This window comes from Homo sapiens, chromosome 2 (assembly GCF_000001405.40).
Source record: "Homo sapiens chromosome 2, GRCh38.p14 Primary Assembly".
Classification (NCBI taxonomy): Eukaryota; Metazoa; Chordata; class Mammalia; order Primates; family Hominidae; genus Homo; species Homo sapiens.
Window position 1 is genome coordinate 232,687,020 of NC_000002.12, and position 559,731 is coordinate 233,246,750.

At 45.9% G+C, this 559,731-nt stretch overlaps 6 protein-coding genes, 1 long non-coding RNA gene and 3 pseudogenes across 33 annotated transcripts, besides 45 other annotated features; 7 read left to right on the plus strand and 3 right to left on the minus strand.

The window, feature by feature from the left end:
* Positions 10,119-10,815: an enhancer, noted in NCBI's record as "H3K27ac hESC enhancer chr2:233561848-233562544 (GRCh37/hg19 assembly coordinates)". NCBI's record gives its function as "activates a minimal SCP1, AML or CMV promoter by ChIP-STARR-seq in naive and primed H9 embryonic stem cells {active_cell/tissue: H9 hESC(naive and primed)}" and the evidence as "EXISTENCE:reporter gene assay evidence [ECO:0000049][PMID:30033119]".
* Positions 10,165-10,254: a silencer, noted in NCBI's record as "silent region_12462". NCBI's record gives its function as "represses an Ori minimal core promoter by ATAC-STARR-seq in GM12878 lymphoblastoid cells {active_cell/tissue: GM12878}" and the evidence as "EXISTENCE:reporter gene assay evidence [ECO:0000049][PMID:35858748]".
* Positions 10,285-10,614: a silencer, noted in NCBI's record as "silent region_12463". NCBI's record gives its function as "represses an Ori minimal core promoter by ATAC-STARR-seq in GM12878 lymphoblastoid cells {active_cell/tissue: GM12878}" and the evidence as "EXISTENCE:reporter gene assay evidence [ECO:0000049][PMID:35858748]".
* Positions 10,312-173,586, plus strand: GIGYF2 (GRB10 interacting GYF protein 2). Of its 8 annotated transcripts, none has more exons than NM_015575.4 (31): positions 10,312-10,373; positions 13,566-13,635; positions 16,405-16,470; positions 47,398-47,467; positions 48,136-48,219; positions 60,596-60,725; positions 61,968-62,063; positions 69,204-69,315; positions 73,461-73,572; positions 74,377-74,417; positions 100,131-100,310; positions 103,679-103,896; positions 103,989-104,151; positions 104,239-104,427; positions 107,729-107,925; positions 109,043-109,202; positions 119,472-119,638; positions 122,701-122,792; positions 124,225-124,332; positions 125,372-125,472; positions 128,618-128,718; positions 129,852-130,013; positions 132,808-132,966; positions 145,838-146,074; positions 152,830-152,952; positions 157,027-157,236; positions 157,350-157,555; positions 158,713-158,867; positions 160,329-160,552; positions 163,243-163,390; positions 169,774-173,558. In NM_015575.4, exons 5-31 carry the CDS (start codon positions 48,179-48,181, stop codon positions 169,839-169,841), a joined length of 3,900 nt encoding a protein of 1,299 aa, NP_056390.2. In that variant the 5' UTR covers positions 10,312-10,373; positions 13,566-13,635; positions 16,405-16,470; positions 47,398-47,467; positions 48,136-48,178; the 3' UTR covers positions 169,842-173,558. The 8 variants fall into 8 exon arrangements, 4 of the variants coding, with proteins under 4 accessions (NP_056390.2, NP_001096617.1, NP_001096616.1 ...); NM_001103147.2 differs by lacking the exon at positions 47,398-47,467 and adding an exon at positions 89,393-89,458 and having other exon boundaries at positions 104,242-104,427; NM_001103146.3 differs by lacking the exons at positions 13,566-13,635; positions 47,398-47,467 and having other exon boundaries at positions 169,774-173,586.
* Positions 10,816-11,510: an enhancer, noted in NCBI's record as "H3K27ac hESC enhancer chr2:233562545-233563239 (GRCh37/hg19 assembly coordinates)". NCBI's record gives its function as "activates a minimal SCP1, AML or CMV promoter by ChIP-STARR-seq in naive and primed H9 embryonic stem cells {active_cell/tissue: H9 hESC(naive and primed)}" and the evidence as "EXISTENCE:reporter gene assay evidence [ECO:0000049][PMID:30033119]".
* EEF1B2P7 (eukaryotic translation elongation factor 1 beta 2 pseudogene 7) lies at positions 42,459-43,257 on the minus strand (annotated as a pseudogene).
* KCNJ13 (potassium inwardly rectifying channel subfamily J member 13) lies at positions 78,783-89,546 on the minus strand. 4 transcript variants are annotated; one of them, NM_001172417.1, is made up of 3 exons: positions 89,426-89,546; positions 83,884-84,126; positions 78,783-81,794 (listed from the first exon to the last, which is right to left on the minus strand). In NM_001172417.1, the coding sequence occupies exons 2-3, from the start codon at positions 84,101-84,103 to the stop codon at positions 81,172-81,174; spliced, it is 843 nt and encodes a 280-aa protein (NP_001165888.1). In that variant the 5' UTR covers positions 84,104-84,126; positions 89,426-89,546; the 3' UTR covers positions 78,783-81,171. The 4 variants fall into 4 exon arrangements, with proteins under 4 accessions (NP_001165888.1, NP_001165887.1, NP_002233.2 ...); NM_001172416.1 differs by having other exon boundaries at positions 84,120-84,359; NM_002242.4 differs by having other exon boundaries at positions 83,884-84,359.
* Positions 93,000-93,294: a silencer, noted in NCBI's record as "tiled region #7298; HepG2 Repressive non-DNase unmatched - State 15:Elon". NCBI's record gives its function as "represses a minimal TATA promoter and a strong SV40 promoter by Sharpr-MPRA in HepG2 cells {active_cell/tissue: HepG2}" and the evidence as "EXISTENCE:reporter gene assay evidence [ECO:0000049][PMID:27701403]".
* RNU6-107P (RNA, U6 small nuclear 107, pseudogene) lies at positions 95,646-95,747 on the plus strand (annotated as a pseudogene).
* Positions 179,432-191,681, plus strand: SNORC (secondary ossification center associated regulator of chondrocyte maturation). 9 transcript variants are annotated; one of them, NM_001394207.1, is made up of 5 exons: positions 179,432-179,692; positions 182,028-182,082; positions 183,266-183,395; positions 188,921-189,103; positions 189,228-191,681. In NM_001394207.1, exons 3-5 carry the CDS (start codon positions 183,323-183,325, stop codon positions 189,335-189,337), a joined length of 366 nt encoding a protein of 121 aa, NP_001381136.1. In that variant the 5' UTR covers positions 179,432-179,692; positions 182,028-182,082; positions 183,266-183,322; the 3' UTR covers positions 189,338-191,681. The 9 variants fall into 9 exon arrangements, 7 of the variants coding, with proteins under 7 accessions (NP_001381136.1, XP_016859572.1, NP_001333051.1 ...); XM_017004083.3 differs by lacking the exon at positions 179,432-179,692 and having other exon boundaries at positions 181,995-182,082; positions 183,234-183,395; NM_001346122.2 differs by lacking the exon at positions 179,432-179,692 and having other exon boundaries at positions 181,995-182,082.
* Positions 185,175-185,940: an enhancer, noted in NCBI's record as "H3K4me1 hESC enhancer chr2:233736904-233737669 (GRCh37/hg19 assembly coordinates)". NCBI's record gives its function as "activates a minimal SCP1, AML or CMV promoter by ChIP-STARR-seq in naive H9 embryonic stem cells {active_cell/tissue: H9 hESC(naive)}" and the evidence as "EXISTENCE:reporter gene assay evidence [ECO:0000049][PMID:30033119]".
* Positions 189,470-189,539: a silencer, noted in NCBI's record as "silent region_12464". NCBI's record gives its function as "represses an Ori minimal core promoter by ATAC-STARR-seq in GM12878 lymphoblastoid cells {active_cell/tissue: GM12878}" and the evidence as "EXISTENCE:reporter gene assay evidence [ECO:0000049][PMID:35858748]".
* NGEF (neuronal guanine nucleotide exchange factor) lies at positions 191,682-326,237 on the minus strand. 6 transcript variants are annotated; one of them, NM_019850.3, is made up of 15 exons: positions 326,049-326,237; positions 287,604-287,945; positions 283,195-283,309; positions 240,025-240,167; positions 233,265-233,566; positions 207,737-207,897; positions 205,879-206,031; positions 204,339-204,468; positions 201,014-201,088; positions 198,261-198,350; positions 196,962-197,125; positions 196,292-196,447; positions 195,167-195,246; positions 194,127-194,231; positions 191,682-192,660 (listed from the first exon to the last, which is right to left on the minus strand). In NM_019850.3, exons 2-15 carry the CDS (start codon positions 287,869-287,871, stop codon positions 192,470-192,472), a joined length of 2,133 nt encoding a protein of 710 aa, NP_062824.2. In that variant the 5' UTR covers positions 287,872-287,945; positions 326,049-326,237; the 3' UTR covers positions 191,682-192,469. The 6 variants fall into 6 exon arrangements, with proteins under 6 accessions (NP_062824.2, XP_011509225.1, XP_047299836.1 ...); XM_011510923.4 differs by having other exon boundaries at positions 325,780-326,237; XM_047443880.1 differs by lacking the exons at positions 283,195-283,309; positions 287,604-287,945; positions 326,049-326,237 and adding an exon at positions 247,660-247,735.
* Positions 204,255-204,864: an enhancer, noted in NCBI's record as "H3K4me1 hESC enhancer chr2:233755984-233756593 (GRCh37/hg19 assembly coordinates)". NCBI's record gives its function as "activates a minimal SCP1, AML or CMV promoter by ChIP-STARR-seq in naive H9 embryonic stem cells {active_cell/tissue: H9 hESC(naive)}" and the evidence as "EXISTENCE:reporter gene assay evidence [ECO:0000049][PMID:30033119]".
* Positions 204,865-205,473: an enhancer, noted in NCBI's record as "H3K4me1 hESC enhancer chr2:233756594-233757202 (GRCh37/hg19 assembly coordinates)". NCBI's record gives its function as "activates a minimal SCP1, AML or CMV promoter by ChIP-STARR-seq in naive H9 embryonic stem cells {active_cell/tissue: H9 hESC(naive)}" and the evidence as "EXISTENCE:reporter gene assay evidence [ECO:0000049][PMID:30033119]".
* Positions 213,390-214,015: an enhancer, noted in NCBI's record as "NANOG-H3K27ac-H3K4me1 hESC enhancer chr2:233765119-233765744 (GRCh37/hg19 assembly coordinates)". NCBI's record gives its function as "activates a minimal SCP1, AML or CMV promoter by ChIP-STARR-seq in primed H9 embryonic stem cells {active_cell/tissue: H9 hESC(primed)}" and the evidence as "EXISTENCE:reporter gene assay evidence [ECO:0000049][PMID:30033119]".
* Positions 214,016-214,639: an enhancer, noted in NCBI's record as "NANOG-H3K27ac-H3K4me1 hESC enhancer chr2:233765745-233766368 (GRCh37/hg19 assembly coordinates)". NCBI's record gives its function as "activates a minimal SCP1, AML or CMV promoter by ChIP-STARR-seq in primed H9 embryonic stem cells {active_cell/tissue: H9 hESC(primed)}" and the evidence as "EXISTENCE:reporter gene assay evidence [ECO:0000049][PMID:30033119]".
* Positions 214,016-215,720: a biological region, named in NCBI's record as "MED14-independent group 3 enhancer GRCh37_chr2:233766250-233767449".
* Positions 214,521-215,720: an enhancer, noted in NCBI's record as "MED14-independent group 3 enhancer chr2:233766250-233767449 (GRCh37/hg19 assembly coordinates)". NCBI's record gives its function as "activates an origin of replication core promoter dependent on BRD2, BRD4, P300/CBP and CDK7 cofactors, and independent of MED14, by STARR-seq in HCT116 cells {active_cell/tissue: HCT116}" and the evidence as "EXISTENCE:reporter gene assay evidence [ECO:0000049][PMID:35650434]".
* Positions 217,683-218,328: an enhancer, noted in NCBI's record as "H3K27ac hESC enhancer chr2:233769412-233770057 (GRCh37/hg19 assembly coordinates)". NCBI's record gives its function as "activates a minimal SCP1, AML or CMV promoter by ChIP-STARR-seq in naive H9 embryonic stem cells {active_cell/tissue: H9 hESC(naive)}" and the evidence as "EXISTENCE:reporter gene assay evidence [ECO:0000049][PMID:30033119]".
* Positions 218,329-218,973: an enhancer, noted in NCBI's record as "H3K27ac-H3K4me1 hESC enhancer chr2:233770058-233770702 (GRCh37/hg19 assembly coordinates)". NCBI's record gives its function as "activates a minimal SCP1, AML or CMV promoter by ChIP-STARR-seq in naive H9 embryonic stem cells {active_cell/tissue: H9 hESC(naive)}" and the evidence as "EXISTENCE:reporter gene assay evidence [ECO:0000049][PMID:30033119]".
* Positions 271,134-271,223: an enhancer, noted in NCBI's record as "active region_17326". NCBI's record gives its function as "activates an Ori minimal core promoter by ATAC-STARR-seq in GM12878 lymphoblastoid cells {active_cell/tissue: GM12878}" and the evidence as "EXISTENCE:reporter gene assay evidence [ECO:0000049][PMID:35858748]".
* Positions 272,263-272,312: an enhancer, noted in NCBI's record as "active region_17327". NCBI's record gives its function as "activates an Ori minimal core promoter by ATAC-STARR-seq in GM12878 lymphoblastoid cells {active_cell/tissue: GM12878}" and the evidence as "EXISTENCE:reporter gene assay evidence [ECO:0000049][PMID:35858748]".
* Positions 325,595-328,866, plus strand: LOC101928881 (uncharacterized). Its single transcript, NR_136325.1, has 3 exons — positions 325,595-325,950; positions 326,121-326,228; positions 328,688-328,866. It is a non-coding gene; the product is annotated as an uncharacterized LOC101928881 (long non-coding RNA).
* Positions 328,867-345,652: 16,786 nt separating this feature from the next.
* Positions 345,653-348,038, plus strand: NEU2 (neuraminidase 2). Its single transcript, NM_005383.2, has 2 exons — positions 345,653-345,853; positions 347,097-348,038. Exons 1-2 carry the CDS (start codon positions 345,653-345,655, stop codon positions 348,036-348,038), a joined length of 1,143 nt encoding a protein of 380 aa, NP_005374.2.
* Positions 367,029-367,188: a silencer, noted in NCBI's record as "silent region_12465". NCBI's record gives its function as "represses an Ori minimal core promoter by ATAC-STARR-seq in GM12878 lymphoblastoid cells {active_cell/tissue: GM12878}" and the evidence as "EXISTENCE:reporter gene assay evidence [ECO:0000049][PMID:35858748]".
* Positions 372,998-373,277: an enhancer, noted in NCBI's record as "active region_17328". NCBI's record gives its function as "activates an Ori minimal core promoter by ATAC-STARR-seq in GM12878 lymphoblastoid cells {active_cell/tissue: GM12878}" and the evidence as "EXISTENCE:reporter gene assay evidence [ECO:0000049][PMID:35858748]".
* INPP5D (inositol polyphosphate-5-phosphatase D) lies at positions 373,323-520,884 on the plus strand. Of its 4 annotated transcripts, none has more exons than NM_001017915.3 (27): positions 373,323-373,593; positions 392,316-392,379; positions 435,088-435,238; positions 438,726-438,900; positions 443,489-443,629; positions 452,823-452,910; positions 459,143-459,223; positions 459,348-459,419; positions 460,452-460,575; positions 471,294-471,400; positions 474,705-474,807; positions 476,688-476,884; positions 477,288-477,405; positions 482,286-482,382; positions 483,007-483,145; positions 483,477-483,585; positions 484,045-484,133; positions 490,246-490,327; positions 495,391-495,480; positions 497,389-497,502; positions 498,824-498,906; positions 502,831-502,918; positions 506,793-506,942; positions 508,380-508,476; positions 511,076-511,357; positions 517,107-517,698; positions 519,687-520,884. In NM_001017915.3, exons 1-27 carry the CDS (start codon positions 373,460-373,462, stop codon positions 519,687-519,689), a joined length of 3,570 nt encoding a protein of 1,189 aa, NP_001017915.1. In that variant the 5' UTR covers positions 373,323-373,459; the 3' UTR covers positions 519,690-520,884. The 4 variants fall into 4 exon arrangements, with proteins under 4 accessions (NP_001017915.1, NP_005532.2, XP_047300175.1 ...); NM_005541.5 differs by having other exon boundaries at positions 438,729-438,900; XM_047444219.1 differs by lacking the exon at positions 517,107-517,698.
* Positions 373,478-373,557: a silencer, noted in NCBI's record as "silent region_12466". NCBI's record gives its function as "represses an Ori minimal core promoter by ATAC-STARR-seq in GM12878 lymphoblastoid cells {active_cell/tissue: GM12878}" and the evidence as "EXISTENCE:reporter gene assay evidence [ECO:0000049][PMID:35858748]".
* Positions 373,878-373,967: an enhancer, noted in NCBI's record as "active region_17329". NCBI's record gives its function as "activates an Ori minimal core promoter by ATAC-STARR-seq in GM12878 lymphoblastoid cells {active_cell/tissue: GM12878}" and the evidence as "EXISTENCE:reporter gene assay evidence [ECO:0000049][PMID:35858748]".
* Positions 375,054-375,647: an enhancer, noted in NCBI's record as "H3K27ac-H3K4me1 hESC enhancer chr2:233926783-233927376 (GRCh37/hg19 assembly coordinates)". NCBI's record gives its function as "activates a minimal SCP1, AML or CMV promoter by ChIP-STARR-seq in naive H9 embryonic stem cells {active_cell/tissue: H9 hESC(naive)}" and the evidence as "EXISTENCE:reporter gene assay evidence [ECO:0000049][PMID:30033119]".
* Positions 375,628-375,677: a silencer, noted in NCBI's record as "silent region_12467". NCBI's record gives its function as "represses an Ori minimal core promoter by ATAC-STARR-seq in GM12878 lymphoblastoid cells {active_cell/tissue: GM12878}" and the evidence as "EXISTENCE:reporter gene assay evidence [ECO:0000049][PMID:35858748]".
* Positions 375,628-376,241: a biological region, named in NCBI's record as "H3K27ac-H3K4me1 hESC enhancer GRCh37_chr2:233927377-233927970".
* Positions 375,648-376,241: an enhancer, noted in NCBI's record as "H3K27ac-H3K4me1 hESC enhancer chr2:233927377-233927970 (GRCh37/hg19 assembly coordinates)". NCBI's record gives its function as "activates a minimal SCP1, AML or CMV promoter by ChIP-STARR-seq in naive H9 embryonic stem cells {active_cell/tissue: H9 hESC(naive)}" and the evidence as "EXISTENCE:reporter gene assay evidence [ECO:0000049][PMID:30033119]".
* Positions 376,254-376,363: an enhancer, noted in NCBI's record as "active region_17330". NCBI's record gives its function as "activates an Ori minimal core promoter by ATAC-STARR-seq in GM12878 lymphoblastoid cells {active_cell/tissue: GM12878}" and the evidence as "EXISTENCE:reporter gene assay evidence [ECO:0000049][PMID:35858748]".
* Positions 382,113-382,182: a silencer, noted in NCBI's record as "silent region_12468". NCBI's record gives its function as "represses an Ori minimal core promoter by ATAC-STARR-seq in GM12878 lymphoblastoid cells {active_cell/tissue: GM12878}" and the evidence as "EXISTENCE:reporter gene assay evidence [ECO:0000049][PMID:35858748]".
* Positions 386,266-386,971: an enhancer, noted in NCBI's record as "H3K4me1 hESC enhancer chr2:233937995-233938700 (GRCh37/hg19 assembly coordinates)". NCBI's record gives its function as "activates a minimal SCP1, AML or CMV promoter by ChIP-STARR-seq in naive H9 embryonic stem cells {active_cell/tissue: H9 hESC(naive)}" and the evidence as "EXISTENCE:reporter gene assay evidence [ECO:0000049][PMID:30033119]".
* Positions 394,685-394,774: an enhancer, noted in NCBI's record as "active region_17331". NCBI's record gives its function as "activates an Ori minimal core promoter by ATAC-STARR-seq in GM12878 lymphoblastoid cells {active_cell/tissue: GM12878}" and the evidence as "EXISTENCE:reporter gene assay evidence [ECO:0000049][PMID:35858748]".
* Positions 395,285-395,434: an enhancer, noted in NCBI's record as "active region_17332". NCBI's record gives its function as "activates an Ori minimal core promoter by ATAC-STARR-seq in GM12878 lymphoblastoid cells {active_cell/tissue: GM12878}" and the evidence as "EXISTENCE:reporter gene assay evidence [ECO:0000049][PMID:35858748]".
* Positions 397,520-397,814: a silencer, noted in NCBI's record as "tiled region #10619; K562 Repressive non-DNase unmatched - State 23:Low". NCBI's record gives its function as "represses a minimal TATA promoter and a strong SV40 promoter by Sharpr-MPRA in K562 cells {active_cell/tissue: K562}" and the evidence as "EXISTENCE:reporter gene assay evidence [ECO:0000049][PMID:27701403]".
* Positions 397,805-397,854: an enhancer, noted in NCBI's record as "active region_17333". NCBI's record gives its function as "activates an Ori minimal core promoter by ATAC-STARR-seq in GM12878 lymphoblastoid cells {active_cell/tissue: GM12878}" and the evidence as "EXISTENCE:reporter gene assay evidence [ECO:0000049][PMID:35858748]".
* Positions 401,772-402,271: an enhancer, noted in NCBI's record as "H3K4me1 hESC enhancer chr2:233953501-233954000 (GRCh37/hg19 assembly coordinates)". NCBI's record gives its function as "activates a minimal SCP1, AML or CMV promoter by ChIP-STARR-seq in primed H9 embryonic stem cells {active_cell/tissue: H9 hESC(primed)}" and the evidence as "EXISTENCE:reporter gene assay evidence [ECO:0000049][PMID:30033119]".
* Positions 420,392-420,893: an enhancer, noted in NCBI's record as "H3K4me1 hESC enhancer chr2:233972121-233972622 (GRCh37/hg19 assembly coordinates)". NCBI's record gives its function as "activates a minimal SCP1, AML or CMV promoter by ChIP-STARR-seq in naive H9 embryonic stem cells {active_cell/tissue: H9 hESC(naive)}" and the evidence as "EXISTENCE:reporter gene assay evidence [ECO:0000049][PMID:30033119]".
* Positions 420,894-421,393: an enhancer, noted in NCBI's record as "H3K4me1 hESC enhancer chr2:233972623-233973122 (GRCh37/hg19 assembly coordinates)". NCBI's record gives its function as "activates a minimal SCP1, AML or CMV promoter by ChIP-STARR-seq in naive H9 embryonic stem cells {active_cell/tissue: H9 hESC(naive)}" and the evidence as "EXISTENCE:reporter gene assay evidence [ECO:0000049][PMID:30033119]".
* Positions 422,009-422,248: an enhancer, noted in NCBI's record as "active region_17334". NCBI's record gives its function as "activates an Ori minimal core promoter by ATAC-STARR-seq in GM12878 lymphoblastoid cells {active_cell/tissue: GM12878}" and the evidence as "EXISTENCE:reporter gene assay evidence [ECO:0000049][PMID:35858748]".
* Positions 430,538-431,131: an enhancer, noted in NCBI's record as "H3K4me1 hESC enhancer chr2:233982267-233982860 (GRCh37/hg19 assembly coordinates)". NCBI's record gives its function as "activates a minimal SCP1, AML or CMV promoter by ChIP-STARR-seq in naive H9 embryonic stem cells {active_cell/tissue: H9 hESC(naive)}" and the evidence as "EXISTENCE:reporter gene assay evidence [ECO:0000049][PMID:30033119]".
* Positions 435,522-436,022: an enhancer, noted in NCBI's record as "H3K27ac hESC enhancer chr2:233987251-233987751 (GRCh37/hg19 assembly coordinates)". NCBI's record gives its function as "activates a minimal SCP1, AML or CMV promoter by ChIP-STARR-seq in primed H9 embryonic stem cells {active_cell/tissue: H9 hESC(primed)}" and the evidence as "EXISTENCE:reporter gene assay evidence [ECO:0000049][PMID:30033119]".
* Positions 437,159-437,706: an enhancer, noted in NCBI's record as "H3K4me1 hESC enhancer chr2:233988888-233989435 (GRCh37/hg19 assembly coordinates)". NCBI's record gives its function as "activates a minimal SCP1, AML or CMV promoter by ChIP-STARR-seq in naive H9 embryonic stem cells {active_cell/tissue: H9 hESC(naive)}" and the evidence as "EXISTENCE:reporter gene assay evidence [ECO:0000049][PMID:30033119]".
* Positions 437,707-438,253: an enhancer, noted in NCBI's record as "H3K27ac-H3K4me1 hESC enhancer chr2:233989436-233989982 (GRCh37/hg19 assembly coordinates)". NCBI's record gives its function as "activates a minimal SCP1, AML or CMV promoter by ChIP-STARR-seq in naive H9 embryonic stem cells {active_cell/tissue: H9 hESC(naive)}" and the evidence as "EXISTENCE:reporter gene assay evidence [ECO:0000049][PMID:30033119]".
* Positions 441,948-442,447: an enhancer, noted in NCBI's record as "H3K4me1 hESC enhancer chr2:233993677-233994176 (GRCh37/hg19 assembly coordinates)". NCBI's record gives its function as "activates a minimal SCP1, AML or CMV promoter by ChIP-STARR-seq in naive H9 embryonic stem cells {active_cell/tissue: H9 hESC(naive)}" and the evidence as "EXISTENCE:reporter gene assay evidence [ECO:0000049][PMID:30033119]".
* Positions 476,640-477,253: an enhancer, noted in NCBI's record as "H3K4me1 hESC enhancer chr2:234072305-234072918 (GRCh37/hg19 assembly coordinates)". NCBI's record gives its function as "activates a minimal SCP1, AML or CMV promoter by ChIP-STARR-seq in primed H9 embryonic stem cells {active_cell/tissue: H9 hESC(primed)}" and the evidence as "EXISTENCE:reporter gene assay evidence [ECO:0000049][PMID:30033119]".
* Positions 518,180-518,460, plus strand: RN7SL32P (RNA, 7SL, cytoplasmic 32, pseudogene; annotated as a pseudogene).
* Positions 529,712-530,271: an enhancer, noted in NCBI's record as "NANOG hESC enhancer chr2:234125377-234125936 (GRCh37/hg19 assembly coordinates)". NCBI's record gives its function as "activates a minimal SCP1, AML or CMV promoter by ChIP-STARR-seq in naive H9 embryonic stem cells {active_cell/tissue: H9 hESC(naive)}" and the evidence as "EXISTENCE:reporter gene assay evidence [ECO:0000049][PMID:30033119]".
* Positions 536,279-536,430: a silencer, noted in NCBI's record as "fragment chr2:234131944-234132095 (GRCh37/hg19 assembly coordinates)". NCBI's record gives its function as "represses an EF-1alpha promoter that drives an FKBP-Casp9 reporter gene in an ReSE screen in HepG2 liver carcinoma cells {active_cell/tissue: HepG2}" and the evidence as "EXISTENCE:reporter gene assay evidence [ECO:0000049][PMID:32094911]".
* Positions 555,776-555,970: a silencer, noted in NCBI's record as "fragment chr2:234151441-234151635 (GRCh37/hg19 assembly coordinates)". NCBI's record gives its function as "represses an EF-1alpha promoter that drives an FKBP-Casp9 reporter gene in an ReSE screen in K562 erythroleukemia cells {active_cell/tissue: K562}" and the evidence as "EXISTENCE:reporter gene assay evidence [ECO:0000049][PMID:32094911]".

A 559,731-nucleotide genomic window follows, 5' to 3' on the forward strand; every position in this document is an offset into this window, starting at 1 on the left:
GCCTGAGGGGCCAGCTCTGAAAGTGGAGACTGGCTGGGTGTGATGGCTCACCCCTGTAATCCCAGCACTTTGGGGGACCGAGGCGGGTGGATCACCTGAGGTCGGGAGTTCGAGACCAGCCTGACCAACATGGAGAAACCTCGTCTCTACTAAAAATACAAAATTAGCTGGACATGGTGGTGCATGCCTGTAATCCCAGCTATTTGGGAGGCTGAGGCAGGAGAATTGCTTGAAACCGGGAGGTGGAGATTGCAGTGAGCCGAGATTGTGCCACTTGCACTCCAGCTTGGGCAATAAGAGCGAAATTCCACCTCAAAAAAAAAAAAAAAAAAAAAAAGAAAAGAAAAGAAAAGAAAAGAAAAGACAGGAAAGTGGAGACAGCAGAGCTTGTGAGAATATCTTTCTCACTGGAAGAGAGAGAGGTCACTCCCCAGGGCCCTCCTTTGACTGAGCAATAGGAAAAACAACACACCAATTAGTCTTGCCTAGGCCCTGGAGGCTGTGTGATCTAACGAAATTTGGACTCGAACACTAGGCAAGTAACTGAACCTCACTGAGCCTCCATTTTCTCACCTGTAAAATGGGCATGATGGTGACCTACCTGGCAGATTCCACGCCTGCCATATATTTAGTGCTCAGGACACACGGGTTCCTCTCTCTCCCCTCCCTCCCTCCACTACTGTAACTCTGTCTCCTCCTGCGCCCTGAGTCTCTACAGTTAGGTCCAAGAGTCTCAGGCCAGGGTAGCCCAGAAGTGCTCAGTCCTGGCTGCTGTCTTGGCCACAAGTGCAGATGCCCACGGACCCATGTTCTCTGTTATTTTGAGACCCCTTTTCTGACCAGCCCAGGGGAATTTCTGCCCATCTGCTGGCTCACTTGCATGCTCCTGGCGGCTGCCAGTTACTGAATGTGGTCTGACAGCTGTGGTTTTGTCGCTGCTCAGATTTCTCCTTGCTGACTCTGCCTGTCCACGAGGCCAGATGCTGGCACATCACTGCCCACTTGGACTGACAGTACTATACAAGAATGATGCCTTCTGGGTCCTGTAATCCCAACACTTTGGGAGGCCAAGGCAGGAGGACTGCTTGAGCCCACGACTTCAAGACCAGCCTGGCCAACACGGCAAAGCCTCATTTCTACAAACAAATACAAAAAAATTTAGTCAGGCATGGTGATGGGCACCTGTAGTCCCAGCTACAAGGAAGGCCGAGGCAGGAGGGTTACTTGAGCCTGGGAAGTCAAGACTGCAGTGAGCTGAGATCACACCACCGCACTCCAGCCTGGGCGACAAAGCAAAATTCTACAACTTAGCGAGGCATTAAGGATGAGACCTCAGCAGGGGTCAATTTTTTGTTTTCCTCCACTCCTTCCCAAAACCAGTGGCTTTTGGCATTCTGCCATGGGGTGTTGAGCATGTATATTGCTGTTGCCATCTTGTTATTAGTAGTATTTTTTCTTTTTCTTTTCTTTTTTTTTTTTTTTTTTTGAGACAGGGTGTTGCTCTGTCGCCCAGGTTGGAGTGCAGTGGCACAATCTCAGCTCACTGCAACCTTCGTCTCCCAGGCTCAAGCGATTCTCATGCTTCAGCCTCCTGAATAGCTGGAATTACAGGCACATGCCACCATGTCCAGCTACTTTTTGTATTTTTGGTAGAAGTGGGGTTTTATCATGTTGGCCAGCCTGGTCTCGAACTCCTGAGCTCAAGCTATCTGCCCACCTTGGCCTCCCAAAGTGCTGGGATTACAGGTGTGAGCCACTGCACCTGGCCTCTATTTTTCTTTATAGAGGTAATCAAGTTAAAGCTGTTGCCTTGTTGGTTTTTTACTTATTTTTATTTTTGTAGAGACAGAATCTTGCTCTGTCACTCAGGCTGGAGTACAGTGACGTGATTATAACTCACTGCAGCCTCAAATTCCTGGACTCAAGCGATCCTCCCACTTCAGCCTCCCGACTAGCTGGAACTATAGGCACAGGCCACCATGCTTGGCTAGCTGTTGCCTTTTTGAAGGGCAATTTGGTAGACTGTTAAAATTAAAAATTGTATTTGTATTAGTTATTTATGTTTATGTTAACAAATCACACCAGGACTTAGTGGCTTAAAACGATGATTAATATTTATTATCTCACACAGTTTGGGGCCAGGAATTTAGAAGCAAATTGGCTGGGTAGTTGGTTTGGGCTCAGGGTCTCTCATGAGGCTGCAGTCAAAATGTCAGCTGGGGCTACAGTCATCTGAAGGCTTGACTGAGCCTGGGAGACCTGCTTCCAACATGACTTACTCCTGTGATTGATGCTGGCTATTGGCAGGAGGCCTCAGTTGCCTGCCGTGTGAACCTCTCCATGAGGCTGCTTGAGTGTCCTCACAACATGGCAGCTGGCTTCCCCCAGAGCAAGTGATACGAGAGAGTAAAGGGCAAGCCTTTTAAGACCTAGCTTCCTGAATCACACTCTGCTATCTACTAGTCACATAGGTCAGCCCTATTGGCAAAAGTCATTAGGAGCCATCTTGGATGCTGGCTACTTTGGAATCAGAGTTCTTAATTGCAAGTAATAGAATCTAAGCCAGACTGATTTAAGCAGAAAAGGAATTGATTGAAAAGACATGGAGGAGTCCCCAGAAGCACCAGCAGGGCTGGGGGGTGCAGGCTAAGGAAGCAGGCAGGAGGCCAGGAGGCTGGGACAGCAGCCAAAAGCACACCATGGGAACCAGCTGCTGTCCTGGCTGACAAGCATGCCGTGGTGTCCTGCTTCTTCAGGTCATTTACTCCATATCAGAGTCTGAGGCTGAGCCTAGTCACATGCCCACTTGTCAGGGGTGGGACAGGGGAGTATCTGGGCTTTTTGTGTTCTGTAAGGGGAGGCAAGCTCTGCCAGCCACCAAGATTCTCATTTTCTACAAACATGGGAAAGAATTTCAGTATTTCAACTGAAAGTAATTCACTATTTCAGTTCAGCAGAACTGTCATAAAGAATGGCAGGTGTCCACTGCGGAGATACTCATGAGCTTTGGCCCAGAAATTTATCCTATAAGTAAGAAAAAAAATGAACAAGGATGCATTTAAGGGAATAGTCATTACAGTGTTGTTTGTAATAGCAAAAATACTGGAAACAATCAGCATATCCATCAGCAGGGGATCGGTTCAGTATATTAGGTACATCCACGTAAGCGTGCACTGCTAGGCAGCCACTAAAAAAACATGGATGCCACCAAGACATCTTGTTTCTTGGAAACAGGCCAGGAGCAGAACAGCACACATAGTAATGCTCAGGTGTTTTGTTTTGTTTTGTTTTTTAGTTGGGAGGAATAAAGCCATGTGTATTTGTCCGTTCTCACATTGCTATAAAGAACTACCTGAGGTTGGGTAAGTTATAAACAAAAGAGGTTTAATTGGCTCATGGTTCCACAGGCTATATAGGAATTATGGCTGGGGCAGGCCTCAGGAAACTTACAATCATGGAAGAAGGTGAAGGGGACGCCAGCACAAAGCAGGAAGTGCTACAGACTTTCAAACAACCAGGTCTCCTGAGGACTCTATCATGAGAATAGCAAGGTGGAAGTCCGTCTCCATGATTCAATCACCTCCCACCAGGCCCCTCCTCCAATATTAGGAACTACAATTCAACATAAGATTTGGGTGGGGACACAGAGCCAAACCATATCACTATGTCTCTACCCAAGTAGACTGTAAGCTTTATGAGGTGGGTGATCAGGTGGATTTGGGGGCAACCATTGAATCTCCAACACTTAGTGGTACTGAGAATGAAGGAAAATGCCATACTTGTTTTTTTGATTGTTTGTTTGTTTTTGAGACAGAGTTTTGCTCTTGTTGCCCAGGCTGGAGTGCAGTGGCATGATCTTGGCTCACCACAACCCCCGCCTCCTGGGTTCAAGCGATTATCCTGCCTCAGCCTCCCGAGTAGCTGGGATTACAGGCATGCACCACCATGCCCAGCTAGGTATTTTTTTTGTTGTATTTTTAGTAGAGACAGAGTTTCTCCATGTTGGTCAGGCTGGTCTTGAACTCCCAACCTCAGGTGATCCACCCGCCTCAGCAGGCATGAGCCACTGCGCAGAGCCCTTTTTTTTTTTTTTTCACTCTGTTGCCCTGGCTGGAGTGCAGTGGCACGATCTCGGCTTACCGCAACCTCTGCCTCCCAGGTTCAAGTGATTCTCCTGCCTCAGCCTCCCGAATAGCTGGGATTACAGGTGCCTGCCACCACGCTCAACTAATTTTTGTGATTTTAGTAGAGACGGGGTTTCATCATATTGGTCAGGCTGGTCTCGAACTCCTGACCTCAGGTGAGCCACCCGCCTTGGCCTCCCAAAGTGCTGGGATTAAAAGTGTGAGCCACCGCGCCTGGCTGGAAAATGCCGTACTTGTTAATGCATGCAACATTTTTGGGGAGACCACACAAGAAATTGATGGAAGGAGAACCTGAGGGTGCTAGATAGGTCTTGCGGCAGGGAGGATTTAAATTTTTTCCTTTATACGTTTTTGAACTCTAAAAACTATAAAACCATAAACATGTATTGCTTCAGTACTACAATGACTACTACTACCACCACCACCACCACCACCACAATTGTTAATAACTATTAATAAAAAAGAGAGGGGGCTGGGTGTGGTGGCTCACGCCTGTAACCCCAGCACTTTGGGAGGCCAAGGTGGGTGAATCACCTGAGGTCAAGAGTTTGAGACCAGCCTGGCCAACATGGTGAAACCCTGTCTCTACTAAAAATACAAAAATTATCCAGGCATGGTGGCACACGCCTGTAATCCCAGCTACTAGGGAAGCTGAGGCAGGAGAATTGCTTGAACCCTGGAGGTGGAGGTTGCAGTGAGCCAAGATCATGCCACTGCACTCCAGCCTGGGCAACAGAGTGAGACTCCATCTCAAAAATAAATAAATAAATAAATAATAAATTAAAAAGAGAGGGGAATGTCTGGCCACAAAGAAAACAAGAAGAGCAGTTGAACATTCATGTGGGAACCCTCTGGGACAGCAGAACTATGAAACCCTAAAGATGGAAAATACTCAGATAAAAATTAATAACATTTTGGGATGCATCATGGGACATCAGGTGAAATGATACATTTATTGTATTCCAAGGTTTTTTAAAAAAATGATTTAATGTCTCATACATTCAGAAGTTGGAAATGAGAAAAGAATTAAAAATATGCAATTACTTTTATAATAAAAACGTTTTTCAAACATAGAAAATGGATTTCTTTTCATAGTTATTGTCTGCATAGCCTTTCTTGTTTGTTCAGTTCTCTGGTACAATTATCTTTTTTTTTTTTTCCACCCAGGCTGGAGTACAGTGGCATAATCATAGCTCACGACATCATCAAACTCCTGGACTCAAAAGATCCTTCCACCTCAGACTCCCAAGTAGCTGAAACTACAGGTGTGTTCCACCACACCCGGCTAATTTAAAAACATTCTCTTTATTTATTTAGAGACAGTCTTGCTCTGTTGCCCAGGCTGGAGTGCAGTGGCACGATCTCGGCTCACTGCAACCTTCGCCTCCCACGTTCAAGCGATTCTTACGCCTCAGCCCCCAAGTAGCTGGGATTACAGGCTCGCACCACCACGCCTGGCTAATTTTTGTATTTTTAGGAGAGACGGGGTTTCCCCATGTTGGCCAGGCTGGTCTCAAACTCCTGGCCTCACTAAGTGCTGGGATTACAGGCGTAAGCCACTGTGCCTGGCCTAAAAACATTTTTTTTTTTTAGAGATGAGGTCTTACTATGTTGCCCACACTGGTCGGGAACTCCTGGCCTCAAGCAATCCTCCTGCCTCAGCCTCTCAAGTAGCTGGCATTAGAGGTGCGAGCCATCTGCACCAAGCATGGGGAACACAGTTCAATCCATAACAATGATGTTCCAGCTACTGTTGCTATTAACAAATTACCCCAAAACATAGTGGCTTAAAACACCCATTTTATGATGCTGATGGATTTGGTGGATCAGGAATTCAGAGAAGGCACAGTAAGGATGCTTGTCCCTGCTTCATGATGTCTTAGGCTTTGATGTCTGAGGGTGACTAGACAGCTCAGGGCTGGGATCACCTGGTGAGATTTTTCACTCAGACGTCTGGTTGTTGATGCTGTCAGCTGGGACCTCAGTTGGGGTTAGTGATGGGACAACAATGTGGGCCTCTCCATGTGGTTTACGCTTCAGGCAGCTTCAGGGACTGCCAAACTGTTTTTGCTTCAAACAAGACTGTTTCAGGAAGCAAGGTGAAAGGCATATCACCTCATGATCTAGCACTGAAGTCATGTCATTTTACTTCTACCACTTTCTATTGGTGATAGGGTCCAAGGGACTGGGAATTAGACTCTACCTCTAGAAAGGATAGTGAAGGTGCTAGAAAAGTAAGTCAAATGGAAGATATTGTTGCAGCCATCTTTAGAAAAATACAATCTGTCACAGGTGATGACCCCTGGCAATTTTTTTTTTGAGACAGGATCTTGCTGTGCTGCCCAGGGTGGAGTGCAGTGGTGTGATCCCAGCTCACTGCAGCCCTGACCTCCCAGGCTCAAGCAATCCTCCCGCCTCAGCCTCCCAACGTGCTGGGATTACAGGTGTGAGCCACCTCGCCTAGCTATGTGCTCATAACAAATTAAACTTGTTTTGGATTAAACTCCTTACCCTCCTCCCATCCTCAAATGATCTATTATTCTCAACTTCTGTTTCTATCAGTGGTGTACTACGGCTAAAACTTTATTATCCCTGACAAAAGCATGCATCAGTCTACGTTGTAATTTAATACCACTATTTAGTGAAACACTGGAAAGACAGAGTTACTAAAAGGAGAAAAGGAAAGCACCCTTCCTGAAGAGTAGATAATCAAGAATCGATTGGGTTTTATTGGTGTTTGTTGAGCATTTACTGTGTGTCAGGGCAATACCAGCTGCAGAGGTTGCTGGATGGAATAATGCAGCACTCACAATGGTTAAAAGCTGGGATTTTCTCCAGCTTTTTTTTTTTTTTTTTTTTTTGAGACAGGGTCTCACTCTATCACCCAGGCTGGAGTGCAGTGGCACACAATCTCAGTTCACTGTAACCTCTGCTTCCCAGGCTCGAGTGATCCTCCCACCTCAGCCTCCCAAGTAGCTGGAACTACAGTTCTACATTATCATGCTCAGCTACTTTTTTTTGTATTTTTAGTAGAGATGGGGTTTCACCATGTTGGCCAGGCTGGTCTTGAACTCCTGAACTCAGGTGATCTGACTGCCTCAGCCTCCCAAAGTGCTGGTATTACAGGCGTGAGCCATCGTGCCTGGCCACTTGTATATATTTGTCTCAAGTTGCAGAACTGTGCACTAAAAGTGCTAAATTTTATTGTGTGCAAATTATATCTTAATTTAAAAAATATATGTATAGGCAATGTACAGGTGGCATGGCATCAGAGAGGTGGCATGACAAGTTGGTTAGGGACATGGGTTCTACAATTTGCCAGCCTGGGCTTGGAAATCCTGGTTGAGATTTGGATATGGTAAGCACTTCTCTCAGAAGCCTGGTTGGATTGCTCCATAGCGCTCTTACTAGGATCACATGAGACAGTGCAAGGAAAGTTTTTAATGGGGTGGTCAGTACATAACAAGTATTAGTATTACTTTTTTCCTTAAAAATAACAGCTCAAGGGGTAAATTCTTTGGTCTAATGGAGGCACAGAGGCAGTAACACATGGACTGGCAGGAGTTGCAGGTTGGGGAGAAGTGGGTAAGTGTTGGGAACGGCATTGCAGCAGGATGGAACAGCATGTGCAAAGGCTAAAACATAATGTCATGTTTACGAATCTTTTAACATGGGCCTATCTGGAGCACTTAGTTCAGGGGGAAGATCAAGGAGAAGAGAACAACATGGATGATGGGTAGAGTTCTTTTTGATTGTTTGTTTTAGATACAGGGTCTTGCTCTTTTGCCCAGGCTGGAGTGCAGTGGCATGATCATAGCTCATTGTAGCTTTGTATTCCTGGGCTGGTGATCCTCAGCCTCCCAAGTAGCTAGGACTGCAGGTGCACGCCACCACGCCTGGCTAATTATTATGTATTTATTTTTTTTTAGAAATGGGATCTCTCTATGTTTTCCCAAGCTATGGGGGTAGAATTCTGCAGAATGGGACTGTGAAGGGCTCCTTTGAGTTTCTGTATTTCTAACAAGTCTCCACGTGATGTTGATGCTACTGTACCACTTTGAGCGGTAAGGGTATAAAAGTCAAGGGAAGAAAGTGTTTCAGAAGGCCGGGAGCGGTGGCTCATGTCTGTAATCCCAGCACTTTGGGAGGCCGAGGTGGGCGGATCACCTGAGGTCGGGAGTTCAAGACCAGCCTGATCAATATGGAGAAACCCCGTCTCTACTAAAAATACAAAATTAGCCGGGCGTGGTGGCATATGCCTGTAATCTCAGTTACTTGGGAGGGTGAGGCAGGAGAATCGCTTGAACCTGGGAGGCGGAGGTTGCGGTGAGCGGAGATCACGCCATTGCACTCCAGCCTGGGCAACAAGAGCGAAACTGTCTCAAAAATAAATAAATAAATAAATAAAGTGTTTCAGAAAGTAGGAAGAGGCCAATCATATTGAAGACAGGGAAACACGAAGTCAAGATGAGGACTGAAAGACTCCAGTTATCAACCTGTAGGATGGGGTGTTCTTAGGGCAAGCAATAGGCAGATAGGAAAGGACAGAAGCCACATCGGTGTGGTTGATGATTGCATGCCAGGTGTGGAAATGGAGAAAGTGCATATAAACAATTCTTTGGTGCAGCTTGGCTTTGAAAGGGAACAGGGTCGCAGGAGGGAGAATTGGTGTTTTTGATTGTTTGTTTGTTTATTTGTTTTTTTCGAGACGGATTTTCACTCTTGTTGCCCAGGCTGGCGTGCAGTGGCGCGATCTTGGCTCACCGCAATCTCAGCATCCCGGGTTCAAGCGATTCTCCTGCCTCAGCTACCCAAGTAGCTGGGATTACAGGCATGCGCCACCACGCTCGGCTAATTTTGTATTTTTAGTAGAGACGGGGTTTCTCCATGTTGGTCAGGCTGGTCTCAAACTCCCAACCTCAGGTGATCCGCCGCCTCGGCCTCCCAAAGTGCTGGGATTACAGGCGTGAGCCACTGCCCGGCCGAGAATTGGAGGTTTTTGTTTTTGTTTTAGACGGAGTCTTGCTCTGTCGCCAGGCTGGAGTGCAGTGGCGCGATATCGGCTCACTGCAACGTCTGCCTCCCCAGTTCAAGCGATTCTCCTGCCTCAGCCTCCCGACTAGCTGCGACTGCAGGTGCGTGCCACCACGCCCGGCTACATTTTTTTTTGTATTTTTAGTAGAGACGGGATTTCACCGTGTTAGCCAGGATGGTCTGGTCTCGATCTCCTGACCTCGTGATCCGCCCACCTCCGCCTCCCAAAGTGCTGAGATTACAGGTGTGAGCCACTGCGCCCGGCATGAGAATTGGAGTTTTTAACATTCCATTTTAAGATGGGAGACACAAGTAATCTTTAAAGCTGACAGGAAGGATCCTGTAGGAAGGAAGAAGTTGGAGACACAGGCAAGAATGGGATGCCTAAGGATAGAGTTGCTAGATTTAGCAAACACAGGACGCCCAATTAAATTTGAATTTCAGAAAAACAACGAACAATTTTTCAGTGTGTGCCCCAAATATTGCTGGGTGTCTTGTATTTTATCTGTCAATTCCAAAATAGTTCATCTCTAGGTAAAAGGGTTATAGCCCCAGATGTCCTAGGAAGGAATCAGAGCTCTCAAGTCCTTTCCAGCTGTCCCAGTACAACACTCTGAAATGAATTCCCAGTTCTACCAGAACTGTTAACAAGTAGAGAAACTGCTTTGAATTTCAGCTTTTGCGGCTTTCCCATTCGCTCTAGGATGGCAACTGCGAAGAAAAATGCCGGACTAAAAGCTGTGGAAAAGTTCTAATTTGGAAAACCAGCCCGCAAGTGATGCAGAGGCTTTTGAACTGCAAAAGAGCTCTGGGCGTACAGGACAGTGAGTCACACGGTGCCTGGTCCGGGCCCAACCCTGGACACCAACACCACTCAACTCAAGGGCAGGTACCCGGCTGCTGCCAAGGGGTCAGCGGGAGCCTGCGCACTGCCACGGCCCCGCCCTCTTCCAACCTTTCATCCGGGTCTCGGGCAGGGGCGTGTCTGGGCAGAGGGGCGGGTGGTGGCGGAAAGGAAGGATGTCGTGGGAGACTGGAGAGTGGGGAGGGAAGCGGGAAGGGGCGGGGGCGGAGCAGGGGGCGTGGCGGAGCGGGAGCGCGGTCACGTGACGTGCGTGGCGACGTGTCGGCCATCTTGTGTTGTTGAGGCTGAGGACTGACTGGGGTTCTGAGACTCCCTGTCCCGGACCGCAGGTAACCAGCCGTTCCGTGTCGCTCCCCTGCCCGGCTCTGCTCCGCGCCCCGGCCCCGCCGCCGCGTCCCGGGCCGCCTGTGTCTCCGGTCCGCGTTCGCGCCCCTGCTCCTCCTGCCCGAGCTGGCCCGGCCGCATGGACACCCACAGGCCGCTCCGGCCGGCTTGGGCCGTCAGGCGACGGGACAGGTCAGGTGCAGGGCCGGAGGGAGCCTCCTCCTGGGCGAGGGGCGCTGAGGGCCCTGGCGCGTCACGGCCGCGAGGAGCCGAGAAGCCCCTAGGCCAGGGCCTCTTGGCATTGCGAGGGGAGCCGAACAAGGCAGGAGGGTTGTGGGGTGGGCAGTGTCAGGCCGGCTTGCTCGGAGCTGGAGGGCTCGCCTTCCTCTGCTTGCTTCTCCGCGCCAGACACCCGCCCAGTCTCGGGGTGGCCCGGTAACAGCTGCTGCGGCCAGACAGCTGCTCCTGCCGGCTCTCCTGTCCACACCTGGTCCCTGGGAGGTGCGCTCCTGCCTTCCCCACAGAGCATCTGGACGGAGGAGACTCCTTCCGTGGCGAGAGTACTGGGTCTGGACCAGGCCTGAGGCGAGGTGCAGCCACCATGATCGGAACCTTGGGACCGAGGCTGGGAAACTAGAGCCCATGGCAGCCTTGGGGACCCAAATGTTCACATCAGGTTGAAATGGGCATTATCCTTAAGTGTCAGTTTCCAAAAGCACTCTGAATACTTGTTTTGCGACTGAAACATAAATCAAGCGAACAGGGAATGGGGGCATGAAAGAAGCGGAGCGTATGACCGTGTTTGGGAAGCAATAACGTTGTTTTGCAGTTAATTATTTAGTACTGTGTTTTTTATTTTGTTGTTTTCGTTTTCCTGCAAGTCAAAGCACTTAAACACACGTAGTCTCTCTGTAAGAAAGGTAAGTATTCCAGTTTAACTTGCAAGAAATTGAGTATGGGGCTAGAAGCTGTGAACAGCTTCCTTTCTAGAGCTACATACATTGAATTAAGGCAGTTTTGATTCCCAATGTTGTGCCTGGGGAAGGTATTCTTTCTTTATATAGTATGTCCTTTTTAGAATCAAATGACTTCCTAGATTAGAAAAAAAAATTCTGTCATTCTTTCTGTACATTAATTTTGCTCCTTCTAATATTTGTAGCTTTGGCCTTATTTTGTCCATTTTGCCTAGAACACAAATACTTTCTCTTATTCATTGATGGTTTTACGTGTTTTACTAGTTGGTGTAGCAGTTTCTGATGTGCTCAAACTGGAATATGTACTTGGCTTTTACATCAGATGTTGACAACAGAAGAGGACACTAGAAAAGTATTTAAAAGTGGCACGTAACTGGAAAAATGTCACATGATGTTTCTTTCGAAATTTAACATCAAGGAATACACTGGTGATGGTAGTGCTTCACCAGAAAGGAGAGGGCTTCATGACTTTTTGGTACCTGACAGCATTTGAGACTCTTGAGGTTTGGGAGGGAGAAGGAACCATGTGCTTCCATTCATTTGTTTATTCATTCATACATTCATTTATTTGACAGATACCCTGTTGAGCACTTACTACACTGTTAAGTACTGGGAGCAAAACAGACCAAACAATTCCTGTCTGTATGGAATTCATTTCTAGACAGATAAATAGGTAAAATACTTGATGTAGTGGTAAGCGATGTGAAAGAAAAAAATGAGTCAGGGAGATAGAATAATAGGGGTTTGGGGAGGGGTTAATTTTAAGTGCCCTGAGAAGGCCTCATGGAGAAGCTAACACTGGAGGAAAAACCCAACAGAGGTGAAGGTGCTGTTTCTTTAGCTATACTGGGGTAAAAGTGCTCTAGGCTAGGGAGCAGCAAGAGCAAAGACCCGGAGACAAAAGCTTAGGAGCGATTCAGGAGTAGACTGGGAAAAGCATGGAGGCTAGCCTAGGCTGAGAGGCTAGGGTGAGTGGGAGACTGGTGGGAGATGTGTGTACTTACTGTTTGGTACTAAGATGAGATGGATTATTTGCTATCCTGAATTCTTTTTTCTTATCTCTTGTGATTCTTGGAAAGGGAAATCAGATTCTGGAAATTTGGGCCAGCAGCCAGCCTCCCCAACCCCCTTAACTCCCATCCCCATCCGCTAATTTGGAAAAATTTAGGATGCTCAGTATTTCAGGAAATTATAATGAATTATCTTTCTCAAAAGTAAACGTTTTAAAATGAGATTGATGATAAACTGCTTGAAAGTACTTTTCAAAAGCAATTGCTTTACAAGAAGGAGGCTCTTTGGAGATTTCAGGATATTTGAAAATGTAGGGAAATTAGAAATTTTCCTTTCACATTTAGACACATGATTAAGGAACATACCAGGAAGAAAGGTGGAAACAATGTATTAACTCAAATTATCCTTAATCTGGTTAGTAAAGAATTTTTCTTAATACTGTGCTGTCCAGCCCGGAGACTCTTCCTCTAATTCATGTGTATATCCTTCACATTTTACACGTGTAGAACTTTTTGTGCTGAGTTTTTTATTCCTCCACTTTTACCTTTCAGACTAGTTGTCTAGTCTGATACTTAATAGACATATTTTTTTGCAAAAAACATTTTCTGATTTCCTTCCAGTTTATCTCCATATTCTTTTTACTGAGCTTTCATAAATGTCCTCTTTCATTTTAGTTCAGCTGAGGAATTTTAATATTTTGGTTTTGAAATGCTTTTGCTGGTGAGATGCATATGTGAAAAACACTTTGGAGTAGGTTTGCCTCAAAATCATGAGAAGATGGAAATTACAAGGTCAGTGTGTGAATGCAACTCCTTGGCTAAAAGGGAGGCATAGTGATGGTAGTGATGAGGTAGTGTTTTAACTAATTGCCTTTCTTCCTCTTGTTTTTCTATTGTGTTTTTGAAATGACATTTCCAAATTATGTCTTTGATGTCATATCAGCTCATTTGTTTTCATGACTCTGCATTTTAATACTCCATATTGTCTCTTCTCTTTTTGTTGACCTTCACATTGGAAGATGACACTGTTGATAGTGATTGCTATCTGGGAGAACCTTTTTGGGTAAAAAGATTACTACTGTCGCTTTTATGATTGCCCTTCTGTAGGATCTTTGACTTGTGCCATTTTCAAATTTTGACTTTGTTTGCAGTTCTCCATTAGCTCCTGCTGATTAAATTTCCCATACTTTCTGTTTTATTCTATTTCTTATAGATTATAGTGGGACCAGTCTCATTAGGTTGAATCTACAGCCTATGTTGGTGTTAACCCAGGTCTCTTAGAGGCAAGTTAAATGTCCATTTTCCTTCAGTTTAAATTACCATGGCATATTGTTTGGTCATTGTTGTAACAGTCTGAACTCAAGCTTTTTTTCACTGCTTGATTCCCACTAGGGTTTTGTGGTGATAAAGTCCTATGGTTTTTGCATGGGAGAGTATTTAAGAATAAAAGGAAAAATATATAAAATGAAAAAGAAATAGAAGTTTAAAATAAGATAAAAAAGTCCTAGAGTTTCCATTCATTTTTAATACTTTGAAAAATTACATCTCTTTAAAACTAGAGATTTTTATTTCATGTATAAACTTGCTTATAGTTAGCATTGCAGTGTTTCTTGACCAAATATTGTTTTTACATTTTATTCATGCTCTCAGATGAATGAGAAATATACTAAATTAATTATGTAGGAATGTAAAGTGATACCTTTATTGAATTGCCTATAGTTTTGTGTGAGGTTGAAAGCAGAAAGAGGTTTGAAAAACAAAGAATGTTCTCTTAATTGACCAAACTTCATTTTATAAAGGTATTTCAAAGTATTACATACTTCCCTACTTTAAGTAAATAAGGAACACAATTTTATATTTTCTTGTTAACTATGGGGTTTCATTAAGCTTAATTATTATTATTATTTGAGATGGAATCTCACTGTGTTGCTCAGGCTACAGTGCAGCGGCCTGATCTTGGCTCACTACAGCCTGTGATAGAGCAAGACCCTGTCTCCTGGGGGTTTGGGGTTGCAGTGAGCCGTGATTGCACCGCTGCGCTCCAGCCTAGGTGATAGAGCAAGACTTTCTCCAAAAAAGACAGGGTCTTGCTCTGTCACCTAGGCTGGAGGGCAGCGGTGCAATCACCACTGACTGTAACCTCAATCTCCCAGGCTCAAGCCATCCTCCCACCTCAGCCTCCTAAGTAACTGGGATTATAGGTCCATGCCACCACATCTGGCCAATATTTTTTGTAGAGATGGGGTCTCACTATGTTGCCTAGGCTGGTCTTAAACCTCTGGTCTCAAGTGATACTCCCGCTTCAGCTTCCCAAAGTGTTGAGATTATAGGCATGAGCCACTGTGCCCCACCAAGAATGCAATTTGAGAAAGTCACATCCACTTCTGATTTAATTTTGCAAAAAAAGTAGCCATGTTATAATGTCCAAAGGTCATCCAACTTTACCCACTGAACTGTGTAATTTTTTAAGGGCAGGAGGAAAGGGAAGAAGAAATGGATAATAAACTCTTCTTTGGCTGGGTGCAGTAGTTTACACCTATAATCCCGGCACTTTGGGAGGCTGAGGTAGGAGGATCACTTGAGCCATGAGACCAGCCGGGGCAACAGAGAGAGACCCCCATCTCTAAAAAAGATTTTTAAAAAATTAGCTGAGTATGGTGGTGCACGCCTGTAGTCACAGCTACTCAGGAGGCTGAGCCCAGGAGGTCAAGGCTACAGTGAGCTCTGATTGTACCACTACACTCCAGCTGAGGGAACAAAGCAAGATCCCATTTTGAAAATAACTGGCCGGGTGCAGTGGCTCATGCCTGTAATCCCAGCACTCTGGGAGGCTGAGGTGGGTGGATCACTTGAAGTCAGGAATTTGAGACCAGCCTGGCCAACATGGCAAAACCCTGTGTCTACTAAAAATACAAAAATTAGCTGGGCATGGTGGTGCACACTTGTAATCCTAGCTTCTCGGGAGGCTGAGGCAGGAGACTTGCTTGAACCTGGGAGGCGGAGGTTGCCTTGAGCCCAGATCGTGCCACTGCACTCCAGCCTGGGCAACAGAACGAGACTCTGTCTCCAAAAAAAGAAAAAAAACTCTATCTGTCTCTATCTAGTTGCTTTCCTGTAGTTAATGAAATTGTCAACTTTAATTGTTAATTATTGTTCTTTGACTTGTTAGTAGCAGTAAAGCATCATTTGATTTTAGCCAAGAAACTATTTGAAGATACTATACTTCAATTCACTCTTGTCACTTGGAATATCACCAACTTATGGATTTTTAAGATATTGCCCCAACAGAGCATTAAAGGCAGGTTGTGATTTTGCACACTTGGAGCTTTGCTCCCTGGACATTTTGGCAATGATCATATTTCTGAGGGCTCAGTGATTATTTGCATAGGATGCATATTGCTGTGATGCGGCTTTTGTTTTTCTGTTAGATATATATTTTTTGAGATAAGGTCTCACTCTGTCACCCAGGCTGGAGTGCAGTGGTACAGTTGCAGCTCACTGCAGCTTTGACCTCCCTGGGCTCAGGTGATCCTCCTACCTCAGCTTCCCGAGTAGCTGGGACTACAGGCATGTGCCACCATGCCTGGCTAATTTTTGTAGAGGTGGGGTTTTGCCATGTTGCCCAGGCTGGTCTTGAATTCGTGGGCTCAATCGATCACCTTCCTTGGCCTTCCAAAGTGTTAGGATTACAGGCATGACCCACTGTGCCTGGCAGTAGGTTTTAAAAGTTAATACCAAGTCCCTATAATGGGGTTTTGAATGAAAACCCCAAATAATGACTTCCCTGAAACCCCATGGTGGTCTTCATTTGACAGCTTCATAAGAATCACTTAGGACTTTTGTTAAAAAATATAGTTTTCAGTCCCACTGTAGAACTACTGAGACTTTCTAGATGTTAGGGAACCTAGTTTATAAATACACCAGGTGATCTACTCTTTTAACCAGGTTTGGAAGCCATTTTCTGCAAAGTATATTTATGATGAAAGATTGTACTTTTAAAGTTTCCTAAGAGGTTGCTGGGTGATTTATATTAATATTTTTATTATTTACAGCGTTAAAAGGATCTGAACAAAGTCTGCTCAAATCTCCTGCTGTGAACCAGCAGAATTTTTGAACAGGTAAGTGTGGAAGGGAAGCACAAAGCCTGAGGGCTTTTGCAAATAGGTAATTTCTGCTTTTAGGTTTTAGTTATTTTTGCCCTATTATTTCTCCTGAGGTTTTGGGTAGTGAGAAGAAACTTCTTCCCTGGTGCCTGTCAGATCCTTTATGAACAGTAAGAGTAACATACCCTTTCTGCATTGACCCTGGTGTGAATTTGTGTCTTAAACTGTCATAATAATTTTTTGTTGGCAAGAAACAAGGAGGAATGCTTTGGAGGCAGGAGTACTGTAAAGAACCAAAGAGCAGTTGACTTCATGAGGGACATGAACCAGAAACTGGGAAGCTTTCAGGAGCCATAGTACTTGTAGATAGCACTTTTTTACCAGCTGGCCAGTGTCCTCTCTTGTCTCTTTTTGTCCTGCTTTAATTGTATTTGTGCAGTCTGGCCTTTTCTGCTTTAACAAACACAAACTCATGGTAGCAAATGGCCACTTAATTCTTGGAGCCACATATGAACTTAGGCTCTAGTGCCAGTAGCCAATTGATGCTAGCACAGTGTTCACATTTCATATTCTTGGGAGGGGGAAATTTGGCTGGTTGAACTTGGTTCGGTTCTTTGTCATTGATCACATTAGTTATGGACATAGGGTTGGAGTCTAGAAGTGCAAGCACAGTTAGCTGAAAGGTCCCACTCCTAATGGTGGGGGCAGGTCTCAGAGAAGGTAGAATGGTGACTATTCTAGGTGGACTCCCAGAGAAGCTTCTGGACATTTTTCCTTTTCTAGCATTCTAGGAAAATGTCCTGTGTATAGCTCTGCAGTTTCGATTTATCTGTTCTAAAGAGTTAACGTACATGCCTATCTATCTTTTGGTGAACGAGGCCAGTAGGTCTCACCAAGCATTCTTGTTGAAATTTATTAGTGCTGTTTTTTGTTTGTTTGTTTGTTTTTTAGACAGAGTCTTGCTCTGTCGCCTGGGCTGGAGTGCAGTGGCATGATGTCAGCTCACTGCAGCTTCTGTCTCCCAGGTTCAAGTGATTCTTGTGCCTCAGCCTCCTGAGTAGCTGAGATTACAGGTATTCGCCACCACACCCAGCTAATTTTTAGTAGAAATGGGGTTTTGCCGTGTTGGCCAGGCTGGTGTTGAACTTCTGGGCCCAAGTGATCCACCTGCCTTTGCCTCCCAAAGTGCTGGGATTACAGGTGTGAGCCACCACATATGGACTTCTTAGTGCAGTTTTTAAACGAAAATTCTTGGTTTTGGAGGTTCAGAGGAGTGGCTGGGTAAAGGTTTAGCAAGCAGACATAAGCAAAGGAGAAGTTTCATGTGGAAAATTTCATTGGTTATTTCCATTGATTGTTTTTTATAAATTTTAACTTCTGGATTTTTTTTTTTTTTTTTTTTTGAGACAGAGTCTCGCTCTTTCGCCCAGGCTGGAGTGCAGTGGCGCGATCTCTGCTCACTGCAAGCTCCGCCTCCCGGGTTCACGCAATTCTCCTGCCTCAGCCTCCCAAGTAGCTGGGATTACAGGTGCCCGCCACCACGCCCGGCCAATTTTTTGTATTTTCAGTAGAGACGGGGTTTCACCGTGTTAGCCAGGATGGTCTCGATCTCCTGACCTCGTGATCCGCCTGCCTCGGCCTCCCAAAGTGCTGGGATTACAGGCGTGAGCCACCGCGCCCGGCCAACTTCTGGATATTTTTTATAGTATTAAGCTACACTTGAGTATTAGGAAGCCATATAGAATTCGCAGGGTCCAACTTCATAGACTCTATTCACATTATTAGAGTAGTAGTGGGGACCGTTACTTTTGGGAAAGGATCAGTGAGACAGTATAAACTTTTGAAATAATACATTTTTGTATTCCAGAATTATTAGATAATACTAAAGCAAACTTTTTTAATGGAACATTTTGAAGTCCTGTGTATTTATTTTTATTTTTTTATTTTTGTTGAGACAGAGTTGCACTCTTGCTGCCGAGGCTGGAGCACAATGGCGTGATCTCGGCTCACCACATCCTCTGCCTCCTGGGCTCAAGCAGTTCTGCCTCAGCCTCCCGAGTAGCTGGGATTACAGGCATGCGCCACCACACCCCGCTAATTTTGTATTTGTAGTAGAGACAGGGTTTCTCCATGTTGGTCAGGCAGGTCTCAAATTCCCGACCTCAGGTTATCCGCCCGCCTTGGCCTCCCAAAGTACTGGGATTACAGGCGTGAGCCACCGTGTGTGGCCTTTATTTTTATTTTTTGAGATGGAGTTTCACTCTTGTTGCCCAGGCTGGAGTGCAATGGCACGATCTTGGCTCACTGCAACCTCCGTTTCCTGGGTTCAAGCGATTCTCCTGCCTCAGACTCCCGAGTAGCTGGGATTGCAGGTGTGTGCTACCACACCCGGCTAATTTTTTGTATTTTTAGTAGAGACAGGGTTTCACCATGTTGGCCAGGCTGGTCTGGAACTCCCGACCTCAGGTGATCCACTTACCTCGGCTTCCCAAAGTGCTGGGATTACAGGCATGTGCCACCACACCCAGCCCGTTTATTATTGTTTGTAGCTCATATATACTTGGTGACATCTAATTGCTTAACTAATATTTCATTACTTACATTTTGCTATATTAGTATGTCTAGATTTTTGATGCAAAGGCTAGGAATTAATAAAAGTGATTTATTAATGAGTGATATGTCTAATGACAGCCCACAGATGTGACTTATGTTACTTTTTTTCAGCCAGGGTTGTTTTTAGCAGATTGTAGCTGAATTCATTTTTAAGGTAGAAGAGTTCTTTCTCATATTGTACATTTTCTTAAATCTGGGTGTTGACATAAGACATATGCAGAGCTTTGTGAGGTTTAAAAGGATTTCTGCATAATTTGTGTAAAATTGTCATGGGCTGAGCACAGCGTGGCTTACATCCGTAATCCCAGCATGTTGGGAGGTTGAGGCTGGAGGATCACTTGAGCCCAGGAGTTCAAAACTAGTCTGGGAAACAGGGAGATCATGTCTCTATGAAAATAAAAAAGTTTGGCTGGGGCGTGGTGGCTCACGCCTGTAATCCCATCCATTTGGGAGGCTGAGGCAGGCGGATCACTTGAAGTCAGGAGTTTGAGACCAGCCTGACCAACACGGCGAAACCCTGTCTCTACTAAAAATACAAAAATTAGCCGGGTGTGGTGGCACGTGCCTGTAGTCTCAGCTACTTGGGAGGCTGAGACAGAACATAATCTCTTGAACATGAGAGGTGGAGGCTGCAGTGAGCCGAGATTGAGCCACTGCACTCCAGCCTGAGTGACAGAGCAAGACTCTGTCTCAAAAAATAAATAAATAAATAAAAATAAATAATTAGCTCGGTGTGGTAATGCATGCCTTGGTCCCAGTTACTTGGGAGGCTCCCTTAGGCCTGGGAGTTTGAGGCTGTACTGAGCCGTGATTGCACCACTGCATCCCTACCTGGGTAACAGAGCAAGACCTTGTCTCAAAAAAAAAAAAAAAAAAAAATTTTTTTTTTCACAGGATCTAGGGAATCCCTCTGTGGAAAAAATGGCTTATGGTAAAATTCTCAAATGATGTGGCAATGTTGATGGCATTGTAATTTTTCCTAAAATATTTTGGTTTTGCTAATTTTATTCTTTTCACTAAAAGGAGGAAGAAAGGAGAAGGAGAAATGTTTATATTGTTCAGAAACAGTAGGAAGAATGATAGTAAAAGCAATACGTTTTCTTCCTGTAGTGATATTGTGGCTAGTATCTTCTTCGGGAACAAAGCGCCTTTTATTCAAATTCTCCTGGGCCAGGAGGAAGTCTTGGGAGCTCTGGTCTCTTCAGTATTGGTCCTTTGGTTATACAGACTGACAAGGAATTGGCAGAAGTTTGTGAGGTTTAAAATTCCTCCTGTACAACAAGAATTTGGTTGTACAGACTGACAAGGAATTGTCTTGGTACTTTCTACTTGATAAATCATGGCTTAGGTCTTAAAGAGTAGCCATATCCACGGGCTCTCATGATCAGTTTCTTGGGAACTGATGTGTGGTGCTGCTCAAACCATGACCAGATGTCTTCAGTGTAACTGGATTAGCAGCCGTCCTGCAAGATCAGTGAATCAGAGAGCCTTACTTTAGATCTGGAATCTGACCCTCTTCTTAGCTTTTTGTATTACTTCTACCATTGGGATTTTTTTTTTTTTTTTTTGAGACAGAGTTTCGCTCTTTCATCCAGGCTGGAGTGAAGTGGTGCCATCTTGGCTCACTGCAACCTCCACCCCCTGGGTTCAAGCGATTTTCCTGCCTCAGCCTCCCTAGTAGCTGGGATTACAGGTGCGTGCCACCATGCCCGGCTAATTTTTGTATTTTTAGTAGAGACTGGGTTTCACCATGTTGGCCAGGCTGGTCCCGAACTCTTGACCTCAGGTGATCCACCTGTCTTGGCCTCCCAAAGTGCTAGGATTATAGGTGTGAGCCACCATTCCCAGCCTTTTTGCATTTCTTTTTTTTAATTAAAAAAAATATTTTTTTTGAGACAAGGTCTTGCTCTGTCCCTCAGGCTGCAGTGCAGTGGTGTAGTCACAGCTCACTGCAGCCTCGACCTTCTCAGGCTCAGGTGATCCTCCCACCTCAGCCTCCTGAGTATAGGAGTACAGGCATACACCATTGCACATGGCTAATTTTTCTATTTTTGTAGAGACTGGTTTTTGCCATGTTGCCCAGGCTGGTCTTGAACTCCTGGACTCAAGCTATCCTCCCGCCTTGGTCTCCCAAAGTGCTAGGATTACAGGCGTGAGCCTCCATGTCCAGTATTTGCACCTTTATTAATGAAGTTTCCCATAATGTATTATAAGAACATACACTCTTCCTTAATTGAGGGCAGACTATGTTGTTTAATTGTGTGGTGCAACGGGTTGGGAGTTTGGGGACAGTGAACAGAATGGGAGATTGAGAAAGGGAAAGAAAAGTGACAATGTACAAAATGAATTCCTCTGAAAATTGCAAGGAACTGGAAAAAAAAAGCAATATTGAGTACCATATCAATATGTAGTGAAAAGCTTGAGGGCTTTTGAACAGAGAGATGTGGGTTTGATCTTTTGTCACTTGGCCAGGTGCAGTGGCTAACGTCTGTAATTCCAGCACTTGAAAGGCTGAGGCAGGTGAATTGCTTGAGTCCAGGAGTTGGAGACCAGCCTGGGCAACATGGCAAAACCTCATTTCTTTAAAAAAAAAAAAAAAAAAAAAGTAGCTGGGCATGGTGGCATGGGCCTGTAGTCCTAACTACAGCCTCACTGCAGCCTCTGCCTCCCAGGCTCAAGTGATCCTCCCATTGCACTCCAGCCTGGGTGACAGAATGAGACTCTGTCTCAAAAAAAAAAAATTTTTTTTTCTGGCCAGGTGTGGTGGCTCACACCTGTAATCCCAGCACTTTGGGAAGCCGAGGTGGGTGGATCACCTGAGGTCAAGAGTCAGGACCAGCCTGGGCAACATGGAGAATCTCCATCTCTACCAAAAATACCAAAATTAGCCGGATGTTGGTGGTGGGCACCTGTAATCCCAGCTACGCGGGAGGCTGTGGCATCAGAATCTCTTGAACCTGGGAGGTGGAGGTTGCAGTGAGCTGAGGTTGCACCACTGCACTCCAGTCTGGGTGACAGAGTGAGACTCCATTCCAAAAAAAGAAAAAAAAGTTACTTGTTACATGTAACTTTAGACAGGTTAGCCTTTTGGAGCCTAACTATCCTTATCTGTAAAGTATGTCCTGTGGTTATTGTATCCATGAAAAATCTAAATATAATACCTGGCATGCATTAAGTAGGCTCTCAGTGAATGGTGGCTTTTATGATTGCTATTACTATGTAAGTAGGTAAATTTTGATTGCAAAATTTCATCTTTTAAATTGGGTTTTCTTTTTAGATACAGGGTCTTGCTCTGTCATGCAGGCAGCTTGCTGCAGCCTAGAACTCCTGAGCTAAAGTGATTCTCGGGCTTCAGCCTCCTAAGTAACTGGGGCTATACGCGCGGCCCATCACACCAAGCCAATTTTTATTGCATTTTACTTTTTAAAATTTTTTCATAGAGGCCGGGCGCGGTGGCTCTTGCCTGTAATCCCCACACTTTAGGAGGCTGAGGCAGGTGGATCACGAGGTCAAGAGTTCAAGACCAGCCTGGCCAACATGGTGAAACCCCGTCTCTACTAAAAATATAAAAATTAGCCGGGTGTGGTGGTGCGGGCCTATAATCCCAGCTACTTGGGAGGCTGAGGCAGGAGAATCCCTTGAACCCGGGAGGCAGAGGTTTCAGTGAGCCGAGATTGCACCACTGCACTCCAGCCTGGGCAACAGAGCAAGACTCTGTCTTGGAGGAAAAAAAATTGTAGAGGTGAAGCCTTAAGCCTGGTCTTGAACTCCTGGGCTCAAGTGATCCTCCCGCCTTGGCTTCTCAAAGTGCTGGGATTAGAGATCTGAGCCACTGTGCCTGGGCTCCAGCTGATTTTTACAAAGTTATATATTTATTTATTTATTTATTTGAGATGGAGTCTTGCTTTGTCGCCCAGGCTGGAGTGCAGTGGCGTGATCTCAGCTCCATGCAAGCTCTGCCTCCCGGGTTCATGCCATTCTTCTGCCTCAGCCTCCAGAGTAGCTGGGACTACAGGCACCCGCCACCATGCCCAGCTAATTTTTTGTATTTTTAGTAGAGATGGGGTTTTACCATGTTAGCCAGGATGGTCTCGATCTCCTGACCTTGTGATCCGTCTGTCTCGGCCTCCCAAAGTGCTGGGATTACAGGTGTGAGCCACCGCGCCTGGCCTAAAAAGTTATTTTAAGAGGGGATCTCGCTATGTTACCTAGGCTGGTTTAGAACTCCTAGCCTCAAGCAATCCTCCCACCTTGGCCTCCCAAAATGCTTGAGATTACAGGTATCAGCTACCATACCAGCCATCTTTGTGCGTTTTGAATAGACATGTCAGTGAGTTCTGTCTGTGGGTCTTTTGTCTTTAAAAAAATTTAAACCCAGCAAATGTTTAATGATTGCCTTGTGCCAGGTGCTGGACTAGCCCTGGTGGTTGAGCAAAACACATATTGTTCTGTCTTCATAGGCTTTACAGCCCAGTGAGAGAGGCAGTCAAACAATCATTTAAGTAAAATCCAAAATGTGAAAAGTCTTTCTGTCCTTGGAAAACGTACAGTTTGAAAACACTAGATACTTTTTGAATAAGTGTCACATTTTGGATCTTGGTGTTCTTTTTTTTTTTTTTTTTTTTCTGGAGATGGAATTTCGCTCTTGTTTCCCTGGCTGGAGTGCAGTGGTGCGATTCTCGGCTCACTGCAACCTCCGTCTCCTGGGTTCAAGCGATTCTCCTGCCTCAGCCTCCCAGGTAGGTGGGATTACAGGCACCCATTACCATGTCCGGCTAACTTTTTGTATTTTTAGTAGAGACAGGGTTTCACTGTGTTGGCCAGGCTGGTCTCGAACTCCTGACCTCAGGTGATCCACCCACCTCAGCCTCCCAAAGTGTTGGGATTACAGGTGTGAACCACTGCGCCTGGCCAGATCTTGGTGTTCTTATTGTCAGTGATATTGTATGCCCTTTGATATGCTCTCTAGGGTATGTATGTATGTTTTAAGTTTATTTATGTGTTTTTTATTTGTTAATTTTTTTTTTTTTTAAAGACAGTGTCTTGGTCAGTCACCCAGACTCAAGTGTGGTGGTGTAGTCTTGGCTCCCTGAAACCTCTGCCTATCCTCCCACCTGTACCTCCTGAGTAGCTGGGACTCCAGGCGTGCCACCATGCCTGGCTAATCTTTTTTTTTTTTTTTTGTATTTTTTTATAGAGATAGGGTTTCACCATGTTGCCCAGGCTTTGTCATTTTTTCTTCTTTCTCTGAGGTAGATGTTAATCAACTTTTTGATCTTAGGATCTCTTTACCCTCTTAAAAGTTATTGAGGGCCCCAAAGAGCTTTTGGTTTTTTAGTTGTATCTATCATATCAAGAAATCTAAAAGGTATTAGTTTATTTAAAAATAACAAACTCATTACATGCTAACATAAATATATTTTTAATATGACATACCTATTTTCTAAAACATTTCTAAAAATTTGTTGATAAAATTGGCATTGTTTTACCTTTTTACAGATTTCTTTTATGTCTTGCTTTATAGAAGGCAACTGGGTTATATTTGCTTCTGCATTCAGTCTGTTGCTATTTATTACTTTGGTTGAAGTATATGAAGGAAAATTATCCTCACAATGATGTATATATATATATATATATATAGTTGTAATAGAATTTCAATAGCTTTTACAGATAATTGCAGATATTCTTTGATATTACACTAAAATTCAACCAGCAGTGTTTTTTTTCTTTTTTTGTATTTTTAATTTTTATCGCTTTACTTTAACACTGCATCACCAGGTAGTTTTTTTTTTTAAAGGTTAGTTGCAATATGAAATCCGAGTTATATCAATAGTTTGTCTTCTGTAAATATAAAATCCATTTGTCTATCTTCGATGTTGAATGGATATCTTACATTATACAGTATCAAAAAATCACTTTCATTGAAATCAGCACTTATCAGAAAAGCCTTTAAATATTGGAAAACTTTCTAACTCATGGTGACGAATAGAAACTTTCCAAAATTCCAATTTTTGCTTGAAAGGTCAAATTTTATAATTGGCAACAGGTACTCTGAATTGTTTTTGTTGAAGTCTCATTCATTTTGAAAAAAAAAGTCTGCTACATATCCTAGTCTGGACACCCATATTGTGTGCAGCTATTCTTTCAAGTCAAAATTATGTTCCGTGAAAAAAAGCAGCTAGTTGAGCTTGTAACCCAAAACAATTGCATTAAGTATCCTTCTACATGACTTTGTATGCAGTAGAAATGCATATTTCCCATTTCATCATGTAGAATATTAAAAAGATGTATTCCTAGGGATCAAGATTAATACAATTAATAGTTTTTATTCCCTCGTCATGGGCATTCGTAATAAAAGTGGCTTTTCCCCCCTCTCTCTTATGAGTACATGCCACATGGCAGTGAAGAATATAGTGACTGCTGGTACAGTTTGTTGCAATTAACTTCAGTCATGCTATAGTGCCAGCAGTTTTCCCCATCACTGCACAGTCTGTGCAAGTGTCAACACATTGAAAAATGCAAATAATATTTTGGTTTTTGCAATAGAAGATTCTCAAACTAGCAAATGAGATCACAATAGTATTTTATAATAGTATTATTAAAAAAACACATCATGGATGCCCTGAAAGAGTTTGGAGGTCCATAGATTGTACTTTGTAAACTGCTGCTTTGAGGAGTGGAACACGTTTCAATGTTACATTTATGTATGTTACATTGATTTTTTAAAAAACGATTTAAAAACATAAGTGTTTGAAATTGGAATAAACATATCACTGAAGGTTTTTAGATATTACTGAGTTTTTAGTGCTAAGTAGATAAGAGTTTGTTTATAAGTTAGGATGAGTTATAATTTTCTGCTATGAAGAAAATGTTCTATGAACCTCCACCATCCAGTACTATAACTACTAGCCAGTTGTGTCTGTTGAGCGCTTGAGATGCTACTAGCTGGTGTGACTGAGGAACTGCATTTTTAAAAAGTGTAGAAAAAACTTCTTTTTTTTTTTTTGAAGTGGAGTCTTGTTCTGTTTCACAGGCTGGAGTGCAGTGGCATGATCTCTGCTCACTGTAACCACCGCCTCTTGGGTTCAAGCTATTCTCCAGCCTCAGCCTCCCGAATAGCTGGGATTACAAGCACCCGCCATCATGTGCAACTGATTTTTTGTATTTTTTGGCAGAGACAGGGTTTCACCATGTTGGCCAAGCTGGTCTTGAACTCCTGACCTCAAGTGATCGGCTGACTTTGGCCTCCCAAAGTGCTGGGATTACAGGCATGAGCCACTGGGCCCAGCCTTAACTTCTAAATTTTAACTTTTTTTCTTTAATAATAGGCTTTAGTTTTTACAACAATTGTAGATTTACAGAAAATTGAGAAGATAGTGCGGAATTCCAGTTATTAACATCTTACATTACTATGGTACATTGTTATAATTAATAAACCAATGTTGATACATTGTCATTAATTAAAGTCCCTCATTTATTTACATTTCCTTAATTGTACCTAGTGTCTTTTTCTGTTTCAGAATTCCATCCAGGATACCATGTTATACCTAGTCATGCATCCTTAGGCTTCTTTAGCTATGACAGTTTCTCTTGTCTTTCCTTGTTTTTGATGACCTTGACAAGTTTGAGGAGTACTAGTTATTTTGTAGAATGACTCTCTTTTAGAATTTGATGTTTTTCATGATTAGACTGGGGTTATGGATTTTTAGAGGAAGATGACAAAGTGTCATTTTCATCATATTAAGAGTATATATGTCAGCATGATTTATCATCCTTGATGTTGACCTTCATACTTTGCTAGGTTTGTCCACTGTGAAGTTAGTTATTCCCCCTGGTGCCCTTGAGGAACTGATTTTTTTTTTTTCTCTTTTTTTTTTTTTGAGACGGAGTCTCGCTCTGTCACCCAGGCTGGAGTGTAGTGGTGCGATCTCGGCTCACTGCAAGCTACGCTTCCCGGGTTCATGCCATTCTCCTGCCTCAGCCTCCAGAGTAGCTGGGACTACAGGCACCCACCACCATGCATGGCTAATTTTTTTGTATTTTTTAGTAGAGACAGGGTTTCACCATGTTAGCCAGGATGGTTTCGATCTCCTGACCTCGTGATCCGCCCGTCTCGGCCTCCCAAAGTGCTGGGATTACAGGCGTGAGCCACCATGCCGGACCGAGGAACTGATTTTAAAATTTTGGTTAATCTTAATTTAACTTTACATAGCCACATGTATGTGGCTAATGGGTGCTGTGTCAACAGTACATTTGTAGATAATGTTCTTCAGTTTTAAGTTTTAGCTAAAACTTTAACATCTGTTTTAATACCTTTAAAGAAGGTAATTTAACATAAAAAATATTAAAGCTTAGTCTTGGAATACATTGCTTTTTTGGGGGGTGCAGTCTATTTACTTTTAGTAAGTTTAGTCTTTTTAAAAAAGAACTTTTCTGAGGTAAAATTTACATACAATAAAATACCTTTATTTTAAGTATACTCATTAAGTGTACATTTTGATGAGTTTTCAGAAATGCACACACTGATGTAACTGTTACTGTAATCAAGATATGTAACATTTTCATTATCCCCAGAAGTTTCCCCCAGCTGTTTTGTAGTCATTTTTCCTCCTCCACCACTGTTCTGTTTTCTGTGACTTATTGATTAATATTTGCGTCTTCTAGAAATTCATGTAAATGGAAATCATATTTAGGTCTGGCATCTTTTTTTTTTTCCTATTTTAATACTTTTATGTTCAGGGGTACATGTGCAGATTTGTTACATAGGTAAATGTGTGTCATGGGGGTTTGTGGTATAGATTAGTACCCATTAGTTATTTTTCCCGATCCTCTCCCTTCTCCCACTCTCCACCCTCCACCCTCTGAGAGGCCTCAGTGTGTGTGGTTTCCCTGTGTGTCCATGTGTTCTTATTATTTAGCTGCCACTTTTAAGTGAGAACATGCGGTATTTGGTTTTCTGTTCCTGCATTGGTTTGCTAAGGATAATGGTCTTCAGTTCCATCCATGTTCCTGCAAAGGACATGATCTTTTTCTTTTTTATGGCTGCAGGGTCTGGTATCTTTTGCTTAACATAATTATCTGTGATTCATCCGTATTGCTGCATGCAAATAGTTTGTTTTTTAATGCCAAGAATTTTCCAAGGTATGACTTTACAGTATTTGTTCATAACATTATTTATGAACATTTGGATTGTCCTCAGTTTTGGGCTATTAGACGTAAAGCTGACCTTAATTTCATGGCATAGGTAATGATTCAGAATTGTATTGGGTTGCAGTGTTTATCACAATACTGTAAATTAGAAATTTAAATTCCTGTTAGGAAGGAGAAAAGCCAGCAGTAATTGTAATTACAGATAAGCAGTATCTGTAATTTTTTTGAAGACATGCCATAGAAAGAATAATTCACATAGAAATAATGTTTTGCAAGGTTTCATGTATAGTGTACGGGCCAGGTAGATGTAGACAATTCCTTGGACTTTTGTTGGCTTTCTGGGAAAAAAAAAAAAAAGTTCTTTGTTAATTCCTTAGGTAAAATGTTTAGTAATAAAGTGAATATTGAAGCCTAAGTTTGCTTCATGAAGTTTTGTCATCAGTAAATGTGTTAACAGATCATATTTTAAAAGTTACTCAAAAATGTTGGTGTATTTATTAGTGAAGAGATTTAGTATTGCCAGATGAGGTGGATGCCGAAGGAAAAGGTGTTTTCTGTTATAATAGATGGGAGAAGAATTTCCTTTTTTTTTTTTTTTAACCTTAAAATTCGTCTTAAACCAAGTTAAAGTTGAAATGAGTGATAACTTTTATGACATTTATGTTGGGACTGTAAAAGTATTTCAACAGGCCAGGCCTATGCTTTTTGTGATAATTAAAATACATTTTGTTATAAAGTAATTAAAGAATATTGCAAGTTATGAGAGTAGAGGACAAATCATTAATTTCACCTCACTAATATTCCTTTGTCTTGTGTTCTTTTTGCCTTTTTTTGGACATATGTATAACTATACTGTGTGCAGATGTTACTATAGCTGTCTTTTGTTGAGTGAATGTGCCACTTTTACAAGATTGCTTCCAGTCTTTTACTATTATAAGTAATGTGGGTCCCCCTCATGTTTGGACTTTTCCTTTTCATCTTACTTAGCTGTTTTCTGACATTTGAAAAAAAGCATTTGAAGATCTACATTCTTTTAGCCTAGTAAATGAGTCTTGCTTCATTTGAATGTAGGCCTCTTTATGGTCTTAGGAGCTGACAGATTTGAAGATTATTTTATCAAGATAATGGTGTTATTTGTTTTTTTTTTTTTTTTTTTTTTGAGACAGAGTCTCACTCTGTCACTCTGGCTGGAGTGTAGTGGCACGATCTCGGCTCACTGCAACTTCCACCTCCCGCGTTCAAGCAATCCTCATGCCTCAGTCATCCCTACTAGCTGGGATTGCAGGCATGTGCCACCACACCTGGCTAATTTCTTTTTGCATTTTTAGTAGTAATGGGGTTTCACCATGTTGGCTCAGCTGGTCTTGAACTCCTGGCCTCATGTGATCTGCCGCCTTGGCCTCCCAAAGTGCTGGGATTACAGGCATGAGCCACTGCGCCTGGCCAGTGTTTTTTTTGTTTTGTTTTGTTTTTTCTTTTCTAATCGCAAAAATTTAAGCAGGGAATGAATTTAATATGTTATCGGAAGACATTCATTTAAAATAGTTTAAATAGCTTTGTTTCATGCTCACTGAAGTTTTTTTTTTGATACAGGGTCTCACTTTGTAGCCCAGGCTGGAGTGCAGTGTCATGATCACAGCTCACTGCTGCCTCAACCTCCTGGGCTCAGGTGATCCTCCAACTTCAGCCTCCCCAGTAGCTGGGACCACAGGCTAGCACCACCACACCTAGCTAATTTTTGTTGTTTTTTTTTTTTTGTAGTGATGGGGTTTTGCCATGTTGCCCAGGCTGGTCTCAAACTCCTGGGCTCAAGCAATCCAGCTGCCTCGGCTTCCCAAAGTCCTGGGATTACAGGCGTGAGCCACCATACTTGGCCTTGAAGTATTTGTAATTGCTAAAGCATTTATGATTTATTTAACACAACTGGAGCTGGGCATAGTAGCTCATACCTGTAATCCCAGTGCTTTGGGAGGCTGAGGCAAGAGGATCATTTGAACCCAGGAGTTTGAGGTTACAGTGGGCTATGGGCACAGCCCTGCACTCTAGCCTGGGCAACAGTGTTGAGACACTGTCTCTAAGAAACAATAATAATAATTGATAGGTAAAATATGGTAAATACATGCACAAATGTGAAGTTTATAGTTCAATACATTTTTACATGTACATATACATGTATATGTACTTTTGTAGTCACCACTTAGATCATGATAGTGAACTTTTCCAGCACTCCAATTCCCTCTCCTTCCTGTTTAGTAGTCTCCTCTTCCCATGATGAGTACTTTCCTGACATCTATCACCATTTATTATCTATTTGTCTTAGTCTGTTTGTGTTGCTATAAAGGAATACCTGAGACTGGGTGATTTATAAAGAAAAGAGGTTTATTTGGCTCATGGTTCTGTAGGCGGTACAAGAAACATCTGCTTCTGGTGAGGGCTTCAGGCTGCTTACACTCATAGTGGAAAGCAAAGGGGAGCCAGTGTGTGTAGATCTCATGGTGAGGGGAGCAAGAGAGAGAGAGAGGAGGGAGGTGTCAGGCTGTTTTTAACAACTAGCTCTCTTGGGAACAAATCAAGTAAGGACTCACTCATTACTGTGAGAGTGGCACCAAGGCATTCATGAGGGATCTGCCCATAATCCAGACACCTCCCATTAGACCTCACCTCCAGCATCTGTGATCAGATTTCAACATGAGATTTGCAGGGGTCATATACCCAAACCATAGTACTCTTCTTGAACATCACATAAAAGGAATCATACAGTATATATTTTTTTCTAGCCAGCTTGTTTTTCTAAACATGATATCTGGGTGATTTCGCAGTATCATTGTGAATATCAGTAATTTTTTTTGTTGTTGTTGTTTGTTTTTTGAGACGAATTCTCACTCTGTTGCCAAGCTGCAGTGCAGTGGCAAGATCTTGGCTCACTGCAGCCTCACTGCAACCTCCACCTCCCAGGTTCAAGCTGTTCTCCTGTCTCAGCCTCCCAAGTAGCTAGGATTACAGGCGCCCACCACCATGCCCAGCTAATTTTTGTAATTTAAGTAGAGACAGGGTTTCACCGTTGTTGGTCAGGCTGGTCTCGAACTCCTGACCTCACGCGATCCACTCACCTTAGCCTCCCACAGTGCTGGGATTATAGGCATGAGCCACCGCACCTGACTAGTTCCTTTTTTTAAACTGCTGAGTAATATTTCATTATATGAGTATACTGCAGATTGGTTTGCCTGTTGATGTACATTTACATTGATGGACATAATACCCAAATGTCAGTTTTTGACAATTATAAATAAAGCTACTATGAATCTCTTGTCTTTTGGTAGAAATATAACTTCAGTTTCCTTGGATGTATGTGTAGCAGTTTGTTATGGGATCACAGGGTAGGCATACAGTTTAGATTTAATGGATATTGCCAATTCTTTTTGAAGTAGTTGAACTAATTTGCACTAATAAAGTTATTAATCTTGTGTTATCTTAATCCAGATCTGGCTAAACTAAAAATTGCTGGCTGCTGTGGTGGGGACAGAACTACTGATTCGTTTAGTATATGTGGAGAGTGCTAGAGGAGTTGGTCTTTTTTCTGCTTTTGGAAAAACGTAGGTAGGCAGTGGGAATGGGGGCAGATTCAGGTTCCTTGGTATTCATTCTGTGTTAGTTTTGTGGCAGACTATACATAGTACTGGCTGGACTCCATCCCAAATTTTGCCATATTTTTTCTGGGTAAGTTTTGCATAGCTAGGAAATAGAGATTTGTAGTAGCACTTTTTTTTTTTTTTGAGACGGAGTCTCGCTTTGTTGCCCAGGCTGGAGCACAGTGGCGTGATCTCGGCTCACTGCAAACTCTGCCTTCGAGCAATTCTTCTGCCTCAGCCTCCCGAGTAGATGGGATTACAGGTGAGAGCCACCGTGCCGGCCACATAATTTTTATAACAAAGATCCAGGGGGTTTTCAAAGATGTGTATGTTTTGAGTTCTTAGTGGAATAGTGGTGGTAGCTAATCTGTCTTCAAGACTTCTGGAAAGCAGTATTCGGGAACACTGTCAAAGTTAAGTATCAGACACTGTGCTGGAATCTGACTCAGCACCTACTTTGGCTTCTCCTTGCTGATTTTACCCACATGGGACTTACTACGTAGATTTGTCACCTTTTTTTTGAAAGTGATTTCCTGAGCTCAGAAGTTGCTTGGTTCCTCTAGGCTGTTCCAGGCTGTAAGAAAATGGTAGGCTAAGAGGGAGAGGTCAGAGTCTGTCTTTTCTTTATTGTAAACTCAACAATAAGAAGGACCTAGGTTGATTTCTTTTCTTTCTTCTCCTGTGAAAATGTACTCAGAGGCCCACAAAGTGATAGATGAGGTCCCAAAGAGGAGATGAATAGTTAAAATAAAGAGGAAGTCATGGAAATTATAGAAAAATATAGGGAGAAAAAGAAAAATAATTATACTAATAATCAGATAAAATAACTTACAGTGAGGTCTAAATTTAGCTCAGTTATTTAGAAGTTGACAAAAAGTCTAGCTTATATAATATTCACTGTCAAGTACAAGGATACAATTTATTGAAGAAGACAGCTTATTGGTATTATTGCATAAGGAATATATTACTTGAAGTCACTTATGTGTAATTTTGAGTAATGGACAAAGTCTGAAAAAGCAGTTATGTAGAAATATTCTCTCAGCTGTTTTTTTTTTGTTATAGATTAAGTTCTAGGGTACATGTGCACAACGTGCAGTTTTGTTACATAGTTGTACATGTGCACAACCTGCAGTTTTGTTACATAGTTGTACATGTGCCATGTTGGTTTTCTGCACCCATTAACTTGTCATTTACATTAGGTATTTCTCCTAATGCTATCCCTCCCCAAGTCCCCCATCCTATGACAGGCCCCAGTGTGTGATGTTCCCCACCCTGTGTCCAAGTGTTCTCATTGTTCAATTCCCACCTGTAAGTGAGAATGTGTGGTGTTTGGTTTTCTGTCCTTGTGATAGTTTGCTCAGAATGGTGGTTTCCAGCTTCATCTGTATCCCTGCAAAGGACATGAACTCATCCTTTTTTATGGCTGCATAGTATTCCATGGTGTATATATGCCACATTTTCTTAATCCAGTCTATGATGGACATTTGAGTTGGTTTCAAGTCTTTGCTATTGTGAATAGTGCTACAATAAACATATGTGTGCATGTGTCTTTATAGTAGCATGATTTATAATCCTTTGGGTATATACCCAGTAATGGGATCGCTGGGTCAAATAGTATTTCTAGTTCTAGATCCTTGAGGAACTGCCACACTGTCTTCCACAATGGTTAAACTAGTTTACACTCCTACCAACAGTGTAATATATATATATATATATATTTTTGTTTGTTTGTTTGTTTGTTTGTTTGAGACGGAGGCTCACTCTGTTGTCCAGGCTGGAGTGCAATGGCGTGATCTCAGCTTACTGCAACCTCTGCCTCTCAGGTTCAAGCAGTTCTCCTGCCTCAGCCTCCTGAATAGCTGGGATTACAGGCATGAACCACCATGCCTAGCTAATTTTTGTATTTTTAGTAGAGACGGGGTTTTGCCATGTTGGCCAGGCTGGTTTCGAACTCCTGGCCTCAATCGATCTGCCCACCTCAGCCTCCCAAAGTGCTGGGATTACAGGCATGAGCCACCGTGCCCTGCCTCTCTCAGCTGTTTTTAAGTCAAGTCTTTAAAATATGTGATAGACCTACTTGTTTGAAGTCCTTATCCCTAGAGTTGGAATAGCCAAAGAGAGAAAAGGCCAGAGGAGGGAGGGAAGAACCCGATCATCTTCTCTGTCAGAGTTGCTTTCAGCATGAGAAAGATATGCTAATAGGGTGGTCTCAGAACTAACAATATTTTGCCCACATTCCTTCAGAGGCACTGTCTTTTTCTGACTCCTTCCTCAAAGGTTTGAGTGCCCCTGTCTTTCAGAGATGTGAGGACAAGTTCTCTCAGAATTCCTGAGACCTGCCAATTCCACTATGCCATGCATTCCTGTCATCTGTCATTGTCCAGAATGAAAGTCCATCTGATCTTCATACCACTCAGAGTTTCTTCTTCCCTTGACCAAATCTCTTGTTTAATTCCTAAGGCTTTCCTCTTGAATTCTCTGAAATGTTATTTTTGTGTTAAACCTCTCCCTCGTGTTCATAAGATGTTTTTTGGCTTTCTTGTGGTAACTTAAGCCCATCTGCCCTGGTAATCTTACCTTTCCTTTAGCCCTCTGAGGTTAGCAGTAGGTTTTCTTGCACTATGGTATGTCAGGATGCAGAATCAGGGTCTTCATCCTTCTCCATTCACAGGCTCATTCTATTCCTTTATTAGGGTGGCCCTTCTGCCTAGCTTGCTGTTGTTCCTTTATGCAGTTCCTTAATATCCTTTCACACATTTTCTAGTTTAGGTGATAGATCATACACGGTCAGGTTAGCCATTTTTTCTCTATCTTTGTGCAAAACTCTCTTTCCTCTGAAGTTCATGCTGTTTGACAATGCATCTCTCTTCCCTTCCTTATTATCAGAAAAGGACCCTGTGGTCTTACCCTTTGATTCATTGTTTTTTCTATTTTTGTCTCTGCCATTATCCTGAGGTTACTTTAGAGTCTATGTAGCTGATCCATCTGGTCCTCCCATGTTCCTGGTTTCTTGTCTTTTACTTTCATCTCTAGTTCTACTAGTGCTTTCATTTTTATTTCTACTATACTTGCTTTTTGGCATTACCAACATCTTAAATTTGTCAACTCTCTTCTGTTTTTACACCCTTCCCCATAGTGTCTAAATCACACTTCTGCCAGCACCCTCTACTTTGCCTTCTTATTCTTCCCTTTACCGTGCTGACAAAACCCTAACCCTGGTTTCCTGTGGGCTCTCTGCCCCATACTCAGGCTGCTAAGTTGGAGAAAGAAGCCCACAACCACCTTGCAGATTAGCTTCCCTCTTGTATTAGCCCATTTTCATATTGCTGTAATGAACTGCCTGAGACTGGGTAATTTATGAAAGAAAGAGGTTTAATTGACTCACAGGTTTTCATGGCTGGGGAGGCCGCAGGAAAGTTACAGTCATGGCAGAAGGAGAAGGGGAAGCAAGGCACCTTCTACACAAGGCAGCAGGAGAGAGAAGTGCCAACCGAAGCGGGAAGAGCCCCTTATAAAACCATCAGATCTGATGAGAACAGCATGGGGGAAACCGCCCCCATGATTCAGTTACCTCCCCCTGGTCTCTCCCTTGACACGTGGGGTTTACAGGGATTACAATTCAAGATGAGATTTGAGTGGGGACACAAACCCTAACCATATCACTTCTCTATCTTTATTGGTCTTTAGAGATACTGTAGCTAAGTGCAACAAGGTGTCCTGAATTGGAGACTGGCACAGAACAAGGATGTTGTTGGAAAAACTGATGAAATCTGAATAAACTCTGAAGTATAGGTAATAGTGATGTATCAATGTTGGTTTCTTAGTTTTGACAAAGTATTGTGTAATGTAAGTTGTTAACATTAGGGGAAACTGACGGTACTTTCTGTATTATCTTTGTAGCTTTTTAAACTATAATTTCTCAAGTTTATTTAAAAAAAACAAACAAACTCTAGCATAGAACACAGCAGCTATCAATTTCTTTAGTTTCCTCAAACCCTACCTTATCATCTTCTCTGTCATTTGCCTACTTTTCTGAGAAGATTGAAGCCATCAGTTTGATGAATTCCCCTCAGTTTCCTTTATTTTTGTTTTTTTGTTGGTTTGTTTATTTTAAAATTATTTTTTATGTAAGTTTTGTAGAGACAGGATCTTGCTGTGTTTCCCAGCCTGGTCTCAAACTCCTGGGCTCAAGCAATCTGCCTACCTCAGCGTCAGTGCTGGGATTCCTGGCATGGACATTAGCTTGGCCTCAGTTTCCTTTTAAATTCCCCTACCCCCTTCAATAAAACTCTACATAACCTTGGAAGCATTCTAAGTCATTTGGATCTACTTTCCTCTGGTTACAAGTAGATAGGAGCAGTTTTTGTTTCTGTTTGTTCTGTGAAACCCTAATACTTCCTGCCTTCTCAGAGATTTCATTTACATAATATTTTTATTGAATTATTAAAATTCACCTTTTGACTCTGCTAGTAACTTTCCATTGGGAATATATCTAAAATAAAAAAATGGAAATTTTCTTTCCATTCTTTCTCTTCTCTCTTCCACAGCTAAGATTCTTTTCTTTTCTTTTTTTTTTTTTTTTGAGACAGAGTCTCGCTCTGTCACCCAGGCTGGAGTGCAGTGGCACGATCTCAGCTCACTGCAACCCCGCCCCCTGGGTTCAAGCGATTCTTCTGCCTCAGCCTCCCGAGTAGCTGGGAGTACAGGTGCACGCCACCATGCCCAGCTAATTTTTGTGTTTTTAGTAGAGACGGGGGTTTCAACATATTGGCCAGGCTGGTCTTGAACGCCTGACCTCGTGATCCACCTGCTTTGGCCTCCAAAGTGCTGGGATTACAGGTGTGAGCCACTGTGCCCGGCCTTTTTTTTTTTTTTTTTTTTTTGAGATGGAGTTTCGCTCTTGTTGCCCAGGCTGGAGTGCAGTAGCACGATCTCGGCTCACCGCAACCTCCGCCTCCCGGGTTCAAGTGATTCTCCTGCCTCAGCCTCCTGAGTAGCTGGAGGCTTTTGCAGGCTTTTGCCACCACGCCTGGCTAATTTTTTGTATTTTCAGTAGAGACGGGGTTTCTCCATGTTAGGCTGGTCTCGAATTCCCGACCTCAGGTGATACGCCTGCCTCGGCCTCCGAAAGTGCTGGGATTACGGGTATGAGCCACTGCGCCCAGCCTTCCACAGCTAAGATTCTTATTTTTGAGATGGAGTCTTGCTCTGTCACCCAGGCTGGAGTGCAGTGGTGTGATCTCAGCTCACAGCAACCTCTGCCTTCCGGGTTCAAGTGATTCTCCTGCCTCAGCCTTCTGAGTAGCTGAGATTAACAGGCGCCCGCTGCCACACCTGGCTATTTTTTTTTTTTTTTTTTTTTTGTATTTTTAGTAGAGACGGGGTTTCACCATGTTGGCCAGGCTGGTCTTGAACACCTGACCTCAAGTGATCCACCCATCTTGGCCTCCTAACGTGCTGGGATTGCAGGTGTGAGCAACTGTGCTGGCCTCACATGTAAGATTCCTGAAAGAGTTGACTGCATTTGTGGTCTTCCCTTCTCACCTCCCAGTCATGCCTCACTCCATTGAAATCTGGCTTTGTCCCCACGGCACTCCTAACTGCATTCTTCAGATCATCAATAAGTTAGTTTTCGAAGCCAATGAAGAATTTTCAGTCTTTCTCTTTTTTGGCTTAAATATCTGAAACATTTTTTTTTTCCTTTTAGAGACTGTCTCGCTCTGTCACCCAGGCTAGAGTGCAGTGGTGCTATCGTAACTCACTGGAGCCCTGATCTAGGCTCAAACCATCCTCCCACCTCAGCCTCCCAAGTAGCTGGGACTAAGGCAAGTACCACCATACCTGGCTAATTAAAATTTTATTTTTTTGTAGAGATGAGCTCTCACTATGTTGCGTAGGCTGATCTCAAACTTCTGACCTCGAGTAATCCTCCTGCCTCAGTCTCCTAAAGCTTTGGGATTACAGGCGTGAGCCACGGCACCTGGCCTAATATTTGAAACTTTCAAATACTTCCCTTAAAAAAAATGTACCACTACCATCTTTGTTGTATGCACAAATTAGAAACTTAATAGGAAAAGAGAATTATCCATAATCCTACCACTTAGAAGTATTAACATTTTGGGGCATATCTATATATATCCAGTGTATTTTAAAATATTTTAAATATAATCATATTCTCTGTATTCTGTAACTTGTCTTGAACACTTAATATGTTGTTGGTAACCTTTCATGTCGGTGAAGTTTAGTTACTCATCATCTTACTCTTCCCTACTAGATTGAATTCATTCTCCTCCAGGTAACTATCCTCAGTCATCTTTCTAAAGTACAAATTTTGTCCTGGAAACTTTCCTGCCCAAGTCTTTTCATAACCTTTCATTTCCCTTGGAATATGAAATGCAAAGACTTTTGTGATGTAGCCACTGCTTTACCAATCTTCACATTAGTTTTTTAGCCTGTTGAACAAATTGATTATCTTCCAAAAGATCCTAGGTCTTTCTTCTTTACCCTTTCCTGCACCTCCCCCTGTCCCCCTTTATCCTTAAAGACTGCCTCATTCTTAGTATATGGTTTTTGGAGTCCTTATAATACAGGTTTGACCTTGTGTGAGCTGCTTAACTTTTCTCTGTGCCTCATTTCCTCATCTACAAAATTGGGCCAAAGAATCTATGTCAAATTAAGCGAATACATATGAAGCACTTTGAACTCTTAGTAAGCACATAGTTAGCTCTCAATAAATGCTAGCAAATATTATAATTCAACAGATCTTCAGTGTTATGCTTCTCATTTTAGGATAATCTTCCCAGTATTCCCAGAGCTTACTTCGCATAGTTCATTGTAGTCCTTATCACATGGTACTCATTGTTTTTTTATTAGACTGGCGCCTTGAGGGCAGGAGTTATCGTATTCCTTGTTCATAATGCATCCAAGTAATCTGGTTAGGGGTTACCAGATAATATTAGCAGTATCCATTAGATTGTTATGTTGGATCAAAGAAAATATTTCATGGGATTTTGTTTAGAAAATCTACCCTTATTTATATATTTCTGTATATGAAGTGTGTTATTCTGTAGAAGAGGTTGGGGCTACTTGTAAAAGTTTGGAGACCGGGAGAGCTCAGGACATGGATCCTTTGGCCAGCCCTTCAGGTGGCCAGTAGTAGTAATGGCTTTTTAACTTTTTGCAGTTTGGAGTTTAAAAGGTAAGCAAGATGAGGCTGGGCGCCGTGGCCCACACCTGTAATCCACCTGTAATCCACCACTTTGGGAAGCCAAGGCGGGTGGATCACTTGAGGTCAGGAGTTTGGGACTGGCCTGGCCAATATGCAAAACCCTGCCTCTACTAAAAATACAAAAATTATCTGGGTGTGGTGTTCGGCGCCTGTAATCCCAGCTACTGGGGAGACTGAGGCAGAAGACTCGCTTGAACCTGGGAGGCGGAGGTTGCAGTGAGCCGCTGTCGCACCACTGCACTCCAGCCCCAGTGACAGAGCAAGGCTCTGTCTCAAAAAAAAAAAAAAAAAAAATCATATGGGAGCACACCCTTCTCCCCACCGCCAAATACCCTTTGTTAAAAATTTTAAAAAGAGCAAAGTAAATAAGCCACAGTGGTGCATGCCTATAGTTTCAGCCACTGGGGAGGCTGAGGTGGGAGGATTGCTTGAGCTGAGGAGTTCAAGTCCAGCCTGGGTAACAGTGAGACCCTGTCTCAAAAATATAAAAGTTAAAAAATAAATAAATAAGAGAGTTTTTTGTTTTTTTAGTTTTTAAATAGGTCCTATAGCTTTTGAGGATTTGAGATTTCTACTAGGTTAAAATTTATTTTAAAATATACGTGACAAGATTTCGAAAGTACAAAAAGATAACTCAGTGGAAGATAGATCTTGCCCGCTCCATACCTCTAGTTCTTCTTTCTAGAGGACTATCACTTAGGTGAACTTCAATTTTCTATAAAGAAATCATTATGCACTAAGCAACTGTGATTTTACAAGTCTGTCTAGTAGAGATAAAAGCATAAATATATGAATAAAAGGTTGTTTATTGCAGCATTGTTCATAAAGGCAAAAAAGTAAAGGTCATCCATTTCTGTGGAATGTTACACAGCTTGCTTTTTTTTTGGGGGCGCAGAGTCTTGCTCTGTTGCCCAGGCTGGAGTGCAGTGGCACGATGTCAGCTCACTGTAGCCTCTGCCTCCAGGGATCAAATGATTCTCATGCCTCAGCTTCCTGAGTAACTGGGATTATAGGCGTGCACCACCACACCCAGCTAATTTTTTGTATTTTTAGTAGAGACAGGGTTTCACTATATTGGCCAGGCTGGTCTTGAACTCCTGGCCTCAACTTGATTCACCTTCCTTGGCCTCCCAAAGTTCTGGGATTACAACATGAGCCACTGTGCCCGGCCCATCATACAGCTTTTAAAAACTGCAACTTAACTCTATATCTGTTTATTAGAAGTTTGTCCATGCAAATATATTGAGAGAATTGCCTGTCTCAGAATAAGGTATAGTGTATGATTCTTGCTTTATAATAGCAAATAGCTAATCCCCTTTCCCCACCACATATATGTGAACATGTTTGTCTGAATGTGAAGTATGGAGGGATACACACTAGGCTGTTAACATGTTTACCTCAGGAAATGGGAATAGCGGGGAGGCAAGAGTAATTATGAACTTGGAGGTTAATATGGGTCTATTTTAGTTACAGAGAATGTGGTGAGAATAGTACCTCAGGGGGAGAAAACTAGAGTCAGTGAATTTGAGTTTAGTGAAGGGTTTGGGCTAGAGATCTCTACCTCTGTGGTCTTTCTCTTTCTTCCTGTATCAGCCTGTACAGTGATTGCTGAGGCTTTGTTCCTGTTCTTTCTTGAGATTTCTGCTTTGGGGTAGCCTTATTCAATTTTTGATTGTAACTCTGTGGATTCACTTCCGTTAAATCTGTCTTTCTATTCTGACTACTCTTCAACTCTAGGTCTTTTGGATACTTCCTCAGTCAAGCACCTTGCACTTACTTTGTTCAAAACCATCCTCGTTATCTGTCTCCCCAAATTCGTTTTTCTGTTTTCTGCTTCCTTTTAAGCTTTATAATACACATTTGAAAAATACCCGCAACATTGAGTCCTATAGATTCCATTCCATTTCTGTATCCTGTGTTTTAGATTTTCCCTTCCAGAGGGAGCAGTGCTTTTACTACTTTGGGAACTATTTTATGGAGTAGGTGTTTGAATAGATCCTTGGTTTTGTATGAGCCATTCTAAGGGAGGGAGGTCAGGCTTCTGGGGGAAGGGTATGTCATAGCACAACTAAAGAGGAAGGAAAATGCAGTGGACGGTAGAAAGTTCTCATTTGGCTTTGAGTTGGGAGGTGAAACAATAGGAGATTGAGTTGGGGAGGGAGGCATGGGTTGTCAGATTGACGATACATAGTAGGTTCGATTGGACTTTTTTAGAGGAGTGTAGGCCATGATCAGAAAGGTGCCTTAGGAAAATTGATCTTGAGGCCCAGTCAGGGAAGCAAATAAGAACTTTTGTTAGAATAATCCAGACATGCATTAATAGAGTTTGGACTATAATGAAAGAGGAATCTTGAAGAAGTAGGCTAAATTTGAGACAAAATGAATGGATATAAGGGATGGAGTAGAGAGAGTTTCAGATGATCTAGGCTTTTGAGACTGGCTGACCAGTAAACTGAAAACAGTAGTGCCTTGATGATATGATCAGTCAGTGATCCCATGCCACATTGGTCATGGGAGAAAAAAATCAAATTTGTAATTAATTGCAGGGGTGGGATCATCTCTCCCAGCTAGTGGCCGGTTACAAATTTGTGGGCAGATGTTTTAATTGCTGTTGTTAAAATGACACCCCTACTCTCTGCATGCCCTCTTTGCCATTCCGTAATTTAGAGGGAAATAAAGATGGGCAAAGAAATACCAGGATAGTGCTGGTAATGGAGGAAAAGGGAGGTCATAGTTTCAACAAAAAACAGTCTACAGAGGCAGGATAGCATGATGGAGCAGAGTGTCCAGAGTCTGGTTCAAATCCTGAATTGCTTTATAAACTCAGAGACCTTTCCTTTTCCTTTTCCTTTTCCTTTTCTCTTTCCTTTTCCCTTTCCCTTCTCTTTTTCTTTTCATTTTCCTTACTGGGTCTGGCTCTGTTGCCCAGGCTGGAGGGCAGTGGTGTGAACAAGGCTCACTGCAGTCTCGACCTCCTGGGCTCAAGCAGTCCTCCCACCTCAGCCTCCCAAGTAGCTTGGACTGCAGGAGCATACCACCACGCGTGACTAACTTTTGTATTTTGTGTAGAGATGAGGTTTTTGTCATGTTGTCCAGACTGTTCTTGAACTTCTGAGCTCAAGTGATCTGCATGCCTCAGCTTCCCAAAGTGCTGAGATTACAGGTGTGAGGCACTGCATCCGGCCTCCAGAGCTGTTTTCTAAAGGTTACAAGTCTTCTAGGCGTTTGAGCTGAAAACATTTGGATAGCTGGGGTTTAAATGTTGCCCTAAGCTGCTTTGAATCATAAAGAAGAATGAGCAGAACACTGTTCTGAGTAATGCAGGTCTCTTTATTTGATAATTAAATAACTTGGTTTATTATTTTTAGGTTTTTTTTTTTAATTAACCTCTCAAGCTTTTATTTAAATGCCATGACCCAGGATGGATTTTAGATTTTGTTGAAAGCAGCCACATCCATGGACTGCACATAGTCTTCAAAAGCAGTGATCTGCTTCTCCAGCTTATCTGTTCCAACTTTATCATCTTCAACTTCACAACGTATTTGAAGTTTCTTAATTCTGTATCCCACTTGAACTAGTTTAGATGAGCCCCAGACTAAGCCATCTGCTTGAATGCCTCTGATGCACTCCTCTAATTTTGCCATATCTGTCTTATCATCCCAAGGTTTCACATCTATAAGATGGAAGACTTGGCAACGAGTGCAGGTTTTTTGGCTTTCTTCGATTCATATTGTGGAAGGTGTTCTTCCCTTAGCCTCTTCGTTTCTTCACTTTTCTCCTCCCATCAGCTCCAAAGAGATCAATGTCATCATCATCTTTACTATCTTTAGCTCCTCTTCCTATAGTGTCTTCCATATCCACAGGACCATACTTGACCAAAGCCTTCTTCACTCCTGGAAGGCTGGCCTTTTCTTTTTCGTAAGACTTGATGTGATTATACCAACGAAGGGCATAACACAAGTCAGCAGGCGGTGGGCCAGATGCTGCTTCAAATACTGCCACATCTGCTTGTGATGGCACATACCCCTCGATGTAGCTCTTGTCCGCCAGGTAATTGTTGAGCACCTGGAGGCCGGCAGGGCTTTTCAGGTCTCTGAAATCCATGGCATCAGCTGTACCTGAGAGCTGAGGAGCAGCAGAAAGAGCTCAAGTTGTGGGCACCCTGTGCTGAAAGAGGAAAAAAATATTCTTAGGTTTTTAAGAGTTCTTCAGAAATCTTTACTTTAGGGGCCGGGTGCAGTGGCTCACGCCTGTAGTCCCAGCACTTTGGGAGGCCGAGGCAGGTGGATCATTTAAGGTTGGGAGTTCGAGACCAGCCTGGCCAACATGGTGAAACCCCGTCTCTACTGAAAATACAACAATTAGCTGGGTGTGGTGGTGCATGCATGTAATCCCAGCCACTCAGGAGGCTGAGGCAGGACAATCACTTGAACCTGGGAGACGAAGGTTGCAGTGAGCCAAGATCATGCCACTGCACTCCAGCCTGGGCAGTAGAGCGAGACTCAGTCTTAAAAAAAAAAAAGGCCGGGCGCGGTGGCTCACGCCTGTAATCCCAGCACTTTGGGAGGCCGAGGCGGGCGGATCACGAGGTCAGGAGATCGAGACCATCCCGGCTAAAATGGTGAAACCCCGTCTCTACTAAAAATACAAAAAATTAGCCGGGCGTAGTGGCGGGCGCCTGTAGTCCCAGCTACTTGGGAGGCTGAGGCAGGAGAATGGCGTGAACCCGGGAGGCGGAGCTTGCAGTGAGCCGAGATCCCGCCACTGCACTCCAGCCTGGGCGACAGAGCGAGACTCCGTCTCAAAAAAAAAAAAAAAAAAAAAAAAAGAAATCTTTACATTAGGAAATAATTTTCTTACAGAAACCATGTTGTAAATGGTAGTTGGGTTCCCAGCTCAAGACATTAAAAAATCTTCTGAGCTCTTAATGGTTGTACATTGTAGTAGTTTTGTAGTACTCAAAGATTTATAGGTGCAATGATAAAGTGGACCCAAACAGAATTTCCTTGCTTGTTGTTGTTCCTTAGATGCTGCTTGAATCTGGGGCTTCGTTTATATTTCAAGACTGCTGCCTGTAGGAGCTCCATCTGTATCATTTGTGTTAATAGTGACCCTGGAGTTTTGTACTTCCAGAACCTATGTGAGCATATGTGATGGCCTTGTAGTAAGTTAAAGGGGAAAAAATTAAATCACTAACAATGAATTTAGTATTTTCACAAATAGCAAATACTTTGAATTTTAGTTGAGATTTACCTGCTTTATAAATTCAGTCTGATTTAAATCCTGACTTGCTTTATAAATGCAGAGCCATTATTCAATGCTCTAAAATCCTCTACGGGTTTGAGTTTAAAACATTTGGCTAGATGGGGCTTAAAATGGTGGTAAAACCGCTCCTTCAGGATGTTTAGTATTAAAGAAAAACCTTACAATTGATGTGGTCTCTACAGCTCTAGTTGATGTAGTCTCTTCATCTCTGTTTGTCATCCAAGTAGGTCCACATACTTTTAGAAAACACACTGAATTGATTTATGTTACAAAAAGTCATAAGACTGTTGTGTAAGCAGTGATGCCTGTTTTAGTTTAACAGTGGGCACCTTTCCTGGGGTCTGATCATTGCTACCTTGACAAGTCATTCATTTGGAATGTACCATAATTTTAATTGAATCTAACATGTGTCAACTATAAGATTAATCATTTTGTGCATTACTGAGAAAGAAAGGAATACTGCCAAGAAGGCTCCGGCACATCTGGCACAGGCTTTTCTTGTTAGAATTATTTTATATTTTTTAAAAAAGCTCTGTTAAACTTATTTAGCAAATAAGAATGGATTTTTATTAAACAGTGTATCCTTCTATTGCATGTATGAAAATGAAAATAGAAGTAAAATAAATTTGTTAAGATAGTCGTAAGATTTCTGGGTATTTAGAGTCTGACTTTTCTAAATCACTTTTCAACTTGGCATCATAGAAGTCTCCTGCTTTCTTCCTCCCTCTCCCCACCAGTCATGCAAAGTATTGGTGATGCAGTAGTTAAGGGAATTCTCTATTACTCTGTCATCAATTTAAAATTTAGTCGTTTGATGCTTGTGAAGATTTTAAGAGCAATATAAGCTATTTAATTTTTAATCCCTTTTAGTACTTCAGGGCTGCTGCATGTGGTCATATGGGTTGTGCAGTGTCATCAGTATCGGTAGCAAACCATAACAGACTCCATTGGCTTGTGTGTTTTTCCCCCCTTTCTTTCTGAGGTCCTGTAAATCACTTGGAATCATTCTTTGAATGATGAATAGTTACTTCACTAATACTCCATGGCTGTATTTGCTTCTTTTCTGTTATACAATAAATTTAGTTTTGATACAGAATCATATTATTTTGAAGACATTTAAAACAGCGGTTTAAAAAATTGGCCCTTGTTCAGACAGCTGTAACACAACTCGCACCCAGCCAGTAGCAGTTGTAACTTGGCATCAGTTTTAAGATGCATTCTAATTTCAGAGAAATTAAAATGTTAAAAATAGTGTTTTCTTTTTTATTTTAATTTTTTTAATTTTTTTTTTTTTTAATTGAGACAAGGTCTTGCTCTGTTGCCCAGGCTGGAGTGCAGTGGTGCAATCACGACTCATTGTAGTCTCAAGCTCCACAGCATAAGTGATCCTCCCACCTCAGCTGGGACTACAGGCTCGCACCATCATGCCCAGCTAATTTTTATATATTTTTGTGGAGACAGGGTTTTGCCATGTTGCCCAGGCTGGTCTTGAACTTCCGGGCTCAAGCGATCCACCCACCTTGGCCTCCCAAAGTGCTGGGATTACAGGTATGAGCCACCATGCTCGGCAGTTATGTTTTCTTTGAATCACTAGTTGTTTTAAGAGATGAGGAGGGGCGGGGCGCAGTGGCTCACGCCTGTAATCCCAGCACTTTGGGAGACCTAGGCAGGCTGATCACGAGGTCAGGAGATCAAGACCATCCTGGCTAACATGGTGAAACCTTGTCTCTACTAAAAATACAAAAATATTAGCCGGGTGTGGTGGCACGTGCCTGTAGTCCCAGCTACTCGGGAGGCTGAGGCAGGAGAATGGTGTGAACCCGGGAGGCGGAGCTTACAGTGAGCCGTGATCGCGCCACTGTACTCCAGCCTGGGCGACAGAGCGAGACTCTTGTCTCAAAAAAAAAAAAAAAAAAAGTGATGAGGAGGGGACTAAGTTTACCTCAGTTTTAGTCTGGTTTGCACCTTTTGTGTGGTGGGGGAGCAGGGAGTCAGGGTCAAGTAAGAACAGGATAATCTCCCTTGGAGTCTGCTTGGTTGACACAGGGCTGGAAGTACCTTTCAGAAGGAAGGCAGATAAATGAATAGCTGATTATGAAGGTTAACACACTTTTACTTTGCTGTTTCTAAGCTTTAGACATATTTGTAGTTTATTATTTTTTAGATCATTTAAACAGAGGCAACAGGGTGATAAAGGGAGAGAATCCTTAACTTGGTCCCCAGTGCCGTGTGTGATGTATCTTAGAGATATTTTACAGTATACAGTTGTCCCTCAGTATCCATGGGGATTCATTCTAGGATGTCCTTCAGATGTTAAAATCCTTGGATGCTCAAGTCCCTAATGTAAAATGGCATAGTGTTTGCGTATAACCTATGTACATACTTCTATATACTTTAACACCTCTAGATTACTTATAATGCTTAATACAACATAAATGCTGTGTAAATAGTTGTTCTGCTGTATTGTTTAGGGAACAATGACAAGGAAAAGAAGTGTCTATACATGTTGGTACAGACGCAATTAAAAAATTTTTTTCCATCCGAGGTTGGTTGAATCCATGAACCAGAACCCATGGATATGGAGGGCCAGTTATATTTACAATTTTTATAGTATTTTCCATTTTTTTAAGCTCTCATATCTTAAGATTACTTTTGAAATGTCACTTGTGAAATTCATTAGTTTATTATTTTAACTTGACAATCTGAAGCAACTTTTAAAAAATTTATATTTTATTTATTTATTTTAAAACTTTTTTTTTTTTTTTTTTTTTAAAGAGATGGAGTCTCACTATGTTGCCCAATCCAGTCTTGAACTCCTGGGCCCAAGCCGTCTGCCTGGCTTGGCCTCCCAAATTATAAATTTATTTTTATTTGTTTATTTTGTAGAGACAGGGTCTCACTCCATCGTCTAGGCTGGAGTGCAGTGGCAGGACCACAACTCACTGCAGCCCCAAACTCCTGGGCTCAAGTGATCCCTCCACCTCACCCTCCCAGGCAGCTAAGACTACAGGCATGTACCACCATGCCCAGTTGATCTTTAACATTTCTTTTTTTTAGAGACCACGTCTCCACCTCCTGGGCTCCAACGATTCTCCCATCTTGGCCTCCCAAAGCGCTGGATTTACAGGTATGAGCCACCTTGCCTGGTGGTTCCTGGCCTGATCCAAGATAATTTTTAAAAGAAGCAGTAGGCTCGAGAGGCTGAGACAGGAAGATCACTTGAGGTCAGGCCAAGAGTTCGAGACCAGCTTGAGCAACATAGTGATACACACTGTCTGTTAAAAAAAAATCACTAGGGTGTAAAGTGCTAATAAGCAGAAGGTGAGGAGAGTTGTGGCAGAAGCTATGTGATAGGTAAGGAGGGTCCTTATTTTAATAATCTTTGATGTACCTCATGGTGATAGGGGAGTCATTACTAGGAAGTAATATGAACTAAAATGTAAATCTATTACCTTTCATTCACTCCCCATTGTTCCAGGGATAAAGGGAGAAAATCCTTAACTTAGTCTCCAATGCCCTGTGTGGTCTGTTCCTACCTCTCTCACTAGCTTCATCTTAAACTGTGCCTCCTTACCCCAGATTAACATAGAAAGGTGGGGAGTCAGAATATAAGGGTTGATTTATTCATTTCACTTTGCCTGCTATATTATTGTTTTAAGTAGGAATTTCAAAATCTCATTTTTGTGACTCTAGTTGAGAGGAGCATAAATAAAACACTCTCTAACTGTACTTTCTGGCCTGGAATTCCACATTTAATCTCAACTAATAGTATGGAGATATTTTTCTCGTTAACAGGTTTCTTCACATATAAAAATCTATTGTAAAAATACGGAAAAGAATGGCAGCGGAAACGCAGACACTGAACTTTGGGCCTGAATGGTGAGTTTTCAAAATCTCATCTTCTTTGATATTGGATGACTAATACAGTAGTAAAGTATTTGACAGGTGCTAGGTGGTTTATAAATGTGCATGTTTTTGAAACTTTTGCTTTATGTGCCTCGCTGAAAACAATGTGTTAGTTCAGGAATAAATTATATTTGGTAAATGAGTGTATTCTATACTTAATTAAAATTTTTTTTCTTTGTCTGGTTATATATGTAATGATGGCGGGAGTCCCACCCGCCCTAGAAAATTATTTTCTTTTTATTTGAGTCGTTGTCTAGGTGCACATACAATTTTATGTAAGTATAATTATAACATTTTTATGTCTGTATGTTTTCTGCTACATTGTTTTATCATTGCTGTTCATAGATTGATTTGAGAAATAGTTTTCATTGAAGTATTATTTGAAAGATGGGCTAGGCAGGTAGTTCAGTATTATACTGGCTGTTAACAGTAGCCTATCTAGGATTCAGTTAGCATTGGACATAATAACGATTAATTGACCTTTGAGTCTCTTACAGATGTGTTTGGACCCCGAATATGGAATTCTCATGGAATTTTGAGATCCATCACATTGTAGTGTGGCTTCCCCCCCTCCCCTCCTTCCTTTTTCCCCAAAGTTGGTGATTGAAGATCCTCTCTTCAGTGGCATCAATAATAATAATTACTTTTTCTATTCAAACCTCGGGCAACCCCTTTGGTAATATCAGAAGTAGTATCTAAAATAGATAAATTGGATTTGTGTCTTAAACTCTTGGTTGTTCAGGTGGGAGTGGTTCAATAAATGATGCAGACTTCCTGTAGTAACTCTATTTGAGGAGTCTTATTAACTTATCCTATTAGAAATATTTCTTTTTATTAATATATGTAATCTCGAAGTTTTCTTAACCTTTATAGCCAGCATTTGGAGACTGAGGAGAAATCACTATTTGAAGTTCTAAGAACCGATGGAACTCCTGTATTTTGAGAGTTTATTTAGAACATGTTAACCTAAGTAATGCTGTACTTGTTTTAGTTATTCCTTTATATTTTTAAAATGATTTTCTTAGTATCAAATTAATATGTTTCTAAAAAAATTAGAAATAACTAGTAAGCCAGAAATAATTTCAACATCCATGGTACACACTGTAAATACCTTGGTGTATCTTTCCAGGTGGTTTTATGTATGCTTATTTGTGTATATATACACTTATTTTTTACAAAAATGGGATCATACTGTACCTTCAGTTTTGTAGCCTGCTTAAAGAAATAACCAAATCAGAAACATCTTTTTTTAATCAATAAATATTTTCTGTTGTATTAAATGGTTGCATTGTATGGATGTACCATCATTTATTCAACTAGTCTTCTAGATGTGACATATAGAAGCTGTTCTTGATTTTTCATTATAAAAATATTTTTAATGAACATTCTTATAGTTACATCTTTATTTCTACCTTAATTCCTTTTATCAGGTGGATTTAAATTCATATAAGTTACTTTCTTAGCCATTTTTTGTGCAACTCATCCGCCTTTATCTAGAATTTGTAACTGCTTCTCTTTTATATTTACATACCCTCATGTCTGTTTCTTTATAAAAACATGGTTTAAATTGTCAGCTAATTTAAGGAAGTTGTTTTTTTCAGCATCCTGCTGTTTATAGGTAACAGAAAGGGAACACCAGGAATTTAGACACAACAACAGAGAAAAGAAAAACTGATGATATTTTAGAATCAATACACATTTAGCTTGATGCCTAATATTATGGGTTGGCAAACTATGGCCTGTGGGACTGTAAAGTTTTTGTAAGTAAAGTTTCATTGAAAGACAGAGACGTCCATTTGCTTCCATATTTTCTGACTGCTTTCATGCTACAGTGGCAGGGTTGACAGGCCATTTGGTTCACAGAGCCTAAACATTAATTCTCTGGCCCTTTGGAGAGACAGTTTGCTGGCCCCTGCCCTACACCATGAGTTCTCAAGGTCATCTCAGTGTAGTATTGAGCATCTTTCAATAGTATCTTACACATCCTCCTTTTTATTGATACTCTGAAGTTTTGTTTGATGGTATTTCACTTGATTGGCTCAGTGTTTTGTATAAAATTTGAATTGAGGTAGCCTTAAACAGAGGGCAATCACCATTTCCATCCTTAAACAGTAGCCTCACCTAATTGTACATCTGTACAATTGCAGACATTAGAGCTTAGGAGCATTCCCTTAGTCATCTGAAATGCTGATGCACTGAGGAATGCAGGTGTAAGTAGGCATAGTGCCCTATTTGTATCATCTGTCAAAATTCCTTCTGGCAAAGGGAGTATATGAGGCCCTTAAGTAACCCAAGTAATCCTGAGCTGGAAAGTTGCAGTAGGAGTAGAGAGTACTACCTAATTTTTCTTCACGTATGACGTTCTTTGTGAAACTTGAGGTAAAGAGCTGTGCCCAGGGTACTTGAGAATCAGGATTTAGATTGTTAACATCGAACCAGTGTGCAATTAACTCTAAATGAGACAGAAGCACTAAGTGATACGGTGTTTATTAAGGTCATCATTTTTGTGAATAATGTAAAACATGTTCAATAAGGGATACTTAAAAATGAAGCAATTTATTTGTATCTGGGGACAATTGTGAAGATGGGAGAAAATTGAAAATTTTGGTAGGAACAGACCATGAGTGGCTGTAAGCTTTAACTTTTTTTTTTTTTTTTTTTTTTTGAGATGGAGTCAGCCTCGCTCTGTCGCCCAGGCTGGAGTGCAGTGGCATGATCTCAGCTCACTGCAACCTCTGCCTCCAGGGTTCAAGTGATTCTTCTCCCTCAACCTCCTGAGTAGCTGAGATTACAGGCACCCACCACCACGCCCAGCTGATTTTTATAATTTTAGTAGAGACGGGGTTTCACCATGTTGGCCAGGCTGGTCTCGAACTCCTGACCTCAGGTGATCCGTCTACCTTGTCCTCCCAAAGTGCTGGGAGTGCAAGCATGAGCCACTGCGCCCGGCCAAGGCTTGAACTTTTTAAGGTCTGTGGAATCATTAGGTCTTAGATTATTTTTCTACTTAGAATAAAAAAGTATATTGCATTATCATCAGAGCAGTTTAAAAGGGTATGATACATTCAATGCCAAGTATATCCTGTCTACATATAAAGCAATAGTGTCTTTCTTTAAGCCTTTCCTCAAATGCTGCCACCTTAGACCTTTCCTGACAATCTATATAACCCTCCACCCTTTACTCCCTATCTCTCTTCCTTGCTTAATTTTTCTTCATGTTGTGTATCAAAATGTAACATGACAAATATTTTACATATTTATTTTATTGTCTATATCCTGTCTTTCAACCCCCACTAGACTGTGAGCTCCATTGAGGGCAGGTACTTTGATATAGATTTTTGTACAGTTTGTTTACTGCTGTATCTCCAGTGCCTGGCACATAGGTACTGAATAAATATTTATTAAATGGATGAATGAATTGTTGGAAAGTAAAGTTGTTTTTAATGTTTTGCTATTGTAAATGATATGTATATATACCCTTGAACAATTTTGTTTTTATCACTGATCATTTTATTTGGATTAATTTCTTGGAAGTGGAATTATTAAATCAAAAGTTTTATTTTTAAGGCTTTGGATGATATATGGACAGTTTGACCACTAGAAGGATTTTATGAATTGAATTGTCATCTCCTGTGTGTTTGCTCTTGACAAAACACTAAGCACCGTCTTGATAATTTTTTTGGTGCTAAACTCCTTAGATTTAGGTCTTTTAGAGTTTTTTTGTTGTTAGTTTCATTAACAAAATAAACACACTTATTCTAGAAAATCTGGAGGAAACAGTACAAGAGGAAAAAGAAAAGGGTTAGGTATGGGCTGGGCGTGGTGGCTCATGCCTGTAATCCCAGCACTTTGGGAGGCCGAGGTGGGCAGATCACCTGAGGTCAGGAGTTTGAGACCAGCCTGGCCAACATGATGAAACCCCACCTCTACTAAAAATACAAAGTTAGCCGGGCGTGGTGGATTGTGCCTGTAATTCTAGCTACTCAAGAGGCTGAGACAGGAGAATCGTTTGAACCCAGGAGGCGGAAGTTGCAGTGAGCCGAAATTGTGCCATTGCGCTCCAGTCTGGACAACAAGCCTGGGCAACAAAAGCAAACCCCCCCCCCCCCGCAAAAAAAAAGAAAAGGGTTAGGCATGGTGGCTGGCCCCAGGCTCCCAGCACTTTGGGAGGCAGAGGCATGAGGATCACTTGAGCCCAGAAGTTCGAAACAAGCCTCGGCAACACAGTGAGATCCTCTTCTCTACAAAAAAAATTAAAAAAAAATTAGCTGGGCGTGGTGGTGCATATGTTTGGTGTCAGCTACTTGGAAGGCTGAAGTGAGAGGATCACTTGAGCCTGGGAGGTCAAGGCTGCCATGACTGCGCTGCTGCACTCCAGCCTGGGTGATAGAGCAAGACCCTGTCTCCCAAAAAGGAAAAGAAAACAAAAAGACCACCAAAGGGGAAAGATCTAAGTTACCCTAATCCTACCACCCAAAGTAGCTTTGCTAACGTTTTGGTTTCTATCGTATATGCAAATGTATCTTCAAGATATTTAAAAAACAAATATTTAGGCCGGGCGCGGTGGCACATGCCTGTAATCCCAGCACTTTGGGAGGCCGAGGCGGGTGGATCACTTGAGGTCAAGAGTTTGAGACCAGTCTGGCCAACATGGTGAAACCCCATCTCTGCTAAAAAAAAAAAAAAAAAAAAAATTACAAAAATTAGCTGGGCATGGTGGTGTGTGCCTGTAATCTTGGCTACTGGGGAGGCTGAGGCAGGAGAATTACTTGAACACGGGAGGTGGAGGTTGCAGTGAGCTGAGATCATGTCACTGCACTCCATCCTGAGTGACAAAGTGCTACTCTGTTTCAAGCAAACGAACGAATATTTGGTGATTTAAAACACTTTTGAGGATCAAAAATCTATTCAGTCGAGTGTGGTGGCATGCACCTGTAGTCCCAGCTACTGAGAGTCTGAGGCTGGAGGATTGCTCGGGCCTAGGCATTTGAGACCAACCTGGGACAACATAGTGAGAACCCGTCTTTAGAAACAAAAAACAAAAAGAAGACTACCCAGATAAGTCTAGATAAGGACTTTATTATAGGGAGAATAATTATAGACATTACCTGGCTTTCTGGGAAGGAGCCAAGAAAGCTCCTTTGGGAGTTTCCTCTGTCTCATCTCCTTGGTCTTAAGGAAGTTTTCCCAGGTCTTTCCTTGCAAAGAAGAGGGAAGTACTTGTTTTCTTCCCCAAAGTATTTTATTTATACATTTGTTAAAATAGTTATGGCCTTGTGGTGTATCTGTATATATATTTGCGCCTTGCCCAAGAAGAGCTAATTCCATTAAGAAATGCACTGTATTTCTCTCTTTTGGTAAGCCCATTGTTGAGCTTAGTGTACTGGACATTGGCATTAATATTTAGTTAACTAATTTAGTTAATAAATGAATGTTGAATGAAGCCATTAGGGTCTTATGGGAGACGGGTAAGAGAATGCAAACCTGAGATTGATAGCTTCCTATCGATAATTATGGGATTATGTGAAAAAGGAGAGAAGTTCTGGAGGATGAGATGTGTTAATATTTCCAGTTTTCAGAAAGGGTAAAATATTTCTATGTAAACTGAAGGAGTAGTAAATTAGATGTTTTTGAGGGGTGTATTTTGGAAGCAAATATTTGTTCAGAAAACATTTTATCAAATGCTTGCTGTGTTTTATGTCTTGGGTTAGGTGCTAAGGCAATAAGGATAAAAATACATGGTACCTACTCTTTAATGGGGAAGCTGACACTAAATAATTTCACTTTGTCATAATGCTGTAAAGGAATTATAATGCAAGCACGGGATATTCAGCTGCCTATCTGATTTTTCCACTTAGATGTCTTATAAGCATCTCATACTCTATACTTTTCCAAAACTGATCTCGTTAGTTTTGCCTTTATATTTATTTCATCTTAATAGTATATGTGCCTGTTTGCTCAAGCTAGCAGTCTCAGAGTTATCTTTGATAATTCCTTTTACTTCTCTGTTCCTATATCGGGTCTGTCACAACATGTCAATTTTATCTCTACAGTATCTCTGGAATCTGTTCATTTCTCTGAATCTCTATTGCTATCACCTTAGTGAAAGTTGCCACCATTTCTAACATAAATTTTTGCACCAGTGGCCTACTGATGTTTCCTGGCTTCCTTTTTTTTTTTTCTTTTTTTTTGTTTGAAATGGAATCTCACTCTGTCACCCAAGCTGCGGTGCAGTGGTGTGATCTCGGCTCACTGCAACTTCTGCTTCCTGAGTTCAAGCGATTCTCCTGCTTCAGGCTCCCAAGTAGCTGGGACTATAGGCATGCATCACCACGCCTGACTAATACTTGTATTTTTTAGTAGAGATGGAGCTTTACCATATTGGCCAGGCTGGTCTTGAATTCCTGACCTCAAGTGATCTGCCCTCCTTGGCCTCCTACAGTGTTGGGATTACAGATGTGAGCCACTGTGCCTGGCCCCTGGCTTCCATTTTTGTCTTCTATTTGTTTTCCTCACAGCAGGCAGAGTAATCTTAAAATGTAAATTAGATCAAGACTTCTCTAAAATCCTTCAATATCTCTATGTCCACTTATATGACTTTATTATATTCTTCTACTAGCCTCTTAGTTTCATGAAGGCTGGACAGGAACTTGTGTTTAGCAAGGCCTTGAGGATCTCAAATTCTCTTTTTCCCTCCCTTCCTCCGACTCTCTTTCCAGCTCTCCTTATTCTTCCTTTCTCCTTCCCACTTAACATCTCCTTCCTAGCACCTCTCTCTACCCTGTTGGTGAAAAAGATTAGGAAGAATATTCCTGATAGCAGAAAGGACGTGTGTGAACATAAGGCAAGGAACTGATTTAAGAGAGGAACTTCATGATGCATAATGTTTACCTTTATTATGTGAAGTGTGGGAGATAAGAGCTTGGAGGCAGCCCTTCTGTTAACAAGGCTTGGGTTTTATTGGTCATTGTGTGCCAGTGAAAAAAGAATTGGGGCTGGGCGCAGTGGCTCACCCCTATAATCCCAACACTTTGGGAGACTGAGGCGGGTGGATCACCTGAGGTCAGGAGTTCAAGACCAGCCTGACAAATATGGGGAAACCCCATCTCTACTAAAAATACAAAAATTAGCCAGGTGTGGTGGCGTGTGCCTGTAATCCCAACTACGCAGGAGGCTGAGGCAGGAGAACTGCTTAAACCTGGGAGGTGGAGGTTGCAGTGAGCTGAGCTGAGCTGAGATAGTGCCACTGCACTCCAGCCTGGGTAACAGAGTGAGCCTCTGTCTCAAAAATAAATAAATAAATAAATAGTTCTTAGTAACGTAGGAGATTAAGACTAGTAAAATCGTTCAGGATGCATTTGCAGCAGTCCAGGTGGGAAATAAAAGTGTGAATAAAAATTAGGTTAGTTGGATCAGGGGAAGACTTGAGAGACTGAGGATTTAAAACTAATAGGACATGGTAATTGGGTATGAGAGATGGTAGAAGGTGAGGAGTAAAGTATGAATCCCAGATTTTTAATCCAGTGGCTGATTAGATTGGGATGTCCTTAACTATGTTTGAGAATATGGGCAGTGAATGGGTTGGATGAATAAGTTGATGAGTAGGGTTAGGGTTTTGGGCATATTGAACCTGATGGGCTTTACATGGTTGTGTATGAAAGCCTGACTATAGGAGAGGTCACAGCTGGACTTGAGAATCACAAGCTTACATAGAAGTGCCTTTTGACTCCCACACCTTCACACATTGTTTATTGACTATCCAAATTGCTTTCATAAGCTGAAGTTTGGATTTTGGACAACACTTACCAAGCGAAGATTTTGGGAGTATCATGGGGCTTTGGGGGGCCTGCTGCTGCCACTTATTTACTACCCATGGTAGAATTGGCAGTGTTGAGGTTATTGATGAACAGTGCAGGAGCTAGTGGAGTGGCAGGAGAAACCAGGCACACTGCGTTTTGAAGTGACTGAGAAGCGAGGAAGTAGAGATGTTTCTAGATGAAGAGGAAAGATGAACAGTGCATAGCTAGAAGGGAAATGGCTGTATCAAAAGTTTTAAACAAATGAGGAGATATGTTTAGAGACAGACGAAAGCACATAGGGATTAAATTTCTAGAAGAGAGGGTTGTATGGAGGAGATAAAGATCATATGTGGATTTTTTTAACTTTTAGGTTCGGGGGTACATGTGAAGGTTATGTAGGTAAACTTGTGTCAATGGGGGTTTGTTGTACAGATTATTTCATCACCCAAGTGTTACACCGAGTACCCAGTGGTTTTTCGTGCTCCTCTCCCTCCTCCTGCCTTCCACCCCCAAGTAGACCCCAGTGTCTATCATTCCCTTCTTTGTGTTCATGAGTTCTCAGGTGGATTTTTAGTGAAGAATATTACCCAAATATGTTTTAGCTTTTCTAAGTATCTGCAGGTGAAGAGGGACTTGGAATTGAATTTGTCGATTATTGAATCATAGTACAGCCATTATCCTAACTCAGGCAACTGTCTTTTAGTTTGAGTTACTGCCAGTTTGCCTCAGTTTCTTTTCATAGCACCTGAAGGAAATCTCTGATTGTGTTATTGTGTTATTTTTGTATTTTTTATTTTTTGGAGACAGAGTCTCACTCTCAGCCAAGGTGGAATGCAGTGTTGCGATCATGGCTCACTGCAGCCTCTACCTCCTGAGGCTCAAGCGATCTTCCCACCTCAGCCTTCCAAATAGCTGGGACTACAGGCGTGCACCACCATGCTCTGCTAATTTTTTTTATTTTTGGAGAGACAGGATCTCACTGTGTTGCCTGGACTGGTCTCAAACTCCTGGTCTCAAGTGATCCACCTGCCTCAACCTCCCAAAGTGCTGGGATTACAAGCATGGGCTACTGCACCTGGCCTGTGTTACTCTTAATAAATCTGGTGACTATAAGAAATGTTTAGTCTTGGGCATTGGAAAACCATTGGTGATCCATTGGAAGGGACAGGGTGGTGAATACATTTGAAATCTTATTGTGAGCAGCAATTGAAGAAATTAGGAATGTTAGGCCATGAGAAGGAGTCTTTGGGGAGACATGGTGATTATTTGCCAATACCAGAATGATTTTCATTTGAAAGAGTGCTTAGATGTGTACTCCAGTGGTAGAAACTGTTGGGAAACATGTTGGTTTGGTGTTAAGGAAGATATTTTAAAACAAGTTCTAATAAAATATATGTATATTTTAAACTGGCTATTTTAAATAGGATTTTGAGACCTAATTGTTGGAAAGATTGTGTTTTTTTTTCTTTCTTTCTTTCTTTCTTTTTTTTTTTGAGACAGGGTCTTGCTTTGTCACCTAGGCTGGAGTGCAGTGGCTGTTCACTGCAGCCTTGACCTCCCAGGCTCGAGCAGTCCTCCCACCTCAGCCTCCTGAGTAGCTGGGACCAGAGGCATGAGCCACCATACCTGGCTAATTTTTGTATTTTTTGTCAAGATGGGGTTTCATCGTGTTGCCCAGGCTGGTCTTGAACTCTTGTACTGAAGTGATCCACACTCCTTAGCTTCCCAAGTGTTGGGATTACAAGTGTGAGCTAACCTGCAACCGGTCAATTGTGGTCTTTTTAGTAATAAAAACCTAGGTTTGAATCTTTGTTCTGCTGCCCGTGACTGTGGACAAGTTGTTTAACCCTTCAGCTTTATTTTTATCTGTTATGTTTGGGTTGTTGTGAAGGTTAAATTAGATTAAATGAGCTAGTTCACGTGTGAAATTTTCAGCTTCAGTGTTCAGTGGATATTAATTCCACTTCTTCAGTAAAGAGCCCAACTTTACAGGAATCTAATAAAAAGCAGTTTCTTGGAAGGTACTGGGGTAGTTCCTTTCTTCTTGGAAGGAGTGATTGGACCATTCCTTTGTGGGTATGTTGTTTGCTTACCTGGTTGTTTAACTTGTTTTATGGGGGTTGAACTAAATGACCTCCAAGCCCAAGAATATTTGCAAAGGAAACAGAGTAGCAGTGAGCAGTCCCAGAACCCAGGTTGTGGTATTTCTATAAATGAAAGTGAATCCAGGGCTCCCTGGAAATGATTGATTTCAGGTCTGAGGCAAGAAAAATACAAGATGAACCTGGAACATTCTGACATACCAGATAGAAAAGAAGCTGTTGAAGACTGCTAGGGTCATGTCAAAAGGACCCAGGAGCCAACCTGAAGAGTCTCCCACTCTTCAAAGATGAGACAGTTTGAACACTGTTAATAATTGCTGTGAATTGAAATATATTAATAAAATAATGTGTTACTGTTGGACACTGTTGGAAGGTGCAAGTGAACCTAGTCGTTATTTTGAAAACAAATAAGAATTAAGGCTTTTTCCCTCCTTTCTTGTATTAAGCAGTATTATTTGGTAACTATACCAGGTAGTATAAGAGGAAAATTTATCTTTGCAGAAGTATTCCAGCTAATACATAAGGGAGGAATGAAAGAATATAATCACTTACAACCTTAGTGAACTTAGGGAACCAAGCATTGATCATAAATTACTGCAAGTATCACAAACACGTCATCACAATGTGTGCCTCTTGATGGAATAACATACCACTACATACGAAGTATTGCCAAAAAAGAACCCAAATTGATGAAAATCTCAAAATCTCTATACTCAGTCACCAGTTTACATGAAATGCAAAAGACAGAAAAATGTTTAATTATATCATGGATAAAATCAGCAAAACCCAGACTTTAAAAAAATGTTTTGGGTCAGGCATGGTGGCTCATGCCTGTAATCTCAGCACTTCGAGAGGCCAAGGTGGGAGGATTGCTTGAGGCCCAGAGTTTGAGACTAGGTTGGGCAATATAGTGAGACCCTGTCTCTACAGAAAATACAAAAATTACACGGGAGTTTGTCATCTGCTTTTTGGTGCATTTATGAAAATACAAAAAATTTTCCACAATAAGTAAAAAAAAAAAATCCCACCCCAACAGTCTCACTTTACTAATGCATATTTTTTCTTTAAATATTACTTTATTCTTGTAAACACATTTTACTGTTTACTATGCATACGCTATTTTTAATAATGTGCACATATTTACTGTGTTTTACTTGGCCTTCATATTAATATTTAATGTGTCATAATTTAGTAGATTATTCCCTTCTTTTTTGCTTTGTGAATAAAGCTTAGCAGTTTTGGGCACATATTTCAATGCTTCTATTGAATTTTTCCTTAGTCTAAACTAGAATTAAAGTAGCTTGGTCCCTTTCATGCTTGATATCAGCTACTCCTGATGTTAGTTTTTCCACTTGCTGTCTGACACAGTGCTACAGTAGAATCTTACTCGCCATTTTTTGCTGAAGTTTTCTTCCCTTTTTCCCCATAAAAATATATTATTTTAAAATTAAACAAAATAGTCCCTTTTCCCCAAGTTCTGTTCTTTAGAGGCAACTTTTCTTATCAGTTTGGAGTATATTTTTTATTTGTCTTCTTAGCAGTACATGTAGTTTTCAATTTCTCTTTGTACTTTACTGCATTTTCAGATTCTCTACACTGACCATTAATTGCTTTTATTAAAAACGTTGTGAAATATTTCAGGCATATAAAAATATAAATTGTGATAAACACCCATGTATTCATTGGCAAGCTACAAAAATAAAACATTGTAGGTACAATTAAAGCTGCCTTTATAATCTTAATCTTTTGCAGATATAACCTTATTCTAAATGTTGTATTTGTCAATTTCATGTTTGTTTCTATGCTTTTGCTGCAGTTTGTATGTCTTGAAACAGTATAAACCTAGCTGCAGGTTTATGCATTTTATATAAAAATTATCATTACTATAGGCTGTGTTTTGATTTTTCTTTTGTATAGCATACTTTATTAAATATTTTAGCTATTACCAAATTGCCAAATAGATAATTAAATAATTAGCTATTATCAAATCATTCTTTGAAGTGATTATTTCAGTTTATAATACCACAAACACTACTTGAAAGTTTCCATTGTTTTACATCCTTACCAACACCTGGTATTATCAGACTTATTAAGTTTTATGAATCTAGTGAGTGTAAGGTAGTATCTCACTTTTGTTTTAATCATATGCGCCTTTTAAAATTTGGAAAAATGTGTCCCTTTTTCATTCTCTAAGCTTCTGGGGGACATAGCCGTGATGCCTTTTAAGTTAAGGAATTGCCACATGGTTGTCTAGTTATCTCTCAATAAACTGCCCTTTTAGCGTGCCATGACAAAAGATTGTATTAAAGCTAAAGTCTGATACTTTGAGATAGTAGGATTTCTTTTTGCTCTTCTAAAGAACTAAAATGAATTTTTTTTGACAGTGTATAGTATAAAAAGTCTGTAGCACCAGAATGTTTGACATATTCTCTGTCTTTTCTATTCTAGGCTCCGAGCTCTGTCCAGTGGTGGGAGTATTACATCCCCTCCTCTTTCTCCAGCATTGCCGAAGTATAAATTAGCAGATTATCGTTACGGCAGAGAAGAAATGTTAGCACTTTTCCTTAAAGACAACAAGGTAAGAAAGTAGGAAAAGAGTTCAAAATTGTGAATGAGACTTTGGGATATATACCATGATGTACTGATACATGAAAACTGATTTATTTTACTAATGTATTGACCCATGCCTTTCCACCTTAACTGTTTCCCTGCTTTGAAGCCTGCAATAGTTAACAGAGGATCTTCTAAGTGTTATCACACACTATATTTTAGGCAGCTTCATGGAAACAGGAGAGTAGTCAGCACTTACTGCCTTCTCTAGCTAACTTCCTCTTAACCCCCCTTTCATGTCTATTTGTATCCTAGTTCAGTGGCTAAGAAATGAAGAATTTTTCCTTTCTCTTTATTGTACCTCTTATCCTACTTGCCACTTAAAAATAAAGAGCCAACAGGAGGAGCACCTTCGGCTATATAAAATTTTCAGTGGAGACAAAACCTTAAAATGTAACACTACATTTGTGTCACTTAGATCAAAACTGAAACAGTGTAAAATATACTTTTGTTATGACTTTTATCTTACTCACTGACTAGTAAGAAATAATATTTTGTATTTTTTCCCAATATACTTTTTTTTTGAGACAGAGTCTGGCTCAGTCACCCAGGCTGGAGTGCAGTGGCGTGATCTCATCTCACTGCAACCTCTGCAACCCAGGTTCAGGTGATTCTTGTGCCTCAGCCTCCTGAGTAGCTGGGATTATAGATATGCGTTCCCACGCTTGGCTAATTTTTTTGTATTTTTGGTAGAGATGGGATTTCACCATGTTGGCCAGGCTGGTCTCCAACTTCTGCCCTCAAGTGATCTGCCTGCCTTGGCCTCCAAAAGTGCTGGGATTACAGGCGTGAGCCACAATGCCCCACCTCCAGTATACTTTGTTTTTCAGTGATCGAGAATTTCAGATTTTAATGATGGTTGCTAAGGACACATACAGTTGCTTATAAAACTCTCCTTATCATCTTCTGCTTTGCATTTAATGTAGAGACTTTTATTCCTCTACTTTGTGCTCTGGTATAGCAGAGTTAGTGCTAAATCCAAAAGTGGCAATCACTTGAGAAGCTGGGGAGTATTGACTGGGGTTTTTAATATTGACTCTCTCAAAATGTATAAGGACTATAGAAGTCAATTATGGCTGAATAAGCATTAATCTGTATTTATAATAATCAACAATAAATAGAAGAGTATTCTTTCTTGGATTTATCTTCTTGTATTTCTTCTTATTGCAGAAATAGCATTAATCTCATAATCATGTGTTTGGTCCTACAGATACCTTCAGACCTTCTGGATAAAGAATTTCTGCCTATCCTCCAGGAGGAACCCCTTCCACCATTGGCTCTGGTACCCTTTACAGAAGAAGAACAGGTTTGTGATTAGCTCTGAGCCCCAGCAAACTCTTATTCTTTTCCTGCTAAGGCATGAAAATAGGAAGTTACTATTTATGCTCTAAGGATTATCCTGCATCCTCATAGGTCTGCTTTCTTCTATTTCTTGGTATGTTGATGCTTATTAGTTGACTAGATTTTGCTGTAGTATCTGTAGCTTTTGAGTATTATTTGGAAACGTTTGTAGATCCTTAAGGACATTGGGAACCATCCTTTAAAACTTACTCAAGTAGAGAGGAAGAGTGATTCTTGGGGAGGGGAGAAAATCATCTTTGCAAATAAACAGATTTTCAGAAGTAATTGCCAACCTGAATTCTTACCGGTGCATTTTACCACTAAGGGAAAAATGTAGATCTTCAGTTCAAAATGCATTCAAAACTCTTCTGTCACCAATGTGTGTGTGTGTGTGTCTGTGTGTGTGTGAGAGAGAGAGTGATGTGAGAAAGTAAAACTTGTGGGCTGGAAAGTAGCGAATTTAGTGTTGTTCCTGTTTATAGTGTATTTTGTTCTGTGCAAAGAAAATAAAAGAGTTTCTGATTTCAAGGAACTTATGATAACTGTAGAAAAATGGAAAAATAAGCCTTGTTGGAAAGCTTGAATGTTACTTTATGGGCATCCATACGGGAAGAAGAGAATCCAGGGAGCCAAAAATACATCTTTTTGACTCTTAAGGAAAAGGTAAAGCAAGAAGTAATAAAAATCTTTTCAAATACTCTATGAAATATTAAAATCCTGGGCATTGGAAAGAGAATTTTTCAAGAGGGTTTTAAACTATGAAATTTTGAACGACAAAAATGTTGGGGCCAGACGCATGACTCACACCTGTAATCCCAGCGCTTTGGGAGGCCGAGGTGGGCGGATCACCTGAGGTCAGGAGTTCGAGACTAGCCTGGCCAACATGGTGAAACCCTATCTCTACTAAAAATAAAAAAATTAGCCGAGCATGGTGACACACGGTTGTAATCCCAGCTACTTGGGAGGCTGAGGCAGGAGAATCGCTTGAACTCGGGAGACAGAGATTGCAGTGAGCTGAGATTGCATCACTGCACTCCAGCCTGGGCAAAGAGTGAGACTCCATTAAAAAAAAAAAAGAAACAAAATGTTGGCATATGTCCTTTACTTGAATACCTTCTGTACACTTGGTACAAAAATGCAGAAGTGTGATACACAGAGGAAAATGCACCTTGGACATGGCTGTAGCCAAAGGTCTTCCTGGCAGAGGGGTAAAAACTGAGCCCTAGGAATTAGGGTAAAAAAGAATCCTGCAATTCAACTAATATTTTAATCCTTTCCATGCCAGCTGCTCCCTTTCCCAGAGGCCGCAAGTGTTAGCAATTTCTTATGTATTTTTCCAAGTAAATATGGAAATATATTTTCCGCCTTTTAATACAAGTGATACGGTTCTGTACTTCCAACATCAAGTATTTTTATTGAAAGACTTCCCTGAAGATTTGGAAAAATTTTTTCCCATCGTTTTTGTTTGCATTTCTTTGCCTGTAGCAGTAAACAGTTGTTTTTCAGATGTTTATTCATCATTTATATTTCTGTTAATTTTTTTCTTGCCTTTGCCAATTTTTCTTTTGGGATATTCATCTTTTCCTTGTTGATTTATGCTATTTATATGAGCTCTGTGTGTGTGTGTGTGTGTGTGTGTGTGTATGTTTGTGTGTGTGTGTATTTTTTGTTTACTTATTTAGATTTTCTATTTTGAGCTAGGTTCTCACTCTGTCATCCAGGCTGGAGTATAGTGAGGGTCTCACTCTGTCACCCAGGCTGTAGTACAGCGGCATGATCATAGCTCACTACAACCTTGAACTTCTGGGCTCAAGGGATTCTCCTGTCTCAGCCTCCTGCATAGCTGGGAGTACAGGTGCATGCCACTGCATTTGGCTAGTTTCGTTTTTTGTAGAGACAGGATCTCGCTCTGTTATCTAGGCTGGTGTTGAACTCCTGGCCTCAAGCGATTCTCCTACCTCAGCCTCTCAAAGTGCTGGGCTTACAGGCATGATCCACCATGCCTGGTCTGGCTCCTCATATTTTAAAGTCATTGACCATAGCTGTGCCCAGTAAGTTTTCTAAATGTTAAAATTGCATTTATGATTTTATTTATTTCTTTTTCTTTGTCTCTTTGAGACTGAGTCTTGCTCAGTCACTCAGGCTGTAGTGCAGTGTCACAGTCTCGGCTCACTGCAACATCTGCCTCCTGGGTTCAAGGGATTCTTGTGTTTCAGCCTCCTGAGTAGCTGGGATTACAGGCGTATACCAACACGCCTGGCTAATTTTTGTATTTTTAGTAGAGACAGGGTTTCACCATGTTGGTCAGGCTGGTCTCAAACTTCCTGAGCTCAAGTGAATCCTCCTGCCTTGGCCTCCCGAAGTTCTGGGATTACAGGCGTGAACCACCATGCCTGGCCACATTATGATTTTAAATAAAAAGGCTAATTTTATGAGCTTCATATACCAGTTTTATTCTTTTGTGATTATTCTTTTAATTTTTAGCTATTTATATATTATTTTTAAAAATTCCTTTTTATGTTTCTTTAAATGATTTCCTAGATTTCTTAGAGACTAAATATATCAGAAGAGGGAAGAGGACATGCTACTAGTTACCAAAATGTGGTAGACTTTTATTCAACAGAATGAATAATTGAATTACCCAGAAACATCTTGTAACATTTTAAAGAAATTAGTGTGTAGTAAGTACACAAATCGTTTGGAAAATCAAACATTATTTTGCAAATGTTGCTTGGGATCTGTTGGTTAACTGCAGTTAACCAGTAATAGTTGGTTAACAATTTAGAGAAGAGTAAAATTAGGTATGCACTACACCTATACACCAAAATTAGTTCTAGAACAACTAAAGGAATATGTTTAATTTTGTTCTTATGATAGAAATATTTATCTTAAGGTCTGTATTCTGTGATCACAGCGTCTTGATGCAAGGATTGGGAGGTTTTCACTGTGGCCACAGAAGATCATCAGATCCGTTTTGAAGGCATTTAAAATGCACCATTTGGGATTTCCTGATGCATATTTGGTAGCCTTTATCATTTACCAAATATGTTGGAATAGGACAGTGCTTAAAGCTGGCAAAAAATTCATAAAAAATTTGATGTTTGTCCTTTGAATGATCAGGTACCCCTTCAGAGATTAGTATTGACTAGATCTTCCTAGACTAGAGTTTTGTATACCTTTTCTTTTGGTACTTCTAGGGAGGTAAATACTTTAATAACTTAAAGCAGGCTTCTTGCTGCATGTCTTGTTTGCTGAAGTTACCTGAAATACGTATTTTTAAAGTATACTGACATACTCATTCTCCTTCTCCCTCCATGTATCTGTGTATCAAATATAGTGAGAAAAAAATGCATTACACCTGCAATTTAGGTAGCTGTTACAAGACTGGTGTATTTTATTTATTTGACATCAAAGAAGTTACTTTATTCATTCTTTTTTTTTGAGACAGAGTCTCACTCTTTTGCCCAGGCTGGAGTGCAGTGGCGCGATCTCGGCTCACTGCAAGCTCTGCTTCTCGGGTTCACGCCATTCTCCTGCCTCAGCCTCCCGAGTAGCTGGGACTATAGGTGCCCACCACTGCACCCGGCTAATTTTTTGTATTTTTAGTAGAGACGGGGTTTCACCGTGTTAGCCAGGATGGTCTCGATCTCCTGACCTCGTGATCTGCCTGCCTCGGCCTCCCAAAGTGCTGGGATTACAGGCATGAGCCACCGCGCCTGGCCTATTTATTCATTCTTGATAATACTTGTATATATACCTAACAAAATTCAAAAAGCACATAATGAAAAGCAAGTCTGTGACTCACCCAAACTCTGCCACTTATTACTCTTCCTCAGAAATAACCACTATTTCCATTTTTTTTGTATTCACTTCAGGGGTGCTTATGGTGTCTACAACTATCTGTATATTCCCTTAAACACTATTTCACACACACACACATAAATGGTAGCATGCTGTGCACACAGTTCTACACTTGACAGTATTTATTTATTTATTTATTTATTTATTTATTTATTTATTTATTGAGACAGAATCTCACTCTGTTGCCCAGGCTAGAGTGCAGTGGTGTGATCTTGGCTCACTGCAACCTCCGCTTCTCGGGTTCAAGTAATTCTTCTGCCTCAGCCTCCTGAGTAGCTGGGATTATAGACGCCCGCCACCACGCCTGGCTAATTTTTGTATTTTTAGTAGAGATGGGGTTTCACCATGTTGGCCAGGATGGTCTCCAACTCCTGACCTCAAGTGATCCGCCTGCCTTGGCCTCCCAAAGTGATGGGATTACAGGCATCTGCCACCATCCTTGGCCATTTTTTGTAATTTTAGTGGAGATGGTGTTTTGCCGTGTTGGCCAGGCTAGTCTCGAACTCCTGGCCTCAAGTGATCTGCCTGCCTTGACCTCCCAAAGTGCTGGGATTACTGGTGTGAGCCACCGTGCCTGGCACTTTACAGTTTTAACCTAAGCATCTAAGAGATAATGGCATACTAGCTTTTAGTATGTATTAGACACTGTTCTAAGCACTTAACATTTAATGTGTTGCGTGCTTGCAGTCACCCGTGAGGTAGATAAAAATATCCCTGTCTACATTATATAGATGAGGAAAATGAGGCTCAGAGAAGTTGAGTATAGAGGCCAGAATTCAGTCCCAGGGAGTTTGGCCTCTCCGTGTTCCTAATTACAAGTATGCTCCATGTCTCTATATATTAGGTTGACCATAGGACATTGCAGTTTTTGTTATCACATGATTCTGCCTAAGAAATAGATTTGTGGCCCGGCACAGTGGCTCACACCTGTAATCCCAGCACTTTGGGAGGCCGAGGCGGGCAGATCACAAAGTCAGGAGATTGAGACCATCCTGGCCAACACTGTGAAACCCCATTTCTACTAAAAATAGAAAAAATTAGCCAGGCATGGTGGCATGCGCCTGTAGTCCCAGCTACTCAGGAGGCTGAGCCAGGAGAATCGCTTGAACCTGGAAGGCGGAGGTTGCAGTGAGCTGAGATCGTGCCACTGCACTCCAGCCTGGATGACAGAGCAAGACCCCGTCTCAAAAAAAAGAAAAAAAAAAAAGAAATAGAGTTGTTTCATTTTTTTTTTAATCAGCAGTACAGAATTTTACATGTAGAGGACCATGATTTTTAAATTAGGATTGGCTAATACATAGATGGCTTCCATATTTTTGCTTTTATGAGCAGTACTGCAGTTAATGATCTTTCTGTTTATGTTAATTTTTTACATGGGTAAGAAGTAGAATTGTTGTGTCAAAGGGGATGGGCATTTAAATAATTTTTAGAAATTGCCTTCTATAGAGATTATACTAGTTTATACTTTCATCAGCAATGTATGAGAGTTTGTGAAAATATATGAGTGTGTCCCCACACATACAAATGGGTGCATTTGAGTTTTATATATGTGATAGTTTGGTTGACAGGTGTTCAACTGCATGGGATCCTAGCATAATAATGCAGTTAGCTCTGACCACAATTATTTCAATATTAGAATATATTAATCTGTATTTTGGGACCTCATACTGTTGTTTAATTATAGTAATACCCAGAGACATTATTTAGTACCCCACTGCTTACTCTGTGCTAAAAGGTAAGTTAATATATATGTTTCAATCAGTTTTCTTTTTTATTAAGTACATTTTATTATAGTTTGAAATAGAAATATAATTTTTGAGTTTGGTGTCTTTTATTTTTAGTTGTCAAATATATCTTAAGTCTTTAGTTTTGATGTTACTTGATTATATGATTATATACCTATAAAGTAAAAAAAAAAAAATCTTATTTACACTGATAAAGTTCCTAAAACTTATCAAACAAATTGTTGTGAATAAAATTCTGAAAAAACTAGCTAGGAGAAAATGACCTATTTATTACAACACATTTAATAATGAAAGTAGAAGTTTTTTAACGATTAGATGTTGACTTCTTCAAAAGAAGGTGGTATAGACATCATATTTCAGTGGATTTTGAATCAAAATAGAAAGTTAGTGGAAACCAGTTTGGACTAAAATATTAGTTGAATTGCAGGATTCTTTTTTACCTTACTTCTTTCTTTCTGTTTTTTTGAGACGGAGTCTTGCTCTGTCGCCCAGGCTAGAGTGCAGTGGCATGATCTCGGCTCACTGCAGCCTCTGCCTCCTGGGCTCAAGCAATTCGCCTGCCTCAGCCTCCCAAGTAGCTGGGATTACAGGTGCCTGCCACCGCGCCCGGCTAATTTTTGTATTTTCAGTAGAGACAGGGTTTCACCATCTTGGCCAGGCTAGTCTCGAACTCCTGACCTCATGTCCACCTGCCTCGGCCTCCCAAAGTGCTGGGATTACAGGCATGAACCACCACGCCTGGCCTTTTACCTTGACTCTTAAGCCTAAGGTTTTCTCTCTGCCAGGAGAACCCTTGGCTACAGACATACCAAAGGTGCACTCCACTATCTCTTTTTACTTGACCCTGTTCCAGATTGGCTGTGGTGCAAATGCAGGTTAATAACTGAGTGATTGGGTTTTACTTTAACTTATTAAGTATTCCCTTCGTCTTCCCATTAATGTGTTATTTAGATGGTTGCTCTTGTTTAGATCCTTGGCCCTTTCCCATTCACTTATGATTCCTGTCATTCTGTTGAATACTACTTGGAGTTGCTAATTCACATTGATGTGCAGAATGTCCTACTCTCGCATCAGACCTTTTGGTAACTCCCTTTCATTTCCACTTTTCACCAGTTAAAGGCTTACAGGACCCTTTCAAACCAGATCTCTTTTGTAAAATTTTCTGTATTTATTCTGTTATGTATTTTCCCTATCTACTTGTGTATATATAGAGTGTTTAGTTTGTTTGCTTATTTCCTCACCAAACCTAGCATAGTGTAAGACATTGGTTGTCAATTTTGTTGATCTGAAATGTTAATTTGCAATTATCAGGTAAAATCAAGTTTTGGATCATTTCGTATGTTGTGCAGTTATGGTTTTCCATTGCTAGTAGTAATTAGATGCCTTTTTATAGATGCAGTAGGAATGTGGGGAGAAGCAACATGTAGTTTTATCTGTTTCATCCATTTTTTTCTTTCTTTTTTTCCTTTTTCTCTTTTTTTTTTTTTTTTTTTTGGCAGAGAAACTTTTCCATGTCTGTAAATAGTGCTGCTGTCCTGCGATTGACAGGACGAGGAGGAGGAGGAACAGTGGTGGGGGCTCCTAGAGGTCGAAGTTCTTCAAGAGGGCGAGGTGAGCTTTCATATGAAAAAAGTAATAATGGAGGAGGAGGAGGAGGATAGAGAACTTACTTTTAAAATATTTTAATGCCTGATTTAATAAAAACTGTTCTTTGACATTAACTGCATACTAAATGTCCTGAATATTTATATTCAGAACCATTTTTTAGAGGTATCTCCTCTATAATCCCTGATTTGGAGCAGAAGAGTATAATTCTAGCTGTACAGATTTGAACATGAGGGAGTCTAGACAGTCCCAATTCACTCCAACAGATCCATGTTCCTCATCCCTGGAGAGCCTTACACTCTGGGAGCCAACGACTCCTGAAGTGTCTTAACTATGGAAGCAGCACTGAAGTACCTGCAGTCCTCTGTGACAGTTTCTGTGTGAGGGGCGTGTGCCAAGAGCTTCTCCAGCCAGAGAGGGGCTTTAACAAAAACTGCCTCATCAGGACTAGGACATTTAGGGGTAGAAAAAAAGATAATTCTGCCACATTCATTTATTTAACCTATAGTTTTACATATTTTTGTCTTGGAAAAATAGTTCTTATTTTGATATTACTTGTTTCTTTGATATCTGCCCCCTATTTTGGGTTTGCTGATTTTCTCCTATATGACGACATTCTTAAATATTTGTAATATGAATATTTGCTTAATCATGTAGCTCTTACGTTGACTAAATCATAACAGTGGTCTAAATACACCTTGTGATTTTCTGTAAGAGATGCTTTAGAAATGGAAGAATTGGATGTCTGCAATGAGTGAGACCATTGTCTCTGCATATTGTACCACCAAGATTGGCATGATCATGAGTATAGAGTATTTAAATTCTTTATAAATAGAGTAATTTATCTACAGTCTCTCTAGAAAATGCATTCAATTGTGCATTCCTGGGAAGAGATTTCTTTTAGTAGTCCACTCAGAATGTGGGAATCCAGGTGTGAAGTGTCTGATTAAAAGTCTCCACTTGTTTTGCTAGGTACTATTACATAGTTGTGTTTTTCCCTCTGGCTTTATTTGTCCATCTTTAGAGAATATTTTTTTTTTTAACCTGAGGAGATGTTAGACTAATCTGTAAAACTTAAAGGAAATACCTGTGCAACAAAATTTTGGGTGGTGGGATCTAGGCATGTGTGTGCTTCAAAAGCTCCACAGGCAGTTCAGATTCATACACCGAGTTAGGTTCCATTGGTCCAGAATTTGAGATCCATGCATCTTGGTGGCATGGTGGTGGTTTCGAGTTGGGACTGACCACTTATGGCTCTGGCCTGCTGCTTGGGCATTTCCTGTGTTTTTCTGCTGTGGGTTGGTAGCAAGGAGAGGTTGTACTTGGGCAGCTTTGCCTCCAGTGCTTTTCAGGGCAAGCCAGGGAGAGATCTTCTTGGTGAAGAAGTGTGAATAACACCGACTTTTGTGTGCTGCAAATACCAACCAATCTCTGAACAGCACCCCCCGCCCCCCGCCATTACTTAATCTAGAAACAAGTGAATGATTGAATTTCTCCTTGCTTTTTGGTTTATGATTGAATTTCTCCTTGCTTTTTGGTTTCTTTGAAATGAAGGGTTATCACATATGATAGAAAGCTTACATTCAGAATTTAATCAGGCTATGTAAAAAAGATAGATGTGACATATGTAAGAAGTCATGACTTTATTTACATATTAATGTTGAAGAATGGCACGAAACTAGTCAAGTGACTGAACTGACTTGGTGTGAAAAGTACTTTTAACATTATCTCAACCACCCGTGATTCTTCTTAATGATCTCAGTAGCTCATTTTCTGAAAGAAGGTTGTAATTATAATCTGTGGTTTTGTGTTTTCCACTCATTACTTAATTTTAACTTGCTGGTTAAATAATGATTATTGTGGCTTTTCTTTGTATAGGCAGAGCTAACACTAGATGATTATCTTGGCTGTTTGCAACTTTAGGAAACTTTGATGTGGAAATTGACTGATTTCCAGGCTGCTAAATATCATGTACTAGTAAAATTTAAATAAACTAAATAGGTGGTAAGAACAACATGAAACTGTCATTTTATTTGGTTAGGTTGTTTAAAAATAAAGCAGATTGACAGAGCTCTCAACTATTGTCTTCATCATTATTAAAAGGAAGTATGTTTTAATTCCCAAAAAGAATAGGGTGAATTCTTAGTAGAACAGTTCTTTAATTGAGCCTTACGATAGGTTCATCATGTTATATTTACTTCCTTATTCATGTATGGGAACCACTTTATAGAAGATTAAAATTTTTCCAAGTTGGAAAGCTTTAGAACCTGATCGTTGTAGTATGTCCCACCCTAAAGTTTTAGTATCATTAGCAGGACCGGTGTCAGTGCTAGTTATAACTGAGAAAATATTTTATATGTGTTTTGCTTGTCTTTCTGGTAAGCTGGAGGCTATTTTTTATATTTATATGTTTCTGGAATAAAACATTTTCTTCAAGGTGATACAAGTGTAAGGGCCTTCCTGAGCAAATGGCTTTCTCTAAAAGATGAGGAGACTTTTGCCCCCATCCTAAAATCTTCCTTGTAGAGGACATGCGTTATATGACAATTTATATTACATTATTTTAGGATCTTAAATACAGTGTATACATTTCCTGAAGGGGAGAAGTACTTAAACTGTGAGTTGACTTTAAGTGAAGTTGACACAAGTGGAAGGGTAACTTTATTATAGTTCCACCGTGCTTCTCACTTCCGTTTGACAAATGAAGAAGTGGATACTTGCACTCGTCAAGAGGGTATCCATTGTTTCTAAGATTACCCACAAAATAATTTGGTGCATTATTTTGATACTTCATAATATAGTCATATAAAAGTACAAGTGTATTCTGAGTTAATTCTTGATAAATTACAAACAAGAAATAGAAATACTGCATGGATATTTGAAGTAATTAGCTCAATTATATTTAGCTTTGGGATGCATTCATCAAGATCCATCATTTTTCTTTGGGTCATTGTGCACTGTGAGAAAAATTGAGCTAGGGACGATGGCTAAGATTTCACCTAGTTACAAATACATCCTTGGACCCCCACCCCTCCTCCCCTCCTCTCATTTTCTCACCTGTGTATTGAATACAAATGTTTGTTGGGAAAACTGTACATAAAGTATGAAGCTAAAAGTGCATACGGTCTTCTGCCTCCAGACCTAACAATTGGATATATAGCCTTCTTGACCCTAACGGTGCAGCTATATCATTTATATAAATGGAATAATTTTTATATGCATCATTCTTCAGTATGTTCTTGTTATTGAACAGAATAATGTCCGTGCTTAATCTGCTGTGGCATCATAGTGTTCTACTGTATTTTATCAGAATTTATGTAGCTAATCCTTTATTGATTAGATTTCTAGTTTTTTTTTTTAATTACAGTGAACATCTTCATATATATTTGCATTTTTGTACAACTATTTCTATTAGGATAAATCCTAAGTAGAATTGTTGAATCAAATGTCAATAGATCTAACCAAATTGCCTTCAGTAAAGGCCAGTTTATGCTTGAACCACCAGAGAGAGCCTCTCAATCCCTATGCCCAGACACTCTACCAGCTTTGTTGGTTCAAGTTTAGTCCTGATACATTTCTTTTTAACTTCAAGATTTGGGTGTAGAGTAAACTGTACCTTTGGTTACTCTGTAATATACCCTGTATGGCATTCATGAGGTTTGATGGTTTTAGAATTGATGCTATTAAGTTATCCTTTCTCTGGGATTAGATAAATTATTTTAACTTTTATGCTTGACTTTTTAACTTTAGCCCCTGTCTTCTTAAACTCTCTAAACCAAGATTTCTTCCATTTTTATGAAAATAAAACAATAAAATATTTAATCTACGGTAGTGTTTTATTGAACTTCTTAGAATTTCACTATTCAACTGTTCGTTAAAGAACTTAAAGTTGATACTTTCTTGTTCAGGACTGGGTCTATTGCATTATATTATGTTAGTTTTTTTAACTTGTTTCTTTCAGCCTCTTGTGGTCCAGCTACTTCAATGCCATTGTTGGTCTCATAAGTCAAGATCATCAGGCCTCGTTCAGTATTTAAATGTAGATGTCCTGCCTTGTATAGAGATAGAACTTTAGATATTAATTTATGGTGGTGAATGTGTGCCACATGTTGACATCTGACTATCATTTTTTTCTGTTTTCTTATTTTCAGGCAGAGGCAGAGGTGAATGTGGTTTCTACCAAAGAAGTTTTGATGAAGTAGAGGGTGTTTTTGGTCGAGGAGGTGGCAGAGAAATGCATAGATCGCAGAGCTGGGAGGAAAGGTAACTGGATCCACATATTGGCATAAAAATTTCTTGGCATATAAAACTTATATTTTTTGCTTTCTGCGGGGAGAAATGTTTTTGTACAGTTAAAGGGTTTCATTTTAAAAAATGCTCTTAAGTATTGAACATCAAGTTGTACATTAGAAATTTTTAAATGATTCTTATTTAAAGGAAGACGGATTCTAGATAGATAGGTTAATATATGAGTGCCAGCATAGTTAATTTGATTTGGTATTTGATAGCAAATACCAAATTGTCATGTTATTGTTTGTTGGTATTAGTAAAAGTATCTTCTCTCTATATTGTTTGTGGCTTTATATGAAGTCTGTCAAGATGAGTGGGGGCAATTGCACAAAGATATCTGTACAAGAATGTTCACTATGATGATATTTATAATACAAAATAATTTGAAATAAGCCAAACAGATTGATGTTGGCCTTATATAATTGTATATCCACAAAGTAGGATATTAATATGAGCATTAGAGGTGTTTTTGAAAATATTTAATGATGTGGGAAAACACATTCTAAGAGCAGTATATAAAACTGTATACTATGTATCTAATTTAAAAAATAATATTTTGGGTCAATAGAAACAGCTTTTGGTAGGTGAGGGGATGGATATTTTTCTTTTTATCTTTGTGCTTTTCTATATTTTCGAAATATTAGGCAATAACTATGTATTTATTTGTTTTGTAATTTGAAGAAGAAATGCTTTTAGAAAAATGGGAAAGTGAGTGTCACAGATAGGAAATCTATATCACTGTGAGACTTTGTTTGAAACTTATTTTTTCTTTTCCAGGGGTGACAGACGTTTTGAAAAACCAGGACGAAAAGATGTAGGTAAGGTTCTTACCTACACACATAAGGATAAATTTATTAAAAATTGACTCAGTTACCTGCACCTCTCCAGTAGATGGGGCTGCAGCATTTCCTGCATTTAAACTTCCACGGTTATTTGAAGTCTCTACTGCATGAAACCAGAGATGATGAATACAGCCATTAGGATTTACTTGACTTGGTCTGTGTGTTCTCTGCAAGGCATATATTCTTTATTAAGGCCAATTTGTGAACTGAAGACTCAAGTTAGGAACCAATCTACTAACTCTTTTTCTAGTGTAGATAGCATCTCACAGATGAGAAGAAATAGGGCAAATGCTAAAATCTTTGCTTTTGTATCAGAGAACAAAGGCCAAAACTATGAATGTTCTTAATTTACTAATTTATTCATTTGGCCTTTTTGCTGTATAGTCCTTTTTTTTTTTTCTTGTTTTGTGATGAGAACAAAAAAAAAAATAACTCAGATAAATTGCAGTTAAGGTAGCCACTGAAGAGGAACATAATAAAGGAACAGGATTCCATTGTTTATGATGAATTAATCATAATTTGTATTTAAATTTGTATTTAAATACATAATTTATATTTAAAGAATTTATACTGTTAAGATGAGCTTCCTAGCTGATTAAAGGTACTACCTTACAAACTACCAGTAGGTATTAACATCTGAGGAGAAAATAATGCCAATTCATGGTACCATGAATTGGTACTATGAAAATTATTACAAGTTCCAAGTCCTACAAGTGCTAAAAAAGTTCTCCAGAGCATGATTATAACTGATAGTGTTAATCATGTCTTTTTTTTTTTGTTTTTTTTTTTGTTTTTTTTTGAGACAGAGTCTCAGAGGCTGGAGACTCTGTCACCCAGGCTGGAGTGCAATGGTGTGGTCTCGGCTCACTGCAACCTATGCCTCCCGGGTTCAAGTGAATCTCCTGCCTCAGTCTCCCGAGTAGTTGGGACTACAGGTGCGTGCCACCACACCTGGCTAATTTTTGTATTTTTAGTTGAGATGGGGTTTCACTATGTTGGCCAGGCTGATCTTGAACTCCTGACCTCGTGATCCACCCGCCTCAGCCTCCCAAAATGCTGGAATTACAGGCATGAGCCACTGTACCGGGCAGTGGTAAATATTTCTTATAAACAAATGTTAAATATGTAAATACCATTCACAGACTGACTTGCAGATTGTTTTAAAAACTAAGTAATTTTAACAGTCAGCTTTGTATCACTGTTTCTGTTAAAAACTTAAAGATATCAATAATTAAAATTTCTCATTTATGAATGTGGCATTGGGAATACGTAGTTATATTTATATTAATGAAAACCGTTAAGGCCAGGTGTGGTAGCTCATGCCTATAATCCCAGTGCTTTGGGAGGCCAAGGCAGGACAGCCTGGGAGACATGGTGAAACCATGTCTCTACAAAAAAGTACAAAAATTAGACCTGCATGATGGTATGTGCCTGTAGTCCCAGCTACTTGGGAGGCCATCATGTGATGGGAGGATAGCTTGAGCCCAAGAAGTCGAGGCTGCAGTGAGCCGTGATCACACCATTGCACTCTCTAGCCCAGGTGACAGAGTGAGACCCTGTCAAAAAAAAAATTAAAGGTGTGTAGCATGAGGAAATTGGGAACAGACTAGGTAGATAGTTTATTGTTAGCTTTAGCCATATTGTAGACTGTTGGATTAACATAATCATGGGGGGCTTGTCAAGACCTCTGCTCCCATCCTTGTCTGATTCAGTACTTTTGCCATGAATATGTAGAGGGGATGAACAGTAGTTTAAAGAGTACAGGATTTGCAATCAGAAGATCATGGTTATTCTAAGCTCTCAGATCTCATTAGTCTCATAATAAAATGAGTGATAATGCCTTACAGAATTTTTAGGATTATAGTAGTTCTCCCCCTTTATTTGTGGGAGATACATTTCAAGACCCCCAGTGGATGCCTGAAACCACAGATAGTACTGAATCCCATAAATACTGTGTTTTTCTATACATATATATCTATGATAAAGTTTAATTTATAAATTAGGCACAGTAAGATATTAACAGTAATAACTAATAATAAAATAGAACAATTATAACAATATACTGTAATAAAAATTATGTGAGGCTGGGCACAGTGGCTCGCACCTGTAATCCTAGAACTTTGGGAGGCTGAGGTTGGCAGATCACGTGAGGTCAGGAGTTGGAGACCAGCTTGGCCAACATGGTGAAACCCTGACTCTACTAAAAATACAAAAAAAAATTAGCCAGGCGTGGTGGGTGAGCACCTGTACTTCCAGCTACTGAGGGAGACTGAGGCAGGGGAATCGCTTGAACCCGGGAGGTGGAGGCTGCAGTGCGCTGAGATTGTGCCACTGCACTCCAGCCTGGCTGGCAGAGCAAGACTCTGTCTGCAAAAAAAAAAAAAAAGTTATGTGAATGTGGTCTCTGTCTCTTTCTCAAAGTACTGTAATATTTTTTGATCATGATTGACCATAGTTAAACTGTAAAGCAAAACTGTGGATAAGGCGGGATTACTGTAAATAAGAGCATATGAACTCATTTATTCATTCAACAAATATTAAATTCTCACTTATGTGCTAGGTGCAAAATATTTCTTTAGAGGATATTGTTGGTATGCTGATCAGATTTTCAAATCATTCAATATTGTGAGGGATATCTATGGAGTGGAACAGTTAGGACATGGGATCAGAATCAAGGTGAATCGAGACCAAATCTAATCAAATGGGGCATTTTAACAGCAGAAATGAAAAGTCTTACATAAGGAAATTACAGAATTTAAGGAGTGGCTGCATGTAAAAGCAGCCTTCTGTGGAAAGGATACAACCCTCTCAGTGACTCTGGGCTTCATGTTCATCAGCGGTGTGCTGATGTCCTCTCAGCCATGGGCAGTATTTACTAAAGTGTCCTCAGTGAGTCAGGTGATAGGCCCATTGTCTTTTATGTTGTCACAGGCAAGCCTAAGCATTGTGTTCACTTCTGGGACCACCCCTTGAAAGGGTCCACACATTTGAGTAGGAGGGCTGGGGCATTTGAAGCCTTGCGATGGGAACTGTGTGAAGGAAATGGAGCTGTTTAGATAGGAGACAAGATTGTGGACAGGGCAGAGTGGGGAGGAGGGCTTATAGGGTCACTCTCTATCAATACCTGCCTACTAATCATGATCATGTGAGGTGAGGACTTAGACTTGATCTGTATGTTTCTAAAGGGCAGAAAAGGGCTAACTGTTGGAAGGTTCAAGGGGGCAGGTATTGGACACAATCTTAAAAGATCTAATTATTAGAATTGTCTGAAAATGGCTTGGGTTGCCTTGGGAAAGTAGTGAGTTGATAGAACAATAGCCTGGTTTTAACTGTTCACACATATTCACACTTTGGTGGTTTGGAATAGTCAAGTTTAGTCGTTGTTATTTGTGGTTTTCATATTTTAACTATATTAATCCAATGAGGGTAATTTTCTTAGCCACCCTCTATTAAAGGTAAAGGTTCTTTTATTTACATCCCATTGGTATATCTTTGAAAAGGCAGGTTCCATAAAACTAAACTAACATGAAGTATCTCAGAATATTAAGGATACTAACTTCTAGTTAGTATCTACTATTATATAACTGCTAGTATACTAAAATATCATGGTAATTTCCACATACATACATATTCTAATATGTCATAGTCACTTTGATTGAATGCTTTTTGAAAAGATGCTCACTTCAGGTTAACTGCTAAAGATTCTGAGCTTTTACTTTTTGGAAGTAATCCACTTTTGTTGACGATAATGTAGGTCTTTAAAAAACATTGTTCATAATTATATCTTACACTCTCCAAGAGTAGCAATACTAAACTAGTTTGTTCAGGCACACTGATACATTGATCAGTATGAGGTCAATATGAGTATATTGTGAGATATCCTACGACATCACATTAAGACAGTTCAAGTACTGAAGATTCCAGGATGATCTATTCTTTTTAAAATTAGGAATGATGCTTACCATGTATTTGCTTCTCATGAAAAGAGAAATGGGTAGAATTACAGACATCTTTAGATGTAAGATGTCTTGTAAGATGTAAGAAGCTTGCATAACCCCTGTGAACAACCATAGGAGAATGTGAAGGTGGAAAAATGTCTTTGATACTAGAATTAGAATTCCTACTCAGTAGGAATTGATTGTGCACAGGGGGAGATCAGTTCTGGTGCCCATCTTATGGTATGATTCTGTAAGGGTGAAATGAAAGGATTATTAAAAAATAATCCATATGATACCGGTTCACTCAGCCCAGTGCAATACAAATTAGTGTATTTTGGTATGAAGTACTTGTTAATAGACATAGCAATTTTTGGTTATAGACTCTTCTGGTACTTGGTAGTATGGGCTTGTACATATGTAAAACTAGGCCCCTGAGATTTTTAGGTAACGACATGCCTCCAGTTTGTTGAAACTGTCATGCTATCTTTATCAGTTTCCAAAGGAACGTTTAAAGTTAGTTCCGAAGTAGTCTTCCTGATCATGTGTGCAAGACTTCATGACCAAGCTCCCAGATGATCCAGGTTAGTGAGCTGCACATCCAGAAAGGCAGAGCAGCCATTCCTCCCTCCCAGTAATTTCCGCCCTTTTTCCATTGTTACTTCCTTTTCCTCAGAGGATAATGGTCTTTCTATAGAAAACCTAATCCTTAACCTAGAAACTGTGATTTGAAATAAGTGAAAGAAACAATGAACAGTCCTCCCAGAAACTTTCTATCTCCTGCAAAAAAGTTTTGGATCACGTTTCTTATAGATTTATAAAGTGTTTATTAAATAACAGTAGTTTACCAATAGTTTTTTTTGGCATGTGTAGGGGAAGTCATATTTAGTTTTCAAATGCCAAATTTATTATAAACAGTAAGTATAATATGAAACTCATCTGACTTAAATGGAACCTTAGATCTCAGGTTTTACTCATTCACTTATGTCACCTTGGGCAGCTTCACTTAACAAGCGAGAGGGTGAACTGTGTAAGTGATGTAGTGCCTTTAGGAAAAAACATACCATGTAAGTCTTCAATACTACTTTATTTTCAAAGGTTAGGTGAATCTTGTTAATTTATTATAGAAATAAGAATTCTTGCTGTCTTTATGTGTTACAATAGTCTTGGGTTGGGAAAATCTGTTGGTCTGATTTCTACTTAAGAATGAATGTCTAAGATTTTCAAACAGCAAAAGTTCACAATAATTAAGTTTCTGTGTTCTTGATATTCTTCTGCTATTATCAGTCTTAGACCACTCCAGAGTTCTTCTTTATTTTCTTTTCCTTTTGGTCAAATAGTAGAAAAATGTGACTTGCTGCTGAGCCCTGCTCTTCACACCTGCTTGCCTTTACTCAGCTAGTATTTATTTCAAGAGATGATTCCTGCCTAGGTCATCACCAGTGGGGAAGGTTAATCTTTCATTTTTCCCACAGAAACCTGAATAAGGGAAATTTCAGAAAAGAACAGCCACAAATCTGTTTGAAACCTGATAGGGTGACTTTTTTGGTTTTTGTTTTGTTTTAAGGACAGTTTCTCTTTTTTTTATTGAAATGAAAATCATGCAAATGATCATCTTAAACTGGACATAAGGGAAAGGGCTCATTTTAGCATAGATAAAATAAAAAACAGAGGAAACATAATTTTTATAGACTATTAGATTTAGAAAGAAATAATAGAGTTCATCTAGTCCAACCTCCTACTGGTGAATAAACACTGATTTTGTGTTTATAGAAAAAACTATTTGAAGTTGGAAACAGGAATTTGAGTTTGAAAATGCTTTGTTGCCTAATTATCTTTTGCTTTATCTACTGTAGATTTTTTTCCCTACTCACTCAAGTTATATCTAAGTAAAGCTTTATATCTATAAAGACTTAAATATATTTTTGTATTTATGAATTAGAGCCATCATGATGTTTTATATGATCAAATGAATCATACATAGGAGGGGAATGTTTTTACTTAGGTTGCTAGAAGTCATTTAGATGAATCACCGTTTGATTATTATGGAGGACAGTTTTAAAATAAAATTTTGCGTCTCCTTGCAATGCAAAATACCACCCCACAGGTTCCATTTGGGCTGGAGCTTATCTGATCACCTTCTGCCACAAATAAGTGAACATATATGTATGTGTTCGGGTGTCATGTTCAAATGCTTTTAGGTTTATGTATAAATCTGTACTTTGTTGTTTTTCTCGTTAATTTTTGTTCTTAGTTGTTAAAAATTAAGGAGGTAATACTTACTCAAGTTTCATAGTATAAAGAACCAAATGAATGATCTTTGTTGTCTTGAAAAAAATCCCAGCTCTTAAAGGATATTCACTAAGTATAGTGAAGTCGTCATTCCACCCAGGGAGCTAGGTTTGAAACTAAACTGTTGCTTCAATTTGCAGATGAAAATGAGAGATTAATGGTTGATTTTCTTAGAGTTCAGTTGTGTTAAACTTCACTGTCCATTTTGCCTTCATTACTAGTATCATACCACATTCTTATAAATTCACCAGCAACATTTCTGTATAAGTGTCTGTCAAGTTGAGTTACATTGATTTCAGCAGGTAACAAACTTTGTAATGTAGAGTGTTATGTTTCCAGAATGTGTATTGTTAGCTCAGCCATTCTTATGTAGGCATAGGCATGATTACCGTGATGTAGAGAGCTATAATTAGCATTGAAAAAAGAAAACATGAGATACAGTAAAGAAAAAGTAGCTGCATAACTGGCTGGGTGTATTTAATACATTAAAAAATGGATAAGTCTTATTCTGTCAGTCCTGTTTCAGAGATCTGAAAATTGTCAATGCTTTGTCCATTGATGTGGATATCCAGGTCAGTCCTGTTTGGGCTTTTAGAAACCAGAGGAGTTGGAAATTCAGGGACAGTCTTGTCAAAATTCTCCATCTTGATTTGATATTCACCTTTGGAACCTCGGGTCAACAGAGATGCAAAACAGTGATGTAACATGATTTCAGACGGTAGGTAGGATGTCCTCCTTTGGCATATTTCTCCAGTGCCCTCCTGCATTGCTGAAAGGAATACAACTAATTCAAAGTGAGAAGGATTTTCATGCTGGAGCAGAGTAGCCAGAGGACTTGATGGTGTAATGGAGTGATAGTACGTTAGTGGAAAGATGAAGAATGGACATTCGTCAGAACTGATGCCATCAAGGTGGAAATCCACACTGGTCTGGTAGAGTTTGCCATTTTCTCTTTCCTGATAGAGTACAGCTGAGACCCGGACACTGGTTAGAGGGCTAGGTCGGGTGTTGGCCACTTGGAAGATAAGATTAGGTTTGCCATCCATGTGAGCTACTACTGCTGTGTCAGTAAAGCGAATTGAAAAAGCTCGATTTTTTGGCCGGGCAATCTTCGCCACAAAAGCACCTAAATAAGAAATTATTGATTTTTTTTTAGAATGAAGACTTTAAATATCAATACTTTTTCTGAATGACAAGTGTATATCAAATATTTACACATTTCTTGGTGCCATGCCTTTCAGTGAGTCAGGAATTGAACTCATTGTTAATTTGGTCAGTCTTATTTGCCTGAAGCATTTTTCAAAGTACATTTCTGTTTAAAAACCATGATTTCAGAATAGATAAGCAAAATGATTTTGTTACAGAGAAATGTAAAACTTCATCCTCTAGTTTCTTACAAAGTCAAAGAATTGGTCATTTCCTATATTCCTGCCTGTGCTTAAAAAAAAGTAATAGAAAATAAATGCAACTTGGCTACAGCCAGATTACGTTGAAGTAGAGACTAGGTTCAGAGTAGAATGATTTGGGATGGGGAGGGGACCAATAGAATGAGTGATATTTTGGCCAGGCATGGTGTCTCACGCCTGTAATCCCGGCACTTTGGGAGCCCGAGGCGGGCGGGTCATTTGAGGTCAGGAGTTTGAGACCAGCCTGGCCAACATCATGAAACCCCGTCTCTACTAAAAATACAAAAATTAGCTGGGTCTGGTGGCACATGCCTGTAATCCCAGCTACTCAGGAGGCTGAGGCAGGAGATTGCAGTGAGCCAAGTTTGTAGCACTGCACTCCAGCCTGGGCAACAGAGGAAGACTCCATCTCAAAAAAAAAAAAAAAAAAAAAAGTGATATTTTGAAGAATTTTTAAACTTTGAAACGTATTTTTAAACTTTGAAACTCAGAAACCTTTTGTGGGGCAGGGGAGGACTGACTATCAGGTAATTTCAGTGCACCTTTCAGGTCTATCTTCCTTGTGCCCTAAGCTATATATAAGAGTTTCTTAATCAGTTTTGTGCCACAGATTTTGTTGGCGGGCTGTTGGTAAGGTCTAAGAAGTAAGTACTTACCAGAATTATGTTTTAAGTGCTTAAAAGTAAAATATAAAAGAAACCAAATTATTGAAATTCAGTTGAACATTTAAGAAATGTTATTATAGTACTATATGTGCCTTACTGATACATTAAATAACAGTCTAGTGGTGGTTTTAGTACTGTGATTTTCAAGTATTCTGGTTTGATATGACAAAATATTTATGATTTCTGTTTGAATCAAAGCTACTAATACTGCTGGTGGTATTGTTTTTTGTTGCCTGTAGGAGATGCCAAATTTCAATTAGTGGTTAGTGCCAAGAGATACAAGTTTTTCCCATATAAGTTTATAGACCCCCTTAATTGTATGCAAAGGACTGACCCAGTATAGGAACTCTTGTTGTAGAAGTTTGTGATTTGCAGGTTATAGAGCTGGTTGGTAGCACACTGGGATTTCATTCCAGATCATTCTTCATACGGCCCAATGCTTACCTTCTCAGATTATTATTGAATAGTATATTAAAGCCAAGTTTTCTTTTGAAATTATGTATGTCACATAAAAAGGGCACTAGTCCTCCTTTAAAGGAAAGAGTTTTCTGTGTTCATGAGCAAAATTTCATAATCTTTGTGGACATATTTCCAGTGCATTTTGCTAAGAATGTGTATACATAACTTGTTCTCTAACATATAATGCTGACTGTGGTGTTCTGGGCTCACTGGCATAAAGTAAATGTTGAAAAGATGAACTCATAGGAGGGAATTCTAGCTCAGTGAAGAAAAAAAACCAAATTCTTTTGTTAGGTAAAATGACTGTCAAAATAGGTATTGAATGTATTTATTTATGTATTTGACAAAATGATTAGCTTCAGTGAAAACCTCCTTTTAAACCTTTTGTTAATTTTTTTTTTTTGATATGGGATATTTCTGCAATTTAGTATCATACTGATCTCTTTTTTCTTAAGTAGTTACAGTAAGTAAAATTTTGGCATTGAGACAGGTTCCTTATGCATTTCTCCTATTTTTTTTGGCTCTAAACTGTTTCTTTTCTATCTTAGACATTACCTGCTATCAATATAGATAAATTATTCTGTAACAGCATTACTTATAACTGACTATACCCTTTCCAAACACCTGTAGTTTTGTTTTGTTTTGTTTTTGTTTTTGTTTTTTTTAAGAACAAAGACAAAATTACCTGTGATAAAAGCCTCTAGCATGAGGCCTAGGAGCATTTGTATGGCAAGTAAGGCGATTGCACTTGGACAGTCACCACTGGGGAACATGGTACCATAACCAATTGTGAGTTGTGTCTCCAGGGAGAAGGAGAATGCAGCTGTGAAACTGGTGATATACTTGACACAGATAGTGTGGTTTTCAGGTGGGGCATCATGATCTAGTTCCAGATCACCATTCATCTCAGCCAGAACATACCAGAGCACTGCAAAGACAAGCCAGTGGACAACAAAAGAAGCAGAAAAGACCAACATCATCCAACGCCAGCGCATGTCCATTAGGATTCCCCAAGCATCTCGAAGATATGCAAGACCTCTTTGAGCGCCATCCATTTGAAGTGTGCTGTGGCCATCCTTGGTGACCATCCTCCGGTATCTTTGACTTAGGAGAGGAGCAATAACTTTGCAATTACTGCTGTCCATCTCAGGCTGTATTTCTCTAAAATCAAGAGTAAATTAGTAAGCTCTTAACTGTTTTATAGTTAATGTTTGTGAATTTGGAGAGCTCATGGACTTTCTGCTTTCTTGGGAATGCTTCTCTAACCACAACTTTGCCAACTCTCTCGCTTTTCTCTTCACGTTAGATGGCATTTACTAAGTCATTCATTTGGGAGCTAATTGTGTGTTACCTTAAAATATCTCTTCTATTGTTTCTTTGAATGACAGTTAAAACATTGTTTAACACTTAAACATTTTCTAAGTATATTTTAGAATTCCTGTAGGTAGAGATTATATACCCCTGTGTCTTCCTTGCACAAGTCCGGGTGTCAAGCATTTATTGATTTGACCAAATATTGTGTATAAAGACTAGCATTTCATAGTTAATTTATAATTATGCATTATTCATAATTAAAAGGGGTATGTTTAAATATGTAAGTGTTCTTCTGTGTAAATAATTAGAAGTCATTTGGAAGCTTATTATTAAACTGTCTGCAAATCCTTTGAAGCCAGATTTAGTATAGGACAAGGCTTACATTTGTGGTAAGCTTTTAGAGGTTTGTAGTTCTAATGTATGCTTTATAATTAGCCTATTCAGAGTTTGATTTATTGATTTGTATTTTTAGAGACAGGGTCTTGCTCTGTCTCCTAGGCTGGAGTGCAGTGGCACAATCATAGCTCACTGCAACCTCAGCAAATTTTTAGAATTTTAATTTTTGTTGGTACTGGGCTCAATATATTGCCTAGGCTGGTCTCAGACTCCTGTTCTCAAGCCATCTTCCCACTTCAGCCTTCCAAAGCGCTGGGATTACAGGGGTGAGCCACCATACCTGGTCTTATTTAGAGTTTTATGATTAGGCTTTATTTGTTTTTGTCACTTTGCAACCATGTTCGTGGATTCTTTCTGTCCTGGATGATGGATTGCTATCTCTTTGCATATTCTAGGCTCTGATTAGATTGGGGGGTAGAAAGAGAATTGTTTCTTGGCAAAATAAGAAATTCCAGGAAGACATTTCTGGATAGCATTAGCTTTAAAAGTAAGTAAACTAGAAGAAAAAGGTTGAATAGTTCAATGAACTAAAATAATCATTAAGGGGTTAAATAAGAATTTTAAAAAGATAACATTAGTATAATTAGTTTTCTGCTGCAAACAGTTTTCATCAGTGGTTATCCTTTTCTCAAGGTGGTGAGTAGAAATCTAATGTGTGCCTTCCTTGTAATCATCCTTGCGTATGACAAAGGTGTCTTAAGACTTTAGTGTAGCAGTTACTAGGAACAGAACAGGAAATGCAGCTTTGCTTCCCTTGAGTGAGCCTCTCTTGTTTGCTACAATTCAGGACTATGAGTTTATATTTGACTGTCCTCTTTGCTTCTTCCTTTAGAGGTAGATACCCTTGAGAGTGCTGCATACCCACTTCCTGCCTTTTAATGGGGCTTGAGAAGGGCACTACAGACTTGTGGAGCTAGGTTGTTGCTTGGGTTTCCTAGTTCCTATATCTCGGGACTTTGAGGCTTTGGAGACTGCCTTTCTGTGTTGTTGGAATTGGATATTGGCCACCTGGGTATATACAACTTTCTTTTGCTCTGAGGTAACTTAACATTTATTGGTGATTAGAGACTTTTTTTTGTATTTTCTTCAGATTTGAGCTAATGGAACACTGGGATGATTGTTCAGTTTATTTAGGTTAGATGGCGATTTCAGTTTCATATGATATAGACTTTAAAAAATCTTAGTGCATTATTTTAATGTTTTATAACTTATTACCCTAACAAGTTGTCATAATCATTTAGTGTATTCTTTTTTCTTGGCATAGCTACTTAATGACCCTTATTTTGTTAGATTATTTTTAAATGTTTTAGGAGACCTGATCTCTACGCTTTGGAAACAACAAAATCTTCATAGGCACTGTGATAACTGCTTTCATACTGTATTATCTCTTAATTCTTCAGTATCTCAACAAGATAGCCATTGTTCCCATTTTCAGATGAAGTCACTGGTGCTCAGACAGATAAAAGAAATTTACACAAGGCAAATAGGAGCTTTGGATTATTTGGATGGTTATTCAAGTCTAGCTAACTTCAAAGCCAGTTAATTTTTTTTTTTAATACAGGAAGCGTTTGGTGAAATAACAGTCTTTCCAAAAATGATTGATATTGCATTCTCAAGAAGGTCTTTGATAGCCAAATTTCTAGCACCTTTAGTAGATGCCTTTCTTGCCCCTGAAACTGTCTCAAGTATCTGTATTAAACCATTGTTAACTTTGTTCATGATTCTTTAGATAGTAATGATTAATAATATTAGCTAATATATATATTGTTTAGCATGTGCCAGGAATCATACCAAATACTTCATATGTACAAACTGATGTGAAGCCAGTGGCACAGAGTAAGCTCTCAGTAAAGTATTAGTTGCTTTATTGTTATTAAAAACGTGTCTGGCTCCCAGCACTTCGGGAGGCCGAGACAGGAGGATTGCTTGAGTCCAGGAGTTAGAGACCAGCCTAGGCAACGTAGTGAGACTTTGTCTCTATTTAAAAAAAAAAAAAAAAAAAAAAAGGTGTCTTAAGTTTCACAGTAATAAGTATCACTATTAGTCCCATTTTACAGATAACGAAAGTGAGGAACCAGGCATGGTGACTCATGCCTGTAACACTAGCACTTTGGGACGTTGAGTCGGGAGGATTGCTTGAGGTCGGGAATTCAAGACCGATCTGGCCAACATAGCGAGACCCTGTCTCTAAAAGAAAAAAAAAAAAGAAAGAAAATGAGGTATAATGAGGTAGTAAGTGGTGGATATGAATATTATACATTCTGAGTCCAGAGTTAGTGCCATATTGCCTCCAAAACAGATGTTTGACCCTGCTTAGCCTTTGTGAATAATACAGTTTCATTTGATTAGTTTTGTTCAAGAGCCGCTCCAGAGTGTTTGTTCTTCAGTAATGTTTATTGGGTTCAGACCTATTATTTGTAGGTTAGAAACAGATATTCAGTTAGGAAAGACTTCTTTCAAGACTTGAAGATTATCACAGTCTGAATTATTAGATAGTCCAGTTGTGTTTTGCACATCAGTAAAATTAAAGCAATGTAGAGAGGAGAGTTATGACATAACATTGCCAAGTTTCTGTTTTGCCAGATGAGAAGACAATTTTACAAGTATAATACTGTCATTATAAATAAAATTATGATGACATAATAAAAGATTTTGACACATGGAAGAAGGATATAACAATGAAAGGATAGTTGGTTGCCTTCAAAATGGTGGGTGAACAACTTTGTCATTCTCCACTGTTGTTGCTTCCTGCCTATGTGAAAATGCCCCTCATGCTCCTGGACACTAGTGCTTGTTCCACATTTGGAGCCACTGTCCTACTGAATGCTGCTAAGTGCTTAGTGTTTCACAAAAGCTTGAGAAAGAAAAAACTCCATGATTCTTTTGTATTTTCAACCTATTTTATGAAAGTTCTAAAATTCCTTACTTAGAGCCTTTCTGTATAGACTGTAGCTAACAAAATTCATCATTCTCATTTGGGCTTTTTCAGGACTGTTGTTACTTCTTACCTACAACTTTTGTAGCACTCTTACTCTAGGCTCTTTACAATTGTATTTTTTTTCTCTTGCAACTAAATACATGGAAAAACCTGTGAACAGGGAAGTCAAAAGGCTGATAATCGGAACAGTTAAGCAGCATTTTTTTTTTTTTAACCTAAGACTGCTGGATTTGGTTTGGATTGTGTTGGCAAGTGGAGTAATATAGAGAAGGAAGATTGATTTCTGATTCCCACTTAACCAATTACCCTGAATAACTATTCTGTGGACTCTTATAGTCAGTGTGGTTTAGTGTAGAGAACGCAGGATAAGGGGATATGGCCTTCAGGCTCTAGCACTGTTGGTTACATAGCTGTGTCATTTTGGGCAAACCACTCAATCCCATTGGCCTGGCATCCTTAGATTAAAACAAAGAAAGTGAAAAAAGAGGGAATTATGATAATAAGATTTCTTAAAGCTCTACAGACTTATGTAAACAAACATATTTCCACTTCCTACAAAGGATACAAGTTTCCTATATGATTTCTTTTATTTCTGTATAGTTTGATGTCTGCTCGTATGGTTTAAAAAATTATACTATTGTTACCTGATATTTAAGTCTCATCAGCTGATCCCAATAGAAAGTGAGGTGGAAGGTTGGGAAGGTTTGCTTCTATTGCTGTGTGTGGGCTGTAAAATATTTGCCCATTTATAAATTATTTGGAGGAAAAATAGTACCTATTAAAAAATGATAGGCAGCTTCACTGATCATCAGAATTCATTCTACTCATTGGGTTGTAGCACTTAAAAGTATGTATTTTCTGTTGCCATGATAAAAAATAGTATAGTTCATACTGAGGAGTTAAGATAAAGGCTATAACTAACAAACATTAAATGAAGATGGCATTACTATGTATTTGTTCATGTCTGGTGTAAATACTTTAAGACTATATTGAAAGTCTTATAATGATTTCTCCTGCCCTCCACAATTAGGGCAAACACTATTGAGTTCTAACCCTGTTATATAAGCTCAGAGATTCTATTTTAATTTCTCAGTTGCAGAAGTATCTATTAATTTCCGCAATAATTCCATGCTTAAAAATTTACGATTAGGATACTCATCACTTTCTTCTTAGATTACAGAAGTAAAAACAAAGTGGCTTATTCTTTTGGCATTTGTTTTTTTATGCTCATTTTGGGTTTTTGAAATTCCTTCCAAAAGAAAAAGACTTTTTTTTTCCTCAAGCCACTGAATTTTTTTTCCTAAGGCCTTTATCCTCTACTGATATATTGTAATAGAAAATTAGTATACATTTAATAAAACAGTTAAGAAAATTTCCAGTAATACATTCAATATGGCTGTTATTGCATTTTTAAGATTTAAGGGAAAAGAATATAGAAACCTTACTATCCTACACTATAGATAATGTCTTTGTTTTAAAAATCTGTTGGAAGTAATCTAGCTCTGTTGCTATTTGCCAGTCAGTTTCTTTCCCTGTTTCCCATAAGGAAAGAAGAATGGATATTATTGCATGTACTCACCAGTTCTTTTGCTGGGTCAGCCTTTATGCCAAGGTAGGTCTTAAGGAAATTTACAGAGTCTGCCTTTTTGATCAGATAATTTTAATCTACAAGTCTAGTTTGTAGGTTCTCTTCTTGGACTGGTTTTACAGCTTACATTCCTCTGTTTATAATGTTGTGGGGGCTGGTTTCAGCTGAGGTTGATGTGATTGGTCACTTAGCCTGCAGGGGGGCCAATTAGCTCTGATCATGTGGAAAAGAATGCTGGTTTGTTAGGAGGTCTTTCTTTACCCAACACAAACCTTAACAACTCTGGAGAAAGCCTCCAGAACTGACTTGGAGAAGGGGTGCATTTTTTCCCTCTAATCAGGACCGGTCTTTAGTAAGTTTGCATAATCTTACTTAAGAGTTTTTTTGAAAGTTCAAAGGGATAAAATTCCCTGCAAGATTTTTCAGCCGTCTTTCCTTATATAGCATGTTGAAGTGTGAGATATTTCCTTTACTAATCTTTTTTTTTTTCCACCATGTCTTTGGGGAAGATTTATTTGGATAAGGACTTATAGGCATAAATTAATGCATTGATTTTCTTAGTTTTCTTCTCATGTCTCATCAGAATGGCTACCATTAGTTCCAGAACTAGTAATATAGATAATTACGTGAAATCTTTTATTTTTTTGGTTAGGAAACAAACTTTTTTTTTTTAAAGGCTGTATACAAAGACCTTGAATAGGAATAAAATTAATTGTTCTGTACCTGATACTTTAAAAAATGCACACCTGTGGGAAAGAACCGAAGAATTTTCTTAAGGCTTATTTTAATGATGTTTAGAAGATGTTTTCCTGATCAGTGTGATGAAGTATAGTGTTAATAAAACATAGTGTACAGTGTACAGAAAATGTAACACAACATTGAAATAGTGTTTAGCTGGAAAATGTGATCCAGCTTGTTGGAACCCTGAAACGTGCTGTGGTATGGCTTTGTGCAGTGCCTTAGTGAACAGTACTTTTCTCCTCCTCCGTTAGCTGCTGATTTTAAAACTTTGACCAAATGTCACATGTAAGAGGATCTGAGAAACAAAGACTGTGATTGTTCAAAGTAAAATCTTGGAAGGCCTGCTGGGAAAATTATTAATGTAGACCAATATAATGCTACTTAGAAAGTGAAATCCGCCTTTGTAGAATCCTCTCCGTCCCCCCCCCGCCCCACAATTTAAAAAATATATTAATTCCTTCTTTGTTTTATTAGTACCAAATACTTCAACACAAGTTCAGACACAGCATTAGAAACACTGACCTTCAGAACTAGGGAAGGTAAAGTATAAAGAAGGATTTGTGGTGTGATGCTCATTCCCTGCATGTACTGGTAGGAATTATAATGTGTATCAATTCCCAGCTAACAAATTGCAGAAAAACAGAACAACACAACAACAAAATACTAGAACAAGTATAGTATAATACTGCTTCTAGAAAGCAGAAGCACTTGAGTGTATCTGTCATGTGTTTTGAATATACATTGTATATTTTTTATTTTCATTTTTTTTAGACATAGAGTCTTGCTGTGTCACCCAGGCTGGAGTGCAGTGGTGTGATCACAGCTCACTGCAGCCTCGACCTCCCAGGCTCAAGTGATCCTCCCACCTCATCCCCCACCCCCTGCAGTAATGCCACCACATCTGGCTAATTTTTTATTTTTTGTAGAGGCAGGGTCTTGCTGTGTTGTCTAGGCTGGTCTTGAACTCCTGGGCTCAAGCTGTCCTCTCAATTCAGCCTCCCAAATTCCTGGGATTACAGGCATGAGCCACTTCACCTGGCCTGAGAATACATATTATAGTAGGCAAGACAGTTAAGGATTTTATTAAACTTAAAAGTCTTTTTCCATAGTATACTTGGTTTCAATATATTGAGACAAAAATGATTTGGCAAAATGATCTTCAATTAAGAAAGAAATGTCTTAAGTGAAGCTAATTTCTGGATCTCTACAATTTGAAAGTCTTGCTATGGTCTATAAACAGTGATTCCTACTGCTGTGAATATTGTAGACCAGCTCTGAAGTGCCCACTTAGGAGCATAGCTCTCCCATTACAATAGCCTGAGCATTTAAAGTCATTTCTGGTTGAAGTTACCAGGTTAGCTGGTGTAGGGGAGAGAGAAGACCTTCTCTCTTCCTTTTGAAGGTTTGATAATTGAGTCTATAATATAAAGCAACAGTAGGTAGACTTAACAGAAGAAAAACAGTTTACATCCTTATGCACAAGAGTCCCACAAAACATGAGACTTGAGGAAGGACCAGATGATTGAAGTTCTTATAGCATTGGAATAGGGATGTGGAGGTCCTGGGGGAAGGTATTGACAAGCTGTGGGAAAATGAGGGGAGGAAATGTATGATGAACAAAAGTTGTCTAGTTATTGAGATAAAGTCTTTCAGGTATTGAAAATTAACTTGAGGAAGAACGCTACTAGACCTTTTAATCTCTTATGTGATAAGGTTAATCTTCCCTGATTGATGAAATTCTAGGGAGGGGACAAAGGAATTTTTTGAGATAAGGGGGCATCAGAGAAGGCCCCTCCCTGTGCTTGCTGTTCCCTAAGTTCTCTCAGTTTGCAGTAATGAGCATACCAAAGCAGTATATTTTGGGGTGGTGTTTCCTGGGGCTCCTTCACTGAGATGACACGGATATTGGCACAGATGATATGCCACCTTCACCCAGAAACTCATGGTCCTTCCCATCTAGACAATTTGTTATTTCTGTTGTAGCTGTTTCACAGTAAGGTAATTGGAGATGGCTCTAAAACATTTCTTCGGTGAATGAACATAAATGGTAAATACCTGTTCATAGATTGATGGATTGTGTCTCCAAAATTATAATGATTAAATTAAACAAGGTACCAAGACCTGGTTAATTATCCTGTATTAAATCTAGTCCTCTGTCCCTAAAGGCATTTGATTTTCTTTCTGACTGAAATAATTCACTATATATCTATAAATGTATCACATTTTTCTTGAGAACAGTAAAATCTTCAGTTGGAGTGCGATTTCTGGCCTATGTAAGTAGGTAATCTCACAGCTTTAAAACGTTAGCTCTGGTCTCCATGTTCTTGCTTACATAGTGTACTTGGCTTTCTTTTGAAGATGCCTAGTCTCTTTCCATTTCCACATGTCCAAGCCAACTACGAATTGCCTTCCCACAGATTTCAGGCAGCCTCTGGGTATGTACCAGCAGACAGCTGAGCATGAGGGCTGTAGGGTTGTGGTACATATTCAGATGGCCTGAGGACCTTTTTCAGAGATTCTGATACACTGCAGTTTCTCCAGTCTCTGCTGTTTTTTCAGGACTCTTGTTAACCAGCTGAGCAGGTTATTTATTCCTCAGGGAGAAAGTCGTAACTCTCTGGGTACAGAAGTTAAACTGCTCTGTCCTAGCCACCCTGAGTTTTGTTTATAAGTAATTGTAGGGGAGAGGGGTGGTAAATATCAACACTTGAGTGGGATGCCCTTTCACCATTTTCTTTGGTGTTAGATTTTTTTTTGGTGTTGATCAGATAATATATATCTGAACAGAGTAATACAAAGTCACTCCTTAAAAAATTTGCACATAAACAAGCTTCAAAGTCTGTCCCATAATTCCACTTTTGCTTGTGGAGCTTGTGGAGATTGGGCACTTGTAAGCTCCAAGTCTCACAGCTGTAGATTTTGTTGGCTGAGTGCCTCTTTGCTCCATCTGAAGTTTTCCATAAACACTATTTTTGGCCGTGGGTCAAACATGCACACAGGTGCCCTTTTACTGCTCTTTCTCCTTAGGAAGTCCACTCAGTTAGACCAGGCAAAAACTAACACTGCATTTTAATTTAATTTAATTTTTAGATGAATCCTATTTGGACTTAATAAACTAAGATTGAAACAACCAAGTATTTATTGCCACTGGGGAAATTGTATATGTAGTACGTATGTATTTTAGCACCTTTACATAATTTGCTTTTAACGTAAGGACATAAAATATATCGTTTTCCTCATAGTCATGTTTGCTATATTGAATGGAAAAAAATACATTTAAAATTTGTGTTTCTTTGCCTTTTGAGGGTCACAGACACCTTTAAAATTCTGACGAAAGCTGTAGACCCTTTTCCCTGAAAGAAGAAGAAAGCATGCCAGCACAAAGTGCATGTCCAGTGCAAGGATTCACAGCCCTGAGCTCATTCATTGACTGTAGATTAAGAATATTTGGTTCAGGCATGAGTTTGTAAATAATTCAATAAGGTTTACTTTAAAATCATCTTGTTTGTAAATCTGTTAAGATTTTAAAAGTAAGTCAACTGAAATACAGTATTTGGTTAGTCAACTTTGTCATGGTGCTGACGTTACAGAAGGAGGAAGCCTTTGATTTTGAATGCTGAGAAGGGCCATGTAACTGTCTCTCACTCATTTTAGTCTCCGTTGCTATGAATTGTTGGAATTTTTAGACGTGAAGGGAACTTAGATGTCATCTTCTAAACTGCCCATGAATGACTTTAATATTTATTATTTATTTATGTTTATTTTATTATTATTATTTTTGGAGACGGAGTCTTGCTGTGTTGCCCAGGCTGGAGTGCAGTGGCACAATCTCGGCTCACTGCAACCTCCACCTCCCGGGTTCAAGTGATTCTCCTGCCTCAGCCTCCTGAGTAGCTGGGACTACAGGCGCACACTACCAGGCCAGGCTAATTTTTAGTACTTTTAGTAGAAACGGGGTTTTGTCATGTTGGCCAGGCTGGTCTCGAACTCCTGACCTCAGGTGATCTGCCCGCCTCGGCCTCTGAAAGTGCTGGGATTATAGGCATGAGCCAACATGCCTGACCTGTTATTTATTTTAAATTATATCAGGAATACACACACACACACACACACACACACACACACACAACTTATAAAGATAATGGTCTCCTTGGCACTCCCACCCACCCACCCATCCAAATTTACACAAGTAAATCTGTAATCAATTTGGTTAGAAGGGATTTATTTTAATATTTTTGGGGATTGCTTAGATGCAGTATAATTTTTAGTTATATTAGTAGTAATTGGAAATGTGTATTTTTGTGACTGAAGTCACCTTCTAAATAATTTCTAGAATAAAATTTTTATATTGAAGAAGTTGGTCTTAACCATTTTTTTTTCAGGAGCATGCATTTTGAAATCATTCTGTGGGAAGATGAAAACAAATTTAGTTCTATGTCTCCCCTTTTTAGAGATGTTGACACTTTCCTTAAATGTACCATGCATGATTTGTCTACCACCCTTTTAGCTTGTTATACTTAAATCCCAGATCTCTGTCTTCCCATTTCAGTTTCTCTAGAATTTCTGGCTGCTTCCAATGGGTCAAATTTATGAGTGAACCATTAAGAATCACTTAGTGTAGAAATAAACCATGGGTTAGGAGTTTGAACACTGCCTAGGTTCTGTTTCTGATTTGATTATGACTCAGCTGTGTGGCCTTGGGAAACCACCTTACTGGTATCCCTATCCTTGCAGAAGCAAGAGAGTTAATGATGGTTGACTTAATCTCTTGTGGTTATTATGAAGATCAGATAAGATACATTAACACATTTTGCCAACTGAATAAGGTTATTTATTTACATGTGTGTCCATGGACCTGGGGATCAGGTGCTATGTCTCAGCCTTATCTTTGTTTTTAATCCTGTGTCTCTAATTGTGTTTGTCAGTAAAGGAGTGAGTCATTTAATGGTTGCTAGATGTTTGAGTAAAACAAACAAGCAAACAAATGGTAAATTAGTACTATTTCTTTTTAAAAAATTTTTTTTTACATTTTAAAAATTATAGATAAATACAGAGATGAGGTCTCACCATGTTGCCCAGTCTGGTTTCAAACTCCTAAACTCAAGTGATCCTCTCTCCTCAGCCTCCCAAAGTGCTAGGATTACAGGCGTGAGCCACCATGCCTGGCCAGTAGTACTATTTCTTTGGGAAAATATTTAGTAGTAGTCAACAAAGTTGAGCATACTGTGACCTGGCAGTTTTGATGCTAAGTATATACCCAACAGAAATGCAAACATATACTTACCAAAACTCATGTCCAAGAATATTCGTAGAAGCACAATTCTTATGATAGCAAAAAGGTAGAAAACAACCTAAATGTTTCTAAGCAGTAGCATAAGAGTAATACCGTGTGGTTTGTTTATACAGTGAGATCCTGTACAGCCATGTAAAAGACCAAAATATTCCCTGTAACAATGAGAATGAATCTCCTGTGCTTGCTTCGGCAGCACATACACTAAAATTGGAACGATACAGAGATTAGCATGGCCCCTGTGCAAGGAGAATGAATCTTCGTAATGTTCAGCAAAAGAAGCCAGATATAAATGAATATTCCATTTTATAAAAAAGTTTAAAAGCAGGCAAAGCTAATATTTGGGGCTAGAAATTAGGATAGTGTTTATCTTGGGAAGGGCTGATTGGGAGGACGCATGAAGATTTTTGAGGCTCCTTAAAATCTTTTTTTAAAAATCTAGGTGGTAGTTAAATTATATGTATTTGCTTTATGAAAACTGTCAGTTGTACATTTGTGATTAGTGTACTTTTAAAAAATGTTTTCTTAAAGAGGTGGGGAGATGAGTGAAGTCCATTTTAAAAGTTCTTGAGGTCTTTTCACCCTTATGAAAATGAGCACGGCCTCTGGAGGCAGAACTTATATGGCTTGATGAAAAATGTGGCTGTACTAACAAAAGAGAGACAAATTTAAAACAACCTTGTGATTCTCAAACTGTTGGAAAACCTGTAGCTCATAAAGTTTGAATGACCAATTCTGCATGCTTTGTTCCAAAAAGGATTTGAGGCAGAAAATTTGAAGATAAAGAGGAAAGCAACACCAAAGAAAGAATGATGAGATTTGGAGTCATTAGACCTGGTTTCAGATTCTGGTTCCAATTATTTTTTGTTTTGTTTATTATTTTTCTTATTTTGTTTATTTATTTTTTAATTATTTTGTTTTTTATTTTTTTTGGCTCCAGTTCTTATCTACACACCTTGACTAGTGAAGACCCAGTTCCTCATTTGTGAAAGAGGGGGTTGGAGGTGTTGTGGAGAATGAAGTAGCCTGAATTTACAAGAATACTAGTTCCAAACCATTCTACATGAATATTGGTTCAAGCCATTTTGAACAATACTTGTTCAGAAATTTCTATAAAGGAGCTTAAATTTTGTTACTAAGTGATTATTTACACAAAATAATTTCTTTTTTTTTGTTTGTTTACTAAGTCAGATCTAGGTGTTTTTTTGTTTGTTTGTTTGAGATGGAGTTTAGCTCTTGTTGTCCAGGCTGGAGTGCAATGGTGCGATCTTGGCTCACCGCAACCTCTGCCACCCGCTTCAAGTGATTCTCCTGCCTCAGCCTCCCGAGTAGCTGGGATTGCAGGCATGCGCCACCATGCCCAGCTAATTTTTTTTGTATTTTAGTAGAGACGGGGTTTCTCCATGTTGGTTAGGCTGGTCTCGAACTTCTGACCTCAGGTGATCCGCCCGCCTCGGCCTCCCAAAGTGCAGGGATTACAGGCGTGAGCCACCACGCCCAGCCTCAGATCTAGTTTTTTACTTGTAGTATCAATAAAATTTACTTACGTACCAGTAACAATTACATACAAGGATCAAAAATTTAGCTCCCTGAAATTCAGCATCCCTGAAATTAAATGGATAGGATTTTCTCATAACATGATCACATTTTTAAAAAGCCTGTTTAGGGCAACAGTTGGAAATAAGTGATGAAGAAACTGAATAAATTATACAGAAGTGCCCTTCTACATAATTTACTAAGAGGTCAAGGCAGAAGGATCACTTGAGGCCAGAAGTTCAAGACCAACCTAAACAACATAGCAAGACCCCCATCTCTGCAAAAATTAAATAAAATGAAATTTTAAATTTAGCTGAGTGTGGTGGCATGTGCCTGAGGTTCTAGCTACTTACACGAAATAATTTCTTTTTTTTTTTTTTTTTTTTTGAGACGGAGTCTTGCTCTGTCACCCAGGCTGGAGAGCAGTGGCGTGATCTGGGCTCACTGCAAGCTCCACCTCCCAGGTTCATGCCATTCTCCTGCCTCAGCCTCCTGAGTAGCTTGGGACTACAGGCGCCCGCCACCGCGCCCGGCTAATTTTTTCTATTTTTAGTAGAGATGGGGTTTCATCGTGTTAGCTTGATCTGACCTCGTGATCTGCCCGCCTTAGCCTCCCAAAGTGCTGGGATTACAGGTGTGAGCCACCGCGCCTGGCCACAAAATAATTTATAAAAGCTGCAATATGGTTTTTGATATATCAGATATTACATAATAACTACAATAGATTTAGATTATGACTTCTCTGGTAAACCAAGTGATATAGTTTGGATGTTTGTCCCCTCCAGATCACATGTTGAAATGTGATCGCCAGTGTTGGAGGTGGGGCCTGGTGGGAGGTGTTTGGGTCATGAGGGTGGATCCCTCATCCCCTCCCCACTGTAATGAGTTCAAGAGTCTGGGATCTCTGTCATCTTTCTTGCTCCCTCTCTCACCATGTGACATACTTGCTCTCACTTCACCTTCCACAATGAGTAACAGCTTCCTGAGGTCTCACTGGAAGCCAGACAGATGCTGGTGCCATGCTTGTATAGTCTGCAGAACCACGAGCCAAATAAACAACTTCTTCTTCTTTTTTTTTTTTTAATAAATTACCCAGCCTCAGGTATTCCTTTATAGCCATGCAAAATGGACTAATAAACCAAGGAAAGCCAGAATATAGTTCTGACATTCCAGACACGTCCTGCAGGTAAGAGCAAGGTCATAGATAATAAAACCCTTGCTTGGTGGTTCAAAACAGCAAACATTTATTATCTCAGTTTCTGTGGGTTGGGAATCTAGAAGCAGCTTAGCCTAGCTGGGTGGTTCTGGCCCAGGGTTCTTGTAAGGCTGCACTCAAGGTGTCAGCCCATGCTGCAGTCTCTCAAAGCTCAACTGGGGTTTGATCCACTTCCAGACTCACTCATGTTTCTGGTGGTAAGTCTCAGTTCTTTGCCATGCAAGCTTCTCCACGAGGTCTGTGTCACTACATGGCAACTAGTGTCCTTCAGAGAAAGTGTCCAAGATGGAAACTACAGTCTTCTTTAATATTTTAAGTGGCATCTCATCACTTCAGCTGCATTCTGTTAGTCCAGCTTATAATTGGGGGTAGAGGATTCCACAGAGATCAGCAGTCAGGGATTGTTGGTGAGCTCTTAGAGGCTGTCCACCACAATAAGAAAGCAGCAGATCATGTCTTCCATTCTCCCAAGATATTTTATCTTTCAGTAGAATGATACCTAGTAGCAGACTAACAACCATATGGACAAGCAGGATGCTGAATCTCAATATATGTAAGATGGAATATAACAGAATGACCAGAAATTAGAATTTCATTTTCATATGCTGTTGTTCAATTATTTTTTCACTTTTAGTATGGATTAATTAAAAGGATTGAGTTTGTCATTATGAGAACTTGAACTTTTATTGTTATAAACTGAGGACATCAATGTATGTTATTCTGGATTTTCAACTATTTTGATGTGAGATTTTATAAATGTTATGAGTTATATATGTTAGCACATGTGGAATGGTGACTGAAGAATTTGTTTGCACAATTTAGAATGATCTTGTCCTTTTAAAATACCAGTTTAGTTTACTTGGTATACCAGGCTCTCTTTTGACATTAATGTAACTTTTGAGACATTAGGTTAGACATAGCTTAGCTTTAAATTCTGTCCAAAAGCAATTTATGGTATGCCTGTATTGTATTAGGTGCTAGAGTAAATGAGGTTATACTACTTTTCAATTTTTTTTTTTGAGACGGAGTCTTGCTCTGTCACCCAGGCTGGAGTACAGTGTCGCGATCTCTGCTTACCGCGACCTCCGCCTCCTGGGTTCAAGCCATTCTCCTGCCTCAGCCTCCTGAGTAGCTGGGATTACAGGCACTTGTCACCACACCCAGCTAATTTTTGTATTTTGAGTAGACATGAGGTTTCACCACATTGGCCAGGCTGGTCTCCCAACTCCTGACCTCGTGATCCACCTGTCTCGGCCTCCCAAAGTGCTGGGATTATAGGCGTGAGCCACCACGCGGCCTGCTTTTCAGTTTATAATCTGTTTTGGAATGAAAGACGGCCTGAAATGTACAGATATCATGTTTAGGCAGAATCACCAGTAGGTGTTGGTTATATAAAGTATGTTGTATGATGAAAAATATCTTATAACTTTAAAAAGTATGTGCTAGTAAGGAAGGATTGGCAAGATACACTGTTAGTGAAAACAGCAAACAAAACAACATTTATAACATCCTGAGGGTGGCGTTTGTGTGTGTGGATGAGGGAGCTATGTATACATGTGTAAGTGTACCCATGGACAGTGTTTGGAAAGACTTTATAAGAAACTTGGTGATGGTTCCTTCTGGGGAGTACGACTCTGAGGGTCTTGTGTAGGAAGATGGACTTTTCATTGTACGCTTTTTCAAAAAAAATTTTACATAATATTTTTGTTTAAAAAAATTGCCCAGTCTCTGAACATGGCTTTAAGAAATGTGTCTAATAATATATACATATACCCACTGTTATTTTAGTGATTTTTTTCTGAATATTGAAATGGACCCATTTGCAGGAAAGCTTGATTTGAGCTGTGAAGTTTGTTTTCAAAGCCTATACTGGCAGAGGCTCATGTTTACTTACCATATTATTTTCTTTATAGGGAGACCAAATTTTGAGGAAGGTGGACCAACATCAGTAGGGAGAAAGCATGAATTTATACGCTCAGAAAGTGAAAATTGGCGCATCTTTAGAGAGGAACAAAATGGAGAAGATGAAGATGGAGGTTGGCGACTAGCTGGATCAAGGAGGGATGGAGAGAGGTGGCGACCTCACAGTCCTGGTAAGAATTCTGTTGAGTAAAGGCACACAGGGACTGAAATAAGGGAAAGTTTGATGGAAATAGGGATTAAATGAAAAAGATAAACTGGCTTAAAAAATGTGGGGGTGGATTCATATTATTTATGCTGTCACAGTTTTATTACTAGAAAAAATTGCAACATAAAAATTTCCTACATCTATTCAGTTGATTGAAATCACTTTTCTATTTTTCTGGGGCAAATAGTGTAGTTTAATGGGAAGCACCTGCGCTCAACTGCAGAAATGAGGGTTTCATTCAGTTTTGTCTACCTCTAAATCTCTGAATCTTTTTTAGCATTCTTTAAGATTTATAAATGTGTAAAAATTACACACTTGAAATATGTGCTTCCCTCCCCAACAATGAGTGTTTTTCCTAACAAGAAAGGGTTTATTCTTTCATTTTTTCCCTTTTGAAAATGTGATTTAACCTTATTTGAAGAATAAGCTTTAAACCTAGGTCAGAAACATAATCACAAGTTCATTCTTATGTCCTTCTAACTTTAGAAGAAGGAGAGACAATAGTAGTGATTAGTGGCTTTTAAAGTTCTTCTGTTTGTCTCTTAAAAATGCTCAAACTGTTCTTCTTGGACATTAGATATGCTAGTAATTGAAGACACTAGTGCTTTGTGTTAAAGTTCATCCTGTACCACAGTGCTGATTCCATGCCTCATGATAATCAGATGCAACTGTAGTTCCAATTGTGGGGTCATGCAAAACTGAAGCACACAGAGTATATGTGGAATGCCCTATGAATTTCATGTGTATGACAGTATTTTATCAACCATGTGCCAGAGGGGCTTACCTTTAATACAGGAAATTATGATAAGTAAACTGTTTTCACTTTTAAAAATCAAGTTATTAGCAAAACCACTAGCTTAGATCTGGGTAGACATTATAACAGGCATTCAGAGTATTTTAAGGAAGTGGTAGGTAGATAGAAACATACTGAAGTTAATGTTTGGGTAGAGTTAGGATGGTTTTATACCAACTCTTCATGGCTGCCTCTTGGGTGGGTTTTCTGTCATTAGTGGGCATTGTTTACATCACAAGGTCTAGACAATTTTCATTAGTCTGTGACCTGGGCCAGATGTTATAGTTCTCTAAAAGGCATCACTGCATTTTATGCTGAGCTTGTCCGTAGGCAGAGGGTTTGTAGACTATGTTCCCAACAAGCATTCAGTGAAGAATGGATAGGATCTGGGCTGAGAGAGAAAAGAAATTCCAGCTGGTCAAAAACAAACAAGGTGAATGTTTTGGAAGATGAACTGTGTTTTTTGAGCCCAAATGTCTGATGTTGATTCTATTAAAGGGAGTTTAACAAAGTACCTCCCACCCAACAACTTAGAATTTGGTTATATATTATCTTCTTCTCATCTTTTCTGAATCTTTCTTTCCCCCTAATATTTGACTTTCATATCATTTTTGTCATCAACTTGTGTATCTTCCAGAACTTTTAATCCATATACATATATATTTTTTCAGTCACACCTGTGGCTGAAATCCATATATTTTTAAAAGACAGTTTGGGGGATATAAAGATCCCCCAAATATAAAGTTTGGGTCTGAAAAAACAGTGTAAATGCATTTTAAAAAAGAATACGATTCACTTTTTAAACCCAGTATATTCAAAGTATAGCCTGATTATAGCAGTTTTCATATGTTAACTCTTAACGTTTGTTAGTTTATGGTTAATCTTTTATTAAGATTTGAGTAAAACTTTAAATTATTTTAACTGATTTTATGAAAATAGTATCCAACTTTAGTTTAGATGTAGGGTCTGTAAATCAGCAGTCAGCCTTAATAAGTACCTTGCATGTCTTACTTGCTATGTTTAGTTTCGTGAGTAAAATTTTATGAACTACTGATAAGATAACATTATGGGATATAAAATAGGGCTTCCGGCTGGATGTGCGTGGGGGTGGGAACATTAAGGACAGGGAGGCATCCAGTCTGGGAGCTGAACCTAGGAAAGTCAGTAAGAGGAGAAACATGAGCCAGGTACCTAGAAGGATAGATTCCTGTCATGATGTACATTTAGACTGTTAGAAATGAAAGCAGTACAGAGGGCTCTGGAATTCATTTGATCATGAAGACTCTTTTCACATAATGGCTCTAGGTTTCCACGTAAGCAGTCTGAGTATAAAATTCCTTAGTTCTCATAGGAAGTAGTAAATAGTGTTTTGTTGTTTTTATATGAAGGGATGGGAGTGTGGGACTAAGATTTCTTTTTTGTGAGTGGCTTATCAGATGCTACCTGTATTTGGCATTTTAACGTTTTGCCCTTTGTTTTCCAATTTGATTTTTAGATTGCTGGTTTTTGCAAAGTTTGTCTCAATAGTGAGAACATTTAACTCTGGCCACATTTCTTTTTCTTATCCCCCACAGAGAAAGCAGTCAAGGATGGAAAATTCTAATAGGTTAAAGCCTGCTTTTCTTTTTAAGACTCTTTTAGACTCAGGTCTGTCAGATTTTAGCAAGAGTTTCCCTTTCTTTTTTTTAGAAAAATATCTTAAGTAGGATCTCTTATTATTAGGCAATCTTTTCTTCTGTTGGGAAATGTAGATTTGGGAATGTCCGTAGGGGTATTATATGGATAGGGAGAATTAAGAGATGAGAAAGAAGGGAGAGGAGTAAGTATGTTATTGTGGAACAAGCAGCAGAGGGTGCAGAATTGGATTTTAGTTCTACTTTGCCATGTGCGAGTTACTTCTGCTGGCAAAGTTTTAGTTTCTTCTTAAACTATAAAATTAGGATAGTGAACTTCATAAAATCTCTGTGACAACTTTCAGCACTGTAATTTTGTGAATTTTTGGGGGAGGATCAGAATTACAAGTGGGAACCTGGCATTAATAAATAGTCATGATGAGTTTGATATAAGTCAACACAGGGAGCTGATTTTATCCACAAACAATGATATTTTCATGGGAAGAAAGAAAATGCTTTAAGATTGGGCAAAAGGAAGGTGTAAACTTCAGTATGGAAGGATGTCTAGTGCATTAAGTCTGGATGAGGAGTTGGCGGCTAATCAGTATTTTAATCAAGTACCTAGGACTTACTGAAAGTGCGTACTTGGAATACAGTGTCCTTTAAATGTACTGCATTTTAGATTTATCTTTTAAAGCTTTAGAGTATGTTGCCTGGCTCAGTACTTAAGTACTGTTGTCATCTCGTAATGGTACATATACTCTGAACTCTGAACTTCATTTAGTTGCCTAATGTTCTCTTTACTAGGTCAGTCCATTTGAGTTTGCGGTCACTTGTAGTTTTCTCCTTTATTTTCTATTCCTGATTTTCTTATTCAAATACTGTCATAAAACTTTTCTAAGGTTTGTGTCCTCCTTCTCATCTCAGATGGCCCTCGTTCTGCAGGCTGGCGGGAACACATGGAACGACGTCGGAGGTTTGAGTTTGATTTTCGAGATAGAGATGATGAACGGGGTTACCGAAGGGTTCGCTCTGGCAGTGGGAGCATAGATGATGACAGGGATAGCTTGCCCGAATGGTGCTTAGAGGATGCTGAAGAAGAAATGGGTACATTTGACTCATCTGGAGCATTCCTTTCTCTAAAAGTAAGAAACGTGTTTTAAATGTCATGACCAGCATTAACCTTATACCAAAGCCAAATCTGCTGTTGATCTTTGGTTTTATTCTCTTTCTACAGAAAGTACAGAAAGAGCCTATTCCAGAAGAGCAGGAGATGGACTTCCGGCCTGTGGACGAAGGGGAGGAGTGCTCTGACTCTGAGGGTAGCCATAATGAAGAGGCCAAAGAACCCGATAAGACAAATAAGAAAGAAGGAGAGAAAACAGATAGAGTAGGAGTTGGTAAGGCCTCTTCTTGCCCTTTGCCTTTTTTTTCCTCCATCAAACCAAAACTTTCGTAAGTTCAACTAAGATTACTTCGTGTTCCAGAAGCTAGTGAGGAAACTCCCCAGACCTCATCATCATCTGCTAGACCAGGTACTCCTTCAGACCATCAGTCTCAGGAAGCATCACAGTTTGAGAGGAAAGATGAACCAAAAACTGAGCAAACGGAAAAAGCTGAAGAGGAGACTCGGATGGAAAATAGTCTACCAGCCAAAGTGCCCAGCAGAGGGGATGGTATGTATTTGTGGGAATAGACAAGCTAAAATAGGATTCTGCTGAGGCCAGTGATCACTGATAAGTTAGGCTTCTGCTTATGCCTCCTAGAACTGCTTTTAGTGGGTGAATTATCGGAATAGATTATTTTACCAGTAAACCCAGTCAAACAGTGCTTCTCACGTATGTGTCCATCTCAGAATTACCAAAACAGAGTTCGAATCTGCAAGGGTGGAGCTCTGGAATCTCATGTCCTAAGGTGTTATGACATAGCCACCCTGTCATTACTGGTGAACTGGGTGTCATAGCCTTTGCATTAGTTTGATTCCCGTATTAGACAGTTACCTTCCTTTCATGTGTTGACTAATTATGTGCCCAGCTTAAATTACCAGATGACACACCAAAATGCCATTTTTCTAAAAGAGGACAAGTAGAGAACATATGTGAATCTGTGGCAGAATAAGCTTAAAACATATCTCTTTCAGTTGTTAGTGTATTGGTTTAAGTTGCTCATACACTTTATTAGGCAATATTAATGCTCATTTCCATGTTTCTTCTTGTACGTATTTAAAAATGTCATTGTAATGCCTGACGTTGAAGGGTTACTTGATTCATTTACCATAAAAATTGATACCCTTTAACATGGCATATGAGACACTGCACAATCTGGCATCTGCTTCCCTTTGTGCAGTTTCATTGCCAGCCTCTTTACTTCCCTCACGTTCTACTTACCAGCCTCAAAGCCTTTTAGGTCCTGAACTGTCTCCTGTTTTCTAGGATTCGTACCTTAGCACATCCTTTTCTCTGTTCTTGAAACTCTCTTCCACCCAAAGCCCCCAAACTAGGGTAGGTGTCTTCTTCGTTTCTTAAACAACCAGGCTTATTTCTAACATAGCATTATAATATCATAAAGATGTTTATTACCTTGTTTTCCCAGTAGACTAATATTTTGAGAGCTCAAACCCAGGAATTTTTCAATTTTTTAAATGTCTAGAACAAAGCTGATTATTTTTTTAAAGAGATGGGATTAACTGGGTGTGATGGCACGTGCTTGTAATCCCAGCTACTCGGGAAGCTGAAATGGGGGAGATCACTTGAGCCCAGGAGTTTGAGAACAGTGTGGACAACATAGCAATAGCAAGACCCCTGTCTCTAAAAACAAAACAACAACAAAAATGAGACAGGGCCTCACTATGTTGTTCAGGCTGGATCCGAACTCCTGGGCTCAAGTGATCCTCCTGCCCTTAGCTTCCTGGTTAGCTCAGCAAGTATTTGAATCTGTGCTCTACATAGCAGGCACTGTGAGACTGATATATCTTTGAGGCAGTTTGATTTGTAGTAGGATATGCCCCAGAACTACTTGTGGTACATTCTTTTGAATGTACGTGCTTGAAGCCTTATTCAGGAAATTCTTGGATCAAGTCTAGATATATATATTCTGAGAAGGCTTCATAGATGTACATTAAAGGTCGAAACTCCAGATTTATAGTGTGTAGAGGAGATAAAGTGTGCATATATCACTATTCTAGGGCAAAAAGTAAGATAAGGGTTCACTGTTGGCAGACTCTTGGGATGCTTCAGGAAGTAGGTGGTCTCTGAACACATCTTGGAATAATAAGTAGAATTTGGAGGTAAGTGTAGATAGATGAATTGGGAGAAGGCATTCCAGTACTAGGGAGCAGTGAAAGCTAAAGTGAAGAAGTGGGACTGATCCAGGCTTGGGCAGGAAATCAGCTCTTGTTTTTATTTGATGAAATATGAAGTGTGAAAAGGAGGATATTGGGAAACGTAGTTAGAACATGGATTTGACAGCAGGGTATAGACTATCTTGTGATGACAGTTTGGCTTCACTGTGACCGCTTAGACTCCTGAGCAGTCACTATGGGGTAGATAGTACACCTGTAAAGGGAAGTTGTGGCAGGTGAGATTTTAAAGTAGAAACTGTCAGGACTCAGTCATTGACTGGATATCAGGGTAAAGAAGAGGGAAGAGCCAAAGAGGATTATAAGAGGATTATGGTGCCATTCACACGAAAAGAAGAGGGAAGAGCCAAAGAGCCTGAGAGGATTATGGTGCCATTCACCATAGAGGAGCACACTGGGGAGAGGAGAGAGAAATTCAGTTTTGAACACTGGTTCTGAGGTGTTGACGAGAAGAAGTTAAGTGGAGATGGCGAGAGAGCAGTTGTGAATGAGGGACTGTAGCTAGATGGGAGTAGTTTAGGGTTAGAGAGAGAATGAAAATTGAAAAGATTGCATATACTTAGTAGGGGTAAGAAGAAAAGAACTTTGAGTAATTCCCATTTTTAAAGGGTAGAAGAAGAGGAACCAGAGAAAAATCCTCAGAGGTAAAAGTAGAGACAGGAGAGTAGAGTGCAGGGAAACTAAGGAATGGGGATGTTTTAGCTTAGAATTGAGTTGATAATGTCAGATGCTACTAAGAGATTGGATGAGGAAGACTAGGAAAAGTCATTGTATTTGGCAACTTTGTGTCACTGCTTATCTTTGAGAGAGGAGCTTTACTGGAAAGGTGAGAGTAGAAGTCCCCTTATAGCAGGTGTGAGTAAAGTGGAGACAGCATGTATAGACTATCCTTTTAAAAAGTATGGCAAAGAATGAGTCAGTGAGAGGAGCAGGAATTTGGAGAAGCTATCTGTAATTGAACAAACAAGATTTCAAAGGGGAAACTGCGATTATACCTAATTACTTCCATCCCCCTTTTCCTTCTTAAGAACCTGCACACTGAGAGGTTAGAAATAGGAACAAAGACAGAACCTCTTTTATAATTTGTATTCCTATTGAGAAGAACATCCTGCACTGTACAGGTAGACTCCAAGTGCTTCTAATTATCCTACAACATGTAATATATTGAATTATATTAATCATGACTTGAAACAGGTACTTACTGAGCATAATCATTGATATTTTCAGTAAAGGTTTTGATGAGAGATGACATATCTTTCAGAAGATTTAGGGTGCATTGTTAACTTTTACAATTGGAGACATGTTATGAAGAAAGGATTAGACTGATTGTTTCTAAGAGGTCAACCTGTAACTGGGTAGATGCTCTGGTGACACAGGTAAGCCCTGGAGAAGCACCTTTTAGATACCTTTTAACTCTTACCTTTTGTCATTCTGTGTAGGTAATTTTGTCACTCTAGGAAGGAATATTACGTTTCTCCATAGAAGTAGCTTCACTGTTCATGACAGGGCTCACGTTTTCTGTTTGGCCCATTTAGCAGGCTGTGCGACTTGATAATGTAGTTAGCCTTCACAGAAGTCTCTGTATTTCAAAGGATTTTCATCTGATTTTTTCCCCCTAGAAATGGTTGCTGATGTCCAGCAGCCCCTGTCGCAGATTCCTTCAGATACAGCCTCTCCTCTTCTCATACTTCCACCTCCTGTTCCCAATCCTAGTCCTACTCTCCGGCCAGTTGAAACACCAGTTGTAGGTGCTCCTGGTATGGGCAGTGTTTCCACAGAACCTGATGATGAAGAAGGTCTCAAACATTTGGAGCAGGTAAAAATCCTGTTAATTCTTTTTGTCTCCTCTTAAACTGCCGTAAGAATTAGCAGGCATTGCATGAATATTCAAACATAAAACTTTTGTCACTAGATTTTAAGTACTGGAAAAACTGGATATTTAGTGTTTATTTGTACAAGTCATTGTCTTTCAAATCATTTCATGCTTATAAGTTTCTGCTATGTAGTAGTCATTATGTCAGGTTATTTTTTGCTCTTAGGTTGCCCTTAGCTATTTACTTTTCTTTTTTCTTTTTGGACATTAATGGAATGCCAAAAATGGTGAATACAAGCAGCTGTGGATGGTCACTGTATCTTTTGTATTTTTTGCTTCAAGTATAACAGGGAAAATAGTTAAACTTTCAGAGCATTAACATCTTATTCATGTCTCTAAATTTCCCCAAGATTGTGTGTACCATTGTTATATGTAAAGTAAGTGATAGCTTGCTTTTCTACGAAAGAATTTCTCTTCCCTTTGGGGTGGGATGGTTAGTGGCAGGAAATGCTGAAGAAAGGAAAAAGCGAGATAGTGTCTTAGTAAAACTTGTAAAACGTTTCATTTATAATTGTATTAATTGAGCCTTTTGTTCTATTAACATTCTTTTTACAGGTTTAGTTTATACCATTTAGAGTTGACCAACAGCTTATTAGTTTAAAAAGTACTCTTAGCCAGGCAAGGAGGTGCATGTCCTGTAGTCCTAGCTGCTTGGGGAGGCTGAGGTAGGAGGATCGCTTGAACCCAGGAGTTCAAGAACAGTCTGGATAACGTGATGAGATCTCATCTCTATTAAAAACAAACAAAGTACTCTTACTAGTGTTGATTTGAACCCTGGGCTTTGATCCAGAGCAGTGTTTGTTTTAATCTTAGTTGATTTGATTAGTAATTTTCAGACCTTGAACAAGACTTGGCATCTCTGAGCTTTAGCATCCCCCTCTGTAAAATGGGGATAGTACCTGTTTCATGGCATTGTTGGGAGAAGTTACCTGCTATGTTCTTTGCATAGTGACTTTCATAGATCAAGTAGTCCAAAAAAAAGGGGCAGGCACTGTTATTATGTGTACAAGTACTAATTTAGGATCATTTGTTTCCTTGATTTTTGTTTTTCTGTTACTAGCAAGCTGAGAAAATGGTGGCTTATCTCCAAGACAGTGCACTAGATGATGAAAGATTGGCATCAAAACTGCAAGAGCACAGAGCTAAAGGAGTGTCGATTCCATTGATGCATGAAGCAATGCAGAAGTGGTATTACAAAGATCCTCAGGGAGAAATTCAAGGCAAGTTGTTCCTTTTTCCTTTAAATACTGAAGTGTGTGCCATTACCTCCAGAATCTCTAAGAAGGGATTTGTTTAATTTAAATTATAGTAGAAAAAGAAGTCAACAAGCACACACGCGCGCACACACGCAGACTAGAAGTGTTTCTGATTTCAGATGTTTTTAGATTTCTTCCCAATTTTGGAATAATTGCATTGTACATACCAGTTGAGCATCCCTAATCTGAAAATCCAAATTCCATAATGCTCTATTGAATGTTTCCTTTGTGTGATGCTCAAAAAGTTTCAGATTTTAGAGCATTTTGGATTTCAGATTTTTGTATTAGAGATAGTCAACCTATGTAAAAATAATTCGAATACAGCCTGGCGTGGCTCACGCCTGTAATCCCAGCACTTTGGGAAGCCGAGGTGGGCGAATCACCTGAGGTCAGGAGTTCAAGACCAGCCTGGCCAACATAGTGAAACTCCATCTCTACTAAAAATACAAAATTAGCTCTGGACATGGTGGCAGGTGCCTGTAATCCCAGCTACTCGGGAGGGTGAGGCAGGAGAATCACTTGAACCCAGGAGGCAGAGGCTGCAGTGACCCAAGATCATGCCACTGCACTGCAGCCTGGGTGACAGAGTGAGATTCTGTCTAAAAAAAAAATTGAATACAAGGCAGAAATGTGATGACAAATATGACAGGGATAATATTTAAGCAAATGTTTAAGACTTTTTAAAACTTAAGCAAAACGTTTAAGACGCTCAGCTCTGGCATCTCAGTTGGTTAAGTAGGCAGGTAGCCTACTCACCTCTGTGTTTCCGTTTCCCTGACTCTGAAAAGGTGATGGCAGCAGTAGTGTTGGAGGACCTTGACTGTTTTTTTTTTTCAAGTGGAGTTGATAAAAATGGTAGAGAACTACTAAAAATGTCAGATAAAATATAGTACTGTATTACAAATGAATCCCTTAGAAGATTTGTGTGGTGTGTAAGTTCGATTAGAATGGGCACAGAATGCTATCTATAAAGGATATTTGTTGATTCTTCATTTCTGCTTTTGAAATCTATCCTGTTACCCTGAAATTGGTTGGTCACTTCATATTAGTGTAATTTTAGTGATAGCATTTTACTGTGTGCCCACCCTGTGAGCTCTCTCCAATGAATTAACTCCCCTTGCACTCTCAATCCCCTTACCCTGCCTATTCTCCTTCACAGCATTTATTACTACCTGGCATTTTACATGTTTGTTCATTGTTTACACTCTGGTAAGATACACGAGAGCAGGGCTTGTGTGTGTGTGTGTGTGTGTGTGTGTGTGTGTGTGTTTTAACCAAATTTATTTTGGGATAATCATAGCTATATATGTAATTATAAGGAATAATACAGAGAGATTCCATATACCCTTTATACAGCTTCCCCTGGTGGTAACCTCTTGCAGAACTATAGTACAGTAACACAAGTGGGACATTGACATTTGTATGGTCAAGATTCAGAACATGGCTGATTGTGGTGGCTCATGCCTGTAATCCCAGCATTTGGAAGGCCAGGGTGGGTAGACCACTTGAGGCCAGGAGTTCAAGACCAGACTGGCCAACATGGTGAAACCCCATCTCTACTAAAAATACGAAAATTAGCTGGATGTGGTGGCATGTGCCTGTAGTCCCAGCTACTTAGGTGGCTGAGGCATGAGAATCACTTGAACCCAGGAGGCGGAGGTTGCTGTGAGCCGAGATTGTGCCACTGTACTTTAATCTGTGTGACAGAGTGAGACTGTGCCTCCAAAAAAAAAAAAAAAAAAAAAAAAAAGATTCAGAACATTTCCATCTCCACAGAGATTCTTCAGGTTGCTCTTTTATAGCCACCTGAGCTTCCCTTCTACCCCAACTCCTTTGTTAACCTCTAGCAATGACTAATCTGTTCTCCAGCTCTGCATTTTGTCATTGCAAGAATGGAATGGAATCACACTTTTGGAGATTGGTTCTATTCACTCAGCATAATTCTCTGGAGATTAATCCAGGTTGTTGCATATATCAGTAGCTTGTGTCTTTTTATTCCTGAGTAGTATTGTGTGATATGAATGTTATCAAAGTTTGTTTAACCATTCACCCATTGAAGGACATCTGGGTTGTTAAAGTTTTGGGGCTATAATGAATAAAGCTGCTATAAACATTTATGGACATGTTTTTGAGGGAACATAAGTGTTCATTCCTCTGGGCTAAATGCCCAGGAGTGCATTTGCTGAGTTGTATGGTAGTTCTATGCTTAGTTTTAAAAGAAACTGCCAAACTGTTTCCCAGAGTGGCTATACCATTTCATATGCCCACCAGCAATGTATGAGCAATCCAGTTTCTCCACATCCTTATCAGCATTTGATGTTTTTGCTATTTTTCTGTTTTAACCATTCTGAGAGGTGTGTAGTGATACCTCACTGGGGTTTTAAATTTACATTACATTTCCCTAATGGCTAATGATGTTGAACATCTTTGCATGTTCTTACTGGCCATCTATTTGTCCTCTTCATTCAAGTTTTTCTTCATGTTTCATGTCTTTTTTGTTCATGTCCTAATTGGATTGTTTGCTTATTTTACGTTTTTTTTTTAATTCATTTTAAATATTGTTAAAATACACTTAAAATTTACCATCTTAGCCATTTTTAAATATATGGTTCAGTGGTATTAAATACTTTTTCATCTTCCCAAATTGGAACTGTATACATTAAACAATAGTTCCTCATTTCCTCCAGTCCCTGGCAATTACCATTGCCAGGGACTGGAGGAAATCTGTTTCTATGAATTTTCTATCTGTTTCTATGAATTTTACTATTCCGAGCACCTCATGTAAGTGGAATCGTGCAGTATTTGTCTTTTGACTGGCTTATTTCACTTAGCATAATGTCCTCAAGGTTTGTTCATGTTGTAGCATGTGTCAAAATTTCCTTCCTTTTTAAGACTGAATAATATTCCCCTGTAGGTGTATAACACATTTTGCTTATCCATTTCATCTATTGATGGACACTTGGATTGTTTTCATGTTATAGTTATTGTGAATAATGTTGCTATGGGCCAGGTGTGGTGGTTCACGCCTGTAATTCTGACCCTTTGGGAGGCTGAGGTGGGAGGATTGCTTGAGCCCAGGAGTTTGAGACCAGCGTGGGAAACATGGAGAGACCTTGTCTCTATAAAAAAAAAAATAAAAAATTAGCTGGGTGTGGGATGGTGTGTGCCTGTAGTCCCAACTACTCAGGAGACTGAGGCAGGAGGATCACTTGAGCCCAGGAGTTGGAAGCTGCAGTGAGCTATGATAGCACCACTGCACTCCAGCCTGGGTGACACAGCAAGACCCTGTCTTTAAAATAATAATAATAATAATAATAATAATAATAATACTGCTTTGAACATGAAGGTACAACTATCTCTTTGAGACCCTGTTTTCAATCCTTTTGGGTATATACCAAGAAGCAGAATTGCTTGATCATGTGGTATTATATTTTTAATTTTTTGAGGAACTACCATACTATTTTCCACAGTGACTATACCATTTTACATTCTCAAAAACAGTCCACAAGGGTTTTAATTTCACCAAATTCTCTCCAACACTTTTTTAATAGTAGCCATCCTAATGGGTGTGAGGTGGTATTTCATTGCAGTTTTCATTTGCATTTCCCTAATCATAAGGAATGTTAAGCATCTTTTCATGTGCTTATTAGCCATTTGTATACCTTCTTTGGTGAAATGTCTATTCAAGTCCTTTGCCTTTTTTTTTTTAATTGGGTTGTTAATTTTTTTGTTGCTGAGTTTTAGTTCTCTATATATTCTGGATGCTAATCCCTTATAAGATATATGATTTGTAAATATTTTCTCCCATTCTTTGGGTTGCCTTTTTACTCTGCTGATAATGTCTTGTCATGCACTTTTTTTTTTTTAATTTTCAAGAAGTCCAATTTGTCTATTTTTGCTTTGTTGCCTATGCCTTTGGTGTCATATCCTAGAAATCATTATTGTATCCAATGTTATATAAAGCATTTGCCCTGTGTTTTCTTCTGAGAGTTTTACAGATTTAGGTCATGCACTTAGATCTTTGATCCATTTTGAGTTTTTGAGTATGGTGTTAGGCAAGAATCCAATTTCATTCTTTTGCATGTGGATATCCAATTTTCCAAATACCGTTTGTTAAAATGACTGTCCTTTTTCCATCGAATAGTCTTGGCATCCTTTTCAAAATATTTGACCATGTACTCTGGTTCATTTTGGGGCCCTCTGTTCTATTTTATTGTTCTATATGTCTGTCTTTATATTGGCATTACACTGTTTTGATTACTCTATCTTTGCAATAAATTTTGAAATCAGGAAATGTGAGTCCTCCAGCTTTGTTTTTCTTTTCTTTTTTTCTTTTTTTTTTTTTAAGACCGGGTCTTGCTCTGTTGCCCAGGCTGGAGTGCAGTGGTATGATAATGGCTCACTGTAGCCTCAAACTCCTGGGCTCCAGTGATCCCACCCTAGCCTCCTTAGAACAAGCACACACCACCATACTCAGCTAATTATTTTTCTTTTTTAGAGATGAGGTTTCAGCTGACACACGCTGGCTCATGCCTGTAATCCTGTTTCCTTGGGAGGCTGAGACCAGAGGACTGCTTGAGTCCAGGAGTTTGAGATCAGCCTGGGCAACATAGTGAGACCCTGTCTCTCGCTTTTTTTGAGACAGAGCCTTGCTCTGTCACGCAGTCTGCAGTGCAGTGGGGCAATCTTGGCTCACTGCAACCTCTGCCTTCTGGGTTCAAGCAATTCTCTTGCCTCAGCCACCCAAGTAGGTGGGATTACAGGCATGAGCCATTGCGCCGAGCCAAGAGATCCCACCCCATCTTTAAAAAGAAAAAAAAGAGACAAATTCTTGCTATGTTGACCAGGCTGGTTTTGAACTCCTGGCCGTAAGTGGTACTCCCTGTCTTTCCTCTGCCACCTTGGCCTCCCAAAGAGGGATTATAGGTGTGAGCCACTGCACCTGGCCAAAAAATTTTATTAATTACATTTTTAAATAGTCATATAAGGGGCTGGGCGTGGTGGCTCATGCCTGTAATCTCAGCACTTTGGGAGTCTGAGGCGGGAGGATCACTTGAGTCCAAGAGTTCGAGACCAGCCTGGGCAACACAGTGAGACCCTGTCTCTACAAATAATAAAAAAGCCAGGCATGGTGGTATGCACCTGTAGTCCCAGCTACTTGGGAGGCTGAGGCAGGAGAATTGCTAGAGCCCAGGAAGTTGAGGCTGCATTGAGCACAGCACTTGGCTTGAGTAACAGAGACCCTGTCTTAACAAACAAAAAAAAGACATATACATTATATATTTGTTGTATACGACATGATGTTTTTAAATACGCATACATATTATGGATGGCTAAGTCAGGTTAATTAACAAGCATACTAATCATTTTATAGTGAGAACACTTAAAAATCTACTTGGCAGTGTTTTTTAAGAGTACAATACATTGTTAACTATAGTCATTGTTGCATGATAGATCTCTTGCTATTTTTCAAGAAAGAAACATTGTTTTGGCCATTTGCTGTCTTTTGAGACTTCGTATGTATTTTAGGATGGGATTTTTCTGTTTCTGCAGCAAGCTTCATTGGGATTTTAATAGGGATTATCTTTAATCTGTAGGTTGCTTTCGGTAGTACTGACATTGTAACAATGTTAAATCTTCCAGTCCATGAACATGGATGTGTTTCCATTTATTTAGGTCTTTAATTTCTTTTAGCAGTGTTTTGTAGTTTTCTTTGTACAAGATTTTTACATCCTTGGTTAATCCCGAAGTATGTATTCTTTTTGATGTTATTGTAAGGGGAATTTTTTTCTAATTTTCTTTTCAGATTGTTCATTGTTGGTGTATAGAAATGCAACTGATTTTTCAGCGTTGACTTTGTGTCCTGCCACTTTGCTGAATTTATTTTTTACTTCTAACCTGTTTTTAGAAAAAAAGAATCTAGAATTTTCTGCATAAAAGATTATATCATCTGTGAACAGACTTCTTCCTAATTTGGATGCTTTTTTTTTTTCTTGCCCAGTTGTTCTGACTAGAACCTTTAGTACTATCTTGAATAGGGAAGTGGTGAAAGTGGGCGTCCTTCGCTATCTCCTAATGTTAGAGGAAAAGCTTTCAGTTTTTCACTATTGAATATGATGTCCACTGTGGGATTTTTATATATGACTTTTATTATATTTAGTTAGATCTCTCTATTCTTAGTTTCTTGACCCTTATGAAAGGGTGATACTACTTCTGTGTCAATTAAGATGACCATGTGGTTTTTTTCCCCCCTTATTAATATGGTATATTACATTGATCAATTTTCATATATTGATGCCTTGAACCATCCTTGCATTCTAGGAATAAATAAATCCCACTTGGATTATGGTGTATAATCTTTTTAATATATTGCTGAATTTGCTTTGCTAGTATTTTGTTAAGAATTTTTGCATCAGTGTTCATAAAGGATATTGGTCTATATTTTTCTTTAGAGCCTTTGTCTGACTTTGATACCAGGGTAATTTTGGCTTCATAGAATTAGTTAGGAAGTGTAGGTAATCTTGCTTCCTTTTCAGTTTTTGGAAAAAGTTTGAGAAGGATTATGATTAGTTTTTCCTTAAATGTTTGGTGCGTTTTTCACCAGAGAAGCCATCAGGGCAGGGCTTTCCTTTGTCCAGAGATTTTTTTTTTTTTTTTTTAAAGACAGAGTCTAGCTCTGTCGGCCAGGCTGGAGTGCAGTGGCACAGTCTCAGCCCACTGCAACCGCTGTCTCCCGAGCTCAAGCAGTTCTCCTGCCTCAGCCTCCTGAGTAGCTGAGATTACAGGCGTGTGCCACCATGCCCGGCTCATTTTAGTAGAGATGGGGTTTCACCATGTTGGCCAGGCTGGTCTCGAACTCCTGACCTCAGATAATCTGCCTGCCTTGGCCTCCCAAACTGCTGGGATTACTGGCGTGAGCCACTGTGCCCGGCCTGTTCAGAGATTTTTGATTACTGATTCTAGATACTAGTCCTTTGATGGATATGTGGTTTGTACATATTTTTTGTCAGTCTTTATCTTTTCATTTCATTCTCTTAATAGAGTCTTTCACAGAGCAAAAAGGTGTAAATTTTGATTAATCCAATAGATAAATGTTTTTCTTTTATAGGTTGTTCTTTTTTGTATTAAGTTTAACAAGAACACTTTGCCTAGCTTTAGATGCCAATGGTTTTTTTTGTGTGTGTGTGGAAAAATTTTATAGTTTTTATAATTTACATTTAAGTTCATGGTCCATTTTAAATTAATTTTCATATAAGCTAGTTGTTTTTTGTTGTTGTTTTCTCAATGAGTGTCCGTTTGCTTCGGGACCAAGAATGTCTTTTCTCTCTTAAATTGTTTTCTTTCACCTTTGTCAAAATTTAGTTAAGCATATTTGTGTGGGTCTATTTCTTTGTGGGTCTGTTTCTATTTCTGCTTCTTTTTTTTTTTTTTTTTTTTTTTTGAGACGGAGTCTCGCTCTGTCGCCCAGGCCGGACTGCGGACTGCAGTGGCGCAATCTCGGCTCACTGCAAGCTCCGCTTCCCGGGTTCACGCCATTCTCCTGCCTCAGCCTCCCGAGTAGCTGGGACTACAGGCGCCCGCCACCGCGCCCGGCTAATTTTTTGTATTTTTAGTAGAGACGGGGTTTCACCTTGTTAGCCAGGATGGTCTCGATCTCCTGACCTCATGATCCACCCGCCTCCGCCTCCCAAAGTGCTGGGATTACAGGCCTATTTCTGCTTCTTAATTTTGTCCCATAGATCACTGTCTCTTCCTTCACCAGTACTGTACAATCTTGATTACTGTAGCTGTATAATAAGTCTTGAAATTGGGTAGACTGATTCTTCCCAGTTTAATCTTCTTTTAAAAAAATTTTTTTTTAGCTTTGTATTTCCTTCGCCTTTCCATAAAAATTTTTAGGATAATTTTGTCCGTATTTACTAAAAATCTTGCTGAGATTCTGATAGGAATTATGTTAAACCTCTCTATCAGTTTGAGAAGACTTGATGTCTTTACCATGTTAGTCTTTTAGTTCATGAACTTGGTATGTCTATCTGTGTTGTTAGATCTTTGATTTCTTTCATCAGTGTTGCGTAGTTTTCAGCATGCATTCTGTACATGTAGATTTACATCTGAGCATCTCAGTTTTTTTTTTTTTTTTTCAGTGATAGTAAATGAGCTCATTTATTAGCTCAAGGAGTTCTTTTTGTTTTCTGTTTTTTTGGGTAGTTTCCTTGAGATTTTACATAGACAGTCATATTTATCCTTTTTTTGAGATGGAGTCTCACTCTGTCACCCAGGCTGGAGTGCAGTGGCGCGATCTCGGCTCCCTGCAACCTCTGCTTCCCAGGTCCAAGCGATTCTCCTGCCTCAGCCTCCCAAGTAGCTGGGACTACAGGCATGCGCCACCATGCCCAGCTAATTTTTGCATTTTTTAGTAGAGACAAGGTTTCACCATGTTGGCCAGGCTGGTCTCGAACTCCTGACCTCAGGTGATCTACCCACCTTGGCCTCCTAAAATGCTGGAATTAGAGGCGTGAACTGCTGTGCTCAGCCTGTATTTTTATTTTCATTCCGTTGTGTGTATTTTAATTTCCCTTGAGACTCCCTCTTTTACCCATGGATTATTTTGAAGTATATTTTTGGGTTTCTAAGTATTTGGAAGATTTCTGTTATTTTTCTTTTATTGATTTCTAGCTTGATTCTTGGTGGTCAAAGAAACATACTATATGTGATTTTTTTTTATTTCCATAGGTTTTTGGGGAACAGGTGATATTTGGTTATATGAGTAAGTTATTTAGTGGTGATCTGTGAGATTTTGGTACACCCATCACTCGAGCAGTATACACTGAATATGATTTTAATTTTTAAAAATCTTTTTATGTTTGTTTTATTGCCCCAAATGTGGTCTGTTATTGCTGTATGTTCTGTGGGTAGTTGAAAAGAATATGTATTTTTCTATATTTGGAATGTTCTGTAAAGTCACTTCACTTCTGTTGGTTGATGGTTTTGTTGAATTCTGTAATCTTGCAGATTTTCTGCTAGTTGGTCTATCACGTGGTGGTTACGTCTTCAATTTGTGGATTTGTCTGTTTCTTTTTTTCAGTTCTGTCAGATCCTGTTTTGTATATTTTGGAGCTTTGTTGTTTGGTGCATACATATTACAATTCCTGCATCTTCTATGTGTATTGACCCTTCTTTATTACATCTGTCTGTCTCTGATAATTTTCTTTGCTCTGAAGTCAACTTTATCAAACATGAATATAACTTACTTTAAGTTAATATTTGCATGATATATCTTTTTCTCTCCTCAGTCTGCCTACTTTGTTATATTTTGTGTGACTTTCTTGTAGATAGCATACTATTAGGTCATGTGTTCTGGTTGCTGGCTTCTTCATCTCCAAATCTGTGATATATGCGATAAAAAGAAAAAACAGGGAATTCACGATCATGTCATCACTGAGACCCCTAGTTAGCCTGCCTTTTTCTCTCCACCTTTCAGTGTTATTTGTTTTATATATTAATACAATGTCCAGGGTTTCCAGTTGTGCTTAGAGGAGGAATAGGGAAAAGTACATCTACTTCATTTTCTGAAGTGGAAGTTCCAGGGCTTTGCTTTATTTATTGCCATATCCCTACTGTCTATGTCATATATCATCAATGTTCAGTAAATATTTGTTGAATGAATTAATGGTTTTTAATCAGAGTGAATTTGTATGTTATTTATGTATATAAAATACTTGATTATTTCATATTATAAAACATTTAGAGAATACTCGTTTTTTCCCCACTACCAAGATCAGAGAGCGAATTATAATTTGTCTTAATTATTGTTTACATTTTGCCCCACTTTCGCTAATCTATGGCAGAAAATGAAAATTGGAGAACGTTTTCAGCCCTGCATGTTTATATTCTTTACGCCTAAATGATACAAAGTCTAGTAAATAGTTAACTCTTCAATTGTATCATACTTTACTGACACATGAATTGTTGTAGAGATTGAGATAGAGACAGTTATGCTCCTTATAATTGAAGTGCTGCTGATAATTTGGGATGTATAAACACAGACTTTATTTAAAAATTATTTTAGTAGTTAGAAATCTGTTAGCTACCTTTAGAGGTGAATTAAATTAGATAGTATAAAACATTTTGACAGATGCCACCTCGATGAGAATCAGATGCAGGAAATATTTTTTTTCTCTTTGAGTCTGAAAGGTTTCTTATTGTCTTTCTGTTTAATTGGTGCTGTTATAGGTCCCTTCAATAATCAGGAGATGGCAGAATGGTTTCAGGCGGGCTATTTTACTATGTCTTTATTGGTGAAGAGAGCGTGTGATGAAAGCTTCCAACCTCTTGGCGATATCATGAAAATGTGGGGAAGGGTTCCCTTTTCTCCAGGTCCAGCTCCCCCTCCTCATATGGTAAGTACCTTTCACCTCACCTGGAATACATATTAGTCACGGAAACACTTGATTCTCTTTGAAAACACAACCCAAATATATCATCTAATGAAGGAATTGTAGTTCTTTGAAATTAATGGAAATGGTAAGGGAAAGTCTGAATGGAAGACTGAATACTTAGCTATAATGATCTTTTCAAAACTCGAATAACCTGTGCCCATCCTCTTCACACCCCAGCTCCTCCCCAACAGGGAAACGGAATCCTTCAGTAGCATTCCAGCAGATGTAGAATGAAGACCAACATCTTATCCTGGCCTACCTACGAGGTCCTGCAATGCCTGGCACCTTACCTTTCTAAGCTCATTTCAGAGCTTTTACCTTTATCTGCTAGGCTTCAACACAGTTGACCTCTTTGACTTTCTTTGCTTCCTCTAGTTAGAATAAACATTCCCCTCTCTTCCACTTCATTTGCCTCTTGCCTTCTCATTCATAAAGTTTCTAAATTTGAGGTTTGCCTTAAAATAAATGTTACCAGTGCTTCACAATATTTTTAGGGCTTAAAAAAATTAGTTACTGGTATTTTAATTAAAAAATGGAACCATGGCCGGGCACATTGGCTCACTTCTGTAATCCTGGTGTGGGAGGGATTTGGGAGGCCAGAGTTAGAGGATTGCTTGAGCCCAGGAGTTTAAAATCACCCTGGACAACGAAGTGAGACCTGTCTCTACAAATAGTAATGAAATAATAATGATAAAAAACTAGCCGGGTATGGTGGCAATCAGTGGCAGAGATGGGATGATCACTTGAGCCTAGGAAGTTGAGGCTGCAGTGAGCTGTGATTGCACCGCTGCACTGCAGCTTGGGCAACAGAGTGAGACCCTGTCTCAAAAAAAAATAATAAAAGGAACCGTAATGCTAGTAGTGATCTTTCTAGGGCTCTGACACTGGGGTACTGTTGGCAGGGAAACCCTTCTTCCTCTTGGGCTGCTCTTGGACCCTCTCAGTAGTGTTCCTTTTGGAGGTCTTTCACCTGTACCTCATTTTTTCTTCTCCAGGTTGGACTGTCTGGTGACGGGCTGTAGTTAAAAGTTACCATAAACCTTTTTTTTTCTTTTTAAAGAGATGGAGTCTCGCCATGTTGCCCAGGTCAGTCTCAAACTCCTGGGCTCAGGTGGTCCTCCCACCTTGGCCTTTCAAAGTGCTGGATTTTAGGCATGAGCCACTGCACCCAGCCAATAAACCTTTAGTGTGGACACTGCATTTCTACAGTAAAGTCACCATTGACTTATTCATCAATTGTATATTGAGGGCCTGTGCCAGGCCTCGTAGTAGGTTCTTAGGAGATGAAGATGAGCAAGACCTAGCCTCTGTAGTCAAGGGAGTGTGTAGGTGAGGAAAGTGGCTTTTTTTCCATTTTGTTTCTTTTAAATGTTGATCTTAACCCAGTATTTGATTTCACAATCCACTAATGTGTTGAGACCTATAGTTTGTGGAGAGCAGTGGTCTAGAATGGAAGATTCCTAGGTGAGAGGAATTATTTCTCACACCATCCTAGTTGTTTTAAGTCACAAGAAAAATTATACTGTGTATTGCAGCATGTAAATTTAACTTATATATCAAGTTTAAGCCTTATTTCCCTTCTCTGAAATTAAGATGAGTTTTGATCTTACACATCTCAGAAGCTAAAAGCTCATCTCTTGGATCTTGGCATACTTGGAGTAGTCCACTTCCCAGTTTCCGGTTAGAGGAGCTGAGCCTCAGTCATACCTGCATAGGAGGGAAACTGTGCAAAGCCCTGCTTCCTGTCTGTCATTGTCTTTGACCTGAATATTGTTGATAAGAAGAGAGCCCCACTTCATGATGAATGTATACCTTGAAACTTAGTTTTTCATGTAGACATTTTAGATGAACCTAAGGTAGTAGCTATCCTCCAGTATCGAAAAGCAAGAAAAACGTCTCTGAATTTCAGGTAATCCCTACCCTAAGAAATTGTGTATCAAGTATCTTATTTCAAACTATAATCAATATATAATAAAGATATAAACTCATGATTTACCTATTTAGTCTGTCATACTTACACTTTTACTTCTGTTATCTTATACTTCATGTTTCTTTCTCCTAATTTTAACTTTTTATAATTTAAATTCCAGTCATATTATTTCACATATAAGCTAAAAAATTGGTTTTATTTTACTACAACTTATTTTTTCTAATTCATGATGTATTAATAGCAACAGAAACAGTTTATTTTGGGGGAGAGAGTTATAGTTATCAAAGTTTATATACATACATATACATATATACATACATATATATATATTTTTTTGAGACGGAGTCTTGCTCTGTCACCCAGGCTGGAGTGCAGTGGCGCAGTCTAGGCTCACTGCAACCTCTGCCTCCCAGGTTCAAGTGATTCTCCTGTCTCAGCCTCCTGAATAGGTGGATCTACAGGCATGTGCCACCACACCCAGCTGATTTTTGTATTTTTAGTGGAGACGGGGTTTCATCATGTTGGCCAGGCTGATCTCAATCCCCTGACCTCATGATCCGCCTGCCTTGGACTCCCAAAGTGCTGGGATTACAGGTGTGAGCCACCACGCCCGGCCTCTTTTTATATTCTTAACATCTTTAAGATACATACTGGCTCCCTGCATTCCTTATATACCATTATAAAATTCTGTAACATTTCCTTTGACCTTTAGATACTTTTACATTTTTCTGTGTTATATCCAGTTTCTCTAATTTCTACATTATCTAATTATACAGTCTTTCAGTTACAGTAATAACTCTGAAGTACAGTTGAACATTCAGCTTTAAGGGCAGGAATGGAGAATGGCAGCTGAAATAAGGACCCTTTCTCACCTTAGGGAATCTTTTGTAATATTGACACCACTGTTTCCACTAGATGGTGTTGTTTAGTTTTTAAAGATGTCTGAGTTTTTATTCAAGTGTTTGGGTAAAAGGGTAGAGCTGGGAGGTAAAGGTCTTAGATTCATTTTGATTTCAGATACCTGTACTAAGTGGCTTTTAGGTTCTTTGCAGTTTATTTAATGGTATTTATTTCCTCACCACTTCATTCCTAGGGAGAGCTGGACCAGGAACGACTGACCAGGCAGCAAGAACTCACAGCCTTATACCAGATGCAGCACCTGCAGTACCAGCAGTTTTTAATACAGTAAGAAGAGTAATGCAGTAGGATGTACTGCAGCATGAAAAAGGACTTTAAATAGAATCTGCTCTCAAGTCTCACCTTTTACAGTAGAGAGGACTAACGGCTTATATGGCACTTCAGTCACCCAGCTAGTGGCGTCTTGCCACCATACCTTCTAATTTTAGTGTTGTCATTTATTTATTTATTTATTTATTTTTGAGACAGAGCCTCACTCTGTCATCCAGGCTGGAGTGCAGTGGCATGATCTCGGCTCACTGCAACCTCTGCCTTCCTGGTTCCATTGATTCTCGTGCTTCAGCCTCCTGAGTAGCTGGGACTACAGGCGTGTGCCACCACGCCCAGCCTATTTTTGTATTTTTAGTAGAGATGGGGTTTTACTGTGTTGGCGAGGCTGGCCTCGAACTCCCAGCCTCAAGTGATCTGCCTGCCTCGCCTCCCAAAGTGCTGGGATTACAGGCATGAACCACCACTCCTGGCTTATCTTACTTTTAAATACCAGAAGTTTAGAAGATGACACATAACTTTAATTTTGTAAGCTCTTTAGTTTCTAAGTGCCTCCTGAGTGGCTCAGCTTTGAATGCCACAGAGGAAAAAAAATATATATGTATATAAGCGAGAGGGTGGGAAAGAAGTTAAAGTTAATTATTTTAGGAGTGGTGTGGAATGATGGCAAAGTCAGTCAGGTTTTGTTATGTCCTTTTTGTAGAAGAAATAAGATTTGCTGTTCTTGTGGTGCAGAGGTTGGCAAAGTCTGACCTTTGGGCTAAATCTGGCCTGCTCTCTATTTTTATATTTATAAGCAAAGTGTTACTGAAACAGACACACCTGTTGGTTTGTAGGATGTATATTGCTGCTTTTGCCTTATGATGGCAGAATTGAGTAGTTGCAACAGAGAGTATATGAGCTGCATAGATGAAACTATTTACTCTCTGGCCCATTACAAAAGTTTAACCCTGATCTAGTGAAGAAAAATTACCTAAATTTTTCCAAGTTGAAGACGATCAATGTATGAATTTTTATAGAAGTGTTACATTTTTTACAAAGGGTACGTCATATGGTTAAAGCTACTAATTTGAATCTGTTTCATTTTTCATTTGATTTCTGATAAAAGGTTATCTTTGGAGTTTACCAATTTTTGACATTCGTGATTTTAAAAATATTTTCTCTGAATAGACCACTTTGCACTGAATTGTGAATTTTTTTGCTATCCTCTTTCACTCGGAAACACGCCATCTATGAGTTCAGTTCTTTCTAGAATGAAGCATAGAATTTTCTATGTGTCTATTATCATAATGAAGAATTATAAAATATATTTGATAGCTATTTCTAATAATGTCTCCTGGGGGGCTTTGAATTGAACTTTGTCTTTCAGCATCTCAGCCATGTGAACTAAGTGTGGATTGACAGGTTATACTTTTTTTTTTACTTTTTGAAGACAACAATATGCACAGGTTTTGGCCCAACAGCAGAAAGCAGCACTGTCTTCCCAGCAGCAGCAGCAGTTGGCACTTCTTCTTCAACAGTTTCAGACCTTGAAGATGAGGTTGGTGGTCATTCCATTATGTGTCATATGGGGTGCATGTGTTGTGAAAGAAAGAGAAGAAAGGAGAAATTCTGGTATAGTGTGTGATTTCTGGCACTGGAACACTCCCAACACATACCTGCATGTTGTATGTAAAAAAGTATATTTTAAAAAAATATTTCAGGTGGAGATAAGCGTTTATTTGGTCTTTTACTCATAGATATAAATTTTGATTAATCAAAAGACCAAAGAATAATGGGAACTCTTGAGAAACAGTGTCATCTTGTGGAACCTGCGACAGAAAAACTGTAGCCTAGGATTTTAATTTCACTTTTACTCATAGTATCTCAAAGTATTAGCCACACCACAAAAGGTTGTAATTTTCTAGAACTCAGAAGCCATTAAGGTAGGTCTAAGGAAAAGGAAATTATGCTAGAAGTCTAGAAGAAATTTCTGCTGTTTCAGATTATCGTTCAGAGTAATATTTCTCCTGAACAAGTATCAGTCACTGCTCTTAAAAATCTTATTGTCTCATTAAGCCAAAACTGTTTATATTTCTTTTGAGCCTTAACCCATCCCATGAGGTAGGCAGTTTAGGTGGTAGGAGCTCCATTTTATGGATGGGCAAACTGGGACTCTGAGAGGCTGTAGGACTTGATTAATGTAACACACAGGAAACTCAGAACTAAAATGCAGACCTTTTTTCATTATAATATGCTGTCTCTGTGACTTCTATTGAGATGATCTGGGTTTTTTAAGATACGGATATACAGTATCTTTAAGATATACATATCTTTTAAGATATAGATATACAGTGGGTATATCCATCATTTAGAAGTCAATATGTATTACCATAGAGGATTCCAGAAGTGTGATCATTGTGCCCTTCTCTTTGTTCCACCCCAAACTGCTTTGGTAGTGTTAAGTTTTAGTAAAAGAGTGAAGGCGTTTTCTAGCCAAATAACCTGGAGAACCTGCTAATCTAGAAATTCCTCTTCATCTTTTTTTTTTTTTCCTGCAAATGACAAGAACAAGTTAATTTTTTATTTCCCTTTTGCAGAATATCTGATCAGAACATCATTCCCTCAGTAACTAGGTCTGTGTCCGTGCCAGATACTGGCTCTATCTGGGAGCTTCAGCCAACAGCTTCACAGCCTACAGGTAAAAACTTAGATTAACCTTTAGTACCACTCTGAGGATTCAGAGTCTAATAATAATTTTACAATTCAGTTCTTAAAAAATATATTAGGTTTCTGAATCCATTTTGTATTTGATATTAACAAAAGGTCCATTTTTTACTAGATCCAAGCAATATTGAAGGTGTTACTGAAAATATACTTTTAAGGATTTGTTTGAATTTATTTAGTGGATTTTTTTTTGAGTCAGCATCTCTTTTATGTTGTTCTGATCAGTGTGGAAAAATCATTTAAATTATTTTCGATCTCTTTAGCCAGATCGGGAAAAAAAGCATACATAAAAACATAGTAATGGTGACCTATTCTTTTGAGTTAGGAATTAATACAAGCTAGGCATGGTGGTGTGTGCCTGTAGTGCTAGCTATTCAGGAGGCTGAGATGGGAGGATTACTTGAGCCCAGGAGTTCCAGGCTGCAGTGAGCTATGATCATGCCAAGGCATTTCAGCCTGGGCAACAGAGCAAAACTCTAAGAAAGAAAAAAAAAAAAAGTAATTGGTGTTAACAAACACTGTAGGTACCCAGAAATTTTGGGAAAAGAAAAACCTGCTATGAATTGAGCACCTTTTCTCATTTTTATATTTTTACATCAAATTAGAAAATTTGGGGTTGAGATTATTTTAAGTCTTGGTATGGGTGAAGCACCGCTGTTTCTTTGCTTTCTTTTTTTTTTTTTTTTTTTTGAGACAGACTCTTGCACTGTTGCCCGGGCTAGAGTGCAGTGGTGCGTTCTCAGCTCATCGCAACCTCTGCTTCCCAGGTTCAAGCGATTCTTCTGCCTCAGCCTCCTAAGTAGCTGGGATTAATTACGCTATCACACCTGACTGGGTGTACGCTATCACACCTGACTAATTTTTGTATTTTTAGTAGAGACAGGATTTCACCATTGTGGCCAGTCTGGTCTCAAAGTGACCTCAAGTGATCCGCCCACCTTGGCCTCCCAAAGTGCTGGGATTACAGGTGTGAGCCACTGCGCCCAGCCGAGCACCTCTGTTTCTTATGGTCTAAATACTTGCAGAGATGGATAGTTTGGTCCATGGGTAGTCCTTTCAAGAGATTATAGTTGGTGTTGAAGATCCTCAAGAACTATAGGCCTTGGTGGAGTTTTTCTAGAGCTGTTGAGCCATTCAGGTCATGGTTCTGTTGTTAACACTGACCCCGCAGATTATTGCAGAAGGATGATTGTCTTCCCTCATCGACTTTCCATGCTGTTTGTACCTTATTTTTTCTTGATAGCCGTTTATAGTTAGGATGTTAAGAATACAGGTTGAGTACCCATCCCTAATCCAAAAGTCCACAATCCAAAATGGTTCAAAATCTAAAACTTTTTGAGCATTGACATGATTTCACAAGTGGATTTTTTTTTTTTTTTTTTTTTTTTGAGACAGAGTCTTGCCGTGTTGCTGAGGCTGGTGTGTAGTGGCACAATCTCGGGTCACTGCAACCTCTGCCTCCTGGGTTCAAGAGATTCCCCTGCCTCAGCCTCCCGAGTAGCTGGGATTACAGGCACCCACCACCACGCTTGGCTAATTTTTGTATTTTTGGTAGAGACGGTTTCACCACGTTGGCCAGGCTGATTTCAAACTCCTGGCCTCAAGTGATCCGCCTGCCTCTGCCTCCCAAACTGCTAGGATTACAGGCATGAGACATGGTGCCCAACCCATGATTGGACAATTTTACACGTAAATACTTAACACAAACATTTTTTTCATGCCTCAAATTATTTAAAAATGTTGCATTAAACTACCTTCAGGCTGGCTGGGTGTGGTGGCTCACGCCTGTAATCCCAGCACTTTGGGAGGCCGAGGTGGGTGGATCACGAAGTCAGAAGTTCGAGACCAGCCTGGCCAAGATGGTGAAACCCCATCTCTACTAAAAATAAAAAAAAATTAGCCAGGTGTGGTGTCGGGCACCTGTAATCCCAGCTACTCCGGAGGCTGAGGCAGGAGAATCGCTTGAACCCTGGAGGCGGAGGTTGCAGTGAGCCGAGATCACGCCACTGCACTCCAGCCTGGGTGACAGAGTGAGACTCCACCTCAAACCCCCCCCCCCCAAAAAAAAAGTACCTTCAGGCTATGTCTATAAAGTGTATATGAAAGATTAATAAATTTTATGTTGGATCTTATCCCAGAGATAGCTCATTATGTATATGCAAATATTTCAAAATCTGAAAAAATCCAAAATTTGAAATGCTTCTGGTCCCAAGCATTTTGGATAATGGATCCACAACCTGTATTCTGTAGTGTTTTGGAAACTTTTAAGTACTGTATTAAACAATTTATCTCTTTGGGTTTATATGCAGTCAAGTTCCTTTAAAAATAGTCCATTGGTTTTATACAGACAATATTTGATGGTGTATAAATAGACTATGATAGGAATGTAGAAATTAGAGAATGCTGAAAAGTGGTGCTAGAAAACTTCGCTGGCAATAGGAAAATGAACTCAGAAACCATTATCTGTTTGTTTACTTCCAAATGTGATCTTGCAGTGCCCTTCAGGTTAGCAGGACCAGGTCTCACTTGTAAGACCTGCCTGGCCTTTCCAGAGGTCTCCACAGCTCCAGCTGTAATGCTTACTTGCACTCCCTCTTTATTGAGATGAAATTCATTTAACACAAAATTAACCATTTTAAAGTGAATACTTCAGTGGCATTCACAATGTTGTGCAACCACCTACTTCTCTCTAGTTGGTGTGCAGTGAGAGGCTGTAAGGTTGCTGGAAATCTATGTGCTTTGGAGTGTAATACACTGGGATTTAAATCCTGGCATGACCACATGCTTGCCATGTGCCCTTGGGAGTGTTAGAAACTACTTCTGACCCTTAGTTTGTTCATCTGTAAAAATGGGGGTATGAATAGAAACATTATAGGGCTTTGTAAGGATGAAGTTAATTCCCTGATAAATGCCTGGTACTTCCCTTCATTCTAGATGTGTTGAAGGATATTCACAGAAACTAGAGTCCATTGGCAGTTCAGTCTTCTCAGAGGCAAAACAGATGTGTTTGGTGGAGCTCATTTAGGCACAGGGAAGCAGCTTTTTTCATGATTCCTACGGATATGTCACCATGTGTGTAAGCTCTGTCATTCCTCGTTGTTTCTTTTGTTGTCTTACAGTTTGGGAAGGTGGTAGTGTATGGGATCTTCCTCTGGACACCACGACACCAGGCCCTGCCCTGGAACAGCTTCAGCAGCTAGAGAAGGCCAAAGCTGCAAAGGTCTGAAACTCATTCTTCTGCAACAGTGCATTGTCATCTGGCTGCAGGACATAAACATTGCTGTTTATTCATCTCTCTAGCTAGCTATGCTTTTTACTTTCAGTTTACTGCTGCTTAGCTGGTATAAGTACATTCATATTGTATCTTTACTGTGCTCTCTTCTCCCAAAAAAAAAAAACTCAAAACAGAATTTAAATTACTATGTTTGGTTTGGTTAGTTGGCACATTGTTGATTATAGACACATATATATTTTAGGTAACATTATTCATGGTATGAACATTTGTTATAAGTAACAAGAATGTGAGAAAATATCCACTACATTGTTTATGAGACTCCTGATATGTGGCATGAGTTCTCCCATTGAATCTTTGTAGTGGTATTTGTTTATATTTCTTAGTATCCTCAGACGTAGCAGCCAAAAAGCCCGACATTAACATTAGATTGTGTGTTCCATTCACATTTTTTGGAAGAGCTAAATCTTGAATTTTGGTTTTAGTACTTGCCAGAAAAGAATGTCTACATCAATACCTAGTGTCATTGTAATGATTTCTAGGTTCTCAGGCGTACAAGAGAGTGTTGTTGCTGTTTTATACTTAATGCATTCTTATCCCCTGAGGTCGTGACAGTCTCCTTAGAGTTCCCAGAATGTGGAAAGGTTCATACAACATTGCTGTTAAAACGTTATAGCCACACTGTTAAATGTTCAATCAGAAAGTTATTTGTAGGGATGAGTAAAGAAGTACCATCCAAGAGCATTCTGATGTTACTCTCATGGGTGGTATAATGGTAACGTGGAGTGTGGAGGCAAGTACAGGTGGGAGGAAAGTGCATTCAATTGAGACAGTCATAAAATTCTTCTAATTACTGTGATATGTCACAGCTTAGAGCTCTTACAGGGTGTTGATGTTGTAGCGTATGTCAGAATTTCCTTCCTTTTAAAGGTTGAATAGTATTAATATTCCATTGTATGTATATAACATATTTTGTTTATCTATTGATCTGTTGGATCACCTGGTTGCAGTGCAGTACGGTACAAGCAGCTGATTGAATGAACGAATACTACTGGTCAGTGCTTTCGGAGTGTTCCTGTGCTTGGTTTCAAGTTTCTAAGAGTACTCTTGTGTAATCACAGCTAGAGCAAGAGAGAAGAGAGGCAGAAATGAGGGCAAAACGGGAAGAGGAAGAGCGAAAGAGGCAGGAAGAACTCCGAAGACAACAGGAGGAAATTCTTCGGCGACAGCAGGAAGAAGAAAGGAAAAGGCGAGAGGAAGAAGAACTTGCCCGAAGGAAACAGGTATGTATCTGGGAACTCTGACCATAGGATTAGTGCTTGATGAGGGCTTTCAGGCTGCTTTCTTTCATCATTTCACAGATACTCCTGAAGTCCACAGGATTGGGGTTAGAACCTTAGAAGACTCACTCACCTTTGGAAAGAATCTCTGTTTTTCACCAACACCCACTGTAGGGATATTCTTCAGTCCTAGTAAACCACTAGAATTGATATTCTTTGCATATTTCCTAGAGTTTTATAAACCAGTTAGATTTCAGAAGTTCTGTCCTTGCATCTAAAAACAATGAGAAAGTAACTTTGATGTGCAGCATTAAATGTCAAATTTTAAAAGTTACATGGGCTTTAAAAAAATTGTGCTAACATATACATAACATAAAATTTACCATTTTAAGTGTACTTTCAGTGGTGTTAAGTATATTCATTCATATTGCTGTGCAACCCTCACAAACATGTCTGTAGAACTTCTCCAACTTTGCAAACTGAAACTGCATATCCATTAAACAAGGAGCCCCACTCCCTCCATCCATAGCTCCTAGTAACCACCATTCTTCTTTCTGTGTCTGTGAATTTAAACTAACTCAATTTCTTATGTAAGTAGAATTATACAGTATTTGTCTTTTTGTGTTGGGCTTATTTCACTTAAGGTTTATTCATATTGTAGCATATATCTGAATTTCCTTTCTTAAAAAGGTTGAATAATATTCCATTGTGTGTTTATCCATTCCTATTTTGTTTATCCATTCCTCTGTTGATGGACATTTAGATGACTTCCACGTTTTAGCTATTGTGAATAATGCTGCTGTGAACACGGGTGTATAGATACCTGTTTGAGTCCTTGCTTTCAACACTTTCCTAGAAGTGGAGTTGCTGGATCATATGGTCATTCTCTTTTGAATTTTTTGAAGAACTGCCGTATTGTTTCCCACAGCTGCTGCACCACTTTATATTCCTACTGACAAGGCACAGCTGTTCCCAGTGTCTCCACATTCTCACCAACACTTGTTATTTTATTTTTTTGCTTTTGCTTTGTTTCTTTTTGATAATGACACTTTTAATGAGCATCAAGTGATATTTCATTGTGGTTTTGATTTACATTTCCCTAATGATTAGTGTTGTTGGGCATCTTTTCACATGCTTATTGACCATTCAAATGTACTTTAAAAAAGTATCTTTGGCTAAGACTTCTGCCTTCTCTTTATTCTTTCCCTTAATGAACCTTTTCTCTCTATTTTAGTGTTTCTAAATAGGGAGCAAAAACAAACTCTACACGTATATTTGCTTTACAACATTTTCCACAATATAGCTGAGCAGAAACCAGAAAGATAAGACACATTTTATTTTTCCCCTAGAAAGTAGGTTTTCATTTGAAGAAATTTAGACAGAAATCACCCAGCAATAATTTTGAATGTAATGATTTTTGTATGTGGTGTGAGATGAGGGTCTGACTTCATTCTTCTGCCTATAGATATCCAGTTTTCCCACCACCATTTATTAAAGAGACTGTCGTTTCCCCCATTGTGTGTTTGTGGCATCTATGTCAAAAATCAATTGAGTATAAATGTGTGGATTTATTTCTGGGGTTTGTATTCTCTTTTTGGTTTCTTTTTTTTTATTTTTTTGGAGACAGAGTCTCACTCTGTCACCCAGGCTGGAGGTATATATTATTTGTACTTGTGTTTTATAGCCCTCCTTTTGACATGAATTATGTCATCTTTCCATGTCAAATGTGTATCTAAAAATCTACATCATCATATTTGCTAGCTGTATTAAATTTCATTTTATAAGTAAATTATAATAAGTTGACCAATTCCCTATTGTTGGACATGAGGGTTGTTTCCAGTTCTTCATTGTTAGATAAGTGTTCGAATGAAAGTCCTTGTAGTTAAGTCTTTGCTTAAGGATTTATAACCAGCGAGGTATATACTTTTAATATTTTTTGGTCTTTTTTTTTCTTTTTCTTTTTTTGTTGTTGGGGGGAATTCACCATTCATGTGCTTGGCTCATTTTTCCATTGGGGTTTTCCTAGCTTCACTTGAAAGGATCCACTCTTTTAATAGCCCCACAGTCTAGCCTTTACCACTTGTTGCCTACTTTTTGGCCCCAAGAGGTGCTCTTTGAAAAACAAAAAAGATCCATGCTGAGATGAAATGAGAACTACGGTTAATTCTTAGAGTCACACTATACTGCAGCATATAGAGGCTCTAAGGATTATTGCAGTAAAAAAGTATGTTTAGTTCTGTGTTGCGCAGTTTTCTATAAATGATCTCAACAATGGGACTTCTTTCTGTGTAATACTTAATAGTATTGGTGGGACTTTTGATCTTCAGAACACGTTCTGGGACACATGGCTTTACTCATTACTTCTGACTGGGAGAACTTATCTTACCCCAAATTTTTGGTGGCTATGTTGATTTGCCCTCTCTATGCCTTAAGTTCCCAGTTAATTAAAAAAATAGGGATTAAAGATACCAGTGGAGAAACAAAGCTATACTTCTAATGTAGCTCTTTCTACGGTTAATCAGTAAATGATGTAGCTAATATAGAAACCAGGGTAGACTTCACAGTTTATTGTAATTTAACTGCTAATATTTTAAATTCAATTTTCTTTTCATTGTAATGCGTCCAATTCCCCAATTTACATGTATACTTTTTACTCCAGATCATGATTACTTTTATGTTTACTGTTTAACAGAGTCTTAGCAGCAGATAGCCTATTACTTTCCAAATATGACATAATAAATTGAATGATAGACCTGAGTCCCTCCCCCACCCCCCACCCTCCATCTTTTTTCCTTAGGAAGAGGCTCTGCGTCGCCAGCGGGAGCAAGAAATTGCATTAAGGCGACAGCGAGAAGAGGAAGAAAGACAGCAGCAAGAAGAAGCTCTTAGAAGACTGGAAGAGAGGAGAAGAGAAGAGGAAGAAAGGCGGAAGCAGGAAGAATTGTTACGCAAACAGGTGACCAGATGGTTTTGTCTTCTAATTGTTCCTTTGAAGCTGGGAATTAGTGATTTAGAAAATATTAGGACATTAAGGTAGCCTATCTAAAATTTTTTCAGGTTGCTAAAAATTAACCAAAAGAAACCTAACTGGCTCTTATTACTTCTGTCTAAATTTCTTCAAATGAAAACCTGTTTTCTAGAGGAAAAATAAAATTTGTCTTATCTTTCTGGTTTTTGCTCAGCTGTATAGTGGAAATGTTGTAAAATACATGGTCTTTTTTAAAGCAAGTTTCAAACTAAAGCGGAATAGTACAACAAATTCTCATAAATCACCCAGCAATAATTTCTTTTTTTTTTTTTTTTTGAGATGAGTCTCACTCTGTCGCCCAGGCTGGAGTGCAGTGGTGTGATCTTGGCTCACTGCAAGCCCCGCCTCCTGGGTTCATGCCATTCTCCTGCTTTAGCCTCCCAAGTAGCTGGGACTACAGGCGCCTACCACCATGCCTGGCTAATTTTTTGTATTTTTAGTAGAGACGGGGTTTCATTGTGTTAGCCAGGGTGGTCTCAATCTCCTGACCTCATGATCCACCCGCCTCGGCCTCCCAAAGTGCTGGGATTACAGGCATGAGCTGCTGTGCCCGGCCATCACCCAGCAATAATTTCTAACGTAATGATTTTCATGTATGGTATGAGATGAGGCTATGATTTCATTCTTCTGCCTGTGGATATCTAGTTTTCCCACCACCATTTATTAAAGAGACTGTTCTTCATTGTATGTTTTTGGGATCTATGTTAAGGAGCGTAAATGTATGGATTTATTTCTAGGCTTTGTATTCTCTTTTTGGTTTCTTTTTTTCTTCTTCTTTTCTTTTTTTTGGAGATCAAGAGCCTCACTCTGTTGCCCAGGCTGGAGTGCAGTGGCGCGATTTTGGCTTACTGCAACCTCCACCTCCCCAGCTCAAGCGATTCTCGTGTCTAAGCCTCCCAAGTACCTGGGACTGCAGGCAGGCATCACCACGTCTGGCTAATTTTTTTGTATTTTTAATAGAGATGGGGTTTTGCCTTGTTGGCAGGCTGGTCTCAACTCCTGGCCTCAAATGATCTGCCTGCCTCAGCCTCCCAAATGCTGGGATTACAGGTGTGTCTTTTTGCTTTCTTGACAGTGTTCTTTGAAACACGTAAATTTTTCACTTTGACAATGTCCAATTTATCTTTTTATTTTACTTATTTACTTACTTACTTTCTTATTTTAAGACAAAGTCTCGCTCTGTTGCCCAGGCTGGAGCGCAGTGGTGCCATCTTGACTTACTGCAGCCTCTGCCTCCCAGGTTCAGGCAGTTCTGCCTCAGCCTCCCGAGTAGCTGGGACTACAGGCATGTGCTGCCACGCTCGGCTAATTTTTGTATTTTTGATAGAGATAGGGTTTCACCATGTTGGCCAGGCTGGTCTTGAACTCCTGACCTCAGGTGATCGCTTGCCTTGGCCTCCTAAAGTGTTGAGGTAGAGGCATGAGCCACCGCGCCTGGCCAATAATGTCCAATTTATCTATTTTTTTTCTTACAAGTTGTATACTTTTAGCTCTTACTTTTAGTTTGGATTCCTTATATTCTCAGTACATGTCCTTTGTTAGATAAATGTTGTGCATACTTTCCTCCAGGCTATAGCATGTCTATTTATTTTCCTAGGGGGATCTTTTGATAAGCAGAGATTTTTAATTTTGATGAAATCCTATTAAATTTGTCTTTTATTAGTGTTTTTTTGTTTCTATGTAAGAAATACTTGCCAACCTACAGATTATTAAAATATCTCCTGTATTTTTTTTAAAGCTTTATAGTTTTCGTTTTACAAATAGTTTGAATTGTTTTTTCTGTATGATATGAGGTATGGGTTGTTCCAGTGCCTGTTTTTGCAAAGTCTTTACTTTTTCTATTGAATTTTTGATGCTTTTGTCAAAGTCAATTGTATAAATATTTTTTTTTTTTTTTTTACTGGACTCTTCCCTTTTCTTCCATTGATAAGTTTGCCTGTCCTTAAATGAGTACACACTGATTTGATTACTACTGTACCTTTATAGTAACAGAAGTAAGTCAGTATGTCTTCCAGCTTTGCCTTTTTATTCAAGACTGCTTGACTAAGATCTTTTGCCTTCCTATTAAAATTTAAAATTATCTTCTTAATTTCTATATAAGTAAAAGCCTCCTGTGGTTATGATATGGATTGTGTGGAATCTAAATTGAAGAGAATTCACATTTTAAGATATACTGAGGCTTCCAGGCAATGAACATGGTATAACTTTCCATTTGTTTATGTTTTCCTTGTTTTTTCTCAGTACCATTTTGTTTTCGTTATACAGGTTATGTACATCTTTAAAAAACTGATTTTTTTCTTTTTTGCTATTATGAGTGGAATTTTAAAAGTTTATTTTCCAGCAGGCTGGGTGCAGTGGCTCATGCCTGTAATCTCAGCACTTTGGGAGGCCAAGGCGGGCAGATCACGAAGTCAGGAGTTCGAGACCAGCCTGGCCAACAGGGTGAAACCCTGTGTCTACTAAAAATACAAAAATTAGCTGGGCGTGGTGGCGTGCGCCTGTAATCCCAGTTACTTGGGTGGCTGAGGCAGGAGAACTGCTTGAACGCGGGAGGCGGAGGTTGCAGTGACCCGAGGCACCCCTGCATTCCAGCCTGGGCGACAGGGCAAGACTCTGTCTCGGAGGGGGAAAAGCTGTTTATTTTCCAGTTCTATGGAATTGGAATTGCCAGTTCTATAGAAATGGAATTGATTGGTTTTCATATATAGATCTTATATTCTGACACCTTGTGAAACTCAACTTAGTACCTCCAATAGTATTTTTGTTGATTCCTTAGGATTTTCTATGGAATCTTATTGATAAATAGGAGCAGTTTTAATTCTTCCTTTCCAACCTTGGATAGAAGTGGTTAAAATGTATAATAGCCTTATTTCCAGTATTGGGGTGAAAATGTCCGGTATTTCACCATTAAATATATTGATAGTTTTTCATAGGTATCCATTATCCAGCTGAAGAAGTTTCTTTCCAGTCCTAGTTTACTGAAAGTTTTTCAATGAATAGATACTGAGGTTGTAAAATGCTTTATCTGCATTGATTGATGATCATTTAGTTTTTTCATTCTGCTTATATGGTGAATTATTAATATTAATATTAATAACTGAGTTATTAATAACTGAGGTTTGAAGGTTAAGTCAACTTTGTGTTCCTGGATTACCACCCTACTTGATACATATGTTAACCTAATTTGGTACTGTTTTGTTAAGAATATTTGCATCTAATTTGGTACTGTTTTGTTAAGAATATTTGCATCTGTGTTCATGAGGGAGAGATAGGTCTACAATTTTCTTTCTCTTTTTCCTTTCTTTCTTTCTTTTTTTTTTTTTTTATTGAGATGGTCTCACACTGTCACCCAGGCTGCAGTCTTGGCTCACTACAGCCTCAACCTACCATGCTCAGTCAAGCCTCCCACCTCAGCCACCTCAGTAGCTTGGGCCACATGCTCATGCCACCACTCCTGGCTAATTTTTTTATTTTTTGTAGAGATATGGGGTCTTGCTGTGTTGCTCAGGCTGGTCTTGAATTCCTGGACTCAAGCAGTTTTCTTGTCTCAGCCTCCCAAAGTGGTGGGATTACAGGAGTGAGCCACCGCAACCTGACCTGTAATTTTCTTGTAATGCTTTTGTCCCCTTTTGGTGTTAGGTTTATACTGGCCTCTTAAATTGGAATGTGATACTTTCATTGTTTTCCGAAAAAGTTTGTGTAAGATTGGAATTATTTCTTCATTGAATAGAGGCATACCTCATTTTATTGTGCTTCACTTTCTTGTGCTTTGCACGTATTTCATTTTTTACGAATTGAAGGGCTTGTGGCAGCCCTGCATCGACCAAGTCTGTTGGCCAGCAGCATGTGCTCACTTTGTCTCTGTGTCACACTTCGGTAATTCTTGCAATGTTTCAGATTTTTTTTACTGTTATATCTGTTACGGTGATCTGTAATAAGTGATTTTTGATGTCACTATTGAAATTGTTGTGGAGTGCCGTGAACTGTGCCCATGTAAGGCAGCAAACTTAATCCATACCTATAGTGCATGTTCTGACTATTGACTGGCTATTCCCTGTCTCTCTTCCTCTCCTTCGACCTCCCTATTCGCTGAGACACATCATTATGGAAATTAGGCCAATTGGATAACCTACAATGGCCTCTAAGGGTTCAAGTGAAAGGAAGAGTCATGTCTCACACTTTAAATTGAATGCTAGAAATGATTAAGCTTAGTGAGGAAGGCATGTCAGAAGCTGAGATAGGCCAAAGGCTAGGACCCCCTGTGCCAGTTAGCTAAGTTGTAAATGCAAAGGAAAAGTTATTGAAGAAAATTAAAAGTGCTACTCCAGTGAACACATGAATGACAAGAAAGCCAAACAGCCTTATTGCTGATATGGAGATAGTTTTAGTGGTCTGGATAGAAGATCAGACCAGCCGCAACATTCCCTTAAGCCAAAGCCTAATCCAGAACAAGGCCTCAAAACTCTCTTCAATTCTGTGAAAGCCGAGAGAGGTGATGAAGCTGAAGAAGAAAAGTTTGAAGCTATCAGTGGTTGGTTCATGAAGTTTAAGGAAAGAAGCCATTTCCATAAAATAAAAGCACAAGGTGAAGCAGCTAGTGCTGATGTAGAAGCTGCAGCAAGTTATCCAGATGCCCTACTTAAGATCATTGATGAAGGTGGTTGCACTAAACAACATATTTTCAGTATAAATGAAACAGCGTTCTACTAGAAGATATTATCTAGGACTTTCATAGCTAGAGAGGAGAAGTCAGTGCGTGGCTTCAAAGCTTTAAAGGACAGGCTGACTCTCTTTTTAGGGGCTAATGCAGCTGGTGACTTAAAATTGAAGCCAGTGCTCATTTACCATTCTGAAAATCCTAGGGTCTTTAAGAATTATACTAAATCTACTCTGCCTGTGCTGTATAAATGGAACAGCAAAGCCTGGATGACAGCACATCTGTTTACAGTGTGGTATATTGAATATTTTAAACTCACTGTTGAAGACCTACTGCTCCTTTCAAAATATTACTGCTCATTGACAATGCCCCTAGTCATCCAAGAACTCTGATGGAGATGTACAAGGAAATTAATGTTGTTTTCATCCATGCCAACATAACATTCATTCTGCAGCCTGTGGATCAAGGATTAATTTTGATGTTCAAGTGTCATTATTTAAGAAACATACTTCATAATGCTCTGTGTGTCATGGGTAGTGATTCCTCTGATGGATCTGGGCAGAGTAAATTGAAAACCTTCTGTAAAGGATTTGCCATTCCAGATGCCATTAAAGAACATTAGTGATTCATGAGAGGAAGTCAAAATGTCAACATTAACAGAAGTTTGGAAAAAGTTGATTCCCACCCTCATGGATGACTGTGAGGGGTTCAAGACTTCAGTGGAGGAAGCAACTGCGGATGTGGTGGAAATAGCAAGAGAACTAGAATTCAGAAGTAGAGCCTGAAGATGTGACTAAATTGCTATAATCTCATGGTAAAGTTTGAATGTGTCAGCAGTTGCTTCTTATGGAAGCAACTACTTCCCATATGCAAATAAAGAAGTTTCTTAAGATGGCATCTACACCTGGTGAAGATGTCGCGAACATTGTTGAAATGACAACAAAGGATTACATAAACGTAGTTGATAAAGCAGTGGCAGGGTTTGAGAGATTGACTCCAATTTTTTTTTTAATTAAGTTCTAGGGTACATGTGCACAGCATGCAGGTTTGTTACATAGATATACATGTGCCATGTTGGTTTGTGTACCCATCAACTCGTCATTTACATTAGGTATTTCTCCTAATGCTATCCCTCCCCCAGCCCCCCACCCCTCGACAGACCCTGGTGTGTGATGTTCCCTGCCCTGTGTCCATGTGTTCTCATTGTTCAACTCCCACCTGTGAGTGAGAACATGTGGTGTTTGGTTTTCTGTCCTTGTGGTAGTTTGCTTAGAATGATGATTTCCAGCTTCATCCATGTCCCTGCAAAGGACATGAACTCATCCTTTTTTATGGCTGCATAGTATTCCATGGTGTATATGTGCCACATTTTCTTAATCCAGTCTATCATTGATGGACATTTGGGTTGGTTCCAAGTCTTTGCTATTCTGAATAGTGGCCGAATAAACATGTGTGCATGTGTCTTTATAGTAGCATGATTTATAATCCTTTGGGTATATACCCAGTAATGGGATCGCTGGGTCAAATAGTATTTCTAGTTCTAGATCCTTCAGGAATTGCCACACTGTCTTCCACAATGGTTGAACTAATTTACACTCCCACCAACAGTGTAAAAGCATTCCTATTTCTCCACATCCTCTCTAGCATCTGTTGTTTTCCTGACTTTTTAATGATTGCCATTCTAATTGGCGTGAGATGGTATCTCATTGTGGTTTTGATTTGCATTTCTCTGATGACCAGTGATGATGAGCATTTTTTCATATGTCTGTTGGCTGCATAAATGTCTTCTTTTGAGAAGTGTACAAAAGCCAAAATAGACAAATGGTATCTAATTAAAGAGCTTCTGCACAGCAAAAGAAACTATCATCAGAGTGAACAAGCATCCTACAGAATGGGAGAAAAAGCTTTGCAATCTACCCATCTGACAAAGGGCTAATATCCAGAATCTGCAAAGAACTTAAACAAATTTACAAGAAAAAAACAACCCCATCAAAAAGTGGGCAAAGGATATGATTGACTCCAATTTTGAAAGAAGTTCTACCCTAGATAAAATGCTATCAAACAGCATCACATACTGCAGATAAATCTTTCATAGAAAGTAGAGTCAGTCAATGCAGCAGACTTCACTGATGTCTTATTTTAAGAAATTGCTACAGTCATCCCAAGCCTTCAGCAACCACCACCCTGATCAGCAGCCATCAACATCAAGCCAAGACCATCAAAAAAGAATACAACTCCTGAAAGCTCAGATGATTGTTGCATTTTTTTAAGCAACAGATTTTCAATGTAGGTGAAACAGCCTTCTAATAAAAGAAGATATCATCTAGGACTTTCTTAGCTAGAGAGGAGAACTCAGTGCCTGGCCTCAAAGCCTCAAAGGACAGGCTGACTCTCTTGTTAGCGGTTAATGCGGCTGGTGACTAAGTTGAAGCCAGTGCTCATTTACCATTCTGAAAATCCTAGGGCCCTCGGGATTTTCAAGGTATAGACATTGTTTTTTAAGACATAATGTGGTTAAACACTTGATAGACTACTTTAGAGTATAAACATTTATATGCACCGGGAAACCAAAAGTTTTGTACGACTTGCTTTATTGCGATCTTCACTTTATTGCAGTAGCCTGGTACTGAACCTGCAGTATCTTTGAGGCATGCTTGTGTTTGATAGAGTTCACCGTTGAGACCATCAGAGCCTAGTGTTTTCTTTGTGGAGAGATTTTTTATAAAGTTCAGTTTCTTTGAATTATGTGGCTAATCGGGTTGTTTTATCAGTGTTTGTAATCTGTGTCCTTTTAACAAAGCTGTCAAATTCAATGGCACAATTTTATTCATTGTTATTCTTTTTATGCTTGGTTGGTAGCAATAGTCCTCATTTTATTCTGCATATTGGTAGTTTGTGTTCCGTTTATCAGTCTTTTGAAGGATTGAACAAAGAACCAACTTTTGGCTTTGTTACTTATTTATCTTTTCGTTGATTCCTGCCACACAGTTATTTTCTGTCTTCTACTTTGAGTTGAATTTGCATCTTTTTCTAGTTTCTTAAGACAAAAATTTAGATAATAAATTTTAAACCTTTCTTCCTTTTTAATAAATACATGTAAAGCAATATATTTCTCTCTGAGCATTACTTTAATTACGTGTCACACTTTTTAGTATGTTGCATTCTTTATTATTTAGTTTAAAGCACTTTTGAATATTTTTGTAATTTCCACTTTGGCTTATGAGTTATTTGAGAATGGGTTATTTAATTTCCAAGTATTTGGGAGCCTTTTCTTTTCTTTTTCTTTTTTTTTGAGACAGGGTCTCACTCTGTCACCCAGGCTGGAATACAGTGGTATAGTCACAGCTCATTGCAGCCTTTATGTCCCTGGGCTCAGGTGATCCTCTCACCTCAGTCTCCTGAGTAGGTGGGACCACAGATGTGTGCTACCACACCTGGTTAATTTTTGTTTTTGAAGACATAGGGTTTCGCCATGTTGCCCAGTCTGGTCTTGAACTCCTGGGCTCAAGCAGTCAGCCTGCCTTGGCCTCCCAAAGTGCTGGGATTACAGGCATGAGCCATGGTGCCTAGCCCCTTACTTATATTTAGTTCTAACTTAATTATGTTGTAGTCAGAGAACACAATCTGTAAGATCCCAATTTTTAAAAATTTATTGACTTTTTTTTTTTTTTGGTTCAGTATATGTCTTGTCTTGGTGAATTATTCCATGTGCATTTCTGGGTGGGGTTTTTTGTTTGTTTGTTTGTTCGTTTGTTTGAGTCCAGGTCTCACTCTGTTGCCCACAGTGAAGTGCAATGGTGTGATCATAGCTCACTGCAGCCTAGAACTCCTTGGTTCAAGCTATTCTCCCACTTCAGCCACCAGAGTAGCTGAAACTACAAGCATATACCACCATGCATGGCTAATTTTTTAAAAAGTTTTTATAGAGGCAGGGTCTTGGCTGGTCTGATGGTAGTGGGTTATCAGAATTTATTAAAATTATTAGTGTCACTGAAGTTAGTATACAACCCCCCACTGCTGAATCTAACTAGTTTTTTTAAAAAGGAAACAAATTTAAAAATATATACAGTGTGTAGAGATGGGGTCCTGCTGTGTTGCCCAGGCTGGTCTTGAATTCCTGGCCTCAAACAATCCTCCTGCCTCAGCCCCCCAAAGTGCTAGAATTATAGGCAGGAGCTACCAAGCTTGGCCTCCTACATTTGAAAAGAATGTGTATTTCTCAATTGTTGAGTGTAGTGTTTCATGAATGACAATTAGGTCAGGGTGGTTGGTAACATTTAAATATTTTATATCCTTAATTAATTTTTATCTAGTTGTTATATTGATTCCTGGGAGAGATGCTAAAATTTTTTCAAAATTAGCCATGCATTTTCATCTTAAGAAAACAGATGCTAAAATCTGAAACTGCAGTTTTTGATTTGTTCATTTCTTCCTTTAAATGTTAGTATTTGCTCTTGTGTCTTGAGGCTCTATTACTACTTGCATATACATTTATATAGTTCTGTCTTCTTAGTGAACCTTTTATTGTTACGAAATGTTCCTATTTACCTCTGATTGTATTCCTTGTCTTAAAGTCTATTAAATTGACGTTAAGGTTGCCATTCTAGTAGTCTTTGGTGTTTGCACGGTATATATTTTTTTCCTTATTCCATTTTTGTATGTATCTACTGATTTTTATAATAAAAAAATTGTATAAGGAACATTCTGAATGGTAGATGATAGAGATTATGCATTCTGATTTGTTCCTTTAGAGAGAGTTTAGTTCTGGCTGGCAGTTACCTTGGTCAATTCAGTCTTCAACATTGCACTCCACTCATGGTAGAGCAGCAGAAATCTCTAATCTCAGTTACTGAGTTTTTCCAGCTTCCAGCTGCACCTTTTAGCTTGATCCCGAGGTCTACTTCATGCCTGTAGTTTATGAGCCAGCCAAGGATTTCTAGAGATTTGGGGGCTCATCTCTTTCTGGTTCCCTTCCTTCTGATGGTCCCCCTTCCAAATTTCCCCCCCAGGTTAATGTCTGCTTCTTTATCCCAGAACTCTCTCTTTTGACCACCAAAACTGCTAGTAACACTTTGAGCCCCTTGCTGGTGAATGGGGGAGTGCCCTTAGGCAAAACATAAATAAAAATCTTACATGTATTTTTTCAAAGTTATGCTTTCTGATTAGTAGACAGTTGACAGTAGACAGTTGGCAGGCAGGGAAAGGTAGACTCTTCTTTGATTTCTCTCTGGTGTTCATTCATTCATTCGTTTGTTTGTTTGTTTATTTATTTATTTATTTTTATTGACAGTGTCCCACTCTGTCGCCCAGGCTGGAGTGCAGTGGTGTGATTATAACTCACTACAACCTTGAACTCCAGGGGCTCAAGCGATCCTCCTGTCTCAGCCTCTCAAGTACCTGGGACTGCAGGCACATGCCCCATACCTGGCTAATTTTTACTTTATGTTTTTGGAGACAGGAGTCTCACTGTATTGCCCAGTCTCATCTCAAATTCCTGACCTCATGTGATCCTCTCACTTCAGCTTCCTTAGTAGTTGGGATTACAGGCACAAACCACTGGGCCTGGCTCAGTATACCTGTTCTTTTTTTCGTTTTTAGTTCATTGATGTTTAGTTCAGCTTTTATAATTACATGTGTGACAGTTGGTCCAACCATGGTACTCTGTCATTATAAGAAACTAGAACCCCCAAATCATTTTATTTAATGTTTAAGACATAGATTTTTTTTTTATTGGTAGACTTTATTTTCAGAACAGTGTTAGATTTTCAGAGAAACTGGGAATATAATACACAGAGCTTCCATATTTCCCCTTGCACACAGTTTCCCCTGCTGTTAATATCTTACATGAGTATGGTACATTTGTTACAACTAATAAACTGGTGCTAATGCATTATTATTAACTAACATCCATTGTTTATTGAGATTTTTAAAGCTTTTCCCTAATGTCCTTTTTCTGTTCCAGGATTCCATTCAGAATATCGTATTAGCTGGGCACAGTGGCTAACACTTGTAATCCCCACGACTCAAGAGGCTGAGGCAGAAGGATCGCTGAGGCCAGGAGTTCAAGAACATCCTGAGCAACATAGCGAGACCCTGTCTCTACAAAAAAAAAATAATGATAATAACTTGTAAAAAAGAGAATATCATATTACATTTAGCTGTCATGTCTCTTTAGGCCCTTCTTGGCTATGACAGTTTCTTAGACTTCCTTGTTTTTGATGACTTTGACAGTTTTAAGAAATATTGGTTAGTATATTATAGGGTACCCCTTGATTGGAATTTATCTGAAGTTTTTCTCATGAATAGACTGGACTATGGGTATTTGGGAGGAAGATCACAGAGGCAAGGTGGCATTTTCATCACATCAAATCAAGGGGTACACGTATTGCCAACAGTGTTTGGGACTGCTGATGTAGACCTTGATCACCTGGCTGAAGTAGTATTTGCCAGGTTTCTCCACCGTAAGTTACCTCCCCCCTTACTACTGTAAGTAGTACTGTAAGTCAGGACTGTACTGACTCCTTGGAAGTCACTCTGTGCAGTCCACACTTAAGAATGTAGAGTTTTGCTTACTTTTGCCTGTGTTCTAAATTGAGATTTTTTTTCAGAAACCTAAATTCTGTTAGACATAGATAGCTTCCAAGTTACATTGTGTGTTGATTCATTCTTTGGTTTATTCATTTAACAGTTAACATGTTTAGTTAATGTACTACATGCCAGTTACTGTGCTTGTTTTCTGGTGGAGTATAAGACTTTTTAGGAAATTGTTTCTGTCCTCAAGAAGCACAGCCTATGTGTGTGATGAATATACAAGAAGTAAGCGCCATCATTAGGATACTTTCAGCTCCAAAATAAAAATACCCATTTAAGGTGGCTTTAATAATAAATGAAATTGTTGCCTCACACTCTAAGGAGGTCTGCCCATCAGCCTGTTGTACACTTGCTTCAGTGATTCAGTGAATGCCATTAAGTATTTACGGCCTTTGCATACTCCTCCTCTGCCATTTCCTGGTGTGTTGACTTTTGAGTTCAGATGTTTCACGTCATGGTTAAGAGTTTTGGATATCACAGTGTGTGCAACCTGTATCCAGACAGGAAATGGCCCTTCTCTCATGCTTTCTTCCTTTTATCTGGGAAGAATTTCTTCCTTAGAGGTCTCCCAGTAGACATCTCTTTGACCCCAGTTGGATCACATGGCTACCCCTAGTTAACACTGGAAGCTTAAAAGCAAAATCTGACATTTTAAACCTCTGATGTGGCAGGAGGCTTTGTCTGCCAGGAATAAGCCTGACAAAGGTAGTGGTTATTGGATAGGTAGAAACAGGAGCTGCCATAGGTGGACTAGAAGCAAATAGATAAGGACAGGGTATAGTTGACCTTAATCAAAAGGCAAAGGTGAAGTATACCTCCTAAAGGCTAGGCAAGTCTCCGAGTGGCTGACTTCTATCTGACCTACGTTTTAAAGAATGAAGTAGAGGAATATGATATGGGTAAGACAAAGCATTGCAGACACAGCAGACTCCAAAGATGAAGGGAATTTCTTAGTGAAATGAGTTCCGCAGGGCACAATGGAATGGTTTTGAGGGAAGGAAGCAGAAGGAAAATGAGCCCAGGTGAGGGCAAATGCAGTAGATGGTAGAGGACTGGTTGAGGAGAGATGTTCTGAAGGGCCTGTGGGCCACAAGGGGCAAGAGCCAGGGATGGAATTCTGTGGTCTTGGAAAGTTGCTTTGGTTCCAGAACTGGCTGGTGCTTTCATGGTAATCAGCATTCTTAAAAGGTATTGGTAGCTCTTAGCGCTCAGCACCCTGAAAGGCCTGCTCACCTCACATGTTGGAGCAGTGTTTCCAGGAGACTTTCCTGTAGTTGATGGTGAGCTGCTTCGAGATCAGAGCTTTGACTGCACATGTTTAAAATGACAGTCCTTTAATTAAAATTTCATCCTGTAAGCATACCAGGCCTTTGTGGCTACTATAAATATATTTTAAAAGAAAGGTTACTTCTACCTTGCATCATCATGAACAGAGTTTCTGCTTTCTCTGTCATCTCTATAGCCATTTGACAGAAGCTTTCAAAAGTGAGTCAGATTTTTCCCCCCACAATTAATAAAATTTTTATATCTTTAATTTTTCCTTCTGGAAAGGAAGAGGAGGCTGCAAAATGGGCCCGGGAAGAAGAAGAAGCCCAGCGTCGATTAGAGGAGAACCGGCTGCGGATGGAAGAGGAGGCAGCCAGACTCCGGCATGAGGAAGAAGAACGGAAGAGAAAGGAGCTGGAGGTCCAGCGGCAGAAGGAGTTAATGCGCCAGAGGCAGCAGCAGCAAGAGGCTCTCCGGAGGTTGCAGCAGCAGCAGCAGCAACAACAGCTGGCGCAGATGAAGGTAAAGCCCGAGGCATCAACCTTAGGAGCTCCTTGCTAACATTTTTTAGTTAGGTAGGTGCTGGCTGTACCAGTAGCAGTAAAACTGTTCTTTCTTTCTTTTTTTAATATTAAAATATTTTAAATTATTTATTTATTTTTGAGACTGGGTCTCACTCCCATCACCCAGGCTGGAGTGCAGTGGTGCGATCTTGGTTCACTGTAACCTCAACTTCCTTGGGCAGCTCATATGATCCTCCCACCTCAGCCTTCCCAGTAGCTGAGACTACAGGCATGCCCCACCACACCCAGCTAGTTTTTTATATTTTTAGTAGAGATGGTGTTTCACCATGTTGCCCAGTGCTGGGATTACAGGTGTGAGCCACTGTGCCCAGTACTTTCTTTATCGTTGAATATTAGTACTTTGGTTTTTTGATCATCAATAAGATACATAATGCACATACTTTGTATTAGGCATTTAAATGAGAGAGGAGTAAACAAGAGGATAGGACATGAGCAGCAATGCAGGCAAAACAAGTAAATCTGTTTGGTTTGTAAATTTAATGTGGCTCAGTAAACACTGGAGTGCCTATTCCATACCAGTTCAGCGCTGCTGAGACAAACATAAATGAGACAAGGCAGTTGCTCCCAGAGAGCTCACCAACTTAAAAATATAGGCATGTAAACGTTCAGATGTGTAAATGGGAACTAGAATATAGGGCTTGAAACAGAGTTGGCCATAGGCATTTATTGAAAGTTACATTAAGAGGTGATATATACAAAGTGTTGTTTTAAAGAGGATTCAAAACTTTTTTTTTTTTTTTAATAAGGAGAAAGTAAATACTGGGAGCCTAGTAAAGAGGCTGTGTTGGTGCTGGTGTGAATGAATAGGAGAGGCCAGCAGGAGGGAGCTGGCCTGATAGCAGTCAGCAAGAATTAATTAGTCTCTGGAGCTGAGGGAGGAAGGCAGAAGCTGGGGTGCCTGCCAGATAAGTTTCAGTGACTGAGAAGATAGTGGAACTGTTGATGGAATTGGAGTAATTGGGAAGGGAGGAGCAGACTTATGGCAGGTTCTGCATAACTTCATGCTGGGTCTGCAGTGCGCAGTAAGGTTTAGTGTCCCCTATCTTCAAGTAGCTCACAGGTTAGACACATAAACAGGCAAGTAGAATACAGTATGGTGAGTATAGTGGGAGAGGTGGCATGGAGTCAGTCATTCTCAGAGTTCCGTCACTTGGGAACTTGTGAGATGTGCAGATTCGCACCCCAGACCTATTGAATCAGAACCTCTAAGGGTGGAACTGAGAAATCTTGTATTTAAACAAACCCATGCTCTCTAAAATGTGAGAACCACTGTCCATCTGGGAAGTTTGGAGAGGCTTCTTGAAAAAAGGTAACTTCCAAACTGAGTCTGGCTTTCAGCATTTTTACTATGACGTGTCTGTTTGTGGATCTCCTTGTGTTTAATCTACTCAGAATTCATGGTGCTTCCTGGATGTATAGATTAATGTTTTTCCATAAACTGGAGAAGTTTTTAGCCATTATTTCTTCAATTGTATGTTCTGTTCCTTTCTCTCTCTCCTTCAGGCACTTGAGTGATGCTTATGTTGATGCACTTCATGCACTTAATGGTGTCTCATTTCTCTAAGGCTCTCTTCAGTTTTCATGTTCTTCTCTCTATTCTTTGTGTAATCTGTATTGATCTATCTTTAAGTTTCTTTCTTTTGCCAGTTCAGATACACTATAGTGTACCTCTAGTGATTTTTTTTTTAACTAAAAGTTTTTTATATATATTTAGGGCATGCAAGTGTAGTTTTCTTAATAGCATATATTGCACAGTGGTGAAGTCCAGGCTTTTCGTGTACTTATCTCCTAAATAGTGAGCATTGTACCCAGTAGGTGATTGTTCAACCCTTACTCACCTCGTATTCTCCCAGCTTTGGGGGTCTCCAGTGTCCATTATTCCACTTTGTGTGCCTGTTTGTTTAGCCCCCACTTATAAGTGAGAACATGCAGTATTTGACTTTCTGTTTCTGGGTTACCTTACTTAGGACAATAGCCTCCAGTTCCATCTGTGTTGCTGTGAAAGACAAGATTTCATTCTTTTTTGTGGCTGAGTAGCATTCCATGCCTTATATAAACACCACATTTTCTTTATCCAATCCTCTGTTGATGGGCAGTTTTTAATTTCAGTTATTATACTTTGGTACTCCAGAATTTCCTTTTGGTTTTTTAAAAAATATCATCTATCTCTTTATCAATATTCTTTATTTGGTGTGACACTGTCATCATACCTTCCTTTACTACTTTAGTTATAGCTTCCTTAGGTTCCCTGAACAACTTTTATAACATATGCGAAGTCTTTGTGAAATCTGACATCTTGTTCACTCTCACAGGCAGTTTTTGTTGCCTGCTTTTTTCCCCAGTGTATGGGTTATACTTTCCTGTTTCTTGCATGTATCGTAATTTTTTATTGGCAGCTGGACTTTTTGATAATGTCTTCTAGCAACTCTGGGTATCTCCACCCGCCCTTCCCAGCTTGATTTTCTTACTTGTTTGTTTATTTGTTTTGTGACTGGATGGATTATTTTAGTGGAATCCAGTTCTCCCCTCCTCCCCCCGACCATGTTGAAGCCCTTGCTCTTGCCCATGTTGGGGATATAGCACTGGGTGTGCCCAGAGTGACTCCGAGGTGACCGTGGGTTTGGCAGGGCTCTCTTTGATTGTCTTTTCCACACCCAGCTGTTTCACTCCACTTATTGCTAGCTGATTGCTCTGTTGTTCTTAACCCATTTCCCGTTTGCCCTGAGAATATCCCTGGTGGTGCGTGTGGCTGCAGCGCTGACCCCGAGATAACTCTCGGATTACAGTCCTAACCTTACCCCTAAATGCTTTTCAGAGAATTATATCCAAACAGCACTGATGCAGTTAGGACAGCTTGTTGGAACAGAAAACAGATGCCAAATGATCTAGGAAAAAAAACCTGCGAGTTAGCCCTGGGTAAACGCTGCAGCTGCACATGCTGCCAGCAAATATTCTCGGGGCAGATGGGAAATGGGTTAAAATTGTCCTGGGCTGGGTGCAGTGGCTCACGCCTATAATCCCAGCACTTTGGGAGGCCGAGGCTGGTGGTTCGCTGGAGCTCAGGAATTCAGTACCAGCCTGGGCAACATGGTGAAACCCCATCTCTACATATATATATATATATATATATATATATATATATATATATATATATATATATATATATATATATATACATATATATACTTATATATTTATATATATAAATATAAATATATATAAATATAAATATATATAAATATAAATATATATATAAATAAATTATTCAGGCGTGGTGATGTGTGCCTGTGGTCCTAGCTACTCAGGAGGCTGAGGTGGGAAGATCACTTGAGCCTGGGAGACAGAGGTTATAGTGGGCCAAAATCATACCACTGCACTCCAGCCTGGGTGACGGAGTGAGACCCTGTCTCAAAAAAAAAAAAAAAAAAAAAATCCCTTGGGGCATACACTGACAGACTGATCCACTTAAATTCAGGTTTCTTTGAAGAAATAGCTCCTGAGGTCTATATATGAAATTTGTTTTGACTCCGGGAGGATTTCTTCTAGTTTTCTTTAACTAGTTTTCTCAGATAAGGTAGCAGCCTCCTACAGTTTAGCCTGTATCTCCTATGAATCTACCAGTCTCCTCCTAATTGCCTTTTATCCCAACTTCTACTGTTTCTGAAAACACCATTAGGCTTGAACTCATCCACTGTCTGTTGCAAATAAAGTCAGTTCCTTTGGGAAGAAACCTGGAGCTTTCTGTTTTCTACCTGTTTCCTACACCACTACCCTCAGACAAAAATCTCTCAGTCAGCTCTGGAAGTGGGCACAGTGGTCTGCTTTCCTCTAACATTTGCTGAAGGGTGGGCAGAATAGTAGCCTCAGGTATTCTTGGCTTGCCTCTCCTGATGGCTTGGCCCGGCCAGCTGCATTGGTGATCACGACCCTAGTGTTGGTGTTGCTGTGGTCAAGTTTCCATCCTATGAGTGGGGCTGGGCACAAGAAGAGAGCCTCCACATCTGTTGCACTTGTTTGGAACTTAGCATTTGTCACAGGTGACTGCCATCAGGGTGAGACACACCGATGTGCTTTTCCCAGGAAGAAAGCCTGCTGACTGATGGCTGAGGGGAGAAGGGAAGCCGTGTCTTGACTGTACCAGTCTAGAGTGGAGTTTCTGTCTCATTAAGCTGGGAGGAGAGAAGGAGAGTAGGTCTTGGTTTAAGTATCACCAACTCTTGCTGTTCTTACTGAGTTTTAGCAAATATTCTTGAATAAACTTTTTTTCATTTGCTGTATGCCCTTAGGAGTATTTCCAGAGACTTTATTTATTTTTTTGAGACAGGGTCTGGCTCTGTCGCCCAGGCTGGAGTGCAGTGACACGATCTCAGCTCACTGCAACCTCCGCCTCCTGAGTTCAAGCGATCCTCCTGGCCTCAGCCTCCTAAGTAGCTGGATTAAAGGTGTGCGTCACCACACCCAGCTACTTTTTTTTTTTATTTTTAGTAGAAATGGGATTTTGCCATGTTGGCCAGGCTGATGTCAAACTCCTGACCTCAAGTGATCCGCCTGCCTCGGCCTCCCAAAGTGCTGGGATTACAGGTGTGGGGCCCTGCTGCCAGCCAGAGAGTTTAAATGATTATTTTAAAAATGATCTTCACCAGTTTTGCCAGGGAGCAGGTCCACGCAGCTCCTCATGCTGTCATTCCGACAGTGAAACAGTTATTTCTTAAAGCAAAACCAGTGTTGAAATGTAAGGTAGCAATGTCAGCGCAGAACAAGAAGAGTATAGTTTTAAAAATCAATGAAGGACATTAGGCATTCGGGGGTCCCTATTTGCTTTTGATTTGTCAAAAGTTTGTTCTGAGAAGCATGATTGACACACTGCAGTTCTCCTGAGTGGGCATTATAGGGTGGGCTGGTAAGTGTCATGAGGCAATGTTGAAAGAGCTCTGGGATATTATTTCCGATGTACAAAGAAGACTTAAGGAAAATGAAAGCTATCAGCAGACATAAGTCTATATAAGGAAGACTTAACTTTGGTCTGTAGAACAGACCTATGAAATATAGAGTATATATTTTGTGTGTATATATACCTAGAGAAAGAGCGTGTGTATGTATATGTATATGTGTGTATGTGTGTGTGCATGTGTATATATATATATACACGCATATGTATGTGTGTGTATATAGAGAGAAATAGGGAGTCAGGCCAGGGAGGAGAGAGAAAATAAATATATTTTGGCACAGCAATAGGAAGATTCTCAGAGGTGCCCGTGAGGATAGATGGCCATTTCTGGAGGCACTGCCTCTATTCCCAGTGCTGGCTGAGTTCTGCTGAAGCGGGCTTGAAAGATTGTTTCCTGATTACCATGGGGTGACACATCTACTGTGATTTTAGACAACATCAGTGGTTACTGGCTGCATCAGAATGATTAAAATATGCTGATTCTCCTGCCTTCCCTTCTGATCTTCTGATTGATTAGGTGTGGTGGAGCCAGGGCCTCTACATTTTTATAGGTCCCTTCAGGTTATGCTGCCAGTTTGAGATCTACTGCCTTACTTGATCTTGATAGTGCCTTCAAATGAGTCATTTCCTGTGGAGACAAAGTTAATTTTTGCTCAGTTTTGCCTCTCAACACCTCCCTCCCCCAGTCTTTGTTAACTTCCCTCTGCACCCCTCCCCCACCCCAGGGCAGGTGCATTTTGAGAGAAATGCCCTATTGTCTGTCATATTGGCTAAAAAATGTTAAGAGTTGATTATGTTCAGTAGTGTTGAAGACATTCATTTGAAGAGTTGTTTGGCAGTATCAGTGATGGTTTAAACTGTTTATACCTTTTATCCTATCAATATCCACTGTTATAGATTTCTGCTGTAGGTCCATTCTTTTGGGGACTGTTTGGCATTTTATTTGTTTTGATCTATGTTCATGTATTATTTTTATTAAATACATTTTTTAAGTCTGGTTAGGTTTCTTTTTTATTGTGTTCGCTTGTTTGATGCCTCAGTATTAAAAGTGTGTCTTTTTCTGGCCAGGAAGAGCAAGGGGTTCTCTGAGAATAATCAGGCTTTGAGAATATTGAAATATTCAGGACCTAGATATTTATACTCTATTTTAGTCAATAATCTTAAGGGATGGGAAAAATAAAATTATTGATTAAAAGCAGCTTAATGCTCATGACTAGAAGCTACAGCCTGGTTAACAGTGGCTCCCTTTCATAAAGGCTGATCAAGAACTATGCCAGCATCTCTCATGAGATGAGAAATCTCATGGTGCTACCCTCAGAAATCGTGTCCTTAACACTTTCACTGGACAGCAGCATATCATGTCCTTTGTTGCTTTCGTCAATTAAAAAATCCTTAAGCCAATTTAGTGATTCTTTTGTTTACTCCTCTTTATGGTTGTATATTGCTGTTTATGTCAGTACCAGATGTAACAAATTTGTTGTCACCAAGAGGTAGATGAAATGTAAGTGTGTATGTGTATTATAAGTTGTTTTAAAATAAACTTAGGTTTGGAGCAGTGACAAAAACTTAAGCAAAAGAAGCTGAGAGGATAGTAAGTAAAAGCAATGAAGAAGGAAATTTGAATTGAATGTGGTAAATGGAGTTGAGAGAAATGCATTTGTTCTGGGTATACATAATGCATTATTGCTTCTTTGTTTCCTGTCCACATTTCCTCATGAACTTTCTGGCCTTCCCTTTTTTGTTAGCTTCCTTCTTCTTCAACGTGGGGCCAGCAGTCCAATACAACAGCATGTCAGTCCCAGGCCACGCTGTCGTTGGCTGAAATCCAAAAACTAGAGGAAGAACGAGAACGGCAGCTTCGAGAAGAGGTAAAATTTTAAAGTAAAAGGGATCTAGTCAAGCGATGTTCCAGAATATCTAGCATGCATTATGGGTTAGTGGTTACTGAGGACAATTACTGTCAGAATTGTTGTGTGTCTGAATTGGACGTTCATTATTAAACTTCAGCCCATAATTTGGTTACCCTAGCAAATGTGAAGGATCTCATAGGTATAACATGAAGATTGAGTAACATAACTGTTCAGTTTTCTTAAACATTTTACTGTAGTTCTTGAGAAGACCTCATAAATAAAACTACACGGGTTGTTCAAAATTGTGGGTGAGTTGTGTGCAGATAATCTTTTATAAGTCTGATGTCTAGAAAGCAGAATATGTTTTTCTCTAAAGACACTGGGTTCCCTGACTAGTCTAGAAAAATGTGACAGAAATAAAGTACCTCTGCTTTTAAGTGTATATCCTGTAGTTCATCATTAGGGTAGGAAGGATACAAAAGAGTATAAAAGGGAAGGGGAATAACACAGCTTTTGACAGAGAGGAGAAAATGAATAATTTTCATAGTTTGGTTCAGTATGCCATTCGGTGCTCATTCATTCATTCATTCATTCATTCATTCAACACATGTTTACTGAGTACCTACTCACTTAAGGTCTGGGGATATAGCTGAGTCTAAAACAGGCAAGATTTTCTGCATTCATGAAGCTGACCCTCTGATTGAGAAGAGAAAAGTAGAAAATGAAGCGTATGAGAGGTTGATAAGTGTCAGAGAGGTAACAAGGGAAGGTGGGTAGGGAGAGTGTTGGGAGTCAGGGATAATGATGGTGTGGTGGATTGTCCAAATTTAGGTAGTGTGTTCTGAGAAGGCCTCTGAAAAGGTGACATAATATAGCAGAGTCTTGAAGATGCTTTATGTGGATATGATTTGAGGTAGAGCAGTCAATTTGTTAGAGAATGTAAGTTGTCATTTTTGGATCTGGGTCATGTGGTTCACTGAAATTAGGAGGGCTTTGGATACACAAGGAGAAATAGAAATTGTCTATATGTGTTTACCAGGTAGTGTGCTTGAAGTCATCCAGTAAGATAAGATGTTTCTTCACACTTGAAGATGACCTTATTTCCCACCTTTATTTAAGAAAAAAAAAAAAAAGAATTGAACTTTCTCTGGAATCATCTTTCTCTAAAAGGTTATCAACAAATGGATGCAGAACAGAGTATGTCTCTCCCTTCAAAGCTAGAAATTATTCCACTAATTTTGGTCCCTACTGAATGAGAAGATAATAATAGTGGTAATGACAAGGAATCACAGGTCTTCTCCTGTCTACCAGAAGTTAATAATTATTTCATTCGTGTTTTCTTTTTCTTTTTTTTCTTTTAGAGACTGAGGCTCGCTCTGTCACCCAGGCAGGAGTGCAGTGGCGCGATCTCGGCTCACTGCAGCCTCCACCTCCTGAGTTCAAGTGATTCTCCTGCCTCAGCCTCCCGAGTAGCTGGGATTACAGGCACTTGCCACCACCACCAGCTATTTTTTTTTTTTTTTTTTTTTTTAAGTATTTTTAGTAGAGACGGAGTTTCACCATGTTGGCCAGGCTGGTTTCAAACTCCTGACCTCAAGTGATCCACCCGCCTCGGCCTCCCAAAGTGCTGGAATAACAGACATGAGCCACCGTGCCCTGCCTTCATTTGTATTTTCATTTAATTTTCTTGGAACTTTTAAGTCTCCCTGTACCCTTTATAAGGGTGCCTCTTAATACACATTTCACATATTTCTTACGTAGAAAAACCCAAGATGATTTTATTTCATTATCATCCCTGGAGGCATCCTTTCTGGGGGCCTCTAACCTGTTCCAATCAGGACACTCTCAGCTTGCTTTATAGCTGCTGTTTTGTTTTTCTTGAGTTCCTGTTATTTACATGTTTCTCCCAGGACTGATTTTGATTTTCTCATGTTTTTTCTCCTGTTTTCCATCTCTGTGCTTTTATCTTTTTTGATAAGATCTTGCTGTGTCTCCTGGGCTGGAATGTAGCTAGGACTACAGGTGTGTGCCACCATGCCTGGCTAATTTAAAAAAAAATTTTTTTTTTTTTGAGACGGGTGTCACTGCATTACCTGGGCTGCCCTCAAACTCCTGAGCTCAAGCGATCTTCCCACCTTGGCCTCCCAAAGTGTTGGGATTATAGGCATGGGCCACCACGCCCTACCCTTTTTATCTTTTCTATGGGGCATTTTCTCAGTTTTACCTGCAGTCCTTCTATTGGGCTTCTCCTGTTAGAGACAGGGTCTTGCTCTGTCACCCAGGCTGGAGTGCAGTGGTGTGATGGTAACTCACTGTAACCTTGAACTCCTGAGCTCAAGTGATTCTCCTGCCTAGGCTTCCCAAAATGTTGGGTATTACAGGCATGAGCTACCACACCTGGCCCTGTTGAGCTTTTAATATATGCTATATCAAACATCTGTGAGTCCTTATTTTGTTCTTTAAGTATTTTTTATAGCCTTTTATTGTTTCATTAAATGCACCATCTTACCTCTCTAAGGATATTACTTACTGATAGCTTCTTAAAAAGCCAACTCCTATTTTGCCGTTCTCTTATTTCTATTTCTGCTGAATTATTTTTGTTTTGGTCTTTGGCTTTTATGTTAGAAGTTTATGTCAAATGTTTGGTAATTCTGGGCTGTTTGTTCCTATTTACAAATAAGGCACTCAGAAGCTGATTGGAGGTTCTGGTATGTACAGCACCTTGATGGGCTTTCCTATAATAGATTCTGGCTGGGTTGTTCTGTTGGGGACCTCCACCCCCACCCCCACTCCAATTTGTTGGTACCTACTTATAGGTGTGTTCTCTTGTCAAGCTGGTTGGCTTCCCCACAGGATAATGTGCCAGTCTGATTTGGCTTCTTCAGACAGGGAATGTTCGGTTTTCTGCTGTGGTGAGGGAGAGTGAATTGCCTAACTGCACAGAGTGCGGGAGGCAATCTGGAGTCTTACTGCTTCTTTTTACAGCCTTTCAACCAGTCTTCCTCTGTTTGAGAGACTCAGCACCTCCAGTTCCTGAGCCTTCTTTGTGAATCTGCCTGTTTCTGAGCTCCTTTACTTAGATTTCAATTTATTAGGTCTGTTACATTGGTTCTCATTATTTATCTGCTTTTCAGATTTTAAAAAATCTATTCTGTTTTCTTTGTCCTCATGTGTTTATGCTGTGTGTGTGTGTGTGTGTGTGTGTGTGTGTGTGTGTGTGTGTGTGTGTATAATCTGTCATTTTGGTGGGGGCTTTAGGAAGTAAACATGTGTTTTATTTCTGTGCTTAACCAAAAGCCTACTTAATTTTTAAGAAGTAATTCTGGCCAGGCTCGGTGGCTCACTCCTGTAATCCTAGCACTTTGGGAGGCTGAGGCGGGTGGATTACAAGGTCAGGAGTTCAAGGCCAGCCTGACCAACATGGTGAAACCCCGTCTCTACTAAAAATACAAAAATTAGCCAGGCGTGGTGTGGTGGCAGGCGCCTGTAATCCCAGCTACTCAGGAGGCCGAGGCAGGAGAATTACTTGAACCCGGGAGGCGGAGGTTGCAGTGAGCTGAGATCGTGCCATTGCACTCCAGTCTGGGCGACAGAGCGAGACCCTGTCTCAAAAAAAAAAAAAAAAAAAGTAATTCTGAGGCCGGGCACTGTGGCTCATGCCTGTAATCCCAGCACTTTGGGAAGCCGAGGTGGGCAGATCGCTTGAGGCCAGGAGTTCGAGACCAGCCCGGCCAATATGGTGAAATCCCATCTCTACTAAAAATACAAAAAATTAACCGGGCATTGTGGCTTGAACCTGGGAGGCGGAGGTTCCAGTGGGCTGAGAGTGTGCCACTGCACTCCAGCCTGGGCGGAAGAGTGAGACACAGTCTCAACAACAATAAAAAAAGAAGTAATTTTGCATTTCATGTTTTTATTCTCCTTTTTAATACTGTTAGCGATTTACATTTTTATTTGCAACAGCAGAATTTAATCCCATCAAGTTAATTTTATGTAGCTACTGTGTATTTACATTCCATTTAGTATACTGGATATTTATAACTATTATCTAAAAACAGGAATCCTCAGCTAGCTTCTGTTTTTATGCAACAGCAAAGGCGCCAGCAGAGGGAGTTGATGAAAGCTCTTCAGCAGCAGCAGCAACAGCAACAGCAGAAACTCTCAGGTTGGGGGAATGTCAGCAAACCTTCAGGTACCACGAAATCTCTTCTGGAGATCCAGCAGGAAGAGGCCAGGCAAATGCAAAAGCAGCAGCAGCAGCAGCAGCAACACCAGCAACCAAACAGAGCTCGTAACAATACGGTGTGTGCATTTTCCTAAGCTGTCGTTGTATGGACTAGTATTATCTTTTCTGACTGTCTTCTTATCTTTTTAACATGATTCACGATAATCATTTTTCTCTTTTTCTTTAACAGCATTCCAACCTGCACACCAGCATTGGGAATTCTGTTTGGGGCTCTATAAATACTGGTCCTCCTAACCAGTGGGCATCTGACCTAGTCAGTAGTATTTGGAGTAATGCTGACACTAAAAACTCCAACATGGGATTCTGGGATGATGCAGTGAAAGAGGTGGGACCTAGGAATTCAACAAATAAAAATAAAAACAACGCCAGTCTCAGGTAGGGCTCAAAATGACCACACCTATGCACCTTGGTTGGTTGGGAGGTGGGGATGGAGGAAGTGGGATGTTGGGTGGGCAGGAAAAGGTAGTTATTGAGTTTTTGCTTACCGTTTTCATCTGTGTTCAAGCACATGCAGTCATAATTATGGTGATTGCTTTCTTCCCCATAGAAACACATTCGTATTATTTCTTGGGGCTCCTGCTGAGCACTTATTCTATCGCCTAGCACATGGTAACCACTTAATAAATATTAGGAATAGTATAATGTTTTTGTTGTGTTGTTGAACATTTCTCCAAGGTATTCTCTAGATACCTTAGCATTTTTCCTATATTTGTATTTTTAAGTAATTTATGCTATTAATATGAGTATTATAAAATACCTCTGTAATGACCTTAAACCTATTTATTTTTATAAGTTAGTTACATTTTCATCTTCATCTTTCTTTCTTCAATATACAGTGTTGTTGAACGAGCATGGGTTTTAGTGTTAAATACATGAACTCAAATCCCAGCACTACCACTTATTAGCTGTGTGACCTTGGGCAAGAGGGAACCTCTTTGGGCCTCAGTTCCCTCATCGGTAAAATGAAGATAATAATAACAACTTTATGCATGTAATTGTAAAGATTAAATGAATACATGATAAGTAGTAAGTGCCTGGCACATAGTAACTACTTAATAAATGGTAGTGTTGTCAGATTGTTTCTTCTTGATTTAGGGCCTAACATATTATGAATAGAACAATAAATTTCTGTTAGTTTATTGAGCATCTTTGCCAGGCACTGTGCTGTAGGCCTTTTCATAGAACATCTTTATTACTTATGATAACCCAAAAAAGTTGTTAGTACCGTTTTACAGATGAGGAGACTGAGGCTTAGTAAAATTAAACAACTTACCTAAGGACACGTAGGAAGAATTTCATCATTTTTTCTAAGTAGAACCCCTGTATCCACAAATTAGGATATATTAACTGAGGCTAGATTTTAAGGGTATATCCAATCCAAATATTTGAATTTTTTTCTTTTTTGGAGCCAAGCATTGGATTATTTACTGGGCATCCATCCAGTATTGCCAAGACATTATTTATGGTGTTGTACTATAATCATATAGTAACAGTTTCTGGGAATATAATATCACCCTATTGTTTTGCTTTAGTAAATCTGTAGGTGTGTCTAACCGGCAGAATAAGAAAGTAGAAGAAGAAGAAAAGTTGCTGAAGCTCTTTCAGGGAGTAAATAAAGCCCAAGATGGATTTACGCAGTGGTGTGAACAGATGCTTCATGCCCTTAATACGGCAAATAACTTGGATGGTAAGAATTGGGGAGGGAAACCCGGCATGTGGAATGACAGAGCAGGACCCACAGAGAGGCTGGCAAATTTGAACAGTGGGCCAAAAGTCAAAAGATGAAATCTAAGGAGGTCAACTGCTGCACCTGCCATAGGAACTTGACTCTTTAATAGTATTACTTGTGAGAAAAGTCCAGTAATACTAAACTCAAATAGATTATTGGTGGTTGTCAAAAAGTAAATGCCATCTTAGACTGCCTTAATGATACACAGGACAGAGGAGGTCTTAGTTCCATACTGTTCATTTTATGGGGAACATTGCCAGCTATGTCAAGTTAAAAAAAGTAACTCTCATGCTGGGGACAAAGGTCAACCTGGACAAGTGATGGCTGAAGTGATGTGACATCATTCCCTTTCTACCTTTGGGGGAGGGAATGGGAATTGTGATAAAGCAAGTACACTTATTTTGTGTAAGATAAAACTAGGACCAATGTGCAGAAGTGAAAAGGCTTTGGCACAGTTTAGAGAAAAACTTGCTCATGGTTAGCTGTTTACAAACAGAACTGTCTCCCATCCCTGAATATTTGAAGAGAGACTGGTCAACATGTCAGGATTCCCCTAACTAATAGGCTGAATTGAATTAATCCACCTCTGATACCCTGTCTAAAGCCAAGAAACTGTGAAAAATAGCAGTAAAGGAATTAAAGAGTTCCTTTGCAGCAGTGTAACAATATCTAATGGTTTAAAAGCCTACAGAGAAAACAATTTTAAATAACAGTAATGGCTGCCATGCATTAAGCACCTACCATGTGTGCTAGGCACTCTCTTGGAGTTAACATGCAGCATCCCAGTTATTTGATTAGCAGTGATTTTTAAAGATACCTTTACAAGATAGGTGATATTATCCCCATTTTATAAATTAGGAAACAGAGGCTCAGAATGGTTAAATAACTCATCAAGGTCACACAGCCAGCAAATTTCAGAGTCAGGTTTTAAACCCATGTTTGTCTAACTCTGATACTCATGCTTTTCTCCTATACCACACACTGCTTACATTTTCCATTTGATTTCTCTCTAAAAAATCTCAGTGGATTGAAAGTTCCAGGAAGATATAGCTGTTTTCTTTAGTGTATGTTGTAGTGCCTGACACATATCATAGGAGTTAATAAATACTGATTGAATTTGAGGGTTCTTAAGGAAAGAATGAATCCCCAAATTACTTCAGCCTTAGTCAAGTAACTGTTTCAGTCAGTATAACATTCAGTGAAATTAAACATGTGGTATGGATGTTGTGATTATAGTGTTTTTTTCATTTCTATAGGGTAGATAAAAGAATATTTAAACACAATTGCTGCATACTTACCAAGTGTCTGTCATTAATGTTTGATTAGGTATAAAGATACATTAAAAATGGAAACTGATTTTTGTAAGTTCTCTTTCATTATTTCATTGTTACCCTTATCTTCTCCCCTCCCGTTTTGCAGTTCCCACATTTGTTTCTTTCCTGAAAGAAGTAGAATCTCCTTATGAGGTCCATGATTATATCAGGGCCTATTTAGGAGATACTTCTGAGGCCAAGGAGTTTGCCAAGCAGTTCCTTGAGCGCCGTGCCAAACAGAAAGCCAACCAGCAGCGTCAGCAGCAGCAGCTGCCACAGCAGCAGCAGCAGCAGCCGCCACAGCAGCCGCCACAGCAGCCACAACAGCAGGTATAAAGTAGTGTGGTGTATGCGGTACCTCTGAGGATTAATACCTTTAGATGTTGAGTAACCCAAGAAATGAAAATTAATACAAAGGTACCATTTTTGTATATCCAATAACCATGCTTTAAAAAATGTGTATACTTCATATTTTCAAATTACTTGTCCAGATACCTTTGTGTATCTCCCAAATAGCAAGTACAACCATTCATTTTACACTAGGTTTACCAGTTCCATTTTTCTTGGTTTGTATTTGTGTCATAGTTAGATTGCACATTTCAACATGTCAAACCCATAGATCTGGTTTTGAAAAGTTAAAACTTAAAATGTTGAATTTTCCAGTGTTCAGGATGCACTGTATTGAGTACTGACAACACTGCAGCATGCCAGATATTTCATGTTGTTGTTGGGGATGTAAAAAATACAGCAGTGATTCTCATTATTCACAGTAGTTACATTCTGTAAAGTCCCCATGAACACTGAATTTGAGCAAATACTGAACCATTGCTCCTAGGGGATATATAGGGTTAGGTTCCCATAAACTTCTAGTCACAATATTTTTCTCACCAGATCAGTACATAACCTTGTTTTATGTGTGTGTCTTTTTAAAGACACCTCATTTAATATATGTTGATTCATTAACATTGAACTCACAACTAATAGCACTACTATTCGTGCCCAAATGAAGCTTATCCAGCACACGTATTTTCTTCCTAAGGCACCTCACAGCCTTCCTGTGCTTAGGAACAACAACCAGTTCTTCAGCACTATAGTTGAGGGCCACTTTACACAGCGAAATCTGGTGGCTCATGTCCGTAATCCCAGCACTTTGGGAGGCCGAGACAGGTGGATCATGAGGTCAGGAGTTCAAAACCAGCTTGGCCAACATGGTGAAATACCGTCTCTACGAAAAATACAAAGATTAGCCAGGCATGGTGGTGTGCTCCTATAGTCCCAGCTACTCGGGAGGCTGAGGCAGGAAATTGCTTGAACCTGGGAGGCAGAGGTTGCAGTGAGCCAAGATCACACCACTGCACTCCAGCCTGGGTGACAGAGTGAGACTGCCTCAAAAAACAAACAAACAAAAAGTGAAATCATTAACAAAAAGCACAAAAATTTGGAAAACATGGCACTAAATAGACCACAAAAAGGGCACTTGTTGGCAGTATTGAGAACTGTAACAAGAAGGCATTGTTTCCTTGTTCTACCTTAACTGGGAATATATGCCTTTAGCATCTCATGTTTTTTGCTCTGAGTATGTGTATTTCTAGAATGACCATAAAAGCACTACAAGTATTCATTTTGGGGTTACAAATACATTTTAACAAGTAGGTGAATTCACAAATATGGAATCTGTGAGAATCAATTCTACAAGTTTTCTGAAAGACAAGATGGCAAGGCTCATGGAAGGGCTTAAAGATATTCATATCCTTTACTCCTGTAATTGTTATTCTAGAGATAATCAGTATTCATTATGGGTCACTTACGATGAGGATGTGGAAGATACAGAGAAGTACAAGGCATTTAACATCCAACTGGGTAATGGGCTAACAGGCATAAATTGAAGGAAAAGTGAAAGATGTAAACACTGAAACACTAGGAAAAACAAATTTTTTTTTTGGGAGGAAGTGTCACTCTGTTGCCCAAGCTGGAGTGCAGTAGCGCGATCTCAGCTCACTGCAACCTCCAACTCCCGGGTTCAAGCAATTCTCCTTCCTCAGACTCCCGAGTAGCTGGGACTACAGGCACGCACCACCATGCCTGGCTAATTTTTCCTAGTTTTAGTAGAGACGGGGTTTAACTATGTTGGCCAGGCTGGTCTTGAACTCCCGACCTCATGATCCGCCCTCCTCAGCCTCCCAAAGTGCTGGGATTACAGGCATGGGCTACCACGCCCGGCCCTAGGAAAAATATTTTAAGGAGAAGGCATCATACAGCAATATAGAAGGCTCTTTGCATTTGTGAAATGGCTTCTCTGTGGGCTAAAACAGGAAGATGGAAGCCCAGTAAGCACGTGCACCCATGGGCGCACGCATACACACATGCTCACACCAGGCTTGTCCTTCCACAGAGCTTTTTCCACTTCTCCCCCACTACTACCACCTGTGCCTTCAACTGGCTCATTGGCTAATAAGAGCCACAAGTAGGCGTGAAGGGCTAGTAGGCAATTTCATAGTGTAACCAGTTGGTAGAAAGTATACAGACAGTATTTTTGGGCCAGATCGTTTCTGGGATTGCTGATAGGAATAAGGTACACGACTTTAACTTTGTTTGGTAATATGCCACCCCTGTCCTCTCTGTCCTGGGGCCCAGGGAACAAAGAGACTTTCTGCTCTTGGTTAGGTGAGAGGTGCAGTGGTCTGCTCATGATTATTTGCAGTATTCATTTCCTAGCATTTGATACAGACTCTGTATGTACCAGAGAAGTTCTGCCGTCACAGCAGGGTGGAAACCCAGAGTTAACCAGGACAGGCTTTGTGGAGGCACTGAGCCCTGAGTGGGATGTCTTGGTCTAAATAGAGGAAAATGGTGGCTCAGTGGCCGCTCTTGATTTTATTATTAGAACATGTGATGAAAAGCTTTTTGTTTTTCTGCTTTTAAGCTCATTCTTGATAAGGTGAGGACAAACCAAACATTTTCCTAGGGTGAGCCAAGTCTGAATCTGCTGTGTAATCTCAGTCATGCTGCTTATTTCACAGGACTCTGTGTGGGGGATGAACCACAGTACACTCCATTCAGTATTTCAGACCAATCAAAGCAACAACCAACAATCCAATTTTGAGGCTGTGCAGAGTGGCAAGAAGAAGAAAAAGCAGAAGATGGTCCGAGCAGATCCCAGTTTATTAGGTGAGCACGGTCCTAGTCTCAGCTGAGTGTTGGAGGAGTGCAGGTGATACCAGTTATCCTGTGTGAGTTTCCATTGAGCATTGTTTTTCAAGAAGGGAAATATTTCTTTTTATCAATAACTAATGTTTTAACTGGTTCAAAATAAGTAGCCAGTATTTACTGGGCGTCTCAGTGCAGGACCTGTGCCTCATGTAATAACAACTTATATTGTATGGTGCTTTAAAGTATTGTTTGGTGCTTTAAAGTATTGTTTGATATTTAATATGAATTTCCCTGGAGGATCCTGAGTAATTTAGTTGGAAAATGATGCTAATAATGAACGATACTAAAAGTATGTTAAAAACTTAAATGCTTATTTGTATTGAAAGCAGACCATTAATCCGATCAGGTGTTCCAAGAAGAGAACCAGTATATGTTCATAATCACTCTATGTATCATATAATTCTCAGAATTACTTTGCATTATGAGGTGACATACCAGTTTCACCAATAATGAGTAGACCAAGGCACAGAGATTGAGAACATTTCCCAGTGTTACATAGCTTTCTGCTATGGGATGCTGGGATTTCAAGGCAGGCCTGTTTTCTTTCCACCCTTCTGTGTTACCCACGGCTATTTTTATCTAGCATTATGGACCATGCAAGGCAGGCTGGGCACGGTGGCTCACTTTGGGAAGCTGAGGTAGGTGGGTCACTTGAGGCCAGGAGTTTGAGACCAGCTGGGGTAACGTAGCGAGACCATATCTCTAAAAAAAATTTTAAAAACAGGCATGGTGGTGCCCACCTATAGTCCCAGCTACTTGGGAGAATGAGGCAGGGGGATTCCTTGACCAGGAGTTGAAGGCTGCAGTGAGCTGTGATCATGCCACTGCACTCTAGCTTCTCTGAAAAGGTGACATCTGAATTTGGGCTTTGAAAGAATGGCAGAAAGGATGGGGAATATTGTTTCAGGAATAACAAACAGTATAGGCTGCCCATGTTTTTTGCAACAGTGATGAAACTAACATTTTTTTTTTCTTTTTCTTTTTCTTTGAGATGGAGTCTCACTCTTGCTCAGGCTGGAGTGCAGTGGCGTGATCTCAGCTCACTGCAACCTCTGCCTCCCGGGTTCAAGCGATTCTCTTGCCTCAGCCTCCTGAGTAGCTGAGACTACAGGCACATGCCGCCACACCTGGCTAATTTTTGTATTTTTAGTAGAGAGGGGTTTTTGCCATGTTGGCCAGGCTGGTCTTGAACTCCTGACTTCAGGTGATCTTCTTGCCTTGGCCTCCCAAAGTGCTGGGATTACAGGTGTGAACCGCCACGCCCGGCCCTAAAATTATTTTCTATTTGTGAATGTAAAATTAGTGGCTATAAAACCATGTTGTCTGCAATAGAATACATTCGCAAGGATGGAAGTTCCGGTTGTTGTCCTGTCAGGAGGGCAGAACAGTGAGGAGGCTGCAGTATAGACTAGGTAAAAGATACCAGTGACTTGGAATAGGGTTTTGGTAGTGGGGATGAAAAGGAGTTAGATGGATTTCAGAAATGTAGGGGATAGAATTAACTGGACAAGAAGAGTGGAAAGGTCTCAGGCTTGGGGACCAGGATGGATGGATGGTGTTGCCATTTGCTGTGAAATGATAAGCAGTGGAACATGGCACAGGCTGAGGGGAATTGAGTGTTGACTGGGTTGAGTTTGAAATGTCTGTGGGACATCATGAAGAGCGTGAGACCCCGCACAGTGAGAGGCAGGTGGTAACCTTACTGTACCCTTGGTAGGATTCTCTCTTTCCCTCAGAGCCTTCCAGCCCTGGTGAAAACAACATGACAGTAAAACCTAACTTTTAGGACTGTCCTTTAGAATTGGTGCCTGAAGCCAGACGCGGTGACTCACGCCTGTAATCCCAGATCTTTGGGAGGCTGAGGCGGGTGGATCGCTTGAGGTCAGGAGTTGGAGACCAGCCTGGCCAACATGGTGAAACCTCGTCTCTAGTAAAAATACAAAATTAGCTGGGCGTGGTGGTGGGTGCCTATAATCCCAGCTACTCGGGAAGCTGAGGCAGGAGAATCACTTGAGCAGCCTAGGAGGCGGAGGTTGCAGTGAGCTGAGATCACGCCACTGCACTCCAGCCTGTGCGACAGAGTGAGACTCCGTCTCAAAAAAATAATAATTTAAAATAATAATGTTTAAAATATTATTTAAAAATAATAATAACAAAGAATTGGTGCCTGAAAGCTGGGTTTGGGAACTTGTAGATCTGGTGCAATTCTGTTTTCCTCTGCTTGTCTCAAAAGTTGATAAGGATGGATGGAGCAGCCTGAAATTTTTTCCAATTTGGATGAAATTGGTGAATAGATTTTAAAACATTCCTTAAATTCTAACTGTGGGTTCTAGCTAAGAAGCTTTGGGACTTGAGGATAGGCTGTTAGGGAAAAGGTTGCTCTGAAAATGAGGTCAGACCGTTTGGACTTAAATATTCCCTTGGATCTCATCTTCTATTTATAGATCTAAGAAAGGAAGGGACTTTAAAAACCTCACTATAAGGGTGTGGGAGATAGGTCATCCTAGGAGTAGAGTTTAAGGAATCCATATACCTTGAAGGGGAAGAAAAACAAACGTTGAACAAAGTATTGAGGATACTCACTGAGGTTATGAAAATTACTGCTCACCTAAACCTCACTCTGGAAATTCCTCTCATAATTGCTCATTTTTGTCCTATACTTATTTCATTTTCATTTATTACTTTTTAATTTACATATTTCATATAATTTGTATACTGAGAAAAAATTAATAACTATCCATTAGCTACACATTCCCCATGCATAAAATGGGAAAATGGGAAGTCTTCGTTGAAAAAGCAGTCACTGATGGAAAGAGAATTTTGCTTCTAAAACAAACCAGCAGAGGGGGCCACAGCCTCATTTTAATTATCAATATTCTCCAGTATCTCCTATCTTCAGTAGGCTTCCTCCACCTCCCGGGTTCAAGTGATTTCCCCTGCCTCAGCCTCCCGAGTGCTGGGACTACAGGTGCGTGCCACCACGCCAGCTACTTTTTGTATTTTAGTAGAGATGGGGTTTCACCATGTTGGCCCGGATGGTCTTGATCTCCTGACCTCGTGATCTGCCCGCCTTGGCCTGCCAAAGTGCTGGGATTATAAGGGTGAGCCACCGTGCCCGGCTGGCTTCCTCTTTTTTTAGAGCTCTTCAGGTGGTCATTGTGAATCAGCAACCTGCACTCAGATGTGATAAACACACAATACAGTTTCTCCCCAGACTTTCCTTGTAAGAACAACCTCACAAATCTTAAAGAACTCATGTGAGTGAGACTATGCTCTGAACCTCACAGAATGTCATCTTTAGAGCCAGGCATAGTGGATTGAATCCGTGTTTGTGTTGCCTTGGGTTTCACAGTACCCAGAACTTTCCCTTACATCAAATGGCTGAATTTGATAAAGAATGGCATTCAGCCAAAGGATGAATGCATACCTTGCTGGTTTTTTAAATGACAGTTAAATGAGAATATGTCTGTTTGCTAAAAGCCTAGACTGATAATTAACATATTAATCAACTTTTTTTGGCCACAGACTTTTCCCTTCCTGTCTTTGCATGAGTAAAATTAATTTAGCTTTTAAATTACACTTCCACTTCTTTTGCATATAGTTCATTATTGCCTTTTATCACATTTTATCTGTTCTTAAGATACACGTGAAGTCAATGAAAAATCTGCCTCAGAATAAAGTAGTATTTTATTTCATAGACTGGCCTTTAGGTTCTTGTACTTGCCTAATTAACTGTTACTTTAAAAACATAAACATTAGGGTCAGGCACGGTGACTCATGACTGTAATCCCAGCACTTTGGGAGGCCAGCGTGGGCGGATTGCTTGAATCCAGGAGTTGGGGACCAGCCTGGGCTACATGCCAAAACCTTGTCTCTACAAAAATTACAAGAATTACTTGGGTGTGGTGGCACCCGCTTATAGTCCCAGCTACTGGGGAGGCTGAGGTGGGAGGATCGCTTCAGCCTGGGAGGTGGAAGTTGCAGTGAGCCAAGATCACACCACTGCACTCCAGCCTGGGCGACAGAGTGAGACCTTGTCTTTAAAAATACATATATATGTATATATATATAAACACTAAGGCTGTCACTATTTTCAAGGGGGAAGAAAAAGACTTGTGGGTTATTGGAACACAGTTGATGGGGTCAAACTCAGGATGGGGTTTGGAATCCTAGCCTCTCCCTATATTTGGTCTTGTAAGCAGTTGGTACCACAGCTTTTTTGGTTAATAAATAGGCATGTTTATTTTTTTGAATCATGATATTTTTGAGTCAGTTAATTAAGGTATTTTATGTAAGGCATTTTTGTTTATTACTGTTACATTTCAAATGTGTATTTATTTGAAAACTTGAACATGAAAAAACAAGAGGCTGCAGAAAACCCAGCTAATATTAACAGAACTGCTTTTAGAATAAGGACATTGCCTGTTTACTTTTTGGTATTCAAATAACTAAAACAGTTTGGGATTTTATTCAAGGTAGAAGAACTGGAACATTTTTGGGGAGTCACTCAGTTTAAAGAGGCATTGTTCATCATTTTTATCAACCTCCAATTATAGAAGTTTTGGAAAAATTACATACATGTGACCATTGGGCATTCGGCATTAGGTTTTCTTTTTTTCTTTTTCTTTCTTTTTTTTTTTTTTTTTTTTTTTTGAGACAAGGTCTCACTCTGTTGCCCAGGCTGGAGTGCAGTGATGTTATCTCAGCTCACTAAAATCTCTGCCTCCTGGGTTCAAGCAATTCTTGTGCCTCAGCTTCCCGAGTAGCTGGGATTACAGGCGTGCAGCGCCACGCCCAGCTAATGTTTTGTATTTTGAGTAGCGACAGGTTTTTGCCATGTTGGCCAGTCTGGTCTCTAACTCCTGGCCTCAAGTAATCCACCCACCTCGGCCTCCAGTGTGCCCAGCCAGCATTAGGTTTTCAGCTGTCAGTTGTGTTTGTGAGTACTGCTTATTGCCTTCAATGGGTATGCTAGTACTGCTTTTTCTAAGCCAAATTCCCTTTTGGTTAATCAAACATTGCTAACTGAAATCTTTTCCTTTGCAGATATATTTACAGTAGATCGAGTTAGAGTACTTTAATCTTCTTGCTCTGTCTACTGTGGGAAAGAGAATATGCGAGGACTCTAAGGATCTTAATAGTGTGTCTTCCATGGAGCCTCTTACCCTGAGTATCAAAAGCTCTGGGCCAGAACTTTCATAAAGTTTTTGACTGGTGGGAAGAAGTATTCCCATTAAAGTGGGTTGAGGTTTAAAGGGGTATTAATCCCACTCAGATTTCAAAGTTATGTGGTCAAGTAGTTACAAAGAACTTAGTGTATACAACCCTCCATGGTAACCCCCCTGCCCACCCCCATCTCTTTTAAGGTAGACCTCCTGCATGAACTTTCCTCCAGGGCCAGCCCAGCCTGTCCTTGATACACACTCACATCCCATTCTTTTCTCTGATTCTCTGAAGCAGTGGTTTGCAGGGGGTTTTTTTGTTTTGTTTTTTTTTTGAGACAGAGTCTCGCTCTGTCACCCAGGCTGGAGTGCAGTGGCGCGATCTCGGCTCACTGCAAGCTCCTTCGACCAGGTTCAAGCAATTCTTCTGCCTCAGCCTCCCGAGTAGCTGGGACTACAGGTGCCCACCACCACACCTAGCTAATGTTTTTTTGTATTTTTAGTAGAGACGAGGTTTCACTATGTTAGCCAGGATGGTCTCGATATCCTGACCTCATGATCCGCCTGCCTTGGCCTCCCAAAGTGCTGAGATTAAGGCATGAGCCACCACACCCGGCCTGCAGTTCTTTTTAATTGGTGATGCTATTTTGTTTTATTTTCCTTCCTAATTAGGTTATATCAGAACCTTAAGAAAATAAAAAATCTCTCTCATTGGAAGAACAGAAAGCTACTGCTGTGACCTTTATCTTTGTCTCCCTGTAATACTTCTATGGTATGCTCAAAAACAAAAGACTGGCCAGGCACGTTGGCTGACGCCTGTAATCCCAGCAATTTGGGAGGCCGAGGCGGGCGGATCATTTGAGGTCAGGAGTTCAAGACCAGACTGGCCAACATGGTGAAACCCTATCTCTACTAAAAATACAAAAAAAATGAGACGGGCATGGTGGCATGTGTCTGTAATCCAGCTACTTGGGAGTCTACGGCATGAGAATCTCTTGAACCCAGGAGGTGGAGCTTGCTGTGAGCCGAGATCACGCCACTGCACTCCAGCCTGGGTGACAGAGTGAAACCCTGTCTCACAAACAAACAAACACAGACTTACATTCCAGCTCACCGCCTAGAATTTGAGCCGCTTGGTTGCCTGGGTGTGGTCACTCATAGCCAGTTTTTTTTCTGCAGGATTTTCAGTCAATGCATCATCGGAGCGACTCAACATGGGTGAAATCGAGACGTTGGATGACTACTGAGCACCTGCCAGTGGACTGGCCATCCCTCTCCTGTCTGCCGACTATGGAGTCTCCACCTTTGGACACAACACTTACTCACCATTTACTCTTTATCACTCTGCAACAAATCACAGAACCGATCATCTCAGGCTTTTTCTTCTGGCCCTTTGTGTCCAAGATTCTTTAATCCATTTTTGTTGGTGAACATCTCAGACTATAGATAAGTGGACTGGACCCTGTGTCTTGGGGGTGGCAGTTGGGATTACTCCCCAACAAGGCTGATTTTAGGCAGCATGTGTTCACTGTGCTGTGATTTCATCTACTGTCTCCCAGAAAGTGTGTTGGGATCGGCCATTAGCAGCTTGCTTTCTCTTGTCACTTTTTTTCTTCTATTTTGTTTTTTCTTCTTCTTTTTCCCCCCATCAGGGCAAATGGTCTAACTGGTGCAATCATGAAGAGAGTTAATGGTTAACAGACATTGGCCAATAACAAAACACCCCATGGACTGTGACTCGAGTATCCAACAGGCAGTCAGAGCTCTCCCGGTCTGAAAGTTGCATTGCCACTGCTAACTTTGGGATTGCATCAGAGAGGCCCTGAGTGGGGTTGAGATGAGGTTGGTTTGGTTTGATGTTACACACTCCTCACCTGTTCTTTCTGAGTGTCCTTTCTCTGAAAGGATTTATGTTTTTCTTCGTTAGATAGTGACTTCTGAGCAAGCTGATCTCCCCTGGCATGCTCCAACCTGATTGGACAAAGGAAGCTCTATGGCCTGGGAGAGAGACTATTCTTAATTTTTCTTTCTTACAAAAACTGATTTTTCCCATAAATATTTTTACTTCAGAGGACTAGGACCATTTTGTTTTGGGCCCTTCTGCTGAAAATTTGTCTCGTTTAAGAGGCAGCTAGAATCTTTACCATATGTATGAATTTGTATAATTTCATTTTTGGATAGGGATAAACTTTTGCTTCTGATAAAAGCCTGGAATTTCATCTGGTCCTCAGAGCATTGCGTGTGTGTCTTGCTGTAGCCCGGAAAAGGTTTTGTGTAAAGATTCTGGGATGGCAAGTTGTTTGCCTTTTCTGAAAAGAGAACATACAGAACCTGTCCATCTTTAAGACCTTCATCCATGGAATCTACTATACAGGAGGATGCAGTGGGCTGGAGGGGATGGGCGAAAATGGGAGCAGGAAGCCTGGCCTGGCTTCTGGTCATGGCCTCCTAAAACCTTAAACTTCAAGTAGAAATGTACTCAAGCCCTATTTATAAACAAATACTTTTCCTGCCTCCACCAAACCCCTACAGAACATCACCTGGAATTGCCACTCACACTGGGTTGGAGTCATTGGGCAGCTGTGCCTGTGCGAGAGGTGCTGTGGTCTGGGCAGCCCCTGGAAAAGCACCTTTGCTGCCTGTCATTGTTGCCTGAAGAAGGCTGGAGTTGCTCTGAGAGCAGTTTGGGTTTGGAGTATTATATTTGGCTTCTATTTTTATTATTTTGGATCACCATTCTCCCTATCCCTTCTTGCCTCCCTCCCTTCTAAACATGTGTAATAACTATACAGAGACTGCTACAAAATTGTATATAGTTTTTGGATCAAATAGCATGAGGGGAGAGGAAACCATTAAAAGTTGGGGCTCCTACTCTCCTTTGCTTTGTAAATTCAAAAGTTGGGGGTGGGTAAGAGGGATAGTTAAAATGTTTACAAAACTTTAGGCTCCCTCGGAACTTTTGCCAGTGTGGAGGAAAATAAAAAAGAACTTAAATAAAATCTGATTGTATTCTATCTGAGTGCACCTCTTGTACTCACCTTTATGGAGGCTGAGTTCTGCACTAAACTGTTCCTCTTGGTACCATGGAAAAGCTCCAAGCACCCAAGACATGGAGGCAGCCATGGCTTCTTTCTCTGCCAGACCACGTAGCACTGGCTGGTTCTGTATTTGAGAATGTAGAGGTCAAGGCAGATGTCGGTAAGTTTGACCAAATATCTTTTCTCTTTTTGACTCTCCCTTTCTGCTAACATGTGGATCAGCTCCTGCCCTCATACCGCAGACACACCCACTCTGAACACACCCCTCCAGAGCTTGCCCACACCTTCCCAACTAGACTCTGTGTGTGTATTCAGGAAAAATGAAAATAAATTTTTAAAAATTGGGAGTGGAATGGGCAGATTAGGGGGAACAAAGTCATTTTGGTCATGGAACATCCATTTGCTTAACCAAGGAGACTTGCTTCTATCTGAGGAATTTCCCACTTAGTAGAAAGAAACACTCTTCCCTGGGAATGTTTGTTTCTGTCTCTCTCAATGCTACTCTCTTTCATATTCTCATTTGCTCACCCTTTCACTTAGAGCCACCGTTTTCTCATCCCATTCTATGAACTTATTTCCAAATTCTCCTAACTATTCCTGAGTTTTGAAGTATTTGTTTTGTACCCTCTCTGCTTCCGGTTTTTTGTTTGGTTGGCTTTTTTGGAGATAGGGTCTTGTGATGTTGCCCACACTGGTCTCGAGCCCCTGGGCTCAAGTGATCCTCCCGCCTCAGCCTCCTAAATATCTAGGACTACAGGTGTGTGCCACCATGCCCAGCTCCAGTTTTGTTGGTTGATTTGTTTAAATTCAGAGATTTAAAAACATCCCAGACAAGACAGTTTGATTATGGAGACTGTCCCCAAGCAGATTGGTGTGCTGGTGGCTGCTGTGCATAACAGATTCCCTCCAGATTGGCTTACAACAGCTACTTCATTCTGTGGGTCAGGAATTTGGATAGGGCTCAGCTGGGTGGTGGTTCTCCTGGGGTATTCTTTGGTTGTGGTCAGATGTCTTCCAGGGCATCATTCCTATGAAGGCTTAATGAATTAGGCAAGCTGTCCAAGATGGCTCACTCGTGTAATGACAGTTGACGTTGGCTGTAGGCTGGGAACTCAGCTGGGTTGATGACTGGAGGAGCTTATGTGTGTCGTCTCCGGAATGGCAGCTTCAGAGGAGTTGAACTTAAGTGGTGATTGGCTTCCCCCAGAGAACCAGGCAGAAGCTGTGTTACCTTTTTGAGCTCTTAGCTCAGGAGTCACATAGAGTCACTTCTGTGACACTGTGTTGCATCAAAGTAGTCACAAACCCACTCAGATTCAAGAGAAGGGAGCATGGCCCTCTCCCTGCAACCCCCTCCCCCCCCGCCTTGATGAAAGGAGTGACAAGGTCACATTGGAGAAGAGCTTGTGGGGTGGGAGATATTATAGCCATTTTTGGGAAATATCTGCATAAAATGAGTTTATGCATACATGAAGGACTTTATTTTCATTGGCTTTAAGTTGAGGGTTTTTGTTTTTGTTTTTGTATTGGAGATGGGTTCTTACTATGTTGCCCAGGCTGGTCTCAAACCCCTGGGCTCAAGTGATCCTGTTGCCTCAGCCTCCCAAGTAGCTGGGACTACAGCTATGTGCCAGTGCACCCAGCTTGTTTTTTTTAAATTTTAGGATAGATAATGGTACTTCTGGCTTTATTTAAATAATTTTTTTAGGGAAACCATTGTATTTATACATGCATATATTTTTATATATACAAATATGTATATAAAAGTATATGTTTTACATTTTCAATATATATATAATATATACATATATGTTATATACGTATATATATTGCACCCTACTTTAAAATTGACTGATAACAAAATTGGTAATTTTGTATAAAATGCCCAACTGTGCATTATTAATAAAAGTATGTGAATGACTCTAATTAAACAGAAGTGATTCTTTGAAATGAACATATTCTGTACTGTCCTTCCAATATGTGACGTAGATCATTTTCAACAGAGTAGCAGGCAAGCGCATTCTACAGAGAGTAAAGTACAATCAGAGCACATTCCAAATGGAAGTTGGCCTTATAGTTAATGAGTTTCTTAGAACAACAAAAGCCCAGCTATGAAGGGTGCCTTTGGTCCTGCGTGAGTTCAGTCTCTGGTGAGGAAGCTGCAATGCTTTCTAAGACTCTGGAGAGTCTGGGAACCTTGAAGCAGCCAGATGCGTGATAGTTATTTGCAGGTGTTGCCTGAGAACGATGGACACGTATAGCTTTTGGTAGTGCTGGTTTTGGACTGGGAACCTAAAACCTTCAAGAGGACAGTTTCCCTCCAAAGAATTAATCAGTGGGAATGTTTTGCAACAAAAGTGTCAACCATAGCAGTGGGGCACCACATGGGAGAAACAGCATATAGATGCTGGCAAGGAAGAAGTGGGCTCTTTACCTAACAGCTGATCTTCGACCTAAAAGTTGTCATTGCGTTCCCTTTCATTGCTGCCAAAGCGATGACATCATGGGGATGGAATTCATGATCACCTCCACACTTGGTTCAATCCAGCTGATATAACAAGCAGAGACATCACCTCTTAAAGACTGTTTACTTGTCCCCCAATTGTAGGAGTGGAAGGTTAGTTTCCCTTGGCAGCAAATTGCCTTTTTATTTGAATTTCTCCTTTAGCATGAGAAATGCTCCTGGGAATGGTCAGTGGGTCGGTATTGGGTTTGGTTGCATCTGACAAAATACAAAGTCAACAGTGACAATAAAATCACTTATTTTCAAGTGAAATAGGTCGTAGGTCCAAAGCTTGTGGGGTGGCCCACGGACCCAGATTCTGTTTCAGCATCCTGATTGTGGCTTTCTTCTGACTCGTGATCCAAGGTGACTGTTACAGCACCAGCCATCATGCCTATATTCCAGGCAGGAGGAAGGAGTGGGGTGAGGCAAACAGCACACCTTCCTACTCAGCCCTGTTTAAGGAGCTTTTTGGGGAGCGCTATCCAACATCTTAAGTCTTACCAGCCAGAATGTAGATACATAACTACAGTTAGTTGTGGAAGCTTTGGGATTTTAGTTGAGTGCTATCATCCCCAAATGTCATTGGGATCCTGTTACTGAGAAATTGGGAAAACGGATGCTACATTGGCAGTTGCAGTCTCTACCACATCCTCTGCAGTCTTCTGTTTTAAAGTGGGAAACGTGGGATGGTTTGTGCACACTGATCATGGGAAAAGAGTCCTCGTGGGTACCCTAGTTTTGCCTGTGGACTGAGGATCTCAGGCTTTCCCAATGGGGGGACTCAGCAAGCTCTGGTTTCTGTTGCTGTGCAGAGCTAGGGACCCAGAGCAGGTGTCAGTGACCCAGCCTTACTGTGTATTTTATTTCCTAATTCTACATAGAATCTGGGGTTTGTTATTTTGTTGTGTTTTTTGTTTTGTTTTGAGACAGAGTTTTGCTCTGTCGCCCAGGCTGGAGTGCACTGGCACGATCTCGGCTCACTGCAACCTCCGCCTCCCGGGTTCAAGCCATTCTCCTGCCTCAGCCTCATGAGTAGCTGGGATTACAGGCATGTGCCACCACGCCCGGCTAATTTTTGTATTTTTAGTAGAGACGGTGTTTCACCATGTTGGCCAGGCTGGTCTTGAACTCCCAACCTCAGGTGATATGCCTGCTTTGTCCTCCCAGAGTGCTGGGATTACAGGCATGAGCCACCAGGCCCGGCGACAAATACTACTTCTAGGCCATTTTGCAAGTGAGAAGGGCATTCGTGGGCACATACGTAGATGCAGTAGAGCATATGAAATCAGAGTAAACACCTTCTTAGATGTCTTATAATTAGTGCAAAGAAGTAACCCTTAGGCAATGTGGTATGGGTTTCAGGAGGCTGCACGTAAGTACTAGCCTCATTATTATTAACCAGTTTTTTCTGTCATGTCTCTGGTCCTCAGTTTCATTGTCTGTTAGATGAGGTGGTTGGCCCAGATCACCTAAAGAACTTGGAACAAAAATCAATCCCTTAGCTCCATGTCCCAGAGTCTGTAATCTGGGGTGGGACCGTGCATTGGAAATTATTTTCAAATTCCCCAGAGTTCTTAATGGACAGCCTCAGTGGGGACCCACCAGCCTAGCCTAGCTCTGAGATTTCAGCTCCAGCGGCCTAGTGTATGTGTGTGAGTGTGAGGCATGTGTGCTGCAGTAAACTGCTGACATTTGGCTTCTTGATGGTGTGTGACGAGTAACTCTTTGCAGCTTTACTGAAGGAGACCCAAGTTGAAAGGCAAGCTTGGTGTGCCTTGCTTAGGGGGACAGTCATCTGCCTGGATTTTCTGACTTTGGTAACATGAAATGGAGCCTTAAGCAGGTCGGGGTCCTGTTGTGAAACAGAAACCACCCTAGATGAACGTGAAAAAGAAAAAGAATTGGTGTTTGAAGTGTTGGGAGCAACATGGGGGAAAGTTACTGAAAGGTTAGTTAATAACTGTAGGGAAACCACTAACACTGTGTCCCCTCGTCCCATCTATCAGTTGTTAAGTCCATTTTTAGGTGATACTAACTTCAAGTTCAGTCTCACCTAACTATTAGATATCTTAAGGAATACATTGTATTTATGTAAATTAGTAGGGGAAAGTAGAGAAAAGTTGGTTCGTATCTGCAAACGTGTATGTATATATAAGAAGGAATAAAATGCACATCGCTGCCACGGTTCTTGTTTCTGTCCCTGGTTGTGGAGGGTGTTGGCTTAAAGCCTTTACTAAGTTCCACTCCCCCTTTGCCAGCCCCTCATCTGTTGGGTGGCCTGAACCTTCATTTGTGAGCGCTCTGAGTCATTAGCAGTCCTGAGGTCCCTGGGTTGTGGTCATCTTCAATTAGTTTTTTCCCAAGGCCAGTTTTTCTTTTTAATGAAAATGTTCTAGGGAGTGATGGAAAATGTGAAAGCTAAAATAAATAAATAAATAAATAATAAAAATAAAAATAAAAAAGAATCAAACATACATAGAAGTAGACTAATGTAACAGACTCCTACCTAATATAACCTGGCTTCAACAATTATTGACATTTTGCCCATTTTGTTGTATTTATCCCACTTTGTTCTCTTAGAATATTTTAAACCAAATCCTAGATATGACGTCACTCATAAATATTTTAATATATATGATAAAAGAGGACATCTTAGAAAAAGAAAAACCCACAATGCCTTGTCACATTAACAACACATCAGGTCCATAGATGACTTTCTCAGATTGTCTCAAAGGTGTCTTTTTACAAAGTTTGAAAATCAAAACAATGTTCATTGCATTTGGTTGATATGCTTTAAGTCTCCTTTAGTCTTAACAGTTCTCCCTACAAAAAAGAGAAAAAGTTGAAAAACTGTATCATTTATTGATGGAACATTCCACATTCTCTGGATTTAGCAAGAAGTGTCTTAATGGTGTCAATTTCTTCATCCCCCCCCCACCTCGCCATGTTTTCTGTGAATTAGATCTACAGGCTTGACTAAAACCAGGTTCTCCCTTCCCCACCCCTCACAGGAATCCTTTGCTGGTGGCATGGTGTCCTTCCCGCTGTATCACAGTCACACTGTATTGTCTGGTTGTTCCAGTTTCACTGATGTCACAATTCATCAGTTCTGTTGCTATCAGGTTGATTCATCCATTATAAAAGTCCTCTTGCTCTTACATGTAGCAGTTTTAACATTCCTTGATGACAATTGCCTAGATATATAATTAGTTGAAAATTTGTGATTTTTGGTGGGGAGGGTTACTTTTATTTTGAAATAATTTGACTTTAAGTTGCAAGAACAGTACAAAGGACTTGCACATAACCTTCACCCAAGTTCTTTAGTTAACATTGGACCATACCTGCTTTATTTTCTCTCAATAACTATAATCTCATGATAAGTTTTTTTTTAATGTAAACCATTTGTGACTAAGTTGCATACATCATGTCCCTTTTTCCTGAACCCTGGTGTGTTTCCTCAAAATGAGGACATGCTCCCATATACCACAATACAGTTATCAAAATTAGGAAATTAACAATACAATACTGTTAATAGCCAAGCTTCATTCATATTTCATCAATGGTTCCACTAATTATTTTTTTTTTAAACAAGGTCTCAATCTGTCACCCAAGCTGGAGTGCAGTGGCCTGATCATAGCTTATTGCAGCCTTGAACTCCTGGGCTCCAGCCATCCTCGCCTCAGCCTCTTGAGTAGTTGGGACTATGGGCACATGCCACCATACCCAACTAATTATTACTATTTTTGGTAGGGACAGAGTCTCACCATGTTGCCCAGGTTGGTCTCGAATTCCTGGCCTCAAGCAGTTCTCACACCTTGGCCTCCCAAAGTGTTGGGATTATAGGCATGAGCCACTGCACCCAGGCCACTAATATTTTTAATAAAAGCAAAAAGGCACCGGATGTCATTCATGATCACTTTTTGTGTTTAGTTGTCATGTTTTTGAGTCTCCTTTAATCTGGAACAGGTCCTCAGTCTGTCTTAATCTTTTGCACCTTAACATTTTTTTTAGAGTGGAGGGCAATTGTTTTTTAGAATGTCCTCCATTTGGATTTGTCTGATATTTTCTCATGATTTGCTTGTGATTATGCAATTTTGACAGGAATACTACAGAGTGATGTTATGTCCTTAGTTCATCACATCAGGAGACATATGAAGTCCATTTGAGCCATACTGGTGATGTTTACTTAGTTTAGGTGGTGTCTGCCAGATGTCTCTACTGTAAAGTAACGATGTTTGTCTTTATGGGAGACACTGTTGAAACTACATTTCTTCATCAAACTTTTATCCATTGATGATTCTTAATTGAACATTTACCAAGGTGCTTGCAAGCATTACTTTTACATTGATTAGTCAACCTTCTACTATAAGGAATACTTTTTTTTTTTTTTTTTTTGAGACAGAGTCTTGCTCTGTTGTCCAGGCTGGAGGAAATTTCAGCTCACTGCAGCCTCTGCTCTCAGGTTCAGGCGATTCAAAGATAGTGTTTTGCCATGTTGGCCAGGCTGGTCTTGAACCCCTGACTTCAAGTGATCCACCCACCTCAGCCTCCCAAAGTGCTGGGATTACAGGCATGAGCCACCGTGCCCGGCCAGGAAGAGCTTCTCATACACGCACACATGCATACCCTCTATATATTAGCCACAATCTGTTGGTATTTTTCATGCACAAATTGTCCATTTAGAACTGGCTTCTCTGTCCTTTTGCCATATTCCCATCATTCTTTGAGCACTTTTTCACTTTGGCACCAGAAATTCTAGGCCCATCATCTACTTTTCCTTTATCATATGTGGAATTAGTCATTTCTCCAAAGAGCACTGTCTCCTTTTAGTGGGGAATGGTATCTAAAAACCAAAACCTGGCCACTGGATGGGCTCATTGCTAGTGTGGTATCACTGCTTCTAGACTGTCCACAGTAAGGGTGTTTATGTATGTGTATAGGTACAGAAACGCTTGTGTATCTACACCTATCTGTGTATTCATGCTGAGATCTGCAATTCCAGTACAAATGCCATAGGATTCATTCTAATCTCTCCTTTTCATATTTGCAATTCCCTTAAGCAGGGAGAAACCTCACACTCCCTTACCTTCAGTGTTTTTGCTTTTGCTCATTAACACAAACTTTATTGGCTTTATCCCTGTTGTCTTACTGGCCCCACCTATATAAGTTCTCTGTGCCCAGGTCTTTGTCTTAAGGTCTGCCTTAGGGAAACCCAAACGCAGATAGCTCCCAGCAGTTTCCATTGTTAAATTCGTTTCGTAGGATATATTCACTTTGGCCAAGGACTACACCCTTCTTTTGGTAGCTGTGTAGCTGTGTATTGCTTGGCATGTTTTGTGGACCTGCACTCAATAACTACTTGCTGAATAACTGATAGGTTTTGAGAAAATTTTTAGTATTTACCAAGAATCTAAGTTTTTAGTAAGTTAAATTAGAGGAAATTCTATGGTATTTTTCACCACAGCTTATGAGATTAATTTTCTGTTTGCACGCCTATTAGGTTCAAGTTTGGGACACACATGCACAAAGGTCTGAACACCCTTTGAAAAAAAAAGTGAGTTTTGTTTTTGTTTTGATGTGGAGTCTTGTTCTGCCACCCAGGCTGGAGTGCAGTGGTGCGATCTCAGCTCACTGCAACCTCTGCCTCCCAGGTTCAAACAATTCTCCTGCCTCAGCCTCCTGAGTAACTGGGATTATAGGCACCCACCCCTATGCCTGGATAATTTTTATATTTTTAGTAGAGACTATTATAAAGACATTATAAAAATGTTTGTATGTTTAGTAGAGACAGGGTTTCACCATGTCTCTCACATTCAGTAGAGATGGGGTTTCATCATGTTGACCAGGCTGGTCTCGAACTCGTTACCTCAAGTGATCCTCCCATCTCGGCCTCCCAAAGTGTTGGGATTACAGGCGTGAGCCACAGTGCCCAGCCAAGCCTGAACACCCTTTGGAAAATTTAACCTAGGTACTAAAACTTGTGAAAATGAGCCATAAATTGGGTTTATTTCTAAAAAATAGCTTCACACTTCCTTGGTGTTTTTGTTGGGGAATCACCTGTCTGTCGAATGACTAGTACTACTGTGCACTTCCATAATCCTCAGTATTTCCTTATTTGCTAAATCCTAGGATATACCAAAGTGGTTACAGAATTGCTAACCCATACCAAGAGAGACAAGCTTTCTAAACTAGAGTTCTATATGTGTTAGCTCTAACTAGAGACAAGTTTTCCAAGTAGAGTTCTATACTTGCTTAAAGACACTCCAACATTATAAAAATACATATGTATAGTATTATTCATTGCAGCTATCTGTAATTTTAGACTTTTTGTCTGGTCTAAGTATTTTTTTCTACCTTTAGCATGGTTATAATAATCATTTGAAATACAATTCATTGTCTTGAAATTCTTAATTTTATCTTTGAAATTTGAGTTTTATAAGTAAAGTCTGATGGAATAGTGGAGCACGCAGCAGCAGCTTGCAGCCTTGGCTCACGCCTGCCTCGTCCTGCCTCCCCAGGGTGGGTTCTCAGCCCACTGCTGCCCCTGGGCAGCCTGCCTCCCTCCCTATCATCCATATGTCACTTGACTTCCATACACTTTCACTTTGGTAAACACAGTGACATTTTGAATATCCAAAGATGAGTGTCAGCAAAAAGCCAAAGTCTAGTGATCCCTGAAATACAAATGCATCTCCTTTCCGCCAGTGCCCAGCTATTCTGGTCCACGACTGCCTAAACCTTTGAGGAAGATTTGGAAGAAGATTCATTGTCTGTACTTGTGGCCATCTTGCAGGGTCCTTCCTTAAAGATAAATTGCCTCCCTCTCTATCAAGAGATTTTGGTTCTGGGAACCAAGTGAGAACCTTGATGCTCCATTATAGTAAATACAGATTTCTGCTCACCTGTTCATTTTTGTATATCAAGTAATACATTAGTAGACTGGCTGGCTGTTTTATTCCTAGGGATCAAAACATTCTGATGGGTCATTTCATCTTTTTTTTTTTTTTTTTTGAGATGCATCCTCCACCTCCCAAGCTCAAGCAATTCTTGTGCCTCAGCCTTCCAAGTAGCTGGGACTACAGGTGTGCACCACCATGCCTGGCTAATTTTCATATTTTTATTGGAGATGGGTTTTCGCCATGTTGGTCAGGCTGGTCTTGAACTCCTGACCTCAAGTGATCCGCCTGCCCCAGCCTCCCAAAGTGCTGGGATTACAGGCGGGAGCCACCGCACCTGGCCAGGTCATTTCATCTTCACCATCCATGGCAGGGTTGGCGTCCACCCGGCCTCTGCTGCCGCTTGGCCTCTGCTACTTTAGAATCACATTATTTCCTCTGAAATCAGTGATCCCATCATCAACTCTGGCCTACAAAAAACAGCCACAACCTATCTTTTTAAAGTTGCCGGTCTTCACTAATGCATCTCGCAGTGTCTTGGTGAATAGTGTGTACTATGGGACCTACTGAGAACTTAGTGTGGTCGCCAAAGATAAATCCACCCCAACATTCCTTTCTTACTAAGCCATTGGTATCCCCTTCTTCATTAAGTTAGGCTTCTCAATCTCATAGCATCCAGGCTTTTACTGAGCCTAGGTTTTGGTCAGCCAGCCAAACAGAGCTGCTCCTAGATGCTTAGGTTGAAACATTAAATTCAGACTTCACTAAGCACACCCCTGTCTAGAATGTGGCCGGATCTAATGTCATACTCACATCTTGCCTATTTAGTCTGACACCTTAGAATTCATTCCCACACCATGTTTCTATTAATATAAATTAGCAAAATTCGTATCTTACTAACTTGATACTAATTTATTGCTAGCATAAATTAACAGTAGTTTTTAGTTTGTGCTTATTTCCTCCTAAGTCAGACTTTGTGCTTGCTCTCCCTAGGAATGCTGATACCTGATTCTAGTTATGGATATGGAGGCAAGGAGAAGTTGTTAGGGTAGGTACAAGGTAATTTCATATAAATACGCATGCTAAAAAGAAATTTGAAGTGATGGGGGGATTGAGGGGCTGACTTATCAAGCTGAGGCTTGAATGGAAGGGGTGGCCACATAATCACCACAGGACTGCCTTCTGGGAGGAGAGGGGAACATGCAAAGGCCTGAGGCAGGATCTGGGGGTTTGTTGGGGGAGCCTAGTCACGGCCAGTGGACTGAAACATAGAGCTCGTGGGTGGGAAGCTGAGCAGGGCCGAGGCAAGCCCTTAGCGCGGTGGGAAACCATCAAGGTGTGAAGTAGGGGGCGCTGACAGAACTCTGAGGGCTCAGACGTGGGAAGTGAGGGAAAGAGACACCTTTGATGACTTCATTGTGTGGCTAGAACATCTGGGAGCGGGGAACTGGGATTCCACTGACTGAGTGAGGGAAGGGGCAGTAGAGTCAAGGTTTGCTTTGGACACTGTAAGTTGTAGCCGCTCGTGAGATACCCTGCGGGGCTGTTGAGAAGCAGTGGGCAGTGGGGCTAAGTTCTGAGCCAGGCCCAGCCTGGAAATGGATGTCATAAGTGCACAGGGGTCTAGGGAGGCAGAGAGCGAAAGAGGAAACAGGAGCGTTTTAGGAAAGACTAGAGCTGCCTGAGGGTTTGGATCAAAACTGCTTTAAAAGTCCTTCTTCAACAAGCACTGAGCACCTACTCCGGGCCAGGCATGGAGAACCCAGAGGTGAGCAGAGTCCGTCCTGCACTCAGTGCTGCCTGCTTCAGGCCAAATTTCCCCAAGCCCAGGCCACAGGCACTAACATGCAGATTCCCTGGGCTACCCAAGCCCCACTGAAACACAGTGGCCAGAGGCAGCAGCATGTTTCAAGTTCCCTGGGTGATTCTTTTGCACAAGAAAGCTTGAAAACCTTTCATTTTCAGTGGTCCAGGAGTAAATGTGGGAGGTGTGTGTGTGTTGCGGGGTGGAGAAAGAGAGAGAGCACAGGCAATTTCCTCTTTCCCTCTCCAAGAGCGGGGCTGCTCCCAGGTTCAGGAAAGCAGGTCTGTTCTGTGAGCTCTTGTGTGTGTGTGTTGGTGGGGGGAGCGGGGGGGTGGGGAGGTGCGGGCACGATGTCCCAGGAGGACAGAGTTTGCATTGATGAAAACCCTTCCCAGCCCTTTGATGCCTCTTTCTCACTGCCCTGAAGTTAACCAGCGCAGTCCTCCGTGCGTCCCGCCCGCCGCTGCCCTCACTCCCGGCCAGGATGGCATCCTGTCTGGCCCTGCGCATGGCGCTGCTGCTGGTCTCCGGGGTTCTGGCCCCTGCGGTGCTCACAGGTAAGAGGTGAAGGCCCTTGTCTCAGCCACCACTAGCCTCCCAGGGCCGATAACTACCTTGGGGCCAGATTCTTCAACGTTCACTGGGGAGGAAGCCCTCTCACAGGAGATGGGATGACTATTTGGGGTGATTCTGCGAAGAGCTCTTGTGAGGCCGGCTGGCAGCAGCTGTGTGGGATGGACGTCTCAGGAAATTGTTAGCAGGAGGGATAATGGCCTCTGGAGAAGGAGGACAACTTGGGGGGCAGGCCCAGGGATGTTTTGCTGTTGAGGGGGACATGGGTATTGCTCTAGCACTTTAAAATCTGAAGTCTCCCAGGTCTGGGAGGCAGCTGGGGCACCAGGCACAGGACAAGCAGCTGAGGGGCCAGAGGAGTGCAGAGCCTTGCTGATTACTTTGAAAAGCTTCCCTGCTGGTTTCTGCGACGTCCTTAGAGAATGAGGACCCAGGTACTGTCCCCATCTGGGAAAAGGCTCCAGAGAGGGAGAGAATACAAGGCCCAAGATCCCTCTGCAAAACGGTGTGGACCTCTGGACTGAGATCAGAGTGGCGGAGTCTGGGGTCCCACGAGAGGGAGGCCTCTGGCAGGCTCCCAAGGGCCCTGTGGAGAGGGGAAGACTGGCCCAGGCTGGCTTCAGAGCCTGAGAGACAAAGGGCGCAGACGGGTTACAGGTGGTCTTTGCTCCTTTTGGCCGGGAGTTGGACCAAAGGGCAGCTGGCTTCTGTGTCACAGTAGCGGGGTTCAGGGACCCTGCAGCCTGGGTCTTCTGGAGGGCGCCCGTGGATCTGTGAGAAAGGTGGACCGCAGTCATGAGAGCATGGCCTGGGGAGAGCTTCTGGGGGACGACAGGCCTGGGGAGGCCCCCTCGGCCACACCCTGGGAGGTCTGGGTGACAGCGAGGAGCACCGGAGACTATTGGCTTCTCCCTGGACGCCCAGGAAGAAGCTTGAGGCCAGGGTGTGCTCAGTCTTGACCGGGCGGTTTCTTAACCTCTCTGTGCCTTCTCGTCATCTGTAGGATGGTGACACAGCCACGCTCTGCCTCACTTGCAGGGGTCTGTGAGGCCTCGTGAGTTCAGACGTGCGGAGCTTTTGGGATGGGCCCCACATCCAGTTAGCGCGAATGTGGATTCTGTGGTCCGAGCCCCTCCCTGGCACAGGGTGGTCTCAACAGAACTCTACTTCCTCCCGCAAGCTGGGAGGGCGCCAGCCTCCCTTGTGGTGGAAGAGGCGCCAGCCTAGGCGAGCCATGCGGTGTTCCCAGGATGGGGGGAAGGGACTTAAAGGGGAAGGTGGCATCTTCCATGGCTTGGATCCTGGGGCTGTGATCTTTGCAGCCCCCTCACTGGGAAGAAGCTGCTTCTCCAGCCTGGTGGTCCGTGTGGGCCGAAGGGGAGGCCCTGGCTCCTGCCTGCTGGGCCTGGGCTGCCTGTGGCTCCTGCCCAGGTTCCTACTCCTGTGTGGCTGACCCTCCTGGCCCAGGCTGCCGGCCAGAGTTCCCAGGCCAGACTGTCCCTAATCATTGTAGGCGGGTGGGCTTCCTCTGCCACCACAGGATGCCTTGGGGACAGCCAGGACCTCACCTGGCCTCACTGCCCCACTTCCCTCCATGTGTCCTACCAAGAGTAGGCAGGCCCCCCGCAGGGGCCAGACCAGGCCTTCCCAACCCCGGAGTCTCTGGGGTTCTGGCTGTTGTTCTTGCGAGAGCGTTTGACCCCACCCCTGGGCTGGGAGCTCTGGACAGGTGTGTACACGGCCCTGGGCTCTGTGGGCTGGGGTCCTGTAGCAGACAGGAAGGGAAGGAGCGGCCTTGTGGGCTGAGGCCCAGGCCCCATCTGAGGCACAGGCCCTCCCTGTTGGGGGCCTGTGGCCTCAGCTACTGAGGTGGGAGCAGGCCGGGCTGAGCGGGCAGGAGGCCAGGGCAGGGATGAAAAGGCCCTTCATGGCCCACACAAAGGCTGTCTGTGAGCAGAGGCGCCTGGCCTCAGGGCCCTGTGGTCAGAACACACTTATTTACCAAAAGGCAGGGCGGCTGGGGCCAGTGGGGCTGGGAGAGAGCCCGTGGTGCCCAGGCTTGTGGCAGTGCCACCAGCCCCTGCTTCCCTGGGTCAGAGCGCGTAGCCACACCACATGGCTAATTCTGGTCAGTGGAGTCTGGGCCTCATTACCGCCATGGAACTTTCTTGGGGTCCTCCGTGCCCCCACCTCTTTGCCAACCTCACTTTCTGTCACCCTGGCCTATTCACTGTCCGCCTGGCACGCCGTGAGTTCCGTCCTCCACACCTTCGCTCCTGCCCCATCTCCCCCCTCCCCAGACAGGACTCCTGCTGGGAAACTGCTCTGCTCCCAGCTTCCCAGAAGGATGGATTTGGGGGAAGATGGGAATTGCCTCTCAGCTTTGCTTTCCCTTCTTACTGGAGTAAATTCTAGAAACATAGATGAGGATAAGAAGTGCCTCGGCCCCTCCCTGGCAGCGGCACCCCTTTTCCTGGTGGATCGGTGGCTGAGTGCAGGCTGTCATTCCGAGCCTATGTGTCTGCCACTTGGGCACCAGCCTAGGTTGGCAGGGAGCTGGTGGCTCCTGGGGCCCTGGCCGCTTGGGTGCAGATGGGTACTGGGCCAGCCTGTGAGGGATTCCTGTGGCAGCCAGCGGCTGCAGACCCATAGCAACTGGGCTTGTGTCCAAAGGCGCACCCCAGGCCAGACGCAGCAGCTGAAGATGCTGGTGTTCACACAGTTACCTCCTTGTGCAAGATGCTTGACAGCATAGTCTGAACCCCCGTCTTACAGGTCAGGAAGGTGGATTGGGGCATGGAGCAAGGATAGGCCCCAGCCCTCCTGATTAGAAAGCTTCATGGCCTGGCTGGACAGGAGGGGGCTGTGTACAGTGGGAGGAGGCCAGGGCAGGTATGTCTGGTGGTGGGCGCAGCAGAGACAGGCTGGGTCACGGGGGACAGATGGGGACAGGGCCTGAGTGGGGCTCCCCACTGCCCTGCTCAGAGGGTACCGTCAAGGGTGGCAGCTCACCCCTGCTGGGCTGGCCTGGGTACTGAGCCCTGCCTTCTCAGGGGCTGGAGGCCTGCCACTCCTCGGCTGATTCCCGCAGATGCCACCCGGCTCAGCTGGGCCTGGTACCCAGAAGCCCTGCCGCGGCCTCCAGATGCAGGGAGGTGCCTACCTGCCAGTCTGTCTTGGGTGTGTCATTTGTCCATTTCTTTGGACATGTTCAGGCAGTCAGTGAGCCTAGACCCTGGTGCCTGCCAGGCGGTGGGCGCACTCAGGCCTTTTACCTGCCCAGCCCCCAGAAGCCTGAGGCAGCACGCCAGGGGCCTGGGGCCTTCCATGGGGACTGCAAGGCTGCAGACCCCTGCCTTTCTGGCTGCGACATGGGAGGCCTGGCTGGGTCACTTCCCCTCCTCTCAGGGTGGTCTTCAAGGTTTGCGGGAGGCTAGAGAGACATCAGTGCTACAGTGCAGCCTTGGGCCCCTCGGGAGGGAAGCCTCCCCCAGTTGGGGGCCAATGGGCCTTCCACCCATGGGGCCTCCTGCCAGAGGTCTTTTCTGGAAAGGGGTTCTGCCTTGGGCCAGCCCTGGGGAATGTGGCAGGTCAGGTGAAAGGTCAGCAAGCTGTCTCAGAGCTGAGCCTTGCAACTGACCTCTCCAGGCTTGAGAGAGGCCCAGAAGCCAGGGACCTGCTAACATTTTATTGTGGAAAGATGTGAAGTTTACAGAAAAGTTGCACAAATACTCCAATGAACTCCAGGAGTCCATCCACCTAGTCTTGCCAACTGCCAACATTTTGCTACATTGCTGAATCCTCTATCTGAATGCTGAAATCATTTGAGAGTAAGTTGCAGAAGTCATGTTCCTTTGCCCCTAAATTCTTCCTAAGAACAAGGACATTCTCTTAACACACCAGAGTCAGCTATCAAAACCAGGAAGTGAGCACTGAGGCAGTCCTAAGCCACACCCTGTTCAAACTTCACCAACGGACCTGAGTCTCCGATCACAGGCCTGTCCCTCCCCGTCCAGGAACATTGAGCTGTCTCCTTAGTCTCTGATCTGGAACCTTTCGGCCTTTCTTTGTTTTTCCTAACTTTGACATTTGGGAAGGCCCATTTACTTTAAGACTGACCCTGAGTCTGGGTTGGCTGATGTTTCTGCGTGGTTTGCCCTAGATGGACACAACTGGCCAGAAAACCCTGGAAGGACCTCTGTGTCTTCTCGAGCATCCGCCTCTCTGGGTGCTGGTGAACCTATGAGGAGGGCAAGTGTCTGGCTTGACTCTTGCCCCAGCGCTCAGGGATGGAACCCGCAGGGACAAAAGGTGCCCTAGGGTCGCCGGCTGGCCGGCAGGGTCTGTTCACAGAACGGCAGCCTCCCTGCACTGTTTCTGGGCAGCACAACCGCTCCTGCAACTGTCCAAGGCCTTCAGCCCACCTGTGCTCACCACCACGGCACCTTATCCCCAAGCCTTGGCTTTCTTGTCTCTGAAATGGGGATAAAAGCAGTTCCCACACCACAGAGTAGCTGGAGTCAAAGAGATGAGGTGTTGGGACATCCCCAAGCTCATCCAGGGAACCGGCTTGAGGGTCGAGTGTCCCTGGATCACAGTCTCTATCCCAGTTGAGATTAGAGCATGGGGCCGGCCGCAGTGGCTCACACCTGTAATCGCAGCACTTTGGGAGGCCGACACGGGTGTATCACCTGAGGTCAGGAGTTCAAAATCAGCCTGGCCAACATGGCAAACCCCGTCTCAACTAAAAATACAAAAATTAGCTGGGTGTAGTGGCAGGTGCCTGTAGTCCCAGCTACTCCGCAGGCTGAGGCAGGAGAATCGCTTGCTTGAACCCGGGAGGCGGAGGCTGCAGTGAGCCGAGATTGTACCACTTCACTCCAGCCTGGGCACAGAGCAAGACTCTGTTTCAAAAAGAGAGAGAGAGAGATTAGGACATGGGCAGGCCTGCCCTGCTAACACTGTGATGTCAGATGGTCTGGCTGGGCTGGAGAGGCCAAGAGCCGACCTACCATCCCCATGTTGAGCTTTCCAGCGTTTCTGGGGCATCCTGTCTGGTTGCCGGGGATGGATGGCCCAGGGTTGGAGTGGTGGTCAGGGGAGGACAACTGGGGTGGGCTGGCTGGTGAGGATACAGGGCGGGGGTTATCATGCAGGCGTCTCAGCCTGTGCTTTCTGTGGGACTGAGAATGTCTCCTTTCTGCTCTCTGGTCCCTGGGTACCCCAAATCCTGCCAACTCCCAACCCTATAAGCAGAGAAGGGCTTTGTGGGGGGCACCTCCCTTACACTGAACAGACACTCCTCCTGCCCACCCACCGGCCCTGCCCAATGGGAGGCAGCAACGCACTGGCTTCAGCTTCTTAGCCTGGGAAATGTGAGGGCTAGTGCAGCGCTGAGCCCAGACCCCTCACACAGCGCTACCGGCAACTTGCTTAACCTAGAGGTGGGGGGTGACGTCCCTGTCGGCCCCGTCACCTGGGGCCCCAGCACCTCTCCTTGGCTTTGCAGACGATGTTCCACAGGAGCCCGTGCCCACGCTGTGGAACGAGCCGGCCGAGCTGCCGTCGGGAGAAGGCCCCGTGGAGAGCACCAGCCCCGGCCGGGAGCCCGTGGACACCGGTCCCCCAGCCCCCACCGTCGCGCCAGGACCCGAGGACAGCACCGCGCAGGAGCGGCTGGACCAGGGCGGCGGTACGGGCGGGGCGGGGGAGGGAGGGGAGAGGGAGAAATTAGGAGGGGCGGGGGGCGGGGGGCGCGGGGAGAAGGGCCGGCCAGGCGGGGGCTAGCAGGTGACATGGTCCTCCGTCCTCCGCAGGGTCGCTGGGGCCCGGCGCTATCGCGGCCATCGTGATCGCCGCCCTGCTGGCCACCTGCGTGGTGCTGGCGCTCGTGGTCGTCGCGCTGAGAAAGTTTTCTGCCTCCTGAAGCGAATAAAGGGGCCGCGCCCGGCCGCGGCGCGACTCGGCTGCACTCCTCACGCGCCTGTATGTCCGCGCGTGCGTGTCCGCGCATGCAGGTGTGCCAGAGCGTGAGCGCGCGCAGGCGAGCGCTCAGGGCGGGGGTGCGCGCGGGGCCGAGGGTGGGTGCCGTGCACGCGCGCGGGTCCGGAGGCGCGCCCGAATTCCCCGCAGGGGCGCCGGGGCGTGCGTGAGCGCACAGCATGTCCGAGCCCGCCTGCGTGTGGCGTGCACCTGAGCGCGCGCAGGGCCGCGCGGCTCGGCGTCCCCGTGCACCACGGCTGGAGTGCCTCAGGAGCGCGCCGCATGTGCGTGCCCGGTGCGCGTGCGCCGGGGCCGCCAGGGCATCGGAGCGGGTGTGCGGCCAGCGGTCTTAGCCCGTCCGGGGGCACCGTCACGGTCAGGGCCACGCCACGGGCGGCCCCTTCTCCCGGCGCCGCCTCCTCTGCCTGGGCGCGGGCCGAGGCCCTCGCCGCGCTCCCCGGGGCCTGCCTCCCATCCCGCTCCGCTGGGGTTCAGAGCGTTCCGTGAGGAGGTAAGCGCTAGGGCAGGAGAGGCCGACAGAGACCCCGGGGCCCGCCGCTCCTTGAGGCCGGGGTTGGGGAGGGCAGGGGCCGTCGGCTCTCCCAGCCAGAGGCCGCGTGGTTTTGGGGGACGTCTTGACTCTGAGTCCTGCAGCCAGGGCCCCATCCGCGGGCTCAGACCAGCAGCCCCAAGCCCCCCTCTGCCCAGGGAGCCTCAGGAGCAGGATGAGTCGAGAGTCGACGCCGGACACGGCCCGCCCCTGCTTCCTACTCTCACCCCCAGGCCTGGCTGGGGGCCGGCAGCCCCCACGCCCACGGTTGGTTTGTTCAGGGAGAGAAAACGGCTTTCCCAGCTCTACTCACCTCACTTCACCCTCAGAGAGTCGGGGCGGAGTGAGGGTGAGGAGCCTGGTCCAGGGTCCCCACCTCGGAAGCATTTAGAGATGTAAACTTTGATCCTTTGATCATTTAACCTGCTCAGCACAGCAGGAAGTGGGAACTTGGTCCCTACCCCAGTCCCCAGGGCCTTTGGAGGGAAGGGTTGGACAGTTTGGAGGCCAGCAGACCCCTTGGGGACAGCTTAATGTATCTGAAGATTCCTGAGTGGGAATGTTGCTGGAGGGCAAGCTGCTTCTCTTTTTTAAAAATTCATTTTCTCTAGCAGCTGTTTTGGCCCCTTTGGTGTCCCTGAGCTCCCCATGGCACTGTTTCCTGCCGTGACTTTCTCCTCCTGGACACTGGAGCCCAGGTGGTGCCCGCGCACCTCTCACACACTGGGGGATAGGGTCAAGGCCTCATCCAAGTCTGTTAACAGCTTCCCACTCAACCAGTCTCCCCAAAATACACTGTGAGTTCAATGATTCTGCTTATAAAGGAGTGCTATGAAACTGACCTATTTTCCTAATTGGTTAACTGACTTCATCTCACATAACCTTGAGTAACCAAAGCCTTCATCAGAGCGGACGATCCAACCCAACATGCTGTTTCCCATCCTCAAAAGGCACGGGGACCAATGGCCACCCAACTCCTTCCCAACCCTCCCCTCCAGGGACGAGAGATGGCCCCCTCTTTCCCTTTCCCCACTCTGCAAGCACTCCCCCACCAACGGGTGCATCACAGCCCCTCACTGGGACCAGGGGGCCTCCCTCTCCGGTGGAACCAGTGTCACATGCCTGTGCATCTCTGTGATTCTCAGAGGGTCTGAGGTCCGAGCACCCTGCTGTGGCCTGTGGGAAGACGCTACAAAGTCCCACTGGATCTAAACCAGAGGCCTGTTCTGGCGAGCAGGGAAACTGTGTCCTGGCAGAGATCGTGGTCCTGGGCACACAGGACCCCTCAGCACACTGAGGTGGAGCTGGGGCGAGGGGAGGGGGTGCGCTCTGGGTAACTGAAGGTGTGAAGGGCCCAGGGCCTGTTTCTGGGCAGTGCAGGAAGTCCCAGCCCCATGCCTGTGGTGAGATCCCCTGTAGGGCCCCCCCCACCATGGACACTTCGGGGCCTCTACGGTCTTCCAAAGCTGTGTCCTCATTTCCACTGCAGCAGAGGGGCGTCCCCAGCTCCGTCAAACAGCCCTTTCTGTTTCTGGAGTCCTACAAGTGGAGGCCCAAATCCGTTCCCATGTTGAGGCAAGGCCCTGGCTGTTCCTTCCTCTCTGGAAACCGCCTTGAACTCTTCCTTTGGGACATGCCTCCTCGACCAGCCTTGAAGGGGTGCTCCTCTCTCACTACCTGGAACCAAACACCCCCTTCCTTTGTGTACAAGGGCAATAAAGAGTAGACCTTCATCTTCTTTATTTTATATATGATGCTTCTTTTAATGCAGCCAAAAGTGATATTTGCTTTTCTCAGAACCATAATCGATACAAGATGCAGTGACCAATTCATTCCTTAAAACACCTGGGCTCCTTAAGGGGCTAGAAGACACAAGTTACATCCAGCCCATCAGGGAGCCAGAGGCGGGAGGGGTCCCCAGCCAAGCTCTGGCAGGCCTGCCATGGGGCAGGGCCTGACCGTGCAGCCAGAGGCTGGCAGAGGCCTGGGGAAGGGTGGGCAGAGGCAGCTGGGCTCTCAGTCCTGGAACCGGAGACCAAGGGCTGCTCATCAAGCTCCGTCAGGCAAGGGCGGCCTCATCTGTGCCTGGTAGATTCTAACTGCTTCCAAGGTAGAGGAGGACGCGTGCAGGAAATCGTGTCAATTGTCACCTTCTGCCTGCCTCCCACAGGGACACTCTGGGTTGGGAGCCTCTTCCAGTCCCTGGGGGCCAGGGGCATGGGGGGCCCTGGAGTGTGCCCACCCCCTTCCACCCCCTCGGAGGCATGAGGGAGGTGGTGTAATACTGCTGAAACCTTCTTGTTTACAAATGCATCAGGAGAGGCTTGGGCACCCTTTATCCAGTTTGCGAGCAAGGGGCCAAGACACATGAGCACTCACTGCGTGGGCAGGGATGAGGGCCGGGCACCCCAAGCCAGATCCTGCCACCTGGGGAGGTGCTGGCCTGTGCTTCCCAGAGCCCCCCCCCCCCCACCTTCTGTCGGGGTCTCATGCAGGCCCTGCTCCCGCTGGCCCCCTGGGTGGGGGTCATTGCCGATTCCGGCTGCCCAGCTTCCTGCGGTCCTTGTTCTGGCTGCGCTGAGGGTCATCCATCTTGTGGACACGGAAACATTCCTTGAGGTTCTGGGACCGGATCTTGGGATTCAAGATCTCCTCAGTCATGGAGCTGGGGAACCAGCCTCTCTCCTGGTCGTGCAGACGCTCGCCAAAGATCCACCCTGTGCAGGGAGGGGAGGGAGAGAAGGTCAGTGCTCCTGCAGGGCACAGGCTGCACAGAGGCTCCCTCCTGGCCAGGGCCCCCATCTGTGGCGGGACACTAGGGGTCCAGCTGGCCTTTCCCAAAAGGCAGCGGCTCTGCACACCTCTGCCGAGATGCTCAGACTGGAGTCACCCCCATAAGCTGGGAGGTGCATGAGCACCTGCACGGAACAAGGCCTGCTCCGTGCCACGCAGTTCCACGTTGACTTTGGAACCCACTCTGGGACCCTCAGCAATTCTATGCTGCCCTACACGAGCCCAGGAGACCCCAAGGGCCACTCCAAAAAGCTGGAGGCATTCAAGGGGCTGGTGGGGGTGGCAGCCGAGCACGTGGTTAGCTGGCGTGGACTGTGTCATTCAAGGGGCTGGTGGGGGTGGCAGCCGAGCATGTGGTTAGCTGGCCTGGACTGTGTCATTAGCCTCTTGCGGGGCCGATCCTCCCAGGCCTGGCCTCCTGAGGGCTGGTGTGGTCAGTGGAGAGGGTGCATCAGGAACTGGCAGCACGAGTAGTCTCAGCGTCAACTGGCTTCTCCCTGCGCTGTTTCTCCACCTCTCCCCTCCCCTAGAGATCACCAGGTCTTTGCTCAGAGTTTGTGGCCGATCTGTAGCATATCCCAACCTGGGAGCTAAGAGGCCTGGGGCATGCCCTCTGCAGGTCTCATTTGGGAGGGGAGCAGGCTAGTTATATTCCATGGGAAGAGGGCAGGAGAGCCCCTGGGCCTTTGGGAACAGCCCACAAGAGGGACTCCCTGGAGAAGGCCTCCCCTGGAGGTCACAGCCTGAGGCCTTCTACCAGGACCCGGCAGGAGGAGAGGAAGCAGGGAAGATGCAGTTGTATACTTTGGGGATTTGGATCAGGAGCAATTACTGTAGACACACAGATGTGATTTGAAAAGGGAAAGGGGGTCAGTGTTCAATTCTACAGGGGCTGGGAGGAACTTCGCTTGGTACTGATGACAGCAGCAGGGGTGGCCAGGAGCTGGGGGCGGCTTCTTGGCCCACATGGGGCACCGAGCCTGGCAGTCACAGGCTTTACCTGAAGCTGCAAGTACAGGTCTGGGTCAGGTCAGGCTTAGGATGTTCCTGGTTGTCCTCCCTCCCACTGTGATGGGGGTGCTGAGGCCAGGGCCAGGGGAGGGGGACACGAAGCCACCCGCTTGGGCTGGGCCCACTGCGAAGGAGGAAAGGTGGGGTCTCCCGGCTCTAGGGGAGGACAGGGAGGCACTGGAAACAATTCCTCCTTTACACTGAAGAGAGGCCAGTGAAGCCAGCATGGGCAGTGTCCAAGCAGAATGTCTCAGGGAGCAAGAGACATGGCAGGACACCAGCCTGTCAGACAGTGGTGGCATCTGCTTCTCCCCCTCCCCGTCATCCCTTGTGGGGCAAGTTCCCCTGGGGGCCCCGAGGGGAGGTCCCTGGGCCTCACCGTCGTCAGTCTTGTCCAGGATGTTGAGGATGTCGGCGAGCTCCAGCGTCAGCTCGTCTGGCTGCTGAGCCACGTATGGGTGCACGCACTGGACCTGGGGGCAGTCTGAGGGACAAGAGGCACGGGCACATCCCCACCACCGCACTACCCACCTGCACACTCCCACCAAGCCCGCAGCTGAGCCCTGCCTAGAATAGGAAAACTCCCACAGCAACTGGAGAAGGGCTCGTCTGAGGAAGAGGAGGATTTGTTTCCATAGAAAACGTTATTAACATAGCCAGGAGTTCTGGGAAGAAATACATGCATAAAGGCTGTGAGGGGGCCTTAGTTTAAACTTCAGAAGGAACTTTTTGTACCTGGGATATGGCCCTGGGTGTGGTTTGGGGTGGTCAGGACAGGGTTCACATGGTCAGGGTTAGCAGCTTCTCCATAAGGCAGCTGAACTTGTGTTTTCTTTTTGAGACAGAGTCTCCCTCTGTCACCAGGCTGGAGTGCAGTGCAATCTCAGCTCACTGCAACCTCCACATGCCAGGTTCAAGGAATTCTCATGCCTCAGCTTCCAAGTAGTTAGGATTACAGGCACGCACCACACCTGGCTATTCCGTATTTTTAGTAGAGACGGGGTTTTGCTATGTTGGCCAGGCTTGTCTCGAGCTCCTGACCTCAGGTGATCCACCCGCCTCGGCCTCCCAAAATTCTGAGATTACAGGCATGAGCCACTGCACCTGGCTTTTTTCTAGTTAAGCTTTTCGGACAACTGGCAAACCTAAAACAGCAGTGAAGTTTGGTCCAAATTCTTCCTGGTGACTTTGTGGTACCTGTCACTTAAGGCCCATCCAGCATTCACACAGTGTGGCCATGCCAGGTTATTGGCCGGTACTAAGTTTCCAGTAGGAAGCAGCCCCTGGAGGCCCGTGCAGGCCTCTGAGACCACCAGCTCAGGGAGGGCTTCCCTCCAGGCAGGGCACACCGTGCACCTGCGGCATCCGGCAGGGCCAGCCCAAGGACAAATGGCGCCCCCTTACCCACCGGTGACTTACCCAGCAGCCGGGATGTGAACGAAACAAACTTGGTCCTCCTGTTGGGGGCCAGTGAGGTCATCCAACGCTTCATCTCACTCCTGGCACAGGGAAGAGGACAGTGCCCCAACTGCAGATCAACGGCAGCCCCCCAACGTGTGGCACGAGGCTTCCCAGCTAGCTGCCCCTCGGATCTGCGTCCACCATCCTGAGCACCGCTCAAGCCCACCCCAGGGACAGCTCGGGGGAGCCACAGAAACGGGCTGGTCCAGGGTCTGACACATACAGGAACCCACGGAGGGGCATGGGGGAGCCCCTCTATGATGTTCCCCTGTGATGCTTTCAGAAGTCAGGCAGTGAGGGTGAGCCCACAGGGTAACAAGTCCCACCAAGTAACGCGTAAGAGCACATTCCGTGGCCACAGCCACGCCACCAAAGCCACAGTTTCTCATCCCGACAGGTCCTGCCCTGGTCCACGTCAGCTGCAGCCCCAGGTCTGGGCAGGGGAGGATATCTGGTGAGTTGTGGGTAAGGGGCAGCTTCGGGGCCACGACGGGAGGAGGGCAGAGCCTCAGCTCCGCAGGCCACGAGGGAGTTCCACTCCACGAGTGCACTGCAATCTCAGCTCACTGCAACCTCCACAGTTCCAGGCTCAAGGCCTGCAAAGCATCTCTCCCCACATTTAGCTTGCTTGTCCCTCGTGGGGGGCCTAGGGCTGCAGGGCAGGGGTCCCAGCTGCTCAGAGAGGTGAAGAGATGAGCTCAATGCCACACAGCAAGTGGCAGCAGGGAGCAGGAGGATGGTGGTTCCCTACTCAGCCTGACTCAAGGGTTCTCAAAGGGCTCATCCAAAAAGAGGGACTCGCCCAGAGTCTGAAGCCCCAAGGGAACACACACACACACACACACACACACACACGCACACACGCACACACGTACACGCGTACACGCATCCAGGAACCTGCAGCCACCCCCAGCGGCTCCATAGAAAGTATTGGCGCAGGGTCTGGACGGGAAGGATGGGCAGGTCGGCTCCACACAGAGCGTGTGTGGTGCCTTGTTCCACCTGGGGACAGGCCCATAGGCATCGAGGCCACACAGAAAGGTGCCACGGGTAGCACTGGGCGTGTGGCGGCGAGGCACTCACTGAGAGGACGCCTTTAGCATGTAGGTGGCCTCCCGGTCATCTGCGTTCTCCAGCAGCCGCAGGATGAACACGTTGGCCAGCGTCTGGCCCTGGTCCTCCAGCTCCTCCACACGCAGCAGTCCCCGCGGAGCTGAGTCAAATACCTGGTACTTGTCTCTGGAGATCAGGGAGAAGGGCAGGCGTGTCAGCCCCGAGGAGGCCTGTGGGGGTCCCAGGAGAGCCCCACTTGGCAGGCCAACAAGCCTGGCTCCACAGCGCTGGCTGATCTTCACCTCCTTCTGAAGCTTCCACCTGAACGCCTGTCTCCCGCACCCCAAAAGGGTGACCCATCCCAGGTGCGGACAGTGAACAGCACCACGGTCCTGCCAACCCTGACGACCCTACCGTGGCCTCCCTGCTGAGCACTCGCTATGTATCAGACACTGGGCTGGGCCCTTCACAGCCCTACGAGTAAAACCCCCACTTTACAGGAAGGGAAACTGAGGCTTAGGAACGTGAAATAACCTTGGCTAAAGGCCCAAAGCTGGGCCACAGCAGAACAGACCTTTAAACCTGACCGAAGAGCCCAAGCTCTGTCCCGACACCCCCAACCCCCAGGCCACAATCAAACCCAATGCCCAACACACTCCTCTACCCACCGGAGCGCCTGATGCCCTGGGCCCCGACTCACCCTGGAATCTGCCGGCAGATCACCAGCAGGTCGTTGAACAGGAAGAGGTAAATTTCGTGGAAGAGCTTCTTGGTCCTCAGGGTCCGGGAGGTCTTGGGGCCTGACATCTGCTGCAGCTCACCCTGCTTCAGCAGCCAGCGGGAGTGGGAGATGATGGGCACCGACTGCAGCGGGGAAAGGGCATCAGGCAGGCTGTGCCCACAATGTCCCTCCCCAGGACATGCCCCCAGGGCTGCGTCTGTCACATTCCCTGACACCTGCCCAGGGCCCCGACACATGAGGCACAAGTTGGGGGGAAAGGCCGAGTTCTGGACGGATGCAGAGAGATGGCAGGGCTGTGTGTGTGTGTGTGAACATGCACCCCTGTGGGCATGAGTGTGCTATGCGTGTGTGTGCTGTGCATGTGGACTTCTATGTGTATGGACTGTGTTGTGTACCCACATGTGAGCTTAAAGTTATGTGCACGTGCTTGTGTGCATGTACACTGCTGTTTACATGTGTGCACTGCTGTGTGGATACCGTGTGTGTGCCTGTGAGTGTGGCAGCTAGTGTCTGTCATCATTGCCCCCACCAAGCTCTGCCTGTGGGATGCAGAATCAGAGAAGGGGCTGAGTTCACAGTAGAGAGGAAAGAATGGGACCCGCGGGGCAAGGAGGCCAGGCCTGCAGCTGAACGGCCGCCTGGCAGACGATGCAACTCAGGGGCAGGCGCCTGGCAGCCATCGGTCAGCACCGTGTGGAGCTACATGGGACGCCCAGAAGACCGCCTCTGCCTCCTCTAGTGGGGCTCAGCTCCCAAACCAAGCCTGGCCTCAGGGACCGTCTGTGGGCACAGCGTGCTGATGTGGCCAAGTTCCCAGAAAGTCGGGCCCAGGGGACCTGAGGGTTCACGAATGCCTGAAGTTTTCTGTGAAGTTTGGGGGAAGCTGGTAACTTCCAAATCCTCCTGGTTTGAGAATCCCTGGAGCAGCACCCCCCACATCCTCCATGTAAACTGACTGCTCAAGGCCACGCAGCGGGCAGGTGAGAGCAGGGTCCACACCCTGCGTGGGTCTGGGCCGCACACTAGCCCCGCACTCCCGTCTCCCAGGAGACAGATCCGGACCACCGTGGTGGTGTCTGACGCCTGGTGGCAGGCGGGGTGGCTTCAGCTGGGGAGGTCAGGGGGCAGAGGGGATCCTAAGTGTGGCCAGTGACCAAGGACCTAAGCAAGGCCAGCCAGGCGCGGTGATCTGTGCCTCTGGGGCGGGGCCAGGGGCCTGTGCATGGGCACAGGCTCACACCAATCCCACCGGTTCACCTTGATCTTGAACTCCATCTTCTTCTGAATGCTGATCATCTGTTCCGTGCGGCTCATTTTCCTGACGCCCTCGTTGCATGCCTTCACCACCTGGGACAAGAAGGAGGGCACATCAGGCCACCAAAGCCGGCTGTCCCGGCCCCTTCCTCCAGCTCGGTCAGGCCACAGACAGGGCTGAGTGACCACCGTGACCAGACACTGTGCCCACAGCTGAGGCTGGCTGGCCAGTCTCAGTCGGACTGGAGCTCCTCTTTCTAGCACCTTGTGGGGCAAAGGCAAGTGGGAAAACCTGTTAGTTTGGGTGGAGAAAGTTGGTGCCTTGCCCTTGCTAGGAAGCAAACTCCAGAAAACACATGCGTGAGGCATCCCTCCTCCTCTGTAGGCTGGACGGACCGGCAGGGCTCCGGGCTGTTCTCCCCACAGCCCCCTGGGTGGCCACCCAGGCACCAAGGGACCTAAAAATCCCACGCTTCCTGGGGCTCCCGAGGACTCGTTCTGAAGGAAGACAATTCTGCAGTGACACATGGGGCCCGGCACAGGGCCAGGCTCGCCGCAGGCTCTCAGGGCACATAAATGAGCACCATGTCCAGGGAAGTGTGCGCGAGGGCCTCCCTGCCATGTTGTCTGGAGTGAGAAACACGCTCGCCAGCCTCAACAGCCATCAGTGGATTCGATTAAAATAGTTATGATCTATGCAGATACGCAAGAACAGAAATCCAGGAAAGAGGCAGGGACTCCACCTGCACTCGAATGCGGGGCAAAGCTGTTTCTAAACCACAAGCCCTTTTTGTAAAGAATACAGTGGTGTGTGTGCTGTGTGTGCCATGTGTGCATGTGTGTGCTGTGTATATGCAGTGTGTGCTGTGTATGCATGTGCGGTGTGTACTGTGTGTGATATGTATGTGCCATGTGTGCTGTGTGTGCTATGCATACTGTGTGTGATAAGTATGTGCTGTGTGTGTGTGCAGTGTGTATTGTGTGATATGTAGGGGCCGTGTATGTGTGTGTGCGTGCTGTGTGTACTGTGTGTGGTATGTGCTGTGTGTGTGTGCAGTGTGTACTGTGTGATGAGGGGCCATGTGTGTGCGGTGTGTATTGTGTGTGATATGTATGGGCGTGTATGTGCTGTGCGTGTGCCGTGTGTGCAGTGTGTGCCCTGCGAGTGTGCTGTGCACAGGTGTGTGTGCACAGGCGTCTGTTTAGGGCGAGCTGCAGCCTGTCGGCAGGGAGGGCGAGGTGGCTAGTGAAGTTTATTTTCTTTTTACTTACAAGCATTTTCTGAGTTTCCTGGTATTGAGTATAATTACTTTCATAAATCAGAGAAAAAATAAACCTTCATTTTTAAAAAAAAAAGCTATTAGAAACAGAGAATACCTTTCATTATAAGAAAAATGAAGATGAAAGCAGAAAAGAACTTTAAAAACAGAAAACATACCCCTGGCCCAGGGCTGACCTCAGGGAGAGCCTTCTGGGGCACGTGGGCCCCTCACGGGCCATGGTGGCCCCGTGTGGCTGCTGTCTGGTGGTGGCTGGAATGAACTCACATCCAATCAGGTAAAAGGGAAGCTCTGCTTCCAGAGGTGGGCATGGGCCCCTAGAGATGCTGCCTGGCTCACAGGTCGCGGATGCCCCCTGGCTACCCTGCTTGAGGCTCCAGCCTTTCCTCACTAGGCACAGCGTGTAACTGCCAGAGGAATTTTGGTGGCCAACTGGTCTGGGAAAGGGACAGGAGGAGTGGCCCGAGGTGGGAACCGACTGCAATAGGGTAGGAAGTCCTCATGTCTCAATGTGGCTGAGAATGACCATCAGATGCCCACTGAGAGTGATATTCTTTTTACTAAGCTTCTGCCATGGGGTGACAAAGAAGTGGAATATGGACATCCCCCGCCTTGCTCTCCACCATGACGGCGTCACTGGCTCAATGGAGGTGCCCTAGCACAGCTGTCAAAAGCTGGCTCTCAGCTCCAGCTGATGCCAGGAGCCAAACGTGGCAGAGCGCATGGTAAGAGCTCCTGAGGACTGAAACATACTCGCTGGCCCTTCCCGCAAAACCCCTGCTCTGCTGCAAACCTCTAGGAGGAGCCGTCTCTCTCTGAGGGTCAGGAGATGGTCTGGAGAGATGGTCCTTGCACTCTTGGGCAGCAAAGGCCCAGGGCTCTTGGGCAGGGCCAGTGAATCCCCTCACAGAGATGCACAGGGGTGACTGAGCTCCGGGGACTGGGAGAGTGGCGTGGAGGGCTGGGTTCGGAGCAAAGGGCTTCATCAGGGCACAGGGAAAGTGGGAACCAGCCTCGGTGAGCCTCACAGGAGGGAGGAGAGACTGTTTCTGACATGGAAAAACAGGCAAAGACAAGCCTGGGGTCTGTGTGGGCCCCAGATGCCTGCAAAGAACAATCCCAGGGAGCTGATGAGAGGAATCAGGGCCTGTGCATGATCGCAGAGCTCCACACTGGTGAAGAATGTCCTGAGAGCCACGCTGCTGTCCCCACATCCATGCCAGGCACAGTAACAAGACAGGCGGTGAGTACGTAAGGCTGGAGCCAGGAAGCAGGGTAAAGAAGGCTCTCTACCCAAGCCATGCCTGGTGTATTTTTTTAAGCCCCAGTGACTCTTTTGATTGCAAAAGTGAATTTTAAAATAAATTTGCATATTCTAAAAAGACACACGGACATGTGGGGAGCAGGGCCGGAAAGGTGTGCCTGGATGAGGAAAACAGTGCATTGGGATACAGCACAAGAGGAGGTGAGACTCACCATTTCCAGCTCCTTGTGAGCATCCAAAGCAGTGCACTCCCGCTCAGACCTCTCTTCTACCCTCTTCAGGATGTTCTATGCACAGAGAAAGGCTGCGTTAACTTTAATCTTTTCTGGTCTTTCCTCCCATTTCCCACCTTGACCGTGACTACCTCCCTACTGCACCAGTCCAGCCCCATGCTGCAGCATGCACACACACACACACGCACGCACGCACACGCATACATGCATGCACACATGCATACAGACCTGCGTGTGCACACACGTGCATACATGCTCGCACACACATGCACACCATGCACATGATGCACACCTGCAAGCAGTGTGCACACATGCACACCGTGTAGAAACATGCATACAAGCACACGTGCACACATGCATGCACACACGTGCATACATGCTCACACATGCACAACACGATGCATGCACACTTGCAAGCACAGTGCACACACATGTACACACGTGTACAAACATGCATACAAGCATGTGTGCGCACACATACATGCATGCACATACATGCATACCTGCACACACACACGCATGCACGCACACACATACACACAGCCTCCATCTGACAAATGGAGAGCAAGAGAGCCCGCAGGTGTGGCACCCAGCAGTGAGGACTGTCACGCTTAGGGTCAGCTCTGTCCCCAAGGGGAGCTAAATGCTTACGGGACAGGGGTAGGGGGACCAAGGGCTTCCCTCTCCTCCCTGGGACTGTCATTTGGCCCCGAAACTTTGTTAACTTTGGTCTTCTCCATGAAAGTGTAAGAAAGAGTCTCTTCTCCAACTGTTCAATTTTCTTCAGTTAACAAAAAATTATGCCCATACTGCTTTCACCTGTAAATTACGATTTTGACATTGCTCTATAAACTCCACATGGTTTCCTCTTAGCGGTCCCCACCATGCCCACGTTTTCTGACTGGCTTTTGTCCTGTAAGTAGGCTGGGTGCATCTGGGCACCAACCACCTGTCCTCCCGGCTGCTGGGTGCCACGGCAGCACAGATGTCTCCCCTGACAGCAGCCCAGGCCTCTCCTGTGGTCACCTGCCCGCCTCTGCCTGGCAGCCAAGCCAGAGACCTTCGAGACCCACAGCCACCTTCCTGCTTTTTCCATCCTGTATGTGGCCACCATGCCTGTCATTAACTGTCCCCCTACTTCCAAATCCCTGCTGAACAGCACGGTTTAGACGCCATCTTTTCTCACAGGCATAAAAGCTGCATCTGACCAGGTGGCATTGGTGGCCTCAGATGGAGGGCAGTATGGGTTCCTTAGCCTGGCACGTGCTCTCCCACGCCAGCCTCCACTCGGTGTGTCCCCAGCATGCTGCCTGATGTGGAGACTTGCCGTTCTCTCTGGAATGGTCCCTGACCCGCCACCCCTTTCTCTGAGCCCTTCCCTGAGTGCCCACCCCAGCTGTCCCCATTCCACCATTTCCTAATCACTGCATTTCCATTGCTTTTAATCTTACTGTTGGTTTTCATCTTATAGAAGCTAAGGTTTTAATATATTCATATATGCACTTTCCCTATAAAATGTCCTAAAATATTTTTCACTGCATAATTAGGAAATGTTACTGTCTTCTGTTTCACTTTTTCCAAGTTAAAAAAATATTTCCCACGGAACTGCGTTCATCACAGGTGTCTTCCGGTTTGGGGTCGCCATCCCGGCTTTGCCCTCACGTTCGTATCTCCATTAGCCCTGGGCCAGGGGCTTCTCCTGACAACTGCTTCCTTGGCCTCATGCTCCCAAACCCTTTCCTCCTGGGTCAGGCCTCCTCTCTGTAATTCTGCTCTTTCTGGAGTAGCTGCCCCTAGGTCTTTGGCCTCTCACCTGTCTGACCTCTGACCTCTGCTACCTGTGGCTCCCAGGTCCCCCTCAGCTCATGCTCCTCAGGGCCACAGCTGCACTCTATACCGTCCACTTCACCAGCCCAGCTGCCAATGGCTCCCTCTGCCCAGGGCATCAGTAGACAGGGCCCCAGCATCTGTCAGGCAGAGGGGGTCTCTGTCCTGCCTCACTGGGCCTGTCAGGTGGAGGGGGTCTCGGTCCTGCCTCACTGGGTTGTCAGGCAAAGGGGGTCTCTGTCCTGTCTCACTGGGGTTGTCAGGCGGAGGGAGTCTCAGTCCTGATTCTGGGTCTGTCAGGTGGAGGGGGTCTCTGTCCTGCCTCACTGGGCCTGTCAGGTGGAGGGGGTCTCTGTCCTGCCTCACTGGGCCTGTCAGGTGGAGGGGGTCTTGGGCCTGCCTCTGGGCCTGGCTGGAGCCTCCCTTTTCTGGAAGCCCCATCCCCCTGAGTCTCCCATGCCTCCAGCTCTGTGGGTTTCCACCTCCCTCACCGCTGCTCCTTCCCAGGCCTGGCTGCGTCCCTGAGTTTGGTCTCAGGCACCTTTCTCTCCTTCCTTGGCGGCCTCTTCGGTTAATTACCACCTTGATGCCAGCGAGTCCTGCCCAACTTCTCCCTTTAACTCTGACCTCTGACACTGAACTGTCCAAAGTCATCTCAAACTCAGTTCATCCTGCCCTGAATCCTGAGCCCTCCCCGCCCCAAGACGTCCCCATCTCAGCAACGGCTGCACACCCCCAAACTGCTCAAGGTAAAAGCCGAGGAATCACTCTCAGTCCTTCTCTCAGCAAGTCACTGATTTCAATTCCCTGACATCCCTGCCGGGCCCCCACTCCCCGACCCAGCCCCACAGGCCAGTGTAACCCCTTCCCCGTTTCCGTCACCCTCTGGAGCAGCCAGGGCCAGCTCCTAAAAGTGGGTCCGATCAGGTGACTCCCATCACACTGAGGACAGGACCCAATGTCTTCCCTGGAACTGCCTCTGTCCCCATCTCCACACCCACTCCCGTCCCCGTCATGTTCCCGAGATCGCTGCTGGCCTTTCTGTCCATGAACCTTGCAGTCTTGGGGCCTTTGCACAAGCGGTTCCCTCTGCGTGGAATGTTCTTTCCTCTACCTGCCCCCACCAGCTCCTCCCTGTCAGCCAGGTCTCAGCTTACACGTCACGTGTCTTTCCTGACCCGCCCCCATCGCTGCAACTGGCAGTGGCCAGCCAGCCACCCCTGTCGTGTCGGCCCATTTGGCTGTCCCCAGGGCCATGCCCACTTCCTGGCTGTGCATGGTTCGGTCTCTCCCCTCTGCGATGGGCTCCCTGGGAGCAGGCGCTGCATCCTCACTGCCCAGGAACGTGCTTGGCACACATGGGAGGAGCTTAGTATCTGTTGAACCAGTAGACCTCCTAGAAAGCTGACAGGGCCCGGGAATGACCACAGCAAAGCCTGGGAAGCCCCGTCTGTGGGTCAGGTGGAGGAGGCTGTACCTGGACCAACAGCTTGAGGCGTGTGATCCTCTGGAAAGGCAGGATGAGGAAGGAGGAGAAGGGCAGCCCCCTGCACTTGGGGTCGAGCTCTAGCTGCGCGATCAGCTCCCGGAAAGCTGCCTTCTCCTGGCTGGGGACACAGACAGGTGGAGTAGGTCTCTGAGCTGCAGGAGGCATGAACTGGAGACTCCTCCTCCCCATCCACAGCCTCCCAGGATCCAGACGACCCACGGGCTCAGAAAACATGTTGATTTCTTTCTTTGTTTTTTTTCAAAAGGAAAATAGACTGTTCACGTAAAAGTCAAATAACAATAGTGGCTTCACATGCCTGGCCTTGAAGACTTGGCACAATATGCTGCTGTGTGTGGGAGGATAAGGATTCCTTGTGTGGCCAAGTCTGTGAATCAGATGCACAATTAGATGATTTCACCCAGCGGGAAACTGTGGCAAGGTAAACCCACGTAGTGACAGGAACGGGCAGCAGGCTAGAGACACCACCAGGACAGCCTGCACTATTTCTGACAGGTGGGCTCAGCGGTGGGCTGGGCCACAGCGCTGATGAGGGCTGGGAGAGCTGGAGGTGAGCTCGGCCCCATGCATGTCAGCAGGGATGGCAGGGACGGCAGGGACAGCAGGGACAGCAGGGACGGCAGGGACAGGTGCTCAGCCTGTCACTCAGCCTCTGTGCTCACACGGCCTGGCGGGGGCCACAGCGGCAGGCTCTTGGGTGCTGTGAATGATTCCTAATCTGCCACATGCTTGCCTTCTCAATGTTTATCCTCAAAAATTGCATCCTCATTCCCTCCAATTCCAATTTTCCTTCACCAACTGTTAAAACATCCAAATGCCCAAAGACTCAGGCTTGAAACGTGCACCATGAACTCCATGTCTTGGTGGAAAAGCCAGTGAGGCGCAATGTGCAGACGCCACAACTGGAAAACTCCCTGGGTGCTTCTGTGCGGAGCCAAGACGGCCTCCCTGGCTAACCCCAGGCACTGAAGTGCGAACCTCAGTGCGCAGAATTCAGAAGAGGCACGCTGGCTGGAAAATTACCTTGTCAACTAAACCTCAGAGAAAGTTTACAAAATGGGCAGATTAGCAATCAATGCCCCGGCGCTGCTGGAGGAGCCCCACCGAGGCTCCTTCCCATCCTGTCCCTGCCCTTGTCGCTAGTTCAAGCCCCGTCTCTGATGTCCTGGGCTTTGAATTGTCCACATGACCTCACTTGACCTCAAGCTCTCTTTTCTAACTGCACAGTGCTCTGCTCAGCCATTGGATCCAGGTCCAGTGGATGCTACGCTGATTCTCTTGGGGTCTGGCTGGGCTAATGTTTCTCTAGTGACACCAATACACCCTAGAACGTGCTGGGTTGGGACACTGTCACCAGTATCCCTGGCCAACTCCGGTGGCTCATGTGGACCTTGGGAACGCAGAGGTAAAGGACCATGAAGTGTCACCGTGTAAGGAGCCTGGGCCAGCACTGGTATGGCTGCCCCGGGCACCTCCCCCTGCCCCTGAGCCCCTTGCCGGATACACTCACAGCAGCTGCTTATAGGTCCGCTCCTGGTAGGTCTGATTGCTGACGTAGGTGATGTAGACAGAGAAGTGGTCGGCCGCATAACGGTACACAATGTCACACACGTCAGAGATGACGATGTTCTCCTCCATCCGGTGCTCCAGCTCCAGGAGGAACCTACGAGAGGCAGCGGCTTGAGGCGGAGGGTGCCCGGGGGGTAGGGTGGGGAATTGTCTCACCAAGGGCAGCATGCGAGCCTGACTTGGACATTGGACATAGCAGTGTGCACGGTGAGCGTACAGGCCGACAAGATCCATCGGCAGGGGCACCGAGCACTGGTGGTGTATTTGGTCATCTTGAAGAATGACTGTGTTTTCACGGGGCTGATGGTGCTGGGAGCACCAAGAGACCTTATCTTTCAGGTATGTGCTGATGTGTTTGAGGATAAAATAGATGACCATGGGGATCTGCTTCAGAAGGGTCCCCTGGGGGGTAGGGACTGGCCCCTGGGCTGACCACTGCTGACGCTGGTGAGCAGCGCACATGGACATCTACCTCTGCATGTTTGGAATTTTCCACAGTAAAATACAAATACATAAGACAGAAGTGCCGTGGCAGGGCCAGGCGCAGTGGCTCACGCCTGTAATCCCAGCACTTTGGGAGGCCGAGGCGGGCGGATCACCTGAGGTCAGGAGTTCGAGACCAGCCTGGCCAACATGGTGAAACCCTGTCTCTACTAAAAATACAAAAAATTAGCCGAGTGTGGTGGTGGACGCCTGTAATCCCAGCTACTCGGGAGGTTGAGGCAGGAGAATCGCTCGAACCCAGGAGGCGGAGGTTGCCATGAGTTGAGATCGCACCATTGCACTACAGCCTGGGCAAAAAGAGTGAAACTCTGTCTCAAAAAAAATAAAAAAGAAGTGCCGCAGCAGAAGCCCAGGGGTCTCACAGGCCACTCTGGCCCCAGTCAGCCATCACCTCCCAAACCCACCAGAAGGCGCTGCCACGAAGGGGTGAGGGGGCTGCAAACAGAAGTGAGAGTGTCAGTGTGGAGGAGAGACCCACTTGGAGGCCCACAGAGAGTGAGCAGCTCCCAGGGTGCCACATGTGATGCTGAGCGGATCCCCACTGCTCAGAGCGGGGCTGCGCCGGGCCCCACCTTGGTTTCCCATCTGATCACCAGGCACTGTCCCAGCTGAGCCCCATGTGGCTTCTGGCTGCAAAACTCCATGGCCTGCCCTGGGGATGGTAAGTGCTCTTTCATCCTGGCCACATGATTTGGTTCCTTTCCTTTTCAAAGGATTCAATGGGCAGATGTCTGTCTACTCTTCCTCCGCTGCAGCTCGGCCCAGGCTTCACACAGTCCCTGCTGGAAGCACAGCTCCCAGAGCTGTGGAAAACGCACTCAGGAGGTGAGGATGTGGGAATCCAGGGCTGCACCCTGCACAGGGCCTGAGGCCCTGCATGCGCCACTGGGGCTTTCTGCTAGGGTAAGGAGCAGCTTACATGGACACCTTCTGTCCCTGTCACAAGACTCCCGTGGACCTGCCTGGTTTAAACCTGTCCAACCACCGGTTTGATGCATGAGAGAGCTGGACTCAGCGTCACTCCAACCTGGGGCCAGCAGGATGCTCAGCGCAGAGCTTTGTGTGGGGCACAGGTGCTCATGGGAAGGGACGCCGGGGGACGTGACTGGCCACCCTGCCAGAAGGGGTGGTGAGGTTTGGATTTAGTTCTTCATTTATTTATATTTTATTATGGAACATTCCAAACATCTGGAAGTAGAGAAGCCAGTATCGAGCACTTGTCATCAGTGTCTCAAGCATGTGCCCTGGGGATGAAGAAGGGCCCTGAGGGAGGTGGCTGTCCCCCCCGTCCTCACCGCTCACTGACAGCCAGCACGTCCAGGACGTTGGAGAAGAGGATGTGCGCCTCGGACGGGTGCAGGATCTTCCTTATCCGCTCGTTCTCCATGAAGTGGGACACGAGCAGGTTCAGACTCTTGTAGTAGGACGCCTCGGAAGTGACCAGCTCGAACATGGCCTGTAGCAGGGAGACCCCATGGTTACCGCCTGAAGTTGGCCTTCCACGAAGGCGCTAGCCTTGGCTGAGACAGAGGAGCAGAGGGAGGCTCAGCAGGGAGTTGAAAGGGAAAAATCGCCTGCTCCTGGGGCCTGGGATGGCTGCTGCAGGGGCAGCTGGTAACACCTGCGGCCGGGAATGGTAGTGAGGCCACTCTTCCTAGGGAGCACACTACCCCTAAGGTGACAGGGCACGGAGGCTACTCCCTGTGAGAGAACACTTACCATACTGACAACTGGAGATAGCCTAAGATCCAAAATATGAAACAAGACAAAAACGAGAGAGGTCAGGCTGGGCGTGGTGACTCACTCTTGTAATCCCAGCACTTTAGGAGGCCGAGGCGGGCAGATCACTTGAGGTCAGGAGTTCAAGACCACCCTGGCCAACATGGTAAAACCCTGTCTCTACTAAAAATACAAAACTTAGCTGGGTGTGGTAGCACATGCCTGTAATCCTAGCTGCTTGGGAGGCTGAGGCATGAGAATCACTTGAACCTGGGAGGCAGAGGTTGCAGTGAGCCCAGATCACGCCACTGCACTCCAGCCTGGGTGACAGAGTGAGACTCTGTCTTAAAAAAAAAAAAAAAAGGTCAGCCACACACCTGAGCCCGCACAGCTGCCAAGGGTGGCTTGGCCCATGCTCTGGGTGTGCTAGTGGGTGCGAAAGTCAGCAGGTGGGAGGAATCCTGTTCCTCCACGCCCAGCAGAAAAGCGTCAGGGGAAACCGGCCAGTGTCAAGCACGAGTGTCACGGGTGGAATCTGGGGGGATGTTTACCTTTTTACCTTTTGAATCGCCTGATAATTTAACAATGAACATATATCATGGTCTGATTTTATAATGGAACCAATAAGGTGATTTTCATTTTGGAAGAGAGAAAGAAATCCATAACCTGATCAATTTTCTGGAGGTGCCTTTATTCGATGTCATGATTATCACCTGATTGCTGAGCCTCTGAATAGCTGACTAGGATCTAACAGCAGTTCTGCATCTCATGGGTCATTCTGTAAGGGCAGGTGGCAGATCCCGGCTCACCTTCCTCCCTTGTTTACAAATCAACCCAATGACCCACCTTCCTCTTCCCCGTCACCCTCTGATACTTAGGGCGGGTTCAGGTCCCACAGTCGCTTCCCAGGAGGGACAGCAGAGTGGGTTGAACTGTGGCCCCCACAGAAGCTACATCCATGTCCTAACCCCAGCACCTGTGAATGGGACCTTATTTGGGAAAAGGGTCTGTGCAGACATAATTGAGTCAAGGAGCTCAAGATGAGATCATCCTGGGTTAAGGTTGGCCCCAAACCAATAATGGGTGTCTTTATAAAAGAGGCCAAGGGAGATTTAATAATGTGACACAGACACACAGAGAAGGCACAGACAGAGATGGGACTGATACAGCCACCAGCAGTTGGAGTTGGCCAGAAGGATCCTCTGCAGAGCTGTCAGAGGGAGCACAGCCTGCCCAGGCTGTGGGAGAATCAATCCTGTGATCCTCTGCCACCCAGTTTCTGGTAATTTGTTATGGCCACAGAGGAGGGGTGGAAACAGAGCAGTGAGGAGCCTGGGGTAAGGGTGAGGGTGGGGGTGAGGGTAGGGGTGAGGGTGGGGTAGGGGTGAGGGTGAAGGTAGGGGTGAGGGTGAGGGTAGGGGTGTGAGGGTAAGGTTGGGGTTGAGGGTAGGAGTGGGGGTGAGGGTAGGGGTTGGGGTGGGGGTAGGGGTGGGGGTGGGGGTAGGGATGGGGGTGGGGGTAGGGGTGGGGGTAGGGGTGAGTGCAAAAGTAGGGGTGAGGGTGAAGGTAGGGGTGAGGGTGAGGTTAGGGGCGTGGGTGAAGGTAGGGGTGAGGGTGAAGGTAGGGGTGAGGGTAGGGGTAAGGGTGAGGGTAGGGTTGAGGGTGGGGGTGAGGGTGACGGTGGGTATAGGGGTGAGGGTGTGGGTAGGTGTGAGGGTGGGGGTAAGGGTAAAGGTAGGGATGAGGTGAGGGTAGGGGTGAGGGTGAGGGTACAGGTGAGGATGGGGGTAGTGGTGGGGTTAAGGGTGAGGTAGGGGTGCGGGTGAGGGTAGGGGCGAGTGTGGGGGTAGGAGTGGGGGTGAGGTTAGGGGTAAGGGTGGGAGTAGGGGTGGGGTGAGGGGTGAGGGTTGGGATGGGGTGGGGGAAGGGGTGAGGGTAGGGATGGGGTAGGGGGTGGAGGTGGGGGTCTGGCCCCTTCCCCAGGGTCCTGCCCATCCCCTGCCTCACTCCTTTTAGGGCCGCCCTCCGGTTTCTCCACTCATCAGAGCCCTGACCCAGGGCCCAGGGCTTTGGCATGAAAGCAGGAGCTCCAGGGTTAGAGGCATTTGTTCCCAGAACACAGTGGGCCCTGGAGTGGTGGGGTTTTGCAGGCTGTTTCACTTAATCCTCCCAGGTCCCCCAGAAAGGACAGACAGAAGCTCCCATTTTACCAAAAGGAAACAGACACAGAGAAGTGAAGTTGCATCCAGAAAGTCACATGGCTGGATGCTGGAGGAGTGGAGATGCTGCCACCTCCCAGGTAGCGCAGGGGTTTGCTGGGCATTTGATGCCCGCCTGCAGGAGCTCTCACTGCTGCTTCCCTGCAAAGCTCTGCCCACCCACCCACCTGGCAGAGCACTCTAAAATAAGGGACGAATCTGGAAGCTGGGAACACCCCACAGAGAGTTCACATTGATGTCACTCCAGGGCCAGCGGCCAACTGCAGACCCCGAACCACCATCAGTAGCCAGGGCCCACCCGGCCCCCAGTGTCTGCACCTCACTTGAGACAGTGACAGTCAGAGATGAGACGCTGAAATGAGCCTGTGGCCTCTCCGTGGCCATCCCCACGTCGCATCTGCCTCATCTACCTAAAAAGCAGCCACAGCAAGCACACAGCAGCACCTCACTTGAGACAGCGACGGTCAGAGACGAGACGCTGAAATGAGCCTGTGGCCTCTCCGTGGCCATCCCCACGTCGCATCTGCCTCATCTACCTAAAAAGCAGCCACAGCAAGCACACAGCAGCGGGCCTCACAGCAGCAGACCTGCAGCCCAGCGCTGACTGGCAGCAGACCCCGAGTCGGCCAGTGTCCACCGACACAAAAGTGAGGCTATGACGGGCAGCCAGTTTCCCAGAAGCTTCTCAGCTACAGATGCTGTTATGAATTCATTTTCCTGCTGCTAAATTTAAGTTTCCTAAGAAAATGTGAAGCAGTTACAGCTCACAAGTTCCAAGCAAACATAACTCACAAAACTGATACGAATGATACCAAGGGGAAAACCCCCATGCCCACAGCGCCACATCACAGAAAAGCATGCCATTAAACCACATGGCCCTGAAGGATGCCTGCTAGAGACACCTGGGATGACACCCTGGCTCTGGATCACCCGGATCTTCTGGCCGACAGCATCTCTGTCCTGATCTTCAGGGCCAGGGGAAATGGCAGGTAGGGCCTTTCAGCTGTGGGCCTTGGCCTGAATCCCTGCTAATCGGTATGGCTGAGGCTCATTCCCCAGAACTCTCACCCCTCCTCATCCATTTACAGGCAACGTCACCTGTGAATTTTAGCTTCCAGGATGTTTGTCTTCATTTTGTATGTCAAATTGTTTGTCATGTCGATATGGCTATCTTTTCCTTATCGATATTACTTTTGCTCTCATTTAAGCCTCTACATGGCAGCATAGAGCTGACGAGGGATCCAGGCTCTGCTCGCTCTTCATTCATTCACTCGTTCGTTCCTTCGTTCCACAAATGCTCACTGAGCATCTGCTGAGCACCAGGCACTGGTCTAGGCACTGGGCACTCGGCTGTGAACACAGCAAGACTGGCTTCCCATGGCACTTTCGTCCCAGGGTAGTGGAAGGAAGTGTGAGCCTGTGAGGGCGAGTGGGAATGAGTGTATGTGTGCATAGACATACGCGAGTCAGGGTGTGAGCATTAAGGAATGAGAGTGCATGTGTGGGAAATTGTGGGTGAATGTGTATATGGGTGTGGCTGTGAGAGCATGTAAGTGAATGTGTGTGTGAATGCATGTGTGTGTGTGAATGTGAGTGTGAATGGGTGTATGTGTGTTAACATGTGTGAGTGAATATGAGGGTGGGTGTGGATGTGTGGATGTGTGTGTAAATGCATTGTGTGTGAATGTGTAAATGAGTATGTATGAAGGTGGGTGTGAATGTGTGCATGTGTGTGAAAGAGTATGAGAGTGTGTGACAGTGGGTGAATGTGTATGAAGGTGAGTGTGAATGTGTGTGAATGAGAGTATGTGACTGTGTGTGTGAATGTGTGCATATGAGGGGGGCGTGTGAACGTACGTGTCACTACAGAAGCTCCTCCTCAGGGAATGCGCATGTAGCCTGGACCCGGCTGTCTGAATCTCTGCTTGGTCTGGGAATGGCGCTCTCAGCTCTGTTGCTATCTGCCAGTATTCACGTCACACTTCCTGGCTTTCCTAAGCCCATTCCTGGCCTGGATTCCTTGTGAAGATTCAACTCCGGTCCAGCCTGGGCTTTCTTCAGGCTCCTCTTTTGTGATCTCTTGCTGATGGGTCAGGGGTCTCCTTTGGTTTTCACACACATGCTCTCACAGTCACTCATATACATGTTCACTCACATTCACTTACACACATGCTCTCACAGTCACTCATATACACGTTCACTCACATTCACTCACACACACATGCTCTCACAGTCACTCATATACACGTTCACTCACATTCACTCACACATGCTCTCACAGTCACTCATACACACATTCACTCACACACGCTCTCAGTCACTCATATACACGTTCACTCACATTCACTTACACACGTGCTCTCACAGTCACTCATATACACGTTCACTCACATTCACTCACACACACGCTCTCAGTCACTCATATACACGTTCACTCACATTCACTCACACACACACGCTCTCACAGTCACTCATATACACGTTCACTCACATTCACACACATGCTCTCACAGTCACTCATATACACGTTCACTCACATTCACTTACACACATGCTCTCACAGTCACTCATATACACATTCACTCATTCACTCACACACGCTCTCACAGTCACTCATATACACGTTCACTCACATTCACTCACACACACACGCTCTCACAGTCACTCATATACACGTTCACTCACATTCACTTAGACACATGCTCTCAGTCACTCATATACACGTTCACTCACATTCTCACACACACACGCTCACAGTCACTCATATACACGTTCACTCACATTCACACACACGCTCTCACAGTCACTCATATACACGTTCACTCACATTCACACACACACGCTCTCAGTCACTCATATACACGTTCACTCACATTCACACACACACGCTCTCAGTCACTCATATACACGTTCACTCACATTCACTCACACACGCTCTCACAGTCACTCATACACGTTCACTCACATTCACTTACACACACACGCTCTCACAGTCACTCATATACACGTTCACTCACATTCACTTACATGCTCTCACAGTCACTCATATACACGTTCACTCACATTCACTCACACACACGCTCTCACAGTCACTCATATACACGTTCACTCACATTCACTTAGACACATGCTCTCACAGTCACTCATATACACGTTCACTCACATTCACTCACACACACGCTCTCACAGTCACTCATATACACGTTCACTCACATACACACACGCTCTCACAGTCACTCATATACACGTTCACTCACATTCACTCACACACACACGCTCTCAGTCACTCATATACACGTTCACTCACATTCACACACACGCTCTCAGTCACTCATATACACGTTCACTCACATTCACTCACACACACACGCTCTCACACTCATGCACACATTCACTCACACACACACATGCTCTCACACAATCACCCACAGAGGCACTGGGAGCCACGCTGCCCGTGGGGCCAGGACCAGGACCTGAAGCCAGGTGAGCAGGCCCCCTCTCAGGCAGCGCGGGCCACGGGGCTGCTCTGGGGTGGTGACGTCCGGCGGCCTCAGATCAGCCAGGTCCCGGAGTTAGGGCCGCCTACACCACCCTGTTCAAGTCACACATTTGAAAAACAAAAGAGACCCATCAGCAAGAGGTCACAAAAGAGGAACCAGGACACCAAGAAAAGTCTGCAGGAAGCCAACCTGCTCCTGATGGAGAAAGGCGGAAGCTTTACCAGCTCTAACACCCAAAGAGCGACGGGCTTTTACGCAGCCCGCGGGCCCCAATTCCCTGTTACTTAAGGCAGTTCAGCTTGTCCTGCAGTTCACGGTCAAACATGGGCCATGCTGCCTGGCCGGCCGGGACTACAGTGTCTGTCCTCGGAGTCCCACTCCTGCCTCCGCACTCGGATCAACCCTGCGTTCCCCACCCTCAGCAAAGCTCGAGGCTGCGCGATTTCTCCTCCCCGCTCTTTACCTACACGGTCTCCTTATGATCCAGGGTTCGCCGTGGACCTCTGGGCCGTGCATTCCAGCCTGATTTGGGTTGTTTTTTTGGCTTCTCCCGACCCCTGTGTTAACAAATCACTGCTGTCTCTGATGCTGTGACCTTCGATGCGTTGTTGCAGCTGCGTCACCAGGGTGACATCTGCGGGGGTCGGAGCCAAAGGCCAGCAGACCGTGGACTGAAGGGCGGGCTCACTGGCTGCCCTCCACCTTCCTCACGGCCAGGAAACAAAACGTAGCCCCTTCCCCACAAGGGTTCTGCGAGGTCCCTTCCCATCCACCCGTGTGCCAGGCCCTCCCCACACAGGTCACCCCCAGTCCTGGGCATCAGGGCACTGGCCTGGAGCCCAACTTAGTTCACTGGCTTTTGCCTGGAGGGAGGGAGGGGATGAAGAGAAGGCCAGGCAGAATGCCAAGGGTCTAAGGCGTCCTTCCGGGACTCCCTTAGAGGCTGTGGGGACGTCGCCGTGACACCTCAGCACAGGCCCTACCATCCAGGCTCCGTGTCTCCAGTATGCTGCTGGGAGCTATCAGGGCCACCTGGGCCGCTGAAGACCCGGCCTCAGTCTGTCCTCGGCAGGGCAGTGGCTGGGGTGTGTGTGGTACGGGGATCACCATGGCCCACTCCTCTCTCTCCTCTAGCAGCTGGGGCCAGAGCCAGAGCCAGGGGCGCAGGGCGCTCCCAAGCTCTCCACTCTCTGCTCCTGCCCCACAGAGTCCTCTTGCTGCAGCCGCCCTGGGGTGATTCACATCCTCTGTTCCCCAGGATGACTCAACAGCAAGGTCACAAAGTTGCCTCGGTGCCTGCTGCTGGTGCAGTCATTTACACTGCAGGCATCAGGATGCACGGAAGTGACTTTAAAAGGCTTCCAGTTAAGAAGAAACCCCTCAAAGGCTATCCTCCTTCTGCAGACAATGATGATGAAGTCGGACTCCAGAGCCAGAGCCCGAGCCCAGCCCGCTGCAGCGCAGTCTTTAGTGAATTCGAGGCCGGACTGAGCAGGTCCCGTGAGCAGCGTGGGGAGTGGGGGCTTGGCTGTCTGATGGGGGAGTGACAGCTAACCCCTTGGGTTGCTAAGGGACGAGGGGAGTCACATATTCAACGCAGCCATGGGATGCAGGCGCTGGGGGCCCAAACCCAAGCCTCGGCACTCACACACATCACAAATGCCAATTACTACGTTTTCTCAAGATGACCTGTTAATAAAATCATTCGCAAAAATGTTTACATGCTAAAATAAGTGTGTGTAAATTTAAAAAGACACATGCTTGAGAACATGTTCAGCCTGCCTCATGGCAAGAGAAATGTTATGTTAAAACCACAACGAGGCCGGGTGCGGTGGCTCACACCTGTAATCCCAATACTTTGGGAGGCCCAGGCGGGTGGATCACCTGAGGCCAGGAGTTCGATGGCCAACATGGTGAAACCCCGTCTCTACTAAAAATACAAAAGATTAGCCAGGCATGGTGGCCGGTGTCTGTAATCCCAGCTACTTGGGAGGCTCAGGTGGAAGAATCACTTGAACCTGGGAGGTGGAGGTTGCAGTGAGCTGAGATCGCGCCACTGCACTCCAGCATAAGTGACAGAGTGAGACTGTCTTAAAACAAAACAAAAACAAAACAAAACAAAAAATGTTTAATCTAGCACACTGGGTAAAGAGAAAATAGCTGGGTAAGGCACCACATTAGTGGCAGGGGACCAGCACACTCATATGTGGCTAGTGTGTGAAGGCAATTAGGCGATACCCTCTCAAAATTTAAAGAACATTTAACCTTTCACCCAACAATCCCACTTAGCAATTCCCTTAGCATTCCACTGTGTAGATGTTCAATCTTCCATGAGTATAAATAATGCTGCAATGAACACTCTCAGTACCCGGTATTTCCAACTGCAAATATCCATCAACAGGGACAGGTTAAATACATTATGGAACATCTAAACAGTGGAGCCCAGAAAACTGCAAAAATGAGGGTGCTCTATTTGGATGGAGATGGAAAGATATGGTCAGTATTTTAATACTAGTTTACATTTGTGTGACATGAGGGCACACACACACACACACACACACACCTGAATATGTGTCTGACGAGGGAACTGGGTGGCCCAGGACAGGAGTGGGAGAAAGACTTTCACTGAGAGTCCTTTTGCACCTTTTGAACTTCCTGTCAGGTGCATACATTTTTTAACCAAAAGATAAATTTAAAAAAATGCTACCTGCCTACTTTGCTACTTTGTTAAAACAGGTATTGGTATTTGCTTTCTAACGCCTAGCTGACGTTTTAGGTAATGGCCACGTCCACCTCAAAGCATCAAGAAAAACTCCCTGCCGTCTCCCACTGTAGGACTCATCTGCTGAATTGTTGAGGGTTTAATCTAAACAGAAAAATATATAATTCAGTAACAGTTGGTAAATTAAAGAATGATCACAATGTAATTTTTTGGATAGAGGTCCATCATATTAAAATCCTAAGTAATTTCTTTCTAAAATGCACAATTTTCTTTTGGGAGTGGGGAAAGTAAACACGCTTAAGTTGTGAAACAGGCTGGAAAACAACAAAAATACAACTCTGTATGTCAGAGGCTGTACAGATGCAGACTGAGCTGCATCGCAACTTACAGCTGTAAAAATTACAGTCCAGGCAACACAGCAAGACCCAGCATCTACCGAAAGAAAAGACAATTCGCCGCCCTGTGGTTAGGCTGCATCAGGTGACCACAGGGCCCCTTGCTTCTCGCTCCCCAGCAGGACAAAGCCATTAGTCCTGTCTGGGCATGGGGGGACCGAGCCACACCCCACAGCCTGGGCAGGCTGTGCATATATGAGTGTGTGTCCCTGCTCCCCTGGAGAGCCTCACATCATTCCAGCTCCACGCCCAGCCCACCAAGACCAGGGACCGTGGCAAGTCCATCTTTCTCTAGCTCTGCCTCCTGGGTTCAAGTGATTCTCCTGCCTCAGCCTCCCGAGTAGCTGGAACTACAGGCATGTGCCACCATGGCAGGCTAATTTTTGTATTTTTAGTAGAGACAAGGTTTCAGCATGTTGGCCAGGCTGGTCTCGAACTCCTGACCTCAGGTGATCCACCTGCTTTGGTCTCCCAAAGTGCTGGGAGTACAGGCGTGAGCCACCACACCCAGCCCCTTCCCAACCTTTTAATTTGAATCTATGCCTAATTATTTCCTCCAATTGTTGGGTTCTCAAACAGTAACTAAAACACTATCCCAGAAGGGTGGGACCAAGTGCTTCAGGACAAATTAAAAAACAAAAACTGAGGCCTAGCATGGTGGCTCACACCTATAATCCCAGCACTTTGGGAGGCTGAGGCAGGAGGATTGCTTGAGCCCAGGAGTTGGAGAATAGCCCAGGCGAAACAGCAAGACCCCATCTCTTCAAAAAATTTTTAAAGATTAGCCTGGAGTGGTGGTGCACACCTGTAGTTGCAGCTACTTGAGAGGCTGAGGCAGGACAGCTTGAGCCCAGGAGTTCAAGGCTTCAGTGAGCTGTGATCGCACCACTGCACTCCCGCCTGGGCCACAGAGTGAGACCTTGTCTCTAAATAAAAAAACAAACAAAAACAACAAACTATTAATAAGCTGAGAAAGTCCTATGCAGGAACTCTTTCCCATTTCAGCTAGATAATTTTTACTTTAAAAGGAGGAAAACAGCTCTCTCCTCTCTCCTCTCCCCTCTCCCCTCTCCCCTCTCTCTCCTCTCACCTCTCACCTCTCCTCTCCCCTTTCCACGGTCTCCCTCTCATGCCGAGCCAAAGCTGGACTGTCCTGCTGCCATCTCGGCTCACTGCAACCTCCCTGCCTGATTGTCCTGCCTCAGCCTGCCGAGTGCCTGCGATTGCAGGCGCGCGCCGCCACGCCTGACTGGTTTTCGTATTTTTTTGGTGGAAACGGGGTTTCGCTGTGTTGGCCGGGCTGGTCTCCAGCTCCTAACCGCGAGTGATCCGCCAGCCTCGGCCTCCCGAGGTGCCAGGATTGCAGACGGAGTCTCGTTAACTCAGTGCTCAATGGTGCCCAGGCTGGAGTGCAGTGGCGTGATCTCGGCTCGCTACAACCTCCACCTCCCAGCCGCCTGTCTTGGCCCCCCAAAGTGCGGAGATTGCAGCCTCTGCCGGTCCGCCACCCCGTCTGGGAAGTGAGGAGCGTCTCTGCCTGGCCGCCCATCGTCTGGGACGTGAGGAGCCCCTCTGCCTGGCTGCCCAGTCTGGAAAGTGAGGAGCGTCTCTGCCCGGCCGCCATCCCACCTGGGAAGTGAGGAGCGCCTCTTCCCGGCCGCCATCCCATCTAGGAAGTGAAGAGCATCTCCGCCCGGCCGCCCATCGTCTGAGATGTGGGGAGCGCCTCTGCCCCACCGCCCTGTCTGGGATGTGAGGAGACCCTCCGCCTGGCAGCCGCCCCGTCTGAGAAGTGAGGAGCCCCTCCGCCCGGCTGCCACCCCGTCTGGGAAGTGAGGAGCGTCTCCGTCCGGCAGCCGCCCCGTCCGGGAGGGAGGTGGGGGGGTCAGCCCCCCGCCCGGCCAGCCGCCCCGTCCGGGAGGTGAGGGGCACCTCTGCCTGGCCGCCCCTACTGGGAAGTGAGGAGCCCCTCTGCCCGGCCAGCCGCCCCGTCCGGGAGGGAGGTGGGGGGGTCAGCCCCCCGCCCGGCCAGCCGCCCCGTCCGGGAGGGAGGTGAGGGGGTCAGCCCCCCGCCTGGTCAGCCGTCCCGTCTGGGAGGGAGGTGGGGGTCTCAGCCCCCCGCCCGGCCACCCGCCCCGTCCGGGAGGGAGGTGGGGGGGTCAGCCCCCCGCCTGGCCAGCCGCCCCGTCCGGGAAGGAGGTGGGGGGGGGTCAGCCCCCCGCCCGGCCAGCCGCCCCATCCGGGAGGTGAGGGGCGCCTCTGCCCGGCAGCCCCTACTGGGAAGTGAGGAGCCCCTCTGCCCGGCCACCACCCCGTGTGGGAGGGAGGTGGGGGGGGTCAGCCCCCCGCCCGGCCAGCCGCCCCGTCCGGGAGGGAGGTGGGGGGGTCAGCCCCCCGCCCGGTCAGCCACCCCGTCTGGGAGGTGAGGGGCACCTCCCTCCGGCCACCCCTACTGGGAAGTGAGGAGCCCCTCTGCCCGGCCACCACCCCGTGTGGGAGGGAGGTGGGGGGGTCAGCCCCCCGCCCGGTCAGCCGCCCCGTCCGGGAGGTGAGGGGCACCTCCCTCCGGCCACCCCTACTGGGAAGTGAGGAGCCCCTCTGCCCGGCCACCCCTACTGGGAAGTGAGGAGCCCCTCTGCCCGGCCACCACCCCATCTGGGAGGTGTACCCAACAGCTCATTGAGAACGGGCCATGATGACAATGGCGGTTTTGTGGAATAGAAAAGGGGGCAAGGTGGGGAAAAGATTGAGAAATCGGATGGTTGCGGTGTCTGTGTAGAAAGTAGTAGACATGGGAGACTTTTCATTTTGTTCTGTACTAAGAAAAATTCTTCTGCCTTGGGATCCTGTTGATCTATGACCTTACCCCCAACCCAGTGCTCTCTGAAACATGTGCTGTGTCCACTCAGGGTTAAATGGATTAAGGGCGGTGCAAGATGTGCTTTGTTAAACAGATGCTTGAAGGCAGCATGCTCGTTAAGAGTCATCACCACTCCCTAATCTCAAGTACCCAGGGACACAAACACTCTGCCTAGGAAAACCGGAGACCTTTGTTCACTTGTTTGTCTGCTGACCTTCCCTCCACTATTGTCCTATGACCCTGCCAAATCCCCCTCTGCGAGAAACACCCAAGAATGATCAATTAAAAAAAAAAAAAAGAAAAGAAAAAAAAGAAAAAAAAAAAAAAAGGAGGAAAACATACTATAGCATTTTGTTCTGAAATCCTGGCTCCCCTGTGACTGATTAAGCCTACCAAAAGGCCATCATTATAGGGTGTTTTCCTTGTGTGAACAGTAATTCAGCACGACCTGCTGCTTTTGTAGCTAAAGAAAAAGAGAGTTCCTGACAACAGATTGTACTGGCAGTCCAAGTTGCCTGTCTTGCTTTGATAAATAGACTGAAAAAAAGATCTGATACAGAAGTCACTGATTTGGAACATGCAATCTGAAGATCCCGGTTTTGTGTCGGTTACCAGATATTAACAAAAGGGAAGCACATGAAGGTCTTTAACATAAAAAGACGATAAAAAATCAGAGTGACACACTGAAGCCTGCGTGCTCACATTATTCAACTACGAAATGTAACTGGATTGCACATCAGTTAGGTCAGCCTCATTTATTTTTAAAAATCTACATCTGATTCACTGGAATTTGCAAACATGCATAAAAGAAAGTAAAAAAAAAATCTTTATTTTCTATGCCTTCTCAGTATAGATGAAATGTTCTATTTTGCTTTTTTAAAAACTTTATATATCTTGAACATTCACGTTACTCATTTTTTAAAAACATGTTTTTAAATGTTTGCATCTTTGGGCCGGGCACGGTGGCTCACACCTGTAATCCCCGCACTTTGGGAGGCCGAGGCAGGGACAACACCTGAGGTCAAGAGTTCGACACCAGCTTGGCCAACATGGTAAAATTCCATCTCTACCAAAAATATAAAAAATTAGCCAGGTGTTGTGGTGGGTGCTTGTAATCCCAGCTACTCAGGAGGCTGAGGCAGGAGAATTGCTCGAACCCAGGAGGTGGAGGCTTCAGTGAGCCGAGATCGTACCACTGCACTCCAGCCTGGGAGACAGAGTGAGACTCTGTCACAAAAAAAATAAAAAATAAAACAAATAAAATGTTTGCGTCTTTAAACAGCTGTATATTGTCTTACTAAACAATTTCCCTGCCATTGGGCATATAAGTTTCTTCTCCCTATTCTTCCCCTAACTTTTTGCTGGGATGAACATGCTAATAAATAAATATTTGTGTACATGTCTGATTATTTTGCAAGATAAATTTCTAGAAATAGAAGCACTAGAAAGTATACAAATATATTATTACTGGGGTTTTGATACAAATATACTCTTCTTATCAGCTGTGTTTGAAAGTGCTCATTTAGAGTCCCTCAACACTAGGTTTTAAATATATATATTTAAAAGTCTCTTGTCATTTTGAGAAGCAGAAGATGGTACCTCAATGCTGCTTGTTTATACGTTTATGATTTTAGTGAGTTTGATTTTTTTTCTTTTTTCATGTAGTCATTGGCCATTTGTATTAAAATTTTATTCATTTATTTATTTTTGCGGAGATAGGGTCTTGCGATGTTGCCCAGGCTGGTCTTCAACTCCTGGGCTAAAACCACTCCTCCTACCTCAGCCTCCCAAAGTGCTGGGATTATAGGCATGAGCCACCATACTCTGCATCATTTGTACTTTTTTTGCTTTTGTTGCTGTTTTTTTGGTTTTTTGTTTTTTTTTTCATTGCCAGGACGTATTCTCATCTGACCCATTTGTACTTTTAAAATGTGAATTGCTTTGCCCAGTTTTCTTTGGGGTGCTCATGTTTTTCTTATTGACAGCTTTCTAATTGACTGAAATCTGGGTTTTGCTGACATACATGAAAACAACTAATTTTTGCATGTTTATCTTACAACCAGCCACCTCCGGGAACTGCCTTATCACGTCCAGTGTTTTTATTTGATTCTCTCGGGTTTTTTAAGTAGGAAACCGTAACTGGTAGATAACGGTAGATAAAGACATTCCTTCTTTCTGGCTTTCTCTCCTACTCCTTTCCTCATCTTATTACCCTGGATAGAGCTTCCAGGGCAACACTGAATCGTGTTAGCAGGCACTGTGTCTTGCCTTTATTGCCACCAACAGTTTTTTATTATGTATGATTTTGTTATAAATTTGAAATTTTCTTTATAAATCTCAAAAAAGTATCCCTTTGAGTTTTATCTAGATGGTAATAGTGTACTCCTTTCTTTTCCATCCTCTTTGAAGATCCGTGTATTTTTCTCCTCTGGCCTAGCAGTATGAAATTTTGGCCCCAAACATCTAAATATTAAACTATCTTTGCATTAATTCATCCTTGCTTAATGTATATGATTCATTTAATCTATCTCCAGATTTGATGTGCTTATGTTTTATGTAATTTTTTTTTACCTTAATTCACGGTGAGACAGATCTGCGTTTTAATATTTTTTGGAGGGGGTAACACTTATTTTGTTAGGTCAAACACAATAAAATGGAAGATATTCAATCATTTTGATGTTTTACTGCATAATAAAATTATCATGCAGTAAAAAGTGGACTTTTGGGGAGTGTACAGTTCTATGAATTCTAACGTATCTGCAGGTTCGTGTAACCCACAATATAATCAGGATGCTCAACAGTTCCAACACTGCCCACAACCCCCTCAGCCATCCCGTCTCCCCACGCTCCCCCCACACCTAACCCTTGGGCAACCATCCCATCTTGCCATGCTCCCCGCATCCTTCACCCCTGGAAACCACTCTTTGCCAATGAGATCTGTTTTCTGCCACTAGTGTGGTCTCTTTCAGAATGTCATAGAAATGGAACGACACAGTATGTAACCCTTCTTTTTTCTTTCACTCAACAAGATGCCTTTGAGAAACATCGATGCTGTCGCATATCAATAGTTTCTTCCTTTTTATTGCATGGTACACACCACCATATGGATGTACTGGTTTATTTTCTATTATCTGTTGAAGGACCTTTGGCTTGTTTCCAGTCTTTGGTGATTCCCAACCAGGAGCAATTTTGGTCTCCAGGGGACATTCAGCTGGGTTTAGAGACAATTTTGCTTGTCATGATTGGGGGGAGGGTTGCATCTAGTGGGTAGTGGCCAACGATGCTGCTAGACCAATGGTCTCCAGTTTTTTTAGCATTAGGGACTGGTTTTGTGAAAGACAATTCTTCCACAGACCAGGGGTGGGAGGGGGGTGGATGAAACTGTTCTACCTCAGATCATCAGGTATTAGATTTTCATAAGGTGCAATTAGAGTCTCACAAGGAGCGCACAACCTAGATCCCTCGCATGTGCAGTTCACAGTAGGGTTCTCACTCCTATGAGAAATACAGCTGTAAATATAGATCAAGCTTTGGTTGCTTACCCGCCACTCACCTCCTGCTGCATGGCGAGGTGGGGGGTGGGGGGGGTAATGGGGGTGGGGGTTGGGGACCCCTGTGCTAGACATCCTGTGATGCACAAGGCAGCCCCTGCAACAAAGAATTGTCCAGCCCCAAAGTCAACAGCGCCACTGATGAGACACTGCTACGGGGCGGGGCTGCTGGGTAGTACCATAAGTGCACGTTTAACTTGGTAAGAAACCACTAGCTCTCAGAGTGGTGCACCATTTTGTGACCTCACCAGCCATGTAGGAGAGTTTTAGCAATGTTTGCTGTGTGTGCACACCAGCACTTGGGACTGCCATGATTTTAAAGCTTTTTTAAGCAAGTGTGTATTACTTTCTTGCCTTCTGTATATCTGCTTTGGTGAAGTATCTATTTAAGTCTTTTGACCATTTTTAAATTGGACTGTTGTTTTTTTACTGTTGAGTTTTGAGTTCTATTGTGTATTCCGGATGCAAGTCCTTTATCAGTTAAGTAATTTGCAAATATTTCCTCCCCATCTGTAGCTTCTCTTTTCATTCTCTTAACTGTGTCTTTTGCAGAGCAGAAGTTTTAAACTCTGATCAAGACCAACTGATCCATTTTTTTGTTTATGCATGATTGGTTTTGGTGTTGTATCTGAGAACTCTTTGCTAACCTCAGGTAATGAAGGTTTTCTCCTATGTTTTCCTCTAAAAGTTTTAAAGTTTTTCATTTTACATTTAGATCCATGATCCATTTTGAGTTAATTTTTGTTATGAGGCATGAGGTTTAGGTTGAGGTTAATGTTTTTGCATATATATATCCAATGGTTCCAGCATCAATGTTCAATATTTGTTGAAAAGACTGTCCTTTTTCCATTAATTTGCTTTTGTTGTTTTGCCAAATATCAATCAACCATACTTGTTGTGGGTTTATTTCTGAATTTTCTTTTCTGTTCCACTGATCTATGTGTCTGTAATTTCATGAATACCCCCACTGCCTTGATTACTGTAAACTTTTTAGTTGTCTTAAAATCAGATAGTATGACTCCTCCAGCTTTATTATTTTTGAAAACTGTTCAGGGCTATTCTAGTTATCTTGCCTTTTCTGATAAATTTTAGGATAATTTTGTCTATGACCACAGAAAATGCTGGGATTTTGACTGGAGTCGCATGGAATGTATAGATAAATATGGGAAGAGAATTAACATCTTTACTATATTGAATCTTTCAATCCATAAACAGTTTGTCTCTTGATTTATTTACATTTTATTTGATTTCTCTCCTCACTGATTTGTGGTTTTCAGCACAGAGATCCTGTCCATGTTTTGTTAGATTTATACCTAACTATTTCATTTTCAGGGCAGCTATTGTAAATGGTATAATTTTAATTTGTTTCTAATTGTTCATTGCTAGAATATAGTGATATGACTGATATTTGTGTGTTGGCCTTGTATCTGGCAACCTTGCTAAAAATCACTATTAGTTCTAAGAGGTTTTTTTGGTAGATTCTTTGGGATGTTTCAAGTAAACATGTCATCTGTGAATGGGGCAGTTTTACTTATTCCTTTCTAATCTATATGCCTTTTATTTCTTTTTCTTGCCTTATTGCACTGGCTAGGATTTTCACAATGATGTTGAATAGGAATGGGAGCAGTGAAGGAACAGACAGCCTTCCCTTGTTCCTAATCTTAGGGGAAAAGCATTCAGTCCTTCACCATTAAGTATGATGTTTGCTATAGGTTTTTGGTAGATGTGCCTTATCAGGTCCAGGAGTTTCCCTTGTATTCCTCCTTTGCTGAAAATTTTAATGATGACTGAATACTGAATTTTGTCAAATGCTTTTCGTGCATCAATTGTTGTAGTAACCATGCAGTTTTTTTTTCTTGTTTAGACTGTTAATATGGTGGGTTACATTGACTGATTTTCAAATATTTAACTAACCTTGCATTCCCAGGATGAACTCCACTCAGTCATGCCATATTGCTCTTTTTATACATTGCTGGATTTGAATTGCTAATATTTCTTACTGAGAATTTAAAAATATACATTCATGAGGAATATTGGTCTGTAGTTTACTATTCTTATACTGTCTTTCTCTGATTTTTCTATCAGGTGATGCTGGCCTTATAAAAAGTTGGGAAGCATTCCTTCTTCTATATTTTGGAAAAGAATGGGGAAAATTGATACTATTTTCTACTTTAAATGGTTGGTACAATTCACCATTGTAAACTTATGGGCCTACAGATGGCATATTTTGAAAGATTTTATGTAAGAGATTAATTTCTTTAACAGTCACAAGACTATTCAGGTTATTTATTTCATTTGGGGTGAGTTTTGGTAGCTTTCAGTTTGGGGCACTGGTCTATTTCATTTAAGTTGTCAAATGTATGTGTGTAGAATTGTTCATAATATTTCCTTATTACCCTTTAAATGTCTCTAGGATTCATCATGTCTCCTTTTTTGTTTCTGATATTGGTCATTTATATCTTCTCTTTTTTTGTCAATCTTGATAGAGATTTATTAATTTTATTAATCTTTTCAAAGAATTCAATTTTGGTTTCACTGATTTTCTCTATATTTTAAAAAATTTCCCATGTTGTTGATTCTTGCTCTCACATGTATTACTTCTTTCCTTCCACTTGCTTTGGTTTTGCTCTTTTCCTAGCCCAGTTTCTTAATATGAAAGCTTAGGCTATTGTTTTGAAAGCTATCTGCTTTCTTAAATAAACATAATGCTATAAATCTCCTTCGAAACACTGCTTTTGCTGCATCCCACTTGGTATGCTGCGGATTCATTTTCAGTCACTTCAAAATATTTATAACTCTCCTTGCAACTTCCTCCTTGACCCAGGGATTATTGAGAAGTGTGTTAATTTCCAAGTGTTTGGAGATTTTCTGTTATCTTTGTTACCGATTTCTAGTGTAATTCCATTAGGGTCAGAGAACATACTTTCTATGACTTCAATTCTTTTCAGTGTGTTAAGGAGAGTTATGCTTTACCTTGGTGACAGCTCTTTTTGCACTTGAAAACAATGTGTAATCTGCTACTGTTGGGTAGAGTGTTCTAGGAATGTTTATTAGTTCCTTTGGGTTGATGGTGGCCGATTCTTCCATAACCTTACAGATGTTATGTCTCCCAGTTCTACTGATTACTGACAGAACAGTGTCCTTGACTGTATATTGACTATATTTATATATACAGACTCTTCTATTATTATTGTGGATTAAAATAATTTTGTAGCCGGGCGCGGTGACTCACACCTGTAATCCCAGCACTTTGGGAGGCCTGAGGCAGGTGATCACGAGATCAGGAGATTGAGATCATCCTGGCTAACACAGTGAAACCATGTCTCCACTAAAAACACAAAAAATTAGCTGGGCGTGGTGGCACGTGCCTGTAATCCCAGTTACTCGGGAGGCTGAGGCAGGAGAATCACTTGAACCTGGGAGGCAGAGGTTGCAGTGAGCCGAGATCCTGCCACTGCACTCCAGCCTGGGCAACAGAGTGAGACTCCATCTCAAAAAATAAAAGTAAAATAAAATAAAATAATTTTGTGTTTGTACCCTAATTTTCAGATTTGGTTATCAATATTATACTGTGTTCAGATAATTTGTGTATTTCTCTCTTTTCCATGCTTTAGACTAGGGGTCAGCAAACTACAGCCCATGGGCTGGCCACTTGTATTTGTAAATAAAGTTTTACTGGAACACAGCCACACTCATTCCTTTACACAGTGTCTATAGCTGCTGTCACACCACAACGACAGAGCTGGGTAGTTCTGACAGACAGTATGGTCTACAAAGCCTAACACATTTATTATCTGGCCCTTTAACAGAAAGTTTGATGATCTCTGCTCTAGACTTACGCTGATCAACACAGTAGCAACATGTGGCTAAACTGATGTTTGTTTAAACCAGGTGGAATTAAACATTCAGTTTCTTAGTTGCACTGACCAGTTTCAAATGCTCGGTAGCCACACGGAGCTAGTGACTATTGGAGACATGATGTAGAACATTCCATCATTGCCAGGCATGGTGCCTCACACCTGTCTCAGCACTTTGGGAGGCTGAGGCAGGGAGATCACTTGAGCTCAGGAGCTTGAGACCAGCCTGGCCATCATGGTGAAACCCTATCTCTACCAAAAATAGAAAAATTAGCCTTGTGTAGTGGTGTACACCTGTAGTCTCAGCCACTTGGGAGGCTGAGGCACGAGAATTGCTTGAACCCAGGAGGCTAAGGTTACAGCGAACCAAGATTGTGCCACTGCACTCCAGCCTGGGTGACAGAGTGAGACTGTCTCAAAAAATATAATAATAAAATACAAAATAACATTTCTGGCCAGGTGCAGTGGCTCACGCCTGTAATCCCAGCACTTTGGGAGGCTGAGGTGGGTGGATCACGAGGTCAGGAGTTCAAGACCAGCCTGACCAACATGGTGAAACCCTGTCTCTACTAAAAATACAAAAATTACCTGGGCGTGGTGGTGCACGCCTGTAATCCCAGCTACTCGGGAGGCTGAGGCCGAAGAATCGCTTGAGCCTGGGAGGCAGAGGCTGCAGCAAGCCGAGATTGTGCCACTGCTCTCCAGCCTGGGCAACAGAGCAAGACTCCATCTCCAAAAAAAAAAAAAAAAAAGAACATTTTCATCAAGGCAGGGAATTCCACCAGACGGCTCTGCTGCAGGCCAGCCTAAGTAACCCCAGACCCTCCTGGCTCTCCTGGGATTTGAACAGGAGTCCTCTGGGTGCCACATCTTTCCTGTAGGTGATTTTTTGGGGTTACTGGTATATTTTTGTGTATTTAAAATTTTTACTTTTGATTCCATTGGTAGTAGCTTATATTTTCCTAGAAAATCATTCATCTGTTTTTTCTAATCATTCATCTTATCAAGACTTTTGCATAGTATCTTCTTGGATCTCTGTCCTCTCTGTTCTCCTTAGGAGTGTTTGTTGTGTGTTTTCCCCTAATGTCTCAAGCTGGCATCTCAGAAGTTCATTTAATTTTGTATTTATCTCTTTCAATTCTTTCTATTCTTTGGAATTTGGTGTGCATTTTACACACACACTGCATCTCAACTGGATTCATTACATGTCGTGTTCAGCAGCCACGTGTGGCTGGTGGCTGTCAGAGCGGGCAGGGCAGCTCTAGAGAGTATAAAGTTCAGTACAAATCTTTTCATCCAACCTAATTATTTTTTTCTGATTCCCCATCTTCCTGCTGGGTCCCACTCCTGTAGGATAGTGGAGTGCGCATGGCAACGTCTCCTCTTGTTTCTGACAGATTCTGCTCTATTTATTTATTTATTTTTTCTGAGGTGGAGTCTCACTGTTGCCAGGCTGGAGTGCAGTGGCGTGATCTTGGTTCACTGCAACCTCTGCCTCCCAGGTTCAAGCGATTCTCCTGCCTCAGCCTCCCAAGTAGCTGGGACTATAGGCGCACACCACCACGCCCAGCTAATTTTTGTATTTTTAGTAGAGATGGGGTTTCACCATGTTGACCAGGCTGGTCTCGAACTCCCGACCTCAGGTGATCTACCTGCCTTGGCCTCCCAAAATGCTAGGATTACAGGCAAGAGCCTCTGTGCCCTGCCTTCTGCTCTATCTTTTTGTCTAGTTCATAACAGTTCCCAGCCATTACCTTTTCACTGTAAAGTGTACCTCTTGGGAACAGCCTTTCTAATCATAAGACACAACATCCGAAGATTAGGTTTAAATAAATGAAAGTACTGAAAGATTTGCTATCAAAATGGAAAAAGGATTTTTATCCAAAAAGAAGATGCCATGGACCAAGTGAGAGGGCACATAAGCCCTTGATAATGTCAGCTTTTTGCCACGCACTGTCTTCAGCTCCTTATCTGTGTTATTTATTCAATCTGCACAAGCCTGAGAGGTAGGTACTAGGATTTCCATCTTACAGATAAGGCACAGAGAAGTTAAGTAATTTGCCTAAGGTCACACAGCTAAGAAGTAGCGGAGCTGAGAAACCTAGGCAGTTGGGCACCAGTGGCTGTGCACAAATTGCGTCCCTTATATTATCGTGCAGGAGAAAACATTTGAAAATATTAAAAAAAAGAATTAATATCCAGAAGGTACAAAAAGCTGCTACAAATCAAGAAGATAAATGTAAAGAACCCAACAGAAAAGGGGGAAAAGATAAGAACAGGCATTGATAGATAAAGCAATGGAAACAGGCAATAAACATGTGAAAAGATGCTCAAATTTACAAGTCATCAAGAACGGGCAGGGTAAGACAAGATACAATGTTTCACCCAACAGGTTAGAAGTTTGACAGCAGGGCTAGGGAGGGTGAGTGCAAATGGCCGCTCTTGCACTGCTGGTAGCAATGTGACACTTGTACTGCCTTTTTGAATGGCAATTGGGCAGAGTCCATCACCATTTAAAATGCACTTCATTCGGGACCAGCAGTTCCACTTCCAGGCTACAGCTGGTCTCAGACGCGCACAGAGATGTTCGCACACACAAACTCTCCTGAGCAACCTCCACTCAACCCACTGGCTGAATACCCCATACTCTCTGCTACCCGCCAGGCTGTGCAAGGATCCACCAGGCGCTCAGGGCAGAGGCCACCTGCCCGCCTCTCTCCCCATCTGGTGAGGATGCACCCACTGTCACTTGCATTCCTCGAACTTATTCAAGCCAGTGGTACCTGTGATGCAGTTGTATCATTTAATGATAAAAACCAGTGAATTCTCAGTGGAAAGGGAGTTGTTTTTATGAAAACTGAGCTGAAAGCTCTGAAGAGTCCAGGGAAGACAAGTTGCTAAAAACCATCACCAAAACCAAGCTTCTACTGAATGTGCTAAAACTAAAAGAAGTGGAAAACACTGTAAAAATCTATAAGGATTTTGCCCTTAGTCTGCATAGGTGTCTAAACTCCAAAATTAGATGGTGTATTATGGCTGTGTCTAATCAGGAGAGATAAAATAGATAAAGCTGGTCCTCCAGTGAAAACCTATGATCCAAGAAATGGGCTGGACACATTTGCATTGTTTGTATTTTTTTAAACAATGAAAGTGCATAGAGGAGTTACGTATTTAATTGTAAAACTTTTCTTTTTTTTTTTTTCTGAGATGGAGTCTTGCACTGTCGCCTGGGCTGGAGTGCAACGGTGAGATCTTGGCTTACTGAAACCTCTGCCTCCCGGGTTCAAGTGATTCTCCTGTCTCAGCCTCCCGAGTAGCTGGGATTACAGGGACCCGCCACCACGCCTGGCTAATTTTTTGTATTTTTAGTAGATGAATAAGATGACAAAACAAGATGACTCTGTTCACTTGGGTAATTTTTCTTGCCCTGAATTCTACTCTGTCTGATAATATAATGGGTTTAGATTTCTAATCAATTGGATAATTTCTGTTTTTATTTTTATTTTTTGAGACAGAGTCTTGCTCTGTCACCCAGGCCGGAGGGCAGTGGCACCATCTCGGCGCACTGCAACCTCCACCTCCTGGGTTCAAATGATTCTCCTGCCTCAGCCTCCTGAATAGCTGGGACTACAGGCACCCGACACTATACCCGGCTAATTAATTATTTTACTTATTTATTTATTTATTTGAGACAGAGCCTCACTCTGTGGCCCAGGCTGGGGTGCAGTTGCGCGATCTTGGCTCACTGCAACCTCTGCCTCCTGGGTTCAAGGGATTTTCCTGCCTCAGCCTCCTGAGTAGAGTAGCTGGGACTACAGGTGGGCGCCACCACACCCAGCTAATTTTGTATTTTTAGTAAATACGGGGTTTCACCACATTTGCCAGGCTGGTCTCGAACTCCTGACCTTAAGTGATCCACCCACCTCGGCCTCCCAAAGTGCTGAGATTACAGGCATGAGCCACTGTGCCTGGCTTACCTGGCTAATTTTTGTATTTTTGTAGAGATGTGGTTTTGCCATGTTGGCCAGGGTGGTCTTGAACTCTTGACCTCAGGTGATCTGCCCACCCCGGCCTCCCAAAGTGCTGGGATTACAGGTGTGAGCCACCACACCGAGCCTCAATTGAAGAATTTCTGTCTTTTAATGGAGGAGTGTAAGCCGTTTGCATTATTGTAACGGATTTGTTTGCTGTTAAATTTGCCACTAATTTGGTGCTGTTTGTTTTTCATGCTTCTTCACTGTTTGCTCTCCATTTATGACAAGGGCCCTTTCTCTCCTTTTAGCTTTGCTTATGTTGTAAAAGGTTTCTAACATGTGTTTAGGTTCTACTAGGATTTATTTCTAAGTTTTTTTTTTTTTTTTTTTTTTTTTAGACGGAGTCTTGATTTGTCACCCAGGCTGGAGTGCAGTGGCGTGCTCTTGGCTCACTGCAACCTCCCGAGTTCAAGCGATTCTCCTACCTCAGCCTCCCAAGTAGCTGGGATTACAGGCGCCTGCCACAGTGCCCAGCTAACTTTTGTATTTTTAGTAGAGACTGGGTTTCACCATCTTGGCCAGGCTGGTCTCGAACTCCTGAGCTCGTGATCCACCAGCCTCTGCCTCCCAAAGTGCTGGGATTACAGGCGTGAGCCACCGCACCCAGTCTTATTTCTAAGTTTCACATCAGAAGTTTTATTAAAAAATAAATCAATGTAGCCATTTACAAATCACTGCTCACAAGTTAGGAAGGATGTCAAAGTCTAAACATTTTCCATACTCTACTGGGCACAACACCCAGGTGAAGCCTAGGTGGCCCTTCAAAAATCCACTTTTATGAAGCCTTCCCTAGTAGCAACTCCATTCATCGCAAAACCCAAGTCTCAGGTATATGATGCTGGTCAGGAACAAGTCACAGTTTGGGTCATTAATAGTATATATAGGCTACTGTTTCATGTTTTAAATAAACAAGAGCAAATGTTTCCATAGAATCTAGCACAGGAATATCGGGGGGTAGGGAAAGGCAGGACTTTTGGAACCACAGCTGCCACAAGAAACAAGGACAAGGATGGGCTTGGACAAGCGCGAGGAATGCAGGTGAGTGCGGTGGGAGTGAGACGGAGCGGAAGAGGACACAAATGATGGAACTGGGTGGACAAAGTGCTTATTAAAAACCAAATCTCTTTTTTTTTTCCCTTCTGTACCTACTTTTTAAATTTCACAATTAACACAAACTTGCATATTCACAATTTCTCTCCACCATTCTTCCTGTTTACTCCTGACCATATGCTTGTTTCTCTATACCACAAATTTTCCCTTAATACTCAAATAATCTTTGTTCCACTAAAACAAACACTTAAATTTCTTATTCATTTGTTACTGGTTTTAACTGATTATTTCTCCCTGCTAGCAACAAACCATCAAGCAACTCAACGATTTTGCCTCAGCCTAATTGATAGTCACCGAAGTCCACCTGAACCATCAAATGAAGGGGCCAGAGACACGAATCCCAGATTTCTGCAGCATTTCAGGAGCAGATGGGCAAGCTGAGGGACTTCCTTCAGAGACCCCATTCATCCGAAGTTCAGACAGCCCCAAAAGAAAGTGGTGGGATAAGATCGTGAATGCAAAGAGATATGGCAGACCTCCGCCAACCACAGATAACTGGAGCTATGGCATAGTCACAGTGAGCTCAGCAGTGCCTCGTGCCGTGGCATTCACGCGTGACGGAAATACACAATGATGATAATGAAGGGTGGAAAAACTGCGATCCTACTATCTCATCAGACAGCAATGCTTCAGACGCTCAATGTTGGGGGTGAGCTGTCCTAGAAGGTAGCTGGGTGTCTCTTGCTGCCTGTGAAACCATGTTTATTTTTCTGCATGTTCTAGATGGACAACCCTGCCAGCGATTCCTCTGGTGAACCAGCCAGGGAACCTCACCCCCCAGAGGAAGCCTCACCCCCAGCAGTGAGGGCCACCCCGGTGTGCTGTGGGGGAGCCCCCGCCCCTCGGCGCCTGTTACCTCCTGCAGCTTAATCTCCTCGGGCTGTAGGATCTCAAGCACCCCGCTGCTCCGGATCTCGGGAAGATCCTGCCAGAGGTTGAACCTTGAGTGGGGGTTACTGAGCAGGCAGATCTGGGGCAGAGTCTTCCTCTCTGGTGGGCTGGCCGGCTCCTCCTCCTCCTCCTCTTCTTCTTCCTCCTCCGGGGTGTCCTCACTGGCCGGGGACCCATTGGTATTGTCTTCTATTTCTGCATCCTGTTGCCTCCTGGTTTCGATTTCTTGGAGAGTCGATTTATCTCGGTATTCCTGATACAGGAGCCCTGAAATCAAAGAGTTGTAAAAAAGAAAAGGAAAAGATCTCAGATGACAATCATTAGAAATCCCTAAGTCAAGGCTTCGTGTTCTTATCAAGGGTGGCTGCTGTGTCCAGGAATACACAGTGCAAGCCAGCCCTGCACCCATCTCAGCGGCAGGCTCCAGGCCACGGGATACACTGCCATCGTCCTCATTTCTTGGGAAAGACCAGCATGCTTATGTTTTTCCCCAAAACATAAAGAAATGCCCGAATGGACTCAAAATCCAATATATGCTTTCCCCACACACACTTGGCAAACAAGAACCTAGAACCTGATGCACCCACCACCAAGTTGATGGGAATGTCCCAACTGTGTCTCATTATCCCAGCAGGGTAATTTCCATAGCCCTCAACGTTTCAATATTCAAACTCAGGAATATTCATTTGTGCAGTGGGAGTAGCTATAAATTCTCATTTTGAAGGAAAAATCAGCATTTCATCAATCTTATGATTTAAAAAGGGAAACATTCCCTTTTTTGCTTTCACAGTTGCAGACTTCACTGACCAACTGTACTTGCAATGAATGCTTTCCAGTCTCTTAGGCGATTTGGGGGCGCAGCTGAATCAGCGCAAATGTAGCACCTCCAAAGGGATAACCCCATTTCTGATGTCCTGGCCTTGGGACACAGGGACTTCCTCTCTGCACAGGCAGCCATGTTGGGGTTGGGGGGTTGCCGTGGCTGGGTGGGATGGTGAGGGGTAATCCTGCCTGCTGCAGGCTGGGAGGAAAGGGGTCAGACCCCAGGGTCTTGTCTATGGTGCCACAGAGGCAGGAGTCTAGCCCAAGCGCAAGGGCTAGACAGAGCAAACACACTCTGTTCTACATTTTATTGTTTTAAAATTTATTTTGAGATTGGGCCTCACTCTGTTACCCAGGCTGGAGGGCAGTGGTGCAATCATAGCTCACTGCAGCCTCCATCTCCTGGGCTCCAGTGATTCCCCTGCCTCAGCTTCCTGAGTGGCTAGGACTACAGGTGTGTGTCACCATGGCCGGCTAGTTTTTCCTCTTTTTTTTTTTTTTTGTAGAGATGAGGACTTGCTATTTTACCCAGGCTGGTCTTGAATTCCTGGCCTCAAGCCTCAATTCCTGGTCTTGAATACCTCTCCCTTCAGCCTCCCCAGTGCTGGGATTACAGACGTGAACCCCTGTGCCTGGTCCTGTCTGCATTTGACAAGCATAGACTGGGAGAAACGGGCTGCAGCAGCTCCTTGGGAGAGCCAGGACGGAGGCTTGCACTGAAGGACTGGGAAGGGGATGAAGCCAAGTGCCTGATTCGGGGACAGTTACAAGATAGAATAACATTCAGGTGACCAGTGGGACGGCAGAGACCAGAGGCCCCACTGGAGGAGATGAGGGTCCGGCTGAGGGTGGCGTTGGGGTGGGGTGGATCGAGATGTACCCAGGCACCCAGGTGGAGGCCTCATGAGCAGCAGGATGTCCTGGTCTGGCACTTGGGATAGTGGCCGAGGCCCCTCGATATGTCTAACTATGAGACAAAGATGATTCCCAGAAAGTTGCAATAAGGATAAATATACCACTTGACAAGCACTTGCTCTTACAACGCAGTACAACTGTTAGCTATTATTCCTTCTTTATCTAATTGTTAAACATATCTAAACTGTAGAAAAAGGAAGAAAAGAAAAACAGACCACCTTCAAAATCCTGAATGAGGCTGGAGAAATTATATTCATGAACAGGAAGCTAGTAAGGCCGCCCTATGGATTAAATGACTTGGTTTCCATGCTCTATAACTCCAAATTACAAAGCCTTTCTGCCAAGGTAACCAGAGCATCCACTTCAGCAAGCTTAGAGCCCGTGCTTTTCCAACGATGCAACCCAGCCGGATACAACATGGAGTTGATTCGACAAAGGAATAAAAAAGAAAATCCAACTCTAAGCTAAATGCAACCCTGACTGAAGATCTATAAAGACAGGTCCGACGTCACCACCTCCATCAGTTCAATAACGAGTATAAGGTAGGCCGACTATTGCGACGTCAAGCTATCACCATCCTATGATTCTGACACTGCACTGCGGTTACAGAGGTTTAAAGAAACCAAGTTTCACAGGTTGACTTGGATTCACTTTTCAATGCATAGTGCAGCGTCTCCTACATAATAGGTACTCAACTACTTGTTGAACACCTTTTAAAAATGCAGTTTCCAAGGCTGGGTGTGGTGGTTCATGCCTGTAATCCCAGCACTTTGGGAGGCTGAGGCAGGTGGATCACTTGAGGTCAGGAGTTCGAGACCAGCCTGGCCAACATGGCCAAACTCCGTCTCTACTAAAAATACAAAAATTAGCCGGGTGTGGTGGCGGGTGCCTATAATCCCAGCTACTCGGGAGGCTGAGGCAGGAGAATAGCTTGAACCTGGGGGGCGGAGGTTGCAGTGAGCTGAGATCGCGCCACTTCACTCTAGCCTGGGCGAAAACAGCGAAACTCCATCTCAGAAAAAAAAACAAAAAACAAACAACAACAACAACAACAAAAAAGCAGTTTCCAAGCTTCACAAAAGTGTCTCACTTGGCATATTTTTGAAGGCTCAAAAATATGTCTTATGTGTGCTATAGTCGGCAAATCATGGGTGAATACTATCTTGAACATCTCACTGTGATACATATGCTGAAAAGAGACAAAAATATCAGCATTGTGGGTAGCTGGGTTGAAAAGAATAGTTCTGAAGTCACCCCATGGCAGACGCTATTGACTGCCTCTCCTGCACCCCCTCATGCCCCTCTCCCCGGTTGGCAGAGGAGGGCTTCTGTTTGAGTGCTGACCCATTCTATGCTCAGAGAAGTGAGTGAAGGTTGACTGATCAAAACCTACCACAAGGCCCAGTGCAGTGGCTCACGCCTGTAATCCCAGCACTTTGGGAGGCCGAGGCAGGCAGATCACTTGAGGTCAGGAGTTCGAGACCAGCCTGGGCAACATGGGGAAATCCTGTCTCTACTAAAAATACAAAATTAGCCAGGTGTGGTAGCAGGTGCCTGTAATCCCAGCTACTCGGGAGGATGAGGCAGGAGAATCACTTGAACCCAGGGGGTGGAGGTTGCAATGAGCCAAGATTGTGCCATTTCACACCAGCTTGGGTGAAAAAGCAAAAACCTACCATGACAGTTCCTTGCCCCTTGCTAGTAGTGGGTTAGACACAGGCACAAGGCATAGCCTGGCTGCAGTGGTGTGAGTGCTGGTGTCCCCCCAGATTCGTATGTTGGAACCTAATACCCAATGTGAGAGTTTTAAGAGGTGGGGCCTTTGAAAAGTGACTAAGACATGAGGGCACTGCCTCCGTGAGAGGGATTCATGCCTTCCCTTATAAAAGAGGTGGAAAGGGCCGGGCACAGTGGCTCATGCCTGTAATCCCAGCACTTTGGGAGGCTAAGGTGGGTGGATCACCTGAGATCAGGAGTTTGAGACCAGCCTGGCCAACATGGTGAAACCCCATCTCTACTAAAAATACAAAAATTAGCTGGGTGTGTTGGCAGGCACCTGTAATCCCAGCTACTCAGGAAGCTGAGGTAGGAGAATCACTTGAACCCGGGAGGAGGAGGCTGCAGTGAGCCGAGATTGCGCCACTGCACTCCAGTCTGGGTGACAGAGTGAGGCTCCATCCCCAAAATAAATAAATAAATAAATACATTTTTAAAAAGCTGTGGAAGGCAGCCGCCTGGCCCCTTCCGTCCTGTGAGGATGCACCAAAGGATGCACCATCTTTGAAGCAGAGATAGCCAGCCCTCAGCAGACGCTGAATCTGTTGGCACCGTGATCTTGGACTTCCCAACCTCCAGAACTGTAAGAAATAAACTTCTGTTGTTTATAAGCCATCTAGTATATGGTATCTTGTTACAGCAACTGGAACAGATTAAGATACTGGCCAAGGAGAGTAAGGGCACATCTTCTAAAGGCTTGTCAAAAAGCTGTCCCTCCCCAACAGACACTTGAAGACAAACTGCCCTTCCTGTTTCACACATGGCTCCCTGAGGATGTGATGCCTGGAGCTATGGCAGCCATCTTGTAACACAAGGCCCACCTGGAGGAGGCAAAGCAGCCAGGTGACTGTTTGGCTGAATGAACCAACTCTGGAACTTCCTACCTTTGGACTCATTAACTGAGATGAGACACTTTTGTTGCTTAAGAGCACTTTTTGTTAGATATTCTGTTACCTGCAGCCAAAGACTATCAATACAAGTAACCTTAGAGTCTTCTTAAAACTTCATACTTTTTTCTGGGGTATTTAGAATACAAATTTAGACACCAGTGTTTCTGGAGTTACTGTGTTACACAGTTACCTGATACAGTGTGTAACCATTTCTCATAACCTTTCATTTTTATTTGCCTTAAATTCAGATTACAAAACGAATAAGTTTTCTTTACCTGACGAACTATATTAACATATTAAATTTCTGTAGTCAATGTACTGTCAATAGATCAGGCTTTCCTATTTTATATATTGTACATTTAGTCGGCACAACTTTAAATGGAAATAAACTTTACCTGTAAAGGCTTGCACTTGCAATTACCTCCAAGTGGAACTGGCAGGCTCCACTTGGAGCCTTCATCCTGCTTTCCTTCCCCATTAATCATCTTAGGAAGCTGCCATCCTTTCCTAACACTTGGCAAAGAATTGCTGAACTCACAGAGCTGAAGGCAGCTGGGCTGCTGCAGGGATCCGCTTAGCACAGACCTCAAGTCTATGACAGGTGAGAAGAGGGCGGGGGCAGCCCTGGGCTGTCAGTCAACACTCTGTTGAGCTACTATGGGTCAGGCCCAGGAGCCAGGAAAAGACATTCACCAGGACACCAGCAGACACCTGCAGGGGGTAGCAGGAGGAAAGACTCAGAACATCAGATGCCCTGCTGCTTCCCAGATGAGCACAGTGACGCCCCAAACGACCAGGCACTAGAGCTCGGGACCCTGCCAGCCGGCTTCGGACTTCTGCCACCAGCCCAGCAGGTTCAGCCGTCTCCAAGAAAGACAGCTCCACACACCCACAGTGCAGAAGGGAGGCACGATCTCCTCCCCAACCTGGATGTCTTTCCTGGTAGTGACACTGATCTTAGCCAAAGAGGAGCCCTTTCAAGAGGGTGGAGGTCAAAGTCTCCAGCATATGCTAAGTCAGATGTGGCAGCGTGGCAGAGCTGGAAGAAAGCGGTTGTCAGGGGCCTTTGTTTTAAAATAAGGATTTTCTATGTGGCATCAGTTTCAGATCAGCCCCTCTCCATTCCCTCAGCAAACAAAGGGAAAAGCCACCACCACCACCACCACCCAGCCTGACACGTGGAGGGGGCCCACTGGGAACAAAATTCCGGAGTCAGCGCGGCTTAACAGCATGCAGTGTGCGCTCCACCCCCTCAGCTTCACAAGGGCTCAGCTCCTCTCCGGGCTCAGTTTAGAAAGATCCCTGCCAGGGAAGAGTGGGCTGCCCGGGAAAGGTCTCCCAAGCACGGGGTCTCCGGTGGCGATGGAAGCTCCACTTCCCCACTGGAGACACGTCCTGTCTGTCCAAGCATTTGGGACTGGAGGACAATAATTATATATCTAGGGAAGAAATTTTCCAAACCTAGAATTTTTATTTAACAGATAGACTGTCGGCTGCTCTGACAACAATGAAGAACGAAAAGACTTCTGGAACCATTTTCAGAGTAAGGGAACCTATATCATTCATTCACGGGTGCCTCTCCTGACGACATGAGAACTAGCTTGATGTCACTAGCGATTTTTTTTTTTTTTAATGCAAGTACTGAAGTTCTTGGGTCACTATTTGAATCCATTTTCCCTATTCACAGTGCTTCAGGTGCAGCTGTGTAGCAGTTGGACCACACAGGCTGAGCCTCGGCTTCCCTTCCAGGCCATATTCCTGGAGAGGCTTCCCTTCCTAAGCCAAGGGCCTCTGGGGCTCTTGCTTCCTCCCTACTTCGCCTTTCCTTTCCCTGTGCAAAGTTGGCCACCGCCTCCTCTTCTTGAATCGCACCAGGCTTTTCCCAGAACCCCCCTTCACACGCCTCCTCCTCTAGCCCAACTCTGCTCCCAACAGCCGGTTTGGCTTCCAGGTCTTCCTTGATGGGGGATAGTGGAGTCCTCCCCGCTGCACAGCTCAGCCGCGCTGCTTCATCCCTTCTTTCTGGCAGAAGTGATAAGGGGTCAGAGAGCCCTCCCACCAGACAAGAGCTGGGCAAATAGACCTCTCCGCAGAGAGCAGGACAGAAATGTTTGCTAAAGCCCACTTGTGCAGCGCTATTAAAATGCAGCAGTTTTGCCTGCGGAACCATTTAGAGCCAAACATGTCAAAAGCTTTCCTTACCCATGTCAGACGCAGTCCTTCGTATGAAACACAACGGCATCCCATGAGCAGGAGGACCCTCAGAGTCCTCCAGGGACCCGCGTTTCCCAAATAAAACCCGGTTACTGCGGAGACACCCACCTATTTGTTCAATGAGGTTTCTCCAGGAGTCGGCGGGAATGGGGTGGATCATCCGCAGGGCCTCGGTGAGCGTGGTGGGGCTGTCGGCCAGGGCCGGCCACTCCTCGGGCGTGGCCCCATTTCCCGGGGTGGAGGACGACTCACTGCCAGAGAGGGAGGAGGACAGGGGCTGGTTATTTTTAAGCAAGGATTCACCTCGGCTGGCTAGCGAGGGGCGTGCGCACAGGCGGCTGCTAGCCAGCCGGACCTTACCCGGGACCGTCCAGGGGCAGCGGCCGCAGCCAGCGCCGCCCCTCCCGGCCGGGCGGGCCCCAAAAGCCCTTTCTGTCACCGCACCAGGGCGCGACCGGGTGATGCATTTCCACACCAGCCCGCCCAAACCTCCATGGTTTTGGAGCTCCCGGGCAGGCGGTGGAAACTTGGCGCACCGTGCCCACTCTCCGGCGCCGCTCCGACAGCCCGACGGGTCCCGCGGCCAGGAAGCCACTCGGCGCCCCTCGCCGTCACTCGACCCCCGGCCCCTTTCGGACTCCGATCCTCCCGTCCCCAGGCCACACGGCGCGGAAAGGGGATGCCGAGCGGGACGCGCACGACCAGGGCGCCCAGGACGAGGGCGCTGGAGGAGACTCCGGGCAGGGACCGGGGTCCCAGGGGCCCGGGCCGGGGCTCAACACCCACCCGATGGGGTGCGGGCCCGACGGGGCCCGGGGGTGGGAGTAGGGGCGGCGGGGGCCCGCGGAGGAGGAGTGGGGATAGGCCGCGCAGGGGGTGCCCGGGACCCCGGGCGCAAGCTGGGAAAGAGGCACGCGGGGGCGGCGCGCCGGGGCCGGGACAGGCGCCCGTCCTCACCTGCCGGGCAGGTGTCCCGCCGCCGAGTCGCGCGCGTCGCTTTCCGAGGTGGAACTGTCGTGGTCCACGGCGCAGGCGGCGCTGAAGGCAGCGGCCAGCAGCTCCATAGGGTCGGCGGCGGGGCGGGTGCGGGGGCCGGGTCGGGGGCCACGCCGGGGCCCTGGGCTGGGTCGGGGGCGACTAGCGGGCTGCGGAGCGGGGTCGCAGCGCGCGCGGCTCGACCGGAGCTGCAGCCGCCGCCGCCACCGCTGCCGAGCACTCCCGCGGGCGGGCGCGCGCCTGGAGGCTCCCGGGGTTGCCACGGCAACGAGGGAGGCGGGAGGGGCGCGCGCGGCGGGGGCGAGGCCGGGCGGCGGCGGGGCGGGGGCGCCCGGGCTGGGCGCGACCCGGGCCCCGCGAGCGCCGACTGCGGGCTGGGGCCTGCCGCGGGCTCGCGCCTTCCTCCCCCGCGCCGCCGTGCCCCGACCCGGAGAGGGGCAGAGCTGCGGAGGCCCTGGAGCTGCGCCTTTGCCTGCCCCGCCCACTCCTCACGGCGGGGGAAGCCTGGAAGGGGCGGGCGAGGCCACCCTCGGCTCCCCAGTGCCCGCAGACCTCCGCCTTGCCCACGCTGGGCACCCCCTGCGGTCTCCCGCAGGGTCGCAGCTCGGCGACCCGCTCTGAAGCTCCGAGCCCGGCCTCGGGGAATGTGTCCCCGCTGGAGGGGGTCTCCGTCTTGTCTCTGCTCCAGGCGGAGACTGGGGTCTCAGGGGCTCCTTGCAAGCCCGCTCCTGAGCCTCGCGGTGGGGAGGGGGCCGGCGCGGAGGTCTTTCCCGGGCGAGTCTGGTCGCAGGACGAGCCACGCTCAGCTACGCACGACCCTGGCGGGTCTGGGATGGGTTCGGGGGCACCAGAGGAGGAGAAACCAAGTGCCCGAAACCTCTCCTGGGTTGCCCTGCCCGGTGACATCGACTCCTGGACTCTGCGCCTTCGCGTTAGCTGGGTCAGTCCGCTCGCGGATCAGAAAGAGCAGAAAGGACAGTCGGAAGAGCGAGGCCTGGAGGTGCCTACGGGCCGAGCCAAGCCGCCCTCTGCTCAGGGATCATGCTGTCTGCTCAGGTGTGGCGAGGATATCTAGCAAGATGCCCCCCGCCTACCCTCGCGAAGGCCCCTGGCGCGCTGCCCGGTGTCCTTTTCCGGAGGCCAGCCGGCTCACCTGGGTGGGCCCTTGGGTGACCGCGGCCTGCGCCTGCAGCCGGGCCTGTCCTTTTTACGGCCCTGAGGAAACCCCAGGGGCAGGGGTGGAGTGCGGAGCATAGTCCCCCGCACGCTCCAACCCACCCGGCATTTGTTTAAATTAGCAAATTCTTCGTTGGGGGGGATGCAAACATTCCTGGTGGCAGCGGTGCAGTTACTCGTTAATTGTTTGGCTTTAATGGATCCTTAACCAGTCTTGAATAAGGCAGGTGTGATCAAGGGAGGGTTGGGGAGGAAGCTGAGAAGCATTAAGCTTTTTGCCTGGAAGGGAGCTCTCCTCCCCACGTGGTCTGACTTCCCCAGCTTTGACTCTAGAAAAGGGTGTTCAGGTAGACTCAAAGCCAGTCTCTAAAGCTGCCACTTAGCCCTGGTGCCAGAACGGGCAGGTCTGATCTCTTCATGCCCTTTGGGGCCAGAACGGGCAGGTCTGGTCTCTTCATGCCCTTAAGGCCTGAGAATATTCGAGACAACCATCTGGTCTTTTCCCAAGCCAAGCACCGCCCTTCCTTGACTCACTCCCATGGACCCAGGTATCTCCAGGCAGCCACCTCCTGCCCTTAGTGTGTTGCTCTGCTCACTGGCCATCTCCATCTGGCCATCCCACATCTTAGGCTGTCCTGGCTGCTATAACAAAATACCATAGACTGGGTGTGATGTGGTTCGGCTGTGTCCCCACCCAAATCTCATCTTGAATTGTAGCTCCTATAATTCTCACGTGTTGTGGGAGGGACCCAGTGGGAGGCAATTGAATCATGGGGGTGGTTTCCCCCATATTGTTCTCCTGGTAGTGAATAAGTCTCACAAGATCTGATGGTTTTATAAAGGGGAAACCCCTTTTGCTTGGATCTCATTCTCTCTCTTGCCTGCTGCCATCTAAGACGTGCCTTTCGCCTTCTGCCATGATTGTGAGGCCATGTGGAATTGTGAGTCCATTAAATCTCTTTTTCTTTATAAATTACCCAGTCTCAGGTATGTCTTTATCAGCCGCGTGAGAGCGGAGTAATACAGGGTGTCATCAGAACCCAGTGTAAACAGCAGACACATTTCTCATAGTTCCAGAGGCTGGAAGGCTGAGCTCAGAGTGACACCATGGTCTGTTGCTGGTAAGGCCCTCCTCTGTGTCACCGACTGCTGACTTCTTATGGTAGCCCCATATGATGCAAAGAGAGAGAGAGAGTACTCTGGGCTCTCTCTCTCTCTCTTTTTTTTTTTGAAATGGACTCTCGCTCTGTTGCCCAGGCTGGAGTGCAATGGCGCGATCTCGGCTTACTGCAACTTCTGCCTCCCGGGTTCAAGCGATTCTCCTGCCTCAGGCTCCCAAGCAGCTGGGACTACAGGCACCCGCCACCACGCCTGGCTAATTTTTGTATTTTTAGTAGAGATGGGGTTTCACCATATCATAGAGACAGGGTTTCACCATTTCGCCAGGCTGGTCTTAATCTCCAGACCTTGTGATCCACCTGCCTTGGCCTCCCAAAGTGCTGGGATTATAGGTGTGAGCCACCACGCCTGGCCTCTCTGGGGTCTCTTTTATAGGGTACTAATCCCATTCATGAGGGATCCACCCTCATGGCCTTGCCACCTCTCAAAGGCCCCACCACCTAATACCCATCACCCTGGGAGTTAGGATTTCAACACGTGAATGTTGCGGGAGACACAGACATTCAGTCCATAATATTCCACCCTGGTCCCCCAAAAGTCGTGTGCTTCTTGCATGTAAAATACATTCATTCCATCTTAACAACCCAAAAGTTTTAACTTGTTCCAGCATCAACTCTAAAGTCTGAAGTCCGAAGTCTCATCTAAATATCATCTCAATCAGGTGTGGGTGACACCCAAGGTGTGATTTATCCAGAAGCAAAAATTCCTTTCCAGCTGTGAATGTGTGAAACTAGAAAAATTCTATGTTTCCAAAATACAATGGTGAGACAGGCAGAGGATAAAAAATCCCATTCCAAAAGGGAAAAATAGAAAAAGAGAGAGAGGAAGGAAGGAAGAGAACAGGAAAGAGGTGACAGGTCCCAAGTAAGTTTAAAGCCTAGCAAGGCAAATTCCATGAGGAAGATTCTCCAAAGCTGGAGAATAATGCTCTCTGCCTTGATGCTCTGCCTGCAGTGCCCACTGGTGTGGCACTGTCACCCCCACAGCTGGGTGGGGCACTGTCTACTCTGTGCCTCTCCGTTATTTGGTGGCTCATACCACGCTTCTCTGTCAGAGGTGTGAAGCTGTTGTGTTTTGTGGAAGGTAGAAATTGGATATTTAGTTGAGTGGATTTCTGGGCAAAGTGTCTAAGGAGTGGCTTGGTTCTTCCTGACAAACATAGTAAAATTTGAGAAGAGAAGAGTAATTTGAAGATGGAGCTGTTAAGCAAAAAGTAAGCAGAATTCAAGGATTTGAAAGAATCCTCAGCCTTTCCGTATTACAAGCTATGAGAAAACATTCAGAAGAGAACACCAAGGGTGTGATGGACAGACCATTTGATAAGGAGATGAGTGTGAGTGTGAAATACAGACTTAACCGTCCCAACAAAAGCCAAGAATAGAGGTGAGATTCTACCAGCAGAAACAGTGCCAGCTGGGCCTGAGGAAACGGAGAAAGTGGGACAAAATGAAGGAAGGAAGATTGTTGGACTTCTTAGATCCTGCAGGACTGGACATAGAACCATTTGGCTGAAAACACATGTGATTCTTCCAGACAAGGGGAGAATGACTCAAGAGGCTATTCAGAAATCGTCTGGCTGCCACTCCTTCAACACTTTGCCCAGAAATCCACTCAGCTAAATATCCAATTTCTACCTTCCACAAAGCACAATTCAGCCCAGTTATTTGCCACTTTATGACAAGGACGGCCCTTTCTCCAGTGTCCAGTGACATGCTCCTCATTGCTTTCCAAGGCCTCATTAGAATGGTAACTGGTATGGTAAAATCCATACTTCTACCAGCATTCTGTTCATGATGACTTAGTATTGGCTAAGAAGATACAAGTGTTCTCTACAGCTCCCCTCTATTCTTTATGAGTTCTCTCCAGAATCACCTTTCTTTTTTTTTTTTTTTTTTTGAGACAGAATCTTGCTCTATTGCCCAGGCTGGAGTGCAGTGGCACGATTTTGGTTCACTGCAAGCTCCACCTCCTGGGTTCAAGTGATTCTCCTGTCTCAGCCTCCCAAGTAGCTGGGATTAAAGGTGCGCACCATCATGCCTGGCTAAACTTTTTGTATTTTTAGTAGAGATGGGGTTTCACCATGTTGGCCGGGCTGGTCTCGAACTCCTGACCTCGTGATCCACCCGACTCGGCCTCCCAAAGTGCTGGGATTACAGGCACGAGTCACCAGGCCTGGCCCAGAATCCCCTTTCAAATTCCATCCATGGCGATCTAGGCTTTTTTTCTAGCATGTGCCTCAAAACTCTTCTAGCCTCTACCCATTACCAAAGCCACTACCACATTTTTAGCAGTACCTTCACTTCTTAGTATCAATTTCTGTCTTAGTTCAGGCAAAGTGCTGTAGTCTGGGGGCCTATAAACAACAGAAATTTATTTCTCCCAGTCTGGAGGCTGGAAGTCTGAGATCATGGTGCCAGCCTGGGCTGGTTCTGTGAAGGGCTTACTTCCTGGCTGCGGACGGCTGACTCCTTGTATCCTCATGCGTTAGAAAGAGGGCTTGGGAGCTCTCTGAGATCTCTTTTAAAGGACACTAAGGGCCGAGTGCGGTGGCTCACACCTTTAATCCCAGCACTTTGAAAGGCTGAGTCGGGTGGATCACCTGAGGTCAGGAGTTCGAGACCAGCCTGGCCAACATGATGAAACCCTGTCTCTACTAAAAATACAAAAAAAAAATTAGCTCAGCATGGTGGTAGGTGCCTGTAATCCCAGCTACTTGGGAGGCTGAGGCAGGAGAATCGCTTGAACCCAGGAGACGGAGGTTGCAGTAAGCTGAGGTCGTGCCATTGCACTCCAGCCTGGGGAACAAGAGTGAAACTCCATCTCAAAAATAAATAAATAAATAAATAAATAAATAAATAAATAAATGGCACTAAACCCATTCATGAGGATGCTGCCCTCTAGACCCAACTTCTCAAAGGCCCTACCTTCCAATATCATCACTTTGTGATGGAATTTTGCAGGAGAGATTAAACATTCAGTCCACAGCAGCCCCTAAACAACTAAAATTCAGCATAACTGACAGTGCACCCACCGTCTCCCCCAGCTCCCCTCTCCAGCAGCAAACCAGGAGCCAAGTAGAACTTGGGCGCTGGCCTCCGTGTCTGTACTTCCTGTCACCCAGTGTGCCAATGGCTCACCAAGCTCCCTGGATCCCACAAGCAGTCCCCTTCCCTGGTAACTGGACTACTTCAAGTCCCTCCTCTCCCCAAGCCACCCTTCTCTCTGCCCCTCTCTGGCAATAAGGGTCTGATTTTGTCCCCTCCTTGCTCAAACATCTTGGTTGGAATCCCATCCCTCTGAGGGTGAAGCCCAGCCCCTTGTGCTGTGACAGGTCCCTCACCAGCTGTCCCATGCATTTGTGAGCTTGGTGGTGGGCACTGGCCTCCCCAGCTCTCTGAGGCTTTGGCCTCTGCACAGTTCTCCAGGTTCTGGGCTTTTTCAAGTGCTGTTCCCTCCCCTAGGACTGTGCTCTCCTAATGACGCCCTTGCCCTTCCAGGTCTAGGCACATTGGGTGTCCCCACCAGGCCCCTTCTGCTGTCTAGCCTGCAGTTGCTGCCTGGCACTGTGATGTTCTGTCACGAAGGCATCCTTCCAGGAAGCCATGGGCTCCTTAGGATGGGCACCCTGCTGCCTCACTCATCTTTCATCAGGAGCCAGACAAAAACCCTTTATGAGGCGGGGCACAGTGGCTCACACCTGTAATCCCAGCACTTTGGGAGGCCGAGGCAGGCGGATCACAAGGTCAGGAGATTGAGACCATCCTGGCCAATATGGTGAAACCCTGTCTCTAGTAAAAATACGAAAATTAGCTGGGCGTGATGGCACGCACCTGTAGTCACAGCTACTTGGGGGGTTGAGGCAGGAGAATCACTTGAACCCAGGAGGCAGGGGTTGCAGTGAGCCGAGATTGCGCCACTGTACTCCAGCCTGGGTGACAGAGCGAGACTGCATCTCAAAAAAAAAAAAAAAAAAAAGAAAGAGAAAGAAAAACACTCTATGGGCAAACATAGGACTGCCTGGTTTGCGTGGCTTCACTGTCCCTGAATTTGATGTAACACTAAATGGAAGCTATTCCTTTTATGCTCTGCTGCACCAAAGAGGAAGATTCTTTTTTTTTTTAAAGAAAATATTAAAGTGAAATTACGTATGTTAAGATCAGCATAAAGTCTTCCAGTAAAAAATAAGCTAAAAATATCTTTGTAATTATAAAATCAGTTTAGAAAGTCACTGAGTTCTAAGGCATGTAACCTTCAGCTAAATTCCACATGTTCCATTTTCCATTGCGTTTAGTGCTTATTAGGCAGGCTGCTATTAAAATCTCCTTTTAACTGACATTTTGTTCTGAATCATTCACAAAATAAAGTATTGATAAATATTTCAAATATTTATACCTGACTAGCACGTAGTAGGTGCTCTATAAATCTCTGAGAATGGGCCAGGTGCAGTCGCTCACATCTGTAATCCCAGCACTTGGGGAGGCCAAGGTAGGTGGTTTGCTTGAGCCCAGGAGTTCAAGACCAGCCTGGGCAACATGGTGAAACCTCATCTCTAAAAAAGAAAAAATGACAAAATTAGCCAGGCATGGTAGCATGCACCTGCAGTTCCAGCTACTCAGGAGGCTAAGGAGAGAGGATCACTTGAGCCCAGGAGGTGAAGGTTGAAGTATGCCAAGATCGCACTACTGCACTCCAGCCTGGGCAACAGAGTGAGACTCTGTCTCAAAAAAAAAAAATAATAATAAGAATAATTGGTGAATGAATTAAAGTTATATTTTTTAAAATAAGTATTTAGTTATTTTAGGTATTTTATCTAAAGATTATTTTTTCCTTTGGGTTATAAAAGCTAAACATTGGAAGCAAAGTGCATTCTTATTTACATACTAAATTCAGCCTTCAGGAGTTCTTGTTTATGTTTATAAAATTTTTCTTGATCCTGAGGGAGAATCTCTGGAATTGGAAGGAAGTGGATGGAAGCTGAGATTATCTGGTTCAATGCTTTTATTTTACCAAAGGAACAAGACCAAAGGGTTAAATTAGAAACTCAAGACCTGCCAGGCTTGGTGGCTCACGCCTGTTATCCCAGCATTTTGGGAGGCTGAGGCAGGCAGATCACTTGAGGTCAGGAGTTCAAGATCAGCCTGGCCAACATGGTAAAACCCTGTCTCTACTAAAAATACAATAATTAGCCGGGTGTGGTGGCACATGCCTGTAATTCCAGCTACCAGGGAGGCTGAGGCAGGAGAATTGCTTGAGCCCAGGAGGTGGAGGTTACAGTGAGCGGAGATCACACCACCACACTCCAGCCTGGTTGACAGAGTGAGACTCCATTTCAAAAACAAAAAAAAAGAAACTGAAGACCACATAGCTAGCTAATGGCAGCTCTGGAAATATATGATAGTGATTCAACACTATATTGTAGAAAATAAGGAACAGCACATTGCTATTCACTTATTCTATTTTCAGGGTCACATGGTATGTCACCAGACTATCAAATGTTTAAAAACATTTGTATTGTTATATTTAGTAGGAAAATGCATTGAATTTTCTTTTTTTCTTTTTGGTAGTGAGAAGACATTTCTCAAATATATATAGGAAATGTGGTAGCTTTTAATTAACTGTATCTTTTAAATCCATAAACACAGTAGGTTATTTTTGTCACTCAGAACACATTTTCTACTTGCTTTGAAAATCAACAAATTTAATTCACAGAGGCAGAACCAGCAGTCGAACCACAGAAGGCTACAGCCTCAAGAGTTAAATGGACCTCCAAATCTAGGGGGAAAGTGAGGAAAAGGGTAGGATAGATGCTCAGGAAGGGACCACCTCTGTCGCTGCAGCAGTGAGATACCCAGAAACCCATACTCTGTGGATGAAGAGATTTTGCCACAAGGAGACTTTCCAAAAATAAATTGTTTTGTTGTGTGGCTGGAAGTATTTTACCGGTGAGGTGGAGGTGGAGATTTTTCCTTACTTTTCATCAAGAAGATAATTTGTAAATGTGGAATTGTATCACGTTATGGAAATAAGTTAAAAAACAAAATCAGTCTATCCCTGTGTGGTAAAGAATTAACTTTACCCAAAGACAGGTCTGGCTTTTGCCTAGGCTCTTAGGAGGTGCTCTCTAAGCTGTTGGAATGTGGTGTCTGAAAAGAGGCTCTTTCCTTACCCAGGAGCCTTGGCCCACTCTGGATAGGGTGGGGTCTCTGGGTCATGTAGTATCAGTTTTGCCTCCAGAAGGGCTGGAGACTGAGGTCAGCTACCTGGGCAGCCAACCACATCTTTGTGACCAAGCCTCAATAAGAACTCTGGACACCAAGGCACAGGTGGGCATCTCTGGTTGATGGTGCGCCACGCATGTTATCACACATTACTGAGGGGAAGGTTAGCGCTATCTGTGACTCCCAAGGGAGAAGACCACTGGAAGCTTCGTGAGTAGAACTTTTCTGGACTTTCCCCATGCATCTCTTCCCTTGGCTGATTTAACTCTGTATCCTTTCACCGTAATAAACTGTAATGGTGAGTATAACAGCTTTCAGTAAGTTCTGTGAGTTCTTCTAGCAATTTATTGAAACTGAGGGTGAATTTGGGCACCCCCAAACTCTGCCGTTCATGTCAAAAGTGAGAGTGGTCTTGTAGACTGTCCTTTAACTTTGCAGGTCTCTAATCTGATTTATTTTATTTTATTTATTTATTTATTTTTGAGATGGAGTTTCACTCTCATAGCCCAGGCTGGAGTGCAATGGCTCAGTCTCGGCTCACTGCAACGTCTGCATCCCAGGTTCAAGTGATTCTCCTACCTCAGCCTCCAGAGTAGCTGGGATTACAGGTGCGCACCACCATGCCTGGCTCTTTTGTATTTTTAGTAGAGATGGGGTTTCACCATGTTGGCCAGGCTGGTCTTGAACTCCTGACCTCAAGTGATCCACCTGCCTCGGTCTCTCAAAGTGCTGGGATTACAGGTGTGAGCCACTGCACCCAGCCTGTAATCTGATTTAGAACACAGTGACCACTTTCCTCTAACAGCCTTCCTTTCCTCTGGTCTCTTTGTCCCTCCCTCCATCTGTCCTAAATGCAGCTGCTCTGTTAATTTTCCTCACACATGTCTGACCCCACATATCTGTTATCTTCAGTGACTCTTCAGTACCTTGTGGGTAATTCATTGCTCAATGGAGTTAATGGACGATCCAGGCTGGGGCCGCCCAGATGAAAGCTGAGTCACTCCTGACAGCTCCCAGGCCTTGCTCTGTCTTCTGTTAGCACTGCCTGCACGGTTTCTCCTCCCAGTGAACCTGAGCTTTTTGGGGGCAACTATGAAGAGGCCATTGATCTCTGCATCCTCAGCACCAGCACTTCTAGGAGGCATTGGGAAGGGGCTGGCTCGTGAGTTAATATAGGGAAGCCAGTGGGCTCTGTGGTGCCATGCCCTTGGTGTGAGTCTTTCTTCTCCTGCAGTAATTAAGTGGAGCATCAGCTTTTGCTTGGTATCCCATCTTGTGTGTCTTGGGTCAATGATGTTTCTTCAACTGATCTCTTTGGGAACTTGCAGGTAATGGCTTCTGCGATTGGTGCCTAAAGCTTGGGGGAGGTAACTAGTTATGATCTGTCTGTGTGAGTCCAAAAACCATCAAAACTGGATTCGGTGTTTTAGTGAAGTGAAGAGTGTTTTGTTTTTGTTCTTTTGGGATGTGTTGCTCTGGTGGACAGTCATGCTTTTGGTTAACTAGGGAAAAGGCCAGAGGGATCAGGAGACACCTACAAACCCTTGTCTGCTTTAAGAAGAGATGGTAGCACTGCATGAGTTTCAATGGTCATGGGAAGCAGATCCATCATCTCAGGGCTTAATTGCTGAAGACTGGAGATTGCTACGCTGAATTCATTTTCTGAATCAAAAATAGATGGCCAAGAATTTTGCTCTTTTTCCAGGCATAAGAGGCAGCCTGGAGGATATTGCTTGGCTAGTGAAACATTGGAATTTCCAAAGCATTTTGATGGTTCATGTGTCCTTAAAAGGCTTGGACAAATTGCAGCCATATCACCAATTATGAGATGCAGACTATCGCATAGCCTTCATGGAAACGAATTGCCTAAAACAGGCTGCCCCAGATAACTCGTGGATAAGATGCTGCGATGCTTGTGTGTTTATCTGAAACTATGGAAAATGAGGGACATCCTGAGATATGGGTTTCTCTGGACTATTCCTAACCAAGGATCTTAGGATACATAGGGTCTGGGGGTTTGGCTGTGGGCTTTTGACCAAGAGGAGCCTGGGCTTTTGATCAATAGAAGCATCCTGAAGCAAGGGGCACCTAAGGGGTAAATACTATAGGCCGGGTGTGGTGGCTCATGCCTGTAATCCCAGCACCTTGGGAGGCTAAGATGTAGGATCACTTGGAAAGATCCTTGAGCCCAGGAGTTCGAGAGCAACCTGGGCAACATAGTGAGACCCTGTCTTAAGAAAAAAAAAAAAAAAAAGGAAATAAATACAGTAATTTCCTGGATATGCTGAGGGTGAAATTTGAAGTGAATGAGATCAGGAGTTGCCTAGGTGCACATAATTTAGATGTCAGGTTATGGCCACAGGGTTCTTATATTCTTAATTAGAACTCAAACTAGGCCGGGTGTGGTGGCTCATGCCTGTAATCCCAGCACTTTGGGAGGCCGAGGCAGGTGGATCAGAGTTCAGGAGTTCGAGACCAGCCTGGCCAACATGGTGAAACTCCATCTCTACTAAAAATACAAAAATTAGCTGGGTATGGTGGTGGGCACCTGTAATCCCAGCTACTTGGGAGGCTGAGGCAGGAGAATCCCTTGAAACTGGGATGAAGAGGTTGCAGTGAGCCGAGATTGCGCCACTGGACTCCCACCTGGGCAACAGCAAGACTCAGTCTCAAAAAAAAAAAAAAAAAAAAAAAAGGACTCAACCTGTAAAGGAATGAACAGTCCCATTTCCTGGCACTCAGAGTTATTCATCTTAAATCACCTCATAAACTACATAGTTAAATCTAATGTAGTTCCATATTAGTGAGACCAATTTGTAAGCTATAATAAATGAAACAAATAGAAAGTGATATTATTATTATTTAAGTAGTCTACATTTAGTGCTAAAATGCATTCACTATGGTAACAGAGAATGCATTGCCTTAACCATTAACCAAATGGAGCAAAACTTTATGAAACAAGAAAGAAAAATATTCACTCATAAACAAAGTAGACTTGAAGAAGTAGCATGTATTTAATAATAAGAAATTGTTCCTTGAAAATTACAAATAACTGGATTTTAGAAAAGTATCTTCCATAATGAAAAGCTAGTATGTAATATGAAAACTTTACATTACCTATTGAAACAGAAACAACTACCTCACCCTTAACATCCTGTAGAATGTTCTTTGTTGAGTTACCAGTACTAATTATTCAAGAATTTGGTGTCTCGGCCGGGCACGGTGGCTCATGCCTGTAATCCCAGCACTTTGGGAGAATGAGGCAGGTGGATCACCTGAGGTCAGGAGTTCAAGACCAGCCTGGGCAACACGGTGAAACCCCATTTCTATTAAAAATACAAAATTAGCTGGGCGTGGTGCTGCACGCCTGTACTCCCAGTTACTCGGGAGGCTGAGGCAGGAGAATCGCTTGAACCTGGGAGGCGGAGGTTGCAGTGAGCCGAGATCATGTCACTGCACTCCAGCCCGAGCGACAGAGTGGGACTCCATCTTAAAAAAAAAAAAAAAATTTGAGGTCTCACGAGAAGACCAGTGTTTTGGGTAGGGATGGGTCCGTCTAGGAGAGATGTTTGAGACACAGGTGTGACGTGCCACTAAAATCCTTGTTTCTGGGTCCTTGACTTTGTAATGTTGACGGAATTCGTTTCTTCCCAAGAATTCATAGTTTTTCACTATGATTAATATTTCTATTTCAGAGTGTCTCATAAGGAAACTGGTGATAGCACCGTACAAATTAGCACACAATAAGTGAATATCACCATAAAGAAAAACACTATTTCAAAAGCATATCAGAAACACAGCAATCAAAGAGTTTTGGAAATGAACAGCCAGTGGTCGCCAAGGCGTGGAATTCACCAAGGGGTGGAAGCTGTCATTTTCCCCTGGGGGCGGGAGTGTGAATGGATACAACCTTTCAGAGGGCAGTCTGACAACACATATCGTAAATCTGCAAATGCTCCACACTCTTTGGCAAAGAGATTCTACTTCTAGGAATGTTTCCTAGTGAACTATTGAGAGTCTGTGCAAAAAAATGAGCAGCGAGGATTTTTTTAGTGTTATTTATAACAGGGAAATATTTAATGTCCAATAATAGATTGACTATTTAAATGATCACATATTTCTCAAATGGAATACTACAGCATTAAACATTATTTTAGAAGAACATTTAATAATCTGGAAAGACATCCATAGTATTTTAAATAAAAAAGCAGATTGCAAAACTGGATGGTAGTATGCTCTTACTTTGTTTATAAATAGACTTTTATATGTGGAATTTTAAGCGTGTGTATATACTTTTTAAAGGACTAGAAGATTGATCACCAAAAATATTTCATAGTACTTGTTGCTGGTTGGTTGGATTCTAATGAAATTTTCCTCCTTTCGTAACTGGCCAAGGGGTTCACCTTGCTGGCTGCCTAGACAGAGCCAATTCCTCAAGACAGGGGAATTGCAATAGAGAAAGAGTAATTCACGCAGAGCTGGGCTGGCTGTGCGGGAGACCAGAGTTTTATTACTACTCAAATCAGTCTCCTGGAGCATTCAGGGAGCAGAGTTTTTAAGGATAATTTGGTGGGTGGGGAAAAGCCAATGAGCCAAGGGTGCTGATTGGTCGGAGATGAAATCATAGGAAGTCGGAGCTGTCTTCTTGAGCTCAGTCATGTCCTGGGTGGGGGCCACAAGATCAGATGAGCCAGTTTATTGATCTGGGTGGTGCCAGCTGATCCATCAAGTGCTGGGTCTGCAAAATATCTCAAGCACTGATCTTAGGAGCAGTTTAGGGAGGGTCAGAATCTTGTAACTTCCAGCTGCACAACTCTAAGCCATAATTTCTAATCTGTGGCTAATGTTAGTGCTGCAAAGGCAGTCTAGTCCCCAGGCAAGAAGGAGGTCTGCTTTGGGAAAGGGCTGTTACCGTCTTTGTTTAAGCTATAAACTATAAACTAAGTTTCTCCCAAAGTTAGTTCAGCCTACGCCCAGGAATGAACAAGGACAGCTTGGAGGTTAGAAGGAAGATGGATTCAGTTAAGTTAGATCTTTCACTGTCTCAGTCATAATTTTGCAAAGGCGGTTTCACTTTTACTCGTACGTGTTTAAAATTTTTTCTACCATAAATGTGTCACTTATGTAATAAGGGGGAGAAAGTTACTTTAAGAAACAACATCAATCCCTTAATGCGCATAAATGTAGAGCATGGGTTTAAAGCGTTCACGTAGCCATAGGGAGCCTGGTCCACTTGAAAATGATGGACTGCTTTGTAGTCTCCAGATTTATTTGGGGGAAAAACACCTCAATTCACTACATAAATCTACCTCTGCAAAAGCTCTTCAGTTTGCAAAGAATCACGAATTCAACTTTTACAGTAAATTACTTCTTGGCATTGTGAAAATTAAAGCACTTACCTGATATTCTAATCTTCCTGGTTATAAAAATAGTCCCTTTTCCAGAAATTCCCCTTTTCCTTCCATAAATCCACATATACAAGTCCTAACCAGAATGCTTCTTCCTTTTAAATGGAAGCCATAGTCCCATCAGGTGAGTCACCAAAGAAACCACCACCTCCACTCAAAGGCAGGTTTTCCTAACACCACAAGCCCTTCCCTGCCCTCCTGCATGGCTGCATCCCACCTTTACTGGCTCAATGCCACCTCCTCCAGGAAGTCCCCCATCCCATCCAGTGGCTGGCTGTGTTTGTTCACTCTTAAGTCTCCTGGAGCACTTCACCTGGGCTATCAGAAACCCTGATCACTTTATTGGGAAGTTAACTCTCTGTCCTGTTGGACTGGGCAAGGAGACAGGACCTGGCCTGAGTGAGCCTGCCCCACTTGTCGCTGTGAGGGGCAGAGCACCTAGTACACCTTTGAGGCTTTCTACGTACTTGCTGAATCAGCAGATCCGGGGGAAGCTTGAAAGCACGTGGACATTCTTTAGGGATTGTCGGGTTCCTCTCGGTAAATCGACTGATTTACAGAGACAGGGACATCTTCCAGACCCTTTTCCTTTCACTTATTAACGTAAATCTCTCTTTCCTACTCCCTTAAAAGATGAGTGTACCACTGGGCACGGTGGCTCACGCCTGTAAATGGGAATGCTCTGAGAGCTGTCCAACTCACGCCTGTAATCCCAACACTTTGGGAGGCCGAGGTGGGTGGATCACGAGGCCAGGAGTTCGAGACCAGCCTGGCCAACATGGTGAAACCCCGTCTCTACTGAAAATACAAAAATTAGCGCGTGGAGGCGCACGCCTGTCATCCCAGCTACTTGGGAGGCTGAGGCAGGAGACTCCGTCTCAAAAAAAAAAAAAAAGAAAAGAAAAGAAGAAAATGATGAGTGTACCTTGAGCTCAAGTAGTACCATTATTTTCCGGGGGGGAGTCAGTTTACCAGCAGAGAAGTGAAATTTCTTTTTTTTTTTTTTTTTTTTCACTTACTGTTCATCCCTCCCCCGAACTGACCAGTTGCAGCTGCTTTTTCTAATTTTAAAGCCATGTCTCATTTTTTCCATGCAGTGAAGATTGCATGTTAAATTACTGCTGTTTCTAAAATGTTGCTCAGCCCTTGGAGTAGCTTTTATTTGTCACGGAGTCAGTGGGCTGTCTAGGCCTGCTTCTCTGTTTAGCTTTGGCTAAAAAGATAGATGGCCCTTAATAGGTCTCTCCTTCCTTCCTTTTTTTGTGGGGGTCTCAGAGGAAAGTCTTGCCAGAAATACAAGTTTCTATTTGAAATTAGCATTTGTTCTTAAAAAAAAAAAGAGTCTCTAACCTGTCACCAGCTGAGTTTTCTGTTAAGAAGTGATAGATTCTTACCAGGAGAAAAAGAGAGCCGTCTCCACAGGCGTGAGTCAGAGTAATGACAGAAGAGAACAAGAGAAAATTTCTTCTCGTTGAAAACTCCTGAGAATATATCCTGTCCCTTCCTTAAACCCAGGGCCTCAGTTTCCGTACTGCCTGTGCTGTCTCCACCGACTGTATAGTTGCCTTAAAGGTGGAATGCTCTACATTTTTTTTTTTTTTGAGACGGAGTCTCACTCTGTCGCCCAGGCTGGAGTGCAGTGGCGCGATCTCGGCTCACTGCAAGCTCCGCCTCCCGGGTTCACGCCATTCTCCTGCCTCAGCCTCCCGAGTAGCTGGGACTACAGGCGCCCGCCACTAGACCCGACTAATTTTTTGTATTTTTAGTAGAGACGGGGTTTCACTGTGTTAGCCAGGTTGGTCTCAATCTCCTGACCTCGTGATCCGCCCGCCTCAGCCTCCCAAAGTGCTGGGATTACAGGCGTGAGCCACTGTGCCCGGCCCGGAATGCTCTACATTTTCAAGGTTGAAATCTCTTGTGATTACCAAACTAAAACTCAGAGGAAACAGACACTGAAATACATTCCTGATTGGAGAACAAAACTATCCAACCTCATAGAGAAGGGAATTTGACACTAAGTAATAGAACTACAAGTGCAGGCCGGGCGCGGTGGCTCACACCTGTAATCCCAGCACTTTGGGAGGCCGAGGCCGGCGGATCACCTGAGGTCAGGAGTTCCAGACCAGCCTGGCCAACATGGTGAAACCCCGTCTCTACTAAAAGTACAAAAATTAGCCAGGCATGGTGGTCACACACCTGTAATCCCAGCTACTTGGGAGGCTGAGGCAGGAGAATTGCTTGAACCCAGGAGGCAGAGGTTGCAGTGAACTGAGATCGCACCACTGCACTCCAGCCTGGGTGGCAGAGCAAAACTCCGTCTGGGAAAAAATTAAAAAAAAGAAAAGAAGAGAAAAAGAACTACAAGTGCATTTACCCTTCCACCCAGTGACGCCACATCTAATAATTGCCCTGCAGACACACACTCTGAAATAAGAAAAGATATGCACAAGGTTATTCATTGTGGCATTATTTTTGAAAGTAACATATTGGAATCAACCTGAGTACCTATCCTAAGGAGACTGGTTGAATGAACCATGGTATAGTCACCAGAGGAGTGCTATGGCGTTGTAGACATAAGAATGAAGAAGGTGTCCTGGGACTGAAATTAAGTGATTTCCCAAATTCAGTGAGAGAAGCCAGGGATGGAGTTATCTGTGCTGTGTGCTACTTTTGTGAACTAATGATAGAAAGGGAAGCGAAACAATTATACACACACTTCTTTTTTTTTTCCAAAAAGAAATAAGGAAAGAAAAAAAGAGAAATTAATAGAAATGGTTACTTCCAGAGTTGGGCTAGGGGATAAGACTTTTCCGAATATATATATATATATATATATATATATATATATATCTTTTTGGAGATGGAGTCCTGCTCTGTTGCCCAGGCTGGAGTGCAGTGGCATAATCTCGGCTCACTGCAACCACCACCTCTCCGGTTCAAGTGATTCTCCTGCTTCAGCCTCCCCAGTAGCTGGGATTACAGGCGCCTGCCACCACACCGGCCTAATTTTTGTATTTTTAGTAGGGACAGGGTTTCACCATTTTGGCCAGGCTGGTCCAGAACTCCTGACCTCAGGTGATCTGTCCATCTTGGCCTCTTAAAGTGCTGGGATTACAGGCATGAGCCACCACGCCTGGCCTATAGTTTTGACTTATAAACCATGCATATGTTTTATATGCTCAAATAATAAAAGAAATCTAAAAGTATGAAATAAATTCTAGAATTGAAAATAAACCAAAACAAATGAACCTAAGTGATTATAACATTGATAACATAACCCACAGGAAAAAAAATTTAGTTCAAGTAATTTTTCAACATAGTACTTTATTTTTATACCCTGACTGAGGTCTATTCTAGGACTAAAAAAAAAAGAGGCAAATTTTACACTTTGTTTAGTTGGTGTTGTGGGTTGTGTTCCCTAAAAATATATACTCAAGTCCTAACGCCTGGTACCCATGCTTGTGACTTGACTTGGAAATAGGATCCTTGTTGAAGTGGATTGGAGTGGGCTGTAAACCAATGGCTGGTGTCTTTATAAGAGGAGGGAAATTTGGATACACAGACACAGACACAGACACAGACACAGACACAGAGAAAGGAGAATGCTATGTGAAGACATTGGAAGAGCTTGGGGTGAGGCATCTGCCAGCCAAGGAGTGCCAAGGGTGCCAGCCACCACCAGAAGCCAGAGAGAGGCGGGGAGCAGCTTCTCCCCACAGCTCTGAGAGGGAGTGTGGTCCTGACGATGTCTTGCTTTGGCACTTCTGGTCTCCAGAACTGCAAGAGGGCAAATTTTTGTTGTTTAAAAGCCACCCAGTTTGTGGTGCTTTGTTCCAGCGGCCCTAGCAACCAAGACAATAGATTTACTGTTGATTATGGCACAGGTGGAGTCATTCTGAAATTGTTCTGTGTGCATTTGTAGAATAGAGCAATGTCTCACAACATACTGATGTTGAGGACCTGGTTCTCACTGTTAGAAAAGCAACATGTACGAAAAAAAATACTTGCACACCCATGTTTATAGCAGCACAATTCGCAATTGGAAAAAACTCAAATGCCCATCAATCAACTAGTGGATAAACTGTGATATCCATATATATATATTCTATATATATCTATATGCAATATAGATATATGCAATATATATCTGATATATATATATATATGCACACAATGGAATAGTACTCAGCCATAAAAAGGAATGAATTAATGGCATTCGCAGCTACCTAGATAAGATTGGAGACAGTATTCTAAGTGAAGTAACTCAGGAATGGAAAACCAAATATTGTATGTTCTCACTCATAAATGGGAGCTAAGCTATGAGGATACAAAGACGTAAGAATGACACAGTGGACTTTGGGGACTTGGGGGGAAGGTTGGGAAGGGGGTGAGGGATAAAAGATTACAAATTGGGTGCAGTGTATACTGCTCGGCTGATAGATGTACCAAAATCTCACAAATCACCACTAAAGAACTTACTCATATAACAAAACACCACCTGTTTCCCAATAACCTATGGAAATAAAAAATTTTCAAAAAAAGAAAAGTGAGATATAGAATCAGGGAGTAACCATCACTGTATTGGATTGGAATTAGGGTATTCATGTGAACTCACACGCACACATACATGGGCACAATTTCCTAGCTCTGACTGCTGAATAGTCCTAGAAGCAGTGACCTACCAGTAGTAACGAGCACATCTAATGCCCAGATCTTGGTTTCTAAACAGCATTCTCCACTAAATGGAGCTAGGGCTCCTTGGAAAAATGGCTGATTCCATGTCTGAGATACAGAAAGCATAGGAAAGCATGCTGTGTCTGAAAGCAAGGAAGTGAAGGAAGTATTCAAAGACAGCTGGGAAGATATCAAGGGACAGTATAGCCAGCTGGGAGGGGCTCCTATGTGACAGTTTGAGCCTCAGAAGGAATATGACAATCATGGATTAAAACACATTGAATTAAAAATACAATGACCATGAGTCCATAGTCATACTCGAAAACAAAAGAAAACAAACCAAAAAACAAAGGAAGGGTCTTCTTCACAGAAGAAAATCAACTAATGTAAGTATGAGGAGTGCTAGAACATTCCCATTTTGCAAAAATGTAATAGTTGGTTCAGGAAAGATTGATAATGGATGTTAAAAGCCATGGTTGAAAGGCTAATAGGAAAGAGTATATTGAAGTGATCTCAAACCATCACTCTACAGATAACTTATTAGTAGCAAAAGGAAAAATTGTACCTTTACTTTGGAGCAATCTGGCAACTTCCAAATTAACCAAATGATCAAATGTAGCATCAAAAATAATGGGCCAAGCTGACATGAATGCCTTTAGATGGGCTGCAGCTTGAAGTACACATCACCCGGATGCAGTCTCGCTGAAAATGTTTAACCTGAATCCAATCAAGTGCGTAGACCCAACTCCCAGTTTGAAGGAGACACAGGGAGTGATGTGATCTGGCTCTGTGTCCTCACCCAAATCTCATCTCTAATTGTATTCCCCACACGTTGAGGGAGGGACCTGCAAACTCTACCTGTTGAGGGAGGGACGTGATCAGATTATGGGGGCGATTTCCCCCATGCTGTTCTTATGATAATGAGTGAATTTTCACGAGATCTGGTGATTTTATAAATGGTAGTTTTTCCTGAACTCTCACACACTCTCCCTCACCTGCTGCCATGTGAGATGTGTCTGCTTCGCCTTCTGCCATAATTGTAAGTTTCCTGAGGCCTCCTCAGCCACGTAGAACTGTGGGTCAACTAAATCTCTTTCCTTTATAAATTACCCAGTCTCGAGTAGTATCTTTATAGCAGTGTGAGAACAGACTAATACAGGGAATAAAGGAACAAGTTAATACACTAAGAAGCAGACAAATTCACAATGGGGCCATTCTACAAGATAAGAGGCCTGTATTTTTAAAGAGTCAGTCACAGAAAAAGAAAGATGAAGAGACCTTTTTTGATTACAGGAATCTAAAGACAGCAAACCAACAAATGCAGTGATTGAAACTCGACTAGATCTTTTAAAAAAACGTATTGACACATACTTATAGGGTACATGTGATATTTTGTTACCTATGTAGAATGTGTAATTACAGCCAGGGCATTTAGAGTTTCATTCAATCTTTTTAATACGGCCCAAGTGGCATGATTAAATTTTGATTCACAAATACCAGCTGTGAAAGACATTTTGAGGACAATTGGGGGCCATGGGGTCATTTGAATATAGCCTGGAGATGTGTGTGTGTGTGTGTGTGTGTGTGTGTGTGTGTGTATATAATTATTATTAGTTTTTTGAGACAGAGTCTCACTCTGTCATCCAGGCTGGAGTGCAGCGCGAAATGTTGGCTCACTGCAACCCCCGCCTTCTGGGTTAAAGTGATTCTCCTGCCTCAGACAATCCCAGAGTAGCTGAGATTACAGGCGCCCGCCACCATGCTTGACAAGTCTGGATATTAAATATAGAATGATTGTTAATTTTCTTAAGTGTGATAATGGCACTGTGGTTATATAGAAGGATGTCTTTATTCTTAAAAGCTGTATGCTGGGTATTTAGGGGTGAAGAATAATGATGTCTGCAATTTAGTTTCACACAGTTTAGGGGAAATAAAGGAGGGAGAAAGAGAAAAGAGAGAGAATGCCAACATGCGAGGAGTTAATAGATTTTTGACTCTAGATTGAGGCCATATGGGAGCTTATTGTGCTATTCTTTTGATTTTTCTGCATGTTTAAAATTTTTTCTTTTTAAAAAGTTGGAGGTAAGGGAAAACAAGTATTTACAGAAGCAGTACTTTGATTGAAAGAAATGGATTAACAATCAAGTTTGGCCAGGCACAGTGGCTCACGCCTGTAATCCCAGCACTTTGGGAGGCCGGGGCAGGCGGGTCACTTGAGGTCAGGAGTTTGAGACTCGCCTGGCCAACATGGTGAAACCCTGTCTCTACTAAAAATACAAAAATTAGCCAGGCGTGGTGGTGGGCACCCGTAATCCCAGCTGCTCAGGAGGCTGAGGCAGGAGAATCGCTTGAATCCAGGAGGCAGAGGTTGCAGTGAGCCAAGATCACGCCATTGCACTCCAGCCTGGGCAACAGAGCAAGACTGCGTCTCAAAAAAACCCCCCAAAAAAAACAAACAAAAAAAACCAATCAAATTTAAATGTAGTCAGATGTTCGGCATGAAATGTTGAGGTTGGGATGTCGCAGAGGCCAAGGGAAGGAAGAGAACTTTGCTGATCACTGCCCAGCCTGGGAGCTCTGCGGAGCCAGGACCTGCCTGAATGTGAGCCCCATGAAGGCGGAGCTCTTGGTCCCTTTTGTTCACTGCTAAATCCCCAGTACCTAAAACAAAGCCTGGATCATAGTGGGCACTCTGTAAACATTTGTCATCTGACTCAATGAACTGCAAATAGCTCAGTGATAGTAATAAACATCTTTGTCTGATTTCTGAGTATCTTCTCAGGATAGACTCTGGGTCAAAGATTAGGAATATCTTTACTGCTTTTCACATATATTATGGAATTACAAAAGATTATACTGGTTTATACTCAGCTAGTGTGTTTCTCTGCACTCTTTCTTTTTTTTTTTTGAAATGGAGTTTCGCTCTTGTTGCCCAAGCTGGAGTGCAGTGGCGCGATCTCGGCTCACTGCAACGTCCGCCTCCCGGGTTCAAGTGATTCTCCTGCCTCAGCCTCCCTAGTAGCTGGGATTACAGGCATGCACCACCATGCCCGGCTAATTTTGTATTTTTTAAGTAGAGATGGGGTTTCTCCGTGTTGGTCAGGCTGGTCTTGAACTCCTGACCTCAGGTGATCTGCCTGCCTCAGACTCCCAAAGTGCTGGGATTCCAGGTTGAGCCACTGCGCCTGGCTCTCTGCACTCTCTCTAGTACTTAGTGTTATAAATTTTTGGTTTTTTTTTTTTAGATGAAGTCTCACTCTTGTTGCCCAGGCTGGAGTGCAGTGGTGCCATCTCGGCTCACCACAACCTCCACCTCCTGGGTTCAAGTGATTCTCCTGTCTCTGCCTCCCGAGTAGCTGGGATTACAGGTGCCCACCACCATGCCCGGCTAATTTCTGTATTTTTAGCAGATACAGGGTTTCACCATGTTGGCCAGGCTGGTCTCAAACTGCTGACCTCAGGTGATACACCAGCCTCGGCCTCCCAAAGTGCTGGGATTACAGGCATGAGCCACTGCACCCAGCCAGAAATATTTTTAAAGTACCAGTTTGATGGATGAAAAATGTTGTCATTATAGTTTACATTTCTTTCTTTACTAGTGAAGTTTATTTTTTTGGTTAATTGTGTTTTTATATTCTTTCTTTATGAATGATCTCTTCATGAGTTTTGCTGGTTTTAATTTCAGCAATGCTTGTGTTTCTCTAACTGATTTGTGAATACAGCCTGCGGTGTTATTGGTATGAGGATATGTATATGTTTTAACAAGGGCCGCTTTGTGGAAAAGGAACTTCTTTCTAAAGGATTTGTAGATCAAATATCAGTGATAGGCTGATAGGTGCTGAGTGTGGCAGTGGGACCCCCCACCCCCAAATCCCAACCCCCCTTTGCCCCTGGACTGTGTGATGGGTGTTTTGACTCTCCGTCACTCTCACTGACCCAGGAGACCAGGATCTGGGGCAGAGAGGAGCCTCCCAGGGCCTTTGGTCCACCCCTGCCTTCAGGCAGGCAAGACAGCAGTGTTCTGATTTTCCAGAAAAGGCTACCAAAGGGCAAAGCCTCCTCTTGGGCCTTGGGCATACCCCATTCCAGGTGCACATGGACTGGGTGGGAGCAAGAAGGCTCCTCAGTCCTGAACAGTTGCTGTGACTTCAGGTCACTTCCAGGAGGTCCCCTCACCACTGCCTGTCTCTCAACCCCTGTCTGAGAGTTTGATCTGAAACCCTCCAAGCCAGACTTGCCTTGTCTGTGTCTTTTTCGCTAACATATGGTTGACTTCACCACATGCTTCAGAAAAAAAACATGGAAGGGGAACAGCTGATGAATGTACATTAACTGCCAACCGCTCAGTAATTTATTTATTCAATGCGTGGCTATTAAGCATCCAGTATCTCCAAGCCCTGACAGATGATCAGGCCTCAGACCCAGCGGCGTCCGGCATGCGGCTGGCTGTTCCTGACTTGAAGCAATCAGTGGGCTGCCTTAGAGGCCGGCACCTTCAGCTTTTTGCTAGGAAAGGTGTGAAGACAACCAGTGCCACTGCCCCATTTTGTGAGTGTGGCACTCACCGGAACAACAGCTCCCAGATGGACAGACACCAGGACCATTCTGCCTTTAGCCTCTCTGGTGGCCACGCGCTACCTCGATGTCTAGGGCTTTTCAGATGTGCATCATCCCTGGCACCTCCTGAGGTCCCCTTTCCATATCACTCCTCCCTCTGTAAAGCGAGCCACCTGTCATTTGATGTTCTGCCTTGAACTCGGATCCAGCCATCCCACTGATGCTGCGCACCCACAGATTCTTAGCTGTCTCCCCAGTCCAAGGCACGACAACCTTCTCTCTGCAGACACGTGAATTTGCAACCTGGGAAGACCTGAGTCTTGGCAGAGTAATTAAACTTGGCAAAAATGGAGCATGCTATTATTCTACACTGTGGAGTCGAGGTCCTAATTTGGAGGTTTTACAATTGCGTGACCGGCAGTGTCAGGCTTTAGGGGCCGCCAGCGCCAATTACCCATGTCAGAGACAGAAAGGGAATCAGAGATGTTTCACACTTCCTTTTAGGGCTTGGCTGCACCTAGGAACCGCCAGGATTCCTCAGTGCACATCGCTTGCTCTTTTTTGTCTCTGCAGTCTGAAACCCCTCCCCATTCCTCCTGTGCAAAAGAAATCCCAACATGTTGTTTAGGAGCAAAACCAGTAATTTCTCCCATGGGTTCTTGTACTGCATGCAGAATGACATGCTCAATGGTACTGCTATAGTCAATGTAACAGGGAATTTTGAGTGGCAGGTTTATTTTTTTTTTATAGCATTTCTTAACATAAGCCAGGGGCATGCTATCAAAATACAGCTCAGTGGAGACGTTTCTGCCACAGTTGAAGGGCAAAGGGAAAGTACAAAATGGTGAAGTCCAAGCACACAGCCCTAGGAAGGCGTGGTGTGGTCCAGGGATAAAACGCAGATCATCAAAAGGATAAATGGGCTGTAAAGCCTTCAAGCCGTCTTAGCAGGGCTCTGTTGGAGACGGGGTGAGGGTCATGCCTCAGGCAGAGACCTGGTATGTACTCGCCCTGCATGGTGACTCAGGCGGATCTTCAGATATAAAGCCTGAGTAATATCAGTGGGAACTGGGAATATGGATATAAATTCCAAGGACAATACTTAAGAATCATTTTGATGCAAGAATTGTAGAGGAAATTCAGACTCCAACAGATATCTATAGAGCACCTACGTGGCAAGAACCATTTTAAATGCGTTCTTTCATTGATTTCTCCTGGCAACCTTGTAGAGTTAGGATAATACTTAGGAAGTTGAGGAACTTTTTGGCTCATTGCCATTCACTTCATTTTCTTGAACATTGTTTTCTCTACCAGTAGATGTGAGTTCCAGGATTTCTGGAAGATGATCTATAAGAGCAGCAAGTGCCTTTTAATAGAGATATTGATTATCCTAACAGTGATTACTACATTTTTCTCATCTTAGATCTGTTTAACTCCACATATCAATTTCTACATGGAAGTGTTATTATTTACTAAACAATATTTTGGGGGTATCTATTTTCTGACTGTCTTGAATAATCTACCTTTGAAAAGTGATCAGTGAGCCGGGCGCAGTGACTCACGCCTGTAATCCCAGCACTTTGGAAGGCCGAGGCAGGCGGATCACCTGAGGTCAGGAGTTCGAGACCAGCCTGGCCAATATGGTGAGACCCCATCTCTACTAAAAAATACAAAAATTAGCTGGGTGTGGTGGCAGTCACCTGTAATCCCAGCTACTCCAGAGGCTGAGGCAGGAGAATCACTTGAACCCGGAGGCAGAGGTTGCAGTGAGCCGAGATCGCACAACTGCACTCCAACAAGAGTGCAGACAAGAGTGAGACAGCCCTCAAAAAAAAAAAAAAAAAAAAAAAAAAAACAACAAAAAAGCAAAGTGATTGGGGCCAGGCGCAGTGGCTCACGCCTGTAATCCCAGCACTTTGGGAGGCCAAGGTGGGCAGATCACGAGGTCAGATGTTCGAGACCAGCCTGACCAAGATGGTGAAACCCTGTCTCTACTAAAAATACAAAAATTAGCCAGGTGTGGTGGCGCGTGCCTGTAATCCTAGCTAGTGGGGAGACTGAAGCAGGAGAATCGCTGAAACCCAGGAGGCAGAAGTTGCAAGGAACTGAGATCACACAACTGCACTTCAGCCTGGGTTACAGAGCGAGACTCTGTGTCAAAAAAAAAAAAAAAAAAAGAAAAAGAAAGAAAAAAAGGGAAAGAGAGAAAGAAAGAAAGAAAGAGAGAGAGAGAAAAGTGACCAGTGTGTCTGCCTGTTGATATTGTTCAGTTTTAATAAATGAGACAGCTACTCCTACACAACCAACATGCTCAAAAAATAAAAAAAAAAGCCAGAAGATAGTTGACTTACATTCTTTTTTTTTTTAAAAAAAAAAGAAAAAGTTTAACATACATTGTTGATGACACTGATATACATTCCTTTATGAAAATTAGGAAATGGGATCAAAATCTTCTGTATCCTGGCTGCCTGCCTAGGGGGAGATCTGCCCAGAGCCGGGGTCTTCTCCCAGAAAAGCAGTTCTGGTGCTCCAGGATGTATGCGGTTTCTTCTATGGAGCATAACTGAGGTGACTGGGGCCCGGGAGCGTTTTCCAGGAGGAACGCAGAGGGGCCACAAAACTAAGGTCCAGGAATAGGCCCCTGGAACACCAGCTTTGGTGCACTGGAGCTTCCTGGGAAGCTGCCGGGGAAGCGGTGGCTAAATGTCTCCTTGAGCCACCAGATAAGACATTTTCTGATAGAAACCGGCACTCAGGACAGTGGAGGTGATTGATAAGTATTTGTTAAATGAATGAACTCATAAATGAATGACACCTCAAGTTTGCAGGGGTGAAGCATTTGCCAAAAATAACAATTTTTGTTTTAGAGCCACTAACTATAAAAAAATCCTTTCTTCCTATTGGCGTGAGGATAACAGAGCCGAATGTCTACCGAGGGAGCTGTGTTGAGAGTCAGGGCTGCAGTGTCAGGCAGTTCAGGGTGTGCACTGTCCAACTACGGGGGTATCTTTTACATAGATGACCCTGTGAATGGAGCCCTCTCAAGCTGGGCCCTGGAATCACACCCTTGACTTAAAGGAGGGTGCTTTATTCTATTCTCTCTGACAGGGGAGGTGGGTATCCAGGCTTTCATTCATTCATTAACTGTCTTAGGCCTGGGGATATGACAGTGAATAAGATACCAGCCCAGCCCTGGAGTTATTGTCTAATAGAAAAGATGGATAAGTTGCCAGAAAATGACATTTTAATCTAGGTGATGAGATATTGTAGGATGCTGTGGGAGCTTAAGAGAGGAGTTCCAGCCGGGCGCAGTGGCTCACACCTGTAATCCCAGCATTTTGGGAGGCTGAGGCAGGCGGATCGTGAAATCAGGAGATCGAGACCATCCTGGCTAACACGGTGAAACGCCGTCTCTACTAAAAATACAAAAAATTAGCCAGGCGTGGTGGCAGGTGCCTGTAGTCCCAGCTACTCGGGAGGCTGAGGCAGGACAATGGAGTGAACCTGGGAGGCAGAGCTTGCAGTGAGCCGAGATCACGCCACTGCACTCCAGCCTGGGTGATAGAGCGAGACTCCGTCTCAAAAGAAAAAAAAAAAAAAGAGAGGAGCTCCTAATGCCATCTGAGGCAGGAAGCATGAAGGAAGGGTGGCAGGTTGAGGAAGGCTTTGCAGAAGAAGCTAAATGAGAACTGAAGGATGAATAGAAACTATCCAGGCACCAGTGTGGGTGGGGGAACAGCAGGTGCAAAGGGCCTGTGGTGAGGACACTTTCCAACCATCGAGACATAGTAACAGGTCACGCACGTTGGGGGCCGATCACTGTTCTCAGCACTTTACGGATAACAGCTTACTTTTTCTTCGTAATACGCCTATTCATATTCTAACTCTCCCCAACTTAAGATGAGGACACTGAGGCAGAGAAAGCCGAAATAACCTGCCTAAGGTCAAGTCTGGGAGTCTCCCTCCAGAGCTTGCAGTCTTTTTTCCTTCAAGATATTAATTGTTTTTTACATTTTAAAAGAATACTGAAAATTGCAAGTAAAGTACAGTACAAATAACTTTTTAGAAACTTTTCCTGAGCCGTTGGAGGGTCAGCTGCCGACCTGACATCCCATCATCCCCAAATACTTCAGTGTGTATTTTCTAGACCAAGACTAGCTCCTATATAACCCAAACACAACCATCAAAACCAGGAAGTCAGCTTTGAAATAGTATCACCAATGACCCTCAGACTCCATTCAGCTTTTTGCTATTGTCTGCTATGATGTCCTTTAGAGTAAAAAGACCCAGTCTAGGATCATCATGGCAGCCTGCTGATCAGCTCTTTGCTGTCCTTAAACTGGGAGCAGTTCTTCAGTCTTTGCTTGTTTTTGTTTGTTGGCTGGTTGGTTTGTTTTTGAGACAGAATCTCGCTCTGTTGCCCAGGCTGGAGTGCAGTGGTGCGATCTCACCGCAGCCTCCACCTTCTGAGTTCAAGCAATTCTTGTGCCTCAGCCTCCCGAGTAGCTGGGATTACAGGCATGTGCCACCACATCTGGCTAATTTTTGTACTTGTAGTAGAGACGGGGTTTCACCATGTTGGCCAGGCTGGTCCTGAACTCCTGACCTCAAGTGATCCACTCGCCTCGGCCTCCCACAGTGCTGGGATTATAGGCGTGAGCCACCAAGCAGGACCTTTGCTTGGTTTTGTGACTCTGACACTCGTGAAGATTTCAGACCAATATATTTTGCAGAATGTTTCTCAATTGGGACTTCTCTGGTGTTTTCTAATATTAGATGAAGGGTTTGCATCTTGGGCTGGCTACCTTGTTAGTTTGGCGTGTTTTTGAATTTTGCAGAAATGAAACTGTATTGTACATATCCTTCCTCAATCTCCCCCAAACGTGACTGCAGTTTAGCATGTGCTTGTATGTGCTGGACCCTGTCTACTGTGTTTGCTGGTTTCAGACGCCGCTCCTTTCCTTGTAAATATGAGGTAATTGAGGCTTGAGGAGAGCAAAGATTTATTTACCCGAGGCCACATGCTGCTATAAAGAGGATCCAGGGCTCAACCACTCTGAGTGGTTGTCCCTGAAGGGACCTGGCTGGGCCCTGCTAAGGTCAGAACAGGTGGGGTTTTGAGAGAATTTGAGAGAAACAAGCTTATGGGTCCATCAGTCCCTGCTTTCACCACCTCCCCAGAGCCAGCCCATAAGGTAAACATCTTACATTAAGAATTCAAAAGAATTAGAAAAAGATTTGGCTGCAATATAAGATTGTGACTAACAGAAGAAACAGTTAACTAATATTATCCATAAAGTATTGATAGAACCAATAAAATAGGAGTTTAAGAACCAGAATTAGGCTGGGCACAGTGGCTCACACCTGTAATCCCAGCACTTTGGGAGGCCGAGGTGGGCGGATACCTGAGGTCAGGAGTTCGAGACCAGCCTGGCCAACATGGCGAAACTCCGTCTCTACTAAAAATACGAAAAGTAGCTGGGGATGATGGCAGGTGCCTGTAATCCCAGCTACTTGGGAGGCTGAGGCAGGAGAATTGCTCAATCGCTCAAACCCAGGAGGTGGAGGTTGCAGTGAGCTGAGATGCTGAGATTGTGCCACTGCACTCCAGTCTGGGCGACAGAGCAAGACTCCATCTAAAAAAAAAAAAAAAAAAAAAAAAAAATTAGGTTACTGAAAAGTTACAGTTATAAACAGTCAAGTAAACAAAATAAAAGCGCATAAGAAGGACAATGGCTAAAAAGAAATAGGAAATAAAACAGTAAATCCAAGACCAACCCTGCCCCAGAAGCTTAGGAATTTAAATAGGAAGATAAAAAGAGAATTAAAGGGGGAAAAAAGATTTGGCATTAAGAATTAAAGCCAGAAGTGCTGAATTTTAATAGTGGTAATTATGATAAAGCTAAAACACAAAGGGAGAACATTTAAAAGGTGATTAAAATAGAAAATAAGAAGGAAGGTAAAAGGGCAAAGTAAGGAAGATTGAAAATTAAAAGAATAAGTACGATAAGCTAGAATAACCAAAATAAGGCAAAATAAATCTAAATGGGCAATTTAACAAGGGAGAAGATGTCAAGAGTTTAAAAACTAAAGATGTAATTACAGGTAGAGAAAATCCACAGTTCAAGCTCAGGCCCCCAGAGCCTGTTGTTGCTGTTATTATTATTATTACTACTACTAATAATTATTATTATTTTGAGATGGAGTCTCACTCTGTCTCCCAGGCTGGGGTGCAGTGGCGCAATCTGGACTCACTGCAACCTCTGCCTCCCAGGTTCAAACAATTCTCCTGCCTCAGCCTCCCAAGTAGCTGGGATTACAGGCACCCGCCACCACACCAGGCTAATTTTTGTATTTTTAGTAGAGACAGAGTTTTGCCATGTTAGCCAGGGTGGTCTTGAACTCCTGACCTCAGGTGATCTGCCCGCCTCGGTCTCCCAAAGTGCTGGGATTACAGGTGTCAGCAACCATGCCCAGCTCAGTTATTACTAATATTAATGTTAAATGTGAAAGTAGTCATAAGTCCCAGAGACAGTCCATGTGATCCCATAAGATCTGAGTCACATGCAAGTTTCTGCACCTGTCTGGTCACCTCTGGGTGTGGGCCTCTGCCCAGGAGGGGAGGGAGAGCTGGGACTGTGTCCTCCTCCAGTGTCACACCTAGAACCACCTGCCCTGCAGCCCAGTCATCTCTCCATGGAGAGGTGTGGGATATGCCCCTTCAACTTCTCAAAGGGGAAAAACATTTAGAACTGCTGAAAATAAGATAGAGCTGTCAAAAGTATATGAAATTAGCTGCATAAACTGTGAAACATAAGTCACAGTTATATTTGTTCTGAGACAGTGTAAAAATAGAAACGGTTTCACAGATAGAAAATTCAAACCTCTCTTCAGTCACCGTGTCCAAGTAGCCTGAGATCCTTCCGATGCTCTAGTGTCCTTTGTTTTGCAGAACTAGGAGGCCAGTGATGGGACCTCAGCTAGCACCCAAGCGAGGGATGCCAGAGAGGAAACTAATTTATGATGCTCCATTTGTATTTTTATTGCTGAGGGTACTTGGTCTCCTATATTACTAGGGGAGGTGGAGAAATGGGTTATCACCAAAAGGCAGCCGGGCAGGAAAACCCCTCTGAGGTAGAGATACTGTACTTCTGCTAGAGCTGCACGGAGTGTTCATCTATCCTGGTGACATTGTGACCTCTTTGCAAGAGCCTTGGTCTGCACAGTCCCAGGATACTTCTGGACCAGTCTGCACAGGTGTATCTTCAAGAGGTCAGTGGTTGAGCTCCTAGATCTCAGCTTCTGCCCGGGAGTCGGCATGCATGCATTTACTCATTCATCAATCATTTGCAAGTATTGAGGCCTTCTGGTGTGTTGCACTGTGCCAATTGCTCAGGAAGCAACAAAACTTGGCATGGTCCTATGTTTGAGGAGCTTAATGCTACCTGGGCCACCATGGTCAATGGTAAGAGCTGATGATTCTGCCAACCTCCCGGAAAAGGAGACTGGAACTGGGTGGGCAAGACTGAAGGGTCTCTATACTCAAGCTCCTGTCTTTTTGTATTTTAAAAAACAAGCTTTAAAAAAATAAACATATTAAAAATTAAAGTTTTCATTATGGAAAATTTCAAACATATACTGAAATAGACAGAAAAGTATAATTAATTCCCCCAATATTCATCACCCAGCTTCAAGAGTTCTCATCTCACGGCCAGTCTTTCTTCTCCACTCCCACCCACTCCTCCCCAGGCCTGGATTATTTTGAAGCAAATCCCAGACGTCATATCACTTCATCCAAAATATTTCAGACTGTATTTCTAAAAGATATTGAGGTTAAATATAGGTTAAAAATAACTACAATACCATTAGCATGCCTAAAGAGATTATCAATAATCTCTTAACATGATCAAATATTGGCTCAAACACCCCCTCCCCACAGTGTGTTTTAAAAGAGATTCAGATAGAGTCTGTATAATGCAATCCATTGATATTTCTTCAGTCTCTTTTAATTGCTTCCTTTCTTTCTTGTTTTTCTCTTTGCAGTTTTCCCCTTGAGAAATTGGGGCATTTATCCTGTTTGGATTTTATGACTGTGCCTGCATGGTGTTGTTTAACCTGTTCCTCTCTCCCCGGTGTTTCCTGTAAATTCCTGGTTAGAGCTGCAGGCTTGATTAGAGTCGGGCCACGTTTCTTCAGTTCCTGTTTTACCCAGTGCTTGTCCCTGTGTTTAGACACTCTCACAGAACAACCCAAGCTAGCTTCAATAAACACCTGACAAGCTGCCCCAGGCTTACTGAACATGCAACTTGTACATTTTCATAGAAATACATACAAGGAACAGTGTGGAAATGGGACATTGCCCAGCATCAGCACTTGAAGACTCGCCATGCTGTACATGAGCCATTGGTGGCAATGGGCGATTCCACAGCAATGACCTTTTTTTTTTTTTTTTTAAGACAGAGCTTCACTCTTTTTGCCCTGGCTGGAGTGCAATGGCGCAATCTTGGCTCACCACAACCTCTGTCTCCTGGGTTCAAGTGATTCTCCTGCCTCAGTCTCCCGAGTAGCTGGGATTACAGGCACGCGCCACCATGCCTGGCTAATTTTGTATTTTTAGTAGAGAAGGGGTTTCTCCATGTTGGTCAGGCTGGTCTTGAACTCCCAACCTCAGGTAATCTGCCCGCCTCGGCCTCCCAAAGTGCTGGGATTACAGGCGTGAGCCACCGCCCTGGGTAACAATGGCCATTTTTTAGGTGGATCCATGGATGATAGTCACAATGTTTAACAACCAGGTATGGCACCAACCAGCTACAGCAGAGCTGTTAACACTTAGTGTGGCTGTCCCAGGCTGTCCCTGCTGAGTGTTGGCCTTGGAGGTGACTCCCACGTTTAATGCAGGCTGAGCATTCTTGGAGCGATGCACTTTTGCAATTCCCTCTGGCCATTGCCAGGAACAGAGGAAGGCCAGTGGGCTAATGTTTTAACAAGGCTGATGCTTTCTTAGTTTATCCAGAAAAATGGCCCCACATATTTTAGATGTAGCTTAATTTTGTATGCTAAATATCAACTTATAAAAGCACATATTAAGGTTTTTTTCTTATACATATATTTAGCAATGTGGCACTTTTGTGATATGAAATGATTTCTGGGACTAGAACCCTGATTCATGACCTTGTGCCTGTAGGAATAAAGTCCCAACACAATACCTGAACTTGAGAGGACCCCAAGGGACTGAGTCAGTGACGTACTGGGGGCTTTGGACTTTGCCTCCTGTGGGCAGATTCACAGGAACACCCTCCTTCTCATAGCCGTGATTACCCTGGCCATACCTCACAGGCAGCCTGGAAAGGGGAGGTCATGGGTGTGGAGTCAGAGGCCCTGGGTTCACTGTCTGGCTGTCTCACTAGGTAGCTGTGCAGCCTTAAGGCTAGGCACCAAACTGTATTGAGTCTAGGCCTGGAGCGGTGGCTCATGCCTGTAATCCCAGCACTTTGGGAGGCTGAGGCGGGTGGATCACCTGAGGTCAGAAGTTTGAGACCAGCCTGGCCAACATGGTGAAACCCCATCTCTACTAAAATTACAAAATTAGCCAGACGTGGTGGTGCATGCCTGTAATTCCTGCTACTTAGGAGGCTGAAGCAGGAGAATCACTTGAACCTGGGAGGCAGAGGTTGCAGTGAGCCAAGATCGCGCCACTGCACTCCAGCCTGGACAACAAGAGCAAAGCTCCATCTCAAAAAACAACATGTGGGGATAATGGCCAGAGAATTTAATGAGACAGTGAGTGTAAAGGTGCTTGACATATGTAAGTTGGCTTCCTGTGCCCCTCTTTACAGAACACCTTTCTGCAATGATTGTGCTTTCCTCCTGCCGTGCTGCCCAGCTCACCATGACTCACTGCTGGTTGGTATACCAAAGAGGACTTGCAAAGCAGCCTTGGATGAACTCTGTGAGGATGGGCACTGACTACCAAGAACATCCCATGTCCCACATCAGCACCATCCCACATCTTGAAAACTGAAGAACTGATTCTTGGGTCCATTCTGGGCTTCTGAAGGCTCTAAATCATTAATCTACTGCCTCTAGCCCCCACCGTTCTTATCTCCATTCTCTGCTCTTACCTCACCCAAGTCCCTTTCGGCATTCTCTTGTGTGTGAGACTCAGACTCTAACTACACTATATATGTTTGGGGTTGCCTGGCTCGCCTTCACATATTTAAAACTTCTCCCAAGCACAGCTCCCACTGATGAGGTGGGAATGGCCCCATTAATCCTGCTGCCTGCTCTTTTAGCTGTTTGAGCCAGAGATAAACACCTGACCCAAGGATGGTCAACCAGATTATTTTATTTTTTATTTTTTATTTTTTGAGATGGAGTCTAGCTCTGTCGCCCAGGCTGGAGTGCAGTGGCGCGATCTCTGCTCACTGCAAGCTCCACCTCCTGAGTTCATGCCATTCTCCTGCCTCAGCCTCCCGAGTAGCTGGGACTACAGGTGCCCGCCACCACGCCCAGCTAATTTTTTGTATTTTTTTTTAGTAAAGACGGGGTTTCACCATGATAGCCAGGATGGTCTCGATCTCCTGACCTCGTGATCTGCCCGCCTTGGGCTCCCAACCAGATTATTTCCTTAGAAATTCCTTTTCTCTAAGAGACACAAAAAAGAGTCCCCAGTGGCTGTGTGGCCAGCTGAGATGAATGGTCACTGTGGCAATGACTGCCATTTATGTCAAGTGCAAGCTGAAAAGCAGAGAAGCAGGACAACAGAGCAGTCCGCAGAGAGAAACAGGGAGGAGGGGGCCTCATGGCCCCCAAGAAAAGGATAAAGCGGCTCTGGTTTTTGATGGCTTCTTCATTCTTATAAAGATGGAAAGATGGGCTTCATCTCTTCTACCTGGAGTCTCCAGGATCCAGCATCCTTACAATATCCCTCTTTTACTTGAGCAAATTCGGGTAGGCTTCTGATCTTTGTCATCAAAGCAGCCTTGGCCAGGAAATAAGACAAGTGTGTCTACTCTCACTGCTTCTATTCAGCACTATGATTGAAGTCCTTGCCAATGCAATAAGGCAAGAGAAACAAATAGAAGTCGTGACTATTGAAAAGAAAGAAATATGGCTGGGTGCAGTGGCTCATGCCTGTAATCCCAGCACTTTGGGAGGCTGAGGTGGGAGGACCACTTGAGATCAGGCGTTCAAGACCAGCCTGGTCAACATGGTGAAACCCTGTCTCTACTAAAAATACAACAACAACAACAAAAATTAGCCAGGTGTGGTGGTGGGCACCTGTAATCCCAGCTACTTGGGAAGCTGAGGCAGGAGAATCACTTGAGCCCAGGAGATGGAGGTTGAAGGGGGCCGAGATGGCACCACTGCACTCTAGCCTGGGTAATAGAGTGAGACTCCATCTCAAAAAGAGCTAATAAGCGAATTTATTAAGATCACAGGATACTAGGTGAACATGCAAAAATTAATTTTATTTTTACATACTACCAAAAAATGATTGAAAAATGAAATTAGAAAACATTGGCATTTAAAATAGGATAAAAAAGATGAAATACCTATGAACAAATTTATTTAAAATATGTGTAAAACATTTACATTAAAAACTACAAATCATTGCTGAATTAATTTAAAGAATATCTACATCAATGAAAGATTAGGACATGTTCATAGTTTGAACAATTTAAGTTGCCAATATTCAGGTGTCAATGATCTCTTAATTTTTTTAAAAAATTGACAAAAATTGTATATATTGTATACAATATGTTGTTTTGAAATATACATACCTTGTGGAATGACTAAGTCAAGCTAGTTAACGTATGCATTAAACCTGAAATTTATCTGTAGAGACAATGCAATTTCAACTGAAATTCTAGCTGAATTTTTTTTGGTAGAAATTGACAAACCGATTCCAAAATTTGTACAGAAATGCAAAAGATTTAAAATAGTCAAGACTATATTTAATAAGAACAAAGTAGGAGGGTTTACACTACCAGATTTTAAGATTAAGCATAAAGCAACAGTATTTAAGACACTATGGTAGTGGCATAAAGATAGAAAATTAGATCAATGAAACAGAATAAAAGTTCAGAAATAGACCCACATGTCTACGGTCATTGGACTTTTGAAAAAAGTACCAATGCAGCTCTTTGATGGAACAGAAAACTTTCTCAATAAACAGTGCAAGAGCAACTAGAGATCTATATGGACCATAGACCCAAATGTGAAAATGAAGAGTCTAAAACTTCTATAAGAAAACGTAGCAGAGTATCTTCATGACTTCAAAGTGGTCTACTATTTCTTAGGATATAAAAGGACAAACAATAAAAAAATTTCTAACTTAGTCTTCATCAAAATTAAAAATTTCTGCTCATTAAAAGACAAGAAACTTGGCTGGGCACAGTGGCTCATGTCTGTAATCCCAGCCCTTTGGGAGGCCGAGGCAGGCAGATCACCTGAGGTCAGGAGTTCGAGACCAGCCTGGCCAATATGGTGAAACCCTGTCTGTACTAAAAATATAAAAATTAGCTGGGCGTGGTGGCAGGAGTCTGTAATTCCAGCGACTTGGGAGGCTGAGGCAGGAGAATTGCTTGAACCTGGGAGGCAAGGTTGCAGTGAGCCAAGATCGTGCCACTGCACTCCAGCCTGGGTGACAGAGAGAGACTCCATCTCAAAAAAAAAGACAAGTAAGTCACAGGCCAGTAGAAAATATTTACAGTACACATATGTGAGCAAAGACTTGTGTTCAAGATATATAGAGAACTCCTACAAATTAAAAATATAATAAAAAATAAAAAATGGTTAGGCATCTTAAACAGGCACCATGAATGGCCAATAAACATATGAAAAGGTGTTCAACATCCTTAGTTATCAGGAAACTGCAAATTAAAACCATAGTGAGAAACCACAATACAGTAAGACAGATACAATTACAAAGACCGACAATTCCAAGAGTTGACAAGGATCTGGAGCAACTGGAACCTTGATGCCTTGCTGGTGGGAGTGTAAAACAGTACAACCATTTTGAGAAATTATTTGCCTGTTTTTAATAAATTTAAATGTACACCTATTCTAAGACCTAGCAAGTCCACTCCTGGGTATACACCCCAGAGAAATGAGTACATACATCCACAAAAAGAATTGTCTAAGGATGTTCATAGCAACTTTATTCATAATGGCTGAAAACTGGAAACAATTCAAATATCCATCAACAGAAGGGTAGATAAGCAAATTGTGGCAATACCTCTCAGCAATAAAAAAGAATAATTTGGGCCGGGCGCGGTGGCTCGCACCTGTAATCCCAACATTTTGGGAGGCTGAGGCAGGCAGATGCCTTGAGGTCAGGAGTTCGAGACCAGCCTGGCCAATATGGTGAAACACCTGTCTCTACTAAAAATACAAAAATTAGCTGGGTGTAGTGACAGGTGCCTGTAATCCCACATATTCGGGAGGCAGGAGAATCACTTGAACCTGGGAGGTGGAGGTTGCAGTGAACTGAGATTTTGCCACTGTACTCCAGCCTGGGTGAAAGAGTGAGACTCTGTCTCAAAAATAAAATAAAATAAAAGAACAAAAAGAACAATCTGGTACACATATATTGATGAATTTCAAAAATATTATGTTGAGCAACAGAAGTCAGACACTGTAGAGTACACACTGTGTGATCCCATTTGTTGTGTGAACCAACAAAACCAATCTGATGGTGATAGATGTTAGAAGATGGTTACGTCTGAGAGTTGGATATTGACTTGAAAACGGGCCCTGAGGGGCCCTCTTGGGGCAATGGAAATGTTCTATATCTTGGTCCAGTTGATGGTCAAGGAGGTGTAGTACCTGTGTAAAAATTCATCAAGCTACAGACCCAAGATCTGAACATTTTATTGTAATGTAAGATGACCTTCAATAAAGCATTATTTAAATCACCTTTATGAATATGCTAACGACAGCGACGATTCCAAAAACAAACCAGGGAGATGAAATATTTGGGGCTTTTCCAAGATAAATGCTGTAGTCTCTCTTTAATTGTTACCAGTCTTTGTGCCATGTAGAGGTTTTTGTTGTTGCCGTTGCTGTTGGTATTTTTTCCTCTGCTAAATTTAGATCATGAAACCTGCCTTTCTATGCACAAATCAAGCAAGGAGACAGAGAATGATTTTGCTGTATGAGAGCAAAATGGACTTCAATAGGAATGGATAAAGAAATTGGGAAGGTGACTATGGAAACTGAACCAGAGATGCTCAAAATCAGCCGCGACACTTTGCATCAGGGACCCAGTATGAGAAGACAGTGACACAGAGATGTGGGCAAGAGCAGGGATTCAGTTATGTGGATGACAGACCTGACTCAGAATGCTATGGAGCAAGAGAAGCCGGGAGCAAATGACAGAGAGTGGGTGAGGACCCCGGGAGTCTCACATCAGACAAGCTTCCATTAGATGGAAGGGCTCACCCATGGTCAATGTAGCATGCCCAGGAGAAATGCATATTTTGGACTTTACCTTTAAAAGCAATAACTCAAAGCCCTCTGAACCTGACAGCTCATCGGAGGCTTTTGTCTAGAAAATGTCTCCACAGCAGGTGTATCATGACTTATCTCGCCATGGAGATCCAGCTCAGAGAATGTAATAGCGACATGTGGCACAGTGGAGCTGGCGGTTCCTGCTTTGGAGGCAGTCAACATCAATGTGCTCACCAAAACCACTGTGCTTACTAAGCCACCAAGACAGAAGGGGGCACAGGTTCATGGGCAAGCTGGACTTGGTGTACAAACAGGAAGGGGCTCATTTCTTCCTCCAGATTCCCCACTTCACCCTGCTCTGTAGGTTGGCACCACCTGCATGGGTCTTGTATGAAACCTCAGGCAGGCCACATGCAAAGCTTTGCTGGCTACTTGGAAGTTATAAGCAAATGGTCTCTTTCGCTGGGTATTAAAGAGAGCAGCCCAAAGCGATTTCCTGACTGTCTGCTTCTCCCTCTCCAGGTGCAGACCCTGCCACAGCCAAAGCCCCTACCTCTTGCTCCATATTCTCCCCACCCCCCAGCTGCTGTTTGGGCTCTCAGAGTGGGGCCCTGTGGGGGTCCTTAGACATGCCTCCCGGGAGGTCTCTGACCACAATTCCTTGGCATGTGCAAAGCTCTTAAGCCTCGACTCCAGCAGGAAGTGCTCTTGGGCAGACTCCTTTTCAAATCAGTTCACAGCTGGCTCTCTTCCTGGAGACCCACACTTAGCTCTGAGAAATCATGCCTCTCTGCCTTGCCTTCGGTGTAAATGCTTCCCCAATCCCTGCTCAGCCTTGGCCCTCCTCCCCTTGCAGGCTGCTTCAGCCAGTTCAGCGCTAGATGTTTCCGGGTGTGAACAAGGTGCCTGTTCCCCAGATTCCAGAGATTTCCAAGTAGATCCATTGAAGCCCTCCTCATTTAACTTAAGGGAAAAGGCTCCCATGGGGAAGGGTAGGAAACTCACAGCACCCTGACAACTCCCCCAAACAAAACCCAGTAGCCAGCCCCGTCACTCCCCCTTTCATCTAGTGTTAAAATGCAGAAATATTTGTGTTAAAACATTTTTATGTACCAATTGGCAGAGAGCCACTGTCCTGAGACTCCTTCTCTCTTTACTACCAGGGCCCTTCCTTGGCCCCTTGGACTCTTGCTCTGGCTTTGGGTCCGGGTTGTCAGTTACTTTTACTCTCACTTCTGTTGATACCCTCCAGTGAGGGTGGGGGGGGAGGCGGGTGAGGAGCTAAGGTGGCTTCACTGTTTCTGTTGTGTCCCAGGTAGATGGTCAGATATTTACAGTGTTGTTCTTGGCTCTTGGGGCTTAAGCCACATCAGAGACAGCAGGAAACAATTGTCCATGGCTATAGTTTGTATTTTTGTCCCCACCCAAATCTCATGTTAAATGTAATCCCCAATGCCTGAGGTGGGGCCTGGTGGGAGGTGTTTGGATCATAGGGGCGGATCCCTCATGTCTCTGTGCTGTCTTCGTGATAGTGAGTTCTCACGAGATCTGGATGTTTAAAAGTGTGTGGCACCTCTCACCCCACTCCCTTGCTCCTGCTCCTGCCATGTGAGACACCTGCTCTCCTTTTGCCTTCTACCAGGATCGGAAGCTTCCTGAGGCCTCCACAGAAGCAGATGCTGCCATATTTCCTGTATAGCCTGCAGAGCTGTGAGCCAATCAAACTTCTTTTCTTCATTATTATTATTATTTTTTGAGACAGAGTCTCACTCTGTCGCCCAGGCTGGTGTGCAGTGGCATGATCTCAGCTCACTGCAACCTCCGCCTCCTGGATTCAAGCAATTCTCGTGCCTCAGCCTCCCAAGTAGCTGGGATTACAGGCATGTACTACCATCCCGGACTTATTTTTGTATTTTTAGAAGAGACAGGGTTTTGTCATATTGGCCAGGCTAGTCTTGAACTCCTGACCTCATGTGATCCTCCTACCTCTTCCTCCCAAAGTGCAAACCTCTTTTCTTGTAAGTTACCCAGCCTCGGGTATTTTTTTATAGCAATGCAAGAACAGCCTAATCCACCCATAATATCTAATTACATGCAAATAAAATAGGGGTGTGTGTGTGTGTGTGTGTGTGTGTGTGATCAAGGATCAATGAGCAAAGCAACCTCAGGAAGGAAGTGTTGCCTCCCCACCTTGTCCTAGGATTCTGCTCTGTTGCCTGGTTCACAATTCCCCAGTGCAGATACAGGGGATACAGTTTCCCTGTAGCCATCCAGGGATTTGTAGAGATTGTGAAGCTTCTAGGAATTTAGCTTAAAGAAATAATGAGGGCTGGGCATTAGGTTTTGCCACAGTGATATTTATCATAGTGTGGCTTACAAAACAGCAAAAATTTGAAACTGTCTTGGGTCAGAGATTGCTGTTGCCTTCCCTGTATCCACTGTCCCCTTCTTCCTCACTGATGGAACCCATTTGCTGAGGGCAGAAACAGACCTGGCTTTTTTTTTTTTGAGACAAAGTTTCGCTCTTGTTGCCCAGGCTGGAGTGCAATGGTGTGATCTCTGCTTACCGCAATCTCTGCCTTCCGGGTTCAAGTGATTCTCCTGCCTCAGCCTCCTGAGTAGCTGGGATTACAGGCATGTGCCACCATGCCTGGCTAATTTTGTATTTTTAGTAGAGATGGGGTTTCTCTATGTTGGTCAGGCTGGTCTTGAACTCCTAACCTCAGGTGATCTGCCCACCTCGGCTTCCCAAAGTGCCGGGATTACAGGAGTGAGCCACTGCACCTGGCCCAGACCTGGCTTTTATTTTATTTTATTTTATTTTTTGAGACGGAGTCTCGCTCTGTTGCGCAGGCTGGAGGGCAATGGCATGATCTTGGCTTACTGCAATCTCTGCCTTCTGGATTCAAGGGATTCTCCTGCCTCAGCCTCCCAAGTCACTGGACTACAGGCATGCACCATCACATGTGGCTAATTTTTGTATATTTTAGTAGAGATGGGGTTTCACCATGTTGGATAGGCTGGTCTCGAACTCCTGACCTCAAGTGATCCACCCGCCTCAGTCTTCCAAAGTGCTGGATTATAGGCATGAGCCACTGCGCCTGGCCCAGACCTGCTTTTAAATGACACACCCACTTCCCAGCCTCCCTTGCTGGTGGAGGTGGCCATGTGACCCAGTTTTGGCTAATAAGATATCAGCAGCAATGGTTGGGTGGGCTTCAGGGAATCTCCTTAAGATCAGGGCAGACCTGGCTGGTGCCACGCCCTTCCCTGGCTGGCTTTTCTCTTTCCCTCCACCTGAACTGTGGCTGTGATGGCTGGAGCTTTGGCAGTCACCTTGACAGATGACAGAGTAGAAAGCTAGAAGGAGCCTGGGTCCATGCAGGCGTGAAGGAGCCGCGGTCACGACCCTCTAGACTTCTTTCACACAACGGCCAAATAGATCTCTGCCGTGTTAAGCTGTGCTATGTTTTAAAATAAGCAGCTGAATTCGGTACTGACTGATACAATACCCAAAACCCAACAATAGGAGCATAATTAATAAATCACAATCCAGTCATACTGGAGAATATTTTATAGTAAGATGTCATTTTATGAAAAGGAAGGATGCATAAACATATAGAAAAAAAAGACTTGAAGCACATTTGCAACATAATAAAACCTCTCTGGGTGGTGGTAGTACAGTGATTTTTTTTTTTAATGGGGTCTTGCTATGTTATCCAGGCTGGCCTCAAAATCCTGGGCTCAAACAATCTTCTGGCCTCAGCCTCCCAAAGAGCTGGGATTACAGGCACAAGCTGCTCTGCCTGGCCAAGATACAGTGAACTATCTCTCCCTCCCTCCCTCCCTCCCCTTCCTTCCTTCCTTCCTTCCTTCTTCCTTCCTTCCTTCCTCCCTCCCTCCCTCCCTCCCCTGCTTCCTTCATTTTTTTGAGACAGTCTCACTCCATCACCAGGATTGGAGTGCAGTGGCTCTATCTCACCTCACTGCAACCTCCACATCCCGGGTTCAATCGATTCTCTTCCCTCAGCCTCCCGAGTAGCTGGGATTACAGGCGAGTGCCACCACACCTGGCTAATTTGTTTTTTGTATTTTTAGTAGAGACAGGGTTTTGCCATGTTGGCCAGGCTTGTCTCAAACTCCTGCCCTCAAGTGATCTGCCTGCCTCGGCCTCCCAAAGTGCTGAGATTACAGGTGTGAGCCACCACGCCGGCTGTGATTTTTCTATTCTATTTCTTAATATATGTAGTATTCAAAATTTCCTAGTTTTGTCAGAGGAGTAACAATAGTTTTTTTGTTACTTGTGCCTGTAATCCCAGCTCTTTGGGAGGCTGAGGCTGGAGAATCGTTAGAGCCCAGGAGTTTGAGGCCAGCCTGGGTAACATAGCAAGACCACATCACTGCCCACAAATATTTTTTTAAAAAATTACTGTACAAAACAAAAGTTTTTTTTAAATTATGGAGTTTTTATTTATTTATTTTTTTAGCACGGGCAACCAAAAGTTATTATTATTTTTTTTAACATGACACCCTCGTAACCCTGTCAAGTCTTTGCAGCAATGACCTCTGATGCATCTTTCCCAGACCAGCATTCCTCATGATCTGCCATCTCTTACCTCATTTCCTGGGCTCCTGGGTCTGTCTGCATTGCTGTTCTGCAAGGAGGCATTCTGCTCCAGGGGATATTCAAGGTCAGGGGCTCATTTACAGATTTTCCATTGTCCTGTGAATCTGTGACAATTCAGAAATGGAGCAAGTTAGAAGATACAGATCAACCCTTTTCAGGCAATTCTCTGTAAGCCTAGGACAGTAGCAGCAGTCATGCTGGAAGGTGGAGGAAGCAGAGTGGGAAGGGGTGTCCCTCCCCTCACTCCCTGAAGGGGAGTTTGTCACACCTCATGCTGTGTCAGATGGCCTGGGATGCCATCCCTATGAAAATTATAATTATGGGCCGAGTGCGGTGGCTCACACCTGTAATCCCATCGCTTTGGGAGGCCAAGGTGGGCAGATCACCTGAGGTCAGGATAGCCAACATGGTGAAACCCCGTCTCTACTAAAAATACAAAAATTAGCCGGGTGTGGTAGCGGATGCCTGTGATCCAAGCTACCTGGGAGGCTGAGGCAGATGAATTGCTTGAACCTGGCAGGCGGAGGTTGCAGTGAGCTGAGATCGTGCCACTGCACTCCAGCCTGGGTGAAAAAAAAAAAAGAAAATTATAATGATGATTTAAGCAACTTCATATACATTTACATATACATAAACATACATACGTAGTCAGTGGAAAAAAAGATATTGGAAATAAGAATACAAACCTGGCTAATATTTACAGGGCAATAAAACCATAACGATTGGTGTTATTTCTACTGGTCAAAAATCACTGGCAACTTGCCAATTTTTTTAGCATCTAACAATTCCCAAGTCCTAATCAATATGAAATAATAAGTCCAGTTAGCCTCCCCCAGAAAGTCTGCTCACCCGGGGGTGGGATTTTTAGGCAATGATCTGCTGTGATTTTGAAGGGGTACTCATTTTGCAGATGAAACAGAGAATGTCCCACACCTTCCAGACCCAAATCACACATCGTGACTCCAGATCATGAGCTTCTTTGGTGGCTGTGGAGTGACCCAGTAGCCCATTTTGTCTGCTCCTTCTCTTCCCCAGCCCCCACCCCGTGCTCTTTCTCACCATGTAGGTCAAGCACGACATTTTCTCCTTGGATTCTTGGATCAGGAAGTACTGAGCAGTCAAAAGAATTCGCTCCAAGGAGGTGACATGAAGGAGTCACTGTAAAAATAAAACTGTAAGGCTAGGCGCGGTGGCTCACGCCTGTAATCCCAGCACTTTGGGAGGCTGAGGTGGGCGGATCACTTGAGGTCAGGAGTTCGAAACCAGCCTGGCCAACATGGTGAAACCCTGTCTCTACTAAAAATACAAAAATTAGCCGGGCATGGTGGCAGACACCTGTGGTCCCGGTTACTTGGGAGGCTGAGGCAGGAGAATCGCTTGAACCCAGGAAGTGGAGGCTGCAGTGAGCTGAGTGAGCTTGCACCACTGCACTCCAGCCTGGGTGACAGAGCGAGACTCCATCTCAAACAAACAAACAACCCCTGCAAATCTGATGAAAACATTTATGGCTGGACATAAAGGCCACCTTTGGGGATGGCACTGTTCTGTCTATCTGGTGTCAGCATCCTTGGCTCAGCTTGGGGAGGTCACAAACTCGAGGCTCTTTCCCCAGCGGCCCTCTTGCCCTCCCCAGCTTCATCCCAGACACAGCCCTACACCTTCCTTTTCTTGCAACCCTGAAAGACTTCCCCGACCCCCAACCTTGGCAGCTGCAGCTGCTTTTCTGTCTGCTTACAGTGCCCTACCCCTGCCCTGTCCAACAGGGTGGCCGCTAGCCACGTGTGACTATTATGCACTTGAAATGTGGCTGAGGAGGGGAATTTCTCATTTTATTTAATGTAATTTACATTTAAAAGTACAAACTCATATTGATTCAGTTGTTGGGAAACTTTTAAGGGTATTTGGATCAATTTGGGTATGTAAATCCACTTTTCTGACTGTACATTTTATGCAATCTAATTCCAGATCAAGTATTTCCAATGAAAATTTGGCATGCGAATTGAGAGGGGCTGCAAATATAAAATACTCAACAGATTTCAAAGACTTCATGCAAAAAAAAGGAATGTAAACTATTTCATCGATATTTTTTATGTTGATTATTAACTACAGGATAAAATGGTAGCTTTTGCATCTGCTGGGTTAATAAAATGCATTGTTAAAATTAATTTCACCCATTTATTTGTACTTTTTAAATGTGGCCACTGGAAAATTTAAAATGATGTATGTGGCTTGCAGCATATTTCTGTTGGATGGCGCTACTGTAACCCCCTTCTCCATCTACACAGGCTTTGGAGCCAGAAGGATCTGAACTCTAGCTCAGTCTGTACCACACAATAGCTGTGTGATTCTGGGTAAGTGGCTCAATCTCTGTGGGCCTCAGTTGTTTATTTTTTGATCTGTAAAATGGGTATGGTAAGAATACCCTTGAAATGCCTGCCTAGCAAACTAGCACAGCCACCGGGTACCTGCATGAAATCAACCAAGCCTGCTCCCACTTTCTCCCCAGCCATGTCCTTATCCTTTTTTTTTTTTTTTTTTTTTTTTTTTTTTGAGATGGAGTCTTACTCTTTTGCCCAGGCTGGAGTGCAGTGGCATGGTTTTGGTTCACTGCAACCTCTGCCTCCTGGGTTCAAGTGATTTTCCTGCCTCAGCTTCCTGGGTAGCTGGCATTACAAGCATGCACCACCATGCCCGGCTAATTTTTGTATTTTTAGTAGAGATGGAGTTTCACCATGTTGGCCAGGCTGGTCTCGAACCCCTGACCTCAGATGATCTACCCACCTCGGCCTCCCAAAGTGCTGGGATTATAGGTGTGAGCCACTGCACCCGGCCGTCCTTACCCATTTGTCAAGACTCATCTGAAATATCATCTTCTTTGGGAAGCCCTTTCCTAACCCCAGCAGAAGGGTCTAATGCTTTGCCTTTATCTCTCCTGTAAACTTTCACACATGGCTTGCATTAAAATGACATCATTACAATATTGTGGGTTCCTCAAAGGCAGAGACCCCAGCTTCCTCGTGTGTGAGAATGTGCTTTTAACTTTTAGTATACGGGAAATTTCAAACATATGGAAAAGTTGAGCTTCCACGACGATAGTATTTCAATCATTGTATTTTTCTTGCTTAACTCAGTGCTTGATACATGATTTTGTTAGTGTTTGTGGTGGATGGCAACAGCCACAGATTCTACCACCGTGGAGTGGTGAAGTCAATTTCCCCAACCCCTTTGGTCTGGGCTGGCCCTGTGGGCTGGTTTGACTGACAGAACATGGTGCAAGGGACTATGCAAGGTCTGAGTCTCCGTCTAGGCCTCAAGATGCCAGGCAGCTTCTGCTCTTGCTCTCTCAGAACCCGACTGCCATATGCATAAGCCTGGGCCAGCCTGCTGGGGGATGAGAGACCACGTGGAGCAGAGGCAGGCAGTCCCAGTTCACAGACCACCAGAGAGATGAGTGAGGCTGTCCTCCACCTTCCAAACCCAGAAGAGCCACCAGCTGACTGCAGAGGTTAGGTAAACTGGCCCAGACACAGCAACCACTAAACCAACCCCCAGAATCATGAGAAATAATAAATATTGTTGTTTTAAGTCTCTATATTTTGAGGGGAGTTTAACGTGTGGCAAACAGCTACCCAATACAGGGTTTAATGAATGTTTTTGAATGCACTGATGAAGTCTCTGGATTTAGCAGGGGTTGCCACTCTGGCACACTCAGGGTAGCATATATAGTCTGGTGGCAGCTGCTGTGCCTCCCGGGCTGGGAAACTGTCACACATTCTTCACCCCCAGCAGGCTGCCTGTCAACCACAGGAGCACGTCACAAGGAAAAGAGTCTGTAGCACCAACACCCCATTTGTAAAGTTTTCTGAACTTTATTCTGCTCAATGCATATATTTTGAGCAGATAAAATGTGCTAGGCACTGGTCTAAAAGATTAAGAAGTCTTGCTGCAAATCTATTCCCAAGGTTTTAATCTCATTTATTTTCAGAGCAGCAGAAGCTTTGGCTATGGCAGTCACAGTGAGAGAACAGGACAGAACCTCATCACCGAGACAATTCATGTTCTCAGATGACCCGTAATGTGGATGGCTCTAAGTCTCCCTCCTAGAATGCATGTACAGCGAGGGGTGTTTTGCTGAGTTCTAGAACAAGAAATCTCTTTTCAGTAGAAGCCAGTCTAATTGTCTAATTTGGGTCAACCCTTTCTCCTAAGTACACACGTCATCATAGTGGAGGAATTTGGGTTCTTTAGATAATGGTTTTAAAATGCACTACCCTGTTGAAACTGTCCTTGGTACTTTTCAATGCCACTTATCCTTTCTCATTTAATGAGGACCTTTCAGCACTGATGACTCCAGTTGGATGTAAGGGAACAGCCGTGACAGCTGTCCCTGATACTGACCTGCCAGGCAGCTGGCGTTCCGTTCGGGGTTGTCTCTGGCCTTGGCTTTGCTTTTGCGTCTTATGGAGCGATTGAAGATGGAATTTCTCTTAATTGGGATGTGGCAATGAGGCTCTTTGTCTTGGATATCCTGGTCAGCTTGAGAAGTCTCCTCTTTTTCTGGGAGTAACTCAGGTTTCACCTTGGCTGGTTCATTATCAGTGTTCCATTGATCACTTGCTGATTTCCTCCGGGTCTTTTCCAAATCTTCAGATTCCCTGGTCTCCATGGAAATAGAGCCAGATGTTTCTCAGCAGAACGACTGGAGGTCAATGACTTTCCCAAGCTTCACTGGTTTGAGTGCTTTAGAATAGATAGAAAACAATTTTCAGTTAGTCATCAGGCTAAGTATTCTATTCAGACTGTGGAACTCCACTCCCATTCGAATTTGATGAAACGTGGGATAATCTGCACATCCTGGTATCCACGTCTTCGCCACTGAAAATTACAGCTTAATCTCTGCAATTTGGAGGCATTCACGTATCATTTTATAATTGCCGTTTGTTTACATTATTCCTAAGAGGCACTTTTAGGGGGAAATGTTTAAAGTGGCTTGCAAAACTACATTCAAATAAATACTTCTTAAATAATTCCAGAGAAAAAGGGTGGCAGAAATAGTGAGGGAATTCCAGGAAAGCATTGAGAGGGACCGTAAATGTCTAGACAGGAAAAGAAAGTCTCAGAAGATGAGAAAGGGTTGTGGGCTGGTGCAAGGTCTCACAATGGTAAGTTTAGACATGGGCAAGGTTGATCCCCAAGGCGACAAACCTTGCCATCAGCTGGCAACCAAGTCTAGTGGGTGCATTAGTGGCCTTTCTGATGGAATGATGTATGGCCGTGGTGGAAGAATAAGGTCCCCCCATCCCATGGCCACCCCACCATGGGCTGGAGAAACAGAATGGTTACCTCCCTCTGGGGTGACCATATAGCATATCATCTGAACGAGGACACTTTTCATAGGAAAAGGGGGATACAACAGGAACAAACCCCACCTCCCTCCCCACAAAGACCTCCTAGGGTAGGGGTGCTCAGGGCGAGAGACTATGTGGACCCTCTTAGTGGGTCTAAGCTGGTGGGACAGCGTGTTAGACAGAGAGGCCGAGCTAGGAATTCTTCTCAGCTCTCCACTCATCTGAGGGCTTGAAACCTGGGGTCACATGGATTCTATGGAGGTTTTCAGGGTACAAGGCTGTGTATGAGCATATACATTTTTCTGGCCTATCGGTCCAGAGATTCCATCATACCTTCAAAATGGTCAGAGACTTGGCCAGGCACCGGCCTATAATCCTAGCACTTTGGGAGGCCGAGGCGAGCAGATCACCTGAGGCCAGGAGTTCAAGATCAGCCTGGCCAACATGGAGAAACCCTGTCTCTACTAAAAATATAAAAATTAGCTGGGTTTGGTGGCACATGCCTGTAGTCCCAGCTTCTCGGGAGGCTGAGGCAGGAGAATCGCTTGAATCTGGGAGGTGGAGGTTGCCATAAGCAGAGATCTTGCCACTGCACTCCAGCCTGGGCAACAGAGCCAGACTCCATCTCAAAAAAACCCTTCCAGTCCTCTTCTGTTGCTCCCTTCCACAAACATCCAGCTCAACCAGTGTTCTACGATTCATCAGGAGTGTTTGTCTGTGTCTTCCTTTGTGAAATGGGGAGCATGGAGGGCTGGGTTTCAGATGCCTCCTTTCCCACCGCACCACTCCTCTTCCTCCACAGTCCCTCTGAGTTCCCAAACACCTTCTTCTACACCCACCAGCCAGCCCCACACTACTGATCTCAGGGCAGGTGGTCTGGCAGAATAGTCAGGAGGTTGGGTTTCCCCTACCCCAGGCCGAGAATGCCTTCGTTTACCTAAGATAGGAATTAGGACTTTCTGGGTAGGGGGATTTGAAGACTGAAGGCCACTCTGGTTCCTAGAACCAGCTACTTCCGACACAGGTTTGTATCAGAAGGTTTGCCCTAGGATGGCACCTCCTTCCCACCTGCTTGCAGGGCTGATCCTGTTCTATTAACCACCTTCCCTGTAAATTGTCAGCCAGGCAGAAATGAGCATTAACGTACTCAGAGGTTGCCTCAGAGCAGCTGGGCCACGTGCAGGGGCACAACCTGAGCTCATGGGGACCTGGGGAGTGCCTTCCCCACCACGGTCGTCTGGGGGACCCAGCAATACCTGACCCTTCTGGTCCCGGCCTCAGTTTCCTGATCCATGAAGTTGGAGTGTGCACTATGGGGTCGGTGAAGCCCCTTCCAACTAGAAAGCAACGCTGCTATTTCAGGTGGCCAGAGAGGATTGTGCGGTGGCTGGGAGGACACACTTAGGATGGACCATTAATACGCACCCTTCCCGGGAGTGCCTGGGAGGAAGATGCTTGTCTTATGTGTGGCAAAGAACCCACAGCTCCAGCGAGATGGGGTGATTTTCATTCACAGCAAGTTTAACCTGGGTCACTGAGGGGATGAGGTTGCAATAAGAGCGAAACCGTTCTTGAGCCAGCAAGAGGACAGAGAGAGAGAGAGGCTTCCAACCTGGCCAGATGAACGGGGACCCCTGCACTTGCTCCACTTGGGAACCTGATCCACCAGAAAAGTGGCTGCAAGGACGGGCAGAGACTCGGGAGGGACGAGGTCACCATTGTCACCCATCTGACCTCTGGGAGCCTGGGGGCAGAATGAGACCCAGAGACAATGATGGCCTTGAGCTCAGTGTAAGGCGGAGACCATGAGTGTCCGAGCTCCCCAGAGATGGGGGTGCTGCTTTGGGGGCTGACGTCCCTGTCACTGGAGCTGTCCAGATGGAGGCTGGAGGCGCTGTTGAGGTTTTAGAGTTCAGTGAGGCCTGCCTGCCGCTGGCATTGCCTTCTCTCTTCTTTCCCCGGCCCCTGTGCCTACCACCTCACCCAAACCCTTGCATTGAGGCTGCTTTCAGTGAAGAGCTGGACCTGTGGACAGTGATAGGCAGGGGTCCCGTGGGGTGGGAGTGGGGGTGGATGATGTAGGCATTCATTGTGTTTTGGTGCCAGTCTGTGGAGGCCTCTGACTGCTGGACCGAGGAGCTCACCCAGCAAACCCTGCTGGTGGCCAGAGGGCCTGGCAGGCCCCGAGCAGGAGGCACAGGCGGGGTGGTGGGGGACATAGAGCACGTCCTGAGGGGGATGGCACACAGGTGAGTACCTGGACAGGTCAGAGCTGCAGGGAGGAATGGGAGGAATTGCAGGTCAGTGACTTGTGGTGGTTTTGAGAGCAGCGGACAAGGGAGCTGGCCCCCTGTTTGTTGTGGGCCTGGGTGCCTGGCGGAATGCCACTCCTGGTCTGGGAAGCAGGAGTGAAGCCAGGTTGGGGTCAGAGCACACTGGTTTTGCGGTGTTGGGTTGAGGAATCTCCCAGGAGAAAAGTTTGTGGACAGAAATCCCTAACCGACACTGGACTGAGTTGCTAACAGGCATCTTCCGGCTCTGACAAGGGGACCCCCGGGGCCTCTGTGTTGTGATCCTAACATGAACTTTTTTTTTTTTTGGCTTTCAAGGTTATTATTACTATCAGTATCGTCATTATTTTAGGCTGTATCTTAAAAACTTGAGGGGCTGGGCATGGTGGCTCACGTCTGTAATCCCAGCACAGGCTGAGGGGGGGGATCATTTGAGGTCAGGAGTTCAAGACCAGCCTGGCCAACATGGTGAAAACCAGTCTCTACTAAAAGAAAAAAAATATTAGCTGGGCGTGGTGGTGGGCGCCTGTAATCCCAGCTACTCCGGATGCTGAGGCAGGAGAATCGCTTGAAACGGGAAGGCATAGGTTGCAGTGAGCCGAGATTGCGCCACTGCATTCCAGCCTGGGCGACAGAGCGAGACTCCATCTCAAAAACAAGACAAAACGAAACAAAAATAACTTGCGGTATAATTTACTCTTTTTATTAGTTTTGACAAACACATTCAGTGCATGTAACCACCACCACCACCAAGATACAGAACAGCTCCCTCAACAGGGAAAAGTCCCCTTGTGCCTGCGGAGGTCAGTAACTGCCCCGCCCCCAGCCCCGGCAACCACCAATTAGAGTCTTGGTTTGCCCTTTTCTGTTGTGTAGGTGGAGCTGGCAGTCTGTCGCCCTTGCTGGAGAGCAGTGGTGCAGTAGAGGCTCATCCGTGGCTCACTGCAGCCTCGACCTCATGGGCTCAAGCCATCTTCCCACCTCAGCCCCTTGAATAGCTGGGAGCACAGGCGCCCGCCTAATACTTGTATTTTTTGTAGGGATGGGTTTTGCCATGCTGCCCAGGCTGGGTGTCTGGCTTCTGTAGCCTATTGTGCTGTGTTCGCTGCTCTGTCGACGTTGCCTGTGTCAGTGCTGATCACCAGCATTTACTGTGCGGTGCCAGGGATGCAACGACGCCCACACCATATACCACCAAGGGCACTGGGCCAGGAGTCAGGGGACCTGGGTTCGAATCTCCATTTCCAGCTGCTTGTAATCACAGGCTTAACATCAGGCAAGTCAGGGCCTCAGTTTCCTGTCCAGAAAACATGGGGTGGGTGGGTATTCTTGACTTCTAGCTCTCAAATTTGGTGATCCAGGGAGGCTCAGAGGGTCCTTAGAGGGATGTTCATGGTACATTAAGAGTCAGGGGGATTGTCCTCCCTGAAATGAGGAGGCTCTGAAACCCTGAGAAGAAGTATTCCCAGATCTTACCACCTTTGAGATGATTTTACACACACACACACACACACACACACACACACACACACAGGAAGAGATTGTAAAACTATCTGTAAAACTATTCTAATTCTGCTGCAATTATAGACTATTTTAAGCAAATGTGCTCTGCGTCTGGAATCTTTTTATAATTGCTTTGATTCGTCTATAACGATTAACTGCCAGAAAACCCAGAAGCTTCCCCCACCCCAATCTTCTGATGTTCCCTTAAGTTCCTCTGTGGCTTTAGACCCATGTCTTTCTATTCCATGGTAACTTCAGGGTGGGGGAGCCTGGGGATAGCTTTGTGATTGAGGGAGGGTGCAGCTCATGGTGCACTTGCATTCATTCATTCATTCACACCCCCTGAGCACCTGCTGGCATGGGACTCACGTCTTCATTCTATGTCTGTCCACATTCCCTCCTTAATAAGCTTCCTCAGGACAGGACTTGGTCTGTTTGGGTCTCTGTTGTTCCTGATGCCGGCCACACAACAACACTCTGTAAACATCTTTTTTTTTTTTTTACAGCAATAGATGAACGGATGAGTTACCTTAGCCAAGCCTCGCAACTTCCGCATGAGTCAATGTGATAATTACTCCACTTTATAGATGAGGCAGCTGCCACTCTCAGAGCTGTGATAATCTGGCCAAGGTCGCATGGCTGGCAAATGGTGCGGCAGGGGTCACACTACAGCTATCTGACTCATTTGTTGGGGGGACCTGTGATGTGGTCAAAAGATGCTGTTGTAACTGTGGGCTGAAGTCAGGCCTGGAAGGATCAGAGCCAGGAGGGGGCTCTATTTGGCTGTCTCTGTGTTAGTTGTGCAGCTTCAGGCCCAGGAGCTGAGGTGGCTGTTACACCTCCCAGCACTGGGCTGCATGAATCAGTGTGTGAATCAGTGTCCTGGGAGGTCAGGACACAAGGGGACAAGGAGGTGGGGAGTTGTGGGGAGCTGGCTGCAGGCTCAGCTGTAGCAATCACCAGCTACTGCAGGGGAGGAAGGCACAGGGCATGTGGGGAGGAGCAAGGTGGGTGTGGAGAGGTGAAGTTTCTAGACTGGATCTCATCCAAGTGCAGACATCATCCGGGGCTCTCGTTAAATCACAGATTCTGACTCAGGAGGTCCTGGGTGGGGGCTGAGACTGCATTTCTTTTTTCTTTTCTTTTTTTTTTGACAGAGTCTTGCTCTGTCGCCTAGGCTGGCGTGCAGTGGCGCGATCTCAGCTCACTGCAACCTCTGCCTCCTGGGTTCAAATGATTCTTCTGCCTCAGTTTCCCAAGTAGCTGGGATTATAGGTGCCTATCACCGTGCCTGGCTACGTTTTTCTTTTTAAATAGAGGCAGGGTTTCACCATGTTGGCCAAGCTGGTCTCAAACTCCTGACCTCAAGTGATCCACCCACCTCAGCCTCCCAGAGTGTTGGGATTACAGGCATGAGTCAGACAGCTCGCAGAGCATTCTCATTTGCTAGTCCCTAGAGCCCCCTCAGGCAAAGTCCTAGGGGAACACCGCCACCAGGGCATCCTCAGCAGGTGCATGAGGGAGAAGCTGCCTGGGCGAGAGCAGCGGCCCTTGCTTTGGCCAGGTCTAGGGCACATGGAGTGCCTGCGCAGGTCAGAGGCAAGCAGGAGTCCTGATCTGGAGAAGGACTGGCACCAGTAGGGAAGGGGCAGCTGGAGCCCTGCCATCTCTCGCTATCGTCTTCTGCCTCTCAACTAGGGGAATGGAGGGGTAAGGGTAGGAGAAGGTGGAAAACAAGAGAAAGGAGGATGTCTCCTCCCCAGGGCCGAGGGCCTCCCAAGCACCTGGAATTGCCTTTGCAAAAAGTATAACTGAGGAAATTGTGACAGTGAAAGAAATCAGACCTAACCAACTCCACCTTGCTTCTAACCTTTAAGCTGTCCTTGTTCATTCCTGGGCATAGGCCAAACTATAGGAAGGAATTCAGTTCACGGTTTGACTCTGAAACAAAATTGCTAATAGCCCTTTCCCGAAAAGACCCCTTTCTTGCCTGGGGACCAGTCTGCCTTTGCAGGACTAACAAATTAGCTACACGAGTAGAAATTACGGTTTAGGGGTCCTGCAGCCTCTGACTCCAAGAGTCTGACCCTCCCCACGTTGCTCCTGGGGATAACATCACTATTGTAAAACCTAAGATCAGCGCTTGAGATGTTTTGCAGGCCCTGCACTGGATGGATCAGCTGACACCACCCAGACCGTGGTAATCTGGCTCAACCAGTTCTGCCACCCCACCCAGGAACAGAAGACAGCAAGCAAACCTCACTTCAATCCCTATGATTCCATCTCCAACCTGATCAATCAGTACTCCCCACTTCCCGAGACCCTACCTGCCAAATTATCCTTAAAAACTCCAATCCCCGAATGCTTGGGGAGACTGATTTGAGTAATAATAAAACTCCCATCTCCCGCACAGCTGGCTCTGCGTGAATTACTATTTCTCCATTGCAATTCCCCTGTCTTAATAAATTGGCTCTGTCTAGGCAGTAGGCAAGGTGAACCCACTGGGTGTTTATACACCTGCTCGGGAACAGGCCCCTCTAGGTGCTGGGGACAGCTCAGTGAGACAGGCCTGGCCTCCTTGGAGCTCGCAGGGGCCACCAGAGGGAAAAAAGGACTACAAGGGAGAGGGAAGTGGCAGAGCCCATTGCAGGGGAGGTACTGGTGAGGAGCAGGTCACAGGGGAGGCCACAGCCCTGGGTGACTGGGACTGGGGGAGCTTCACTGGTCCTTGGAGCTGGGACCTTGGATTTCAGCTTCAGCCCAGCAGGAGGCATGGGCAGCCCCATGCCTGGAGCACAAGGGCAGCTGCTGCCCAGCAGGTGACACTGAAACATCATCAATCTCTCCAAGGAGGGGACACAGGGCATCCGTGGAGATTGTGGGGTGTGTTAGGGTCCAGGTGGGGCAGGTGGCCAGGAAGTGTGGCCTGAGACAGGGGGACAGCATGGTGGCACCTTTCCTGTGACAAGAAGGGCTTGAACCTACCATCAAGGGGGCAGGAAGATGGGGCTTATTGAGGCAAAAGGTGCCCCCAGCACCCCTAAGAGAGGGACTGGCTGATCCCAGATCACCTACATCATTTCCACATTCCTTCCTGGTCCTTGAATTGGTACGTTAGCCTCTTCCCAGGTAGGAAGCACAGGTTTGTCTTGGGCCTTTTTTTTGAGACAGAATTTTGCTCTTGTCACCCAAGCTGGAGTGCAGTGGCACGATCTCAGCTAACTGCAACCTCCACCTCCCGGGTTCAAGCGATTCTCCTGCCTCTGCCACCTGCATAGCTGGGATTATAGGTGCCCGCTACCACATCTGGCTAATTTTTGTATTTTTAGTAGAGACAGTGTTTCACCATGTTAGTCAGGCTGGTCTCGAACTCCTGACCTCAGGTGATCCGCCCGCCTCAGCCTCCCAAAGTGCTGGGATTACAGGCTTGAGCCACTGCGCCCGGCAGCCTTGGGCCTTTTTTCTCCCTGGATCAAAGTGGGGAGAGTGAGACAGGAGGATTTAGACAGAGGAAGGAGACACAGATGAAGTTTCTGGCTTGGCAGAAAAGTCCCTGCAAGGGAAGGAGCTGGGACAGTGGCCCCAGAAGACGCTCTGTGTCCGAGGAAGACCTGCATGGCATGGATCTCTAATGGAACCCTTGACAGTTGTGGAAAAGGTGGAGAAGCCAATCAATCACACAGGGAGACAGCTGTCACCCTGCCCTGGGGATGGCTGCCCACTGGGGCATTTTGGTGTTCTGAGCGTGAACAAAGGTGAGGGCGAGAGAAAGATCCTGGAAAAATCTTAAGTGGAAATTCAGAAATTGGGGAGCCAGCAGTGGGGAGGGGCAGTAACAGGAAAGGGGCTGGAGAAGGGAAACTTGGAGCAAGGCCGGGAAGCCTAGAAAGTTCTGTACCTGGGGGTGGGGGGAGCCCCTACTACGCCGTGGCCACTTGGGGGCGTCGGCTTCGGGAGGTAGAGAGGAGGGTCCCCGAGCGGTGAGGGAAGGAGGAGGGGACCTTTTAGGACCAAGACCAGGGCAGAAGGCAGAAAGCAGCAGTTTGGTGCCTGAGGGGTGAATGGAGACCCTCCTGAGGATGGAAATACCTGAAGCAGGTCGGGGTGGGGGTGCAGGGTTAGCTGAGAGGTCAGGGGTGCCTATCTGAGCAGAGGCCTGCAGGAGGGAAGCCAGGGAGCCTTGGCTCAAGAAGGAGAAAAGTAAGGATGGCCCCTGGCTTTCCTTAAGGCTGCAGAACTCATTAACACGCTAGGAGAGGAAGCAAGAATGTGCGGGGGAAGCCAGTCTGAGCTCAGAGGGAGAGAAGTTGGACTTGGAAATGGCCCACTGTGCCCCGGTCTCGGTCTCGTGTAGGGTTGGGACTAACCTGGAAGGTTAAGTATGAATTACAGGAACAACTCATTGAATACCAGTTTAACAATCGTAATTTCTAATACAAACAACATCTCTTTTAGAGACGAGAATGCTGAAACCCGGTGAGATTAAGGAACGTTCTTAAGCCCACGTGGCTGCCACAGTCCAGCTGGGCCCCGAGTCCGGGCCTCTCCACCCCAGGGCTACCTCTTCTCACTCCTTGCTGCTCAGTTTTACATCCTCCAGGCTGGAATGTTCATGCAAAAGTGGGAAGTGGATTAGAAACTCTGACAAACATCATGTGCAAGAGAAGTGGTATGTCAAATGTGAAGAGCATGCGCTTTCCTGATGCTGGGACAGAAATCACTGAAATTAATTTTTTCAGACAAGGTCTCACTCTGTCACCCAGGCTGGAGTGCAGTAGCTCCATCATTGCTCACTGCAGCCTTGAATTCCTAGACTCGAGCAATCCTCCTTCCTCAGCCTCCCCAGTAGCGAGGACTACAGGCACATACCACCATGCCTGGTTAATTTTCAATTTTTTTTTTTTTTGTAGGGGTGGATGTCTTGTTATGTTACCAGGCTGGTCTGGAACTCCTGGCCTTAAGCAATCATCCTTCCTCAGCCTCCCAAAGTGCTGGAATTACTGGTGTAAACCATTATGCCCAGCCTGAAATTAACTTTAAACCTAGGAAGAAGAGAGTGGCATAGAGTTTGAGACAATTTGTTTTTTACAGGATGGAAGTCCGATGCCAGAGAGTTGTAGGTTATGGATTTGTATCTATAACCTGTGATGTGAAGACAGCCTTCCAGGGAAGGGGCAGAGCCAGAGGGGAAAGAACAAGCTAGACATTCCGGCCAGCAAAAAAGGCCAATGACAGCGTGATGGAGAAGAGGAACCGTGAGCTGCATGAACTGCAGCAAGCGAAGCACAAATGAGCCATCGGTGTGGGTGATGGAGGAAGGAGAAGCCGGGAGGACTCTGGGGAAGAAGCCTGCAGGCTTGGCAGGCATTAGGCAGGGCAGGGAAATTTCAGACAATGGAACTTCTAAAAAGTTAAACGTTTTATTTTATATTTACAAAAAAGCTGCGGATGATGGAATTCTAAAGCCAGCTCTTCAAGGAACCAAAGGGCTCGGAGCGTAAGATTGAGAAGTTAATGATTTGGAGATCTGCCTATCTGCACATAGTGGGTTCTCAGTGTAAGAGGTTGAATGAACGAAAAGCAGGCAAATTAGGAAATGAAATAAGGAATTGAGAGTGGACGGGGAGATTGGGGACAGCTCTCAGGATCCCCCAGCCATCTCTCCAGCCACAGTGCCATTTGCTGAAGGGGAGGGGCTTTCTGGGGTCACAGAGCTTCAACAGCCAGGACTAGAATCTTCCCCCATCACCTGATACCTGGCCGTGTTCTCCTTCCCTTTCTCCTTCTGCCATGTATAGGGAGTTCTGGAATTTGTTTTATATTGTCGGAAGACCTGAGCAAACTGTTAGATGAGATAACAGCTTGAGTTAATCCCAGTTCCCAACTTCCCATTAAAATCCCAATGCAATCATACCACAGGAAGATGCTACCTCTGCACTAGAAGGCAACATTAAGAATTCAGTTTATGGGCTGGGTGCCATGGTTCACACCTGTAATCTCAGCCCTTTGGGAGGCCGAGGCGGGCAGATCACCTGAGGTCAGGAGTTCAAGACCAGCCTGGCCAAAAAGGCAAAACCCCATCTCTACTAAAAATACAAAAATTAGGCCAGGCGCAGTGGCTCACACCTGTAATTCCAGCACTTTGGGAGGCTGAGGCGGGCGGATCACGAGGTCAGCAGATCGAGACCATCCTGGCTAACATGGTGAAACCCTGTCTCTAATAAAAATACAAAAAAATTAGCTGGGCTTGGCGGCGGGTACCTGTAGTCCCAGCTACTCGAGAGGCTAAGGCCGGAGAATGGCGTGAACCCAGGAGGTGGAGCTTGCAGTGAGCAGAGATTGTGTCACTGCACTCCAGCCTAGGCGACAGAGACACTCTGTCCGTCTCAAAACAAAAACAAAAACAAAACAAAAACCCAAAAATTAGCCAGGTGTGGTGGCGGGCACCTGTAATTCCAGCTACTTGGGAGGCTGAGGCAGGAGAATCACTTGAATCTGGGAAGCAGAGGTTGCAGTGAGCCCAGATCACGCCATTGCCCCCCAGCCTGGGCAACAAGAGTGAGACTCCGTCCAAAAAAAAAAAAGAAAAAAGAAAAAAAAAGAATTCAGTTTATGGCAGGACCAGCAGGCTCTTCCACTAAATATGCTAATAAAAAGTAAAATGTTGAAGCATTGCTGAAGATTGACTTTTGCTTTAAAATTCTTAAAAAAAGAAGACATACAAATGGAAAACAGATACATGAAAAAATGCTCAAGATCACTGATCAATAGAAAAAGACAAAACAATGAGATACCATCTCACACCTGTCAGCATGGCAGTTATAAGAAAGATAAGACAGAGCAAGTGTTGGTGAACGAAGATGTGGGAAAAGGGCACCCTTGTGTGCTGGTGGTAGGAACGTAAATTGGAACAGCTATTATGGAAAACAGTATGGAGGTTCCTCAAGAGGTTAAAAATAGAACTACCATGTGACCCAGCAACCCCACTTCTGGAAATAAATCCAAAGGAAATAAAATGAGCATCTTGAAGAGATATCTACACAACCATGTTCATTATTCATGATAGCCAAGATGTGGAATCAACCCATATGTCCATCTACAGATAAATGGATAAAGAAATTGTGGTACATATATGTGGTGGAATATCATTCAGCCATAAAAAAGGAGAAAATCCTGCCATTTGCAACAGCATGGATGAGCTTGGTTGAGCTTTCTGTATATGGTTAAGTGAAATAAACCACACACAGAAGGAAAAATACTGCATGATCTTATATGTGGAATCTAAAAAGTCAAACTCTTAGAAGCAGAGAGTAAAGCAATGTTTGCCAAGGGCTGGGGGTCCTTGGCAAAGGGGAGATGTGGGTCAAAGGGTAAAACCTTTCAATTATAAGATGAACAAGTTCTGGGGATCTAACATATAGCACAGGTGGTGATGGATGTGTTAATTTGACTGTGATAATCACTACACGATGTATATATCTATCACATCATCACATTGTATACCTTGAACATATTCCACATTTGTCAATTAAATATCTTTAAAAATTATATACACAGTTTATAAGTCAAAAGACAAAATTAGAGGGGAAACATATACAGCAGGAAGCATAAATCAAGTGTTGGAGGCATTGTAAGACACAGAGCAGGACTCTTTCTTTCTTTTTTTTTGAGACAGAGTCTCACTCTGTTGCCCAGGCTGGAGTGCAGTGGCATGACCTCGGCTCACTGCAATGTCTGCCTACCAGGTTCAAGTGATTTTCCTGCCTCAGCCTCCCAAGTAGCTGGGATTACAGGCACGTGCCGCCACGCCTGGCTAATTTTTTATATTTTTGGTAGAGATGAGGTTTCACCATGTTGTCCAGGTTGGTCTTGAACTCCTGACCTCAAGTGATCCACCTGCCTCAGCCTCCCAAAGTGCTGAGATTACAGGCATTAGACACCGTGCCTGGCCAGAGCAGGACTTTTTTGATGTTCTGGAATTGCTGCTAAGGCCAAACAAATTTCTGCTGTAGCTTGGGTCTGCTGGCAACCTGAGGGATCGGTGAGGGAGGTGTGCCTCCTATGGTAGTCCCCACTCTCAGATAAAAGAAGAGGAAGAAGAAGGGAGGAGCTTGGCCCTCTGGGGGTGCTGTAGCCCATGCAAAGAGGAAGCTGGCTCCAAAGAAGCCCTGGAAAGGCCCAGGGCTCCCTGCAGGAAGGAGAGGCTCCCAGATGGAAGCTCATAGGGCTGTGGAACCCATGGGCCCATTCCAGAGTCTCCTGGGAAAGGGTTCTGAGAGCCTAGGGTTATGGTGCTGAGATATGGGAATACGCTGCCCATGGGAATGGAGCTGGCTTTGAGCTGGGGGATTTCTGAAGGTAGGGACCTGCTGGAAGACTTTGTTCCATGGGGCTCAAAGGGATTGTGGCCTGTGTGTCCTTGAAGAAAATGAACCCCCTCAGCCTTATCTTTGTTCTCCATGGCCTTTGGAGCAGCCCTTTACAAGAAGACCCTAGAGTTCCCTGAGGGTCCTTGGAACCCAAATGTCAGCAAGTGGTAGGGGTTGGGGACTGCCCACATGGCCACTGGGCCAAGCAATAGGAGACCCAAGCTGGAGAAGGGATTGCAAGCAGGCATGTGCCCCCAGGGCCAGAGGGAGATGTGGTCACCCTTCTGGAAGGGATGGTCTCGTGTGTGTGTGTGTGTGTGTGTGTGTGTGTGTGTGTGTGTGTGTGTGAGTGACAATCTCAAAGACCCCAGAGGGATGCCTCCTACCGCTGTGCGCAGCTGGTGGAGTAGAGGTGCCTTAGCTGGCTGATCCCTGCTCCCTCCCCCACCACTGGGGGAGGAGGGGAGGTGGGGAGAGTGGCTCCAGGCCAGCTCCTTGCCACTCCCCAAACTGTCTGCAAGAAGAGCTTTGAACACTATGAGATTGAACTTTGGAAAATTGTAACGTGGCTGAAATGTGCAAAGGCTATAAACAGCACACAGAAAGTTGATACAAATCACCCTTAAAATCTTGTGAAAGGATTTTCAACCCTGTGCCTCTTAAGAGGAAAGAAAATTCAAACCACACTGAGATGTCTTTTTTCACTTGCTATATTGGCAAAAACTCAAAAGTTTGAAGAGTGATTGGTGCAGCCAAGGGCAGCAGGCAGCCGCCATCCCTGCTGGTGGGAGTTTACATGGATTCCAGCCCTACGGGACAGTTTGGCAATGCCTATCAAAATAAAATAGCAAATACGCTTTGACCCAGCCATCTCCGCTGCAGGAATTTGGCCACTGGATCTGCCTGCACTGTAGGGAGTGTCCTGGGTGCAGGTGACTCACTCCAGCATCATCCTGGAGCCAGTGACTCATGGCAGCATTGTTCAAGGGCAAGCAATTGGAAGCAACCGGGGTGTCTTTTGATCAGAAACTGGCCCCACAGATGAGAAAATTCTAAACATTTTCACAAATGGGAGATGATGCAGTTGTAAAAGCAAAAAAGAGGAAGTTCCATGTACAGTACTGATCAGGAAAGGATGCTGGGAAAAATCCAGAAAAAAAGCAAGAATAGAAGAGTATATTTTGTATGTTTCTATCAGCATAAAGAGAGAAATGTATTCAAATTTATTCAAATCTGCCTAAAAACTTCTGGAAGGAGTTACAAGAAATTAGTATCAAAATTATTATCAATGGTTACACACACACAAACACACATATATCTGAAATAAGGTTAAATTAGATGAGGGAGCCTGGATAGTTGGGGAGTAGGGCTGGGAGGAAGAATTTAAGGTATGTACCTTTTAATACATTTTTGGTTCTTAAAGCTATGTCGGCCAGGTGCGGTGGCTCATGTCTGTAATCCCAGCACTTTGGGAGCCCGAGGTGGGTGGATCACTTGAGGTCAGGAGTTCAAGACCAACCTGGCCAACATGGTGAAACCCTGTCTCTACTAAAAATACAAAAATTAGCCAGGCATGGTGGTGCACACCTGTAATCCCAGCTACTCAGGAGGCTGAGGCAGGAGAATTGCTTGAACCCGGGAGGCAGAGTTGCAGTGAGCTGAGATCGTGCCACTGCACTCTAGCCTGAGCAACAGAGTGAGACTCTGCCTCAAAACAAAACAAACAAACAAACAAACAAAACTATGCCAGAGTATTATGTATTCAAAAATTAAATATGTCTTTTGAGAAAAAATGACTAGCACAGAACCTTAAATACAGAAATGAGTCTATTCTAAAAACTAAAGGAGACAGGGAAGTTATGGGATCTGGACAACAAACCTCCAAGACCCCTGCTATGCAGCAGAGAAATGAGTCTAGACAGAGAGAAGTTAGAGGCCATGATGGGGAAAAGTAAAGCTGTTTTATATGTATACTTTCAAAAACTGTGGTTTCCCAAAGAATTAGGTATGGAATAAGGATGAACAGTTAAATGAGATGTTTTAATTTCTTTATCAAAGTGTTTTCAGAGTGATTTAACTTAAAAAAATTGAGGCAATTTCATAATCATTAGAAAGTCTTAATACAATATAGCACATTTGTAGGTCAGTTGACAAAGTTAAATACCAATCCCCAGCAAAAAGCTTTAAAGATGAGACTAGAAGGAAAATTCACCATGGTAAAGAAGAGACTGTGTACATTTAAACATGGTAATGGTGAAAAATCAGAGATGCTCCCAATAAGAGTATGGTTCTTGCTGTCATCATTATTAACATGTTTCCAGAAGTTTTGATCAGCATAATGAGACATAAAACAAATAAGTTATCAGGAAGAAAGCTAAAGTAATCATAATTTGTAGGTGACATGACTTGTATACCTAGAAAACTCCAAAGAACCAACTGAAACTCCCAGAATTACAAGTAATTCAGCCTAGGTCCTGAATAAGATAGACTCACTGTATGTCAACAAAAACAAGTTAGAAAGTGGAGAGATTCTAACTATAGTATTATAGTAACAAAGCCAGAAAACTCAGGATAATTGTATTAATAAATACAAACAACCTATATAAAGGAACAACTTGAGAGATGAAAGGAAGCTTGCATATTTAGAGAAGCATGAGTTTTTCTTGGATGGGAAAATGGAATATTAAAAATATATCAGTTAATATTTAATACAAGTTAATATTTATAGTTTTAGTGCCATTCCAATGAAAAAACTGATCAGACTGTTTTGACAAAATGATTATGAAATTCATCTGCAGGATAAACAGCCAAAATTAGCTCAAACTTTTTGAGCAATATAGATAATAAAGAGAGCCTTCTTCTCCCAAATATCATTAAATGTTACAATAATAAAAGGAATGTGGTATTGGTACAAAGTAGTTGATCAGTGAAACAGAATGGCCAGCCCAAAAATAAATTCTTATCTCTAAAAATGTTATTTTATAGAAGAGGCCTCACAAACATAAAAAATGGAAGGGCTACTAAACCAGATAAAAGTCACAAGAAACGAAAATTATAGTCCAACATCTCTTATTAATAGAGAAGAAAATGTCCTCAACAAAATACTACCAAACTGAACCCAGCAATATATGAAAAGAATTATATACTATGACCAAGTAGAATTTATCCCAGGAATGCAAGATTGGTTTAACATGCAAAAATCAATTAGTGTAATATACCATACGAATGAAACAAGGGACAAAAACATGATCATCTTATTAGGCATATGACATCAAATAGTATTTGACAAAATTCAACAACCCTTCATAATAAAAACATTCAACAAACCAGGTATAGAAGAAAATTTTCTCAAACCTGATGAAGGGCATCTATGAAAACTACACAGCAAATGCCATATTTAATTGTGAAAGACTGCATACTTTCTCTTAAGATCAGGAAGAAGATAAGAATGCCCACTCTCACCACTACTGTTCAAAATTATAATGGAGGTTATAAGACCCTTAGCCAAGAGAAAAAAATGTCATTCAGATTGGAAAGGAAGACATAAAATGATCTCTATTTGCAGATAACATAATCTTGTATATAGAAAATTCTAAGGAATCCAGTAAAAAAAAACAAAAAACCCCAGAAAACTATTGGAACTAATAAACAAGTTCAGCAAAGTTTCAGAATACAAGATCAATATACACAAATTAATTGTATTTTTGTATAGCAGGAAGGAATAAACCATAAATTAAAATTTAAAAAAACCAATACACAATATCATCAAAAAGAATAAAGTACTTAGGAATACATTTAACAAAAGAAGGGCAACATTTAGATGCTGAAACTACAAAATATTATTGAAAAAAATTAAAGAAGACCTAAATAAGTAGAAAGATATCCTATTTTCATGGATCAGAAAAATTAATATTGTTAAGATGGCAATACTCTCCAAATTGATCTCCATATTCAACACGACTTGATTAAAATCCCAGGTGGCTTGTTTGCAGAACTTGATAAGCTGATCATAAAATTAATCTGGGAATTCAAGAGACTCATGCCAAAACAATCAAAGAACAGAGTTGGACTCACACTTCCTGATTTAAAAACCTACTACAAAGCAACAGTAATCAAGACAGTGTGGTACTGGCACAGGATAGGCATTTAGGTCAAGAGAATAGAATTGGGTATCCATAAATAAACTCATACATCTATGGTCAAATGAGTTTTGACAGGTGGTAAGACCATTCAATGAGAAAAGGATAGTTGCCTTCAACAAATAGTGCTGGGACAACTGGGTAGACACAGGCCAAAGAATGAATTTGGATTCCTACCTCACATCATATACAAAGATTAACTCAAAATAAATAAAAAACCTAGTTGTAAGGGGTAAAACCATAAAACTCTTAGAAGAAAACTAAATCTTCTTGACATTGGCATAGGTAATGGTTTCCTACATATGACACCAGCTGCACAAGCAACAAAAGAAAATAAATTGGACGTCATCAAAATTTAAAACTTTTATGCTTCCAAGTGCACCACCAAGAAAATTCTTGGCTGGGCATGGTGGTAGCTCATGCCTGTAATCTCAGCACTTTGGGGGGCCGAGGCTGATGTATCACTTGAAGTCAGGAGTTCAAGACTAGCCTGGTCGACATGGTGAAACGCCGTCTCCACTGCAAATACAAAAATTAGCTAAGCGTGGTGGTGCACACCTGTAATACCAGCTACTTGGGAGACTGAAGTGGGAGGATCACTCAAGCCTGGGAGACAGAGGTTACAGTGACCTGAGATTGTGCCACTGCACTCCAGCCTGGATGAGACTGTCCGAAACAAAACAAAATTTAAAAAAAAGAAGAAGAAAAGAAAATTCTCACAGAATAGGAGAAAATATTTGCAAATCATACACCTGATAAGAATCTTGTACCTAGAGTATATAAAGAACTCATACAACTCAATAATAAAAAATAACCCAATTAAAATACGGGGCTGGGAACAGTGGCTCACATCTGTAATCCCAGCACTTTGGGAGGCTGAGGCAGGAGGATCACTTGAGCCCAGGACTTTGAGACTAGCCTGGGCAACATGGCAAAACCCCCTCTCTACAAAAAATACAAAAATTAGCTGGATGTGGTGGCACACACCTGTAGTTGCAGCTATTCAGGAGGCTGAGGTGGGAGGATGGCTTCAACCCAGGAGGCAGAGGTTGCGGTGAGCCCAGATTATGCTATTGCACTCCAGCCTGGGTGATAGAGCGAGACCCTGCCTGAAGTATATATATATATATACACACACACACACACGCACATAAATATATAAATATATATATTCAAAAATATACATATATATGTGTGTATCTATACGGGCAAATATATATATAAATAAATAAATATATATATATAAATAAATATATATTTATTTATATATATATGGGCAAATATATATATATTATATATATAAATAAATATATATATTTATTTATATATATATTTGCCCGTATAGATACACACATATATATGTATATTTTCAGATCCTTTGCCCATATATATGAATTGGCATGTCTCCAAAAGACATACAAATGGCCAATAAATACATGAAAAGATGCTCAACATCATTAGCCATCAGAAATGCAAATAAAAGCCACAATGAGATATCACTTTGCACTCACTAGGGTGGCTGTTAAAAGAAAGATGGATGATAATAAGTGCTGATGAGGATGTGGGGAAATTGGAATCCTCATGCACTGCAGATGGGAATGTAAAATGGTTGGGGCACTTTGGAAAATTGTCTGATAGTTTCTCAAAAGATCAAACATAGAGTTACCATATGACTCAACAATTCTCTTCCTAAGCCTGTTCCCAAGAGACATGAAAACATACATCCACACACAAAGATGTACACACGTGTTTATAGCAGCATGAGTCATAACTGGCAAAAAGTGAAAACACCAAGAACGTCTGTCAGCCGATGAATGGGTAATTAAAAGGTGATCTATCCTTACAGTGAAAGATTATTAAGCTATAGAAGAAATTGTTCATACACGCTACAACATGAAGGAGGCTTGAAGACATTTTGCTAAGTGAAAGAAGCCAGTCAGGGAGGACCACATATTGTATGATTGCATTTATATGAAACGTCCAGAACCGGAGACTCCACAGAGACTGAAAGCAGATGAATGGTTGCCCAGGACTGGGTGGGTTGTGGGAGACGCAGAGTGAGTGACTGCAAATGGGGATGGGATTTCTTTTGGGAAGGTGAGAAAATGTTCTAAAATGGCACAGTTTTGTGAATATACTAAAAACATTGAGTTGTACACCATAAATGGGTAAACTGTGTGAAATGTAAATTTATCCCAATAAAATTGATATTAGGCTGGGTCCGGTGGCTCATGCCTGTAATCCCAGCACTTTGGGAGGCCGAATTGGGTGGATCACTTGAGGTACGGAGTTCAAGACCAGACTGGCCAACATGGTGAAACCCCATCTCTACTAAAAATACAAAAAGTAGCTGGGCGTGGTAGTGGCTGCCTGTAATCTCAGCTACTCAGGGGGCTGAGACAGGAGAATCACTTGAACCCGGGAGGCGGAGGTTGCAGTGAGCCGAGTTTGCACCACCCCACTTCAGCCTGGGTAACGGAGCGAGACTTTGTCTCAAAAAAAAAAAAAAAAAAAGATATTAAAAAAATAGAGGGATATCAATAGAAGTTTTGAACACTGGTTAACAGTTGGGGAAAAATGTCAACTTAAGCCTTCATAATAAATTTCCTAAGTAAACTCCAAAGGAATTAAAGCATTAAATATTTTCTTCAAATCACAGAATATTTTGAGAAAGAATTTGGTGGTTCCCACAGCTTGCCATATGACACCGGGGAAGCTGTGGGTGTTGGGAGCGGGGAGTGGAGCCAGCCAGGCATGGCTTGTCATCCCCGTTCGGCCCTTCGCTGGCTGAATGCATTGGGCATGTGGGTTCCCCTTGGGGCCTCCTGTTGCTCCAATGTCTTGCAGGGAGGACAAATGTTATCCAACTCCTGGGACTGATGTGAGGTTGCACACTGCTGGCACTCAGTATGTGGGAGCTGCTTTATTTATGCATTATTATACAAATTAACATAGAAGATACTATTCCATCCACAAATATAATACATACACATATACATATATGGATATATACATGCATATAATACATACATACACATGTATTATATACATACATGGATATATACACACATATAATACATACATATGTATTATATGTACATATACATATATGTATAACTACACATATATGTATAATACATATATGTATACTGTATATATGTACAGTATGTATACTGTATATATGTACAGTATGTATACTGTATATGTGTACAGTATGTATATGTGTACAGTATGTATATGTGTACAGTATGTATATATGTACAGTATGTATATATGTACAGTATGTATACTGTATATGTGTACAGTATGTATGCTGTGTACAGTATGTATACTGTATATGTGTACAGTATGTATGCTGTGTACAGTATGTATACTGTATATGTGTACAGTATGTATGCTGTGTACAGTATGTATACTGTATATGTGTACAGTATGTATACTGTATATGTGTACAGTATGTATACTATATACAGTATGTATACTGTATACTGTATATATATACACAGTATGTATACTGTATACTGTATATATATACACAGTATGTATACTGTATACTGTATATATATACACAGTATGTATACTGACAGTATACATACTGTATATATACACAGTATGTATACTGACAGTATACATACTGTATATATATACAGTATGTATACATATACAGTATGTATACTATATACAGTATGTATACTGTATATATATATACAGTATGTATACTGTATATATATACAGTATGTATACGTATGTATACTGTATATATGTATTATAGTGTATATATGTATTATAGTGTATATATGTATTATATATATTATAGTGTATGTATTATATGTGTATATACATATAATATATTATACATATACATATGCACAATATGTATATGTATTATATGTATTCATATACATATATGTATATGTATAATATATGTATACATATAATACACATGCATATTGTGTATATGTATATGTATAATATATTGTATGTATATACACATATAATACATACACTATAATACATATATGGATATGTGTATATATCACTTATCCAACACAGCATAAATCCAAAAGAGGACAAAAGAAAGAATAAAAGGGTGTGAGCGTAAAACTGAATGGGGGATAAGGTTAAGAAATTTGTATTACAAAGACTCTAGTGTGGATGGGCTCAAACTTCCCTAAGCTTCCTGGCAGTCAACATGAAAAGGAGAAATGTGTCAGTGACTCATTCTACTCCATTCAGGTATAAAAACTGACCAATTCCAGCCTGGCCAACGTGGCAAAACCCCATCTTTACTAAAAATACAAAAATTAGCCGGGTGTGGTAGCACACATCTGTAATTCCAGCTACTCGGGAGGCTGAGGCACGAGAATCGCTTGAACCCAGGAGGCAGAGGTTGCAATGAGCTGAGATTGTGCCGCTGCACTCCAGCCTGGGTGACAGAGTGAGGCTTTGTCTCAAGACAACAACAACAACAACACAAACAACAACAACAACAGCAACCGACCAATTGCTGGGAAATGTGTTAGTGCTAAGGCTGCAGGGATTTCTACCGAGGGCTGTTATGAGAGAGGCCGCTGAGCGCAGTGATTCTCACATGTTTAAGAGCTTGTTAAATATAGTCTTCCCTTGGTATCCGTGGGGGGATTGGTTCCAGGACCCCCATAGATACTGAAATCCATGAATGTCCAAGTCCCTTTGTAAAATAGTGTAGCATTTGCATATAACCTACAAAGTATAACTTGATGGTTTCACACAAAAAGACAGCCAAGCGCACCACCACGCCTGGCTCATTTTTGTGTTTTTAGTAGAGGCGGGGTTTCACCATATTGGCCAGGCTGGGCTCGAACTCCTAACCTCAGGTGATCTGTCTGCCTCAGCCTCCCAAAGTGCTGGGATTACAGGTGTGAGCCACAGCGCCTGGCATCGTTTACCCTTTCTTATGGTTAAAAGATTTTTTTAAAATTTTAGCAGGATACATAAAGAGCCCATGTTAAGTGTACAGATTGCTGGATGTTTACAGACTCAACCCAGATGCAGAAGGAGAACTTTATTGCCACTTCAGAAAGTGTCCTAACGCCCACTCGAAGTCACTGCTCCCTGCCCCCAAGGGTGACCTCTGACTTCTAACAGTTTATGGAACTAGAATCATTCTGAACGTTCTCTCTTGTGCCTGGCGTCCTTCCTCAGTGCACCCTCATAGTTGAGCACTGGGTCCTTGTAGGTGGTTTGCTCTCAGTGCCGTGTGGCAGTGGTTCTCACTCCGGCACTGGCCTGGGGATCACCAGGAGGGTTCATGCACAGATTGCTGGGCCCAGAGCTTCTGATTCAGGAAGTCTCACCCGGGCCCTGGGAACCTGCTTTTCTAACACATTCTCAGATGCTGCTGCTGGGGCTGAGACTGGGGTACACACCGTGAGAATTCTCTTTTCTCTGGAAAAGGAGCCTGCCCTTGTCGTTGTTGTTGCTTTTAGGAATCGCTAAGGGGCAGCACGCCTCACAGGGGTTGGAGGGACAGGGTGGTGTGGAGACCAGGGCGGGGTCCTGAGGTGACACAGGCCTCTGCAGTGAAACTGTCAAAGTGAAGTGAAGCTGGCATCCAAGCCAGAACCCCCGGGCACCTTTGGGAATATGCACCCTCCTTGGGCCTACAGTGGAGATTTCTAGAACACAGAAATATCCACCGTAGATTTCTGCTCACGGCACCAGTCGACTCCCTATTCTCCCTCAGAAAGGGCTCTGGCGAAGCATCCCACATTCTCCCTCTTCTCTCTGATGCCTGCCATCCCCTAGGGCTTCAGGCAAGGCTCTGGCGACCTGGCCTCCCCACTGCTTCCAGCCACCCTGCTGCTGTTCGTGCCCTCTGCTCTCCAGGGCCCACCCTCTGTCCTTTTCCTCTGTTGGAATCTCTCCTGCTCGGGGGTGTTAGCTGATGGCTCTGTTTAGATGGCTGCACCTTCCCTGTGCTCTGTATGTTGAATAGCCCACGCCTCTGCCTGGCGTCACCGAGCGTTACCAGCAGGTCCACCCACAGGTGGCCGTGGGTGATCCTGGCAAGCTTCGCTACAAGTCCTCAGCCATATTTGGGAAACGTGCCCCGATAGGACAGGGGGTGGCTTCTGCCACCTGCAGCCCCTCTCTGCCCCATGGTTTCTGAGCAGGAGGTCACAGGGCCGAGAAGAGCAGCAGGGACCCAGGCCAGAAGGTGGTGGTGGAGACAAACCCTCCTGGAGAGGAACTGCCCTGGGCAGCGATGCTCTTCCCCCTCTTCCCAGAGGAAACCGCAGTGGGAGTTTCAGCGCTGAGATAGGCCCTTTCCATTGAGCTCATTTGATCTTCACAACAACCCCAGGGGATGGGGTGGGAGTAGGGTGGCTACTATTGAATCTGAGGCTCAGAGACACTCAGTAAATTGTCCAGGATCACACAGCTGGTAAGTGGCTGAGGTGGGATTCAAACCAGGCTCTTCCAGGTCCCAGAAGAAAGGTATGGCTGGTATCAGCACAGGGGAGGTGGAGAGACTGCCTGCGAGGTGGAGCATGGCGCATGTGCTTAGGAAGCATGGCTGCCCCAGTCAAAGAGCAAAGACCAGGGACAGCGCAGCCAGAGACAGAGCCAGAGGCCAGGACAAGGCAAGCCTGGCTCTCTCTGGGGAACTAAGCCCTGGCACTCACCAGCCGGCTCATGCCATAGGGGGGCTACAGTCCGCTCAGTAAAGCTCTCCCTCCATGCTGGGTGAAGCCTTCTACACAGGGGGCCCTGGGCAGTTTGGGGGCAGGGGCTCAAAGCAGTGGCAGGTGTCTTTCCCACAGTGGCTGTGGTGGTGGATGGGTGGGTGTCTCCTGTTTCTTGTGCAGCCCTGTAGGTGCCAGGCCAGTCGTCTCTCTTCTTCTGATGTCTAACACCCCTAGGAAGGTGTTCCCTCCCAGCATGTCCTAGCAGGACTCCGGGCCAGGTCTCCCTGGGCACTCGACACACCCCAGGAGCCTCTGGTCCTATCTGTAGGGTGATGTTGCATATCTAGTTCATGGTATGAGGTTCAATATGGGGTCCTCAGTGGGTGGGTTCTGCCCGCTCATACAATGAGCATAACTGCGTGCCACACTGTGCTAGGCCTCTGGTCATGAGACAGACAGGGTCTCCTGGTTTGGGACCCCGGAACAGCAGGCAGAAGGGAATTTTCTAACATCCCCCATCTTTCCAAACCTGAACTTGCCTCTCCTCTGGCCTCTTTCCCTTCTGGAAGCTTCCCACATCTGAGCAGTGATACTGCAGGGATTAAATGAGATTATGATGATGGGCATGGCAGACACTCACCATGGCAATCCTCCCAGGCTGCCCTTTTTATTATTTGCAACTAAGTGAATGATCTGCTTTTTAAAATAGTTTTTACTTTTTGGTGTATAAAGAATCAACGGTTGTAAAATGTATATAATGTTCAATATAAAAATTGGATATAGAGTTAAAAAAAAAATCGAGTGTCTGTCAGAGCCCTCCCCTTGTCTCTGACCCAGTAAATGACATCTATGCTGCATTGTGTCGGGGACTGGTGGGTGGAACTGTTGAGTCCTGCCCCCTCTGGACATGCTGGTGACAGCAGCCACTCTAAGCCAGGTGGGAGAGGAGAGGGGTGCCTATTTTATTCAAGTGAAGTCCAGCAGCTGCTGCCATGTGTGACTGTGTCTCTCACATTTCCCTGCCATCAGACAGGGCATGAGCCAGAGGGAGAGAGCTGGGGACAAGGATTGCACCTTCTAGGATGAGTGGCTCAGCGAGCCTCCGCCCTTGGCAAGCTCCCGCCTGTGGGCAAGTTCTGCCACCCCAGCCAGAGGGAGGAGGGCCAGGGCTGCTGAGCTCCCAGGCCCAGCGCAAGGCAGACGCTACGTAAAAGTGGTGAACATCATTTCCAAAGCCCAGTGGGGATGTTTATGTGCAGGGGCTGGCATGACACACTGGGTCTTTGTTGAATTCTAGTCATTGGGTCATTTGCATGTCGGGGTTGCTGTGAACTCCTTTATTAACCCATAGTCAGGGAGATTTATAAAAAGGTCGGCTAAAAATGACAACACTAATATTGGTGTCTTAGTCTGCTAACACTGCCATAAAAAATACTGTAGACTAGGTGGTGTAAAGAACAGAAATGTATTTTACAACAGTTTTGGAACTGTAAGTCCAAGACCAGGGGTCCAGCATGGCCAGGCTCTGGTGAGGGCCCCATCCTGGCTTGCAGAGGCTGCCTTCTCTCTATGTCCTCACTGGGCCTTTCACCCACGCTGGAGGGCAGTGGTGCCATCATAGCTCACTGCAACCTCCACCACCCGGACTCAAGCGATCTTCCCGCCTCAGTCTCCTGAGTAGCTGGGACTATAGGCATACACTGCCATGCTTGGCTAATTTTTTTGTATTTTTTGTAGAGATGGGGTTTTGCCATGTTGCCAGGCTGATCTTGAACTCCTGGGCTCAAGCGATCCTCCTGCTTTGGCCTCCCAAAGTGCTGGGATTGCAGGTGTGAGCCACCGTGCCCAGCCTCTTCCTCTTTTTATGAGGGTACTGATTCCATCATGGGGCCCCACCCTCATGGCCTGGTTTAAACCTAAATGCCGCCAGGCGAGGTGGCTCACGCCTGTAATGCCAATCCCAGCACTTTGGGAGGCCGAGGCGGGTGGATCACGAGGTCAGGAGATTGAGACCATCCTGGCTAACACGGTGAAACCCCGTCTCTAGTAAAAAAAATACAAAAAATTAGCCGGGCGTGGTGGCGGGCGCCTGTAGTCCCAGCTACTCAGGAGGCTGAGGCAGGAGAATGGCGTGAACCTGGGAGGCGGAGCTTGCAGTGAGCCGAGATCGCGCCACTGCACTCCAGCTCGGGCGACAGAGCGAGACTCTGTCTCAAAAAAAAAAAAAAACGAAAAAACCTAAATGCCTCCCAGAGGTCCCATCTCCAATACCATCATCACACGGGGGGTTAGGGCATCAACGGCTGAATTCTAGGGGGAGACAAACATTTAGCCCATAACAACTGGAGAAGGAATGAAGGGAACACTTGGATTTCTGGTTGGGAAAGTCTCAGTTTAACCCGATTTCTCGAAACGGCGCCGTGAACCAGTGTTGTACCAGAGGCAGCCATCTCACCTTCCTGTTCCCGAGCCCCTTCCTTGGGAGCTGCCTTGTCCTCAGCCCTGGAGGGGGCTTCCCCCCATCCTGAGTGCCACTTCCCCCCATCCCACTGGCCACAGCTGACCAGAGCAGGGTGGAGCTTTGGCCCAGGAGGAATCAACCCAGAGGCTGGGCTGAACCAACCAGATTCCCCCTTCCGGAGATGAGGATTGGAGTGGCATTGAGTGCAACCGTGGCAGGTTCCTAGGCATGAGACAGACCTCTCGCTCAGGCCCAGCAGAGCAGGCAGGAGGCAACTCCTAACATCTCTCATCACCCCCAATATAAGCCTCTCCCTTCTGGAAGCTTCTCTCAAGTGTGCAGTGCTAGAAGCATCGAAAGCACCTTTGCACATCCTCATGTGAGCCTGTGAGTCTCCCCACGGGCCCATAGGTAGGGGGAGGTGACTCAGACCTGAGGAAGGTTTCCTGAGGATGTGAGCCCAGGAGTGGGCTGGAGGGATTCAGGCATGTAGAGGGTGCTGGGGCCTTGGTGGGGGGCAGAGAGGAGAGTGGGAATAGCCAGCGAGAACGGAAGGCGAGAGGGAGGCAGAGGGTGATGAGGTCGTGCGGGCCATGGGGCAGAAAGGCCAGGATTTCTATGCTGGCTTGGGTGAGTGAGTTTTTCAAGAGGCAGATGTGTTTTTAAAAACGAGCAGTAGCCTGGCCAACGTGCGAAACCCCAACTCTATTAAAAATACAAAAGTTAGCCAGGTGTGGTGGCGTGCGCCTGTAATCCCAGCTACTTTGGGAGGCCGAGGCGGGTGGATCACCTGAGGTCAGGAGTTTGAGACCAGCCTGGCCAACATGGTGAAACCCTGTCTCTACTAAAAATACAAAAATCAGCCAGTTGTGGTGGCGTGCACCTGTAATTGCAGCTACTTGGGAGGCTGAGGCAGGAGAATTGCTTGAACCCGGGAGACGGAGGTTGCCCTGAACCATTGCACTCCAGCCTGGGCAACAGAGAGAGACTCTGTCTTAAAAAATAATAATAATAAAATAAAAAAAAGAAAGTGAGCAGTAATGGCAGGGACATTGGGGGCTGTGGTTTTTTCCATTCGTCTCTCATCTAAAATAGTCACAGGATTTGGGTAAACCCTAGATCCTCCTGTCCTCCTTCCAGCTGCATGGGAGTTGAACCGGTAACTGTGAGGTAATTTTAGGAGGGACACGAGTCAAACGTTCAAAAAATCAGTAGTTTAATATTTTACTTATTCTAGAAAAAAACCCAGTTAGCACATCAAACCTGTGATTTCACAGATATTAAAGCTTAGGATGAAAATAAATGAAGTAAGAAATTTAATTTAAAGGCAATCTGTAGAAAATATTAATAAGACAGGCAGTACATGGACATGTTAAAAATTGTAAATGTGGCCAGACGTGGTGGCTCATGCCTGTAATCCCAGCACTTTGGGAGGCCGAGGCAGGAGGGTCACTTCAGGCCAGGAGTTCGAGACCAGCCTGGGCAACATAGCAAGACCCTGTCTCTACAAAAAATAAAAAATTAGCCAGGGGTGGTGGTGCACGCTTGTAGTCCCAGCTACTTGGAAGGCTGACGTGGGAGAATTCCTGGAGCCCAGGAGGTTGCAGTGAGTTATGATCACACCACTGCACTCCAGCTTGGGCAATAGAGAGAGACCCTGTCACACACACACAGAATATTGTAAATGTAGAAAGCAATTGATTGACGTTCAGGAAACACTAGATTGAAATGACCTCGGTAAGCCAGACACCAGAGCATGTTTCTGTTCGGAGCTAAGCCTTCCCTCCTCTCTTCATGTCAGCCTGGTCCACTGTGAGTGGCAGCAACAGCATTTGTGAACTTTAATGAAATACAGATTCTTGGGTTTACCTGGAGGCCTGGAGGGTGGGGCCCAGGCGTCACTGTGACAAGCCCCCTGGGGGACTCTGAGGAGCCTGGGCCCTTCTTACACTGACCTCAGCGAGTCTGCACATCTCCGGAAAGGGGGTGCAGAGTGTGTGTTTGTTCAGGTCTAGGGGGAGGGTGCACGCCTTTCACCAAATCCCAAGTGGGTCTCGGCCCCCTAAGCTTCCTGCAGTCCTTTTTAGCTGACACGTGATTGCCCATGCCCAGGAATCCATGTGAGTTAATCGTGAATAACCCAAACCCTCCCGGGAGGTGGCGGAGCATTCCTGGTGCATACAAGACAGCTCTGGCGAGTGTTTGGGGCCTCCCCACCCCAAGGAAGGCCTCTGGGACTACCTGGTGGCTGCCCCAGGTGGGGCTGCCCAGTCTCCAGGCCACTGGCCTCTGCTCCCAGACCCACAGCAGCGCGGGGTGCTCTTTCCCTCTGATGTCGATCCCAGCCTATTTCTGATCCTTCCTGAATTCTCCTTCTCCCTCTCTTGGCTTTTCTCTTCAAACGTCTCCTGACTAGGTTCTGGCAATGGTTCGCAGCTTAGATGGACCCTCGGGTATCCGCCTGGAGCAGCCCTGCCTGCACCTTCCCCTTCCTTGCTAATATCCTCTAAGGCTCTTTCCTGGAGGACTCAGTCCCATTTGTTCCTGGGCTGGCCTGAGAAGCCACTCCACACACATACCACCCTGCCCTACCACCCCCACTGAAGTCCATGGAGACGTCTGTTCATCCATCGGCTCCTTTCTCTTCTAGCAAATGTTCACTGAAAATCCACCTGCCCAGGGCCAGGCCCTGGAGAAACAAAGACGCAAAGGCCCAGCCCAGCAGGCCAGATGGTCACAATACAACATAAAAGTGCCAAGCTGAGGCCATCCAGGAGGCGCCCTGAGTCCCAGCCATGGGGATCTCGGATGTTCCAGAACTTGGCACACACTGCAGGTGTTCAAATCACATGTACCCGATATTGGTGGTTGTGCCCCTGGCCCGAGCTTGTTGCTCCAACTTGGCCCTTGTTGTGTGGCCCCTGAATTGCCTTTTTAACCAACAGACCCAGCATTTAATGCATGTTGGAGTTTTCTGACCTCCTTGCCTGGGTGAGGGCAGACAGATGTCACAGTGATTCAGTCACTCTGCAAGACAGGCCAGCAAGCCGACTTCATTTCTGCAGCAAGCACCCCCTTGATCTCTGTCACGATCATGTCATAACTTCTCTAGTTCCCCCAGCCTCCCACCTCACCTGCCCCTCTGTCCTTGTACCCAAGGTCCTTGAGAAAGCTGGAGGCTGGAGAGAGGAACTCTCCAGCAGCCCCTGACCCTGCAGCCCTGCAGGCACCTGTCCGGCTTCTCCCACCCCTTCCCTTCTTCTGGGGACTCCTCCCTCTGCTCTGCTTCCCAATGACCCCTCCCATGCTCCCTGCTTTCCACCTGCACCCACACACCTGAGCATGTCATTGGGACAGCTGCAGCCCTCTCATGGCCTCCTCCAGCCCTTCCCCATCCCCTGGTCGCAGCAGCAGCACTTCTTGGCCTTGACTCCAGGCTGATCTGGGCTAGGAGCTGCCCTTCAGCCCCCTGGAATCTGCTCTGCCCTCCAGGGTCCTCTTCCTGTCTAGATTCTAGTGTGGAGTGCTTGTCAAGGCCATCAGGGCAGAAAGATGAGGTAACTGCTGGGAACCCCAGAAAACACCCAAACCTGGTCCTTTGTGGAAAAACACATAGTGCATCACGTCACACCCATGCTCACAACACTCCTGAAGGCGTTTAGGAAGCAGCCCAAATGCCTTACCTGCCCTTACTGGCCCCTACCTTCCCTCCCCTTCCCCCTGCTCCCTCTCCCCTCACCCCCCATCGCTGAGAATCAGGCTCGGCTTTGCCTCAATTTCCCTTCCTCATCCTGCTGGGGGCCTTTCTTCGGGGCTGTGTGGACATTTGGTTGAGGCAAATTGCTTAATGGATAGAATGTACAAAATTTGGGTGATGGTTACACCAAAAGCCCAGACTTTGCCACTGTGCAATATATCCATGTAACAAAACTGCACTCGTGCCCCCTAAATTTAAACCAAAAACAAAAAAAAGACTTTCTTCCTAGTGTGAATGGCAGATCAGATACACACGGACCACCTTTCTCTACTCCTTCGTCAGGACAGACATTGCTAACCTATCACAGCACACTTTCCCTTCCAACCTAGATTGGGTCTCGTTGTCCTCGATGGATTCTGCGGGCAACCATTAGCATGGATCAGCACCAACACATGGATGCCCCCAATGTGCCATTTCTGGGATACTGACTGGTAAGTTCCCAGTCTGAGCAGCTATGGGGCTCTGAGTGCCCCATGGTTACAATCAGGAGGGCTGGAGCTGGCAGGTCGCTCCGCAGATGTGTTCCCACATGGAGAGTGCAGTGGGGGAGCAGTGCCCTTGGGGCTGTCTCTACACCCCCAAAACACAGGCCCTGAGCACCAGCAGGAAGCAGCCACCCTACCAAACACTTCTGCCCAGATTCTCAGCTGGGAAGGTGAGGCTTTCCTGACCCACAGGACCACTCCTTCCAGCGTGGATGCCCATGTGCTTACAAGGCCACCTTCTGTGGCAAAAAGTTCAGCATCTTGAGATGGGGAGATTATCCCAGATTACTCAGGTGGATGCAGTATATTCACAAGGCTCCTTATAAGAGGAAGGCAGAAGAGTCAGAGAGAGGTTTGAAGATGCTATGCTGCTGGATTTGAGGATGGAGGAAGAGACCACAAGCAAAGTAGTTCGGGCAGCCTCTGGAGGCTGGAAAAGGCAGGAAACATCCTCTCCCAGAGCCATCAGAAGGAAACAGTCCTGCCAGCAGCATGGATTTAGCCCAGTGAGAGCCATGTTGGGCTTCTTGTCTTCTAGAATTGTAAGATTTGCATTGTTTTTTGATTTGTTTTGTTTTGGTTTTTTGAGACAGAGTCTTGCTCTGCCACCCAGGCTGGAGTTCAGTGGCATGATCTCAGCCCACCGCAACCTCTGCCTCCTGGGTTCAAGCGATTCTCCTGCCTCAGCCTCCCAAGTAGCTGGAATTACAGGCACCTGCCACCACATCTGGCTAATTTTTGTATTTTTTGTAGAGACGGGGTTTTGTAGTGTTTGTCAAGCTGGTCTCGAACTCTTGACCTCAAGTGATCCGCCCACCTTGGCCTCCCAAAATCTGGGATTACAGGCGTGAGCCACTGCGCCTGGCCTGCATTGTTTTAAGCCACAGTTTGTGGTAATTTTTGACAGCAGCAATTGAAAGCTAACACACTCTTCTTAGTGATGGAGCTCTAGCTCTATTGGGTTCACCATTATTGAGTTCCCCAAAACTCTTTCCACACCAGCATTTACCAAGCCATTTTTTGAAAAAATTGGAGCATCAGGGTTTTGCTGGGAAAAATGCCTTCACTTCTCAAGCAATATTATTCACTGGAGGGAAGTCATCATTGGGTCTAATGTGCAGGTGCCTCAAGGGAGATTTGGGGGTTGTAGAGGCTTCTGGGCTGATGACAGGTAAGCTTGAATGGCATCATCAAAAGAAGGGGGCACCTCCAACTTAGCCAAGCACAGAGTATGAGGAGCTGGTTTGGTGAAATCTTCCCAGACAGCTGATTCTCTTGATATTTGAGGGTTCTTGTGTACACATTCCTGTTTAGTGCTCAATCCTCTAACTATGTGCACTCATAAATTCACTAATAAATGCTGCTGAAAGTTAACTGTTGTATTGGAAAAAGTGATCCTTTTTCTTTCTCATGGCATATCAGGAAAATAATAGCTAAAATTTTGCAAGGGCCAAGAGCTTTCTGTGCACCATCTCATTGAACACTCATGGCGATCCTGTATGATCTTTACTGTACTTGTCCTATTTCTTTCACTTTTAGAGAGGAGGACATGGAGCATGGTGGGTCAGAGAGGTTAACCGACTCATCCGAGGTCACACAGCTAGCAGGTGGTGGAGGCGGGATTCAAACCCAGGCAGCCCAGCTCCAGCAAAGTGCTTAAAAACATGATTTCTAAACTGTTTCTCACCACCTTTAATTTAAAACATGTTGGGCCAGGCATGGTAGGTCATGCTTGTATACAATCCCAGCCCTTTGGGGCCTGAGGCGGGCTGATCACTTGAGTCCAGGAGTTCGAGACCAGCCTGGTCAACATGGAGAAACCCCATTTCTACAAAAAATACAAAAATTAGCCAGATGTGATGGCACACATCTGTGGTCTCAGCTACTTGGGAGGCTGAGATGGGAGGATCGCTTGAGCCTGAGAGGTCAAGGGTGCAATGAGCCATGATCCCACCACTGCACTCCAGCCTGAGCAACAGAGCAAGACCCTGTCTCAAATAAATAAATAAATAAATACAATTCTAACTTTTAAAGCAAATAGCGTTTCTCAAGAAAACAGCTTTAACGATCACAGAGTATTTGGAGGGGGAACAAAGGTAGATAATGGCCCAGCCTAGGTTTCTAGGAAGAACCCTTTGGCCCGCCAGGTAGCCGCCAGGTAGCTCTGTGTCTGAGCCCTGCTCAGGCTGATCGTGGGTCTCCAGTGGGGACAACTCACAGAGAAGAGCAGCGCAAACTGGTGCCTAGTGAAGGCTGAGAAAGGGAGGAGGATGCACACCGGGGGCTTTTAACCTGGCAGGACCCTAGCACTGCTCACATGAGAAGATGCTGGCTGTCTATGCATGCTACTTAATTTTGGCATTTTCTGTGATATTTCTCCAATGAATACACAAATTAGCTATAATAATGTTTTCCCAAACACAGCCTAGATGAGCCTGTTGATTTTAGATTGAGCATCCAAACGACTTCATTATGACCCTGAGCTCCATTTCTTACCCTTGACTTGGAACCCAAGGTGGCCAATGGCGAATGACTTTGCTCTTGATTTAGGAATGCTTCCAAAGAGGCCAGAAATCTGTAGAAAGTTGCAAGTGACTGCTCTGATATCTCAGGCACCAGGAAAAGTTGTCCAGGCGCCAGATGCCCTTTTCAATCCAGAAACAACTTTAAAATCATTTTAAAGTCCAAAGCTAATTTCCTAAAAAGGAACTTGGCAGAAAGGAAGGCTTTCCTCCAACGCTCAAGAATCCACCAAGGAATGTTTTTCTCACTCAGATGAGAGCAAAACTGTCTTGATCTTTGTCCTCACTCTCATGAGTGGATTTATGACTTGGGAGCATCCTGAAAAATAAAACCCATATGTGAGGGTTCTAAAAACTTCAAATACTTGGAAATTTTTCACCCCATTGGTGGGATTTAATAGGAATCTATTTTCGCTCAGCAACACTGAGTGTATCAGCTGAGAGTAGGAAATTGAGTTTTCTTGATCTGCTTATGTGGATTGCGGTAAAGGGTATGGAGGCAGTTGTGGGGGTCTGAAATGATGGTGGAGAGCTTGGGAGAGGAGCAGGCAGTTTTGCCATCTTTTCACTTTGGGCCCAGAGAGCAATTGCATCCAGCAATTGCTTGTTGATGGGCTGCATGAGGTACTCTCCAGGGATTTGGCCTTCATGGAGTTCACTGTCATGTAGCCTGAAAGACTGATACAAGCAGGTTGCACTAACTTGTACATAAGATAGAGCAACACTCCAAAAGTCAGCACCTTGGGACTGACCCTGGCCACTTTGGGGCGGGACCTGGGGGTCAAGGGCCTTAGGCCCAGCTTGCCTTCCATATCCCCTGTCACTGCCTCTGTGGTTCCCAAGCTTCTCTCATCCCTTGAAGGGCACTGTCCAAGTTGCTTGCCCTTCTGCAGAGCCTATATTTTGAAGGATTTGTCTCTGGTAGGAAACATACTCATTAACTAATAGTGAATTGGCACCTCTGTTTCTTTTCAGTTTTTCAATAGATATTTCTTTTTCCTTTTTTTAAAAAACTTTACCATCTGCATCTTTTTTTTTTTTTCTTTTTTGAGACGGAGTCTTGCTCTGTGGCCCAGGCTTAGTGCAGTGGTTTGATCTTGGCTCACTGCAACCTCCACCTCCCTGGTTCAAGTGATTCTCCTGCCTCAGCCTCCCGAGTAGCTGGGATTACAGGTGCCACTACGCCCAGTTAATTTTTGTATATTTAGTAGAGACAGGGTTTTGCCATGTTGGCCAGGCTGGTCTTGAACTCCTGGCCTCAAGTGATCTGCCCACCTTGGCCTCCAAAAATGCTGAGATTACAGGTGTGAGCCACCACACCCGGCCCATCTTCATAATTTTTAAGTGTGCAGTTCAGTGACAATAAGTATCTTTATTCTTTTTCACTCCTTCATCCCTGCGTCCCTGCTCCACTTCCTGGCCTCCAGTAACCAGCAGTCTACTGTCTGTCATCATGAGACCCACTTCACAGTTTTAGCTCCCACATATGAGTGAGAACACGAGATATATGTCTTTCTATGCTTGGTTTATCTCATTTGACATAATGGCCTCCACTTCTATCCATGTTGCTGCCCAAAACTCCTTTTTATTGATCTATTTATTTTTAGAGATGGGGGTCTTGCTATTTTGCCCAGGCTGGATCTGAATTTGCGATCCTCCCACCTCAGCCTCCAGAGTAGCTGGGACTACAGGACACCCCACTGCACCCGGTTCATATACCCATTTTTAAACTCATCAGCAACTTGGGGCCAGGTGCAGTGGCTCACTCTTCTAATCCCAGCACTTTGGGAGGCCAAGGTGGGAGGATTGCTGGAGTGTAAGAGTTTGGGATGAGCCTGGGCAAGATGGTGAGAACCCATCTCTACAGAAAAAAAAAAAAAGTAAAACTCCTGGATGATTGGAGGTCAGAGCTTCTAGCTTTGGGAGACATGGTGCTGGTGCATGAAGCTCCAGCCCAAAGTGAAGGCAACTGAGGCACAGCCACCAGGTGCAGGGTGCAGAAGTGAGGGATGAATTTCCCATGGGACACGCTGGCCATCCAGACCCCCACTCTCATCTCTGTGGACCTCTGGGGTCCTGGCATCTTGGGTTGGGCCATCCCCTCCACCTTCCCTCCACTCCACCTGTCCTGTCTCTCTTTTTTTGAATTGGAGTCTTCCTCTTGTCACCTTGCCTGTAGTGCAATGGCGTGAACTTGGCTCACTGCAACCTCTGCCTCCTGGGTTCAAGCCATTCTCCTGCCTCAGCCTCCTGAGTAGCTGCGATTACAGGGGTCCACCACCATGCCAATTTTTGTATTTTTAGTAGAGATGGGGTTTCACTATGTTGACCAGACTGGTCTTGAACTTCTGACCTCTGGTAATCCATGCGCCTCAGCCTCCCAAAGTGCTGGGATTACAGGTGTGAGCCAGCACGCCCAGCTGGCATCTTTTAAACAGACCTCATGCCTCCCCTGTCTCTGCCTCCACTGGCCCAACCCTTACTGCAGGGCTCCCTCCCTTTTGCTAAAACCCTGCTGTCCCTTCACCTGGAATGTGCTATCTGTGAACGTATGCTATTTAGAGAACCTGGAGCATTCATTCTGAGTGAGTGTGAAAAGAATTACTACCTTATTTTCAAGGTAGTAATGCTTGCTTTATAATACATCAAACCACACCCCCAGTTCTTCTCCTCCTCCTGGAAAATCATTAATAAGTGATGGAAGATTGTTGAATGATGGCCAGCTCAGAGGCCACCTCCTCCATGCAGGCCTTGCTGATCATCCATCCCTTTGATGGTGCCCATCCTCCTCATTTGAACGTGTGATTTTTTTTTTTCCTTGTCCACAGGCAAAGTGAGTTGAGGCAGGAAGATTGTGAGATGGCCTCACCCAGGCTCCCAGGTCCTTAATCAACCACCTGAGCTAGTTTCCCAAAAGCAGCCCACAGAGGGTGCTCCAGCAAATGGCCCCTCCTCAGTGCTCAGACCCCATGTGGTCTCCCACGGCCCTGGCCTCCAGGATGGCTGCCAAACAAAGGGAGGAGGAGTAAGGCTGAAGTCCTCAGCCTTCTGGGGTGGGTCCTCCAGTCTGGAGGCAGAATTCCACCCCCTGGTCTGACCTCTCCCAAGGTGGGGAGAGGTGGTCCCAGGCCAAGGGAAGGAATTTTTCCTGAGGCCCAGCAGCCTCCTGAAGACACCATCATGGTAGCAGAGGGGGCTTAGGTGCGGGGAGAAGGGGGGTCTGAAAAGAGGCAGCCCATCCAGGCTCAGAGATGGAACCCCCTGCTCCGCTGGGCCACGGTGCCTCTCAGCCTCAGGATCCTATCACCGTTGTTGGGGTGAGAGGGCTGGTGTGCTCTTTTCACCAAGCGGGGTTTCTGGCCTGGCCTCGGGGGTGTGGGACACAGCATCGCTTCATCTCCACTAGCCTGAGGGCCACCATTGTCCCATCTGTGTCCCCAGCCCCACTTCAAAGCCTCACACATACACTGTGCACAGCAATTATCTATGAAGGAGTAAAGGAATTTTTGCCATTGGGGTTGTGCTGGGGGGTGACTTCAGAGCATCAGAGCTGACTCCTTACTCGGGAAGCAATGGGCCCATGTAGATGGGGAAGGGACGTCATCTTGGGAGACGGGATGTCCGACTTGGTGCTGGTGGCTCACCAGCTTCTTGGGACAAACAGCAGCTCCTGCGCCCCTGGTAGAGCCAGCAGGCTTGGGTGGTTAGGTTTGGTCTCCTCTGAGAGGCTCTGGGTGGCCCCACAACATCTGGGCTATTTTGTTACTGGTACAAGCTTCCGGTCTCCCACAGGCCAAGGGAAGTTCTTAAAGCAATGAAAAAAAAAAAAAAAAAGGAACAGAGACAGAGTCTTGCCAGGTTGCCCAGGTTGGAATGCAGTGATATGATCATAGCCCACCGCATGACTTCTGGGCTCAAGCAGCCCTCCTGCCTCTGCCTCCTGAGTGGCTGAGACTACAGGCATGCATCAGCTCTTCTTAAAGCAATTCATCTTCCCCCATGTCTAGCCTCATCTGTGTCCCCAGCCCCACTGGGGCAGAAAGCTGTGGAATGTTACTCACACTGTCATTGGATCAACCCCTGGCTTTCCTGTGGGGATCCCCTCCCTGGGAGGGGTTCCCATGACAATTTGGGCTCCAGAAAGGGATGTGGGAGGAGAGTGCGGTGGAGGGAGGTGGTCTGTGGTCTCCCTTCATGGACCAGAAAGCTTGACCCCCAAGGGGACCCTGGCTTCTACTTCCTCAGAGCTAAGCAGTGCCAAGGGGCAGCCTGAGACATGGGCAAAGGGGAAGCCTAAATGGAAAAAGAGAGAGAGAGAGAGAGAAAGAGAGAAGGGGCAGGGAGGACAAAGACACATGGCAAGTGTCCAAGCTGGAACATTCCCACCAGTGGCCTTATTGCATTAAGGATTTTCCCAAAAAGCAGAAATACACTGATAGTCAATGGAACATAGCAGAGCTGTCACGAGCCCAGGAAACACAAGTCCCACCTCTACACAGCCAGAGACTGTGTGACTGTCCCAAATTTTAAATCAAGATAGACAATAAGAACCTACCACTTTCACATCCAAGAAAACTGTGTCCCTACACATTTCAGTCACACCGTGCTGTGGCTTGAGGCCAGCCAGATGCAAAAATCAGGAAGGTTCTGAGGGGTAGGGCCTTCTGTCTTTCTGAAAGGGGCCCCTGAGCGGAGGGGGCAGTGCTGGGGGAGCTAAAGCGCAGTGGGCTGTCACTTCACGACTATGACTTCTGTTTCCCAAGTGCACTTCCTGACCCTGAGATTTGTGCCATGGCACACAGGAATCAGGGCACTTCCGTTTACATATACGCTCATTATCAGGACTGGCGTCGTGGGTGTGGGGCCTGGGCAGTCACAGGGCCCTGTTCTTAGAAGGTGCCCCGGCTTGCTTTAATGCTGTGTTGTTGTCCTTTTGAAAGCCTTACTATTTTAACAAGGGGCCCTGCATTTTTATATTGCACAGGGCCCTGCAATTATGCAGCCATTCCTGCTTTTGATCTCACTTACCCCACAGCCATAATGGAAGAGCGCCTGGAAGGAGTCCTTATCCTGATTCCCAGATGGTGAAACTGAGTGCCAGGAGGGGCAGTGCTGAAGCCGAGACCAGACAGGATCCCTCGGGTGGAATCCAGGGCTGCTGTTTCTCTTGGGGGCTCCTCCTCAGTGAATGGATGGGTGGTAATCTCCTTTCCTACCTGTCCTAGCGGTAGCCTCTGTTCCTTCTCTTGTTTTATCTCATTTTATTTTTTTAAAAAATACCAAAACCATTCTCTCACCTGCCAGAGAGGAGCTCATAGGAGTTGGGCTTCCTCAGAGAGTGTTCCTCCCTCGTCCCCTGTCCTGTCCAGGCACCTGCGAGCAGGATGGTGTGTCCCCGGCTAAATCCACAGGCGCTCCACTCTGTCCCAGAGAGCCCACAGCCAAAAACTTCGTCCTGTCCTGGAAAAGCTTCACTGGTAAGCATTCCCGACCTTTAGACCTGCCTTGGCCCATAGCTGGCCACGAGCCCATAACGATCACTTCCCGGCTGGGTGTTTACCTTCCTGGGCCCCATGGGTTGAGCCAGGGTGGCAGCCACATACCTGACACAAAAGTGGTGCAGGAGGGAAGGGCTATCTGAGGGGAAGGCTGGGCATGGCTGGAATACCCGCCGCCCGCCCAGTGCAAGATAATGCTGATGGTCACACCAAGAGGGGCCCGTGGCTCAGCTGGCCCACCAACCCCAAGCATTGGCCAAGCCAGCTGCACGGCCCTCAAATCTGAGATTTGGGAGAGGCTTTGGGGTCCTCCAGGGTTCTAGTCACTTCCTGCCATGGCCATCTGGCCTTAACTCAATCACTTCCAGGCATGGAACACTCACTGCTTTGTAAGGCATCTTGCTCCATTATTATTATTATTATTATTATTATTATTATTATTATTATTCCCTCTAATAGCTTCCTTTAATCCAGTGCTTACTACATGACAGGCACTGGGCTAAGTACATTACATAATCTATGTAATCCTTGTGTTGTCACTATGACCAGAGAATCATGCCCATTTTAAAGATGCAGAAACAGAGGCTCAAGAAATTGATCATCTTGCTCAAAGCCCCACAGCTAGTAAGTTGGGGATCCAGGATTCAAACCCAAGCCAACTAGTATCAAAACCACTACCATCATTTGCCAAGTTTAATTGCTACATCATCCATCTTTATATAAAACTCAAATCAGCGTTTGTTTTAGCTATCTGTTCTGGAAACAAATTAACTCAAAGTGTGTGGCTTGAAATAACACTCATTTGTCATCTCAGTTTCTGTGGCTAGAAGTCTGGGCACTGCTTGGCTGGGTTCTCTGCTCAGGGTTTCTCATAAGTTGCCATCCAAGTGTTGGAGGGGCTGAGGTCTCATCTCATGGCTCCACTAGGGGGGATCCACTTCCAAGCTGCTGGTGTTGGCAGGATTCAGTTTCTTAGGGCTGTAGGATGAAGGCCTCAGCCCCTCTCAGCTGTCAGCTGTGGCCACTATCAGTCCTTTGCCATGTGGGCCTCTCCGCCCTGGCAGCTCGTTGCATCAGAGAGGGCTATGGAGAGAGTCTGGGAAGAGGTAGGTCAGTCTTTTGTAATATACTCAAGGATGTGATATTCCATCACTTCTGGCATATTCTACTCGTTAGAAGGAAGTCATCAGGCACAGCCTACACTCAAAGGTAGGGGATTACACAGGGCACAATACCAGGGGTGGGGGTCCCTGAGGGCCATCTTTGAAAGTTCCCACAGCCATCTGATTGCCACAAAACATGGGTTTCAGTTTTGTCCCTGAAAGCCAGATTGAAGTAGTCTCTCATCTATTCTCTCACCCATCCATCCACCCATCCACCCATCCATCCACCCATCCACCCATCCATCCGTCCATCCATCCATCCACCATCCATCCACCCATCCATCCATCATCCACCCATCCACCCATCCATCCACCCATCCATCCATCCATTATCCACCCATCCACCCATCCATCCACCCATCCACACTTCCATCCACCCACCCATCCATCCACCCACCCTTCCATCCATCCATCCACCCACCATCTATCCATCCAACCATCCATCCATCCATCCATCCATCCATCCATCCATCCATCCATCCACCCAACCATCTACTCATCCATTCATCCACCCACTCATCCACCCATTCATCTACCCAACCATCTACTCATCCATTCATCCACCCACTCATCCACCCATTCATCTACCCATCCATCTACTCAACTACCCATCCACCCACCCATTCATCCATCCACCCATCCATCTATCCACCCATCCACCCATCCATCTATCCACCCATCCACCCATCCATCTATCCACCCATCCATCCACCATCCATCCATCCACCATCCATCCCTTCACCCATCCATCCATCCACCCACCATCTATCCATCCATCCACCCACCCATCCACCCACCAATCCACCCACCCACCTACTCATCCATTCATCCACCCACTCATCCACACATCCACCCACTTATCCACACATCCATCTACCCATCCATCTACTCATCCACCCATCCACCCACCCATTCATCCATCCACCCATCCACCCATCCAGTCATCCACCCATCCATCCACCCATCCACCCATCCATCTATCCATCCACCATCCATCCATCCACTCATCCACTTACCCATATATCCATCCAGCCATCCATCCACCCATCCACCCATCCATCTATCCATCCACCATCCATCCATCCACTCATCCATTTACCCATATATCCATCCAGCCATCCACCCAGCCATCCACCCATTTATCCAACCTTTCCTTCATTCATTCAACAAACATTTGAGCAGGGCACTATAAACCAGATCCCGCATTAGGCTCAAGAGATATTAAAATAAGTGCATTAACTCCCTCTTTCCCCTCTCTGTCCCTTGCCACCAAAGCCTTCCAACAGAGCCTTCCTGCATGCCGAGGTTGAAGAGGTGTCCGCTGAGTGCTCTGTCTTCTGGGAATTTTGGCTGTTTCCTGCAACCTATCATCAGATGCCACACTTATGAGACCCTCATCCTTCTGCTCACTCTCTTCCATTGTTTCACTCATTAAAAATATATATTTTAAGCAATTCCTAAATGTAAGTGTTTGTAGCGGGTGTGTGTGTGTGTGTGTGTGTGTGTGTGTGTGTGTGTGTGCGTGTAGGAATAGATCTGAGTGGGACCATGGGGATGCAGCAGGGACCTCCTGGGTGGGCAGGGCCAGCAAGGGGCACAGGTAGAGGCCTGAGCCCTGGACTCACCTGCCTGTGGACCTGTCCCCACAACCCAGCTCCCCAGGCCCAGGGCTGAGGGAATGAACTCGTGAGAAGAGGGTGAAGGGGCCAGTGGGGTTGTCATGTTCAGGTGCCCAGTGGGATGACTTTGAAAATTAAAATTATAAGTCTTTCACGCAGGAGACCATTTCTTTCCTATTGAGCACCTAGTACCAGTAGGTACTGTGCTAGGCCCTGGGGCTGCAATTGGGTGGCTTTCTAAAGTGAATCTAATTTCCTTTTTTGTCCTTTGCTCTATCTCACTGCCTCAGAACAGGCCCCCATCAACTCCTACCTGACAATTGCAATGTCCTTTAAATGGGTCTCTTGGCTTCAGTCTCTCCCAATTGCTTCCAGCCCTCAGCACCCCATCCCACTCAGTAGCCATGTGAATCTGCTGACACAGATCTGATCTTGTCACTTTCTTGCTCAAAAACATTTTATATAACCTACGTTAACAGTTTTATGAGTGTTCTTCCAGAAATGTTCTATATATACATAATCTCTACCTCCCTGCCTCTCTCTCCCTCTCTCTCTCTCTCCCTTGCATGTCTGTGTGCATACACACACACACACACACACACACACACACACACACACCTATATCCTTTGTTTTACTTAGGCAGGATCTCAACATGTATGTTCTGTTCTGTATTACTGTTTTGGTGGTTTTCCAATTTAGCACACTTTGAAGTTCTTCACTGTTTTTAATGGCTGTCGGCTGTTGTGCTATAGAAATATTCTGGGATGGTACTGAGAAATCCCTTTCAGGGCCTGGGGTGTCCTTGACCCGAAGCTTTTGTGATGCTTTTCTGAGTGATAATTTTGATAGATCATTAATGAGCTTAGTAGTCATAAGCCAATTGTTTCAAAGGAATTTTCATAATTTTGCATTTGTAGGAATTGAATAATTAATATAATGAGTTTAATTCATTATAAGACTTTTTTTTTAAGATGATAAAATACCTTCTCATGTTAAGTTTGCTTTAAGGGGTGGGAAGAGGAGAAGAATCTAAATGTTTTAATTGTTATTGTTTTGGTTATTTGAAAAGTAAAATTTAAATATATAAAGATGATGGACCAGGCCTGGTTAAGAAAAAGAACTGAACAGAAGCAGGAATACTTATCAAAACACCTACTGAGTACTTGTGAACCAGGCACTGTTCTAAGTGCTTTACAAGGATTAACATGTTTAATCTTCCCTACAGTCTTAGGATGAGGAAGCCAGATCTAAAGGGGTTAAAGCTTTCCCGAGATCCCATAAATTTTCTGGAACATACAGAAATGCTGCATATATATTTTTTGTAATGTAAATATGTAATTCAATTCAAAACAAGAAAAGTACATGTTCAGGTGCCACAAATGAAGAGATAATTCTATATTTACCTCGGTAAGCTGAGTACTTTAGGGACTGTAGCATACATTCCTTATGGTGTTTGTTATAAATTAATGGTTATGGGGAAACAAGAATCAAAGCCTCTGAACTTGAACACAGCAGGAAGCTTGACGAGGTTGATTATAGATCAGAAGTAAAAAAATGTCCCAGGCCATGGATAGAAATAGAATTACCCACAAGAATGTGGAGAACAAGCTGGATCCACACATGTACTCATGATGTACAAAAATCCCAAGATGGAAATGGAGAAAAAAATTTGAGAATTTGTGACCCCTTAAGACTTATGCAGAGGCAACTAGGGGGAGGTCGCCACAATCTAGGTCACTGGTAGGAACAATTCCACCACCACACTGAAAGGATAATTCCCATTGAAGATGAGCTCATAGGCAGAAATTATAAAACATATTGGTCTTAAGGAAGACCAATATGAAGAATATAATTTATTAAACATGATAATACCAAATTGTAAAACATTTGAGAAAGTCCAACATAAAGAAATACATCCCACAAAAATGGGAGAGTTGACACATGAGAAAATAGAAACAATAGAACAATATTTAAAAAGACCTTAAAAACTAAGTATGCGTTTCATTTCAGAAGTGGGTGTGTGACATAATTACCTTCTTGGGATTTCAAAGTACAACCATTAAGACTCTCCTGGCCTCAGTCAGATGATAACAAGTTTTAGCAAACTTGGCATTCATAAGTACTTGACCTTGGATGGAGGAAAAGGTTAGAAATGTTTGTGTGTGAAGAAGGTAAGTGTATTAGTTTGCTAGGGCTGCTATAACTAATTACCACAGACTGGGAGTCTTAAGCAACAGAAACTTCTTACAGTTCTGGAGGCTGAAAGTTCAAGATCAAGGTATCAGCAGATTTGTTTTTCAGAGACCTCTCTCCTTGGCTTGCACGTGGTGGCTTTCTCTCTGTGTTCTGTCTTTCCTCTGTGTGTGCACACGCTTTTGTGTCCTAATTTTCTCTTCTTATAAGGACACCAATCTTATTGGATTAGGGCCCACCCGTATGACCACATTTTACTTTAATTACCTCTTTAAAGGCCCCATTGGCCAGGCACAGTGCCTCACGCTTGTAATCCCAGAACTTTGGGAGGCTGAGGCAGGTGGATCACCTGAGGTCAGGAGTTCGAGACCAGCCTTACCAACATGATGAAACCCCGTCTCTACTAAAAATACAAAATTAGCTGGATGTGGTGGCACACATCTGTAATCCCAGCTACTCAGGAGGCTGAGGCTGGGGCAATTGCTTGAAACTGGGAGGTGGAGGTTGCAGTGAGCCAAGATTGCATCATTGCACTCCAGCCTATGCAACAGAGTGAGACTCCATCTCTAAATAAATAAATAAATAAATAAGGCTCTATCTTCAAATATAGTCACATTCTGAAGTACTGGGGGTGAAGATTTCAACGTATGAATTTTGAGATTACACAATTTAGCCCATAACAGCTCAAATGCCTTTGTTTCTGCTTTTAAATCTCAATCAACAAATCACTAATTGTGTGACCTTGGAATAGTCACATAATCACATTTTGCCTCATTTTCTGCTTTGCAAAATTGGGGTGATAAACAGCACCTGTTTCATAGAGTTGCTGTTAGAATTAAATAAATTAATGTATGTAAAACTGTTAGAAATAAATACACTTAAAGTGCTTAATGAGATAAAGGAATACAATCTATCAAATAAGAAAAGAAAATTATTATTTTTTAAGGTAGAAGTTGTAGAAATAAAAAATATTGATGTAGGCCGGGCACAGTGGCTCATGCCTGCAATCCTAGCACTTTTGGAGGCCAAGGCAGGTGGATCACTTGAGGTCAGGAGTTTAAAACCAGCCTGGCCAACATGGTGAAACCCTGTCTCTACTAAATATATAAAAAAATTAGCTGGGCCTGGTGGCGGGTGCCTGTAATCCCAGCTACTTGGGAGGCTGAGGCAGGAGAATCGCTTGAACCCAGGAGGCGGAGGTTGCAGTGAGCCAAGATTGTGCCACTGCACTCCAGCCTGGGTGACAGAGTGAGACTCCATCTCAAATATACATATAAAATATTAAATAGAGATGACTTTAGATTTAGTGAGATTTAAAGGGAATGCTTCCAGTTTTTGCCCATTCAGTGTGATACTGGCTGTGGGTTTGTCATAAATAGCTCTTATTATTTTGAGATACGTCCCATCATGCACACGTATGTTTATTGTGGCACTATTCACAATAGCAAAGACTTGGAACCAACCCAAATGTCCATCAATGATAGACTGGATTAAGAAAATGTGGCACATATACACCATGGAATACTATGCAGCCATAAAAAAGGATGAGTTCATGTCCTTTGTAGGGACATGGATAAAGCTGGAAACCATCATTCTCAGCAAACTATCACAAGGGCAAAAAACCAAACACTGCATGTTCTCACTCATAGGTGGGAATTGAACAATGAGAACACTTGGACACAGGAAGAGGAACATCACACACCGGGGCCTGTCGTGGGGTAGGGGGAGTGGGGAGGGATAGCATTAGGAGATACACTTAATGTAAATGACAAGTTAATGGGTGCAGCACACCAACATGGCACATGTATACATATGTAACAAACCTGCAGGTTGTGCACATGTACCCTAGAACTTAAAGTATAATAATAATAATAAAAAAGATTTAGTGAGATTTAGTGATTTGGAAGAGATATCTGAGAAAATTACCCAGAATGAAGCACCAGCAGGTAAAGACATGGAAAATATGAAAGAAGCAAAAACAAAATCTACAGAATAAATTTTAAAAACTCAAGGAGGAGAGGTTACATTCAAAGAAATAATGACTGAGGATTTTTCTAGGTTTGGAGAAAGACCTGAATTCTGGGTTGAAAAACTGTGCTGAGTCCTAGGCTGGGTGAATGAAAGTGAATTCACACCTGAACAGCCCATAATGGAACTGCAGAACATCAAGGAGAAAGAAAAAATCATAAAAGCCATCAAAAAGAAAACAGATTAAAGTAATGACGATCCTGGAAAGCCAGGCACCATCCCCTGACCACAGGGATTTTTCTCCACACCTCTCCCCTCCCTTCCTCAGAATCCAACAGAGCACCCACTGTGTGCTGGGCCCTGTGCTCTCCACTGAAATGTTCTCCTCTGCTTCTTACATTTCACTTTTCTTCCTGGTCTAGCCCAGGTCTTACCTCTTCCTCCAGGAAGTCTTCCTGACTGCACCTGTTCTCTCCACTTCCCACTGTCACTGTCACAGTCCATTCTAAACCTGCCTTCACTGGCCTCTGTTTCTTGCGTGTTGGTCTTTCCTGCCATGTAAATAGGAAGCACTTGGAGCTCTGGGACTTGGCCCAGGATCTTTCTCTCCTGCTCCTCTCCAGTCAGCATGGTGCTGGCTACACAGGGTGTGTTCAGTGACTGTGTTTGAACACTCAATCAGTTGATCCTTGGGAGTCAAATATACAATAAATTTGCATGCCGAATCAAGCTTCTTTGTACAAGCTTTTCAGGTCCTTTTGAAATCATATGTTTGTACTAAGTGACCAGGCCAGGTTAGAGTTCCTGGGCTCCCTTAAACCACATTTTAAAGGCTTTCATTATATTACTCACTGGTATTTTTTAAATAATGACTATTTATTTATTTATTTATTTATTATTTTTGATTTTTGAGACAGGGTCTTACCCTGTCGCCCAGGCTGAGTGCAGTGGCACGATCTCCACTCACTGCAACCTCTGCCTCCTTGGTTCAAGCGATTATCATGCCTCAGCCTCCTGAGTAGCTGGGACTACAGGTGTGTGCTGCCACATCTGGCTAATATTTGTGTTTTTAGTAGAGGTGGGGTTTCACCATGTTGGCCAGGCTGGTCTCAAACTCCTGATCTCAAGTGATCCACCCGCCTCGGCCTTCCAAAGTTCTGAGATTACAGGTGTGAGCCACCACGCCCGCCTAGTCCCTTACACTTTACCCATCTTTAGAATACCTCTTCTGTGGCTGTATCTAAAGGCATCAATGTTAAGGTGATTCCCTGACCTCCTGTGGGGTATGAGTCTGGCTGGGCAGTCTGGATTTGCTGAGGACCCCCGATAGGGACTGGCCTTTGGGAGGGACTTTTGAAAATTCCAAGGTCAGACTTACATGACCATCTGTCTCAGAACTGGGGAGAGGGTAGACCAGAACAGGAGCAAGAGGACCCAGAAAAGGCCATCTAGGAGGTTCCTCCGACCTGGGGGCAGTCAGGGAGAGCTGACCTTCCAGGAAAAGAGGGGCTGAGGTGTGGTGGACACAGTTGGCTCTGAGCCATGGGAACCATTGGGAGCTGAACAGCCAACCACAGACCCCGTGAAAGGACTTCATCCAGTGGAGGGGAGGGGAACAAAGGACAGGGCCTCCCGCATCTGTGGCTCAAGACTAAGACAAAAAGCCTACCCTGAGCTAAATATGACCGCCTTTCCATCTTTCCAGCTTCTGCAGCCTCACCCACACTGTCTGGTGGTGACTTGCAGTGACGTGGTGGATATCTTCTGGCTGCATGCCAGCAAATGACCCGTCCTTCTGGGGATAAGCTCGTGGCCCAGGGAGCCTTGGGCATGGTTGTGGTGCATAGAGAAGAAAAGGATTCGCTGCCCGGTGCTAAATCTGATGGGTCCCTACCATGGGCCAGATGCTGGGTAGAGAGATTCACATATGCCCTGCCTGGAAAGGTAACATTCATCCTTTCACTAATGAGTGTTTATCAGGCCACAGTGATGTATCAGAAACTGTTCTAGATACTGGGTTGCAGTAGTAAACAAAGCATTCAGAATCTCTGCTCTCATGCAGCTTAGGATCTATTATGATTTTTTTTTTTTTTTTTTGAGATGGAGTCTCATTCTGTTGCCCAGGCTGGAGTGCAGTGGTGCGATCTCGGCTCACTGCAAGCTCCGTCTCCGGGGTTCAAGCGATTCTCCTGCCTCAGTCTCCTGAGTAGCTGGGACTACAGGCGCCCGCCACCACACTGGGCTTATTTTTTATATTTTTAGTAGAGATAGGGTTTCACCATATTGGCCAGGCTGGTCTCGAACTCCTGACCTCATGATCTGCCTTCCTCTGCCCCACAAAGTGCTGGGATTACAGGCGTGAGCCACTGCGCCAGGCCCTATTATGATATTTTTACCTTCATTTTTCAGAGGAGGAAACTGAGATCCCAAAAGGCCAGAAAAGTGGCCCCACTCACCCATGTAGTATGTGGCCAAACCAGAAGAGCAGCCAAGTCCTGCCTGGCTCCTCACCCCTGAGCTTTCCAGACTCTCCCGGGCCCTGGGAAGTCCATCCTGCTGAGCACACATTTTGCTCAGTGCATCCACTTGAAGAGCGACATTAACTGAAATGGCTCATGGCTCATCCTTTGATTCAGGCCTGCCTGCGTGGAGAGCTGGACAGACTTCCTCCTGACTAATGAGCCCTCGCATCCTAATTGGGCCAGGGCTGGGCCTACATGCTGCCATCGTTCCTGGAACGTGCTTGGTCAGATGAGTGGGAGGCAGATACTGGGGACTCCCTTAGGTGTATATAGGGCATGGACCTGATAGAGGAGGCGCTGAGACTTGAGGAGAGTCCAGGGCAATGCAGGAGTCACGGCGCTTCTAGAAGTTGGGCTCCCACCACTTCTGGACACACACCCCGACTTCACAACTGGGCCCTGATCTCGATCTGGCTTGAGACACTCCTGGAGGTACGGCTTATCTCTAAATTGACTCACACAGTTCCTTTGTTGATATAAACAAGAGTTGTTGTTCCTGCTGGATAATTCTGAAGCGGGGTGTGATGTTTGGAAATGCCTTGACAAGGGCCATTTTAAAGAGCATGACAGTCACGGCCCCTCCACACCCACTGGGATTGCACCCCGCTTGGTTCTTGGGCTGTCCAGCGGTCATGTTGGATGGGACCGTGTGCAGAAGGCTCAGTTCAGTAAGTTCAGCCAGCTCAGAAACACTCCCTGATTCTGTCCTAAAGTCACCGCTGGTTTGAATTCCCAAGAGGAGGCCCCACAGTCCTGGACCAGCTTGGGGTCAAAACCGCAGCTCTCAGTTTGGCCTGGGAATTCCCGCAAAGCATGGGGCCAAGCGGACTTGTGGAACCCACTGGAAATGGGTTTTTCTTGGGGAGAGAGGCTGACCATGCGTGGGGCTTGCTACCTCCAGGGTTGCTCTGCCAGTGCGGTGAGCTGACCGGAGGCAGAGCTGCCTGCTGTTGGGAGAGATGGCATTATTCTGATGTGGGAACCAGCAGGTCAAGTCCCACCCCAAACTCAGCCAAGAACAAAGGCTTTTCCTCTGGGAAAAGCCGCCCAGGCCACCACTTCCCCACTCCCCACAACTGTTGACTCCCTTTGGTTGTTGTGGAATCCCGGAGGCAGGGACCAGGGCTTCTCTATTTATCTGTTTCCCGCACTGGAAGGTGCTCCATACAGATCTGTGAAATGCCAAGCATCTCCCTGCAGCGGGCAAGGTGAATGCCAGCGGGGAGGCCCCAGGCGTTGCAAGGTGCTCACAAGGTTGTGTTCCCAACAAGACATGGAGAGAAGCCGGACAGGGGTCCCCCGATGTTGTCTTTTGTCAGGGACTTCACAGAATGTTCAGACATCAGAATCCCAGCTGTGAGGCTCATGGCAGGAAACCCCAGTGGTTGGGTTCTGGAATCTGGCAGATCCAGGCTCAGATCCACTCATCCACCACCAACTGGCTGTGCGCTCCTGGAGAAGCCTCTCTGACCCACTTCTCTGTTTCCCCGCATCTGTGATAGGATGTGAAGGGGCTGCGTGGGAGAAGTGAGATTTCACGTGTGAGACGCTTGGCTCTGGGTTTGGTACCGGCAAGGCCAGAGCAGCACCAGCCACTGGTAGCCTTAGTGGGATCCTATGAAATTGCTCCTGTTTGGCTATTTTAACCTACAAAATGGCAATTTCTCAGAATTCAACCTGATAGTGTCACCTCTGACATTGTCTGGCTACTCGAGTGTGAGGCTGGGTTTTGCTGAGACCCTTGTCCACCCCACCCAGGGGGATTCAGCTTCCAGCTCCTTCCCCACCCACACCCCCTTGATCCTCATTTAGGCTCAGCCCCTAGCAATGGAAGGGGCCTGGGCGGGCACCTCACACAGCTCCCTTCCCACCAGATGGGGCAGCTGAACCCAGGAAGGTAGATTCTTGCCAAAGGTGCACAAACTATTAGGAGTGGACCTAGGACCAGAATCCAAATTTCTGGACTCCTAATTCAGTTCTCTTCCCACTATATCAGCCTAGAGCAGCTGCCAATGTTTGGAGCCAGGGGGCTGGGTCAAGGTGAGCCAGCCGTTTATAAGACGTGCTAAAGCCTGGCATGGAATTTAATGAGGTGCCGGCGTTTTCAGGACTTCTCTCGGAGGGAGTGCTGTGTGGGCTTAGAAGCGTCTTTAGTCCCAGCTCTGCCACTTGAAGGTTAGGTGAGCTCGGTTTCCTCATTTGTACAATGGGATAATTACAACAGCTACTTGGTAGGGTGTTGCAAGGGTTAGAGGAATCAATATTTGTCAATTGTATTGTCAATAATAAAATTTGTAAATACAATTTATAAACATTTTAAGAAAATATTGGAGAGCACCGAAAGAGTGTCCAGCACTTTGTAAGGCCATATAAGTCTTATAAGTGTTTGGTATTATTATTATTATTATTATTATTTGAGGCAGAGTCTCGCTCTGTCACCCAGGCTGGAGTGCAGTGGCACGATCTTGGCTCATTGCAACCTCCGTCTCCTGGGTTCAAGTGATTCTCCTGCCTCAGCCTCCCGAGCAGGTGGAATTACAGGTGCCTGCCACCATGCCCAGCTAATTTTCGTATTTTTAATACAGAAGAGGTTTCACCATGTTGGCCAGGCTGGTCTTGAACTTCTGACCTCCGGTGATCTGCTAGCCTCAGCCTCCCAAAGTGCTGGGATTACAGGTGTGAGCCATTGCGCCCGGCCTGGTATTATTCTTATGAGGACACTTGGGGATTGATGTGGGTGGGTGTGAGTTGGGGCCAGGGCTGAGGCATTGCTGAGGATGAGAGATAAGAGCCCTCAAGCTGACCCTGGGGTCCTGTTTTTCTTTCCAACCTCCAGTGCCCAGCTTTGTCTCGACATACACATAAGACAAACACTTGAAAGACCAGCAGATTGCATAGAGGTTGGGGCGAGGAGGAGTCCCCAGCTTTCTGCCTCCACGCTGTCATCTCTTCCATAAGGAGCATCACTCCACACCTTCCAGGTCTTACAGAGTCCGGGATTAGTGAGGGCAAAAGAGGTGATCCCTGTAAAGTGCTTGTACAGGTTCTGGTCCTTGCAAACCCTAGCTAGGTGTTTGGCAACAATCGTAACCCTTCCATCCCCCGAAGAATGCAAATTCCACGAGAGCAAGGATCTTGGTCTGGTTTACTGATGATGTAACCCAAGTTCCTAGATCCATGCCAGGAACATGGTAGGAACACAGTAAATACTTGCTGCAAGAAATAATAACTTTGTCCCCACCCTCAAAGAGATTAGAATCTAGGCCGGGTATGGTGGCTCACGCCTGTAATCCCAACACTTTGGGATGCTGAGGTGGCAGGCCACCTGAGGTCAGGAGTTCGAGATCTGCCCCACCAACATGGTGAAACTTTGTCTCTACTAAAAATACAAAATTAGCCAGGCATGGTGGCAGGAGCCTGTAATCTCAGCTACTTGGGAGGCTGAGGCAGGAGGATGGCTTGGACCCTGGAGGCAGATGTTGCAGTGAGCCAAGATGGTGCCACTGCACTCCAGCCTGGGCAACAAGAGCAAAACTCCATCTCAAAAAAAAAAGAGAGATTAGAATCTAAAGGAGGAATCTGGAACACAGTCACAGACACTATGGAAATCAGTTCCAAATACTTTAACCTCATGTGTTCCCAAAGCCTCCCCCGGTTTGCTTTCCTGATCATGTTGATTCCTCTGCTCTCTAAGAACCAGGCCCCTCCCAGTCACCACTGTCTCTGCTTCATCCAGGTTTTTGTTTGATCTCACCTGGAAAACTGCAACATACTCACCTTCTGTGCTATTCCCCCCGAAACCAAAAGGGGCACTTACTAAAAATAAATCAGCTTGGGTCGCTCCCTTGTCTAAAAATGTTTGAAATCTTCCCATTGCCTCCAGGCTAAAATCCAACTCCTATGGCCAAGAAGCACATGCAAAGATGCTTAGCCTCCTTAGTCATCAGGGAAATGCAAATCAAAAGCCACAGTGAGATGCCACTTCACACCCACTAGGAAGGCTGGAATCAAAATAACTAAAAGGACATAATACCAAGTGTTGATGAGGATGTGGAGCAATTGGAACCTTCGCACATTTCCTGTGAAAATGTGGAGTGGTATAGCTGCTGTGGAAGATAATTTGGCAGATCCTCAAAAAGGTAAATACAAAATGACTGTATGACCCAGCAATTCCACTCCTAGGCAGATACCCCAGAAAACTGGAGGCATATATCTGCACAAAAACTTGTACACTAGTGTTCATAACAGCATTAGGCAAAATAGCCCAAAACACCAGAAACAGCCCAAATGCCCATCCGTTGATGAATTCATAAATAAAATGTGACTTATTAGCCAGGCCTGGTGGTGTGCATATGTAATCCCAGCTACTCAGGAGGCTGAGGCAGGAGAACCACTTGAACCTGGGAGGTGGAGGTTGCAGTGAGCCAAGATCGCACCATTTCACTCCAGCCTGGGAGACAGAGCAAGACTCTGTCTCAAAAAAAAAAAAAAAAAAAGTGACTTAGTCTATTTGTGTTGCTGTAACAAAATACCACAGACTGAGTAATTTATAAATAATAGAAGTTTATTTCTCTGGAGGCTGGAAAGTCCAAGATCAAGACACCAGCAGGTTCAATATCTGGTGAAGGCTCGGTCTCTGCTTCCAAGATGGTGCTGTTATATATAAAGTTTTGGTGCCACAAAAGGAATAGCACTCAAATATAAAATTTTCTTTTTAATTCTCAGCAAGACAAGTTACTTCTATAGAAGGGTGTGCTCTTACAGATGGAGCAATGGTGAGCACTCACTTGGACAAGGGAGGGGAAGGGGTTCTTATCCCTGACTCACGTGGCCCCTACTGCTGTGTCGTTCCCCTATTGGGTAGGGTTGGACCGCACAGGCTAAACTAATTCCTATTGGCCAATTTAAAGGGAATGATGGGATAAGTGATTTGGCGGGAATCAGGGCAGAGCAGGTAGCAGGTAATCGGAATAATCGGAATGAGTCAGGGTGGAAAGGTAATCGAAAAAGGTTGCTTTATGAGGAAGTTAAGTTTAAAAGTAGAAGGCAAAGAATTGAACATACTGACATATTAATTCTTTGAAAAGAAATTTAGAACTCATATCTAACAGTGCCTTGTTGCTGCATCCCCTGGAGGGGATGAACACTGTGTCCTCACATGGTGGAGGGGGACAAACCACTTCCCCAAATTCTTTCATAAAGGTTCTAGTCTCTTCCATCCTCACGGCCTGGTCCTACCTCTTAATACTATTGCTTTGGGAATTAAGTTTTGACATGAATTTTGAAGAGGATACAAGCATTCAAACCATAGCTGTGGTGTAGCCATACAATCAAATATTACTGAGCCATGAAAAGGAATGAGGTACTGACCCATGCTACAACCTGCACGAATCTTGGAAACATGGTGCTTGGTGGAAGATGCCAGTCCACGGGCCGCATAGCATATGACTGCATTTACATGAAATGGCCAGAATAGGCAAATCCAGAGAGACAGGACATAGATGAGTGGTTGCCAGGCGCTGAGGGGACTGGGTAATGGAGTGTAAATCAGAAGTAAAATGCTAAGCCCCCTCAGCCAACTGAGTGGACCCTTCCTCAGCTAAGGGCATTCCCAAGTTAACCTGAAAAACTAGTTCAGACCATGATGGGGAGTGGGGGTCAGAGGTCAGACGTGTCTCCCACCTTCCTCCTTTTGGAATTCAGATACAGCTGACCAGCATTAACATTAAAACAAATCTTTTTTTTTTTTTTTGAGGCGGAGTCTCGCTCTATCACCCAGGCTGGAGTGCTCACTGCAACCTCCGCCTCCCAGGTTCAAGCAATTCTCCTGCCTCAGCCTCCCAAGTAGCTGGGATTACAGGCATGTGCCACCATGCCTGAGTAATTTTTGTATTTTTAGTAGAGACAGGGATTCTTTCATGTTGTCCAGTCTGGTCTTGAACTCCTGACCTCAGATGATCCACCTGCCTCGGCCTCCCAAAGTGTTGGGATTACAGGCGTGAGCCACCGCACCTGACTAAAACAGATCTTAAGGCTGATGAAACAGACTTTTTGTAGCAATAAGACACCAAATTCCAAACTAACTCTAGTATAGCATCAGGACAGATAGCAGGTCCTGAATGAAATTAAAGTATTTTACCCCCAAATGTATTTCTTTGACTTATTTTGAAATGGCCCTGCAAAGCTGTCTCTTGTGAGGAAACATCTGCATTCTGTAGAGAATCCCCTTCCCTTTCCAGGCCTTTTCCTGATCCAGGAGAGAATTAACTAAGACTCTGGCATCTTTTTAGGTCTGCGAAGAGCTCTGAAGCCTGCCACCTGGCGGCCTCTGCGTGATGAGACCTTGGTCTCCACAACAGCTCATCTTTTTTTTTTGAGACGGAGTCTCCCTCGGTCGCCCAGGCTGGAGTGCAGTGGCGCAATCTCGGCTCACTGCAAGCTCCGCCTCCCGGGTTCATGCCATTCTCCTGCCTCAGCCTCCCGAGTAGCTGGGACTACAGGCGCCCACCACCACACCCACCTAATTTTTGTATTTTTAGTAGAGACGGGGTTTCACCGTTTTAGCCAGGATGGTCTCGATCTCCTGACCTCGTGATCCGCCTATCTCAGCCTCCCATAGTGCTGGGATTACAGGCATGAGCCACTGCGCCCAGCTAACCGCTCATCTTAACCCGACATTCCTTTCTACTGATTCCAGGTCTTTAGATAAACTCTTTTGACCAACTGCCAATCAGAAAATTTTTGGAATCTACCTATGATCTGGAAACTGCCTTCCCTACTCCCACCTCAAGTTGTCCCGCCTTTCCAGACGGAACCAATGTACATCCTACATGTATTGATTTATGTCTTAAGTCTCCCTAAAATGTATAAAACCAAGCTGTACTCTGACCACGTTGGGCACATAGGATCTCCTGGGGCTGTGTCACGAGCCATTTGTTACTCATACTTGGCTATAAATCTCTTTTATAGCCAAATATATAAATAGTATAGTATAGTATAGTATAAATCTCTTCAAATATTTTACAGAGTTTGACTGTTTTCATTGACAGGGGAGTGATTGCTCACAGGTATGGGATTTCTTTTGGGGTGGTGAAAATATTCTGGAATTGGATAGTGGTGATGGCTGTATAACTTTATGAAAATACTAAAAAAACCACTGAATCATACACTTCTCAAACTCCTGAGCTTAGGTGATCCACCCGCCTCGGCCTCCCAAAGTGCTGGGATTCCAGGCGTGAGCCGCTGCACCCAGCCTGAATCATACACTTCTAAAAGGTACATTTTATAATATGTGAATTATATCTCTATTTTATTTTATTTTTTGTTTCGAGACAGGGTCTCACTCTGTTGCCCAGGCTGGAGTGCAGTTGTGCTATCTCAGCTGACTGCAACCTTCACCTCTCAGGCTCAAGCAATCCTTCCACCTCAGCCTCCCGAGTAGCTGGAACTACAGACATGTGTCACCATGACTGGCTAATGTTTGTATTTTTTGTAGAGATGGGGTTTTGCCATGTTGCCCAGGCTGGTCTGGAACTTCTGGACTCTAGCAATCCACCTGCCTCTGCCTCTCCCACTGCTGGGATTACAGGCGTGAGCCACTGTGCCTGGTCACATATCTCAATTGTAAGCATTGAGAGTGGTTCTCTTCTTGAGGGTGGGCCAGCCAGTGGCTTTGCTCCCTAGTTCTAGCCTGAAGCCTCTGTTCTCTCCCTTGCCCCATCTTCTCTCTAAGGCATGAGCCACCAGTTCTGGTCACACTCACCTCATGGAGCCCATCAGCCCGGTTTCCTAGGCCTTAGGCTGGACCCCTACTCAACCCCAAAGGCCTGGTGTGTGTCTTGCCTTGTGATTCCTCCCGAAGACGTCTCTGTCTTGTTTTCCCTCTAGAATGTCTTTATAGATGTCCTCAGCTGGCCGGGCGTGGTGGCTCATGCCTGTAATCCCAGCACTTTGGGAGGCTGAGGCGGGAGGATCACCTGAGGTCAGGAGTTCGAGACCTGCCTGACTAACATGGAAAAACCCCGTCTCTACTAAAAATACAAAAGTAGCTGGGCATGGTGGTGCATGCCTGTAATCGGGAGCTTGAGGCAGGAGAAGCACTTGAACCTGGGAGGCGGAGGTTGCAGTGAGCCGAGATCTCGCCATTGCACTCCAGCCTGGGCAACAAGAGCGAAACTCCATCTAAAAAAAAAGAAAAAAAAAAAAAGATTTCCTCAGCTAAACTTCTTCTCTCCTTTCCTCCCACATTGTGTAGAGAAGGCCAGCCATTGTAATCCATACAGAAATTTTGGCCCTGAGGACATTTTAAATACAAACATTTTAAACTGAATTATACCAACTCTGCTGAATTTCCATCAAGGACACTTTCCAGAGCCCACTCTATGGAGCTTAAATAAATCCTTGATCAATTTTCCAGAGAACACTGTGAAACTGCACAGTTCTCCATTTTCATTTTTACTTGTTATCATATTTGATTCTTTCCTGCTGACATTTTCTAACAGCGTTTCAGCATAGGCCTCCCGATACCTATCAAGGCCTGTGTCCTTGGATTATAATTTGGTGATTCTATCACCAAGCCATGAATCTCCCACCGAAGTTCAGGGAATAGCACATTTTTTCCTTGTGCAGCTTTTGCCCTTCTCAGTTTTATTTTCTCACATCGTCCTAATATTAACGTTCACTGTGGTTGAATGAAAGACTGATAGATTACATTTATTTCTCAAAGAAGCTAAGTTTTAAATAGATAACGCATGCATGTGGTAGAAAAATGAGAGCAGTACAAAAGGGTGCACAAAGGCAAACCTTGCCCCTCTTGCTGGCCTCTTGCCCACTTGCCCTCTGCAAAGGCTGTGTCTCAGACGGGGTGCCCAGGACGCCGGCTCTGACACGGAGACCCACGGCAGGCAAGAGCCTCTGGGGGAAAGGGAGGAGCAGCAGAGAAAGAGGCGGCTGTAATGCAGTCTCAGGGAAGGCCCAGCCGCCCGGAGGGAGCTCCGGAGCCGCACTGTTCCTGGTCAGGAGTTCAGGAAGAGGGTCTTCAGGCTCTGAGTGGACCAATCATCAAGCAGCCCTTCTTGGGTATGACCTGGGGCAGATTCTTCATCTGGGAACAACTGGCCCATCCTCCCCAGGCCAGGGCCCTGCAGCCAACACTCCCCAGAGCTGCGGGATGCATCCTCCTAAAGGGACCTAGGCAGCTTAGCCCGAAAATCACTGTCACCCACTGTCCCCAAGTTACCTCTGTCCCCTCCCTACCCTTTTTAGCTGAAGACTTATTTTTAATTGTTATTTTCTTAGACCTCTGGAGCACCCCACGCCCCCAGCCTGGGTTAGCTGTCAGGAGCCCCTGTCTCTTCCTTTCCCACTGCAGCGCCGCCCCCTCGCTGCCTCAGGGGGAGCCCACGCAGCAGCGGGGGCAGACGGGCCTCAGCCTCAGGCAGCCTGGGGAGCAGAGCCTTAGAAGCCATGCTTTTTCTTTTTCCTTTTCTTTGAAACAACTTTCTAGGGCTCTGGAGTTATAAAAAGCTCCCATGTGTCACTTTCTGGCATTTGGGCAGCTGCCGAATGCCACCCGGCCTGCACTGCTGTCCTCCCGAGGTTTGCCCCTGGATTGATGGGCTGGGTTTGGCAAAAGCAGCTGGAGGTTATCGAAAATCTGTTGTAAGGAGCATTGTTAACTTAGAATAAAAATCGAATCCAAAACACGCTTTTGCAATACCCCCTCCCGATATCCACCGAGGCAAAGGCAGAATTAAGAAGCAGGGTCTTGAGATGTAGGAAAGGAGAATGAACCCCACGCGGGAAGAGGACAGGCCGCCCTGACTTTGGTCCACTCAGCCAGGGGGTGAGCACCACCTGTCTTGGTGAATGACTCTGAGCCCATCTCAGGTGTGGCTGCAGGTGACACATCTTCTCTTCCTGTCCACCCCCCAGCCCCATGGCGTCCCTTCCTGTCCTGCAGAAGGAGAGCGTGTTCCAGTCGGGAGCCCATGCCTACAGAATCCCTGCCCTGCTCTACCTGCCTGGGCAGCAGTCCCTGCTGGCCTTCGCGGAACAGCGGGCAAGCAAGAAGGATGAGCACGCAGAGCTGATTGTCCTGCGCAGAGGAGACTACGACGCACCCACCCACCAGGTTCAGGTGAGGCAGGAGGTGTCTGCACTGGCTCCCCAGGGCTCTGCCACACCCTTTGCTGCTGTGATCAGGGGCCAGTCCTGGATCTCAAGAAATACAGGGACAACTTTATCCCTCAATGGCTGTACTCCGGAGGAGAGATAGAGCAGAGAAAGTGCCCCTAATGGTTCCCTGGACCTCTGGGTTCACTGTGAATTAGTCCAGCTGGCCTCCATCTGTTTTCATGAAAGATTGAATGAGTTGCCCAGCATCCGTGATGACCTCACGGAGGAATAGTTCAGTGTTGCATAATGGAGGGTTGTGTCCTTTGAGTAAAATTAACTTGGGGACTTGGGGTGGGGTGATGGCTTGTGTCCTAAAGTCCCATTTTATAGATTAAATAATTAATCCTGATGACAGCACCCAAGGCTGGCTGATCATATTTGAAGAGTTTAATATTATTATCATTCCTTTGTGGTCATTACTACACAGCTGTTCAAAGCATGGGATTTGAAGCAGATGGACCTGGGTTCAAGTCCTGGTTCCGCCACTGACCACAGATGTGGCCTAGGCAACTCCTCCTCCCTGTCGCGGTCTCTTGCTCACTGTAATAATGGAGCTACTAACACCTGTTCCCTGGGGATTGAGGCATTAGATGAGACCATGGATGTTAGACTTTTGGTGCTGTGTCTGTGCTTAGAATTGCCCAATGGGGGTAGCTGTTAATAAATGGGGACAGACAGCACATGTGACATAGACTTGGGGATTCTGGAAGCTCAATGTGACTCCTCCTTGGCTACATGAGTAGGATATGGAGTGTAGAAGGTGAGAGGTGACCGTCACATTCTGTCTTGTACTGGTCAGGTTATTGCACCTTCCGCCAGGGCTTTGCTATTCAAGGATGGTGAGCTGGACTGGGGTGGGAAGTGGAGGAACCAGGATGAAGTTGGGAATGGCTCATGCACGAGTCATCTTCATATCTTGTGGTCTGGCAGGTGGGTGTTCTGTAAATGCATATTGATGGCAATGGAAGGAACAGAATCACTCAGCCGAGTGTGGCTGCCTTGGAGGGGTGAGGTGGCACCCTGGGCCCCGCAGCTCTGGGGAAACGTTGCAAGGAGGATATGAGTGTTGGGTGAAGAGTTCTTCTCGATGACTTTTGACTCTAACCCGGGAGACACACCCGTGCCCACCCCTCCCACTCATGCAGCTCCTGGCACCATCCCCAGCTGTTTCAAGGCTGCCTTCTTCTTTCTCTCTCCCTACTCAGTGGCAAGCTCAGGAGGTGGTGGCCCAGGCCCGGCTGGATGGCCACCGGTCCATGAACCCATGCCCCTTGTATGACGCGCAGACGGGGACCCTCTTCCTCTTCTTCATTGCCATCCCTGGGCAAGTCACGGAGCAACAGCAGCTGCAGACCAGGGCCAATGTGACGCGGCTGTGCCAAGTCACCAGCACTGACCACGGGAGGACCTGGAGCTCCCCCAGAGACCTCACTGATGCGGCCATCGGCCCAGCCTACCGGGAGTGGTCCACCTTTGCAGTGGGCCCGGGGCATTGTTTGCAGCTTCACGACAGGGCCCGGAGCCTGGTGGTGCCCGCCTACGCCTACCGGAAACTTCACCCCATCCAAAGGCCGATCCCCTCTGCCTTCTGCTTCCTCAGCCATGACCATGGGCGCACGTGGGCGCGAGGGCACTTTGTGGCCCAGGACACCCTGGAGTGCCAGGTGGCCGAAGTCGAGACTGGGGAGCAGAGGGTGGTGACCCTCAACGCGAGAAGCCACCTCCGAGCCAGGGTCCAGGCCCAGAGCACCAATGACGGGCTTGATTTCCAGGAGTCTCAGCTGGTGAAGAAGCTGGTGGAGCCGCCGCCCCAGGGCTGCCAGGGGAGCGTCATCAGCTTCCCCAGCCCCCGCTCGGGGCCTGGCTCCCCAGCCCAGTGGCTGCTCTACACTCACCCCACACACTCCTGGCAGAGGGCCGACCTGGGTGCCTACCTCAACCCGCGACCTCCAGCCCCTGAGGCCTGGTCAGAGCCGGTACTGCTGGCCAAGGGCAGCTGTGCCTACTCAGACCTCCAGAGCATGGGCACCGGCCCTGATGGGTCCCCCTTGTTTGGGTGTCTGTACGAAGCCAATGATTACGAGGAGATTGTCTTTCTCATGTTCACCCTGAAGCAAGCCTTCCCAGCTGAGTACCTGCCTCAGTGAGCCTGTGGTGCCCACCTCAAGGGCCTGCCTTTCACCTGCACACCCAGCTCGGAGGCTCTGCGGCTGCCTCTCCTTCCCGTGGCCCCTGGACGTGGGGGCCACTCTGGGCTCCCTTCGGCGCCCGTGTGTGGAGAGAGGTGCACCTCTTGCTCTTTTCCTCCTGCGTGGTTCCAGTCTTCCCAAAAGGTTCTATTTTCAGCCCAGAAACCAAAAGTGTCTGGCTTCCCATAGCCCCTCCATAGGGAAGGCGTGGAGGGTCCTGCAGCGCAGCTGTCACCTTGTCTGCCTGTCCCCTACCCCCAGCTTTGTGTAGGTCTTGACAAATTTCTAGTTCAACTCCTTCCTTCTTGGGAACCATTCCTTATGTTCCTGGGGAAGAACTGAGATGGAAGACCATGGTGTAAATTAGCAGAGATGTGTGTGTATCTGTGTGTGTCTGCATGTGCACGTGTGTTCGTGTGTGTCTATATGTGTCTCTGTGTGCATGTGTGTTCGTGTGTGTCCATGCATACGTGTTTGTGCGTGTTCATGTGTGTCCGTGTGTCTGCGTGTGCATGTGTGTTCATGTGTGTTCGGGTGTGCCATGTGTGCATGTGTGTTTGCATGTGTGTTTATGTGTGTTCGTGTGAGCCTGCGTGTGCATGTGTGTTCGTGTGTGTCCATGTGTGCCTGTGTGTTCGCATGTGTGTTCATGTGTGTTCGTTCATGTCCACGTGTGTCTGCACGTGCATGTGCGTTCATGTGTGCTAGTGTGTGCATAAATATGCATGCATGTTCAAGTGTGTCCATGTGTGCTTGTGTGCGCATGTGTGTTCATCTGTGTTCGAGTGCGTATATGCATGTGCATGTGTGTTCATGTGCGTCCATGTGTTTGTGTGTGCCCATGTGTCTGCGTGCATGTGTGTTCATGTATGTCAGTGTGAGTCTGTGTGTGTATGTGTTTGTGTCTGTGTGTGCATGTGTGTTCGTGTGTCTATGTGTGACTGTGTGTGGATGTGTGTGCATGTGTGTCCATGTGTGTCTGCATGTGCATGTATTTTTGTGTGTGTGTCTGTGTGTGCTTGTGTGTCCATGTGTGTCTGCATGGGCGTGTTTTTATGTGTGTGTCTGTGTGTGCATGTGTGTTCATGTGTGTCCATGTGTGTCTGCATGTGCATATGTTTGTGTGTGTCCATGTGCGTCTGTGTGTGCCTGTGTGTTCGTGTGTCTGTGTGTCTGTGTGCATGTTTGTTCATGTGTGTGTATTTGTGTATGTGTCCTTGCCAATGCTTTGGGGCAGACAGCATGGAGAATAGCTTTGCAGGAAGTAAGGCATGGTCTGGGAAAATTAAGCGAGCTTAAGTCATTGTATTAGCGTCTTAAGGCTGCTAGAACAAAGTACCTTAATCTTGGTGGCTTAAAGCAGCAGAAATTTGTTCTCTCACCGTTCTTTCTGGAGGCCAGAAGCCTGAAATCAACATGTCTGAGAGGCTCTGTGCCCTCTGGAGACCCTGGTGAGGGGGGCCTTCCCTGCTTCTTCCAGCTTCTGCCGGCTCCCAGCAACGCTCGCTGGTCCTTGCCTTGTGATCGCATCACTCCAGTCCCTGCCTCGATCCTCACGTGGCCACATCTCCTCCTCCTCCTGTGTCTTCTCTTCTATGTTTATAAGGACACTTGTCACTGACTGGATTTAGGGCCCACTCACATAATTCGGGGTGATTTTTTTTTTTTGAGACAGAGTCTTGCTCTGTTGCCCAGACTAGAGTGCAGTGTCACCATCTCAACTCACTGCAACCTTTGCCTCTCGGGTTCAAGCGATTTTCCCGCTTCAGCCTCCCAAGTAGCTGGGATTACAGGCATGCACCATGATGCCCAGCTAATTTTTGTGTTTTTAGTAGAGACAGGGTTTCACCATGTTGGCCAGGCTGGTGTCGAACTTCTGGCCTCAAGTGATCCACTGGCCTCGGCCTCCCAAAGTGCAGGGATTACAAGCATGAACCACTGCACCCGGCCCAGGAGGATCTTATTTCCCAAGATCCTGAACTTAATTACATTTGCAAAGACACTTCTTCCAAATAAAGTCCCATTCACAGATTCTGGGATGTGGATATATCCTCTTGCACTTCACAAAGGAGAATATTCTAAAGGCTCCTAAATTGCTCAACATCATTAGTCATCAGAGGAATGCAAAATAAAACTGTGAGAGACTTATCTCCTAGAATGCCCACATTTAAAAGATTAACAACAGCAAATATCAACAAGGATGTGGAGCCACTGGAACTCTAGTATCTTTCTGGCAGAAAGTAACTGACACAACCACTTTGGCAAGCGATTTGGTGGAATCCACCAAAACAAAACATGTAAATACTCCATGACCCAGCAGTTCTACTCTGGAGCACATATCCAAGAGAAATGAATGTTCATAGCTGCCGAAGACACATAGAAGATTGTTTACAGCAGCTTCATTCACAAGAGTCCTAAACTGGAAACAACCCAAATGTCAATAGAAAGTAAAATAAATAAGTAAATTAGGGGCTGGGCTTGGTGGCTCACGCCTGTAATCCCAGCAATTTGGGAGGCTGAGGCCGGTGGATCACCTGAGGTCAGGAGTTCGAGACCAGCCTGGCCAACATGGTGAAACCCCACCTCTACTAAAAAATACAAAAAATTAGCCAGGCGTGGTGGCAGGTGCCTGTAATCCCAGCCACTAGGGAGGCTGAGGCAGGAGAATTGCTTGAACCTGGGAGGTGGAGTTTGCAGTGAGCTGAGATTGCGCCATTGCACTCCAGCCTGGGCAACAAGAGTGAAATTCCGTCTCAAAAAAAAAAAAAAAAAAAAAAAAAGGAAAAAAAAGAAGGGCATATTCATGAAGTGGAATATTATAATACACAACAGTGAAAGAGTGGACTACTGCTCTCCACACTAGCATGGATGGTTTTCAGACATCATGACGAGTGAAGGATATCAGACTCGAATGAGTACACACCTTATTATTCTATTTATATGAAGTTCAAGGACAGACAAAACTAAACTATGGTCTATCAGTCAGGATAGTGGCTGCTCCTGGTGGAGGGGAGCTGTTGACTGGGACACAGCAAGAGGGAGGCTGCTGGGTGTTCTATTGCTTGATCTGGGGCTGGTTATGTGGATGATTTCGTGTGTAAAAATTTGATGTGCTATACACAAAAGATTTGTGTGCCGCCGGGCTCGGTGGCTTACACCTGTAATCCCAGCACTTTGGGAGGCCGAGGTAGGTGGATCACGAGGTCAGGAGTTTGAGACCAGCCTGACCAACATGGTGAAACCCTGTCTCTACTAAAAATACAAAAATTAGCCAGGCCTGGTAGCGTGCGCCTGTAATCCCAGCTAGTCAGGAGGCTGAGGCAGGAGAATCACTTGAACCCAGCAGGCAGAGATTGCAGTGAGCCGAGATCGCGCCATTGCACTCCAGCCTGGGCAACAGAGCGAGACTCTGTCTAAAAACAAAAACAAAGCAAAACAAAACAAAACAAAAGATTTGTGTGCCCTACTGCATATATGTTACACCTCAATAAAAAATAAAAATTGAACAAAAGAGCAGATTTGCTAGATTAACTCCCAAAGCAATATTGTATGTTGGGTTTTAAAACTGAAATTGGGTTTCAACTGAATTTCAATATTGGGTTTAAAATTGATTTTTTTTTTTTTTTGAGATGGAGTCTGACTCTGGCACGATCTCGTCTCACTGTAACCTCCGCCTCCTGGAGGCAGTTCTAGCAATTCTGCTACCTGAGTCTCCCAAGTAGCTAGGATTACAGTTGTGCACCACCTGACTAATTTTTGTATTTTTAGTGGAGACGGGGTTTCACCATGTTGGCCAGGCTGGTCTCGAACTCCTGACCTCAGGTGACCCACTCGCCTTGACCTCCCAAAGTGCTGGGATTATAGGCATGAGCCACTGCGCCTGGCCTTTTTTTTTTTTTTTTTTTTTTTTTTTGGAGACCAGGTCTTGCTCTGTTGCCTAGGTTGGAGTGCAGTGGCACAATCACAGCTCACTGAAGCCTCCCCCTACTGGGCTCAAACGATCTCGCCTCAGCCTCCCAAGTAGCTGGGACTACAAGCACGTACCACCATGCCTCACTAATTTAAAAAAAAAAATTGTAGAGATGGGGTCTTACTATGCAGCCCAGGCTAGCCTCAAACTCCCGAGCTCAAGTCATTCTCCTCCCTCAGCCTCCCAAAGTGCTGCAATTACAGGTATGAGCCACCATGCCCTGCTGAAACTGAATTTTTAAATAAATGCTTTATTTCAGAACAATTTTAGATTTACATAGAAGTTGCAAAGATAGTACAGAACGTTCCTGTATACTCCACACCCAGTTTCCCCTGACGTTGACATCTTACATAACTGTGGTACATTTGTTAAAACGAAGAGATTAACATTGGTACATGGTTATTTACTAAACTCTAGACTTTATTCTGATTTCACCAGTTTTTCCACTAATGTCCTTTTCTTCCCCCTGTTCTAGGATCCAATCCAGGATACATTTAGTAAAACAGAATTTTTACTATAATAAATTTGTATCCTTAGAGACACACACATACACAGATTGATACACACAGTTCCAGAAGGTCCTCCCTTCCCGGGACCTTCCCTTAAAAACCACCTCTAAACAAATAAATAAGCAACCACAAAGGTGTGTGCTTCAGCCTCAGACTGCCGATGTGTAAATGACAGAAGAAGTAGTTCAGTCTCTGGAGCCCAGGAAGGTGGCCTTCAAATCTGCTACACAGAGCTCCACGTCCAGGCTGTGGCACCTTGTCCGGGACTACTCTGGTCAACTTTGAGCCCAACGCCACTGCCTGGGACATCTGGGTGTTGGGGTGTAGGGGTGTGTGTGTACACACGTGCATGTACACTGGATGTCCATCATCCAGTCCAACTTTGGGGTTGGTGGACCAGCCTTGTTCAACGTTCCACCTGGCAACCCCACAACCGGGGTGCAGACACAGCAGGGATTAGTGGAGCCCGGGCCTCATCCACACACTCCCCTCAACACAGACCAGGAAGAACTGGAGCTCCAGGTGTGGGGAGCCCACATGGCCCTGGTTCTTGTAGATATCTGAGGCAGGGCTGCTACTGTTCACCTCACCTCTGAGCAGCTGCCCTGGTGCAGCCATCCCCTTTAGACTCCATCTTTCATCTCACCTTCTATGGCCCTATGGCCTTCCTGGCCGGGCGGGTCACAGGTGCCTCTCCAGGTTTGTTTCGTGGCCGGGCTGGGACAGTGGGAGGGACCTGGACTTCTGGTGCCTGAGAGACCAGCCCTGGGAAGCCACTGGGGAAGGGATTCCAAGGCTGGGGAGGGGGCATGGCAGTTGGCATACCTGTCAATGGGGAAGAGAGCCAAGGTCCTGACAAGGCCTGTGTGGCTGGCTGAATAATGGCCCCCGCTGCCCACAAAGATGTCCACATCCTAATCCCTAGAAACTCTGGATGTTACTTTATATAGCAAAAGGAATTTTGCAGATATGATTCACTTACTCTTGAGATGGTGAGATTATTCTGGATTATCCAGGTGGGACATAAATGTAATCAAAGGGTCTTTGTAAGAAGGAAGCAGAGAGAGATTCAATACAGAAGAAGGCCTTGTGAGCACTGAAGTGAGATCCTTGGCTTTGGGCTTTGCAGATGGAGGGAGGGGCCACTAGCCGGGGAATGCAGCTCTAGAGCCAGAGAAGGCAAGGAAGTTTCCCTTGGTGCTTCTGTGGGAATGCGGCCCTGCAGACACCTTGACTTTAGCCCAGTGAAACAGACTCAGGACTTCTGCCCTTTAGGACTGTAGAGAACAAATGTATGTAGTTTTAAGTCACCACGTTTGTGGCCATTTTTTATAGTGGCAGCAGAAAATGAATACAGCCTGGCTCTTCTTGCTATTCTTGCATGCGCACCTGAGAAGTGTGTGCTGAGGAGGTGAGTGAAGAAGGCAGTGATACTGTGGTCAGCTCTGGCCCTGCCAATACATCCCAGGATTCCCGAGGGTCACAGTGGCCCAAAATACCACAGATCCTTCTGGATGGACTAGGGGGAATACATGAAGGAAAAGGAAGATGGAAAAGAGGCCACGTTTGTCATATCCTTCTTTAAGTCCTCTCTTTGGTCAATCCCAACATCTGATGGCTCAAGGTAAATGACAGAGGAACACTGGCATCCGTAAGCTGGGCCACCCCTGTTGTCACGGCCTTTCCCCCGACTGCAAAATCATCCATCCCACCCAGGGAATCCAGACCTTCCATGTCTGAGAGGATTGCATCTCTCCAAATCCCCAGGGGAAGGACAGACCTGCTCTCTAGAGAGGATGGAAAGGCTGTGTTACCATGACAACCTTACAGTCCCGCCAGCTGCCCCACAGGGACATGGGCCATTTCCCAAGAATTACTACTGTGGGCAGGAGGGTAAATACCCAGGCCCTTCATAGTCTACTGAACACAAGGCTGAGCTCCTTGGTGTCTTAAGAATCCTCAGTGCCGGGCGGTCGCGGTGGCTCACGCCTGTAATCCCAGCACTTTGGGAGGCCGAGGTGGGTGGATCTCCTGAGGTCAAGAGTTTGAGACCAGCCTGGCCGACATGGTGAAATCCAGTCTCTACTAAAAATACAAAAAATTAGCCAGATGTTGTGGCAGGCACATGTAATCCCAGCTACCCGGGAGGCTGAGGCAGGTGAATCACTTGAACCTGGGAGTCGGAGGTTGCAGTGAGCCGAGATCACGCTCTCGTGATTACACTTCAGCCTGGGCAACAAGAGTGAAGCTCCGTCTCAAAATTTAAAAAAAACAACAAAAAAACAATCTTCAGTGCCATCTGGGTCCTTCCATTCATGGTCAAATAGTGGCCAGCCTTCCAATAACTGGCCCTATAGAAGCACCCGTGGAGCCCTGCCTGCACCCTATGGACGTCTCTAGAGTCTCAGAGCCCCCAGTTGGGGTGGGCTTCCTGAGGACCAGGGACATCCCCAAAGAGAGAGACATTGGGAGCCAGATGCCTGCTATCCAGACACCAGAGGTCAGAGCACTATCAGTGCTGAGGAACTGAGCTCTTGTCACCATTAGGGACCCCCAGGAAAAGCATCATCATTTCCACCACGTCTCCACTCATTTCCTCTTTTTCTTGGTTCCAGGCATCTGATGGCTCATGGGAAATGACTGGGAGGTGCTGGGAGCGACAGGCTGTGTTCTTGCCTGTTGCCACACCTATTGCTGAGACTTTGCAAAACGAATCCATTGAGGACCTGGGGAACTGACTAGGGTCAGTGACATAGCCAAGGCCACCTTTTCTGTATCACCTGCTAGGAGCACCAAGAGTTCAGTTTGCCTCCAAAGGATGGGAAATTCCCTGTTATACAACGCATGCAGACTGAGCATCAGCAACGGGCCGGATGTCATTCTAGGAGGTGGGATTCAATGGTGACAGGACAGAGCCACTGCCCTCAAGAAATTCATGTTATGGGATAGGGTGGACAATAAACAACTAAGTAGGAAATGCAACGTCTGTACTGATGAGCGATAAAGAGAATGTCCAGGGAACGATGTGGTCAGGAGTAAGTGGGGCTGCTCGAGGACAGCCTCCTGGGGAGGTGACATTTAGCAGAGGCCTCGGCAAAGAGAGCTAACACAGCCTGATTGTTCCCCTCAAGGAGCCATAGTCAGGGACACCGGGACCTGACCAGGTCCAGCCAGCTGCCCGACCCAGGGACTTCAGCCTCCTGCTTTTCACTGAACTCGGAGCCCGCTCTGTGGGTTTCTGCCTTCAACTTCTGGGAAGTTGTGAGAGATGCAATTTTTTTTTTATGTACATCATTTTGCTATGTTGCCCAGGCTATCCTTGAACACCTGGACTCAAGCAATCCTCCCATCTCAGCCTCCCAAGTAGTTGGGACAACAGGCTCATGCTATTGCACCTGTCAAAAAATGCAAATTCTGGAGTCCTATCAAATTCTACAGACCTACCGAATCTGAAACCCTGAGGCTGGGGGCCCAGCGATCTGTGTTTAAACAAGCCCCTAGATGATTCTGATGCTGCAAAAGTTTGCAGACTTGAGAAACCCTGGAGTAGAGCTAAACCTACCCACTACTTTGTTCAAGATGTAGGAAGCTCCTCCCAGTTCCCCAAGACCACCCTGACTACTCTGGTGGTCTCACTTATACCGGTAGCTGCTGATGGAATTTCGGCCTTGGAAACTGGGACCCCAGATGAGGGTGGTTGATGATCTCGGCTGGGAGTGAGGTTGGCAGAGCTCCTTCTTGCACAGGCTTTTCTCTCTGCCCACAGCTCCTGTTGATGGAGCAGAGAGGATGAGCGGCTAGGCATGCCCTTCTAACTTGGACTAAACGATTCAAAGAAAATATTCTTTAGGCCTGGAAAAACAGTCCATGGGTCTCCGTGAACCTTCCCTTGGTGCCAGTGGGTTTGTAGCCCACTCATTTCCGTGGATCTCTTCTTCACTGCCCTGTCTCCCTGTCCCCATGGACCAATTAGTTGTGGTCTATCCCAGGCCCCGGCTCGGCCAGCACTCTTTCTCTGTCACACATCCTTGCAATGAACTACACCATCAGTGGGCACTTAGAAGGTAAGTCTTGTTCCTCTTTGGTCATTCTGTAATGTAAAAAGACATTTTTTTTTTAAGACGGAGTCTTGCTCCATCTAGCACAGTCTTGCACGTCTAGCACAGACTAGAGTCTAGCACAGACTAGAGTCTAGCACGTCTAGCACAGGCTAGACGTCTTGCATGTCTAGCACAGGCTAGAGTGCAGTGGCGCGATCTCGGCTCACTGCAACCTCCGCTCCCCAGGTTCAAGTAATTCTCTTGCCTCAGTGTAAACATTTCTAAGGGACATAACCTAATAGAAAGGCTGCCAATGGATTTTGAAATGATTCCAAAGTCATGAAGCTACACGATGAACTTTGGCAGCCTTCTGGGCCTCCCATCTCAGGGCCACCCGCTCTGCCCTTGGCCAGCCCACTGCCTGGTTCGTTCCTATAGCAAGCATGTGTGCCAGGTGCATGGAGACCAAAGGACATGAAGTCAGCCACTGGGCCAACTGTCTCCCGACAGTGAAAACTGCCTGAAATTTGTCAAGACAGTAAATTTAAAAGCTATAAGAGTCGTCTGTTGGCGAGGCTCATACAACCATGTCAAATTCTGCCTCCTACTTCAAAAATTTTAATCATGCCAAAGCCACACACATGCACACATATGTAGACACACATGCACACACATGCACACATATGTAGACACACACCACAAATACAGCACACACATGCCGAGTTTCTGCTCCTGTCTTCTTCTCCCAGAGGGGCCAGCCCTTCTTGTCAAATCATTCCATGAAAGGCCCTGCCTCCTGAGCAGATCCTCCTGGCCTAACCCTGGTACCTGTCACCTCCCAGAAATGGTCTGCAATTCCCACCAGGAGAGACCCTCCTCTGCATCAGATACCTGGGGTGGGAGGTGATGGTGGCAGGAACCTGAAGTCCATAAGGCCCCTGCTAAAAGCATGTGTGGCTTGGGAAAGGAAAGAGGGGCCTTGGAGCAGCTCCAGGGTGGTTGCCATGGAAGGCTCAGAGCCTGCTCTGTGGGGAGAGCAGGCACGGTGGTCTCTTAAACCCAGCGGTGCTGATGGGAGAATCTGCCCTGCCCAGGAGAGACCCGCTGTCTGCACAGCTGAGATTAACTGGCTTCAACATGGCTGCACGAAGACTAACAACCTTGTCGATTCTTAGAGCTAAGGCCGCAGGTGGCAGTAGCAAGACATGAAACATTAGCCTTACAGAGATGGATGTGATCTTGAAGTCTGTTAAGTCTGACCTACTCATTTGGCAGGAATGGAAAGGGGTCCCGTACAGTGATGTCCTCCAAACCACACAGCTGATTAGAGGCAGGCCTAGGAGGCAACTGCTTTTCTGATCTCAGAGGAACATTCCCGCAACTGTTCTGGGCACCTCCTTCGTCTCTGTCTGAACATCCAAGAAGTACAAAGGGTTTCCAGGTTCTGGGATGTGGAACCCTGCTCAGCCTGTCTCTGGAGCCTGTGACCTGAACCACTGGGCACTGTGCCGCCTTCCCTGCCCTTCCCTCATCTCCTCATCAGATTCGAGGGGGAGAAGGGAGCTCAGGCTGCCAGCTCTGGCCTGTGGACTTGCCAGCCTGAGGTGTCTGAACTGAAAGGATGTCAAGAGCTGAGATACAGGCTTCATCCTCCCTTGTTGACAGCCTAGGAGGGAGCGATTTGCACCAAGCCGGGAATTGCTGAAGAGCTCAGTCTCAAAGGCCCCCGTGTCTGCATCGTGAGGAGTCAGTGCTGGGGCCACACTGCCATCCACATCTCATGCCCAGCAAGTGAAGAAGAAAGGAAGGAATCCAGTATTTAAATGTGCTGCTCGGAGAAGAGGTGAGAAAGCTGACTGTACTTTTGGCAAGGTATTGCTTTTTCAAGTTCCATTTTTGTACTGTTTTTAGAAGAGGGCTTCAAAGTAATAGATGCCAAACATTTGGAAGTACAAAGAACTAGGGAGGGAAAATCACCCATAATTTTACTAACCAGAGGCACATTTTCTTCTGGTCTTATCTGTGAATTTTCCTTTTTCTTCAAAACTGAGATCATGCTGCACATTTTTTTTACTCCATTTTGCAGATGAACCTGCTGCAAAATTGATCTAGGATCATGCTTTTGATCCCCCAACTTGACATTATATCACAAGCATTTCCTCCAAGTTATTCTCTAGCAAAAGATAATACGTCAAAGAGACATGCTGTGAATTACTTATGCATTCCTTTAGTATTAGAAACAGAAGTTACTCCTATATTCTTTGTTATAAATAACACTGAGATGAACATCTCTGTGGGTAAGTCTTGGCCCTTATCTGTGATTATTTCTGTCAATTGAATCCTCTAAAAGGAATGATCGCGTCAAAGATGAATATTTGATATCTCTTGAAATGGGCGCTTGCCAGTGTAAAGAAAAACGCTCAATTATAATTTGAAATGCCCTGAAATGGCTTTCCTCTTTTATACTTTTAAACAACTGAGCTCCCAGAAAAATTGACTAAATAATGCATTTGTTCTTCAATTCACAAGTTATGGTCCCTGCTTTCTCCCTGATGTTGTTTATAATCTAGATATAAGACCAGAGGTGGACACACACACAAAAAAAGTTCTAGAATCACAGAGGTCAGAGGGCCCTGGGTGTTACCTGGCCTAGCTTCGTTCATTTGACAAGCATTGAAACAGAGGACTGGGGAGGCTGGGTGGCTTGCTCAAAGTCCCACAGTCCTGGTCAGGATGGTACCAGCCTCGGCAGGGCCTTCCCCACTAACTCCCTGGACCAGAAGCTCAAGGGTCCCAGTGAAAGATCCCGATGACTGTCACTTCCTTTCCTTTTCCTTCACACCCCAAAAGGCACTGGTTGAACAGTCAGGCCCTCCAAGGAGGAGGACAGACAGGCTGTCCAAGGAGGCTCTAGGTCAGGAGATGTCCAGATAGTGGTTGTTGTCTGAGCCATGTTTCTTCCACATGTGGAGCATTTTCTTTCTTTCTAGATCTTTAAGTGACATTCCAAGTGCAGTCTTATAATATCAGAGCCATTTGGTTTTCAATGACTAACTTCTAATGCACTAACTACTTATGCTTTTTTTCTTCATTATTCCAATCAGAACACATGTATTGAGTATCCGTTATGTGTTATGTACTGTGCTAAGGAAATAAGACAAAAGTGAACGTTGGGTGGGCATAGTGGTTCACGCCTGTAATTGCAACACTTTCAGAGGCTAAGGCAGGAGGATTGCTTGAACCCAAGAGTTTGAGGCCAGCCTAAGCAACATGGTGAGGCACCATCTCTACAAAAAATTAAAAAATTAGTCAGGCATGGTGGCATCTGCCTGTAGTCCTAGCTACTTCGGAGGCTGAACTGGGAAGATCACTTGATCCCCAGAGCAAGGCTGCATTGAGCTGTGATCATACCACTGCACTCTAGCTTGGGTGAAAGAGTGAGACCTTGTCTCAAAAAAAAGAAAAAAAAAAAAAAAGAATGTTTACTGAGAGCTACCTATGTGCCAGGCATTGGTCTAAGCCATTTACAAGTGTTGAATCCTTATTATTGAATCCTTACAACAACCTGTTAAGTCAGGTTACTATTATCACCCTCATTTCACAAAGAAAGAGGCTGAGGCAGAGAAAGATTAAGCCACTTGCCCATGATCTTACAAGCTGGTAAGTGACCAGGCCAGGAGATCAGGCTCTAGAGTCTGTCCTTTTCCCCGTCTGGCCACAGAGAACTGAGGCGAGCTCTGGCTGGGGAGGAGTTAAACCCTGGACAAGAATCTCAGTGCGGGGCAAGAAGACCCAACATAGAGTATAAGCTCCAGGAGGGCAGGGGGTTTTGTTCCCTCCTGCATCTCTGGGGTCCAGGACAGGGTCTGGATTCATGGTAGATTCTTAGTCAATATCTGTTGAATCAATGAATGAGTAGACATATGTAAGGTGCCAATTCAGTAATACTGGAGCCCAGAGTGAGTGTGGGAGAGGGAGGAGGAGACCAGGAAAGGCAAATGAGATGTGGGGCTGGAAGAGCTTGGTGTGACCTGCCACGGAGCTTGCATTTCATCCTAGGGCGGGGGACACCACAGGCGATGTAACCTAAAGAAGTGGCAGGCTCAGATTTGCATTTTAGAAAGAGATACCTGGTAGGCATGCAGGGACAGAGTCAGAGATGCGAGTGGGGTGTCCTGGAGGAGGAGGCGGGAGGAGGATGGGCTAGCAAAGGCCCTCTCGAAATAGTCCAGGCAACAAAGAAGGCTGGGACTGTGGGGCTGCCGCCAAGGGAATGGATTCCAAGGAGCTCCAGAACTCGATGATCCATCAGATGTGGGTGGTGAGAGAGGGGGCAGAGATGAAGATGTTGGTGGTTTCTGGCTTGGGAGAAGCCAGTTTGGTGACAGCAATCTAGATAGGCGATGTGTGTGGAAGAACAGGTTTTCGGTGTAAAGATAGAAAATTCAGATGACAGAGCTTTTAAGTGTCTATAGGGTGTCCTCACAGGCAGCAGGAAGTGTGGATCTGAAGGAGGTCAGGACCGGAAATACAGATTTGGAAGCCACAAGTGAGGAAAATGCTCTGGGAGAGTATGGAGGAGACAAAAGGGATGACCAAGGACAAAAGCCTGGGAAGAAGGGGGCTCAGGGAGGAAGGTGTAGAACTTGGGGGAGCAACAGGAAGGATTTTGAGAGGGAGGGAGAGGCCTGCAGGGTTGCTCACTGTAGAGGGGTCATGATGATGATGGGGTGCTGGGAGAAAGAAGCTGCTGCAAAAGGTTTTGGTGGGAGGGTTGGGGGTGGGGACAAGGCTGCTGTAGGAGGCTGAGTGAGGACAATTTATTCCAAAAGCTCCCCAATTTATTCCAAAATCACCCAGGTGATACCCAGACAAGAAGAAAGGGCAGGGAGCTGTGGCTCTCAGTCTTGGCCACCCAAGGCACTCTTCTGGGGAGGTCCTGGCCCCACCTTAGAGATTTTTATTTAATTGGTCTGGGGTGGGGCCTTTCAGACTTTCAGCCAAGACTGAGAACCTTTGTCAGGGAGGATTTTTTAAGTTTTTATTTTATAACATGGAAAAATCTTAAGCTCGCTTATAGGATGAGGGGAAGGAGTGGGTGGGGAGGAGAGGGAGAAAATCCAGAGGTGTGGGGGTGGCTGTGGGAGCCAATCCCAGCCACAGGAGGGGAGAATCTGGAGGAGCCCCTGGGGACAATGGGATGGAGGCGGGTGTGGACGCATTGGAAAGCAGCCTGGGAGACCCATCTAGCATCTGTGGGCAGAATAGTGAGGGGCTTTAATGTTTGGTGGCTTCTGGAAGTGAGCTAGCCTGAGGAGCGTGGGGAGGTGAGGTAGGGAAGCGGGGTCCACTGGAAAAATGCAGGCTTTGGTGCCGCAGCCAACGGAGAAGGCAGGGGAGAGGCTGGAAGGCTCTGGTCTCCATGCTAGTGGGAAGCCGGGTTTTGTCCTGGGCTGCGCTGCCTGGCAGAGGCATTTCTCTGGCCACACCAGCAGCCCCTTTGGCTGGGTGTGGCGGGAGAAGAAGGAGCTGTGAGGGAGTTGAGGGGCATGGGGAGGACAAAGGTTGTGCAGATGTGTGTGATGGAGAGGAGGGAACAGGAGGTGGTCAGGGCAGGGCTTGGGGCTGGCCAGAGATGAAAGGGGAAGCAATCACAGCCCGAGGGCTGGAGTGTGATTGGGAGGCTAAGGTTTGAGTTGCTGGCACTCCCTGGGCTGCAGCTACAATGGGTAGAGTTGGCAGGAGGTGCTGGATCCAGGTATGGAGTAAGGACTCCTGCCAAGTTCTCAGGGGTGGAATGGAAATAAGAAAAAGTCAGGAAATGGTCAGATTCCAGTCTTGTAAGTACTGTCAAGGATTTCACACTTTGTCCTACAGGCAGTAAGCAGCTGTTGGAATCACTCAGCAGGGGAGTCACGGGATGAACGGGAGGCTTTAGGGTGAACCTGCACAGTTCTTTGCAGTCTGGATTGCAAACTGAAGATCTGGAACTGAAGATTTGGGAGATTAACTAGGTCACAATTGCAATGAGACCAATCACCTCTGGGTGGGGTGGGATGTGCAGTTTGACAGGTTTAACCACCACCCCGGCCCTGGTTCCCTCTCCCACACCTCCAGCAAGTGTGCTTCAAGCCATCTTTTTGTTCTGTTTTGTTTTGTTTTGTTTTGTTGAGATGGAGTCTTGCCGTGTCGCACAAGCTAGAGTGCAGTGGCATGAGCTTAGCTTACTGCAACTTCTGCGTCTTGGGTTCAAGCAATCCTTCTGCCTCAGCCTCCTGAGTAGCTGGGATTGCAGGCAACTGCTACAATGCCCGGCTAATTTTTGTATTTTTAGTAGAGACGGGGTTTCTCCATGTTGGCCAAGCTGGTCTGAAACTCCTGACCTCAAGTGATCGCCCGCCTCAGCCTCCCAAAGTGTTGGGATTACAGGCATGAGCCACTGCACCCAGCTTCATCAAGCCATCTTTGAGTTCACAGTAAAAACCTAGAAGGTAGGATGAGACCCATGCTTCTGTTCCAGAGGGAATTTCCTCTAAATGTCCATGCCACACGCATCTCCAAGGACCCTGAAAATGGTCATCTGACACTTCTGTGTGCTGGGGACCAGCCCCTTGGGCTTAGACCCAGTAATTTCTTTATCTGTGCTAATTCCAATAATGGTCTGTGTAAAAGTAACAGTGGGAGGCCAGGAGGCTTCCAGACAGGAGAGGATGCAGGGGAGAGTATAGGTGAGCAGGCCGGAGGCTCTAGGCCCTATGCATTGCAGAGCCCAGCGCAGAAGTTCCAGCTCATTTAACTTAAGGTGTGTAGCGTATACAGAGGTTTTGGGATCAAGCAGATGTAAGCTAGATTCTCAGGTCTGCCACTAACTTGCAGGCAAATTATTTAACCTCTCTGGTCTCAATTTCCCTGCCAGTAAAATAGACATAATAATAGGATTTCCCTTTGTGGGTTGTCCATGAGGATTGAGCGAGGCAACTCGTGTAGAGAGCATAGCAGTGCTTCCACGTGGTTAGCTGGTAGATAGATATTGGCCATTTTTATTAATTCAACACATGTTTATTGGGTACTGCTATGGACTGGTACTGGGTACTTTAGGGGAGTTATGTCCCGCCCCCTGAAATTCATATACTGAAACCCTGACCCCCAGTGTAACTGTATTTGGAGATTGGGCTTTTAGGAGGTAATTAAAGTTAAATGAGGTCACAAGGATGGAGTCCTAACCTGACAGGGTTGGTGGCCATAGAAAAAAAGGAGGAGAGGAGGGAAGGCCACAGGAGGACAAGGTGAGAAGGCGGCCACCTGCAAGTCAGGACGAGAGCCCTCCTCAGAGCATGACCATGCTGGCACTTTGATCTTGGGCTTCCAGCCTCCAGACTTATGAAAGATAAATGCCTGTTGCTGAAGCCATCCAGTCTATGGTACTTAGTTATGGCAGCCTAAGCTGACAAAGACAGGTGCGTACTGCCTGGCAGCATGAGCCGGATGCTGCTGCAGCGTGCAATGAACAAGACAGATCTGCATTTTCCCAGAGGTGAGAATCTAATGAGAGGAGAAGAGAGGTGCACACAAAATAGTGCAAGTCGTGATAGGAAAAGGCTCTAAGAGAAGAGCAGGCAGGTTGTGCAGGCTAGGGCGGGGGCGGGGCAGAGTGGGGGAGATAAAGGAGTGCTGATATGCCACGGAGTGGCGGAGCATCAGAGAAAGACACCTGCTTCGGGTAGCCTGCAAGGCTGGAATGGTCCAGGGAAGAGGTGATGCTTCCGGGTAGGGGTGGTGGCAGGGATAGTTGCTGGAAGGGCAAGAGTGGGGAGCCATTTCAGAGATGTTTCCCCATAGTTTTAGGAGCTGGCGAGGATGCAGTCAAGAAAACCTGGGGCTTCCTGAGACCCAGTCCGGCCAAGTAGGAGGAGGGGGCAGGAGGAAGACCATGCTGGGAAGCAGATTCTGATGGAAATGAAGCTGGGACCAACCAGGTGGGGTGTTTTTGTTTGTTTGTTTGTTTGTTTTGGCACATTAGTTCAGAGAACTACTGGCTGAAGAAGCAGAGAGGAAGAGGAACAGAACGTGGAGCTGGGAAGAAGCTGCCACGTAATTGCCACGGAAAGAGTGGCTGTTGGCAGGAACTGCATTTAGGAAGCATGGTAGTGGGCCTGCCAAGGGAGGCGGTCATGATTCATGCCTGGGAAGTGCTCGAGGCCAGAACGGAGGTTGGAGGAGGCTCCGGGGCCTGGGGCGTGGTGGCCGTGGTAGACCGGCGGACGCTGGCGATGGCTGGGCTCAGGGTCTGGCTCAGGGGAGTGTTGCTGAGAGTTGCTGTTCCTAGAATTTGTAAAATCTGACTCTGGGGGCGGAGAGCCAGGAAAGGGGTGGTTGCTGTGGCAACAAGGACACTCCATAGGGGTGGGGTGGGGCAATCGCAGTGGTGGGGGTGGGGATCGCAGGCCTGCCTTGCTTCACATCCAGGTGTAGGCTTAACTGCAACAAAGCTACCAAGAGGCCATGGGCTTGGCCCCTTCATGTTCAGTGCAAGAAACAGATCTAGACAGCTTTCTAGAAAGGGAATGTATTTATACATTTTCCTAAAAGTTCAAACGCAAGGAGAGAGCTCATTCTTAAATCAATATTGTAATGAAAGTCAAGAATTCCTTTGAAATAAAAGTCCCCAGGGCTTGTTTTTTAAAAACCTGTTTCATAAGTAGGATTTTCATCCATGTCACTTTCTTAAAGTAGGACACTCCAGAATTGCCCCTCTGAGTTTTAGAAAATATTAAACCCCAGTTATCACCAACAGTAGGTATGTAAATTGGTGCAACCACTTTGGAAGACAATACGGCATAACTAATCAAAACTAAAAATGCACACAACCGTTGAACGCTCATTCCTCTTCTAGGGATTTTTCTTGCAGATAGACTAACTAAAAACTGGAATCTTTGGGAGGCTGAGGTGGGCGGATCCCTTGAGGTCAGGAGTTTGAGACCAGCCTGGCCAACATGATGAAACCCCATCTCTACTAAAAATACAAAAAATAGCTGGGCATGGTGGCACATGCCTGTAGTCCCAGCTACTCAGGAGGCTGAGGTACGAGAATCGCTTGAGCCTGGGAGGCGGAGGTTACAGTGAGCCAAGATCTCACCACTGCACTCCAGCCTGGGCAGCTGAGCCAGACCCCATCTCAAAAACAAAAACAAAACCAAAAAAACCCTGGAATCTATGTGTCCAGGGAGAGGAAACTGGTAAAATGCACCATGTTATGATATAGAATAGTAGGTATGTTTAAAAGAATGTGGTAGATATAAACTAGCTCCACGAAATGTCCAGAAATCTGAAGTGAAAAATGAAAGACACATAATAGAGTATTTAAAAAAGGGGGCCCTGCAAAAATCGGGTTGTATATGCATAGAAAACACTGAAAGACTGCACAAGACACTGGCCCTGGAGAAATGGATCTGGGGTCTGGGCTGGCAGGAAAACTTACTTTTTATTGTAAACCCTTTTGAGCATGTTAAATAACATGTTACTATGTGCACATGTTACTTTTCAATGTAAAAAAAAAAAAAGGTTAAGGAGAGAAAAGTTGGTCTCTTTCTTAGGAATCCTGAGAGGAATGATGGGGGAAGAGTCTCCCAGGATACAACCAGCCATCCACACAAAACAAAATGCTTCCAGCAGGATTTTACACACACTACCTTGATCTGGAGTTCTCTTTTTATTTAATTTTTTTATGTGGGCAGTAAAGGAAAGCTGGAAAAGTAGATGGAAGAAAAAAAATTGCTCGTGGATATGCCGCCTAACTCAACCCTGTTCACCTCCAGTGTCTTTCCAGGATAGAGCTTTTTCCATAGTTGGAATCGTAATGTATTCCCATTTGGTTTCTTGATTTGTTTGTTTGTTTTGAGATGGAGTCTCACTCTGTCGCACAGGCTGGAGTGCAGTGGTGCGATCTCAGCTCGCTGCAACCTCCGCCACCTGGATTCAAGCGAGTCTCCTTCCTCAGCCTCCCAAGTAGCTGGGACTTCGGGTGCCTGTCACCATACCTGGCTAATTTTTGGATTTTTAGTAGGGTTTTGCTAGGTTGGCCAGGCTGTTCTTGAACTCCTGACTTCTGGAGATCTGTTCACCTTGGCCTCCCAAAGTCCTGGGATTACAGGTGTGAGACACTGCACCCGGCCTTGATTTGTTTTTTCACTAAACGTTGTATTACGAATATTTCCCTCTGTCCTTAAGAATCTTGACAAGAGACATATGTTGGCTTTTTGGACATGGTTTCCTCTTACCCAATTCTTCCCAAAGTCAATCCTAATTCTCCTTGTTTTCTTTCAAGCTCATTTGATTTTCCGGCATCTTCAGTGAAACAGGAGATGCTCGCTGCCAGGCCTTCGGTATTCACAGATGTCCTTTAGCACAATTATGGACTCCATGGGCCCTTGGACTCCTTGGGGATCGCCCCTGTGCCTGTCAGCGATGTTCCCGGCTCTGGTCCCAGGGGGAGGCCAGAGTGCAGCGCCACCTGGTGGCCGGGAGTCACAAGGCGCAGACCCGGACCCGTTCAGGTTCTTTGTAGTCGCAGGTAAAGAGTTCTCTTCTAGAATTGGGTTAAACCGGTGGCGAAGGTCACTGATGCCAGCTGCCCGCTGGAGCCCCCAGGAGCCCACCGAAGCTCTGCCCTTCAGGAGCTGGTCAGGGGGCCGCCTGGGAGACCCGCCTCATCGTGAGGACCTACCTGGTGCCAGACACATTACATAATTTCACAGACATTCTTCAACAGGGTGTCACTATCCCTTTACAGAGATGCAAACCAATCCAGAGATGCTACATAGTCATGGTAAAGCTGAGATTTGGATCCCAGCCTTGTTCCTGTGTGTCTAATTCAGAGTCTGATTTGCAGCACTAAAATGGAGCTTATCAGAGGAGCAGAACAGGGAAGGGGTGGAGGGTGCCATGATTTGAGATGTTGCCTTCCCATTGTTGGGGATGCACCAAGCCCCAGGAAGCCGTGGGGCCACATAGATGGATGGTCTCTGGCAAAATCTGTCAGGAATTCAGAGGACTGTGGCCACTAGCTCTGCAAATCTGAATGAAATTTGTGCCTGCAGGGGCCTGGGTGGATCTGGAAACGTCAAGATGCCGGTAGCAGAAATGGAACTGGAAAAGGAAAGGCAGGCTGGTGGAGCCTGGTATCTTGACAGAGCTCCAAAAACAACTGTGGAGAGAGAGGGATGGACAGAGAGAGAGAGAGAAGAGAGAGAGAGAGAGAGAGAGAGAGAGAGAGAGAGAGAGAGAGAGAGAGAAGGCTGGGTGGGGAGAGAGAGAGCTGGGAGGGAAGAAATTCTTTTCTGGCAGACAATAAGGGATCATAATCTGCTAGTTTGGGAGTGCTCCAGCTCTGCCAGACGTCTCCAGTGGGACGGTCTCCCTTCATCCTAGTCAGGGGCTGGGACTTGACTTCCTCTTCCACCATCTCAGTAAGCGACCTTGGCCTTTGATTTGAGAGGGGCCGATGTGGGCAGGGTAGATTCTCAGGACACAGGAGAGCATCCATCCTTCTTAACAAACTGTGAATAAGGTGCTGGCTCCTGCTTTTGACTGGTTTTCCCGGCTGGTCTTCCTCAGTGGCAGGAAGCAGGAGCCTGGGGGCTGACCCACCTGCCCTGGGCTCCTTGGGAGGGGAACAGTGGTGCTTGATCCCAGGAGGCTCCCTGTGAGTGGCTGCTCCCTTCTCCAGCAAAGGATGTCTTATTATCAGGTCTGAAGATGAGGGAAGTTCACTATTGATTACGCCAGCCAGTGAGCAACTTTCTAACTTCACGGTCAAGTATTTGCCCTTCTATTAATCAGGGTTCTTCAGAGAAGCAGATAGATAAGTAGATAGATTAGATAGATAGGGAGATAGATGGCTAGATAGATAGGGAGATAGATGGCTAGATAGATAGATAGATGGCTAAATAGATAGATGGATGGCTACATGGATGGATAGATAGATGGCTAGATAGATGGATGGATAGCTACATAGATGGATGGATAGATAGATAGATAGATAGATGGCTAAATAGATAGATGGCTAGATAGATAGACAGACAGATGGCTAGATACATAGACAGATGGCTAGATAGATATATGGATAAATAGATGACTAGATAGATAGATGACTAAATAGATAGGCAGATCGATAGATTTATAGATCAATAGATAGATAGGTAATAGTTAGACAGATGGCTAGACAGATGGATGGCCAGATAGATAGATAGATGGCTAGATAGATAGTGACTAGATAGATGGATAGGTAGATGGCTAGATAGATAGATGGATGGATGGTTAGCTAGATAGCTAGATAAATGGCTGGATAGATAGATGGATGGCTAGATACATAGATGACTAGATAGATAGTGGCTAGATGGATAGATAGATGGATGGCTAGATAGATGGCTAGATAGATAAATAGATGGATAGATAGATAGATGGCTAGATAGGTGGATAGATAGGTGGATGGCTAGAGAGATACACAGATGTATGGATAGATAGATAGATAGATAGATAGATAGATAGATAGATAGATAGATAGATATGGAATTGGCTCATAGGATGGTCAAGGCTGGCAAGTGCAAAGTCTGTAGAGTGGGCTGGCAGGCTGGAGACCCCGGGAAGAGTTGATGCTGCGGCTCGAGTCCATAGGCAATCTACTGGCAAATTTACTCTTTGGAGGAAGTCAGTCTTTTTCTATTAAGACCTTCAGCTTATTGGATGAGGCCTACACACAGGAATTGCTTTACTCAAAGTCTACTGATTTAAATGTTCATGTCATCTAAAAAATACTTTCAGAGAGACATCCAGAATAATGTTGACCAAATATCTGGGTCCTGAGGCCCAGCCAAGTTGACATAAAATTAACCATCACTGCTCCCTTTGCTTTTAGCACTCAGTGAGTGAACACTTTCAGCCCCTGCACCCCAAGCCATGAGTGATATCTATCTATCCACCCAGGCTGGGGGGAGTGGGAGCCCTGGGGCATAGTAAAGGGCTTCGATGAACACAGGAGGGGAAGGGAAGTACAGAGACAAATGCTTAGATATATTGTATATCTGTTAACATTGTATAGTAAATATATATTATATATATATAATGTGTGTGTATATATATACACACTATATATATGATGTAATGTGTGTGTGTATGTGTGTATATATATATATATATATACACACACACACACACATATATATATACAGTATATATTGACCTCTGCCTCCCCTCTCCTGGCTCAGTCCCTTCTCAGACCCTGAAATTCTTTCTGTTTCTTGTCCACGGTGGAAGGACCCCTGGACAAGAAGCTTGGTGTCTCCATTGTCCCTCTCTCCCAGCCTGCCCTGACCCTGTCCTGAGACTCAAACCTTCCTGTGACCCGCCCTCACTTAAGGTTGCCAAAGCAGAATTGCTCCAATGCCTTGGCCCTGCCATGTCAGCCCTCCTCTTCAACACTGAGGCCTGTCTGTTCTTCCCGGAGCTTCTAGAGTTGGCTGAGTGCCCATGACCAGGTGCCTGCCAGACCACCCTGATGCTTCTCACTGCCCAGCTTTCCCAGAAATTGTTCAAGTCCCCTGATGGGGCCTGGGGCTTGCCAGGGCTGGCAGTGCCTTTGGGCAGGTGCCCCAGTCTGGACCCAGGATCACATGAGTGAGTCTGACCCCACTTCTTCCCCTCAGCTGCTTTCCAAGCCTCTGCCCCATGGGTGAGGTTGACCAGATGCTCCAAGGAATGCATAGACTCACACTATGCAATCGCTCTGGGGCCCTATGGCTGGGTGTGACTCCTGGGCACAGCCTGGGGAGCAGGTTTCTCCTTTGAGTGGCCCCGAGCATTGAGGACAGCAAGGATAGTGGCAGGTGGTCTAGGCCCTCATCACCCCTGCCAGCAGCAGCTGGCAGTCCCTTATCCCTTCTGGAGGCTCCTGTCCACTATCAGGCAGCTGCCTCCTCCAACGTCTTTCGAGGACATTGCTCCACAGCACCGATACACCCACGGGCTCTTCCCATCAGCATCATCTCCCACCTCCCATCCATGTGGTGATGCTGAGCTCTCCACATTGATCCTGCCAAGCCAGATGCAGGCAGACATCCCTGGAGAGTGAGACTGCTCTTGTATGTGGAGGGCCAGGGTGCAATCATCATCAAATGGGATCTCAAGGTAGGAATGCAGTGATTATGGCCTAACACATTCAAGAGAATATGGCTGGAAGATGTGTGGTTCTACCTTTATGCTATAAAATTTGGAACAGTAATTTTTTTTTTTTTTTACTGTGTCGCTCTATCACCCAGGCTGGAGTGCAGTGGCACGATCTCGACTCACTGCAATCTTCGCCTCCTGGGTTCAAGTGATTATCCTGCTCAGCCTCCAAAGTAGCTGTAGCTGCGATTATAGGCACGTACCACACCCACCTGATTTTTTTTTTTTTTTTTTTTAGTAGAGACAGGGTTTCACCATGTTGGCCAGGCTGGTCTCAAACTCCTGACCTCAGGTGATCCACTCCCCTCAGCCTCCCAAAGTGCTGGGATTACAGGTGTTAGCCACTGTGCCTGGCCACTCTCTAGCCATTATTTGAAGTCTTCATTGATAAATCACTATCCCTCACATGAGTTTGTGAATTTTGTAATACGTTAAAATTATTTATATTGACTGGAGACCTACAAAAAAAAAAAATCCACCCACCAAAAGGGCAGCTCTGATCTAGATACTGGGATTTCCTGAATGTGGAGGGCAGAAGGGTGGGGGACAAGCCAGCTGACCATGCTGGATAGATCAGGCAATTGGGTGGAAAAGGAAGCAAAGTTGGGATGGGCCTTAAAAATGAGGGAAGAGTGCCCGTGTGGCGTGTGTGCCAGGGGATCTCACTCTGTGGAATGGCAAGGACCGTGGGAATAGAGGTGTGAGAGGTGGGGGGCTGGGGGTTTGGGGGAAGCTCTCTAAGTAGGGCAGTCTTGGCATGGTAGGGGTCTCTAGAGATGAGTGGGTGGAGGTGTAAAGGGACCAGTATTGCAAATGGATCCTCCTGGTGGCGTGGTCCAGGACTTCATGGATGTTGGTGGAGGCCAGCAGGGAAGTGAGAAGGGTGTGAAGGTACACAATGGGAGCATAGGAGATGACCCCATAAGGAGGGGGTGGACAGGTGCTGAGTGGAGGCGTGGGTGGGGAATGAGAGGCCTCCACACTGGGCTGCTGCAGAGGTGGCGTGCTGCGGAAGGGCCGGAGCATGGAGGCCAGTTCCCATCACCACTCTATCCCCACGCCTGGCTCCCAGCCTGGCCAGAGGTCCTTGACTGGGAGTGCTTTGTCTGCCCTACAGACTCGCCTGCCATGTGTGTTGCTCAGCGGGGAGGTGCTGGGGGCCCTGTTCTGGGACAACCATCAGTGTGACACATGTTGAGCCCCTGGGCACATGTGAGCTCTTTTACGAGCTACGTCCTTCAAGTTAGACAAGAAGAAACCAAGGCCGAGAGAGAGAAGAAACTTGACCAGGTTCCCACAGCTTGAATGTGGTGGCGCTGCCTGGCTGGTGCCCCTTCCTGGAGGGAGTCTGTTGTCATGTCCTGGAGGCCAAGGCCTGGATGTGGGATGGTGGGGGCACTCTTTGTGCAGCGGGTCAACACGTGCCCCTTCGGCCTTGGTGGGCCGGACCCAAGGACGGAAGGTGCCCAGGTCTGGGGGCTGAGGGATGGGTGTCCACCGCAGAGCCCTCAGAAATGACTGGTCCTGGATGGCGGTCCCTGGAGAGGCAGCTCCTCTTTGAGTGGTGGGCATATGTGGCCATGCCCAGTCTTGGAGGCGGTGCAGTCCGACCGGCCACCCCGACTGCTGAGACGCAGGACTCAGCACCCAGTGTTGTCCTTGGCCAGGCGGCCAGCCTGCCCTGTGGGGCTTTGGGGTTCTCCTCTCCGAGCTTGTTTCCCCAGCATCCTGGAGAAGCCCAGGGAAAAACCCAGCCTATGTTCCCGCTGTAAACGGCCCACATCCCCTCCAAGCTCCCTTTGTGTGTCTCCAAGCTGGACTGCAGGGATCAGAGCTGTGCTGCCCGTGCAGCACCCACCCGCCCCTGGGAATGAGGGTAATGGGGTCACAGAGCCATCACTTGGACCTTGGCGCCCTCGGCTGGTGGCAGCCAAGGTCTCCCAGCACCCAGGCCGCTGGGAGTCTCTAAAGGGGAGGGGTGGGGCTCGACTGTCCCCTCCCCCTCAAGTTTGCTCTGTCCTGGGCAGGCCGTAGTCCCAGTTGAGAAGCTGTGCCCCCTTGGGTGTTTTGGAGGTTCAGGGTGGGTGCTGAAAAGCCCTGAGGGAGAGCAGAAGGCTCGGGGGCCTGTCTAGGGCATGGCATCCCACGTGGGTGTCAGCACGGCCGCAGAAGAACCACTTCTCTGGCCCACCCATGCCTGCTAGGCCATGCTTCTTCAGAAGTGGCCACAACTCTCCTGACGTCTCCAGAGCCGGTCATTCCACCCAGGGGGACTTCAGCTGCCACTGGACACTTCAATTGTACGCTGCGACCAGTTGCCAGGAAGGAGAGGGCTGGCAAGAGAGCCGCGGCAGCCGTGGCAGGGTGTAGGGGACGGTGGACGGCCAGGGCCCCCCCCTCTCTCTCTTTCTCTCTCTCTCTCTTGCTTGGTTTCTGTAATGAGGAAGTTCTCCGCAGCTCAGTTTCCTTTCCCTCACTGAGCGCCTGAAACAGGAAGTCAGTCAGTTAAGCTGGTGGCAGCAGCCGAGGCCACCAAGAGGCAACGGGCGGCAGGTTGCAGTGGAGGGGCCTCCGCTCCCCTCGGTGGTGTGTGGGTCCTGGGGGTGCCTGCCGGCCCGGCCGAGGAGGCCCACGCCCACCATGGTCCCCTGCTGGAACCATGGCAACATCACCCGCTCCAAGGCGGAGGAGCTGCTTTCCAGGACAGGCAAGGACGGGAGCTTCCTCGTGCGTGCCAGCGAGTCCATCTCCCGGGCATACGCGCTCTGCGTGCTGTGAGTACAACCTGCTCCCTCCCCGGGCACAGATATGACAGAGGGGCTTAGAGGGGGCCCAGCTTTGAGATGGGTTGTTCTTATGTCACAGGACAGAGTGATCTGACATGCACACTTCCCCGCCACCCTGTCATGGACCTTGTCCTTGGAGTTCAGAGAGCTGGTCTCATGGCAGGTTTTGCAGCCTTGGAGCTGTCAGAACCACTCTGAGGCCTGATGTTACACCCCAGCTTCCCATGAGCTGTATGGACCTTGTGGCTTCCTTGGAGTCTGGGGACCGAGAGAAGGGAGTTTGGGCTTTTGGAGCCAGGAGGAAGCTCAGGGCTCTGTGGAGGTGGGTGTGTTAGAGATCAGCTCAAAGATGCCCAGCTCAGAAACCCTGAGAAGAGCAAAGGTGGCAAGGGGGACCCTTCCTGGAGCACCCAGGCTTCGGGCCCCTGGAGGAAGCTGTTGTTTGGCGAGCCAAGAATATGGGGTGAGTTTAATCAAGAAAGGACTTTCCATTCAGTCAGAAGCTGCTTTCAGGGGCCTGAGAGCAGAGGAAGTCACCATTACCACCAGCGAGCAGCCTCTTCTCTCTCCTGAGCACTTGGCTGTGACCGCTGCCCACCCCCCACCCCCTCAATTTGGGTCTCTGTCACCATCAACTCCTCCCACTGCCCGGTTGGGGATGTTACTGAATGTACCAGCTGTGCTAACAATGGAGGAACCAGCCACTTGCTGAAGGTTCCTTTCTAAAACCCCCTTCCTGTCCAGCGTCTGAAGGAGGCCCTTGCCCTGCAGCTCTCGGTCTAATCATAGGGGGGCCTTGCCCTGCAGCTCTTGGTCTAATCATTTTGCCGGGGCCTCAGGCAGTGCCGGAGTGTAGTCAGGGAAATGTGTGTCCACCTGAACATCTCAAGTAGCATCCCTGGGCTGGCAGAAATGTTCCCCCGAGCAGCCAGGGCCTTGTGCTTCTCCAGGCAGGAGGGGAATTGGGTGATGAACCCAGACCTGTTTTGAATACTGACTCACAGCTGGGACCTGTCGTGCTAAGCATTTGTTAGCCCATTTCATCCTCACCACAACCTAAAGTGAAGGTCCTGTTAAAAGCCCCACTTTGCAGATGAGAAATCTGAGGCCCTGGCAGGTTAAGTGAGTGACAACAGTCAAAGCCACGGCCATCTGCCCCCAGAGGCTGCAGCTGAGACCAGCAGCCTGTGGCCCAACCTCTCCTGCTCCCAGTCCAGCGGGGCAGGCATGTAGCCTTGCAGGGCTGGAGAAAGAAGCAAGGGGAGCCACAGTGTTTACAGGGTCAGCTGGGGCACTGGAAACCAAGCCAGGCTCGCAGCTGGTCGCTGGCCTGTGCTGACAGTCTGCAGCCCCACCTCCAAAGACTGGTTTCCTGTGTCCCCTCTCTCATGCCTCAGGGGAAGGAACGCAGGCCCAGGCTGCCTGGACTTCCCCAGTGGGGACCTGCTGCTGCCGGGGCCTTAGAAGGAGCAGGAAGATTCTCTTAGGCCTCTCACAAGCCCAGTCTGACTCCACCTGGCCCATGTGGGTTACTTGGATTTCTCTCCTGGCCCAGTGGGATCTTGTCCTGGCTGTTTGGTGTTGGCTGAGCCGAGGGCTTCCAGGGCCCCATCTCATTAACCTTCAACACAGCCCTTTGACCAGGGCTTGCTTTGTGGTTGCTCAGGTTACAGACATGGGGCGTGGGTCTCTCTGACTCCGAGCCGTGAGCATCTTAACGTCTAGGATTAGCCTGAGCCAGAGTCAGAGCTGGAGAGGCCTTGGAGAAGCTCTGGTGCAACAGCCCTGGCTTTTCAGGAGGTAGACAGAGGGCAGAGAGCCTGAGGCCTTTGTCCACCATGCTGGCTGGGGTCAAAACTGCTGGGATCCAGGCCAGTTCTCGTATTCCTTCCTCTACCTCTTCTCTCTGAACCCTTGTCTGCACTGAGTTCTCTCAGAGTCATGATGGGTGTGCAGTGTCTGCTCCTTAGAGAGGGACCTGTGGTGCCTACAGATGTCCACTATCCTCTCAGCCGAAGCCTCGTCAGCCTCCTATCCTGAGGCTGCTGGGCTGCAAACACCAGGAGTCCCACCCCTTGGCCAGACAAACCCTGGGCTCAGTGTTTCCCTTTCTCCTCTGCTCAGGGTGGGAAGCTTCCCTTCCTGCAGGGTCAGGCTCCACTGTAGGCCGTGGGTTGCTATGGACCTGCAGACTTTCCATACATCTGCAGGCTTCATATGGCTGCCACCCTGGATTTTGCCAATTACGGAGATTTTAAAACTAAAAACTAATTAAATGAATGATAACAAACTGTCATCTTCCAACACCTCATTTCTTGAAAGAAAGCAGCCTTTGACACCAAAAGAGGCAGGAAGGGCATTAAAAAAAAAAAAGCCAGTCATTTAAAGCAAAGAGATTGAACTTCTTGAAAAACAAACCCTACCACCCTTAGTTTTCTGTGTTCCCTGCAGAGTCGCCGTGGCCTGACGGAGACGGCAGAGGCAGACAGTCCCAGGCTGAGGGGTGTGCAGGGCAGCCGGGTTTTCTGCGGCTGCAGAAGTAGCAGGCTTTGCCCCCCTAGCCCTGGAAGCCTGGAGCCACCCTGCTCTAGAAGTGACTGCAGAAGGAAGCCACACACTCACCCTCCTGCCCTAGCAAAGTCCATGGGAAAAGTATACCTGCCCCATGGCCCCTCAGATCACCCAGGTGCCCTGACCTCATCCTGCCTGGGCCCCAGCAGCACTCCCTCCCAGGCCCCCTCTGGTGGGCAAGGGGACAACGGCCGGAGTCTCCACCTGATGGTTTGGGCAAGTGTGCCTGGAGTCTCAGGAACTGAGAGCAGCCTCACCAGGGAGGGGCCTTTGTGCTCAGGAAAGAGAACAGGATTTGACTATGTAAATGGACTTGAGCGGGGGTTGGACATCAAAAGACAGGGCTACAGTTCAGTGCCACCCATGTGACTTAGGAGTGCACATTCTGCGCACACCCAGCAAACCCTGCATTTCCTCGAGAGAGGTCAGCCCCGTCACCTACCACTGGGCAGGAAAGCTTTGATCTCACCTCAGCAGCTTGGAAAGCCCTGCTTGACAGGGAGCCTGGGCTCCATCTCGGGGCACAGACAGTTGCAGTGGGAAGACTCCAGCAGGTGGCTGCCTGGTTTGGGTCCAACTCTGCCGTCTTTCAGCCAGGGGCTCTTCTAAGTAGAGCCTATGTTGTCCCCACCTGGTCCCCACTCAAATCCCCCGGCAGAGTTGGCCCTGCTCCGGGGGGAGTCTGTGGGTGCCTCCAGGGGACGTTGGGTACATCGTGGGTGGGAGACATTAAGAGCTGTCAGGCTCATGCCCTCTCCTGCCACGCAGGGGCCAGCACACCTGGCAGGGCCTTATGCTGCAAAGAAGAGATGCCTTGGGAATGGGGTCAGTCAATGCAAGGGTCCATGGGTTGGCCGAGCCGGCATCCCCTTGTGCAATCTGCACAGGCAAAGCTGATCAAAGGCCCAATGTCAGTATATAGGCTGCCCTCTCTGCAGGAGCAGCTGGGGCCCGGGATCAGGCCTAGAGTGGCCGGCTCAGCTGTCTGCCATCCAGCCTGGAGTTGCGCAGGAGGGCGGCGTTCCCAGCCAACCACTCCAGAGAGAGGGGGCTTCCCTCATGGGGGAGGCGAAGGCACGTGGCTGCCTTTGGCTCAGAACCCAGTGCCTGGTCTGGCCACAGCTGACAGTGTGGTTTTGGTTTCCCTCCACATGTGGCCTTCCACAGGCCACCCAGGCACCATGGCAGGGTCTTGCTTACCCCTTCCCAGGGGCAGTGTAGACAGTGCACCGGACAGACCTGGCTTCACCAGCAGAAGGTTGTTACCAACCTGCTCCGCCTAATAACAGCAGGCAACTTCCAAAGAGCTCTGTGCCAGGCACCATTCTAGGCTTATATTGACTCATTTGATGTCCACGAAGACCTTCAAAGGAGGTCTTATTATCTCCACTTTACAGATGGGGAAACCGAGGTGCAGAGCGGTTTATGGAACAGGCCTAGTTTACAGGACTAACAAATAAAAGGGCCAGGATTGCATGCATGATCTTCCTGGAAGCGAGAAACAGAGACCATAAGGTGGCCTGTGTGGGGCGGGGCAGAGCCTGGAGAGGGAACTTCTCGTGATGGAGCCGCAGAGAAGGGACTTGGGAGGGCGAAACTCCTAATCTCAGAGAGTCCAACAGAGTTGGAAAGCTGTGGTGTGAGCGGGTGGCTAAGTCTCCCTTTCGAAGCTTCAGTAAAATAGACACTGTTAATTGTTTTTGTGCAAATGCAATAAGGCACTATTTTTCATATCTGATATTGACAGTCAGTGGGAAAAAATGCTGGCCCAGGTCGTAGCCAGAGCTACTGACATCTGGCTCACACCAGAAAGCCGGCCAAGGGGCTTTATCCAAGGCTGACTGTGCCGGGTTTTCTCTCTGCATGCAAGACCAGGAAGGGGTATGTGCCCTGGAAGGCCTATGTATTTCACTCACTAACTGTATCTTCCATGTGAAGTGACGCAGAGCAAGCATGTTAAAATGGAGTCTCCAGGTTTTCTGTGCCTACGCTCAGCCCCCGTGAAAAGTCCTTTCGGGTCCAGAGATTAGGCTCCAGCTTTGATGCTTTGCATGTTTGTCTACCTGGTAGGTTAAATTCATAAATTCATGAACACAATCAGCACTTCTTGGGTTTTTTTTTTTTTTTTTTTTGACAGAGTCTTGCTCTGTCGCCAAGGCTGGAGTGCAGTGGTGCAATCTTGGTTCACTGCAACCTCCGCCTCCCAGGATTAAGCAATTCTCCTACTTCAGCCCTCCAAGCAGCTGGGATTACAGGTGCCTGCCACCACACCGGGCTAATTTTTTTTTTGTGTTATCCTCAGGTGATCTGGCCTCTTTAGCCTCCCAAAGTGCTGAGATTACAGGCATGAACCACTGCACCCAGCCTTTTTCTTTCTTTCTTTCCTTCTTTCTTTCTTTCTTTCTTTCTTTCTTTCTTTCTTTCTTTCTTTCTTTCTTTCTTTCTTTCTTTCTTTCTTTTTTTTTTTTTGAGACAGAGTCTCGCTCTGTCGCCCAGGCTAAAGTGCCATAGCATGATCTTGGCTCACTGCAACCTCCACCTCCAGGATTCAAGCAATTCTTCTGCCTCAGCCTCCTGAGTAGCTGGGATTACAGGTACCCACCACCATACCTGGCTAATTTTTGTATTTTTAGTAGCGATGGGGTTTCACCATGTTGGCTAGGCTGGTCTCAAACTCCTGACCTCGTGATCCACCTGCCTCGGCCTCCCAAAGTGCTGGGATTACAGGTGTGAGCCACCGCACCTGGCCTTTTTTTAAAATTATTATTATTTTATTTTTTATTTTTGAGACACGGTCTTTCGCTGTTGCCCAGGTTGGAGTGCAGTGGCACAATCACAGCTCACTGCAGCCTTGCTTGATCAAGCGATCCTCCTGCCTCAGTTTCCCGAGTAGCTGGTATTCCAGGTGCAAGTCACCAAGCCTGGCTAATCTTTTTTATGTAGAGACAGGGTTTTGCTATGTTGCCCAGGCTGGCCCCCAACTCCTGGAGTCAGGTGGTTCTCCCACCTTGGCCTCCCGAAGTGCTGGCATTACAAGTGTGAGCCGCTGCACGCAGCCTCACATCAGCACCTCTCAATCAATTGGTGCCATCTCCCTGCACATGAACCCTTGCGTCATGATGACATGTGGTCCTCACAGCCAGGCATTTCTCCCCACCCCAGACATAGAGTGAGAGGAGCTCTGCTCTTCCCTCAATAATTCGTGCCATGCTGTGCACTCCTGAGGAGCAAGGCTCTGTGGTCTGCTGGCTCTGCTGGGCTGCATTTGCAAAATGCTAACCTTCCTGTGTCAACCCAGCATCTTCACAGGTGGAATGAGGATGACAAGGCCAAAGCCCACTCGTTGGGTTATTTTTTCAAATTGAGGTATAATTCATATTCCATACAGTCACCCTTTCTATGGTGTACAATTCTTAATTTTCTTTTTTTCCAAGACAGTCTTGCTCTGTTGCCCAGGCTGGAGTGCAGTGGCATGATCTCGGCGCACTGCAACCTCTGTCTCCCGGGTTGAAGTGATTCTCCTGCCTCAGGCTCCTGAGTAGCTGGGATTACAGGCGCATGCCACCATGCCCGGCTAATTTTTTTTTTTCTTTTTGAGACAGAGTCTCATCTCACCCCTGTTGCCCAGGCTGGAATGCAATGGTGTGTTCTTGGCTCACTGTAACCTCCGCTTCCTGAATTCAAGCAATCCTCTGCCTCAGCTTCCCAAATAGCTGGGATTACAGGTGCCTCCCATCACACCCAGCTAATTTTTGTATTTTTAGTAGAGACGAGGTTTCACCATGTTGGCTAGGCTGGTCCCGAACTCCTGACCTCAGGTGATCTGCCCGCCTAGGCCTCCCAAAGTGCTGGGATTACAGGCGTGAGCCACTGCACCTGGCCCTGGTATACAATTCTTTATCGTGCTTTTAGTGCATTCACAATGTTGTGAAACCAACACCACTGTCTGATTCCAGGACATTCTCAATACCTCGAAAAGAAAAGAAACCCTGTACCCACAGCAGTCACTCCCTATTCCCTCTCCACCCAAACCCTGGCAGCAACTAAATGACTTTTTGTCTATGGATTTATCTTTTCCGGATGTTTCATAACTGGAAACATACAACATGTGGACTTTGGGGCCAGCTTCTTTCACTGAGCACAATGCTGTCAAGCTTCATCTGTGTTGTGGCATGAATCACTCCTCTCCAGGGCTGACTAATGAGCCACTGTATTGAAAGAACCACATTTTGTTTATCCATTCATCAGTTGACAGGCATTTGGGTTGTTTCCACTTTTGGGCTATAATGAATAATGCTGTGATGAACATTCATATACAAGGTTTTGTGCAAACATATATTTTCAATATTCTTGGGTCTATATCTAGGAGCAGAATTGCTGGGTCATTTAAGTCTAACACTTTGAGGAACAGCTAAACTGTTTTCCTTGGTGGATCCACCATTTTGCATTCCTACTAGCAACATCTGAGGGTTCCAATGTCTCCACTTCCCTACCAGCACTTGTTATTATCTTTTTTATTATAGCCATCCTAGTGGGTGTGAAGTGATGTCTTATTGTGGTTTTAATTTGCATTTCTCTAATGGCTAATGATGCCAAACGTCTTTTCTCATGGTTAATGGCCATTTGTATTTGGAGAAAAGTCAATTCAGATCCTTTGTACATTTAGAAAACAGGGTTGTTTGTCTTTTCCTTGTTTCCTTGGGTTATCAAGAGGACAAAATGGAAAGATGTGAGTGACATTTACAGCCCAAGTCCAGGCATGTGGTAAGCACCCACCGAATGCTTTGCACACATAAAAATCATGCTGGTGCTGGGCAAGGTGGCTCATGCCTGTAATCCCAGCACTTTGGGAGGCCGAGGTGGGTGGATCACCTGAGGTCGGGAGTTCAAGACCAGCATGACCAACATGGAGAAACCCCATCTTTACTAAAAATACAAAATTAGCCTGCGATGGTGGCATATGCCTGTAATCCCAGCTACTCGAGAGGCTGAGGCAGCAGAATTGCTTGAACTTGGGAGGCAGAGGTTGTGGTGAGCCGAGATGGCACCCTTGCACTCCAGCCTGGGCAACAAGAGTGAAACTCTGTCTCAAAAAAAAAAAAAAAAATCATGCTGGTGATCAGGTGTGGTGGCTCACACCTGTAATCCCAGTACTTTGGGAGGCTGAGGCAAGAGGATCATGAGGTCAGGAGTTTGAGACCAGCCTGGCCAACACAGTGAAACCCTGTCTCTACTAAAAATACGAAAAATTTAGCTGGGCATGGTGGCGGGTGCCTGTAATCCCAGCTACTTGGGAGGCTGAGGCAGGAGAATTGCTTGAACCCAGGAGGTGGAGGTTGCAGTGAGCCGAGATCGTGCCATTGCACTCCAGCCTGGGCGACAGAGCTAGAATCCGTCTAAAAAAAAAAATCGTGCTGGCAATTAGTCTTTATGAGCTAAAAGTGACTAGTGACATCTCAGAAGCAGAGGAGTACAGGACCCATCTGTGAAGAACATTCCATACAGAGGAGAGAAGAGAATGGGGGCAGAGGATTGCTTAGGAAACTTCCTGGAGGCCTCTGGGGGATGCTGAGTTGTCACTTGAGGCCTCCTTGGAGGAAGCACTCAGAGAGATGGAAGCAGGAAGAGGACTGAGTGATGCCCCTGTGACGGAGGCTGCTGGGGACAGGGCTGGGAGCCTGGAAGCCAGCAGGAGGAAGGGATGGGGGCACAGAGGCACACAGAGTGAAACCAGGGGCAATGAACATGACATCAGGAAGAAAGGCAGGCATCTGAAGACCACTGGGCTCCAATTGAGGGGGTGGGTGCAGAGGGTACTGAAGTCCTGGGGCTGAGGACGATGGAAGGAGCACAGCATGTTCCATGACGGGGGTACTCAGGCTTGACAGGTGCGGCAGCACGTGGGGACCAGATTCTCTCCCCTGCTCACTTCAGGCTCCTGTTGTCCCCTTTCATTAGGAAAACACGATATTAACAAGTGCAGGCCCCTAACAGTTTGGGTTCAATACTTACTGTAAACAACCCCACGGAGGGCTGTCCCCGAGAGATCATTTGGGACCTCCCCGGAGCAGAGAGGCTTGCTGGACCACACAGCTGTCAGTGGCAATGGAGAAACAAATAGATCTGATAAACAGCAATGTCCTGTTCTTTAGAGTCACTTTAAAAAATGGTATTTATACAAAGCACAGAAAGTACAAAGCAAAAAGCAGAAAAGTAACCACCCCATCACTGAGACACTAGAATAACCATTGTTAATTCACTGGTGTATCTTCTTCTTCTCTCTACCTCCCTGTATGTATGTAATTTCCATTTTGTATATACATGTATTACATGTATATGTATAATTTTAGTCTGAGATTTCTAGCAGCATTAGCATTTTCCCATTTAGTTAGAATTTCTTCCTAAATATCATATTTTAATTTTAGTCTGAGATTTCTAGCAGCATTAGCATTTTCCCATTTAGTTAGGTTTTCTTCCTAATGATCATATTTAATGGATGTACAGGATTCTATTACATGATGTGCGACACTTCATGAAATGATTCTTCTATTATCAGATATTTAAGTTATCAACAGCATTTTGTTGTTATAAATATGACTGATGAAGGTCTTTTGCAGAAATGTTATAAACATGTCTGGTTATAGATTCCGAGGAGTGGAATTACTAGATCGAGGGACAGGAATGTTTTTAAGGCTCTTGATACAGAATGATACATTGCTTTCCAGAAATTTTTTTCCATATATGCACCAGTAAGCTGTACAAGAGAGTGCCCGCCTCATTCTAACCTTCCTATTCTGAATATTTTCATTTCAAAACACAATACATTGCAAGGTGAAGGTGGTGAATGTTCATTTTGATTTGCATTTGATTGTGGTCACGTTGAGCTTATTTGATAGAGTTATTGACCCTCATAATCCCTCTTTCGTGAATGGTCTGTTCAATTCTCTTTGCCATTTTTCTATCGAAGCTATAGTTTTTCTGTTATCTACTTGCACAAGTTTATATCACACTTGTTGCAAATATTTTCATTGTGATTTTCCTTTAAGTTTTATGATTTTTTTTTGACATTCAGGGACTGTAAATTTTTATATAGTGAAGTCTCTCAGTCTTTTCCTTTTTTCTCCCTTCGCTTTTCAATGCAGAGAATCCCTCTGCACACAGAAATTCACTTGTTTCTTCTTGTACAAGGCAGGTGGGTTATGACAGAGACTTTGGAGCTAATAGACTTGGGCTAAGGATTCAGCAGGTTTTTTTTTTTTTTTCGAGATGGTGTCTCTGTCTGTCACCCAGGCTGGAGTGCAATGGTGTGATCTTGGCTCACTGCAAACTTCTGCCTCCCCAGTTCAAGTGATTCTTCTGCCTCAGTCTCCCGAGTAGCTGGGATTACAGGCTCCCGCCACCATGCCCAGCTAATTTTTGTATTTTTTAGTAGAGACGGGGTCTCACCATATTGGCCAGGCTGCTTTCAAACTCCTGACCTTGTGGTCCGCTCGCCTCGGCCTCCCAAAGTGCTGGGATTACAGGCGTGAGCCACCGCGCCCGGCCAGGATCCAGCAGTTTATTTAATTCCACTGGGCCCTGGTTCCCCTTTCGAAAACCAGTGCTAAGAATACCTATGTGGTAATGTTGTGGGGCAGATTGGATGGAAAATATGTATCATGTTTTTAGCACAGTACTTGGTAAAAACAAATGAAGCAGTTATGGGTTTTTTACTTTTGTTTTTGTTTGTTTGTTTTACATTGAACCATTTAATCTCTCTGGAATTAATTTAACAAATGATGCAGGATACAGATTTAGGCTGGGCACAGTGGCTCACACCTGTAATTGCAGCACTTTGGGAGGCCGAGGCGGCCGGATCACCAGAGGTCAGGAGATCAAGACCATCCTGGCTAACATAGTGAAATCCTGTCTCTACTAAAGATACAAAAAAAATAAAAATAAAAATTAGCTTGCCGTGGTGGTGTGTGCCTATAGTTCCAGCTACCTGGGAGGCTGAGGTGGGAGAATTGTTAGAACCCAGGAGGCAGAGGTTGCAGTGAGCCAAGATTGTGCCTCTCTACACTCCAGCTTGGGCCACAGAGTGAGTCTCTGCCTCAAAAAAAGGAAAAAAAAAAAGATTTATGTGTATTTTTCTCAGCTAATCATCTTTCCCAAAACCTCTTACTGAATAACATTCCTTTACCCTTTGGGGTTCCTCTTTTATCATATTTTAAGTCATATATCTTTCTTTGTGTTTGTACTCTGTTCCATGTATATCTGCTTTTCTTTCCCCAATATCATAACAATTATACCACCTAATTTTATAAAATATTTTATTTTAGGTGATTTTCATATCTATTCTTCCAGGTGAACCAGCTAATAATATTGCCAAGTTGGAGAAAACTACTATTGGGACTTTGATTGGAATTGTACAAAATCCATAATATAGCTGGTATAAATTGACATTTTGGTAATATTCAGTCTTAACAAATATGGTTGTCCCTGTTATTTTAAATTTTGTAATTTTCTTCATATAGATCCTGCATATTTATTGTTATAATTTCTTCTGATTATCTTATACTCTTATTACTATTGTGAATACATTTTCCCCTACATTTCATTATAACTGATAACATACAGGGAAGTTTTAGATTTTATAAATCCATCTTTTATTCTGTCACTTTACTCACTCCTCATTATTTCAAATTGTTTTTTGGTTGCTTCTCTGGGATTTTCTTGTTTGACTCTCATGTTTGACTCTCGTGTCATCTACAAATTACCATTGTTTTGTGGTGTACTTTCCAAATACTTATGACACTTATTCAGATTTCATAACTTATTGCATGGGCCAGTATTTCTAAAACACTACAGTGGGGAATATTGGAAAAAGAAAACATCCACCTCAAGGAGACATACTGTGAGAATCGCTATGGACCACCTGGGAAGGGCATGGGATAGCCTCTGTCACCTAGTTACCACTTGATAAAAGGTAATTGTTGCTGTTTGTCATGTCCAAGAAGAAGCAGTCTTCTTCTAGTTTTAGAAAGAGTTCTGAAGGACTGAGTATTTAATTTTTATCAAATGCCTTTTTAATATCTATTGTGATGATTATATTATACCCCTTATTTCATTTACTGGTAAAATAATTTTATATATTTATATTTGGTTTATATATGTGAAACCATTTTGCATGATTACAATGAACTATTCTTGATACAATACTTTTTTATTGTACTCTGAAACTTATTTAGGGTTTTTATATATGTATTCATAGTTGAGGTTGATTTACCTGATTTTGGTTATGTTATGGTTTTAAGTCATGTATATTTTACAAAATATTCTGGAGGCATTTATGTAGCATAATTATTATCTGATTTTTGAAATACTTAAAAAAAGTTGGTAAAGCCACTTCTTCTCAATGCCATTTATACAGATAATTCTTTAATATTTACTTCAATTTATTCTTTAGTGTTGAATTGGTCTTGTTTTCTATTTCCTCCCATGTCACTTCTGTTAAGTTATACGTAATTTTCAGAGAACAATCTATTTGTTGAGATTTTCAAAATTTCTGGCAAACAATCATGCATAGTTTTGTATAACTGTAAGTTTTCTCTTTTATTGTGGCTGTCTTCATTTTCTCATTTCTAACTGTTTGTGGTGCCCAGGGTCCTGGCAGGAAATAGATGGCATGTTCAACAGGAGTGATAAAGACAGGAATGGCAAGGCAGCCAGTGGCTGGCACCCTCAGGATCCATTCCCACCCCTGAACTGAAGAGGCAGTGGCCAGAGCTGTGTCACCAGAACCTGGCAGGGCTGCAGCTAGGAGACTCCAGAGGTGGAGTTCTGTCCCTGCAAATCTGCAGCAGGCAGGGTGGGGTCAGTGGAACAAATCAGCCCATCCCCCCTTCACTCACCCTGCTGGTGCCTCGCTTCAGCCAAACCTGGGTAAAGCAGCCCCCGGAGATTTGCTGGCTGCACAGGGCAGGTGGAAAAGGGTAGAGAGTGGGTCTCGCTGGGGGAGGGGAGGCAGGGAGAGGCTGTCCAGCTCACTCGCATTTGTTTCTTTCCTTGATTCTGTTTGTCACAGGTTTGTCCATTTAATCTCCTACTTTTCAAGTGACAGGCTCTTAGGTTGGTTAATCTCTTCTGCTTTTTGTTTTTATATTCTAAAAAATGATCTCTGGACCGGACACAGTGGCTCACGCCTGTAATCCCAGCACTTTGGGAGGCTGAAGCAGGCGGATCACCTGAGGTCAGGAGTTCAAGACCAGCCTGGCCAACATGGTGAAACCCCATCTCTACTAAAAGTACAAACATTAGCCGAACATGGTGGCGGGTGCCTGTAATCCCAGCTACTCCGGAGGCTGAGACAGGAGAACAGCTTGAACCTGGGAGGCAGAGGTTGCAGTGAGCCGAGATCGAGCCATTGCACTCCAGCCTGGGCGACAAGAGCGAAACTCAATCTCAAAAAAAAAAAAAAAAAAAAAAAAAATCTCTGTCTTTTCAGGAAGCCCTGTTGCATCTGTAGGACTGAGATCAGCTTCTGTATTTCTCTTCTTCCCTCTCTTTTTTAAATCTTTGTCTTTTCCTCTAGTACCACTTTCTTGAGTGTGTCTTTTTCCTCGTTCACTTTCTCCAATCCATAGCTGCTATTTCCTGCCTCTGTCGTGTGTTAAATTCTGACTCTAAACGTCCCGGCTGTCCCTAATGGTCAGTTTCCTTTATCTCAGTTTGCTCATTTTTCACAATCAATCCCTCCAATTTCTGATATGCAGTGGTCTCTCGAATCTTCCTGAGTTCACAAATCAGACTTGTCCAGAATTTATTTTTATCAGTGATTCTATTTAAGATGGAAGTAACTCCCTGGAGTCCTTAGGAAAATGCCCTTTTCTGGATGGTGACATGTTTTCATAGGTCAGGTGATTTTTCTTTTCTGACAAAGAACTGTCGAGAACAATTGGATCAGATTTGTTCAGAGATGGGAGTGGGTTAAAACGACTGGCACTGGATGGGAGATGACAATTCAAGATCCAGCCGGTGGTGGGGCCAGAGATGAGGGTGTGGTGAGACACACAGAGGATGGGCTCCCTCCAAGGGTTGAGAGGGGGCGCCTCATACCTGGGTCTTGTCTTTGAGTAGCTGTCAGACGAGGAATAGCCCGCTGGACCCTCAAGCTGTTGTGGGGGTGCTCAGCCAGCTCCCAATAATACTCGGCCAGCCTCACCTCCATCTCTCACCTCCTGGCCAGCTGAGCCACCTGTTAATGCTTTCTCCCTTCTGGAGGGGTCCATGTTAGCAAGAAATGGCCTCTTTTCATTCATCAACTTTAGCTTTCTCTCTGGCTGTGATTCTTCAAGGTTTGGAGTGGCGAATGGTGAACAGTTTGTTTCCCAAGGTTGCCACACATTTTCTTGTCCTTCTACATTGGTGCAAATAGTTTTTTTTGTGTTTTTTTTTTGAACGCAGGGTTTCCAGCCCCCGTTCTCCTACCCCATCTTGTCCAGAAATCTGCAGAAACACAAGTCTTAAGAAAATGCAAAAACACAGACAAAAACATTAGAAATTAGAAATGATACGTAACAAGAGTCACAAAAGGATTTAAAAGCAATTACAGGAGCAGATCAGCAAAGCAAGATAGGAACACAAAGAGGTTCTTGAATTTTATAGTTGGATTCTCTGTCTCTCTGTGGGTCTGTCCATGGTGAAGATGTTCCTGGGTCTGGCTGTCAGTGTTCATTTGGCTAGGAATGGCCACACAGAAATGCTAAGATTTATCTGAAAGAATCAAACACGATGATGTTTCTTCCTACTTCCACGGGCTTGTCCTCCCATATTAGAGTAGAACTTCTCGTACTACATCAGGGTTGACCTGGTCCAGAAATGCTCTTCTACTGAGAAGCACCTTCCTGCCTCTTCTTTGCCTCCACACTCAGCACAGGGTGGGCACCTGTCATCACCCAGCACCTGTGGGAGTCACATGGGAAATTTGCTGTAAGCCCCCCTTCATTTGGGAATGGAACAAATCTCATTTGTTAGCAGAAGGAAGTACTGTTGGGCCCAGTGCTATCCTAACCCAGATCTCCAATGGGAATAATCCTGATCTGATTACTCTGAAAGGTCATCCAGTCACTGGGAGGAGTCTCAGCTGAGAGCCAGTGTTAGCGTAACAAGGTGTTACCAAATCACCACAAAGAGCTGGGGAAGGGCTGGGCGGGACCCACTGCCCCTAAAGAGCAGTGAGCATGTTTTCCAGGTTATGTTCCAGGGCAGCAATTGCCAAACACTATTTAGTTGTAGAATCTTTGCTTTAAACATTTTGCATGCAAGATATTGTGTGTGTGTGTGTGCATGTGTACATACACACATGCATGCATGCATGTTACATGTATACACATGTATGCATATGTTGTGTGTGCACATGTATATGTGTGTGTGTGTGTGTGTATATAGGACCAGAGTGAAGTACAAACTGCTGGTGGGGTGGCAGGCCAAGTGAGCACCTTCCTCCACCGCTTGGCAGAGCCTCCACACCCGTGGAATACAGTTTGGTACTACTGCTCACCCAACGACTTGTGTGTGGCGGGGCTGATGGGGTGTGTGTGGGGTGGTGCTGTATGTTTTCCCTTGAAGGTTGAAACTGATTCAGCCCTGGGGGTCAGAATGTCCAGCCCTGTGCATTGGCTATGCAGGGTCATTAACATCTGCTGAGATGTTACTGTCTAAGGGGGAAGTATCTTCTTCCTGTTATACTAGCTTTTGAATTCTGATCTGTTTTGGTAACATGGAGCTGTTTCTTTGTTTCAGTGTTTCTAGAACATCTTTGAAAAAGCCATAAAGGTTTGTCTGCCACACTTGATTGAACCAAAAAGCCTTTCCTGTTCTGTGCGCCTGCCTCTGACTCTCCCTTCGTGATTATGTTCTTTCTCTCTGTCTACAGGCTGATGTTTGGGCTGGCTGGAGCTCTTCCACAAGTCAGCTGCCCTCAGCCAAATAAGAGGCTGTTCTCACCCCTCACCTCATTTGCATACCTACAGGAGGAAGTGCCAAGGGAAGAGAGCATTGAAAAATAAGAGCACAGCAGAGTTGAGCTATCTCCACATTTGTCTGGCAGGCTCTGCAAAGGGGATTGAGGCCAGTGGTTCTCTGTGTCCCAGAGGTGTCCCTGGGAGATGTAGTGTCACTGGACTAGAGATTCATCCTTGCTATCTCTGATGCAAGACGATTGTATCAATTCAGGCTCTGGAGGTAGGACAGGGAGCAGAAGGATGGGGACTAAAGCCATGGAAGAAAGACAGAAAAATCACCTTTTCTATGTGAAGTGAAGAGACATGTGGAAGTGAAATTACTCAAAATTCTTTTTAAGTACCCATGATGCAAAAGCCATAAAATAAAATATTGTAAAATTAGCCACATAAAATTGTAAAACATCTACACAGCTTTAAAAACAACCTGTTAAAAATAACTCCAAAATATATTGTAGCATATATCAGAGTCTTATTCATAACTAAGCAAAAAATGATACCAAAATAAGCGAGTCAAAGACACAAAAGGGAATTCACAGAAAAAGAAATACAGATAACTAAACATGGGAACATGCTGAAGGACTTTTCTCATAAAGAAAGGCAAATTAAAGCAAGTTATCATTCTCACCTCTCAGATTTGCAAAGATTAAAAGGTCTGATAACAGCCAGTTGGCAGGGTGTGGGGAAATAGACACATTCATATCCGGTTAGTAGGAGAAAAAAAAGGCCACAACTTCATTGGAAGACAGTTGGTACAGTTGGTAGTCTCTATCAAAATAGCAAATCTCCAGGTCATTTAGCCAGCTGTCACCTTCTAGTGATTTACCTACAATCACTAATAAACGTCAACACGTGTACAGCACATGGTGAAACATGATGAAAATAGTAATAAACCATCTCTCACTTGGCTTGAGAAGACCTCTATGATCTTTTTTGGTGAAAAAAACAAATTTCAGAAAACGGTATACATAGTATGATATTATTGGCATCTAAAAAGATATGCATATATAATCTTGTGGGTATGTTTAAAATTTCTGAACTTACTTACAAACAGGAATAGGAAATCTAAGAAGAGGGGCTCATGGGAGTGGGGAAGGAGATGTTTATTTTTTATTTTATATCTTTCTGTATGGATTTCATTTTTTAAAGTTAGTATATATTTTAAAAAATCTAGTTAAACAGGGTCAAGTGCAGTGGCTCATGCCTGTAATCCCAGCACTTTGGGAGGCCGAGGTGGGTGGATCACCTGAGGTCAGGAGTCGAGACCAGCCTGACCAATATGGAGAAACCCCATCTCTACTAAAAATACAAAATTAGCTGGGTGTGGTGGCACATGCCTGTAATCCCAGCTACTTGAGAGGCTGAGGCAGGATAATTGCTTGAACCTGGGAGGCAGAGTTTGCGGTGAGCCAAGATTGCGTGCCATTGCACTCCAGCCTGGGCAACAAGAGCAAAACTCTGTCTCAAAAAAAAAAAAAAAAAAAAAAAAACTCTCTCTACTAAAAATACAAAAATTAGCCAAGTGTGATGGCAGGAGCTTGTAATCCCAGTTACTTGAGAGGCTGAGGCAGGAGAATTGCTTGAACCTGGGAGGCAGAGGTTGCAGTGAGCCGAGATCGTGCCACTGCACTCCAGCCTGAGTGACAGAGTGAGACTCCGTCTCAAAAAAAAAAAAAAAAAATCTAGTTAAACAAAACATACCAATAACATATGTAAATGCTCAGTGGAGTGCCTGTACCTGAGGGGGTGAGTGTGTGGAGCTTCTACACTGAGGCACTGGCTTCATTACAGAGGCTGGTCCTGTCTACAGGGCTCTACGGGCCAGGTGAGCCTTCCGGGCTCAGGAGAATCTTAAGTAGCAAAATGGGGCAAGATTATGGTGGGTGAGAACAGACCAGCAGCTTTAAGTAAGAGCCTAAGATCCAAATAGCTTTCCCTCGATCTCCTGACAGCCTTCTGGCCTCAGCAGCCGATGGATTCCATGGGTGTTAGCTGCTGCCAGGGTTTCAGCAGGCTGAGGGCCACCGCAGTGTGCCCCTCTCCCAAGGTGCTAGCACTTGACAGCCCCCTTTTCCTCTCACAGGTTTTAGGAAAGTGAAAAGTACCTTCTCCTCCTCACATTAGAGATGACTGTGCCAAAGGAAGGTAGAGCTTCTAGAAAGAGAAGAGAATCTGGGATTCCTAGGACCTTCTTGTTAGAAACAACCCCAAGACTTGCTCTCCAGCTGCTGGGGCAAATCCAGGTCTCGGCAAGGCTGGTGGCCAACCCCTGGGAGATAATCCACGGGGCATAGTGTCCAAGAGGATGAAGCCATTTGGGGGTGGCAGGGAGCTCAGCGGGAACGAGGTGCTGAGTGATCCCTGCCCCTGACAGGTGGCCCCTCTGTGGCTGGGCCTGGCTTTCCATTCACCATGGGCCGCTCTGCTTGGGCCCACTGGAGTCGTGTTTCTTCTTCAAACACCCCCTCTTTTTTGTTGTTTTTTTGTTTTGTTTTGTTTTGTTTTGAGACGGAGTCTCACTCTGTCGCCAGGCTGGAGTGAAGTGGCACATTCTCGGCTCACTGCAACCTCCGCCTCCTGGGTTCAAGTGATTCTTTTGCCTCAGCCTCCCAAGTAGCTGGGACTACAGGTGTGCGCCACCACGCCCAGCTAATTTTTGTATTTTTAGTAGAGATGGGATTTCACCATGTTGGCCAGGATGGTCTCAATCTCTTGACCTTGTGATCCACCCATCTCAGCCTCCCAAAGTGCTGGGATTACAGGCGTGAGCCACCGTGCCTGGCCTGCAAGCACCCACTCTTGCTCTATCTTCTTGGCAGCCGAGAGGTTAAGAAAGCCCCTCCATGTGGCAGACTCCTTTAGATCAGATCCTTTAGCTGCCGGGTCCCCACCTAAATGACCCCCCCCAACCTTTTCCTGGTGCTCCCTGAGTGCAGAAGCAGTGGGGGAATAAGAGTGCCTCAGCCCACGATTGCTGGACGTCAGGACTCACCTCCATCTTAAGAGAACGGTCAGCTCCGAAATTCGGAGACTTTGTGTCCAGATTCCTCAAGCTGTGTCAGGAAGTCTTGTCTTTTCAGTTAAGAGGAAACCGGGTCTTCCTGCATGGGTTCTAATAAAGTCTTTGATCTATTTCAGGTATCGGAATTGCGTTTACACTTACAGAATTCTGCCCAATGAAGATGATAAATTCACTGTTCAGGTGAGTCCTTTATAAACCTAGAAATCTGAACCTGACTTCAGCCGATACTGGCAGAGAAAGGGTGTAAACGATGAGGAAGGAAGTGCACGCGCAGGTAGCCGGACGTGAAGGCCTGGCTGAGCCTGGCTTCCTCCCAGGTGTCCATGGGGTGGCTTAGCTGGTAAACTGGGGCCCTCCAAGTGACCCTGCTCTGTGACATGACGGAGTTGCATGCCACAGGCTATTTGTGGTCCATAGGTGTGAAGAGGAAACGAAGGTGAAGCAGACTGTCCAGAGATGAAGGGAAAGGAGGGGCTGTGGCTTGGCCGACTGTTGTCTTCAGTCTCTCAAAGGAGAGAGAGGAAGTGGCTCAGGAGGGAGAGAAGGGAGGTGAACTTACAGGAGAACAGACCGTGTTTTCTGAGGGGCTGCGAGACTAGCACAAAACAGTGCCTTTCCATTTGTAGAACTCTGTTCTGTCCGAGGCTGGTGCTCACTGCATCTGATTTCACCAAGCAAAGTCAAAATGTGCAAAACTTGCAGTTCATTTTTTAATATTTTTTATTTTTGAGACAGAGTTTCACTCTTGTCACCCAGGCTGGAGTGCAGTGGCGCCATGTCGGCTCCCTGCAACCTCCACCTCCCAGGTTCAAGTGATTCCCCTGCCTCAGTCTCCCTAGTAGCTGGGATTATAGGTGCCCGCCACCATGCCCGGCTGATTTTTGTATTTTTGGTACAGATGGGGTTTCTCCATGTTGGCCAGGCTGGTCTTAAACTCCTGACAGCGAATGATCTGCCCACCTCGGCCTCCCAAAGTTCTGGGATTATAGGCATGAGCCACCCCGCCAGGCTGCAGTTAAATTTAAAAACAAAAATCAGCTGCACCCGTCCAAGCCCGGGAAGGCCACCCTAAGCACGGTTTACTAAAGCCTTTGTTTCGCCACAAAATGTGACAACTGAGTGTGTGGAAGCCAGGAAAGCTATTGTTATCTGGCTACATGAAGAGCACATGGAGGTGGCAAGAAGGAAGGAGACAAAGTTTCCACATCCCGGGTGTGTGTGTGTGTGTGTGTGTGTGCACGTGACAGAGAGAGAGAGAGAGAGATGCTCAGTTCTCAGGGACTAGAGTAAGAGGCACAGCAGTGCATCCACGTCCCAAGCAGAGTAGCCGGGGTCGACAAAGGTTTGGATATCATGTCATGGAAGAGCAATGACGGCGTTGGAGGAGTTTGTTTGAAAAGAAAGTGGAAGTGGGAGGGGAGAGGCAGGGTACACTCTTCAGTTTCAAAGCTTGAAGGGAATGATTCATTTTGTGCTAACTAGGATGCAGTAGTAGACAGGGAGCTGGACTCAAGGTGTGGGGAGACCACAGGCAAGTCCCTGGAGGCAAAAATCCTCCAGAAGTTGTCAAGAGGGAGAGCGTGGTGAGCAGAACGCCCCTCAGGAAGACAGCTTATGAGGATGGAAGGAATTGCTTCGAGGAGCGATGTGATTGAGAGAGGCCCAAGGGGCATGTGTGATGCAGCCCGGTCCAGGGGCATTTGCTGCGAGGCCTCCTTAGGAGATGCGAGTTTAGGCTCAAGCAGAACCACTCCCTGCGTAGTTAGGCTGGCATTGCTGCCGGCTGCCTCATCCTCCTGCCCCTGAGTCCACTGCAGCCTCTAAGGCACATCTGCTGAAGGCTTTCCACTGGCCTAGGGCGCCCGCAGGTTTGGCCTGGTTCTTAGCAGTCACCAGGAGCAGATGTTGGCACACCTAGTACGAGAAGGTCCTTTCCAGCGCTTGGCAGCTATTTGCCATGGGAATGTCTGTCTCTGACAGGGGCTCTTCACCATGTGTGGGATGTGAGCAGCGGAGGGGAGCCCTGTCTGGGGCAGGCAGTTGGCCTCAATGACCTCTACCATTTTTTTCAAGTCTAGGAGGGCATGAGCTTTTCTGGCAGAGTTGGCATCTGTGATAGGTGGTTTGCTGAGAGGAGTCGGCAAACTCTCTTAAGTTAAAAGTTGGTCGATGCTTTTGATCTTTTTTCCCTTTGTGGTTTCTTCTCTTCCTTCAAAGTGAAGAAAACTTTAAGTATGACTGGAAAAGACATGACTCTGTGGCTTCTAGTAGAGTCGGCACCCGCCGCCTGTAAATGTGTAGACTGCGTCTCCGGTTTGCCCCTCTCTGTCACCATCATACTCTTGCTACTGTGACATCTTGTGACCCTGGGAACTGCTGATGAAATCCGGGGCCTCATCAGGCTACTGGGCAGGGGGTGGTGGTGGTGCAGGGAACAGAAACTCGCCTTGGCTGACTCTGTAAGGGGTAAGGGGTGGGCAGCCTTTGTGGAGATGTGCAGAGCCAGGAAGGAGAAGGCCGCCCTAGGGCCTTGGAACCAGAAGAGCATGGGGTCTGCACGCAGCTTCTCCCATGGATCAGCTCTTCTCTGTGGGGCCGCTCTTCCCAGCCAGCAGCCTCCCTTCTCAGTCCCCAGTCCTAAGAAGGAGTCTGATGGCTCAGCCTCCACGGCTTTCTCCGCATGAGCCACTCAGGGGCTGCCAGTCTGTGTATGAATCGGCTGTCTTGGAGCAGGTACCCCCCTCTGCCTCTCAGAGATGGGGACAGAGTCGTGGGGGCAGCGTGCCTCCTTAAGGTCTCCGCTTAGCCAGGACAGTGGGCGGGCAGCTTTCAGAGAAGATGGGCGGCTCTGCTGGACTTCTCTGCTCCTGACCCCGGCACTAGATCTGTGACCTCCGCAGTAGCTGACATGGTACAGGGAGCTGTGGACCTAGGTGGTCTGAAGAGGTTTTCCTTCAAGGTGAATTAAAGGGGAATTCTCATAGGATTCTCCCAGGTGGACTCACCTTCGAAAATCTACCTCCAAGAGTAAATGACAGCAGACGTCCACTGAGGACCAAGTGCACACTCATGCCCAATTAAGCAGACTCAGAGCCCTTCGGGGAAGCTTTAGCAGTTATTGATCTCTGCCTATTTTAACTCAAGTTCCTCTTTTCATGTTGAGGCAAAACCTCACAGTCTTTTCTGAGCTTAGCCACAGTTTCTAAATAACTCATTCCTGACACCTGAGCCTGTTCAGTGCCACCAGAATACGAGGCTCCCCAAAATAAGAATCTGGCCTGAAATTTTGCCAAGTGAAGCACCGAAAGGCTTTCATTGTTTCTTAGTTTAGTAACTTTAGCTCTTTTCCTGGGGACTTCTGTTCTCTTGTCAACACCAAAGATCTCATCTTTGTTCTTTGCAGACCAACTTCATGGAGTTGGCCCACGTGTCATAGCCCATGACAGCCCTGTATCAATCAGGGAGAGGAGCTGCCTCACCTGGGGGACTCTTTTCTCTCACTCCATCTTTCACAGACTTAAAAAAAATCCGAGATGGGAGGGCAGGATGCAAACTGTAACTTCATCCAACCCCCTCGTTCTAAATATGAGTGTTGCTGAGAACTGCGGAAGTTGGAACTCACAGCCAGGCCTCCCGGCCTCCCCGGCTAAGCTTTCTTCCTTCCAATCCAGAAGGTGTTTCCAAGCCTGTCTGGAGTCCCCTGGGGAAGGATGAGCCCAGGACTCTGCCCAGAGGGACAGGGAGACAGGGCAATGTGGCCTCTCAGAGAGCTTGGCCTCTTGCCCTTCACATGGTTATAGATAATATTTGATCCCAGGTGGCATCTGTCCCTTGTGGTAAATCAGTGAGGTGCCCCTAGAATGAAAGCAGACTCCATTCCCGGCTGGGATCTGGGTTCAAGTCCAATTTGGTCAGCGATGTGGCCTTGGGCAAGGACTGCCAAGAAACTGCTGGAAAGTAGAGATCACACACATACCTCCCAGCACAAGGAAGCTGCTGGGGAGGAGGGTGGAGACAGCAGGGAGCTGGAGGTGCTTTAGAGCATTCTAGGCAGTGCTGGGAGTGGTGGGGAAGGAGGGGTAAATTTTGGAACTCCATCTCCCTCAGCTCTGCTCTTTGGGCTATGGGCTTCATGTCTTCAGGGACCTGAGTACGCTCTGGAACTGTTAAGCAGTTGTTCAACAGCTGCTGTGCCACTCAAACCCTGAGAACCTTCTGGACTCAGCTTGCACTGCTTTTCCTGGTTGGGGGAGGGTTGGGGCAGTGCTCTGAGCCCTGTGTGAGGCCAGACGAAGGCAGAACGGCTCAGCCCCGCAGGCCTGACTGTCCCACACCAAGAGAGTGGGTTTCTTGTAAAGCCAAAACTCCTTTCTTGACTTGGAAAGGGAAGTGACTCTCCCCTAAGAGAAGCGGTGCCTATCTTGAGCTGCTCGCTGCAGACTGAGCTGGGAGGCTGCTGCTGCCTTTGAAATGGCCCCTCTTTGGGAAAGTAAGGAAGAGTCTGAGGTCCTGCAAGCCGCCCTCATGGGCCAGCTCCAGGGTGGCCAGGGAGGCCTGGAGTGGCCTCAGACGTGTCGCATAAATGGCTGTCTCAAACCTAGGGCCACAGTTGAAGCAAAAGAGGCCCTTCGGCTCCACCCTACAACCTTTTGGCCCTTGCGTCCTTTCTAACATCCTTCCCACCGAGAGGAATAAAGCAGAAAATTAGAACTACCCATAATCCCCTATCACATCAATGTTCTCTGTGAACTTCCTGTCTTTTCTTGAGGTTGAGATTGTATCTAGGATATTGATTGTTTCAGTCAAGATGGGAGCACCCCCAGGTGTTTTTCTGTTTTGTTTTGTTTTGTTTTTGAGACAGGGTCTTGTTCTGTAGACCAGGCTGGAGTGCAGTGGCGCGACCTCGGCTCACTGCAACCTCTGCTCCCAGGCTCAAGCAATTCTCCCACCTCAGTCTCCTGAGTAGCTGAGATTACAGGTGTGCACCACTATGCCCAGCTAAATTTTGTATTTTTCTGTAGAGATAGGGTTTCACTATGTTGCCCAGGCTGGTCTCAAACGCCTGGGCTCAAGTGATCCACCCGCCTCAGCCTCCCAAAGTGTTGGGATTACAGGCGTGAGCCACCATGCCCAGCCACACTCCCAGGTTTTCATGCAAGTTTAGATGAAGAGTTAGAAAATATCTATCTCATAGACCCTTTCATTATTCTTTCCCGATTTGGAAGAAAAAATCCAGTGGTCTGAGCCATTCCGGTGAGTTCTAAAGAAGAGACACTTGTGACTCAAGTCCCTGGTCCCTGACGGTGGCTGTCACGTATCTCCGGGCGACATGGCTTTTGGAGAGGGAAAACAAAACAACTTTCTAAAAGCTGTTCCGTCACAAGCATCCGGGAGGTGAACGGTTGAGCCATTGTTATTAAGCTCAGGAAGCGAGTGGCAGCTGTTATTGTTCTGAGTGGTCACTGAGTGAAGTAAAGATTCCGTCTGAGCCGCCGGGCAAAGGATGTGGCTCTAACACACTTCCTGAAGTTGCACAACAAGGGGCACAGAAAAGGTTCAGGGCATAGAAGCCTAGCACGGCCAGGGCTGCCCTGTGTGGGCTCCACAGCCATGCCAAGGACAATGGGCCCCAAGGGGGTCCGTGCTGGTGGAGGGGTTCCTTTATGCTCTGACACTCACCTTCTAGAAGCCTGCATTTTGAATTGGTTTTTCTGTCTACTGCAGAATATGGACAGATCTATTTTCCAAGCCTCTGAATATCTCAAAACATCTTTAGTTGTCTACACATTCAAGAGTAATTTGATAGATATAAAATTCTTGGAACCAACTGTTCGCTCAAAATCCTGTAAAAGGTACAGCACTACCTTCAAGAATGTAGTGTTACAGGCTGGGTGCAGTGGCTCACTCCTGTAATCCCAGCACTTTGGGAGGCTGAGGCAGGTGGATCACCTGAGGTCAGGAGTTTGGGACTAGCCTGGGCAACATGGTGAAACCCCGTCTCTACTAAAAATGCAAAACTTAGTCGGGTGTGGTGGTGCATGCCCGTAGTCACAGCTACTCCGGAGGCTGAGGTGGGAGGATCGCTTGAACCTGAGAGGCAGAGGCTGCAGCGAGCTGAGGTCTCACCACTGCACTCCAGCTGGGTGACAGAGCAAGACTGTCTCAAAGAAAAAAAAAAAAAAGAATGTAGCGTTATGAATAGTTCCGAGTACAAAATCCAAGGCCAAACTTGTGCTGGTTCCTATAGAGGCGACCCATTTTTTTCTTTTTTTCTACTTTGAAGCCGGTGGGAATTCTTTTCCAGTGTTGTCATTTTCCTTTCATTGATAGTACCTGCAATGTGTTCGGCTTGTTCACTTTGCAAACTCTGTTCTTTGACACAAAAGACCTTTCTTCTGTTAGGTCTTTGAGTAAGTTTTTATTCCAGCTCTTCTGGCATCTTTCTTCTAATCCCCTGAGAAAGCCAAGCCTCCCCCCGTTTTCTAGCCCCCTGGGGTACACATGCCTTTGTGACTGAGCAGCCCCTCCCTCTTGTGTGGCTGCAAGATCCCTAATCCCTTCCCCAGTCTGTCAGAGAATTCTGGAAAGAGTATCCATGCCATTTGTCATCTCTACCTCCAAATGACTGTCTTTATTTTCTCCCCATCCCCACTAGCCATTTTGTCCTTGTTTCTCCATGTTCCAGAGCCTTCTGGTTCACCTTGCCCCAGATCATGGGCCTGTTTCCTGTCTTTGTTACCCAAAGCGGTCTAGAACTAACATCAACATGCACCATGTAGCCGATAAGTTTAGACTGGGGAATGGGATGCAAGTGTAACCAATGAGATGTGAAGAGAAGGGCTTTGTGGGCTTCTAGTAAAGGTCTGTTTGTCTTAAAAACAGACATAGGGATAAGATAGCCTCTTTCTTTCTTTCTTTCTTTCTTTCTTTCTTTCTTTCTTTCTTTCTTTCTTTCTTTCTTTCTTTCTTTCCTTTTTGAGACAGAGTTTCGCTCTTGTTGCCCAGGGTGGAGGGCAATGGCATGATCTCGGCTCACCACAACCTCCGCCTCCTGGGTTCAAGTGATTCTCCTGCCTCAGCCTCCCAAGTAGCTGGGATTACAGGCACCTGCCACCATGCCGGGCTAATTTTTGTATTTTTAGAAGAGATGGGACTTCACTATGTTGGTCAGGCTGGTCTCGAACTCCTGACCTCAGGTAATCTGCTCGCCTTGGCCTCCCAAAGTGCTGGGATTACAGGTGTGAGCCACCGCACCCAGCCAAGATAGCCTCTTTCCTACCTTTGGAAGCTGCCATAGGATGTGATAGCTGGGTCTCTGCTGCTGCCTTGTAACCATGAGGAGAGGTAGCTGGCGAGTGAGGCCAACACACGGAAAGGAGAAGTGAACCTGGGTCCTGGATGATGCCCTTGAATTTGCTGAACAGAATGAAGCAACCTGGGATCTGCCCTCCTCTAGATTTTCTGTTTTGTGAGTTAATTAATTTCTTTTTGCTCAAGTTAGTTGAGTTAGGGTTTTCTAACAGCTAAAAGTGTCCTAACTTACAAAGGTTTAAACTATCCCAGGGGAATTTCAAAGCAGAAAAGTGAAAATTTCAAATTGAATATCGAGTTTCACTGCACCAAATGCCCATGAGCCACGGTCTGACAACACAGTCTCTGGGTCTTCCTTCTCCTTAGCCTGTGTCGTGTTTCTGGGACCTGCTCCAGCCCTGTCCCAGACATTCCTAATGACTTATGTTCCTGTCAGACATCCTTGGGCTCAACATCTCTTTCTCTAACCCTGACCAGAAAAAGCACAAAAATCAATCAGTATTTTAACAATGTCTGTGCACTGGGGAGGCATGATTTCTTGCTTATTGCAGGATGGTTTCGCTTCTCATCTTGACTTTGCCCTTCGAGATCAGCTTCCGGGTCTAATTGTGTCTGTCAGATTTGCAAGAGGCCACTTCGGGTTTGCCAAATAGAAGAAAGTCTTTCTGAGAGGCCTCACTTGATCACCCCAGAAAAATAGTCACCCCACCCTTCACCTGTTGCTCTTTAACCCCTTACCCTCCTTTCTTTTCTTTGTGGCACTTGTGACTACCTGATTTTATATTATATTTATTTATTTATTTATTTTTTTGAGACGGAGTCTCACTCTGTCACCAGGCTGGAGTGCAGTGGCACAATCTCGGCTCAGCTCACTGCAACCCCTGCCTCCCGGGTTGAAGTGATTCTCCTGCCTCAGCCTCCCGAGTAGCTGGGACTACAGGCACATGCCACCACACCCAGCTAATTTTTGTGTTTTTAGTAGAGACAGGGTTTCACCATGTTGCCCAGGATGGTCTCGACCTCTTGACCTTGTGATCTGCCCGCCTCAGCCTCCCAAAGTGCTGGGATTACAGGTGTGAGCCACCATGCCCAGCCCTGAGGTATTTGAAAATATACATTTTTATATTGACTTATTTATCATCTATACTAGAACTATTCCTAGCATGTAGTGAGTGCTTGATAAATACTTATTGAATGAATTAACTCTTCTGCCACCATTAAGAAGATAGAAAGTGCTACAGGTTTCACTTAAAATTATGATTTATCTCACCCTTGCTGTAGTCATCAATCTTAAATTTGTCCTCCACAGGATCCGCCGTTATCTATTGACTTGCTTTTCATGCCTTGGTCAACTTCCTCTGCATTCGAGACGGGTTCTCTTTTCTGGACTCAGTTCTGCTGTAGCTCCCTCCAAAGTGGATCCTCATTTCAGCATTGAATTGAGCTCCTCATTTTTTTTTTCTTGAGACAGTGTCTCGCTCTAGCCCCCATGCTGGAGTGCAATGGCAAGATCTCGGCTCACTGCAAACTCTGCCTCCTGGATTCAAGCGATTCTCCTGCCTCAGCCTTCCAAGTAGCTGGGATTACAGCCATGCACCACCACCCCCGACTAATTTTTTGTATTTTTAGTAGAGACGGAGTTTCATCATGTTGGCCAGGCTGGTCTCAAACTTCTGACCTTGTGATCTGCCCGCCTCAGCCTCCCAAAGTGCTGGGATTACAGGCATGAGCCACCAGCCCCGCCAAGGTTCTCATTTTGTTGCAAGCCTGCCTTGCCTGGCTGATCTTCATGTTTCACTGGCCCTGTTGTCTGTTCATCTTTCTCCTCTTCCTGGGATTTTCACTCCTGGGTCATAAAGGCCTTGCCTTTTGACGTCCACGTGAGGCTGCCGATGCTTCCCGAGATGTCCCGAGACAAGTTCCAGCAGCCACATTTCCAGAGAAGGCTCTTCCTCGGGTCTTCAGGGTGGTGTAATGTCCTAGTTCCCTCGGGGAAGCAGTTTCTTCTCTCAAGCTTCTGTTTCCTCCTCAGAAACAGTGGGAGGCCAGCAGTACTTCTCTCCTGTGGAGATTTTGAGGACTAAAAGAGATGGTTTATGTAAACATGCAGCTCATGTCTGACACGTGACTCCATGGATGACTGTTTTAAAATGGCGAGGACGCACAGAGGCCAGTCAGCTCGCTGACACCAACATGGGGTCACCGGGCAGAGGCCCCGGCCCATGACTGGCCAAGAGCTGGGGACACCAGGCACAGGGGAAGGAGAAAGGGCTGAGACTTTGGGACACAAAAAACTCAGGTGTCCTGGGATTGACAGCAAGGCCATCCAAAGGGGCCTTGGAGAGGAGGACAAGTGCCTGGAAATCCTGACTGCCCGATCGGGGCCCAGGCGCGAGGGTCATGGAGGACAGAGGCACCAAGTAGGGACCCTAGACCCTGTCTGCCTTGGGATCCTCTGAGAACTGAGAACTGTAACAGCATTACAGCCGTATGTCCCGACTATATTCCTTAAGGGTCAGGGGTTGTCCTGTGCCTGCTCACTGGGCATACGTCACTGCTGCTTTGGATAACTGAGGAAGACAGAGGCGGGGTGAGGGCGAGGGTGGATGCCTGGGGTCCCAACCAGGTGACAAGAGAGAGCCTTGAGGACACGGGAGGGACCAGCGGGAGGCCCCACAACTCCCACCTGGGGCCTATCTTGTCATCCCTTTCTGGCCTGGTTGCCTTTTGTTGAGCCCCTGTCAGGAGCTAGGCACTTCATCCGTGTTCTTTAATCCTGGGGAAGGGTTTACTACTATTGTTGCTATGATCACTATTCCCATTTTTAAATTCAAGGAAACAAAGGCTCAGATGAGATAACACTGTTTGCCTGTTTCATAAAACTTGTGACAGAAGAGGGATGTCATTGGAGCCATGCTGTGGCTCTGTGCCCTGCAGCCTGGGGCGCTGGGCTGGAGGGTGAGCTTCACACAAAGGCTACTGGCCTTTGTTTCTCCAACCACTGGAGGTTCCCCAGCTATGTATGGAACCAGCTAAGGGCTTTGCAGTATTTGAGTCATGATCCTTCCTGAATGAGACCCAAGATGACTCTACTTTTAAGCCAAGTCCAGTGAGCGTTATAGCCGTATGTCCTGACTATATTCCTTGAGGGTCAGAATGACAGCTTAGAGATTCCCGGCAGCTCATTCATTTATTCAGTGAATATTAATTGGGAACTGAACAACAGCCACCCTCAAAGTCCCTCCTTCATAGGATGTTCGGTCTAGAGACCAATGACAAGCAATTTTCAAGATTAGACTCTGAACCCCAGATTTTTACATCTTGAGGGAGAAGCGTCTCAGGAAACTTCTACAGTGCAAGGAGCTCCCCTCAAGTGGGAGGAAATGAATGGCCCAGCCATGCCTTCCAAAGAACCCTCTGAGAGGCGCCCAGTCCCTCTTCTGTGCTTCCAAACAATCCCCCCGCCCAGCGTCCACATCCTCGCATTGTGGGGTGGTAGGCGACCCGGTGTCTGTCTCCCCCAGTGAGCTGTGGAGGCCTTGAGAACAAGGGTCTCAGTCGCCCGAGTGTCTGCCCTTGGGCACAGGACAGAGGATGCGTCGCCATCCCCTGAATGAAAGGCCCAGCTGGACCTGGCTTGAGAAGAGGCTTCTATTGACCACTCAGTGCCCACAAAACCTTTGAGGTTAACTTTAGTCTGCCCTGTTCTTAGCAGACTGTATTTCATTTTGAGCAACCCCAGGAGAGGAAAATCCAAATTTCTCTCTCAAATATTGAATTAATCCATACATGAGCAGTTAGTGATTTTTATAAAGAGATTCGCCATGGAAGAGTACTTCTTTCATTTCTGCTCTTCCTGGCTTGTCTGAGTCAAGAGACCCTGCCAGGCTGGTGGCCATCAGGATGCCCAACCCATCTCCCCCCCATATTTATGCCCTTCATGACTGGCAGGAAAAAGGATCTGAAATCTTGAAATGGAGAAATGTGTTTTCCAAAATCCAAACATCTCACAAATATATGCTATGAAGACCCTAAAAAGAGTTCTCAGCGCCCTCACACAGACACAAGGACAGAACATGAGAACATAGTCCCAGCCTTTAAAGAGAGAAAACGGACATTCCAACAAGCAGATTCAAAGTCACTTGGGGTCGGGCACGGTGGCTCATGCCTGTAATCCCAGCACTTTGGGAGGCCAAGGCAGGTGGATCACCTGAGGTCAGGAGTTCGAGACCAGCCTGGCCAACATGGCAAAACCCCATCTCTACTAAAAATACAAAAATAGCCGGGTGTGATGGTGCACACCTGTAATCCCAGCTACCCAGGAGGCTGAGGGAAGAAGAATTGCTGTAACCTGGGAGGCAGAGGCTGTAGTGAGCTGAGATCGCGCCACAACACTCTGGCCTGGGTGACAAGAGCAAAATTCCGTCTCAAAGAAAAAAAAAAAAAAAAGAAGTAACTTGGAAGTCTACAAGAAAGATACCACTGGCTGCTTGGGAAACCAGACAATAGAACTGCTTTCTCCCCTGACGAAGGTGCTGGGGAGATACTTACTCTTATGACACTAAACTCCTTCCTGCCCCAGGGTCTTGGCACCTGCCCTGCCTTGTGCTTGGGACTCCGTCCCTCAGGTCACTATGTGGCTGACTGGCCAACAGGATTCCTCCAAGGCCTTTTCCCAGGTCTTCCCATCTAATATCATGCCCTGTCCCATAGCCGCTCCTTATAGCACTCCTGTTTTTTCTTCATAGCCCTTATCGCTGTCTGCAAGGGGATTTGTCTCCATTGCCACTATAACAAATTTCAGCAAACAGAGGGGTTTAAAACAACACAATTTATTATCTTGCAGTTGTGCAGGCCAGAAGTCCAGAAGCTCTCACTGGGCTCAGGTCAAGGTGTTGGCAGAGCTGAGCTCCTTCCAGAGGCTTCAGGGGAAAATCCCTGTTCTTGCCTTTTCTGGTTTCTAGGGGTCACCTGCATTCCTTGGCTCATGGCCCATTCCTCTGTCTTCAGAACCAGTAATGGCCCATCAAGTCTTTCTCATAATGCCGTTTCTAGGGCTCTGACTCTCTGCCTCCCTCTTCCCCTTATGAGGACTCTTGAACGTAGATTGGGAACAGCTGAATAATTCAGGATCCTCTCCCAACCTCGAGGCCAGCACATGAGCAACCTTATCTCCCTCAGGCCATGGTACATAACAGCCACAGGTTCCAGGGATAAGGAGGGCTTGGGAGGCGGAGGCCGTTATTTTTTCTACCGCAGCAACTATCTTGATTCTGTATTGACTCACTCATTTATTATCTGTCTCCACCACGAGGATGTAAGACTCACGAGAGCCAAGACCTTGTCCATCTTGCTCTCCACTGTCTCTGTAGCACCAGAAGGATGCCTGGCACAGAGTAGGTGCTCAGTAAACATTTGCTGCATGATTGAATGAAGGAGTAAATTTGCAATACAAACAAAGTGGGAAAGGCCAAGGAGGGAAGGAGAGTGGAGACCCCCAAAGCTTTCCTGTTCCGAAATTATCTGATTCATTCTACAAGATTAGCAAAGCCTCCCAAGATGTAGGCGTTCAGGGCCAATGTTTCATAATCAGCTCTGCGAGGTTGGCGCTGGGTCTGGGATGAGGCAGGCGGGCGGCCGGAGTGACTGGGGGCCCGAGCTGCCAGGCTTATCAGGGAGCCGTCCCAGGCTCTGCCCCCTCAGGCAGCTTCTCTCCAGGCTGCTCCCAGGGCTGGGGACTCTGGGCTGGTCTGCCAGCTGTCACTTCTGTCTTCCCCAGAGTACCTCAAGAGTTTTACGAAAAGAAAAGAAGCAAGCTGGAAAGAAGAGCGTCTCAGGGATATGTAATTAAGGATAAAAATATCCCTCATAGGCTCTGGGCAATGGGGAAAATGGAGATTGCTTGCCTTCCTGGGCCCAGTGGAACCATGAGGGCTTTTGAAACATAATGATTAGGGCAGGTTTTTAGCATTGATGAGCCTGTGCAATGATGAATGCCATCTATACGGGTGTGAGGTACCAAAAGATGTGTGGTTAAATTCTCGAAGGGGAGGAGTTTAAATGGAGCTGCATGTAAATACAGGACCTTTGCTTGGGGTGAGAAGGAAAGGGGAAATGGAAATAGCAAGGGGATGAGCTTCCTTAATTGCATGTGGCAGAAGGAAACGGCAATTTCAAAGGCAAACATTGAACGTGGGAGGTGGAGGAGGCCTTGGATGCTCCCAACAGCATCCCTTTATCCCTCAATCTCCCGTCCCTTCTTCCATCTTGAGACAGGCCAAGGAGCCCCAGGCCCATCACTGTCAGTGGCTCCCACGTAGCCAGGGGTGCTCCCACCCCAGCCCCCAGCACCCCTACAGCCATCTTCATTCCTCAGCCCCACCTGACACGTTGCCCCTGACAGGGCTTAGTAGATTTCCGCTGGATGAAAAAGGCATGGGTGAAAGAATCTTGACTCTAAGATAAAAATGGTTACCCAGGAAGAAACAGAAAGAGAAATTAAAGAATGTGTCTTGAGAGAAATGGAACAATAAGCAGACTTCAACCTGAGGGCTTTGTGAAGTCAGGGTCTCCTTCACGTGGTCTGATGGGCCACTGCATTCCTCTCTTGTCTAATCTTTCTTTTCTTTTTTTGGACAGAGAAGGATTACGGCAGATTAATATTGATAATTTCTGCTTTTTCTCTTAGGGCAGTAGTGAGGGTGAGGAAGTTCAAATTGAAAATACAAAACAGAAGTAAAATCCCCTGACATGGAAATAAGCCTTCCTTCTTGGGAAACTATCAGTGTAGATATGTTTCTCTAAAATGTAACTTTAGAGTCTGGAATATATTTGACATCTTAAAAATGGTCTTCAAGACTTTATGGTAAGGCCAGGTGCAGTGGCTCATGCCTGTAATTTCAGCACTTTGGGAGGCTGAGGCAGGCAGATCATTTGAGGTCAGGAGTTCAAGACCAGCCTGGCCAACATGGTGAAACTCTGTCTCTGTCTAATTCAAAAATTAGCCAGGCATGGTGGCGAGTTGCCTATAATCCCAGCTACTCAGGAGGCTAAGGCATGAGAATCGCTTGAACTTGGGAGGCTGAGGTTGCAGTGAGCTGAGATCACGTCACTGCACACTCCAGTCTGGGCGACAGAGTGAGACACTGTCTCCAAAAAAAAAAAAAAAAGACTTTATGTTAAGCTCATCAAGTGTTCAATGAGGCATTTGTTAGAGATGGTAGAGATGGACAGTCTTCAATTTTGGGGTGAAAAGATTTGCAAAAATTTGTCAATAATAATGTGATGACGTCCAGAGCTGGTCCCACCACTGGCTCTCTCCTGCCACCTGCCCAGTGGTGGCTTCAGGCCACACTCCCTTGGCAGAAGAACACGCTATGCATGCCTCCTGAGCACCCTTCTTCTGCCTCCTGGCCCGTTTTCCCTGTGCTTCTCCCTGGAGTCTGAGAAACAGATGTTGCCGTGGTCCCCTGCCTGGTAGAGCCCAAGAGATTCTCTACAGCTGTGCTGGCCAGTGCTGCAGCCACAGGCCACATGGGGTCACAGAGCACTTAGAATACACCCCCTCCCCCCCCAAAAAAGAGAATGTCCTATATCTCATGATAATTTTATTGCACATTGAAATCTTAATATTTTGGATATATTGGGTTAAATAAAATACATTCATCAAATTGATTTTATCCCGATGTTTAAAAACTCCCAGGCTGGGTATGGTGGCTCATGCTTGTAATCCCAGCACTTTGGGAGGCCAAGGCAGGCAGATCACTTGAGGTCAGGAGTTCGAGACCAGACTGACCAACATGGTGAAACCCCGTCTCTACTAAAATTACAAAAATTAGCCGGGCTTAGTGGTGCATGCCTGTAGTCCCAGCTACTCCGGAGGGTGAGGCAGGAGAAATGCTTGATCCCGGCAGGTAGAGGTTGCAGTGAGCTGAGATTGCCCCACTGCACTCCAGCTTGGGCAATAGAGCAAGACTCCATCCCAAAAAAAAAAAAAAAAAAAAAAAAAAAAAATTCTAAAATCTGGCTGCTGGAAAATTTAAAATTGTATATAAGGCTCACATTACATTTTCACTGGGCATCATTGCTCTAGAACCTTGCTGCTCAGAGTCTGGTCCACAGGCCAGCAGATCAGCATCACCTGGAAGCTTGTTAGAAATGTGGACAATCAGGTCCCAGACCCGGGAATTCAGAATCAGCGTTTGAACAAGATCCCCAGGTGATCCTGATGCACATTAGGGTTTGAAGACCATGTGTGGGTTGGGGGAATGGCAGTCAGTCTCACTCACCACGGGAGGGAGTGCAAATGCCGACAAATGCTCTGGAGGGCAAATTGCCAATGTCTATCAACATCCGTAATGTCTGGGTGCAGTGAGGAATGTTCTCCCACCCCTAATTTGTCCAACAAGTCACATGGACAAAGATATATATACGAGGACACCCACTGCAGCATTATTTCAAATAGGGGTCAAAGAAGAATCCTAACAAACAACCTCATGTTGCCTAGGTTAGCATTCAACCTAACCATGATGAAGAGGGAACTGCTTAAATACACTGTGGTCCAGCCAATGGAAGACTATGCAGCTGCTTAAAAAATTAAAGTAGAGCTGTGTGTAATGAGTTGGAAAGATTTCAAACATTAATAAAAAAGTTGCAGGGTGATATTGTTGTAGGATAGTTTTTGGTTTTTGTTTAAGGGATAGATTATATACACAAGATTGCACATACATAAGAGTGTTGAGATAGAACTTGTATTTTAGAGATAGGATCTCACTGTGTTGCCCAGGCTGTTCTTAAACTTCTGGGCTTGGCCAGGCGCAGTGGCCCACGCCTGTAATCCCAGCACTTTGGGAGACCGAGGCGGGTGGATCACCTGAGCTCAGGAGTTCGAGACCAGCCTGGCCAACGTGGTAAAACCCCATCTCTACTAAAAATACAAAAATTAGCTGGAGGGGGTGGTGGTGGGCACCTGTAATCCCAGCTACTTGGGAGGCTGAGGCAGGAGAATCGCCTGAACCTGGGAGGCAGAGGTCGCAGTGAACCGAGCCACTGGACTCCAGCCTAGGCAACAAGATTGAAACTGTCTCAAAAAAAAAAAAAAAAAAAAAAAAAAAACAACTCCTGGGCTCAAGCAATCCTCCCACCTTGGCTTCCCAAAATGGAGATAGAACTTTTAAAATAATTTTTTTTTTACATTTAAAAGTTATATCTCAGCTTGGTCAAAAAAAAATTAAAACAGTACCAAAGGAAATACATAGGAAATAGAGATCCCCTTCTCCTATTGGTAACCCTAATGTCCTGCAAATCCCCCACCCTAGTCCCACTGTTGACAGTTTCTCAGATACTGTTTTCAAATGTTTTATATATTTATATTTGTTTTTGTAAATAGGATAATACCGTATACACTGTTCTGCGATTTGCTTTCTTCCCTTAGCAATCTGTCCGTGAGATGGATCCAAGTTCATTCATGCATCTTTTGTGCTTTTTAACAGTTGAACGATAATGGATGGATACATAGATGATTTTCTTTTTTGTTGTTCTCACTACAAAAGACAGATGCTACAATAAGCAAGGCTTGCTTGTGACTGTGCATACAAGCTTTCTCCAAGAAAAACTATTACTGGGTTGAAGGAATGCGTATATGATTGTAAAATACTGCCAAACTGCTTTGCCCGGGGCTCTTCCGAGTGACCTTCTCACCCAGTGTCTCTTGGTCCTCATGATGCTCACACATCTCAATTCTGGACATTACCAGTGCCTGTAATTTTCAGCAGACAATGAGTGAAATATGTGATCGCAATATTTTATTTTGCATTTCTCTCATTAGAAATGACACTAATGACCCAGGCGTGGTGGTTCATGCCTATAATCCCAGCACTTTGGAAGGCAGAGCTGGGCGGATCACCAGAGGTCAGAAGTTCGAGACCAGCCTGGCCAACATGGTGAAATGCCAACTCTACTAAAAATACAAAAATTAGCCAGGCGTGGTGGCGCATGCCTGTAACCCCAGCTACTCAGGAGGCTGAGGCAGGAGAATCACTTGAACCTGGGAGGCGGAGGTTGCAGCGAGCCGAGATCACACCACTGCACTCCAGCCTGGGTGACAGAGCGAGATCCCATCTCAAAAGAAATGACACTGAGCCTATTTTCATATATGCATTCACCATTTGTGTTTCTTTTCCTGTCAATTGCCTATTTATATTCTTTTTCCATTTTTTCCTTTTTAAAAATATTTCCGATTTTAAAAACCCTTTATATGTTTTGTATATTAATTTTGGGGGTAAGTTATATGAAAATATTTTCTCCAGCCTGCAATGTTTTTAAACATTGTTTATGGTGCGTTTTGTCATGTGGAAGTTTAAAACCATTAGGTAGTCAAATGTTTTCATTTACGGATTCTGAGTTTTGTGAATCACCCATCCCAATATTATTTATTTAGGGAAAATGCTATTTTCTTCTAACAATTTTTAATGTGTTTTTATGTTTAGCTCTTTATTTATTTTTATGTTTGGTATAAAATAGGGACTATAACTTCACCGTCCAAATGGATAGCCAACACCGTATTAAATAGCCCATCCTTTTCCCATTGATTCACAATGCCATTATATCATGTGCTAATTTCCCCCATAGTCCTAATCTGATTTGAAACGCCTCCTCCTGTTCCATTGATAGATTAATCTACTCTTGACCCAGCTGCATAGGTTTAATCGAGGTGGCTTTCTTGTGTGTTTCCTTATCTGGCAGACTAAGTTCCCATTTATTATTCTCATTAGTCCTTGCTTGCCATGCATTTTCTTTTCCAGGTGATTTTTAAAATCAGCTTGTCAAGTTCTCTGAAAAAATCCCAGTTAGAATTTTGTGCAATTACATGTAATTAATAGGTTAATTTATAAATAACTTATGTTCTTATAACATCAAGTCCTTCAATTTGAGATCATGGTTTCTCTCTCCATTTATTCAGCTTTTCTTTTATATCTTTTTTCTGCTTTCTCCATATAGTTCTTAAACCTGCTCTGTTACTGAGTGTGATGTAGCTTTAATTACCTTTGCAAACAGAATCTTCCTTTTCCATCATGACATTTTCTGGTTAGGTTTTGTGGGTATCTAGGAAAGTGATAGTTTCGGTAGGGTACTCTTAAATATCTGTCTGAATTCTCTTATTCATTTTAATAGTTTCTGAATTTATTCTTTTGGCTTCCCTAGGTAAATGATCTTGTTTTGTGCAAATAATGGCAGACAGTCTGTTCCTTCCAATGCAACTCATTTAGGGACAGGGGAGTTGTTCTGATCTGTTTTGTGCTGGCTGGGACCCGCCGTGCAATGCTGCAGATCAGTGGCATGGTGCTTTTGGTTGTCTCATTTCTTTTTTTTTTTTTGAGACAGAGTCTCACTCTGTCGCCTAGGCTGGAGTGCAGTGGCGCGATCTCGGTCACTGCAACCTGCACCTCCCAGGTTCGAGCAATTCTCCCACCTCAGCCTCCTGAGTAGCTGGGATGACAGGCATGCGCCACCATGCCTGGCTAAATTTTGTATTTTAAGTAGATTTAAAATACAGGGTTTCACCATGTTGGCCAGGCTGATTTCGAACTCGTGACCTTAAGTGATCCACCTGCCTCAGCCTCCCAAAGTGCTGGGATCACAGGGATGAGCCACTGCACCCGGCCTTGGTTGTCTCACTTCCGATTTCCAAGGATGTTTCTGCTCCAGGAGGAGGATGCAAGTCAAAGACAAGGAGTGCAACAGGAGTGCTGGGAGATGGGCACTCACCGAATGGTGCCCAAATGGGACCAGCACCGTGGATAGGAGCTGGAAAACTTAGCCAGTGGTGAGCCACAGGGTCTTCTGAGCCAGCTCAACCCACTGCGAGGCTCCTCTTTGGTGAGACGTGGTGCTGGAGGCGTGGTCAGGGCCAGACACCAGGAAACTCTCAGGCCACAACCTGTATATCTCTAGATAGTTCTGGTCTTCTTTAACGTGTTCCTTGAATAGAGCAGAAATCGGCCTCCTATAAAATCCACTCCTGGATCCCGGTTCTCCCCTCAGGAGATACATGGAAGCCTCAACTGTTTGAAAAACCAGGCAGGTCTCTCTTGAGGTTTCTTCAGGCCAAACCCTCTGGGTTACTTCAGCCATTCCGCACGCCCCTCTTAACCCCAGGCCATCCCAGATCCACCTCCCATGACACACTCAACCTGGTGCCTGTCCTTCCTAATGGGGGTCTCAGAACCCAAGGCCTGCAGAGTGGACTGACCCTCCCACCGGGCGCCCCTCCACGAGTGCAGTCTCACAGACAGTGGCACCAGGGGGCGCCCATTCAGCGATCCAGCTTCACAATGTATTTGCCATCGACTAAAATGCCATCGTCTTTTTCACATGTGCTCCTGCTAAGCTAGATTTGGAACTTTATTTTTATTTATTTATTTATTTATTTATTTATTTTTGAGACAGAGTCTCACTCTGTCGTCCAGGCTGGAGGGCAGTGGTGCGATCTTGGCTCACTGCAACGTCCGCCTCCTTGTTCAAGCAATTCTTCTGCCTCAGCCTCCGGAGTAGTTGGGATTATAAGTGTGCGTCACCATGTCTGGCTAATTTTTGTATTTATAGTAGAGGCGAGGTTTTGCTATGTTGGCCAGGCTGGTCTCGAACTCCTGACCTCAGGTGATTCACCCACCTTGGCCTCCCAAAGTGCTGGGATCACACGTGTGAGCCACCGTGCCCAGCCGAGACTTGGAACTTTAGATTGTTTTGTCCTAAACTTCCCATGGCTACACCAGCCCGTTACTCCAGACCATTGAGGTCAGCTTCATCCTGGCTCTAGCACCTGGCATGTGTGCCATCCTCCTAGCTGGATGGCAGCCCCACATTGGAAGGCCTGCCTCCTGGATCCTTATCTGAATTGCTGATGTGAATGAAAGGAGGAACCAACAGCACAGACGCCTATGTCTGGACTGACACTGGTGTGGCCTCAGCCAGGCCCATCTCTCTCCCTGTGCTCTTCAACAACAACAAAATCACAAATGAACCCCATAAAATGCTTTATGGAAACCTATAGATATCAGATTAAAGATCACAATCTGGTGGCCCCTATGTTGGATTTAGTGTTCTGTTCACCCAACCCATATTTTTAAAAATTATGAACCAGTTACAAGCATTTTTAAAAATTCAGAGATTTCTACATAATAATCTGGATTTTCAGCTTTCCTTGAAAAATCTGAAGATCTGATACCCTTGATTATTCCACAGTGATGTAGCTGGGGTGGGGCGTGTATTAGTCTGTTTTCACGCAGCTGATAAAGACATACCTAAGACTGGGCAACTTACAAAAGAAAGAGGTTTAATGGACTCACAGTTCCACGTGGCTGGGGAGGCCTTACAATCATGGCGGAAGGTGAAGGGCACATCTCATGTGGCAGACAAGAGAAGAATGAGCTTGTGCAGTCAAACTCCCATTTCTAAAGCCATCAGATCTCATGAGACCCATTCACTATCACGAGAACAGAGCCGCCATAATTCAATCACCTCCCACCGGGTTCCTCCCACGACACGTGGGAATTGTGGGAGTTACAATTCAAGATGAGATTTGGGTGGGGACACAGTCAAACCATATCAGAGTGGAAGCATTCCCTTTCAATGGGGCAGTTCTCTTTGATGTGTCACCATCCCCACCTCGCCCTGTCGCCTCACTCGCAGCCTGTTCCACTCATTTACATCACCCGCCTGACTGCTGTAGGCCACTGAGCTATGATATTCATCAGACGCAACTAATTACCCAACTTGTGAGGCCAGCAACCACACACTGGTAAACAGGTTTAGTTGACTTGGTGTGTTCCCAGTGACCTCCTGCTGGTTCCCAGGCCCAGCACCTGCTTTGCCTCTCCTCACAGATCATGCTGTTAGTAATCTCATCTAGCCTCTTGCCTGGGGTGGACGTCAAGCTCACTACACTGTAAACTCCAAAACAGCCCACGTTACTCCCGGTGACAATCAGAATTCCCCCTGGCCTGCCCTCAGGTGTCCTGGCTCTCTCCTCTCAGCATCCCCCATGGACTCATGGGCACCCCCGGTTGAGCTCGCTCACCCAGAGCTCTCTCTCTTCCCTGGGATGAGGCTTGGTTCTACGGAAGCTGGGGTCGTCACAGCCTGTTTTCTGCCTTGGGGTTTGGTCCCAGTTCCTCAGAGCAGTGACTTTCAGTTCCTTTGCAGGTGTGACCTGTCTGCTCCTGTTAGAGCCTCCTTTCCCCAGAGGGCAGGGTGGGCCCCACTGGGGAGCTGGAGGGCTCACTTTTGTCACTGCACTTGCCACCCAGAACACTGTTACTGTCCCTTTCTGGCATTTCTTGGTTTCAGACAATCTCACCTACCCCTCAAAGAAGGCGGAAGCTTCCTGTCGTGGTCTGGCCCTTTGCCATCTTTCAGTGTTCCTCACTGAACGGTAATCCCCTCCGTGTGCCCCCAACGAGTCATTCACCATCTTGTGCTAACTGCATTTCTTCCTGATCCAAACTTGCTTTCTGGAGATGGGGGCCATGCAGAAGGGAAGGCGGGTGTATCAGGAGGTCTGGTCTCTGGGGACTGAAGGGATGATTTTGCCAAAAGGGTCAATGTCACTGGACCACATGCCATGGTAAACCTTGGACAACCAGTTCTCCAGGGAAGAAAACAAGCCCGTGATTTGTAGTGTTTGCCTATTTCTACCGTGGAGACACTCTAACCACAGCTCCCACCAGAGTGGCTGCATTCACAACCAGCTCTTGGGGTTCCTGGAAAACTGGGATTTGAGCCTGTAGGAGCCAGTGCCAGCACCCCATGGGCATGTGTGTTATCAGCTCACATCTGCCAAGTCCTGGCGAGGTCTGCCTGCCTCTAGGACTGTAGACGTCTTTATTAGAGACTCCTGTCACACCTGTTAGGAGTCAGACAGATTAATAATCACTTCTTTTTATTTAGAGCTCTTTTAATCCCCAAACTCTTATTTATAAGTTATTTTATAAATTAATAATGATATATCATATATTATATTATAATTAATAATGACATATATGTCATATAACATTATTAAAATCAATTAATTATTAAATAATTATAATATATAATTATATATTATATTATTATTAAATATATAACATATAATAGATATTATATATTACATATTATATAAGTAGTAATTGCATATTATATAAATAATATATATTATATATAATATAAATATATTTATTTATTATAAATTATATTTATTTATATTATATTTATAATTACATTATATTATATTAACTTATTTATAAGTTAATCAGTTTTACCTCTTCCTTGTGATCAGGTTTGGGAAGGATGTTTTTTCTACCTGCCTGGTCTGCTTCCTTGACTGTGTGATCAGGGTCAAACTGCCCATTCTTCTGAGCTTCAGTTTATTTATCTGAGAAATGGGAGTTGCTGGTCCATTAGCACAGTTAGCAGAGCAGGTGCTGCATGATGACCGTGGCTCTCACTGACTGGGAGCCACGCCCCGGGCTCTGTTAGTTCGTTAAACCACTTGGGCAAGTAGGTCTTGAAATCTTCATTCACGGCCAAGGAAACTGGTTTGGTCTCAGAGAGTTAGATACTGTACTCTAGATCGCACAACCAGTTGGTCGTGGAGCTAAGATTGACATTCGTAGCTGACATGGTGTTTTAAAACTTAGTCACAAACATTAAAAAATCGGAGATTTCATCTAGGAATCTGGACTTTTACCTTCTGAAAAATTTAAAATTCTAGCACCCAAGGCCTGTGTTACCCCATGATGCTGTAACTGGAGCTAACTGGAAGCTGCTGCCTTTGAAGGGGTGTTTCCCCCATGGGCCCCAGTCCCCGCCTCTCCCTAGTGTCCCACACCTCGCCTGCTTCACTCACACCAAGTTTCACATTTCGTGATTTTCCCCATGGGCCAGAATGAGAGGAAGAAACTGAGGCACAGAATGTTTTGGCAATTAATTCAGCTCAAATCAGAGAAGCCACAGCAGAGCTAAGAACCGGTCTTTCATAGTCAGGCTATGTGATCAAAACCACAGCGCCTCGGTGGCTCACGCCTGTAATCCCAGCACTTTGAGAGGCCGAGGCGGGCAGATCACAAGGTCAGGAGATCGAGACCATCCTGGCTAACACAGTGAAACCCCGTCTCTACTAAAAATGCAAAAAAAATTAGCTGGACGTGGTGGCGGGCGCCTGTAGTCCCAGCTACTCGGGAGGCTGAGGCAGGAGAATGGCATGAACCCGGGAAGCGGAGCTTGCAGTGAGCCCAGATCACGCCACTGCACTCCAGCCTGGGCGACAGAGCAAGACTCCGTCTCAAAAAAAAAAAAAAACAACCAAAAAACCACAGCGCCTTCTCACTACAAAGCCATGACTTTACAAACTGTTTTAATCCCTTCTGTCCCCATATTGCACTTTGTATAACACTCCCCTTCCTAGGAAACCATTTGAATGGGTGTCTTTTTATTTGAATATGTTCTTACAAAACACTATTGTTGTCTTGGGTGCATGCATTTTAAATTGACTGAAGTCATATCATAGCTTTCATTCTGTGTTCCCCCTTTTCACCAAAGGATCTTCCATGCTGCTGCGTGCACAGCAAGCTCTTGCTTCTGGCTGCTGCAAAACACCCCATGTATGCCTTGACCACACTACTTGTCCACTGTCCCAGTGATGGGCATCCAGGTTCCCTGCAAATCTCTGCTGCACAAAGAATGACAACCCATATAGGTGGGTTGTCAAAGTGAGCCCTGGGGTATATGCCCAGGAGTGAAGTTGCTGGGTCATAGCATATGCTCATATTTAATTTGCCTAAATTGTACCTGATTATTCTCCACAATGGCTGTCCTGGTCTATGTTCCTGGGTTTCTCTATCCAGCACAGATGTTGAGAGAGACGGGAGGGCTTTGCACCAGTAACTAGGCCCTTGGAATGGAGCTCAAGGCAGGCTTGCCTCATGTCAAAGGCACCAGAACACACAGGCAGAGAGATTGGAGAACGGCAATCTTTCAGAGTCCAGGAGCGTAGAACTTAGAGGAAGGAACCTGAGATCTGGGTTCAAGTCCTGCCTCTGCCACTTCCAGGGCAAGTCACTTGGCCCTTCTGTATCCTGGCTGCCTGCCGAGGGGGTGATCTGCCCAGTGCTAGGGTGTTCTCTCAGAAAAGTAGTTCTTTTTTTTTTTTTTTTTTTTTGGAGACAGAGACTTGCTGTGTTGCCCAGGCTGGAGTGTGGTGGCATGATCTCGGCTCACTGCAACCTCTACCTCCCAGGTTCAAGCAATTCTCCTGCCTCAGCCTCCCGAGTAGCTGGGATTACAGGCATGTACCACCATGCCTGGCTTATTTTTGTGTTTTTAGTAGAGATGGGGTTTCACCATGTTGGCCAGGCTGGTCTCGAACTCCTGACCTCAAATGATCCACCTGCCTCCGCCTCCCAAAGTGCTGGGATTACTGGTGTGAGCCACTGTGCCCTGCCTTTTTTTTTTTTTTTTTTTTTTGAGACATAGTCTTGCTCTGTCGCCCAGGCTGGAGTGTAGTGGTGTAATCTTGGCTCACTGCAACCTCTGCCTCCCAGGTTCAAGTGATTCTCCTGCCTCAGCCTCTCAAGTAGCTGGGATTACAGGTGCGCACCACCACACCTGGCTAATTTTTGTATTTTTAGTAGAGATGGGATTTCACCATGTTGGCCAGGCTGGTCTTGAACTCTTAACCTCAAGTGATCTGCCTGCCTTGCCCCATTTCTTTATCTGTAAAATAGGAAGACTAACAGAAACTTAAGTGAAGCTGTTTGAGTACTCAAAAAATATTCATCCTTTTCTTCATTCATTTCCAACACTGAGGTAAATGCACAATGCATTTCATCTTCAATGCTGAGGCTTCTTTGCATGCTCGGTCACACTTAGGGCACCCTGGTATCCCCTCTAGCTGGTTCAGGGACTCACGGGACAGAGGCCCTGCTAAAGAGCAGGATTTGGGACTGATCAGGGCAAACAGAAGGTGAGGTCGGAAGTGTGCTGAAGCCATGGGGGGTAGGCTCAGGGAGGGATGGTCGTGGTCCTCATGGGCCATGGTTGGGGAGGAAGAGGAAGAGGAAGCTAAGGTTTTCATGTCTGATCAGCTCTTCTATAAAGTTGGGGGGTCCAAATTCTTTCCCAGTGCTGAGAGGCTTGAGTTGAGGACTTGACGGTGAATCGTTTGGTCAGCTGTTGAGGACAGGCTTGAGATGGACAAGTGCAAGGATTGATTTTGAGAGCTGACCGCCATAGGTCAGGTTCTTCCAGAAGCAGATCCTAGGCCTTGGTACCAGTAATTCATGAAAGAAGGGCTCCCAGGAGAAACCAGTAAGGGAGTGGGGGACAAAGGACAGGGAAGAGGGGGAAACCAGGTGTGGTTTCAGGTGAAGTCTCACCTCTGGCCTGATCTCACAGGAGCTGTGGAGTATAAATTGCACCTCCAAATTTGTCCCACAGGGAGGCAAGAAACTGGGCTTTTGCACATGTACTCCAGGCCCCCATTGGCTGTCTTGGGTAGGGATAGGGAATGTGGACCTCCCGGGTTTCTCCTGGATTTCCCCATAGGTGAGGTGGTTCCAGTGCCCAAGGGCAGTCGTCTGAGGCACCAGGCTTAGGTCTTTGGCAGCAAAGCAACAGAGCCCCCAGAAGTGGGGATGGGAGCAGGGGGGCGGTCAGTGGGTCCCAGGGAACTGGGTAGGACAGCAGCTGCGCTCTCTGTAAGAACCTGGCTATGGTTGGAAACCGTCATTTCTATCTACACCTGTGCTTTGCCAGTGCCGCTCCCTTCGCCCGCCAGGGTGCTCCCTGTCTCTTTGCCCCACCACCTCCTATTCACCTGAAGTAGGAGCATCTCAGCTGCAGAGTAGCTTCTTTGGTGAATCCTTCCCTGATCCACCAGGCTGAGTCTCCCGGAGCACCCTCCCAAGCTACTGTCCTCTCTTCACAAGCCTCTGCACCTGGTCATATTTTCTTAGTTGTTTATGGTTCTGTGTCTTGCTCCTTTGCTGGACTGTGGGCAGGGCCTGGGTCTGTGTTGGTCCCTGATGCCGGGGGCTGAGCCGGGGGGAAGAGAGCCAGAGGGGAAGGGAAGGGTAAGAGGGTAGTGACCGCAAGCGGGCCGCCTGCTGGCTGCTGCACCACCAGCTCTGCTTTCCTTCAGCCCTGCCCAGGGCAGCAGGTGATCGTGGGGCGGATCTTGACGAGTAGCTTCGAGGACAGGGGCCACAGGAGGACAGGCTGCCAGCAAGTGGAGGGTGCCAGGGAGAGAGTGGCTCTGGGGGGCCACAGTGGGGTTCTGGCTTGTTGGAGAGATGGTGGGGTCCAAAGAGGCCCGAAGGCCTGCACAGGGGATGAGATGAAGGGACAGTGGCCACTGGGAGGTCAGAGAGCAGTCGCTATGGGAATGAGCATGTGGAACTTGACGATTTGTCCCTATTGGCAGATACTGATGATAAAACAAGTTGTGTGACATTGGACAAGTTGCCTTATCTCTCGCAGCCTCAGCTTCCCCATGGGTTAATGAAGATAAGTATGTCATGAAGTTTCAATAAGAGGAAGACCCCGGGGGAAAGTTTATTTTTCCCACCACACTTGTATCTGTCAGTGTTTGCTGCATAACAAACAGCCTCAAATCTCAATACTTAATGACAGCAAACATTGACTTTCCACTCCTGGGTCTGCAGGTCTGCTGTGGTTGGCTAATCTAGTTGGGCTGTCTTGGACTCAGCTGAACCAGGCTGGACTCCAGGTTTCTAATCATGTCCAGGTCTGTGCCTAACATCCTCATTCCTGGGCCAGGCTGAAGGGCTGGAGTTTTCCTGGCCATCCTTTCTTATGGCAGATTGCAGGGGCCCAGGAGGGCGAGTAGAAACTCAATGTGCCCTTAAAGCCCTCAGCTCAGAACTGGTGCTTTTGCCCACATTGCACTGGCTTGGCCAGAGTCATGTGGCCAAGCCCAACATCAGTGGGGCAGAGACACAGATTCATCACGCTCTAGTGCAAGGTGCTACAAGGACGTGGCTGCAAAGCCCTGCAGCAGGGAAGGGCCCTTCTGCCACAGCACCCCTCCTCCTCCTCTGGGCTTCTCCAGTGCACCTAAGCTCTTGGAGAAAGTGCAGAAACCTTTCCCATAGTGAACTGAAAAGCTCACTGTGATGCCAGGTATGAGGCACAGTTTCTAGCTGTCAGCTGTGACTCTAGTGATCAAGGACGCATCCTGTCCTGGATTCTTAATTGTGGACCTGAGTTTCCCAGATGAGGGTTCCACCATCCAAATACCCAGAGCACCTGCTGATGGAGAGCATTGTCATCCTTGTCCCCTTGCTCTGATCCTGGTGACATTAACAGAGACTTCAGAGCTGTCATTTCAGTATCAGCCAAAGCTGTCAATTTTCCAGCCCTCCATCCTGAGCTCCTTTGATGTGAGGGGTTCAAAGCACTTTCTAAGCTGCTTGAATCTTCAAGGAAAGCATGGGCCTGACTCCCATGGCACAGATACTAGGGAGTGAATGGCAGAGATTTGGGGACCTGATGATCTCAACATCCCAGTGGGAATCCCAGCTCATGGGGGATAAGGCCTAAGTGGATGCCCATGTCTGAGAGTTGACCTGGCATGAGGGTTTCCCCAGCAGAGGGTGCGGTAGGCAGGGCTGCTGGTGGGTAGGCAGGGGGTAGGCAGGGACCCAGCCTGGGGAGGATGGCCTGATTCCACAAGGAGCTGTGGAGTGTAAATTACACCTCCAAGTTTGTCCTGCAGGGAGGCAAGAAACTGGGCTTTTACATGTGTACTCCAGGCCCCCATTGGCTATCTTGGGTGGGCACAGGGAATGTAGACCTCCCAGGTTTCTCCTAGATCTCCCCATGGGCAAGGTGGCTCCAGTGCTCAAAGGCAGTTGTCTGAGGCAACAGGCTCAGGTCTTTCACAGCAAAGAGGGTGTTGGCTATGAACTCAGAGAAAGGGGTGATTTAGAAGGGAGTGCAGAGACTGCTGGGGAGTGGGGCAAAGCCCATGCCAGGTGATTCTGGGAAGTCTGCCCAAAACAAGGCGAGAGGAATGTCGAAGAACCTAGCTTCAGGAAGTTGGGGCTGGTTGGAATGAAGTAGTTGGGAGAAGATAGAACCCAGCTCCACTAGTGCCAGGGCCCCCCAGCCCTGGACAGCAAGGGCCTGGGGGAGGGGTTACAACCTGGTGCTTGCCGGGGAGCTGGGAAGAACCGGGTGTCTGGGGTGGGAGTCATGATGTCCCTGCTGGCCCCAGCTGGCGGGTGGTTGGAGACAGGGTGGGTGCTTGGGCTCAGTCTTCGCTTTCCTTCCCTTAAGCTTGGGCCTCTTCCCCAGCGCTGCCACGGCACTCCCTTCTGCACACTGAGATTCTGACCGAGACTGGCATTGGCTTTTACCCTTTTCAAGTCTCCAGACATGTGGTTTGGGACCATGCCTGGGAGAGGCCAGTGGCGGCTGGACCTTGCCCAGAGATAGCCAGTGCCAGTTTCCCCCCTCCCACCTCTCAGTCCACCATAGCCCCAGGGGGCGGACCTCCTGTCCTCCAGGAGGTAGACGCCCCAAATGCCAGGTTTCACACCACCCTACCCACCCACTGAGCCCGAGTGGCTTGCGTCTGCCACAGCGTCTCTGACTGCCTTCTCTGCCCTGGGCTGGCAGCCCCCTGGCTCTGTGCCTGTCCTCCTCCGGGATCTCACTATCATCCAGCTAGAGAGTCCGGGGATCCCCCACCCACCACCTCCAACCCCTTTCTCATCTCTCTCATCTGGAAATGTCCCCTGGGATGCTGCTCTTCTGACAGCATCTCTGACCGCTCAGGCAAGCTGCTCAACCTCTCTAAGACTCAGTTTCCCCATCTGTAAGCTGAAGATATCAAACCCACCTGCACTATTAGATAAAATATAAATTGCATCACATATGTGGGCGCATCTGGCCCACTTTCTTCCACATCTGATGATCAGTCAACATCCATTCTTTCTTTTTTATTTAAACGAGATGAGGTCTTGCGATGTTGCCTCCTTTCTCTCCCCCCAAGTGCAGGTCAGAGCCTTCCAAGCCCCAGGAACCCACAAAATCAGGCCATCTTTGTGAGATGTGCCAGCTCAAATTCCCTGCAGCCTGACTACCAGAAATTTGCCCCCTTGAAAGTTCCCACAAGTATTTCTGAGATGCCCTCAAAGAGCCCCTCCCTGCTCCCTCCCAGGGCAGCACGGGGCACCGTTCCTTCCTCCTTTGCCAGGTCCTAATGTGCAGGTGTCTGACAGGCACTTACCCCGGTACCGCAAGAACACCAGGGTCACTGTCCCAGCCTAGGGCTCTGTGCCAGGCACTAAAGCTACCCATCCACAGTCTTGCAGCTTCTGCATGGCAGAGAGGGGACAACCCCCTGCCCAGTGCTAGGCTTTGGTTTGTACCCAGAGACCCACAAAAGAGTGCACACCATCAGTCTCTGTCTGATGCTCAGTCATTCCAGAAGCTAAATCAAGCCATGGGTTGTGGCAGAAAACAGAAGCTATGTCCTATCTACTCCCATTCCTCTGCCCAGCCAGAGTACCTCCCTCTCCTGGTCACAAAATGAGACCTGCCTTGCTCTTCTGTGGATGGAAACTTGCAGGAGCCTAGCTTTGCCATGCCAATGCACAGTGCCCATCCACCTCCATCCTGCAGCCCCAGCTGAGACACTTGTGCTGCTGAAGAGAATGCAGCCCCTCCCCTCTGGCCAGTCCCACAGCACACGCTTCAGCTGAGACAGCCAAGAAGAGCAAGGGGACTGCCTGCACTCACCACAGTGCTTGTCCTGGGCTGCTGCAGTCACCTCACCCTCGTCTATGCGCGTTGCTGTGTGACTCTGGTTCTCTGTAATTGACCTTTTTATTATTGGCGTGGGCATTGTTGCAACTATTTGGGCATCGTAGGTGTTTCCATGGTATTTGTAGCTTTTGTACAGAAACCTTCAGAAGTATATAGACTGGGAATGTTTTTGTATGATAAAAATAGACACTTTTAGGCAAGATGGTTTTTTTCTTTCTTTTTTATTTTTTTGTTGTTGTTGAGATGGAATCTCGCCCTGTTACCCAGGCTGGAGTACAATGGCGCGATCTCGGCTCACTGCAACCTCTGCCTCCCAGGTTCAAGCAATTCTCCTGCCTCAGCCTCCCGAGTAGCTGGGATTACAGGCGCCTGCCACCACGCCCAGCTATTTTTTTTTTTTTTTGTATCTTTAGTAGAGATGGGGTTTCACCATGTTGGCCAGGCTGGTCTCGAACTCCTGACCTCATGAACCACCCGCCTCAGCCTCCCTAAGTGCTGGGATTACAGGCAGAAGCCACAGCGCCCACCAGTCTTTATCTTTTTTTTGAGACAGGGTCTCATTCTGTTGCCCAGGCTGGAGTGTAGGAGCACAATCTTGGTTCACTGCAGTCTGCATTTCTCAGGCTCAAGGGATTCTCCCATTTCAGCCTCCCAAGTAGCTGAGACTATAGGCATGTGCCACCATGCTCAGCTAATTTTTTTTTTTTTTTTTTGAGATAGAGTCTCACTCTGTCACCCAGACTGGAGTGCAGTGGCATGATCTCTGCTCACTGCAGCCTCTGCCTCCCAGGTTCAAGCGATTCTCATGCCTCAGCCTCCTGAGTAGCTGGGATTACAGGTACACACCACCATGCCTGACTAATTTTTTTTGTATTTGTAGTAGAGACAGGTTTTCAGCATGTTGACCAGGCTGGTCTTGAACTCCTGGCCTCAAATGATTCACTGGCCTCGGCCTCCCAAAGTGCTGGGATTACGGGTGTGAGCCACTGTGCCTGGCCTAATTTTTTATTTTTATTTTTTTTTAATAGAGACGAGTTCTCATTATGTTGCCCAGGCTGGTCTCTAACTCCTGGGCTCGAGCGATCTTCCCACCTCAGTGTCCCAAAGGGCTGAGATTGTAGGCATGAGCCACCGCGCCCAGCAACAAGATGCTCTCTAACCTCCCCCTGCTTTGTGTGTGTGTGCATGCACGTGTGCACACTCGTACCAATTACATGAGCTAGGTTACATAGGCTGATTTTCAACAAACTATTACAGTGTTTAGCTCAAAAAGTGGTTATTTAGGCCGGGTGCAGTGGCTGACGCCTGTAATCCCATCACTTTGGGAAGCTGAGGCAGGTGGATCACCTGAGGTCAGGAGTTCGAGACCAGCCTGGCCAACATGTAGTGAAACTGCATCTCTACTAAAAAATACAAAAATTAGCTGGGTGTGGTGGCACATGCCTGTAGTCCCGGCTACTTGGGAAGCTGAGGTAGGAGAATTGCTTGAACTCGGGAGGCGGAGGTTGCAGTGAGCCAAGATCACACCACTGCACTCCAGCCTGGGCGACACAGCGAGACTCCGTCTCTTAAAAAAAAAACAACAAAAAAAAAAAACTGTTGCTTCGACAGTTATTTTAAAAAAAGATAATTTGACTTATAGAACATTTTCAAGAACGGTACAAAGAATTCCTGTATACCCTCTGCTTTACCCAATTAATGTTTTAGCATACTGTTTATCATCATTTCAGTCATATTACTATTATCATTTTTCTGAATTATTGACAAGTAAGTTGCTGACAATGCCCCACTGTCCCTAAATATATCAGTGTGTTTTTCCTAAGTGATAAAGACTCTCCTTTGTAACCACATTCAACCGTCAAAATCAGGAAATTAACATGGATGAAACACCACCATCTAATTCTTAGATCCTTCGTTCAAATGTTTTTAGTAGTCTCAATAACAATATATACATCTATTATTTACATATTTATGGAAGTTATATATAACTTTTATACACACACACACACGCACACACACACATATAATTTCCCCCTTCTGGGCTGAGGCTCAATCCAGGATGATGTGTTACATGTAATTGTCACATCCCTTCAGTGTCCTTTAATTGGGCACAGTTCCTTGCCTTTTCTTGTCTTTCATGACCTTGGCATTTTTCAATAGAATAGGCTAATAATTTTGTAGACTGTCCCTGTCCCTCAATTTTGGGTTTTCAGGTGTCTCCACATGACATGGCCCGGATTCTGCGTTTTCTGCAGGAGTGCATAGCAGCAATGCTGTGTCCTCTGTGCACCCATCTCAGGGGGTACAATGGCGCTCTGCTGTTACTGCAGAACTTAACACTGGACACTTGGTTAAGCTGGTGGCTGCCAGGTTACAATAAGGATTGTAAAGTTACTAGTTTTTGCTTTTAATAACAATTTAAGGCCAGGCGCAGTGGCTCACGCCTGTGATCCTAGCACTTTGGGAGACCGAGACGGGCAAATCATCTGAGTCCAGGAGTTTTAGACCAGCCTGGGCAACATGGCAAAATTCCGCCTCTACAAAAAATACAAAAAATTTAGCCAAACGTGGTGATGCATGCCTATAGTCCCAGGTACTTGGGGGGGCTGAGGTGTGAGGATCGCTGGAGCCTGTGAGGTTGAGGCTGCCATGAGCTGTGATCATGCCACTGCGCTCCAGCCTGGACAACAGAGTGAGACTCTGTCTTGAAAAAAAAAAAAAAAAAGAACAATGTAATAACATTTTTCCTCAAACTCTCACCCACTTTGTTTAGCATGTATTGACGATTCTTGCCTGAATCAGTCATTACTATGATGATTGCCAAATGGTGACTGTTTTTGTTGTCGCTTCGACGGTTATTAATTGGCATTCCACTGTGGGGAGGAGCCGTCCCTTCTCCTTTATTTATGTCAGTACAGACTCATGAATTTCTATTTTATTCGATGGATTATAATTATTTTTATTATTCATTTTGATGTTTGAATTGTGCTGGATGCACCTTTCAACTGTTCCTTCAGTTGGCTCCTGGCTCCTGTATCTGTTTGACAAATCGCCATTATTTTAGCATTTTCTTGCTTTCTGGGGCAACAGGTGTTGCAGGTACTTGTTAGATCTTCTTGGCCTCGATTCAAAGGCTGCTAGAATCAGCCATTTCTCAAGGAGCACTGGCTATCTTTCATGGAGGATGACATTTAGCAGCCAAGATCTGAGCAGCAGGTGTTCTCATTGCTGTTGGAGTGTTGTGGGCTCTCGCAGCAGACAGAGTGAGGAAATAGTGTGTGCACATACACTCATTCATGCACCTGTATTTATCTATATATCTTTTTTTTAAAAAATACCGCATCTCACTCTGTTGCCTAGGCTGGAGTGCAGTGGTACGATCTCAGCTCACTGCAACCTCTGCCTCCTGGGTTCCAGCAATTCTCCTGCTTCAGCCTCCCAAGTAGCTGAAATTACAGGCCTGGCTCATTTTTGTATTTTTAGTAGAGACAGGGTTTCACCATGTTGGCCAGGCTGGTCTCGAACTTGGGACCTCAGGTGATCCACTCACCTCGGTTTCCCAAAGTGCTGGGAATACAGGTGTGAGCCACTGCACCTGACCGGTATTTACCTGTATATCTTAAAAGCCCGAGTTGGCACAGACACTTCCCATTCCAATCCAATGCCCCACAGCCATGGGACCTTTCTCCTTTCTGTGTTTGCAGCTCCTTTCTCTGAGAGTGAGAAGCCTGGCTCCTGCTTCTTCCCCATGTATTATCCCCAAGAAGGGTAATCCCCTTCTTGGATTACATGCTTATTCCCCTGTGTATACCCTGCTTCTGGCTCTGCTGCTCCCCTGACATCACCACCTCCTTGGTTCTGGCTGTGCAGACTTCTAAGGCCCTCGTCATGTCCTTATCCCAGCTGCTCCCTCGTCCCCACTGGCTCTGCAGCCTCCTGCAACCTGACCACCTCCCTGGCCCCAGGTCCAAGGTCTGCTGGCCCTGGACACTTCAAAGGAAGGGAAAGGAAAGGAACCAATAAAATGTTTTTAAAAAAAGAGAAGGGAGGGAAGAGGAAGAGCTGATTGTTTTGTTTTTGTTTTGTTTGTATTTTTTTTTTCTATTAACAAAAGCCACATTCAATTATTGTTCTTTTTAAGAACAAACATTTTGGAGTCCATTCAAAGCCATGTGGCTGAAGAGAGATTCCTGGGACTGAAGGAGGCCTCAAAAGCTCTTCCCAAATCTGTCCCCCAGCCCCACCACACTGCCCACCTTTCCTATCTCATTAAATATCACCAACATCAACCAAGTTACTGCAGCCAGAGATCTAGGGCCACTCTCGCTGGCTCTCGCTTGTCGACCGTGCCCTGTTCGATGGGCTAATCTGGTTCCAGCTCCATCCTTGCCTCTCTCCTGCTGCTGCATCTCCCTAATTCAAGCACTAGAGTGGGGTTGCTTGGACGCCCAGCGTCCACACCGTAGCCGAGGTGATAGTTCTAAAATGTAAATCTGATCACATCACACACACACCAGCTTTTAATTGCCTTTAGTGCCTCCAAACCACTCTTTTTTTTTTTTTTTTTTGAGACGGAGTCTCGCTCTGTCGCCCAGGCTGGATGGAGTGCAGTGGCGCCATCTCAGCTCACTGCAAGCTCCGCCTCCCGGGTTCACGCCATTCTCCTGCTTCAGCCTCCCAAGTAGCTGGGACTACAGGCGCCACCAACACGCCCAGCTAATTTTTGTATTTTTAGTAGAGATGGGGTTTCACTGTGTTAGCCAGGATGGTCTCGATCTCCTGACCTTGTGATCTGCCCGCCTCGGCCTCCCAAAGGGCTGGGATTACAGGTGTGAGCCACCGCACCCAGCCAGCTCCAAACCACTCTTAAGACAAAACTCAAATTCTGCCAGGCCCCAAGGGCCCAAGACACCCATGCTCTGACCTTTCTTTCTCCCCCACTTCTTCACCCACGTGGGGCCCTATGATTCTTAAATTTGGGGGAGAGGAGGTGGTTAAAGGTTGAGACCATCCTGAGGGCAGGAGAGAAGTACAGGAAAGCATTTCAGGGGTTGCAGAGCGGGGAGAGGCCAGGCCGGGAGGAGGTGGCCCCCATCCCTAGTAAGAGCTGGACAGGAGGCTGCTTCCAGCCTTTCCCTCAGATGAGCTGGCTCAGAGCAGGGCAAACGCGGCAGGAGGTCTCCTTCCAGAACTCAAAGGCTCGGCCTGCACCGTCAGACTCCACACTGATCCTCACTCAGCCTTGGGACGTGTGGATGCCTGGGTCAGTGGGCTCCGAGACCTGGAGCCCTCTGTGGCTTTCAGAAACTTCCCAGCCTCCACAGGCGGGGAGTCTCCCCACTGGGAAATGGAAGTAATAAAAACAGCAGCCACCCCGCAAACCCACACCATTCTCTCCACCACAGCCGAGTGGTGTTTTCACCGTCCTCTCTAGTGGCTTTCTCATCTAACTTGAAACAAATGCTTTGGTGTGGGGAGCAACTGAAGCAGGGTATTTGGTTTGGTTTGTTTCCACTTTTTTTTTTTTTTAGACAGAGTTTCGCTCTTGTCACCCAGGCTGGACTGCAATGGCACAATCTCGGCTCACCACAACCTCTGCCTCCCAGGTTCAAGCAATTCTCCTGCCTCAGCCTCCCAAGTATCTGGGATTACAGGCATGTGCCACCGCGCCTATCTAATTTTGTATTTTCAGTAGAGATGAGGTTTCACCATGTTGGCCAGGCTGGTTTCGAGCTCCTGACCTCAGGTGATCCGCCCGCCTCAGCCTCCCAAAGTGCTGGGATTGCAAGCGTGAGCCATCGCGCCTGGCCTGTTTCCCAGTTCTTAATACTGTCCCGCCACTGGTAAAATCTCCACAATCATTCTATATGCTCTTCCATTTAAAACGAAGCCTGGAAGAGCCTTGTGGGGGGTTCCTAGCACCCCGGGGCTCCTGCTCTGCCTGCATGGCCTTCCTCTGTGCCTAGTCCTGTTTCACGCCTCATTTAGAGACAGCAAACAGTGCTAAAGTTAAAATTACCCACTGGGAAACTTGAGCCTGTGCAATGACTTTCCTGGATGGTGTGACTTTCCTGGATGGTGTTGGAAAGTCAGAGCCCAGGAACTGTTTCTGGAAATGCAGCACTTCTCAGCATGTGCAGCCCTGAGCCTCCAGCAGTCTGGACAACGGCTGTTCTTTGTTTTAAAGACCCGGGTGCCCTTCTCGTCCTGAACCCCAGGGCCACAGGCAGCCCCTCTCCCCTTGCCCTGTACCTTCCCCAGGAGTATTGCTACCTGAGTGAGCTCAGGTGCCAAGCCGTCAGACAAAGGTGCCTCTCCCTGCAAGTCCCAGCTTGGCAATCCACGTCTCTGGTTCCCTCAACACCTTTCTTCAATGGAGAGGTCCATTTTCTGCAATGCACATGCCCCTCAACACAGTGGTGGGGGCTGCCATTATGTCATTATGTTTGCAACCAAACTTCTCTGCAAGGAGACTTGGGGGACTACGAGGCTGAGCCAAGCAGGGTTCCTTTCCTTCAACCACTTATGAGCTTGTGGGGAAGGCAGGCACAGCAACTATGACATGACGCAGAGTGAGCTGCTGATTCTAAGCTGGGCTTGGTGGGGAGCTGTCTGCAGAGACTCTGTAAAAATGATCCTGCTGGAAGTCACCCAGAACTTTCCACAGACCTAGAAATTATAATGGGAGGCAAGAGAAGAGTATTTTGTTTCACAATCTGAACTAACTCCTACCATGTTTTGTTTGTTTGTTTTTTCTGCTTGACTCTTGGCTGTGAGCACAAATTCATGCCCATTCTGCTGATCCTAAAAGCTCTGAAGGGAGGGCTACTCTGAGCCTGAGATGTCAGATATATATGTAGATATATATGTAGATAGATAGATAGATAGATAGATAGATATAGATATAGATATAGATATAGATATAGATATATAGATATATAGATACTTTTTGAGACAGGGTCTTGCTCTGTTGCCCAGGCTGGAGTGCAGTGGTGTGATTGTGGCTCACTGCAACCTCCACCTCCTGGGTTCAAGCAATCCTCCCACCTCAGCCTCCCAAGTAGCTGGGACTACAGGGTGCACCACTACGTTTGGCTAATATTTGTATTTTTTGTAGAGACAGGTTTCATCATGTTGCCCAAGCTGGTCTCCACCTCCTGGGCTTAAGCAATCTGCCCACCTCGGCCTCTCAAAGTGCTGGGATTACAGGCGTGTGCCACCATGTCTGACCAAGACCTCATAATTTTTTTTTTTCTTTGAGACAGAGTCTCACTCTGTCGCCCAGGCTGGAGTGCAGTGGCTCCATCTTGGCTCACTGAAACCACTGCTGCTTGGGTTCAAGCGATTCTCCCGCCTCAGCCTCCTGAGTAGCTGGGATTACAGGCGCCTGCCACTGCACCTGGCTAATTTTTGTATTTTTAGTAGAGATGGGGTTTCACCATGTTGGCCAAGCTAGTCTTGAACTGCTGACCTCGTGATCCACCCACCTCGGCCTCCCAAATTGCTGGGATTACAGGCGTGAGCCACCCTACCTGGTCAAGATGTCATAATTTAACAAGTCTACTTAAATAAGGCAATGCTGCTCTTGGTTTTGTTCAAAATCAGGCTTCCTGTGTTGTGCTCTAGTTACCTACCTGCTAACGGGCGGAGGCGTTCACTCCAGGGAAAAGGGAGAGTTGCCACGGCAGAAATCCACGTGTCCGAGGGCATCACTTGGGGGCCGCCGGTAACCATTGCGGGGATCATGTCCCGGCTGACTTGGGCCTTCATGGTTTCCTTCTCTGTTTCAAAATGACTTAACAACTCTTTTCAGGAAGGCGGCTGCTGTGGAATGGGGAACGAAGTGTGGCAGCCTGGGCCATTAGGAACCAAGGGCAGTCCCCTCCTTGGTCAGAAGTGTGGCTGGTGCTAACCTCCCGATTCGAACCTGGACGCTTCATCGGGGGACGCAGGCATTTGTTTTCCCTCTGTCTCCTTGGGCGCCTTTTCACCATGGCCTTCACGTGCTGAGCATCTTCCATTTGCTCCCCAGTTCATTCGCTTCCCTGCCCCCTGCTTTCTCATTGGGTTTGGCCAATGGGAGCCGCAGCCAGATGAGAGGAAAGTTTTTTGGCGGGGGAGGGGATCTACTGCCCTGCTCGCATCCTGTAAGGTCTCCATGGTAGCTCCACGGGAGGCCACAGCGCCTGCTGGGCGGCCCCCTCTGGGTTCCAGCACCTGCTTCTTGCCTGTGATCTTCCCAGGGTGGTAACTACTATGAGTTCGGGGGGGCTGTACTGCCTGTTATTGGTATCCCTATGCCCTGTCCCTACATGTTCTCCCCAAGTTCCCCCGTTTAATGAGACATCTGCCTCCTGCCGGGACTCTGGATCGTGCACATGAAAAACGCACATGACACCTTGTTCACATTTTGCCTTTTACAGTTGCTGAAAAGGCACCACCTTTAGCAACGTGCTGGGGGATGTGAGTGAGGGCAGCTCCCCTGCTTGCCACTGTTTCTCTGCATCCCCAGTCCCAGATGCATGGAAGACCCTCCCTGACCATCCCTCCTCCTGGCTCCAACTCTTGTCTGTCATCCTGACCCAAGGCGGCAAATCCATGGAACCACTAAATGCTGCTCCAATTGCCAGGCCCTGCTGCACAGTCTGGGGATGGCACAGCCATGAGCAGACCTGTCCTGACTGTGGGCACACAGCTGGGTGGATATGGACCTGGCCTGCTGTGGGTGGGAACCCCCAGGCCTGTCCCAGCAGGACCCACCTACTCCTGCTGGCCTGTGGATGTCAATACACTGTCCACCTGGAAGCCCCTCCTGGCTTTGACTGGGTGGGGATTGTTAGGTCACACCCAGGCACGGTTGCCCTTCAAACAGACTCCTCCCCCTACCGGCCACTCTGCCCTGTCCCCTCGGCCATCGTACCCTGATGCAGGACCTTTCTGGGCCCAGGTTCAGAATGCAACACCATGTGTGGGCTGCTCCTCTCTGCACTGCACACACTGAGGCCAGACCATGCTCCTCACCACCCACCCGTCTAGACCACGCTCCCCACCCCTCCGCTGTCTGGGCCGGCTCTGTAGCTTCTATGATCCCCTTCTTGGGCTCTGACTCTTTCTCTTCCTGTTCTAGAATGTGCTTTGAACGTAAGTTCTCTGTTTTCCTTGTCAAAGCTTAGGGCCAAGAGCAAAGCCTTATGAAGACACCTTCCTGGACATTTTCTCCGGGGACACCTGCCTTTGCCTGGTTGGTGCCCCGCCTTTGCCATCTCCTGTCTGCACTGCCTGCAGGCACAGGGTGCTTCCTGCGGGCCCACTGCACACAGCAGGTTTTCCCTCAGGTGGGGTCTGTCCCTGTGGATCTGCTTCCTGTAGACCTGCTGTGTTCTTCCTGGGTGCTTTCCCCTCGGAGGGGGAGAGGTGGAGGAAGGCTCCCTCCTCAGCACACTTGTCAGCGGCCATTATCAGCTTGCCACCTGTCTGCCATCCATGAGGCTTGGCTTCTACCCTGCATTCTCTCCCTTCCTGGGAACCCGGGCAGCCGGCAGCCTTGGTTTGCCAGACCCTGGCTCCCTGGCCTCTGGGAGCGGGCCAGGCACACGCGGTGGCCTCACCGGGTCCACAGGGACTCCTTTAAATTGCTCTGTTCCTAGTACACAGCATATGTCATCAAGTCTAAGATGTTTACCTTTCAGATTTCACATCTCTGGAGTCACATAAGTCTATAATCAATGTGTAACATAGTCTGTGGTTCAGCTTCTTAGCAGTGCATAAAATAACGTGTCTTACTTGGTTTTAGCATTGGTGCGTCTTAAATTCCCAAATCTCACATGCTCACTCAAACACGCGTTCTTCAGATACCCTCCAGCCGAGAATCCTTTTCTGGATTCACACATGAGGCGTTCAACTTCAGCTTTCTTTGGTATTTTCATATTCCTTTTCCATGCTCTTAATGGCTTGTCATCTATTAGCTGTACATTTTTTGACAGTCTGACACTTTTCACGACTGCTTTAACTGAATTGAGTTCATAGATCTTGTATCATGTCAAATTATTTTTGTTATTCTGCTCACTTTGGTTTTTGAACCTACTCATGTTACTTTTTAGAGGCCTGGCTGCTGCTGCTCAGATATTTCTGGTTCAATAATGTTTGAAAGAGATTGCTTAACACGGGGCTTTGTGAAAACAAGTGAATTTATTGAAAAGAATTTAGAACACCCTTTTGCTTAACTCTCTATAAATTTACTAACTAAGACACACACACACACACACATACGCCCAGGCATAGACTTACATATGTGTGCAATGCACACAAAAAAACACACTTGGAAAGAGAAAGACAGAGACAGAGCCAGAGCCCAGATGGACAGCCCTGAATCACAGGTCACTGAAAGAGGCGTATGTGTCCTCACTAGGACTTGGAGTTAGCCACCCAGGCACAAGGGCTCGGGAACAGGTCTGAGTCCTAACCCTGCTCCCTGATGTCTGAATCTGTCCCAGTCTGGGTCATCCTGCCTCATCTCTCCTGATTCCACTTACCTGTAATCCCGAAGACCTTCAGGCACCCTCCCACCTGCCCACGTCAATCCCAATCCCAGTAGATATCTGACTTGGAGGCGGAAAGGCCAACGCTTGGCCCAGCCACGCTCAGGCCAGATGCCACCTGCTCACCAACCAGGGTGGGCTTTTCAACCTCCATTCTACTTGCCTGTGGGTCTTGTTTCCTACAGGCGATGGGTCCCATTCCCTCCAGAAAGAAGGTAGCTGGCAGCCCCCAGAGGAGCAGTGAGATCCTTGACTTCTAACTCCAAGGATGGCGCCTTCTCAACTAATTTTAAAATGACCTGAAAGTTGCTGGGTGTGGTGGCTTACACCTGTAATCCCAGCAGTTTGGGAGGCTGAGGTGGGTGGATCACCTGAGGTCAGGATTTCGAGACCAGCTTGGCCAACATGGTGAAACCCCGTCTCTACTAAAATTACAAAAATTAGCTGGGTGTGGTGGCGGGCACCTGTAATCCCAGCTACTTGGGAGGCTGAGGCCAGAAAATTGCTTGAACCCAGGAGGTGGAGGCTGCAGTGAGCCGAGACTGTGCCACTGCACTCCAGCCTGGGCAACAGAGTGAGACTCCATCTCAAATAAAATAAAATAAACAATCTGAAAGTCACTGACATGGTGGCTGTTATGAGGACAGGGTGAATCACAGGCACTTAGCAGTTGCCAGGGGCGCTATGCTCCTCCAGGCCAGGGAGGCCCCACCCAGAAGGGGTGCCTCTTTGGGGCTCATTCCTGTACCTACCAACAGCCTGACCCCTTGCTCCTGTTCAGCTGCCCCTGAGGGCAGGGCCTGGCAAGAAGGTAAAGGGTGAGGTAGGGGTGGGGCTGGCTGCTCAGGGACCACCTGGAACTACCGGCTAGAGCCACAGGGCTTACAGGAAGGGGATCTGCCCCAGGGCATTTGAATAGCCAGCACAATTACCCCCAAGGTCCTCTGCTATCAGCAACAGATACAAACCAGATAGATCATTTACTGAGTTTTGACAAAAACAACTATAACAAATGAAAAAAATAAAATAAAAATAAAAGCAAAACAATTGCTGGAATTGATTTTTTCCTGTGTTTTTTTTAAAAAAAGTTCTTCGTGCAGGAAAAAATAAAAGTAACTTCCCCACCAAACACACTCACAAATTCTAGAAAAACACATTCTAAACTGGAAAATAGGTATCTTGGGGTTGTGGGATTACAGGTGATTTCTTTCTTTCTTTCTTTCTTTCTTTTTTTTTTTTCTTTTTTTTTTTTTTTGAGACAGGGTCTCACTCTGTCGCCCAGGCTGGAGTGCAGTGGTGTGATCTTGGTTCACTGCAACCTCCGCCTCCCAGGTTCAAGCAATTCTCTTGCCTCGCCCTCCCAAGTAGCTGAAATTACAGGTGCGCACCACCACGCTTGGCTAATTTTTGTGTTTTTAGTAGAGACTGGGTTTGAGTTTCATCATGTTGGCCAGACTGGTCTCGAACTCCTGACTTCAAGTGATGTGCCCACCTCAGCCTCCCAAAGTGCTGGGATTACCGGCACAAGCCACTGCACCCAGACAAATTTCTTATTTAAAAAAATCCATATTTCTAATTTTGCCATAATATAAATGTACTATTTGTATAAAAATACTTTTATTTTATTTTATTTTATTTTATTTTATTTCGAGACTGAGTTGCCCAGGCTGGAGTGCAGCGGCGCAATCTCGGCTCACTGCAACCTCTGCCTCCCAGGTTCAAGTGATTCTCCTGTCTCAGCCTCCTGAGTAGCTGGGATTACAGGCACCTGCCACCACGCCCGGCTAATTTTTGTATTCTTTTTTTTTGTTAGCAGAGATGGGGTTTCATCGTGTTGGCCAGGCTGGTCTCAAACTCCTGACCTCAGGTGATCCACCTGCCTCAGCCTCCCAAAGTGCTGGGATTACAGGTGTGAGCCACCGTGCCTGGCCCAAAAACACTTTTAAAAATAAAAGTTTTTTAAAAACGGAAAGAAAAACAGATCTTAGGAACGATCCTCTGTGTGCCTTTTGCAGAAGGGCCCTTGGCAGCTGCTGGTTGCAGGATGTGAGGTGTGGGCATGAGGGTCACACACCCTGCGTAGGAGCCCAAGGCTTTTCCTGGATCGCAGTCACTCCCTCCGCCTCGCTGGTCTCTGCTGCAGTTGGCCTTTGTGGTTGGCTGACATTCTAGTTGGTTAACATGTGCGTTTGTTTGGATGTTCTGTCCTCAGGCATCCGAAGGCGTCTCCATGAGGTTCTTCACCAAGCTGGACCAGCTCATCGAGTTTTACAAGAAGGAAAACATGGGGCTGGTGACCCATCTGCAATACCCTGTGCCGCTGGAGGAAGAGGACACAGGCGACGACCCTGAGGAGGACACAGGTAGGGAGGGAGGGACAGGACGGCAGGAGGTACTTTTGGGAACTTGCCCTGCACCCACCTTGAGTGCTTGTAGACTAGGTGAGTCCTATTATCAGAGGGAGATTGTTGGCGTGGGGGTTAAGGACAAGTTAGGAACACAGGCTCTCTGGTCAGGCAGACATGGGTTAAAATTCCTCCTCCCCAGCTTATTAGCCAGGTGACCTTGGGGAAATTACCTGACCTCTCTGAATCACAGACTTCTCTTTAAAGAGACAGTAAAATAAGGCTGGGCTTGCTGGCTCACGCCTGTAACCCCAGAACTTTGGGAGGCCGAGGTGGGAGGATCGCTTGAGGCCAGGAGTTTGAGACCCTTCTGGGCAACATAGGCAATCCTGTGTCTACAAAAAGCTTTTTAAAAAATTTATTCAGGCATGGTGGCTCAGGCCTGTAGTCCTAGCTACTCGGGAGGCCGAGGCAGGAGGATCCCTTGAGTCCAGGAGTTCAAGGTTGCAGTGAGCCATGATTGCACCACTGCACTCTAGCCTGGGTGACAGAAAGAGACCTTGTCTAAGAAAAAAAAAGAGAGAGAGAGAAAGAGACAGTAAAGACTGAACTTCCTCTGCTTCACTTGACTAGCCTTTAAAAAGACAGAGAGAGAGAATAACGATAGTACCTGCCTCTCATGGTATCTCAAGGATCAAATGAGTTGAGAAATGTAGCACCCAGAGCCTGGTACATATTCATAGTAAGCACTCCATAAATGCAGCTACGGTCATTAGCATGATTACAATCTGCTGAATTTCACTGAGAGGAGAGTGAAGGAGGAGACCCTTGCACCTAACTGGAAGGATGAGGAAGGTGTTTCTTTATGTCATCATTAAAAGGGGGAGGGGGAAATACAACCCCTAAAAATATGTTGAAAAAAATGTACAGTCCCAGCCAGGTGCAGTGGCTCACGCCTGTAATCCCAACACTTTGGGAAACAGAGGCGGGCAGATCACGAGGTCAGGAGATCGAGACCATCCTGGCCAACATGGCGAAACCTTATCTCTACTAAAAATACAAAAATTAGCCAGGTGTGGTGGTACGCGCCTGTAGTTCCAGCTACTTGGGAGGCTGAGGCAGAAGAATCGCTTGAACCCAGGAGGTGGAGGTTGCAGTGAGCCAAGATCGCACCACTGAACTCCAGCCTGGCAACAGAGGGAGACTCCGTCTCAAAAAAAAAAAAAAAAATTATACAGTCCCTAAAAAGTGTGTGAGACTAAGGGTGCCCTTTACAGCATAGGGACAAAGACCAATAGAGCAACAGTCAGATGGAGAAAGTCTTGCAGAGAAGGAGCTTACCTGGGGATGCCCCACTTTTCCCCTCAAGGATTTACTGAGAATATACCTAAGGGAATAGAAATCATTTTGTTACAAAGACACATATGTGTATGTTCATTGCAGCACTATTTGCAATAGCAAAGACATGGAATCAGCCTAAATGCCCATCAGTGATGACTGGATAAAGAAAATGTTGTATATATACACCATGGAATACTATGCAGCCAGTAAAAAGAACGAGATCATGTCCTTTGCAGGAACATGGATGGAGCTGGAGGTCATTATCCTTAGCAAACTAACACAAGAACAGAAAACCAAATACCACGTGTTCTCACTTAAGTGGGAGATAAATGATGAAAACACATGGACACAAAGAGGGGAACAGCACACACTGGAGCCTACCTGAGGGGGTGGGAGGAGGGACAGGATCAGAAATAACTATTGGGTACTAGGCTTAATACCAGGATGATGAAATAATCTGTACAACAAACCCCATGACATAAGTTTACTTATGTAACAAACCTGCACAGGTACCCCTGAACTTAAAATACAAGTTTTTTTTTTTTTTTAAAGGCTTATTTCCTAAAAGAAAACCATGAGATACCTAACCGGGCCCCTCAGTTGGCCAGGGCTCTTCCTGAATTCCAGCAGGTGGAGACTACCAGGTCCCCCAGGCTCTCCCCGAAGAGAGGAGAGATTTGTCCACAGACGCTGAGACCCTTGCCTGGCTCCTGCCTGTTCTGGGGGCTTGCTGCAGGCATCCTTTTTCTCCCTCACCTGTGGGCTGGCTTGTGGGCCACCAGGGCCCCCTGCTCCCTCCCACCCTCATGGAAACACACTTTTCATGGTTGTGCAGCTGTTCGTTTCCAAAAGGACCGCAGCTCCATGGAGGCTGAAAGGGTCCCAGGCAGGCCCTGTCCCTTTTGGCCTCCCTGGTCTGAGTGAGCACTGCCCTCTGGAATCAGGAAGGTCAGGCTGTGGAAGAACTAGGGCTGACCTGTCCCATTGTGAGCCCAAGGTCACTCACCAGCACCGCGCCCTGGCTGCACCTGAACAGCTGCCCCCAGGCGCCCAGGGCCATGCTGAGAAGCTGTTCTGCAGAAACGCCCTCCACACTAAACACCCTCACTCCCCTCGGGCTGCCCATCCCAGCTAGTTGGGCCCCTCTGGGCATGGCTGTCTGGAGGAAGATCCCGACAAGTTTCTGTGAGGGCTGAAAAAAGAACCTCAGTCTCATGACTGCTGGCTTCACTTCCGCAAACGAGGTCGCCCAGTTGTCGGCTCGAACCAGAGCAATGCGACATGAGGCCCGCGCAGTCCAAGAGGTCTGTTTGGGCCCAGGGCCTCTTGAGGCACCGCCAGACCGTGGAGCTCGAAGCAGACTCCTAGTTGTCTTCAGAACCCCAGACAGAGGAAGTGAAGGGCCTGTTCTCTAAAGAGGAGGTCCCCCGGGGCCCACTGTGGTTGGGCCAGAGGCAGCCGCTCTGTGTGGGAAGAGGCTCAGACAGAGCTCTGGACCCTCCATTCGTGTACGTACAGAATGAACCTTCTCCTAAAGGCGATGGGTGGGCTCCCACCTCCCAGGCCAAGTTCAAGTCATTTGTTGAATGTCTCTGAGTGAAGGGAACCCCCTCGCTTTCTTTTATGTGTTTCTGAGAGTCTGGGGGAGGAGAGAAGGAAGGACAGAGGCTGGAGAGAGGGGACCAGGGAGAGAGGGAGAGGGGCAGTGTGGCTAGGCCTGCCTGTCTCCTTACCCCTGGTCCCCTTCCATGGTTTTGGCCTATTCTGGGAACTGGGCCTCTGCCTAGCCCAGGGCTCAGCCATCATGAGACAGGTGTCTCAGCCCCTGAAAGTCTGAGAGCCAGACTCATCCTGCTCACCTGCCTGCTGCTGTGGGCTTAGTCCATCCAAGGTCAGCAGCCCTGCAGGCCTTCCAGACCCTCCATGGAGCAAGGCCTTTTGGCCCTGGCAGGTGTTTGCTGATGGCCACAGTGGGGCAGACACTGCACTAGCCAGGGCCCTGTGGCAGGAGGCTCTCCCTCCAGGAGGGAGTCAGCGAGGGACACGGGGACGCAGATGGAGATCAATAACGTGGGTGTCGTGGCCTGGACCCCATGGGGCTGCGGTGAAGGCCGGGTTGTGCGCACAGTGTCCTCACCAATGGCCTTCCTGCTGTTCTCTCCAGTAGAAAGTGTCGTGTCTCCACCCGAGCTGCCCCCAAGAAACATCCCGCTGACTGCCAGCTCCTGTGAGGCCAAGGAGGTTCCTTTTTCAAACGAGAATCCCCGAGCGACCGAGACCAGCCGGCCGAGCCTCTCCGAGACATTGTTCCAGCGACTGCAAAGCATGGACACCAGTGGGTGAGTCCCCACTCAAGTCCAGCTGGGCCTTCATCTGCAGTGAGCCCAGCCAGGGCAGGGCTGGATGGCTTGGGTTTCGATCCTAGTTATGGGCCTGGTGACCAGAGGGAGATGGGGAGGTCTCCAGAGAAGAGTGCTTGTCATCTTGCACCCCAGAGGCCTTTGCACCATTGGCTTCAAGAAGGCCAGGGGCATGGGCCTTAACAGGAAAAGTGCTCCACGGGGGTGGGGGAGCACTCCGTCTCCAGGCACGGCCCGGCATAGTGTGGGCACTCACTGGATATGTGCTACATTAATTAATAAGTTAGTACCTGGTAATCTCCATGCCTTAGTAAATATAACTTTTTGTTTCTTTGTGAGAAACGCTCCATTGCCCCCCAAAGAAATCCTAATGACAGGGCTGAAGCCGCATTTCCAACTTGAAGGATCCATCTGAGGCTGCCAGGGCTGCCCTCCTCCTACTCTCTCACTTGGCAAAATATGAAGTAGATGCCGATGGGACACATACGCCACCGGGTTGCTATGATACTTGGCGTGTTCCTATTTCCACCTGGACATACCCATTGGTTCTTCCCTGGGCTCTCCAGCCTGAATTCTGTGCACGCTCCTTGATTTATTTGTGCTATTTATCAAATAGCCGAATATCCAGTGTTGCTACTATGTTGATTGTCTCTATATATGTGTCTAAATAACAGATGCTTTGAAAGTATTCCACATAGGCCAGACGCGGTGGCTCATTCCTGTAATCTCAGCACTTTGGGAGGCCCAGGCGGGCAGATCACCTGAATCCAGGAGCTCAAGACCAGACTAACCAACATGGCAAAACCCCTTCTCCACTAAAAATACAAAAATTAGCTGGGCATGGTGGCGGGCGCCTATAATCCCAGCTATTCGGGAGGCTGAGGGAGGAGAATAGCTTGAACCTGGGAAGCAGAGGTTGCAGTGAACCAAAATTGCGCCACTGCACTCCAGCCTGGGCAACAAGAGAAAAACTGCGTCTAAAAAAAAAAAAAATTCCACATCGAGCCCATTGTTTAGTTCCCCAGGGTTTCCATTTCTTCCCAGGTTTGGATGCTGAGTGCAGTAAACTGGATGGGGAAGAGTCGGGGAGGCCCCATGGTTCCACCTGCTGACCTCTCCTACTAAGGCTCGTACACCTCCCGCCAACTCCATCTCCTCCTCATCAGCCCCTCCATCCTGGTTATGGGGTTCTGCCTCAGTGGGACCAGCAGGGGCGTGAAGCCGAGCTTCCAGGCAGCTTTCCAGGAGGGGTTAGGGTCGGGGCATGGGCTGAGGGTTCATGGGCAGAGAGCCCTGCTTTTTCTATCTTTGCTTATCATGTCAGTGGAACCTTCCTAAAACTTCTGTTCGGAGATGGGAATGAGTGAAGGGGGCATGTGCAGAGACCAAGGAAAGCGGCGACACAGAGCCGCCCTCCATTCTCAGGGTCAAGGAAAACTGGGAATCCACATTGTGTTTTAAAATCAGTCTATTTCGCTTGTCAAGCTGCTTTGCACATAGAGGACTGCCTTTTGATTATTTTTCTTTAAATGACAACTTGCACAGTCTTTCCTGCAAGTTAATCAGATCTCATCAGTTAGGTCTTAGTAGGTTAATTATCACATTTCTAAGTAAAATTAGCCTTCTCAAATAAACATAGTTTACATCTTTATGTCAACACTTTTCTACAACAAACTTTTATTTTTGAGACGGAGTTTTGCTCTTGTTGCCCAGGCTGGAGTGCAAAGGCACGATCTCAGCTCACTGCAACCTCCCCCTCCCGGGTTCAAGTGATTCTCCTGCTTCAGCCTCCCAAGTAGCTGGGATTACAGCCATGCGCCACCACAACCAGCTAATTTTGTATTTTTAGTAGAGACGGGGTTTCTCCATGTTGGTTAGGCTAGTCTCGAACTCCCAACCTGAGGTGATCTGCCCGCCTCGACCTCCCAAAGTGCTGGGATTATAGGCATGAGCCACTGTGCCCAGCCTACCACAAACATTTTAACAAATAGAACTGCCTGTAATACAGACTCACGGTATCAAAGTCACAAGGCAATAGTAATTAGACCTGTTAAGATACATATTTTAATACAGGGGTCCCCAACCTGTGGACTATTAGGAACTGGGTGGCAGCAGGAGGTGAGCGGAGGGCAAGCGAGCATTACCACCTGAGCTCTGCCTCCTGTCAGATCAGCGGTGGCATTAGATTCTCATGAGTGTGAACCCGGTTGTGAACTGTGCACTTGAGGGATCTAGGCTGCACGCCTCTTAGGAGAATCTAACTAACGCCTGATGATCTGAGATGGAGCAGTTTCCTCCCACAACCATCCCCCCACCACCCATCCGTGGAATAATTGTCTTCCACAAAACCGGTCCCTTGTGCCAAAAAGGTTGGGGACCACTGTTTTTAATACTATAGAAGAGATGTTTGTCCCTTTTAGTAAACAGACTCAGGCAGAAACTGGATTTTTATGATGTCAAGACCCAGAATAAATATAGAAGAACTTAAATGTAAATGTTCTCTTCTCAATCTAACAAGTCAAATGGGTAAGCCAGTCCTGTTCAGTATTTTTTTTGAGATGGAGTCTCGCTCTGTCACCCAAGCTGGAACACAGTGGCGCGATCTCGGCTCACTGCAACCTCTACCTCCTGGGTTCAAGCAATCCTCCCGCCTCAGCCTCCTGAGTAGCTGGGACTACAAACGCACGCCACCACGCCCAGCTAATTTTTGTATTTTTAGTAGAGACAGGGTTTCACCATGTTGGCCAGGCTGGCCTTGAACTCCTGACCTCAGGTGATCTGCCCACCTCTGCCTCCCAAAGTGCTGGGATTATAGGCGTGACCCACCATGCCTGGCAATTCCTGTCCAATCTTAAGAGCAACGGCTTTTCATTCTTTCACAGATTCCACAGGAAAAGCCTTGTGGCCTTTAGTTTCAATTTGATTACATATCAAGCCTGGAATAAAAATCTTTAAGGCGGCTGGGCAGGGTGGTTCACACCTGTTATCCCAGCACTTTGGGAGCCTGAGGCAGTGGATCACCTGAGGTCAGCCTGGCCAACATGGTAAAACTCCACCTCTACTAAAAATACAAACATTAGCTAGGTCTGGTGGCATGTGCCTGTGGTGTCAGCTACCCAGGAGGCTGAGGCAGGAGAATCACTTGAACTTGGGGGTTGGAGGTTGCAGTGAGCCGAGATCTTGCCATTGCACTCCAGCCCAGGTGACAGGGTGAGACCCTGTCTCAAAAAAATAAATAAATAAATAAATAAATGAAGGCTTGTAATAATTTTTTCCACACAGCTAATTAACATGGTTAAGCCTCAGTTCTCTGATTTGTAAAACAGGAATAATTAGTAATAATATCTGAGTCATAAAATTGATTTGTGGGTTAATGGAGAAAATGAGCATGAAGTGCTTAGCATAGTGTCTGGTATGCTGTGCTCAGGAAATACTTGCTGTAATTACAATTTCCATCATTATGGGAACAAACACTCAAGCGTTACCCAGAACAAAAGGTGCTGGAAGATAGAATGCAGACAGCTGATCCGACTTTAGGGGGCGCCCCTCGTGGGACTGGCCTGGGCTCTCTGCCTGTGCCTCTGCCACCAGGGTTGATCTGCACAGTGAACAAATCCTGCCTTCAGCCCCATTCACTCTGTACACTGAAGGGGTTGGAGCAGATTCCACACGGCAAAGTCGGCCACTTGCACTACCTCATTCCATATCCCCAGCCCCATCGCTAATCACTCAGACTCCCCCCACAGAGCCTGAGATGAATCCAGACTCTCTGAACACAGTGCCCTGGGTAGCCTTTGGCCGTGAAATTGCAAAGTGCATGGGAGCTAAAGCCATTTGTTATCTCTAGATCCCATCATCCTTCCAGCCCTCAGATCCTATCTTTATAAGTAGATAAGGTAGGAAAACAATTCCACTTACACTTTCCAAAGCTTTTGGCCTCCTTTTGTGTGTGTGTGTGTGTGTGTGTGTGTGTGTGTGAGAGACAGTGTCTCACTCTGTCACTCAGGCTGGAGTGCAATGGCACGATCTGTTTTCACTGCAACCTCTGCCTTCCGGGTTCAAATGATTCTCCTGTCTCAGCCTCCCAAGTAGCTGAGATTGCAGGCACCCACCACCACACCCGGCTAATTTTTGTATTTTTAGTAGAGGCGGGGTTTCCCCCCAGGCTGTTCTTGAACTCCTAACCTCAGGTGATCCGCCCACCTGGGCCTCCCAAAGTGCTGGGATTACAGTTGTGAGCCACCATGCCCAGCCTTGGTCTCCTTTTTAAAGTATAACCATTTCCCAGACCCCCAGCCAAAACCACTTCCTCCCAGCAGCACCCAAAGGAGCTCATTGAGAGGCACCTTTTCCTGCTGGGCCACTTCTTCTTGCTCTGACCTGCTAATCTACCCCATCAGTGAGACCACGGGAACCTTCGTCCAGGTTTGCAAACATTCTTCTGAAGGACGGTGTCCCCTTGGAGGCTCTGAGGATGAGGATTTGTTATTGTGGTTGCTGTTCCCATTGGTGATGGTGGCTAAAAGAAACAGGCAAGCATAGTTTGTTTCTTTTTTCTTTTCTTTAGGCTTCCAGAAGAGCATCTTAAGGCCATCCAAGATTATTTAAGCACTCAGCTCGCCCAGGACTCTGAATTTGTGAAGACAGGGTCCAGCAGTCTTCCTCACCTGAAGAAACTGACCACACTGCTCTGCAAGGAGCTCTATGGGTAATGGCTGGCCCACGGGGGCGGGCAGGTGGGGGCGGCCACCAGGTGAGAGAAACAGCTCATGAGAGCGACCTCTGCCTCTGCCTGGCTGAACAAATGCCTCTGCCGCACTCACAATAATTGAGTGGTGAGCACAGCTTGGAAATCTCTGTGGTTGTTTGGAGGTCTTGTTATCATGGAATTTGAACAGTAGCTTGTGTGTGCTGCAGCTTTTTACAACTAAAGTTAATTGGAGGCCAGTTGCTCTGGGAAGCGGATGGGGTGGGAGGACATGGCCAGCCCTTTCTCACTTGCACAGGATCCAGCTCTTAAGATTTTTGCTGCTGCTCTTGCTGTTTGCTGCAGCCATTACACCTGACAAGCACAGAAAGGCATCAAAAGGAAATAAATTAAAGTTAGTCTATTTTCTGCGTGGGTGGTTATGGCCCAAGATTTCCAGTGATGTCAATTTTTCAAAGGGAGATGATTCACCAAAACTTTAATTTTCTGATGTCCGATCCATTGAATGACCAACTGGTAAAGGTTCTGATTTCTTTTAGATTCTTTTGGTTTTACATTTTAAAATTTAATTGATGAAAGTTAATTTCAAGTTAATTACATTTTAATTGTTAAAAGTGCAAAAGTAAGGCTAATATGCCATCCAAAGAATTGGCAAAGAATATTTTAAATGCCAAAAGCTTGGAAGAGAAAAAAAACAAAAAAAATTCCAGAGCATCTGAACAAAGCCACAGGGAGCCAAAACAATCCCATCACAAATGAAAGGTCAGGCCGGGTGTGGTGGCTCACGCCTGTAATACCAACACTTTGGGAGGCCGAGGCAGGTGGATCACCTGAGGTCAGCAGTTTGAGACCAGCCTGGCCAACATGGTGAAATCCTGTCTCTACTAAAAAAAAAAAAAAAATTAGCTGGATGTGGTGGCACACACCTGTGATCCCAGCTACTCTGGAGGCTGAGGCAGGAGAATCACTTGAACCTGGGAGGCTGAGGTTGTGGTGAGCCGAGATCTCGCCACTGCACTCCAGCCTGGGTAACAGAGCAAGACTCCGTCTCAAATAAACAAACAAACAAAGGAAAGAAAGGTCAACATTTTGATTGGAAAAATGGGATTTCATACTGGCAACGGTTTTGTAGTCTGTGCTGTTTTGTGTTTTATTACACATACAGCCGTTTCAAGATTCCTTTGTTGATTTTTCTGGGGCTGTTTCAATCTTAGCTTAGTTAATATGCAGAAAACACTCTTTTATCATCAGTAATCAAATTCGACTTTCCTTTTAAAGGCTTTTAAAAGCACGATCAGTACATTCGGTAAATTTAACAAATAATTTCTTTGACAAATCAAGCACTCACCAAATTGGCCAGTTGGGCTTAATTTCAATGAATTGGCTTTCAACTAATGCAGCTGTAGCTAATTGGACCTGGAGCTATCATTTTTATAGATTCCCATGGAGGGATTTTGTTCCATTTGATGCTGTTGTTATGAATCACTTTATCACTAGGGGAAAACACATACAGCACTTTCTTTTTATAAAACACCATTTCACAATGGCTGATAACAAGCTCTTAGTTCTGCTTCAGTGGAGATTCTGTTCTTCCCTGCTTCCTTGTGGAGAAAGAAATGTATTTTAAGTCTCTCCACGAGGCTTCCCTCAGTCTTCCCCAGACACTTCTGCACATTGTTAGATTTCCCTAACACCTCAACACTACCTGGACTTCCCAGGAGCCAAGTCACCTCATCACTATGGCGGTGCCAGCTTCCCCAACTTGTCTTCTTCTCGGGTATGTAGTGCCGATGGAGAGAGCTTCCTTCAGCTTCTAGCTGCTCCATGACTCTATTTAGAATTAAAGACACCGTCATGCTCTAAATTTCCCTTGCACACTCGTCTTTGCTTTCATCAGTAAGGCGACAGCCAGGCTTGGAGACTTGATCAGCCTTGGCATTTTAGGAAATTGTAGAAAGGAACAAAATGATGCTTCCCATTTCTCCTGCCAGAATCCCTGCAGATTCTCATCCCTCAAATTGTAAACCCATAATTTTCAAACTGCTTTGATTAGAATAGGTCTTCATTCATTCGTTCATCGAACAAACATGTATTGGAGGCCTCCTCTGAGCCCTGTTCTGGGTGCTGGGATGTAGCAACAGACACAATGCACAAGCCTCTTGCTCTTTTAGGCCTTTTTGGATCTAACATCTCAGTGAGGCACACAACAGTAGACTAAGGATCCAGATGAACAAGAATTTTTTTTTTTTTTTTTTTTTGAGACAGGATCTCGCTCTGTCACCCAGGCTGGAGTGCCGTGGTGAGATCTCAGCTCACTGCAGCCTCAACCTCCTGGGCTCAAGTGAGCCTCCCACCTCTCAGCCCCTATCCTTGAGTCCCCCCACTCACTTGCTTCCCCCGAGTCCAATGGAGAAGCTGGGACTACAGGTATGTGCCACCATACCCAGCTAATTGTTATATTTTTTGTAGAGATGGGGTTTTGCCTTGTTGCCCAGGCTGGTCTCCAATTCCTAGGCTCAAGCAATCTGCCTTCCTCGGCCCCCCAAAGTGCTGCAATTACAGCATGAGCCACCATGCCCAGTTCAAACAGTAATTTTAGTAAATGTCATGGTAAGATAAAACACGATGATGTGAGGAAGAGACATTGGGTGGGAGAGTGCCAGCTTCCTTTGGAGGTGAAGGAGGTGACAGAACTGGGGTCTTGCCACACAGTGATTTGGCAGAGGGACATTAAGTACAAAGTACAAAGGTCCTGAGGCAGGAATGAAGACAGCCTGCTCAAGGAACAGGAAGTCTGTGTGGCAAGTGAGTGTTAGGAACAGAGGTTGGGGAGAGGCTGGTGTAACATGTAAAAGCTGGTCAACAAGTAAAAGCACAGGCTGCCCAGAGAGGTGGAATTTTAGGTGAACAGCAACTTCTTTAGTATAAGTATATACCATGTAATATTGGGATATACTCATGCTAATAGATTATTCATTGTTTATCTGAAATTCAAATTTCACTGGGTGTCCTGTGTTTTACCTGGTCACTGTAGGCAGGAGCCACATCACGCAAGGCTTAAGAGGCCCTATAGAGTTTGTGCAGGGCTGGGCCATGATCTGATTTTCAAGTGGTGGAGGATGCATCCTAGGAGGCACTGCCCAAAGCAGGAGACCAGCTGGGAGTGGCTGTGGTTGTCCAAGTGAGACAGGATGGCAGTCCATGAGGAAGGTGGCTAGCAGGGGCAGGGGTCTGTGTCTGTTTTGCTTCCTGCTGAGTCCCCGGTTATACACAGGCTCTGGCACATGCGGCTCAACAGATATTAGGTAAATGACCCAATGGCTGGGGGCGTGCAGATGCTGAGAACTGGTGTGACCTGGGACACGTGTGCATGGCAAAGGTGTCAGATTTGCCGCTTGATTGGATGTGGGGTGAAGGGAAGATGAATCTAGGGTGACCCCTGGGTTCCCAGTGTGAGGGGCTGAGTGGATGCTGATGCCAGTTCCTGGGATAGGGAAAGTCAAGGAGGAGGAGGAAGGAGAGGGTGGTGGGAGGAGAGTTCTGGGCTACATTTGGCTTGAGGGGCCATGAGGCATCTGAGTGGAGTCACCAGCCATGGAGCTAGTGCTAAGAAGCTAGGATGTGGGGGATGCATTTGGGGAATCATGGGGGATGCATATGGGGAATCACTGAAAGCTGGGGGTAAGGTCACTGCAGGTGAGAGTGTAGACAGAGGAGAATAGAGCCAGGCTCAAGATTTAGAGGAGGGATGGAGAAGGAGGAGCTGGGAGGGGGTTGAGAATGGCATCAATGATGTCCAGGTCTATTTGCTTGGACCCAAGTGTGAATGAGAAGGACATTGAGCACTGAGGAGTAAGGAGAAGTGCCAGAGCCTCCTCTGCAGAAATGTTGTGACGATGTCCCCGTGCGGGTCTGGCGTGAAGATCTCTTTGCAGTACAAAGCATCAGGCAAGATTTGCAACCCCAGGTTAGGCTCCCTAGAGCCAGACAGAAACTTTTCCAGAGAGAGAGAATAAGGAACCAGAGACTGGAAATATTTGGTAACTCCTGAAATGGAGACACGGAAAGGATTGCAAGTGGAATTTAAAATAAAAGATCAAAGGTCTGAATATCAATACAATATCTATTACATGAGAGCAGGGTAAGATTTTTAATAAACAAACCAAAACCAAAAATACTTCATTACCATTATAACTGTTTCATTGGAGGCCATAAAATAAGCCCATAGTTTTCCAATCAAATTTCAAAAATTAAATCACAAAACAGAGTAGAGTGTCAGAAACATGTATATCAAAAGCATGAAAAGATTAAGCAAACCTAGATGAGGAAATGTGTGGTAAAAATGGACAGTCCTTGGAGACAAAGCTCAGAGGTGCTACCTGTAGCTGGCAGGATATGTTCTTGAAGAAGTAGGAAAAAATTGCCAATTAATGTATACAATAAAAAAAAAAATTTCCAGGCTTACAAAAGAGCTAAATCTAAGTTTTGAGAAGCTCCATAATGATCCAAATAATACAACAATCAAACAGCAACACTGAAACATCTTTTTTTTTTTTTTCTTATAAAGAGACAGCATCTCACTCTGTCACTCAGGCTGGAATGCAGTAGTGGGATCATAGCTTATCCATCCTTGAACTCCTAGGCTCAAGTGATCCTCCTGCCTTTAACTCCGGAGTATCTGTGATTACAGGCATGCACCACCATGCCCAGCTAATTAAACAATTTTTTTTTTCTTAGAGATGGAGTTTCACTATATTGCCCTGGCTGGTCTCAAACTCCTGGGCTTAAGCCTTGGCTCCCCAGAGCTCTGGAATTACAGTTGTGAGCCACTGTGCCAAGCCTAAATCTCTTACAATGTCTCTAAATGACAAGAAAAGATAAATTCAACAAACAGATTGTTACAAACAGTACCATAGCTTTAAAATTGTCGACATTTAAAATGTTAAATATTTTTAAATATTTAATATTTTAATATTTTATATTTAATATATTTAATATTTAAAAATTCAAACTCCTTGACAGTATAATAAAGATTCTGAAGCCATGTCTCCAAGAAAAAGGCTACTGACCTGGAAAAGCTAAGCCTAGCTCATTCAAGAGCACAAGTCATCTTTTTCAGAAAGTTCCTAAAAATGTACCAATCAAATGCCTTACTCAAAAGGAATCCAAAAATTGTTTTTCAGAAATTTTATAGTCCTGGTGATCTTAAAAACAAGAAGCCTGCAGCTTACTGAGCAGCAAAATATGAATATACTCAAAGCAGAAAGTGTTCATTCTGTACTCCCATAACACACTGTGATGAAAATAGAAATAAGTCACAAAACTAGCCACAACCACCCAATTACCTGTACATTTTAAAATCACCTTCTAAATTACAGCTAATTAAGAAAGAAACTGACACAATAATACATGGGGTAGGTGTGGAGGCACAGAGTGGAGTAATCAAACCACTGCATATCAGAACACTATGTGATGCAGCCAAAGCACCACTTAGAGGAAAAACCATAGCTTTAAAAGTTCTGCTCTATTATTAAAAAGTAAATAGAAGGCCGGGCCTAGTGGCTTATGCCAGTAATCCCAACACTTTGGGAGGCCAAGGTGGGCAGATCACTTGAGGTCAGGAGTTCGAGACCAGCCTGGCCAACATGGTGAAATTCCATCTACACTAAAAATACAAAAAATTAGCTGAATGTGGTGTTGCACACCTGTAATCCCAGCTACTCAGGAGGCTGAGGTAGGAGAATCGCTTGAACCCAGGAGACGGAGGTTGCAGTGAGCCGAGATGGTGCCACTGTGCTCCAGGCTGGATGACAGAGCGAGACCGCGTTTAAAAAAAAAAAGGAAATAGAATAACAAGTCAAATGTACAAACTGAGTCCAGATTGTAAATCTCTTGAAGACATTATGGGTCATGTCCTAATCCCCTTGATGTTTCCAGGACCCAGCAAAGTACATGAAATGTTGATTTATTCGATATTCATGAACAAAGATCCAATGTGTACCAACTATCTGCAAGGCACTGTTCCAGGAGCTGGAAATACAGCAGTGAATAAAACAGAATCTTTAAGAAATCTCTGCTGAGCAACTGAGCAATAACAACAGCCAGAAAGGAGACGAGGAGGACAAGATGGTAAAAATAAAAACAGAGATACATCAGGAAAAACTGTCAATTAAGAAAGTTTTAAACATGAGAAATGTCAAAGGAGAATTAATAATCTGCATTAAAGATTTGGAAGTCACTAAAGAATAGTGTACAGTTATGTAGCTACAGATCTTCAAGTTATAATTAAATGGAACACATAGTTTACGTAAAATATAAAACATTAAAAGTACCATGAGTGTCCTTTAAACTTTCAAGGAAAAAATAGTGAGCATAAGGTATAGATTATTCCTGAATGACAAAAAAGTCACCTAATTCTCTCTTCAAGAAAAATATGATTTAAATCCAAAAAGCTAATCAAGATAATAGCCTGAAATAAAACTCTCTATCTCTGATTTCACTTATTAATATAAATGCATATTGTTTCAGTAACATCCCAGCAAATATAATTTAGTGACATGAAAAATGGAGGCTTTATCTAGGTCACTCCAAAGATGAGTCAACAAAAAGAAAGCACTGTAATTTTGCAGTAGATTAAAAGATAAACGGAAACCATTTACATAGATAACATTTTAAATTCATCTCTAATTTTTAAAAATCATTTTTAAAAAAAAGGAATAGAAGGATACTTCCTTAATAATGCAATATGAATCAAAGTAAAACTAATTACAATCGATAGGGAAACATTAAAATCATTCCATTAAACTTTTTTTTTTTTTTTTATGAGATGGTGGCGTCTCCCTCTGTTCCCCAGGCTGGGTGCAGTGGCAGGATCTTGGCTCACTGCAACTTCTGCCTCCTGGGTTCAAGCTATTCTCCTGCCTCAGCCTCCTGAGTTGCTGGCATTACAGGTGCCCACCACTATGCCCGGCTAATTTTTGTATTTTTAGTAGAGATGAGGTTTCACCATGTTGGCCAGGTTGGTCTTGAACTCCTGACCTCAGGTGACACCCACCTTGGCCTCCCAGAGTGCTGAGATTACAGGTGTGAGCCACCACACCTGGCCCCATTAAACATTTTAACAAAAGAAAAAGAGATACTGCCCTTGCACTCCAGCCTGGGCAACAAGAGCGAAACTCCATCACAAAAAAAAAAAAAAAAAAAAAATATATATATATATATATATATATATATATATATATATATATATACACACACACACACACATACACATAATATGTTAGTATTTATTATTATGATATAATGATATTATATTATAATATAATGAGATTATATTGTATTAATAATGTAATGAGATTATATTATATTAATAATGTAATGAGAAAAAAATACAGCACCTAGATTAAATAAAAAGCAAAGTAGGCCGGGCCTGGTGGCTCACGCCTCTAATCCCAGCACTTTGGGAAGCTGAGGTGGGCGGATCACCTGAGGTCAGGAGTTTGAGACCAGCCTGCAACATGGCGAAGCCCCGTCTCTACTAAAAATACAAAAATTAGCTGGGCGTGGTGGTGTATGCCTGTAATCCCAGCTACTCAGGAGGCTGAGGCAGGATCACGCCACTGCACTCCAGCCTGGGCCACAGAGTAAGATTGTCTAAAAAAAAAAAAAAAAAAAAAGCAAAGCAATATGTAAAGTTTATAACACTATATAAAAATATGAACAAAATTCCCAACAGAAAATTGGCAAGGGAGAAAAAACAAAAAAGTTTATACAAAGAGAAATGAGAGAAATGCAGTAGCCATTAACTAGAAATCAGCAATAGAAAAACAATGACATTAGAAATTAAAGATATGCAAATTTATTCATCCGTATTGAAGTGCAATGTTATGTCCCTTAAAAGAGAGAGAAAGAACAGAAGTACAGTCATTGGAGCTATTGGGTAATCAGGTCTGGACAATATAATCAGTACTCACAGGTTTGGCAATAATGATCAAGAGCCGTAATCTCTGGTTATCCTAATTCTGTAATTAAAAATTAGAAAAGCTATATGAACAAAGTTGTTCAGAGCAGGTTTTATTTATTTTATTTTTATTTTTATTTTTATTTTTATTTTTGAGACAAGAGTCTCGCTCTGTCGCCCAGGCTGGAGTGCAGTGGTGCGATCTCGGCTCACTGCAAGCTCTGTCTCCCGGGTTCACACCACTCTCCTGCCTCAGTCTTCCGAGTAGCTGGAACTACAGGAGCCCGCCACCACACCTGGCTAATTTTTTTTTTTTTTGTATTTTTAGTAGAGACGGGGGTTTCACCACGTTAGCCAGGATGGTCTCGACCTCCTGACCTCGTGATCCGCCTGCCTCAGCCTCCTAAAGTGCTGGGATTACAGGCGTGAGCCACCGTGCCTGGCCCAGAGCAGCCTTTATTCATATAACAAAGATCTCAGAGTAACCCAAATATCTAGCAATCGATTTCAGCACATTTACTCAATAGACTATTTTCAAATCATTAGAATGTTAAATATGTAAAAACATGAACAGTTTTTGATGAAACAATAAGTGAAAAGTAGAACTCAAAATTGTCTGCCCCACTATGTTAAAACAATAGAGAAAGATGAGCTGGGAACAAAGAGCGCATAAAGCCCGAGGATTGGAGTTGTCAATGGATGTGACAATGGGAAAATCCGTCTGAGCCTGCATTTGGGCTGCTAGGAGGGGATTTGCATCAGAATCCACAGATCACCAGCACTGGGCAGCCCTAATATTTAAAATGCAGATTCTAGACTCAATCAGGCGGGAGCCCAGAAATTTGCATTGTTAACACCTGTGTGTGTGTGTGTGTGTGTGTGTGTGTGTGTGTGTGTTTTATAAACACAGAAGGTTGGGAACCATGGATAACTAAGTGAAGTCATTTTGTCACTCAGATTTGAATTTTCTACAGGCTATAGAGTGCAGTTTGGCTAAAGCAAAACCTAGGTACAGTCAGGACTACACAATTCCAGTTCGCTGTGGGTTGGGAAGGGATGGGTGGGCCAGTGCTGGCAAGCCTTGATCTTTGCCCGGGCTTGTCCTTCTGGGGAGAATTACCTGCTTCTGCTGGACTGAGGGTGCCCTCATCTCTGGCTAGAGCCCGTGCTGCCATGGAAGACTCTTTCCGGTGCCCACTAATCCTTGATGTTCACCTTGTCCCCTGCCCCCAGAGAAGTCATCCGGACCCTCCCATCCCTGGAGTCTCTGCAGAGGTTATTTGACCAGCAGCTCTCCCCGGGCCTCCGTCCACGTCCTCAGGTAAAGGGTCTTGGGGTTGAAAAGGTGAGATTAATACCCCAGGGAGGAGGATTGAGTTAGCCAGTCCTGAGGGCTCAGGAGGAAGAGGGGAGCACTGCCCATTGTGTGTTCACTGGGCAACAGCAAGCAGGTACGCATGGGTTGGGGGTGGGAGCCTCAGCCCCTGCCCTTTCCAGGAAGCCATCTCCCACTGCCAGATTTTGATTTGAGGAATAAAGATTTCAAATTATGCACTCATCAGCAAAACTTATTTGTGCCAAATAAGGGGGTAAGCAGGGCCTGTTCCCATCATTTCTTATCAGAAACTGAAAGGAAAGAAAAAGAGGAGATGCCTAAACTCTTGATCCTGCCTCTTGTCCCAGGAGGAGCAGGATGAAGGTGCCCCCCAACCCCCGCACCTGCTCATGGCCTGGCAGGAGGCCAAGGTCGTGTTGCCCATTAAGCAAATGTCTGTGTAACAAAAGGTGTCATCAATAAAGTTTTAACAAGTTTTTTAAAAAAGCAAAAGCTGTATCTCAGAAGAAAATACCTGCAACAAAGCTTAGGGACAAAGGATTACAGACGAAGTATTCATGTTTATATTATTATTTTTATTTGAGACATGGTCTTGCTTTGTCGCCCAGGCTGGCGTGCAGTGGCACAATCACAGCTCACTGCATCCTCAAACATCGGGGCTCAAGCGATCCACCCCACCTGAGCCTCCCATGTATTAAAACTGCAATACTTTTGCACCAGCTAATAGCTGGGGATTACAGGTGCATGCCACCATGCCAGTCTCCTTTTAAAATTTTTTGTAGAGACAGATCTCACTGTGTTGCCCAGGTTGGTTTCAAACTTCTGGCCATCTTCCTGCCCCAGCCTTCTGAAGTGCTGGGATTACAGGTGGGAGCCACCATGCCTGGCCATTTTTAAAAAAATTCCTACAAATAATTAAGTAAAAACAATCCAGTTTTTAGAATGCGGAAAGGCTATAAACAAGGCGGTTCACTGAAGAGGGACAGGGAATAGCCAGTATAGATATGAAAAGGCGTTCAACCTCACCTTGTTAGTAACTGGGAAATGACATTTGACACTAGGCAGCCTCTTCTTGCCTATTAGATGGACAAAGAGTTGATGCTCAAGTTGATGGTTGAGTCAGGACTTGGCTAGGATGTGGGGTGGAGGAGGTGCTCACAGGGGCTCACTCCTCTGCTGTTGGGAATGGAAATGGGTTTTCTGAACGGCAGTTTGGCCATTTGTATGCAAATGTGAACTGCAGGCATCCCTCAAGCCCGCAGTTCCATATGTTGGCAGCTTCTTAGGGACTACAAGTACACAAAGAGTAACAGAAAAAAACATTGAAAATCACATAAACAGGCCAGGCGTGGTAGTTCACGCCTGTAATCCCAGTACTTTGGGAGGCCGAAGCGGGTGGATCACCTGAGGTCGGGAATTTGAGACCAACCTGACCAACATGGTGAAACGCTGTCTCTACCAAAAATACAAAAATTAGCCAGGTGTGGTGGCGGGCGCCTGTAATCCCAGCTACTCAGGAGGCTGAGGCAGGAGCATTGCTTGAACCCGGGAGGTGGACGTTGCAGTGAGCCGAGATGGCGCCACTGCACTCCAGCCTGGGTGACAGAGTGAGACTCCATCTCCATCTAAAACAGAAAAAAAAAAGGAAAAAGAAAAAAAGAAAATCACATAAACATGGAGAGCTGGTGAACTGCAGTGGTGCAGAATTCTATTCTAAGGTGTGAACACTGCTCTGGAAAGATCTCCAAGACTACTGTTAGGTGGAAAAGCAAATGGCAGGATGATATAGAAACTCTGATGGAAGTCTCCACGAGGAAATCAGATGGGAAGGATTTAAACCCAAAGGGCCACGCTGGTCACCACAATTCAGGGATGAGACTGGGGAGAAGGGGACTGGGCCAAGGGGGATTTTGAGTTTGCCCACATTGTTAGTTTAGGTTTTCTACGGAGAACACGAATTTGTATTTTACTTGTGCAACTTTCAAAATTCAGAAAAAAAAATTTTTGCTTTCTCTGAAGTGAATGATGGGTTAATTTCTAAGAAAGTAAAAGCAAATCTAGATAAAACAGGGGCTCTGCCCGACACTTGAACTTAAGTAGTTTGAGTGGAAGAACACACAGTCAAGTCTTTGAAGTAGATTAGAAGCGAGAAAAAGCCTCGTGAGAGAGGCCAGCTGCAGTCCCAGTTACGGTGCTGCCTGGTGGAGGCCAGTCTCTGCATTTGGTGGCAGGACAGAGCAGCCACCCAGTGGAGGGTGGGTCATGCTGCCACACTCCCCTCCCCTTTATGAGACCCTGAGTCTTGAAGAAAAACAGAAAAGGTTGTTCTTGATTTGTCTTTAGGAATTCAGAAATCAAGAGGGAGTTGAGGCTGCCTTGAGGAGAGGAAAGAACGTTGGTCCATGGATCAGAAACACCTGAGTTCAAATTCTGATTCACCCTCCTGGATCTTTAGTCTCCCCATCTGTGAAATGGGGACAGTAATATCTCTGCAGGGTTTGGTTAAGGAGTGAGTGAAACTGGGTGCGTGAGACGTCTGACCCTGCTAGACTCTCACCAACATGAGGCCCTTTCCCTTAAGTAGGCAAGACAAGCTGGGGACACCCAAACCCCTGTGTGGTTACTTGAGGACTGCTGGGAAGTGTGAAATGCAATGTTATCAAAATGCTGGCTGGCCTGGGGGATGGGGGAGACCTGGGTCCACCCTGTGTGAGAAAGGAGAGCCGGTAACCTCCCTTGGATGGTTAACCTGCCTTGGCGCCCACTTCCTTTTTTTTTGAAAAGTGCAACTGAAAAGCAAAGTGAAAAAACTGGGTCAGCTGATGTAAACCCTCAGGTAGCAGTCAGACCAGTCTACCCTTTAACAGGCTAAGCTGTGAATTCTATCCTCAACCTCGACACTGGTGACATTTGGGACTGGATTGTTCTCTGTCGTGGAGGACTCCTGTGCACTCTAGGAGTCCTCCACATCCTGGCCTCTACCCATGAGATGCCATTAGCATCCCCCAGCTGTGACAACTGGAAAYGTCTCAGACATTGCCAAATGTCCCCTGGAGGGCAAAATCGCCACCAGCTGAGGACCACTGGGCTAGCCCCCAATTCACATCTCAGGTCTATACTAGCTGTAAACTCACCACTCTGACTCTATTCCCCCATCAGCAAAACAAGGATTAGAAAAATCAAGACATGTGAGGATTAGATGACTTAATATATTTCAGATGTGCTTGGCATAGCATACAAACTCATCAAATCATCATTAGGCAGAAGTATGGGGAAAGCTCCAGCATTTTTCTAATACTTTTTCTTTCAAGCACGAACGCCCTGTTTGTCAGTAACTTCATTTATGTTCTCTAAGATCTTGTTATATCTCCCCTCCCAAAAGTCACAAATCCAAAGAGAGAGCCGGTGGGGGGCGGGGGACCTGCAATTGCATTGGTGACTGCCCGGGGTGAAGGCAGGTCATTCCAAATGTTCTCTACTGTGAAAAGGAGGAGGCTTGAATCTGTGTTACCGTTTCAATTATTTATGAGATAAATAACCCTAAAACAAGGGAATCCTGAACTATCCCATCTCCTGACCAGCTTTTCTTCTCAACCAACAGGCAGCCATTCTGTTGTTCCCTTCCCTGAGTCTTAGCACCACCTCTTCAAGCCACTTTCCTGATTGACAATAACTAAAGAAGAATTGTAAGCTTTATTAAGAAGCAAGGGAAAGACCAAAAAGTGGTTAGAGAAAGCACTGACAATTATTAACTGCTGWGATGGYGGAGTGATGGTTATTGGGAYGGGGAATGGTGTGGTGTCTAAGGGTGGTAGTGATGGTGATGACAGAGGTGGTCATGATCATGGGAGGGCTGGTAGGAGTGGAGATGGTGGTGGTGATGGTGATGGTGATGGTAGAGGTGGTCATGATCATATGGGAGTGATAGGGGAGGAGATGGTGGTAGTGATGGTGGAGGTGGTCATGGTCAGGGTAGGAATGGTGAGGGTGGAGATGGTGGTGGTGATGGTGATGGTGAGGGTGGAGATGGTGGTAGTGATGGTGATGGTGGAGGTGGTCATGATTATGGTGAGAGTGGTAGGGGTGGAGATGGTGGTGGTGATGGCGATGGTGGAGGTGGTCATGATCATGGAAAATAATAGGTGTGGAGATAGTGGTAGTGATGGTGATGGTGGAGGTGGTCATGATCACGGTGGGTCTGGTAGGGGTAGAGATGGTGATGGTGATGTTGGAGGTGGTCATGATCATGGTAGAACTGGTAGGGGTGGAGGTGGTGGTAGTGATGGTGATGGTGATGGTGGAGGTGGTCATAATTATGGTGGGAGTGGTAGGGGTGGAGATTATGGTAGTGATGATGATAGTGGAGGTCGTCATGATTATGGTAAGAGTGGGAGGGGTGGAGATGGTGGTGGTGATGGTGAGGGTGGAGGTGGTCATGATCACGGTGGGAGTGATAGGGGTGGAGATGGTGGTAGTGATGGTGATGGTGAGGGTGAAGGTGGTGGTAGTGATGGTGATGGTGGAGGTGGTCATGATCATGATAGGACTGGTAGGGGTGGAGATGGTGGTGGTGATGGTGATGGTGAGGGTGGAGGTGGTGGTGGTGATGGTGAGGGTGGAGATGGTGGTAGTGATGGTGATGGTGAGGGTGAAGGTGGTAGTGGTGATGGTGATGGTGGAGGTGGTTATGATCATGGTGGGAGTGATGGGGTAGAGATGGTGGTGGTGATGGTGATGGTGAGGGTGGAGGTGGTAGTAGTGATGGTGATGGTGGAGGTGGGCATGATCATGGTGGGAGTGATAGGGGTGGAGATGGTGGTAGTGATGGTGGTGTTGGTGGTGATTGTGGTGGCCATGCTGATGACTCTGGTGGTGCTGTTGAAGGGGATCCTATTGATCATGKCAGTGCCATTGATCATTGTGCAGAGGCAGCAGTGGTAATGGAGGTGGTGATAGTAAAAGTAGTATACTAAAGTAGCTGGGTGGAAAATTGAGGTCAAAAGCAAGTGCAGCCTGGCTGCTATATTGAGCAAGGGGTGAGGTAAAGGGACATCACCTGCCTGGTGATAACCCTGGTTCCATTCTGCTTTGTATTCACATTAGCCATACATGTGTCTGATTTTCTCATTCCACTTCTTATTWTGAACTTAATAAGGTATTAATAACTTAATAAGGTATCTTATTAACTCTACATTTCCACACCTGGCAGCATGTCTAACATAGAATAGATGCTTTGTAAATGTTTCTTCTGTGAATAAGTGCATGAGACCATGTACTTGGCATCAGGTAGACAGGATACATGTCTTCCTCTGCCATTTACTAGCTGTGCGACCTCAGACAAGTTAGTTCATCTCTCTGGGCCCTGTATGTACTGAACAACTTAACGGAGCATCTTCGTTGGCCAGACACTGTTCTGAGCCCCAGTGTTGCAGTACTGAACACAGTCCTCTTGATCTCCATTCTCACGGAGCCTCCATTCAGCAGGGAAGACAAACAATGAACACATATTGGAAGGAGATGACTTTAGCTCGTGGTGATTGAAATGGAACAGAACAAGGCAACTTGATAGAGGTGACCTGGTGGCTATTTTAGACAGGGTGGTCAGGGAAGACCTCTTTGTGGGGCTGAGACCTGAATGATGAGGAGTTGCCCCTCCCAGGGGAAATTGAGTCTCTGGAGATTCCTCAGAAGGGAAGCTCAAGGCAGATATGAGTTGAGGATGAGAGTGGCTCAGATCTTGGTGGGGCGGGTGAGGTGGGGGGCTGCATCATATAGGACCTCGGAGGGCAGGGAAGGGGTCGGGATCATTTTCTCCTCTACGTGGAGAAGAACTGTACTGGGGTTTCAAGCAGCAGGGCTGGGTCTATTTTGGAAGTAGGACGGGAACACCATGCAGCAGGTGTAGGAGGGAGGAAAGGTAACATGCAAGGACAGTCCTCGAGTTTTGTTTAAGCAACGGAGTGGGTGAGGTGAGAAGCACCGGGGGAGAGGCAGATTTACAGGGAAGAAGAAATGAAGATCTATTTTTTGGCCATGTGAATTCTGAGAAGATTGTAGAGATCCCTGTGTCCTCATCTGCCAGAAGGGGATAATAATAGAACTTGTGGGGCTGCGGGGAGGCTGGAATGGGGTGAGGTGCAGAGAGAACCCAGAGCATTGCCTCTCGATGGTTCAGGTTCAGTGATGCTGCCCTGATCCTCTTTCCCTCCTCTCCCAGGTTCCTGGTGAGGCCAATCCCATCAACATGGTGTCCAAGCTCAGCCAACTGACAAGCCTGTTGTCGTCCATTGAAGACAAGGTACGTGTGGGGCTCCTGCGGCTTCTCTTGGTCTCCTCTTTGGTCCCCTCTTTGCATGGAGAATGCCCAGATGCACAGGCTCGGCGTCCCCTTGACCCTCTGTCTCTAACGCTGCTGCCCACAGGTCAAGGCCTTGCTGCACGAGGGTCCTGAGTCTCCGCACCGGCCCTCCCTTATCCCTCCAGTCACCTTTGAGGTAAGTGGCCATGGGACAGCAGAGCCTGGGCTTGGGCTCCACAGCTGGGCAGAGAGACATGTTCTTGTTCCTGTGGAAAGAGGGATTGGGGCTTTAGCTGGGGAAGAGCAGGGAGCGCATTAGCCAAGAATGGCAGTCAGTTGACCTTTGTCGCTGTGATGGCGGTTCAACGTCAGAACGGGCACCCAGAGACAACTGGGAAATCCCCTTCGGAGGGAAGCTACAAGGGAGGAGTGTCTCATTGGGCCAGGCACCATGTAAACTTTGTCCTTCTCAAAATGGCAGAGATGAGTGACATCAGACGGGGCTGCAAAGTACTGCCTCAAGGGGGTGGGGAATTCAGAAAAAAAATCGTGCGATTCCTGTGATTTCCATGAGAATGACTGGATTAGAATCTCCAGGCTTGACCCAAAATGCGTTCTTCTTTACAATCCCCAGAGATTCTAGTATATTCACCCCAGCACTGGTCCCAAATTCAGGAATCCAGTGTGAGACCCGCACCCCCTCCGCCACACACACATTCCCCACCCCAAAGTCCGTTCTAGACCTGGTGATTATCCTCTATTAAGATAAATTTCCATTTTCTGAGCATGCCTACGCAACTGTTGTGGGTTTTCTTTTCTATTATTATCAGTAAATGTTCAATCAGTGGTTGTAACAAGGCCTGGGAGTTTAAATCTGTTACTAAAATCCTTTCTGGAAGTAGGTGACACATCAGATTAATGAGTGTTGTCAAAGTCATCAGTGAATGAACCATTTCCAGCAATTCGTCTGTTTCCGCCAGCAAACCTGTTGGCAGAACGGCTCCCCCACACACAGTGGACGAGGGGGATGCCCCTAGAGTCTCTGTGATTCCCGGGAGACGCCTGTGGAAACATGCACGTGCGCCGCTGGGGCAAGAGAAGCCCAGTGGCCCCACGAAGGACGCACACCAGAGGTTGCCCAGCCATGTAGACAAGGGGTTCGGGCGGGGGAAGCCTTGCAAAAGCCCAGGCAGAAAATCAATCAGTGACACATCTCTTCTCTTCTAAGGTGAAGGCAGAGTCTCTGGGGATTCCTCAGAAAATGCAGCTCAAAGTCGACGTTGAGTCTGGGAAACTGATCATTAAGAAGTCCAAGGATGGTTCTGAGGACAAGTTCTACAGCCACAAGAAAAGTAAGACCCCTCGTGCCTATCAACCACTGCCCCTCACCTGCCTGTGGAATTCCTGCCCTCTCAGCTCACCTCTCAGAAGGCCTGCCCTGCAGGTCTGTCTTCCGCACGCATGCGCGCCTGCGCTCATGCTTTTGTGTGTGTGTGTGTCTCTTCTCTTCCCCACCAAGACCCAGTGTGATCCATGCTATCACCTCTCAGTGCCGGGCACAAAGCCTTGCACAGATGAGGTCTTGTTGACAATTGGGTAGTGTCTGTAGCACAGGATAAACTAAACTGTGAGTACATGGACTCTGGAACCAAACTGCCTAAATTCACGTCCCAGCTCTGCCACTTAGCAGCTGTGTGACCTGGGACATGTCATGACCTCTCTAGCCCTCAGTTTCCTCATCTGTAAAATGGGGATGATAAAAATTATGTGAATAATATGCTCAAGGCTCTTTAGGCTAGAGCCCAGCATGTAGTGGCCACTTTGAGAGTCAGCTGTTATTAGTAGATTCTGAGAACCATCAAATCAACTCATCCATAAAATGGAAGCTCTTCACACAACAAATGCATATAGAGAAGCTGCAGTGGGGCAAGACAAGGGGATCCAGGGCCAGCAGGGCAGATGAGGCCCCTGCCCACATGGAATTTATATTCTGGTGCATTGAGTAGCCGATAGAGACTCAAATACATCTGTCAATACAGATGAATGATCAGATGGATGATCCAGCTATGAAAAGCGCTACAAAGAAAACAAAACAGGGCAAAGGGGTAGAGGTTAACTGGCAAGAGGGGATAGTGTAGAAAGGGCAGACATGGAAGTTTCCTCTGAGTAAGAGGCACATTGGCGGAGACCCCGAGGCTGAGAAGCAACCAGTCGGGCAGGGGTCTGAGGGAAGAGCATCCCAGCTAGCAGAGCAGCATGTGCAAACGCTGGGAGATGGGCACTGGGGCCCAGGTTAGGGAGGCCAGGCAGGGTGTCAGGAGGCAGGGGGGTAGGCAATGCCCAGTGCGGGGCCACATGGGGCTGGAGAACAGCAGCAGACAGGACCAGAGGGCTGACGAAAGCATGAGAGTTTCCTGAGCAGCCTCTCGTTCTGGCTGATGGCGAATGGACATCTTTCTTCATCTGGGTGGCCAATGGGTTCCCCCGAGAAACCTGATCAATGCGTAGACCCTTGCCTCAGATAAATCCCAACCTTCACACAACAGTTTGCATCCCATGTCAGGTTTTAAGACCACTATGAAGCCCCCCAAGTCTCTGTGGCTACAACACTTTTTTTTATTCTTTAGTGTCTCAAAGTTCATTTAGAGGGCATGGTTAAGGTTGCCACAATTAGCAGATAAAAATACAGGAGGCCCAGTAAAATTTGAATTTCAGATAAACAACCGATATACTATATGTATGTCCCATGCAATATTTGGGACATACTTATATGCAACAATGATTCACAGTTTTTCTGAAGTTCAAATTTAACTGGGTCTCCTGTATTTTATCTGGCTTCTTCAGGCATGATCAGCACCTTTTTTTTTTTTTTTTTTTTTGAGACAAAGTCTCGCTCTATCACCCAGACTGGAGTGCAGTGCCACGATCTTGGCTCACTGCAACCTCCGCCTCCTGGGTTCAAGTGATTCTTCTGCCTCAGCTTCCCGAGTAGCTGGGACTACAGGACCACCACCACGCCCAGCTATTTTTTTATTTTTAGTAAAGACAGGGTTTCACCATGTTGGTCAGTGTGGTCTCGAACTCCTGACCACAAGTGATCCACCCGCCTTGGCTTCCTAAAGTGCTGGGATTACAGGCATGAACCACTGTGCTCAGCCATCTTTTGTTCTTAATAAAGTCGTATGCACTAAGTATGGGGAACTGGGAGGACCTTGGCAGGGCCTGTGCATTCAGAGTCCTCTCTGTCCCTGTGTCCTTGGAGACAGGATGCTCTGTCCCCCAGGTATAGGGAGGGCTCCTCTCATATGAGGCTCTATAACCTGCTTTAGAGGAATGTCAGAGGGTCCTTCCTGCACCTGCCATTGCTCAAATTCCTTCAGCTGAAAATATTCAACATGCTTAGGATGCCATATTTTGCAATAGTGCATCCTGAACCCCACTGATAGCACAGTGGGGTGCAAGTAGCCCAGTCTTGAGTCCCAGGTCAGCCACTTGTGACTTGGGTCTGGTGCCTTTTCTCTGGTCCTCAGTTTACTCTTCTGTCCAGCAGGGATAGTAGCAGCATCTTGCAGGGCTCTCATGAGTCTTATGTGGGTGAACATCAAAGCAACTGGTGCCCAACCTCCAGGGAGTGCTCAATATCATTGACTGTCACCACCACCACCACCATTATTATTACCCTTCCAGGGTAGCCGTGAGGGAGGCTGATCTCAGGGAATGGCTGGGGGTGACATCATAGCTGTCATAGTCCTGCAGAGGGGAGCTCATAGCATCATGGTGGCCCCTGTGTATAGTGGCAAGTTGGGCAGGAGAAATGGGGAGTCACTGATGATTTGAACAGAAAGGCTGTGTGGAAAGTGAGCTTAGAGTGATGGTTTCCTCTTATCTGTTGATATGATTTGGCTGTGTCCCCACCCAAATCTCATCTTGAACTGTAGCTCCCATAATCCCCACTTGTCATGGGAAGGACCGGGTGGGGAGGTAATTAAATCACTGGGATGAGTTTTTCCCATGCTGTTCTCATGGTAGTGAATAAATCTCATGAGATCTGATGGTTTTATAAAGGGTAGTTCCCCTGCACAAGCTCTCTTGCCTGCCACCATGTAAGACGTGACTTTGCTCCTCCTTTGCTTCTGCTATGATTGTGAGGCCTCCCCAGCCATGTGGAACTGTGAGTCCATTAAAACTCTTTCCTTTATAAATTACCCAGTCTTGGGTATGTCTTTATTAGCAGCGTGAGAACAGACTAATACATCTGTTAAGGAGAGAGGGGTGGCCCCAACTTGGATAAGAGGAGATGGAAACGTTAAGATGAGTGAAGACTGTCAGAGCACCTGATTACTAAAAAACTTAAGATTGAAAGAAACACCTCCCAGGGTTCTCAGAAGTGCTGTGAACTTTTGTCGGTTTAATGCAACAGATATTTGCGTAGCATCTTCTATGGGCCAGCCCTTCATCGTGAACGCTTCCTCTAAGGATTTGCTGTGGAGAAGGGAACGCTGGCACATGGGCAGGTATTAGAATGTGCTCCAGAGGGAGGTTAGTCCCGAGGGAGGACTGGTTAGCTCTTTTGGGGAGTGAGGGCAGGAGACTTCACACCACCGAGGTGGCTCTGACCGGGATTTGAAGGATGAATAGGATTTTGCCAAGCATGAGGCAGGGGAGGGCACTGGTACTGAGAGAATGGGGTGTGCAGGGAACGGGACAGGGGGTTAGTGAAATCACACATTACATGTTGCTCATCTCTCACTGTGGTTCTGGAGAGAGAAGCCGCTGGGCACGCCATCCTAGGTGTGAACAGAGCCTAGAATGCCCAAGTAAGGATTGGAGCTGTTGTTGCTGAGAAGTTGGTATTCTCCTTTGTGGAAACAGATCAGGGATGGGTGAAAGAGCTAAACTAGAGATCACTGGCCCTAAGAAAATCCAGCTCTAGTTAAGAATGGGCTATGCATGGGTGCAGTGGTACGCACCTGTATTCTTAGCTACTTGGGAGGCTGAAGTGGGAGGATCACTTGGAGCCAGGAGTTTGAGTTCACCCTGAGCAACACAGCAAGACTCCATCTCTAAAAATTAATAATAATAATAATAACAATAATAGGCTATTTCAGAGCAGGTTTGTGAGCCCTGAAGAGCATGGGTGCCCACAGACTGCCAGCCCACTCTCCGGGAATGTGCCCACCTAGCTCCAGTCCTCCCGTCAATCCAGGATGGTGGAGCCTGACTTCCTCTCTGTGGTGACACCTGTCACATCAGAGCACAATTGACTCCTCACAAATTCCCTCCCCCTAAAAAGGGCAAGGTCTTTCCTTTACACACCCTGGACTCTGCAGGCCCCAGCTCGGGCCCTGGGGCTCAGCAAGTGCGTGCTCAGGGATTGCCAATTGCCTGAGGCACTTGCAATGTCATCCATCATAAATCCCAGTTCTGTCTCCCCTCTTTAATGTGGGCTTCACAAAGGCTGGGATGTGGATTTTTTCGTTGTTGTTAACCACTAAATCCCAGAGCCAAAACAGTGCTTAGCACAGAGTAAGTGATCAGTAAATGCATATTGAGAGAACGCATGCATGAATCAGTGAATGAATGCAAGAATGAAGGAACGCACACAGGAATAAGAATGAATGTAATAATGAATGAATGCACACATGAATGAGAGAATGAAGGCAAGAATGAATGAATCTATGCATGAGTGAGCAAATGTGTCCTAAACCAGGTAAGATCATACAGTTCTCATGGATGCATGTTTAAGTGGCTTCTTTACAGTTGGTGCTGAGAGGCAGTGTGGTTCAAGAGTGGGTGCTCTAGGTAAACCGGATGCATGTGTTGGTTCCATGACTTGCTAATAGTATGATCTCAAGTAAGCTACTTAACTCCTCAAAGCCTCAATGATGCCTCCACAAGACAGGGGTTCCTACAGGGGTTGTTGTGAGAGTTAATGGGGTAAGGTGTGTCCTTAGTGCGGAGTCTGGCTCATGGTGAGTTTCCATCCATGGTTATTATGACAGAGCGGTGCTCGCCTGGAGGGAATCTGTGGTTGCAAGAGTTGGAGCTTCCTTACCCTATTTTAATCACCATGTTCATGAATAGCTTTGGCATCATGGTCTTCTACACATAGGAACAGCCAGTTGCTGTATGTTCAAATCATAAAATATTCATGCTCCGAGCACCTGCTATGCAGGTACCAGGCTTTGGGATGCGAAGGTGAACCAGCCAGCCGGGATCCTAGCTTTCAGGAAAGTTTCATTCAAATCAGGGCAAAGGAGAAAATAAACAAACACACAAATATACAAACCAGGAATGTGTCAGGGAATGATAAACTCTAGACCTGGGGATTTAAATAGAAAAATATGACAGTAATGGGGAAAAGCCTTTCTGTGGACATGCTGTGCCATTTGAACCGAGACCTGAGTGTCAGGAAGATGCTGGCTGTGCCCAACCCAGGGAAAGAGGCAACTGGGCTCAGTCCCAAGGCAGGAACAAGTATGGCGTGTGAGACGGCTGGGCGGCCAGGACTCAGACAAGGCTGAGGCTGGACAGGGGCCAGGCATGTGGGCTTGCTGAGCCAGAGTACCAGCTCACGTTTCCTTCCAAATGCAGCAAGCCACTATTAGGAGGTTTTCAGCTGGGGGGGGTGTGGTGTGATTCCACTTCAAAAAGATAACTCTGGCTGCTGTACTGAGAATAAACTATGGGAAGAGAGGAAGAGTGGAGACAGGGACACCAATTAGGAGGCCATGATAGCAGTCAGGCAAGAGGCGGTGGCAGCTGGAGATGGGAAAAGGTGAACGGGGTGGGAACGTTTCAAAGGTAGACCAGCCAGCACCTGCTGATCGATACCATGTAACAGGACGAGGGAAACGGAACTTCTAGTGTTATTTCACTGGGCGTGGGGAAGGTGGGGCGCTGACTGACTCTGATGGAATAATAACCCTGATCAAACAAGATATCACATCCTGGGGGCAACCGCACAGTCCTGCGAACAGATGGCAAGGAAATTCAGGGGAAGGAGACATGGCCTGATCGTAGCAGACTGGAAAAGTCTCAGCATTTGGTTAGCAGTGGTAGAAATCGGACTGTGGGATGCTTACTGAGGTGCAGACGAGGCTGATGTCATTTCCCTTTGGGGAGGCTTCCAGCTCAAAGTGATGGTTAAATGCATGCTCTGCCATCAGTTCCCTTCCGGAAGGCAAAACCCACAGGGAAAGAGAGAATGGGAGAGCAACAATATTCTGAAAGCCGGAAAGGAGATGGATAGCGAGAGTCACTTGTAGGAACCAAAAAACGAAACCCTAAGCAGGTGGAAGAAAAAACAGAGACACTGACTCACACAAAACCCACAAAGGGCTCAGGAACTGAGAGCCTTGGGGACCCCAAGAAGTGGGGTGAAGGTGGGGTTATACACAGCAGGGTCAGATGGAAGTCTATTTAAAGACAGTTCAGCCCAACAGATCACACTCCACTCCATGTAGCCAGTGGCTCCTCCTCACTCCTTTGGCAGAAGATTGGATATTCTTTGGAGAAGGTGAAGGGCTGGGAGATGCCAGGCCTGCTGCAGGCAGGAGAGCCTACTGAAAACAGAGGACTAAGGGACAGTCACTTGCTGAGTGCTGAGACCCCAGCCTTCTTCCCTGCCCAGCTCCCAGGATGCTGCTGGCCAGCCCCACCCTCCCTAGGCAGGAGTTAGAAGTCTTCTCTGGGAAACTTGATCAGCCCAGGGGCAAAGATGGAAAGGTGTTGCCATCACGCAGTTTCCCCAGGATTCAGCCCATCAGACCACCCTGCGGAGAAGCCCTGCTCGACAGACCCCACCTCACTGTTGGACACAGACAGCCAAGGATCACCAGACACTGGAGGGAAGCTGGGGACAGGAAACAGGGGACACAAAGACAAAACACTTGGAGGGATCAAATTCTTTTTGTTTTTTTTGAGACAGAGTTTCACTCTTGTGGCCCAGGCTGGAGTGCAATGGCGCGATCTCAGCTCGCAGCAACCTCCACCTCCTGGGTTCAGGCGATTCTCGTGCCTCAGCCTCCCAGGTAGCTGGGACTATAGGCATGCACCACCATGCCCGGCTAATTTTTGTATTTTTAGTAGAAATGAGGTTTCACCATGCTGGCCAGGCTGGTCTCAAACTCCTGAGCTCAGATGATCTGCCTGCCTTGGCCTCCCAAAGTGCTGGTGTTCCTGGACCAAACTGAGGGTCAGGCTGCTATTTCTTGTGGCCCAATAACAAGATGCACATGAACTGGGGAGGAAGACAGGTTTTATTTTCTGTAACTGGTTACAGGAAGAAGGCCTGGAAATTATCACCAGACCAACTCAAAATTACAAAGTTTTCCAGAGCTTATATACCTTCTAATCTGTATGTCTACGTGTGTGTATTCATTGAAAGATATAAGTGATTAACTTCTTTTAATTTATAACTAAGGTCTGAGTCCTGAAGACCTTCCTTTGGAGCCTCAGTAAATTTACTTCATCTAAATGGGTCCAGGTGCTGGTGTGATTACCCTTATCTTGTCTTCTGCTAAATCACGGAGGTTTGGGGAGTTCCTTCAGACCTCCAATAAACTTGTTAAATCCTAAACTGGTCCTGTTAAGAATTCCTTCGCCTAGGCAAAACTTCTGATGGGCTTTTGTTACATTCCAGCCTTTGTATAAGGGCACTGGCTTTTGATATTTAACTTAACCACTCAGTCAGTACTGAAACCGTTGTCACGGAGGCCTGAATTAGTGAGACCTGGCCTGCCACACCGGGATTACAGGCGTGAGCCACTGCACCCAGCCTTGGAGAGATCAGATTCTACAGATAAAAAGAAATGGGCCTGTGGAATAACAGAATTATATCTAGAAAGGAACAGTAAGAGAATAAAATGAAAGTGAAAAAGGATGAGGAGAAAGAGAGAAGGGGGAAGAAGGGGAAAGGGAAAGGAAGGACAACTCTGGGGCAATAAAAAATATTATAGCAGTAATTAAAAAAAATAAGAACCCAATGGAAGAGTGGAAAGATACAGTTTAGAAAAGCTCCGAAAAGGCAAAACAAAAGGACAAAGTGATGGAAAATAGGAGAGGCAAGATTTTTACAATTTAAAAGACCAGATCAGGGCTGGGTGCAGTGGCTCACGCCTGTAATCCCAGCGCTTTGGGAGGCCAAGGCAGGTGGAACACTTGAGGTCAGGAGTTCAAGACCAGCCTGGCCAACATGGTAAAACCCCACCTCTACTAAAAATACAAAATTAGATGGGCATGGTGGTGCACGCCTGTGATCCCAGCTACTCGGGAGGCTGAGGCAGGAGAATTGCTTGAACCCAGGAGGCAGAGGTTGCGGTGAGCCAAGATCCACGACTGCACTCCAGCCTGGGTGATGGAGCGAGACTCCATCTCAAAAAATAAATAAATAAATAAATAAATAAATAAATAAATAATAAATAAATAAGACGAGTTCAGGAGGCCCAATATCAAAATAATAAGTGTCAGTAAGAGAAAACAGATTGAGAAAATTTATTAAAGAATTCAGGAAAGAGTCTCAGAACAGAATAACACTTGCCTCCATGTTGAAAATGGCCAAGTGCTCACACAACACAGGAGGCCCACACAACCCTGGAAAGTCTCACAATGCTGGACTCCAAGAAAAGATCCTAAAAATGTTCAGAGCAAAAGATAGATTACGCCCTGTGTCAGGGGCCCCACAAGACCACCCCCAGGTTCTGTGATTCCCTCAGAGAACCCACAAGACCCAGTGGATGATCATATTCCCAGCTGTGATTTATTACATTGAAAGGATATAGAGCAAAATCAGCTGAGGGAAAAGACACATGCATAGGATGAAGTCTGGAAGAAACCAGGCACGAGCTTCTAAGAGTCTGAGCCTGAGACCTGAGTGTCAGGAAGATGCTGGCTGTGCCCAAACCAGGGAAAGGGGCCACTGGGCATAGTTCCAAGACAGGAGCCAGTGTGGCTGGTGAGATGGCCAGATGGCTGTGGCTCAGACAAGGCCAAGACTGGGCAGGGGCCAGGTGTGTGGGTCTGCTGAGCCAGAGTGCCAGGTTCACACTTCCTTCTTTTTTTATTTGAGATGGAGTCTCACTCTGTCGCCAGGCTGGAGTGCAGTGACACGATCTTGGCTCACTGCAACCTCCGCCTCCCAGGTTCAAGCAATTCTCCTGCCTCAGCCTCCTGAGTGGCTGGGACTACAGGTGCCCGCCACCACGCCTGGCTAATTTTTTGTTTTGTATTTTAGTAGAGACAGGGTTTCACCATGTTGCCCAGGCTGGTCTCAAACTCCTGAGCTCAGGCAATCTGCCTGCCTCAGCCTCCCAAAGTGCTAGGATTACAGGCATGAGCCACCGCGCCTGGCCCACGCTTCCTTCTAAGTACAGCGAGCCACCATTAGGAGTGGCTCCACTCTTCTGTGGAGTCACAAAGGACACACTTCCCTCCTCCCCCAGTGAGGTGTGACAACATGTGTGAAATGTGGTTGTTAACTGGCGAATGGTCACATAGACACCCTCTACCTGGCAGGTACCCAGATTACAGACTCCCAAAAGGAAAACAGGTGCTCAGCATAAACCATATTGTTTGTACAAACAATGTAGGCACAGCAAGCCACTCATCAGCTCTGGGAGTGGTGGGAGCCCTCCCGAAATCTAAGTTCCCAGATGACAGCAGAAAGCCAGCCTTTCAAGCAAGCCCTTCTAAGGACAGCAGTCTCGGGTCTGTTGTGCTAACTCTTTTCTGAACAAGAGAATCAGAATGACATTGTTTCTCCAGCAATCCTGAAAACTAGAGATGATGGAACAAGGTTCCAGAGTCCGGAGGAGAATTATTTCAAATTTAGAGTTCTGTCAGTTAAGTGTGAGGGTCGAATTCTCAGACACGCAAGGCCTCTAAAAATGTATCACCGATTCTTCCTTTCTTGGAAAGCCACTAGAGATGCTGCTCTACCAAAATGAGGGTGTAAACCAAGAAGAGGAAGACCTGGGGTCCAAGAAATGGGATTTAATACGAGAGAGAGAAACGTATTCCTGGATTATGAAGTAAGGCCCCAAGGTAAAGGCTGTGCCTCGGCCCTTGAAGTCACCAGTCCAGAGAAGACCCAGAAGCTCTGGGAAAGGCTCCCTCAGGACAAAGGAACTGATGAAAGTAGTTGGTCACATGGAAAAGAGAGTTATAAACTGGGGAAGAATTAGAAACAATAAAAAAAAAAAGTATGGCAATTACTAACTCCAGGAATAACACAAAGTTGTCTAGAAAAAGAGAAACATTCAGGGCTGGTCTGTCAATAGCATTTTGATAATCAGAATAACAAACACTGAGTACTTATCTGGCCAAAATTATGATATAATTGTTAGAAGGATGATGTGGGGACTGAAATTATGCATTGGCAGGGAGTCAAGTTGGGGGAGCAGGTTGTGTGTGTGAAAGAAATTTCAACCTCATCTTCCATAGTGGACAGTCAAAAATGTAATAGGACATAATGAAAACTGAAACATCGGAAAGTATTAATCTAAGCATTTTTTTTTTTTAAGAAACAGAGTAGAATTCCAAAAGAATCCATTAAGAGAGTTGAAATTGGTTGCCTGTAGGGAGCTGGACATTGAAGAGAGGTTGGGTTGTGGAGGACTATTGTTTGCAAAAACCTTATAGAACAACTTGACTCTTTTAATTGTTGATGACAGTAAAATGTAAAATTAAATTTAGATATAAATTAAAAACAAAGCAAAAGAAGGAAAGGAGGAAGAGTAAGGAAGAAAGGAGGGAGGGAGAAGAGGAGGAAGAAGAGGAGAAGGAAGAAGAGAGAGGGGAAGGAGGGAGGCAGGGAGAAAGATGAAAAGACGATCACGCTGTCTCTGCTCTGGACAGGCCAACTCTTGCTTGTTCCAGACATCACCCTCCCCAAGCATGAGCCTCTCTTGGGAAGAGCAGCTGGAAGCAGAGGGAGCTGGGAGACCAGACACAAACTCGGGGCTCAGCTTGGGGACGGGAGTTGATAGTCAGGTGCCTGGAACATAATGGAGACCGTCCATATTGGTTGAATGAGTGGATGAATGAATTAATGAATTTCTTTTCTCTTAAGTCCTGCAGCTCATTAAGTCACAGAAATTTCTGAATAAGTTGGTGATCTTGGTGGAAACAGAGAAGGAGAAGATCCTGCGGAAGGAATATGTTTTTGCTGACTCCAAAGTAAGTGACAGCAAACTTCTAAAATGGGCTGTGAGGTAGGGAGGGGACACAAGCGTTTTGAGGCTCGCTGTGTGCCAGGGAGTGTATCATTAGCTCACTCAGTTCCCAGAACAACCCATTTCACACCTGGGAAAGGTGAACTTAGAGAAGTTGAGGATCATGTTCCAGGTTGGCCTGGATTTGAGCCATCACTGTCTCAGGAGTAGGGAGGCTTCCCACTTTGCCCAGCTGCCTCCCAGCCTCGAGGCCACATCCTTTATGACCCACATCTAACTCAGCCCCACACCTGGGGGAAAGGCTTTCAGCTTCTCTGGGCTGGACTTGGGAAATCTTTGGGACACTCCTGGATTGATTGATTGATTGATTGACTGACTGACTTGAGACAGCGTCTCGCTTTACCATCTAGGCTAGTGCAGTGGCGTGATCACAGCTCACGGCAGCCTCCACCTCCTGGGCTCAAGGGATCCCCCCACCCACCTCAGCTGAGGTGAGACAAGTAGCTGAGACCACAGACACACACCACCAGCTAATTTTTTATATTTTGTAGAGACAGAGTCTCGCCGTGTTTCCCAGGCTGGTCTCGAACTCCTGGGCTCAGGCAATCTTCCCGCCTCTGTCACCCAAAGTGCTGGTATTATAGGTGTGAGCCACCCCTGGATTTAAATCTGAGTCTCGACTGGAGCTCCATCCCAGAGACTTTCATTTCTACACTTTGCCCCGCTCTGCAGAAGTGAGATGCCCCTGCCAGGATGGGTTCCTGGGGTAAGAGGTGCTGTGGGCCACTGGGGAAACCCAGGCTGGGCCTCTGTGCCCCCACAGTGGGTTCTTTGTGACCTGACCCCTCATCTCAGAAATTTGAACCAGGGCCAAAACCTATCATCGTGAACCTCATTCATTGTTCTCTGCCATGCAGCTCGTGTGAGGCAGTAAAAATGGATTGCACCAGCCTGAACAGCCTAGTCAGACCCCATGTCTACAAAACAAAAAAATTAGGCCAGGCACAGTGGGTGCCTTATGCCCATAATCCCAGCACTTTGGGAGGCTGAGGCGGGACGGTTGCCCGAGACCAAGAGTTCGAGACTAGCCTGTGCAAGATGGTGAGACCTCATCTCTACGAAAAAAAAAATAGCTGGGTGTGGTGGCATGAGCCTGTAGTTTCAGCTACTTGGGAGGCTGAAGTGGGAGGATCGCTTGAACCCAGGAGTTTGAGGCTGCAGTGAGCTATGATCACACCACTGCACTCCAGCCTAGATGACAGAGCAAGATCCTGTCTCAAAAAAAAAAAAAAAAAAAAGATTGCAGCGCAATAAGGGTGTCCATCACATCAGGTGCTGGCTGACATCTCACATCAGGGACCCCCAGCAAGGCCAAGGGACAAGCGCTTCTGGTGCAGGCCCACAGTGATAGCTTCCCACTGAGTGCCCAGTCTCCGCTCCTACTTTCACCTCCAAAGCATCAGGGGTGGGCTGGTGGGAGGTCTAAGGTGTCCAGAGCTGTCAGGAATAATAGGGAAGGGTCTGGGAGAAACAAGAGAATGGGGCCCAGACAGGTGGTGGGAGATGGAGAGAAAGACCGCTGGGCTGGAATGCTTTCTGAGCACCTGGGCATAGGTTCAAACACCAGCTCTGCCCCATTGCTGCGACCTCAAAAGGACTGAGGCACAGGGATAAATGGAGGCCATGAATCTTGAGCCACTCCCAACTCGAGGCAGGTTATAGTAAAGATGGTCATTATGACATCTTTGTGAGCTGGTGTCTTCAGGGAGGACTTACTGAGATTTGCAATTATAAGGTTGAATCATGTAAAATTTCTGTCTTTGCAGGTTGAAACAGTCAAACACTGGTCATGTCATATGTTACACCCTGAAATTTGTGTACTTTGTTAAAGTCCGCCTGCTCTATTGATTGCATCCTAAGAGAGGGCCAACTGAGGCTGCTTGGTGCCCCACTGGGTACCCCAGAAAAATACGTGAAAAATATTGAGTAGGCTATGAAAGCCTTCATGTCCTCTCTTCTTTTTAATTAGTTTCTTTAATTTAAATGTTCTTTCATTACATAAGTAATCTATTCTCCTTGGTGAAGACGTGGCAAACACAAACAAGCAAATGTTTAAAATAAAAACACTCGTATACCATGAGTTAATCTGGGACTATGCCCCTTCCAGATGTTTTTTAATTTTCTCTTTCTTTCTTCCTTCCCTTCTTTCTTTCTTTTTCTGTTTCTTTTCTTTTCTGAGACAGGGTCTTGTTCAGTTGCCCCGGCTGAAGTGCAGTGGCAAGATCATGGCTCACTGCAACCTCAACTTTCTGGCCTCAAGTAATCCTCCCACCTCAACCTCCTAAGTTGGGAGGGACTACAGGCATGCACCACCATGCCTGGCTAATTTTTTTATTTTTTGTAGAGGCAGGGTTCCCCTATGTTGCCCAGGCTGGTCTCAAACTCCTGGGATCAAACAATCCTTCTGCCTCAGCCTCCCAAAGTCCTGGGATTACAGGCATGAGCCACTGTGCCAGGCCCAAATGTTTTATTAAAAATGCAATGATGCTATTCATATCATTTGTCAACTAGCTTTTCATGCTTAAAAATATATATTGTGGCCACCTGTCCTTGTTGGCAAGATAGTTCTGGATCACACTTGTTAAACACTGTGATATTCTAGTTTATGGATGGTCTAGAATACTTTTTTTTTTTGAGACAGACTCTAGCTCTGTTACCCAGGCTGGAGTGCAATGATGCGATCCTGGCTCACTGCAACCTCCACCTCCTGGGTTCAAGCAATTCTTCTGCCTCAGCCTCCCGAGTAGCTGGCATTACAGGCAAGCACCACCACGCTTGGCTAATTTTGTATTTTTAGTAGAGACAGGAGTTTCACCATGTTGGTCAGGCTGGTCTCGAACTCCTGACCTCAGGTGATCCACCCACCTCGGCCTCCCAAAGTGCTGGGATTACAGGCATGAGCCACCACACCTGGCCCTCTGATACATTATTAATGAATCTCCTAAGGCTGGACAGTAAGGTTGCTTCTGATTTTTTTCTGTGCTGAGGCCTGTGCTGCAGAGCCGTGACAGGGTTGGACTTCTGCGCAGCTCCTGATCACTTTGTTAAAGTCGCACCTTTGCAGGGGAGTGTCTAGGCCAGAAGCCACTCGCTTATGACTTTGGACACATGTTTCCAGGTTGCTGTCCTGGAAGTTCACACTGATTTACGCTCCTCTCAGTTTTCTTGAAGCTGACCAAGTCCTTTGCAAAGTGTAATGTGCAGGGAGGCAGAGGCCTTTCTAAGTCTGTCTGCCCTTCCATCCCTAGAAGAGAGAAGGCTTCTGCCAGCTCCTGCAGCAGATGAAGAACAAGCACTCAGAGCAGCCGGAGCCCGACATGATCACCATCTTCATCGGCACCTGGAACATGGGTGGGTCCGCGCGCCCCCTCCCTGCAGTCACCCCCTCTGCTTCTGCTTTCCTGACTCAGGCATCCTCAAGGTGGGGTGGAGTGACGACATCCATGTCCCCTTCCTTCCTGCCCCAGGGCCCTGCCCCTAAGCCCCAGCCCACCCGCACAACCTCCTTCCTGAGGAATTCCACCCTTTTCCTGAGATGATGGGTAAGAAAAACGAGCTTTGGGACTATCGTACCCCAAGAGCAGCTGGCGTGGGTTACTCTGTATGTCTAAATTGGAAAGTTTTAGGGAAAGAGTCTGAATATCTAGGTGAAGGGGCTCATGGGAACCCTGCCAGCCCTAGGCAGCTCACCAAGGGGCCCCAGGCCTGAGAGAAAGAAGTCCACCCTGAGTAGGGTTGCCAGATTTATCAGGAGAGAGACAGAGAGAGACAGAGAGATAGGTACGTAGACAAAGGATGCCCAGTTAAATTTTAACTTCATAGAAACAATTTTTTTTAGTATATGTTTAGCTACAAACAAATAAATACTAAATATATATGCTCATAGACATTATGCTGAATATATAGTATATATACATATGCTAAATAAGTGTAATTATTATATTAAATATGAATTATACTAAGTAATATTAGTTTAAGCATACAGCTAATAATATACTAAATATATGCTAAATATATTTTGTATTAAACATATATATTGTGTATTTACTAAACACATGCACTCTACTAAATATAAATAATACTAAATAATTTTTTAGTGTAAGTGTTCAGGTAGAAATAAATTAGATAGAAGACATCCAGATAAACTTATTCTAAAAACTACCAGTTTATCTGAAATTGGAATTTCACTGGGTGTCGTGTGTCCCCTACCCTTGTCCTGAGAGGAGTCTGGGAGGAAGAGGGTGAGCAGTGGCTGGCAGGGGCCTCCTGGAAGTGAAGTGACAGCTTGTCACTCGTGTCCCAGGGCCACAGCAGCCGTGGAGTAGAGCCCGGGCCAGTGCCCCAGGGGGTCACTTGTCCCCTTCGGTCCCTTTCAGTGTTTCTAATAAGAGACAATAGTCTGCCTGATCTCCTCCCTCTGGACATGGTCAGGGATGTCCATGACACAAGGGCAGGGGTGCCCTTCCCACAGAAGAGTATGGAAGGAGCCAGCTGAGGCCATGCCGCAGGAGGGCCGGGGACCCACCAGCCCGGGGGTTCGGGCACCCACTTTGAGCCTCTTGGGGGAGCAGAATTTAGCCACAGTCCATTTACTCCAATGCTTGGCTTCTTTGCACTTGTAAGGCAAGAAGCTCATCTCTTTGAGGAACAAAGTTTGCTCATCCTTCAAGGGCATTGTAGGGAGAACCGTTCAAAATTTCTTGATTGAGCTTCTTCAACTCAGTTTTGAAATGGGAATGCGGAGGAGTTTCCACACTCTCCCGTTTCTCTGGCTCACACCCAGGCATCCCTCCGCTCTGGGCTGGGATCTGTCTTGCAAGGGAGACTTTGTTGTCTCCCAACAATGGGTTAGAACCCGCCATCTAAAACTTGTCAGTTCCCTTGGCTGTCTTGAGAATAGGATGTGAGTTCCTTGAGGGACAGGACTGTGTCTCAATTATCGTAGCCTCAAAGTGCAGGACAGTGTCTGACATCAGGGAATCTTCTGGTGTTTCTATACCTTGAAACTTGACATTACGTTTAAAAAGAGGCTTAACTGAGCTCTAGCCCTAACCGACATCCTGGGTGAGGTTGGCGCCCAGGCCTCCATTGCAGGCATTTCTTTGGGCTGCCTGGATGGTCTTGTGTAATGACGTGACCTCCCTCACACTCCCGCCCTCTGTTTTGAATTCTCCTAATGCTTTGACTCGATGTGCCTTTGACTCACTTGGTGTTGGGTTTTGCTGTTGAAGGTAACGCCCCCCCTCCCAAGAAGATCACGTCCTGGTTTCTCTCCAAGGGGCAGGGAAAGACGCGGGACGACTCTGCGGACTACATCCCCCATGACATTTACGTGATCGGCACCCAAGAGGACCCCCTGAGTGAGAAGGAGTGGCTGGAGATCCTCAAACACTCCCTGCAAGAAATCACCAGTGTGACTTTTAAAACAGTGAGCAGCTGGCTGCACGCTGGGTGGGCTTCCGGGATAGAATCTTTGCTCGGCTGGGCTGTCTCAGAGGCAAGGGTGGGCTCAGCCTATCAGCTCTCAGTTTTCAAGGATGTCTGGAGGCCCCCACTGAGAGATGCGTCTGTATTCAGAAATAAATGGGATCTGTGGGGTATTGCTGAAAACCACTGAGTCCTCTATCTTCCCACCCTTGGTCAGCCCCGGTTCTCATCTTTAGGATGTTTTGTCTCGCCTATCAAGCATCGCTGGGAGTCCCCCGAAGGGTTGGGATTACAGACAGGATACCCCATACCCAGGGGCTGCGGCTGGGGCTGGGTGTGAATCACTGTGCCCTGGTTCACACCCTACACTTGGGCCGAGTATTGCAACGTTGTCCTCCCACCAGGTCGCCATCCACACGCTCTGGAACATCCGCATCGTGGTGCTGGCCAAGCCTGAGCACGAGAACCGGATCAGCCACATCTGTACTGACAACGTGAAGACAGGCATTGCAAACACACTGGGTGAGCAGGGCGGGGACCCTGTGTTCCTCCCACACCCTCTGCCTCAACTCTCGCGACCACATCATCCTGATCCCACCAGTAGTTCCCCGGGTTAAAAACAGAGAGCCTCACATCCTCAGATCCTGGCTCAGTCCTCAGCAAATAGGGGTGATTGGTCTCCCTGGCTGAAACTCACTCAGGGTCTACACCAGCAGTCCCAGGGATCTAGCTAAAATGCAGGTTCCGACCCAGTAGATCTTGGGTGGAGCTCAGGGTTCCAAGTTTCTGACAGGTTCCCAGGCGACTTGAGCGCTGCTGGTCGGCCCGTGGGACCCATTTTAAGAAGCAAGAACCTAGAAGAGGCATTGGCCAACTTTTGCAGGAAAGGGAAGGGCCTGACAGTAAATATTTCAGGCTTTGCAGGCCACTCAACACTATTCCTCTCTGCCTTTCTGGTGGGAAAGCAGCCATAGGCAACCCAGAAAGCGAATGGGAGTGACTGTGTTACCAGTGAGACCTTCCTTACAAGCACAGGCGGGAGGTGGCTGGCCCCTGCCCTCGGTCCCTGTGCACCAGGTTGGATCTGGAAACGCTGGTGTCAGTGGAGAGTTGCTGGCTTCAGAGAGCAGTAACAAGGGCAAGAAGTCTTCATAAGTGTAGGAGTGCAAGCCTGTGTGTTTGTGTAGGATGTGTGTGTGAGTAGGTCTGTGTATGTGAGTTTGTGTGAGTGACAGCGTGCATGTGAGTGTGTGAGCCTGTGTAGGTGTGTGAGAGTTTATGGATGTGTGTTTGTGAGCATGTTTATGTGAGTCAATGTGTGAGCGTACCACCCCATATCTATGAGTGTGTGTCTATATGTGTGTGAATCTATGCATGTGTTTGAGTGTGTCTATGTGAGTCTATGTATGTGAGTCCGTGTATGAGTGTACCACCCATATCTATGTGTGTGAGTGTCTGTATGTGTGAGTCCATGCATGTGTGTTTGTGTGTGTTTATGTGAGTCTACATATGTGAGTCCGTGTGTGAGTGTACCACCCCGTATCTATGAGTGTGTGTGTGTCCATGCATGTGTTTGTGAGTGTATTTATGTGAGTCTATGTATGTGAGTCCGTGTGTGTGTACCACTCCATATCTATGAGTGTGTGAGTGTCTATGTGTGTGTGTCCATGCATGTGTGTTTGTGAGTGTGTGTTTATGTGCATCTGTGTGTGAGTGTACCACCCCGTATCTATGAGTGTGTGAGAGTCCATGCATGTGTTTGTGAGTGTGTTTATGTGAGTCTATGTATGTGAGTCCATGTATGAGTGTACCACCCCATATCTATGAGTGTGTGAGTATCTGTGAGTCCATGTGTCTGTGTTTGTGAGTGTGTGTTTATGAGAGTCTAGGTATGTGAGGGTGGGTGTCCGAGTGCATGTGCATAAGTGCTAGAGCCTCTCTGTGTGTTTGTGTGTGTGTGTGTGTGTGCCCGTGTGTGCACGTGGGGTGGTATACACACAGGGCTCCAGGGCTGGCATCAGGGGCGAGGCCAGTGGTTTTTGGTGGTTGGAGTCAGTGGAGTCAGGAACAGGACAGAGTCCCAGAGATAACAGGAAATAGAAGAATTGCTGCAATCGAACGTGCAAAGCTCTCTCAACTTTTCTGCTGACAAACCGCAAACTGCCCGCGTCCACCCCCACTCGTCCCCCTTCCTTCCTGCCACAGTAGAAGGGTGGGGCTGGCGTGGCTATCCTGGCTGCGCCCACGCCCTCCTGCTGCCCAGCAACCGCCCCGGGTGTGGATTCCATCGCTCCCTGGGCTTCCAGTCCCTCCCACCAGCCCCTGCCCCGCTGTGCAGAATATGCTCGGACCTCCTAGGGCCACATAAAACCACCCCCTCAGCCAGACCAGTTCCTGGTCATCCTGGCCTCAGGGCTGGGCACTGGGTCAGCTTCTGAGCAGGCAGGAGCTCTGCTCATGTGGACCTGACACACATTGCATGAGCAGACGGGAGGAAAAGAAGCCAGTTCCTGGGAGGGAGTGCACTGGCGAAGGAGTGTGTGGCGTGGGCAGAGAGCAGAGGTCAGGGGCCTCCCTGAGAAGGGCAGTGCGACTGGCATCTGAGGGGTGAGGAGAAAGGCCTGGCCAGAGTCCCAGCTTTATGACCATTGCAGGGCAGCTTCTGGGCTGTGCAGCTCACACACACCTTCCCCTCCTTCCCCTCCTTCCCCTCCTCTCTGCCCTGGGGCCAGCCTCCCTCCTCCACTCCCCTGAAATGGCTCCCAGCCATAATTAGCACAGGACAGAAACAGCAAATGCTGGTCGGTGTGGTAGGCTCACGCCTGTAATCCCAGCACTTTGGAAGGCCGAGGCCGGTGGATCACTTGAAGTCAGGAGTTCGAGACCAGCCTGGCCAACATGGTGAAATCCCATCCCACTAAAAATACAAAAATTAGTTGGATGTGGTGGTGCGCACCTGTAATCCCAGCTGCTTGGGAGGCTGAGGCAGGAGAATCGCTTGAACCCGAGAGGTGGAGGTTGCAGTGAGCTGAGATCATGCCACTGCACTCCAGCCTGGGTGACAGAGCGAGACTCTATCTCAAAAAAAAAAAAAAGTCCTTAGAACAACCAAGGCCTTTCTAAGAGTGTGCCCTAAGCAAGGCTGTGTGCTGAATGCTTTGAATCATCTCATTTGATATAAACACCCTGCTAGGCACGATGGCTCATGCCTATAATCCCACACTTTGGGAGGCCAAGGTGGGAGGACCTCCTGAGACCGGGAGTTTGAGACCAGCCTGGGCAACATAGGAAGGTACCATTTCTACAAAAAAAAAAAAAAAAAAAATGGCATAGTAGTGCATGCCTGTGGGCCCAGCTACTCAGGAGGCTGAGGTGGGAGGATCACTTAAATCTGGGAGGTCAAGGCTACAGAAAGCCATGATTTTGCCACTGCACTCCAGCCTGGGCGACACAGACTTTGTCTCAAATTAGAAAAAAAAATACAAACACTCGGGCAGGGACTCTTATTATTCCCATTTGCAGATGAAGAAACAGAGTCTATGGAGATGATCCATAACTTGCCCAAGGCCCCGGGATAAGAATGTGGTGGGCAGGGATTGAAACCAGGCTGTCGGGACTGGAACCAGTTGCTCAGTTCCAGGTCACCCTCCCAGGTTGCGGGCAGAGGGGCAGGGCTGGAGAGCTAGGTGCAGTGGAGAGGGCTGGAGGGCAGAAAGCCTGTGTACTCCCCCACTGGGTCCTGACAAGGTTGAGCCAGGTGATATCCAGGGGTCCCTTCAGCCTATGGCCTATCCAGAGCTGTCCAACCAAAAGAAAATGGGGCCGGGTGCCGTGGCTCACGCCTGTAATCCTAGCACTTTGGGAGGCTGAGGCAGGCAGATTGCCAGAGCTCAGTAGTTTGAGACCAACCTGGGCAACACGGTGAAACCTCGTCTCTACTAAAATACAAAAAATTAGCTGGGTGTGGTGGTGGGTGCCTGTAGTCCCAGCTACTCCTGAGGCAGAGACAGGAGAATTGCTTGAACCTGGGAGACGGAGGTTGCAGTAAGCAGAGATCGCGCCACTGCACTCCAGCCTGGGAGACAGAGTGAGACTCTGTCTCCAAAAAAAAAAAAAAAAAAAAGAAAGAAAGGAAGAAAAGAAAATGATGGGAGCCAAATAGATCATAAATAAATAGATTTATGATCAAAATAGATTACAATTTGATTTATTACAATCAATAGATCAAATTTTCTAGTAGCCACATTAAAAAGAAAACAAGTGAAATTAATTTCAATAATAGATTTTATTGAATTTCATACATCCAAAATACAATTATTTCAATAGATATTTAATGTAAAAGGTTATTAGATATTTTACAGTCTGTGTTTCTTACCAAGGCCACAATTCCAATGTGTATTTTACACTCACAACCTGTCTCATTTTGTACCAGCCACATTTCAGGTGTTTGATAGTCACATGTGGCCTGTGCCTGTATTGGACAGAGCAGGTTCTCACCTGCATGTGTCAGAATCACCTAGAGCAGGGGTTAACAAGCGTTTTCCATAGAAGGCCAGATGGTGAATATTCTAGGCTCTTTGGGCCACACAACTGTCACAATGCTTCAGCTCTGCCATCGTAGTCTGAAAGCAGCTACAGACAATCCAGAAGTCAATAGGCATGGCTGTGTTCCAGTAACGTGTTCTTTACGAACACTGAAATTTGAATTTCGTATTTTCATGAATGACAAAAGATGGTTTTTCTTTTGATTTGTTTCCAACCATTTACAAATGTAAAACCATTTGTAGCTGGCAGTGAGCCAGCATTTGCCCACCCCTGACACTGGAGGGCTTGTCAAACACAGATTACTGGGCCCCATCCCAGGATTTCAGATTCAGTAGGTCTGGGGTGGGGCTGAGAATCTGCCCTTCCATGAAGTTCCCAGGTGATGTGCAGCTGCTGGTCCAGGGAACTCCCTTTGGGAACCACTGACCTAGAATAGATCAGAACGTTGGCAGAAAAAGGTATGATCTCAGTGTGGGTTTTTGGTCTCCCCAGGAAACTTGAGTTCACTGGGAGGGAGATCAGCCCACCCAGGCTGGAACCTTCTGAATCTTCCCAGGGCTTCTGGCTGCCCGCTTAGCACCCTGGTCACTTTAGAGAGAGATGCCGGGGGAGGATCGCAGCAGCCACCTTCCTCTGCCCCGCCGAGAAGGCTGAGGCTGCCGCCATCTGCACTGCTCCTGCATTTTCTCATCTCCCGCTCTCTGCCCAGCGGCTCCCACCCTGCACGACCCTGTTTCGCCCATCCCTTGCCAGCTCCTCACTCACTGCCCCTCTCACCCTGCCTTCGGGTGATTTCTGGCCCCTTGGCAAGTGTGTCTGTTTGATATTTTGATTCTTCTTTCTGCTCTTCTTTTTAGGGAACAAGGGAGCCGTGGGGGTGTCGTTCATGTTCAATGGAACCTCCTTAGGGTTCGTCAACAGCCACTTGACTTCAGGAAGTGAAAAGAAACTCAGGTAATGGAACTCCTTCCCCCCAAGAGTGTGCATTTGGGCTGTCTGCCCAGACACGCCTCACACCTTTAAGCACCAGAAGGACCTGCTCAGCTCCTGCCTTTGACCTTGTGGATGTCCTGTGGCCTTTCAGGGCCCACCACAGTCTCATCAAAGGCAACTGCAGCACCATAGTGACCTCACGTGTGGAGGAATTTTGTCTGAAGGTCAGAAAAGATATTTCCTTGTGTCATTAGCCTGATGGACCGCTAACTAGCACTGTTTCTAAAGCAGAAAGCCTCCTCTGGGGCCTCCTTACAAATCCAAGCTGATCTTGCCTAGCTGGGGCCCAGGAATGAAGACAGCCATCTAGAATCTTCACTGTTCTGATTCTCTGCTGAGCAGATGCTGCTGCTCCTGGTCCCCTGCCCTCTGTACACCCAATGTGGCCTCAAATGCCCTTTGCATCCTGGCTGTGCCATATTTGCACACTAAGGAGTTCTGCTGCAGCAGGGCTGGAGGGCTAAGTCTCACTTCCCCCCACCTGCTATGCTCCTCGCCCCACACCTATGGCAGGAGTGACTTCCTGCCACAGTGGAGGGGGAACCAGTGACCCCGTGCTAGATGGCCGCTTTTTCCTTGCATTAGGCGAAACCAAAACTATATGAACATTCTCCGGTTCCTGGCCCTGGGCGACAAGAAGCTGAGTCCCTTTAACATCACTCACCGCTTCACGCACCTCTTCTGGTTTGGGGATCTTAACTACCGTGTGGATCTGCCTACCTGGGTAAGGGCTGCCCGCCTGGGGCTGGGGCTGGGGCTGTATGAGATGGAGGCTCCCTTGAGTCAGCTTGGGGCAGGTGGTCGTGGAGACATGTGAATCAAGTGGGCTGAGGCGGCTGCTCCCCTTGGGGGCTCAACGCTGTTTCCATTACTGAGCCTCAGCCGCTCCTCACGGTTCCCCTGTGCTCACACCCGGTTCCCATAACTGTCACAGCCACCCTGCCACCATCACTCTGCAGCCCGGGTCATCCAGCTGCCCGCCCCCAGCCCCGAAGCTTGTCAGGCCTGGATCAGCAGGGCTTCTCACCAGAGGCCCGGGCATGTTCTTGTTCCAGGAGGCAGAAACCATCATCCAGAAAATCAAGCAGCAGCAGTACGCAGACCTCCTGTCCCACGACCAGCTGCTCACAGAGAGGAGGGAGCAGAAGGTCTTCCTACACTTCGGTAAGAGCAGCAACCCCGGCTGGGAGCGGTGGCTCACACCTGTAATCCCAGCACTTTAGGAGGCCGAGGCGGGCGGATCACGAGATCAGGAGATGGAGACCATCCTGGCTAACACAGTGAAACCCCGTCTCTACTTAAAAAAATACAAAAAATTAGCCGGGTGTGGTGGCGGGTGCCTGTAGTCCCAGCTACTTGGGAGGCTGAGGCAGGAGGATGGTGTGAACCAGGGAGGCAGAGCTTGCAGTGAGCCAAGATCGCGCCACTGCACTCCAGCCTGGCCAACAAAGACAGACTCCGTCTCAAAAAAAAAAAAAAAAAAAGCAGCAGCCTCTCCTCTTGGAGCCTTTCCAGCCATCCTTTCGTCCCCTTTCCCCTGATTTCCTACCAGAAGAATAGGGAAAATTGGCCAGATGCAAAACCTGGGGAATCAGAATTAAAACGAAAGTCTCTCTGTTTCAGAGGAGGAAGAAATCACGTTTGCCCCAACCTACCGTTTTGAGAGACTGACTCGGGACAAATACGCCTACACCAAGCAGAAAGCGACAGGGGTGAGTCCTCTTCATAGACACCTTCCCTGCCCTCCATCTCCTCCCCGCTGGTGTCTGTTCCCAAAAGGTGAACAGAAAGTGTCTTCATCCATTAGGCAAAAAAAAAAGGAAAGAAAAAAATTAGAAAGCACATGTTGATTTGTGTTACAGAGTAAATGGGAAGCCACACTTGTGCACTGCTTTGAGCTGGGAAAATAACCCTTGTGATTTACCTTCTGTCCAGATACTCTAAGATGCTGAGAGGACTTTAAAGTATTATTTCCTTAACTGGGTTCTGAAGATCATTTTTTTAAAGTCCCGTGATCAAATATATTTACTAAACTGCTGAGTGAATTAACATTAAGCAGGTTTCTTCGCTGCAGGACTTATCAGAGCTTTTATGGGCCCAAGAGCACTGTGGTTCTCCATGAGGAAATCTGTATGCCAAACTCAGTTATTCATGGAACACCAATTAATGTCTTATGAGGCCACTTGTTTTCCAAGGAACAGTGTTTTGGGGAAAGATGCAATAAAATATGTATTCATTTGTTCAAAGATATTTCCTGATGGCCTATTATGGGTTAGGCACTCTCCTAGGTGATGGGAGAGCAAAGATGTCTTTTCCAGGGACTTCACAGTAGGAAAAACAGATATGCAACTAGCTGTAGCCAGAGCCAGAATGTGACAATGCCAGGGCAGGGAAGGATCAGGGAAGCCAGCCCCTGGCAGGATTCAAGGGTCAAATGGCTGGGACGGTGAGGTACCCAGGCCCACTAGAAGCCTAGGGCAATGGAGCGCAAGTTCAAAGTGTCATCTGAAAGAGTTCTGGGCCCCATCTGGGCTCAGGAGAAAGTGAAGAACTGGACGTGGGAGAGGAAGGCCAAGCGCTGGGTGGATTTTAGAACAGAGCAGGAGAGGAAGAGAATACAACTGAGAGGACAGGAGGAGATCCCGGACTGCTGTCACCCACGAGGCTGGGACCCCCAGGATGGGACACCCCATTCCGCAGGGTCCACTGCCTGCTGTGTGGATAAGGTCACCTGGCCCAAAGGCACTGTCAGAGCAGGTCCTTGGGGATCCCTGTGCAGGCTGGTGAAGGATGGTTTGCTTTGATGTGAGTTTAAGTTGAGGCAGAGGAGGGCCTGAGATGGGAGAGTGGCCGGTCCTAGATGCCAGGATGACAGGCCACAGGGGGCCACTGCAAGCTCTGCCGGGCACTGGTGCATCAGAGTGGCATGTGCAGAATTGTGGTGGGCATTGTGGTAAAGGATGAGGACGCGGCAGGGGCATCGGTGAGGAGGCCGTTGTGCACATTCAGCTGAGCAACAGCTAGGGCCGAATCAGGGAAAAAACAGTGAAAATGAAAGAAAGGGGGAAATCAGGATATATTGCGAGACCTGATTGCCATTGATAAAAACTGGAAAATCACAAGGCGGAGCTGGCTTGAAGGGGAAAAAAATAGAACTTGTTTTCAGACTTACTGATTGTGTGACATCAGTGGAAGAACCCAGAGAAAATACCCAGAAGGCAGCTGAAAATAGCGATGCGTCGCTTAACAACGGGGATATGTTCCGAGAAGCGTGTCATTAGGTGACTTCGTCATTGTGGGAACCTCATGAAGTGTGTATACACAAAGCCCACTTCAGTTAGATGGTGTGGCCTATTGATCCTAGGCTACAAACCCGTATAGCATGTTACTTTACTGAATACTGTGGGCAACTGTAACACAATAAGTTTTTGTGTATCTAAACATTAAAAAGGTACAGTAAAAATATGGTATAAAAAGAAAAAAATGGGCTGGGGGCAGCGGCTCATGCCTATAATCCCAGCACTTTGGGAGGCCGAGGTGGGTGGATCACTTGAGGTTAGGAGTTCAAGGCCAGCCTGGCCAACACGGTGAAACCTTGTCTCTACTAAAAATACAAAAATTAGCCATGCATGGCGGTACACGCCTGTAACCCCAGCTACTCGGGAGGCTGAGGCAAGAGAATCGCTTGAACCCGGGAGATGGAAGTTGCAGTGAGCCGAGATCGCGCCATTGCATGCCAGCCTGGGTGACAGAGCAAGACTGTGTCTCAAAAAAAAAAAAAAAAAAAGAAGGTGGTACACCTGTATAGGGCACTTACCATGAATGAAGCTTGCAGGCTTGGAAGTTGCTCTGGGTGAGTCAGTGAGTGAGTGGTGAATGAGTGCGAAGGCCTAGGACATTACTATGCACTGCTGTAGACCTTACAAACACTGTACACTTAGGCTACCCTACATTTATTTTTTAAATTTTCTTTTTCCAATAATAAACTAACCTTAGCTTACTGTAATTTTTTATTTATAAGCTTTTTATTTATAAACAATTTAATTTTTGACGCTTTTGTAATAAAATGTAGCTTAAAATACAAACACATTGTACAGCTGTACAGAAATATTTTATTTCTTTATATTCTTAATCTATAAGCTTTTTTTCAAGTTTTAAAATTTCAAAACTCTCATTTACATTGACTTTTTTGTTGAAAATTAAGACGTAGGCTGGGCACCGTGGCTTATGCCTGTAATCCCAGCATTTTGGGAGACCGAGGTGGGTGAGTCACCTGAGGTCAAGAGGTCGAGACCAGCCTGGCCAACATGGCAAAACTCTTGTCTCTACTAAAAATACAAAAATTAGCTAGGCGTAGTGGTGTGCACCTGTAATCCCAGCTACTTGGGAGACTGAGACAGGAGAATCGCTTGAAACCTGGAAGCAGAGGTTGCAGCGAACCGAGATGGCGCCACTGCACTCCTGCCTGGAGCAAGGCTCCGTCTCAAAAAAAAAAACAAAAACAAAAACCATAAATGCACACATTAGCCTAGGCTGAAACAGGCTCAGGATGGTCAATGACATTATCACCCACCTCCACATCTCATCCCATGGAAGGTCCTCGGGGCAATAACATGGAGCTGTCGTCTCCTATGATGACAATGTCTTCTTCTGGTTACCTCCTGAAGGACCTGCCTGAGGCTATTTTATAGTTAACATTTTCTTATAAGTAGGAATACACTCTAATGATAAATAATATCGTAAACACGGAAATGAGTGACAGTTGTTTATCATTATCAAATATTATGTACTGAACAGAATTGTACTGTTATGCTTTTACACAGCTGGCAGTGCAGTGGGCTGGTTTGCACCAGCATCCCCAGAAGCATGTGAGTAATGTGTTGCGCTGTGACGTGATGACAGCTACAGCAGCACTACGTGATGGGGATTTTCCAGCTCCATTATAATTTTGTAGGACCTCTGTCCTATATGCAGTCCATTACTGTGGTACATGACTATTTGTGGAGCCCCACGGGTAATTCTCAGAGGCAGCTGATGCCGAGAACTGCAATGTTAAGAAGTAACTGTTTAGGCTGGGCACAGTGGCTCATGCCTGTATTCCCAACACTTTGGGAGCTGAGGCAGGTAAATCATTTGAGGCCAGGAGTTTGAGACCAGCCTGGCCAACATGGCGAAACCCCATCTCTACTGAAAATACAAAAATTAGCCAGGTGTGGTGGCGCACTCCTGTGATCCCAGCTACTCAGAAGGCTGAGTCAGGAGAATTGTTTGAATCCGGCAGACAGAGGTTGCAGTGAGCTGAGATTGCCCCACTGCACTCCAGCCTGGGCAACAGAGTGAGACCCTGTCTCAAAAAAAAAAAAAAAAAAAGGACTTAACTAACTGTTAGGCAGAATCAATGAAAACTAAAAATGCACCTATTCTATGATTCAGTAATTCCGCTTTGGTGTGTGTTCAAGAGAAATTTGTATATTTGTTCACCAAAAATAGGTATAAGAATGTTTAGCCGGGCATGGTGGCTCACGCCTATAATCCCAGAGCTTTGGGAGGCCAAAGCAGGTGAATCACCTGAAGTCAGGAGTTCCAGACCAGTCTGGCCAACACCGCGAAACCCGTCTCTATACAAAATTAGCCGGGCATGCTGATGGGCGCCTGTAATCCCAGCTACTCGGGAGGCTGAGGCAGGAGAATCACTGGAACCTGGGAGGTGGAGATGGTGGTGAGCCGAGACCATGCCACTGCACTCCAACCTCAGCAACAGGGCGAGACTCCATCTCAAAAAAAAAAAAAAAAAAAAAAATGAATGTTTATGGCAGCCTTGTTTGTAATCTTCAAAACTGAAAACAACCCTATGTCCATTAACAGTAGAGTAGATAAATGTGATACTTATAAACAATGGAACTTTTATAAGCAACGAAGTGGCTGAAGGAGTCCAACATAAAAGAGTATCTACTGAGTGAGTCCATTTATATACGTTCATATAAATTAATCAATGGAGATGTTAGTCACACTAATGCTCACCTTTAGGAGGCTCTGGTATTGACAAGGAAGGCTTATGAGGGAAGCTTTAGGATGATGGCGGTTTTCTGTATCTTGCTCTGGGTAGTGGGTAAGTGGGTTTATACAAACCTAAAAATGCATGGGACTGTACACTTATGGTTAGTACACTTTATGTAAGTTGTACCTAAAGTTTTTTTTAAAAAGTGAATGGTTCAGAAGTAGAGAGAATGAAAATAAAAACTTTTGTTTTTTTTTTTTTGAGATGGAGTTTTGCTCTTATTGCCCAGGCTGGAGTGCAGTGGCGCAATCTCAGCACACCACAACCTCCACCTTCTGGGTTCAAGCGATTCTCCTGCCTCAGCCTCCTGAGTAGCTGGGATTACAGGCATGCGCCACCATGCCCGGGTAATTTTGTATTTTTAGCAGAGATGGGGTTTCGCCATGTTGGTCAGGGTGGTCTCGAACTCCCGACCTCAGGTGATCCACCCGCCTTGGCCTCCCAAAGTGCTGGGATTACAGGCATGAGCCACCATGCCCAGCCTGAAAATAGAACATTCTTGAAAGAAAATTGGTAAAAGGAAGAAAAGAGAAAAGTAATTGAAGGAGATGACAGAGATAAGCTCTTTCAGGATGAGTTCCTTTATGTTTGTAGACAGAGAAGAAAGAGCTAGAACATGAGGGGATAAGGATATTGATAAAAGAGGGTTGTTATTGCCAGTTTACCTTGTCTATCCCACCTAATGGACATCTTGCTCATCATTGCAGCCTGAGGCCCTGGAGAGGGCTTGTCATATAGTATTAATAGATACTGTTTGAGTGATTGGATAAGTAGGTAGACGGGTGTGTGAACGGTCAATGGATGAGTGGATGGGTGCGATGGATGGATGGATGGATGGATGGATGGATGGATGGATGGATAGGCGAATGGATAGGTGGGTGGGTGGGTGGATGGATGGATGGATAGATAGATGGATGTGTGGGTGGGTGAATGGATGGATGGATGGATGGGTGGATAGGTGGATGGATGGGTGGATAGGTGGGTGAATGGGTGAATGGATGATAGCCATATGGTGGTAGTGTGGATGATGATGATGATGATGATGATGTGTGGTGTGAGGATGATAATGGATTGATGATGTGTGGGTTGGTGGAGGATGATAAATGATGATAGGTGGATGGGTGGATGGATGGATGGCTAGTCGGTGGGTGGATGGATGGGTGGGTGGGTGGATGGATGAGTGGATGAATAGGTGGATGGGTGGATGGATGAAATGGACAGGTAGTTGGATGGATGGGTGGATGGATAGATGAATGAATAGGTAGATAAGTGGATGGGTGGATGGATGAATGAATAGGTGGGTAGGTGGATGGATGGATGGGTGAATGAGTAAAGATGGGTAGATGGGGAGATGAAAAGGTGGACAGATGGATGAATAGAACTGGGGGTGGAAGCTGAAGTGTGTTATTAAAGTAAGTGACTGCAGAAAGTGAGCAGAGACTGAGCTGAAAATACAGGTGGGGGTTCATCTGAGTCAGAAAGAAAGTAAGAGAAGGTGAAGATACAAGGGATACTGAAGTAGTCAGGAGGATATGTGAGGGAATACAGCAAGGTGAGTTATCTTAGTCTAAAGAAGAAGGCGTGGCAGTGGAGTCTGGACTTGAGCCATGTGAAAAAAGTTTAAAGCCACCTACAGGGAAATTCTATAAAAAGCCAACAGCCGATGAATTTGAGGATTACAGAGGCCACCAGTTAATCTGTTCTTTTACTGATTAAAAAAATAATAATAAGAGGCATTTTTTAAAGCCTATGACTTTGATTTGCAGATGAAGTACAACTTGCCTTCCTGGTGTGACCGAGTCCTCTGGAAGTCTTATCCCCTGGTGCACGTGGTGTGTCAGTCTTATGGTGAGTTCAAACACTGGGGAAAGCAGAACAGGATCAGAGAATGGCACCAAGCTGGGAGGTGTGACTGCCCTAAAATCTAAGGGCTTCAGTCTGTTGATGTGTCAAAGGGAGGAATTCACTGTAACCCTAATCAGGCGACCTGGAAATGTTGATGCTTCCCTGCCTGTCTTGTGCTGCCACCTAATCCATATCCCCTGCTTTAGGAGACATTTGAATTATAGAGCACTTTTTTTCTTTTTCTTTTTGAGACGGAGTCTCACTCTGTCACCCAGGCTGGAGTACAATGGCATGATCTCATCTCACCACAACTTCTACCTCCTGGGTTCAAGCGATTCTCGTGCCACAGCCTCCCCAAGCAGCTGGGATTACAGGCTCCTGCCACCATGCCTGGCTAATTTTTGTATTTTTAGTAGAGACGGGGTTTCACCATGTTGGCCAGGCTGGTTGCAAACTCCTGACCTCAGGTGGTCAGCCCACCTCGGCCTCCCAAAGTGCTGAGATTACAGGCATGAGCCACCGCGGCCGACCCGGAGCACTTTTTTAAAAATTCAGTTTTATTTCTTTTGAAAAGAACATATTAAGTGTGAACCATATGAAAGTGTTTTTGTAGGTCAGAAATAGTTATTGGAAATTCATATGGCTCAAACTAATACATGTCGCAAGTGTGTACACATATATACACATATATATTTGGGGAGGTTTAACCATAAATTGAGTTAAATTGATTTTTAGAAGGCATAACATGTAATATTAAAATAAATAATTATGGAATAAGTTATCAAAACAATTAAGAAATAACTGTTAGCCAGGCACTGTGCCACGTACCTATAGTCTCAGCTGCTCAATAGGCTGAGGGGGGAGGATCGCTTGAGCCCAGTAGTTCAAAACCAGCCTGGGCAACGTAGACTCCATCTCTGAAAAAAATGAAAGAAAGAAATGACTGTTAACTCTTGACCCTCAAAGTTGAAGGTGCACTGAAGGAGTTCTTAATTGCCTGAATGCTTATTCTGAAAAGCTACTGATTAGTTCCCATTACTTACGAAGTGAGACCTTAAAAATCCACAGAACAGAGTTGCTTTGAACACTTCACTGACTGAGAATTGTGGTATTTTATTATTTATTTATTTATTTATTTATTTATTTATTTATTTATTGAGACGGAGTCTCTCTCAGTCGCCCAGGCTGGAGTACAGTGGCAAAATCTCGGCTCCCTGCAACCTCCGCCTGCCAGGTTCAAGTGACTCTCCTGCCTCAGACTCCCGAGTAGCTGGGATATCAGGCACGCAGCACCACGCCTGGCTAATTTTTTGTATTTTTAGTAGAGATGGGGTTACACCATGTTGGTCAGGCTGGTCTCGAACTCCTGACTTCAGGTGATCCACCCGCCTCAGCCTCCCCAGGTGCTGGGATTACAGGCCTGAGTCACTGCGCCAGGCCCAGTGGTATTATTTTTAAAACACTGCGAATTCCCACACAATGGCCTCTAAAGGATGGCCACCCCAGTCCTTGGAGCAAGGAGAGGGGTGGGGGAATGCTGCCCGCTGGCCACCTTTGTGGCTCCCACTCTGTCTCTGGGGACTGGCAAATTTGGTCTCACTTATTTAACTCTGGTCCTATACTTTGAACTGACTTCCATTCCAGTGCCTGTCTCCTCCTACTGCCCAGAAGAGCCCAGAGCAGCTACCCTGAAATAGTTTAACACACGCACCCTGCATTCCTTGCTGAAGGACTGAGCTCTGTCTCCCAGAAGTGACGTCACTAGACGAACTTCACACAACACCTTTAGATGTGTGGGAAGGCAACCTGCCCTCATAGCCACGGCCAGGGCATTGTTCCAGCTTCCAAAGCTCAAAGTGCCTGAGTCCTACCCTCTGCCTGCAGCCTCCTCACTTGTGCATTCCCTCCCTGCCACCCGTCGGACTCTCCAGGCCTGTCACTCCTTCCCAGCCACACTCAGGGTCAACCCTGTCAATACTGTCCTTCCCACATCCTGCAGCTCCGTGCATCCTGCCAATTCTTGTCTCAACCATCTGTCTGCTTCAGCCAGCCTCTGCCGAGAGTCAGGAGATAGTGGAGGCTTGTAGAATTACCACTTACTGTTTTGCACCTAAACTTGGCATTCAAAACTGCTCGACAGTGGAGGCTTTAGAGAAAGAGGAGGGAGATCAGTCCGGAAGTGGCAATGAGGAGCAGGAAGGACACCCTTTGCCCCCACCTCCGGGCCCGGAATATGAGGGTTGGGGAGGAAAACAAGCCTCACCAGAGAGGCAGCAGTGTCTTCCGGGGAGGGCTGGGTTTGGGAGGTGACAGGAAGATTAAAGATACAGGGAATTTTGCTAATGATATTTCATTGAGTGCCAGAGGGCTCAGTAGAAGCGTTTAATGAGTTGGGGTTGAGGGGAGGCAAAATGTTGGAAAAGAAAAGGGAGTGAATGTCCAGAGCTCAGGAAACAGGGGTGACCTGGGAGCCTCAGTCTTCTCATGACAATTAACATAGCAGGCATATCAGCTGTCTATTGCTGCATAACAAACTGTCCTAAAACTCAGTGACTTAAAGCAAACATTTATTTGCTCGCGAGTCTCTGCGCTAGGCTGAATTTGGACTGCTCACCTCTGCTCTAGTTGGTGTCATCTGGGCACACTCAGGCAGGAGCCCATCAGATCTGGGGTCGGCTGGCTGTCAGCAGGCATAGGGGTGGTACTCATCATCCAGCAGGCCAGTGCTGGCTTCTTAGCTTCCTGGTCTCAGGGTTCCCAGATTCGAGTGTCACCAGTGGGGAAGTTCTTCTTAAGGCTCTGTTGGCCTCATGTTTACTAAGGTCCCATTGGCCAAAGAAAGTCACATGACCAAGCCCAGACTCATGGTGGGAGGGGACCACAGAGAGTGTGGTTACTGGGAGGAGGACTGGGTCTTTGAGGGTCACCCATCTTACAGTCCACCTCCTAGGCTTAAGGGCACACTGTAGTGCCATTGCTATTATGTTCAGTACATATCTGAAATATTCTGAGAATGCTTAAAAAAAAAAACCCTGCTCGTCAACCCATTAAATTCTCCCTGGAACACCCCTCCTCCACTGCCACAGCAAACCTGTACCCCTGTGCTCAGCCTGACTCCCCACCTCCATCCTCTCCTGCCTCACACAGCACTGGACCTCACTGATTTCTTCTTGCCTGTGTCCAGTTTTTTGTTTTTTTTGTTTTGTTTTGTTTTTTGAGACAATCTTGCTTTGTTATCCAGGCTGGAGTGCAGTGGCACCATCCTGGCTCACTGCAACGTCAGCCTCCCAGGTTCAAGTGATTCTCCGCCTCAGCCTCCCAAGCAGCTGGGATTACAGGCGCCCACCACCACGCCCAGCTAATTTTTGTATTTTTAGTAGAGACGGGGTTTTGCCATGTTGGCCAGGCTGATCTCGAACTCCTGGCCTCAAGTGATCCACCCACCTCGGCCTCCCAAAGTGCTGGGATTACATGCGCCCACCACCATGCCCAGCTAATTTTTGTATTTTTAGTAGAGACGGGGTTTTGCCATGTTGGCCAGGCTGATCTCGAACTCCTGGCCTCAAGTGATCCACCCACCTCGGCCTCCCAAAGTGCTGGGATTACAGGCATGAGCCACCGTGCTTGGCCTCAGGTCCAGTTTTTAGGCTGATGCCCTCGCATCTTCCTCCCTCCTGTCTCAGAGAAGGGGTAGCCTCCTCTTTCTTTCCTGCCTAGCCTTTGCCCCTGGACCCTTGACTCCATCTATTCCTTCTCCACTACCAACCAGTGCCCCCACTCCCATCCTTCTCTCCTGTCCCTTTCTCTGTTCTGTCTCATAGTTTCCATGTGTTTCTCTGGTGATCCTTAGTAAGTGAGCTTTTTTTCTTTTCATGTTTATTAGCCATCTGTATTTTTTGGTGAATTTTCTGTCCATATCCTTTGGTTGGTTGAAGGGTGGAGTGTTTATCTTTTTCTTGCTGATTTGTAAATGCTTTCTAAAAAGGATGCCAAGTCTGTTTTATCACCTTCTTGGTCTCCTTTGCTGGCGGTTTTTCCTTTGCCCGCCCATTCATGGTTGGTGTGCCCTGGAATTCCATCCTCGTCTCTTCTCATCCTTCGTGTGAAAGCCCAGACATGCTCAGGTCTTCTGCTTCCACCTAATCCTAAGACTCCACATCTAAAGATGCATCTCCAGCCTTGAGTGCCCATTTCCTGCCAGGCATCTCCAACGGGCTATCTTGAAAGAACTGTCTTTCTAGAACTGTCCTCTTTCTCTTGCCCCTTCCCAAAGTGCTCTGCTGCCTCCATTCTCACCCGAGCACCAAGCTCCTTAACAGAGTTTTCTACACTTAGCGTCCTCCACTCTCTCCCGGTTCTATGAGGCATCGTGGGATGGAAAAGGTGTCCCGTCTCTCCCACCGATGAGCTGAGTGGCCTTAAGTCCCCTTCCCACCCAGTGTTTGGGGCTCTTCATCAATAAAATAAAGTGAGCCAGGCGTGGTGGCTCACGTCTGTAATCCCAGCACTTGGGAGGCCGAGGCGAGTGGATCACCTGAGGTCAGGAGTTCAAGACCAGCCTGGCCAACATGGCAAAACCTCATCTCTACAAAATGCACAAAGATTAGCTGGGCATGGTGACACGCACCTGTACTCCCAGCTACTCGGGTGGCTGAGGCATGAGAATTGCTTGAGCCTGGGAGGTGGAGGCTGCAGTGAGCCGAGATCGCGCCACTGCATTCCAGCCTGGGCAACAGAACAAGATTCTGTCTCAAAAATAAGTAAATAAATAAGTACAATGATTAGACCAGAAAAATCTCCATGGTTCACACTCCCTAATCAATTCAAAAAGTCTTAGGTCTTTAGGAAAAATGAGCACAGGCTTCTTCTGTCCATGGAGGAGGCAGTGTCCACACTGTCTTCCACTGAACCCTTTAAGCATTGCTGTGGAAGGACAACAGGTGCAAAACTTCGCACTTCTGGAGGGCTCCATAACTAAAGTTTCTTTCTGCTTTAGGGTTGCCATCCTTGGCCTGACCGGAAGGGCTTCTCCTTCCCTGCTTAAAAATGCCTTCCCTCCCCTGCAGGCAGTACCAGCGACATCATGACGAGTGACCACAGCCCTGTCTTTGCCACATTTGAGGCAGGAGTCACTTCCCAGTTTGTCTCCAAGAACGGTAAGCAAAGGATGGTGTCTGTTTCTCTGTTTTCCTCAATGACAAGGAGTGTTGGGAGCTTGTCTTCAGGTGGCAGTCAGTGGTCTGCATTAGAGGAAGGCTCATTTTCCCAGGCAAGTCCACAATATCAGTCAGTTTCTTCATGTCCCAGCCACAGCACAATTGCAGTCCAGAGAATTTACTTGCTCTGCTTGGCAAGTATGTCAGCCTTTTGAGCCTCAATTTTAGTCTGAAAACGTGGGTAAATCAGTGTTTACCAAGGTGTGGCCTGAAGACACTGAAGATAATTCTCCGGGTGGGATGGGAGGAGGGGGCGGGGGACATGAATAAACATTTATTAGTAATGCCTTTGTTTTAACATGTTTTACATTTCTGTCTTCTGTTTAAGGCAAGCACCATTACTTTTCCATTTAATATTGTGATATACCTTATTCAGCTACACTTAATTTTAAAAAGTGAGTCTATTTAGAGAAAATATGAAGTAAAGAGTAGCACAGGTGCGTGGTAGGCAGAGATGGTAAAAATCGTTAAGATGGGATGCAAATGACTGAGTTTTGGGAAACACCACAGTAAATAATATTTAGATTTGCAGGTAATTTTTCAAATAATCCAGCTCAGCCCTGGTTGCCAGGCCACCCTCATCCCAGCTGGGCCAGGTGTTCTCTGTAATGTGCCCATCCAGCCCTTGGCCTAGGTGACCAGGGAGCCATGTTGTCTCTGCCCAGTCTCTGCTTCCGCGGTCAGCCCAGTGGTCACTGGGCTCCTTTAGGAAGACCAAGCGTAGGGGACCCAAATACAGGGAAAGACCATCTTGCTCTGTGTCCTTCATGCCCTGGGGGACACACGTGAGGCCGAAGCACTGTCTTCCTGGGGTGCTCTTATCTATCCTATTGTATCTAACATCCATGGCCCCAGAAATGTGACCTCCCTCCTCCACCCAAGCCTTGACCCACCATCGTGTCTCCTTCCTAAGTCTGGCCACTGTGCCTTTCTAGAATCTTCCTAGTCCTTAGGCAGGACCTCTTCCCCGACTTCCACCCATCTCTCCTTTCTCTGAGCTCCTGCAGCCTTGAAGGGGTTGCCCTTGCCATCTCCTCCTCTATTCCGGGGTAGGGCATCCTCCATGTCAGGCTGGGCTTCCCTCCACGGGGGATCAGTACACAGCAGATGCTGGAAAACACTGATCACGGGGATTGAGCATTGACAGGGCATCTACCTAAGCCAAGCCTGGACTGGGCACTGTGGGATTTAGAAAGAGAAAGGAAAGAAGGAAGGATGTGAGGGATGGAGGAAGGAAAGGTTTGTTCATGGTCTCCGAACAAGTCTCTGTTCTGTGGCTCAAAATTTCTATGAAAGGACAGAACACTTGTTTAAAAGCAGCTTAAGGATGCTTGCAAAAGCATCGTCTAAATTAATACAGTTGCAGGCAAGTTAACTCTGTACAAATGAGCTTATGGAGTCCAGAGGAAGGAGTGGGGATAACTGTGCCTAAGGGAGAGAGAGCTGCTAGCCCTCATTATCTGAACTCAGAAACAGCATTGATCTGGGTATTGAGCAACCGAGCCATTGTACAAAGTCTTTTTGCTGGAACTAGCTGGGAGCCTGAAATAGTGGGGGTATTGCCTGAGGTCACACAGCTTTAGTGACAGAGATGAAATGAGGTCCGGACTCCTGGGACTCTGCATCTTTCTGCCCCGCTCTCTGCCCTGGCCAGCTCACGATGCATCAGAGAGGTTGAGGATGCTCGGCTGGGTGCTGGATTTCGCTGTAGCTTTAGTTCTCCTCCCACTAGACTCCCACCTTCCTGGGACCCTGAGAAGGAGCTCAGTATGTGGCATGAGAACTAATTTGAAATGCTCCATCTCCAGGCACATTGTGGAACTGAATCCGTGTTCTCCCCTGTTCCAGGTCCCGGGACTGTTGACAGCCAAGGACAGATTGAGTTTCTCAGGTGCTATGCCACATTGAAGACCAAGTCCCAGACCAAATTCTACCTGGAGTTCCACTCGAGCTGCTTGGAGAGTAAGTGGCTGCTGAGCCACCTTCTGGGCAGAACTGCCCGGAGCCTTCTTATAAACACCTTTCATACTTGGCACTTTGCCCCATATCTTCTCTCCCTGGAAAGGACTCACGAAGCTGATCAGAGAAGTGGGGCTGCAGGTGGATGACTCAAGGGGACACTCAGTTATTGTGAGGGGTCCCCCTGTGGCCTGTGCAGCCCTAGGGGCAGGGGTGGCCATGAATGTACTGACCCCCCAGTCCCTTGTAGGTGGCAAGCAGGGTCCAATCCCTGGCCCTCAGGGTGGACTGTGACCCACTCTAGGTTCCCTGCAAGCTGGGGCTCTGACTCAACCAGAGAGTGTTGGGCCCAGGTCCAGACCTCAAAGAGCCGGTGTGAGGGCCTGAGCAGCAGCTGCCTGTTGTCGCCCTGGCCCCTCTTGCTCGTTGGAGATCACAGCGTCTTTCTCGGGGGGACTGCAGCGTCCGAAAGCAAGCAGGAGATGGACAGGCTCCCCTGAGCCAGCAGCCTTTAGCACAAACTGTGTTTAGGAAACACCCTTTCCGGGTGACATTTCTAGGCAGATTGTCTAAAGCTGTTTCATGGCTAGGGAAGAGCTGCGTGTGTCCAGCCGTCTTCGCTGAGATGGTCTGCACAGTGATCGGGGGAGGAAAAGGGGGCATCACCTCCTCAAAAGGGCATTTTGTGAGGGCCTGGCTGGGATGCTTCCAGAAATCAGGAAGAAGCGTGTGCTGCCAGTTCTGCCCCTCTGGTCCCTGCCTCCTTCTCCAACTGAGGTGGGCCCAGGCCTGGTGCTAGAGCGGCCTTTGTCACTGAGTCCCCAAGCTCCAGTTCACCCAGCAGGGTCAAAGCGGTTCGAAAAATGATGAGGATTTTTGTGCGGGTGTTTTTAATAAACTATCAAGACAGTTCCATACATTTCTATGGAAACAGCATATTAGGAAGCTTAAATTAGAATTTCAAAAGGCTGCTATCTTGAGTGGCGTGGGACGAGCTGTCAAGTTTCCTAATCTTTTTGCCTGTGATGTGATGATTTCTTTGTTGCCTGGTTTGTTGCAAAGAGGAACTGAAAAGGAGGGGGAATCTCTTTGATTTTCCTAAAAATAATTAGACCATGTTGGCAAATGACCAATCCCTGCACAAAAACAGAATCCCCGGCAGGCCTGACTCCTAAATGATGCTGAGGCCCCGAGATAAAAAAAAAAAAAAAAAAAAAAAGGAGAGAGCACATCTTCCTAGGTCTGGGTGGGGTGACCCCAGGGAGTCTTTTCTGTCTGGTTCTTGCTCTGTTTTCTGAAAACCAGCCTTTTTGTCCTCCAACAGGTTTTGTCAAGAGTCAGGAAGGAGAAAATGAAGAAGGAAGTGAGGGGGAGCTGGTGGTGAAGTTTGGTGAGACTCTTCCAAAGGTAATTCTAGAGCAAGGCATTCCCCAGAGGGAGATTTGCATTTACTAGGCCAGTAGTACCAGCCAGTGGCAGAGCTATGGCCAGGCCTGACCAGAGGAAGCAGGAATCTCATAGACCAAATGCAGAAAGAGACCCACTCTAGGAGCAAGCTCTCGCTCAAGGTGGTTCGTAACACACTTTACAGCAGTGGGTATGTGGCCTTATTATTCCTAAATGGTTTCAGTTCCCCTAAAGGATCACAGAAGGGATCTAGAGGTCAGCTCGTCTAACCACATGATTTTGCAAAGAAGGAAACTCAGGTGCAGGGCCAAGCGCTGTTTGCTCATGGCCTCATGGCTGCAGTAACACACCTAGGACGCAACCCCAAGACCCCGATCCCCTCTTTGACGCTTGTTTTCCTATTCAGTGCTGGTTCATAGAATCGAGTACAAAGAGGCATAGAGAGGGGTCCATTGGCTACTGATCATACACTTGTGAACACACGAAGTACTCGACATGTCTGTGGCCCTGCAAAGAGCAGAGGGTGGAATTGGAAACACTCAGCCAGACCTTAGTGGGAACACATTCTTCTTTGCTATAGAAAAAATGGTTTTCTGGCCTGGTGTGGTGGCTCACACATATAATCCCAGCACCTAGGAAGCCAAGGCAGGGGGATTGCTTGAGCCCAGAAGTTCAAGACCAGCCTGGGAAACATAGTGACATCCCATCTCTACCAAAAAAAAATTTTTTTTCTCTTGTTTTTTTTTCTTTTTCTCTTTCTTTTTTTTTTTTTTTTTTTTTTTTTTTTTTTTTTTTTTTTTTTTTTTTTTTTTTTTGAGACAGAGTCTTGCTCTGTTGCCCAGGCTGGAGTGCAGTGGCATGATCTCGGCTCACTGCAACCTCAACCTCCCAGGTTCAAGCGATTCTCCTGCCTCACCCTCCTGAGTAGCTTGGACTACAGATGTGCACCACCACACCCATCTAATTTTTGTACTTTTAGTAGAGATGGGGTTCCTCATGTTGGCCACGCTGGTTTCAACTCCTGACCTCAAGTGATCCACTGGTCTCGGCCTCCCAAAGTGATTAGAGGTATGAGCCACCGCATCCAGCCTAAAACATTTTTTTTTAAATTAGCCAGACATGATGGCACATGCCTGGAGTCCTAGCTGCTCTGGAGACTGAGGCGGGAGGATAACCTGAGCCTAGGAGATCCAGGCTGCAGTAAGCTATGATCATGCCACTGCACTCCAGCCTGGGTGATGCAGTGAGACGCTGTCTCTTTTTTTGTTCATTTGTTTTTCTACTGAAACTGCTTTTGTGGAGCTAAATTGACAGTGGAGATGTTGGGTGTCCTCGAGTACAAGCTTATTATGAGCTTATTAGTTGTTCATGCTGGGTGGGAAGTGGAGTTTCTTTCTCGCACCATGAGGGAGGGGTGGAATGAAGGGGAGTCCCAGGCCAGGCAGATCCATCACAGGAGGTGGGGCGTCTTGGAGGCTCCCCTAGGAGATTCCCTCAGAGGTGACACTCGAGGTGAATTTTAAAAGGACAGTCTTAAGCAGGCAGAGGGACCATTCTCTCCTGAGACTGGGGTAGGATGTTGGCAGGTTTCAGGGGGCTGGACCCACATTGGCATTAACTTTTGATTGGAACCAACTCTCAGGCCATGTAAAAAGGCCATGTCATCTCCGGAGCAGAGGCTGATGCCTGAACTCCAGATTCCCCCAGCTGCGGCACAATTCCAAATTACTCAGAGGCTGCGGCCAGCTCACATGGCTCTGACTGGGGTCTCCCACTGAAGCCCCAGAAGAGCTGTCAGAAGTCCCTGTTCTGGGGCTGTCTTCAGGCCCCTGAGTCGTGGGGGCTCTGGGCTCCAAGGAGACATTTCTGCCTCACCCGGCCCAAGCCCGTCCTCCTGCTCCTCCTCCCTGGCTGCTTCCAGGCAGGGCCTGAACAGTAGTTTCCTCCTTTGGTGAAGGTGGAAAAGAGAGCAGCACCCCATTCCACAACATGTTCACCCCCTGGTCCAGCTCAGGGACCCCTAGGGCCCCTGTCTTCCTCCATTCCCCACATCCTCACAGCCGCCAAGTCCTGCTGTTCCTCTTGCCTCTGTCCCCTCCCTCAGTCCCCCTGCCCCCTCCCAGGGGGTCCACTCCTCCTGTCTCCTGCCTCTTGCTGAGGCATCCTGAACGCTGATGGATCTTTCTGGAATGCCTCTCTGATCCTGGAGTCCCCCTCTTTATCCGGTCGACTCCCTGTTGCCTAGTGAGGCAAGCAGCCTCATCTGCTGTTCCCACAGGACTGCAGGGGCCTTCACCGTCTCCTGCTCCCTGACCCCCGCCCCACCCCTGTTGCCTGGCGGCCTCCTCTGTTCACCCTGTAAATCCCTGCTGTGGCCCCCTAGATAGTTCTCCTCCCTGCCACCGCCTGCCAGGGTGGTGGTGTCGCACAGAGACATTTGTTGTTCAGATGTCTGTCACCCCATTTCCACTCCATCCCAGGGAGGACCGGGTCTTCCTCCAGCATCCAAGAACCCCAGCTCTGGCCCTGGGTCTAGCTTAGAGCCTGACATCACCTCATGCCAGGAGCCAAGTGATAATTGGTGCAGCTGTAGAACCCTGGAGTACCCAGAGCTCCACTGCAGTTTCCAGTCATCTGTTCTGGAACTTTTTTTTGAGACTGAGTCTTGTTCTGTTGCCCAGGCTGGAGTGCAGTGGTGCCATCTCGGCTCACTGCAACCTCCGCCTCCAAGGTTCAAGCGATTTGCCTGTCTCAGCCTCCCGAGTACCTGGGACGACAGGCACGCCCCATCAAGCCTCGCTAATTTCTGTATTTTTTAGTAGAGACGGGGTTTCACCATGTTGGCCAGGCTGGTCTTGAACTCCTGACCTCAAGTGATCCACCCACCTCGGCCTCCCAAAGTGCTGTGATTATAGGCATGAGCCACTGCACCTGGCCTGGAACTTTCTGAATGGAGATATAGTGAGTCTGCCCTGTTGGCCAACATGGTGCCCAGAGCCCTGTACCAGGAGCCTTTTGGTGTCTGGAAAGGAAGGGAGGGAATCGCCTAGAACAAAGTATCACCTTTTTATTTGGCCCTTCTGTATGGGAGTCATCGTGAGAAACAGCCCCACATCTGAAAAAGTCATAACTCGTGGCAGACGAGGAGCTAGTGTGCGTGTGATGCTCCTCCCTGCACTTGCCCGGACACAGCCCCCACTGGCCAGTGCTGTGCAAAGCCTGTTAGCAGCCACCCCCGCTGCCAGCCAGGCCAGCAGGGCCTCTGGGGGAGCTGGCACTCCCCAGCTCTGGAAACTTGCTCGCAGATGGAATGTGGGAGCCTGTGTCTGTCATTCGCTGAGCCACACCCCCAACAATCGGTAGGACACTCCAGGCCCAGCTGGGGGCTCTGCCAGGATGGACACAGAGGCTGCATCCTCCCTAGATAGGGGCAAGCCAGACAGGGGCAGGGCTGGGATGCAGCCACAGTCCTGGAGGGGGCCAAGGAGAAATTCTGTGCTCTGTAGGGGGAGCCTGGCGCAGGGTGGAGTGCATGGATCATTCCAGACCTGGTGCCTGGCCCCACTTCCCCGCCAGCCTGCCTTCTCCTCTATGACCCTGGCCTAGGGATGGGAAGGAACGGGGGCAATGGATGGGGCCCATCTGGGGTCAGGCCTTCTTGCTGGGACCTGGGAGCCAGCTCAGTTTAGGAGGCCTGGGGTGCAGCGTGGAGGTGAGGGGGACAGGGAAGGAAGCTAACCCCCACCTTGCTGGACAGGGTGTATGTGAAAGCTATACCCCACCTGCTCTCTTGGGTATGGACAGCAGAGATTTAGATCTGATTACTAAGAACACCTTTCGTCATCTTCATCCACTTGTCCACCCACCTGTCCCCTCACCTGTCCCTTGCCCATCAACTCCAGTCCTGTGCCCTTCTCTCTGCAGCTGAAGCCCATTATCTCTGACCCTGAGTACCTGCTAGACCAGCACATCCTCATCAGCATCAAGTCCTCTGACAGCGACGAATCCTATGGTAAGGGTCTGTGGGCAGGTGCCACACCTGCCTGTGAACTGGCGGCCTCTGACGTAGCATTGCCTTCAGGGGAGCTCACCTGGCACTTCCGGTCATAGGCTCCTGCCTCTCCTTTCCTCATCCCAGGGCTGCTAGTGGGACCGTCACCACTAAGTCATCCTTCCCTCCCCACTAGGCTTCTGGGCAGGACAGCCAGCAGTGGCAACCCCTTCCATGTATTGAGCCTTCCCTATGTGTGAGATCTGTGCCAGGCACTTTCCAGTATCATGTGATATAACCTTGACAAGACCTTACTGTTCTCCAATGAGTAAACAGAGGCTCAGAAAGATCAAGTGACTTGCCCGAGTCATATAGGTAGTGGTGGCTGGGCCCTAGTTTGAACCCAGGCCTGCCTGCCCTTCTCTGCTTCTCAAGTGTCCTGAGTCAGCCTTCTCAGCTCACAGGTCTGGAGCTGCGGACTCCCCTCTGCTGACCCAGTCTCTAAAACACCTGCTCAGGCACAAAGGGGCTGCTCCTTCTGCCCCCAAGGAGCCACCCTCTGCCCGAAGACCCCCTCTCCCCAGCCAGAGCAATTTGGGCTGAGGTGTCGTTCAGGGTCCCCTGAGTGGGACTTGGGGTGCTGGAAACACAGCTCAGGGCTCTCTGGTCTTCTGCTCAGCATCGCCTGGTGCCCAGACCAGGCAGGCTGTGGAGGCCCACAGCCAGAGAGACAGCAGGGGCTTTTGTACCATCTCTGCCTGTTTGTGGCTCCAGCCCAAAGTCAGGCTCACCCTTGCTAGACCACATGTGTGGCTAGACCATGGGGTGAGAGAGGCAGAGAGAGCCTGGAGGGGACAGAGAGAGGCAGGAAGCAGGAGCCAGGCCAAGCCTCTCCTTACAAGCCAAGCTAAGAGCAAATACCTTATCCCGAGGGCAGTAGGGAGCCATTGAAGATTCAAGCAAGGAAGTAACAGGATCAGATTCACATCTTGGAAATCCGCATCTGCAGTGATCAAGACGACAGATGAGTGAGCCAGAATAGAAGTAGTGACAGTAAAAAAGGAGAGAAGCGGATGACATTGAGAGGAATGGAGTAGAAAACTGTCTGGGCCTGGGATTGGGGAAAGGGTCTGTATTAGTCTGTTCTCATGTTGCTGTAAGGACATACTTAAGACGGGTAATTTATAAAGGAAAGAGGTGTAATTGACTCACAGTTCTGCAGGGCTGGGGAGGCCTCAGGAAACTTACAATCATGGCAGAAGAGGAAGCAAACACATCCTTTTCACATGATGGCAGGAAGGAGAAGTGGGTGCCCATTGATAGGGGAAGCTCCTTATAAAACCATCAGATCTCTTGAGAACTCACTCACCATCACCATCACTATCACTATTGAGAAAAGGATGGGGGAAACCACCCCCATGATTCAATTATCTCCACCTGGTCCCTCCAATGACACATGGGGATTGTGGGAACGACAATTCAAGAAGAGATTTGGGTGGGGACACAGCCAAACCATATCAGGGTCTGAGCGGCTGCATGAATGATGCTTCTACTTCTTGCACTGGGTTAGATGCAGTGCCGCGGGTAAGGGAGACCAAGGCACAGCCACAGCATATGAGGAAGACCAGAATGCTGTTGTGCTGGGGACACCATCAGAAGAGTTGGGTCAAGGAGAGGGTGTGGTTACAATAGCAAATGTGGCCAAGGGACCCAACACAAAGACCAAGCGTCTCTTAGATGGAGATACTCAGACCATCAGCAGACTTGGTGAGCGCAGTGTCCGTGGAAGAGCTGGGGTGACATCAGACCTCAGCACTTAGGAGTGAACAAAGCATGAGGAGGGAGGCAGAGGAGAATGCGCCTGGGTCAAGGGAGCACATTTATCCACGTGCTTATTTATTTGAAATGGAAAACCTTTGAATACTGCTCGGTGGAAGTCACTAAAGAGGAAGAGGCTGCAGACACAAATGAAAGCCCCACGCATAGTCTCCCATTGTGCAGGCTCTGCCAACACCTGGGTGTGGGCACTGTCGCTCCCCTCCTTGGGGAGGTGAGGAAAGGAGGCTGGGAGACCTGAAGGTCATGCAGCTACTGAGCAGCTTGTTGGAGGTAACTACGTGATCTTGGGCCTGAGCCCAGGCAGCTCTTCCCCGTTCCCAGTGCAGCACTGGCAAGAGGGTCCCCAAGCTGCAGGAGGGGTGGGAAGAGCTTGAGGAGTGTGATGGCCCTAATAGGGATCCCCTCGTCACGGATGCAAGAGCATCTGAATGGCTGCTGAAATGTTTGAAGCTTTGTTAGCAGGAAACAGGCAGTACGCAAAACACACGCTTCATTTTCTCATTCAAATCCTGTATTTCTGCGACACGGCAAGACCATGTCTTTAAAAATAATATACTGTAATCCTCCTTTGTTTCTTCCGCTTCATATTCATACTCACAAGCAGCATATCATCAAAATAAAAAGGAAAAACATCAACAGTCTCATTCCAGTAATCATTTTTATTTTGGTTTCACATTTCCAGCCTCATACATAGGCATACCTAGATTTTCATACTTACATCACAGAAACATCATTTTATACTCTGCTTCCCTCACCTGGTATTAGATGAAACACATTTTCCATGATTCTCCTGCCCCATCTTTGTGACTGTTCCTTTTGATGGCTGCATTATATTCCATGGACTTACTGCATCCTCATTTTAAAAGTATTCCTCACTTTAAAAGTACTATTATTGAGGCTCTGTCAGTTGTTTTTGTTGGTGCTATCAGTAACACTGAGATGAATCTCTTTGTGGACATTTTTTATTATTCTTCAGCTACATTTTTTATTCCTTTGAGTAATCTCATTAGGACAGGTTCCCATGTTTGCCGGATCAGAGGGTGTCAATCAGTGTTTGTGCTTCTTGGCGCTTGACACCAAACTGATTGCCATAAAGGCTGTCTCAGCTGACCTCACCACGGATAGGCTTCCCCAGATCCTTGCTGGCATTGGGTGGTTTTGTTTTTTGTTTTTGGAGGCCAGAGTGCAGTGGCACGATCTTGGCTCGCTGCAACCTCCGCTTCCCAGATTCAAGAGATTCTCCTGCCTCAGCATCCTGAGTAGCTGTGATTACAGGCATGCACCACCACCCCTGGCTAATTTTTGTAATTTTTCGTAGAGAGGGGGTTTCAACATGTTGGCCAGGCTGGTCTTGAACTCCTGACCTCAAGTGATCAGCCCGCCTCGGCCTCCCAAAGTGCTGGGATTACAGGCGTGAGCCACCACACCCGGTGCATTGGGTGTTATTTTTCTCGCTTCCTATCTATGCTAACTTCATGTCTGTGAAAGAGCAACTTAATGATTCCTTAGTTTGCATTTTTGATGGCTAGGAAAGTGGAACTATTTTCCATTTATTAAAATTAACCAGCTGCAATTCTTTTTGTGTGAAACGTCTGTCTGTATTATCTGTTCATGCATCTGCTGGAGAGGGTACCCTCTTGCCTGGGGAGCTAGCTGCAGATACTGTTCCCAATCCGTTTCCTTTTTATTTTAGGTTTTTTCTCTGTGCAAGTTTTAAACTTGCATGTCCTCTTGCCCGCCAATTTTGTTCTGTCATGTCTTATGCTGCATCAAATCTTGGGAAGTTTTCATTCCCTACAGCGATCAGATGAGTGTTTAATTCTGTCTTTCTGCTGCATTTTCTACAATATAATTTTTTTTACATCAACTAATCCACGTTTTGTTCTAAGACTTGAGACATTTGCCCCCAAAGTACTGTGGTGTTGTTCTGACGGATTTATTAAATAACCCTTGCCTGGGCTATAGTTTCAAAGGACCAACTCTCCGGCCAAGAGTTTGGTGTTTCTGCCATGAAAAGGCAGGGTCTTCACCCAGCTGTCTCCCACTTTCCCTGCAGGCGAGGGCTGCATTGCCCTTCGGTTAGAGGCCACAGAAACGCAGCTGCCCATCTACACGCCTCTCACCCACCATGGGGAGTTGACAGGCCACTTCCAGGGGGAGATCAAGCTGCAGACCTCTCAGGGCAAGACGAGGGAGAAGCTCTATGGTAAGCAGCAAGCCCCTCCCCAGCGCCCTCTTCAGCCCCCCACTTAGGGACGGGAACGTGCTTTCTCTCAGCAAAGCTGTCGAATATGCTCTCTGCTGCGGCCTCAGAGCAGAAATCCAGCACTGGAAAAGATCTCAGACAATCTGGCCCAACCCTCACTCAACTCAAAAATGTCCCAACAGAACCCAACATCCAGCACCCCCAGATCACCCTCCCCGACCCTGTGGATTTTTTAGGGCCCCGAACCTCACCTGTCAGCCTTTAGGCCTTGTCATTCCCCCATTAGCACCTCCACTAAAAGAAGGACCCAGTGTACCAAGCGAACCTACGTCTTGTTAAATGGCTCCTTCCAGGCTGTCCGGGGAAGGCCACAGCTACAGCTGCAGATGAGATTTAGAATTTCTTGGGCGACCTCTGCTTGCCCACACGGCCACATGGTGCCCACTCCCATATACAAACAGGCCCTCGTACGTACCTAAACCCTGCCCTCATGGTGCCCACCCAGGTTTCTGTACCTTCTAAACTGCTTTTTTTTTTTTTTTTTTTTTTTTTTTGGGACAGAGTCTCACTCTGTGGCTCAGGCTGGAGTGCAGTGGCACGATCTCAGCTCACTGCAACCTCCACTTCTGGGGTTCAAGTGATTTTCCATCTTCAGCCTCCAGAGTAGCTGGGACTATAGGCACCCACCACCATGCCCAGCTAATTTTTATATTTTTAGTAGAGACAGGGTTTCACCACGTTGACTAGGCTAGTCTGGAACTCCTGACCTCAAGTGATCCACCTGTCTCCGCCTCCTGAAGTGCTGGGATTACAGACGTGACCACTGCACCGAGCCTTTTTTTTTCTTTCTTTCTTTTTTGGAGACAGTCTTACTCTGTAGCCCAGGCTAGAGTGCAGTGGCACAATCTCAGATCACTGCAACCTCCGCCTCCCAGGTTCAAGCAATTCTCCTGCCCCACCTTCCCGAGTAGCTGGGATTACAGGTGCCCACCACTGGCTAATTTTTGTATTTTTAGTAGAGACAGTGTTTCACCACGTTGGCCAGACTGGTTTGGAACTCCTGACCTCAAGTGACACACCTGCCTCGGCCTCCCAAAGTGCTGGGGTTACAGGCATGAGCCACCACACCTGGCCTGTTTATTTTAATCTGACAAAACATACTTGCCTGTTTTGTTTCTTGCTGAGACCAGTAAGTTGGAAATGTCACATGAAATGGCAACTCTGGATCCCAACTCTCCTCTCTGTGGATCCACTGCAGGCATAACTAATCAATCACTGAACTCTTAGGAGGCCTCAGAATCTTGCTTAACTCACCTCTCCAGGTACTCACTATTCACTGTGCAGCTTCAGCCTGCAAATGGAAACCCCTTTGCCATCCCTCGCCTAAGCTCTGGAAGCTGGGCCCTCACATGCTCTTTCCCGTCCCTTTCCTTCCAGACTTTGTGAAGACGGAGCGTGATGAATCCAGTGGGCCAAAGACCCTGAAGAGCCTCACCAGCCACGACCCCATGAAGCAGTGGGAAGTCACTAGCAGGTAAAGTGGGCGTGGGGTGGGTGTTGGGGGGGGTGGATATCAGGGACTCATGACAAATTAGCATGGTTTGGCCGGGTGCGATGGTTCACGCCCATAATCCCGGCACTTTGGGAGGCCAAGGCTGGAGGATCATTTGAGCCTAGGAGTTTGAGACCAGCCTGAGCAACATATCGAGACCCTGTCTCTACAAAAAAAATGTGGTGGTTCATGCCTGTAATCGCAGCACTTTGGGAGGCCAAGGCCGGTGGATTGCTTGAGGTCAGGAGTTTGAGACCAGGCTGGCCGACATGGTAAAACCCCATCTCTACTAAAAATACAAAAATTAGCTGGGCGTGGTGGTGGCACACGCCTCTAATCCCAGCTACTCTGGAGGGCTGAGGCACAAGAATTGCTCGAACCCAGGAGGCAGAGATTGCAGTGAGCCGAGATTTCACCACTGTACTCCAGCCTGGGCAACAGACCGAGACTCTGTCTCAAAAATAATAATAATACTTAGCTGGGTGTAGTAGTCCTAACTACTTAGGAGGCTGAGATGGAAGGATTGCTTCAGCCCAAAAGGCTGAGGCTGCAGTGAGCTGTGATTGTGTCACTGCACTCCAGCTTAGGCGACAGAGTAAGACCTTGTCTCAAAAAAAACAAAACAAAACACTAGCATGGCTCTGCAAACCCAGGGCCTGTGAGAAGGTGAACTGAAGCACAGAGAAACCCAGGACACAGGAGAAAGAAGCTCCAGCCCAGGAGAGGTGCTCTCCTGCCTCCTCTGCGAGTCTGTTGACCGCTGGAGAGGTTGATGTGACTGTGACAAAGCTGGGGAAATTCTAATGTGACGGAAAGTTCAGTTTGACTCAGCTAACATTTGTTGAGTCCCTGTGATGTGTCCAGTTCTAGAGAAATCAAGGCAAATTCAGTGCAGTCCCTGACTTAGGAACTTGCGGCCTAGTGCATGAAGAAGTGACTGCGGAGAGAATGGAGAGATTCCAAGTCTACAAATGGTGGCTGTGTCTCCTGTGGGACAGAGGACACCAGCAATCATGGGATCTGTGGCCACCAAACCCCACCCTATCCACTAGCAAGAAAAATCACTGGGGGAAAATGCACACTGGTTGCTCTTGGCAGAGACTGAACTGAGAATAGTACAGATGTTAAAGTCTGTATTACCAGAATACAGACGTCCTTGGTAGCAGGGCTGCCCTAACTCACCGATGTGGTCTCCGAGATCCAGAATCAAGTTCTGGTCTCTTTGCCGGCTCACCAGCCGAGGAGGCAGAACCATGCCAGCAGCAGACATAGCTTGTTCCTCTCCTCCCTCCCTTCCCCACAACTCATCCCCACCAACCCTTGCCCTCACCCCAGCCACCCCCGCTGTACACAGGAATTCTCATCTCTAGCACATTCCCTGATCCACTTCCAGCTTCCGATGTTCACAGCCGTGGGCACACAAGCATCCCCTTTCCCTCTTTCCCTCCCATGATAATCCCATCAGCAAATGCATCCTGGCTCTGAAGTGTCTACTGTGTTCCAGAATCAGGATCAGTGTAGGGAAACAAATTCTTTTCCATTTTGACTAGCATGAGAACGAGCATTTATTTCTGAAGCAGGCAGTGGTGGATGGGAACAAGGTACAGCTCGGAACCAGGCTGGCAGAGCACATGGGAGCTGTGGAGTGTCCCTGACAGCCTATACGCTCAGAACTCAGTTCTCAGGAGGCCGGTGCCTGACACAGTGGCAGCGTGCAGTGTGTCTGTTGGGGCCACCTTGCCTGGGTCTGGGCCATCCCCTCCATAGCTTTAAGCTGATTGCCCCCAATTCCAGGCTCCAACCTTGATCTCTGTGACCTCACACTCATTTTTCTAAATATGCACATGGCTGTCTCTATGCTGACGCTGCACACACAAATGTGTGAGCTGATGTGTTCCAGAGGAACCCCTGCTGGAGTCTGCCCTGAAAATCCCCTCCTTCCTGCCACCCAGGCTACCCCCCCACCATCTCTCTGCCCTGCCAGCCTTGCCAGCTTCTCATTCCATCCTCTGCACCTGCTCACCAGCCTTCGGACCGTCCAGGAACAGGCCAAACCCCTCTCACCTGGAGGCCTTTGCATGTACTCTTGCCACTGCCGAGAACAGTCTCCCCTTCTTTCTCTCTTATCTGCTTATCTTCTTATCTCAGATGAAAGACCACCTCCTCAGATGGGGCCTCCTGGGGTCACCCAATGCCCAGTTGGTCCCAACACTTCACTAGTCCCCATCTCTGCCCCTTGTTATTCTCAGACTTCAGCACTACATCAATACCGTGTCTCTGTGTCACTGAGCTTGTTTTTCTCTCCCATCAAAAGTGAGTTCCATAAGAACAGAGACCATGGCTGCCTCACTCACAGCCATATTCCCTCCTCCCGGCCTGGGGCCAGGTGCTTACGAGGCCCTCAGTAATCACGGTGTTGCATGGATAGATGAATGAATGAATGGATCACTGCCCAAGAGGTGAAGGAGTTGAGGAGAGCTCGAGAGAGCCCTAGGGTTATCAGAGGACACTTTCCTTGGGCTGGTGCTGACCCCGAGAAGGGAAGGGACCCCTGAGATGTGACTCCATGTCCTCCCTGCAGGGCCCCTCCGTGCAGTGGCTCCAGCATCACTGAAATCATCAACCCCAACTACATGGGAGTGGGGCCCTTTGGGCCACCAATGCCCCTGCACGTGAAGCAGACCTTGTCCCCTGACCAGCAGCCCACAGCCTGGAGCTACGACCAGCCGCCCAAGGACTCCCCGCTGGGGCCCTGCAGGGGAGAAAGTCCTCCGACACCTCCCGGCCAGCCGCCCATATCACCCAAGAAGTTTTTACCCTCAACAGCAAACCGGGGTCTCCCTCCCAGGACACAGGAGTCAAGGTGAGCATCCTCTTCATTAAGACGGCTCCCTCCCTCCTTATGAAAGCGCCCTGGGCTTTGGGCTTTCACCCTAGAATGGAAGCCTCATAAGGGCCACAATTTGTGTCCACTTGGCTCATGACTTATCCCTGGGGCCTGAACACAGCAGGCCCCTGACATGTATGTGGAGTCTTCCATGTCCTAACCTGTTAGTGCAACTCGATTGCTTTTTAAAGGGTAAAAATTTGTAAAGATATTGCCAAGAAAAGGAACCTCCTATAAAAACTATATACATATCAAAAAACATGTTTTGGGCCGGGCATGGTGGCTCACGCCTGTAATCCCAGCACTTTGGGAGGCCAAAGCGGGTGGATCACCTGAGATCGGGAGTTCGAGACCAGCCTGACCAACATGGAAAAACCCCATCTCTACTAAAAATACAAAATTAGCCAGGGGTGGTGGTGCATGCCTGTAATCCCAGCTACTCAGGAGGCTGAGGCAGGAGAATTGCTTGAACCCAGGAGGTGGAGGTTGCGGTGCGCCGAGATTGCGCCACTGCACTCCAGCCTGGGCAACAAGACTGAAACTCCGTCTCAAAAAACAACAAATTTCGGCCGGGCACGGTGGCTCACGCCTGTAATCCCAGCACTTTGGGAGGCTGAGGTGGGTGGATCACTTGAGGTTAAGAGTTCGAGTCCAGCCTGGCCAACGTGGTGAAACCCCGTCTCTACTGAAAATACAAAAATTAGCCAGGCATGGTGGCTCACACCTGTAATCCTAGCTGAGGCAGGAGAATCGCTTGAGCCCAGGAGGCAGAGGTTGCAGTGAGCCAAGATTGCACCACTGCACTCCAGCCTGGGCAACAGAACGAGACTCCATAAAAATGCCAGGTGTGGTGGTGCATGCCTGTAATCCCAGCTACTCAAGAGGCTGAGGCAGGAGAATCGCTTGAACCCAGGAGGCAGAGGTTGCAGTGAGCCAAGATTGCACCACTGCACCCCAGCCTGGGCGACAGAACGAGACTCCATAAAAATGCCAGGTGTGGTGGTGCACGCCTGTAATCCCAGCTACTCAAGAGGCTGAGGCAGGAGAATCGCTTGAACCTAGGAGGCAGAGGTTGCAGTGAGCCAAGATTGCACCAGTGCACTCCAGCCTGGGTGACAGAGTGAGACTCCGTCTCAAAAAAAAAAATGGCCAGGTGCGGTGGTTCACGCCTGTAATCCCAACACTTTGGGAGGCCGAGGCAGACAGATCTCGAGGTCAGGAGATCAAGACCATCCTGGCTAACATAGTAAAACCCCATCTCTACTAAAAATACAAAAAATTAGCTAGATGTGCTGGCACGCACCTGTAGTCCCAGCTACTCGGGAGGCTGAGGCAGGAGAATCACTTGAACCCGGGACGCAGAGGTTGCAGTGAGCTGAGATCACACCACTGCACTCCAGCCTGGGCGACAAAGCGAGACTCCATCTCAAAAGAAAAGAAAAAAAATGTTTCTAGAGCTAGTTAACCTTTGGGCATCTCCCGCTCCCTAGAGGGCCCTGTGGAACAGGGTGGGAGTTTCCATGTAGAGCCTGCTCGCACCCTCCAGTTCCCCTCTTTTTTCTCGACCATGAGGTTCCCCATTCTATAAGCAGCTTCCTAGTCTCTCCTGTAGGGGACACTTAGTTAGAAACTGGAACTAGGGATGTAAAAGGCAGGGCAGCCAGCCTGCAGAGAGAGGAGGCCCGGCCCTGAAACTCTGGGGAAGCCCCGGACGGTGGAGAAAACTGATCTGAGTCTAGAACTGGTTCAGGCAGAAGAATGGAAGCCAGATAGGAGACCGGGCTACGCAGCCGAGGAACAGGGTCAGCACTTCCCAAAGGCACAGACGCTCTCTGGTGCTGCTGGAACAGAGCAGAGCCAACCATGGGTACCTCGTGGATACACAAGTGGGGAGCTCTACATGTTTCTAGTAGCCACAGGATGACAGACAGACGTGAAAGTGCAGGCCCAATTACCAACGATTTAAGATGGGCAAGATAGCTTGAGCACTGTCTTCCCTTGAGGCTCTTTGCTGGCTTATCATAACCTCAGGGGTTCACTCTCAGCCTCTCTTCCTCTAACACTGGTTTTTTCTTCATCCTTTTTCCATGAGGACTTGCGTGCTGTCCGCCACATGGGGCAGAGCCAGCAGCGGTGTGTTCTCCATCACACTGTCCTCCAGCTCCCTCCAGTTCCACCCTTCCCAGGCCTGACCTGGCAGGGTCTTCCTCTGGATGGAGAAGCTGTTGACAGTCTCATTTCTCAAAATATGCGAGATATGCTCTAAGAAACGGATAGGCCAGGCGCGGTGGCTCACGCCTGTAATCCCAGCACTTTGGGAAGCCAAGGTGGGCAGATCACTTGAGGTCAGGAGTTTGAGACCAGCCTGACCAACACGGTGAAACCCCATCTCTACTAAAAATACAAAAATCAGCCAGGCGTAGTGGCCCACACCTGTAATCCCAGCTACTCAGGAGTCTCTGAGACACGAGAATCGCTTGAACCCGGGAGGCGGAGGTTGCAGTGAGCTGAGGTCATGCCACTGCACTTTAGCCTGGGTGACAGAGCAAGACTCCATCTCAAAATAAATAAATAAATAAATAAATAAATAAATAAATAAATAAATAAATAGATGAGAGGAAGTCAGGAAGAGAGAGAGAAAAGGACAGGACAGGATAGCCCTGAAGCTCAGCTCAGCTGTCTCTCTCTCTGCCTCTGTACAGAGTTTGTTGATAGGGTGTCAGACCCTGGTCATTCCCTAAGAAACTTGGAGGGAGGAGAAACAGCCTCAGTTTCCTGCCCTGGAAATATGAGGACAAAAGGCACTATTCAGTGGGTATCAAGGTGCCTGTGTGGCCACCTCTTTGGAGACCCCAGGAAATGGAGCTCTAAGCAACCAGAAAGAAAAAGGAGCATGATTATTTGTGTAAGTGAATGCTTTTCAGCTCCCAAAGCGAATGGATCTTGGTGCATAACAACGAGCACACAGCTTGGTGGGAGCATGCTCCCCACAGCCCCATGGTGACAGCTGCAGACAGGCTGCCATCCACGGGCAAGGGGCCCCCAGGGTACGCTTCTAACTCACTGCTCACCAAGGAGGCGCTTGGAGCCTGGAGCCCTGCAGCTCGCACACCTGCCTCATCCCTTTCCGCTGCTCCAGGTCCCAGGCTCAGCCAGAGCAAAGGCTGTGGAAGGGGGTGTTCCAAGCACCATCAGTGTTTCCCCACCATCACCCAGACCCAAGTGCAGGGACTGACCTTCCCGGTTTGCCAAGTACTGTCCCAGTTTTAGCACTGAAAGTCCCACATCTCAGGAAACCCTTCAGTCCTGCGTAAGCAAGGACAACTGGTGACCCCAGATCGAAGCTGTGCAATTAGGAAGGGGACTCTTCTCAGCCCCTGGCCAGTGCTTAGCTGCTTTGGAGATGAGACTCGTCTCCTGAATCTGAGAAGTACAGTCATTTGCTGCAGGAATCAACTCGTCCCCTAGATATCGGTTCCCTTATTCAACAACTGTGGCCTGCTATAGGAGTCAATTTCTTGTTACCTTTGGTCAGGGGAATAAGACTTACTTTTGAGTTTTTCATGGTTTTCCCCAGTCTTCCCCGCCCGCCCCACCAAGCTTCCCCTCTCTAAGTGCAACAGAAGCCTCCTCTTAGAGGGAAGGCTTCCCTGGTCTCTATCTCACTGCTCTTTTCCCAGAGGAGTGAGCTTTAGAATCACAAAAGGGCTTGCACCCAGGGCTCTTCCTGGTCCTGCCCCCAGTTCTCTGAAGTCAGCCCCCTCCTCCCATCTCAGCCCCTGAGAGAGGGTGGTCAGAGGTCAGGACTTCTTGCTCCTTCATCTGAAAACTTGTGACCATGCCAGTTGCACCCTCCTGTGCCCTCTTCCCTTGGCTAACTCACAGCAACGGCCTTTGAGGGTCCACACGGGGGTCAGAAGAGGGCTGAACATGGAGGGGGCCCTTTCCAAAGTCCTTGTTTGAGGCCCCAGCATTTCTATGTATGCACCTGCTCTAAGGTGTTTCCAAAAATTAATGGGCAACACCCCCAGGTGCACAGTCAGGCTCCCTTTGGTGTGTCCCGGAGGCCAGCCTCCCTGGAGCTCCATGGCTTCTCACCGGCACCTGTGTGAGGACGACATCCCGCCTTTGTCCCCTGAGCCCACACCTGCTCCCCAGAGTCACTGTTGAGTGCCTGTGAGCAGCTTCTCAGTGCACATCCCATCAGTAACAGGCGCAACAGCCTCAACAGCTCAGTGGGTTCCCAGCGATCCACAATTTCTTCACGATAGCTTCCTTTTCTGTAGAAAGCAGAACCCAGAACACTCCCCTGGGAGATTCTGCTGCTAGTCAGGAAGTAAAATGTGTTCCCATTTCTCGTTCTCATAGTTTGCTCAGCAGGAAATCACCTCCAGTCAGAGCAGTGATAAATCAGAACACAAACAAGCAAAGGCAGCACTTGCCTACTTTGGGTCACAACACAGGAGCTTCCCCTGCCCATGAGTTGAGTGGGCCTTTCTTCTAGCTACTGGCCTTGGCTTCCCCAGTACTCGCAAGTGTCCAAGTTCCCTCTGACTTGCACCACAGCCACCACGTGTTCCTTCCACTGTGAGTTAGGAGAGGCTTCCAGGGAGAGGACTTCATGTGGCTGGGAAGGACACTGTGTTAACCGGGATGTCGGGCCCCCTGAGCTCAGATTCTGTCCTTGTTTGTGGCTGTGTTGCTGTGCCTGGGAAAGTGTCTCACACATGAGTTTGGTAGATGGAGCCTCTTGAGCTTTCACCCTCAAGTAGCACAAGTGGTTCCTGAGGAGGAGGTGTGATCGCCTTCCTGAGCGGTCATGCAAATGCTGGGTCGGAGCAGAATTGCTGGAGTCAGAGGAGAGGCTGCGGGGTGGGGATGGGAGGAACCGGGAAAGGAGGCCTGTTGACTGGGGAGGTGGGAAGGGGCTGTGGAGAGCAGGCTCATCTGATGAGGATGAGGGGTTGATACTGAGGTGCCATGTAAGTTCTCACTTCATTTCTCCCACAAATCCTCCAGTGCCATGCCCCTTGCTCACAGATGCTCTGATGTGAACAGGTTTTATAGTGGAAAAGGTCCCAGGCCAGAACTGAGGCTGTCTTTGAGGACAACGTATGATGAACACAGTACTGTTTCCTCTTCCTTTTTTTCACTTGAGGTGAAATTCACTTAACATAAAATTAACCATTTCAAAATGAACAGTTTGCTAGGCTGGGCACAGTGGCTTATGCCCATAATCCCAGCACTTTGGGAGGCCAAAGTGAGAGGACTGCTTGAAGCGAAGAGTTCAAGACCAGCCTGGGCAATATAGTGAGACTCCCCATCTCTACAGAATAAAACAAAACTAAAAAATTAGCCAGGCCTGGAGGCATTGCTACTCCCAGCAATGTCCAGCTACTCCTAGCTACTCCCAGCTACTCCCAAGTAGTCTCAGCTACTTGGGAGGCTGAGGGGAAGGACTGCTTGAGCCCAAGAGGTTGAGGCAGCAGTGAGCCATGACCGCACCACTGCACTCCAGCCTGGGTGACAGAGCGAGACTCTGTCTCTAAAACAAAACAAGACAAAACAATTTGGTGCCATTCAGTAAATTTGCAATGTTACATGTCTCTATCTAGTTCAGAAACATTTGTATCACCCCAAAGAAAGACCCAGAGCCATTAAGCAGCCATGCTCCCATGTCTTCTCCCCTGGACATGTGTCTTCCCTGCTCTGTCCCTGGCTCTAGGCCCAGTGACCTGGGGAAGAACGCAGGGGACACGCTGCCTCAGGAGGACCTGCCGCTGACGAAGCCCGAGATGTTTGAGAACCCCCTGTATGGGTCCCTGAGTTCCTTCCCTAAGCCTGCTCCCAGGAAGGACCAGGAATCCCCCAAAATGCCGCGGAAGGAACCCCCGCCCTGCCCGGAACCCGGCATCTTGTCGCCCAGCATCGTGCTCACCAAAGCCCAGGAGGCTGATCGCGGCGAGGGGCCCGGCAAGCAGGTGCCCGCGCCCCGGCTGCGCTCCTTCACGTGCTCATCCTCTGCCGAGGGCAGGGCGGCCGGCGGGGACAAGAGCCAAGGGAAGCCCAAGACCCCGGTCAGCTCCCAGGCCCCGGTGCCGGCCAAGAGGCCCATCAAGCCTTCCAGATCGGAAATCAACCAGCAGACCCCGCCCACCCCGACGCCGCGGCCGCCGCTGCCAGTCAAGAGCCCGGCGGTGCTGCACCTCCAGCACTCCAAGGGCCGCGACTACCGCGACAACACCGAGCTCCCGCATCACGGCAAGCACCGGCCGGAGGAGGGGCCACCAGGGCCTCTAGGCAGGACTGCCATGCAGGTGCGCTGCGCCACACGTGGGTTCGTGTGCATTTGTGTGTGTGTGCATGCGTGAGTGCGTATGTGTGTACCTATGCATATGTGTGTGCATGTGTGTGTGCACGCATGCATATGTGCGTGCATGTGTGAACGCATGCATGTGCACACATGCGAGTGATGGTCCTGGGAACTGCTCCATGAGAAGGGAGAGTCAGGATTTGAACCCAGGTCTGCCTGTCCCACACATCCCTGACCCTGCATTGCCTCTGCAGCAGTTGTTAAAAGGAAGAAAGGCGGGGCTGTGGATAAACTTAGTCTAGTGTCAGTCCCAGAGGAAGAAGATTCCATAAAGAAAAGGAGCCTAAATCATTTATATCTCATTGTTATTATAAATTTGTTTTGCAACTGAGTTTCGCCAGGCACAGTGGATCACGAGGTCAGGAGATCGAGACCATCCTGGCCAACATGGTGAAACCCCGTCTCTACTAAAATACAAAAAATTACCCGGGCATGGTGGCGCACGCCTGTAGTCCCAGCTGCTTGGGAGGCTGAGGCAGGGGAATCGCTTGAACCTGGGAGGCAGAGGTTGTGGTGAGCCGAGATTGCGCCACTGCACTCCAGCCTGGTGACAAAGCAAGACTCCGTCTCAAAAAAAAAAAAAAAAAAAAATTAAAAAACAACAACAACGGAGTTTCACTCTTTGTTGCCCAGGCTAGAGTCCAGTGGTGTGATCTCGGCTCACTGCAACCTGCGCCTCCTGGGTTCAAGCGATTCTCCTGTCTCAGCCTCCCGAGTGGCTGGGATTACAGGCACCTGCCACCATGCCTGGCTAATTTTTGTATTTTTAGTAGAGATGGGATTTCACCATGTTGGCCAGGCTGGTCTCGAACTCCTGACCTCAGGTGATCTGCCTGCCTGGGCCTCCCAAAGTTCTGGGATTACAGGCATGAGCCACTGCACCCAGCCTCATTGTTATTATTAAGTCGCATTCATACTTGAAAATTTCCCAATATTTTGGAGAATTCAGCACACTTTCCCTCTCCTTCATGTAAAATAAAAAATTTTTTGAGCAAAACTAACAGTGATTAAGAACAGACTCCAGGCCGGGCGTGGTGGCTCATGACTGTAATCCCAGCATTTTGGGAGGCCGAGGTGGATGGATCACCTGAGGTCAGGAGTTCAAGACCAGCCTAACCAATATGGTGAAACCCTGTCTCTATTAAAAATACAAAAATTAGCTGGGCATTGTGGTGTGCACCTGTAATCCCAACTACTCGGGAGGCTGAGACAGGAGAATTGCTTGAACCCAGGAGGCGGAGGTTGCAGTGAACCGAGATCGCAACACTGCACTCCAGCCTGGGCGACAGAGTGAGACTCCATCTCAAAAAAGAGAACAGTCAGGCTATGTTGGATTTGAATCCCAGCCCTCCCACCTCCTGGCTCTGTGCCTTGAGCCTCAGTTTACCCATCTGTAAAAAGGGGCTGTTAATAGTACCTACCTCATAGACTTAGAAGGAGAATTGCATTGTAGGCTATTATGTATTATTACCATGTATTATCATCTATATAGAAATTATATATTTATATTTATGTATTTACATTGATATCCATTACATATCATTTCATATATATATACTATACATATTACATATGTGTATATATTTTATATATATATATGGTACGTACCTGGGTGTGGTGCCATGCACCTGTAGTCCCAGCTACTGGGGAGGCTGAGGCATGAGGCTAGCTGGAACCCAAGAATTCAAGGCTGCAGTGAGCTATGATTGCACCACTGCACTCCAGACTAGGCAACAGAGTAAGACCCCATTTCTAAAAAACAATTTTTTTAAATAAGCAGGTAAAGTACTTAGAGCAGTGAGTGCTGGCTCTTCTCAGCTACACGTTAAAGGAAGCCTGGCCTAGCCCACAGCATGCAGGGACCTGGGCCACTTAGTTCAACATGGCCTGGTGAGAATGAGCCCTGACAGCCCTTCTGTTCTTGTCCCACAGTGAAGCCCTCAGTGAGCTGCCACTGAGTCGGGAGCCCAGAGGAACGGCGTGAAGCCACTGGACCCTCTCCCGGGACCTCCTGCTGGCTCCTCCTGCCCAGCTTCCTATGCAAGGCTTTGTGTTTTCAGGAAAGGGCCTAGCTTCTGTGTGGCCCACAGAGTTCACTGCCTGTGAGACTTAGCACCAAGTGCTGAGGCTGGAAGAAAAACGCACACCAGACGGGCAACAAACAGTCTGGGTCCCCAGCTCGCTCTTGGTACTTGGGACCCCAGTGCCTCGTTGAGGGCGCCATTCTGAAGAAAGGAACTGCAGCGCCGATTTGAGGGTGGAGATATAGATAATAATAATATTAATAATAATAATGGCCACATGGATCGAACACTCATGATGTGCCAAGTGCTGTGCTAAGTGCTTTACGAACATTCGTCATATCAGGATGACCTCGAGAGCTGAGGCTCTAGCCACCTAAAACCACGTGCCCAAACCCACCAGTTTAAAACGGTGTGTGTTCGGAGGGGTGAAAGCATTAAGAAGCCCAGTGCCCTCCTGGAGTGAGACAAGGGCTCGGCCTTAAGGAGCTGAAGAGTCTGGGTAGCTTGTTTAGGGTACAAGAAGCCTGTTCTGTCCAGCTTCAGTGACACAAGCTGCTTTAGCTAAAGTCCCGCGGGTTCCGGCATGGCTAGGCTGAGAGCAGGGATCTACCTGGCTTCTCAGTTCTTTGGTTGGAAGGAGCAGGAAATCAGCTCCTATTCTCCAGTGGAGAGATCTGGCCTCAGCTTGGGCTAGAGATGCCAAGGCCTGTGCCAGGTTCCCTGTGCCCTCCTCGAGGTGGGCAGCCATCACCAGCCACAGTTAAGCCAAGCCCCCCAACATGTATTCCATCGTGCTGGTAGAAGAGTCTTTGCTGTTGCTCCCGAAAGCCGTGCTCTCCAGCCTGGCTGCCAGGGAGGGTGGGCCTCTTGGTTCCAGGCTCTTGAAATAGTGCAGCCTTTTCTTCCTATCTCTGTGGCTTTCAGCTCTGCTTCCTTGGTTATTAGGAGAATAGATGGGTGATGTCTTTCCTTATGTTGCTTTTTCAACATAGCAGAATTAATGTAGGGAGCTAAATCCAGTGGTGTGTGTGAATGCAGAAGGGAATGCACCCCACATTCCCATGATGGAAGTCTGCGTAACCAATAAATTGTGCCTTTCTCACTCAGCTGTGTGTGTGGCGTTTTTCCTGACATTCGGAGCCATAGATATCCTTCTAGATGGCAGGGCCTGCACAGGGCACAACTGAGGCAGTTAAGGGTTCATGGTGGTGATGGATGGTGTTGCCCTGACCAGATGGGACACCATAGAGCCAGTTTGAAGCTGGTCCTGGACTAGGAACAGGAGTAAACCGCACCCCTTCCTTCCTTCCACCCACACATCTTCCTGGCACTCCAAGCACCCTGCGGCCACCCAGAGGCCACGAGCATCCCCTCCAAACCTGCTGTCCTGCAGCCCACAAGTTCCTCCCAGCTTTTATAAGTTTTCACCACTTAAGCTGCAGTGACAAAAAAAACACGTCAACACTCCCCAGGTCATGGGTTCCCAGGTCAGGGAGTAGACCCCCGCCCAGAGGCACAGTGCGGGCCACTTCCACGGCGCCTCTGCCCCACCTTGGGCTGCCTGGCCTCTGCTTCTGCTCACAGACACCAGGCCTGGGCTCCAGGCAGGGCCTGGAGCCGTGTCTTTGGCAGCCTCCAAGCAAACCATTCACTCCCAAGCCTCAGTGGCACCTGGAGCCCAGCAGGGGCAGGACTGAGTGCCTGCTGGGACCATGGCTCCCTACCCCCACTCAGGTGTCCCCGCCCTGCAGGCTCACTGCCTGGTGTCCGTGTAGAACCTGACCTAAGTCCCAGGCCCCAGCCTCTGATTCAACAGACCAAGGGCCACGGTGGAGAGAGAGCTGGAGACACCCAGACATTCTTTAGTCTCCCAGCCCCCATCACCAGAGCTGAGGACCCAGGCATGGATGCCCATGGTCCCTGGGGAACCCACTGGCTGCTGGGGTGGGCTGGCCTGCTACACAAGTGCCATCATCTGCTCACCCACAGGGAGAATGTCAAGCCCAAGGCCCCATGCCCACTTAGGATGGATGTCTAGGCACTCCCCAGCATTTCTGTGGGTTCCCAGGAGATACGGGTAGGAGAGCAACTGTTTGGGGCATACATCATGCTCCCCGTCACCTGCTCTGGGTTCCAGTCACTCAAGCAAATGCAGTGCCCCCACCACAGTCAAACCCAGGGCTGCTGTGAGGACCTGGCTTTGATTGCACGTGGTCGGACAGCTGAGGCCCACCTGGTGCTCAGAACAGGAAACGCTGTGGAATGCAAGAATTTTCATCCTTGCCTTTTCCATCTCTCTACCCTGCACCCACCCCGAGAGGTCCCGGACCACTTTCTCCCTAGGCTTTTTGCTGCCGTGATCATCTGGGTTCCACCTTGACCAGGTCTCTCTCCTGTCTCTCCTTTCCTGACAATTCTAGGCATTCCAAACACCCAGGTTCCCCCTTCTGGCAGAGGGGGAACCCAGACATCCCCACCTCCTTATCACCTACATAATTCACCTCCAAGTAATTCACCTACACCAGGCTCCCTAATCAAGAAGGCAGGTCAATTAGCCAGCTCTCATCAAAGTGCTCCATTCCTAGGATGAATTTCACCGCCCCCTGAGATTGCAGATGCTGCTACAGTCACTGTTCCTTTTCAGAGGTAATTTTTTTCCTTCTCTGCTTGATGCTATGAAGGCTGGTTGAGAGCAGCAGAGTTTGTGCCGACAGGAAGGTGTTACCCTCATGATGGACAGTCTCTAGCAGCGCTCTTCCCAGTGCCTCCACCGCAGCCCCCCCCCCACCCCCCCGCAGCCTGGAGGGCAGCGCCTGCAGCCAGTGCCACCTGCAGGGACAGAGTCAGCCACGGGCTCCTCCTCCTTCCTGCATTTCCATTCTTTTTCCACACCATTTTCCCCACCCGGATAGGAGAGAAATTAGTGAGTCATTCAGAAAAGCTCTCTCCCACAGCTACCTTCCCTGGTTCCAGCCTACCAGGTTCTCATCTTTGCATGTCCTTAAAATAGCTCCTTTCTCTTGGCAAACAAATTTCCATGGAGACCCAGCTATGGGAAGGCCCAGAAGCTTTCTGCAAGGCAGCAAACTCAGCTCCCAGCCTTCACTCTGACAGAGACCCTTTATAATGCAAATGTGTGTTCTCACCCCCACAGACACTGCCACCCACGAAGGTCCCATTTTGGGAAATCTGAACCACCCAGGGAACGCACTGGGAGGTTGAGTCTAGGTATAGGCAATCTAGTTTCTTGTTATTTTCTGACGGGCTGGCTGGCCTGCACTGGTGAGTTCTCTCTCAGGTCACAGCAGACCGAACCACTAGGCTTACCAGTGACTAATCTCACAGCAGGCATACCCAGCTCATGCTCTTCCTCCATGCACTTGGCCACACATGTTGATGGCGTGCACTGGGCCTTGGGGGTCAGTGCTTCTATTGAGGTAGGCCATGGGTGGGAGGGATCCTGGACTATGGGAACAGATAGAATGGGGCTTAAATGTCTTTTATTTCCTAAAACTATAATCTTGCACAGGTTTCTTAGCTTTTCTGAGCCTCAATCTCCTCATCTGTACAATGGAAAGAAGGCTACCTGGTGTGGTTGTCGAAGATTCACTGAGCTCATCTCTGCAAAGCCCCTGGCTCGGCGCCTGGCCCTGCTGTAGGGGTTCAGTGAGTGTTATCCCGTTCCCTCATCCTTCGAGACAAGGCAGTGAGGGAGGGCACCGTGCACAGCATCGGAAAAGAAGCAAATAGAAGAGCTTTGGGGATGCAGGAACGTCCAAAGCAGAGGTAAAGGCAAGAGCACAAATTCATAAACAAGGCAGGCCATCCAGGGGGCAAGTCAAGGCTGTGAAAAGCCATGAAGAGCAGGGAGATAGATCAGGCTAAGGCATGGATAACTGAGGCCAGGAGGAACTAGATGAGGCCAGGTGGGCTATTTGAGGCTAAGGAGGAGCTAGTTGAGGTCAAGGAGAGGCGAGGTTAGTTGAGGCCAGGAAGACTAGTTTGAAGCCAGAGGTGCAGGTGGATTCTCTAGCTACACAGAGCACAGCTGCTCAGATGACCTGAGCCAATGGGAGCAGACCCAGCGGACGCATAGGAACACTTCATGGGGCAGTGCTGGGCAGTGTTTCTGGCCACCAGGGACATGTAGGCAGGTCCAGTCACCACAAAGCAGTTTTGTGCCCCACGGCGGTTCTGGACGCACCTGTCCCTGCGAGATTCGGCTCCTGCACTTGTCTCTCCCTCCTTCCGCTTTTTCTTCCTCCTTCCCTAACCATGTCAATGACTTGCAGTCCTGCCTCATTCTGCAGGGAATGGGGAGCCTTGGGGACTCCGGAGCACACAATGACGTGCTTGCTTAGCATTTAGGAAGGTCGAGAATAGGGTAAGGCCAGCAAGTCTCGGGGGTGCAAAAGGTAACCGACACTCACTCTCCAGTGCTCACCCTGAACTTGCACCACCTCAGATTTAAACATCCCCCCCACCCATCCCTGCCTTGCCTCCCCTTCATCCAAGCCCTGCAGAGCAGGCAGAAAAGTGAAAGTTAGATTCCAGAAGGAGCCGAATTCCTGTGGCTGAAAGGTGGCAACGCTCCAACCCGCAGCCCTGGCAGGGCCTTGGAAGAAGGAAGGGCTGGAGGTGCAGGCGGAAGAGGCTGTCCTCTGTATCATGTGGAATCCTGTTTTAGTGCACGGGCTATAAATTGAATTTCCAGGCCTTATTTAGAGTACATCCCCAGAAATGGTTTGTCCTGCTTCTGCTATTTTTAAAAAGCACTCTGTTTAGGTAGTAGTTGAGAGCACAGACTTGGGAGCCAAACTGCTTAAACACATCAAAAATGTGCCAGGCTGTGACCATTGTGCAGAAGAAGGCAACATGCCCAGCTTCCAGAAGAGGCCGATGCACAGGCCAGCAGTTACAGTGCCAGGTGGTAAGGGGTATGCAGACAAAAGCCCCCGGCCATGAATTTCCTTTCGGGATTAGCTGGGAAATGTTTCATGATTTAGTGTTAGTATTCAGAATGATAACCAGACTGGTGCTGAGGATCTTGGACTCTGGGGTCAGAACACTTGGGTTCAGCCCCCAGCCCTGCCACCTGCCACTGACTGGCAGGCCATATGACCGTGGCTAAGTACTTAACTTCAGTTTCTCCATCTGTAAAAAGGAGATGATAATGACATCAACCTCACGGAGGCCTTGTAAGGATTTATTTTTTTATTTTTTTAATTTAATTTTATTTATTTATTTTGAGACGGAGTCTCACTCGGTTGCCCAGGCTGGAGTGCAGTGGCACAATCTTGGCTCACTTCAAGCTTCGCCTCCTGGGTTCATGCCATTCTCCTGCCTCAGCCTCCCGAGTAGCTGGGACTACAGGTGCCCGCCACCACGCCCGGCTAATTTTTGTATTTTTAGTAGAGATGGGGTTTCACCTTGTTAGCCAGGATGGTCTCGATCTTCTGACCTCGTGATCCGCCCACCTCAGCCTCCCAAAGTGCTGGGATGACAGGCGTGAGCCACCGCGCCCGGGTGGCCTTGTAAGGATTAAAAGGCATGCTAATGTAAATAGCCCTGGCTGCAGGTAAGCACTCAATACATGTCACTGTTATCAACATGATGCTCTCACAAAGACAACGTAATTCTCCGTGTTCCCACCGCAGCCTCGACAGCTACAAGGCCACAGTTTTTACCATTTACAAGCCCTTCTCAAGGTGACTCCTTCGTTTCTGGACTCAGGGCCTGATCCTGGCCCCAGATCTGACAAGCGGCAGGGCCTTGGCCAGGTCACTCCTGCAGGCCACACCATTTGTGACACCTGTGACATGAGAAGTAAGGCCCTGTGCCTGCCAGGAGCGGCACGGCACCTGCAGCAGCACAGCCACCAAGCACAGCCACAGTCCCAGCACCCATGTGCCGGTGAGGTCCATCACTCATTCCCCATCCTCGGATGCCTTCTACAATCCGGTCTACAGGACCGGAATCCTGTCCGACCACCGATGACTCACACAAAGCAATGGGGGACCTGGGACAAGTGTGCCTCCATCTTGCAGGCTAACTCCTGGAGGAACTAACCCATGCGGAACTGCTCCCCACAGGGCAGGGGTTCTGGACCGAGACACTACTGACATGTGGGGCTGGGTCATTCTTCGGTGTGGCGCTGGCTGGTGCACCGCTTAGTGGCATCCCTGGCCTCTGCCCACTAGACGCTAGAACCCACCCCCAGACATTCCCAAATGTCACCATCTGGCAGAGAGAATGGCAGAATCACCCCCAGAAGTGGACAACTGCCACAGAGCAGTTCTGAGAAAAGGCTCCTCCTTCCTGAAGAAGGTGAAGATCCGAATTCTGACACCAAACACACACAAATACGCACGCATGCACACGTGCAGGAAGCTAGCAGGAGGGAGGTGCCCCGCACAAATCTGGAGAAATATCACAGGGCTCGGCTGGGCGTGTTGGCTCACGCCTGTAATCCCAGCACTTTGGCAGGCTGAGGCAGGCGGATCACGAGGTCAGGAAATCGTGACCAGCCTGGCCAACGTGGTGAAACTCCGTCTCTACTAAAAAATACGAAAATAAGCTGGGCATGGTGGCGGGCACCTGTAATCCCAGCTACTTGGGAGGCTGAGGGAGGAGAATCACTTGAACCCCGGAGGCGGAGGCTGCAGTGAGTGAGATCACATCGCTGCACTCCAGCCTGGGCAACAGAGCGAGACTCTGTCTCAGAAAAAAAAAAAAAAGAAAAGAAAACAAAGAAAGATCACAGGGCCCGTTAGGCTCCTTCCATTTCAAGGGGCGAAGATGCAGCAGGTCACCTCAGTGTTTCACGTGTCCGTGTGAAAAGACCACCAAACAGGCTTTGTGTTAGCAACATGGCCATTTATTTCACCTGGGTGCAGGCGGGCTGAGTCCGAAAAAGGAGTCAGCAAAGGGTGGTGGATTATCATTAGTTCTTAGAGGTTTTGGGATAGGTGGTGGAGTTTGGAGCAATGGTTTGCAGGCAGAGGGTGGATCTCACAAAGTACATTCTCAAGGGTGGGGAGAATTACAAAGAACCTTCTTAAGGGTCGGGGAGATTACAGAGTACAGTGATCAGTTAGGGTGGGGCAGTAACAAATCACAATGGTGGAATGTCATCAGTTAAGGCTATTTTCACTTCTGTGGATCTTCAGTTGCTTCAGGTCATCTGGATGTATACATGCAGGTCACTGGGGATACGATGGCTTAGCTTGGGCTCAGAGGCCTGACACTCAGGAGATGGGTCTGTCACCAGGGTGCATGGAAGTGAGGAAGCCTCCACTGTCAGGACATAGAAGCCCCTGGTGAGCTCAGAGCCAGCCCAGGGCCCCGCATCCTGTGTCCTGTCAAACTCCAGAGTTTCCTCCTCCCTCCTGATCGATTGCACCACAGTGGCCGCTCTGCTGCTTCTCCTCACTGCTTTGTCCGCCCTCCTTACCCTCCGCATATTTGGGCCTCTCTGGGCATATCCTACATTGAGATCTGCTGGGAAGGCTGGTTTGGGGATCTGTAAATCTCCACCTGTCTTATTAGTTTGGATTCCCCAGAAACAGACTCTGAGTCAAAGATTTGAGTGCAAGGAAAGTATTTGGGGATAACTCAGGAAACACTACAGGAGCAAGGGAGTGAGGATTTGAGGCAGGAAAGGGAAAGAAGCCATAAAGAACTGATACAGAAGAGATTACTGCCGGACACGGTGGCTCACGCCTGTAATCCCAGCACTTTGGAAGGCCAAGGTGGGAGGATCATGAGGTCAGGAGTTTGAGACCAGCCTGACCAACATGGTGAAACCCCGTCTCTACTAAAATTAGAAAAATTAGCCAGGCGTGGTGGCACATGCCTGTGTCCCAGATACTGCAGAGGCTGAGGCAGGAGAATTGCCTGAATCTGGGAGGCAGAGGTTGTGGTGAGCCAGGTTCGCACCACTGCACTCCAGCCTGGGTGACAGAGAGACTCCATCTAAAAAAAAAAGAGAGAGATTACTTAGTGTCTCATGTGTCCGTGTGAAGAGACCAGCAACAAGGCTGTTTATTTCACCTGGGTGCAGGCGGGCTGAGTCCGAAAAAGGAGTCAGCAAAGGGTGGTAGGATTATCATTAGTTCTTAGAGGTTTTGGGATAGGCGGTGGAGTTTGGAGCAATGTTTTGGGGGCAGGGGGTGGATCTCACAAAGTACATTCTCAAGGGTGCGGAGAATGACGAAGAACCTTGTTAAGGGTGGGGAGAATGATGAAGAACCTTGTTAAGTGTGGGGAGAATGATGAAGAACCTTGTTAAGGGTGGGGAGAATGATGAAGAACCTTGTTAAGGGTGGGGGAGAATGATGAAGAACCTTGTTAAGGGTGGGGAGAATGATGAAGAACCTTGTTAAGGGTGGGGAGAATGATGAAGAACCTTGTTAAGGGTGGGGAGAATGATGAAGAACCTTGTTAAGGGTGGGGAGAATGATGAAGAACCTTGTTAAGGGTGGGGAGAATGATGAAGAACCTTGTTAAGGGTGGGGAGAATGATGAAGAACCTTGTTAAGGGTGGGGAGAATGATGAAGAACCTTGTTAGGGGTGGGGGAGATTACAAAGTACATTGATCAGTTAGGGTGGGGCAGAAAAATATCCCAATGGTGGAATGTCATCAGTTGAGGCTATTTTCACTCCTGTGGATCTTCAGTTGATTCAGGCCATCTGGATGTATACGTGCAGGTCACTGGGGATATGATGGCTTAGCTTGGGCTCAGAGGCCTGACATTCCTGTCTTCTTATATTAATAAGAAAAATAAAATGGTAAAGTGTTGGGGTGGCGAAAATTTTGGGGGGTGGTATGGAGAGATAATGGGCGATGTTTCTCAGGGCTGCTTCGAGCGGGATTAGGGGTGGCATGGGAACCTACAGTGAGAGAGATTCAACTGAAGAAAGATTTTGGGGTAAGGGGTGATATTGTAGGGTTGTTAGAAGGAGCATTTGGCATATAGAATTATTGGTTGGACTGGATGCGGTTTTGTATGAATTGAGAAACTAAACGAAAGACACAAAGTCCGAATAAAAGAAGGAGAAAGATAGGTTGAAAGGACTAAGAATTGGGAGGACTCAGGATGTCCAATTAGAGAGTGTCCAAGGGGGTTCAACGTTATTGTTTGCTTGGTTGGCAAGTTTTTGGGCTCTATCCTTGAGTTTTTTTATGTTGTCATATACCAGGCCAGATTGATTTAGGTAAAAACAACACTCTTCATTTAAAAATATACAGTCCTCTTTTTTAGCAGTAAGTAAATCAAGGCCTCAGTGATTTTGGAGGAAAGAGAAATGCAAAGCCAGCAACTGTTTGTTAAAGAAGGATTAGAAACGGCTAGGAGAGAGTGACTGAGATTGACAGTGTGGTGGAGATAGCTGGGGAAAGGTGGAGGGTGGCATAAGAACGGGAACGAGAATAAGAGTAAGTATAAAAGCAAAGAATAGGACTTCATCAGGGTGAAAGTATTGAAGTGCACTTTGTCACTGAAGATCTTCTATCCACTTAAAGAGAGACCTAAGGGTGGCAGTTTGAGGTAAAACCAGGTGCCACTGAATACCAAGAGCCTGAGAAACTGCTCAGGTGATTTGACTAGTAAAGGCCGGTCCATTATCTGACTGTATAGAGGTGGGAAGGCCAAACCGAGGAATTATGTCTGACAGAAGGGAAGAAATAACCACGGTGGCCTTCTCAGACCCTGTGGGAAAGGCCTCTACCCACCCAGTGAAAGTGTCTACCCAGACCAAGAGGTATTTTAGTTTCCTGACTCGAGGCATGTGAGTAAAGTCAATTTGCTAATCCTGAGCGGGGGCAAATCCCCGAGCTTGAGGTGTAGGGAAGAGAGGGGGCCTGAGAAATTCTTGAGGAGTAGTAGAATAGCAGGTGGAACATTGAGAAGTTATTTTCTTGAGGATAGATTTCCACGATGGAAAGGAAATGAGAGGTTCTAAGAGGCGGGCTAGCGGCTTGTAACCTACATGGAAGAGGTTATGAAATGACGATAGAATAGAATGGGCCTGTAAGCCTGGAAGGAGATATTTTCCTTGGTCCAAGAACCATTTGCCTTGTGTGGGAAGAGATTGATAGGTGGAAGTTTCAGTGGGGGAGTAGGTGGGAGTGGCCAGATGAGAAGGAGAAAAACTGCTGTGAGGGATAGAAGTTGAAAGCTAGCTGCTTTTTTAGCTACCTTATCAGCATAAGCATTGTCCTGAGCGATGGGATCTGATGCCTTTTGATGGCCCTTGCAGTGTATGACTCCAGCTTCCTTTGGAAGTAAAGCGGCCTTGAGAAGAGTTTTTATTAAAGAGGCATTAATGATGGAGGACCCTTGTGTGGTGAGGAAACTTTTCAGCCCATAAAACATCATGGTGGTGCAGGATATGGGGTCAGTATAAATATTGACGTGTAGTCCCTTTGCAAGAGTGAGGGCTCGAATTAAGGCAATGAGTTCGGCTTCCTGAGAGGTAGTGGAGGGAGGCAGAGCGGTAGCCTCAATGATAGATGTGGAAGATTCTATAGCATAGCCTGCCTTTGCTAGTGAGTGGCGATTAGGCCTGATGGACTAAACCAAATGTGATCAATAAACCAAATGTGATCAGAGTGAGGAACAGGAAAGAAGGAAATATGGGGAAATGGAATGAATGCCAGGTGGATCAGAGAGATACAGTCATAGGGGTCAGGTGTGGTATCCGGAATAACGTGGAAGGCCAGATTGAAGTCCGGGCCAGGAACAATGGTAATTGTGGGAGACTCAACAAAGAGTGAATATAGCTGAAGGAGCTGGGGAGCAGAAAGTATGTGTCAGGTGTGAGGAAGAAAATAGATTTTGGAAGTTATGAGAACTGTAGAGAGTGAGTTGAGCATAGTTTGTGATTTTGAGGGCACCAAATGTCTCACATGTCCGTGTGAAGAGACCATCAAATAGGCTTTGTGTGAGCAACAAGGCTGTTTATTTCACCTGGGTGCAGGCGGGCTGAGTCCAAAAAAGGAGTCAGCAAACTGATGGGATTACCACGGCACTCCAGCCTGGGCGACAGAGGGAGACTCCATCTCAAAAAAAAAAAAAAAAAAAGATGGGCTAGTGGGGGATGCACCGGACTTTATAGTCAGGCTTGAGGAGGCAGTTCCTGATTTACACAGGGCTCACAGATTGGTTCCATCAGGTATGACGTTTACATAGCAAGGGGAACGCTGGTTGCCCCACCCTAATCTTATTATGCAATGAACTTTCCCTTTGGCTGGCGGCCATCTTGTCTGCTCCTTACTGTACACGTGGCTGACAGAGATAAGGGAAGATGGAGCTGCCATCTTGAACATGATTGGCACAACAGCTGGTGTCTATGTCTGCAGCTTGATTTTACAGGCTGCTTTTTGTTAGAAAGGAAAATAATTTGGGGTTGCTCTTCATTAAAAGGACAACCTTACCGGGGACTTCCGTATCCCCACTATCTGCCTAAGTGTCAGGGCTCAGAGCCCAAGCTAAGCCATCATACCCCCAGTGACCTGTGCCATCTAGGCTCACTGCAAACTCCACCTCCCGGGTTCATGCCATTCTCCTGCCTCAGCCTCCTATCTTTTTCCTCTTGGAAGTCCCATCTCTCTCACTAGAGAGAGAGCTGTTTTTCTTTCTCTTTCTGTCTCTCTTTTATCTATTAAACCTCCGCTCCTAAACTCCTTGTGTGTGTCCATGTCCTAAATTTTCCTGGCAAGACAGTGAACCCCAGGTATTTACCCCAGACAATATAGCTGCTTCAGAACGTTCTATGGGCAGGGAGCCACTGTGGCCACCTGGGCTTACCCTGCAGGCACTGTTGGGAACACATGCCTGTGTCACCCCATGCAAAGAGGAGCAAGCAGGATCCAGGCATGGTAGCTCACGCCCGTAATCCCAGCAATTTGGGAGGGTGAGGTAGGAGGATCCTGTGAGGCCAAGAGTTCAAGACCAGCTTGGGCAACATAGTGAAACCCCGTCTCTACAAAAAAACAAAGAAAAAAACTAGCTGGGTGTGGTGGCGTGTACCTGTAATCCCAGCCACTTGGGAAGCTGAGGAAGGAGGATCTCTTGAGCCCAGGAGTTCAAGCTTGTAGTGAGACATTATTGTGCCACTGTACTCCAGCCTGGGTGACAAAGGGAGACCTGTCTCTAAAAAACCCAAAGAGGAGCAAGTTGGGTGCTACCAGGCCAACTCTGAGTCACAGTGAAGGGCTGCCTCTGGGAGGGGCGTTAACACCTTAGCTCTTCTGGCCTATGCAGCAAAGCCAACTCCCAAGGCCAGAGAGCCTTCAGGCAGGTGAGAGCAGACTGCTGCGCATGACATGGGTCACAACACCCGACAGAGTTCTACTGCCCGGCCATCCTGCAGGCCCCTGGCCTCTCTGATGCCTACTCTGTGCCTTTGGGTTGACATTCCTGGGTGCTCGGCGAGTCATTGCTGAAGAGGGACACCTCACTTGGGGGAGTTCTGTAATGTGGGATGGTCCAGTGTCAAAGAATGAGGAGAAAACATTCCAGACAGAAGGAGATGTGTAGGCCTGGAGAAACAGCTTGGTGTGTTCAAGAAACGGGAAAGAACTGGTGTGCTGGAGTGTGGTGGAATGCAGTCAAGGCCAAAGCTTGTACTGTTCTCCACACAACAGCCAGTAAGTCAAGAGACAAGGTATGGGGGCAAGGAAGAAGACTCTATTTTAGAAAGCCAGCAAAACAGAGAAGATAATGGACTAATGCCCTAAAGAACCATCTTGGGCCAGGCATAGTGGCTCATGCCTGTAATCCCAGCAATTTGGGAGGCTGAGGTGGGCAGATTACTGGAGGTTGGGAGTTCAAGACAAGCCTGGCCAACATGGTGAAACTCTGTCTCTACTAAAAATACAAAAATTAGCCGGGCGTGGTGGCACACGCCTGTAACCCCAGCTACTCGGGAGGCTGAGGCACGAGAATTGCTTGAACCTAGGAGGTGGAAGTTGCAGTGAGCCAAGATCATGCCACTGCCCTCCAGCTTGGGCAACAGAGGTAGACTCTGTCTCAAAGAAAAAAAAAAAAAAAGAAAGTAACATCTATAGCGAATATGAATTTCAGAATCCTTTTATATTAGGGAAAAAGGGGAGAGGGAGGGGTTGAGATCAAAAGGTGATCTATGACTACAGACAACTGAGTGGCAGCAAGGGTAAACTTCTTTGTCCCTGGTCAGGTCACAGTGCTCTTATACATTTTTAACATAATATTGTTACTTGTGTACACACCCTCCTTATCTCTTTGGGGGCTAGTTTTGGGAAGTGGCTCTTATCATCCTTGCTTTAAGGTTAAACTCTAAATTTCTCCCATAGTTAGCTTGGCCTATATGCAGAGATACCATAGCAGTAGGGGTGAGGGGTTAGCAGCAAAATAGAGTTACATGTACACTGTTACATGAATGAGAGTGAGTAGGGTGAAGTTAGAGCAGTAGGGGGCCAGGGGTGGTGGGGTGGGGGCACGGGGCAGACACATTCACAGGCTCCTCAGTAGGACAGACACTCTGTCTTGAGCCCAAATGGAGAGTCACACAATCCATGAAGTGGTAGGTGAGCCCGAGAGGAGTCCATGAGCCAGAGTTGATCTGCTTGATGATGTCTCTTGTGCATGGTGGCTGCACCTGACAGCAATAACTGAAGCATACCGTGAGAACAACCCTGCATGGCAGACACACCTGAATGTGTGTTTGGAGTTTCCAGCATGGCCAATCTGAAGATTCATTCCTTAACTCTGAGGAACATCTGAGCCCCCAGCACATCCTGTGGAATGTGGTCCATAGAGAGCATGAAGGCCCTTTGTTTTGGGTTAAAGGAAGGTTGCCAGGTAGAAGTTGCTAAGTGAAGGTGTTCTATAAACTGCATGCTTTTTGCAAGTGGTGGCAGTTCTCCTGTCTGCCTGCTGCCACTCTGTCTTGAGCCCAAATGGACCATCCCTGTATGTAAGTTCCCAGTAAATCCTATGTCCCATTTGCTGGCACTGCATCTCTTCTTCAGACTCTTGAACCTGGTACCATCCCTATTGAAGGTAATAGGGATGCGGCACCGCACTTCGATAGCTGAAGGAAGAGGGAGGGTATTTGTGAGAGGCTATGTTGGGTAACAAAAGAAAAGGAGAGGCCACCGAGGCCCATGGCAAGGCATGGCCTCTCCACTCTGTCCCCAGGTGCTTGGCACAGAACAAGAGCCTGGCAAACACTCCCCCAGGGCCCCATGGGAAGAGGGGCTGCTGCAGCTTCTGGGATGAACTTTGCCAGACACAAGCAGGAGCACAAGCAATAATACTTCAGGGCCCAACTGTCAAAGATTTAGCAAATAGAAATTTAAGATGCCTTGCTTCTTGATGAGATGAATAGTAAAACAAATTTTAAAAATAAAAAATAAAATATCAGATGCCTCGTTAAGTTTGAATTTCAAAGCAACAATAATTTTTAGTGTAAGTATAGTCCCAAATATTATATCTAAAATATACTAAGAAAATTCAAGGTTTGTATCTGAAATTCAAATTTGACGGGACTTCCTGTATTTTATCTGGCAACCCTAGCCCTGCTCTATCTATCTAAGGATGTAGAAAAAGGCTCCATTCCCTGTTGGAGGGCTGCTGCATTAGTCAGGGTTCTCTAGAGGAAAAGACCTAATAGGACAGATGTATATATGAAGGGGAGTTTATTAGGGAGAGCTGACTCACAAGATCACAAGGTGAAGTCCCACGATAAGCCGTCTGCAAGTGGAGAAACAAGGAAGCCAGTCCAAGTCCCAAAACTTGAAAAGTAGGGAAGCCAACAGTGCAGCCTTCAGTCTGTGGCTGAAGGCCCAAGAGCCCCTGGCAAACCACTGGTGTATGTCCAAGAGTCCAAAGGCTAAAGAATGTGGAGTCTGATGTTGGAGGGCAGGAAGCATCCAGCATGGGAGAAAGATGAAGACTGGAAGACTCAGCAAGTCCCCTTCTCCCATCTCCTCTGCCTGCTTTATTCTAGCTGTACTGGCAGTTGATTAAATTGGTGCCCACCCACAGTGAGTGTGGGTCTACCTCTTCAGTCCACTGACTCAAATGCTAATCTCCTTTGGCAGCACCCTCACAGACACATCCAGGAACAATACTTTGCATCCTTCAATCTAATCAAGTTGACACAGCTGAAATGAGCCACTACCACTCAGGATCTATAAGATACAAGCCTGAGGCAAGCAAGGAGCAATGACAGTAAACAGCACAGACTGCAGACAGGGCTGCAAGTACTGACTTCACATCAACGAGAACCCAGTGGAAGCTGAGAGAGTGCCCATTTTTAGCACAAAATTTTTAAACCTAGATGAAAACTTAGAGAAGTAAATAATTCCTGCCAAAGTCTCACCTATAAGTTATCTGAAGTTAGTTATCTATTAACTTTGTGACTGGACAAATTATTTAACATCTTAGAGAAGACAGAATTTGCGATTTGTGTTGATCCAGATTAATTGCCCTTAATAAGTCAATAATGTTCAGAAGAATGCAATAGAATTCTGAAAATCCATAATCTTTCTTAATGTCCAAACACCATTCAAAATTGTTTCATAACAAGAATCCACAAAACGTGACCCATCTCAAGAGAAAAAACAAACAGCCATGATCAACCCCATTCCAGATGCTGGAATTAGCAAAGATGTTGAAGCAGCTACTATAACTATACTCAGGGGCATAAAAGAAAATACTCTTTTTTTTTTTTTGAGACGGAGTCTCGCTCTGTCACCCAGGCTGGAGTGCAGTGGCGCAATCTTGGCTCACTGCAAGCTCCGCCTCTCGGGTTCACGCCATTCTCCTGTCTCAGCTTTCCCAATAGCTGGGACTACAGGCGCCCACCATCACGCCCGGCTAATTTTTTGTATTTTTAGTAGAGACGGAGTTTCACCGTGGTCTCGATCTCCTGACCTCATGATCCGCCTGCCTCGACCTCCCAAAGTGCTGGGATTACAGGCGTGAGCCACCGCACCCTGCCAAGAAAATAGTCTTGAAACAAGCAAAATGATATAAATCTCAAGAGAGAAATAGACATTTTAAAAAGTCAACCCAGAATTCTAGTACCAGTGATGATCTCCTTAAGAATGAAGTGAAAACATCTTCAGATTAAAGAAAACTGACAGAATTTGTTGCTATCAGATCTACTATAAACAATCCTAAAGGAATTTCTTCAGGCTGATAGGATATGATAATAGGGGAAAACTCAGATCTTCAGGAAGGAATGGAAAGGATTGAAAATGGTAAATACATGGGTAAATATAAAAGACTTTTTATCTTAATTTTCTTAATTTCTTTAAAATATAACTGTGTGAAGAAATGATTATAACATTTTCTTATAGAGTTTAGAATGATACCAATGTAATACTTACGACAATTGAAGCGGGGAGACTGGTAAATGGAGCTATACGATTGCAAGATTTACACGTATTTTTTGTTGTTTTTTTGTTTTTTTGTTTTTGAGATGGAGTCTTGCTCTGTCGCCCAGGCTCCTGGAGTGCAGTGGCACGATCTTGGCTCACTGCAACCTCCACCTCCCTGGTTCAAGTGATTCTCCTGCCTCAGCCTCCCCAGTAGCTGGGACTACAGCCATGCATCACCATGCCCAGCTAATTTTTGTATTTCTAGTAGAGATGGGGTTTCACCATGTTGGCCAGGCTGATCTCGAACTCCTGACCTCAAGTGATCCTCCCGCCTCAGCCTCCCAAAATGCTAGGATTATAAGTGTGAGCCACCGTGCCCAGCCAAGATTTATACATTTTACATAAAATGGTACAATATTAACTCTAAATAGACTGATATATATATTTAAATCTCTAGAGCAACCACTCAAAGGGGATTTTGGGGGGAGCTATGCGTCTTTCAGTAGCTTCTAGTTTCACATCCGTATTTCTAGTCTGACCGTTTTCTGTCCCATGCTAGACCCTGCCCTGATTCCTTTACTCCCTAAAATACCACCAACGAAAGGCTATGTGTAAGGCAGACTTCACTGAAAGTGGGGGGCAATGGATGATTCATCACAGACCACACAGTCAACAACGTACAAACAACAATTAGAAATCTTTTTCTTTTCCTTTTTTTTTTAAGAGACAGAGTCAGCTGTGTGCCGTGGCTCACACCTGTAATCCCAGCACTTTGGGAGGCCAAAGCAGGCATATCAATTGAGCCCAGGAGTTCAAGAGAAGCCTGGGCAACATGGCAAAACCCTGTCTCTACAAAAACCACACAAAAAAAATTAGCTGAGCATGGTGGCACGTGCTTGTTGTTCCAGCTACTCAGGAGGCTGAGCTGGGAGGATCACCTGAGCCCAGGGAGGTCGAGGTTGCAGTGAGCTATGATCACACCACTGCCCCCAGTCTGGATGGCAGTGAGACCCTGTCTCAAAGCAAATAATAATAATAATAATAAAGACAGGGTCTCACTGTCACTCAGGCTGGAGGGTAGTTGTGCGATCATAGCTCACTGCAGCCTCAAACTCCTGGGGTCAAATGATTCTTCTCCCTCAGCCTCCCAAGTAGCAAGGACTACAGGCATGCTACCATACCCAGCTAAAGAAATCTTTGTTTTTAGAATTCTTCAGTCACCGGGCCATCAGAAATTTCTCTCTGATCTACTTTATTTGAGCTCCCCCGCTACCTTGCCCCTTGCATTTGCCCCTCTCTCTTAAGAACTTTCCACAATCTTCTTACCTGTCCTCTTGAGCAACATGACTTTCTGTCTATTCAAAGCCCATCCTGGCCATGCTTTGGTGCTGGGGAGGTGCCACTGCTTTACAACAGCCATGGCCCTTAAGATGCTCTGCTGTAAAAAGACAGTTTTCTCTCTGAAAAATTCCACTACCAGCTTTCAAACCCATTTTTCTTTCCTCCTACATAGATATACCACCAAGCTATCTCTGTCTCCCTTCTCTATTAAACAGAGCAAATGAGCTCAGATCCAAACTTGTCCACTCATCCAAGCCAAACAAGAGCCTTGGAGGCATCCAAACCCACCCTCAATGGCTACTGTCATACAAGTGTGCCTCCTGGAGTCCCACACCCCACCTCAAGTGGCTTATGTGTTCACCCAAAATATATATTTATTAAGCATCTCCTACACAGTGCTTGTCATAATATTATATATATAACTCTCCCTAAGAAGGATTTTTTTTTTTTTTTGAGACAGAGTCTCACTCTGTTGCTCAGGCTGGAGGGCAGTGGCGTGATCACAGCTCACTACAGTCTCATCTTCTGGGCTCAAGTGATCCTCCCACTTTAGCCTCCCAAGTAGCTGGGACTACAGACTCACGCCAACACACTTGGCTGAGTTTTTTGTAGTTTTCGTAGAGACAGGGTCTTGCTATGTTGCCCAGGTTTGTCTTGAACTCCTGACCTCAAGCAATCTGCCCGTCTTGGCCTCTCAAAGTACTGGGATTACAGGAATGAGCCACTGCGCTTGGCTGTTTTTATTTTTATTTTTAAACGTTAGACTAAGATGGATTTTTCTGAAAGCCACTAAGAGGACAAAAAATACCATTTCCAAATCATCTCCTTGTCACTGATTAACACCGGGCCCCTTTAAGGCTAGTTTAAGAAACCCAAGCTGATTGTAAAAGCTTTGTGCCAGTCACCTATTGCTGCATAACAAACAGCTCCAAAACTTAAAACAATGACAACACTTACTTTGCTCACAAATCTGTAACTTGGGCAGGGCTTGTTGGGGACAGCTTGTATCAGCTGCACTCAGCATCACTGGGTGTGCTTGAAAGTTGGGGGCTGGAACCATCTGAAGCTTCATTCACTCCCAAGTCTGGTGGTTAATGATGGCGTCATTGGGGACCTCAGTTGAGCTGGGCTGTGCCTGGAGCACCAATGACATTGATGTATGGTTTTCCTGGATGACTCTCTGGCTTCTTCACAACACCCTTGGCTGGGTTCTAAGAGCCAGGGGGGAGAGAGAGAGAGAGAGAAAAATGAGAGAGAGAGAGAGACAGAGAGATAGAAAGAGAAATGAGAGAGAGAGAGAGAGAGAGAAATGAGAGAGAGAGAGAGAGAGAGACAGAGAGAGATAGAGAGACAGAGAAATGAGAGAGAGAGAGAATGAGAAAATGAGAGAGTGCACCAGCTGGAAGCCATATCACCTCTTATGACCTAGCCTCTGAAGTTGTGCTGAATCATTTCTGCTGCTTTCTACTTGAAGCAAGCCCACATTCAAGGGTGAGGGAATTAGACTCCACCTTTTGATGGGTGAAATGTCGAAGACCTTGCAGGTATGTTTTAAAATCCCACAGCCTTAAAGAGAAATGTTGATCATAACGGAAGGTTTTCCTGATGGGCAGTAATGAGAGGAAAATCATACTGTACAATCTAGAGAAAGCTTCTCTAAAATCCTCATTACCCACTTTTCTCCCAAAGGACTTCAGGGCAGCCCAGGCACCCCACTCTCCTCTCTGCACCCCTTCTCCCTCACTTTCCTTTCTGGTCTAGTTCACACCCTCCCAGGTTTATAAAGTGACATTGAGACTCATACGTTTTTTCTTTTCTCCATGGTCCCTGTCCATTGATTCCCTCAAATGAACCAACAAGGCCTCTCCTCCTTAGGAAGGTGGGAGAAGGTAGGTTCCCATGCTAACGTTTTTCATGTGTGTGTGTGTCTGTATGCGTGTGTATACACATAAACACATCTATGTGTTTGAAAATAAACCCAATCATTTTAACTTAGTAATTATATTTGCAAATTAACCCCATAATTTGAATAGACTAGATATTTTTATATGCACATAACCTATGAATATAAAGAGATGTGCCTAAATGTACAGGAAACAGGGCACCCTTAAGAGAGACCTTAATGAAGAGTCCATTTACAGAGGTACAGGCAGAGTTAAGAGAAGTAGCAGGGATGTGGAGGCGGTCAGGGACTAGCAACAGCAGGAAGCCACCACCTTCCTTAGATCTGAAGGGGGGTGGGTATGGCATTACCTGAGGTGGTGGTAGCCGGACCCCAGGAGACTGACCCCTGCTAGAAGCTGCTGTCAGAAAAGAAACCAAGAACAACTGAGAGGTTAGAAAGTTGTAGATTAAAGTTACTTTGACCTCTCTTTTCTCCTGCCTTTTTGTCCCCTGCTGATTCTTCCCTTTGGTCAAACCCAACCAGAATCCAGAGGGCAGGTGGTGGTATTGCCCTCCAGGGCTCAGCCTCCAGCCCAGAGCACAGTGAGAAGAACAGACAATGGACAGGGAGGAAGAGGGGCAAATGGAGAGTACCCAGCACAACTTGTTTAAAAATGAATAAGATCATCTTTTGATGGCAACTCTTTCTTCTTTGTTTTCTTTTTTTTTGAGACAGAGTTTCACTCTCATTGGCCAGGCTGGAGTGCAATGGCGTGATCTCAGCTCACTGCAACATCCACCTCCCAGGTTCAAATGATTCTCCTGTCTCAGCCTCCTGAGTAGCTAGGATTATAGGTGCGTACCACCTCACCCAGCTAATTTTTGTATTTTTAGTAGAGACGAGGTTTCACCATGTTGCTCAGGCTGGTCTCAAACTCCTGACCTCAGGTGATCCACCCGCCTCAGCCTCCCAAAGTGCTGCGATTACAGGCGTGAACCCCTGCGCCCAGCCAGCTCTTTCAAACTGTTACATACACTGGGAGTAAAAGATGGTGGGGGGCCGCATGCCCAAACAATGAAGAAAAATAGTGACAGCAATTGGCATGACAGTCCAATTCTTAATTGCATGAGCTAATGAAGTGGAATTCCTGGCATGACTTACCCCAAAGTAATTTATATTTGGCTTGGAAAACAGAATGGTTTTTATAACAGATTTTTCTAATTATGTTTTACTTATGTTAATATGAGGGTTTGACTCCCCAAGTAAATACCACCTGCTCACAAAGCAGGATGGCTCAGAAGTGCACTGAGCACCAGGTGGAAGCCAGGCTGGGATTTCACAATTTGCTGCAGACGATGCAAAAGTATCTGGAAGTTTTTGCTTTTGATGTGTGGGGGCTGCTCTCTCCAACTCATTTGTAAAAGCATTAAGGGCAGCTACTGTATCTCATGCTTCCTCTCGATTCCTCAAAGATAATAATACTCAAACTTTGCTATGCATAAAAATCACCTGGGGAACTTGTTAAAATGCAAACTCCTGGGCCCTGCCAGGATGATTGATTCTGTTGGTCTGGGTGATGCCTAGGAATCTGAATTTCAGCAAGCACTCCAGGTCCTTCTCATGCTGGTGTTTGGGCCATCACATTTGGAGAAACACCACTGAAAACATTAGACACATGGATTCATACTCAAAGGAGGCAAAGTGCTGTAACAGATGAAGTGGGGGAATGATTAAGAGCCAGAGCTGGGTTCCAATCCCAATTTTGCCGTGAATTCATTGAGGCAGCTTACCTTCTCTGATAATCATTTGCAAGAAGGCTAATACATAGACATCGGAGTCATTAGGAAAACTGGAGGTAGCAAATGAAAAATAAAAATTGGGTGAAAACATAGTGGCTTTCACTATTTGTACCCAGAGGGTTCTCGGGTGAGCCTTTCTCAAGGTAACTGGGCTCTGAGAATCCTACCTTGGAAGACCCATGAGGATGGCACCTGTAAGATCAGCTGGTCTGGTACCATCTTAGCACTGTTTCCTTGCAGTCACTGAGTGCCATCCTGAGACACTGTATTTCATAGATTTCATGTTTTTCAGGCTCACTCTTTCCTTGTTTCTACTTGTGAAATTATTATTCATCCTGCAGCATATGGACAACAGGTTTTTTACCCATTCTCTCTTGCCGTTGGCAGGATACCATTCAACAATATGGTGTTAACAAAAAATATTAAAACTAGCTGTCTTAAATTTTTGGTTCTGGTTCATAATGTTGCATAATGAAAAGGAAAATCTTTCCCACAGTCCCAGTGGTGCGGAAACACTTAGAAATGACTGTAAATATAGACTCTCAAATGACAAGAGGTTGTTTTATGTCATTCTGCGATTTCTTTTTCACAGCATGTTCTATGTGCTGGAATAAAAATTTTTAATGAAGTCAGAATGCTAAATTTAATGGAACCTTTGCTCTTTGTTCATTGCAAAATACATCATGTTTCCATTGAATTTGCTGTGCATCTTGGCATCAGGTCCCACACAGCAAAACAAAACTCAGACCTCATAATTCAATAGTTTTGATTATGCCCAGATTCTAAAGACCACTGCATGTCTTTCCTAATTTGTTACTCACTTGATTTTCAGTGAATAAATGTAAAAAGAGTCTCCAATTGTTCCTCTTAAATCACCCTAATTGAACATAAGAGTGATAATGTATGACTGGAGGAATATTTTACATAATGTAAGTACTAATCCTAGGTGGCATATAATTAGCTTGCAATTTTTTTTTTTTTTTTTTTTTTTTTTGGTCAATAAGTAGCATAAAAATACTGATTGAGGCTGTGACTCACACCTGTAATCCCAGCACTTTGGGAGGCTGAGGTGGGCGGATCACTTGAGGTCAGGAGTTTGAGACCAGCCTGGCCAACATGGTGAAACCCCATCTCTACTAAAAATACAAAAATTAGCCAGGCATGGTTGAGCATGCCTGTAGTCCCAGCTACTCGGGAGGCTGAGGAAGGAGAATCGCTTGAACCCAGGAGACAGAGGTTGCAGTGAGACGCGATGGCACCACTGCACTCCAGCCTGGGTGCCAGAGCGAGACTCTGTCCCAGAAAAAAAAAAAAAACTGATTGTTACGGAGAATAAATTTTAGCTGCAAGGTGTTCCAAGCAGGCTATTCAAAACATGTACTTATAACTTAGGGGTATAAAATTTATAGTAACCTGTTAGTGACTGCAAAATCTAATCTAGTTACCAGACCTTTGCTTCTCAAACTTAGGTGTACATAAGAAATATGTGAGGTGCCTGTTTTAAAAATGCAGGTCCTTGGCCAGGTGCAGTGGTTCACGCCTGTAATTTGGAAGGCTGAGGTGGGAGGATTGCTTGAGCTCAGGAGTTCAAGGCCAGCCTGGGCAACATAGTGGGACCCTGTCTCTATAAATAAAATTTTAAAAAGTGCCTGGCTTGGGACCATTCATAAAGAATCTGATACAGTGGCTGGGGGACACAGGAGCCAGGGGAGTTCGCAAAACCTAGGAACATACATTTTGAACACTACCCCCCCTGCCCCAGGTCATGCTGATGTAGCTAATTGAGCACTGGCTAGCCCATTCTCCCTACAGAGGCTCTTTCTTCCTTATTTGTACCCATCCATTCTCTTACCTGTGAGCAGACACAGGTGTGCACCCAAGATTATGAAATTTTGTTGAGCTCTTGGACTTCTCTTGGGCTAAGGCCACATGACAATCTACTCAGGAATAAGGTAAACCCACTCCAATCCAGCAAGTTACCTATCTCAGGAATTGCTAGTACTGGTTGAAGAGATGGATGCCTCTGGGCTAAGATAAAATGCACTATCTCATGGGTTCTCTACTTGATCCTCACTGCTCTATAGGGTGGGGCCTATGTGTATTTTATAGAGGAAGAAACTGAGGTTCAGGGAGGTCAGGGCACTGGCAAAGGTCATATAAGAAAGGTAAAGGCCAGGCCTGGTGGCTCAAGCCTGTCATCCCAGCACTTTGGGAGGCTGAAGCAGGTGGATCACCTGAGGTCACGAGTTCGAAACCAGCCTGGCCAACATGGTGAAACCCTGTCTCCACCAAAAATACAAAAATTAGCCAGGAGTGGTGGTGTGCGCCTGTAGTCTCAGCTAGTTGGGAGGCTAAGGCAGGAGAATCGCTTGAACCTGGGAGGCGGAGGTCGCAGTGAGCTGAGATTGTGCAACTGCTAGGAGACAGAGAGAGACTCTGTCTCAAAAAAAAAAAAAAAAAAGAAGAAGAAGAAAGAAAGAAAGAAAGAAGAAAGAAAGGTAGGGAACCAAGTCCCCAAAATTGTGTCTCCAGTCTCTAAGCTTGTTCTTTTCAACTCCTTGTCAAGAGTTTGGTTATATTGCCAGAATATGCAGAGATGGGTTAAGCATTTTACATTAAAAAAAACGACAACACATTACCTCTTGGTATTAATTTTCTATACAAGAGGAGATGATCTCAGTGTTCGCAGAACAGCAACTACACAGGCAATGATTAAAATTCTGAGAACACTCTCCCTCAGTCTGTCTTCAGACAATGCTTCCATCTTATGGTTAGGTATGAAAGTAGAAAAGTAATCTGGGGCCTGGTTCTCACACCCTCTGTCGCTGGCCTCCCTGGAGCTGGGTGGTGGCATTGCAAGGACTATTTACCAACAGGATTAGAAAAGTGATCTTCGCAAACCTCACTCTAGAATTTTCGAAACTGCTTTTTGTGCTTTTGGTAATGTATGAGTCTATTCAGCCTGCCACAACAAAAAGCCACAGAGTGGGTGGCTTAAACAACAGAAATTTATTTCTCACGTTTCTGGAGGCTGAAGTCCAAGATCAAGGTACCAGCAAGTTCAGTTTCTGATAAGGCCTCCCTTCCAGGCTGATGAACGCCTGTCATCTCACTGTGTCCTCACACGGCAGAGATAGCAGGAAAGAAATTTCTGCTTTCTCTTTCCCTTTCTTCCTCTTCTTTTTTTTTTTTTTTTTTTTTTTTTTTTTTTTTGAGATGGAGTCTTGTTCCCATCACCCGAGCTGGAGTGCAATGGCACGATCTCGGCTCACTACAACCTCTGCCTCCTGGGTTCAAGCGATTCTCCTTCCTCAGCCTCCCGAGTAGCTGGGATTACAGACGTGTGCCACCACACCCGGCTAATTTTTGTATTTTTAGTAGCGATGGGGTTTTGCCATGTTGGCCAGGCTGGTCTCGAACTCCTGACCTCAGGTAATCCGCACACCTCGGCCTCCCAAAGTGCTAGGATTACAGGCGTGAGCCACCGAGCCCAGGCACCTTTCTTCCTCTTCTTATAAAGCCACCCACCCTTATGGCTTCATTTAACCTTAATTACCTCCTAGAAGCCCGATCTCCAAATACCATCATAATGGGAGCTGGGGCTACAAAATATTAATTTGGTGGGGACCCAAAATTCAATCCATAGCAGATGGGTCCACTTATTTTCCAGGAAAGCAGCTTTGGACAGAGGCAAATAGGCAGCTTTTCTTAACTAAAGACAGAAAGTTCTATCTGAGAAGATGCCCTTCCAACCCTTTTCTCTTTTGGGGAGAAATGGATGCTTTATCAGGAAGTTAACATGTGTGATTACCAATCATAGGTGGGGGCCCAGGAGATTCCACGCTGCTGAACCTGGTTCCACAGCGCTCAGGCAGAGCTGTACACACGGTTGTATGTATGTGCACACTGCCCGGGGAGACACGCTGTAGCCACGATGGCTCCCCTGCTGTTTTGGGGACATGTCAGGCGAGCTCTGGCCTTAGGACTGACTTAGACTTGGTTCCCTGGAAGCAGAGCCTGAGCCTGGGGTTTTTGTGCAAAGATTCTTTTGGGAGAAGTCTAGTCTCAGCCTGATCCCAGGGGGAGCTCTGGAACATACATTACTTCCAGAGATGGTCCCTCTCAGGGGAAAGGGGATTGGACACTTGTCCCTGCCCCCATCAGTCAGGCATTGGTCCCCTCCCAGGCATGTCCAGGACAGGAAGCAGGTCAGGTCAGCCAAGGGCTATCCTCTGGAGAGGGGGACAGGTGTGAAGCTTTAGCGGACAACACCCCCGACCCCAACAACAGAGGGAGGGTGCCAGCGCTGCTACAGAGGAGCTCAGCGGGGCCCAGTTGCACCTACTATGGAGGAGCTGTTGCTCTAGCTGATCCCTCTGCCTGGGATGTTCTCCCCCAGATGACCTCATGGCCAACTCCCTCACCTCCTCAGAGCTTTGCTAAAATCTCACCTTCTTCCTTTTTTTTTTAGACAGAGTCTCACTCTGTAACTCAGGTTGGTTGGGGTGCAGTGGCATGATCTCAACTCACTGCAACCTCCACCTCCCGGGTTCAAGTGATCCTCATGCCTCAGTCTCCCGAGTAGCTGGGACTACAGGCACGTGCCACCATGCTCGGCTAAGTTTTGTATTTTTAGCAGAGACGGGGTTTCACCATGTTGGCCAGGCTGGTCTCAAACTCCTGACCTCAAGTGATCTGCCCGCCTCAACCTCCCAAAGTGCTGGGATCACAGGCGTGAGCCACCGCGCCTGGCCTTAAAATCGCACCTTCTCAATGGGCCCATCTTGGCCACCTTGTTGATGCAGAAACTGCACCCCCACCCACTCCCCATTACCGTCACCCGGCTCTGCTTCTTTTTTCCATAGAACTCATCACCTTCCAACACAGACTATTTATTTCTTTCGTATGTTTTTTTTTGGGGGGCGGGCATTGTTGTTGTTGTTTGTTTTTTTGAGACAGAGTCTCGCTGTATCGCCAGGCTGGAGTGCAATGGCACAATCTCGGCTCACTGCAACTTCCGCCTCCCAAGTTCAAGCGATTCTGTTGCCTCAGCCTCCTGAGTAGCCGGGATTACAGGCCCCCTCCACCACATCCGGCTAATTTTTGTATTTTTAGTAGAGACAGGGTTTCACCATGTTGGCCAGAATGGTCTCAATCTCTTGACCTCGTTATCTGCCTGCATCAGTCTCCCAAAGTGCTGGGATTACAGGCATGAGCCACCACACCTGGCCGGTGTGTTTTTTTTGTTTTGTTTTGTTTTTTGTCTGTTTTTTTTTTTTTTTTTTTAATATCATCTGTTTCTTCCCCCTTAGAATGAAAGCTCACTGAGGGCAGAGATACTGATATAGGCTTATCACCCAGAATAGTAGCTGAGATATCATAAGCACACCATGAATACTTGTTGAATTAAGTCTCAAAGGGGCCCTGACTCAAAGAAGGGAGTAGGTCAAGAACTCAGAGAAATAGATTACATAAAAGGTTACTAGCCAAGCCATTAGGCATGACTTGGGGCCTGCAGGAGGGGCACCACTACCTCGAGGTATAATATAATTTTTGGACCAGTGAATGCAAGGGTGTCATTACACTGTGCTTGGTGTGGCTGTTCAGAAGCCGTCCTGCCCTGCACAGCTGCTCTACTTGAGGACTTACTAAGGTTTTCCTTGACCTTCTAAAATAATTCTGCCTTATCCTCCCACAGAAGTCTCAGCTTGGGCAAGTAGTGACCACCCACCCCTATGATAATACCTTAGTTAGCAGAACTTTTCATCCAAAAATACGGAAATGCCAACATATGGAAACACTCAGATACCACAATGTTTCATAAGTACTAAGGGACGAATTTTTATAACTTCCTATAAGAGGCTTCCTAACACTCAAAAGTTGAGTGACCCCATCCACACCCACCTCCTGTCTGCCTTGCAAAGAATGTCTCTTAGACAAATCCTGAAAACTCATACCAAAAATATTATATCTTGCTAGCTTTCCCCCCAAATAACTCACAGGTAATTTTTTATTCTTTGCCTATACAAAATGGGCAAAGTATTTAGACAGATATTACCCCAAGAGAAAAAAACAGAAAATAACAAATATGTGAGAAAATCCACAATTTTACCCATAAAATGCAAATTCAAACAACAGTCAGATATTATCACAATCTATCAAACCAACAAGAATTTCTTGTCGTTGTAATACCAAAACTGGTAAAGCTGTGGTTAGGGTGCACATTCTGCAATGTGGGTGGAAATGTGAAGTGGTAAACCCTTGTGGAAAGCTACAAGGCTAGATCCTGAGATGCTTTGATATCTTCATCATCTTTGACCTTTCTTCTAGAGTCCCTGCTAGGACCTTATCCTACCAAAAAATCTGAAATGCAGGGGGAAAAAGCCTTTGAACCCAGCCATAAAGATTTTACGCAGGACTCACATGGCAGGAAGAGGGAGAGGGAGAGGTTACTTAGGTAAGCTAGCAACAGATTCTCTCAAAGTTTTTCTTTGGTTTAATGTTTTTTTGGTTTTTTGTTTTTGAGATGGAGTTTATTTATTTATTTATCTATTTATGAGACAGAGTCTTGCTCTGTTGCCCAGGCTGGAGTGCAGTGGCGCGATCTAGGCTCACTGCAACCTCTACCTCCAGGGTTCAAGCGATTCTCCTGCCTCAGCCTCTCAAGTAGCTGGGATTACAGGCATGCGCCACCACGCCCAGCTAATTTTTGTATTTTTAGTAGAGACGGGGTTTCACCCTGTTGGTCAGGCTGGTCTCAAACTCCTGACCTAACGTGATCCACCCGTCTCGGCCTCCCAAAGTGCTGGGTTTACAAGTGTGAGCCACGGCTCCCGGCCTGGTTTAACTTTTTATCACAAGGATAACTCTTGTCACATACACTCTGTGGCCCAACAAACAGAATACTGGCATTTAGTTTCATAATTGGAATTGCTGATTTGTCGTGTTTTGACAGTTGAATCATGTTTCTAAAACTCATATTTTCATGTTCCAAAAATTTCCCCTGTGCCTGGGGATGCAGGGCCATCATTTACTCCTTGCTGGATTCTTTAGCTGTTAACATAAAGCCATGGTAACAGCTATCTTATTTCCCAAATTCAAAAACTCAACATTCAAAACAATCATTTTCAAAATTCTCTGAATTCTCTTGTTACTTTTTCTCCTTGAACTTCACTCACTAAAAATCAGGACAAAGTACAGTGTTTTTTTCTACCTCAACTAGAATAAAACCCACATTTACGAATATTTTTCAGGTAAGATATTCACTCGTTAAAAAAAAAAAAAAAAAAACTGGCCGGGTGCAGTGGCTCACACGCTCACGCCTATAATCCCAGCACTTTGAGAGGCCGAGGTAGGCAGATTACCTGAGGTCAGGAGTTCGAGACCAGCCTGACCAACATGGTGAAACCCCATCTCTACTAAAAATACAAAAAAAAAATTAGCCGGGAGTGGTGGTGTGTGCCTGTAATCCTAGCTACTCGGGAGGCTGAGGCATGAGAATTGCCTGAACCCAGGAGATGGGGGTTGCAGTGAGCCGAGATCGCACCACTGCATTCCAGCCTAGGCAACAGAGCGAGACTCTGTCTCATAAATAGATAAATAAATAAAAATGAAAAATAAAAAAATAATAACTTCTACCTGTAAAACAAGGGCTCACCCCAAATGGGATTTAGGTTTTTCCTTTTTAATTTTTAGCGGGAAAGCTGCTTAGAAGGTTGCTAATAGCTTTCCGTTTCTGGAGGTGGCCTCTTTGGAGCTGACTTTATTTACTCTGGGAAAGTTAACAGAAACGGGCTTTCTAGTTACCCAAAGGTAAAGCAAATTCCCACCCATCAACCTTGGAGAAGCTGTGAAATCACATCCCATGGGGAGGCAAGATTGTTGGGAGGATTGGAGAAGATTCCATCCTAGGCCTGGATGCAGGAGACCTGCCCTCCCAGCTGTGGCATGAGAGGCCACCGCCAGGGGTGGCAGAGAGGGTGGGCGGATCCCTCACACTGCAGTGTCATCCACCAGGACCCGAGAAGGGCTCTGCAAGGCCGCCCTCCTCCTGCTAGGGGCCCTTCTCCCGCTCCCACCTAGGACTCGGGGAGCAGCTCTCGGGCCTCTTCCCAGGACACACAGGAGTTCCCGTCCTCAGATCTTGGTAAAGGCAGCAGGAGAGGGTGGAAATGTCCTGCTTTTGCGTCTTTGCCATAAAATGATGTCTAAGGGGTCTTCCTGCTCTAAAATTCTAAATTTCCATTTCAGTCAAGGCTTTCTGCTTATGGGGAAGAGAAACTAGCTCCAAGCAGAGACAGAGTAACCTAACCCTAAGGAGAGCTCAGCCAGGCAGAGTGGCTCACGCTGTAATCCCAGCATTTTGAGAGGCTGAGGCGGGTGAATCACTTGAGGTCAGGAGTTTGAGACCAGCCTGGCCAACATGGTGAAACCCTGTCTCTACTAAAAATATAAAAATTAGCCAGGTGTGGTGGCACATGCCTGTAATCCCAGCTACTCGGGAGGCCGAGGCAGGAGAATCACTTGACCCTGGAAGGCGGAGGTTGTGGTGAGCCAAGATCGTGCCATTGCATTCCAGCCTGGGCGACAGAGCAAGACTCTGCCTCAAAAAAAAAAAAAAAAAAAAAAAAAAAGGAGCACTGATGAAGAGTCTAGCTAGCCAGGCCTCAGCCACATGGAGCTGGGAACAAGGTTGTCAGGCAGAGGGTGGCTCTTCTCTGGGCCCTGGTCCTCTCTGGACGTTTCCTTCTGCTCACCTGTTTCTTTCTCTGCCCAGCGTCCTCTGCCTATTCCTGGTTCTCCTTGGCTTTGTCTTGCCATGGTGCTGACTCAGCCCTTGACTGCTCCAGACCCAGAGGCCCGGCTCCTCACTCTCCCTTAAGAGAGGATTTAGGCCCAGTTAGGTGTCCACGGCTGGTCCAAAAAGTTCTTGGCCGGAAAGCTTCAGTCATGGGATAGAAACACAGCCACCCAGGCACATGACTTGATTAGAGAGAAAGACAAGTGGACTTGGCAAGGGTCAGGACCTCCAAAACATCAACAGCAGTGTTGGTGGCAGCTCCTTTCATTCCCACTTTCTTCTATTACTTGGGTTTCATCCAAACCTCTCTGGTTCTCAGAGAAGTACGTTCTAGGGCAGGGTTAGACATGAGAGATTTATTGAAGGAAGTGTCTGTGCAGGAAGATGGGGAGATTACAGGAGGAGGCTGGGAGAGCTGTCAGGCCATGATGCAGGTCTGACCCTGGTGAAGGAGAGAGGGAAGGAAGGTGAGGTAGGAAGACTCTCAGCCTGCCGCACATTCTAACAAAGTTTGGGCAGGGTTGATAGACATCTGTCTAAGTCAGTTCAGTCTACTATAATAAGATACCATATACTGGGTGGCTTATAAACAACAGAAATGTATTTTCCACAGTTCTGGAGCCTGGGAAGTCCAAGGTCAAGGTGCTGGCAGATCCAGTATCTGGTGAGAACCTTCTTCCTGGTTTGCAGATAGTAGACTTCTCACTGTGTCCTCACATGGTAGGAGGAGCAAGGCAGCTCTCTGGGGCCTCTTTTATAAGGTCCTCACCTCATGAATGGGTGCTGATCCCATTCATGGGGGCTCTTCCCTTGTGACCTAAGCACCTCCCAAAGGTCCCACTTCCAAATACCATCACACTGGGGATTATGGCTTCAAGATATGAATTTGGGGCAGGGGCACAAACATTCGGTCCATAGCAGCATCCTTGAGGCAAAGTTCATCAGAGGAGTCCCACGTGTCACAGGAGTCATTCTGCCTTAGCAGCCCTGCTGTGCTTCGTCATTGGTTGGGAGCAGTGGTAAGAAATGTGGACACAGCTTGAATGTGGTGGTGGATTTAGAGCACAGCATCAAGGGCTGTCAGGTGATTGTATTTCCCCCAGCAGGAGATCTGAGAGATACAAGTTCAAGGTCAACACACAGGCTCTTTTTTATGAGGCAGGAGAAGGAAGGCACAGATTGGTAAGCTTGCAGGCTATGGAGTCCACAGGCTGGGTTGGAATCTGCCTACCTCTTACCCATCATGTGCACCTGGACAAGTTACCTGTCTCCCTGAGCCTCACTTTCTTCCTCTGAAATAATAATAATGGCCATACCTATAAAGCACTTACTGTGTGCAAGACACCGTTGTCAGTATTAATTCATTTAATCCTGGGGCACAGAGTTTAAGCAACTTGCCTAAGATATCAGAGGTGATAAGTGCTAGCATCAGAATTTGAACCCAGAACCCAGGCTACATTGTCTTTGTGAAGTAGAGCCAGCAATAGCACCAACACGACTATGCTGTTGTGAAAACTGAGAAGAGAACAATTGTAAAGCATTTAGCCTCACACACTGTATACATTCAATAAATGTTACCTGCTGTTACTGGCATTACTAATTATTATTATAGAAGGTACAGACTGAGTTTTTCTTTCTTTTTTTCTTTTTTTTTTTTTTGAGACGGAGTCTCGCTCTGTCGCCCAGGCCGGACTGCGGACTGCAGTGGTGCAATCTCGGCTCACTGCAAGCTTCGCTTCCCGGGTTCACGCCATTCTCCTGCCTCAGCCTCCCGAGTAGCTGGGACTACAGGCGCCCGCCACCGCGCCCGGCTAATTTTTTGTATTTTTAGTAGAGACAGGGTTTCACCTTGTTAGCCAGGATGGTCTTGATCTCCTGACCTCATGATCCACCCGCCTCGGCCTCCCAAAGTGTGAGTTTTTCTTTAGTGGTTTCGAAGATACACACTTTTCATCCCAATGGTCTCTTCTGACAATAACTAGTTTCCTTCATATGGTGGGGAAAATGGATCCCACTGTGACAATGTAAAGTGATCCCACCTGCAGACATTTGCCTTGCTTTGGCTCTACGCTCATCAGATGTCTTCTGAGGATAACGTGGTGTTCTGTGCACACTCCCAACAGGGTAAAGGGGACACACCATTGATAGCCTACCCAGCAGCCATTTCCTGCTTCTTCCTTCCTGAGAGAGACCCAGTTTCCTTTAGATATTATTCTGGTTATCTATTGCTGCATCACGAACCATCCCCAAAACTGAAAACAACAATTCATTATCCTGTCTCACAATTCCGTGGCTGACTGGGCTCAGAAGGGTGGTTCTTGCTTGGGGTTTCTCATGTGGTTGCAGTCAGATGGCAGCTGGGGCTGGGGTCATCAGAAGCCTCCACTGAGCTGGACATCCCGGGTGGCCTCTTCATTCACGAGTCCAGAACAGTGGAAACTGGCTCAGTATCTCGGTATCTCGGTAACTCTCTCTCTTTCTCTCCCTCCCCCCATCCCGTGTCGTGTGTGTGTGTGTGTGTGTGTGTGTGTGTGTGTGTGTGTCTTTCTCTCTCTTCTTGCTCTCTCTCTCTCTCTCACTCACTTGCTGGCTCTCCACACAGCCTCTCCACATGACTATCTTGGGCTTCCTCACAGCATGGTGGCCTCCCTGCAGTCGGGCTCTGTAGATGCTGGCTGGTTTATCACAGAGCAAGCATTCCAAGAGACTGAGAAGGAGCTGCAAGGCTTCTTGTAACCCAGTTTTGAACCTTGTGCAAAGACGCTTCCTCCGCATTTTATTAGTTACATAGAAGCAGCCCAGACTCAGTCCAGGGATTACCAGGAGGCATGGTGTGGCAGACTGGGAGTAAGGGGAGCTTTGGAGAGGAACTACCATGGATACCCCTTTCCCACTCAGCCACAGGCCTCTGGGGCAGCCAGCCTCACCCTCCAGCCTGAGGGTGAACAAGATGGGTCTAAAGGTGATGCCTTCCCCTTGCCAAGAATGAGCATGTGACCCTGTTTTGGTCAATGAGATATAAGGGGGATGTCTGCTGGGCTTCTGGGGAAGTTTTCACATTCCTAAGAGAGAGTCTTCTTCCTCAGGTCATGCTCGGATTTGAATAAGTTTTCTGGAGCTGCCCTGGGCATTTTCCATCAGCCTGAGGATGACACCATCCCTAAGAAGGGCAGAGCAGACAGGTGGAAAGACCCAGGGCCCTGGATGCCACAGTGTAGCCCATCCACAGCCAACCCTGAAGCCCACCCTACTTTGGGACTCTCTGTTATCTGAAATAAGCCAAGACCACGTCTCTCTCTCTCTATATATATGTGTGTGTATGTGTATACATATATACACATACATACATATATGTGTGTGTATATATATACATATATATCACTCATATATATACACACATACATATATGATATATATGAGTAATATATATGTGTGTACATATATATGAGTGATATATATGTGCATATATATGATATATATAGATATATAGATATGTATGATATATATAGAGATATATCATATATATATAGATAGATATGTATCTATATATATATAGATATATATATCACTCAGGCTGGAGTGCAGTGGTGTTATCACAACTCACTGCAGCCTCAAGCTCCTGGGCTCAAATGATCCCACCTCAGCCACCCCTTAGCTCTCCTATGCACAGAGGGCTGTACAGTAGATGGCTGTCTGAATTTGGCCTGCGGGCCATATTTCGCTGATCCCTGGTTTAAAATGTCAAGGAGTAAATACTGCTGACACAAGATGCTGACTTAAGGCTGCTTGTCCCTCTAATCCCCACTGTAAATTATCATTATAATTATCCACTGATGCTCAGGTTCGCAAATCTGCAGATTGTAACTTAATTTAATTCTTGCTTGAGTGAGAGGATGAGTTTACCTTAAGCTTAAAAGATGGTAACTTTTAAGATTAAGGTAATGGGTGTGAGGTGGGTGCTGGGCTTCTGTAAGAGAAGTCAAGACTTGTAAGGAGAAAAATATTCTTACAGCTTAATAAGGCAAAGGAGAGTCACTAGCAAGAATCAAAGTGCTTATTGCCTTTTAGATACTTCCCCAGTACCCCACTTCCTGACCAAACCACAAAGGTCACTTCCTCTTGCCTCCAATACACACACCTTTAACTGAGAAACCTTAATCGGGGTGGGGATCATGTTGGTCACCAAGGAGATGGGACCTTGAGGGAAGAGAGATAAAAAGAAGTAAAGAAGTCTGGGCATGGTAGCTCATACCTGTAATCCCAGCACTTTGGGAGACCGAGGCAGGCAGATCACCTGAGCTCAGGAGTTCAAGACCAGCCTGACCAACATGGAGAAACCCTGTCTCTACTAAAAATACAAAATTAGCCGGGCATGGTGGCGCATGCCTGTAATCCCAGCTACTTGGGAGGCTGAGGCAGGAGAATCACTTGAACCCAGGAGGCAGAGGTTGCAGTGAGCTGAGATCATGCCATTGCACTCCAGCCTGGGCAACAAGAGCAAAACTCTGTCTTAAAAAAAAAAAAAAGAAGAAGAAGAAGTAAAGAAGGCCAAGCGTGGCGGCTCATGCCTGTAATCCCAGCATTTTGGGAGGCCAAGGCAAGTAGATCACTTGAGGCCAGGAGTTCAAGAACACCCTGGTCAACATGGCAAAACCCTGTGTCTACTACAGATTAAAAAAAAAAAAAAATCATCCGGGCATGGTGGCACACGCCTGTAATCCTAGCTACTCAGGAGGCTGAGGCATAAGAATCACTTGAACCCGGAAGGTGGAGGTTGCAGTGAGCCAAGGTCATGCCACTGCACTCCAGCCTGGGTGACAGAACGAAACTATCTCAAAAAAAAAAGAAAAAGAAGAAAAGAAAATAAAACAGGTGGGGAGGGAGAGACTGTGTAAGGGAGAGGGTGTGGCCTACTCCGCCCACCAGGGTGTGATTAAGGAATGTACCTCCATGGTCTGGGCAGATCCAGGCCCTAGGGAAAGCTCAGGGGTAAGTTGAAAAGACCATGGAAGCCACTCCTGAATCTCCACCTCAATGTGGACTCTGTAAGGGCTGGGCCAGATCTCTTAAGCCTGAAGCAAAGGACAACTGAACATTTTCCAAGGTCCTTCCTGTGCTTCACAGGCTAGACCGTTCTGCCCTGGACTGGACTGTCCCACACTTCCAGGAGAACCCCATGCTCTGGGGTCTCCCTGGTGTTTGGAGAAGCCATTTATCCATGCAGACAATTTGACAAAATGAAGGGAGATATGCAAGGATTTCTGAGGAAATTTTAGCTGTGGGGAAGCTTCATAGAAACTGAGGTCCAGTGTGCACTTTGGGATCGAAATATTTCCTTATTGAAAAGAAGAGGCTCGGAGACAAAAAGCCGGAGTGCGTGGAATGTCACGTGCCACGCAGAGGTGCCAGTCCTGGAGCCCCATCTCTGCAGGAAGCTGTGTCCCTGGGTGGCTTCTCCTGATTTGGGGACCAGCCTCTCAAAGGCAAAGTGCCTGGGCGTTCAGATTTGCAGAGCAAGTTAGAAAGTTAGACAAATCGGTGTTCCCATTTTTGGCCCTTATAAAGACAAAATGTCAACTTGATACTAAAGCAAAGACCCATATCTCATGGCATACGATATTTATTTATTGATTGAATCAAAATCAGATTCCACTGCTGCATACTGTCTGGTTCTGCTGTACGAGAACGCAGTAGTGGTTAGATATGCTGCAGAGCTATTCATATCTCGTGAGTCATTGGAACAGTGCGTTTTGAAATGGTGTCCCTTCACTTTCTGTTTAGGGGGAAAAGAGGAAATAGTTCTATGACAACAGCAGTATTTTCTAATATTCTAGGTTTATTCTAATTTTTTATTTATTTATTTTTTTTAGACAGAGTCTTGCTCTGTCACCCAGGCTGGAGTGCAGTGGTGCAATATCGGCTCACTGCAACCTCCGCCTCCCGGGTTCAAGCAATTCTCCTGCCTCAGCCTCCCAAGTAGCTGGGATTACAGGCACCCACCACCATGCCCAGCTAATTTTTGTATTTTTAGTAGAGACAGGGTTTCGCCATGTTGGCCACGCTGGTCTTGAACTCCTGACCTCAAGTGATCGCCTGCCCCGGCCTCCCAAAATGCTGGGATTACAAGCATGAGCCACCATGCCCTGCCTATTCTAATATTTCTAATTGTAATTTTGGAGTTATGATTTTTTGGGGGGGGGCTATGATTTTTTTGGGGGTTATGATTTTTTTAATTCGAAATTTCTCCCACCTGCAGATACTATTATTTAGAGCAGAGCTTAACTTACTCAGAAGTTCATGAGATCTCAGATCCAGAAACTTTTCCCAAGAAGCTTGGACATGGATTGCTGGTAAACACAAAAACTGCATGGAGGGCAGAGCAGCCGGTTGACTCCCCCTTGTCAATATCTTAAAGTGGAAAAGCTTGACTTAGTGACTGTCATTTTGTCTGCGCAGCCCTGGTCTTTTCTTAGGCTTGCCTGCTTGTATTAGTCTTGGGTGGCGAGTGAAGATAATAGCTCAGTGTAAACTAGCTTAAGTGACCTGCGGGACTGTGTTGGCTCAAGTCCTGGTGGGGAGAATAGGGCTGGGCTAGTTGCAGGACTGGCTGGAACCAGGGACTCTAACTCCATCAGGGCTCCTGGCTTCTCATCTCTACTTCTCTCTGTAGGATTGTTCCATTGTTTTCAGACTGGCCTTTTCATGAGACAGGGGACACAGCCACTAGCAGATCTAGATCTAGATCCTTAGACTTCACAACCAAAGAAGAAAAGGGACCCTCTCCCCTGGATCCACTTTAAAAATTCCTGTGGAGGATGGTGACTGAGAAGCGTTCCTATGCCTACCCCTGGGGCCAATTTGTTGCAGGAAGGGATGGAGAAATACCATTAACTAGCAGGAGGGTATAATCTGTTACCAAAAGAAAGGTGGAAGGCTGGGCCCGGTGGCTCATGCCTGTAATCCTAGCACTTTGGGAGGCCAAGGCGGGTGGATCACTTTAGGTTAGGAGTTTGAAACCAGTCTGGCCAACATGGTGAAACCTTGTCTCCACTAAAAATACCAAAATTAGCCAGTCAGGTGGCACGCATGCCAGTAATTCCAGCTACTCAGAAGGCCGAGGCATAAGAATCGCTTGAACCCGGGAGGTGGAGGCTGCAGTGAGCCAAGATCTCACCACCGCACTGGCGACAGCCTGGGCAACAGAGCGAGACTCTGTCTCAAAAAAAAAAAAAAAAAGAAAAGAAAAGAAAGAAAGAGAAAGAAGGAAGGAAGGAAGGAGCGGGGAGGGAGGGAGGGAGAGGGAGATTGAGAAAGAGAGAGAAAGAAAGAGCGAGCTAGCCAGGCCAAACAGAAGATGTGTTCTGCCTGTCCCTTCTGGGAGCTGCCCCTTCCCCTCCATCCAAAGGAAGCTGTCCTGGAAGACTGGCCTGCCCCTTTGCCACAAGGATTCTTAGATACGGGCACCTGCTGGTCCATCAGAGTCTTCTCCCAGGAATTGAGAACTGGAGCTCAGAGGCGCCAGCTCTGTTTGGCTGCTTGTGTGTACTGAGGAGCTTTCAGAGGAGCTATTTCTTTACCTCGAGGATGGGAGAACCGCGAAACACAAATGGCTGGGCCACAAGACAAGAGAAGAAGGAAGCAGCAAGCCATGGAGAAGCGGATGCAAAGGGCTGAGCACGCTGGCTGATCTGCATCCTGGTTGCAGTGATTCCTGGGATCCAGCCACATCTCTGCTGCCAGTCTCTGCAGCACACTGAATCCAGACAATAACCCCCCTTTTTCCCTTAAGGTAGCTCATATTGCACTTCTTTTGCTTGCTATCAAAAACATTCTAACTGATACACAATCTCAACCTAAAACAGTCTCAGCCCTCATAGCCTGACACACAGCCAGTAGCATGGTGAAGCAGGTGAGTTCTGGCACCAGGCTTCCTTGACTGTATCTTAGTTCTGCTTCTTCCTAACTTGTGACACCAGACACGTTGCTCTGCTTCTTCCTAACTTGTGACACCAGACAAGTTACTTTTTTTTTTTGGATGGAATTTCACTCTTGTCTCCCAGGCTGGAGTGCAATGACACAATCTTGACTCACTGCAAACTTTGCCTCCCAGGTTCAAGTGATTCTCCTGCCTCAGCCTCCTGAGTAGCTGGGATTACAGGCGTCTGCTATCATGCCCGGCTAATTTTTTTGTATTATTAGTAGAGACGGGGTTTCACCACGTTGGCCAGGCTGGTCTTGAACTCCTGACCTCAGGTGATCTGCCCGCCTCACCCTCCCAAAATGCTGGGATTACAGGCATGAGCCACCATGCCTGGCCAAGTTATTTAACTTCTATATGTCTATTTCTTCATCTCCAAAAAGGAAATATTAATATACCTACATTATCGTGTTGTGAGAATTAAATAAGTTGATCCACGTAACACAGTGCCTGACATGTAAAAATCACTCCATAACATTAACTATTATTTGTAGTGGGAGATTGCAGTAGTGCCTAGGAGAAATTTTATCATCTCTTTAAAGATCAAAGAAACAAACCAAGGAAGATAGCCTCCCCACCTCCACCACGGATCACATTCCCAGCTTGCTAGAGGTGTCATGTTGAATCCTCTGGCCGGCATTCCAGACACCGGCTGCCAATATGCAGAGGAGATAAAGATCTCCAAGAAAGTTGAAATGTTACTAAAATGCTTGTACTGTAGTATAAGGATAATAACACTTCCTCAGACATCATTTTAAAAGTATGAAATTTGGCCAGGCATGGTGGCTCACACCTGTAATTCCAGCACTTTGGGAGGCCGAGGCGGGTGGATCACTTGAGGCCAGGAGTTCTAGACCAGCCTGGCCAACATGGTAAAACCCCGTTTCTACTAAAAATACAAAAATTAGCCAGGCCTGGTGGCAGGCACCTGTAGTCCCAGCTACTCAGGAGGCTGAGGCAGGAGAATTGCTTGAACCTGGGAGGCAGAGGGTTGCAGTGAGCTGAGATCGAGTCACTGCACTCCAGTCTGGGCAACAGACTAAGACTCCATCTAAAAAAATAACAAAATAAAAAATAAATAAATAATATGAAATCTGCCAGGCAAGGTGGCTCATGCCTGTAATCCTAGCACTTTGGGAAGCTGAGGCAGGAGGATTACTTGAGCCCAGGAGTTTGAGGCCAGCCTGGGCAACTTAGTAAGACCCGGTCTCTACAAAAAAACAAAACAAAACAAAACAAAAATTAGTCCCAGCTATTTGAGAGGCTGAGGTGGGAGGATCGCTTGAGCCTGAGAGTTTGAGGCTGCAGTGAGCCGTGATCGCGCCACTGCACTCCAGCCTGGGTGACAGATCAAGACCCTGTCTCAAAAAATGAAATAAAATAATATGAAATCTGAGTGTCAACATATATACGGAGTGAAGGACATGACCTGCATGTGGTTTAATCTATGTACACAGAGATTCTTTATAATGAAAATTTCCTGCCGTGTGCATATATGTGTATACACAAAAGCAACGACCCTAAAAAAAAAAACAAAGAAAAACAAGGAGCAAAAGAGCCAAGTAACATATGCCTATAAGGGGGCATTGTTATTATCATATTAAGAAATGAGGTTTGGACCCGGCACAGTGGTTCACGCCTGTAATCCCAGCACTTTGGGAGGCCGAGATGGGCGGGTCCCTTGAGGTCAGGAGTTCGAGACCAGCCTGGCCAACATAGTGAAACCCTGTCTCTACTGAAAATACAAAAAATTAGCTGGGCATGGTGGCAGATGCCT

What these genes read in the sequence shown, in the direction of transcription:
- GIGYF2 (NM_001103147.2), top strand. Translation starts at nt 48,179, where the DNA reads ATGGCAGCGGAAACGCAGACACTGAACTTTGGGCCTGAATG. An exon ending in CTGAACTTTGGGCCTGAATG is followed by an intron (nt 48,220 to 60,595) that starts GTGAGTTTTCAA and finishes TTTCTATTCTAG; the next exon opens with GCTCCGAGCTCTGTCCAGTG. An exon ending in ACCAGGACGAAAAGATGTAG is followed by an intron (nt 74,418 to 89,392) that starts GTAAGGTTCTTA and finishes GTTTCCCATAAG; the next exon opens with GAAAGAAGAATGGATATTAT.
- KCNJ13 (NM_002242.4), bottom strand. Translation starts at nt 84,343, where the DNA reads ATGGACAGCAGTAATTGCAAAGTTATTGCTCCTCTCCTAAGTCAAAGA. An exon ending in GCTAGAGGCTTTTATCACAG is followed by an intron (nt 81,795 to 83,883) that starts GTAATTTTGTCT and finishes TTTCTTATTTAG; the next exon opens with GTGCTTTTGTGGCGAAGATT.
- SNORC (NM_001394207.1), top strand. Translation starts at nt 183,323, where the DNA reads ATGGCATCCTGTCTGGCCCTGCGCATGGCGCTGCTGCTGGTCTCCGGG. An exon ending in GGCCCCTGCGGTGCTCACAG is followed by an intron (nt 183,396 to 188,920) that starts GTAAGAGGTGAA and finishes TTGGCTTTGCAG; the next exon opens with ACGATGTTCCACAGGAGCCC. An exon ending in GCGGCTGGACCAGGGCGGCG is followed by an intron (nt 189,104 to 189,227) that starts GTACGGGCGGGG and finishes CGTCCTCCGCAG; the next exon opens with GGTCGCTGGGGCCCGGCGCT.
- NGEF (NM_019850.3), bottom strand. Translation starts at nt 287,871, where the DNA reads ATGGAGACCAGGGAATCTGAAGATTTGGAAAAGACCCGGAGGAAATCA. An exon ending in GTGCTGGCTGTCAGTGAGCG is followed by an intron (nt 206,032 to 207,736) that starts GTGAGGACGGGG and finishes TGCCTCTCGTAG; the next exon opens with GTTCCTCCTGGAGCTGGAGC. An exon ending in GTTCACATCCCGGCTGCTGG is followed by an intron (nt 194,232 to 195,166) that starts GTAAGTCACCGG and finishes CTTGTCCCTCAG; the next exon opens with ACTGCCCCCAGGTCCAGTGC.
- NEU2 (NM_005383.2), top strand. Translation starts at nt 345,653, where the DNA reads ATGGCGTCCCTTCCTGTCCTGCAGAAGGAGAGCGTGTTCCAGTCGGGA. An exon ending in CACCCACCCACCAGGTTCAG is followed by an intron (nt 345,854 to 347,096) that starts GTGAGGCAGGAG and finishes CTCCCTACTCAG; the next exon opens with TGGCAAGCTCAGGAGGTGGT.
- INPP5D (NM_001017915.3), top strand. Translation starts at nt 373,460, where the DNA reads ATGGTCCCCTGCTGGAACCATGGCAACATCACCCGCTCCAAGGCGGAG. An exon ending in GTGTGGATCTGCCTACCTGG is followed by an intron (nt 483,146 to 483,476) that starts GTAAGGGCTGCC and finishes TTCTTGTTCCAG; the next exon opens with GAGGCAGAAACCATCATCCA. An exon ending in TTGGTGAGACTCTTCCAAAG is followed by an intron (nt 498,907 to 502,830) that starts GTAATTCTAGAG and finishes TTCTCTCTGCAG; the next exon opens with CTGAAGCCCATTATCTCTGA.